The sequence below is a fragment of the Malaclemys terrapin genome, chromosome 8 (genome assembly GCF_027887155.1).
Source record: "Malaclemys terrapin pileata isolate rMalTer1 chromosome 8, rMalTer1.hap1, whole genome shotgun sequence".
NCBI classification, from domain to species: Eukaryota; Metazoa; Chordata; order Testudines; family Emydidae; genus Malaclemys; species Malaclemys terrapin.
In genome coordinates, this window is record NC_071512.1 from 83,305,012 (window position 1) to 83,881,727 (window position 576,716).

Consider the following 576,716-nt stretch of genomic DNA (forward strand, 5'->3'; position numbering starts at 1 on the left):
TTCCCAATCCTGCTGGAAAGGCATAACAAGTGGGGTTCCACAGGGATCTGTTTTGGGACCGGCTCTGTTCAATATCTTCATTAACGACTTAGATATTGGCATAGAAAGTACGCTTATTAAGTTTGCAGATGATACCAAACTGGGAGGGATTGCAACTGCTTTGGAGGACAGGGTCATAATTCAAAATGATCTGGACAAATTGGAGAAATGTTCTGAGGTAAACTGGATGAAGTTTAACAAAGACAAATGCAAAGTGCTCCACTTGGAAAGAAAAATCAGTTTCACACATACAGAATGGGAAGAGACTGTCTAGGAAGAAGTACGGCAGAAAGGGATCTAGGGGTTATAGTGGACCACAAGCTAAATATGAGTCAACAGTGTGATGCTGTTGCAAAAAAAGCAAACATGATTCTGGGATGTATTAACAGGTGTGTTGTGAGCAAGACACAAGAAGTCATTCTTCCGCTCTACTCTGCGCTGGTTAGGCCTCAGCTGGAGTATTGTGTCCAGTTCTGGGCACCGCATTTCAAGAAAGATGTGGAGAAATTGGAGAGGGTCCAGAGAAGAGCAACAAGAATGATTAAAGGTCTTGAGAACATGACCTATGAAGGAAGGCTGAAAGAATTGGGTTTGTTTAGTTTAAAAAAGAGAAGACTGAGAGGGGTCATGATAGCAGTTTTCAGGTATCTAAAAGGGTGTCATAAGGAGGAGGGAGAAAACTTGTTCACCTTAGTCTCGAAGGATAGAACAAGAAGCAGGGCTTAAACTGCAGCAAGGGAGGTTTAGGTTGGACATTAGGAAAAAGTTCCTAACTGTCAGGGTGGTTAAACACTGGAATAAATTGCCTAGGGAGGTTGTGGAATCTCCATCTCTGGAGATATTTAAGAGTAGGTTAGATAAATGTCTATCAGGGATGGTCTAGACAGTATTTGGTCCTGCCATGAGGGCAGGAGACTGGACTCAATGACCTCTCAAGGTCCCTTCCAGTCCTAGAATCTATGAAAAAGAATACTGAATCTCATTGAAATTGCTGAGGGAATTCATGTAGCCAGACTGAAATTGCCTACGAAGGAATTTGGTCAAGACACTGGGGTTAACACCACAAAGGCCAGGGAATCTCTAATGATCACGAGCAGATTTACAGCTCATCTGAAAGATGGCACCTTCAACAACAGTGTGTTCATGGCATTACTGTGGGAATTGGTTAAGTACCGACTCCAAGAAAAGACTGCTACTTCTTGAATCCCCAACAGTTCTGTTCCAGCAGAACTTGATTATCTTTCAGAGGGGTAGCGTGTTAGTCTGAATCTGTAAAAAGCAACAGAGGGTCCTGTGGCACCTTAGAGACTAACAGAAATATTGGGAGCATAAGCTTTCGTGGGTAAGAACCTCACTTCTTCAGGTGCAAGTAATGATTTATACTTGCCTCTGGAGATTTCCATTACTTGCACCTGAAGAAGTGAGGTTCTTACCCACGAAAGCTTGTGCTCCCAATACTTCTGTTAGTCTCTAAGGTGCCACAGGACCCTCTGTTGCTTGATTATCTTTGGAATTCTTAGATCCAATCCTTTCACCCAACTCTGCTTAGTTTGTGAGATAAGGGTTCACAATTCAAGATGGTATGGCTGTAGGCCATGAGATGTAAAGCAAGACCTCCCCCAAAAGTCAGCTATGTAATTACATGGGGCCATTCTTCATTGCTTTCAGTAGAACTACTCCAGAAAAAATAGCTGCTTGAGGATATTCACTAGAAAAATCATATATTAAAAAAACAGTAAGACTGTGCAAAGATATTAATAAAACCAATAATTCTTTACAATATCTGGCCATAACAGGGTATACTCTTAAAGCACTTCCTTAATGCATTTCATTATCCATAGGCATTGACAGTATTTCAATTAAATGTCCTTGGTTTTATACACACACATCACTTGAACATTCTTTTAATATGTATGTTTTAAGGCCATGATCTTGCAGACCTTGCTCAACTAGGTACTCCAACTGAAGACAATGAGGCGTCTCATAAGACCAGGGATTACTCATATGAATAAGTGTTGCAAGAATCTAAAATTAGTGAATGTATAATGTATACATACAGCATTTTCAAATCCATGATTTTCTAGGTAGAAGTCAATAAATACGTTTCCAAGCTTGCAGGATGACCCTGGGGAATCATTTTGATCCAAAGGAATCTGGTGTAAATCCTGGCTCAGGACACATCCTTATTTCTCAGAGTTCAATTTTTGTGACATATACGGAAAATAGACGTCAGCCTCTGATGAAAAAGACCACTTACCTCCAGGGAACACACTATAAAAACTACAGCCTTGAGCATTAACAAACCTGTTGGCAGGATTACCAGTTGGACATTATGTAAATATGGCTTTTATCTTCATTATCAATTGTTGCTATGTCACAGAAAACGCTAGTTAGAATACAGGTAAACTCTGATTATCTGAATCCCCGTTAGCTGGCATTCAGATTAGTCAAAATTCAGAAATGTCCTCAAAAAGTGTAATTTAATTTTTCTGAAATTCTGTTTTTCCAAAATCCAGGTAAGTCCAGGTAAGTCCTCTGAGCTATTTAGGTAGTTAGGGTTTATCAGAATATTGTTTGGATACACAGAAATCACAATATGCTTTGCATTTTTAGTATCTCATAAAACCACAGGCAACTCAGAAACAGCATGGTCTGGAGAAATGAAGAGGTTTGGGAAGCAGGAAATTCAGATTTCTAAATCCCAGCTCTATCATTGACTTACTGTATTGCCTTGTCAAGACATCAGCTGTCTGCCTCAATTTTCCCATCTGGTAAAATGTGGATAATATTTGTTTACCCATCTCAAAAGGGTGCATTGATTGTTTGATTTTACACTGCTACATAAATGCTGCTTATTAAACACGTTTTCCATTGCAAGGCATTATCTTCATCTTTAATTATAAACACATAACCAGTTGCCCAAAATGTGATTGTACTGAAATTAAAAATAATGTAAAATAGAGAGAGTCCTATTTAAAAAAAATCTAATGTAAATGTATGAGATTACAGTACAATTTCCTAATGGAGCTCATGTCTCTGACTTTGATCATATGTGACTGTGAGTAGAATGCCAAGTAGCAATGATGACCTCTATTCAGTAGAAACATATACGCAGCTCCTATTGTATTCTTTTATATTTAAATAGTGAAATGTAAGGGAGTAGTTCGAAGTAGAATACAGCTGGGTCAAAGAAAATTCACACCAATTACAATTCATACATAATTCACATTTTACCTATTTTGGAAAAAAATTCACATTTATTTACTGTCAAACAGGTGTTAAACTTTACATTGGTTATTAGTGATGGGCTCGTTAACAGTTTTACACAAAGGGATGAAAAAAAGCAGAATTTTGCTGAAACAATTTACATTTCATTAGATCTTTATCATAAAATAAATTACTAAATATAGGCAGAAGGAATATGGAGGAGTAATATTTGTTTTATTTTATTTTTAAAAGGACAGGCACCTTTTGTTCACCAGAAAGTTTGAGAGAAGTGTCCAGTGTCCCCATTAGCCCTCCCCATCCCACCCTGGGTAAAGAATGAACAGGGAATTGATTTACAATCTTGGCTAGATTTTACCAAATTTGTGCAAGGCATGGCATAACTGGCTTCTAAGAGAAATTTCCCCTTGGAATTTTTTTTTTTTTTGGCAATAAAAAAAAGTCAAACATAAGAATAAAAATTAATTTCTCAAAGCAGAACACTGTTTACAGTGAAAAATAAGTGAAAACAGGTAGAACTTGGATTTTAAACATACTACAGTACTATGAACAAAGTGTAAGAAAAACAGCTTATAACATATGTGCAACCAAGAGCTCTTCACAATATTTTCTTCAAACTCTTTAAAATTATTTTTAATAATTATATTTCAGTTGGACACAAATGTATTTTTTTACCCTAGCAATAGAACAAAATATAATTTCTTTAGCCATCTTTCACGAGAACAGTTCATTGTACAGTTGAGGAAATATATGAAATAAGGCCTGTGGCTTGATTGCTAGTGGTTAGACATGTTTTCAATCTTTGCCTTAATGGAAAAGATTTGCAGTGAACTGCAAACTGATGCAGAATCTCTCTCTCCTGCTTTTGAAAGTCTTGTCAGGAATAATAAGGTACAGTAAATTTGTCCCACAGGATTTTAGAGCCTACGTCTTGTATATAATACAATGCAGGCCTACCCAAAAAAAGAGGGGGGGGGAGGGTGCAGCCATATTTACAAATATAGTTCACAAACTGCTGCAGTAAAATGGCTGGAAAGTTTTCGTCTGTTTGTTTGTTTCACAATTTTGTTAAACTCAGCAGCAGAAGATATCTTAAAATACCTTGTTGGTATCTCTTCTCTTTGTAACAAATAATTCATTTTAGTATACTCTGTGTATATACAAAGTTTTTGTTTTATAAAAATTCACAGAACTGCAAGGTCCAGTCATCCCCTTTACACCGGAGAACCACAGGGTGAACAGAATAGTCTCTTTGAGCAGATATGAGGGAGCCTGTGTTGGGCCAATAAAGTCTTTTTAATACTTGTATGTGGCCTTTAGTATTTCTTTGCTACACTATTAAAGGCTTGTCACTAGTTGCATTTGTCCTTCCCTAACATCTCCTTCTGGGATACATCCTTCTTTGTTAATGGGAATTATATAGCCATCACTATTGCCCCTGCTGATTTGATAGTACATCTGAAGCTGATGGCCAGCTCCAAGATTTGGCATACTTTTGTAGTAAATGTCTTCATTCTCACTCCTCCTGGAGGGAGAGAGATCTTCTTCAACATCAGGGCTGCTCTCTGGATAAGGAGAGTCTCTAAGATTGGGCATGCTTGTGTAAAGAGAGTCTCTGTTGGGGGATTGTAGGTGGTCTTCAGCCTCAGCTGTCAGCTGTGAGACGTAGCTGTCAGTTCCTTCAGTCTTCACTTTCTTCTGTGGCTGGTACAGAAGCGAGTGAGTCCGTTGGGGAATGAGTGGTGCCTCAAGTTCCTTATGGTGAAGCTCCAGTCCTGGGTTGTCACTGTGCATCAAAGATGAAGCATCCGCCACAATTGCATCATCTTCGCTACTGCTCCCGCCAATCACAGCTTTGGCTGGGAGTGTGTGCTCCAGGTTGTGGTTCTTGCTGCTGCCCCGCAGGTTGTTGTGCACTAATTCTGAAATGATCATTTTTTCAAAAGCAGTATCATTCAGGCTTAGTCCACAGTCTACAACTTGCACACTGTCATTATAATCTCCATTGCGCAATGAGTAGCTGTTGTTGAAATTACCATTTAGCGGTAGAGTATCCATGGCACTTGTATCCCTGGCATTGTTCAGTGAATGTCCTGAAATAGAAAGGGGACAGTTTGGGTTACTCGCTGGCACTCTTTTTACTTTTCTTCTTTTTGTATAAAACTCTTTAATGTAGTTCAGGACAAAGTTGTACTTGGAAGTAAGACTTGAGAAAAGTTAGGTTATTGAACATTCCCAACTGTAAACAGTTGCACACCTTATAGGAAAGATGTATTTAAAAAATAATACTGATTTCCCATGGGGTGGAATTGGATTTTAATTTAGAAATTTAGGGGGAACTCTGGGATTCTGATTTCATAATTTAGTACCAGTTTTATGACTCTTCCACAAGGAACTGTTCACTCCATGCCCTTGCATATGTAATGCAAAGCAATTCATTTGTAAACATTTACATTTTAAAGTACAACACCATGATTAGAAAAATAAAATTAACAGAATTTGTCCTAAACGACACTAAATTAAAAAGGAATTAGGCCACATACAAAACTGAAGGTAAATGTATAACATAAACCCACATAACTGGCAAGCAACTACTTTAACAACAGTTCTAACCGTTCCTTTTTTTTCTGGAGATGAAGTAAAGAAAAGAATGAAAAAATGGACAAATACAAAGAATTTATGTTAAACAAGGACAGCCAACTTTCACACTAAAGGGACCAGGCCCACAAGCACCATCCAACAACACGATAGACAGCAGGTGGAATGACTCACTTTGACAACTCACATCATGTCTGTCTGCTCAGGCTATCTGGCCTAAGAGTAGCTGATATATAAAAGAAAGTAAAATGATTTATTGTAACATGATGAAGAATTACTAAGCTTCTCAGCAACTTAGTCAGAGCAAGGGTTCAGCAAATTAGATTACTAGCAATAATAGCTTTTTTCCCACTTAATGTAATTTTTGCACTAATATTCTGTCTGCCAGCAATGGCCTCGGGCTTCTAAAGGTCAAAGTTCGCCTGCAGTCTGCATCAGTCACAGTGACAGCACTGAATGAACCAGTATAGTCAATTAAGACTTAGGCCCACAGACACCATGGGCATGCAGTTCAAATGCAGAAATGTTAGGAATTTCTGTAAGCATGGGTCACAGAAATTAAACCAAAGAATAAATATTAACTGTGGAATGGGAGGAGGAAATCAGCCACGGCTGACATCTTTTAACTGCTGGAGGAATGACAGATTGGGTAAGTCTGCTGGAGATATGAAAAGAAGTTTAAGGAAAAAAATTGGAATCTTATGGTGGCAATTTTTTTGCATTAAAGAAATGTGTTTTCTATAGACACAAAGACATGTAAACTACGAAATCACAATGCTTCCCAGGCAAAGAAAAACAAGAGTTTTGAAAGAAACTGAAAAGCCTGTACCATTGAAAGTTAGATTGTTTGTTAGTGAATTCCTAGAAAGTCACTTTAACTACAAATATGACTGGAAATAAAGAAAGAATGAAGTGATGTTATTGGAATGAAACTGATCACTGTGAGGCTGCTGCATTATATGCAAGGCTTGGAGGAGCATAGGAAAAAAACTTTTGTTTGAAAAAGATTACAGATTTTCTTGTTTTGCCTTTGTTCCACACTTAAAGCTGCAGCGTACTCTGGAAAATGCAAGTTTTTTCTGAATTTTTTTTAAAAATGAAAGTGATATGTTTTTGTCATGAGATTGTTTTGGTAGCAGAATACTAATTTTGAGCTAAATTCTCCTTTTGAAAAACTTGCAAGTAATTTTGTATTGTGCTATTCCAGCCTGCCATGTGTACCAAATTAGACAAAGTGATGATGGTTGTTTGAAAGGCCTCTTTAAGCTTTGATTAAACAACTTCATAGCTTTGTAACTTCATATATGTTTCAAGATCCTAGCTGCACAGAACATATGGCATTTATAAGAGTGAGGCAACACATGGACCGCATGCTGGCATTAATTTCCCTAATGAAAGTGATTTATTTTTATAATTTTGTTCTCTGTGCTCTGCTAAGCAGATACCAAAACGTATTTGATAACCCAAAGTGAGAGTTCTGTGATATACTGCAGAGTTAAGCACTCTAGAATACATTTTGACTGATTTGAGGAGGCAAGTTTTGTTGCCCATCATCAGGTAATTCACTTGAAATCTTTCCATAGCCTGTAGCAAGATTACTGTGGGAATGTAGAAATGTAAGTAAATTATTAAGCATTTTTGCTTGACATTGCTTTGGTTTTAAACAGCAAATTATTTCAGCATTGCGTATCCTCATTTACCAATAGAGTTTGCTACAGACCTTGTGTTATTTTCCAAAAAGCACTACAGAAGTACTGTTTGAATGTGGAAACATTTCAGTTGCAAATTGTGAACCACTTGCCCGCTGAGTCTACTTCATGACCACTAGTTATGTTTTAATTGTGCCCATTAAAAACCATGCTGAAAAAATTTACATTTGATAGGCAAAGTTAAGTTTTACTCCCATACTTGTCTCTCTGTAGGTTGCTAGAGGAAAGCATAAGGAAAGTAAGAAAACAAGAGAATGAAAATAGAAACTGCAGTTCAGTTAAAAAAGAAATTTGAAATAAAAAACAGAAACAAGGTTTTATGTTCTCCATATTGTCAAAGTTTTAACACAGCGTTTTAATTACACTAGAGATAATTATTTGACTCATCAAAACTGTAACTACTAGATATATATTAATTTATTAATTGTTCTGCAATTAAGAAAAATATTTGAATAATATCACAACAAAAGTTAGGTTAGTGATGACACCCTTAGTCCCAGAGAACTAAACTGTTCTAATTATAACCTAAAGTTTCTCCTAAAGAAATCAACTAACATAAAGCTGCACTATACTATAGTTTGGCTTATATTTGATGCTGGATGCAATTTTCTACACCAGGGTATCCAAAAGTGTGTCAAGATGCCTCGCACTGTTTTATTATCTAAATCAACTCCACACGCAGGTTTTTCTCGGCAAGATTTTGAGTCAACTGAAGCTTATATTGCATAGACATGATACCTCTAAGTGATATATATCTTGAAGATGGGCTCTCGGACCATGTGGTGTCAGTCCTGTAATAGTATATTAAGATTTATGCCACCTGTGTTAAAAACATGGATAATTATTGGTAAATACTATTATGGCAAAGGCATTACTATAATATAGTGCAGTTTTACAAGCTTGGCATTGGCAACACTGTAAGTATTTCTTAAACTGACAGAAATTCAGAATGCAGGATTGGGATATTGCAACTTGAGTTTCTAGCTAGCAAAAAGAAAGAACTCAGACTAAAGAAAAGCGATTTTCTTTTCAGTAAGTATAAGCACACCTGGTGAGTTAAACACGGGAGCTGAAGGGGCATTACATACAACTGTTTCAGCGAGCAGTGTGTTATAGGGGTTGTTAGTGCCGTGTGGTCGAAGAAGAGGGTTTGTTAGTAGGTAATTGCCAGTCATTCCTAAAGCAAAGAAACAGAAAAAGAGACATCAGTTCTTTTATTTTATTCTTGACAGTTTCTATAACGTATTTTTTTTATTCATCATGAGTCATGTAGAACTTGTCAAATGTAATTCGGCTGAAAATTTCTGAATGTATTTGAACTACTAATTTGAAGGAGGAGAGAGAAAACTTAGTTAAATTTCAGTAATTCACAGGTGCTGTCCAAATCCCCAAAGTAAACACCTGCTGAGAATGACATTTACTGTTTTCTATAAAAATAACATTAAAGAAGAATAGCAGTTAAATGCATAGGGATCCATATTCTATTTAAAGATGCTACAGCTTAATTAAGAACCTTGAACACTGTGGTCCAGAACTCAAAAATCCAAATTTTATTAATTTAGAGATGTTGGACAATTCCTTAAGAAAACATCTGGGTTATGACTAACCTTCGAAAAGCAGAGGGGAGGGGGAAGGAAATAACTTTCTTCAAAGAAATACAAGGAATGACAAACTGCAACAAGCCTATCTTAGTATAATGCAAAAGCACACATGCTGAGGAGAAAGCAAAATGTTTTGCTTTAAGAAATTAAACCATTCATATGTTCTTTTGGGACAGATTCATGCTGCGACAATATCTGCCAGGTTTTAAAAATAAATTTTTAAATGTCTAAATTTCTCTACCAATTGGCTTAGCAAGATAAAATAAAACATGACATGATCATATGAACAGATATTTTACTAATTTTCAACTTCAATGCATCACTGTTTACACAAGATTTCAAGTTATTTATTAGACAAAGTTTCAGCATAATTTGTGAAAAACTAAATGTTTGAAAACCAGTTAATTTGGCTGTGTGACTTCTAGTTTTTAAATTAGTAGGGAAACTAGTCAGAATAATGAAGAAAAATTATGCTAAAACCTTTGATTGAAAACATGATTTTAAACATCTCATTAAGGTAAAATTCAACTTATGTTGTATTGAGTTGCACAACTGCATCAGGACTAATGTTATCTGAATACATTACATGTCCAAAGAGAGCTGAAAAGCCATCTACATTTTCATACTATATTTAAATTTATTAGATTCTCATTCAGGCAATAGCTAAAGATATTATATTTTAAATATTAATGCCATTATCCTACTAGAGATATTTTATTCTAGGTAGCAGAAATTCCTGGAGTTCAGAGAATTCTTTTATTGACAGATTATGCTAATTTTATTTGACAGTGGTTTAATTTAGTTAACAATTAGATTGCTTTTTACCCTAACTTGTAAAAGTTGCTATTTGGACACAATGAGAAATACTAATTCCAGTGCATTTCCATATTACACTATATTACATCTTCTCCCATATGTTTTACTTTTAGCTTGAATTACTAGCTTACAGTTTACCAACAGTAGTTCTTCGAGTAGTGTTCGAAGTGGAGCACCCACAGGGGGTTTATCTCGAAGAACACCAGTTACTGCGTAAGGTAAGTAACCTTTCCATATTTTCTGTCAATTTTAGCCTAAAGCTTCATTTAAACCCACCCACCCCAAGCCCACGTTAATTAGAAAATCAGCTTGTTTAGATTTGTGTCATTCTAATGGTGATATTGTAACTAAAAACCCTTTTCTAAGCTTGGCAGGCTAGCACAAGGAAAAGGGGTTCATTTAGTCATGGTATCTTCCCTTGAAAAGACCTTCTGCCTATTGCCTAGTGGTATGGCTGTTAGGCCTCAACTCCACGTTGCCCCTGGCCATGGCATAGGCAGAGCAAGTCTCGGGAATGATGGGCTTCAAAGACAGGTGAGGTCCCAGGCTGGCTTCTGCTGGCCCATGCAGGACATACCTCTTCCCAGCAGCAGCAAACTCCTCTTCTACTGCCCAACAATTGGTTAATTTTAGTTCACCAGATTCTAGAGTAGATGTAAAGATTCAGGTGGATGGCAGTTCACTGAGTTTAGCCTACTGTTCTATTTGGGGTCATGACGTAATTTTACCCTAAGCAGCATCCTAGTCATTGGTGGTGGTTTGTTTTTTGCCTTCCTCATTTTCAAGGTTCAGCAGTTAGGACTAATGCTTAGTTTGTGGGTTGAAGGTAAAGGGGCTTATTGATTATGGTTCCTCAGGATTTTCACTGGAACTGAGCAGCATCTATAGGGGTTGTTAAATTTGGTAGAACTAATAGTAGTTTTGCTACTGTCTTTTTAAATTTTGCCAATTTAGCAGGAGTCTGTTGCAGCGAGGTCAGGTTCATATACCCCTTTCTCACAATGTGGGTGCAGAGTTGAGAAAAGTTAAAGCTAGGGCATAGATGGGGGAAAGGGGCATAGTGACAGGCTGTTGCATTCAGCTTTAATACAAAACAGCCCTACCTCCATTAGTGGCTCCTTGGCAGAAAGTTTGGTGAGGGGAGAAAAGACTGGTGGCGATTGTGGCTAGAACTCTTCTAGTTTTGGATGGCCATGGGCATGAGCATGTGTTTGGGGCCTTCACAAATGTTACATACATCTAGTATGAACTAGATATGCTGGATAACCTTCAATTCAAGTTAAAATGATTAATAAATTTGTGGCCATCAGAAGCCTGCAAGTCTAGCTTATGTGGCTGTGTATTTTTGGGGCCATTACACATGGCAAATGCAATGTGGTCACAGAAAGGATAAAAACTTTACTGAAAAAAATCTTTACATATCTTTTGCATAGAAACGGTGTCAATTTGATTTCACTGGGAACATTTCTGAGTCTAAAAATCATAGTCTCAAATATGAATTAAAAATGTTACTGACTTGTATTTCTGTTTCAGATTTAACCTATAAAGGTTAGTAAAGTTTTAAAATTATGTTCTTGCTTTTAAGCTAAATTATTGATGAAACTTATTAAAAAACATTTCCCATAAATAGAGAAAGTCAATTTCTATAGTGAATGGGCAAGTTGAGTGAACAAGATTTTAAAATGTGCTCGTGAAAGACTGTAATTTTAGAGAACATGTGTTTGAGAGTTTTTTTTCCAACACAAATTTGTTTCAACTCTTATCTGTCAAATACTATTAAATCTAAGTCATCTAAAATTGAAATGTTCCCAGTGACTGACCTTGATTAAGTGTTGAAGTGCTGTTGATGTCACCTGAGATAAAGGAAGATTCAGATTGTTTTCTCACAGTGTCGTTCCACATCCTTCTTATACGACTCTGTTAACGTAAAGCAGTGAGACATAAACATTGTATTTTAGGGCACAAACAGATTTTCTCCCTTTCATCTGTCATCATGTGAAGCATCTACATTGCTTCTTGCTCTAAACTAAATAATTTCTAAACTAAATGGCTCCTTTGTTATGAAAAGTCTAGTCTACTAAATTCCAATTAGATAAAACATGATGGTATCCTTGCCAGTTCCATAAAAAAATAAAAAGAGGATGTTTGCATAAGAACAAACTGAAAGGAAATGTTTAAAAAGAAATCAATTCTACAATACAAAACCATGTATTGCCACCTAGATCATTATAATGAGAAGACAGTTAGTGCATATGAATGGAACATGTCTCAGTAGGCTTTTGTAAATAAGGTTAATTAGAAGATGCTGTCAAAGTCTTTGTTACCTGAGTGCCAGAGGAATAGCGAGCGCTAGTTCTTGTTGTCGATGCTTTCACTGAATTGTGGGGGCTCTCAGTTGGTAGTCCACCACAGCAATAGGAATGTCGGAAGCACTTGCCATATTCCTTACGTACCTGTAGATGAACAATTGGGATATTTAAAAAAAAAATAGATGCACAATAAATATCTCTCTTGAGATAAGGATGTGACCAACCATCGTCTATTAATGAATTTTAAACAAATTCCTTTATGGGAGACACACAAATTCAAAATTTTCCTCATTTCAATGCAGCTGACCAGCTTGTAATTCAAGTTATTTACAGTTATTTAAGAAGGCCTCCTATCATAGATCAATATATGTAAACCAGGTTACTGCACATCTGCGATTTTGCACAGTTCTGTGAGTAATTTCTTTTTAATGGAATGACTGTTTTGTGCAGGAATAAACAAACATTCTTTGATAAACTGATTAGGTTTGTATTTTTTCCTCTTCAGACTTCCAGTCTTTAGTTTTTAGTGCAAAAATATTGAGTCCAGTTTTTGAAAACTGCCCTAATCTATGCAGAATGGAAACCACGTCAGTGAAGACTGCATTAATGTTTCAGTGCCAAGTTTTGGATTGTAGAATCCAGGCCATGAGGTAACTCAATAGAACTACTGTCAAGACACAAGAATTACAATCTTTGTTGCTATGTATGTTTGCTGACTCCAGGAAGTTTGAACTCTGAAACTTCAATTGTTTTAAATGAGATTTTTGTCTGAATAAAGATTAAGAAAAGCTGAGTAATAATATCAAAATTTGGCCTATGATTAGTTACCTTCTGTTTCTATATGAACGTCTTCATAATTAGATGTATTGATGTTTATTAATATTAAAGTCATCAGAACTATTTTACAGAGTAGTTCTTTCCCTAAAATGTGTTCACTGACAACTGGTTCTAAGTAATTCTTATAGCATGCACATATCCTGGCAGCACTGCATGGATCAGTAAAAGACATGTTTCTGAAAATTTTATCCACCAGGACTTTTCCAAAGTCAGCTGGCTGCTAAGGCTCCTAATTTCCCAACTTTCTTTTCAAAATGGAACTTGGGCTCCACAGTCACCTAGACACTTCTGAAAAGTTTATCTGTCCTGTGAATGTACGTGAAAATGAGAGAGCGAGATTGTGTGAGAAAAGTATGTGGTACTGAAAATCCATTAAAAATTAATAAGGTTTTTTTCACAGAACTCAGGCTTTGCTTTCAAAACCCCAAGTCTTTTATTCATAGAGTACATAGTTTTACCGTGATGCTTTTATAAAAGCATGAGCAGGATGCAAATTTGACTACTCAACTTAAAAATCAGTTTTTTAGTCAAAGCTTGAATTTTATACAGAGATACCAACTTACATATTTTGTAAAGGAAAGGTACACTGTATGTATTTTAAATGAACTCATCTATACCATACAAAAATATAATCACAGATACATAATTAGAATGGGGTAAGTTCATGAAAATGTAAAGTTCTGTATCATTAAATGACATAACACCTAAGGAAAATGTATTTCTGAACGTTAACGGATATTAAATGCTCTGAAATACTATAACAGGGACAATAGCAATCAAAGTTGTATTTTACCCAAATACCACACTCCAGGGCTGGTTTTGCCTAATGCCTATATTGCTGTGAATGTGTATTATCTGTCAGTACTGCATATTCCACTGTCATTATTTCTAAATTACAGCCTGTTCGAAACTGATGGAAGTAACAGCACTATCATCGTGTCAGGACTGGAAACATAATAGTTTTCTCTTCCACAATTCTGTATCTCTGTTCAATTTAGTGACCAACTAGTAATAACAGAATAAAAAGACTACATTAGCTATGCAGACAGGGACAGGATGATGATATCCAGTGAAAGGCACTGAAACTTTTAAACCTTAAATGGTAGCCTTAGCATTCTTTCAGGTATAAATCTTCTTGATCTAGATTAAGTTTTTTCATACTTGACTGGCACTTTAACATTGCTTGACTCCACTTAATATAGAAACAATGCATGATAGTAGAAAATAAAACAGCAATGTATCTTTGGTTTTCAAATCCTATATAAGTGGTTAAAAGTGGTTAAAAAGGCAAAATTTTAAGATATCCTAATTTAGAAATTATTTGCATCTTTACTATGTTTACAATTTTCCCTCTTTTCTATATTCAATCCCATCTCTATGGTTTTCCCTTTCTGAATGTGTAATGATGTGCTGTAGCCAACTTGATAAAAATTTCTCTTTTTATTCTGGCTCTCTTCCTAAAACATGTTATAACAGTTTGCATGGAATTAAGAAACACACAAAGTTAAATGGTGAGCATGCACAATTTAAATCACAAGAACGATACTTTGCACTTAGCACCCTTTTCATCTAAGGGTCACAAACCACTTTACAAGCATTGAGTTAATTAAGTCCCGTGAGGTACATGTAACAGGAGCTAATGATTACAAGTTCCAAAATGTAAATTGGTTAAAATATCTAGTGGCTAAATGTCTATTGTAAATTTGCTAAAATTATTTCAAAATGGTTACATTTAAGAGAAGATAATGACTATAATTTTTCATTTTACACCTCTCCCCCCCACTCCCTTTATTACCATGTCCTTTTTACCCTCATTTGGTATACGACTCTGACGCAGATTGTAAGCTCTTTGGTACAGTTGCCATTTTTTTGCTAGAGTAATACATATTCAATAACCACACAAACATGGGGCAGCTCAGGATATTGTTAAAAGGATATTCAGCTTTAAACCTGTAGGCTGACACATGGACTCTTGCCCCAGTGTCAGTAGTTTACATGAATTTACAAGTGAGCCCACTCCACAGCCTTTGGGCCAGTCAACATTTTTTAAAATACAAAAATTGTCAACTTTGGAAAAGTCCCTTCCACCTCACATACTACCTACCACTAATGACCACATTTTTCTACCATCTGTTGGTGTTCAGCATTAATTTTGGGGTCTCAGTTGATTCTGAAATGAACAGTTATCCACACTGCAACCCTCACCCATCACCACTGCTACTACTTGGCACCTCTCAAGAGAGAAGGCAAGGACCTTTCACCGATATAGAGGGTACACTACTCCCTCAACCCCAGAAGTGATCTCCTGCAGCTTGAGACACATCTAAACTGAAAATGAGGCTCTGATTGCAGCATGAGTAGGCATACCCAACTAGCTTTAATTTAGCTGCCATGGCTAACATTGGTAGTGAGGAAGTAGTGGTGCAGCGTTCAGCAAGGACTAACTTCCCCAGTCCAGGCCTGCTGGGGACTCTGGGTACGTACTCAGGTTGCTGGCCCACACCAGAGTCTGTGCCATTGTGTCTTCACTGCCACTGTTACCCACAATAACTAGATTAAACTAGTATGGCTATGCCTACCTACATTGCAACCACACCTTCATTTGCAGTGTAGCCAAACCCATTGACATTGTAAGTGACTGGAAGGTTGAACAGCCATTGTTTGATGCCTTAACTCAGCGGTGGGCAACCTGCAGCCCATCAGGGTAATCTGCTGGTGGGCTACCAGACAGTTTGTTTACATTTGCATGGCCACCCGCAGCTCCCAGTGGCCATGGTTCGCCGTTCCCGACCAATGGGAGCTGCGGGAAGTTACCTATAGTAACTTTCATCCAAGATTCTCAGACCACTTTAAGAAACATTAACTAAGCCTTGCAACATCTCTGAACTATTAATACCCAGTGTACACTTACATGAGTCACAGAGTCGTTAAATGACTTGTCTAAGAGCACACAGCAAGTTACTTACTGGAAACTGCACCAATGGTTTCTGACTCCCAGTTCCCTGCTATTGATCTAACACTAGAAGACAGGCCTTCCCTTGAAATTACACTCTATCTCCCATTTTTCTTCATTGCTATTTCTTTTCTAAAAATATTAGGCTACTGAAGAGGTATAAACCATGTGTGTTTGTTTTCAGTAACTTACTTTCTTTTGAAGGGCACAATGAAAGATGAAAATAAACATTCCCTGGAAAGCATTAAATACTGTGAAGAGATATGTCATCACAACTGTCTCCTCGTTGATAAACAGCAGGCCAAATGACCATGTTAGGCCAAGAAGACACAGGAGAGCAAATGCACCCAAGACCCAGGACCTGTAAAAGAAAATTAATTTTAGTAACACTGCTGATAAAAATGCATACCGCCAACTCCAATATTAACATTTCAGTTGCTGCAGTTGACTTTTACTAGGTTCACATTCAAATGCAAAAAATCCTTGGCTTTAACCTTTCCTCTATTAAAAGAAAGAACAATTCCATTTGGTACTTTCAGTCTCCAGTGGAAACAGCAACAGTAGATATGACCTTTTTTTTATTCAAGAACTGCACAAGATGTCAAAACTATTTTAAAATGCAGAGGTGTAGCACAACCCCCAGCTACCCCACTGCTTTATCTGTATTTTTACAAAGGAGATTGATAAGTCTAGCTTAACCACTAACCGAGCCCTATATTTTGAAGAGTGGTGCTTCCATGTGTCACCAAATAATGTAACAAATACACAAAAGTTAAACAGCAGAGTAAAAACCTAGAGCCTAAAGCTTTAATATTCTGGTAAACTCAGCTAAACTAAGGCTAAGTGATCTAACTTCCACATGAAGGAGCCTTGCTGAAATGTGACAAAAATATGGATACATCCACAAACTAAAGTCTTTGAGAGAGATTCCAACATGACTAGTTTAAGGAAAAAGGACAGAGAACAGCACAGAATGAAGGGGAAAGGGATTTTAGTCAGTGCATTCCACATCTAACTAATGATCTTACTTGATAAATGGTTTATTATCTTCATAGCTAGAAAGCATTATAAGCAGAAAAGAGAAACAAAATTATTAGACAGAATTGTAACAGAAATTAATATGAAAGCATTTTTGTATTTTATATAAAAATTAGTCAAAATTAGGAAATTCAAAGTGCAGAGGCAAGCAATTTAAAATCATAAAGGCATAAAATAGTTAAAAATACTTTAGCAAATTAGATAATTCCAAACTAGTTAATTAAAATTAAGGGTGATCCACAATATTGACGGAGTTTGTAAAATTAAAAATATCATGCTAGGAATTTGTTAATGTAGGGTTCTATCTTACCCAGGTAAGTCCGTATTATAGTAGCCATCACAAACACGGTAATTACTGGTGTGGATGAGAAGACAGAAAGAGGAAAAGGAAGAAAAGAGAGAGATGCTAAAGATTAGCGCTCTCTCTCCTCATGCAACATGCAATGAAGCTGATACTGACCTATCTATAGCATCTGGTTTGCAATGTTAGCCTTAATGTAAACCTATCTTGGCCATTTTCAGTATTGAAAACAAATTTGTAGGACCTTTTCACAACCAACCCGTAATGTTCTAAATTACACCATCCCTTCAAAGAGTTTATAGCAACAGCCTTCAGTTTGAAAAAAAAAAAACCACTAAAGAGAATACACTAAAAGACTATCACAAGACTATCACAGCTGTAAGATTCTTATTAATTACGTAACACTTGCATTACTCTCCAAAAGGGATACTGAAATACAGCACCAATATAAAGTAAACATTTGTTCAATTAGCATGAAAACAACAGATAATCTGTAAATTAACAATAGTAATGGAGTCATTTCTCTTGGGAGAACTGGATTACAAATGAAAACTGCTCAGAATCCCTAAAATAAAAACGCTATTTAACAAAACAAACTTAACATAATCATATCAGCCATGCAAATAGGAACATCATTTTGAACTACATTTTAAATGCAAATGAAATTGTCACTTTGCTATAGAATTTCTGTAAAGATACTGAAATAATTTCTTGGCACTAACTGCAGGCCGAAATGATCTAATTTTGACCAGTGCCTGTGACATTATGGTAACAATGTAAGGAAAGCAGGATTGGTACTGTTTCTTTCTAACTGACATTTGTAGTTGCTGGGAGACAAAGCCATGTGTTCCTAATGGAGAGTAGCTTTCAATCAGTTCAGTAATCAGAAAATAATCATAGTTCTCATACTTGAACACAAAGCACTTACTTAATGTTTTCCAACCTGCTAGAGTCTGGTTTCAGAGTGTTTGAGTGCTTCACCATTTTGCACAATGTGATCACCAGGAAGATAAGATTCAGCTGTCAAAACAGATAAGAAAGAAATTAAACTACTTTAAGTAACAGGTTGAGTAATTAGGATGTTATTGACTTAAAAAAAAACCCTCTCGGTTTATTTTCAAGTATATTTAGGTGACTGGTAATGGTATTTGGAGTGTTTCACCCCTAAGATGCTGGTTCAAATGTGGACAAAGGGTAACATTTTCAAAGTCCCAATTTTACTCAAAATCTAGCCGCACCAAAAGTCACTACCTTCTCATACAACCTGCATTTGCCATATTTAACCTGTTGGTCTAAATTTTACATTTTTGGTTTAATTCTGCCCTATTGGACATCAGTACCTAAAGTTACACTAATCTCCGCCTTACCTGCTCCTGTTTCACCCATTTGTCCCCCCATGTTTTGCACCTCATTTTTGTCCTTGTTGCTACCATTCTTCTTCCCACTTGCCACCACTCCATCCTTCCTTCCCCCTTGAGCCCTTTCCTCCTCTCACTAGTTCCATCCCTTCTACACCTACCCTTCTTCATTCCTTCTTGCTTTCACAGGTACTACTCTTGTCTGGAAAACAATTTTTAAAAATTGTTCCACTGTAACAAATGAAAAACTTAGAAGACACAACAAGGGCACCTAATTTAAACCATTGTGTAGCACAGTCTACTTTCTCCATCCATTTTATTGTCTGGATATTGACACCACAAGGAGAATTGCTTCCATGTGGCAGCCTCACACTTTCATGGAGAGGGTTTCCAGCTATTGAGACTGATGGATTGGACTTCCTCTGAACAGGATCTCTTTAAATCCATCCTTCATCCTAAATCCAGGCTCCCAGATGGAGGGATGCTGGATTGGGATGGCTGGTCCTGACTCCATTCTGTGACAATAGGTTTGGAGATGGCAGTAGGTAAATGTACTGGCGGGAGGCCATCTGCAGAGCCATGGTACAGCAGGATTGTCATGGCCACCATGGTATTATTAAAGTCAGTATCGCCTTGTCCAACTTGATGTTTCAGAATATGTGCGGTAGGAGGGGGATGACAGGGAAGGAATATATCAATAAGTCTGACCACTGCACTAGGAAGGCATCACCTCTGGAGTTGTGCCCCTGTGTGTCTCAAGGCTGGGCACTTCTTGTTTCCCTGGGTGGCAAAGAGGTCCCATGAGGGGAATACCCACTGACAAACTATCCGCTGTACCACAGATGTGGAGTTCCCACTTGTGATCCTTGTGAAAATACCCGCTGAGGCTTTCTGCTCAGAATTTCATCGTTCCTGGTATGTGCACTGCAGTGAGGATGATTTGATGGTGGATGCACCAATTTCAGAGCTGGATAGCCTCCCTCCAGAGCGGTACGGACCTCACTCCCCTCTGTTCATTTATACACAGATGTTGTCCACCCTGACCTGGGCACGAGTGGATCAGAATTGCTTGCACACCTTGTGGCCACCCGCAGTTCAGGAAGGTTGATGTGGAATGTGCCGACCAGGCCATGGGTGGTCAGGCCTAGTGGTGAAGGTAAGAGTTTGGTATATCATTTTGAAGTGGGTGCCAGGGTGGGCAGAGTCCAGGAAATGAGCCGAGAGTCAGTACCAGTGAGACAGAAGCCGAATGCCAAAACTGGAGGATCAACCAGACTTGTAAGCCAGAGGCAGAGCTGGGGGAAGTCTGAAGCCAGAGGGGAGCAACAGCTGGAGGAAAGCAGGAGCAGGGACGGGAAGCAGGCTGGAACAAGGGCAAGTACAGCTGTGGATGTGGTATGTGTTGAGCAGCCACTAAACTGCTGTGGGGGCCAAGCTTATAAGAAAGACTGCTACACTAGCAGCCAATCAGAGGCTGTGCCCACTCAGAATTCTAAGATTGCCTAGCAGCGCAGTTAATTAGGGAGCAGGACAGTAGTTGTGCCTAGATGGTCTGGTACCTGACAGTCCAGGAACCTTGACCTATGTAGTTGTCCAGGTGCACTCCCCTGCCTCGTAGAGACACGTCTATAATGAGTGCCTTTGTGGGAAGGGAGGGAGCAAAGGGAACCATCACACAAACAATGTCCTTCTCCCCCCAGGTAATAGGTGTCCAGATGCTACAAGGAACTGAGACTCTCTTGTCCAAGGAATCCCTGTTTGAAAGGTAGACTTTTCTCAGCCAAGCCTGGATACTGTACAAATGGAGCCTGGATAAAGGGGGTCACATAGGTGTGTGCTACCATGCAGGACCAGACTGTTGTCTGAAGACTGAGATGAATGCTGAGGTTCTCATTATGAAGAATCTGTATAGATAGGGAAATATATTTCAGAGTTGCTGGGGCGAAAGTGCATAGCTTTGTAAAAACCCTTGGGGCCACTCCAAGACCAAAGGGGAACATCTTGTACTGGGTTTAGTCTCTATAGCCACCCAAAAATGCAGGATGCCTGTGCTGCGGGAATGTCTTTATGAAAATAAACATCTTAAATCAAGAGTTGCAGATCAGTCTCCTTTGTTCAGGGAGGGGATTAGAGCAACTAGGGTAATCATCCTGAATTTTATGTGGTAGCTGAAGACATTCAGATGCCTGAGGTCCAAGATGAGTCTGCAGCTCCCTTTCTTTTTGGGGATCAGGAATTGTTTGGAGAAAAAGCCCTTTCCCTAATTATGGCCTCTCCAGCCCCTAACTGAATTAGGCAGTTGGATCTGGACAAGGGACGATAGTGGAGTGGTGTGTCTGCCGCACTGTACTCTATGGTGCTTTCTTGGTGGCTCAGAGGGCCTCTGGTAGAATGGCCATGTGACTGGTTGGAATGTATGCTGCAGCACGTTAGAATATTTTCTGCAAGAGGTGGGGCGCATATTCTCCAAGGAATGGAGAGTGGCATGAGAGTCTTGGAGTGAGTGAAGTGACTCACTGGTTTTCTTGCTGAAGGCTTGTTAACCTCAATGGGGAGATCTTCTACCAACACCTGAACCTTTCTGGGGAACCCCAATGGCTGCAGCCAAGAAACCTGCCTCAACTACTGACATCACAGGAAACTGTGTCCGCTATGTCCAATGACAGCTGAAGGGATGACCTGGCCATTAGATTTCCAGAATAGCCTGGAACTGGGGCCTGCATTACTAAGGTAATTTATTGGTCAACTCTTGTTGTAGTTCATGACGTTGTATTTTGACATAAGCATCCAGTAGTTCTTGATATGGAAAAGTAGACTGTCTGAAGAAAAGTTCTTTCTCGCATCCTTATCTGAAGGAATGACCCTTGACTGGTTAATCACTCTGCTCTGTGACAGCTTAGACAACCAGAGAGTTCTGGTTTGGGTAAGAGAACAAATATTCTGCCTCCTTAGGGGGAACAACATACTTCTTTTCAGTTCTCTTTGGGGTAGGGGCCCATGTGGCTGAGGTGTCCTTAGCTGGCTCCAAAACAGCCTCGTTCATAGGAAGTGCCACTTCAGAGGGTGCCACTGACAAGAGAATGTCCATGACCAGTGGGGAGAAGGGAGGATCCTGAACCTCTTCCAGTGAGATCTGGGGGGTTTCAGTATTCCTCCAGAGAAGTTCCTATTACCGCTTGTAATCATCTTGAGGAGGGGGAGACTGGTATCATCACTTGTCCACAGATGAAAAAGAAGCCCTTGGCAGATTCAGAGGTACCATCTGCTTTGTTCTTTTGCCTGCCCTAGAGAGGGCTCAGGCTCTAGCACTGGAGGTGATTTCTGATGAAATCTGTGCCCTCAGTGTTCAAAGTCTGGGACTCGATAGTAAGGGTCTCAGGTGCTCCAGTATGGCCAGTAGGTGGGTTCACAGGGATGGGGTCAGGTCCCATGGGGATTGCCATTAATCCCTGACTGTTCTATATGAGTCCTGGGATGAGGCTTTGGTAGCTCTATTCAGGTTGACTTCGTGTGTGAAGACCATTGGTGGAACTGGCACTACCAACTTCTATACTTCCACAGAGTAAGAGTCATACAACTCAAAGGGGGAGCCATCAGTACCAATTGTCTTCTGGCAATGCGGCTAGAGGTATTCCCTGGAAAGCAGGGTCCTGATGATCCTTGAGAAGGGCGTACTGAGTTCTGATCAGAGAATTGGAAGAAGTCATTGGTATTTGATCTGTCAGTGCAAGCCAGGGCAGATGGTGAGCACTTTCTTACTTTCCTTACACCCCTCTGAGGACAATTTTGGAGCACTGGAAGCTACCAGCACTGTCAGAGCTGGCTTGTGCACCCAGTGAACTCCAAGAGCACCCCCTCTGTGGCATGGAGTCTCATGCAGTCCCAAGAGAAAATGCAGCTCCCTTCTTTGAGGACTTATGAGCCAACTTGTTTGCCTTCTTATGAGTGTATTTCTCCTTGTCTTCTTCATGCTTCCATTTTGCAGAGTCCCTGACCCTGTTAGGCTCCAGTCAATGAGGCAAGAGCAGGAGGTCAATCTGATCAAAGTCTCACAGAATGCTTCATCTGGTTCCTGCAGAGTCTGAACCCCTGAGACTGCCTAGTGCAAGGGGAAAAGGAGATCTCTCACTTTGATGGGATGTATGAATCCTCAGTGCAGTAGAGGCAGTTCTCATGCAGGTCACTTACTGGTAAGTCCCACGGGTGAACAAGGTAAGACTTTAAGCGTGGGACCTTAGGCATAAGTGTCCTGAGTGTTGGGAAAATTAGCTAATAGGGGCCAGGGTTCCCCCTCGGTAACTGTGAGACTACTCACTAACAAAATACTATTAACAATAATAAACTATTTACAGTTTTATTAGTTAGAGATTCAAGCAAGCTAGCAGGCTACAAACACAGGAGAGTTCGGTCCCAGGCTGTGAGTAGTTGAGGCAGTAGGTCCATGTCATCCCTTACCACTTTGTTGAGAGCATGAGGAGGTGAACAGCCAATGAACAGACCAATGGACACTACTATTGAAGAGTTTCCAGTGCACGCACTCCCACAGTGAATACCCATAGGGACCAGCACTTGAGGAAAACTGGCAGGATTTCACCCTATGATTCTTTGAACATGAGAAGTCTAATTGCCAGTTAGGCATCTAAAATGTGGAAAAATAAAAGCCTATATTTATAGAGTAAGGATCTCGTCCTGCAATGATAGCCAAGCAGTCAAGTCCCTACCCCTGAGCCCACACAATGTTCTAATAGGGCAACAGGACTTCACGCAGGCTTTGCCTGTATGGATATCATTTCAGAATCGAGACTAATGTTACCAAATATCTTCTCAATATTTATTAAAATTTAGAAAATAGAACTGAAAAGTAGTCCAGTATTTTACTGAAAATGATATCGTTGTACCATGGTAGAAGAAAAAGAACCTTTAAAATAAAAAGCATTAAAGTACTATACTTCAAGACAAAGTAACTATGACAACAGACCATATGATACTTGTTCTCCACATCTCTGTGAAAAATGATATAATTTGAAACATCAGCAACAAAAGAACACTAGTTCACCATCTGAAAAAGGATTAAAAAACATTGGCTCTGTATATGCACTCTGTAACTATCAGAAAATTATTCTATCTGTGCAAAAACTGTAAGTGGCATAGAGCTAACCTTGGGGAAAGACACATCCCCTTTTATCTCACTCACCTCCTATCATGAAAAAAGGGGTTCAGTTCTTTTAAATAATTTGCTGTTCTGGGTGTATTCATTTTATTACATAATACACCAAGCAGAAAGGACAGGGGAACATGATGGAAAATAATTACTTTTAGAGTAAATGGCTTTAACTCCCTTCCTATTGAGGGAGGTGTGGGTGCATGCACGAGAGAGAATGAACCAGATATTTTGCTTCTTTTCCACTAATCTGTATCAGCTGTTATCCAGATGACTCAATGCATTTGAAGCTGTTGTTTTAAAAAGAGTCAGTCATCCTAAATACTGAATTTCTTAATATCAATAGAAAATTTAAAAATAAATCACATTCCAATGCATAAAATCCACAGAGGCCTATCAAATTACAGGGTGAGTTTTGTGTTTGCACTTCTGAAAAAAATGGGCTTCTCTCTAGCCTATGACAATTCAACCAATGGACATGATGCTTTTTGCTTTCACAACTGCAGTATTACATTACACCGAATTTTCCACCTGTCTCAAGAAAATCAAACATTGACCCAAGTCCATCTATTTATTCTTTTATCGTTCTAATCAATCTAACCTTCAACTGATCTATATCTATTCTCCTCTTCCTCCATAGAAAATATGGGACACCCAAATTCTTGAGTTAGTGGTTTCATCTTTTAGAGTTTGACATTCTCCAGTAAATACCAGTAAGTTATCAGTTAATACATATCTGCTGTCAAATAGATTAAAAAAAAATTATCCTTTAATGAGATCCAAATCCAGTTGGTAGATGTGGTGCTGCAAGCCAAACTAAGGAGAGGCCTTCATCTTGGGTGGACTTCAAAGAACTCAAATGCACAGGCAATATGTGATAATAGGTTCAAAGAGTCTTGCTGAACAACAGTACAGGCCCTCAGGATCTAGCACAGCTTCACATTAAGTGAAAGTTCATTTGATGTCACCAAAATTTTGCATCTTCTTGTGATTAGCGGAGCTGCTGAATTCGGAAGGCTTCCACCATTTTAGGCAAAGTCTTATGGGATTTTGGATTCCTAAAATCAGAATCCAAACCCTAATACTGATTTGGCCTCAAATATCAATTCTAACCCAAAGTCTACATCTAAATACCACCTCCTTAGCTCACCTCTAGCTGTATTACCTATACATACATAGGATGATTCTCAAAAACGGTCAGCATTGGGCTAACTCTGGGAGCTGGGGTGGGTCAGCACCTCTGAAAATCAGGCCAGTTCTTTTTAAGTGTCTAAATATGAATTTAGGAGTCTAACTAGCCAACAAGGTTTAAAATTCTGCTTTACATGAATAATGAGAAAGTCCACAGATAAATTTGAGAGAATTATAATGTAAAATCACTACATAGCACAGATAGGTGTTAGGAAGAAACGTTGCAAGGTTAATTCCAGTCCCCTGCACTCGTGGCAGGATTAATTATCTAGACCATTCCTGACAGGTGTTTGTCTAACCTGCTCTTAAAAATCTTCAATAATGGAGATTCCACAACCTCCCTAGGCAATTTATTCCAGTGCTTAACGACCCTGACAGTTAGGAAGCTTTTCCTCATGTCCAACCTAAAGCTCCCTTGCTGCAATTTAAGCTCATTGCTTCTTGTTCTCTCCTCAGAGGTTAAGAAAAGTATTTTTTCTTCCTCATCTTTGTAACTACTTTTTACATGCTTGAAAACTTTTATCATGTCCCCTCTCATTCTTCTCTTTTCCAGACTAAACAAACCCAATTTTTTCCATCTTCCCTCATAGATCATGTTTTTTAGATCTTTAATCATTTTTGTTCTTCTTCTCTGGACTATCTCCAATTTGTCCAAATCTTTCCTGAAATGTGGTCCCCAGAACTGGACACAATACTACAATTGAGGCCTAATCAGAGCAGACTAGAGCAGAAGAATTACTTCCTGCGTCTTGCTTACAATACTCCTGCTAATGCATCCCAGAATGTTAGCTTTTTTTGCAACAGCATTACATAGTTGACTCATATTTAATTTGTGGTCCACTATGACCCCCAGATCCCTTTCCGCAGTACTCTTTCCTAGGCAGTCATTTCCCATTTTGTATGTGTGCAACTGATTGTTCCTTCCTAAGTGGAGTACTTTGCATTTGTTCTTATTGAATTTCATCCTATTTACTTCAGACCATTTCTCCAGTTTGTCCAGATCATTTTGAATTTTAATCCTATCCTCCAGAGCACTTGCAACCCCTCCCAGCTTGGTATTGTCTGCAAACTTTATAAGTATACTCTGTATGCCATTATCTAAATCATTGATGAAGATATTGAACAGAACTGGACCCAGAACTGATCCCTGCAGGATCCCACTCGTTATGCCCTTCCAGCATGACTGTGAAACACTGATAACTACTCTCTGGGAACGGTTTTCCAACCAGTTATGCACCCACCTTATAGTAGCTCTCTCTAGGTTGCATTTCCCTAGTTTATTTATGAGAAGGTCATGCAGGACAGTATTTAAAGCTTTCCTAAAATCAAGATGTACCACGTCTACCACTTCCCCCCATCCACAAGGCTTGTTACCCTGTCAAAGAAAGCTATCAGGTTGGTTTGACACGATTTGTTTTTGATAAATCCATGCTGACTATTACTTATCACCTTATTATCTTCTAGATGTTTGCAAATTGATTGCTTAATTATTTGCTCCATTATCTTTCCAGGTACAGAAGTTAAGCTGACTGGTCTGTAATTCTCTGTGTTGTCCTTATTTCCCTTTTTATAGATGGGCACTGTATCTGCCCTTTTCCAGTCTTCTGGAATCTCTCCCATCTTCCATGACTTCTCAAAGATAATTGCTAATGGCTTAGATATCTCCTCAGTCAGCTTCTTGAGTATTCTAGGATGCATTTCATCAGGCCCTGGTGACTTGAAGACATCTAATTTGTCCAAGTAATTTTTAACTTGTTCTTTCCCTATTTTAGCCTATTCTGATCCTACCTCATTTTCACTGGCATTCACTATGTTAGATGTCCAATCACCACCAATCTACTTGGTGAAAACTGAAACAAAGAAGTCATTAAGCACCTCTGCCATTCCACATTTTCTGTTATTATTCCCTCCCCCCTTTATTGAGTAATGGGCCTACCCTATCCTTGGTCTTCCTCTTGCTTCTAATGTATCTGTAGAATGTTTTCTTGTTACCCTTTATGTCTCTAGCTAAACTGATCTTGTTTTGTGCCTTGGCCTTTCTAATTTTGTCCCTACATACTTGTGTTATTTGCTTATATTCATCTTTTGTAATTTGATCTAGTTTCCAATTTTTGTAGGATTCTTTTTTGATTTTTAGATCATTGAAGATCTCCTGGTTAAGCCAGGGTGGTCTCTTGCCATACTGCCTATCTTTCCTACGCAGTGGGATAGTTTGCTCTTTGCCCTTAATAATGTCTCTTTGAAAAACTGCCAACTGTCTTCTATTGTTTTTCCCCTTAGACTTGCTTCTCATGGGATCTTACTTACCAACTCCCTGAGTTTGCTAGTCTGCCTTCTTGAAATCCATTGTCTTTATTTTGCTGTTCTCCCTCCTACTATTCCTTAGAATCATGAATTCTATCATTTCATGATCACTTTCACCCAAGCTGCCTCCTATTTTCAAATGCTCAACCAGTTCCTCCCTATTTGTCAAAATCAAATCTAGAACAGCCTCTCCCCTGGTAGCTATCTCCACCTTCTGAAATAAAAAATTGTCTCCAATACATTCCAAGAACTTATTGGATAATCTGAGCCCTGCTGTGTTATTTTCCCAACAGATGTCTGGGTAGTTGAAGTTCCCCATCACCACCAAGTCCTGTGCTTTGGATGATTTTGTTAGCTGTTTTAAAAAAAATCCTCATCCACCTCTTTTTCCTGGTTAGGTGGTCTGCAGTAGACCCCTACCATGACATCACCCTTGTTTTTTACCCCTTTTATCCTTACCCAGAGACTTACAACAAGTCTGTCTCATATTTCCATTTCAATCTCAGTCCAAGTGTATACATTTTTAATATATTAGGCAACACCCCCTCTCTCTTTTCCCTGCCGGTCCTTCCTGAGAAAGCTGTACCCTTCTATACCAATATTCCAGTCATGTGTATTATCTCACCAGGTCTCTGTGATACCAACCATGTCATAGTTGTGTTTATTTACTAGCATTTCGAGTTCTTCCAGCTTATTCTCATACTTCTTGCATTCATATACAGACATCTAAGATACTGATTTGATTTGATATACAAGAGCGAGGAAGAAAATTATCACAAACATTTTTTAAAAAATCTCTATCTATAAAAATGTCACCATTCTAAAATCTAATATCTGAGGACTTTACAGAGCAAGTTCAATAATCTATGGAAAGCTGGGTATTCTCTCGTTACCAGTACAAAGAAGTCTTTTTTCTAACCCTGCAAAATCAGAAGACACTGGACCTTAAAATGATGCCGGACTGAATACTGTCTGTCCTGCACATCAGACCAGTGTAATTTTGAGGGAAATATTTTTGTCTCAAGTTGATTTAAAAAAAAAAATTGTTATAAGCTGCAGAGAGGTCTGAAAGACTAGAAGGAGTGCTAAAGAAGATAGATAAGTGGCAGAATGAAAGTCAGGAACATGACAAATACAATTTATCACGTCTTTCAGTGCCACATTTATCATGTGTGTACATATAAAAACACATATCTACAATATATATTTATATACATATAATGTGGATTTGTGTTTGTGTGTGTGTATATATATATATATATATATATATATATCTCTATACACATACAGACATATTAGTGAAATAACGTATTTCAGTATGAGTAAAACGACCACACATTTTTCCTGTATTGATTAAATAGAACATCTGCGGAACCTTTGTTTAAATAACCTTTACCAGACGAATTTATTAGTTCCATCTGTGATGCTCATACCCCAGTAGTCCTGGCTGAGCAAGAGTCTAACCAACTTCATCCATCTTCATGGTATGAATGAACATGGAGCTAAATAGAAGTCAAAATATTCGGGCTTTTCTGACCACAGATTATGGGAGCACACTGTTTGTTTTATAGCCATCAACCTGCTCAATTGAATCCTGCCTGCCTGAGCTTAGCAGCTTAAAATTCATTCCACACAGCCTGCAGTGCTGACATGGATATGATAAGACAGAAGAACAGAAACACCACTCTGAAGTAACCTAGCTGAACTGCACATGTTCTGACCCTTTCTGTCCTCCCTGGAGCTTTTGTTACCTGGCAAATGCAGCTCTAAAACTGTTTGTGTATCTCCAGATCTTTGCTCTTAGCCATGCAGAAGCCTATTTCTCTCAGGGACTGGCAGCCAAAGAGGTGTTCTCTGAAGAAGGCTTCTAAATGAGTGTGCAAGCTGAACTCTTACTGAACTGAATTAATTATTAAAGATGCAGATGGAACTGTCCAAATGATGAGAACAGCTCCTGATGTGTCATGATCCAAGCTTTCATTAAACCATTTCAGGCATACTAATGGTTTCCCATCGCTCATTACTTACATGCTCTTTTCTCATAGATATAATGACCCTGGTGCCCATAGGCATGACAGTCTATGGAAATACTGAAGTTGAAAGTTTTATGTCTTCCTCAGAAGGCAGTTTTCCCTCACAGACCCCCACGTTGTCGTGTATAGATTTTAATGCAATTGGAAGGATGGATTTAACCACAGAGAAAACCTTGTAAATTAAAGCAGCAAACAATATTGTCTCAGAATATGCATATTATTTCATTAATAAATATCATAAGAGAGAATTTAAACCAGTAACAGATGTTGAAAAGATTACAAATATTAAGCTCTTTCATACCATTGATAATGAATACCCTACTCTACAAACATGGCTCTTCTCTGGTTACGTTACACATGAGATTATTTTTCAGCCATTACTCATCTGCCTCTCTTTTTCTCTCTCTCTCTCAGTTGGACGATTAGAGGGCAAAGCAATTGCAGGAGAAGAATTACTCCCAGGAACTATGTTGTGATTGCTACCTGCTGTTTCATATTTGTGAAGTTGGGAATACTGCTCCCAAAGGCCTTTAGCCACTCAGTCTAAATGATTTGCTGGAGGATAATAATATCATGGCCGATAAATAACAGTGGACTCTGACTGTACATGGTCAATATAATTTAAATGTCCTTCACCTCTGTTCTCACTCTGACCTGATTATGAGGAAATATAAATGCCCTCAGCAAAGTCCCCTTCTAGTTCCCTCAAGTGAAATATTATATAAAACAGAGAGAAGTGATCTAGATAGTGCTTACAGTAATAAGTTAAACAAAAACAAACAAAAAACACTGGTTATAACCAGACCCTAAAGCACTGACTAGCTGAACTGTATGACATCAGACTTAGAACAGTTTTCTTTAAATGACCACAGCAATCATGTATACAACTTCTCATATTGGAAGAGTATGACCTACTGTACTAAAAATTCCGTTTAAATATAGTTGAAGACTTAGTACTGAATCAAATTCCAAAGTGGGAGGGATTTTCTTTTCTTTAAACTTGCTTAAATAGACTAAACTTTGTACTACATTCCTAGTTGCTTGACCACATTCCTCATACCTCCAGGAGACTATTATCTTTCTGTCTCTCTCTCTCTCTCTCTCCATACATACACTTTGCCATTTGAAAAAATAAAAGGAAATTTTACATAACAGATCCTTACAGCATTGTGACTGTATCTTTAAAATGAAGCATCTATTTGCACATTGTGCACCTGTCCTTTCTTAAGTGTCCACGCTCCATGGGTTGAAAAAACTCCATTGTTTAACCAAGGTGGCCTTCTAATAAACAAAGAGTACATCTGGAGATACATACATCTGGAAATACTTCAGCATGATATCTTAAGACAGGATAAATCACCTATCAATAGGCTTGGCAGAATTAAATTTTTTAAAAATATAATTTTGACACCAATATTGATGTTTATTTTAAGCAGTTTTTTCTATTTTTACCTATTTAAATGTTTACAGGCATGGTAAGTTACGGAGTGGGTCAGACAATTATTTAATGACAGTAGGCATTGAAATTCAAGAAGTTAAGGCTTAATAAATGTTAAAACGCAGATTGTCAACATTATGTGTCAAAATATACAAAGTGAAAATCCATAAATCAAACTCAGTTCTCAAGGAGATTTTTATTACTTTGACTAGCTACAAATTTTTATTATCATCAATGGAAATATTTTTGGGGTTGGTCTGTGTGTACAGTGAAATTGACTTTTACCAACATTTGATAAAAATCAAATCCTTCCAAGCCTACCTATCTTGGATGGTCTTGCACATCTTTTCACTATAATTCGTAGATTCAAAATGCACCAATTGTCTTTCACATTCTGGGGCAGTGTAAATCATAAGATAAAAAAAAATGTGCTTAAATAATTCACTGTATAAATCAATAAAAGGCAGGAATTTAAAAATTAAGGCTGACAAACTATCCTTGAGGCTGAAAAAAATATGACAAGACTACAAAGCTCGAATTAGTGAAGGGAGTGTCAGAAATTTTAATTTCTTGGCTTTTGTCAGTTTTTGTCACAACCATGGCATTATATAAATGCACAGGATATGGTATTTTACTGCCGTAGGTTTCTAAAAACACTAATAAAACCCACTTCACTGTTCCAAAATTTCAAAGTTATGAACTCTCTCTTATGTACCTACAGAATATCAGTGCACACTCAAGCACAGCTGGACCTTTCAGAGCTCTGACACAACAACCATAAAGTTGAGTTGTAAATTCATTTTGAACATCCTTTTCTTCCAAATTCTTACACCTGTATTTCCACCAGTTTGCATTAACTGCAGCAGATCTTCCCCTGGCTGAATATATAACCATGTTCTATTTATTGTAAAGACTGGAATGGTTCTAGGAATGGATAATGAATGAGTTAACCACTACATTTTTTATATAAAAAAAAATTATATATACAATTAAAATATTTCCACCCACTGGAATGACTCGCGTGGATTTTCTATTGGGTTCACAATACACTGATTATTATTTATATAAAAAACATGTGAGTGTTTTATACATAGTACAGATAACATAGATATGCATATGGGGAAAAACACTTACAAATATATACACACATATAGCATATGTATGCAGAATTATTAGATTGAATTATTTACCCAGAGGATTGGAACTTCTGTTTGAGTCATTCCAGTCTGTTGGATAAATACTTAGTTACAATTTTTGAACGTGTACAAAACCAACTCAATACATGGTAGTAGTAATAATGGCCCTTTTGTAATCTGTATTTAGTACTATATTGATCTGTCATATGACTGCCATATCAATATGACCTTCAGTATTAAAATAATAAGGACAAAAGAAGAAGTGAAGAAGCACCAAATGAGTTCTGAACATTAATAATTTGGTCAGAACTATATTTTAAACATTCTTTACAGTCCCTTGTTCCCATTATAAATTTGCCTTAATTATTTTCATACAAAACTCTGAGAGTAGGATTTGTAATGACTGATGTTACTCAACCTTCATGACGCTGTTGCTCTTGTAAAATGAGCAAAAAGGGGAAGGAAAGGGGAGGTGGGGGGGTCGGAGGGAGAAGGAAAGCACTCTTACCAGAATAATGAAGGTAACAGGCCCAATGAAACTCCAGATAAAATAGTTATCTACGTGGAGCCAGCAACTGTGATGAAAAAGGCAATGAAAGTTAAATGATTACATTGGTTCCTGAATTGTAAAAATGTAAAGTGCAAAACCCATCTTAAATAATCCTTGAACAGGTGTTTCAATGTGAATACACAATGAGCCAACAACAGTACCATCTCAATCATGGCCATTCCCCCCTTAGCTAGGGCTGTTTTCCTGGGTTCTCTTGAACAAGATTGTTGATCATCTGCTCTGGTTTTCTCCTTACATACCAAAACTAATTTAAAAACAAAAAAACCAAACAAAAAAAAACGACCTCTCTCTTGCTCTCTTTTTAGGTTCAGTCGAAGTTTTTGCTATGGACTGATGAAACCTGACATCAGTAAATGCTTTAGTTTCATAGGTTTTCTATGTAATCTTCAAACTTTGCCTTTAACTTTATATCATAAGCAAAGTGTTGATCCCTGAAGAATGCAAGATAAAAAAACGTTCAGATGTCATGTTTTGCTACAAAACAGTATGATATAAATAAAATACCCCATCTGGGAGTTGAATAGTAAGAAAAAACACATATGATATTAAAGTAAATGATGCATAAACTTATCGGGTGACTTCACTTAGTGGTTCATTTTTCATATAGCCCAGCACCCTGCTGAATCTCTTATTTGTCTTTCATCAGTAGCAAAATCAAGCAGCTTTCTAGAAGTCAACAACATCTTCTCATACTGTAACTAATTTCATCAAAGGACAAAGTAAAACACCATTGGGAGGCAAATTCATGCCTCCAGCAACTCAAATCCTCAGAAACATTCTATATCTACCTTCTGTCACTTTCTATAAATATCTGTATTTTTATAAATAAAAGGCAATGGGTAATTTTAATCCTGCTTTACCCTTCTGATAAAATATTATCAAAGTGAAATATATAGGTTGGAATATTGTACTGTCATAATTCAAAATGAGAGCTAGCCAGAGGGCCAACCAAACAAAGAGATCTAATGAAGCATTAGCTTAAAACTGGGTGGTTAAGCCTGTCAGACACATTAAGTTCGGAAGAATTTTTACTTAATATCCATTTGAGGCCAAAAAGTTATTTACTTTTTCAATTTGTTTTAGGTCAATCTTTTGTGTTAAAAGAAAGACTATAATTTAGAATCTGCCTCTCCAGAGTACAAATCCTCTGAACCTAGACAATTACAAAAGACTTGATTGTAATTTGTGCATGGCATTGCCATTCTCTTACCAATAAAGCTTTCAAATGCTATTTTAGTCTGTCAGGGACCCTCTGACAGCTAACAGGCTTTAAAAAAATTATTCACTTGAAAAACACTCAGGTCACTTGCAATTACTTACGCTTTCTCTGTTCCATAGCTCTTATAGTCAATAGCTGCTGAGACACCAACTACTGTGGCAGGGAAGAGGTAGCCAGCAACATAGTAGTACTTCTTCCTAGAATATTCACTTTCAAATACTTCTACTAACATGAGATAGAGCTGCACTCCTTCTAGGCACATCCAGGCAAATGCTGCCAGGAAGAAAAAGTGTAAGAGGCCTGCAAATATCGGACATGCAATCTGCAAAGAAAGAGAAACATGAAAATACAAACTGCCAAAACCTTCCTAGCTAATTTGATACACTGCAAATGAAACAGCATACAATTTTGTTATGAAGGTAGTAACTGAATATTTCTACCAAAGACACTTCACAAGTCCAGAGTAGTTTTCACTAGCCAAAAACCTACGCTAGATATTCAGAAATGTTAGTAATGTATCATGTCTACAGTAGCTGCAGAAAGTATACTCAATTGCACTATGTACGTTAAGTATGGAAATAACTTATTAATATTCCTTACTGTAGTGGAAGCATTAAAAACAATTCCTTAATTTTAGGACTGGGATGTTAACACTACTGCAAGACTTACATTGTAGATGATTTGGTACATGAAGATAAATAAAGAACAGTTGGTTCTACATGTATTATTTATATCTTCTGTTTAAAATTCTTATGCAGCCATCCGAATTTTCTATCTGCTTTAATATAAAATAACTTTGCTTTTACTATTTTAGGAAGTTCTGCTGTTGTATCAGTAGCCAATTTAGATTCACTGCTGTCTAGCTGAATGCTGGATGAAATTCTACCAAATTATTAAATTCTAATCCACTCTCTCAGCTCTGAATGATGGGATGAATTTTACCAAAGCTTCAAAAAGTTGCATCAGACACTCAGAGGTCTTCAGTGTAAAAAGTTCACGTTTCTGGTACATCAACATTTAATTTCAGCACCACTTTGACAAGTACCCTTTAAATCACCTATCTTTATTAACATATGCTTCTTAATGGAAAAACACTATTTCCCTTTAAGAGGGAAATAGAAGCTATAATGGTATTTTTGATGCCTGCAAATATTATTTGTGAACATGTCCATCTTAATCTTTTGTAACGCCTTTTATCCCAGCCTTGCTGTGTCAGTTACATACAGAAACTTGAAAGCTTGGCAGTGGTGTCATATTTAAATTCACATCCATTTCAAACAGTCATTTTCAGAGAACAAGATCAATATGCACACAGACTTACTTTGTATTCTGTTTTATCGATGCCTATTAGGAAAATGAACTCTGCAATGAATAGGTTGATACAAAGATTCTTGTGAATAGTATTACGATCACTTTGTAGGCCACGGAAGAAACAGAATGTGAAGATGCAGATGGCCAGGCATACAAGGGAGATGACAATTCCCACCCAGGTGATGACAGTAAGGAGTAGCTCATGCACTCCATCTTTGTACTGAAAATAATCAAGAATGGAGAAAATTAATATGGCCACTTATCAGTACAAACAGAAGATCATTTAAACAGGTAGCAGCTAGAAAATTCCAGATGAATTTTATAGATGACAGAAGAAACGTGCTGAGTATTTTATCAATCTGATGTCAGGTTTATCTGCTGTTCAAGATTAGTGTGGGTGCAAGAAAGGCAGCTCTGAGTACACAGAGATAGAAATTTGAAATAGACGAGATAATATTTTTACTTTTTTCATGGTGATCTGTAAGCTTGAAGAAAATTCTGTGGAAGAGACTTGTACCATGAATGTATTGCTGTACACATGTGCAGATACAAAAGAAAATTCTTATAATAGTCTATAAGAGAAAATCTTGGTTCTTTCCTACAAACCTACAACTCTATGTCCAAAAAATCTGAGTGGAAGAAATATGTGAACATTCATCATGAAGAAATCAATTAGAACAACAACAACAAAAAAAAACAGAGTAACTCATCTGACCCTTCAGCTTACAACACAAACTCAAACCTCATGTTCAGGTAAAGACTGGTTCAGAAGATTGTCCTCACTTTCATTGGCCACAGGGTCAATCCTGTCATTCTCCTTCGTTTTGTTTCTTATATTGGTTGTATGGCTCAGCAACTCTCTGGCAGCTTCTTTGCTGGGCTATGCTGCTGCTACGTTTATATTTGCAGGCACTCTTGGGCTTCCCTATTTAGCCGCTCTCCAAAGTGCACAATGTCCAGGCAAAGTCCCAGAACCATTCAAATGTCACATGCTCTGAGACTTTAGAGATCTCATAGGCAGCGTGGTATGCAGCTAGATGGCAAAGCTCAGTAGTGCAGGGAAGTTTGAAGAACCCAGTAAAGAGGCTGCTGGACCTCATTGTTAGTATAGCAGCTTGTGTTTAAGGGAGGGCATAGAATACACAAACTTCCCCACAATTCATATCCAGCTGTATCTGGGAATTTGTTAAAGGCATGGGGCTAGAAGTTGAATGGAGGGACCTGAAACCTGTCCAGTTATGGGAAAGCACATCTGGTCAGAAAATTTCAACAAAAACAAGATTGTGACAAAAATCAGAAACAATTAAAAAAAAATATAATGTTCCCCTCACCTTGTGATCAGTTCTATGGAAGAGGGAGAAAGGTCATATGGAGAGGAAGCTGCTCTTGGAAGTGATGCATGAAAGTTGGAAATGCTCAGAGATATGTTTAAGATTTGGATAAGCATCTGAACTTCTGCTTTCTTCTACATATTAAAGCCAAACCTTCAAAGGTTTGCTCTATACTGACTAGAAGCATCATTACTTACCACAATTTCCCTATGGGCCATAAGGATTGCAAAGTTGGTTAGGTGGCTGCAAGCACAAGATGTATGAGTTTTATTTGTGTCAATCAGCTTGCACCCCTGAGTGGACCAGTATCCCATCATAGTCCTCTCTGAGTAGTTCCAGAAGGAGCAATTTGCATTGAAATAATTGTCAGGCTGGGGGATAAAAGGATAAAATAAAATTAGGATTTTACACTCTAAAATGGCAATAACAGTTGTTCAATATATGTAAAAGGTAATTTCGATTAAACTTTGCATGTTTCGGACTATAAAGTTTTTCATCAGCAAAGTTGTGGACTATGTTGTACAAGGCAGACATCTAGTTTAAAAGGGACTTTATAGTCCGAAACACTATAATGTGTAATCTCAATTACTGTAGACCCAATTTTAAACAATTACAATTTCCATCTTACTATTTTATGCACTAATGGTGCATTGTAGTCTTTTTTTTCTTTCTGCGAAATTAAAACTGAATTTATTCTGTAGGATTTCACCTGTAACTGACCATTTAAAAATACTGTCCCTTTTCTATTCTCATTTTTGAGCAAACCAAAGTTGCACATAAGAGGCACCGGGAAAGGGTTAGCTCCTCAAGGCCTACTTCAAGGAGAACCTGCTGAAGTAGATAAAAAAGAGGAAAACCCACACATATTTTTCTGAGCCAGTCCTGATAGTTTACTATACCCACTCTCTTGGCATGGGAACAGGAAGAACCCAACTCAAACAGCAGAGTGAAAGAGCGTAGTGAAAAGAAACATATGGATTTAGCAGTCACGAGGAAGATGGGCAGCAAACTTTGAGGCATCGGACACTGTAGAAACTACACTCTGTTCTCTGTTGCATAAATCTACTTGAACAATTTGTAAAGGTTTCTCAAAGCTGGCTCGGAATTAAAGTAAGTACTCCAAGTGTCATTTAATTTTGCTACATTAAACAGGCAGAGTCATAGCAGTTGATATTTTTCTATCCTGCTGCTAAGGTAAGAGTTAATTTTCACTTAGAAACAAATTAGAGTCATTTACATTTTCATGTTGATTACTGAATTAGCTTTCATTAAGAATACACTTAAGTTCTAATAATCACTGAACCAGGCTCATTTAATTTTATGTTCATAGACTTAAATAAACTTGTGTCTCTGACCTAGTCCAACATTTAAAATTCAAATGGAAGGAAGGTGTTTTTTTCTGCTTTGCTCTTCTCTTTTGCTGATTTTATGTTCTTCCTATTAATTCATTAGCATAACTCACATCAATGTGTTCCAGGGTAAAAAGCACAGGATCAGTCAGGTACACACGGCTGGACTCCTTGTTGATGGAGGCTGCAATGACGTGGGAGTTCACTGCAATGGTACTGTTCCGACCAACGAAGTCACTACCCAGCTTTATGGTCGCGTTTTCGGTACTGAGGAACCGTCCCAAACTTTTGTAAATGATGAAAACCAATTTTGCTAATCCTATTAAAGGAAAACTCCCATTATAATGTCATGGAATTGTAGGTGAAGAGTACAATGTGTGCTGAATAATCTATTGTCTAAATGCAAAATAAAACATCAGCAAAGATGAATGCATTATGCAGGATTTGGATTCCAACCAAAGAGACTTACACACACTCCATACAAGAAAGAGCCACTGAACAGCTATTTTTACTTCTGTCAATGTATTAACATATTCAGAAATGCAAGATTTAAATTACTATTGCTTTAAATGTGTATTTTACACAGATTAAAGGAGTCAGATTGTTTATGTGCCCAAACTTACCATTCCTGCTGTTCTGTTTCACAGTGTTTGCAGAAAGTTGGATCAAATTGCCTCCTTCGCTGCCCTGAGGAAATTTCAAGTCCTGCACCTGGCCTTCTGTACTGAGCACTGCAACTTCCAGAACTAGTCGGACCAAACACAAACCAACAGAGGAGGGGAGAAAAAAAAAGTAGAAAACATATTTTGTGGTCAGATTACAATGTGGCAGGTGGTAACTTTCTGAAAACTCCTTATTCTGCTGTCCTTGTTTGCCTCTTCAAGACAGATGCATGCTGGCATGTTTCAACTATGTGGACTTAGTTTCTTTAATCTTTAATCAAACTTAGTTCATACTACCAAAGTAACAGCACTTCAGTGGTGAAAACACGATAACAAACCTTGTTTTATTGTGTGCTTACAAGATATCACTTTAAAAATGTTGTAAAATCTTAGGTTGAAAAAATGCTTAATTTTTGAAGCCCAGAGTGTCTCTACTGCATAAATTGTTAGTGTCTGTCTACAGTTTTTAACAGCAATTATGCAATACTAAGGCTATCCTAAAATACTGTAAATAGCTAGGTGCGTTTAAATAGTATAGTTATGTGAATCTGTATTTGTGTCTAGAAAAGTCCAAAATATAGGTTTTCTGCATGTATGTTAAAGAGTTGTTGGAAGACATTTTATGTTCTGCCAAACAAGTATTTTAAAAACGATTTAACTGTTACTATCAGTTCTTTACATTTAACTCAGGTTTGTATAGTGCAGAACTAAGGTTTTATAGAATTACCTCACAAGGTTGGATGCTCTTTGATAGGTAAAATTACTCAGTTCAGGACAGCCCACTTATCAGGAAATATCTTTGTCTCAGTGTTAAAACCTGGCATTTACGCCCACCTGTACATCAAATTTGACAATGGTTTAAATTTCCCACCCTACATATTATGAAGGACAAACACAAATGCTTCCAATAACCAACAAAACAGTGAATGTACAAGAACATGACAGATCTACAGTGGTTTTTGCATGGAGACTATTTATTTGATTAATGAGTTCAATATAAGTATAAATTGTGACATCACGGGTCACTGAAGTCAAGGAGACTTTTCCCACTGAGTTCAATGGGGGTGGGGGTGGGGGGCAGTATTTCACTCAGAATGTCTTTAAAGGGGAGAGAGGGAGAACTGTGGGAATGGAGGGGACAGGTAGTCCACAGCAAGCCTTTCTGGAGTTAAGATTTTAGGTTGCTCTGTTTCTGAATGCCATTTAGTTTAATGGGAGTTGTGCTTGCACAGCTGGTCTGTTAGGCCTTGACTGACATCAGTAGCCGTGACATGAGCAATATATTATTTTAATTTGAAGGCAGCTTCTCCTGAGCACTGACGTATAAGTAGTCCCATCGAACTCAATAGAACTACTTGTACATCAGTGTTTGAAAGATCAGGGGCCTAGGTACACAGTCTACTTTAAAGGAAGCTGTTGCCTTACTAGTGGCATGTAGGCTAATTTGCAAAAGATATGTCCTTACTGTTTTTCAAGGGGAAAAAAGTAAAGGTAAAAATAAGAATGAAAAATGTCTTTGATTAAATCAGACAAAAGAGAATATGTTTTTTAAAATTATTCTTTAACAGTTAAATCCAGCTCAAACTCTCAAAAGCTTTTCACAAAGAGATTCTATCCAAACTCCTAATAAGGGAGTGAAACTTTTGTAATGTCAATTGGTGTAACTATTTAGTAGTGATAGTGATAAATCAGTGATGGTGATAAACATTTCCTATGAAAGTTCTATAATTAGGCGGCAGAGCCACCACTATAAAAAGTAAGGGCCATCCAGAATTTGAACTTACAAGTGCACAGTTCACACCAATATTACCTTGCTTACAATGTGATGTTTAGGATGTAGTTTTAAGAGGGAAAATAGAGGTTTAAAATATTATTTATTTGGATTAAAACCTAAGTTGATCTAGAGGCCTTTCACCTGCGAGACTCTAAGTATCCAGCAGTTCAACATTCTTCTCACACCCCCATCCAAAAAATTATTTATTCAATACTCTTCCCATTCCCAAATCTCTCGGTCCAATCCCCAAGCCTCTGACCCAGCACCTCGGCATCATATGCTTCCCTTTCCCCTTGTACCTCACTGAGACGTGACTCATTAGTACACTAAAGACATTTTAATTTTATGTACCAGCAGTGGGTATAACTAACTCAAGACTATACCTGTCTTTGTAGATCCCTAATGCTGAGCCCTTCATCGGGGCCACCATTTAAATTCTAAATTATGTTCCAAGTATCTGCAACTATTTTGTAATCTATGGAGCATGGCTATTCTGCATTATGGGAGATGTAGTTCACTGAATGCATTCACCTGAAGGCAGTTATGTTTAATATAAGCATTTGGTCCGTGTTCTATGTGCCTAAAAAATGTAACTGGCAAAGCACATTCCGGAAAGTAATTTAAATTCATTAGGAACAGATTATATATAATGGGAAAACATTTCCACAGCTCCACAGCAAGCATTTCAGTTACTTCAGAAAATCCATTCTCTGGCATTTAAGCACTATTCATATCCATACATTCTGCTCATGATTTTTCAATTGTAGATGAACTTTGCAACATGAACTGCTTTACTTTTTTACATAGCATTAATTATGCTACAGAAGAATACTTTTTTTAACTAATTAAGAAAATACCCCAATTTACGAACACTCCGCCCTCCCCCCCCCCCCCCCCCCAGATGGGAAGCTGCAGCTCACTACCCAGTACTGCAGACCCCAGCTTTCCTAGTGTACTGTGACTATTAACCTTGGTTGTTGTTTTCTTGTCATAGTGGGATATGCAGTATCTGAAACTACACTTGAAGACAAATTAACTTACCAATGTTTTCAGTGGGCATTGAGACTCTAGTTGGTTCTAAGAGATTGTCAGCCAAGACAAAAGCCCCTTCTTCTAGTGTATCAAGTAACATTGTTGCAGCGTGTGCTTGTTCTGAAGAATTCATATCTTTCCAGGATTCTAGAGCTTCAGGCCTGAGCAGGTTGTTCACTGTGTCAACGATTGCCTGTATTCATTAGAAAACTATCATTAGGTGTGATTGCCCTAGGCAGTGGGAGAAAGTTTCCAACATTATCTGGTGACAATTATAATATTTATCTGTCAAGATGATTTACTGTGATTTAATGGCACCAGAAAATTATTTTCAACATAAAAATATTTCCAACCCTTTGTTGAACTAGCACAAATAGAGGTGAACTAGTCACCAGCAGTGTGTTATCTGTCACTGGTAAACATGCAGCTCTGACTTGTTTCGTATCAGATATGAAGACTGCGTTATTAATGTGCTGAGAAATGTAAGAACCAATGCAAATGGTCTTGCCTGAAGCTTAATATTGAAGTTAATGTAAAAAAAATATAATTCACATTTAGAAAACACCAAAAATACCAAAGCCAGCATTCCAACATTTAGGCTAAAAAGGCAATACTATTATCCTACAAACTTAACACAACACATGCAGCTACAGTACCATAATCTGTTGTCTAAGACAAACTCTCTCTTTTATTATAAGAGGCATGAAATGAAGTTGCCTCAGTAGTTATAAAATAGTCTGCACCACTCTCTCTCTCCTTTCCTGTACCTGTTGACAAATACTTGGAAGCTTACTAACTTCCATTCCTGCACAATGGTCATTTAACAAAGGAAATCAGTAGAGCAAACAAGATGCCCACTGACTGACCCTGTTATCTGTGAAAGCATAATTACAAAACTGAACAAAGTTCCCATTTTTGAAAGTCTGCACTGTGACAACTATATTATTATGTATTAGGGTTCATTAAGCTGCATATAAAACAACAGTAAGTAAGGAGAAAAGGGAATTTGAAGAGACATCATTACATTCTCTTTACAAAATAATCCAATCAATCACAGTAATCAGTTAATCAATTGAAGGCAGGCTCTTACACATTAATGCATAATGTAGCTGTGCATTGAATATGCCATGCATTGCTGAATCATTGTCCCATTTACCTAGTCATAATGTGTCATTAAGCACATATATAATTTGATCAGTTTAAAAGCACTGGGAATGGAAACGGAACACAAAAATATTGGTTTGGAATACTACACTGTGCACATGAATGATTAGGAAAAGTTGGTTGAGGCTATTGTCAGAGCAAGATTAATTAGCCTAATCCATCTTTATATCCTCTTTCTGCCAGCATTGTGAGCCACACAACCTTCCTGGCAGGTTGAAGATACTTCGAAGTGGCATTAAAAGGCTTTTTTTTTTTTCGTTCTCTAATGGGAGACAGAATAGTCAAAATGCTCACACTGATACTGCTGCAGCCATTAACTAGAGTGGAACAGAAATTGGTCTGCAGAGGCCAGATTCATTAGTCACCAAGAAATACAGATTGGAGCCTCTAATCTGAGGTACAATTGAATCCTCTGTCACAAAGTGGGAACTTGCTTCATTTGCATAGTGTAAGTCAGTTTTTGATTTGTAATTTCAAGAGGTTTGTTATTCTTATCTGAACAGAGACGCTCATTTGAGACTCACTGAAAATGATATCGGTCAGAAATTAAGGTCGTGCTACTGTTTCTTGTGTATCTATATACCGTGCTGATTATATGCATTCATTAACTTGAAGCATGCCTTATTTACTACGGTACAATTTAACTCTATGTATTTCTTCAGTGGAATCAAAATGATTATCAATATAATAATATTTCTGAGGTGCGCTCTCCTCCCTGCTAAAGAGAGGGGGAAAAAATAAAAGACTATTTTTGTCCCAATGACACACGTGTCCTGGGCAACACACCAATTACTACATTTCCCATTAACCTATATCTTAAAAGGTGAACTGCAAATGAATTATGAAAATTCAGTCCATTCCAACAATATCTGCTGTGCTCCCCATTAACCAGGCTAAAAGGGACAATTAAAATATTATTATTTGAAATCTGATTCCACCACTCCTATTTCTTTTTTCCCTTTGGATCTCACAGTAACTATTCTTGCTGTGACCAACCAGCTCCCATTTCTATGCAAGGCTCTAGCCTGTGAAGGCTGGTGACCGGAGCAGTCCTATATAAAGGGGGGAATGTCAGATAAGAGGCTTTTCTTTTTATTATGTTGTGCGGTGTTTCAAAGTTTTTATTACCATTGTATTATATCCCATAGGGTGTAAGCAAAAATTAATAATATTAAAAAAGAAACTTTGAAAAACCGTGCAATATAATTTTAAAAAGCCACTTACGTGATCCTCTCTAGGCCAGTTTCTTCCACTAGCAGTACTGAGTGGTGGCAGTGACATAACTGGCACAGCATCACAGTGTGGGAACGGGGCACTGCAGGGATGGAGGCTGCAGAATCTGCAAGAAACTGAAAGTCAGGTAACAATATACTGCATGCCCCTTGTAGCTTAGCTAATGGGGCACTTGGCGCATACTGTACTGTAAAGTTACAGGATGATTTTATTTTTATTTGCAGTCCACTCCCTTAAGTTGCTGAATCTGACCTTTGTAAAGACTCTCAACAAAAATCTCTCGAATTTAAGATTGCACCTCAGAAAAAGCGAGAAACTAGCAATATGACAACATTTCTGTTTTATTGACATTTTTTCTCCACAAACATAACACAAGGAAACAGAGATATTATCATCTCCAAATCACAATACTCATTACTTTTCGATTGGGGGAAGGGAGGAGGAGAAGAGTTGTAAGCGCTGATCATTTGCTTATTCTGAGAGTATTATACCTGTGCAAAGCCAACATTTGTACAGTTGATATGGGGCACAAAACACATTTATCAAAGACTGAAATACATAGGATCATGCAGCAAGATGATAAAGCGTGGCAGGTTGCTGAAGCAGGGTGAAAGCAGGGTGACAGCACAGGAGAGATACCTTAAGGTAAGCCCTGCATGTCTTCTCTCGTTTTTGGAGCTTTTTAGTAAGAAAAAAGAAAATCAGAGGTTAGACACATTCTGGAAGCTACAGAAATATCCAAAAATTAGTCTGGTGTGTCAAATCTTCAGTATGCAGAGTCCAGATGTCTGTCTAGTTTTAGCCCAATGTACTTCCATGGGGCCATGCAACATTTTGAAGGACACTACTCCCCAACCATATACCTGGTTATAACCTTCCTTTCCTCCATCAATGGGAGTTCTGTTCAAACTATGAGTAGACTATGGGCATATGCTTGGTCTCTGGAGGAACTCTGCTCAGCAATATAGCTAGGCATTTTGAATAAAACCATCAACCACTCTTGCAAGAGCTAAAATCCCAAGACTGTAGTTGCCAGAGTGGGAGATGTGAGAGGATGGGATGGTCTTTCCAAAACAGACTGAGAAAAATCCTTAATTTATATTGTGCTGACTGAATCACAGTGGGCAAGAAGTTTAGCACTCACAACTGGAAAACTGGAATGATAATGTTATTATGATTCATATTCAAGAACATCAAGAGATATTTTTATCTGTGATAATATTTGCCAGTAGTAATAACATGTTTACTATACCCAATTATCATTAGTGACTAATGCTCAGGTCTTAAATGGACTACCAAAGGCTCTGATCCTGCAATAGGTTTCCATGAAGATACGCTACTCCCCAGAGTTCAATAGTGTCCCTTCTTCTCAAACCAGAGGTGATCTATTCAATATTTAAATAAGCATACACACATTTTATATTTGAACCCAGTCATCTACTGAGCTTCATATCAGCCAATTAATAAAATTTACACTTTATTGTGGATTTGTTTTTTTCTTAAATCTTTATTTGTACAGTAGGAGTAAAGCATAGATTTGGCAGTAATGTTTCTGAAAGGGAAAAAAGGATTATCCTAGCAAGTGGAGGTGTGGGAAACTGTGTACCTTGTTATAACTCCGCCCAGCTGAGTCTTTTTCACTAGGCCTCAGTTCTTGCAGTTGAGCATCAAGAATGTCCACCAACTGTTCCATCAGCCTCACTGATGAACTCACATCACCAGCAAAAACTGGTCCTTTGGTGTGTTTAGCCAGTTCATTGGCAAGACTAGCAGCATTTTCTCCACTTCTGATCTGAAAAGACAATTTATATTATCTCAGCAGGATCCCTTGTTCTGCTTATGGCTTCCAATTTTGGTTCTCTGTATACCTTTGTTGTGGCAAAATAATCATTTGCACGTACATTGAAATCCACAACTAATTGAACCAATAACTTTATCTCAGAAGATTAAAAGTTCTTAGATCCATAACACACAAAGCAGTCAAAACCAGAAATTAGATTGGTGATTTTGGGCTAGATCTTCTATTTCATCTTCACTTTTATTTTACCACTGTTATCAGACACTAATAAATCTTTTTGTTCATACCAGTGTTTGAGCCATTTGAAAGTCAAGCAGCTGGTAGTGATGGCAAATTATTTAGTTTCATAAACCTCACTAAGGCTCACTAGGGAGGGGAAAAACAAAAAGTGATGCTGCATTCTGATCATATTCTGTTTTTAATGCACTTTTTTAGAATGCACTTTCTTCCATCATTTTCAGTTAGCTAAACATCTGCTTATACCGTACATATTTTGGTGTGCACTTTATAGTACTTGATTTATTAGGTGAATGTACTTTTTTTCTATTGAACATCAAAAAGCATGTTTGAATTTAATAGGAATGAAATTAAGCAAGCATGGACTCATTAAAAGAGTTTAATTTAGAAAACAGCTTACCAAAGAACACATGTGAACCTAGCTTTCAGTAAATGCTTTACAGACAAAGTATGCATAATTCTTTCTGCTTTTAAATTGAACAAAGAGTAATAAAGATGGTTTCAACATACAAAGCTGAATAATTTATGTTCAGAGTTAAAACCCTTAATCACCAGTGTGTATCATATTAAAGGGTTCCAACCAACCTTCTGAGCCAGCTGATTTACCCAGTGTGAGGTACAGTTGCTAAGATCAGGGCCCTTAGGGTTCCATGTTCCAGTGGAAACCATGCAGAGATACGAGGCAGTTCCTACAACAGATGTAGAAACAACAGTGAAATTGAAACCATTTTTCTGCATGCATTCGGGAAATCAGCTACAATGCACTCCAAACTCTTTATTAAATTTTGAATAGCACTAGTGGAAACAACTGACAAAATGTAAGAAAATAATGTAAATTACAAACGGCAATATACAAATCAGGGTAAAGTATCAGACTTTTACAGCAAACAAACAGAAATCTCTTGATTTTCCCTGGAAATCATCCAGAGAGCAGCTCATAATGGGACAGGCAGCTGTAAGCAAGCTTCTCTACAGTTCTCAAGCAAAGACCTAAGATTTGCCCTGGATTCTTGAGAAGTGTGTGTGAGGTCATTCTGTATCTATTATCAAATGCCTTTTATTGATCAAAGCCTGAACAAACACTACATACTCTGAGTAACAAAAATCATGACAGTTTGAGATTACCCAAAACAAAAAATGCCATAAAAGAGTTGTCCATTCCTTTTCAAACATTTACTTGAGATCAAGAGTTTTTTTAAGGCAATACCTCGAGTTCCTTTGGGACAAGGGCGTTCAACCATCATTCCTCTTTGCGTCTGAGGCCAGCTAATCCCCCTGGCCTCATCAGGTTCACAGAATCTCTCTGGCAAAGGGAAAAAACTTGTCACAGGAGGAATTTTCGTTGTGGAAACTGCTGGTGGTGGCTTGGGCCCTCTGCTTCCTTCCTTTGTGCCTCCAGCTAATGTTGTGCTTATGGGGCCTTTCTGTGAAGTCGTGCTTATGGTTGACACAGTGGTTTTGTATAGCTCTGCTGAAGAAGTTATTGTCACTGCGGTAGTAGGCACTGTAGGAGAAAATAAGAGTAATAAAAATAATTGTTCTTCAAAATAGTGAAGAAAGGTAAAAAAAGGTTATGTGATTTTACATGATTCTCTTGTGTCTTTTTTTCTTTATTTCAGTATCAATCTTTTGCGCTCTCTACAGTCACTGTTAAGCGTATAATTCTGAATGAGTTTCTATTCTTTTTTTAATTCTCTCAGTCTCAAATTAACATGATGGTTCAGTACATTTTGTTTACACCTTCTCTCTGATACAAATTGATAGTTACATTGCTAAAGGCCGAGAGGCACTGGTAATGAATTATCAGTACATGACAAATACACATAAAACAATTAAACATGTTCTAATCACCTTAAAAAAGAGCAGTATGATAGAGTAATTTAAATCAATGTGCTGTAAACAATCAAGCTCAGTGTAACAACAAAAAATTGTGGGCTGTAAATAACTAGGCCATTTAAAATCTAAAAAACATCGTCACCCACTCTACACCTTGCAGGAAAATAATTACTGTAACATCTTCTCATCCAGCATCATTCTTGCTTGATTAGATCCCAACAGAAGAAAAAGCCTAGCGTGTATGTGTTGTCTTAGTTTTTGATCATCTCAGGTTTTAACATTTTTTTTTATATATAAAGCGGGTATGAAGAAACAAGTAATTCAAGCCTGTGGCAAATACATGGCTTAATCTTCTGTGTCAAGACAACACTGGGTTAGACCAAATAATTTCTGATTTGAGACCCACAACCGATTGATTCTGCTGACCCACATACGGAATGTACTAACAAATAATCCTTGTACTGATGGAGTACAGAACAGATCTGTTTGGAGTCCTATTAGGCTACAGAAGTATAATATTGGTATCTATGAATATTATGCTCACCATCATAATTTGTTCATCTGATAGCAATAAGGGCCAGCGGAAGAATGCAGCTGCATCATTTGTTATTTCTGCATCTCCACAGGCATGCATGATGCTTTACAGACAAAGAAAAGACAAGCCTCTGTCCTTTATTTAAAATGAAGAATTTAAAATGAAGGACAGGTATTTACTTCACCTCTTGTCAGACATACTGGAAACAAATGGATTTGACATTTTTCAGTTTTTGGGGTTGTTGGGTTTGGGTTTTTTTTGTTATTTCTCATAGGCTTATATAATAATAAAATAATATATGGAGATATACCTATCTCCTAGAACTGGAAGGGACCCTGAAAGGTCATTGAGTCCAGCCCCCTGCCTTCTCTAGCAGGACCACTTCACTAGCAGGACCAAGTACTGATTTTGCCCCAGATACCTAAGTGGCCCCCTCAAAGATTGAACTCACAACCCTGGGCTTACCCTAATCATACAAAGGGAATTTTCACCTCATGTCCTTGGGCTATGATTTATCAAAAATATACATACTTGAAAATAAATTATACCGCGAGTGTAAACAAGTGTACCCGAGCTGTCTTTCAGATTTTTTTGAATTTTTCAAAAGATGTTTTAAGAGTCTCAAATGTTGTTTACACATTTCACGTTACACATCTTTTTTTATTAAAATCCTTTTTCACATTACTCACTTATAACAATTCTTCATGGATAAATGTTTTATAGACAACATCAACTGACCTTGCTAAAATATAAATTTACATGGCAATTTTTGATTTGTTTTCAGTTTCAAGTTCTTAAAGAGCAAACTAAATTTCTTGTAAAAACAATATATGCAAAGATATTCTTTCTGACATTACTCTCCATCTCAATCAGAAACTTCTTAAGTTTGCATCTTATTTCCAGTCTAATTTATTTACTGTTTGAGTACTGCCTGTGTAATCCTGCTGAACTTCTTGCCTACCCAGCTGCAGCAAAAACCTATTCAAACCTGTCTATCTTTTTTTTTTAAGTATTTGCATGACATCTTGTGAAACCTCTGTAATTTTCTTTTGATTACAATGCAGCCAGGCTTTCAGTGCTTTCTCAATTAACATTTGTCAAAAGCATCACAATCACTTGAAGAAGTGTCAAGTAACTGCTGCTGAATCAGGTGCTGAGGGGTGGGGAGGGGAGAATGGAGCAGGGGAGAACGGATTATAACTATTATCCTATATATCCCATGACACACAGTGCTAATTAGTACATATTTAATCAATGAAATCTGTATTAACAATATTGCAATTAGTACTGTTATTAGACCTTTACTTTTGGTTTTGGGACAAGAATAGTCTAAATATTATAGGAACTAGCTAAATATCAGTAAAAGGACTCATGACAAATATTTGAAATTCAATAGTGAGGTGACTATTTTAAGAACACACAATTTCATACTGCATCTCTGAGTGCAGCTGATTTGCTATAGACTATTTTCAATGCTACCCATTAAAATAAATGATATAGCACATCTACTTTGGTTTTAAGGGGATGATCTGCAAATACTGGTAATAAGAAAGACATTTTAAAAATTATTTATAATCCCTAATTAGTAATAACATAAAATCACAAAAATAAAATGTATTTTAAAAAACTATCTACAAAATACTTTTCTCAAGACCTGAGTGGAATTGCATATCTGAAAGAGCACACTACAATAATTCAAATGGAGTTGGAAGTGCAGGAAAGGAGAAGCACCTTCAGTGGAAAATGTTAAAAAAACGACAATTCACGAAATCACTTTTGAAAAACATCTAGCATTTAAAAGGCAGGTCATTTTGTATTTAAGGAACTATGGGAGGATTTAATCTACAATGTAATCGAAGATTTCTATTTAGATGCAAAACTGGAGTTTATTCTTTTTTTCATTGCAACTTAATTCGAATAATGACTATTAGGTAATATCTGTACAGCACTAGGAAGGAGAGAACATGCAAGCCTGATATGCCATCAACCAGAACTTTTACAATGAGGAGGTGACAGCTGTCGAGTAACTGCTTACACCCCAGGACTGCATCTCAGCGTCAGGTAGAAAATCACCCTCTTGTGCCCAGAAGCGGGGATGGGACAGTAGGGGGTTAAGATATGTTTAATTTGCCTCCCACATCAAAACTAAAGCAGTTACGAAATCTCATTTTGTTTGGTCTTAACTTTTAGACTGGGCTACAATACTTGTGGCAATGGGAGGAGGAAAACTTCCCTTAAAAAAAATTTTTTTTTGTGAGAATGTGTTCAACTGAAATTGGACTGCACAAACAAGTAAAAATACAAACAAAAAGAGGTAAATGTAATTATTGTGTAGATGATAAATTAGCTTACATTTATATCCTATACATATACATGCTATTTCCTAAACCAAATTTAAATTAATACTCAAACTATCCAAATAGGGTTGCCAACTTTCTAATTGCACAAACCTGAACACCCTTGCCCTGCCCCTTCCCCTGAGGCCATGCCCCTTCTCTGAGGCTCTGCCCCTGCTAACTCCATCTCACCTCCCTCCGTCACTCACTCTCCCCCACCCTCACTCACTTTCACTGGGCTGGGGCAGGGGTTGGGGTGCAGGGGACTGAGGGCCTGGGATGGGGGTGTGGGCTCTGGGGTGGGGCCAGAAATGAGGAATTCATAGTGTGGGAGGGGGCTCCAGGCTAGGGCAGGGAGTTGGGGTGCGGGAGGGGATGAGGGCTCTGGAGTGAGAGGTTTGGGATGCAGGAGCGGGCTCTGGGTGAGAGCCGAGGTGTTCGGAGTGCAGGAGGGGACTCCGATTAGGGGCCAAGGGGTTCAGAGTGCAGGAGGGGGCTCTGGTCGGGGGCCGAGGATGCTCAAGGCTGGGGTATAGGAGGCGGTTGGGGGTGCGGGCTCTGGGAGGGAGTTGGCTCAGGGATGCGGGCTCCGGCTGGGCAGCGCTTACCTCGATCGGCTCCTGGAAGCGACCGGCATGTCCCTCCGGCTCCTAGGCTCAGGGCCACGGTTCCCGGCCAATAGGAGCTGCGGAGTTGGTGCTTGGGGCGGGGGCAGCGCATGGAGACACACACCCCCTCTCTACCCCGGCCGACCTTGTGCCTAGGAGCTGAACATCCCGGCCGCTTTTGGGGGCCGTGTGGAGCCAGGGCAGGTAGGGAACCTTCTTTAGCCTCACTGCGCCACCAACCAGATTTTTAGCGGCCTATTAAAATCTCCTGGATTGCTTTCAATAGTCACCGGGAGATCGAGGCTGATTCCGGTAGACTCCCAGCCAATCCGGGAGGGTTGGGACCCCTCTACCCAAATGGATTACTCCTTCCCCGAATGAAAATGTAGGAATCACTGGGGTGAAATACAGCAACTGTTTAACAGTGTGCTATGTAACAGAATAGCTTAACAATTTAAGACAGGGAGTAAATGATAATTTCCCCCCCAATGGAAAGTGTAATTTAGATAGTAAAGGCCAGATTACTAAAGGTATTTTGGCACCTAAATATGCTCGTAACTTCTTTTCAAAATCCCACTAGGCATCTAAGTGCCTAACTCTCACTGAAATGCCTGACTCCCATTGACTTTAATGGAAGTTGGGGCCTAGGCACTTTTCAAAATTCTACAAGGTTCCTATCTGCATCTTTAGGTGCCTAAATACCTTTAAAAATCTGGCTTTAAATCCCAATGACTTTCAATGAGATGTAGCCGCTTACGTGCCTAAATCAATTCTGAAAACAAGACTCAGGGCTTGTTACAACTTAAAACGCTGCCCCACTGCAGCTGCACCGCAGTAACGCTTCAGTGAAGCTACTACCTATGCCGACAGGAGGGCTTCCCCCATTGGCATAGGTATCGTACCTCCCCGAGAGGCGGTAGCAAGGTCTACAGGCAAATTCTCCTGTTGACATAGCGCTGTCTATACCATGGGCTAGGCTGGTTTAACTGCATCGCTCAAAGGTCTGGATTTTTCATACTCTTGAGCAACATAGTTATACTGATTTTATTTCCGGGCTTAGACCAGGCCTGAGGCTTCTAAGTCACTTAAGCACTTTTGAAAATTTTACCCCAACAAAGTAACAACAGACACATTGGCTAGGTCACTGCAATTAACACTTCCTATGCTCACAAACAGTGCCGTGGGATTTGAAATACCCCATAAGTAGCAAGGAACTTTGTTTTACATTTCTTCTGAAAGATGGCCGCTTAGCACAGACCTGGGTATTGTTTTAATTTTGACTCAGGGAAATCACCAACACTTCCTGCAGCACCTAGGTATTAAGAAGTTGCGCAGCCAGCTATTAACCCAGCCAATCCTGCTTAGTTGAGAACACAAAGTTAGCATAACCCAGGGGTCAGGAACGTTTGGCACATGGCTCGCCAGGGTAAGCACCCTGGTGGGCCAGGTCAGTTTATTTACCTGCTGACGGGGCAGGTTCGGCCGATCTCTGCCCCCACTGGCCGCGGTTCGCTGTCCCGGGCCAGTGGGGGCGGCGAGAAGCGGCGCGGGCGAGCGATGTGCTGGCAGTGGCTTCCCGCCGCCCCCATTGGCCCGGGACGGCAAACCGCATGCTTACCCTGGCGAGCCGTGTGCCAAACGTTGCCGATCCCTGGCATAACCCATGTTCTTAATTGATATCTACACATGATAATAAAGGTTTCAATAAACTAGCAAAATTGCTACAGTTGAAAACTGGGTTAATCGGCTACCATTATCTCATCTCTTTCACCATGATCACTCCTCAATCAATCAGCAGCATGAGATAATGGCGGAGATCTGATTTTCTTTAGCTGTTTGCTGCATGGCTCCTTGGAAGATTCTTGGGGTGATAAAGATTTATTTGCACTAACTTCCCATTATTTTAAGGCCTGGGTATTGGCATTATAAGGGCTTGTGCTCTACACACACCCACAGCTGCTATATTTTCCTGCAGTGATCTGATAAAATGTAATGATAGTTAACATGCTGCAAATAAGGAGAATGAACTCCAGTTTGAACTGTTTTGCACGGTTAGCACAAATTGGAATGAACATAGATTAAATCTTCCCCTAATTCACTGAGAAAAGAATCTGCCTTCTCTTTGATGCCAAAAAGCATTACAATGTAACAACATATCCATTTTTGAAAATACCCCCTGCTCCTCCTAATTCTTTCAATTTAGAAAGTATTTTATTCCTGAATTTCTTCTGCCTTCTTGCATTCTTTGGGTGTCTGTGAGTTCCAGATCCAGGGTGAGCCCGTCATCCCCCTGGCAGAGGGGCAGGCATATCAGTACTTGGGCACGCCGACAGGTTTCCATGTCCGGCAGACACCCAAGAACACCATCCAGGAGATCTTGCAGGATGCCGCCAAGATTGACGCCTCTCTGCTGGCACCATGGCAGAAGATAAATGCCCTGAACACCTTCCTGATCCCACGCATCTCGTTCACCCTAAGGGGATCCGCCGTGGCAAAGGTGCCCCTCAACAAGGCAGACAAGATCATCTGGCAGCTGGCGAAGAAGTGGCTGTTCTTTCCCCAGAGAGCCAGCAATGAGCTGGTCTACCTCACCCACAGGCATGGCGGTGCGAACGTCCCCCGCCTGGGTGATCTGTGCGATGTCACGGTAATCACCCACGCCTTCCGCCTGCTGACATGTCCCGATGCCACGGTAAGGAACATCGTGGCAAACGCCCGGCGTGATGCGACAGAGAAGCGGATCGGCAGAGCCCCTTCCAACTAAGACATCACCACCTTCCTGAGCGGCTCCCTGGATGGGGAAATTGGACGGGACAGGCGCGACATCACTTCACTGTGGTCCCGCACTCGCAACGCCACGCGTCGCCTGGGGAAGCGCATTGGCTGCTGCTGGGAGTGCTGCGAGGAGCGCCAGGAGCTGGGAGTCCGGGTGCCACAGATCAGGTCTGATGACAACACCATCGTCACCCCAAGTGCCAGGGGCTTGCTGGAGAGGACCCTGAAGGCTGCCATCCACTCACTGTACGTGGAAACCCTGAAGTGTAAACCGGACTAGGGTAAAGCCTTTGAGTTGACCAGCAACTTCCTCGCCAGGAGCGGTTTCACTCATTTTACCAACTGGCAGTTCATCCACCATGCCCGGCTCAACTGCGTCCTGCTCAACGGAGCCATCCACCATGGGAACCGAGACAGGAAATGTGGCTATTCCAAGGAGACGCTGCCCCACGTCCTATGCAGCTGCAAACCCCACTCCAGAGCCTGGCAGCTACGCCACAACGCCATCCAGAACCGCCTGGTGAAAACCATTGCACCACACCTGGGGGAGATCTCCGTGAACTGCGCCATCCCCGGTACCAACAGCCAGCTACAACCTGATGTTGTCGTCACCGACGAGGCCCAGAAAAAGATCATCCTCGTCGACATCACGATCTTCTTTGAGAACAGGACCCCTGTATTTTGTGAAGCCCGAGATCGTAAGCTGGAAAAGTACGCCCTCCTGGCCGACACTCTGAGAGTGAAGGGCTACGAGGTGCAGATGGACGTCCTGATCATCAGAGCCCTGGGCGCCTGGGACCCCTGCAACGAGCATGTGCTGCGGACCTGCAGGATTTGTCAACGCTATGCATGGCTCATGCGGTGCCTCATGGTCTCAGACACCATCCGATGGTCCAGGGACATCTACATCAGGCACATCACTGGCCACTGACAGTACCAGGAGGCGTGAGCCAGAGTGACATCGTTCTTCGACTACGAGAAAGGGACCAAGAGACTTTCTCCACTGGATCATATGAACTGGAACCATAAACTCCCTGAACATTAAATCTCACCAAATGAGAGTCAATCCATCCTCATCATCATATCCACTCATTATACTCCACACCTGAACATAGCCACTTTATGAACTTCTGTACTTTGCCCCATCAACCTGTTACCCCCAGTCGGGGATATTGCAGATTATGTATTCCTTATGCCACCCGATCTTAAACCAAACTTTGCACCCTCGATAATCTGTGTGTTATTCCCTGATAACCAGAAACTTCTATGCTTAAACTCTGTACCGTTCACTTTTTTTTAATCATCATCTTAATAAAATCTTTAAATCTGAAAAAATGCAGTATCCTCACCCACACGGCTTGCCAGGCAAGTAAAGAAGAATCTGGTATGGTTTACACACTTGTTTTGAGTTGCATCTGTTTATTATTTTAAGTCCAAATATATTTTATTACGAATTTAGGAATATAACTTTTTAAAAACTTATCTTTTCACTTAACCCAAGAAACCACATTCCTACACAGTTTTTATGTGGTGTTCAATCATACGAAGTATCAAAGTGCTGTGGAGGGAGCGGTAGCATAGAGACTACTTTACAGAACTTTGTACAGTAATTCCCATAAGTGCAGAGCGGGGGAAAATAGCATACAAAGGATGAAGTCAAGGGAAGGGACTGTGAAGGAGAGAAAAGGCGGATATGATATCGGTCTGTTTCTTGGTGCAAGAGAGTACTTTGGTCACAACATTCTGAATTCCCTGAAGGATTGAGGAAAATTGTAAAATAGACAATTGCAATAGGAGAGATTGTGATTAAAACATGGATAAAGGTTTCAGCAAAGGCAGGGTCAAAGTAAGGTCAAATACTGGCAATATTCTAGAGATTGCAGTAGGCAGAATTAAACATAAGGAAGACATCTGAAGAAGGAAAACATAGGTCTGAGGTCAAGAACGAGTCCAAGATTTTTGGCCTTGGGAGAAATGTGAATGTCTGACTTCAGGAGTGCGAGTCAGATATGACAAAGAAGTCTTTTTACCCAGGAGGACTTCAGTCTTTGAAACACTCAGCATTTGGAAGTTATGGTGTAGCCAAGCATTGACAGAGTCAAGACAGCAGATAGACAGGTGACAGAAGGATCAGAGAGAGTCATTACTGCTCCCATTCCAAAGAGAAGTGACACAGATTGCTAAATTTTCCATAACGGCCCCAAATTAACCATTCCAACAGAAGAAGTCAAAGCCAGGACGTCTGCTTTTGCAGCACTAACTCTATGACATCATTAAATGCCTGATACTAGGGTATTTTAGGACAAGGCAGCAAAACACTAAGGTGCTATGGTTAAAAGATGTAGAAACAACACCCAACTTTATAAATAGACAGTTAAGAACATAAGAATGGCCATACTGAGTCAGAGAAATAGTCCATCTAGCCCAGTATCCTGTCTTCTGACAGTGGCTAGTGCCAGATCCTTCAGACGGAATGAACAGAACAGGGCAATTATCACGTGACCCATTCCAACATCCAGTCCCAGCTTCTGGCAGACAGATGTTTAGGGACACCCAGAGCATGGGGTTGCATCCCTGACTATATTGGCTAATAACCATTGGTGGACCTATCCTCCCTGAACTTACCTAATTCTTTTTTGAACCCAGTTATACTTTTGGCCATCACAACACCATCTGAAAATGAGTTCCGCATATAAAGTGTGCATTGACAGTTGTTATAAATGATCTTGTGCAACTACAAAAAACCAAACAAACAAACAAACAAAAAAACCCCAATGATCTCAAAATTTGACCTCCAGTCTACCAATAAGTGTCTTACACATAAAGACACCACAATCACATTGTACTGTAATAAGAAAACTGATAGTCAATTTTCACAGATTAATTTAATATTATGCTGACACTAAAGTCATCTGAGTATTTTATACAAACAAAATATTGGTTTTAAGGGCTGTCTTCCTAATCCCGCTATGACTTTATTTTTGTGTATTTAAAGGACATTCATATTAGGCAGCTTATGTCTCTCTTCAATGTGCTGTTTCTTTAACTATGGGGAGCTGGCTTAGGGTATGTTTACACTGACGCTCAGAGAGTGCTTCCCAGCACGGATAGACAGACTCGTGATAGCTCTTCTCGAGCTAGCTAAAAATACGCACTGACCAGCAGCTCAGGCTAGCTGAGTACAAAACTGCTCTGACCCCCCGATACACACCCAGGTGGCTAGACTGAGCCGGTGCTCAGGCTACACTGCTACTTTTAGCATGCTCGCTAACACAAATCCATCTACCCAATCTGGGAAGAATGAACTCAGCTGCAGTGTAGACATACCTTTAGATTGAAGGAGACGAGGTAAAATTTATTTTTAGTTCTTATGTGTATATATGTATGTGTTCTATATTAGGTTATATATATTAGGGCTGTCGATTAATCGCAGTTAACTCACGTGATTAACTCAAAAAATTAATCGCAGTTTTAATAACACTGTTAAACAATAGAATACCAATTAAAATGTATTAAATATTTTTGATGTTTTTCTACATTTTCAAATATATCAATTTCAATTATAACACAGAATACAAAGTGTACACTGATCACTTTGTATTATTTTTATTACAAATATTTGCACTGTAAAAATGATAAACAAAAGAAATAGTATTTTTCAATTCACCTCCTACAAGTACTGTAGTACGGTCTCTTTATCATGCAAGTGCAACTTACAAATGTAGATTTTTTTGTTATATAACTGCACTCAAACACATAACAATGTGAAACTTTAGAGCCTACAAGTCCACTCAGTCCTATTTCTTGTTCATCCAGTCGCTAAGAGAAACAAGTACATAGATTTATTTGTGTGTCTATAGTAAAATAAAATTAAAAATCAATATACAGTCACTGTCTTCCACTGAGCTAGAACTGCAACAGGATAATTACACAGAGACTCTCAAGCCACCACCAAAATTTTCTAAAGATACCTTCATGGACGAACAGTGAAAACACTGTGTTCTATATAAGGAAGGGAAGAGTAGTATTAGCAAAGAGCTCAAAAAGCTTTTTACTCCCTTTCAAGCTCTTGCTTCACTCACCTTCTGTTTGACTAGAGCTCCAATAGTGAAACGAACACTAGGGCAGTTGCCCCAGTCCCATAAAATAGTTAGAACCAGCATCTGTTTTCCAATTGACCCCATCATCGTTAAACGTTCTGCAGCATCCAGTTACAACATATAACAACATTCCAAAAACAATCTAAGGCTTGGTCTACATACAGTTTTTGTACCAATATAATTATGTCAGGGTGTGGGATTTTTTTTATCAAAATAGGTATAACTGTACAACCGTTACTGTGGACGCAACAATAGTAGTACGAAGGTACCTTATATCAGCATAGCTTGTTCTCCTTCCCATACTAAGAATAGCTATACTGGTAAAAAGCACCTTTATACCAATATAACTGTGTTCGCACTAGTGGGAATGGTACCGCTTTGACTATACTAGTATAACTGAAGTGGTACAACTTTTGTGCATAGTAGACAAGACCTTACTGTAAGACTTTCTGAAGTGGCAAAAAAAGTTACTAAATCTACACATTAATGACATGAGAAGTGAAACATTTGCCTTCAATGATAAATAAGCTTGTCAAAATTCTTCCCGTTCCCTGTATCTCCCTTGCCAAAATGTTCCACACAGAGTAGTTCTTCATGAATTTACTCTATCTCTAGGTATTAACTTGTGGTTCATACTTGAAGTCATTTCTTATGAGATCTGTGTCCCAAAAGGCCTCTTTTGAGGAAGAGAAGGGGGAAGGGGGGTGGGGGGGAGGAAGAGAGCTGATGCAGATAGTTGTGTTCATTTCAGATTAACTGCAATTGTTACAGACTTACCTGGAAGACTAATGTGTAATTCCACAATGTCATCATCTGCTAGAAAGATGTAGGATAATCTTGTCTAAGCAGATACTGGAGACAGTGCAAGCAGGATGGAAAAACTTAAGAACATTTATACCTGGCATTGCACATTGACCCCATCAGTCCCCCCCAAGACCTTCTAGCACACATCTCCTTCAACTGCTGGTGCCAAGAAGTTAAAAGGTCTGCAGGTATACTGTAATCAATTAAAAGTCAGGAAGCAGAGCACAAATGCTAATAGGTTTCTGTCTCAAAATGAATGAAATAAGTCTTATTTCAACAGATCTCCTCTAGTAAAGGTGACACAAATACAAGCATTTATTCCTAATAAAATAATTCTCTTGTGAGCTACAAAGTAGGCACTTCAATGTGTGTCATACTAACAAAGTAACACTGCCATGTGTACTGAGTACCTAAAAAATCCTTGCCCTTCTGCCAAAATCAAGGTCTATAAACAAAAATGTCAGAATATATGTTATATTAATGATGACACAAGTGAACTGCAGAAGTAAAAGCAAATGCTTACCTTGGGCTGGGTCAGGTGGGCCAAACTCTAGAGAGTATCGGAGAATGAAGTTGTTGTTCCACACATACAGGTGGTTATCTCTTGGGTTGTAATCCACTGCTGCGATGTACTGGTACTGGTTGGGGAAGGGAATTTCTACATATTCTCCTCTGCTTAACCTGGTGTTGTAAATGTAATCAATTGCATTCTTGCCAGTTTCACTTTCGTTGTCTTGATACACTGATCGGACTACATAGAGGACTCCACATATCATAAAAGCATTGGATGCTGCCCGTTTGTCATATGTGGTTTCCCATGTTGCTTCAAAGCGAAGAGTATATGGATTCAATTGGCTAATAACTATCATTCCATTGTTTTGTTCCGTTGCATAAATTACCCATAAACCATTTTCATCAACTGCTAAATCAATATCAGTCTTTCCTCCCCATCTGTATGGAGAAGTGTCATGGTAGTTAGCATAATTGATAATGGCCTCTCCACTTTTAATTCTAGTCCTCAAGTCAAACTTTACAATGTTCCTGGTTCTTTCTTTGTTAAAAAATACAGCACCATCATAGACCACAAATCCAGTGCCATCCACTCTATTTGGAAGTTTGTAAGTTGTCTGTTGGCGTCCATTTTGGAAGTCCTCTAAAGAAGCATATTCTATCAAAGTATCAGTGCGATATGGAGTCCATGGCATGAAGTATATTTTATCTGCAGCCTGGAGAGGATCTTTGCACCAAGCACCTGCCTTTTGTTCAGCTTCATATAAAGACGGTGAGTCCACAATTGCTTTCAACGTCCCCGGGCAAACAAAAACTAACAGTCACAGAGAGAAGTAAGACAAGAATTATGTCAAATTAAAACATTCATGCAACCAAACAGACTAGGTAAGTCATAATGACTGTGTCAGGAAGAAAAGATTCATTTAATTTTATAATAATTGCAATTATCACTCTTTATCATCCACTTTTCTTAAAGTTACCATGTTCTTATTGTACCGGTATGTAAAGTGGATGGGAACTGTTTTCACTAGTACAGACCAAGGCTCAATAGCACACATGTACATCTAAAAATGTAGAGCTACTCTTGCAATTTCACTACTCTTAGACTTTAGTGAATACAGCATTTAGGCTCCAGAGCTTTTAACTGGTGTGTAGTAGTGCGGTAGGTCATTTCAGTAAAAAAATCACATCAAATTGTTTAGAACTTTAAGAAGTGGTGAGGCTGAAAAAGGAGGTGCCTCGATTAAAAATAAAGAAACAAAACAAATCATCAGGTATATAGAGAAAGCAATTAGAAGCAGAGAAAACAAAACACAACCAAAGCAATGAATGAAACAGACCAGGAAACCCTGTAACCAAGGCATGCTATGGAGTGGGTTCTGGAAGCCAGGCAAGATGACATTTTATTAACAGGAAAGTACCCAAGGATGAGAGAAAGAGAGGGAAAGAGAGAAAGCAAGGGAATCTCCCCTCCAGCCCCAAGTTTTTCAGACACTATATCCCACCACCTACTTTAAGCAACCAAGTCTCTTTACTGCAAACAGTCGACTTCTTTATGAGGTGTACTTATGAGATCCTGCTGATTATCATAATATCAGAGTGTTGTGGGTAGGGGAAGGGAGGAGGTTAACATCCATAAGGCACATAACAAGGAGCTGGGGTTTGGACTGTATACGTTATTTACCTTTTTGCTCCACTTCTATTTTAAGCATCGGAAGAAAAATAAAAAAGTGCAAGGAAAAAAGAAAGAAGATTAACATAAATTGACTATTAATCTAAGATTAAATTAGTAACAGATGCTAAATATAGGGAGAATAAGAACTGCACTATATAGGATAAAGAGAAACAGACAACAGGAAAACCTAGCAGGAGAAAGATTCTAAAGTTACATAAGTGAACATGGATCAATCATTTTAGTAGATTAAGGAGGCAACACCGATATGTTGGCATGTAGTTTCACTTAGTGAACCTGAATAAATAATGAATGACTTCACTAATGCATGATATACATACCCTTCCCAAATGCAATGTATATTCCTATCAAGTTGTTTTTTTAAAATGAAATATTAATATATATTATACACAGATAGGGATGTGTGGGCGTGTGTGTGAGCGCATGTGTGGGCGCATGCTTATAATCCCTAGGTCAGTGTTCTGTTTTTCTTTCTTGTAAGTGAAGTGGCTCATTGCCTTTAGTTTTCCTTAGGGTTCCCCCTCCCCAGAATGTTAATCTTGAGAATACTGTAACTTCTCAGTCTAGAACTGCAAAATCAGAGTAAAAGGAACAAGCGAAAATATCTAGAAGGAAGAAGCAAAAGCACAGAAAGCAAGAAGAAAAGAGAAGAAAAAAATTAACATTTAGCTCATTCAGGCATTCTCCAGCATCATCGACTAAGCCCGAAACAGCAAGCTAGTATGTAAAGACAATCATACGAAGCATTGAAAACAAATACCATCTCCACCACCACACACACCATTAAAGGAAAGTGCTTCATAAAACAAACCTGATTAGCAGAGTTGTTACATTACTGAAGCAATTCTTTCCCAAAGAAGTTTAAAGGAATAGATTATGTAGTTACATGAAGGGTGTTACAACCAAAATCCAACCAGTAAATAGCCTCCCAATAATTACTAGCCATAAAAACCAGTTCACACTGTCAGTGGGACTTTTGAAGTATGTTCCTTCAGTTTCAATAAATGACCTGGACAATGCCAGTTGTACCACTCCTTTATAACAGTATCTGTTGATACCAAAGAAGCGTATGAAAACTACCTGTACAGCTATTACACCTTCAGTATTATGGTATTATCTAGGAAACATATTTCTTTCTTCCACAAAAGGTTGTGGATTTTTGGTTTCATTTAACAACATTACCTGTGTTATTATGTGAGAACAGCACTGACTGAACCCATCTAATATTTCTTCAGGGGACAATTTAGAAACTTTTTTTTGGTTAATGTTTTTGAAATGAATGGTATTTTTCCTAGCCTTGTTCATTTATATATCTTCAGATAACACACTTATTTTCCTGCTATTTGTAGTTATGGACTTATCAAAGTAAACAGAACAGAATTTCTAGGTTGCCACAATTCTGATAGTGACTTTCAGATGATTCCATCTGTGAACTATGATGCATAAGCTTATTCCTCAGCAAAGAGCAATATTGTACCTGCTTAGAATCAGTAATAGTAGGGCAGTTGTGAAAAGACACGGATAACAAAAATCATTAATGGCATGTCTGCTCTGAGTACATTTGTGTACAGCTGTACGCTTTTCAGGGACAGATGGGCTTACTGAAGTAAACAAATGCTTCAAAGTCCAATCAATAGAGAGAGAAAATAAAACACTTTTAAAATGTTTTCCATTGAATTCCTGAGTCCAAATAAGGCTTAAAATAAAATTTCATGCACAGATGTAGAAAGTAGTGCTTCTGATTTGCTTATTAATCCTACAAGGGCTGACTTCTGTTATTCAATCAAAGTATCAACATATATTGTGCAGCATAATTGAGAGAAATGTCAAGTAGGGCACTCTCAATTTCTCTGTAATTCAATCAATAACACTCTAATTTTAGGACAAAGCAATGCATATCAAATTTGTTTAGAATTCCATTTTTAATGGCGATTCACCTGGGCATCCCAAAAGATCATTTTTATTGAAGAGGATTAGAAAAATATCAGCAATAGATATGAATTTTGAGAGGCAAACAAAATAAGTTTCTCATAAAGGATTTTGTTATGAGGACCATGAACACAGAACCCAGGGAGCTCTAGCAATATGCATGGTCAGCAAGGTAGCTATGTATTTATGAAGGCCAGCAAGACATGGAAAAGCTAGTATGCTACACACTATACAAGGGTGAGACATTAAATTCTATGTGTGAGAGAGAGCTATAACTTTTACCACAAAATCTCACAGTATCAACCATGTTTACTCTTTCATGGACAGAATGGAAGTAACCATGAGATTTCATAGCTTTTTTTAAAAAACAAAATCTTGTGATAATTAAAGATTTGGGGGGTGACGGGATAGGGAAAAGAGACAGTTCAGAAAAATAAGAACAGGAATAAGAACTTTTTTTTTGGTTTTAGGTTTGAAATGTAGGATCAGCGATCTCTTCCCTCACCTAGACCTCCAAAAGGCCTAGACGACCTTTCTGAAATCCTTCCTAGGGGACCTAACATGAGTCCAACTCTTATGTTGGGCCAACTGCAATTTGCAAACCTTGGGATTTCAGGCATGCTACATGTCAGCACTGTGTTTTTAAGTGCCACAAAGGGCCCAGAGCACTGAAGATTCATATAGAGCAGTCACACACAGCCCAGTAGGGAGAGAACACTAGAACTGATAAATGCATTTTTGTTGGGCATCAGAGAGAAGTAGTTTTGGAAATATAGGGATAGATGTTGGGAAGTAGTAAGAGGGAAGAGAAAAAATGGGAAAGGATAGTGAGACATCACAAGGTTAGGATAAGCATTTGAATGGTAAAGCTTATCTGGACTGATTCATCAAAGCTTCTGGGGGTTGCCAATAGGATAATTCCTGTGACAACGTTGTAACTACTCCTGGTGTCATCACTGGGCAAGCTGCAGTTACAACTTCCTAATCTTCACTTTGGAAAAAATATATATCTATATCTATATCCAGAGTCCAGAGTTACACTAACACAGAATAATTCACGGGGGGCGTCAATGGAATTAAACAAAGCAAACATTTTAAGGAATAGAACAGCTACAAGTTAGAGATCAGCGTAGGCTGCGTTGTGGCACTATACTTCTGATAACTGAAAAAGAAAAAGTCCCTGTAGATAGGAATACCCAATCAGAAGAATATCCACACGTCTCCCTAAAACAGCATAGAAAATTGTTTTAAAGTTTGATAATATTTGCATAATACTTTTCTCTATAGATTGGGCTACTGGAACTGGCTCCACGGAAAAATAACCTCTTGGCTTTTGATTGACCTCATGCTTTGGAATAAGATGCACTGCCCTTTTTCTAGGAATTTGGGAACAGAAATTGTGCTAAAGTAAAAGTGACTTTAATTAAACAAAATAATATTGGTTAGATCAGGATAAAACATAACTCCTCAAAAGTGGGACAAGAAGAAAGGTTACAACGGGTCACCAATATTACACACGGGAGGAACAGTACCAAGGAGTAGTGTATAAAGTAGGCGTCCAACCTACAAAAGGTATAGAAAAAAATCATAAAGCATTCATTTCACAACGACACAGCAATACACAGCAGGGATGAAAACAGGTGGTGATTTGTGTTTGGCCTTTAACGGATGCTGAATAAAGCTAATGTAGTGAAGCAATATAGAGCACTGTTTTGATTTAAGAAGTTTGCATTTCAAAATAATGTGCAAAAACCAATATGGACAGTTTTGACATGGCTTTACTTATGCCAGAACTCATTCCCTTGTGTTTCCAATGTGTATCTTCTGCTACTTGAGAGTTTTTTGCATTTGAGACAAGCTTTGTTTCCTGTCCAAATGAAAGTTTTGGTTTGAGATCAAGAACATTAACCTTAACAACTGGAACAATTTATGGATCAATCACTGTATTGCTAAACTTCACACTGTAAGCATGGCCATTTCTCTGCTTGATTAAAGGAAGAGGGAGAAGTCACTCCAAAAAGTGACCTTAAGAGGAAATGAAAACAGTAGGGAGTGTTGAATTAGTAGAACTTTTAAAAACTCAAACACTCTTCAGTTTAAAAAAACAATTTTAATTATAATTTTAAATACTACTGAATTCTGGCATTAGAAAGGACATTGTGCAAAACTGCTGTAGTGCCACGGACTACTGATTTTTCATTCTGAGTATTACATTTTAAAATATTCTTTTTGAAAGATTATTTCCAGTCATAAAACAAATTGTTTTATTTATGTTAAAGATGAATGTCTATTTCTTTTTCCTATGTGATACTAAGATATTTTATCAATTTAATGATAAATTATTAATTTTGAATTCATGTGCACGTGTGAATGTGCTCCTGAACCTGAAAGCACAAAGCTTTCTTTCAAAATTTAGTAATAATAACTGAGACACTTGCCTCTGATACCTCTGTAGTGGGTTCTGTCATGCACCCAAAGTAACCACACAGCAGGTAGCCTTTCAAGTTGATAATGATTAAAATTGAAGTCAATTCCTTCTTTAGAAAACTGTGAGCCAAACCAATTTGTCAGCAACTGGTACTGGGCAAAAGAACAAATTTCTATCTAGCCTACTGAATAGCTAATTCAAGTTTGTTTCTTGAAAAACAGTAGCCTTAAAAGCCAAACACTTAAGAACACAGACAGACACTTGGCCAGCATCACACTATGGCTTCCTTCCACACTTCGTGAAGCTAATTGGAGGCCCTCGTCTGTAAGTGCTCTGCATGCATAATGGTTCTGTAGGCCATAAACATATGCTTCTTTTGCATGTAATAGCGCTCCAGCATTAAGTGTGAAGGCTGAAGGAAGTGAACAAGAACAAAAAAGTTTGTACTTACTGTAAGGAACACATTCATACTGAACTTCAAGATATTTGTACGTTCCAGGACAAGGATCAGGAAACACATCTGACCCAGTAACTACTATACACTGTGTTCGGTTGTTGCACCTGTAAGTGGAACAAGAAGTAAGCTAATTAATTTAAAACGAGATTTTAGTTTGCAAGTTTATACCAAAATAGTGTAATACAGAGCAGACTCCTTTCATACTTGGGCAATCCAATCAATAAGGAAACAGAAATAATTAATATCAGATCAGTTAACATCCATAAATAAAGTTTCAAGATAATATTTCAGTTCAAGCTTCATACCCTTAGATCTGGGAGTCAATGTTACTCCAAATATTAACTCCACCCCTTTGATTGAGGTAACTACCCCACTGGCTCCATACTGCTACTCAATGAAGCATGTAATAAATCAATAGGGAGCACTGTTTTGATGTGAGATGTTTGCATATTAAAATAACATGAAATAATCAATATGAATAGTTTTGACGTTGCTTTGCTTATGCCAGAACCAATTCCCTTGCTCTTTAGATATGTACGTGCTGCTGAATGTTTGTTTTCTGTACCGAAAGAGAGCTGTGATTTTGTTTTGAGGGGTTACTACAGATCAAGAACATGAACTTTCACACTCATGGAAGTTTAATGAACAATCAATGTATTACTAAACTTCCCATTGCAAACATGGCTATTTCTCTGTTGGATTATAGGAAGTAGGAGAAGTCACTGCAAAGAATGACCTGATAAGGATATTTTAAAATAACAGTTAAAACTGCTGAATCATCAGAGAGTTGTTTAAACTGAAATAACCTCCAAGAAAAAAAAAAAGCTCTTTATTAAAACAGTTAACAGATCACTTTAGAAACCTACTGAATTGTGCCATTAGATAGAACTTTGCACAAAAGCTTTCGTGGTAGACAGGAACAACTGCTTTTTAAATTATTTTGTACAAAAAATAGTAATGGTTAAAACTGGCAACTGTTTTAGACTGTTGTTCAGATTTAAAAATATAGAAGAGATATTAGGTTGGCATTTGAAAGGCAACATCATCAGATAGCTTCACCAGAGCTATGCGAAACTTAAGGTGTTTTTCTTTATTTTCTTAAGTGTCCTATGAAAAGAAACAGGAAAGTAAAAGGTCAGATAGTTTGGTGTCTAAAAAGAAAAGAGCTTGGCTCATCTTCTCATGGGTGAGTTTTGTTTGTTAGCAAACTGAATAAAGAACATAAGAAAGGTCATACTGGGTCAGACCAAAGATCCATCTAGTCCAGTATTCTGTCTACCGACAGTGGCCAATGCCAGGTGCCCCAGAGGGAGTGAACCTAACAGGTAATGCTCAAGTGATCTCTCTCCTCCCATCCATCTCCACCTTCTGACAAACAGAGGCTAGGGACACCATTCCTTACCCATCCCGGCTAATAGCCATTAATGGACTTAACCTCCATGAATTTATCTAGTTCTCTTTTAAACCCAGTTATAGCCCTAGCCTTCACAACCTCATCAGGCAAGGAGTTCCACATGTTGACTGTGCGCTGTGTGAAGCAGAACTTCCTTTTGTTTTAAACCTGCTGCCCATTAATTTCATTTGGTGGCCTCTAGTTCTTATATTATGGGAACAAGAAAATAACTTTTCCTTATTCACTTTCTCCACACCACTCATGATTTTATATACCTCTATCATATCCCCCCTTAGTCTCCTCTTTTCCAAGCTGAAAAGTCCTAGCCTCTTTAATCTCTCCTCATATGGGACCCGTTCCAAACCCTAATCATTTTAGTTGCCCTTCTCTGAACCTTTTCTAATGTCAGTATATCTTTTTTTGAGATAAGGAGACCACATTTGTATGCAGTATTCAAGATGTGGGCGTACCGTGGATTTATATAAGGGAAATAAGATATTTTCCGTCTTATTCTCTATCCCTTTTTGAATGATTCCTAACATCCTGTTTGCTTTTTTGACTGCCGCTGCACACTCCATGGATGTCTTCAGAGAACTATCCACGATGAATCCAAGATCTCTTTCCTGATTAGTTGTAGCTAAATTAGCCCCCATCATATCGTATGTTATTTTTTCCAATGTGCATTACTTTACATTTACCGACATTAAATTTCATTTGCCAGAAAGCCAGAACTTTAAATAATAGTCTAGCCTTTGACTCCAGCTGTATATCAACTTCTCTATTACTATGAGTTCCCACACTCCTGAATACGAGGTTGCAAGTTAAGGTAATCCATCTTGTGTCAATGCTTTTCCACAGCTATCCACTACAAACAGGTGTGAGATCATTCTGTTCTTTAATTCATAATACCTCTAAATTGGTAAAGCAAGTATAACTTAAGAAATCATGGGAACATATTTTTCTTATTTGAGGACTATACCATTCAAATGGTAGTGCAGAACTGTGTGTGTCACAGTGAGCCATCTTCTTTCCTGGCCAAGTAAACCCAGAAGCCAGGACTCTACTAACTTCACTAGTGTGGCTTTTGAAGTAGTAGACAAGTACATTTTCCTCTGAACACCAGGAAGCTGGTGGTTGTGCACAGGATTGGGGGATGGCCAGGATTTCTTGCATGGTCTGTTGAACCATGAGAACACCACACGGAGCTATGTGGAGACCCCTGTTGCTTTTGTGCTGCCCTCCCTCCCCTCCCCCACACACCTGCCATGCTATTGAAGGCTGCCTGCCCAACCAACATGCATCCTGATTCTCTGAGTGAAAACCACAGAGCACTAGCTACAGCTGCTCAAAGGGGCAATGCAATATCTTTCACAAACTACAACATACATTGTGTGGAGAACATGTTACAAAGTGTGGCTTATCCCAACTCATACCCAATCCCTGTTGGTCGCTGAGCCACACATTGCTGAGGCTCTGTATAGAGAGCTACTGAGAGGAAATATACTCTTATGAATCAATGCTGGAGAACACACAGTGTAGGTGCCTTTGGCCCTCCATGCACTCTCCAAATTAGGGCCTTCCTGTTCTCTTATGCATTGTGTGAGGGACTGGGGAAGTAGAAAAAGGAATACCAAACTTACATAGTCACCACTCTAATTACTACTTCATCATTTTGAGATGCCATGAGAATCAAGTGTGTAATACACAGCCAAATTCTATTACACTATTAGAAGCTGTGCAACAAAGTCTCTCTGTCTTGCTCTCCTCTCCTTCACCTGCCATCCTGTTGAGAAAGAGAAACCCTATTCTGAAAGCTGCTAGCTCACAGGGTTTTCCAACCTCAAATAAATATGGAAATAAAGGTACTGCCAATTGGTAAAAATGTATTAGACACCATTAGAGAAGGAGTGTCATTAATAATTAACTTGAAGTACATTCATTGTAACCGATGTCGTCTTTTCTAACCAGTATAATGTTAGCTTGGTCCATCTATCCAAATCTATTTTAAAATTGTTCTAGCTATAGGCAAGTCATTAAATTTGTATAGTTTCCTAGAATGTGGGAGTATTTGAGTGTTCTGTGTCCACCTACATTTATAGTTCCCTTACATATTTTTAGATGCTCATTTGTGAATTCTCTGATTTTTTATATATCCCAAAATTTTAATTTTTAAAAACACATTAGGACTTTATATTGGAAGGTCCCTTAAAAATTAACAGGCCTAAACAGTCTGAATTTTTTTTATATGGAGATATACCTATCCCAAAGAACTGGAAGGGACCCTGAAAGATCATTAAGTCCAGCCCCCTGCCTTCACTAGCAGGACCACCTACTGATTTTGCCCCAGATTCCTAAGTGGCTCCCTCAAGGATTGAACTCATAACCCTGGGTTTAGCAAGCCAATGCTCAAACCACTGAGCTATCCTTCCCCCCCTCTTGGTCTGCACTACCAATTTACATGAATTTTCCAAACCCCTGAGTGACAATTATATGGACCAACCCGCAGTGCTATGTTGACAGGAGGGATTCTCCCTTCAACACAGCTGTCACCTCTCGAGGAGGCGAAGGCTCTACACCGAAGTTCTCCCATCAGCTTAGGTAGCATCACCACTCAGTGCTGCCGCTGCAGCACTATAAGTGGAGACAAGCCCTCAGTGTAGCATCATCTGAGCACAAAGACTAATTTCTGCTAACCACCACTTTTGTACGCAGTTCCCGCTTTTTTAATCTTTGTTAAATACACCACAATGAGAACAAAGAGGGGAGATACTATGCATCCTTAAGACTCTTAAGAGTCTGATTCCTAGGCTGCATGACTCACCTGCAACTTCCACTGACTTCCTAAGAAGCTGGAGTTCACTGTTATTTTATTATTTCATTTTATTAACTTGTACAAGAATAAGTAAGATGTTATATCAGGAATTAAGGATGGCGCTCTTTAATTATTTTCTAGTTTGCTGAGAAAAGCATTTAAAAGAAAAACACTTGTAATGAATCCCAGTCCTTCCTGAACATTTCAGGTTTTTTCCAGTGAACAGGAATAACACCCTTTTAAATTTTCAACATAAAAATGTATATAAAATATTAATAATTACCAAGAAAAATTAATTTTAGCCTCCAGAGACTGTCACTCTAAATAATTAAGGATTAACAGTAACCTTTAAGGCACCCACAATATTTACAAAGACTTATGATACAATGAATTTGTCACTTAAAAGCAAATAAACCTGATTTGTGCAAGACTTTATATAAATGCAGTGATAACTGATTTGTAAAGACTAGTATATGAATTAAATTAGAAACCCTAGTTAAGCAGAGATTAACTGCAATGCTGAAGGAATGACTACCTAGCCCGTTATGTTAACAAAGGAAAGAATTTTCCAGGAGGAAATGTAAGTAGTACGCTAGCCTGCTGGAATATAATGTTAAGGTGTAATTGTGTACTCTACCACTGCCTTTTCGCTATCATTTTAGTATGAATGAAAAGGTTAAATTTTCATAATGCAGAGATGTCACTTATGGTAATCTGAAATCAAACACAGAGTTAAATTAACAGTTACAGAACAATGTTGAACTCCATTCACCTCAGGAGGATGATTGTACAAATGTAGGAATGCTCCTTCACACATCAGATGAAAATGAGAGAAAATGGTAAATGAAACAAGTAGCAGTATGGCTGCAGCAAGTATTTTTACCCACCACAAATCTCTTCCTGTACTATATGTTACCTTCATGTGTTCAGCTTTAAAGACAGCCGTACTTTCCATGCTAATTTGTTTGCATTTAAACTCTAATCTTGACTTGTACAATTCCCAACAAATTGCTTCTGCTCTTCTTTTGATTATCTTATGCTCATTATTATACTTTACCAAGTGCAAAGTATGGAGATGAGATTCCTCGTGTAATGTATTGTGTGAGGTGTTTTAATCAATAGTCTTATTCTGCTGATTAAGCAGGGGCTTCTGTTTTGGCAAGATAACATTAGTTTCTTCTGTCATGCTCCAAAAGCCATTGGGAATCTTCAGCAGATCATTAGATATGCTACAATAAAGCTTTCGTACATTCTCTTTTCTTCCTTAAATTACTTCTTCACTGTCCTATCATTCCCCGTCACTGTTGGCATTGCATTATTATTACAGTTCCCCTGAAACATGCACTAGAGCTATGTCTCCAGGCCATAGAATGCCATTTTCAATTGAGGCTTCTGCTTGAAAATATAAATTAAGAAAATTTCATTATCTTCTGCCAGGGGCCATTATTCACTACTGTTCTAAGGAAGATTAAAAATGCAAAATCTGCGGACATGAACAAAAACTCCAGCATTAAAACGAAAAGCGCGGTATATCATGGCAGAACTGGAAAACTAAAGTAGTACTGAAATTTGGAAAGTCATACACTGGCATGACTTTAACATTAGATGGCTCACACAGCTTGAATAAGGGGAGGTCGTATTTAAATATAATCTATAAGGTTCCTTTTAGCGGACATAGGAAATAATTCCCATTTATTAACTTCTCTTTCTAAAGCTTTGTGTTTTGAGCATATAATCTAACAAGTATAATAATGTACCATAAAAAAATCAATGGCATGTCAAAGAGGACAAAAGTTCAGGTCAAAACTCTGAGGTTATCAGAATATTTTTGTCCATGTATTCTTAATTCTGGATATTTTTGTGAATGCAACTTTTCATGAAGTAAATATGTAATACTGAGCAGTCATCATCAGTACACAGAAGACACAAGCTTACAAAACAGTTAACTGACAAACAGATAAAGGAATAAAACTATTTTTAAAATGTTTTTGAAACTGAAAATCAGATTTCTTTGCGCCTTGCTCTGATGACAAATTGATTAAATAATTTATAGGGCTCTATCTTGCATGGTAATATGGTCCTGCATACTGCCTACAGCAGCCTGTTTTCATCCACTTGAGGGATGAAAGCAGACTGAGTTGAGTTGAGTGAGTAGCTGCTTCTCTTGCTGTTCCTGCTCATTTCCCCACCCCTTGTGCCTCAGGTAATGAAGACTGGATGGGGTTGATGGATGTGTTATGGCCAAAGCAGATATATATCCCACATGTTGCAGTGCAACAACATCCTTTTAAATAGAAAAAATAGTGCAGACCCAGAGCCTAGCTTTAGAGATACTCCTGATGGGCCTGCAATTGAGATATCCAATGCACTTGCATTTTCACATGCACAATGGTCGTGCTAACTTTCCCAATATTAATATGTAAATTACATGTATGTACACAATGTTTTTGAAAAAATTCAAATTCAAATATAAGCATTAGCATTACTTTACATGGGAAGAGGCATGGACTAATACTTTGAGAATCTGACTCAAGTCAGCAACTTCCAAATTCTAATTCCAGCTCTGACAACGACTGCTTGTGTGTCTTCAACAGGTCACTTATCCACACTGCTTTAGTATCCTCAGCTGTAAAATGGGAATATCAATTTAAATAAATTGTCAGGGATGTGGGGATAACAGAAATTAATTAAAGCACTGATACTGCAAAAACTTATGCACATGATTAACTTTACACACTAGAAGAAGTCCCATTGCAGTCAAGGCTCTATATGCAGTCACTGGGACGACTCTCGGTGAGTAAAGTTATGGAGGAAGATAAGTCTTTGCAGGACTGCCAAACATCTCTGAAGATGTCAAGCACAATTTAAGTGCTAGTTTTTTTCTAATTTAGCCTTAGAAAGTTACATAGACAACACAAAGTAGCAAGAACATTATATTCCTGGGATCCAACGTTTTAAAAATACATATACTTTACTACATGCTATGACTAATACTTTACTACATGCTAGATATGATACCTAAACAGTTGGTAAACTGAGCTTATCCTAATCCCAAAAGAGAAATTGTCAAGAAAGAAAGCCCTAAAGAACCAATATTAGCTTTGGCCGTTGAGCTCAGGTTTAAGAGGTGTGCGGCAGTCATTGTTGCAACATCAATGTTGCTATAGAAATAGTAACAATACAACAGTCAACACATGCAGAGAGGGTGAACATCTCCCCCTGCCTGCAAAGCACAACCCTCTGACAGACTGATATGCGACTGCATACCTGGCTTTTTAAAAGTAAAGTATGCCTCACTGGCAATTTTCTTACTACTGTGTATAGGACGCCTTCGTTTGCAAGATAGTAACCCCTAAGATTATTCCTTTAAAAGAAAATAGCACCCACTTTACTCAGCTCAAAGGGAAACCAGAAATCGACCTGCTTTGATGTTGGTTTTAACAATCAGAAGAAAAATGGGAGATGGATGTGCACATATGAGAACAGAATTTGGCCCTTAGCAATTTGCTTAAATGTTAGAGATCTTTCTGACTCTTAAACCATTATTAAGGCAGCCCAGAAATTGGTTTGCAGACTCACATTGCTGGTCTCACAATTTACATCACTCCTTGGCCGGTCTGAATGAAAAAACATTTCGAAATAATACATTTTTTTCAGTTTTTTTTTTTTTTTTTTTGAGACAGTTGATTACTATCCACAATTCTGACACTACTGGGTTGAGAAAAATATAATATTGATGATTTGTTGAGTCTTACTAATTACTAAGTCAACATAACATTAGGAAGCTAAATGCTGTGTAATTAATATGGCAAAAGGAGATGTTCCATAGTGACGTTCCCATTTGTCACATAAATATGAAGTCATAATTCATAAGTAATATCTGCTGCCTATTGCATTGTAATTTTGTAGGATTCTCAGGATTAAAACTGTTAAGATTTAACAATTGCTTTGAAGGATAAACATTTAAATTTGTTAAATTACAAGAAAAAGTGTATCTCCCACAATCTCCTTCATAGGATTATCTCCTCTGATTCAATATCAATAGATGCATATTAGATTTGTATGCTGAAGTAAGCCTCATTTTTCTTGATTTCAACCTCACACTTTTAACAATTTTTAATGTGTTGATCTAGCTGCTTTTTAGTATTCATGTTTTCAAAATTCAAAGCAGCCAAATGTTAGAAACGGGAAACTTTAAACTATTCTTAGTTACTCACAGATAATTTATCAGCTAGATTACTCTTGCCATAATTCATTCCTATTTTAAAGCTTTGTTTATTGACGTGAATGCCAGTACTACAGGGACACCATAAACTTGATATCAAGCCAATTAAAATATGAGTTAAAAGGATTTTCAGGTATTTCATCTATCCCTAGATTCTCTGCCGATTATGTGGTTTTACAAACACATTTTCCTATTTTTAAGAAATGTTTCTCTCTCCCTTATTGCTGTGGAAAAGACCTATTAAAACAGGGGACACTGATGATCTAACTGGCTATGCTCTATACAGGAGATACAGTGAAACTAACTATACACAAAGTGTAGTCAGATATAGAAAGAACACAAAATATAATAATTCCTTTTTCTTTAATATCTTTCATGTATAGTAATTTTAGGTATTACTTATAAATCTAATATAAAAGAAAATCGTCTCTAGTCCTCAGACGAAGAATGATCTTAAGTAGACCATCTCCTCTTTTATTTTCCTGGGCTAAATTCTTGCAATGAATTCTAGCTGTGCATGCAAACAAAAAAAGGGAAGTGTGACAGCATGAAGAAGAAATCAGCTACGTACTAAATAGGATTTCCGCTGCATTTCTGGCTGGGGTGGGGGAGCTGGAATAAAAACATATACATGTTTATTTTACTTTATTTGTTGCAAGTGAGGGCACAGCATAGGGAGAATGGCAGTGTAAATTTGGTAAAGGACAAACCTAAGCATAAGCAGACCCTGGTTAACAGACGCTGTGGGGTGCTCTGTACAAAGCACTCAAGTAAACCATTTCACCACTGAAAAGGAGTAAATAAGACACGGGTGTGCTTATCTAGCTATGTAAGCTAAGTATTATCAAAGTATTTGAGTAAGTGACACAGATTATCCTCATTTGTCCTTCCCCACAGGTACTGGATAATTTTTCTCCCCGTCTTTTTTTTCCAACTCTTTTCCCCTGGTTAATAGGGCAAGTAAGCCAGTTTTTTAGAGTAACACCTCTACTTGGGCGAGCATATGCAGATATTCAGGCTAATGCTTACCAGGATTCTCACAAAAACCGGCACTGTTTTAGGTGCAGGCATTGTCTTTTGGAAGCTATGCAGGTTTCAGAAGAGGATTTGGTGCTAATGTAGTCAAATTACATTCTAATATTAATTTCTAACATACAACACTATAGTACAAAATACAAAAAGTGTAGGGGGGGGGGGAACCTAACCCCAATTTTTCCCTCTCATGCTTAGTACTGTAATGAACACACAAAGATAAAAAGCACCGGATGATAGTAAAAATTATTTTATGCTCATTTCTGCAACCCTGTAATTCTTTATCATCCATGGGCTGGCATTTACTATTTTCATAATGTAGTTAAAAGTTTTACAACTTAAGACTGCTTCCTACTCGCTTTAATGTGATTCTCTGAGTAATATGTATTGTACCATAAATTATGAAAGTATGCATAGATTTATTCTACAAGTTAACTTATACAGATCTTGAATGCATCTTAAAATTGCCCCTCAAATCCCCCTTTATTACTAATATAAGCAATTTTAAAGTTACAATGGCTATTTGTTAATACAACTTCTGATACTTCAGGCACTTTGATAATTCCTTATAATTTGACTGGACCTTTGCATCAGTTTAATGCAAATTAGGTTTGACTCACTCAGGGTCTTATTAATCTAGCACAACTCTCGTTTGTAGAATTGCACACTCAACATAAATGTAGATTAGTTTTAGTAAGACAGTAAGCCTTATTTACGTACAGAGCAGGCCACTGAGACCAGGTTGAATTCACCGGGTCACCAGGTCTCACTATACAGTGGAGAGAAAAGCATAATTCCAAAATTAAAAAAATCTAACTGATCTTTAAACATCAATATTATGTTCGTAATTTCAAAACTTCCTCTTGAATAATTAAAAAAAATATTTGACCTGTATCAATTAGGAGCAATTATGTATAAAAATGTTCACCTACTGCAGTTTGCACATAGAGAAATGATCACATTTTTAACAAGGGAAATGGGAAATCGCTATGGGATGCCCTAGTTAGATTAAATTAGCAAGAAACTTGTTACCAGAACATATAAAAGATACAGCATAATAAGATATGACCTTGCAAAGGAACCTTGGAGCCAATCTGTGATATTCTTCCCCCCATAACCCTTGCTAATTATCTGCAAAGTTAGCGACCCTTTTGTGGCAGGTTATTTTTCTTCAAATAGTGTGAGTATTTTCGCTTTTAAATATTTAATTAGTCTTATGATATAAGAATTGTTGCACATGCCAAGTGCTTCAATTTCCAGACTGTGTTCCTCCTAATTATACTCAGATTTAGGTTGGTCATCCCAAACCTCTCGCTCTTGTAATTATTTACTCCTTAAAGATCATTCAGTGGAGAAATATTTTTCACCCTTATGGCTCTTCCTTTCCACAAATGGCTTTTCTGGTCCGTTAATTACCCACTCAGAGGATTAGAGTTTGTAATAATGCAAAAGAACCTGCATGTAAGATGAGTTTTACAGGGTGAAAAAGAATAAATTGTTTTTAGTAAACCTGCCCTGGAGAACACCCCTTTTGGGTTATGATTTTCATCAACAAAGGCACTGTGCCATCACTAGGTATCTGCTGATTTCACAGGGTTATGGCAGTGATTCAGGTGTGCAGCTAAACAGACCTCCAGAGGCAAAATACATAACAAGAGTTGAAATCTTAGGCCCAAAGATAACTAATTTCATCACTTCCTTTTATTTTAGTTTTTTAAGGGTACTCATTAGACTACAATCTGACAGCAACATCGCAACGGTTTTTAAACCGTTTCTTCACGTTTCAGTCTGGGCTTTATGGCTTTATAGGAATATATGTTGAACTGATGACTAAAAACAAAATTAGAGCCTTTTGATTTCATCTGTTGATTTCTTTTCCCAATATGGTTTAAAACTTGAGACAGAAGTGCTGTCTCTTGTAGGGTCTTCAATCAACTCAGTAACAGTGGTGTCATTTTCATTAAAATGTATCTCAAAGTCCTTACTACAAGTACTGTCTTTTATTCAGCGGAAAGCCTGTCACAAAAGCACAGTTATTCATTATCCACAGTGATGTCTGGATCTAATTATCATCTGGAAAGCTCACTAGGCTTCCAGGTACAAGACTTCCTCAGGAAAGGTATCTTCCCATTCTTCTAACTCAAGAAGTACAGTGCTACTTTTTTCCCCTCTTTTTTGATTTGCATTTAGATTAAATTACTTGTTTAAACTGTTTTTTTTTTCTGAATCCTAGTGTGCCCAGTCTTAACCCAATGAAGTAGGGTGGATTTTTGTTTGTTTGCTTGCTTTTACATTTGCAGAAATGGGTGTCTTGTGGTTTTTACATACAAAATAAAGCAGGCTCACCTGCGTAAGAAATGTATGAAAAAATTCTCTAGCTCATCTCTATCAACTTGGAGCTAATCTTTAATTGCGACAGAAATATTTATAATCTAATCCTTTTATCAAACTACCTACCACTGCAGGAGTCTCATGTGTTTGCACAATTAAAACCCCCATGTTAGCTATATATAATACTGCATTACATTTAATGCAAATCCTTTTCTATTGAAATTAGCATTGGGCTGACAGCAGGAAGTGGCTGATAAGAAAGCAACAAGGCATTGCTGATGGCATTCATGATAACTGAACACTAACTCATACGTATTCTGTCTACAGCATATTACCCAAAGTGCTCTTTTTTAAATGCGACTCCAGGAGGTGTCCTTTTGCTATATCTGTCACAAAGGCAGTGAAATTATCTAAGAAAGCTAAATATACAAAGTAAATGATGGTTTTCATGCCCATCTGTGATGCTGGCACTAGAATAATACACTGAAGGCAATATCTGTGCTGCTACATTCTAGATAAGAAAACACCTACAGCTTTGGAAGCATAATAGTACAGCGGAGTTCACTGTATATAAGAAATGAAGTTCACATCAGAAAGATGATGGGTAGAGAACTGGTCATTATTACTTTTAAATTAGAAAATAATTGAGTCCAAAATGGCTTGTTGTTAAACAGAAACATGGTCTCATACAAATCCTGGGGTTAGGAAGCACAGTTTGATTTATGCTGAAACAATAGTTTCACAGTGCTGATAAAATGCTTAGATTAAATACATTTTCAAAATCACTGTCCCTTCAGCTAAAAGTGAGAAAGAGAACGTTATATTGGAAGTAATGAATGGTAAGGTTAAAGGATCTTAATTGCACAGACTGCCACTAATAATTTAATATGGAAGCTTTTGCACAAGGAAAAAGTACATATCTTGCCAGATGAGATATTATATGTTTTTAATAAATATTAAGGTCTCTCACTGCAAGATGTTTAAGCTAAAAGAGTTTGGGCAGGGACGCCAGGTTCTTGTTGCATGTAGCAAAGGGCTGAGATTATAATATCCCCTACATTTGTTCAAAAAATGCTTTTTTTTAAATCCGCAATTCATCTTTTAAGGCTTTTAGAGACTATGTATGTATTAAGAAATTAAAACTGTAGGTATAACTGCCATACTTTAGTGACAAACTTGAAAAAATATATGACTCCAGATAGTAAATTTGAAGTGCAGAATTCTGTACCATAGTTGTGTTATGAAACAGATTTGACACTGCAAATTTATATGAGATAAGAATTCCCCCCCATTGATGTTTCCCAAGCAAACTAAAAATATTACATGAGTACTGAGTAAAATATTCAGTCTATGCTACACTCTAAGACTGCATTAACTTCATAGCAGTAACTTGTTTTATAGGCTCAGTTCATCATGACCTATAAAATGTTAGGTTGAAGTGCTTTAAATATCTGCTAACACCATGTGCAAGTCTGGGAGTACAAGGCAGTGTGCTGTGATGCGGCAAAGACAGTACTCTTCTGAGAAACTAGCACGCACTTTTATGTCACTGATCTAAACAGGGTGAGCATGTTAAATAATGTATGACACAGGCAGCAAATCTTTATATGAAACTGAAGTTCTAGTTAGGATTTTTAGTTTTGTTTTAGCACTGAGATATTTTTAATCTTTTTTAAGACTACAAACCCTAAAAAGTTAGATTTTATTGTAAATGTAATAATATATATTTATATATACACATTTAGTATATTCAAGGTTATTACATTTCATAAAAGAACACTTTGTGGCTCCCCTTTAATTTGTGGGTCCAGATTTTTTTGGCGGGGTGGGGGGGGGGGGGAAGAGGTGTATTATTGGTCTACATAAAAAAAAGGATAAAGACTGGAATTACTATGTCTTTCAGTAATCATGGTCAATTTATTAAGTAATTAGTTGCAACTTCATTATTTAAAAAGAAAGAAAGAAAGAAAGAAAGAAAGAAAGAAAGAAAGAAAGAAAGAAAGAAAGAAAAAGAAAGATTCTGTAACATCATACTGTTCCTCACATCTTTGGCCCTTAAACTTTTTCAGTTCAGTAACCTCATTAATGTCAAAATGCCATCAGAATGTCTGTCCAATTTAAGACTATAGCTTGGGCAAATGCAAGATCTATGGAGTTCAATAAAAGATGTTTTCTTATTGCATTTAACTAAAAAGCTTAATTGAAATACAAAGATCAGTGCGCTCTTTAAGCTCTGTGGAAGAAGTAAACTTCCAGAATGCGTACATTTCTACATTACTCTGTGGCCACTTTTTAACTTCTAAATCCTTGTTTTTCTTTCTTTTCTTTTTCTCTCCAGCTAAATTCTCTTAATTCTTCTAAATTCTATAGCAATAAACATTTGCATTATTAACACTGAAAGGTTTTTAGATGATGTCATTGCTAGCACTAATTTCATAACACTAAAAAGTTCTCATAATTCTACTTAAACATATTTTTCAATTCACATGAAATCTGTTAATTTAAGATCTACACTCGCCCTATCAATACTCATCTTCATGCACTTTTTTTTTTTTTAAACATGTCAATCCTGTTTACAAAGTGATATTCAACAGATTTCCTATAGAGCAATGAATCTTAACAGGCCTTTTAATTGCTTCACATAGGAAACCACATTACTATTAATTCTTCAGCAACAGTATAAAATAAAACCATTGCTTCTCAAGCTCTAAAGCAATTAGACCTCTCGGCTATTTGGCTAACTCTGCTTCTTGATACCCAGTGCAGTTAATTATATTTTTTGATGTTAATAGTCTCTGTCAGTTTTGAGCATAACTCCTCTTTGATGAATATTTAAATTATATTTGAATAAAAAAAACCTTGGTTACATTTCATATTCAGCAGTCATCATAGCTTAATAAAGGTCGCCTCAGCAAATGTTGAGATAAATGTCTATATGAACACATGTATAAAAGTCCTAAATCAACTTATCAGATAATTTAGCTGTTTTTTTGTCTAGTATTATAGTGAATCTAACCAAACTGTTTATGGAAATATAAAAATAAATGGTCTTATACTCTTATAGTGATATTTTATGACCCCAAAATTGTCTTAGCTATTTATAAACATGTTCTTTTTATATATTAAATATATCAGAATATAAATTATCAATGAGACTACCTCAGGACCAGAAAGTCATCAAGTGAACAGAAAGTATACAAATTATCTAAAATAATGAACAGAAAGCGAAAAATTCAATGCACTGAGGGTAAAACAAATGTTGTCTCAGCCAAGTTCTCACTGTCATTAATCCACCAAATAAAGTGGCTAAATAACTTAATCATAAAATAAATAAATAAATAAATAATGGAGATATCCCATCTCCTAGAACTGGAAGGGACCTTGAAAGGTCATCGAGTCCAGCCCCCTGCCTTCACTAGCAGGACCAAGTACTGATTTTGCCCCAGATTCCCAAGTGGCCCCCTCAAGGATTGAACTCACAACCCTGGGTTTAGCAGGCCAATGCTCAAACCACTGAGCTGTGATACAATCTACATAAGAGATTTTACATACATTAGTGAACTCACTAATGGAATGCTGGATGGGGCCCTAAATCTGTAATAAAGTGATCGAATCTGAAACATACTTCTCACATAATGTGTGCATACAATACTGCAAATGAATATACTGCACAGAGTGATGAAAAAATATGCCCCAAAACACATATACACCAATCTATCAAATAAAAACATACAGTGATACAAGAAAATCATTTGGTCACAATTTTTGTTAGTGACAAAGACAAAGACAGCTTAAAGATCCCAAATTACAAAATAAAACATCTATAAGCAGCTTAATAATGTATCTCAATTTAATTTTAAGTCAAATTTATTCTTATTGAAGTTTTCCAAATAGGTAGCCTATTTTAATAAGTTTAGGAAAAGTTCTTTCTTTTGCAGACTGTCCATTTCTTAAGACAATTACAATGCCAGAGATCAATCTACAAATCACATACTGCAGAAAACAACCACAGAACACAAAAAGTGAATAAACTTACAGTGATAGTTGTCTCACTTCACCCAACTGTTTTTCAGACTTAATAAAGTGAGGCTTTTGTATCCAGACTGTTAAAAGATACTGTGAGAGAATGATCGAACCATTACATCTATATAAATATTGTTCTTTTTTAAATGAATAAACCAAGCTTACCAATTTTTAATTTAAAATGAATGGTAGCAAAAATGAACATTGTCAAGTAAGGTTTTTTATCATCACATGGACATGACTGCTTTTCCCTCTAATAACGCAGCATGTTCAGTGGACTAAAGATTTTGGTGTGACTCAAATATTCAGTGCTATACCACTCTATAATGAACATCTTACTTCATAAAAAAGAGATTTGCACTTGGGTCACTGTATGGTTTCAGTTTTTTCCTTATACTTGAGTCATAATTCAGTATCAAGCCTCATACACAGAAGAAAAGCAAAATCCACAGAGACACACAGCATTGGCTATGGTCAGAACCCCAATTTAAGTATGAGGAGCCCTTTAACATTAGGGTTACTATATGTCCGGATTTTCCTGGACATGTCTGGCTTTTTGGGCCTCAAATCCCAGTCCGGGAGGAAATCCCAAAAAGCTGGACATGTCCAGGAAAATAGGGAGGGAGGAGCCGGCAGTGCTCGGCCGGGGGCCGGAGCCGCTGGGGCTGGCGGTGCTCGGCCGGGGGCCGGGGCCGGGCCGGCAGTGCTTGGCCGGGGGCCGGGGGCCCCAGGGCCCGAGCCGAGCGGGAGACGCCGGGGCCAGAGCCTCTTGGCCTGGGCCGGCCAGCCACCATAAGGAGCCGCTCGGCTGGGGGGGCCGGACTGGGCTGCACCTCCTGCCCCTCCCTCCCCTCCGGCCCAGCCACGGCTTGCCTCCTGCCTGCCTGCTTCAGGCTTCCCGCGAATCAAATGTTCGCGGGAAGCAGGGGAGGGGCAGGGGAGCGAAGCGTTCAGGGGAGGGGGCGGAGTTGAGGCCGGGAAGGGGCGGGGCTGGGGCAGGGCTGGAGCAGGGGCGGGGCCGGGGCGGGGCCGGGGCCCCATGGAGTGTCCTCTTTTTTGGACACTTAAAATGTGGTAACCCTATTTAACATCCACTTGAATAAATATACTCACGTGGGTGACTGTTGCAGCATCAGGACTTATGACTGTATGTCTTCTTTTATGTGAGTAGTTTTTTAATAGCAGTCTAAAGGGGATTGGATGGCTTTGATAAACGTGTATGCTAAAGAAGAAGTTGTGAAGAAGATATCAGCAATCTGGTACTGGGCACCAATGACATGCCAAAACAAAATAAGGACCTTATATTTTACATTCGGTCATTTACTATGGCAGCATTGATGCACGTGCATTCAGGGCAGTAGTCATCCAAACTGATATCTGATATCAATATTATTACTTTTGGGATATAAAAAGGAGAGCAAATATCCAAACTATCCAGGGAACAGAAATAGAAAAATGCAGGTTACATCATACTATGAGACACATTTCACTACTGAATATCTTTAACAAAGGCAGCCCTCATGCATAAAAGGAATAGCTGCTGTAGTCATATAAAAGCACAAACAGCAGCAGGGGTCTGATGAGCCCTTGTCTATGACTGACAGACCCCCAAAAGAGAGGTGCTTCATACTCAACAACACACCTTCTAGAGATGAGGAGTTGACTAGGAAGTGTTGGCCATTATAATAGTTTTAAACTACATTAAGGAATGTAGTTCTGAAGCCAGGCTACACCCGGTCACTGAATCAAGTCTGAGACCTGTCAGAGGGCGTTAGGTTGAGATGCTCTTAAATGGTTTATTCTGGCAGAGCATGCAATATGCCAATCCAGTTCTGAAACCAGTTTTGCGTTCCACTGGTGCAGACAGGGCTTAAGAAGTTAAAGTGTTTCATTCTGATGAGATTAATCAGCAGGGATTGGCGACTGACACTCCTTCCATCCACGACTGGAGTCCAGGGAAAGATTTCCTTCATTTCAATTAGAAAGAACCTGGCTTGTTTTCACTTGAAAGGAGATAATCTGATATGCCACTGTTTCTTTTGTAGGCCTGACAAGCAAGGAACATATGTAGTACTTGCAGGATGTGTATTCTGAGTGGAAGGGTATTTCATTTTTTCTTTCAATGATATATCACACACATTGATATGTGGAATGTAAAAAATCATTGCACTGCTAGGAAAGGATTGAACATCTCCTCTCTTTCCCGCTCTCTCTTTCCCCTGCAAATGAGTGTCCATTTTCCATCATATTTGTAGGGCTTAGGGAAAAAGGAAGAGGGACAACTCTCAAATCAAGGATCTAGGAAGTTTAAGTGACCTTCCTCCTATCCCACAAATAGAAAGGTCAAGGGAACAAATCAAGTAAATTGCTCTTCGATAGAACTTTGGCTGGAGTGCAGCTGAGTCTTATGGAAGGTGACTGATGGACACAAGAGGTTAGAGTATTACAGCATGGAAGGAATGCAAGGTGCCAGGACTGTAAACGGGAACGTCACTCTGTTGTCACGGTGGACATGGTGATTGAAGTTGTGTGCTATCCTGCTGCGGAAGAGTAATATGCATGAAGGAAGATAAAGCAAGAATTGTATTAAAGAATTTCTTCCTTTAGTTCAGCTTTTGTGTCCCCTATTCTCCTACTTTTCTGTAGTAACATTTTATAAAGAAGTATTTCTGAAAGAGGGGAAGGTCCCTAATTTGACCTGTACCTTATGTACATCTACTCTTCTTATCTGTCTTCTGGAAAACAAACCCATGGGAATCTTTGTGCATTTTTCTAAAACAAATTTCAGTGCTGTTAAACAAACAAAATACAATCACAGTAATCTAGCACTCATGAGGAGAAAAACGGTGTAAGGGGCACAAAGCTCAGGAAGTTTCAACTCAAAGTTTCCTGTAATTTGTCCTTATTTAAGGATTTCCCCACAGATATCAGTATACCCCTGGAGGACCAGGGCATCTGCATGGAGGCATAGAATTTGCACCACTCGCTGGCTCCTCAGCATCAGTGGCTTTCTCTCACTCCATCCAGACCCTCTTCACCACAACCGGACAGCCACTTACTTGTAGACAAGGCTTCCAAAGGTTGTATGGAGAGAGAGGGAGAAAGATGGCTCTTGGGCTCATTCCCCCTTTCTCTTATACTACATCTTTTAAGTGATATTTCCACAATTACCCTACCTTCTGTGGAACTTTTCTGAGGATACAATCAATATTTTTTTCAGAGTAAGGAAACTAGCTCTCTCTTGTGACAATTATTTAGTTAAATGCTAGAATCCACTCTTTTAAAAAATGGCTATGTCTACACAGCCTCTAAGTTCAGACTACGGGGGTGTGAATCGCAGCACGCACTAACGTGCTGCATAGTAACTCTCCTGGGGGGGTTGCTACTGGCGTGAACTAAAAGGTACCCAGTTCACATTAACATAGTCATATTTGAAAGAAGACTTAGATAACATGAACTTTACTAGATCCCTTTTAGTTTGTGCCAGCAGCAGCCATGAGGCGTGAGTTACTTTGCCGCATGCCAGTGTGCACTTCAACTCACACCCTTGCTGTGTGCACTGGGGGGGAGGGGGGGCTATGTAGGCATGCCCTTAATTTATTTTGTGTTAGTTTCCCAAAACACACTGGCAAGCGAGCCACATATGCATTTATTAGCACACTCACTGAAACATTATTTTAAGAAAAATAATTTTACCTGAACTTTCATTTACAAAGGCATTCTATTGTGGGCTAATTGTTGTATATGTGTATGTGTTCGCACGTGCTTTTAAGAGTGAAAAGATCACTTTTAGCTAAGGGTGATACCTGCCTGACTTTTTTTTTGGATTGCATACTTTTCTGAATCATTATAAAGATAAGAATCTGTGCCAATTTGGTTTATTAATGCGAATGTCCGTTTACATCACTCTGGCAGTATAAAGGAACCATAGGTGGGTTTAAATGGCATTTACTTAAAGGCCCATTTACATTGCCAGAGTGGTGTATGGGGGTCTTAGTGTAAATGAGAGTCTGGCCCAGAAAGTCCAATATTATTAACAAAGGAAATGGTCACTTTTTGGTTGCAATTCAAAAATAATCTGGATATCTTTTCTATAAACACTTTTTTTAAAATGGACAAGCTATTATGACTGTGTGATAAATATCCTTTCATTTGGTGCATTCACAAGTTGCAAAGTTTGTACAGTTTTCTGATCATTTCTAATTTTTCCTTCTTTCAAAGGCCTATTTGAAACTGTTCTTCGTGGCAGGATACAGACCAGATCTCATCTTCAAAGATCCAGGCAGCTTCTTGTAGAATAAAAATGTTATAGCCTTTATTGTTAAGGACACTGCATTTGATTTAGAAAGCTATTTTTGCTGTCCATTAACACTTTTCAGGCACTCAAATTTTGTTGTTTTTGCCTTTCTAAACGACCTATCAGTTCTGTGTGATCCAGAGTCATATGACAAATTTTCTTTTAAGCCCATTAGTTTCATTTCATATTAGTTCTACCAGGTCACAAAATGGTTAAATGACTTAGATCAAGTCAGTTGTAGAGATGGGCATGGAACCCAGAGATCCTGACTGGCAGCTTTCTTCTAATCACTCACCAATGCAGAAATTTTACCTCCTTGACGATCCAAATTTTTAAAGACAGCTATGTGGTTTTTGGAATATGCATGCCAAAAGAAAGTGAACCACTTGTATTATATTGGCACCACACAAATCTCTGTTATTAATATTCAACAGGGTTTTCCTTAGTGCTTGTATGTATCATCTTCTAGGAATTCTGTTTTAAAATATAAGTTGGATAATTCACTTCAACTGTCTAATATCATCCAGAAAGAATTACCAAACATAAAAGGCGTATGTTGTTGTATTCTATCCATACTTGGAAAGAAAGTGCCCCCAGCATCCAGAAAAATGTGGCTCTCCTAACAACCACACACATTTGAATGTTATTTGGCTTATTATAGAATGTCTAACTTTAAAACATATATATATGTTTTTAAAGTTAGACATTCTATAATAAGCCAAATAACATTCAAATGTTATTATTTAAATTTATAAAAACTGAAAACAAAGCAAGCAGGAGAAGCCATAAAATCTCCAGTGCCTGCCTCAACAGAAATTGGTAGTGATCATCTGCAGTTTCTCAGGGTCTGTAAAGCGAGGCTTTGAAGTTGACACTGCAGGCAGAAAGTCTTCATAGGTGAACAGGCAGTTTGAAAATAACTCAGGCAAACCATCTTAATTCTTCTAAAACTGACTTCTGAGTGGAATTTTTTTTTAAAAGTTAATTTTCAAGCCACCAATTTGTCTACAAAGAACAATATTAGCTAGTCATGTCAACTTCAAAGTCTCACAAGAGTTACTGGCTACAGCTGCACACAGGACACTTCACAAGCAAGGAAGTTCTTGTCCTCAGGCTCCTTATGTGTCTAACCTTTTATTTCTTTTTTTTTTTAAATGTAAAGAAAAAAGTATGGGAAAAATAGTAAATTTCTCCCTAGGGGAGGCTTGTGTAGTTAATAAGTATCAACTCATCCAGATTGTTTTTACACATAAAAATCCCACATGGCTTGGAACTACTACTGCTAGGCAATTATACTGCTCATTCTGTAACACATATTTTAGAAATAATGTTACATTACAAAAAAAAAAAAAAAAAAAAGGGGGGGGGGGGAGAATAACAAACAGCTAACACATAACTATATGAAATTGACCAAATCTAGAGTTGTGGGAAATACAGTTCTATCACACCTCCACACCCCACCCCACAACCCCATAGGGTTTTGTGGATGTAGGGCTGAGAGCATGGGGGGGGGTGGGGGGGGAGTGCTGCCAGGTTTTCCCTCCCTTTTTTAAGTTAATATTTTGAACTTCTGTTTACATGAACATACTGAACTGACTGGTCAGCCACAAACCTCATTTGGAACTGTAAGTATGCACTCAGGCAGAAGCAGAGACCCTCCCCCCCCATCCCACCCCCCCCCAAAAAGGCAAATATTGCGTTAAGCGTAAACTACTAAAAAAATGAAGAGAAGTGTTTTAAAAATGACAAGGTAAGGAAACTGTTTCTGTGCTTGTTTCATCTAAATTAAGATGTCTAAAAGCAGCATTTTTCTATTGCGAAGTAAAGTTTCAAAGCTGTATGAAATCAATGTTCAGTTGTAAACTTTTGAATGAATAACCATAACATTTTGTTCAGGGTTATGAACATTTCAGAATCAGGTGAAAGATTTTACACTAGAGTCACTGGATCTAATTTCAATCAGTGAATAAAAAATACTTGAAGTTAAAAGCAAAGTGTTGAAGAACATCAATGTTCTAAAATGGGCCTATTAGGAAAAAAATAAGAAAATTAAGAACTATCAAGAAACGTAAAGAAGAAGAGAAACAAGTAAGTGGAAAGAGATGACCATGTCCAGTGGGTAGTATCAACTAACATTGGATGCTGAAGGAGATGGTGGATCTGTCAATGTTAAGAGAGATTTAGTTTGCCAGAATCTACAAGCTTCTAGGAAGTGTACATGGCTTCTGATATCACAATTCTATACTAAATTGGTTAGCTCGTCTTGCTTTTTTTCTGCTGAGGTAAGACAGCAGTACACTAGTGAGTCTGATGATCCTCTATACTATTGTTGTCATTGAAATACAGCTGCGATAAAAACAAGTGCCTGTTTCAAGACACACAACAGCTCTTCAAAATACATTTTATTCAGGACCAGCATCAATTCACCTCCAAAATAACTAAGATCAATCACTGGTTATGCTATTATAAACAAATGAAAGATAAAAACTTGAAATACTTGATAAGAAAGTTGCAACCTTCTTTTTATATAGCACAAATTGAGCAATGTTAAGAAATTATTGGAAGACAGAGGGAAAGTGCATTCCTACTAAATGTCATTGATTCTGTGTCTGAAAAAGAAAACCATAGAACATTAAAGTCAAAAATTCTAGAAATTTCAGTCAAGAAAGTAGAAAAAATGTGTGACACATGGTCTTGACCATTTGCTTAGACAACAAAAGAGAATTTTAAAAAATTGAAAAAGATTAAAACTTCTCAGATACAAACAATCTAAACCTCTGACATACGCAGCACACGATTTTTTCCAGTTGAGATATAAAGTAACACCTAGCCCAGTTCTAAAGATCATGAAAATTCAAAAATACTTCTGCAACCACCATAAGCTTCATGCGCACTGATGAAAAAACTGATGTCTCAGCTTCCCAATGACACTCTGGTGGAACTCTCAGGAAGACTGCGTGTTTATATTTGCATCCAACTGCCACAATCCTGAAACATGTGCTGAGCATAAAGAAGACTTTGATCAAAACACAACATGTATTTTACACAACAAGAAACTCTACAGAGAAGCACTACACTTACAAAGCAACTGAAAGTGGTTTCGAAGGGACTTGACAGATGACGCTCAGGCTGATGACACTGCTGCTGCAGTCTCAGTGGAAATCTGTCTTGATCTATTTAACAACAATGAACTAGAACCACAAAAAGACAATTCAAACTGATTCAGAGAAGTTCTGGAACCTTTCCATTAACTTGGCCAGGATTAGCTTTGGAGTCCTTCCACTACTGACCGCAAATACAAAAGCCATCAGGTGAAACAATCTCAAATTCCTTAATACCCTTCTAGCATTTAAAATTGAAGATCCAGATTTCTACCCTAATTCTATGTCTATGAAGGCTGTTGTTACAAATAATAACATCAAAATGATTGAAAAGCATGGAAATAAAACTGTGGAAAAACTTCAGAATAGGCTAGGTACTGAAATACAAAATAAATTGGTGAATGTGTACTGGTATAGAAGGGAAGATAAAGAATAATAAGACAATAGTAGACTGGAGACTCAATTATTGTTTTTAGGCTTTACTTACAGAAAAAATGCCTTTTTATAGTATAAGAAAATATAATGAAAGAAATAAATCATAAAAGAAATACTATGCACTTGACATAAATCTTTATGGTTCTCTCCATCTTTTTCTAGGCCTCCTCCCCTCTTCCCCCCCCTCAAGAATAATATGGGGTGGGTTTTTTTGAAAAGGGGGAAATCATATCAATCTTGACCAATACCCACACATTTGTCTGTTAAGATGAGACTATTTGAAAAGACATGATTTTTTTGCATTTTATAACAAAAATGGACAAAGCTAATCATATGTAGATATCATCTGAGCACTTACAAGGGAGTTTTTTCAGATGGTCTCTATCCAATCTCTGATGATGATAGGATGGTAAAAATGCCCATGACCAATCTACACTAGAGCTTCCACAATTGTTAGCACTGGCTGATCTACACAAGTATTAGGCCATGGCAGGAGAATTTCTGTAAATCTTCAGTGCAGATGCAGTCTCTGTGATGCTTTTGTACAGTAAGTCCCTTTTATTGGTGCTATGTCTCATACCCTGAAACTAACAGGGCGACTTGCTGAACGCCAGAGTGATAGTAATACCTGCTGAGCAAGACAGTCAGAAAGCAGTTTTGTCCTCTAAGAGGACAATATCTACCGCCTTTCCAAAGAACTGACCTGTCTGTACAGTGTTTTTAGTTTGATATGTTTTGTAGGTGAGAGAGGGTCAGTTATTGATCGTATTGATAGCAAGCATGGGCATTTAGCAGCAGCCATTTGAATACTTTTTGAGTGCAGTTTGACCTCCTGAAAGACCAGGATACAGTGACGCTTCAAAGAAGTGAAATGTTTCATTCTCCTTGCAATCACCTGCCTGCTTTCTCACTTTTGTCGCAGAGACTATAAAAGGAACTCAGAAAGATTTGCTGGTAGCTAGCTTCAATTTCTTTGTAATATTACTAGATAAAAATGATACGGATATTTTAATTGAGACAAAACGCAAAACAGTACATATACAATGCGTAAATTAATTGTGTGGTACACTTTTGGAAAACAGTAAATGCATTTTTACCTTTGTGTCATAATTTTGTAGGCATCTGGGAGGAAGCATTCTGTGTTTTCCATTTGGAAAGGGTCGGCATCACAAATCTTGTCATCTGTCCGTCCATAATTAGCACTCTCTATCATAATGACATCACTTCCTGGACACCGAAGGTCAATGGAGTAGCCTTCGCAAGACAGTTCCCTCCTAACTAAACCAAATGGTAGTGCTGCTCGGCTGAAACCTTAAAAAAAAATCAAATTAAAACAATGAGAAAAAACTGACAAAAGGAAAACATTTTCTGGCGTATACATGGATGTTACACTTTCTATCCCATGCTCAAGGAGAGGAAAGTAACACAAGCCATTACAGACATTTTTTATCAGGTTCACAGAACATAGCTTTTGGCATTGTAATCGTATTAGCCTAATTGCAAAAGATCTTTAAAAATTCCTGAATGTTTTCCAAAGATCTAAATTCATATTGAATTGGTCCAGGGTCTCCCTTTTAGAAGCAGCGATAAATACAGTAATGAGGTATTGCCAGGCATAAGAGAAAATCAGAGTGAAGAAACGTTTTCAGAATTTCAGAATTGCTTGGTGGTTTCTTCTGGATTCTACACGTTCTGGGCTTTAATTAAAAAAATGTTACGAAGTTAAGTTTTCAGTCCTTTGCACTGAAAAGCTACTGTTTTTACAGTGTAAATCAATGTGCTGCTGCTCTTTTATTGCACATTTGCAGAAAACTCAGCTAAACAACAGGGGAGAATTCTTCTCACAACCAATTCACATAGCTGCCCAGTTTTCAGAGGCAGGACCTTAACCTCCCCTTTCTCCACCCCAGGAGAACCTGTGTCTCTAAGGCTACGTCTACACTATGGGGGGGATCGATTTCAGATACGCAAATTCAGCTACGGGAATAACGTAGCTGAATTCGACGTATCTGACCCGACTTACCCCGCTGTGAGGACAGTGGCAAATTGACCGCCGCGGCTCCCCCATCGACAGCGCTTACTCCTACCTGGGCTGGTGGAGTACGCGCATCGATTCGGGGATCGATTATTGCGTCCCGACGAGACGCGATAAATCGATGCCCGAGAGATCGATTTTCTACAGCCAATCCGGGCGGGTAGTGAAGACCAACCCTAAGAAGGATAAGGAGGGGCAGCTGGAGGAGTCAGCTGGAGCATCTGGATAGATGAAGAACTTGACTCGGTGGGAGTTCTAGTAGGGGGAAGTGCTTGGTGCTGCTGAGTGTGTAGTGGGCAGTGGCAAAAGAAACTGGTTGGGTGGGAGTGCCAGTGTAAGGGAGCCAACTGCAGCAAGGTCAGTCTCCTACCAACACACTGGGGCATAGCTGAGGCTAGCAGGGTGTTGCCTGATTGACTGCATATCCTGATTGGTGAACAGACGGAGCTAAACTACTATTTGACACCGTACATAACAGCCTGTAAGAGCTGCTCGGCAGACCTACATTTTAGTGTACGTACCTGTGCCATTTTGCATAAACTAATAGCACATTACTTGAGTAACAGCACTATGAGTAAGTATGTGAGTAATTTCTGCAATGGACTGCAGAAGTGTGCTGAAAAGTTCCTGCGTCCAATCAGGAAAATTCACCCCCTTTACAATTCTCCCCCCCCCCCCCCCCCCCCCCCCCGAAATCATCTTCTGTCTGAGAGAATTCCTTAAAGCAAACCATTCCATTGAGGGTTTTGAAGTAACATGCAATTATCTGGGGCACCAAAACCTAGGACTAGCTAATTCAATAGGAAACCTTTTGTCCTTTATCATCATTATGCAGTCAGTGTAGAGTTCTAGCATAAAGTAGCTATATGTCATATTCTGCTATACCAGGGGTTCTCAAACTGGGGGTTGGGACCCCTCAACTTATTACATGGCGGGGGGGCTGCGAGCTGTCAGCCTCTGCCCCAAACCCCGTTTTGCTTCCAGCATTTATAATGGTGTTAAATATATTAAAAAAGTGTTTTTAATTTGGGGGGGGGGGGGGGTCGCACTCAGAGTCATGCTATGTAAAAGGGGTCACCAGCATAAAAATTTGAGAACCACTGTGCTAGACGTACAAAATTTAACATAGATCAGATTGCTTTGTCTCCCTGACATAAAATTTGAACCCATCATCATCTTAAATTGTGGGATAAGTTAGATGATTTGATAGTACTAAATAACTTCTTTAAAAACAGTAGATACTTTTCGACAGCACCACAGATTTTTTTTTTTTTTAGCATTCTAGTAAAACTAGTAACACACTCTAGCACAGTTATAGTTAAGATTCCATAAAGGTTTCTGGTGTACACTAAAGGGTTAGGTATTTCAAGAATTACCTAATGTTTGGTACTCTATACTCTGAACATTTCTCTTCCTTCCATAAGCAAAACATTTGGAATAATATACAACTATTATACACATACAGTCATTAAGTGATCAGAAAGATTTTTGGTTCAGACATTTATTACACACATGCAACACAGCATATGAATCATTTGGTATAGTCTATTTTAAATATGGTGTATTGCAGGGGTGGCCAAAGTTACTAACCCTCCGAGCCACATATGATAATCAACAGAAATTCGAGAGCCGAGTGTGCTTGCCGGGGCTTGGGGCTTCAGCACCGTGGCGGGGTGGTGGCTCGGGTCTTCTGCCCTGTAGAGAGAGGGTTCTGGGGGTTTCAGCCCCACGGGAAGCACCTGCTGAAGCCCCCAGTCCCAGCAGGTGTGCCTCATGGGGATGAAGGCCTGAGCCCCCACAGGGCTGAAGCCCCTAGACTCCCCTCCCCACTGGGCAAAAGCCCCTAGGCCCTCCACCGGGCAGAAGCCCCAAGCTCCCCCCGCCCCCCAGTCTGGTAGGTGGGAGAATGGGGAGGTGGTGTAAGGGGCTCTGAGAGCTGCACTTCAACTGTAAAAGAGCTGTGGTTTGGACACCACTGGTATATGTATTAATACAACTGGCATAATTATTATTTATTTACAGTAGTTCTCACGCTGTGCTATGTGTTTTCCAACCAAACACAAAGAATGCCTAGTTTGTGCACCAAAGAGTTTATAATAATAAATGCATTGTAATAATAATACATAGCTAAAATTCAAACAAAGACAAACAGACAAAGAGCAGGTGGTGTAGCACGTGCCATTTTGGGGCATTTGGATGGGGGCATTAAAGAGAATATTCTCAAGTCACATACACATTGGTTCCTTATAGTCATGGTATCAGAAGTATGTCTTTAGAAGAGAATCAAAAGCAGAGAAAGTAGTGGCTTTGTGGATCAGCACTAGAAGAGTGTTCTGCGCAAAATGGAAGAAAGCGCAGAGATGACTGGGGGAGAATTTGAGAATAGTGGAGTAACTGGAGAGGCAGAAGAGACAAGAGGTGACAAAAAAGACAAGGCCAAATAAGTACAGAAGGGCAGAGTTATGTAGAGCTTTGAAGGAAAGGACAATAATCTTGAATTTTATGAGGTGGAGAAGGAGAATCCAGTGGAAAGATTTAAAGAAAGAAATGATATGGTCAAATTGACGGGCAAGAAAGTGATCTTGGCAGTAGTATTTTATATGGACTAGAGAGGCATTCTTCCTATTGTGTTAGTAATCTGTGGATTAAAACTCCCATTGAATTGAGATGATGAGTTGTAAGATCTCCAAAAGACTTGTTTCTTTTAATCATGTCAATCTGTAAGCGAAGTCAGTTTACACTCATCCATTTTAATATTTATTAAAAACAGAAGAAAGAACGGTACACTTTAAAAAAAAGAAACTTCAAATTAAACTTTCACATCATCCAAAAGTCGTGCCCCTAGGTTTGACAGAACATATGATGCATGGCATCAAACACTAATATTAGATCTTTGCTAAATCTAGTCACAATGGGCCAAGATAAAACCAGAAGGTCATGCTCTCGTCTCTGATACATGAGTGTGATTCAATTACAGTCGACATATTTTGATCCAAAGTATATACACTTTAGCTTGTGACTATAGCCTGTATATATTCTTCCTTTGCAACAAATTACTGCAGAGAAGCTACAGAATCTGACCATTACCCCATTCTGTGTCCCATAAGGGTGCAAAATGGGCAGAGGAATGAGATCCCCACAGATGCATATAACAGCTCCTCCAAACTAACCACCATGGCCCCAGCCATGCCAGGACTAGTAATAATGCTGCCAATGGTTGCCGTTCCTGCATTCTGTGATTCTGAAAATGAATTCATCCAGGACAAAGTAGGGAATTAGTTAATTCTGCCTATGCTGCCGGATTTTTCCTGTGGCCTCCTGGCAGTTTGTAGAGGAGCGTTAGATGGGTGCAGAGCATCTTGCTTCTAAGAGAAGTTAAAGTAGCTGACAGTGTGTGGCTGACTGAGCACAGTAAGCCACTCCGTGTTTGTAGCATCAGGTCAGACACTTCTATCGTTACAGGGATGGTACTGAAAATCATGCTACATTATCTATGATGAATACAGATCGTTACCCTCATTTATATTTGCAACAGGAAATATACTGAATCCTAAAAATTCTGTACTGATGTTAGCTAACTGCAAATCTTATATCTAAGGGAAGTGGCAAATGATTTAAGTATCACCAATTATACATTGACCTAGATTTCCACTCCCCCTTCCCTACATGCATTGCTCTATATTTGGGCTGACGTTTCAAAATATTAGACAAGCTAACATCAGGTCACTCATTGGGTAACAGAGGACACTCAAATTATATTGTAGGATGCTACTTTGCAGAGAGAGAAGACGGTAAAGCAGTGTGTTAGACAGGGAGGTCCCTCTATGGAATTTTTACAACACAATCACCATAAAGTAAGCAAAAAAAAAAATTAAAAGTCCTGTAACAAAGTTGATGTGATCTTTATTCTAAGCTTCATTTATAATCTTTTGCTATCAACAAAGAAAAAATAAGCATTTCAACAAGCAGAGTGTAATTCAATCCATCTTACAACCCTGACAATCGAAGAAAGAACTAGTGGGAGGCCTTGTGAGTGAAAAATCAATATTGCAGCTTTGTGCCGTGCAAATGTGAACACTGCCAAATAGCAGTGCTTAGGGTAAAATGAACTGTTTTGCTCCATTTTCTCCTCTCTGAACAAATGATTTTGAAAAGACAGCTTTTTTTCCAGTGCTATAAAATGTCAAGCAATAACGCTCTGTGCTTTTGGTGAATGACTGGAATAAATACCTCTTGGCAACAGGTGCAGTGACTTAGGACTGAAATACATTCACATTCAGGAGATAACTCTTGATAAACTGCTACAGGATGGAAATTTGAAAGACCAGGGTTTTGCATCATTTCAAAGCTTTTTACAAGTAGTATGCTACTCTGTCAATAATTACTATTGTCACTAGCAACTTTATATCTCAGGTGCACTTCCAGCCATTAATGTTTTGAACACCCTGCTTTACTAATGAATCTCCATTCAGTCTGCTGCCTGGATGAAAAAACTTTACAGTGCCACGCACATACTATTTTGTTAGACTGCAAATCAAAACAAAAATAAAAATCAATTTTCCTTGTTGTTTTTGCTAATTGCTTCCAGGCTAACCATGTCCTGGATGACACTGCTCATGATGTCTAAGAAAGCACAGTGCTAGCTGATAGTCAAGGACCTTTACAGTACTGGGGCTGTGACTGCAAGCACAAGCTAAACATTAACTCAAGTAACAGCCTATTGCCAACTGAAGCATATGCTACCTCCAATTCATTTGTGTTTATATATTTTAATCAGATTTCTTTCCTAAAATGGAAAGGAGAAAAATACTTAATGAGAAAAAGAACAAGGTTGCTGTCATGCTGAACATTCAACTTATAAACAATTTTCATGGCAAACGTATGCCTGTTGCACATTTTACTTGCTCAAAGTTCAGCTGAGTGTATTCATTATATCTGAAATAATAAAATAAATCTGCTCTTCTAAGATCATGTTTCCAGTTTCAAGTAAGGCTAAAAGTAAGTTAATGGGGATTTTTAATGGTAGCAGGCGTTTCTTTGTGCATATCTATCATTGAGTCCAAAGAATAGTTTGTAAAGAAACTTTCCCCACTACTTATTCCTATTTAATTGCAAACTGAAGTACACATTGCAGAAATCTAATTTGCATGCTCTGCTTTACTAAGTAGACATAATGTGATCCACACTATGCTAAAAAATTTTACAGAAGTTTGCAAAATGTCATGTTCTGCCTCATTTACTATCCTGTTGTCAAGCTACTTAATCCAATTAAAGAAATATTTTGTCTGTAACAAGTTATCTAAATTAATAAAAGCACAAAGAGAAGTTAATAATACACTTTTGTGCCCACTCGCATACAATCCTTTTGAGTTGCCAATATTAACAGAATACAACAAGCTTAATATACAAAGATTAAAAAAAGTTACCTTGGAATTTTTCCCCATGTAAAGAAAAAACAAAAAGAGTAATATTACTGGCAACTATGAGTACTACTTGCGGTTAGAACCTTGGTAAAACTTAAACCACCAGTAAATCTTCCTGGAAACACAAAATTATTCAAAGCGAAAGAGTGCAGTCGTTGAAGGTATTATGAACATGAAACAAAACTGACCAGGGTGATTATAAGAATGAAATGTCAGTTTTTGTGTTATTTGGCTCTTATGGAAAGGTCTTTCGGAAAGAGCACATCTTTTCAAGAAGAACGTTTACAGTTGTCTCTCTCACAATCGTTTATTTTATCAAATCATGAAATACAATTCAAGTTCCAAACAAGACACAGTGATGCATGTTGAGCAGAATTTCAATAATAACTTGTTAAACAAATGCAAAACTTGATGAAAAGGGTTCTTTTATTATCCAATCAAAACAGGATAGACTGGATGAGAATATTTTGTAATTCTGCATTCTATAAAAAAGCAGATATGTATGAACAACTGTGTTTAGAATCCTTCTCCCTACTTCTGAAAGAATGCATTATGTGTTTAGGTATGAGAGAGAGAGAGAGACAGAGAGAAGAGGGGCAGTTTACAAAAATTATGGGGATTCATAGCATGGGCTCACCAAAGCATTTGTAAAGTCATGCATCAAACCCTCAGAATCCAGAAATTCCTCGATCGAGCTAACACCACCACGAAGGGTAGTCTCTCTGTCCCTCTCCCCACCCACCCACCTTTGGGGCACACGTGGCAGTATATATTTTATACAAACAAGCATGTTATTTTGTTAAACAGCTTCTAAATTATCCAATACTGGTCAACAGATCATGCTTTGCAGTAGCAAATACCACAAAGATATAGGCAATTTAAATGACAAGTGTGCTATCTAATTCTAGCTTCAAAGGAAAAAATTGTTCTGGCAAGCATGTCTATTAAAAGATTACATAGGCACAATAAGAGCTTCTGATACTACTCCGAGGTCTGGAGTTCACAGTACTCAGCTCTCATTTCAGTGAAATCCACTAGATAAAATGTAAACAGTATGAATCAACGCCACAGTAGACAACAGCCAGCTGTTCCAACCAGGATAAAAAAATATGCAGAAAATGACCCCTTTTTAAAACTGGTTGTCCTGCCATCATCTTCATATAGAGAGTAATGTTTTCACATCAGAGATGGAACAAAGGAATGTATCTAAAAGAGCATCTAGAGAGAAAGGATTATTCACTGCTGAAAACCCATTTTAATAGTCCAACTAAATGTAAAGCATCTTATTTCAATTTTTAAATCTTTTTTACCTGATTGCTAAAAATGATCTACTGTATAATTCTGATGAAATTACATGACAGCAAAGACATATTTATTATTTGAACTTTAACAAAAGGTTAAAAATCCGAATATGCCACCTGATCCTTCAAACCCATACTCACATGAGTTGTCTTTACTCTGTCATTCAAGCAACAGTTCTACTTCAATGAATTACTCTAATAAGTAAGGACTACTGGCATGAGTACAAGAGTGCTGCATCGCACTATTAGTAATGACTGAATAACTCATCTGACCCCTTATTTTATTTTACAATCCCACTATACCAAATCTGGAAGCCTTGCCCTTTGAAAATAATAATGTGCACTTACTAGCAATTTTCGTATTCAAAGCACTTTACAAACATTAAGTAATTAATGACAGCTTTTCTCAACAAACTCCTCAGATGAAAGGACTAAAAAATGGAATTATTTTAATATGAAATCTAAAAGTCATTTAAAATTTGGAAAACATTTGTCAGATTTTAGTATATTTCAAGGTTTGCTGTAATAACATAATTACAACAGTTGGCAATTTTGTATAATCATATAGCTATTTTGTATATACATAAACATATAGCATGGAAGCCTCTTTGAGGCACAGCCTCCAACAGAATTCTGGCTTCCACTTCACTGAAGTATATTAGAATCTGCCTTTCATAATCTCTTTTCCCCTGTCGTTCTCAAAAACAATCCTATGAAGCAAAACATGATTTTTGAGGCCTACCTGATTTCTGCACCAGGAACTGGCTGGGCAGTGGAACCCATTTCTTTACTGTAACTGTGACAGTTCCTTCTGCATGTGGTTAATTATGGCGGATACCTTATTTAAATTCTCCTAGGCAGCTCTCTCTCCTTAATCAAGAGGGCCAAAAATCTAGCTTTCCATGGCAGCAGACTTCCATTTTTCTTTCTTTAAAACAGCAAGAGAAAAGAGTGCTAGATTGACAGCTCCATAAACTGAAGTCCTCTAATCATCCAGAACAAGTACAGCACAGACAGTGGCAGTGCAAGCTTTCCTACCCTACTCTGGCACGCCTCAACCTTATTCTGAAGGGAATCACTACTATGGGTAAACACACAGACTTGTCTTCATGCCCATTTAATCCTTCACCTGCCTGCAGCAATTGCCACAAGGGTGCTAATTAACACCACACTGTGGTGGTGTTTTTTGCACTTGAATGCCACTGCACTGGAATTTGATTGAAACCACCAATTAATTCAATAAAAGCCACCAAACCAGGCACTTGATACTGGCAATTTCTGATCACTGCCAACTTGTGGTACACAGGAATCACGTGACCTAAAGGTGAAACACTTACTAAAGGTGAAAAAGTCCCACTGAAATAAATGGGGGATGTGCATACATCTGAGCATAAAATTTGGCCCTGTGTGAGGATTGAATATGCCTAAATAGGCATATGAGGTATTCAATCCTCACACAGGGCCAAATTTTATGCTCAGATGTATGCGCATCCCCCATTTATTTCAATGGGACTTTCAAGCATCTGAGGGCAGAACTTTGTCCTCCAGGTTTAGAATGATCCCAGCCTGAAGCCATTCATCTATCCATGACACTCCCTTCCTTTTGCCAGTTTGGTGCCTGTTCCCAGGTGACAAGTGTCTCCTTTCTTTTTCTTTACATTGTAGGCACTTGATCTTTTGCCCGTTGAAGGAGGGCACCCTACTTTTCTACTTTAGCACTTAAACACATAGTACCTTTAAAGCTTCTCAAAACAAATCAGCCAGAGGGTGTCTGTCAATTAGTCTCTCAGAGCTTATCCCCCATGGTTAGCCATCAGTGCACTTAACTGAACATGCTACCTGTCAGGAAGGAGAAGCTTCTGAATTTGGAACAACCTCAGTGAGGGCTGAGACAGGGAGGCAAGCCACACAAATGGTTTCTGTGTCATAAATTCTGTGCCAACAGGATTTCCTGCTGAATTGCTTCCTCCCCACAGGATGTTGGTAGCAAAACTCAAATATACTGTAATTTTTGTATTTGCTTTAAAATATCATTTCTTGGTAAACATTTATATTTCAAAATTCTCTCACCCAGTCCTACTTGCCTGGGAACTTCTGCTAACCATAAGGTTGGTAAAGAGAAAAAACAAAACAAGAGCATAAGCAATGTTCAAAAGCCTCTGCTGAGTTGACAGTTGGACAAAGGCAAAATACCTTTTTTCCCAAGCTTAAAAATACCCCAAACCTTGAATAAATAAGTTACACACAGTGATGCATGAATGTGCAATCACATTAAAAAAAGGGTAAAAATTCCGTATGAATATGCACATTAGTGAAAGTCAAATCACCCTACAGAAGATCAAAATATTGCTCAGGATGAAGTTGCCAGTAATGACTCATTGCCTTTTGTGTGCATTGGCTTGTGAAAGGGTTATAACTTGCCTTGTTCAGCTTAGCAAAGTTTCTACTTTCAGTAAAAGTTAAGGATCACATTCTGATGCTCTTACTCATTTTGAGTAGTAACATACTCCACAGTTATCCCATTAACTCAGTACTACTCAACTTGAGTACAGGTAACAAAATATCTGTCCCTAAGTATTTTCTGTATTGACTTTTATGAACAAGGAAATTCACCTCTTAGGCTATATTTTCAAAATGCAGCATGCTATATCTATGTGTGAAAACTGAACTGAAAATATACGTCCACGCGTAGGCTACAATATGTGAGTTTACCTCTACAATTTAGGACAGTATTCACCAAAAACAGTGTAATATCCGCACTGTAAACAGTAGCATCTTTGTACAAGGGTTATTGTACAATAAGAGATTTTGTACAAGGGTGTATTTTGTACAAGGGTGGATTTTGTCTTGTTTCTTTTAGAAGTGTAGACTTGTGAAACATTTTTAAACAGGCTTAAGTAACAATGGGTGTGTGTACATGTCCTCTGTTCTTTTGGTGTGTTCTTCTAAATGTATAGAGACAGTGTGGAGACTATCATCACATGTGTAATTTACAATGAAAAATGTGTTTGGTTTCTATGAAAGCACGTCACTTCAGACAAAGTTAGAGTGCATATACATTTATTATTAGCATAGCAATACCTACTTTCCTTCACTCTACCCTCTAAAATATTTCTAGTGGACTAGATTAGGAGGAGAAAGAAGAACCCTTGTAAATATCAAGAAGCAAGATCCCACTGAGCAAACTGATAGCCAAAATATAGCAGATATACATTTTTAGAACAAGCAGAAGAACAATTTAAAAAATGTACTTTATGGCAAATGCAGTCACTTCAGATATTATCAAAAACAGAGTAGTGAGTAATCTTGAAAAATGCCTAGTGTCAGACTGAAAGACCAAGTAATCTTTTCTGACCATATTTTGTATGAAACAATTACTCTGTATCTCTGAGAAAATACCTGAGTAAGGGGAAATCAGACACCTACAATGTGGCATTAACCAACTATAGGGGAACTGTACGCATGTGTCCACAGCCTCTCTCACAGATAGTGAACAAGGTTCCCAAGAGATTAAGTAATTTAAGTCACACAGGTGGAAACTGAACCTAAAACCTCAGAATTCAAGTCCTGTGTCTTAGCCACAAAACTACCCTTCTTCTGGGTACTCAAATGCTATGGTAATGAGTGCACTAGAAAGTACAGGAACTGCTCTCAGCTCTTAGCCAGACAGTGTTGGCATGGAGAGCATACGTGTGCTCAAGTAAGAAAGCATGGAAATGGAGAGGGCCCAGAAATAGCCACCCCAAGACACAATCAAAAATCATTTTTCTTATGAATGCATGGGACAGAAGTTCCATGATTAATATTACATCGCTACCTCGATATAACGCGACCCGATATAACACGAATTCGGATATAACGTGGTAAAGCAGTGCTCCGGGGGCGGGACTGCACACTCCGGTGGATCAAAGCAAGTTCAATATAATGCGGTTTCACCTATAACATGGTAAGATTTTTTTGGCTCCCGAGGACAGCATTATATCAAGTTAGAGGTGTATTTACATTAGAAAGTAACAACAAGCACACACTTCAACCGACTAGAGACAGGAAATGTTTACATATGCTAATATCGTCCTTTTAAGAAGCATGCATCTAATAGCTGATAAATTGCACTTCCAAAACAGTGCATCAATTTATGAAACAAACTGGAAAGCTGTTTGTGAGATATGTAGAAATGTAGGCATCATGTGAGTCCCACAAACTAGACAATTCACTGCACCATTATTACAGTCTTGGAAAATAAGGCAATTTCTTCACAGATTAATTCACATTACATATACTGCCAGACTTGCCTGCAATTTTGTTTTTGAAAATTCTTGCTCTAAATGTCTGAAGCAAGTATTTCAAAAAGGCAGCCATCAAATATAACAGATCTGACTGATCTACTTTTTTTCCATCCCACCTAAAACTACACTTTCCTACTGAAACTATCAAAAAGTGTGTTCTCAAGACACACTATTTAGGTGTACAAACAGTAGGATGGGTTTTGCAAAAAGGAGGGGATAGCTTGTGATCTAATCATCAGGTACTGAATACCTCAACTTCATGGAAGTACAAATCGCAGCAGGGCTGATTCCACCTCTAACTGCTCTCAGGCAGATTAAGCGGAGCACCATTCTGTTTACTCTGCTGATCTTTCAGTTTAGATGTTAAAAGGGGGTTCTGCTCTGCTTAGACAGTAAAGAAACCATGAAGCTTTTTGTACAAGTAGGGATTTTCCCAGGCATCCACAGTTACCGGAAAATGCATCTATTTTTTTGCATTATGCATACTTCTATAAATCAATTGTGATGTATTTTTCACTTCTGCCCTATTTTGAATATGAAAGCCAGAGTTTTAGCTGCTGTAACCCAGCACTGCTCCACTGAATCTGGCCCACCTTATCTTGTTCTATACAGTATAATAAATTTGCTGGGTGAAATAATATTTATTGGGGGGAAAAGGAAATCCTACTACTTTCCTCAATGATGATTCACATTTATCCAACAATGCAAGTGCACTTTGTAAACCATATGCAATATTTAGGAATCACTTTACTCAGCAAAGAAATGCATCCACCTCTGAGGTAAGGGACAACATTACACAACTCTTTGGAGCTGCTGCACTCAAAAATAATGGGGAAATTTAGGGCAAAGCAGAATCTAATTACCCCAATTAGGCCCTGATCCTGCACCATTAAAGTCAATGGGAGGTTTCCATTGACTTAATGAATGCAGGAGTGAGCTGTTAGAATTTGGTCAGATCACCCAGACTCAACACCATTGTGCTCAGGAAAAATGCAACGGGATCATTAATGAGCCTCATTGTTCTGTTTCATTTAAAAAGACAGTGTCTTTAGCTGCCAGTACCCCTTATCAACACCATGGGACATTGGTTTAGTATTGATTTAGGACTTGACACAAAGGCCACTGAAGTCAACAGGAGTCTTTCCACCTATTCAGGGTATGTCTACACTTAAAACACTGCAGCTGTGCTGCTGTAGCACTTCCATGTAGACACTCACTGGTTCTCCCGTCACTGTAGTTAATCCACCATCCCGAGAAGCGGTAGCTAGGTCAACAGAAGAATTATTCCTTCAATCTAGCACTGTCTACACCGGGGTTAGGGCAGCAAAGCTACATCGCTCAGGCGTGTGGATTTTTCACGCCCCAGAGACATGTAGCTATTTCAATACAAGTTTTAAGTGTACAGCCCTCAGTGGGCTTTGGATCTGCCCTATGAAGGGGAAAGTGCCATCTCCTGTATCACTTTCAACATACCCTGCATTCCAGTCCAAGCTCTGACAAACATAGGACTTTGCTTAATTTATTATATTGAATGCAGCAGATGCTTCATACCGAATATGTAATAAAAAACATGCAACCCAGCAAAGTAGTTTTCTTAAAAATTTATTTAGGAGGCCCCAATTTCAGCCTCAACATGCAGTGAGAGAGGCTTTCCAGTGATACAGTAACTCCTCCTCACTTAACATTGTAGTTATGTTCCTGAAAAATATACATATTATATAAATGATCATGTCTGAATAGATAATGAAATTGTTTTTTAAATTTATGAGAGACAAAATGTACCATTGATCACAATTTGGTCTAATTTTACAATTCAAGAAATATATATCTGAAAAACACTTGAAGCAATTAGAAATCCATATTTAACTGTGTTTACAAGGTTTCTGACTGATTATACAAGTAACTGAGTCTTTGCTCCAGAACACACAGAGTTCATGTTCAGATGACAAAGTGTCCACCTTAATGAAAAAGTAAAGTTAGAAAACAAATATCTATTTAATATCTATATGTACGTATTCTTAAGGGTGGCTAAAAAATATTACTATACTCAGCAAACAGAAAATAATTTGAAACAGCAAACTGCAAAACAAAGGAAAGAAGGGGGGAGGGATAGCTCAATGGTTTGAGCATTGGCCTGCTAAACCCAGGGTTGTGAGCTCAATCCTTGAGGGGGCCACTTAGGGATCTGGGGCAAAATCAGTACTTGGTCCTGCTAGTGAAGGCAGGGGGCTGGACTCAATGACCTTTCAAGGTCCCTTCCAGCTCTAGGAGATAGGATATCTCCATTAACTATTATTATTTTATTATTAAGCTGGGTCACAGGAGAAACTATTTTGTTTTCCTACATATCTGAAGAAGACTGAGTAGTGTCACTTGTTGCAAGCCAAGCCATTTGAAAAAACCTGGGGTGGAGAGGGGGGAGAGTGAGCACAGATGTCTATTATCCTTGTTAGTAAGTGTAGATTAACAAGTCATCACCCAGTATAATATCCTTTGAATTTCAGTTAACTGTTGTCTAAGCGACCTGCCTAAAATTCCACAAAGCTAAATGCTGAGCCTAATTTGTAGCTGTTTCAGCGCAACATCAATTTGGGATAGTTGCAGTGTAGTCATAACAATAGTGCTGGGGTATTCAAATTTGGAAGGGACTGGACATATGGAAATCCCTCTCCCTAATTAAATCACAGAACGAGGGTTTGAAGTGGTAAATAATAAATCACAAAGAATCCTCAATCTGGTTGTCAAGGAAACCAGTATGCCTCTGCCATAATTGCTGTGAGCCCCATCTTGCCCTTTTTGACACCAAGCCTTATCATGCATTCTGGTCAGAGACTGAGAAAGTAGCTTTTCTATTCCTCTCAGGCAATCACGTAACATGCATTGAGCTTCACTGAACAGGGCCATGCTACCACACAAACGTTGCATTCAGCACCATCCTTTTTTTATCTGTAGACAGTAATTAACTAGTATAAGCTCTAGTATATTCCTATCAACCCTCATATTAGAAATGGAACTGAACTACTTGACAGTGCTTTGGATGTTCTCAGCAGCTGTATTTACTAGAAAGGCCTCCTGAAGTTATTGTTGGGAAATCTTGAGCATTGTTATCTTGGTCTGTGACAAGTCCTGGGAATCTCCAGTTTCTCATTGTTTCAACCCCAGTCTGAAAAACATCCACTAGAAGAGGTGACCGACCAAGCTCTGATTTTAGAGCAGTTATGTAGGATGATCATGAAAAAGACGACCAGGAAAAATGAAGCATACTCTACAGCAAGTGAAACCACGGTGCTTAAAAACCAAAACCAAATAAATATTAAATCTAATCTGATGCCCTGCTATTTGGGAGGCTTAAAGTATAGCTTCTCTCTATTCTCCCCCCGTGACAATCACTTTTCATAAATGTAAGTCTCAGGGTGAGTAAGTAGCTAAACTTTATCTTTTCTTCTTCTTCTTTTTTTTGGGGAGGGGGGGAGGGAGAGCAGACTCATGCATCATCAGGGTTAGTGCCAGCTGGGGTTGTAGCAGATAAAGCTACTCCAAAGAACAGTAGCCCTAAGAGATGAGAAGAGGGGAGGAAAGTATTTTTCCCCACCCCATCTCCCAAGAAATTCTGTGCCAGTTTTCAGAGGAGACACCCCCAACTTTCGAAAGAGAGGAGAACTGCAAAGGGGCTAGGTAGGCGCACCCATCATATCACTTGCCTCTCAGGAACCTGGAGCAGGCAGAAAGGGGGAGGGCATACTGGGTGGGAGAGAGGAAAGGCCTCCTGCTAGGAATCAGAGAAACAGAGATTGGAAAGAGATCTGGAAAGGAACGTTTGGTGATTCTTCTCCATTTGCTGGTTATTGGTTTCCTCTTAATCCTGCCCCTCTCTTACAGTTCAGCAATGGTTCAGCCACCCTGCCTCACTATCCCTATTATTGTGCTTCTCTTTCATCTTCCCTCCCTTCATTTAAACACTCCTCTCTCACTCAGACAATCACTCCCTCCCCCTCAGTCCAACACCAGTCACTGACCACCAAAAAAAACACACTCCTAAAACTAAGTTCTGTAATATAAACAAAACATGTCAAGATAAACAAGATGAACCCTGACCACTTGATCTGTTCACTGTATAACTTTCCCTCAATCTCTTTCTGTTATTTTAGAATGCAAGCTCTTTGGCGCAGGGAGCAATGTCTTTCCTTCATGTTTTCCAAGTGCCTAGCACAGTGGGGCCTCAACCTTGGTGAGGGCATTTGGTCACCACCACAATATACTGGTAACAACTTTAAAATTAAAGGAAAATATGGAACAAAGTGATATAATAATAGTTTTTGATTTATTTATCCATTGTTTTGCTTTTAGCGACTTGTTTCCTTTTTTAGATATCGCAATGTACACAAAGAACATCAGAATTAAACATGTTCAATCTTCAGAGAGAAGTAAACATAACCACATGTTGACAGCTACTTCCTTCTGTCTATTCATCCACTTGTTTATTTAGCTTTATTGGCTCTACCAACTGTAATTGTTTGGTCTGTCTGTTGGATAAGCCAAGCATCTCAAGATAAGATACAGTACAGAGCACAGGTTTTCTACTGCTGTAATGTTCAAGTATCCCAGCAATTTATTCCACATAATTACTAATATGGGAAACAATGGGTAAAATCTTTGTTCTAAATCATAGTAATGATGAGTACTTCTGTGATTAAAAGATCTGTGAAAAAATGGGATATGCAAGCCATAAGATGCAGTAAATTCTGGTTCTACAGAAGGCTTCTCAGAAAGTTTGCCCATATTTGTGGTTAAAAGAAAAATCTGCTCCCAGGAAATGAGATGCATATCAGTCATAGGTTCTCCTACTCATGTACATTAATTCACTCATGTTTGTCAACCGTCATGATTTCCCAAATCTTTGACCTTCATTCCAGAGCAGCTGGAACTGAAAACAATGTTTGCCTACAGTTCTTCACTTCTGCTACTGAAAGGTGCCACTGTTGGTGCACTTGCCGCTCTCCCCAGCTGTCTTCACAGGTCATGTGCTTATTTCCTCAGTTCCTGCTCTAAGGCCTGGTCTACACACAAGTTTTTGTAAAGCTTTAGCTATTTCAGCTCTGAAGCTAAGACTATTTCTACACCAGCACTTACGTTGGTAAAACATTTGTGGTTCAGGAGTGTGAAAAAACACACACCCCTCTGGAAGACAAAAGTTTTAACTAAAAGTTCCGGTGTGGACAGCGTTCCGTCGGCAGGAGCGGTGCTCCCGGTGATGAAGCTACTGCCCCTCGCCTCTCTCCGAGTGATAAAGAGCGGCTACACCGCACACCTTACAATGGCACGGCTGCAGCAGCACAGTCACGCCATTGTAAGGAGTGCGATGTAGACATAACCTAATATGATGAAATCTGTGCAACCCCTTAACACGCACTCAGTTATATCAGTAGAAAGGTGCTTGAATATGCATAGCTTAATTTAATAAATTTATGGAAATACTCTCTTATGGAAAGCTGAGTAGTCATTTCATCCTAAACAATCCATTATCTTCCCTTTTCTTACCCCCTCCAAACACATTGTACTCCAACCTGTCTTCAGCTATAGCAGCTGTTGTTGGTAACGGCAGAGCAATCCCCTATACATATAAAAATTAAAATTCATACTGTCTGGCTAAAACATGTGCATGACTATGCTTAACCAAAGTTTGCATAATAAAAGGCCAGTCCCAAGCACGTATTGTATCATTTGGGTACAAACATGTTCCTTTGGAATACACATTTGTAGCATCCACGGGAGAAAATACAAAGACCTTTGTCTGATTTTTACAGCTAACTTAATATGACATAATTTAGCCAGGATTTTATTCTTATTAGAACAATTGATGACTTCTTAATTTAAACACCATGACAGCAACACTTCCTTGCGTCTTTTTTGCTTTCTTTTATAATCCTGAAGGCTACTCAGCTTTCCACACCAATTTATTTTTTCTCCTTCCAAGAGTTTCACATTCTATAAGTACCATACCAGGTGTCATATGGCTGGCTTTCCCAGAGATACAATTCGCTATATACACGGAGATCAAAATGATCCATACCTTGCACCTTCATAATCCACTGTGAAAAAAATACCCTGGCTTCTCCTGTTGGTAGGAAGTCTGATCAACCTGATATTTCTTAATCTGCACTGTTTTCCAGGTGGTCAATTTGATTTGTCAGTGCTTTACAATCTTTAGTATTCTTTGTTAGAACAGCACTGTATCCATCAATCACTGTATCCAGGTCCTCAATTTTTCTCTTAGCCTCCCACGCTCCTGAGGTGAAGCTTTCAAAATTCTTACCCATTGTAGCAGTGTAGCTTGAATTGCTAAACATTTACTAATATCCTCTGAGTTTTTAATAAGCCATTTTTATATTGTTTGATTAAAAAAGCCTCTTTGGCATGAAACCAAAAGCAGGCAGGCCAGTCTCCTAATTGATGGACATCCAAAAGTGAAGTATACAGGACTCTCTGCCTTTCCCTATCTTGTATGATACACACAAAGTGTCTCTCTCTCTCTTTCTTAAAAGTAATTAAAAGAAACCACTTGCAAATAATAATAAATAAGAGAGATCATTTTGGAGGAAATTATATCTGCTAGCTTGGTTTGCCTACATGAGTACTTATTCCCCCAGTTCCCACTATAGTTTTTCCTCCTAAGAAATTAAGGTAAGTGTAAAATATACTTTTTTTGTTACGAATTACCAAAACATTTCTAGAAAAAGACTGCTGGAAACAGAACAGAGATAAAAACTGGAAATACTTTGAGAAAGATTGGCTAGGACACTAATTGACTCATAACTCTTCCATAGGGCCCCTGACTGGAAGACTGGAAGGAGATAATCATGTGTTGCAACCAATCCTCCAAACAGCATACATGGTATTCCCCTTCATGAAAATTGCATGTACTCTATATTGAGGGGAAAACTCTGGAGGCAGAAGAATTTTAGATTGACATTTTTCTTTTTTGAACTCCACTACCAGAGCCCCTGGTGGCATTAGAAATATTTTCTTAATCCCCCGTTCAAAGCAAAAACAAACAAAATTGTTTAGTATCAGATACAGGAATAAAAATGGTAACAGCTGTGCATTACTTGCATAATTGTAAAGGTTACTATTGCTAATGATTTAGAACGACAAAAGGGCTCTCCTCCTTTCTCATGCTAGTTTTATACACATAAACCAAACTGTAGGCACATCTACATTCTTTTTTGTACTTTATTTTTCAGCCTCTTACTCTTGGTGAGCACAACCTTCCTGCTTGGGACAGTCATCTCCAGCTAGATAGATGTACACCATCTTAGGCCGAACTGCTCCAGAATTTTCTAGCACACATGAAGGAAGGAGCTGGAGCTACCTCACAAGTGGCTACTGGCATCCCCATTTGAAGCTTTTCCAACATCTCATTCTCTGTGTGGGTGATAAATCAGCCATCCTCTTAGACAAGCTGCATTCACAACCATTGCCAAATCTATGAGTCTTATCCAGCAAGAGTTACCAGAGCTATCATACAGTGCATCTGCTTTTACCCTTGCCACCAAAGGACAAATTTATCATTGATATGAAATAATATTGTGCCTGCTGGATTGGGGCTCAGAGACTCAAATGGTCCTTAAGTCAGGATCTCTGAATTGCTCCAGAGCCATCAAAAGCAACTACCCAACCACAAGTAGAACAATTCAATGAATTGTGATGGATAATTTCAACTTTCTCTGAAACATTTAAAATTCTCTCTCTCAAGTGGTTTCTATGAGTTTCAACAAGTGACCTTTGCAAAGTGTAATTTAGAGAACAAAAACAAAAGTTACCTTGTAAATTAAACTGCTTCAACTAGAATCTGTTGTGACCACAGTGCATATTAACATGGCAAGCTCTCACAAAAATGTCTTTTCAAGTAAAGAAATATTTTACTTGTGTGTTCAAGTATAGAGCTATAAACCATATGAGACCCTATTTATTTCAAATTTCCCATGATGCCATTTACTCCAGCTTTTAACCTTTTATGTGACATTGAGCTATTTTATAATCATAAAGTAGTAGAAAAACCGACCTGTTAATTTGAAATGGACACATTACAACGTCTCTCCCTGGTGCTATAATATTTTAATTTCTCTTTTCAAGACAAACCAGTTGGAAAGTGACCATCTGCTAGGGTGTAAGTACTATTCAAGCAAAGTAATGAACAAAATGTCGTCCTTTCCCAGCAAGAAAAGGAACATTAACTGAAAGGAATTCAGGAAACAAACATATGAGGTTAACAGACTGCTTCACCACAAAGTAAAGTCTCCATTTCTTTAATTATTGCTAAATCTAATGACTACAAAGAGGATGATACAGAAAGTAACATTGCTGGATATTATGCACCACATACAACAGTACAAGAAATTTTGAACCTTTAGGGGAACAAAATTTAGATGATTATAACTAAACTTCCCATTTTTTGACTTCTAAGCCATGTGCAAATGCATGTTGTATACAACTAAAAAAGCTCTATTATATACTTCAAAATGAACAACGCAATTTGAACTTTGGGTGCGTTTTCAATATTAAGCAGAAACTGTCTCCCCCAAGCTTGTTTTAGTCTTATGGATTTTCAGTATTTCAGTTGATAATAGGTGAGGGAAAGGAGGAAGACTTTACTGGCCAAATTTTCAAGGGAGCCTCAATAAATCCTTCATATTTATATGTGCAAAACCATCTGCATTAACAGTCAATATACAGTTCCTAGCACAACTGGGCTCCAATCTATGTGATATTATAATACAAATAAATTAATTATCTGTATACATAAATTTCATCTATTGCACACGCATATGTCAGTGCTCAGAAAGCATGCACAGTTCTTTTCACGTGTAACTTTGTATATACATAAGTGGATAAAGTCTGACCTTAAAGGGCACATAGAACTGTAGTGTGCTATTTCTCAAAGTTACAAAATAAATGGTTCTATTTTAGTTTTCAATCAAGATGTTATTCATCTCTGTACCTTCTCAGCATATTTACAAAAAATGGCATTGAAGACTTAAAAGAAAAAAGAATTAATCTTGACCATATCTTGATGTTTAAAACATAAGTCAACTATGAGGTTTTAAAATGTACTATATAGTTGCTTTTTATTTTGCAGTATAGTTTATTTTAAAGATTCTTCCCCTCCCCTGCCCCCTTGACCCTTCTGCACCCCAAAAAAGCATCAAGTAACCTAAACCTTATATAGGCTCATATACCAGCAAAGAAGGACTTGGTAATACCCCACATCAATTTGTCAAATAAATGTATAGGTCTCACTGCTTCCCTTATTTTTAAATTCATAACAATAAGACACTTTATGCAGTGTATTTCTCAGGGAAATGGTAGAATACGTGTCTTATGAGAAAGTAGAAGTGTCCAGACAAAATGTTCCTGACAGTCGAAATATCTACAATTTGTGACATAGCCAGTAATGGGTACTGCACTTCTGGGACTGTTCAACTCACTCTCCTTTTAGCCTTATAACACTACACAGGTTACAATAAACACAGAAATACACTGCCTATTGGGTGCCTTCTTAAATAGTTTCATACCTAGCATTTTTTCTGCCCTTTCTACTTTAATTTCTTTTCTTCTTAAACTTCGTCAGACATGCTCACAGTGACACCAATGATTAGAATGGCTTCAACTAGAAATAAACAAAGGTTGGCAGTTCAATGATACAGGCTGAAGTTATTCAGCTGTCTCATCCACATAGCTAAATTTGCACCATTTTTGCTGAATTAAGTCATTTTTAAGAAGTACCCATTACTGGCTATGTTACAAATTGTAGATATTTCGACTGTCAGGAACATTCTGTCGGGCCACTTCTACGTTCTCATAAGACATCTATTTACCAATTACCAATGTTGAAATTCCCATTCAAATACATGGTGTGATGCCCCACAAATCATGTCATCATAGCTCTCCACACACAACTTGCACAGAATTCAGTGGAAGTTTTTAGTAGAAATTGAAGGGAAGAAGGACATCATTCAAAATATATCTTTACTACTGGGCAGATATCTACCTAAGAGTCCTCTGTGTCACTAAGCAAGATGCAGAACTGATTTAAGGGGAAAGTTTCAGCCCAAGACAAAAACCACATGATTACAGAAACTAAGCAGAGGAAAGTGGGCTCCTGCAAAGATTCTTAGATACCATGCAGAATTTAAGAATCATAAAAGTGGATCCACTTCAGTTTAGACTGTGTGAAACTCAACAGGTCAGAAAGAAAGTGCATGCCAGATTATACTAGAAGCGCATCTTACTGCAAAGACATATTATAATGATCAGTTCCCTACTTTGTTCATATGATTTTATATATGGAAAATCATTAACATTCTTTTTTGCCATTCTATATATTTAATTGAATTCCATCAACACTTGGTCAACTAAACATGTTGTTTAATTTTGAAAGGATTTAAAAAAACATACGTCTGACTTGACCCCATGTCCATTTCTTCTTAAGGCAAACCAATTTTATAACCAGGATAACACTAGAGGATGAGCATTGTTGGGGAGTTGCTCACTGTCCTGTCATACCCCGTTAATGCAACTTTGATTTGCCTTTGTTCTGACAGTAGCAAACAGCTGCTTGTAAATGAGCCACAGTCCCTGGGCTGCCTCCCATTATTCCACACTTTTGTCTGACAAGGTCACTTGCTGTGGGGATTTTGGGGAGAAAGAGTGTGCAGCCTATAGAATTAGAGTTAAACCACATGCAACCCAGCTTGAATGCTCTTTTTTTCCCCCATAGCACCAGCAAAGCAAGAATAACAAAGAGAAAATCTTTAGTTCTGTGAGCAAACTTTTTTCTCTAGTGTTGATTTAATAATCCTCAAACTATTTTATAAAAAGCAAGTTATGTTTCCATAAATTCCTTTTCATTCAAAGCTGTATGGAAGTTATATTAAGAGATGGATTTAATTACAAAACAGGATTAACAAATGCAGATTAATATTATATTGTTCATCCCCAGCCAGAAGCAGTATGAGACAAAGCGATTCCAGCTAACTGCAACCATAGCAAAAACTGCAAGGAAAAGACTAAGATACAATCTGAAAGGTTTATGCCAGTTTCTGTGGGAATGTTTATTTTTGCTTTGAGCCAAGTTTGGGGTAGAAAAACGAGACCTCCAGTAAAAAGAGTCTCATAAGCAAAATATTATGTTTGCTGCTCTTTTAATGAATAGCAGACATTAATATGTCTTGCAAGTTTTATAGTTTTGAATCTTGCTATTAAAATACAAAATCAGTATCTAGCCAAAGTTACTGATGTTATGAAATCATTCCCATCTTTGATTTTTCAGACTGACCAGTGATATTAAGGAGAGTGAAATCTGTCATTAGGGTGTTCCATCCCTTTGTGCCAATTGTTGCTTTTGAAGCCACGCAGGAACAGGGAATGCATGGCAGATACTCAAAGCAATGGCTAATATGATGGGAGGAGACAGCCTGTTGCAGTTTTCAACCATGAATGAATCATAGTGGAGTCCTTTCAAAATGTATGGGTACAGAAAGGGGAGGTGCTAGCTTAAAATAAATCTGTCAACTTCTTCAAGAAGGATCATATAAAACAAAGAATGGAAATCAGTCTAAAAGCCCTTCTTTAGCTGTCACCTGGCCTATCCAAAGAAACGTTCCTGATGATTTTAATCTTTATCTCATCAATCCAAAGAGTAATTGAGCTCTTCCTGCTCACTGCCATTTCTATCCTAAACAAGTTTATGTCAGGCCACTAGAAAAATGTTAGATACGCACATCAAGTAACATACTTAACAAAAAGGATGCTGCATCTGCATTAAAAGTAGAAAGCCACACAAGTTACCTTTCAACATACTGACATCTCTGTAGTCTTTGACAAATTTTGGTAAAAGAACAGATACATAAAATTTGCAAGCTTCACGGTTAAGTAAAGAAACTGGCAGGGAATTCTAGACAAGTTCTCCAAGGGTCCATTCTGAATGCATTCTCAACATTCTGAAAGGGAAAGATTATGTTTGCCACCACTAAAAAAAAAAATCAGCTTTTTAGGCTCTTTCCTGTTTCGACTAATCCATTATATCTCTCGTTCTTGGCCATAAATTCTTCACCAGTAATTTAAGTTCAGATAAAATGGTCTTTCCAAATTTTAATCAGAACTACTTCCTTACTGACAAAAAGTATTTACACTATACTTATTTAGTGACATATATTAAATAGCATGTATTCCAACTGAATCACATTCAAATTATCCAGTGCCAACAAGAATTCATGTAACAAAGAAGAATCTAATGGTAATCAATTATGACAGCCCTCACTTCCCAACAAAGCATATTGAATACATTCTAGTACAGGGGTCGGCAACCTTTCAGAAGTGGTGTGCCGAGTCTTCATTTATTCACTCTAATTTAAGATTTTGCGTGCCAGTAATACATGTTAATGTTTTTAGAAGGTCTCTTTCTATATGTCTAACTAAACTATTGTTGTATGTAAAGTAAATAAGGTTTTTAAAATGTTTAAGAAGATTCATTTAAAACTAAATTGAAATGCAGAGCCCCCAGACCGGTGGCCAGTACACAGGCAGTGTGAGTGCCACTGAAAATCAGCTCGCGTGCCGCCTTTGGCACGCGTGCCATAGGTTGCCTACCCCTGTGCTAGTAGTTCACTATTAGAGTACAGGACAGGAGATTGTAAGCCTCATTTGTATTCAAAGGAAGGCAAATCACAAACTCATTTACATCCCTCCATCTTCCTTATTGCATGTCAACAGCAGGTGGTCTATCAATAGTACCTTTGAAATAGGTAGGTGTCTTAAAATGCGTTCACATTTCAGTAAAGACCCTGACTTACAAAACAGACCCTGAGTCTCAACTTTTATATTTTCTTTGTGTAAGCTACAATAAAACATGAATAAATACAGTTCTTACTTTGTTCTCATTTTAATCTACCTTGCAAAAACTGGTTTCATGCTATAAATGTAGTCAACTTAATCTGGCATGTTAAAAAAGAAAGCTGTAGATTAAACCCATTACAGGTATGATCATGTGGCACAGCTGGCAGGATATGCCTCTTAAATGACAGATGAATAGGTGCCAATTTCTTCCTTCCTTCTTTGCATACACACAGGATAAACGTCTCAGCAATCTTTGTTAAGATGATGAGTTCCTGGAACAAAAAGATGAACTAGAGTGGAGATCAAAAACTCATTCTTCAGCTAAAACCCTATCTCTTTGTAAAATGACAACCGGCAGAGGTTTGTTTGCAAAGTTGTGAGTAAAATCCATAATAGAGTAAAGCATCACACTAAGGGCTTTTTTCAAATATTTTTAGGATCATTCAATGAAGATTGGTTCTTAATTAATTCTTTGATGCTTGCTTCCAATTTTCCCAAAGCCAGTACACTGTCAGCGGTAGACAGGTTGGGGAAACTACTGCCCTGAAAGTATTAAAATCACCATGCACTTCTAATGCCATATGTCTGCTATTATTCACTGTGGCACTGAAGCATTAACAACAGTCAGGCTAAAAACACAAATGTCTGTTGTCAATCAGGACCAATTTCTGATAAAGTGTGAACAAACATTCCACAAGATAGGAATCAAGGGCATCTTCATGCCCAAAACCATACACAGCTAGCAGTAAGCAATATTAAATGTGTTTATACAAAAACAAGATAGATTAAATAAACTAAACCCTGTGTTCAAATGCTTTTGCTCCCTAATGTTTGCTTTCACACTGACAGTTCTCTCAGACTCTCTAAGGCCTGGTCTACACTAGGCGTTTATGTCGAAGTTAGCGCCGTTACATCGAATTAACCCTGCACCCGTCCACACCGCGAAGGTATTTAGTTCGACATAGAGGTCTCTTTAATTCGACTTCTGTACTCCTCCCCGATGAGGGGAGTAGCGCTAAATTCGACATGGCCATGTCGAATTACGCTAGGTGTGGATGGAAATCGACGCTAATAGCTCCGGGAGCTATCCCACAGTGCACCACTCTGTTGACGCTCTGGACAGCAGTACGAGCTCGGATGCTCTGAACTGCCACACAGGAAAAGCCCCGGGAAAATTTGAATTTGAATTCCTTTTCCTGTCTGGCCAGTTTGAATCTCATTTCCTGTCTGGACATCGTGGCGAGCTCAGCAGCACTGGCAACGATGCAGAGCTCTCCAGCAGTGATGGCCGTGCAATCTCAGAATAGAAAGAGGGCCCCAGCATGGACTGATCGGGAAGTCTTGGATCTCATCGCTGTGTGGGGCGATGAGTCCGTGCTTTCCGAGCTGCGATCCAAAAGACGGAATGCAAAGATCTACGAGAAGATCTCTAAAGACATGGCAGAGAGAGGATACAGCCGGGATGTAACGCAGTGCCGCGTGAAAATCAAGGAGCTGAGACAAGGCTACCAGAAGACCAAAGAGGCAAACGGACGCTCCGGATCCCATCCCCAGACATCCCGTTTCTACGAGGCACTGCATTCCATCCTCGGTGCGGCCGCCACCACTACCCCACCAGTGACCGTGGACTCCGAGGATGGGATAGTGTCCACGGCTGGATCCTCGGACACGTTAGCGGACGGGGAAGATGAGGAAGGAGATGAGGAGGACGAGGCAGTCGACAGCGCTCACAACGCTGATTTCCCCGACAGCCAGGATCTCTTCATCACCCTTACAGAGATCCCCTACCAACCCTCCCCAGCCGTTACCCCGGACACAGAATCTGGGGAAGGATCAGCCAGTAAGTGTTGTAAAAATCTAAACATTTATTTGTAACAGAACAGGAATATTAACAATTTAAAAAATGGGTTTCTCATGATTAGTTTGATTAGCTTAACGGTTCAGTCATGGGCAGTGCAACTATTGAAAAAAAATCTAGCAATGTCCGGTTTTGCATGATTGTCCTGCCCAAGCCGCTCTACTGGTTAGTCACTGCTACAGCAGCTACAGTAAAATGCGGTCTATATGTCCGGGGATGGAGCAGAAATCCTCCTGTGACATCTCGAGGAAGCTCTCCTGGAGGTAATTGGAAATCCGCTGCATTAGGTTCTTGGGGAGAGCGGCCTTATTGGGTCCTCCGTAGTAGGACACGTTGCCACGCCACGAGACTATCAAGTACTCTGGAATCATTGCTCTGCACAGCATGGCGGCATACGGCCCTGGTCTTTGCAGGCTTTCCCGGAGCATTCTCTCTTTCTCGCTGTCAGAGATCCTCATGAGGGTGATGTCGCTCATGATGACCTGCTTTGAATGAGGTAGGGGAATGTTAGTGTTGGGACTGCTTTGCCGTTCCTTTACAGAACTGTAACCGCTGGTTTGCAGCCACGCGGTGGAGGCGGGAGAGGGGCAGCCGAAAGGGATCGTTCCCGGGGACAGCCGCGAGGGTGTGGGACAGGAGCAGACTTCCTGCTTGCCGAATTGCTGGCAGCAGGGACCGACATTGATTTCAATGTGAAATGAGGCCATTGCTAATATTAAAGTTTTAAGCTGCCACAAGTCTACGGCTTACCATGTCTGCCTGCAACAGAAATTCCGTTCTCCTGAGAGGCTTCTCAAATGTGCTGTAGAAGACCCCAGGCACTGAATGCGAAGGCCGAGAATTCGACCTTGTGCTGAGTGCGCATGTGAGAGGTGCTGTGCATGGTCTTGTTAACAGAGAAAGACTATGTTCTTTGTTCACAACTACATTTATCTTTCTGAGGAATTCACTCCCTTTTTCCCATTCCCACAGCCCCATCTGCGACTGTCTCACAACCTAGCCTGTCATCACACTCCCAGAGGCTAGCGCGGATTAGGCATAAGAAGAAGAGGACACGGGAGGACATGTTCTCGGAGCTTATAGCCTGCTCCAGAGCCCAGGCAGCACAGCAGACCCAGTGGCGGGAGAACTTGACCCGAATGCACCAAGCCAACATGGATCGGGAGGAGAGGTGGCGTCAGGAAGACCAGCAGGCGACTCAAACCCTGCTTGGACTAATGAGGGAGCAAACGGACACGCTCCGGCGCCTTGTGGATGTTCTGCAGGAACGGAGGCAGGAGGACAGAGCCCCGCTGCAGTCCATCTCTAACCGCCCTCCCCTGCCACCAAGTCCCATACTCCCCTCACCCAAAGTGCACAGAAGGAGAGGCGGCAGAGTCCCTGCTAACTCTCACTCCACCCCTGCAGAGAGCTCGAGCAGCAGAAGGCTCTCATTCCCCAAAATTTGACAAGTTCTTTCCTTCCCGCCTGACACAAGCCCCCATCCAAGTTTCACTTTCCCAGTTCCATGTTTGGTTGATAATAAAAAATACGTTTCTGTTAACTACTGTTTCCATCATGTTCTTTTGCAGGAGGGGGGGATAGGGGGTTGGTAATTCGACAGGACAGTCACCTTTGGCAGGGTATATAGTCGGGGGCAGGCACAGCAGCAGGGCACATACATAGTGCAGTGATGCAGTGACTAGTTACCCTGGTTAGTCTGGGAGGTTGTTTTCATGTTATGTGGTGGGGGGTGGGTTGCTCTGTGACTTTGTGGCAGGGGAGGGCAGTTACAGATCTTAAGCGGCGGTCCTTAGGCAGGATCACAGAGCCACACAGCAGGGGATCTGTAACCGTCCTCCCCCTGCCACAAAGTCACATAGACCCCCCCATACACACAGTCCCTATCAGGAGGGGTGACAGGCTCCGTTGAAACAACCATCCCACCGCAGCGGAGCCTGTCAATCCTTGAGTTTAGAAGCTGCATTCGCGCCACTACAGTACACCCGCTCCGCACCACAGTCTGCGTCCCAGTTTTAAAAAATTCCCGTGAATACAGTATTAAAGAAAACGGTGTGCTTTAACAAAGTAGAACTATTTTTATTTTGAAACGTGTGTTGGAAGTGGGGTGAAGGGGGTATGTAACTGGATAGGATAGTCAACATTAACTGGGCAAAGAAATGGGGGCAGGTTTAGCTTCTCAATACACAAACTTTAAAGTCACAGGTTACCCTGCTCACTCAGGAACTTTGCTTTCAAAGCCTCCCGGATGCACAGCGCTTCCCGCTGGTCTCTTCTAATCGCCCGGCTGTCTGGCTGTGAGTAATCAGCAGCCAGGCTATTTTCCTCAACCTCCCACCCCGCCATAAAGGTCTCCCCCTTGCTCTCACAGAGATTGTGGAGCACACAGCAAGCTGCAATAACAATGGGGATATTGGTTTCGCTGAGATCACAGCGAGTCAGTAAGCTTCTCCATCTCCCCTTGAGACGGCCAAAAGCACACTCCACCACCATTCTGCACTTGCTCAGCCGGTAGTTGAAGAGTTCTTTTTCAGTGTCCAGGGCGCCAGTATAGGGCTTCATGAGCCAGGGCATTAGCGGGTAGGCTGGGTCCCCGAGGATGACTATAGGCATCTCCACATCCCCAAGAGTTATTTTGTGGTCCGGGAAGTAAATACCTTGCTGCAGCCGTCTAAACAGACCAGAGTTCCTGAAAACACGAGCGTCATGAACCTTGCCCGGCCATCCCACGTAGATGTTGGTAAAACGTCCCCTGTGGTCCACCAGTGCTTGCAGCACCATGGAAAAGTAGCCCTTTCTGTTAATGTACTGGCTGGCCTGGTGTTCCGGTGCCAGGATAGGGATGTGAGTTCCATCTATGGCCCCACCGCAGTTTGGGAATCCCATCGCTGCGAAGCCATCTATGATCGCCTCCACGTTTCCCAGGGTGACTACCTTTGGCAGCAGTACATCAACGATTGCCTTGGCTACTTGCATCACAACAACCCCCACGGTAGATTTGCCCACCCCAAACTGGTTCGCGACTGACCGGTAGCTGTCTGGCGTTGCAAGCTTCCACAGGGCTATGGCCACTCGCTTCTGGACAGTCAGGGCTGCTCGCATCCGGGTGTCATTGCGCTTCAGGGCAGGGGACAGCAACTCACAAAGTTCCAGGAAAGTTCCCTTCCGCATGCGAAAGTTTCGCAGCCACTGGGATTCATCCCAGACCTGCAGCACTATGCGGTCCCACCACTCAGTGCTTGTTTCCCGTGCCCAGAATCTCCTTTCCACGGCATCAACATGACCCATTGCCACCGTGATGTTCTCGGCGCTGGGTCCCCTGCTTTCTGAGAGGTCTGTGCTACTCTCAGACTTCAGGCCATCACCGCGTTGACGTAGCCTCCTCGCCTGACTTTTCTGCATCTGCCTCAGGGAAAGGTGTATGATAAGTTGCGAGGCGTTGAGAGCGGCCACAACTGCAGTGATGGTTGCAGCAGGCTCCATGCTCGCAGTGCTGTGGCGTCCGCGCTGTCACTGACTAGAAAAGTGCGCGAACTGATTTCCCGCCGGCGCTTTCAGGGAGGGAGGGCGGGAGTGATGGACGGATGACGACAGTTACCCAAAAGCACCCTGGACACCTTTTTTTTACCCAGAAGGCATTTGCGGCTCCACCCAGAATTCCAATGGGCAGCGGGGACTCCGGGAACTGTGGGATAGCTGACCACAGTGCACCACTTCCAATGTCGACGCTTTCCCCGTTAGTGTGGACTCACAAAGTCGAATTACTGTCCTTAGTGTGGACACACACGTTCGACTTTGCAATATCGATTCCAAAAATTCGATTTAAGTAAAATCGAACTACTCTCGTAGTGTAGACAAGGCCTAAGAAATTCAATGTATGCATGAACCATGACTGGGGAAATAATAAATTAATGCTCTGATGTCTGGCTTCAACCTTTTTAAGAGTCTTTTGAAAGTGAGCACAGATGTCAGTAATAACTCCCCACAGATCACACCATACACCCATCACACTAATGCAGCCTTTTCTCCCTCCCCATTCCTACCCCCAGTTTGCAAGGATGGGGGAGAGATTTGGCTGGACCAGTAGGTGAATGATGCCTCTTGGTGTCCTTACTTGAGCAGAAAAGAAAGGGAGCTCCTGCCTCTTCCCTTCTTTGATAGCCTCATGCTATAGCAGGGCATTAGTTCCCACCCCGACACCTAACTCATGTGGAACATCATTCGTGACATAGCTCCCTTGGGTGCTTGTTTCCTTTCAGACATGCCCAGGGAAGAAGTGCCGGTAGACGTTGCAGGAGCTGGATCATAAGCCAACCCAAGAAATGGCAGCATCAGCTGAGGAGTGATGGAGCCATAAGACTTCCTGGCCAACCCCCACCCCATTAGGTAGTGACCACATAAGGCTTGGTGAATGCCCTGAAATGAGTGTGTGCGTTACCTTTTAGGACACCTCCTTGATTGGTCTGTTGGACTATGGCACTGCTGGCTCCAGCCTAGATCTTCCCTCGCTTTGATATTTTCCCCTTCTGTAGAAGGGGGTAATAAATTCTGAACGAACTCTGTACTTTCTTCCTCCACCCCTATTTGGGGCAGGGATTAATAATAAACTCTGTACATGTCCCCCCAACCCACATGTTATGGGGGCTTAATAATAAACTGCATTTCCCCACTTTGACAGGGGCAAAGTTAGTAACCTCTGCATTTCTTCCCCCAATGGGGAGCCAACCTGATGTTCTAGCAGTACTATTTGGTCGAATAGTCTGATAACATGTATAGCCTGACCAATCTGAATAGAGATTTTGATGCTATTTTCATATTTTGTTTATTCTCATTTCTCCAAGATGAAGCAGGGTTTTTTTTCTGGTCTGTAATAAATGCTCTGTTGGGGGGAAGGGTTGGGAGGGAGCTACTGGGCTAGTCAAGGTCAATCAGGCTTTTTTTAAAATGTACCATTAGGGAGGGTGGCCAAATTCCTTAGGAAATCAGTGATCAGTCACGGAAGGATATCTTATCCTTCTGCCAGACTTTTCAAGGAAGAAAGGATGCACCTGTTTTTACCAATGATTTGATGTGTTTTGTGTAATTTAGGGCATATTTATGTCAGTTTTTTCCATTAGCAGGAGGGGGTTCCTTTTAGGTGCTGGCAGGTGTCCAGTGCAGGTTAAACAAGAAAGTGGAAGCCAGAGTAGTTGGCTGCAGGCCCAGGCACTATCCAGGTGGCAAATGGCTGGACCATTGCTCTACGATGCATGGCAAGGGGAGAGGCACTTATCCCTCCCACAAGGAAAGGGAAAGGGGACATCTTGGTCCTGGACCTCACATGGATTTCACAGCAGAGGAGAGAAGAGGTAGCCTCCTCTTATGGATTTAACTGCCTGTACTACCATTCGTGAGCTGCACTAGACTTGGCCTGTCAGGTTTGTGTGGGGAGAAGCTGCCTGGCAGTTCCTCCGCTAGTTGTGTTACATCATAGGTAATAAAAAGTTGTGGCCTTCGATTTAACTAATTCTGCATGGGGAGTCTTAGTCATCACAACTTCCAGACCAATGCTGCAAATATTTAAAACTACTTCTTCTGTCTTTAGTTTCACTGTTATTTACTGATTAGAACTGATATTTAAAAAAGGAAGTGAAGATTACCAGCAGGCATTTGTTTAAGCAAAAAATACCCCCCCAACCCCCAAAAAACCTCTCACCATTGCACACAGATTTTTCTTTAGATGGTCATCTTTGTGCCCCTCAATTGTGCTTTTAACCAGGTGTCATATGGCTTCAGAGTAGGAATCTGACTAAAACTGGTGTGAGGTCAGACATCAGTACAAAATCTTAAAAAAAAAATCCTACAAACACATAAGCAAGCTCCCCTCTCTAAAATTGTTGTTGTTTTGGCTGAAATACTTCCTTATTTATCACACAGACATTTTTTTTAAATGGAGCCTTATATCTTACCCTTGCTAACTTTTTTTCCTTAAACCTCATAGCAACAGCAGATGATTTTTACACTGTAAAGCACAAAAGCAAAGGTGATCTCACCAACAATGGGAAAAAGAACACCTGTGTCATGATATCTTCACCCCAAGTAGTGTACCTCACCAGCTGGCATGACACAGAGAACAGTATGAAATACCTCAAAAGGGAACAGTAAACTAAGTAAAGTATAGGTAAGATGAATTAATGCAGCACTAGGGTTGCCAGGCGTCCGGTTTTTGAGGCCCAAACAACAGCGAAAATTATGTATTTCTGCCATATGAGGTGCACCAGTAACAGAAAATCTCACCACACACCCTTCTCTGCTCTGCATTTCCCTGGTGGCTCTGTATTGGCGCGGGGGGTGGGGTGGGGGGTGGGGGGGAAGCGACCACTGGATGGACCCTCTGACCAAGAACTCAGTGTTTCCCTGTATACCCTACTAGTGGCTCTGGCTTGGCTACATGCTAACTACAGCAAGTGGGCACTGAGGCTTCTGCCCTGCCTGCCTCTGAGTGTATTTTTCAAGCACACATCCCACATACCATACCTCAGGTTTGGCCCACACTGAGGTAGCTCACAATATGCACTCTTATTACAATTAGCCTTAAGTATTGTTTGCAATAAATAAGTTCTATTTAAATGTGCAGTTGTACAGGTCAAATCTTTTCTGTAATACACTGAAAATATGTCCTTATGCCATTTGCTTCTTTAAAGATTTTCCAATATAAACTACATTTTCCCACTAAATACATGAGTACATTTGTCATATTTTACATGTGATTGTGTATTTTACAGTTGTTTGTTACATCTTAAGGGTTTATGTATATACATATAAAAGTGTACATGAACTTAACTTAGACTTCTGTATGGCATTTGACTTAAAATGAGACATTCAATTTTAAATTTAACAATATGCAAAATCAAGGTAGCACATAACAGATGGATTAAAAACTGGCTAACTAATAGATCTAAAAAAAAGTGCAAATGGGGGATCACCCAGTTGGGATGTTTCCAGTAAAGTTCCACAGGATTCTTGCCTCAATGCTTTTCGGTATCTTTATCAATTATGTGAAAGAAAAAATAAAATAATTGCTGGTAAAGTTTGCAGATGACACAAATATTGGTGGAGTGCAAATAAAAAAAAGTTTTACAGGGTGATCTGGAACACTTGGGAAGGTGGGTTCACTTGAAAAACACATATTTAATAGAGTCAACTGCAAGGCCATATATCGAGGAACAAACAACACAAATCACACTTACAGGAAGGGGGAATGTATTTTGGAAGCAGTGACTCAAAAGGATTTGAGCATCCTGGTGGATAAGCAATTGAACATGAGCTTGCAGTGTAACGTGGTGGCTAACAGAGCAAATGTGATACTCAGATGCATAAGTAGGGCAGTTCAGAGTAGCATTGGAGAGTGACAAAGGCAGACAAAGGTATAAAAAGATGCAAAAGATGAAACAGACTAAATTACATAAAAAAATTTGCCCCTTATTGCTAAACAGTAAAGGAAATTAGCTATTGGAAAAACACACTTGGGGACATGGTAGATTCTTGTCACTCGAGGTTTTTAAATCAAGACTAGATATCTTTCTAAGAGAGATGCTCTAGCTCAACCAAAAGTTACAGGCTTGATAAAGGAATCATTTGGTTAAATTCCATGACCTATGTCGAAAAAAATGATCATAATGGTACCTTCTGGCATCTCTTTATCTACTGAGCAGCATGCTGTCATGTGTGCATGTATTTTGAATCCTTCAACTTCTATGCCGAACATAAAGCCCAGTTGCCCAGATTATGCAGAATTTGAGAATTTCATTCTCCTTGAGGAATTAGTTTTAAAGGCCTTCAAACCCTCTCAATATAATCAATGGGAGTGAACTCAACTGGAGTTTTTTGTACACAGAAGTTGTGAATCAGGTCTTCTCTTTGAGATTTGCAACATAAAGACATTTCAACCCTTAAAAATTGAAATAATAAATCCCTCTCTGAAAGTGAAACTGTCAAACTTTTCAGATCCAGTCAGAGGTGAAAGTAAGCTGGTACGATCTGGTACGGCGTACCGGCAAGAGCCAATACGGCGTACCGGACTGGACCGGCTTCCCAAGCAGTGATTTAAAGGGCACGGAGATCTGGCCGCTGTGGGGAGCCTCTGGCCCTTTAAATCACCACTGGGGCTCCGGCAGCTGGGCTCGGGCGGCACTTTAAAGGGCCTGGGGCTCCCCGCAGTGGGCTCTTTAAATCCTCATCTGAGCCAGGCTGCCGGAGCCTCAGCCATGGCAGGACTCCAGCGGCACTTTAAAGGGCCTGGGGCTCCCCTCAGCAGCGGAGCCCCGGGCCCTTTAAATCACCGCCGGAGCCCTGCCGCCCCAGGGTGGCGAAGGCAGGGCTCCTGCGGTGATTTAAATGGCCCGGAGCTCCGCGGAGGCCGGAGCCCCTGGCCCTTTAATTCGCCCCTGAGCTCTCAGTTACCTCTGCAGCTAGTAGCTCCGGGGTGATTTAAAGGCCCTGGGGCTCCCAGCCACGGCCGGAACCCCCAGGCCTTTTAATATTGAAAGGCCATGCCTCTTCCGGTTGAGGCCACACCTCTTCCGGTTGAGGCCATGCCCCCGCTCAGGACTCTGGCGTACCGGTAAGTCCTTTAAGTTACTTTCACCCCTGGATCCAGTGTTGGTGAAGAAGTGTCAGTGCCAGGATACTAGCGAGATAAGGTGGACCAACGTCTGTGGGCCAGAGACACAAGAGCTCTGTGTGGCTCAAAAACTGGTCTGTCTCTCACCGACTGAAGTTGGTCCAATAAAAGATATTACCTCACCCGCCTTCCCTCTCTCAACTTTTTACACTCAGAAACCAGGCACACTATCTCTTATAAATGTTTTAAAAATATTTAATAAGCTCATAGGGAAGTGCCTCTAGATTACAACTATCTCTTTTGGGAGTAGAAAGCGCAGTGTGGATAAAATCAGATTTTTTTATTTAAATTCAATATAGGTTTTTTTAAATGAATCTATTTAAAATTAAATTTGAAATTGACAACCGATGTTAAGGCCTAAACGTCTTATAATCTACTAAAACCATTTAAACTAAATACAAAAAATAATATTAAGTAGTACATATTGTCTGCCAATTTGTAAAGAAAGTCAAAACACTGCACAGGTGGAAGTCACTGGCGAAGCACCTAAAACCACAGCCTGGTGAACGCAATACCAGCCTTTCACAGCAGTAGCCTCTTCTGCAGCAGTAGAGGGAATATATTCTTCGTTTCGCTGTACTCAACTAGTTCAGTTCAACAACTAGCTCATTCAAAATTATGGAACTTTGGGAATTGCAAAAGCAGGAAACCTTGTCTTCCTCTACCAATTTGTGAATAAAATCTCAGTCTGAGAGGATAAGATTTACTATTTCTAAAATCTTGAAAGACATAGTAACCAGAAATAATCAGTTAAATTCATTAACTACAGACAATACTTCATTTGTCCAATAAATCAGTCTTAAATGCAAAACATTATGATAAAATTTTTGATACTTTTCTTATGTTTTAGCACATTTAAGATAGCTTTATTTAATTAAAAATAGATAAATAAAATACTGTTTTCATGCATTTTAACTGAATTTGAATGTCTATCCAAATAGAGTCTGATGCAAATCACAAGTAAAAAAACCTAATCATTATCTATGAAACAAGAAATGTATCATTCACCATTGTATAAAATAAAAATGTAAACAATAATAATCTGAATAAATTTAAACTAAGCTATACAATTGCTTAAATAAATGGTATGGAATCATGTATTCTCCTGGTTAGAAGAAAGAAGCAACAAGTCTAGAGAAAAGGCTATATTTAGCTGCAAATCAAGATGATTTAATGATTACCAACTAATGAGAACCAACCTTTCTTTAGGAAAATAACTAAAAAGTACACGTGCAAAACACCATTAAAATCAATTACCTTAAACTAAGGTTTTCTGCTTGTTGATTTAAATCATGATTAAAATCAGCAAGTTAAATCACCTTGATTTTAATTAATCTGGTGGAGGAGAAGGATGGTGGTAACCACCATTGCTACTGCCAGAGTTAAAGAAATGTCAAAGGATACTATTTCTATTTTGCCCTTAAAAAAATAAAAACCCCAGATACCTTTGTGCATATTCTGCAGCTACAGTTAACTAATAAACACTATTCCCAGAGAGGTACCAATATCAATCAGTGATTCACAAAGAAAGACAATTTGGCATGACCGGGCATTAGTTGTTACTATTGTTAAACAAAAGCAACCATGTTAATTCCAATTACAACTAAAAGACCGAGGGGGAGAGGGGACAAAAACTATAAGATAAATTTTGCCCTCAATTACACGCATACAACTGATAAATGAATTCAGTAATCAAAGGCGGAAGTTAGACCAAAGTTTGTCAAATGTAAGACACAGAAAATTGGTGTAAAACTAAAAATATAAAACTTAAATTGAGCTTTTAAAGTATATTATTTCCTCAATTGTTAGAAACAGTGTTCTGTGTAATTCAGATCTATAGCATAAATTCTTTAGTAACTTTAAGACACCAATTTATTTTCTTTAACTTTAACAATTTATTTTCTAGCAATTAAAGCATTTACATGCAATTTATAATGATGCATTACCATACCCTGCTTACCGTTTATAGACAGGATAGCTAAGTCTACAGTAGACTGGTGGCTCTTTGGAGCATCTATTTAGGCCCCAGGATGACATCGCATACATTCCAAAACATCACTGCTAGATTACCCTCTTGCATGATGTACCTTATGGTTAATAGACCAATTAATCATGAAGATATGCTTGCAAGAGACGTTGAAATCTTGTTTGGATAATGAAGTAGAAATTACAGAATGTCTAAGCAGAAATAGTGCTGTACAAGCACAAATTGAGCATATTCGTTATGGTGGTACAATCAACTTTTCATTAGAACTTTTTAAAAAGCCATTATGTGACAAAAACGTAATTATCAGTTTACAAATTAACAATTATGGATGAAAAGCAAATTGAAGTATTTGAAGTAGATTGCATAATCTGGTAAAATATTTAGGGTCACATTGTGTAGTTCTGAGGATCCATTCATAAATAAATGGTGTTGGTGGGTGGGTGGGTGACAGACAGATGGCAAAAATGGCACCCTTCCTTTTAATCCTAGATTGGGTCTGCTGATCTGGCAGTTAAAAAAAAATCTAACTGAAAACTGGGCAAATTTAACATAGAAGCTATTGAAATACATGAGTAGAACCCACAATACCATTTTACAATCACTTTTCAGAGTTGAATTGTACTTTAAAGAACACTTGAGTCCAAACCTGTGAAGTATTGGGACTCCCCTGTAATTGAAGAAGGGAATTTCCTGCAGATGCACTCTCGTGTTTTTTTCTCTGTACTACCTCCCCCAGATGTGTAAGGAACAGAGAGGCCTTTCATAAGGACAGAGAAAAGATAATATGGCATTATTCTGCAACTTTATATTTACTTCCACTCTAGTGATGTTTCCTATAAGACGCACAGATTTATTTTTATTGTTCGCTCTTTTTCTGTAAAATTCCTAACAAACCACTAATTGGGCATAAACTAAACTGCTCTGGGTATCTAATTTATCTGGGGATGCTCAGAGGAAATGAACAGAGGAAATGAAGTTGCCCTGCCTCTCAATGGAAACATTAAGGAATAGGTAAAAGTGAAGGATGTGGAGCAGGCTGTATTCTTCCACTTGAGCAGTGCCACAGGTCAGCAGTGAGAGGACCAAATGACTTAAGAGTGGGGTTTTGTTTTTAGGATTAAACTTTTTCTTAAAAATTCCTACATACACAACCTGTTTTACACCTCAAAATCCAATTTTAAAAATCAGCATTAAACCTAATTAACAATAACTTTCTCAAGTGAACAGACTCAATCCTACCTTGATCCTTTGGAGATAACACTTAACACTATACCAGTGTGGGCTTGTCTACACTGACACTATGGTGGCAAAGCTATGGCACTTCAACTATGCCATTGTAGCACCACAGTGTAGATGCTTCCTACTGTGATAGAAGGGGGTTTCCATCACTGTAGTTAATCCATCTTTCTGAGAGGGTAAGAATTCTTCTGTTGACCTATCCACATCTGCACTGGAGGTTAGATCTACCTAACTACGGTGCTCAGGGATGTAAATTTTTCACACCCCTGAACAACATAGAAAGCTCTATCTAATTCTTCAATGCAAAGCAGGCCTGAGTAATCAGAAACTCAGTAGCTCAACATTTTCAATGCTGCCTGTTAGCCAGCTCGCAAATAAAGAGCTTTATGAATGGCCACAAAGCATCATGAGCTCCTGTTGCCATCATGTATATAAATAGTGTTTAAAAATTAGAAATGAAATTAAAAATAAATATATTTTTAATAAAAATAAAATAGAACATTTTAGGCTGTACACTGAAAATGATTGTCAACTCAGAGTTAGGTATGTATTTTTTTCCTGATCCTTAAATAAACTTTTATATAGAATCATAAAAACAAAATTTAAAGATGGGGGCGAGATCCTTGACTACTGTCATTTGGTATAGCTCCACTGAAGTAAATCTGGCCTAAAGATATCACACCTGGAAAAAACACCACCAGATTTATTTCACCTGGTTTTTCACTCCAAATGTATTTACCGTATATACATAAGCCGAATATTTTTGGTTAAAAAATAACTCATCAAAGAGCGGGGTCAGCTTATAAACAGGTCTACACCAAAATTTGATGATTTTAAGCTCTATGGAATCATTGAATTGGATATCTAATACCTTGTCCTTTTGTTTACCTAGAGCGTCTGCAGGCATGGAGCCCCTCAGCTCCCTGTGGCAGCGGTTCACCATTCCCAGCCAATGGGAGCTGCGGGATCCCGCAGCTTCCATTGGCTGGGAACGGCGAACCGCCATCACAGGGAGCTGAGAGACTCTATGCCTGCAGACACTCCAGGTAAACAAAACATCCTGTCCCGCCAGTGGCTTGCCCTAACAGGCCGGGAGCCAAAATTGCCAACCCTGGAAATATAGGTTCGGCTTATAAAAGGGTCATACAGTTTTTGCTATTTTTACCTAACCATCTTGGGGGGGGTCGGCTTATAAATGAACGGGTTAATGAACGAGTATATATGGTAAGTAACTCAAAATCAGATAGCCAACCTCCTAAAAAGGAGGTATAGTTACACATTTACCACCCCACCCCACCAAAAAATCCTGGAAACACTTAACCATGCGCTTAACTTTTTGCATGAGTAGTCTCATAGAAGCCAACTGGGTCTACTCCCATGTGATTCTGTGAAGTTGGATCCAAAGTCCACTGAAAGTCCATTGACTTCACTGACTAGGAAAATTCATTCATAATACTTTTTCCTTCTAAACTGCAGGATTCCCCCCCCCCCCACACACACACACCCCTGAATTAGAATTATGGCCATCCTAATTTCCATATATAAGACCCAAGAACAATGTTTTAAGGGAGCAAGGACAATTATCAGTACTTCAACTATTCCTGGCTATTATTCATCCAAAGGAATAATTATCCCTTGGTTCAGCTTTCCAAGAAGTCACCTATTTAATTTTGCTCTTGTGTTTTAACAAAGACTTCTCAATAAAAAATTGCCTTTTCATTTTAGTTGTTCATAAAAGAATCTCTAATAGTAACAGAAAATGACCTATATCACAGAGGGGAGAAAAAGCTCATTATTCGTACTTCAGGCCACCAAAGAAAAAAATGATAAAGCTTATGAGCACTTGTTTGAAGGCATGCACAATGTTTCCTGCTAAACCTTAATTATATTTTCAGTACATATATGACAGTATTCTGAAACAAGCCAAACTATAGTGATCCAGGAATAACCAATTTCAGTATTTACCAAAATATGTCCCTTTATGGGTATAATTAAAACATAAGAACATAAGAAAGAAAAAAAAAATAACTTTGCTCAGCTTTTGGGAACTTTTGCTAGGCATTTCTTTACATTTAGATTAAACAAGAGAACATAACTGAAATTCTTAGAAAAAGCCATTCAAATTACTTAAGTAAAAAAAAAAAAAAAAAAGCAGGTTGGGCACTAATATCATGTCAGTGAGCCAAAAAGTGTGACACTGTTGGTTTGCCTTGAAGCGTCAATTACATACACATTTCAGTTTTGAAAACTCAGAATTTTAACTTTGTATTTGCATCAACATAAAAGAGGAATGCTCTAAAAAACTGAAACTACAGCAATTCCTACTATAAAATTACTACTCCGTTGCATGCATAAATACTCACAGCTATTTATAAAGGTATTTTTAAAAAGAATCTAGGAAAAAGTATCAAAGGCATCAAACCCTTTTTTACATTGCTAAGAGAACGTATCAGTCAATGTTATCTAAGACTTATAAATTTGACAGTTACTGTACTTTTCTGTATGTTCCCTATGCATGGTATTTAGCCAATATAATAAATAGGCCTAAAGATTTAACAACACAGGAATCTGAATCCCCAAAAGATTTCCTTTTACCTTTAATAAACCATTGTCCAACTCATTCAATAATGGAATATTCTACATAGGTCAATGATGGCAGTTCAGGCAAACAAAAGAAGTCTTTATGCTCCATCTAGACGTTGCAAGGTGCTTATTCAATTTCTTCTGCATCAGGAGCAGTGTTCCTTACCTAATATGTATACATTTGCTGAGTGTTATTCAGCCTTTGTTGCTTCTGACCCTCACTTGGCATTTAATTCCCAGTCCACCAGGGTATTCATGCTTGATAGCACTGATGCACATACTGAATGCTTTATTTATGTAATGGTACAGGGAATGAAGCTATAAACTCTATAAGACAATATCCAGTTTACAGATGCCAATAGCTAGTGTCACAGAATTACTGACCCATATCTACAGCAGTAAATATGTCATTGGAATTTAGAGAACCGAATACAACAATTGCAGATAAACATTAAAATAAAGGAAAAATGAAAGTCTCAGATACATTTTCGATTCTAGGTTTGCATTTTAAATTTTTCAGAAATATTCATAGCACTGAAATTGCCCCACTTATTTTTTTCTACCCTCTACCTTTCAAAAACCAGGCATTTGTCCTCACTATTTAAGTGCAAGGATGACTCTGGTAGCCTCCTCCCACCCTCCCAAAAATGGTCACTAACTATTCAAAACAACTGAAATTACAACTGAAGCTAATGCTTATAAATGTATCCCCAAGTGCAGCTACGAAGAGTTGTTTTAAATCGGTGATGTCCAGTGACTAAAAAGTCTAGAGCTGATTTAAAACATATGACATACAACTTGATAGTTTGCATAAGAGAAGTACTGACCCTAAGTCTTTTGAGACAGCTTCATTATTTATACGTATATGTAAATCAACTAAAGAGGCAAGGGTTTTTTTTCTTGTTTAAGATAAGTTATTTCATAGCAGTGAGTATCATGATTTTTATTCAAATGTTCTCTCAAAAGAATCTTTTTATCTAAAAGTAATTAAATAATATTTCACCAAAAGACTATGAAGATTGACCAACACAGTCATGACCTATTGACATTTCCCCATCTACTAAAGTGCATACACTGACTAAAGAGAAATATTACACATGCTAATAGATGACAATAGTAAGACAGATTTCAGAAGAACTTAAGATTTTTCTGAAAGCTTGGAACTTAACGTCCGTAACAGTCTGCATCTTCTTCCTTTTTTTTTTTTTTAATTATGTCTTTTAAAAAGGCCCCCTGCTGTGTTTTTGAAATATTAAATGGCCTCCACAGCTATGTGACATAATTCATTCTAATTCATGATTATTTTCAAACTATTCCCGGTTTCCCAGAAGCTACTTAAAAGAAAAAAAAATCCTTTCCCCTATTTAAATTGTATATTTTCAGGTATAAATTTTGCAGAACAGTATCTGAGGTACAGTCACACAGCACATGCTGTTGCTGCATTTCCATTAAGAAACATAATGAAAAAAATCAGACACATGCTGGTTTTTAAAACTTGCTCTTCTAGGTACAGACCGGGAGTGTTAAAATACCATCTTCCCTGTGGAGTGAATTCTATTGAACAACATTTGGCTTCTGTTAAATAAAATAATAATAAAAAAAAATACTCCCTTCATGTAGGGCAGGTGGAATTTTAAGACTCCAGAACTATGGGTATGTCCACATTACGGGATTAATCCGAATTTATGGAATTCAAATTTTGGAAACAGATTGTATAAACTTGAATAATATGCCACACTAAGCATATTAATTTGGTGGTGTGCGTCCAGGTACCAGGGCTAGCGTCGATTTCTGGAGCACTGCACTGTGGGTAGCTATCCCATAGTTATCACATAGTTCCCGCAGTCTCCTCCACCCATTGGAATTCTGGGTTGAGATACCAATGCTTGATGGGGCCAAAACCATTGTCGCGGGTGGTTCTGGGTATATCCTCCCCCCCCTCCAGGGAAGCAACGGCAAACAACCGTTTCCTGCCTTTTTCCTGGATGAACAGTGCAGACGCCATACCACAGCAAGCATGGAGCCCGCTCAGCTTAAGACAGCAGTCATGAACACTGTAAACACCTCGCGCGTTATCATGCAGTTTATGCTGAACCACACCCTGCAAAACCAGGCGGCAAGGAGTAGGCTATGGCAGCGCGGCGGCGAGAGTGATGAGGATATGGACATGGAATTCTATCAAACCGCGGGACCCAGTGCTTTGGAGATCATGCTATTAATGGGACAGGTTATAGCCGTGGAACACTGATTCTGGGCCCGGGAAACAAGCACATACTGGTGGGACTGCATAGTGTTGCAGGTGTAGGACGATTCCCAGTGGCTGCAAAACTTTCGCATGCGTAAGGGCACTTTCATGGAACTTTGTGACTTGCTTTCCCCTGCCCTGAAGCGCCAGAATACCAAGATGAGAGCACCCCTCACAGTTGAGAAGCAAGTGGCGATAGCCCTGTGGAAGCTTGCAACGCCAGACAGCTACTGGGCAGTCGGGAATCAATTTGGAGTGGGCAAATCTACTGTGGGGGCTACTGTCATGCAAGTAGCCAAAGCAATCACTGAGGTGCTGCTACGACAGATAGTGACTCTGGGAAATGTGCAGGTCATAGTGGATGGCTTTGCTGCAATGGGATTCCCTAACTGTGGTGGGGTGATAGATGGAACCCATATCCCTATCTTGGCACCGGAGCACCAGGGTACCCAGTACATAAAGGGGTACTTTTCAATGGTGCTGCAAGCACTTGTGGATCACAAGGGACGTTTCACCAACATCAACGTGGGCTGGCTGGGAAGGGTTCATCACGCTCGCGTCTTCAGGAACACTAATCTGTTTAAACGGCTGCAGCAAGGGACTTACTTTCCGGACCAGAAAATAACCGTTGGTGATATTGAAATGCCAATAGTTATTCTTGGGAACCCAGCCTACCCCTTAATGCTATGGCTCATGAAGCCATACACAGGCAGCCTGGACAGGAGTCAGGAGCTGTTCAACTACAGGCTGAGCAAGTGCAGAATGGTGGTAGAATGTGCATTTGGCTGTTTAAAAGGTCGCTGGCGATCGTTACTGACTAGCTCAGACCTCAGCCAAACCAATATCCCCATTGTTATTTCTGCTTGCTGTGTGCTCCACAATCTCTGTTAAAGTAAGGGGGAGACCTTTATGGTGGGGTGGGAGGCTGAGGCAAATTGCCTGGCTGCTGATTACGCGCAGCCAGACACCAGGGCGATTAGAAGAGCACACCAGGAAGTGCTATGCATCAGAGAAGCTCTGAAAACCAGTTTCATGACTGGACAGGCTACAGTGTAAAATATCTGTTTGTTTCTCCTTCATGAAAACCCGCCCCCTTTATTGACTCATTCTCTGTAAGGAACCCACCCTCTCCCTTCCCCCAGCTTGCTTTCAAAGGAAATAAAGTCACTATCATTTAAAAATCATGTATTCTTTATTAATTGATTATAAACATAGGGAGAGAACCTACAAGGTAACCTGGGTGAGGTTTGGGAGGAGGATAGGAGGAAAGTAAAAGGCCACTGAAAAAATTCAATATAATGACAGCCTTTTGGTTGGGCTGTCCACTGGGGTGGAGTGGGAGGGTGCATGGAGCCTCCCCTCACCCCCCCCCCCCGCATTCTTACACGTCTGGATGAGGAGGATATGGAACATGGTGAGGGGGGAGGGAGGTTATACAGCGGCTGCAGCGCCAGTCTGTTATCCTACTGCTGTTCCTGAAGCTCCACCAGACGCCGGAGCATGTCCGTTTGATCACGCAGCAGCCTCAGCGTTGCAGCCTGCCACCTCTCATCTCGAGCGTCCCTCATGACTTCACGTTCACTGGCATCTTTCCTAAATGTAGATACTGTGTCCTTCCACTCATTCAAATGAGCTCTTTCATTGCGGGTGCATTCCATTATTTCCGTGAATATCTCATCTTGCGTCCTCTTTCTCCGCCGCCTTAACCGAGATAGCCTTCGGGACGGAGGAGGGAGGCTTGAAAAATTTGCAGCTGCTGGAGGGAGGGTTGAAAAAAAGGAGAGAAGTTTTTAAAATGATACATTTTACAGAACAATGCTTATACTCTTTCATGGTGAACAACACCATTCACATTACATAGCACATGTGATTTCAGTACAAGGTCGCATTTTCCATCTTAATATTGAGTGCCTGTGGCTTTGGTGTTAGAGATCACAGACGCAGGTCCGGGCAACAGAATTCAGCTTGTATGCGGCCATGGTAAGCCATTGTCTTTCGGCTTCTGCGCCCTCCTTTCCCACATACCAAGCAAAGCCCGTTGACTGCTGCGGTTTTCCTGTTAACCTTCAGCAGCAGAAAACAAACTAACCTCCCACCCCCCAATTCTCTGAGGTGATCGCTTTATCCCTCCCCCCGCCGCGTGGCTGGTAACAGGGAAGATCCCTGCTAGCCAAATGCGAAAAGCTCAGGGCCAATTCCCTCTTCCCCCGCGCTTAGCTAACTGCAGGGAAGGATTTATTTTCAGCCACAGGCAAACAGCCCAGTAGAAATGGCCACCTCTGTCCCCTTAATTAAATTCCCGTATTTCAACCAGGTTACCATGAGCGATATCACTCTCCTGAGGTTACACAGCGAGATAAAGAACGGATGTTGCTTGAATGCCAGCAAACACCGGGACCATACGCTGCCAGGCTTTGTCAAGCAATGATACCAGATTACTTGCTGCAAGCATGGCGTGGTCAAGTGTCCTACCATGGAGGACGGAATACGGCTGCACTGCCCAGAAACCTTGTGGCAAGGCTTTTGGAGTACCTCCACGAGAGCTTCATGGGGATGTCCCTGGAGGATTTCCGCTCCATCCCCAGACATGTTAACAGACTTTTCCAGTAGCTGTACTGGCCGCGAATGCATCCCAAGTCCTCAGGGCAAAGTAATCATTAAAAAACGCTTGCTTTTAAAACGAGTTTTATATTTTAAAAGGTAAACTCACCTGAGGTCCCTTCCATGGGGTCTTGGTCTTGGATACTGGCTTGGGAGGGTACTTCAGTCAGGCTGAGAAAAAGATCCTGGCTGCTGGGGAGAACGGAGTGCTGGGTGCTCTCCGCAAGCTCGTCCTCCTCCTCCTCCTCTTCCCCGTCCGCAGAATCCGGAGGTGTAGCTGATGAGATTATCCCCGCCTTGGAATCCACGGTCAGAGGTGGGGTAGTGGTGGCAGCCCCCCCTAGAACTGCATGCAGCTCGGGGTAGAAGCGGCATGTCCGCGGCTCTGACCCAGAGTGACCGTTTGCCTCCTTTGTTTTTTGATAGGCTTGTCTGAGCTCCTTGACTTTCGCGCGGCACTGATCTGAGTCCCTATCGTGGCCTCTCTCCATCATGCCCTTGGAGATTTTTTCAAAAGTTTTGGCATTTCATCTTTTCGAACTAAGTTCTGCTAGCACTGAATCCTCTCCCCATATAGCGATCAGACCAGTACCTCTCGTATGGTCCATGCTGGTGCTCTTTTTCGATTATCGGCTTGCATGGTTACCTGTGCTGATGAGCTGAGCTATCTGTGGTCACCTGTGCTCTCCACGCTGGGCAAACAGGAAATGAAATTCAAATGTTCGCGGGGCTTTTCCTGTCTACCTGGCCAGTGCATCCGAGTTCAGATTGCTGTCCAGAGCGGTCACAATGGTGCACTGTGGGACAGCTCCCGGAGGCCAACACCATCGAATTGCGGCCACACTAACCCTAATTCGAAATGACAATATCGATTTTGGCGCTACTCCACTCGTGGGGGTGGAATACAGAAATCGATTTTAAGAGCCCTTTATTTCGAAATAAATGGCTTCGTTGTGTGGACGGGTGCAGGGTTAATTCGATTTAACACTGCTAAATCCGAATTAAAGTCATAGTGTAGACCAGGCCTAAGCCTTAAAAAGCACAGATTTCTGCTGAGTATGGTAGGTACTGCGTTGTACTTCCAGTACTTTCAAGGAGCTGACACCTGCATTTACCCACCAACTGTACTTTTTAACTTTTATTTCTACCATTGTAACATACTTTTGAAATCCTAAAAAGCTACAGAAAAGATGAGGTCATCTTGTATAATCAAACCAGCAAAGGATTGGTCCCAATGTCATATTGTAGCACTGTTTAATGACTTCTCTCCCTCACCCCCTCTCCACTTCCAAAACAGGATATTAATGAGATAAAAAAAATATTCTAACTTGAGATCATGTCACCTGCATGCTAGAATTACCCCTTCTTTTATTGAGGGAAGCAGAGCACCAACATGACAGAGAGGGGAAGGGAATAGTAGTTTGCCCAGGGTCATAACAAACAAGCATTAAACAAAAGCAGCATATATTCATGAATTTGTAACTAGTCAAAATGTGCCAAGCACTGTACATCCTGTTCCAAGCGCTGTTTGTGGCACATCTAAGAGAAAGGCAGGCTAACCCAGAAAGAAAGCAGTATCTGATTTTCTGGACAGTGTTTCTGATATGATGTAGCTTGGGTTCTGTTTTTCTGGAATAATGCTTGATAGCTGCATACCCCAAGCACATGTTCTGATACAATGTCCCAAGATGGGTAAAGCATGTATAACAAAATGAAATTTAAAGCAAGACAGCCAAATCAGACTGATTCACAGAGTACTTTCTTGACTGATAGACATAAGGACAGTCTCTTGGAAACTAGCAGAAAAATCAGCAGCTCTGGTGGGGAGTTCAATGTCATTTTTAGCCCCCCCCTCCTTTTTTTTTTTTTAACATTGAGTTTTAATGGCACATTAAGAAGCAGGCTGACAGAATCAATAGAATTTAAGATGCTCTCGTAATCTGGGTTTAACACTGTAGTAACACCTTTAATCAAAGATATAGAACCCTCTGTGACATTTTGACATCTACATCTATCATTTAGATACTGCTTTTATCAAACTGAATTAACAACTTTAGTCAGTAATTAAAACCTGGCTGCCCAAAATGTCAGGGTAAAACTAGTCTGACACTTTATCGTTCTTATAAAAGCATCACTTTAATCTACACGTTCTGCCAGCTGTTTTGTGGGGTTATAATAAAAGTGATCAAGATGGGATAAAATGCTACTGGGAACCGTAGAACAGCAGAAGAAACTTGGTGACAGTTTTTCTCCACGGAAATTAACTGTACCTATAAAAACTAGTGATCACCCCAAATTTATTAGCAGAGGTCTTACTATAAACTCTGAGCCAACCTAGGTTCTATCCTATTCTTTTCTTAAATAGAGTTGTGACGTTGTGCAGTCTATATGGTTTAATAAAACCATGATAACAAGTGAATATAATGTAACTGGGATAGTTTTAGAAAAATATGGTAAAAAGTGAATATAACATAACTGGGATATGCTTCATGCAAAAGGTCTCTTGTAAGGTATCATTACAAAGCTTATAATCTACTGAGTGTGATCATCCGATTTGTATAAATGTACCACTCTTGTATCTAAAACTAGAAATATAAAATATAATTCTGAGGGACTATTGTAATTATGTAAAGTGTGGGCCATTAATGATGGTTTGGAATCTTGATGACTCCCATTGTCTGCAGATGGCTGTGTTTACCTGTGAGTCGTCCTGTATATGTGTGTGCTGGCAAGTGAGTAATGAAGTCTTGCAGTGACATGTGATCATGTCACCTGAACTGGAATCCATCTTTAACCTGGTGCTTTTCCAGTGAGGGGGGGATGGAAACCCAGAGGGACAAAGGGTTCCTGCCTTATGCAAAAGATATATAAAAGGGTGGAAGAGAACAAAGGAGAGAGAGAAGCCATCATGAAGAATCCCCTAGCTATCACCTAAGCTGGAACAAGAGCTGTACCAGGGGAAAGAATTGCGCCCAGGCCTGGAAGGTATCCAGTCTGAGAAAAAACTTACTGAAGCATCTTTGAAGGTGAGATTATCTGTATTCAGTTTGATTAGGCATAGATTTGTGCATTTTATTTTATTTTGCTTGGTGACTTACTTTGTTCTGTCTGTTACTACTTGGAACCACTTAAATCCTACTGTCTGTATTTAATAAAATCACTTTTTATTTAATAATTTACTCAGAGTACGTATTAATACCTGGGGGAGCAAACAACTGTGCATATCTCTCTATCAGTGTTATAGAGGGCGAACAATTTATGAGTTTGCCCTGCATAAGCTTTATGCAGGGTAAAACGGATTTATCTGGGTTTAGACCCCATTGGGAGTTGAGCATCTGAGTGCTAAAGACAAGCACACTTCTGTGAGCTGTTTTCAGGTAAACTTGCAGCTTTGGGGAAGTGATTCAGACCCTGGGTCCGTGTTGGAGCAGATGGGAGAGTCTGGCTCAGCCCCTCACAAGAGTCATAAAAATCTTTCATTTTCCAGAGGGAAAAAGGGGAGTAAAAATCCTGGGTTCTATACCTGTTGGTCTCTGAGCCAACCTATGACCTTGAGACAGTCACATAATCTCTTTGCCTCAGTTTCCCTATCTGTAAATGGGGATAGAAGTAGCTAGTTTCTTATACCACAAGGTGTTGGGAGGATCTGTTAATAGTGTGTGAAGAGCTTTGATATCCTCAGATGAAAAGTGTTGTATAATATTATAAATTATGATTATTAAAATGCAAATTTCAGGTGAAGCAACAACTATGGATATTTCTCACAAAAATATCATCACAGAAAATCAATCATGTTTTATCACGTTACTATTGGGGTCGGTGTACAAGCCTATCTTCAAAAGGCATGACTTTTTGAAAATGCAGGTGTGAGTGTGGGATGGGGAAGTGGTAATCTTATGTGAAAGACTGCTTATATGTGTAATTCATACTGCTGAAGTCAGAATAATTTGAGAGCTCAGTTTTCCACAGCCTGTATAAATGGTGTGTTTTGTTTCAGAGACTGTCTCCTTCACTGAAATGTTGGGAACACGTATACCATTATGTCAAAATAAAAATGGCAATATTAAAAAAAAACAAACTTGATTCTGCGATTCAAAAATATGCTACATTTCAGTAACTGTGTTTTATACTGCTACTGTGCTTTTGGTTATTTATGACTTTTATTGATATGTATCTTTGTTCCATCTAGTCTCTTTTCTTACTAATTGCTCAAACAGTCTGAATGAGAGAGGTAATTACCGCTAGAGGAGAGAAGAACAATTACCCTCATAAACTCTTACGTAGAAAAACTCTTTGATCATGTTGTATGTCTTACAGTCTAAAATATAGGAGAATAGGCATTTCAGAATATCCTGCCACAGTATAGACCCTACCGTAAAATACTGCCACGGGGCCAAATTCTGTGCTCAGATCTATACATTTGGTTCCTTATTACTTTAAGCAGGAGCCCCACACTAGGATTTGAAGGCAGAACTTCTATTACTTTTATTTATTCAGTGCTGACAGTGTGCAGCATTGGGCAACATGTAGAGGAAGACAGAGAGAGTAAGAGTCAGGGGCAGGGACTAAGTATAAACAATGATGAAACATGCCAAATCCTAAATATTTGCACTCATAACAGGAGGTGGTGCTGACATGTTCTTCAACTCTGCTAAGTGAAAATAGTTATAAGACATTTTTTTTTTCATATTGAATCAATATGCTTGCAGAATGCAGGTTAAGTTTCTTGCCTAGAAATTTTATTCATATGACTCAGATCCACAAAATCCAGCTGGCGTGTAGGTTGCTAGAGCTGAGACAACACAAAAAGCAAGTTTCTAGGTTAAAAATGTAACCCTCCCATCCTTCACCCACTTCAGATACACTAATGTGAACCTGTGTAGCTAAATTTCATAAAGAAAAAATGGAAGGCTGTTTCAATTAGAAAGGAATGGCACTATCCAATTGGTCAAAGTAAAGAAGGGCTATGAGAATTTCTGTACTTCTATTAAAGAATGCTTCCTTATCTTGGTTGGCCACTTCAATGCCATTAACTTGAATGCCTTGATACTTAAGGAAGTTTGGAAATTACCCAGAGAAGAAAACACTGCTTAAAAAAAAAAAAAAAAAAAAAGAGATTAACTATGAATAACATCTCAAAATATTTTTGGGGTGGACAAGTCAGAAACATAAAGCAGCACCTAGTGGGCAAGCTAAGGCGGGGGAGGGGGGGGAGAATCTATAAGAGTACGGGAAGACAGTGCACCATGTTTAAGTCTCTCCCAAGACTGTTGATATAAGGATCCAACATTTACTGAGAGAGTCACAGGGCTGGATTTAATGATGTACATGTTATCACTTTTAGCCTTTTACGTATTAGCAATTATGATCAAATGCAATACACACAATAGATAAATTATAACCAAATACATTACTAGCATGTGCACAGTGCTAATTAGGCTGTTTCTATTCTACATTTAAAAAGTGTTCTGTGTTTACACATTTAAAAGCAAATAAAATGTTTGTTTTAATTTGTAAATGCCAAACATAAACATCATTCAGGAGAAAACAAAAAGCTACTGCTAACAGCAGCCATGTTCACAATACAGCCACAAGCCAAAAATCCTTAAGTCTATCTTACAAAAATTAACTGGGATACTTACTATCTGTTTTCTAGTATTTTAAAAATTTAAATTTCGTTTTTTGTGAGGTCAGGTTTACACTATAAACTTACATCCGTATAACTACATAGCTCGGGTGTGTGAAAAATCCACACCACTGAACAGTGCAGTTATACTGACCTAATCCTCTGTGTAGACAGTGCTCTGTCGACAGGAGGGCTTCTCCCATTGACAGAACTACCGCCTCTCATGGAGGTGGATTAACTACGCCGATAGGAGAACTTCTCCCATCGGCATTGCAGCATCTTTGCTGAAGTGCTACAGTGATGCACCTGTGCCACTGAAGCCTTTTCAGAGTACACCTGCCCTGAGTTGCAGCAGAAGCACCAAGTAAGTAGGAATGTTTATCAATCTATATGGACTAATCGGATCTGTAGAGTGGTTCTTTAGAATAAGAACAGCTGAGATGGTAGACTATTTTTCTCAGAATTTAAAAGTTTAAAGACATATTTACAGAAGGTAAAACTTTGTTAGGCTGATAGTTTCTGAGAAAGAAATGCAGACTGCAGCTTTGCATCTCTCTTTCAAAGAGGACTTTCTCTCTATTTTCAATATTATTTGTTACAAAAATGCCTAAGGACCCTGGAAGAGATCATATTTCAACTCTACAATACACATAGCAAAAAACAGTCATTAACCAAAAGAGCTTACAATTTAAACCGACAAGGAAGAAAAAGTATAAGAAAGGAAGTGTAGGAAACTGACGCAAAGAGACACTGAGTTGCCCAAGGTCAAATGGAAGTCTGTAGCAGAGTCAGAAACTGAACCAACATTTCATGAGTTTGGAAAGTCCCAAACAGGTACCTCAATTAATCACAAGACCACCCTTCTTCTGCCAATCCAGCAAGTGACCACATATTGAGTGGAACAAGCAAATCTTCACAGGGTACAGGACCTCTTTTGCTGTGTATATTTCAGAATACAACTGTTATCTCCTTTAGAATATTTGGCTCCTGGCTTCCTCCCGGAAGAGGAGTAGTTTATCACAAAAGCTAAGTCTTTAGACATTTTGGGAATGAATTTCGGGTCTCACATGACTTCCATGAAGTATTAGAGATAGCCTTAGTCACTGTTAAGCAAAAGGAAGAAACTAGACAACACAATCTCCTTGTACTAGGTGAGATCTCGGAAAAAACAGAAATGAGAAAGGAAGGAACAGTCCCAAGAATCCCTGTTATTGGAAGTTTTAAGAACAGGTTAGAACATCTGTCAAGGATGGTCTAGGCATACTTGCCCCTTCTTTAGTACAGGGGGCTGAACTAGATGTCCTCTTGAGGTCCCCTGCAGCCCTGCATTTCTATGAATCAGTGATTTAGAGAAAGTAGTCAGCATGTGCCAAGTTGCCATTTCCCTCCTGAACTTAGTACTGGAAAAACTACAGTATCTCATATACCACTGGGGTAACATTTAGCAAATGTTGAAGCCTCTGAGCTCCATTCCTTGTCCTTTAAAATCCTTCTTCTAGTTGCCATTATGTTGGCCTAAATGGATAGTGCTCTGGAAACCCTACTTTCTGACCCCATTTGGCCAGAATCTCCTTGAGAAGCCACCTATCCCAGTGCTTAACTATTCTTATAGTTAGGCAGTTTTTTCTAATATCCAATCTCAATCTTCCTGGTTGCAGATTAAGCCAATTACTTTTTGGCCTATCTTCCATGGACACGGAGAACAAATGATCAGACTTTTTTGTGTGTGTTTGTTTTGTTCTGTGCTTATACAGAGCCTAGCACAATGGCGTCCTGGTCCGTGACTGGAGCGCCTAGGCACTACTAGAATACAGATAAATAAATAATCTCTTTATTCAATCTGGCTTGGGTTATGTATTTTTGCAAAAATAGTCTGGTGTTCTTCTTGCTAAAAATTGTTTTTCCCCCCTAAGTTTTCAATGTACTGCTAGTACAACAGGCATAAAAATTGGCAGAGGAATAGTTAAACTCGCTGTTGTAATTGTCTTCACTCACAGGTTTGTTCCTGCATGATCAATCCCAGTTGAGTTTGTACTGCAGTTGTAACCATCTGTCTCTCAATAAGACTTATGAAATAGCAACTACAAAAAAACAGAGTGGATAGAATTGGTTGATCTGACTTCTTTCTCTGGCTACTGGGGAATGAAAAGATCAGCTCTCCACTATCTATTTCTGCCTGATCTGGGGCACCTTTGTTGGACCTATTACAGGGAAAGGCAGAGCGAAGAGCTCTGAGGCCTTCCTTGGCCTGCAAGCATTGTACCCTTATTCTCTGAAAATCCTGTTATGCCTGGCCTAAGAATTGCCTGAGGAACTGACCTCTGCTACCACGTCAGTGGGTGCTTTGGAGGCCTGTAGAAAATTCATTGATATGATACACTTCTTGGCCTTTAATAATAAATTATACCTACGTCTTATACAGTGTATTTTTTATAAGTAGATCTCAAAGAGCTTTACAAAAGAGGGCAGTATCATTATCCCCATTGTACAGATGGGGAAACTGAGGCAAAGGGAAAGGAAGTGACTTGCCCAAGGTCACCCATCGGGTTAGCAGCAGAGCCAGAAATAGAAAAAAGGTCTTCTGAGTCCCAGTCCAGTGCTTTATTATCTAGGTCACATTTAACCATTTCCATTGGTTTGATAGACTTCAGGTAGGAACAGGAACTGAAAAATCCTACTCTGACTGTCTCTCAGGCCAGATTTTTAAAGGTTTTTAGGCACCTAAAGATGCAGATAAGTGTCTACTGGGATTTTCAAAAGTGCCTAAATTCCTAACTCTCACCAGCGGGAGTTGGCATCTAGGCATGGTTGAAAATTCCACTAGGTGCCTATCTGCATCTTTAGGCATCTAAATACCTTTTAAAAATCTGGCTCTCAGTGAATACTCAAAGAAGAGACAAGGAGAAAAATTAAGTCTTGTAGTACCAAAATCCTTGAAGCAAAATGATTGGTGGTGCTGTCTGCCACTCAATTGATATAAGCTGCAACCGTTAATATTTAGCTAGACTGATGGATCTAAGAGTGCAAATTCAGGTTTGAATTTACATTATCAATAGCTAATTTAAACTAAAATATTTTCCCTTAAACAGTTAATTGTTCTCAGAACTACATATTACATTCTCCAAGACTGAAAATCAATATGGCTTAAGATCATGGAACTCTTTAAACTGACTGTAGGGAGATGGTTCCAATTATCACAAATATGGCATTTTATTTTAGATAGGTATAAATTCACAGAAATATGTATTGCAAACAATTTAGACAAACAAACACAAACAGAAGAGGGGTAATAGAAAGCGATCCAAATCTAAATCCTTAGATCAAAACCAGAATGTTAATTCTTTGAAGCCAACCAGCCACTAACAGCACAGGCTGTTACACATTACACTTTAAATTGGGGTGAAGGAGGTTAAAACATTTGTCTCAACATTTCTGCTACTCTTAAGGCTTAGCAGTATAAGTATACTACTTTTGCCTGCTAAGCCTGTTTCTCTAGCCTCTGTTGCATGAGTTTCTAAAGAGAACTATGCATTAATATATGAAGAGCTGGAAATAATTTTCACAATAAAAAAAAGAACGGCTATACATGACATACATCCAGTGCCTAAAACCTACATATGCAATAGCTTAACCTTATGAATACCGATGTGTAGAAACTTGATGAGCAAACTGGTGCCCAGCAAGTTTCCCACTAAGAAAACATCCAAAAATATCCATGAAAGGAAGCAAATTAAGTATCTCAAAAGCCTGAAAAACATATGCAAGACCAATGACTTAATAATACTATCATAAATAGCACTTCCATGTCCAGAACAATTTACAAACATTAATTAACCCTCACAATATCTTGGACAGTTAGGTGAATATTTTCTGTTTTACAGATGGGTAAAACATGGGCAGAATGGTCAAGTTATTTGCCCAAAATTATAGAGGGAGCCCACAGAAGAGCCAGGTTTAAGACTTAGGGATTTCTATACCTCAAACCATTACTCTCACTGGAAGGGATCCTGGTATGTTTCATGCTGCAACAAACCTCAAATGCCAAAGGAAACTATCTAAAAAAAGGGAATTCACTTGTTAAGTCATTTCTTCTGACATCTGCTTCACAAAATGTATGTTTGTAAACCAGCGAAGCACAGATTAGACTAAAAAACACAGCAGCTACCAACAGGATAGCACAAAAAAAAAAAATCCTCTCTCTCTAGTGAAGCTATGGGAAAGCTATCCTGAAGCTACACTCTTTTAGAGGAGACAAGTCTGAACAATGCCCAAACCGAAAGCTACCCGATACAAATTAGTCTGCCTGGAAAAATGTGAAGGCTTCCAGGCTCTTCCACACAAAACTCAGAGACTTTGTCTTGACAAGGAAAAGTGATCACGCTTATATTGGGCCTAATTTACACATGCAATTATCCTGACCTAAATACTATCTTTTTCCTGGTGTAGATGCAGAGAAACACCTTGTAGCTCAATTTAGTTAGTTGAGCTCTAACCTAGGCTTCTGCCCATGGTAGAAAACTGATCACCTAGAAATTTTACCTGACTCTACACTAGGAAAAAAGACACTGTTTAGGTTAGCCAACGCATGCTAATTAGCCTAAGTCTCACCTAAGTTTTACTATTTTGCTTACGTCAAGACAAAGTGAGAGAGACATCAACCAGCTTGCAATGGAGAACTTCTTACCCAAGAGAGCATTCTTATTGTCTCAGGGTATGTCTACACTACCCATTGAATCGGTGGGCAGTGATCGATCCAGCGGGGATTGATTCATCGCGTCTAGTCTAGATATATATATTAATGGTACATTTATAAATAAATTTATAAAGCATTAATAAATGTTTAATAGATGTTATAAGCATGTTACAGACCTGAATAGTATGTAATGGTGGCAGTTAAGCTCTGGAATAGGTTTCCAAGGGAGTTTGTGGAATCCCCATCACTGGAAGTTTTTAAGAATAGGTTGGACAAACACCTGTCAGGGATGGTCTAGGTTTACTTGGTCCTACCTCAGCACAGGAGACTGGATTTCTCAACTTCTCATGGTCCCTCTCCAGCCCTACATTTCTATGATTCTATAAGCACATGGGAAGAAGGTATTATAGATGATTAGCAGCCATAATTATAAGCAACCTGCAGACCTACTGAATTCTATAACAATCTATATTATATTAATCATTTATTAACCCTTTATAAACTATTTATAAAAGTGTACCCTTCATATAACACGCAACTCATTTTCTCCACTATGACTCCAAACTCATGTCTTGAACTTATCAATGACTTTATATGTAGCTTCATGGTCCAAACGAAAGGAGCAGATACCTTTACTCCTTAGCTGTGTTCTTATGAAGACTCCTGAATGCTAATGCAACGAAGCAGTAACTGGCAGCCTAGTTGAAAGAAATATAGCTGGTACAATAATTCTCAAGTTCTCATTGGCTGCATATAGACTACAGACAAGCTCAGAGAGGACTTTATAAATTTTGGACAACCTGCTTTGACAGAGCTTCCTTGTGGATCTTGAGAGAGTGATTAAAAGTGTAACCCTTATGAGAAATGCTGAAGAAAGCAAAAACTATGAAAGAACAGATGTTGCAGCTACCCACAATAAAGCCAATATGTATACTGTAAATGCAACAGAGAAATCTGGGTGGTGGTTAAACAACAAGTGGCATGAAAAGTCCTCTAGCTTCTTTGACTGCACTGATTAATTAATAGGCCCAGGGAAGGATAACTCAGATCTCTGCATTACTGGATTATGAACAAAAAAAAAAAAAGCATAAAAAAGCTTTTAATGTTCTGTGCTTAAAGCGCACAGTTTTTCAGTGATATTTTGCAAAGAATTGTAATATGAATTCTTAAAGAACTGTAAAAATATTAATTCCATTATATTCTGTTAGTGACTAGCTCTAGCCCACAAAGAGCTGGTAAGGCAAACACTTCTGTTTAAATGACAGATCAAAGAAGCATTACTAAAATGATGTAATCCCTTTAAACAGGAATCTGAAAAACAGAATGAGGAAAGGAAACCCTGATTCCTCTACTTCCCTAAACTATCAAATTGTATTTATTTTAACATGAAATTCTTTGTAAAGCTCTTACTGATATGTAAGTATTTTCCTTTCTCAAGAACACAAATGTAATAATCAGGTTGCTAAAAAAATACATTTTTCCTTAAGCATTACTTTGAAGCAGTTTTCTTTACTTTTTCACACTCACAAGTTACATAGGAAGTGAAGAGTACTGACAGGCTTGTCCTTAGTACATTAGGGACTTAAAAACCTTGAATTTAATAAGAATTACACAGATGGATGCAGATACCTTTGGTGTTCTGTTTATTGTCCTTACTGCCACATGAGCACCTGCAGTCTTGCACTGTCCTACTAGGCATTCCTGAAAACACCTGGACAAGCTGTTTGCCCAAGCACTAAATACTGGAGATGATAAAAGATAATTAGCAAGTGAAACTATTCCTGGCACTACTTCGACATTATTGCAGAACTGCAGCAGCAAACTGGCACCTGGTAAAGGGAAATGCTAGATGTGATAATTCCAATTTACACATTCAGCACAACATTCTATCCGCCTGTCAATGTGAAACAGTTTCTCATTCAGTGATAACATAGATACCCCAAAAGAATGTTGTGTTGAAATACTGACATGAAACTTTTATGTACATAACAGACCCTCTCTGGACCAGCTGCAACTGCCTTCTTTACTTGCAGGGCATGTGTTGGCCATGCATTTTTTTAATTTAAAACAAAATCTGACTTTCAAAAAGTCCCTGAATAGAAGAGTATATTATACACAAGTACCAAACCTACAATGCACGGTTTGCACAGCAGAGAGAGCTATTTAATACACATGGAAGAGTTTGCTACAATTATGTGTAGTAAAATTTTCAACAGAATATGTCAGTTACCAAATTATAAAAAAGTATTTGCAGCAGTTAGAAATAGCCATTCATAATAGCTGTTTAAAGTAAAATATTATTGTACTCTCACTCATGTAACAAGAAAACATGCCACAATGTTCTGTGCACACCTCAAATGTGTAGATATTTTTCCAAAACATTTTCCAATGATCTCATAACATGAAATTATTTAAGTATAACAAAAGTAGGAAGCCTGTGAAAGAACTGATGGGTCTGCTGGACATCAGGGAGCTAAGGGAGCAGTTAAGGAGAGTGAAGACAATGCAGAGAAAATGAATAATTTCCTCATCACAGATGGTGTTGGGTAGATAAGGATAAGAGGGCAGGGTGGAGAAAGATACAAGATTCCATATTTGGATTGGTAGTGTTCCATACATTTCTTCATCATCTGGAAATGGTGGTGACAACAATGACATGACAGAGTCTGCTGATAATACAAAGTTAATTTAGGTTAGTCAAGACTACAGAAGACTAAGAAACTTCTCAGGGATCTCACAGAGAAAGGTTAATGGGTATCATGATGGTAAACAAAATTAAATGTTGTTAAATGCAAGGTAATTCACATTAGAAGGAATAATTTTAAACTATTTATAAGCATTGTTGTGTTCTAAACTAACTCTAATTACTCAGGAAAAGGACCTAACATGATTCAATGAAAACCTCTACTCCAATACAATGGCAATAAAACAAACAAAATATTAAGATAAAGAATGGGATAAACATTTTGAAAATGTAAATACTATAAACATTATTATATAAACTGATGGTTACCCAAACTTGGAAAACTGTGTTCCATCCTGGTCACACTATCTAAAAGTTTATAGCAGAAACCTAAGGGGTCCAGAGATGGACAATGAAAAGCATTAGCCTTCAGGAAATGCCCATGTGAAGTCAGAAGGAAAAGATTGGGACAGTTTGGTTTAGAGAGGAGAAGAGAGTAAAAGGACGGAAGAGAGGTATATAAAATGATTGTAGAGAGAAGGTAAATAGCATACTCCTACTTCCTTTCTCTTATTACACAAGAACAAGGAGACACTGAATGAAATTGAAAGGCAACATGTAAAACTGATTACAGTAAATACATTTTTTACACACGGCACAAACTGTGGAACTCAGTGCCATAATATCGAGTCCAAGAATTTAGCAGGAAATAAAAAAGGATTAGACATTTAGTTGAATAAGACCACCACTCAGTTATAGTCATGTCATATGGAATATAACTGTATATATAGTGTTATATTTTAAAGCAGAACTATAAACCCTCATGTTTAAACATGTAAACCAATTACTAACTGATAAGATTAGGAAGGAACTTCCACTATTGGCAGGTCACCTTTTTTTATACCTTAGCATCTAACTCTGGCCACTGCTGAAGACAAAATTCGGGATTACAGGGACTACTGATACAATCTGGTATAATTTTGGTTCCTATTGGAATTACATTGTGGAGCCCTAAAAGGTTTGTCTGTAAACTCAGGCCCAAAGATCTGTTTAAAGGACCAGCTTGTTAATTCGGATAAATTGAGAAGGCCTGATTCTCTTCCGATGCTAGTACATTAGAAGCAACTCCACTGAAATCTATGGAATTGCATTGTTGTGAACCTGAGGTGAGTGAGACGTGAACATGAAGTGTGCTTGTTTCAAAGGATTTTTTTGAGCAGAGGACTAGAAATGCTACAAGTTTCTTCATTATCGTTCCATAGTGAGGCAGGGCAGGTAAGCAGAGTTCCCACAGCACCTATGGAGTGGGCAGAAAGTTTGGGGGGGCGGGAGGAGAGTAGGGGAGTCCACACATCTCTAGTCCATACATCACTAGAAGCCACAGCCATTTAAATGGCTCTCTCTCTCCCTGGCATCCTCTGGCTCTGCTGCTAGGGGCTTCCCCACTGGCCACTTCCCTGTAATTCCCTTCAAGAAGGTTTTCTGAGCATAAATTAATGGGACCTAAATTCATGACAACAATCACTTGGTTTGCAGTCCCAAAGGGTGACTGGGTAATGATGCTATGGAGAGGCACTCAGAAGCCTATTCCATTTGCACCAGAAAACCAAGATTCCTGAGGAACTCCTCAGGAGGTACTTCTGCAGAGTCAGAAAAAGAATATGGATGACATCACAGAGAAAATACTTCTCTATTTCCACCTCCCCCCTTCTTCTCCCCTCATCCAAGAATATCCCTAAACGTTGTCCCCTCCTCCCACAAAGAGGGATCAAATTGGCCTCTAAAATATCTTCTTCACATTTAGAAATGATGGAATCAATAAAGATATGATAAAATAGCTACAATAAAATAGAACTAAGTGTTTAAATAGTCACATTAAGCAAGACCATTAGAGTAAACTTAGTTCTCCACACTAAAGTTCTCATGTATGGATTCCAGACCCCTAGCAGAGGACCAAGTTGAGAGTGGAATACTACAAATTTTAATAAAGGTACCAGTTTGACAAGATTTGAACTTATTAACAATGCAATACATAGGCAAATACTTTATCCAATAGAATACATGCAGTCTTTGCCTACTACCTTATACAAATGCTGAAGGTGAACTGCAAATGATTTTTTGAAGCTGGCGCTTGTTCCCTTGTTTGGTTGTGTGGGCTTTTTCCCCCCTTTGCTCCTGATGTATGAAAAATTTATTTTTATTTTTCCTATTTACTTGTTACCTTAGAAAGATCAACTCTGTTCTTCTCTGGTGTTGGAAGAGTGCTTGAGGACCTATATTTTACCACATTGCTGAAAGGATGGAGGTAATGAATCTTTCACAAAGACATCCTTTCTAAAACATCTGAGAAGTTATCTAAGTATTAACAAACAGCATATAAAAACCCAAAGTTTTATGAAGTCTAACTAAAAATCCCTTCTCCCTGAATTACTCTGCCTCTACTCTTGACTCTTATGAACATAAGAACATAAATTATGAAGTTATCTTTTCTCTAGTTCACCAACTCATCAGTCTTGCAGTCTAGACAGGCTCTGAATACCTAAGGTAAAAACCAAGGAGAACCTTTCTCTGCTGAAGAACCAAACTAATGTTCAGGATTTCTTTATACATCATTAATGAAAACAGGGCAAAAAACTATTTCCTCTTCACCCTCCCCTCTTTTGCAGGTCACCTTTAAATTGCTGTAGGCAAGATTGGATATGATTCCCTATATGTGTTATAATCTGAGTATTACAAGGAAAACTTACTTAGGTCTGCATTATGGAATTTTTACTAGCTCTGGTTAAGTGATGGTGCTTAGTTTCCCCAAGAGCAGAACAGGGACTGGATTGTAACACATTCACAAATTTGATCCCTGGTTTTCCTCCTTTGGAAATAATCTGAGCCAGCCCTTCATTTAGTAAAAAATATTCCTCCTGTATGTGCTACTGGAGTCAAGGCTCCCTCACATACCTCTCCACCCACTTGCACAAGCGCGAGAGCAGCAGTCTTGCAGAGACTGATCAACCTACCATGCTAAGTCATGTGATGAGGGTAGCCCATGCCCCCATCTTTCCTGTACAGGCATATAAGGGAAGCCACAGCTTTTAATAGAAGGAATATACCAGCTATAGAGTTCCAAAAAGACGTGTTCTCCAACGTCCACAAACACCTGCAGGTATGAGCAAAAGTTTATAAAAATTAAACTTTGTAACATTTCATTAAGATTCACTTATTTTAGGGTGGCCCTGTACAAAGACTTCCATTCTCTCTATGCCTTCCCAGTGGTAGAAACCATTATTCTATCCTACAAAGATTTTAGAAAATGAAAAAAATGGCATGAGGGAGGCATTGCACATCTCCACGAGTTCCAGAGAGCTCTCCTAGTTCACTAATAGGGGCCACATACACCACAAATGCTATACTATCAGCTGAGAACTAACAACAGCTGAGAAATATGTCAGACGTATGGGCAAAAACACCCATTTTTGTCAGCCACTTCTGGAAACCACTGTGTTTCTCGTGGCATTTAAACTTATTTATTAATTTCCCTTACTTAAAGGTTTTACCTAGTTTAAGAACTTCATTTTAAAATGTGTTTTAATACAGTCTTTTTTTTAAAATGCATTGAAAAAGCACATTGATGCGCTATGAAATCAGAGCTGCACTCTGACCGCAGCAGAATTAAACCATTTTTGTGCTTAATGCCTAAGACAACATTCACACATAATAACAAAGTGGCTTCTATGAAGCCAGTATACATATGCTCTAAGTGTGTACTCTAGGGGCATGGTCAAAGCTGGCAGACCTGAATTAGACCTATGTTTTGGTTTGCAGACATAGATGTTGTGCTGTTCCTCCACTCTGCTTTTCTGAGTCAGCAGGGTAAGAACCCTTGTAACTTTCACTACCCTGGCTGTTCAGAATTACTGAGCCAGAAGGCAGAGGAGGGCAGACAACATGATAGTTATGCAGGGGGAACAAAACACAAACAGCAAGTTTAGTTTTCTCACTTTAGAAGCAGGGACTTAAACCATGATGCAGACTTCATTTTGGAGGCATGTGTGACAGAATGTATCCCTGTGCTGTACACCCTATTGCAGGGATTGGCAACCTTTGGTGCACGGCCTGCCAGCTTAAGCACCCTGGCAGGCCAGGCCGGTTTGTTTACCTGCCGCATATGCAAGTTCGGCCGATCGCGGATTCCACTGGTCACTGTTCACCACTACAGGACAATGGGGGCTGTGGGAAGCAGCGCGGGCGGAGGGATGTGCTGGCTGACGCTTCCCGCAGCCCCCATTGGCCTGGAGCAGTGAACAGTGGGAGCCGCGATCAGACGAACCTGCAGATGCAGCAGGTAAACAAACCGGCCCGGCCCGCCAGGGTGCTTACCCTGGTGGGCCGCGGGACAAAGGTTGCCGATCCCTGCCCTATGGTAATAATCTTTGTATTAAGTATGCATTGCGGAGTATCATTTGAAAACTTGTAATTTGCTGGTCATTACTATCCTGGTAAAATGTGTGTGGCAACACTGCATGTGAAGTTTAAGAGATTTCCCAGTATGATGTTATTAACATGTGTTCCAAACCACAGCCCTACCCAAGCAGAAGTTGGCAAACAGGTCTGTCCTAAACAAAAGAATGTGGGCTCAGCTTAATTTGCATTTAAGCAGGAAAGCATCATCAATAGGGAAGGGAAGCAAAGGAAGCTCAAACAGGTGAGGAAAAGCAGCAGGGAACATTCTTGCATATAGACTTTTTGTACTCAGCTGGAAATGTTTTTCAAGAGGGGAACTATAAAAAGGAGGGACAAATACCCCACGAAACCCACACACACACACACCCATCACATTAATGACACCTGAAGTAATAAAGGAAGCATTCATCAGATTCTGGGAGAAGGGGTTCTGACCTAAGAAGTTTGGTCAGTAAGACTGCTGAAAGAATGTGGTGAGAAGACTTTGCTTTGAATGAAACATAGCTTGTTAAATTAGGCACCAATTGCATTTTATCTTTATTTTTCTTGTAACCATTTCTGACTTTTATGCCTCATCACTTGTACTCACTTAAAATCTCTCTCTTTATAATTAAAAACCTTGTTCTATTGCTTTAATCCAGTGTGATTAAATTGAAGTGTCAGGGGAGTGTCTGTCCATTTGGGGTGACAAGTTGTGTGCATATTATTTCTACTAAAGTAACTGACTTGATATAAACTTGTATTGTCCAGGAGAGGGCTGGCAGTACAGGACATACATTTCGGGGGGGAGGGAATCTAAGACAGAGTGTGTTGGGGGTCACCATGCAGTATAACTTAGGCTGGTAAAAGCCACGGTGTGGCTGGCTGGCTATAACACACACACACACCCCTACCTACCTACCTGCGAGTAACTTAATGCTTGAGGCTGTCTGTGAGCGGTCCAGGCTGGAGGCTACAGCAGTAAAGCATTATAAAGGGCACTCCAGGTTAGAGGGCAGGGGTTACACAGCTACTCATTAGTCTGGATTGTATCCTGGTACGTCACAGCATGTTATTTTTTTCAAGTATCTGGAGGACATTTAGGAATACTGACTTTATAAGATGTTTAAACTTTGAGGCATGCCACCTTTACAGTGTCTCTATCAGAAGTATATCTATTCTGGGTACTTTTTATTACAGTATGTACTAAAACTCTTTGTTGAGGAAGTAGTTATTCCACATGTGCAGCCGTGTCAACTTCTTACAATTTAAAAGCTCAGATGAGTAATGTTATAAAATACTCAACATAAGCTTCTGGGGGGAAAAACACTGCCCTTACAAAGACTTAATCTAAGGGTTCATGGAAATATGAATATATTCCTTAATTATAGCCACTCACCTTTTTTTAGTAGTCGCTATAATCAGTTGGTTGCAATCAGGTTTACTCTGGCACTAAGCCTGTAATCTTTTGAAATAAAAATACTTTATCGGGTTATAAACATATTATACTATACATCTTCTCTATTGATGCAAATCTTGTGATGGTGTGGAGAGGGAATGAACTGTACTAGCACAATTTTTTCATGGTGCAACCGGAAACAATCCGTTGGGCCTTATCAGACAAGGTTTCAATTTTCTATCGTTCCATTTTAACCTGCCTAATCAGTTGAACAAAAGTCCTTTATGTGAAATGATTCCTTCAGTTGCCTTAGCTACAAATCCCTGCAGTATACTATAATTGAAATCTACTCACGTAAGTTAAGAATAATTAGGACCCCAAATTAAGCTAAACACAAAGTTAATTCAAATAGTCAGCTGCTGTCATTTACATGGTTACAGAGTTTTATTGTTCCTTAACATCTCTGAATGCTCTTAAATGCATTTTGTTCTTTCTTCACCATTTAATATTTTACTCCAAGTGGAAGTGGGATCAAGAGCCTAAATTTGGCCAGAACCTGCCACTTCAGTACAACCTGATCAAGTCTTTTCTCACTAAATGTTTTCCCCACTACTGTCACTGTACATTTGCTATCAGCTATCAGCCAATTAACAATACTGCTGAGGAATGGAATGATAGCTCTCAGATACACTTTCATGGTAAATAAGGCTAGTATAATTGATTCTGCTATGAATGTCATCAATGCAACAAAAGAAAGGGTTTTTGAAAGCTAATATTCAGAGCACGTCTCTTTGTCTAAACTCTAAAAGCAAAGGATTAAACAAGTTTCTTGTCTTAAATAAACGGCGATATGAAAATGTTGTTCAAAAACATATCATGCAAAAGCTAGATAATAATGCATGTTACAGATTAAATATGTCTCATACTGTAAGCGCAACTGTTGCCAGAATATGTTACAACTCCATTGATTTAATCAAGTGAAACTCAAAGCTAATTAATATATTAATGTAGTTAGTCAATAAATACATTTGGCAACTCAATCTATTTCTTGAATAATCTTCCTCTATGGGCACTCTGCTTTTAGTAAAACATTATTTCTATAAAATCTTTTAAGGCAGTTTATTATATGCAGGTATTCAAGGTTTTCATACCCTGTATTTACACTGCACATACTTCAGGTAGTTTGAGTGCTGGAACATTTACAGTTCCGTGTAAGAAGTTTTCTTCTTTTTTTAAATAGTACATTGCAAAACAATCTATAAACATATAGAGAAAATTCAAAGTTGATGGTTATTGAGTAGCACTTGAAACAACACTGTATAACATGTTGTATTAATAACATTTTCTTTTAGCTGGTAATCTATAAAATGATATATTGTGATTCCATCCATACTAATGAGTAATAATCCACATCACGAACCACTAGTTTGCCTTCTAGTACTTTCCAGGCTTCATTCTTCATGCACACCAACTTCATCTGTTGCAAATTAAACAATATAAAAGTGTAAGCGCCAAACTGTTCTTTTTTGTTTACTAAGAGCAAATTTATCTTGAAACCACTGAAATACCTAATCAATTCTAAATGGCCACAAAACCATATTTTTCCAAACAGAATTGCAATGCTGAAGATACATTTTATAATCTGTACATTATTAAAATTCATTTTACAAGCAACACCCTTTCACAACAGAAACTTGTTTGAAGAAGTAGACAAAAATATCAGAGGCAACCTATCAGCCTTGAGCTAGAGAAAAGAACTGGGACAGCTCAATGGGGAGAATATGGGAGATAATAATGTGAAACATTAGGGAAGGAAGGTCAGGTTGCATGCCACGTAGTCAGACAGGATCAGTGGATAAAAGGCCAATTAGACAGAGATGTTTACAATCAAGAGGTGATATGAAACAGGACAAAAATCTTCCAGCTACAATTTAAAGAGAAAATATTTCTCACTTCTTTTCCCACCTAAAAATACAACGCATTTGCAGAATCTGCTGAGAATGACAGCTTTAAATGAACTTACTGAAATCAAGTTTAATAGGAAAAACCTCTCAAAACGGCGTCATGGACTACTTATAGTCTCTGCTAGTATAGATCATCAATTACACTGGTCTAACTCCTAATTTATGTGGCTGGGGGGAAAAGTTAGCTCTCGTTAGCCTAGCACTATAAACAGGAATTGAAGTTATGTGAACTCTCTGGGTTTCTCGCATGTATGAGTTGCTTAGGCAACCAATACAGAAGTTTAGTTTGCTTTCCAACCCCTCTCCCACTCACACATTTCTGGGGAGGGGGAAAGATTTTTTTTGGGGGAGGGGGGAGGGCAAACATCACTAATGCACAGCACTGAAATACCAGTGAATTACCTTATTAGTATAAGGTAAGAAAAGAAAAAGGATGAAAAATTCCAAACCACCTGAACTGATTTAGTGTCATTGGAAATGAACACATTTTCCCTCACTCCCCTTAAAAGGACTGTCTTAATGTCACTTGGACATGGATGAATTGTCTCCATTTATTGAAAGAGACATCCACCAACTGAGCAAACATTTATACAGCTCTATTTCTTTACACTTCAAAAGAAAGCTAGAAGATAGAGATAACGGAAACACAAAAAGCTTTAGCACAATTGGGTTTTGAAAGTTTGTGGACTAGTTAGTTCAAATTTCTTTTTGGTAGACAGAAAATTTGAGACATCTTGAATCATGGGGCTTTGTTTAGTTCCTATATGTCAGCAAGGATTGCTCTGTTTCAGTTTGTCATAATATTTCCATGGATTTAAGATGATACAAAATTTACTGGTGTGCTAAATGTGGGGAAATTTTACATTGTTAAGAACAAGGATGGCAAATCAGGAGAAAATCCAATATTTTTAGGTATAACTTTCAAAACATCAATCCAGTCATACCTGTACATTACAATAAATCTGTCAAACTTGATAAGATTTATCAGTGAATAAACTAATGCTACAGAAGATAGCATATAAAACTGAAAATGGCTCTAGCTTTAATGATGTGAATTTTTATTAATTTTAGAGTGAGTTAGAAACAAAACTTTGCAAGATGATTTTACAAAAATAAATGCATTGCTAGAGATACAGTAGAATTTAGAGCAACGTATATTGCTTATTAAGGATCTTTCCCTTTATATAATTACCCCATAGAAAGAACTGAAGATATCATATTTATGTTAAAAAGTAAATATTGTGTTACTATATCACACTTCAAAAACACCAAAGTCAACTTTTAAGTGCCTCTGTTGTCTGGGAAACTTGTCATATCGGCATAAGCAATTGAATACCAGCATACAGAAAGGTCATATAGACCATCAAGCACACTTACAAAGAGAACATGCACAGACATAAAGCAAAGTCCCTTTTTATTCTGAATGGATTGCTTTCTTGTTCCTTGTGGAACACATCCTGGAACTAAATCACAAATACAGAACTGGACATGAAAATTAGTGTTTTATGTGAATCTTACATTCAACAATATATTTGTATTACTGCTATGTAAGTATGTTTATTGGCACAAAGTCAGTAAGATAGGTTTTAACCGAACTACTAGTATAAATATTCCGTTCAATATATGGATGTGATCCTACAAAGATTGGTGCATGCAACTTTACTCATATGAGTACTCCATAGACTTCACCTGAACTATTTGTGGGTGTAAAATTAAATGCATGATTGCAGGATTAGGGTTTTGCATGCTAAATTTAGATTTATTATACTTTATGAGAACCTTCATTATTGTCTGATTCTGATGTGGACAAATATGACAGTAGCAAGAAGAGAACTTTCAGTGATGGTATATACACTAATTCAGATGTTTTATGCTTCCCCATCCTATGGGTTACGAACCTCTCCATTTTGTACTATGTTCCACAAGTATAATACAAACACAACTAAGGAGGACTGAAGTGTGTACTGATAAAGCTAAATAAAATGCCCTGTTCCTCAGATGCAATGGTATACTTCCATTTTAGTACAAAACAGGAATGCAATCATTAAAATAAATGTATACAGTGATTTGGTTTTAAAACCATTAAAGGTAGTAAAAATTAAAATGATATATTACATTCTCTGTGCTCCATAACATAGCACTGAGAGTCCCAATAAATTTTATATAGGAGATGTGTGGCCAATCCACATGTACCTTGTAGAAAAGGCACCCTATAGTCTTTAACTAATCTAAAACATATCCAAATATGGGGGGCGGAGGGAGAAGAAAGACTCAGTCAACTGACAGTAGGCTAAGCCAAGGTAGCTGAGTCAATTCAGTCTCATCCTAGTGGTTGGTCATGTAGCTATTCCCATTGAGACTGAACAAGGTTATCACAATGAAAAGTGGTAAATTGAAGCAATAGTTTAGAAGACTCTGGAAAGGTAACATCTGCCCTTAGCAGGAGTAAATTGTATTTGTACATTTTTTGACAAATTTTCAAAGTCCTTCTCTCCTTGTGAGGAGAGCCTCTTTTACAAGAGGAATTCAAAGTTTTAGCAAATGACAGCAGGAACACAGCTCTTTAAAAGAGTAGCTAATACCTAGCATACAGTAATTTAGATTTCCATTTTTTTTTTGTTAAAATTATAACAAATTTGAGAATGTGTATGAATTAAAATAAATAATTTAGTGGCTAAAATTAAGATTTCTTAGTAAGTCCTCTAAACAAGTATTAGTGCAATATTTAAAATGGCACTTCACAAACTGAGACTGTCAAGGCTATCAGATTTCTCTATTCCCATGTCATTTCTCCTACATTTTTGAAATAGCTATTTTCTTTCACAAAACATGAACCTCAAGTCCCACCATAGAGGGAATGAATGAAAGGACATGCACTGCCCACATGCTAAAGAATCTGATGCTTTTTTATTTGGTTGGTTGGTTGGTTTTTTTTGCCAGCTAGTCTGATTGCCTCCTTAATCTAAAACTGCACTTGAAAAGTTTACTTGGCATTTTTCTTTAAAAAGAAATTTGATTTCACTATTTAGATCAATTTACTTTTTAAAAGCTGTGTTGGCCCTATGTCTGTTTCAGGAAACAAAATAGAAACATCACTAAATAAACACCATGAAAGTATTTCTTCATTTGTTCACAACAAATATTGAAAGCAGAACTCAATACATCTGTTTTGGTTTTTATAGGCACCCTACCATTCCTTTTTACATAAATCTTTGCCTTTAAATAATCTGCATTCATTATTTAACAAAAACATTTTTACTAATGGAATCATAAAATACACTATGTTGGATGACTTATCCTGAAATCTATCCCCATTTTTCCAAGAGCTGCTGTTATTTATCACTAGTGCCAAACAGTGCTAACATTCAAATATCTGACTTTTACTTACTAAGACTCCATTATGCAGTATGGATTCAGTAAAACCTATCAGAATTGAGCACACAAGGGACTGACAAAAATTGGTTGCTTAACAGAAGTGGCGCAAAATTGTACTCGTTATGTTTGTGGATATTTCATTAAACCAAGAAGTTGCCTAATAAATGTAGTGTTTCACACAGAGTTACTGTGATTTAATTCTCCAAGCTAGAGAAATTCAATTTACATTCCTACTTACTGACACATGATGCTACAGCAAGCACTACCCTGGAAGAAATGGACAAAACAAAAATTAAACCAGTTAACAAAAAGTTGATTTCTCTATTAGTGAAGCTCTCCTATCAATTCAAGATATGCTGTGAACAAGGGTTTGTGTGTTTTAACTACTACGGGCCCAATCCCGCTAACACTTACACATACACATATGTGAATTTATTCATGTGTACAACTGTTTGCAGAATTAGGCCCTGGGGGGGTCTCAATTGGGCAAGGATGTTGAACATCTTTTGAAATGTGCTCAGAGCCTTCAATTCCCATTGCCTTCAGAGGATTCAGAGGGGGCTAAGAATGCTACATGCATTCTCCATGTTTCAGGAACTAGGTGTGTATAGTACCTAGTATTTAAATGTATCTCTTAAAATAAATGTAATAATTTCAGGTGCACATTTAGAAGCACTTTCAATTTTTGTAAATAAAATTTTGTGAACAAAATATATTGTCTACTCCACTGGAGTATATAATGTCTAAAAATCTGGGTTTTATGCTTTTCATTTTAATGTAAACAAAAATGACTATTTATAGACAAAGAGGGGCTGAACCTAATTAATAATAGCTATTACTTTAGGAAACAGAGTTTTTTAAAAATCAAATACACAAGGATGGAAAAAAAAAAAACTTTTAAAATCCTCCTATACATGAGACATCAAACCCACTGACACTTTTTTGGAATTTCTTCCCTAATTACTTTGACATAAAATGAATCAAAAAGTTAAATCAAATCTTGATCGTAACATTAAAATAAAATGTAAAGTAAATATTTAAGCTAATTAACTTTAGCTCTTCTTCCCTCATGTTTCCTTCTTTTGCTTGGTTCTCTTTATTTGGTGTCACATTAGCATCTACTTACTGCTGTTAGGCAATGATGCCCTGTTAGACTTCTCTAAAGTAAACTGAGATGACACAGATCAATGTACCAGAAGTATGTACTAACTCTCTGCAGTTTTCCTTCTAGCTGCCAGTATATGTCCTTTCCAGGTTCTCTTTACCTGTAGGAAGGAACTGCTTCAAAAGCAAACCCCTTGGCCTGTTGCCTCAAAAAGAAAAGAAAAGAAAAGAAACTTCTCTTAACTGCAGATATGATTCTTGACTTGATAGATACTGCACTTAATACTGCAGTCTCTCGTGAAACAGTCTCTGTCTGCTAACAACCTATTGGATTAAGCCACTGTGACAGCAACGAGGAGTTTGTCTTGATTGGAAAATTTTTCATTAAGTGGACTAATGAACCATTGGTCCACACCTGGAATCTTTTTTCACTGTACAGAAACATTCACTCTTAACAGCATGAAATTTAGTTAGTTTTTTTTTTCCAGCTGCAACAACCTGCTTACGTATATAAGATTTCCATAACAAAAATTAAGTAGCTAGATTCCAAGTCAGAGAATTAAAGATATTCCTATTTTCAAGGGTTCTCAAACTGGGGGGAGGGACCCCTCAGGGCGTCGGAAGGTTATTACATGGGGGGGTCATGAGCTGTCAGCCTCCACCCCAAACCCCGCTTTGCCTCCAGCATTTATAATGGTGTTAAATATATTAAAAAATGTTTTTAATTTATAAGGGGTGGGGGCGTCACACTCAGAGGCTTGCTATGTGAAAGGGGTCCCCAGTACAAAAGTTTGAGAACCACTGTCTTAGATACTGGTTTTTAGCATTTGTTTGTGGTTATACTTCCAGGGATGAAGCATCGTTAGTAGAGCATGTTACACTTGGCATATTTTATGACTGAAACAAAAGGCAACACAATCTCGTCAGAAAGTCTAGCAATGCTGTATTCACTTTGCTTCTGGTGGCTTAAATCAACTCAATATTAATATTCACTTTCAAAATACAGTGCCAAAATATTTCATTTATTCTTAGAATTTATAATTGTGTGTGATTCTGTTAGCTGCTCCCAATTTCCTTCCATTTATTTTAGCAGAGAAAGTAAGTCTTGTGTAGACTTTAAAGGAATTGAATTCAGCATTGAAGCATCAAAAGATTGCTACTGCCTCCTAGAAGCCAGAATAGGGATAGAACAACATGGATCTGAAATGTTACAAATGAAAATGAAAATTACCTTTCTGCAAATTTGGCATGCAGAAGCTTTCAGTTTATTTTTCCTACCCAAACACAGTAGTAAATTGCTTGTTAGATATATCTAAGTTAATCAGAAAAAAATTATAACTATGTGTGCTATAGCATTTTCCCCTTCCTGCTTCCAGATCTTCTTCAACTGCTACATATTGCTGAACTCCAATACTGAGATATTTTGATAAATATTTTAAAATTCTGAGTTGAGAGATTTTTAAATAACTACACACACACAAACTTAAGATTTTATAACTGTCATTGAGCACCTTTAATTGGAAAAGCCATGAAGTGAAAACACTATTTCCCAGTACTATCTTTTAAATACAATTTTAGACTAGTTCATTCATTCTTGCAAGATGAATGCATTTTTGCATCAAACACAGTAATTACCAAAGCCAACTAGCTGTAAAATTTAGATATCTAAGCTCCTAGTGGCTTCCCATCTGCAGAAACTTGTTTTTCATATGACAATAAGGTTTCATCCAAGACTAAAAACATGAAGGACACCAAGAACACACAAATGTATAGTCTCTAAAAATCGTAAGTTACTATCCAAAGAATCATACAATCCAAAAGATGAATGTGTTGGTCTTCAGCACTATACTCACAACTCAGGGCGGGGAGAAGATGGGGGAAGAGAGAAATCTTGAAAGCTGTTTAGGCAAACCTAGACCTTTCAAAGGCAATAACCCTCAGGAAGGTACTCCTTGAAGTGTACTCCTTGAAGTCTACATAGGAGTTATTACTATATTTCAGCCAAATAGGTTTATTAATTCAAGCCCAAGAACTGAGTAAGTTGAGAGAGTCTTAGACTAGAACAAATGTTTAAATAAATATATATTGAATGTGAGAGCTTTTATAAGATATTTAAGCCTTTAAACTTTGCTAGGTTTTGTTTGACAGTAGTGCTTGTTTAGTTTTACTGCACTCTGTTTTCTGAATTACTCAGAGGGGTTTGACCTATGAATCCAAAGAATTCATACATGGTGAGATACATCCCTACTTTTTTTATTTTTAAAGTGGTATCAGATGTAACTGAGGAACTGCAAATTAAATCATTACACTCTTAAAAGTAGTATATTATCTATCAGTCATGGGGTTATCTAACGATGGGGATGAATGCTATTAAAGGAAAACGGCCAACTTGAAACCTAGTTAATTTTTAAAAAGTTACAAATATTTTTAGATATTACACTTAGCCCAAAATTCCCTTGCCAATATTTGTGATTAAAAAAATTAAAATCATATTTTCCTATTCTTTTAAAATGTTTCTCGCTTCACTCTAATTGTCTAAAAAAGCCACAAAAACACCAAGGAGACTGACTATATTATCGAAACAGTGAACTGATTTTACACAAAGAAAAAAAAAGTTTTTCCTCACTAATCTCTTCTATTTAAGAGCAATCTTAGGTGCTATATGTACCAGAGGTGAACAATTTACAGAGAGCAGTTAGGTTTTTAAACTGGCAGCGCTCCTGTATGCACTTTCAGTTTCATTTGCCCAATTCTCAGACGTATAGCACTGATTTTAATGAAATATTTGCAGTTTTATTTCCAGCAAGCCAATCAGTGTAAGTAAAATAGGTGCTCTGACTACTGCTTTTGGTTCCATTAGAACGTATTTTAAACAACTATGCACTGTTTATATAACTTGCAATTTACTTGTGCTCAAGGACAGTATAGTGAGAGGACTGAATAGAAGGAATCTAAAAATAAACCACCTACCAGTTCTATCATCACTCCAGTTGTCTGAATACTGTTATTTAGTGTCACTGTATCAAACAATGTACATTTATTTTTAATGTTTGTTTTGTTTTAATATCAATCATTTCGACTAACAGCTAAGCTCTAGAACAGGACAGGTAGTAATTAGTTGTTTCTAGTTAGGCAGATGCATCCTAAAACTCCTGAGTAATCTAAAAGCAAAATAATATTTTAAAATTATACAAGAGCATGTGGTCTCTCATCTGGAGCATAACTAAAAGACAGAATATAATCTTACCTTCTGTATTCTGTAGGAAGCCAGTTATGAGAAGTAACCAAAAAAATTGCATTCTGCAACCAGAAGACACCATTATTGATCCCTTTAAGTATTTTCTTTGTATTCCTTAATGAACCCAGTTATAAATGCCCAGCATCATTGAAGCCGGTGGTCTGTGTCATTGATCTTCATATCTGGGGATGGAAAACAAACAAACAAAAAAAGATTCCATTGTTAGTCATATACTAACAAATTTTACAAAAATGATTCACATATCGGCTATCAAATTTTAGCTGACATGAAGACAGAAAGTCAAAAATATAACATGAAGTACAGCTGTACTGTGGCTGGGGAGCGGGCAGGCGTGCTGGATTTATGATCAAGGTCAGTGATCAACCAGGATGAAGAAGTTGAAAATGTGATTGTAGCTAATGTGCTCCTACTAAGAGATACAGTGAAGATAAGAACATGGATTTGCAGATGAGTGGGGTTTAAACACAAAAAAACCCAACAGACACATTATTCTACACAACACTGATACAAAACAGATCCAAGTACAGAAAGAGATACAAACCAATAATAAAACCTCAAAAGAGAAGCTCAGCAGGACCCCTGCACATCAGGGCTACCACAGGAGATCAGAACACCAGTTTTTCCTATTACACATATACCGCTACCTCGATATAATGCGACCTGATATAACATGAATTTGGATATAACGTGGTAAAGCAGTGCTCCAGGGGGGCAGGGCTGCACACTCCAGTGGATCAAAACAAGTTCAATATAACACGGTTTCACCTATAACACGGTAAGATTTTTGGACTCCCGAGGACAGCGTTATATCGAGGTAGAGGTGTAGTTCTGCCTCCTTAGACAAAAAGCTAAAACAGCAACATTGTCATCAAAATAACCATTTTGCTGAGAAAGCTCGTGCTTCTTTGACCAGTGAGTTTCAAAGAACTTCTAACCACAATGAAAAACCTTTCAAACAAGGGGGAAAAAACCACGTGTTGCAAGCACATTGTTAATATTGCCACTTCAAATCACATGTACATTAGCCCAGGTCAAAGATGGTATAGCACATGATCACATTGGGTTTAGCAAGTGACTGAACTCCTTAGTTCTACTTGAGAAACCAACTTCACCTGAACTTCTCCTGCATACCATGTAACACGAAAGACTTTAAAAAGGTATGTTTTACATTTGATTTTTTTTTTAATGATAGTGGAAAACAGTTATTGAACTGGAAAGTCTGACCAGCCATATGCACTCTTCAGTCAGTGCTTTCGTTCTTGCAACAACCATCAGAAAAAGAGGTTACTTCCTCTTTCATAGGTAGGTCTATGAGCTGGACCAGTCTCCAGCAGACAGCTGTTTGAGATATTAAAGATATCAATGTGAATGCACAGTTGAATTTCCAGTATGAGTGTGGGCTCTATGAGCTAGAGGAGTGTGCAACTCAGAACATGATAATAATGAACCTCTGAAAAATGCTGCACAGACATAGATCAAAGGAGACAAGTTCTGTACCACATTACCCCAGACCCTATAGGCAGACAGACCAAAATTTTCAAATTTGGGTGCCTGAGGTTACACGTAAAATAAGTAACCTGACTTTCCAAAGTTCCACAGATCATGTATCCTATTTTATCTTTCTTGCTTGTGCATAGCAAACTGAGGCTGGAAGCAGCAAAATCACTTAAGCCAATGAAAGGGCAACTACCCGCACACCCCAGTACTCTGGATAGTCCTTGGTAGTCCATTTCAACCCATTCACACCTTTTTTTTTTTTTTAAAGTCCCAGAGCTGTGAATGAATGACATTTTATAAAGTTGTTATAGAACAGCCTTGAGATCCTTAGGGATCAAAGCTGCTATACAAAATGCATCAACGATCATGATAGTGCCCTAGTGGAGATACACTGTAGAAGTTTCAGTTCAATGGCCATATGGGAGTCTATAAATTGGTGTACACTTAGGACTTGAAAAATCTATTCATCCAGTCACCAATGACAAGTGGGAAAGCTCTCCTGGGCAAGGATGCCCAAATCATTGATTTCTGGAGAATTTACACTTTCCTTTAAAAAGTTTCTAACCCTCATGGTCACAAACACATTGAGTCTGTAGACAGACAGCTGCAATGCCTCTGATGTTGCTCATTGCTTTGACAAGCAGCAGCAGGGTGAAATTAACAATCACTTCATTTGTTTCAGAGTTGCTATACACAGTCCTGTGGGCAGCAATGAATCCATCAGTGGAATACTGCTGCTGCTTGTCCACAAGACTCGCACACTTTCATTGGCTGTGAGTGCAGGAAGACATAATACCAATGCAGTCAGACAACAGTTTAATAATTTAGAGTAGCCAAGTATGCTGCTTCACAGTGGACGTGGCTTTAATGGCGATGCCACTTCACTGTTGGATTTTTTCCCACATACCTCTTACAGAATGCAAAGCTCTTACAGTCTCATATACAGGGAAATGAAAGAGAACTGGCATTCTAAGCTTTCAACAAAAGAGGCTCTTTTCCTGCAATTTGCAAATACAGCCAACAAGTGCTCTTCAAGCAAAGGGGCAGAGTGATGCATATAACACATGTATTTCCACAAAGAGCAGAACAAACACAGAGTCGCTCTTCCTGGCCCAAGCCTAAGTGTCTAGAGGTGAAGATCCATCACCATTTAATCTGAGATAGTCATATTTTATTTCTTAAATCTTTCATCCTGGGCTGAGAGGGCTTTGCATATTGAAAAATCTAAAATCTGCATATGACACTGCATGCAGCTGAAAGTAAGATTGCTAAGGAGTTCCTGCTCAGGAGAAAAGCAGGTATTGATACTAAGTTATCAAAAACTGGGAATTCTCCCACAGAAAAAGCCTAAGGAGAATTTAGATTAATTCTTCACCCGTCACACCCAAAGGGCTAAATCACTGAACTATTTCACAGACACTGCAGACTGCTCAGTATGATTTGAGCAAGTAATTAGAATAATTTGAGAGTGTGGATGAGGCACAATAATGGCTACATGTGAATTAAGTCAGCCTTTTGATTGCTCCCAGTCCATCCAGAGGATTTTGATTTCCTGAGATTTAGTTTTAAATGGGCTTTTTTATTTCCATAACTTAATGCTGTATGGACTGCTTAACTGTATGCATAAATTTTGAAAAGCTTTTTTTTCACCTCAAAGTGGATAGTGACAAGGCTGTGCTTTGTCATTCTTCACCTCAATGCCTTCTTGTTTGTGAGAAGAAAGGAAGGAAATAATCAGAGCACTATTAGAGACTGATGACCACTTTCTAGGAAATAGCTGCCCAGATAGGAAAACCAATGGCAGAGGGAAGGAGTAAAGGCCTCAAACCTTCTAAATGGACTTATTTTAGGTGTTTTAACACCTAGCAATAGTTTATAGAAGGGGCTTGAGAATGTTCCTGGGACACTACAAAAACAGCAACTACCACCCAGGTGAAGGAATAATGTAAACTGAAATGTTTGTGACAAACAGAAATAGTGGGTATACAACATTTATACTGTTCTAGTCTACTGGGAAATAAAACTTGACTCACTTTGTTGCACTGAAGGCAAAATATGTCTAAAGAAACTAATTAGCCTTCATCAGACTGTTTATCACTAAGATGTGCTTTCAAAAGGCCAGAAAAAAATTCAAATACAGTTTGAAAACTGACTTCAAGAGATTTTTGTTGTTGTTGTTTATTTTTTTAACCAAATTAATAACAACCCTCCATTAAGCAAATTGTTATGAAACCGTGAATAGTAACTAATTCAATTAAAATAAAAGGACATTACAATACTGAATCAACTATTCAGCAGCACAATAAAACAAATCCTGGAAAAAGTTACCCCAAAGACAAGCTGGAGCCAAAGGACACTTGTAGGGATAAACATTGCTGTCAGTCTCATCTTTCTGATCACGTAAATGCCAAAGATGTAGACACAATGGAATCTCACAACAACAACAAAATCCAAAAAACAAACAATCAGGACCAGGAAAAGCCATATTAAGTTACCTCTTTGCGAACAGAAAAGTAGATCATAGCAAGTGGTTATCCTGTGCAAATAACTTGTTTCCTCTCAGATCTTAATAGGCCTAAGCTATCGGTGATCCAGAGAGAATGTCTGAGAGTGGGAAAAAGAGATGCTCCCCAGAGCAAAGACTGCTTAAGAGTGCAACAAAAGCTGTCCAAAAAACTTCAGCTGTAATTTAAATCCCTGCCTCTGGGCCATATTGTAGTCTCTCACAGGAAAACCTGAACTGGAACTGAGAGGTTTACTTTGTATATTTCCTGTTGAAGAAGCGAAAAATCAGGAGAAGTCAGCATTCAGACTTGTGCAGCACTATGGAATGCACGGAACTCTGCTCCCAGCCCTACATATCCTAAAACAGAGGTAGTGAATTATTTTTTGTCGAGGTCCAAATTTCTTGGTCAAGGTCCAGACTGTGGAGAAAATAATAATAAAACAAACAAACAAAATGATGATGGTAATATGTAAATAAAAAGATTTTGGGGTCCATTCAAAAGTGTATGGCAGTCCAGATTTGGCCCAAGGTCTGCCTATTGACTGCCCCGTCCTAAAATCTCTGCCCTGCTCCCTGACCCCTCTGACTGCTGAAACCTCTAAGCTTAGCTGCACATCTCCTACAGAACATGTTCTACCATTAGCTTCCTTCTCTCCTCTCCCCCCTCCACACTGCTCAGGAGCACCCCAGAAACAGAAAATGCTGCTCCAAGTATCAGTTCCCCTTGAAATAGGTACTGTCTGGAGATAAGTGGCTCTCTGAAAGGAGCTTCTCCCTCTTAAACATATCCCCAAATTCTGCGGAACCCAAGCCCCAAGGGTTCTGAGAGGTCCAAAACAACATGCAAAGAGCTGTCTCTCTCCCCCTTTGAGCAACACGTTGTCCTATTCTATCAGGGGGGGAGGGATAGCTCAGTGGTTTGAGCATTGGCCTGCTAAACCCAGGGTTGTGAGCTCAATCCTTGAGGGGGCCACTTAGGGATCTGGGGCAAAATCAGTACTTGGTCCTGCTAATGAAGGCAGGGAGCTGGACTCAATGACCTTTCAGGGTCCCTTCCAGTTCTAGGAGATAGCATATCTCCATTTATTTATTTATTTAATTTATCAGGCCCTACCATTAATGAAAATGGAGAGGAGCTCTGAAGTTGTGTTTACGTAAGCCTGGTTGTTTCTTTTGCTGAAGAGCTTTCAAGATCCTACAATCCATCAATATTACTATTTTGAATTTATATATAGCCCTGTCATCTTAGGACCTCAAAATGCTTCTGCAAACTTCAATTAAGCCTCCACATACCTAAGGTAGATAAGCATACCCACTTTATCAATGGGTAAGCTGAGGCTCAGAGAAACAAGATGAATTACACAAGATCACACCCTGAGCCAGTGGCAGAGCAACAAGCAGAACTCTAGAGCAGTGGTTCTCAACCTTTCCAGACTACTGTACTCTTTTCAGGAGTCAGAGTTGTCTTGCGTACCCCAAGTTTCACCTCACTTAAAAACTCAGGCTTAGGCTTCAGCCCCGCATGGTGGGTCTCGGGCATCGTCTTTCTGCCCTAGGTCCCAGCTAGTCTAACGCTGGCCCTGGCAACCCCATTAAAATGAACTCACTCACAGTTTGAGAACCACTGATATAGCATATAGAACAGTAACAAGTCATTGTCTGCATGAAATTTTAATTTGTACTGACTTCACTAGAGCTTTTTATGTAACCTGTTGTAAAACGAGGCAAACCTCAAGATGAGTTGATATACCCCCAAAAGTACATGTATCCCTGGTTGAGAACCACTGCCCTCGAGACTCTTGTTATAAGCATTATCCTGCCCCCCATCTCACCATCACCACCTTTTGTAATCTTAGCTATTAAATTTTAAATAAGTAAATTTTAAAAATCCATAGATTTCATAGAGTTTAAGGCCAGAAGGGACCAGGAGATTGTCTAGTCTGATTTCTTGTATATCACAGGCTGTTAAATTTCACTCTGAAACTCCTACACAGAGTCCAATTAGTTTAGTTAGACTAAAGCATTTCAGTCCTCAGGAGACTAAAATACATCTAAGAAAGGATACGGAGGCAAGGATGGGGGAGGGATAGCTCAGTGGCTTGAGCATTGGCCTGCTAAAGCCAGGGTTGTGAGTTCAATCCACAAGGAAGCCATTTGGGGATCTGGGGCAAAAAAATAGTTGGGGATTGGTCCTGCTTTGAGCAGGGGGTTGGACTAGATGACCTCCTGAGGTCCATTCCAACCCTGATATTCTATGATGTGTGGAGACACATATACAGACTACTTGATCTCCTCAGAAAACCTGTGTCCATGAGGTTTCCCAGGTTTTAAAAAAATGACCATTAATGATCCTATAATACTGCCATGTAAAAAGTCAAATAATGCACCACTACTACTAAAACCTTCTTTCAAGCTCCACTAGTGAAATATTGGAATGTGCCTTAGCATTGTTTATTGTCCAACAGCCCCTGTTTTATACTTTGCTTGCAACGTAAGAGACAGTTGAAGTCTTTCAGCAAGTAACATATTTACATTTATTAGATGCACTAAATATTCAAGACATGCCTAACCCGTCAGCAAGGTTATTTAAAGTGGGGGGGGACTTAACTTGCTTTAATAGCTTTACATTAATGCTACACAACTGAGAAGCCATATCAAATCTCTTAAATTGCAAGACCTTGTAAAAAAAACTAGACACACAAGCAATACACAACTCTGTTTAGCTAGCATAATTTTAACGACTATGGTAAGTGGTCAGTCTGCAATCCACTTCCAATTAAACAGGTTGTTTATTGCAGAAGAAATGGATACACTAAACCAGCTCTATCTAAAATTGGTCAACAAAGACTGATATTCCATTAAAAATATTGCAACCCTAAAGACCTAACCCTGGAGTCTTATCTTTGGTTCTGTACGCAACAATCCCCATTAATTAACACCTTGCACATTGGGTTTCTAACACAAAACATTTCTGTCTGAGCAGTACAGAAGGAATGCAGTATCAGGGAAGGGAATAGCACAGTAAGAACAGGACGTGACCAAGGTCACCCAGCCTTACAATAAAAAAAGTCATTTCTATGCACTCAGCTGCCTTGTACTCTGAAGTGATACATCAATGCTTTAGCAAAGCCTGAAACAGTATGGGATAAATATACATGCACCCTGAATCTAAACTGAAGCAGAGATCACAAAAATCAGTCCCTCTGTTAATCAGAGCAGTGGAAGTTTACTCACAAAGGAGGATCTACCTGTATGAGAGGCAACACTAAATAAATTATTTAATAGTATGACAACAATTTATCCCATCAAAATGCAGCAACTCAATGGTCTGCCTCAATAATTCACAAGGAAAATAAATGGGATTCAATTAAAAAGGGCAAAGATGTTCATTTCTCTTTATAATTCCAATTTGGCTCAGTTCCATTCTTGTGTTTTCACCAGGTATTGTGTATATATATTCTACATGGAGTGCCTTTCCTGACAGGCTCGTTCAGCCCCTTCTTGTTAACACAGGATACAGCATGGACACTCTGGGGAGTTTTCATTCAATAAGCCAGGAAAGTAAATCCTTGCTAGTGCTAATCAGAAAGGCTTTTTTTGGCTCCAGGCACTCTATTTTTGCCAAGTTTTAATCTTTCTCTTTTGCCTCCACTAGATCCTCAGAATCATGAGGGTCACCCGTTACTCATTAAATTATTCCTCCATTTCATTTCAATTGACACTGCATCACTGACTGAGACTACTTGAACTCAAACAGTTAAACTGAAGTCGTTTCATATTTTTGGCCTCGGTGTATCACTGACTCTTGCTGGTGCCCTAATGATAAATCCCCAGTACATGAAAACTGGGGGAGGGGAAGAGATTCTGTAAGTCAATTACAACTGTTATCGGCTGTAATATCTTAGTGTCATGCTGAGCATGTTAAATATGCTGATCGCTTTGGACACCAGAGGCACAGTCTGAGGCTGTTTGCCGTTCTCTTCATAAATAGTCCTAGGCTGTTGAAAATGCAAAACAAATAGCTCTCATTTTCTTATAGGATAGATTTTTATGAACATCAAAAATAAACAAGGGAATAATGAATAGCTATAAAAACACTCATAGAACCATACGACAAACCAAAAGAAACAATCTTACAGCTAAAGAAAATTCAAAGGCTTTTCAAATTTCTCACAGATGAGAAATCCACAAAATAATCCTTTATTTTAAAAAAGATGTATCTTTCCTTTTAGATGAGAAACCACCGGTCTAATATCATACACACACTGTAGTCTTGTAAGACAGTAAAATATTCGTTGACAGTCTTGACAGGGCTTTGCAAAGACCCATTTTCCTGAAAGATGTTATGTCACTTGATTTAATTCCTTTTTTCAACTAGTATTTTTCACAGCAGAGAATTTGTTTGAAGTGGAGGTAGACAAACAAAATGGAACTGTGATCAGACATGCCTATACCTCTGAAATGGATGTCACATGATGCTTTGTGTAGCTGACTGCAAGGATTTTAACATACTTGATACGCTTTATGACCTTTCCTCACTTGGCATAAGAGCAGAGAAAAGTTAGTATGTCAAAGAGAAGAGAGGTTCAGACATGCCTTTTACAGCTGACACACTGAAATAAATAATGTCATCAGTGTAGGACACATCTACCTGGGAAAACACAAGCAAGTCCAGGAACATAGTTACAACCCAATAGAAGCTTAAAGAGTAGACAAGAACTCATCACCTTTTAAACACAGTCCATAACTGGGCTAAATAAAGCCTTGAGGTCCTGACACTACAAATTGCAAGTGTGTTGTAATCGGGTAAGGGGACAACCATTCTGCAACCTGATCCTACACTGTAAGCATGAACAGATCTTTACAGATCTAGGTTTGGTAACACTGCTCATGCTGGAAACACACTGTTTTTTACACACTCTTTTTTATAGGAAAATAACCTACTAAATATATGGGAGTATCAGGATAGCCTCCATTTCAGCAGCTTTCTGAAGGATACAGTTACGTCTTAATTTGGCACTTTTCCATACATTATGCTGAAAATAAATTTCTATACAATGTATATATGATACTGTTCACAGTTTTGAGGATAGGTCTTTGGGGATGAAAAAAAAATCACCTTTGGTATTTTCTTAAAATCAGACCAAATCAGGTACAAACATAAGTGGAAAAAATTAGCTGTTTTTAAAAAAAACTAGCAGAAATATATTATTATAAAAATACACATACTGCACTGGATGTAATTAGTGGCATAGCTTGATGGTTACAAAAAGAATATGGTTCGAACATTAACATCTGTGAGATCATGGCCTAATCACTGTGCAGTGAAATATGAAACAAAATCAATGGTGGCACATAAGATGTAATGCCGATTATTTTTGGCTCACTGCACTGAATCCTGGATTCATAAATCATTGTTACTAGCCATTCAGTGAATCGATATTCAGATTCCCTCTTGGTCTATCCATATGACCACTACATGAAATAATAATGACCCAAGATCTGTCATATATTAGGTCACCAATATTACCAACAGGGATTTCTTGGGAACAGTGTGGTAATCTAGGATAAAATATATCTGATGAGCTTACAAATAAATATGAAAAAGCTGTAACTATATGTAAAGAGAAAGACTTATGTGAGGGAGAGACCCCTGTTTTTAAATACCTGATCTTTCATTATAACTTCAGATATTAATATTTAACATAGCACTGTAATAATCCTCTTTATTAAAGACTATTTTTATAAACGAACTTCACCATATACTTTCTTATTTCAAATATACCCCTCCCTTTTTTTTGTTTTGTTTTAAAAGAATCATTAATATTACTTTGATCAGAAATCCTTGTTTCCTTACCAGAGTTCCAATAGCCAAATGCTTCAAAGGACCACAGAATAGTCCCATTAAAAACCAACAACAAAATAAAATAAACTTCTCGAGTGCTTTCAATGAAGCCTTATTCCCCAAACACTTTACAAACCATTTAATTACATAAAAATAATGCAACACCCCACTGCAGACAAATATGAAAGCTACTGTGCACTATCCAGCATCCCACGTACAATCCTGAGTCATGATGCTATTAAAATCTCCAATGGTAATAATATTTAAGAGGGCGAGAGATAAAGAAGTAAACAGTCAGAACAAAATGCTTAGCCCTTTAAAAAAACATTAAAAAAATACATAGCATACAACCTTTAAACTACGATCAAAACAAGAATGATATTCCACAGTGGAGACCTGGCTTGTATGAACGGGACTGCACTGAACCTAGATAACTCTTCAGAAGACCCCACTATGAATATCAGCAACAGAAAAAGCAGTTCCTCCTGCCAATCACTGACAGAAAGTGAATCCTCCAGACATACTAATTTACACAGTGGGGGAGCTGCACAGTAGAAGGCTTAAAACCTACAAATAATTAAAGTTAAAAAAAAAATACCTCTTATCTCTCCTTCCTTCTTCACAGTCAATTTCCTCCCTTGCCTTCCTAGTTTACAAAGAGAATCTTCGATACTGACAGAATGTTAATGCTCCAAATCCAGGAAATGACACAGTTAAAACTGGACATGCAGCCTTAACTCGGTCCATTGTATGTATGAATTACTATACAGTCTTTAATTATATAACATACTATTTCTCATACAATTGTCATGCATATCTCTTGTGATGTATGCAATAAGTTTTGCAGGACTCTGTGCAATACATAACCTAACTTAGGGCCTGATTCTGCAATGAGATGTATGTAGGTGGACCCCAGTGTCCATTTAGAGACCTATTTACTTCAGTGGGGCTCCATGTAGATGCATGGGTTATCCATGAACATCTCATTACAGGATCGGGGCAAAACATTTTCTGTACAATTGAAGTATCCATGCATATCGTGACCTCTCTTAGTTGTGCACTGAAATGGGACTTATTTCAGTGTTGCATGCATCTTGTACTGGCTCTCTGAATGAGGTAACTTTCACCCTTTATGAGCTTAGTGTGATTTTCAATGGGTCAAAACTTTGTCAAATCAAAAAGCTACTGTGCCTTCCCCAGCATCCCATATATTCTATTCCTGGGAATACTCAAAAGGCATTTCTCCTCAGTGGGGCTATTTTCATGTCTAATATAAACCTCCTGCTCCCAGACATTTCAAGGGAGAGCTGAGAACTACTTAAAAAGCTACTTAGAGATGGCAGAACTATTTTATTTTATTAACATTACCTTTGGGAAAAGATCAAGGCTGGAAAATATAATGTACAAATTCTGAAAAGTGATAAGCAACCAAACACAGGGTTTTGAATAGAAACCTTAACTAAAGCAGTTGCAAACGCAAGATGTAGCTTAATTTCAATTTACACTTTTCTTTTCTCTTATACCTTACATGTTATCTTCTCTCTCTCTTCCCTGTAGCAGTGGATACTAATACCAAAGGAAGGGCAGAATGGAAAATAATCTTACAGACTGGAATCACTGAAAGCACTACATGTCTTGACTCATTTTCTAAAACACTTTTAAAAAAAATCTACATTGAAGCAGATCTGAACTCTTACAATATTAATTTCAATCTTCCCACTCCAGACAAAACTCAGGATATACCCCAGCTTCAGTTTAATTTTTTCTCTAAAAATTTGACATCTCTCTTAGGAAAGTAACTCTTTATGCTTTCTAGTTTTCTCAACTTTTACCTGACTCAAAGCAAGGGTCTGTGTTATTTATATAATTCATATTTAAATTATTTTTATTTCTGACAATCATGCCAGGACATACTTCCCATGATGTGGGAAAAATTTTATTCCTTCTGCTCAAGTACAGTTCAGACTTCCCAAGTAGGCAGAGTTTAAACCTCAAGGCCTGGAGTTGTGTGACACGTAATATGTTGCCATTTTAAATTACATGCTGTCTACTTTTGAATATCTTATTTGTGAATACTTAATGGTCACTACTTCATTTGCCACTAATAGAAATTACTTTTTTAAACAATTAACTACACACTTAATTTGTCAGCTGCAGTTCTCATATGTGCAACACAAGAGAACAATGAAGTCTGCATTTGTCTATCCACCTTATTTATTAAGTGAAAAGCGTGGAGAAAATTTTAATAAGAGCATTATATTATGGCAGCAATAATCTAGGTGTTTTACTGGAAGTGAAGTGGATTACTGTAAATGAAATTTTAAAATGTCCTTTCCATTTTACAGATAACACAAAATGACTCTTTTCATGTCTCCAGCGATAAGGATACATTTGCCACACATTTAAATAGTGCCTTCACCCTATCCACCCCTGCTCATGAATTAATAATTCAGTGACATTAATACAAGAAGATAAATGATAAAGAGGTTACAGCACAAGGGCCAACAGTACATACATACTTCTTTTAGAACAGCTAATACCTCTCTGCCAATTACAGTTAGAACTTTTTAACAGTTTTCAATGGCATTTTAGAACCTAAGTAGCAGCTTATGCACACACTGTTTCATACAATTGAAGCTTAATAAATCTCCTGCTGGTACCAAACAATCATTCTAGGAGATTAAAGTGCAACATCTGCTAACATTAATAAGCATTTTATATAGCAAAATATATAAAGGCAGTCTCTACTGAATTGTCAATCTTCTGAAAAAGCATCTAGATATATAAACTGGTTTGGCATAAATTGTACCTTTATTGTTCAATTGGTAACTTCAGCTTATGACAACAGTGAGGTGTATTACTACGTAGTGTGTGTGTGTTTGTGTGTCCGTGCACGCAAAATATTTCAGATAAGAACCTTGTAAGAACCCATGCTCTAAGTAGTTTTTCAGTGGTGAAGTAAGTTACTAATCAATTTCCAAATGCCGGTTTCTCTACCAAAATTTGTTATGGTTCTGGCTGACTTATTTTCTTAATTTTTATAAAATAATTTATTTTCACAGTACTCTCTTCTTTGGGTAGATGTGTATGAATGTGTTTAAAACAATTAAAATTCTGAAGATTACATTTTTAATTAAGAATTTTAAAATATATTTTAAGGAAGAATTTGGTAAATGTTAATGCTTCTGAAGTGAGAGACACATAACATTGGTTTGAGCCAAAAACACAATAGGCCAACACTACACACACTTCTCTGCACAGTACTGCCGAGGCAACTCAACCCCTGCAATTTCAGTTTTAATAAAACTAAATAATAAATTGCCAATCATGCCACACTGTACCATAGTTTTGTAGTGTGGACAAAACGGAATGAGATCAACAAACTTGGTTTGTGTCTTTTAACCAAAATTAAATTTGCACCTAGGTCTCCAGACATGAGAGCCCAGTGCCATGCCAGTCAGGCACCTATAAAAAGGAAACATTTGATGTACTTTTTTTTTTTTTTAATTGGTAATGAAATCCCTTCAGGGTTTCACGTTATTTTTCATTGATTGGTCTGGTTGGCTAATTTTAGCATTTCTGTCCAAGCTATGCATTGTTTTGAAAACGAGTATGATAGTATTTTCCTGTGAGAGGTGGAATTTTACATGGTGCATTTTAAAAAGAGATGAAAAAACTATAGGTAACAAGGTCTCTAAGGTGCCACAAGTACTCCTTTTCTTTTTGCGGATACAGACTAACATGGCTGCTACTCTGAAAGGTCAAAAAAGGTTCCAATATGTGACAACTGACGCACAGGTCAGAACCTGTTACCTGCACCAGGCTTTGAAGTACCCATAACTGGGGCTGAAGCCTCTTTTAGCCAACGGAAACTAGCTGTTTGAAAGAATAAGCTTTAAGGCACTAAGCCAGGATGTAGGTAGATTTAGCATATATTTTTTCAAACTGATGGTTTCTTTTGGCTGAAAACTACTCCCACAGCTCCCATATATACTTCAAAGGCAGGAGTCACCATTGTTTGAGATGGGATAGAGAGATTAGGATCCTGACTGTCCTAAGGTCTCCAAAGATATGCTTTTGCAAATCAGTTTGACTTTTAAATTAATAATCATTTTAAATAAAAGTTATGAACAATTAAGTCACTACTCACAGACACCCCCAAAATATGTGATAATGTAAAAACGTACATACTCTATTTTTTTTTTCAAGTGGACTAAAACTTGACAAACTACGCTGAGAGATATTGGCACATCTCAGATTCAGGAGTCACTTGACTTTTGCCTTATGCCTCAAACTGTATCAATGTGTGGGTCTCTTTCATAGCATGCATTCCTCCTGTTGTGTGCAAGGCTTGCTTATTATTAAAGATTTACTGTAGTTGCAGTAGCCCCATTGTTATTTTCAAATCCAGATCACAACCTTCCACAGTTGCTCAGATTAGCATTTGCAATTTAATCAACTTTAATACAGGAATCAAACAATGCTGACAATAAATCTAAGCAGCTCTTTTGCACAGACATCTGAATATTAAATATGAAATGTAACAGGTTTTAATAATTAGAGTTTGTAAACGGTGTGATATATACATCTTCCCTAATTTGGTAAGATGGAATTCTCACATAACACTCATCAAACTAAGCACAAAAAGACGTTATGGCATTTTACTAAATTAAAATCCCGAATCCCCACAGCAAGAATGTACAATTTTAGGTATTATTAATACTTTAAATCAAACTGTATTATTCAGTTTCATATAATGCAATTTATAGTAGTCTTCTGCTGTGGTAGCAAAGAACACAATGACATCTTAATCAGATTTTAACATTCGTTGTAAGATGAAGGCACTTTCAACAGAAAACAATAGGTCAGGCCAGAAAGTTAAGACTGCTTTAACAAAACACTCTGTTCTTTGAAATACAACAAATATTTTTAGCAAATACAGCTTTAAACATTTACTCACCTCACATTCAGGATGAAAGAGCAGCTGACAGAACAATCTAAAACTAGATTTAGGGAAGGTTGTTTCTGCCCTGCTAGAAAATGTATATGAGGTTGACAAAGAGAAAATAATTTGTCATTTAGCAATTTTAAAACTCCACATCTAATCTAGACCAGTGGATTTTCACAATTTCCCCAAATGTATCTCTCTGTATCGAATCCTTTGCCCCATCTCAACTACCACCACATGATCCTCCATGAGTTTGTTTATTCTTTTTATATTTAACAGTAAAGGTGATCACAGTGTTCTGGGCACCTTTGTGATAGATTAAAAATCAGAAAACACAGTAAGCATCAATAAGTAGACTCTCCCCCAACTCTAATAAGTACTCTCCAGAAATCAATTAGAAGCATACTGTACAGGAGGGGGAAAAAAACAATTGGAGCATGGAGAGCTGAAACAAGACATGCTCCCTCTGCTCCCTTGAAGTGGAGTGATAGTGGGAAAGCCCTTGGGTAACCTGTAAAAGGAAAGGAAGCAGATGGAACTGGGAAGACCCGGAGAAGAGAGGCAGCAGAAGGAGCAGGACTCTATCAAGAGGTCTGTGCAAATGGAATGAAGGCAACAGAAGGAATGAAGAAGCTGTCCAGGAGTCTGTGCAAAATAAAGAAGCAATAGAGGGAGCCGGAGAAGACTGACAACTGAAGAATGAAATACAACAGGGAACAGAGAAAATGCTGAAGAGTACAGGGAAAGGCAGGGTGCAGACGGCAGAAAAGCTTACTGGTCTAAATTACCTCAAGTGTAATTTGTTTTGTTTAGAGTGGATAGTCAGCATTTACCAATAGTTGACACACTATTACACTGTGGAACCCAAGGTACAAGCATTACCTCATATCCTAACCACAGAGAAACGTTATGGTGAGTGTAAATGCTGACTTTTTAAAAGGTAACCAAGCTAAATCAGAAGTTGTACATTCATTTGGTTGAGAATGGTCCAAAATAGCAATAGATGTGTGAGAAAAGAAATAATTCTGGCAACAAATTATGTTTGAGTGACCATTCAAGTGTTAAAACATGCTGTGAGACATGGGTTTTCTGTGTGTGTGTGTGTGTGTGTGTGTGTGTGTGTGTGTGTGTGTGTGTGTGTGTGTGTACACACACACACGTGAAATACATTATTTGGAAGCAATTACTAATAGTTTTATGTTCTGCAAGTTATCATCTTCTATACATTACTGATAATTTTACAATGATAAAAGAATATATAAAAGTTCACCAGAGAGTATCAACATGCCTGCTACAGATACTGGGCAATTTTTGTTTCAGAATCAAATCCAGAAGTACAAGAGGTCATGACTGCAGTAAATGCCTAGTTTATTGGTAGTGCATTATTGGGGACAGCCAAGGAGAGGAGTTTATTTCCCCCCCAATGTTTTGTTTTTTAATAGGGTGGGGGAAAGAGCTTTCAAAGTCTATTCTTCCATTAAACAAGAAGACTAATGACTCACTGATAATGAACCTAGCTTTCTTATGTCAGCTTTTACTACACCACTTTGCATGATATTGCCATGTGTCAACATGCTCTCTAGAAGAGCCTTTGTTCTATTTTAATGATACATTTAGTCAAGAGGTGAATTGATGCATTTTGACCTAAAACAACAATATTCAATATTTTCTAAAAAAATAAAATATTCTACATGAAATTAATACTGTATACATTCAAGTACAGATTACAGCAAACATAGCATAAATTTTCTACAGTCAGTACACCACAATGACCTCCGTGGTACAGTAAGAGACCAAAAATAACACTGAAAGTGCAATCCTGAAAAATACGTTTCAGCTTTCTCACACTATGATCACTTACTAACTAAAGGAAGCATGTATACGGGTCTCATCAACTGGGGCTGAGAGCCAGGAGACATGGGTTTTATTCCTGATCCTGGCACTGAGTTGCTGGGTGATCCTGGACAAGTCCCTTACCCTCTGTATGCTGCAGTTTGTCACCTATAAATCTGTGATAATACTATTTACCCATCTTTGCAAATGCTTTCAGATTTTAAAATTAAAAAGTGAATACATATGTTTGTGTGTATTTATACACACAGAGAGATATAAATATATAAAAGCCAATAATTCAAGAGTAAGAAATCATGTAATATCCTTGAAGTTGCCTGTGTTTCCATTTTGTTTGCTTTGCTTTGAAAATATTTTTCTCAACCATAGTATCAAAGCAAGGAATAAACACACATTCCTAAACAAGTCAGCTAAACTGATCCTTTCAGTTACGTAAATACACTGGTAAACATTTCATTCAATTCTAAGAATTTGTCTTGCAACCATCATAGTTTTGGCAACAGAGTATTCCCTTCAACATGTAACCAGCATGTACCTTAATTACTTTAATGTTCAGACAACATCAATTTCCTAAGGCCTGGGCTTTGCATAAAGTTTATTTGCCACATATTTTGCAGTTTGAGCTCTATTAAGTAAGCCACAATTATGAAAATTTTATCATTTTTTTCTAGCTGCACTGGGATGTAGCTCATTAAAATGGAGTAATACGTACTGCTGTAGGGGAAGCAAAGTAACAATGTCCTTCTACTGAGGACCAAGGCATCAATAATTCAAGTTGATTGGGAAACACTATTCAACAAGATTATTAATTTTTAAGAATGAAGTATAAGTAGCAAAGATTGCAAAACAATTGAAATTTGACAAGAACCTTCAAGAAAGTTTACAAATATGAAGATTTTAAAGAACAAAACTGTATTTAGTTGTTAGTTTCCTCACTAACCCCCCAAAACTACTCCATATTGGCCCAATTCTGTACTGGTATAATCAGGGCTATTAGGCTAGCCTGCGGATCAGCCAGTTGTCCCAGAGCAGGTTACTCACTAGAGTAATGACTGTTAATCACACTGCCCTGGGTGGCCTAGAGCTTGCTTACTCAAACCTCCTGTCTGAGGATTAAGAAAGGTGGTTGAGAGAGAGGCTGCTAGAGCTAAATCCCATTTACTCCACCCAAGCAAGTTGCCTTATATACCCAAAGTTCTTCTCCCCCTACCCAGAACAAAGGTGCTCTTTTGCTGTGACTTCTGATATGAAGTCAGGGAGTTTTATGTACTTGTAAGTGTACATGCAGGAACACTGCAGCTGCAGGCCTGGCAGCCTGTCCTATCTGGCTCTGTGGTATGGGATTTTGTTTAAATTTTACATGTTTTTGGTTTTATGGTTTTAACTCTTATAATCTGCAGATTTCCTTTTCAGCACCTGGTGATTATTTTAACTACATGCTAAGGAGTATTTGAAACCTGAACAGTTACAACAATAAACACAACAACAAAAAGGGTAGAAGTTACACAAAATCTTTTCACTAACAGCCCTCTGTCTGGGGTTGGTGATTGGTGTAAATGCACCATTATCAAGGGAAGGTGCACATCTCCCTGTGTCTAGAGAGGCCATCTTTCACAACTTTCCTGAGTCGGCATCTAGCCCATCTGCAGTCCTGTATAGGGAGTTTGGTCAAGGATTATTGCAGTCTGGAGATGGAAAACCACATTTTTTCATTAAGTGCAGGATAAAGCCCAATATCTTCATGTTTATATGTCCCAATATGATTTTCATAATGAATTCAGTTTACATGCAGACACTAGAACGTTTCCTACTTAATAAGGCATTTCTATCATCGTAATATACACTGTGCCAAATTACTTTTCCTCATTCCCACAAACTATATTTTTAGTGGTATAAGGAGTCAAGAAAGAAAAGGGTAAAAAAACTGAAGACCACCAAGTCATTTACAATCTATATCTGAATTTTAACACTTTACTGCCCTTGCGCAGATTGAAATCAACTATAATGGCTAACATACTCTTTAATTTATACCCTAAGGGTTCTATGCTTAAAAGGAAAGAGCATGTAGAGAAATACAGTGTCTTTCTCAACCTGTCTGTTCTTTGAAATGTCTTCATTAAAATGGAGATTTTGACTTTTTGACTGTGAACAACAGAAAAAGGACAAACTTTGGTTCCAAATGTCTTCAGCTGGAAAGAGTTCACTCTCAAAGTCTAGTGTTCCTTCTCATAATGATCTTATCTTTCACCAAGTAACTATCCATTTTATGAAACTTTTTGGGGCATAGGTAGGAGGGATTACCTTCATTTCTTGATCATTAACTAAGGTAGTACTTATTACACCTTTGTTTTATTATAAAGCAACTGAAGGAATCTAGATGTCCATTTAAATTTGCACATAGAAGGAATCTTAGTCCTCCAGACCTATGAATGTCAGATAGTATTTATATACTATTTAATATATTAGTACATATTTAAATAGCAGAAAAAGTGTGTTTTGCTATAAGGGAAACACTTCTATATGTCAGTGCATACAATGAAATGTCACAACCTATTTGACAAGTCTCCCGCAGTAAAATAACTCGTTCAAGGGTCTAACAAACTTAACTCAAGGAGCGTATGTTTTTGGAGTAAGCAGGAAAGACCTCTTTTCACCACTTATGAGTCACAATTAAGCTCCAAAGTCACAGGACATATCAGCAGAACGATTCCAGTGTTTCTGAAGGCAGCAAATAATATCCACATGGACAGCACTTGAAAGGTTTTCTCCCAGTAACCACCCTACAACCACAGTTTCTTTGATTACTTTTACATTAATATTTCTCAAACATGAAAAAGTTGTGGAAACTAGATAATATGATTGTAGATATGGCTGGAGGTGCGGCATTTAGAAATATGATTTTTTTCTGATCAAGTAAAGCATTAGCAAAAAAACAGGAACTGTGAATTTTCAAAACAAAATAAACAAAAAGAAATTTAATTATAAATGGGTAAATACCTACAAATCATTGGAAAGGGTTTTAAGAAGCGGTTATAAAAATCAGATTGGTACTACACTGAAGTTAATTCATTAATGCCATTTTCTTCAATTTCTCCAAATCAAATGTTAATTCATTTCTACATGAATTTAATCAAATGTGTACTCAAAACATCTTCTGGTAAATTTCATGTACAATTTTAATTTATTTCTGACTTGACTTACTGACTTATTTACTTGACTAGCATGTTAAACTTTTTCTCCAATCAACAGTTATTTGCAAAATGGAAATTACATCAAACAAAAATACATGCAGTACTTTCAGATGCAGGTACTATTTTTTTTATTTTGCAAAACTTGTCCAGTGAGGCGAATGCTATGAGAACAAGAATTTTACAGCATCTTGACAACCACGCAGCAGCAAAACTAATCAAAGCCAAGACAGTAAACATTAAGAAACTATATTAAAAAAGAAAAACCCACACATAGAGTTACAGTTGACCATTAATCAAATAACATATAATAAATAGGATGATCTTCCTGTAAGTTACAGCATTATATACAAATTATAAGCCACCATATAATTTACAAACATCTTATACTACTTTGCTTATATGGTTGCAAAAATCAGTATATCAGAAACAGTATAATGTTGGAAAAGATGTTGCTAACAAAATAGTATCTTAATGTGTAGAGGAAACATTTGAATTCTCTGTAGATGACAGTTAAAAATGAAGAATTTCATTCACAGGTGTATTTCAAAGGCTCATTGCTTTGCTTTATTCTATGTTGTGGATTTTTCACTCATAAGCCAATAGCTGCTGGTCACTTACATTCCATTTGCTAAATACAAGTTTTGTTCATCACAACAGATCTGCTCTTCAAAAGAGTCAGTGAAAAATACCACAATAAACTAAAACTAAATCCCCTTTCTACATATGATTGTTTTCCATAGGCAGTTAACTATTATCTTCTAAAGTAGCTTCACTTTTAATACACAGTGCTAGTAAAATGATAACAGCACAGACTTGTGTTTTGATTTACTATTTTGTGAAACAGGAGACTCCTCATTTTAAAAAGACATTCAGTACAGACTTTGTGCAAAAAGGCGAACAAAATAAAATAAAAACCCAAATCTGTGCTGGAAAGGTAATCTTTTTTATTCCACATTTATTTATAAACATTTTGAAAATGTATAAATAAAAATGTAAGGATTCGGCATTTAATTAAATACTATTGCATATATATAAATGCTATATTTTTTCTTCTTAAGGCATCTAAAAAAATGTATTTACTGAAACATATATGTAGACAATGAATGGACTAATACGCTGTTAACCTATTGCTTCTTAATCCTATTATAATACGACAAAAATGTATAAACTCAATTTTTAAAGTGAGGTTTTCCATGCTGGCCAACATCGTGGCTTTTACTTCACTCTATTATCTTTTATGATGGATTTTAGGTTTCTTTCCACTATTTTTACTTTTCATTTAATTCTGAGTGTTGGCTTTATTTTTAGTTAACGCATATAGACGGAGTGTTGTCCTCAAATATGTAAGCATGGCTCTTTCAGTTAAATTGATGGGAGCCCCACACACACCAAGGGTAGAATTTGTCCCTTTGATTTTTTACTTTTTAGACAAAAGTTGCAATCCCGTTCCAGAGTCCAACATGGACAAAATGTCATAACAGTCCACGTACCTACTGATGTTTTTCTAAAACAAAATGTGTTATTCTTCGCTCAGAATTCTTGTTCTACCTAAAAGATCCAAAATGACAAAGCTCCTTAATGCTCCACTCTAATTATGCATATAGAAGATAAATGAATTACTGGCTACAATCCATCGGTGACCAACAAAGTAACTAAAAATCAAATTTTGAATAATTCATATTATTTATTTTTAAACCCTAATGAAATGGAAGTTATTCACTAAAACATCAGTATGTTAGCTACACTAGCAATATTACTTTGTATGACTATATATTAAAAAAAAAACTTTGTCAATATTTGGGTATGTTTTTCTACTAGTTACTAGTAATCACTTAACAGTGATATAAATTATGTGGCTACAAATATGGCAGAATTCATTTTTTTCCTCTATTGATACCAAACATTTCATGATATTGCATTCACATACACTTTCAACCGATAATATATTTGTGTTCATGCAAAATGTATACACATTCTTGTTGGAAGGCTTTTCAGTAATGAAAACAGCAATGTGTACATTTCCTTAATTTGAAAGACCTAATTAAGACTTCATCTTGTCACAATGTACCCAAGGAAAGTAAGAGAGATTTTTTGGTGTTTGTTATTTTTAAAAATTATATTTAAGATACACATCTTCCCCTTATTAAATAATTTACATTTACACTATCATAAAATCTATAGTAATTATATTTATAATTTATAATATTGTAGTTCGGGTACGGGTAATCCTAATGTATAACAGGACCTTATTTTGAACTATCATTCCATTTAAGTGCCTTCCATTGATAACATGTAATTAGTTTGATTAAATGTAACTAACCATGGTACATTGCTTTCCTCAATGTGTTCTTTTTTTGGAGGGGGGGGTTTCAGGAGGGAGAGAAGTGGGGAGATGGAAAATATTAAGAAGTAGGAAACATCTTGAAAGCTATACAAAGGGAAACAATACAAATACTACATGACTTTCATTACTTTTCATTCTCAAAAGAATTCCTACACCAGGTTTCAATAAAATAAATCAATGGGTAATGGTTGCTACATTTCAAAATATAATCTAAACTTGTAACTAGTTAGAAAGTGTGGTAGCTGCTGTTATTTAGTTACTTAATTGTCTTGTCTTCATAAGGATGTACCCTAACAAGTACATCTAGCAGTAAATAAAACCAAAATTTGTTTCATAGTAAAGCCAAAACTGAGTAAGATTATTTCAAGCAAATAAAATCTACACAAAAGGACTTTCAACATAGCATTTTAAAAACATTGTTGTCCTACCTTCAAATTTGTGAAGTAGCAAGAGCAGAACTTAATCCTAGCAGTATTATCCCCACACCAGAACTGAAGTTATACACACTCCCTGATACTTATTGTATTTTGTAGAACAATCTTCTCTGGGCTGAATTTCTGAGTAATCCTTACCTCACAGAGCAAAAACACACTGTGCGGAAACAGATTATGTTAATTGTGTCCCCATTATTCCTCAGTAAGATTAATTTAAGAAACCACTCTCTCTTCATCATAAACTAATACATTTTCACAAGCAAATCATGATGCAACTTTTCAACCACCAATATCTATCAAAATTTCTATAAAAGACAGCATTCATATATTTTCTATAAATCTTACCACCATAATCCTATTGGAGTGTAATTGCTGTGGCTAATATTCTTACCCTGTTATAAAAATGCTCCACATAAACGTGGCACTGAGTTGTTAAGATAATACATGATCATGCTGTGAGAGGGTAATACCTATACAATAGCCCTTTCCAATACCATAAATCTCTTTATTAGACAACAACCTATTACAGCAGATCTACTTAACTGTTTCCCTACTTAGAGGGCCATTTGGTGTTACAATAACAAGCTGACTTTTCACATTAGCAAGGATTAGCCAGTATAAATAATAAATCGGCACTGAGATGGTGCCCTGTTAGACATAGTAAACCTTTTCTAGGTGTTTAAAATGATAATCCAAAATGCAACAAGACGACTGCATTCCGCTGCGCATATATGTTTTAAGTGTACAGCTCTAATAAACTGATGGAAAATCAACTCTCAAAACAATTTTCTTGGAGGATTTATTACAAGGGAGCATGTTATTGAGTGCTGTTTCTGTTTTATGGAATGTGCAACTATGCATAATGCTTTATTTCATAACAGTATAATAGCAAATAGCTTGCAAACTTACTGAAATATTTTAAATGAAAAATGACTGCCACCATTTTTCAGAGCTAAATAGTGCAGAATTTATTTAAATGCTTCTTACTCAGCAAGCAAAGCTTTATTAAAAATGAATTGTTTTCTTCACTAAAAAGGTCTTAACTTTTTTAAAGGATCATCATTTCAATGCCCAGAAATTTACAATGAAAATTCTCAAACCTGTACCAACAGATCTTTTCATTCATTGTTTCAAATGAAAGCATTTCTACTTCTTAAAAGTAGTGTTTTTTATTTATTTACAAATAATCTTATAATTCAGTATTCTTCTGCGTGCATTATTTTGTAAGACAGCAGTTTTCTAGAAATCTTAATGCTGGATTGATTCTTAACCGCTAGTTGTCCTGTTTAAGTACTAATGCACTAATTTGTCAACTAAATAATTATGAAATTGACTAACATTACAGGTTATTTCATAAAAGCATGAAAATTAAAAGAAACTTGCATCTCTAAATAGGCCAATTATAATTAATATTTAAATGGAAAAGATCTAATGCTTTCTGCTTAGATTCTATGCAGGCACTTTCATATGTCCTCAAAGTACTATGTTGTCTATCTGATGTCCGCAGGACATTTGTTAAAAGAGAGGAGACAGTTTATGCAACCAATGAATTTGCTGTATTTTGCTTCCCAAGGCTTTTTTTGTAACCATCATAAATGGAACAAAAATATCAATTTGACGTGCAAGAAAATTATTTCCTTCAATTCTTTTTTCATTTCCAGTAACGAAATAAAGGGACTTCTCTTAAGTCCGTAACAATTATAGTGTAAATGTTGACTTCCTGACTTTTTATATCTTTCCCCATTGTCATCTCTGTTAGTGATGGAAAATCCTTTAAACAAGCTTTCTTTCTGCACTGCATGAGTATGACAGAGTATTCAATGAAATGAAATTGTATTTACTGGAAACATTTCAGCCCTCAATGCCTTGATTATGTTGATTATCTCATATACAAGCTCCCTCTGCAGGTAATAAGAAGGGTTAGCAAAAATATATGAAAAATATGGGCAGTAGCCAGAAAAGAACCCTATTGGTCACCAATTCCCCCAAGATATCCTTTTTCTATCAGTTATCTGATACAAACAGCTACTGGAGAAGCCACCCTTAAAATATTGTTGCTGGCTCTACAGGACTATTATTGCCCTTCAGAATAGTTATGTGTACAGCTTTAGTCCTTAATATTCAAGATACACAGACTTCTTTTTCAAAGTCACCTAAATGTTTTCAGGGGAAGGAAAAACACTGTTCTGTTTACACAAAGCTAACCTGAAATGACAGACCACCCAAAACAAGACAACACATCCAGCCTGTCTGGTGTATCTCCCTTAAAAACAAACAAACAGCAGCATTGTGGCTGTATTTACTGCTGAAGATAAAACCCTATGCCACTTTGAGATACATATCTCCACAAAGTTTAGAATCAATTAAGTTCAACACAGATATGTTAAGTTCTACTCAGCCATTTAAAAATTAAGTCTATAGTAATCTGTATAATATTTATGGAAGCAATCATCTTGTTTTTATAACTAGTTTTCATTCAACCGAAGGAAGATTGCTTTTTATTAGCCTTCCAATCAGCATTTTCCCTGCTTGAAATGTCTTTATTTATTCTTCATAACATATGTAACATGAACTTTAATAAAAAAAAATTCAACATAAATGGAAAAAAATCCTCAATGACTGAACTATAAATATTAAGCAGATCAAAATTAAGCAATTGTCCTGTCTAACCTCCAGCACTCAGTCTCAAACAACTAGAAAGACCTGAGTGTGGCGGCAATGTTAATGCCTTTTCTAACATGGAAAGAAAGAATTAGAGAGTGAGAAAGGCTATCTTTCTTTTCAGGACCAAATCCTGTAAGTAGTGACATTTCAGGAGGACTACTCGTCCTGTAAGAAGAGGGATTTGGCCCTACATGGACTGTTCTAGCTGAAAAAATAAACATAATACCTAGCTCTTACAAAGCACTCCTTAATAGTAGATCTTGAAGCACTTCACAACCTTTAATGCAGTGCTTCTCAAAGCCGGTCCGCTGCTTGTTCAGGGAGAGCCCCTGGCAGTCTGGGCTGGTTTGTTTACCTGCCACGTCCACAGGTTCGGCCGTTCGTGGCTCCCACTGGCCAGAGTTTGCCACTCCAGGCCAATGGGGGCTGTGGGAAGCGACGCAGGCCAAATGTGCTGGCCGCCCTTCCCACAGCCCCCATTGGCCTGGAGCGGCGAACCGCGGCCAGTGGGAGCCACGATTGGCCGAACCTGCGGACGCGGCAGTAAACAAACCAGCCCGGACCGCCCGGGGCTCTCCCTGAACAAGCAGCGAACCGGCTTTGAGAAGCACTGCATTAATATATTTATCCTCACTTCTCGTCTGTGAGGTAGGGCAGTGCTATTACTTTCATTTTTACAGATGGGGGACTGAGGCACAGAGGGTTAAGTGACTTGCCCATCTGTCCATGGTCACACAGACAATCTATGGTGGAGCAAGGAAATAAAACCAGGCCTCTCTGTAAGTCCTAGGCTAGTGCACTAACCAGTGGACCATCCTTCCTCTCTAGAAACTAAAGCAGGGGTAGGCAACCTATGGCACGCATACCAAAGGTGGCACACGAACTGATTTTCAGTGGCACTCACACTGCCCGGGGGCTCTAAATTTTAATTTAATTTTAAATGAAGCTTCTTAAACATTTTAAAAACCTTATTTACATACAACAATAGTTTAATTATATATTATAGACTTATAGAAAGAGACCTTCTAAACGTTAAAATGTATTACTGGCACACGAAACCTTAAATTAGAGTGAATAAATGAAGACTCGGCACACCACTTCTGAAAGGCTGCCGACCCCTGAACTAAACTAAACTATAGCTTGCATTGCTTTCAACATCAATTTACATTAAAAACTAGATGAAATAATCTGAGAGAATCCATATTTGATGACATTCTAGTCAGGGTATAGTGGTTAACCAAGACAAAAAACAGGGCAAATTTTGGACACACACGTCTGGACGATGGCTGGCACATGTTGAACTCTCTCCTGCTGCGGGGACGTTTTTAGTGGATGGATCCATAACCTGTCATTATCAGGTACTAGTATGTAACTCCTAAAATGGAGAAAGTTGAGCAAAGGGAGTGGGGGGCAGCATCTCAGCGGGATGAGGATCTATGCAAATATTCGACAAGATTATGGTTTGTAAAGGGGGAAAGGATATTTTGTTTTTCTCTCTCAAAGTTATCTCTTTCAAACTCCTGTGAGTGGAGGCAGTTCTTTTGTCCCTTCCCCCCACCCCTTCCTGTATCATCTAAAATATACTGTTTATTTTATCCCCTCCCTTTTCTCAACTTAGACACCCTTGCCATTAATACACCAGGACATTAATAGTCCTCTCACTTACACTAGTTTTACATTAGTATAGCTCCACTGATTTCAGTATAAATGCACTTACCCAAAATATTTGCCAATATAAATGAGAGGACAATCAGGCCGTGCCAATCCACCTATAAGGAATACTTCAGCTACACTGAAATAGACCTAAACCTTGATCTTCTGATGTCTAAATGTAAAACCTACCAAACAAAATACTGAGAACAGATCTTTTTAGGAACTGTATTATTTCTTCAGCCCAAAGAGCTGTGTCATCTCTTGTGTTCTGAACACAAACCTTTCTATTCAATGAGTTCAAACAGAAAAAGTTTCCCAAGTTTCAACACAGTAAAAATGGGTAAAACAATGGCTGAGTCAGTTTAACATGATCATGTTCTGTCATGTAACCTGGAGTCATGAGCTTGCCAAAGAAATTAGACCTATCATCTTCTGAAATGCAAAATCAACAACTGAAATAGTTACTACATTTTTTAAAATGTATTTTATTCAAAACTGACATTAACCATTGATCAAAACTGAGAAGAGGTCAGTGGGCAGTTATGCCATACAACAATATATATTTATGACAGCTGAAGAAAGAAAAAGGATGGTGGGAAAGGTATCATATTGCAATCAGTGCTTGGATGGTAAGACCATCCATGCACACCAAATCCCATCAACTACAAAGCAAGTATTAGAGTCTCAAACAAGGTCAGTCAACCCCTCCCCCAGCTGCCAGGAACAATTTTTGACAGTAACGGGTGTTAGATTATTCCGTCATCTAGATTCAGAACAATAACCAGTTTGAGGTGTTGATTGATATGAAAATACCAACAGAGGACACAAAGAAAGGAAGAAACCCGTCTAAATTAGAGTGAATATTCTACCACATCTAGAAGCAGCCAAATAAATATACAAGTAACGTAGTTTAAAAGCACAGCTCACACACAGTGAGTTACTTTACTCTGTACTGCAATACAAGAAAAAGAGTTAAAAATATATCCATAAATAAATATTTAATTTTTATCAAAAATCTGTGGAGCTTTTGCTGAATAACATTAAAATATCTTTTTCTTCAAAAACTACCACCACCAGATAAAAGAACACTTTTCCTTATTTCTCCTTTTTTACGAAGAATGATGCAATACAATCCCTTACTAAATTCAGTATCAAAATATTAAACATCTTTTACTCTGTACTGCATTAGAAGTTAGCATCTAAAATCTAGTCCTTGTAAAAAATTCCTAAGACAACTACTGTTTTGGCTTGTACTTTGGCTAAGCATTTGTAGCTAATCAGGACAAGTAACAATTAAAATGCAAAATTAAAAAAACAAAAACTATACAGCAAACAGTGTAAAGTCCTCTCACCTACTCCCCCACCCCTGCCTTCCCCTGCAACTCTGCCCCCATTCTCTCCCAACAAGACAACTTGAGCACAACAAAGATCTGTGTGCAATTATGCCATACTACATTATATATTTATGGCAGATGAAGAAAGAAAAAAAGATGGTAGAAAAGATCTGTTTTAAAACTGCTTTTAAAATAAAAGGATATTCTTTTCAGAGGGGTTTAATGCTCCAAGGAACCTAGCAGAGACAGACTTAGACTCTGTCATGTTTACACAATAAAATGGAAGCAAGCACTCTGATGAAAAACTGCACCACTGCATTACTTTGAAAGGAACACAATATTTTAAACTTCACACCACTAAAGAAGCCCTTGGAAAAGGTCTATTGGTTTTAAATACAGTTCTTTGAAGGTAACTGCTTTCAGCATTGAAATACGGAGTTGAGTTCCCTTTGTGTGAATTTTAATATTTATAACGTACTCCTCACAGATTAGAAAAATCAATGATATGACCAAGAGAGACCCCATTTTCCTCAATACACATTCCCTTGTCACACCGTAATTAATACTGTTCTCTGTAGAGGGAGACATTACATCCTGGTTAAAACAGACCTAAAGTTTACCCTAAGGCAGAAGGTCTGATTAAAACATCTGTATTCATAGTGACATTTGTCCTCTCTTTTTAACCACTTTCCCCAGAAATTCCAGTAAACTGACTTTATTACCTACAAATGGTCCACTGGTTCTAACTTGTCATGTTGCCCGTCCTTGTAGCAAAGTCAGTTTTGGTGACTGAATGAAGCAAGAACAGAGTCCAGCAGATGCCTGGTTAAATACTAGGAAGTCTAAACCACAACAGATTTTGCAGATACAAAAATTCCAGTTCACTGTTTACATATAAGGATTAAAGATAAAATGCTAATGTCAATATTAAATATTCCACAAAAAATGGTTTATATTAAGAAGTAACAATGGCTTTTTTATTCTGGAGGTGATGAGCAAAGACTTTTTACATTACAGACAAGAAGAATATGGACACTGTTGGAGCCACTCTGAAATTAACATTTTATCTCTTGCCTTTCAGTCTGAAATGTCTGCTAAGGTATTTACAGACAAGAAGCTAGACAGGAGAAATAACTAGTTGTGATCACTTATCTAAAATAGTACTATTTCTTTTAGAGGAGAGTATTAGTCCCTCTATTTTGTAAAGTTATTGTTAGACTTTTAACTTATCTGCAAATGCTATTGTAGGAATAAAAATAGAAATGCTTACATGATACAAAAAAACAGCCAAAACAATAAATATGATGTGTAGTCAACATTCTTTCTGTACATGAAATATGGTAATATTTTATAATATTAAGCAATTTAGATACTGCTGGCAAATTCATACTAACCAAGTTAATCTCATTTCTAGAGCTTTTCAGTGTAAATTGATTTCCCCACCCCACCCCATCCCCCTTAGCTGCTCTGGTAATTGAACAAATTCACACTACTGTGATGGGATTTTACTTACCAGCAAATAACATGTAAAATCTTCTAAAAAGATGAAGTATATTACTTCATAAAACTGCAATTTTGTTGTAATTAAATAAATTGTATTTAAGCTTGCTTTGTGCCACAAAAGCAATCAATAGCATTTTGTAGTAGGCTGCACTTTACCTGCAGGTGTTAAGCATTGTGTTTGCTTCAGTCAGTCTGCAATGCTCTTGATTATTATGCCTTTCTAAATAATTTTTGGTAAATAACAGGCTTGTGTAAGTTGAATCGTGGCAATAATGACTGATGGAAATCAAACAAGAAAGAAATCATGACACATGCAAATTATATATTTCTTCAAAGTCCCATAAAATACTCAATTTAAGATAATGACCCATAACCTGGACTATGCTATAATTCAGAATCTGATCAAGGGCCCTTTTCTTAAGAACTGGTTTTAAATTATCAGTTTGTATCGTAAGAGGGTTGAATTGATTGTACTACTCATTAAGCAATGCATTTTTACAACTTAAATCACTAGCGAGTAAGCAGCATACACTCCTCAACCCCAAAATGTTGGAACCTGTATTTCACACACTGACAGGTGAAAAAGTTGAGCTTCAAGAAAATATGGTTATTGAGCAGGGCTTTAAGAGTGACAACTTTGAATTAATCTTTTTACTGGACAAAGCTCAGATTGAAATAAGTGTGTTCATTAAGTAAAGATTGAATGCACCTCTTCCTATAGATGTATTCAAACAATACCACAAGCTTACCTATCCCTACAGAACCACCTACTACTCTTATTTTAAGAACTGTTGGAAAGCAAATGAACCTATCTTTGAAATCTATTTAAATATTAAACGGCATTGTTAAAAATACTGAGAATGGCCTTTACATAGCTTTTTGCTTTTCAAGTTATCTTGACATCCACTTGCAAGAGTGATTGTTTAAATCTTTTAGTTTTTTCAAACTCTGAGATTTGAAAAACAAAAATAAAAGACAGAATTAAGTTTAAAGCTGCACCTAAATACTTAAGAAGTAGAATATTTTGCTATTTCAAGCTGCCTTTTCACATCACAAATGTATCAATCCTATAAAATGCTTTAAAAAATTTCTGTTGAACATGACATATCTAAGTAACATGATTGATTATAATTTCACTAAAGTTTGCTATAAAGTATGCTGCTTTATAACTGACTGCCTGTCTACCTGTGCATGAATACGATTTCAATTATCCGCCAGACATAGTTTAACTTCTTCTCTTGCACTTCACCTGGTAAGATCATTAATAGCTACTTCAAGTTCTTGTTTTATCTGTCATCCTCATGTACTTCCCAATGGAAAATATGATGGCTCAGGAAAATGTATTGCAATTATTTAAAATTTACAAGAATTGTCTAGGGATTAGTGTAGTTCCTGGTAAAGATAATTTTACCAATAAGTTCAGCAAGAGCTGTTTAGAAGAAATCTACAAAAAATTTCAATATGAAAATCAACACACTACATGGAAGTGGTGCGAGCAAACCTAGCGAGTACTGGTGCATCAGATAAACTTTTTAGGCCAAATTTTCCAAAAAAAATTTGATCATCTTTATGCTTCAATCTCTGATTTTTCCTAATTATGTAATTTTCTCTATACTGGATGCACACAGTTAATTGCTAGACTTACTTAAATAAAAATGTTTTTCCAACTTGAATTTAGACAAAATTTGCTGCAAATAGATCCTTGTTTTTCTAAAAGTGAAATTACAACCAGCCAGATTACAATATATTTACCAAACAGTACAGTAAATTCATTTGATTACTCTACTAAAAAAATATATAACCTTATTCAAATAGAGATTCACTTTGAACTATCACATTTTTCAGAAACAAAATCCCATGTTTAGAATGTATCATTAAAAAATAAATATAGCACAAACTTTTAAACTATTGCCACCTTGATTATTTTAATTTCAATAAATAATTTTCTTACCCAAGCTAAGAAATATCCTCTTAATTACCCCAATTCTTGATTTAAAACATTAAAAGCTATAAAAAGGATAAATAAAACATGGAGAAAGTCCTTATTTGATCACTTCAGAAGCTAACTACTAAACAAACTTTGTTTTTTAAAGCTCTCCTCTTGCTCATTGTAAGGAAGGAAACACCCAGAAGCCTGGTGTTAATGTCTCTGCTGATTGTGAAAATTGCTGCAATAAAAACTCCAACTGCTTGTCTTAAATTAAGACTTGCAAGACTACATGTAAGATCTGTATCTTTACATTAGTTTTTATAACATTTGGAAGTTTGGTTGCTCGCTTTGATGTTGGTCTATTAATGAGCAGAGGGAGCCAGAAGCCCCCCAAAAAAATGTTTATTGGCCAGTCTCAAGTCAAAACCTGAAGTAATTGGTTTGTTCTACCCACATGATTCAATATCCTGATTTCCCCAACCACCAGCTCCCAGAACTATATGAATGTCTATGTTCCTTTTCTGTTGCCAACACATAGAAACCCACAGTGATTGAAAATGGCAGCTGAAGTGCTGCTGTTGCACATTAATTTTTCTCTAAGTGGTCCAATTTTGTCATCTGAATGTTGAAAATCTTTCTTCCACTGCATTTTATATCTTTAGAGATTTGTCAAATTTGGGATCACCATCACATAAACTGAAGTGCAACATTTTCAAGACAATTTTTAGATTATCCCTAATAGCGCTAAGGATAATGCGCTTTCTTTATAGCACTCTGCATTCAAAGCAGACTAGTTAACAGCTTCTTAAGTGCAATAATGGCAATCACATCAATATGTTCCTTTTATACCACCAAAAGGTACACTTTAGACAGCTGAAGGCATTAGGCAAATAAACTGCTAAAAATTACCTCAAGGTAATGACACAATTTTAGGACCACTAAAACCCATCTATCTACCAAATACTGAAGTGGTGTCCATTTAAGGGTAATAGAAATCTAAATAAACTATGTAATTAACTACAGTTTTCTTCAAGACTCTTATACCATGCAACTCAGTTTCTTTATTAAATGAAAGTAAAAGGAACACTTTTGAATGTTAGTAAAGATACCTCTTACAATAAAGGCATGTCATATTCATATTCCTTACACTACAATGTGCAAAGAACCCATGAACCTACAAAGCATTCAAAACCACTTTAAAAACACACACACACACACACACCAGATGATATTTTATTCAGTTTAAGAGGTCTGGGAGATACAAAGTTATTTTTTGCCAAAGACAAGAGAGAGACCAGAATGCAGTCCCCAAGAACCATCGACTCTCTGGAAAAGAGCCCACCTTACTGAAGGATAACTGCATTTTGCTTGGCTCTTGGTTTGCCAGATTATGAATATTGATTTTTTAAGATAATGAAAGGGTAGACTGAGACATTGCTCTTTGCAAACACAGGAAAACAACAGTACCTAATGAATCAAAAATTGTGTAAATTTGAGGTATGTAAACCAATTTAAAACATAATGATAAATATTCTACTATGAGACCGACACAGGCCTTGCCACACCTATTTAAGAATATTTACTACACCACTATCATTAACCGCAAACTATAATACTTTATTCTTAGTATCCCATATTTAACCCATTAAATCAGATTACAAGAAGTTATTATTTTTCACATTAGAAATGTACTTATAATAAAAATGAAATTGAAGTACATGGCTAATAGATGGTAACACTTTTTTAAACTACATATGAAAGCTTGTCTATTATCCTAGTCTACATGTTAAGGAGAAAAGTATGTTTACTTCAAAGGTTTGGAATTGTCTTTTATTTCAAGATCTCATTTTTCTCTGAAATAATTAGAAGTTCTTTCCTATTCAGACCCCCTAATGCCATAATGTGTAGGCCATACCCAAAGCATGAGTCCAGTAGAAAAGGCTTTCTAAATCCCACTAACAGACAGAAGACACCAGAAGCAATGTCACTGTGGCTGTCATAAAAGGTCACTCTTTTTCTTGAACAAACCATTAACCAATAGAAAATAATTGTCTGACCGTTTGCAAGGGCTCTGCAGCAGACAGACAATGTTTTTCACTCACATAATTACAAAACAGCAAAAGTTCAGAAACATAACCCAAATCCACCTCCCCATTTTATCCCTTTACAATTCCCACTGCCCTTTGGGCCTCTGCTTGGAAGCAAATGGAAGACAAGCTGAAATTTTCTCAATTGAGCTGGAACTAAGAAACCTTTGATATGCTAATAGCCCCCTTCAAACGGTAAGAATTCACACTTGCATTAATTCAAACAATTTGTGCAGAATGATGTGAAATGGCACCTCTTTTAGTGACAAGCAACAAAAGGAGGGAATCAGAGTGTCTGAAGAAACCAAACAACGGAACATTTGTTCTGCAGAATTCTTCATCGTGTGCGCAAGGACATTTCTATGCAAAGAAAAACATACACCTGAATACCACATCTTTACTTTCTGACAAATCAACTATGTCCAAACCCCACCAGCACTCATTTAGATTTATAACCGGATACTATTTTTGTTAAACCCAGATACAGTAAAAGGTGCCCGTGAAACACGTACTTTGTTTTCTGTCTCCAGATGGCCCCAGCTTTCCACATCTGAAACTAAAAAAAACCCCTCCTTCTTCCACAACTGGGAAGGATTATCATTGCTAGCTGGAAGCCTCTTTCCCTATGCACTCGCGGCTGGGCGGACTGGCTCTTCATGAAGCTGATTTAGTTAAAATAAATCTGCAACAGGTAATTATTTACTAAACGGATGCAACTTTCTTCATTGCGCAACTTGAGTTCGCCAGACTTGGTGGGGCCTGCTCTATGCACACACACACACACACACACACACACACACAGACAAATGAATGAACTACCCACGTCAAGATATTCCTCCTCTGAACCCAAGGAGGGAGGGGAGAGAAGGAGACTTGCTGGCTCAATATACAGGAAAGAATGTTGGATCAGACCAGAGAGGAGAGAAAAGGCTGCCTTGCTCCGGTAACGGGAACCATATGGCTCCTGCTGGTAGTTAGAGCCTTGCAGGCTCCCTTGGAAGAGCCGCTCAGCCTGGTCCCTTTTCAGGGGTGCCTGGCAGGAGACAGCCTTCCCCAGCTCTGACACCAGAGCCCTCGCTGGGGGGAAGGTGAGGGCTGTGGGAGGAGGTCGAGGATCCCCGGGAGTGACTTCTTTCAGAGGCCGGCAACTCGCAGTCTGCCCACGGCCCTGCTCTCCCACCGCGGCCCGGAGCTCCCTTTGGGCAGGAAAGCGCAGCCCGCCCCCAGGTCCCGCTCCACCAGTCCGGCTGCCCAGGAGCCTGCAGCACCGGCTCCCCTCTCCCCAGGAGCCCAGAGGCTGTGGCCGCCCCGGGACCCCACGCCACTGGGGCTCCTCCGCACTCCCACCCTGCCAGCCCTGGTTCCCCAGGGCGCCCACCCCCTGCAAGAAGCCGGCCCACAGCCCCTGGAGCCTGCCTCTAATTGGCCATGATCGGCCACCCTAGTTCACATCTGGCTCCATTTTCATGTCACCGGCTCCTTTCTGGGGCTGCCTGGGAAGCCCCTGTCGGGGGATTAACCAGCCCCATGGGCTCTGCCTGCCCCCAAGGCAGCAAGCCATGCTCCTGCCGCCGGCCCTCGCGCCCTACCTCCCCTGCCCAGTCTCCTTCCTCCCCCAGTGGCAGCTGCCCCCTCGGCTCGCCCGGTCTGTCCTCACCCCCCCCCCCCATTTTGATTTAACCGGCGCGGACTATTAGTAAATGGTGATGGCGTGAAAAAAAAAAAAAACAGGCTGCATGGGGTGTGGGGGGCCTATTCCTCTCTTCGCCGTCGTCACCAATTTACCCTGGGAACGGGGGATACCCCAAGGGAGAAGGGGGGCGGCCTTGGGTTCAGCAAACGAGCCAACCCCCCCCCCCGTCCCTTTTTTTTTTTTTTTTTTTTTTTTTGCAAACGGCTCAAGAGGGAAGCGACGCAAGTAGCAAACAGGTCCTGGGAACAGCAGCAGCAAGCTTGTTGCCCTGAGCTCGTCTTACCTCGCTCTGTGGATCCAAAGCCGGGCCAGGTTCTCTCTCTCTCTCAACTCGGCTGCCCCAGAGAAGTGCGCCGGGTGAGCCCCCTCTGAACGCCAGGGGCAGAGGAGTTAGTTCAGGAGGCACCACAGCAACAGCAGGCGCACCGGGGACCGGGCAGGAGAAAGCTGGGCTGGGTAGGGAGACAGGGAGGCAGCTGGCTCTGCAGCTCGCTGCTGAGCTGGGACAACACACGCAAGGCGGCTTCTCCTCCTCCAAGCGGCCGGCCGGTCGGTAGGCTGGCTTTGCTAGGGCTAAGTCAACATTTTCCGGCAGTTTCCAACACCCCGCTCGGCAGGAAAGGTCTAAAATAGCCAGGCTCCCCGACCAATAAATAAATAAATAATAGCAATAAATCAAGGGGGTGAACCACGGTGCAAAGCCCAGTGTATGTGCCCAGCCTTGGGAGTCCTTTCTCCGCAGCGCTCACGAGAAGGGGAATAAAGGCGATGCCAGGAGCAGCGGGGCGACCAACTCAGATTTTGCAGCGCAAAGCCCCCTCCCTTCTCCGTGTCTCTGTCGTTCGCCTCGACCTCATTTACATCTCCCTGGATGACATGCTGGCCTCTGGCATGATACAGTTCCAGCCCCTCCTCGGATTTCTCGTCTTCCTCTCGCCGCTGCTGCCCCGTGAACGGCTGGAGCCCAGGAACCAAGCGCGGAGCTACTAACACACACAGCAATGGGGGGGGGGTAACGCAACACACGCACACAATCCCACTGAATTGTATTGCAAGCTCCTTTTCGCTCATGCACCTCTGTGTGTGTGACTGGGGACTGCTAAAGCCTGACACAGACTCTCCACTGGCTCTGAACTGGAGTCACCTCCAGCCTCCTCCTCCAATCTCCACCCCGCTCTCTCTACTCCCCACCCCGGGCTCAGCTAATCATATAAACATTATCGCGTATAGTACCGGCAGCAAAGGACAGAATCTCTCCCGCCTGCCTCTCCCCCCACCCCCAGCTGGGGGCTCAGGCAAAGGAAAGCAGATTAGAGGCAGCTAAATACAAAACGTGAAGCAGATAATCTATGGCGCTATATGCCACCACTGGCCATTTTCCACTCCATTTGAGCGCCTGGCTGCTGCTGCTGCAGCCGCCGCTGCCCTGCTCGGAGGGGGGCTGGAGAAAGGGGGCGCTTGGCTTGAGCTGTTTTGGCAGCAGCCGCCGCAGCGCTAGCCGCTCTCAGCCAATGGAGCTGCTGCAAGGTTTGTCCCGGGCAGGCTGCAAAGGGCCCGCGCCGCCGACAGCGAAGCGAACGATGCTGGGTGTCCCTGGCTGGCTCGCTGTCTGCCCGGCTCCCCTTCGGCCTCTCCTCCGACGCCCTTCCCCAGGGACTTCTCTCGAGCCGAGCGTGACTCTCTCCTCGACTCCAGCATGCAGGGCTGGACGTTTCCCAGTGCACGTTCGCGAAGGGGCAGCAGCCAGCGTCAGGCCCCTGAAACTTTAGCGCGAGTCCTTCCTCCTTTGTGTGCGATCTGCCTGCAGTGGCTCTGGCGCACGCCGAGCGCGGTGGCAAGCCAAGAAAGGCACCTGAGGGGGGGAGGCTGCCCTTTGCATGCGTGAGACTTCAGGGGACACTCAGCACGTTCTTCTCGCGCCAAGAAGTTAAAGTGCAAGACCCTGAGCGTGCACGCTTTACCGGAGTAAAAACGGCCTTGACTGTTCGTGTACATGCCCATAAGTCACCAGACCGTGAGTCTGTGGAGCACGCTACCATCTCTGAGCAAAAATAAGCAAAGGAAGGAAAATGAGTCCAAGGCTCCCAAATGCATTCAGGATTTTCTAGGTCTGTTTCCTTCATTTCCTTGCATTGAAATTACTTTGCTCTTGTCCTGTGAACACATTTCCTTACGCCTCTTATTCATTACCCATGTCAGCAACCAAAGACAGCAATCCAAACTAAGGAGCTACATTAAAGAATGCATGTCAGGCCAGGATAAATAATAATTGAACACAATTTCAAGCAAGATATTAAGTTGAACCAATCATGTGCCTATATGTACAAATACAGTCCCGTAATCCTGTTGCTTTCTTTCAATAATATCCTCTCAAAGCTCCAGAAGTGTTTTCTTAAGTTGCAAATACTGAAGAAATGTTCTATTGTTTCTAAAATGTGGAAATTTAAAATATTCGAAAGCCCCAGTTCAGCAAGAAGGACTTGGCTTTGGGAAGTGTTTGTTTATATAAAGAAATGGAGGGACAGTAGACGAAACCCTGGGAAATGATAACACAAATCAAGAGCATTGTGCAATTTAACTTAAAGCTCACTTTTGTGTAGGCTTAGAACAGCTAAAGAACTGCTCTGAATTAATACCAGGCTGCCACATGGGGACAAACATCCATCCAAGGATCAATTTAGCTGCACAAGTGGATACAGACTAACACAGCTAGCCCTCTGATACTTAGCACAAGTGTGACCCAACCACTTTCCTTTTTACTGGTGGCCTTCCTTCCTTTTTTCTTGCAGCAAAGTGGTGTAAAAGCTCTCTTGGCTCTACACTATTGCAGAATTACTTTGGTGCTCTGGGGATCCTCCCAGTGCCAGTCATGATGACTTTAGGTCCAAAATATGCTGGCAGTTCAGGTCAAAACAACCACATCACACCGGAAAATCTGGGTCATTATCTCCATATTCAGAAACACTTGATATATCAACTTGTTAGCATGTTACTTTTTATTCAACTATGTAAGCTTCTGTTGCGATAACAGTCTTTGATATCGCTACATAAAAATGCAATAGTATTTTTTTAAAATAATTCTTAATATGAATTAAGAGAAGCAGATGTGCTTAAAGGTCACCTTAATTAAAAAACCAGAGGCCAGATTCCAGTCCATGTTTTTTCTACTATTTTTTTTTTCAGTTTTAATGTGAGCATTTTACAGCCCTTTGTGTATAGTCAGTTTAACTCTTTCCCATATAATAGGGAAACATTTCTTTCTTGCTGAAAAAAATTAACCTTTATAAATAATTTCAGGGAACCAGCAAAGCCCTTAGATATGTTTAACAATTAAAACATACACAATGGTATATCATTTAAAAATGCATTTATCTGAAACTGGTTTCTATTTAGAGGTTAAGTGTACCTGCTATGGAGACATCTTTATAACGGTAACCATAACTACAAAAATACCCATGTATATTTATTACTGATATTCTAGTTTTTCTAAACTAAGTTCAGCTGTAGATGAAAAAAAAAATTATGAGAGCCATCCACTAACAGAGGGCCTATTCCTGCTCTTACTGCAATCAGTGAGTGGGAGCAGGGTTGGGCTATAAACAGTGCAAAATATATAGGGATTTATGTTTGTTTTTCTTTTGGGAGAGAGGAATCATTCTGTCCATTCTTAGGCAAAATGTCGACTGGCTTCAGTGAAAGTTTTGTCTGAGTAAAGAAAGAGGAAGACAGCAGAACTTGGCCTTTTGCGGATATTCACTGTAGACAATGGAGATTCACCTATGTAGATTCCATTTCTGGACTGTGGTCTAACTTTTTCTCTTTTGTTAGGAATCTTTGGGAGTTAAATTTCTATGTACATAAAGGGTTACGTACCTTTGCCACAAATTGTAACAATGGATAAAACTGCAGATACATTTCTTCAGAGTATATCCACAGCATATTTTGGACTTAATTCTGCACTTCTTACCCTCACTGATTTCAATAAGATTTTTCCAAGAGTATGGGCCAGATCTTGCAGTCCTTAAAATAATGTTTCCAGCCCTGTTATAGTTTGTTCTTTTTCTTTAAATGACTTCTTTTTGTTAGCTATGGAATGTGCCAAAAATACACTTAAAATTATGGTTGATGCAATTATGTAAACAAACCTTTCAGTAAGAAGATGAAATACAATGTGGTAATACACTGTTATATGTATAAGTGAAATGATTAAAAACAACTGAAAGGAAAACTGTCAGGTTAAAAATCATATCTAAAAATCAATTTCTTACTAACAACATTTTAGATGATTAAAACTGAAACAGTTATGAATAAATAATTTTGTTTCCACCATTTCACTTTTTGCATTTCAACTCCACAAAGTAAATATAGACTAGTCATTTTCTCTTTTGTTTATAATCATAATGCACAATACTGCAAAATATCTGGATTCCAAACACTGCAGGGAATATTTAAATCCAGACAAAATTGTTTACATCAACATTATTTTAACAAATACTTTCAGTAACACAGTTCTATTATGTTAGGTTTTGTTAACATTATCTTTTAACCTACATGTTCTCCATGCATAAAACTCCTTTCAAGTCAGTGGGACTTACTCATGTCCCAGATCAGGCCCTTGAAGACTAATGGCAAACTGTTATAGATTATTGACACGATTCACAAGGAATTGTAAATATCTTACTGAATACGGGTGTTCTAATGAAAGGGTGCATGACAACGCTTGGAATAGATTTCACTGTCATCTGTGTTCTTGGGAGGGTATACTTCAAAAAGATGATGGAACATATCCTGCAAAACTGGTCAGACTGTGCTTTCATATACAACCATGCATCCGTGTTGACACCACTGGAGAGTTTTCTACCATAAAATTGTGGTGTGTATCTGGGTATTCATGAAAGAAGAATTAAAAATGTTAAAATATCTTGATACATAATTTAGTATTATCCCAGATATTTTTTTTCTTCGTGAAAAAAAGGGCTGAAGATTTACAGAGATTTTCTACATTCCTTTTTTCTTTTATTTGAGTGTACAAAAATGATTACATTTTAAATATTAGTAAAAGAGATTTCCCCCATCCATCCACACATTCCTGTGAATAACATATCAGTGAACATATAATTAGCACATATAATATGAGCAAAGACCGATGGAAGGGGCTGTATATCCATAGTGTAATAATCAGACTAAAATTTACATTAACTCTTCTATAGTGTTAAGATATATTTAATTTGGCACTCAGACTTCAACATTTCAAACACAATACTGAATGATAAAAAGAGGTAAATCCGGCTTGTCTCATTCATGCAAAGCTTAGGAGAGTTTTGTAAAGTGAACAGGGTTTAGTCCACAATAGGAAATGTATATTATCTTAAGACTTTGGAACTACATCTTGACAATTGCCAGTTCTTTTAAACTAAATAACTGTTCTTAATGTCACTGAAAAAAATCAGAATCCATCAATAAAATAAGAAAATTCTGCAGCTGTTCCTAACAAGTAAAGTGCAGTTTGAATACATTTTACTACACTAATCAATTTTAACGACTCATAATCTATATTATTATTTAAGAAATAACAAAATCATTGACTTACTCAGAATATTTGCTAATTGTTTTTAAAAATAAATTCTACACATGACTAAGGAAACACCCATTTCCATTTGTTTTATGTTAAATCAACATCTAACCACTCATGGTGATTTCATTCAAAGAAAACAGAAGGAACACATTAGCTGTGTGGTTAAGGAGATTGATGGGCTTCAAACATTTTAACCATGGATGTTTTTTTCCAACTGTAGAAACTCATGTTTCTAATTTAAATAGCTTCATGAAAATGAAAATAATTGTATTCAACAAGGCTGTTGTTTCTTGTTTCTTAGGCAGAAATTATTTTTTTAATTTAGTAATATTAGAAGCAACTTTGTTCAGCAAGAACAGGATTATTCCTTATGAGAAGACAATACAGTTGTCTCCTCATTCCCTGAGCAGTAAATTTGTGAATACAAATGATGGAAGTATATGTTATTGTAGAACCATGCTCTTAGAAATATAAGCAATAGTGTAAGACCACCTGATCCCCTAGGCTTGAGGGTTGGAGCTGCAGCCCAAACCACAACATCCACCATGCTATTTTTAACATGCTAGCTTGAGTCCAACTTCCTCTTAGCATGTGTGCAATGTGCCTCAGGTGATATGTGACCAGGATTCATCACTGAATTTGGTCCGCTGGTTGGATCATTAGCTTGCCCGGCCCGGGCCGGGTACAGACAGGGAGTTCGACATGAGTCTGTCAACCCGGGCTGGGTATAGACGGAGTGTGATGTGAGTCTGTCAACCAGGGCTGAGAGGCGTGCTCCTAGCTGTAGGATAGACATACACTATGGGTCAACTGCTCATACATACTCTCTCTTTCTCTCTCTCACCACCTCTCCTCCGTAGAGCTGCTTGTCACCTAATTCAGACATTCCCTCTGTCCATCACCAACCATCAGTGGGAATGAAAAGCCTTCAAACAGTGGAACAGCTCTGGTTCCACAGCAAAGAACATCACAAGGGATAGAAACCCATAAAAAGGAGATTATCAAGCCATGGACAGTGCAATGAGGAAACTAGTAGATCTGTGACTATGGTGGATCAAGAAGCCTATTCCTTTCCCTATCTCAAGTAACAGTGTACAAGCATTCCAGCTACTTCAAAAGCCCATATAGTAGCTGAAGTAGCACTGAGTGCAGCAACACCTAAATACCTTTAAGAGTGACCACTGAGTGACCACTGTGCTCAGATCTGACAGTGATGGGCACAATATAAGAACATGATGAGAAAAGAACAGAACCACCACTGAACCTGAGCGGATTCTTTTTCTCCAATCCCTGTAGGACCTTATTTATCCTAGACTTCCCAGTCAGTGGTAGCTCAGGTCTAGACAAAGCATTGGTAGTGTTTTAACCACTCTGTCACCTGGACCTGCTCTGAGTTGGTCCTGTACCACCCAGGGAGTCCTCCTCCACCAGAGAAATCTACAGTTGTCTCATTATGCCCGCTTTGATTCTGCTTTGTGCCAATGATCTAGTTCCTCATATATATATATATTTCTTCCTCTTGGTGCTTATTGCCATCGTAGCACTGACAGTTATGTGATTGGTTCTCTCTGGAGCAGATACCAGAGATGCATCATGGATCACTAGTCAGAGAGCCTGGAAATAGCAGTGAAGTCAATCCCCCCCCCCCCCCCCCCAAACTGTGCACATCACTATTGCTTTACAATCAATCTCAACTGGCATGGACTAGGCATAAGACCCAGATTTCCTTCCAAACTTAGGTCTTCCAGTTCACATTTTATCATGCTTCTGTCAAACCACCAGGTGTGATTCTAACAGCTGTAAGAAAAGTCATTTTGTTTAAAAAAAAAATAAAAAAAAACTGCTTGTAAAGGCATCTGTTTCAGTAATGATTTGTTTTACATTACAAATACCTGCAGCACAAGGGTATTAATATCTCTAAAGTATAGGGATCAATGATACTCCACCTCTTTTTTTTTTTTTCCTCAAATGAGCATTTACTTCTGACAAACCTCAATGTTTTTGACAAATACTGCTCCTGTCTGATTGAAGGTATGGTTTTGCTTTCTAAAAATACTGCAGTCAAAAGAGTGATATTAACACAGCACTACTGTTGTGAGGAGCATCGATTGACTACCTAGTACTACTACTAATTATAAATATTAAAAAACATTAAATAATTAATTAAGATGCTACTCCTCAGCCCATTCTAAGCACTAGCTGCTGTCTGTTGAAAATCAGCACCAAAATAGACCTTTTTAAATTGCATGTAGAGAATCAGAGTACTATGCTATAATATATCAGTAAGACAACACTCTTAAGCATAATTTTATTGCCTGGCTGAAAAGGTCTCCTGAAAACTATGTGGGGACTTTGTGTATTAGAAAGTTTTTCATAGGCATAACTACACAGGAGTTGTGGGGTTTTCCTGTCTCGGTATTCATGGAGTCTTACTGAAGTTCACAAGCACAAAGTTTTACTGCTCTCATCATTTGAATCTTTAGCTCTAGTTTTCTGTTCCTGTCCTCTATGCTTGAGCATAAGGATTCAATCCACTATTTCCCCAGTGGGAGCCAGTACTGGCAGAAGGGTGAATATATCAATTCCCCCCTAATCTGTATTACTGTATGTGTATATATAGATATCAAATAGAAGTTCATAGAATCTAGCATTGATAAGAGAGATGAGATACATATTCATACAGTTATATATATGAATGTCATTCAAGTCCCTGCATCCCAAGCCTAATGGAAAGTATTTAGTAGTTTAGACAATTTTAGCATAAACGAGCAAGCATTGAAGCTAGATCTGTGACCTCCCAGGGCTTGGATCTTTTCTGATAGATTCTTTAGAGAGCAATTCCTCCATCATGAAATAATTTGTGCCATTATAATTTTCATGAATGGGTGTTTAATTTAATCTTCTACATGCTTGAACTTTGCCACTTACTGCAACTGTGTTCTGGGTTCACAATAGAATTAATCATTCAAAATCTGTCACCTTAATAATGGCTTTATCTTATCACAGTAAACCTTGACATTTAAGTCTTTTATTACTGCACAAAGCTAGGGGCCAAACTCTACTCTCACTTGCAACCCCAACTGAATTTTTTTTTTAAAAGGATAAAGTATATACACATCTGATCAGCTGTTTGGCTAATCATTTACATATTTATTTGAAAAAAAAAAAGAGACTTTAATAAACAATAGTTAAAAACAATGGCCCAAATTCTGCAATGAGATCCACACCAACTGGGACCCTTCTGCCCATACAGAGCCACAGGACCTATACTGGCACAATGCCACAAACTGTAGAGTGCATCTGATATTGCACCACTATGTTAAATAAAGACAATAATATGAAAACTTCCGGGATGAGGTAGACATTCTAGAAAATAAAATGTATAAAAACAAATGTACATAAGCAATCAATCTTTTTTGCAAAAGAAAATTTTAATCAGTATTGGTCATAAAAGTATCTTTTGCAAAGCAGTGGGGGAAATGAATATTAATTTAAGGATGCTGGAATTATTAGTCTATTAATTATGTAAAAATAAATGCATATATTTTTACCACAGTATACCATTAACTATCTAGTTTTAAGGGGAATTTAGGCATCTTCTACCTCTTATTGTGAAACCATTTGTTACTAAAATTATAGATTAAAATGTACCATGTGCAGGTGCAGACTTTAGTTAGCAGTACTACTCTGTTTGTTTAAGCAACATTTTTCTAGGAGAAAGAAAGAGGCAGCACAAGGTCAGGCAATAGACAATGACACAAATATCTTTGAAAACTATTTACTATATAGACTTGCAGTTTATCAATGTAGTTTTCTTGGTTCAAAGCAACAACACCTTGTGACTTATAGCAGTTGCTATTTTTCTCAATTTTCCAGTTAATGAAAGTAGTGTTTAAATACTCTGTAGTTAGATTATTAACTTCTACAAAATAGAAACAGATGTGTGTCTTAGTATGCCATTAAATTTATGATTTACATAGTACCCTGGAATACAGCTGAGCAGAGGCCAATGATTCTAATTTGCTCTAGATTTACAATAACCTGATCTGGTTTTTGTAAGTACTGAAACACTTTAAACAAAATTAGAAAGCCGTTGTGCTTTGTGTGATTAAAGATGCAATTCCCTTTGGGGTAATGAGAAGAGTTAGAACATGTTTCTTCCTTTATGGATGTTTCTATTATAAACACGAGTGCTATATATTGTGTATTTTTGTTACTATTTCCTTGTTTTTAATTATAAAATAAACTGATTGAGTTGCACTGGAGTCATACTGAAACTATGCCAAAACCTAGCCGAAGAATGCATACCAAGCTTCATAAAAATCCTTAAAATTCTTCCCAGGGTCTTAAGGTCTTGTTAGACAAATACTAGTTCTCATAATTTTCCAAGACCAAAACATCTTTCTGATTTAAAACTACCCTATTTAAAGATTTATTTAAAAAGATAATGCATTTCTCAGCTTATTAAACTACATTAATATGAAAAGTTTTACAGGACAAAGAGTCAGTGAATTCATAGTCATTTAGATCTGAAGATTGGGATTTGCTGTGTCTCATTGCAGAAAGGACAACTAGAATGAGTATTGCAGTAAACTAGCTTCCATAGTACATTAGTGAGTGGATCCTGGTAATACTAGTTATAAATATGAAGTGGAGCAAAGCTTATTTCCTCTCTTAAATATAGAAAATAAAATATGTAAAACATTTATGACTATAGAGATCTTTTCCCAAGACCAAATGAGAGTGAACTTTTTAGGAATATGTCAGTGATGTGAAAGCATCATTAGACAGTATGTAAGTGTTTAGGGACTGATCCAAAGCCTATTGAAGTCAATGGAAGTTTTTCCTATAGGCTTCAGTGGGCTTTGGCTTAAGCCCATAGAGATGGCTGGTTTGAGTACAAGACTGGGAGCCAGGCAGTCCTGTGTTCTAATTCTGACACTGATTCCTTTTGTGGCCTAAAGCAAGTAATTTAACAATTCTGAACTTCGGTTTTCACATCTGTAAAATCTCAATAATAATAATAAAACTTAACTGCCTCACAAAGACAGTGAGGATTATTGTTTAGGGTCAGATCTGACATTCCTTGCATACCCAAAGATCTCATGAAAACCAATAGGAGGAGAGCAGTGGGGGCAAAACACCTAACTAGCATCAAGACTGAGATTGATAAGTTTATGGAGAGGATGGTATGATGGGACTGCCTACAATGGCATGAGGCCCATCCATGACTGCCAGTAGTAAAAATCCCCAATGGCTGGAGATGGGACACTAGATGAGGAGGGCTCTGAGTTACTACAGAAAATTCTTTACCAGGTATCTGCCTGGTGCATCTTCCTCACATGCATAGGGCCTAACTGATCATCATATGTGGGGTCAGGAAGGAATTTTCCGCTGGGTCAGATTGGCAGAGACCCTGGGGGGTTTTCACCTTCCTCTGCAGCATGAGGCATGGGTAACTTGCAGCCTTAAACTAGTGTAAATGATGAATTCTGTGTGACTTGAAATTTTTAAACTATGATTTGAGGACTTCAGCCAGAGGTTAGGGGTCTATTTCAGGAGTGGGTGAGGTCCTGTGGGCTGCAATGTGCAGGACATTAGACTAGATGATCACGATGGTCCCTTCTGCCCTTAAAGTCTATGAGCCTATGGCTGTGCAAGATGTGCAGAACTGGGTCTTTAAACTTGCAATATGCCTTGAAGATAAGTGCTAAATATTATATATGGGTTTATAATCATGTTACTTTAAGTTTACTTATATGCAGCTTAACCTCTGGTGAAATGTTTAATTTTCTTAGTCTTTCAGTTTTAATAATATATAATTAATAGGGCTGTCGATTAATCACAGTTAGCGCATGCGATTAACTAAAAAAAATTAAGCACAATTTAAAAAATTAATCTCGATCAATCGCAGTTTTAATTGCACTGTTAAACAAGAAACTACCAATTGAAATTTATTAAATATTTTGGATGTTTTTCTACATTTTCATATATATCTTGTATTTTGTGTTGTAATTGTATATTTTGATTACAAATATTTGGACTGTAAAATGATAAACAGAATAAATACTATTTTTCAATTCATCTTTTACAAGTACTGTAGTGCAATCTTTTTGTACTGAAAGTGCAACTTCCAAATGTAGATTTTTTTTTGTTACATAACTGCACTCAAAAACAAAACAATGTAAAACTTGAGAGGCTACAAGTTCACTCAGTCCTACTTCTTGTTCAGCCAATTGCTAAGACAAACAAGTTTGTTTACATTTACAGGAGATAATGCTGCCCTCTTAGTTATTTACAATATCACCAGAAAGTCAGAACAGGCATTTGTATGGCGCTTTTGTAGCCAGCATTGCAAGGTATTTACGTGTCAGATATGATAAACATTCGGCCACCATTCCAGAGGACATGCTTCCATGCTGATGATGCTCATTAAAAAAATAATGCATTAATTAAATTTGTGACTGAACTCCTTGGGGGAGAATTGTACGTCCCCCTCTCTGTTTTACCCACATTTTGCCATATATTTCATGTTACGGCAGTCTCGGATGATTACCCAGCACATGTTGTTGTTCGTTTTAAGAACGCTTTCATTGCAGATTTGACAAAACGCAAAGAAGGTACCAATATGAGATTTCTAAAGACAGCTGCAACACTCAACCCAAGATTTAAGAATCTGAAGTGCCTTACAAAATCTGAAAGGGATCAGATGTGGAACATGCTTTCAGAAGTCTTAAAAGAGCACCATTCCGATGTGAAAACTACAGAACCCAAAAAAAGAAAATCAGCCTTGTGCTGGTGACATCTGACTCAGATAATGAAAATGAACATGTGTCGGTCCACACTGCTTTGGATGGTTTTTGAGCAGAACCCGTCATCAAAATGAACTCATGTCCTCTGGAATGGTGGTTGAAGCATGAAGGGACATATGAATCTTTAGTGCATCTGGTACTAAATATCTTGTGACGCCAGCTACAACAGTGCCATAAGAACACCTGTTCTGACTTTCAGGTGACATTGAAAACAAGAAGTGGACAGCATTATCTCCTACAAATGTAAACAAACTTGTTTGTCTGAGCGATTGGCTGAACAAGAAGTAGGACTGAGTGGACTTGCAAGCACTAAAATTTTACATTGTTTTATTTTTGAATGAAGTATTTTTGTACATAATTCTACATTTGTAAGTTCAACTTTCATGATAAGAGATTGCACTATAGTACTTGTATTAGATGAATTGAAAAATACTATTTCTTTTGTCCTTTTACAGTGCAAACACTTGTAATAAAAAATAAATATAAAGTGAGCACTGTACACTTTGTATTCTGGGTTGCAATTTAAATCAATATATTTGAAAATGTAGAAAACATCCAAAAATATTTAAATAAATGGTATTCTATTATTGTTTAACAGTGCGATTAATCACAATTAATTTTTTTAATCACTTGACAGCCCTAATAATTAAATATAATTAAAACTGTAGAATCATAATTTTAATATACATTTAATATACTGCATATACAATAATTATATTTACCTCTTTGTGTTCTGTCAAAATGTTACAAATGGAAGTCTGTGTGGATGAAATATCTCAAACTGCATATAATCAATTTGCTCACCCTACATTCCAAGGCACCCAATAGATAGCCCAGGGATTGTGCTGGCTGCGGCTTCTCGCAGTCCCCATTGGCCTGGAGCGGTGAACCGCAGCCAGTGGGAGCCATGATCAGTCGAACCTGCGGACATGGCAGGTAAACAAACCAGCCCCGGCCCGCCAGGGTAGTTACCCTGGCAGGCCACATGCCAAAGGTTGTCGATCCCTGAGATAGCCATTTCTGCTTTGACATGAGACTAATCTAAAGATAGAGGGTTTGATTTTGCACTCCTAACTCTCTCCTTGACTTAAAATAAGAGTTTTACCTGAATAAGGAATACAGGCATGAGCCATAAGCATAACACTGAGTGTATGTATTGCACCAATTTATGTTCTCAGTTACACCAGTGCAACGCTGTTGAATTCATTAGCTTCATAGGCAGAGAGGAATTTGGCCTTTTGCATTATATTTTTGCAAATGGTAATGATGTAGAGTAACATGATTGGGTTTTGGACTCAGTAAAGGCAGTTGTGAGTATGTTTAGCTGCTCAGAGAAGAAAGTTAGGGTACGTCTATACTTACCTCCGGGTCCGGCGGTACGCAATCGATCCTGGATCGATCCCGGAAGTGCTTGCCGTCGACGCCGGTACTCCTGCTTGGCGAGAGGAGTACGCGGAGTTGACGGGGGAGCCTGCCTGCCGTGTGTGGACCCGTGGTAAGTTCGAGCTAAGATAATTCGACTTCAGCTACGTGAATAACGTAGCTGAAGTTGCGTATCTTAGTTTGAAGTGGGGGGTTAGTGTGGACCAGCCCTTAAAGTCAGCTTGTGCCTTCATTTGGAAATATGAAAGAACAGCAGTTCCGAGGCTCCAAAGAGCAATTGTAGAAAAAATTCTTCAAGATTGATTAAAAGCAATTTAGCCTCATTCCGACTATTTTGGGGGTTGCAAATGAACTTTCAGACAACTGTTTCTATTAAAGACATATTAATTACCCATATAAGGGACCTCAGGGTGGCAGAAACAGACTGGTAAAGACAATAACTTATTTGGGTGAGGTTTCAATTATGCCTAGTGAGTGAATAATACTAAAGAATTTTTCTTTTCCTCTTAAATGAAATAATGACTATGGATTTGGAAAACACTGTTGCTAAGAATAGAAGGCATCAGGACTTTGGAACCTATTTTTTTTTTTAATTCATGTTATTTTTTTAATTTGAATTAACACAAGGTTAGGCCCCAGTTTGTAAACACACATGCTTATCTTTAAACATGTTAACATGTTCCATTAAAATGAATGAGACTACTCCCATTTGTAAAGTTAAACATGTGTAAATTTTTGCCAAGTTTTGACCTTAGCTCTAATTCTGAAAACAATTAAACGTGAGTAACTTTATGCCTGTTAATGGAGATTAACATATCTCAATGTTTGCAGGACTGGGGACATCTTAGGTGTTTTGGATTGTAATCAATTTCTGTATTTTTTGAGAAAATGAGTAAATGTTCCTTTTTGTAAGTACATATTAACTTATTGATTTCTACAGTCTGTAACTGGGTCTGCTAGAAATTGATGTTCCAGAGCCTATGTGATTAACCTGGAGAGGTAGAAGTAAAAAGCGTAAATAGACATGGAAATTTGAAAAGTCTGATGCAGAGCTGTTGTAGGCGTGTGAGTGGAAATTATAAATGGTCTTGGAGATTTTCTGAAATTCTCTTATTCATTAAAAAAATGCAACTGGCACTTAAAAGAAAAGCTAAACCAAATTCTTATGACATCTCAAGAATTCTAGGGCTTATATTATAGGAATATATTCTATTGATAGGAAGAGGTGGTGGGCACAAAGATTTTGTAGCATTTTTTTCCATTAGTAAGAGTTTTTAAATAAAAGTACGTTACTGAAAGACTATTTTACTTCACTGTGAAAACTTGTGAACGATACATTGTGAAAGTTCAGGTTTTTAATAAATATTAAATGTGACCATGGATGCATTTAACAATTTATTTTCCAGTAAGTCTTATGGGCTCAATCAGAATCATAGAAGTTAACTATCCATTGGCTTCACTAGGAGTTTGATCTGGCCACATGTTACTCAACCTTTGCCAAAAAGGAAGCTCTGTATTAGATGTTTCTTATTAATTGTCAATTTTCTTAAAATAATGATTGCAAGGAAACATTTTTAATAAAGGAAAAACCAATACACTCTGTGATTCCTCATATTAAGGGCCATTCTTAAGACATTTTCTGTAATATGATTGTTCAGCAACTCAGAATCTGTGGGAAGAGTAAGACTGTACTTACATTTGGTCATTAAATCTTTTAAAAATTCAATTTAGAATTATTTAATTAAAATCTAAACTTAAATCCCAAGGCAGGGTGAGCGTGTATTTTAAATTTTTACCATGTCTGGAAAAAGCTTAAATAAGGTTAAGGTCAGGATTTGGTAAAACTCCATGCATTAGAAAAATATTTGCTAAAGAAGTGAAGAGGGTCATTTTTTTCTCCTTTCTCCTCTGGACTTTCCAAAGTTATTGCACATGGAAATTGGTGTGGATGAGATGCTTCAGCTAACTTCAGTAAAATAATAGAATTAATTTCTGCCCACCATGCAAGCCCATTGGTAAGTAATGAAGAAATGAGGTGGCATGGGACAGGTACAAGTCAGGCCAGAATTTGTCTCGATGTTTCTCCAGTGCTCTATTGGCTCCGGATCCAGACTTCCTCAAAGTATGGGTTTGTGACCATCTCTAATTTACAATTTTCATATCAATAACAAACACCCTTGTGCAGAATCTAGTTAAAAAATGTAACAGAACTTCCCATCATCTGACAAGCCCTTGTACTTATGTTGAAATGGTCTCTGTTGCAGAGCTGCTGTCTTCATTATTTAATTTCTCTTTGGAGTTTGCAGCCAATGTGAGCCTGTTGAGTTCTTTATTTAATATGTTTCAGAGCACGAACACCTGCCGATTTCTTTAATAACAAGTTGTTCTCAGTCAGTTTATATGTGAAAACTGTGCAGCAGAGGTGAGTTATGAATAACCTTAAACACTGAAACTGGATTCCATTAAAAAAATAAAAATAAAACTACGGCCAGCCTCCACACCAGAACTCCCCAAAATAAATTTGTGAGGGCTTTCCACAGTATGGAATCCAGGGAGATTTTTTAAAATTGAATTCCATTCTAAGTAAGTGGGGCTCGATTGAATTCAATTTCCATTTTGGCTCCTAGGAAAGAAATATACACTGCGTATTTTTATTGCTAATGTTTTAAATTTAGCTTTTGAAATATTATTTATATTTGACTGCGCACAAGAGCAATGGACTTTGCTGCTTTCTCTAGAGAAGGGCAATCTTTCAAAATGGATTGACTAAAGGATAGATGTTTAAATGAGAGTAAATTACTAGGCTTTGCATTGAATTAATAAGGCTTAGACTCTGTATTTGGATGTGCAAGCCCACCTCACCATGATTTTGGTGGAAGATCTCTATATTCTTTCCTTAACCTCTCTCCTTAACCCAGTCGTTCCTTCCTTACTTCCTGGGCAGCCTCTTTCCACTCCCTTACCCTCCTGCTGAGAAAAAGCTATGGGGTGAAATAATTTTGGGGGAACCCTCCTTGACTTTAGGGGGCCAGGATTTCACCCATGGTCTCAACTCTACAGCTGTTAAGTTAAAAAAAAATTTAACTTGAAGTCAACGAGTCCTACATCTGCTCAGAATGGATATTGGCTAAGACACACTAATAAGACTTTGTCCAATTAGTTCATCTTAATTGGCTTTACTCTGCACTAAAATGCTCACATCACTTCTTCCATAATTGCTTCACCTCTGCTGAAGCACATTATTTTGCTCTAACAAATAAAACTGACTTTCCTGATATATAATAAGTACCTTACAAAGCTAAACTATCTTTACTTGGCCATAGTCAACTCTTGATTCAGATTAAGTTATTTTATTTAGTCAGAGCTTGGGAAATAGCATTTGAAAAATCCCCTTTGCCCTACAATTACTACAAGCCCATTTAACTATTTTACACCCCCTTTAAAAAGTTAATTATTTATTTGGAAAAATACAGACTATTCCAAAAGTCCGACTTTTCCTGGTTTCCTTGTTAATTAACCCCATTTTTATGGGCAGTAAAATAAGCAGTCTTTATCCACCATCAGTTGTACGTGTGGCATGTTCACTTGACAAAGAAACATATGTTCCCTCCCAGCTTTCTTCCTGCTCAAAAATATGGACCTGATCTCTGTGTAACTAAGGAAGGAAAAAAAAAAAAAGTATGTAATTTAGATCTGCCGAGAGCAGTTATAGCACACCACTGTTCATATGAGATTTTATTAATTTTGCCTATCTATTATACTACTTATGTGTGATTAAAATGAAAGTGAGATATATTTTATTTATATTAGAACACATACTTTACATTTGACCATTCTTAACACTATATTACCTATTTTTATATTTCTAGCATTTTTCACTAATCTTCTAATTGTGATGTAGTAGGATTATTTCAGTTTAGGTGATCTTCTCTGCCTTTTACGGCTAATTAGATAATACAACTATGGTCTTTCTGTGTTCTTTTTTGTCTCTTTCCCTAGCGAATGTCCTGTTCAGTGAGCCATTTTCCATTTCAGTGTTTGTTTTTCATATGGGAACAAATTCAGAACCTGCAGTAAGTGGACACAACACCCAATGAAATCCATGGAACCTGCTTCTGGTGGGGCTGAATGCAGCCCTTGATCCTTTGTTAATATGTGAATGTTATTTTCATGGTTGCTGTCTACTTAGATGAACTTTCCCTCAAATGCTTCTTTAGTACCTTATCCACTATAAAGTAATTCTTACGAATTTTCAGTGCTACCCAAAAAAAAAGCTAAAACAGTTTAAAGACGTGATGAGTTACAAAGTAGATACCATATATTTCTGCATTTTCAAAAAGTACCAGATAATGTGTATTTAACAAGAAAAATATCCTGTCTTTTGAGTCTTGGTATTATATACACGGCCCAAGTCTCATTAGCATCATTTATGTTATGTTATCAAGATTTTCTGAATGAAAAATGTTCCTCATAAACTTGAATCTATCTATTATATTTCTATGATAAACACGCAACATCCACAACTCAAATAAACACATCTGCTTTTTACCACACACATACATAGGATGAGAAGAGAATAATGCTGCAGGAGTTCAGTATACTAGGAGAAGAAATTATATGATTTAAATGCAAACACAGTAACACTGTATATTTAATACCTAAAAAAAGGCACGTTTTAATTATAATTAATTATGGTCAATAGAAGAGTGATAAATTGTAGATAAATTGTTTACAGTCATAATTTTAGAGTCAAATCTCCATTTGGTTAAGTCATGGAAATTGTATTTATTAGTATTAATTTTTGCTTGTATCTAAACAGATTCAGATATTCTGTAGATTTCTGTTCTGTTATGTAGTATATTTCTCTGTCAGTTCTTGAAATAAGTTTTGTTGTACTTTTCTTTGAAGAATTTGGACAACAAGCTCTACTTGAGGACAAGACTACTAATGTGTCCTATTTTTATTTATCGTAGTGCCTAGAGATCCCAGTCAGTGCTGGTCACTCTGCAAACACATAGTAAGTGGCAGGCCCTACCCCAAAGAGCTACTTTTACGTCCTTTCATAACTGCACAGTACTTACATTTTCATTTAGGGTGCTGTTCAGATGTCATGAGGGATGGATATGGTAGAACCTAAGCTGAATAGAACAGAATGCACTCAGGGCATAGAAGCTGTAGTGTGCTCGTAACATATGAGAACGTAGATTCTTACATGCAGTAGAGCTGGAATCCACTATAGGGATGGTAGTGGCTGGAGTTGGGTCAGGACAATAACTCTGGACTATGTGATTATGCCTACTAAATGAATGTAGATCCACATAAACTCCTGGAGAGGGGCTTTGCTGGGATCATGGCTCCTACTGTAGCCTAAAAACTGAAATAGCAGCCACTGAGGGGTTGTTGTGCTGTCCTGCCTATAGGCTGAGGACAGATTTGGGCCTGGCATTCATGTATAGTTTCCTATAATGGTGGAACTGCACCCCTTAAAGACTATATATTAGTACGATACAGGGAATCTAGGCGTTTCACGGGCATTTCTCTCTCTCTCTCTCTCTCTCTCTCTCTCTTACTTCAGCCCAAATCTCTTTTTTTTTGCTGTACTCCATATGATTATTTTTCTAGCATAGGAGGGAAAAGATGTTTATGTTCTATCTGACTCAGTCTAAATAAAATGTTAAAAGGTGATGATCTCTTCAATCATTACTGATCATTACTGACAAAACTATATTTTAAAATGGAGAAAACAAATGTGTTGACCTTGTGAGCTATGTAATACGTTTAAAAAGCAAATCTGCTATGTCTTTTTGTTTAATAGTTGTGATTTGCATTGTTGAACCTTGAATGCATGGTCATAAATAGTTAGAATCTAAGTTGGCATAATGCCCAGCAATGTTAGGGTTCCAGACCAAAAAAGGGTAATCTACTCATCAAGAAAGCCACCCCGTCTCAACTAGATGATGTCTAACAAAAAAGCTACAAACCTGAGGATAGATAACATATCCAGTTTATTGTTTAAAAAGACAAGAAGTTTTCACTTATCAGGATAATCTAGTGATGATACTCTGATTTAAAAAAAAAAGAGAAAAGCCCATCAATTGTTTTTGCTAATTAAGATTAATATTATTCCTGTGAAATGAACCAAAAAGCTGTATGAAACCAGAATCCCAAAAGAGATCTATACTCTACACAAATAATTGCATGGAGTTTTAATTGAGAGAAAAGTGAGAACCAATGTTTTGTCTTATTCAAGAAATCATAGCAGCAGTAGCAGTTCTTTCATTTTCTCACTTGATGTAAAAAAACATGCAATTTTTCACAGATTAAAAACATTTATGGAATTTTAAAAACCCTATTTAAAGACAAAATGGTTATATATTTAACAAAATGCTACAATTATATATATTTAGCATTAATTTAAGGTAACAAATAATTTATTTACAGGAAAAAAAGACTGGTAATCCATACCAGTATGGTAATCCATACTATCATACTGGTAATCCATAACTAGCATAATAATTCTGTACCTGGGAGCCAAAGGCAAAACGTCATATTTGGGGATGGGTATATGATTATAACTACAAAACCTATTCCTCCCAAAAGTGTTATCTTGGTATTCTGCACCAGTGCCTGATCACCCAGCGCACTGCATGTATCATTTTGTTTGTTTGTATAAGACATATGACCCTTGAGGGCAGAACTCTTGTCCCTTCTTTGTTCTACATAGTGCAAAGCGCACTGCTGGCACACAACCAATAATAATAATTTTACTTAACCTGCAAACTTATAGCTATATTGACCCCAATCATGATGCCAACTGAATAGATTTGTTTTCAGCCTAAATTAAATGTTGTTTCTTTTCCACCACTTTCCTAGCAGTCCCCTTCATTTATTCAGCCTTAAGCTAAAACTGTTTTAAGGGGACAAAATCTGTTGGTAAACACATGGACAAAATCTGTTGGTAAACACTTACCTTTAACAATATTATTGCTTAACACTGTAGAAAAGCGTATATGTAGTGCTGCAGCCTACATATGATTCTTGTGCCAAATACCTACTGCTAATAGGCAAATATACACAAAAGAGACAGGTTCTTTGATGGTTTAATCCCAAACATACTTAACTGTCACATAGTTAATCTTTTTGATTAAAAATGACTCTTCAGTTCTTTTGAGCATTTTTTGTTTGTTTGTTTGTGGATTTGGGAGGTTAAATGTGGTTCTGATGTCTGCTTGGAGCTGCTCTTTTTTATTTGTTAGTTCTACATGATTATTTTACCCCTTTAATCACAGTCCTCCAAACATATCCTTGACACTGATACTGCTGAGACACCCACTATTAACAAGCAGGTAAAAATATCAACAAAGCAGAGAACCTCATTGTTATTATCAAATGGTTTGAGCTACTAGTTAAAAACAAGTTTGTTCAGAACAGCTTCACCTACAGGCTTTACTTTCCTATAGGAGAAAAAAGTTCCAAAGAACAAGTCTCTTGCTTTGTGCACTAGAAACCCTATCATTTTTTAAAAGTTCATTTTAAACTTGTCTTTTTCTGTTGGTTTTCTTGAATTCTGGAACCCTTCTGCCTTGTTTCAAAGACAACAGAAAACCAGGCTGGCACTCATTTTAATCCTTCATTGTTTTATGCTCTTATGCATTAAAGTTTTTGAATAATCTCCTTTTAAAAGCAGATTTTTAGTTCCTTCTGGGATTAGATCGGATGTCTTTCAGCTATAATGCTAAGAAGCAGTCACATTTGAAGTCTGAATTTGTGCTCGGAGGGGATATTTTTTCCAGTAATATTTCTTCCCATTTTAACAGTAGTTCCACTTCTTGATGGTTTTATGTTGATTTCAAACTACATTTTTATGGAGTGGAAAGAAATTCCTTTATAAAGGGAATGCCCAAGAACTGTTGGAAATGTCTCTCCTAGCAGCATACTCATAGGATTCAGTATAGTTTGCTCAGAAGTGTTATTTTAGGATGACCTTTACATGTACAATATGATGAATTTTTCTTTTTATTTGATTGTAAAGACGTTATGATCAAGGGATAAAATAAATATTGCCTTTTTCAGTCATAAAAAATGGAGAATGACAACTGAAACCATCTTTTTTAAACAACATGATAGCAGGCAGCTCTCTCAGAAGAAGTGATGTCTGCTTTTGGAAAACATACAATTTTAAATTCACGGATGCGGCAAAGCCCTAGTGAAACATAAATAAGGATAAATTTTTATACAATTCAGCACAGTGAAACATTGTATAGGACTCACCCTTTCTCAGTGTAAAGGAGAGATACACTTGCTCTCTCTCCTGATAGGATGTAAACTATATTTGTGTGTGTGGGTAAATATATATTACAATAAATTATGCAGAAAACCTCAATGGTGAACACTCCAGGTTCAGAAGCATTTCCAAAAGATATGGTAAATTCTTATGTGTCTTTAGAAATAAATGTAATACTCTGTGGGACTTTTCTAGCTAGTGAACAGGATTTGAATATTCAGAGATTTATATTTCAATATACCATATAATTATCAGATTGTCAGTTTGCTTAAAAATAAATGTACAATCTTTTATTATAACAATTTACTTTCTCTTCTTCGTAGTCAGTATTATCAGAGGTAGAAATAGCTTTCTGCTTACCATTCTGGGAAAGAAGAAATTCATCATTGTACCATAAATACCCTGGAAAGCAAAGAAAATGTTATTAGTTATTATGCCTTCATCCATAGGGATTCTAACTGCCAAACACAATGCATCAGCAGCAAAACAAAAATGAAAAAAATCTATCGTAGAAAGCACAGATCAATATTTTAATGCAGATCTGAACATATAGTACATGTACTTAGGCAGTATGGGCCAGTTTTGAAAAAGGAACAAAAAACCTAACCTATGAGAGAAGACTCAAAGAGCTTGGCTTGTTTAGACTAACCGAAAGAAGGCTGAGGGAGTCATGACTGTGCTCTATAAATACATCAGAGGGATAAATACCAGGGACGAAGAGGAGTTATTTAAGTTAAGTACCTGGACCCAAGAACAAATCGATATAAACTGGTGATTAAGTTTAGGCTCAAAATCAGGCAAAGGTTTCTAACCATCAGAGGAGTGAAGTACTGCCTTCCCAGGGGAGCAGTGGGGGCATGGGCGGCCCCAACCCAGGCTGTGGCCCTGCCCACGATCTGCTGCAAGGCCCCACTCTCACTTCCCCTCTTCCCTGAAGACGGCGGGGGCTCAGCTCCTGCTGGTGGCCAGGGGCTGGGGTGGCTCAGGCTGGCCCAGGGGACAGGCCAGTGGTCCAGAGCAGCATTGGAGCCGGCAGCCTGGGGTAGGCCGGTGCTGGGGCTGGCTGGCAGCTCCTCCAGCCGCAAGGAGGGGAGGGGGGCTCGGGCAGAAGGGGCAGGGCCAGCAGGCTAGCCTCTCCAAAGTGGGGGTTCGACCGCTGCCCATGAATGGGGGCAAAAATCCTAACTGGCTTCAAGACTGAGCTTGATAAGTTTATGGAGGGGATGGTATGATAGGACTGCTTATGATGGCATATAGCCCATTGGCAACTGGCAACAGCAAAAATCCCCAATGGCTGGAGAGAGGACAGTAGATGGGGATGGCTCTGGGTAACTACACAGAATTCTTTCCCAGGTATCTGGCTGGTGGGTATTGCCCAGATGCTCAGGGTCTAACTGATTGCCATATTTGGGGTCGGGAAGGAGTTTTCCCCTGGGTCAGATTGGCAGAGACCCTGGGGGGGGTTCACCTTCCTCTGCAGCATGGGGCACAGGTCACTGGCAGGTTTAAACTAGTGTAAATGGTGAATTCTCTGTAACTTGAAGTCTTTAAATCATGATTTCAGGACTTCAGTAACTTAGAGATTATGGGTCTATTACAGGAGTGGATGGGTGGGTGAAGTTCTGTGCAGGAGATGAGACTATTTCACAATCCCTTTGTGATTTGGGATTGCACTTCCATCAGGATTTGTCTGTGCACTGTTTGGAAAATTTGGTTCTAGTGTTACATTTTAAATGGGGAGATGGTCATCTAATTTCCCTTTGTGCCTTTGAAAAATCAACCCCTATTCTCAGTGGTGCATTAATGTTTTGCAATGGTGTAAAATTGAGATCAATGGAAATATATTGAGATAAAACTAGAATGACACAAATGGCAGATAAGACCCAATATTTACCTTTTCAAAGGACTGAAACATGTTGCACTGGGACTGAAAACGTTATGTAAAGATTAAAATAAGAATATTCCTTAGATGGCTATTAAAAGATATTAAATATCCTTTACAATCTGCTAAAATAAAAAAGTGTTGCTTATGAATGATACTCTGTGACAGTCCTGAGAACTGAAGAAATTCAGTACAGACACCATCCCACACACCCTCACCAACATTCAATCCTGTGAGATGTAGCACAGAATCTCTCCCTCTGTTTGGCCACTGAAGGAAAGGACAACAGGGTAGCCCTCAGCAAAAGAAAAGGTAAAAGACACGTCAGCATGTCTCAATTTAGCCAAGTTTCAAAGAGGAAAAGGAAACCGCTTTCCACACCAGTTCTCTTCACAGCTCCAGTGCTCGTCTCAGAGATCCTTGCTCCTTGAATCTGAGTACTAGATTTTGGCCATGTTTTCCCTCAGTTTATCCCTCTGGTGTGTTGGGGTGAATTAATTGATTCCCCACAGCTGGTCCAGCACTGTTACTTTGAAAATCCCTGCACTCAGACCAGGCAATGGTTGTCCTTCCTGTGGCTGAACCCACAGGACTATACTCATTTTTAGAAACCATTTCCTCCACCCCCAAACACACACACACACACACACACACACAACTTCATTTGATTTCAAAGGGAATTACATAAACATATGAGTAGTTTAGCTTGACAACTAATGTGAGAGTCCCTTTTAAGCCATGCAAAATCTTTAATTTCTAGTCACTTGGTATTATACAGAATAATTTATTTTAAAAAAATCTCAACTCCACGGTGTCCTCAGTTTTTTGTTTCCACTAACCAAATACATTCTTTAAGGGGATATGAACGTGACAGCCCCAGGCTTTAATTTTGTTCTTGCAGTGCCAGTAAGATAAGACTTTTTTTTACATCACAGTTTTCCATTCATTTTGCAACTAGTCTCTGTCTTTGGGTTGTGTATTACAAAGTTCAAGAAACTCACCAGATGCTCTAGTTCATGTTTGCCCATTACATTTTCTGAATCAATAAACAATTTTTAATCGCCAGCTCCTGAAGAGGGCAGCACGTTCTAGATATTATTGAATTGTAAGCTAAAACATGACAGTCCTGGCTTTACCGTACTGTAAGCAGGGATGTGGAGGAGGGGAGGGACATTTTGGATATTTTGTGTAGCCAGTTCCCATGATACAATAAGCCAGGAAAGTTCTAAGCAGTTACAGACCAAGGTCAAAACTGTATTTGATTATTAAAAAGAACATTCAGATTAGGTTACCTGAAGCAATGTGTTTAGAAAGGGAACAACAAAATATCAGCAAGGACTACTTCCATGAGGAATGTGTTTTATCTTTAACACTGTAGATAACTTTTCCTATTGGCAGTGCATTGACTGTCAAAACTACTAAAGGGGTTAGATTTAATTATCTCACTTCTTGCACATTTCATCTCAATTGCTATGGCAACATTCAGTTGCCTCAGCAGCAATGCTCACTTTAATCAGATGTTTCCTCACTCATTTCTCTGTGCACCACAGCAATGTAGTCAAATTTACAGCCAAACCCTGATGCCTCTGATAACACCTCTTTGGAATTAATGGTTAGGTTTCCCCCACATACACACCCACCCACCCACCCAAATACTTGCAGAGAGTTTAGTGCCCTGACAACCAAGGCTGTAAGAGATGAATAGTGTGTATACTTTAACTCCTTTCTACATCATCGATTTTATGCTGTTTCTCCCACCACTCCCTCTTTACAAGCTTCCACTTATTTAATAACCCAACCCAGCAAGCTATGGGCAGGTATTCTGGTTTCTGCAAGAACTCTATTTAAGGGTTGAGAACAGGAAACACAATATTAGCCATACAGTATGGTTCATTCCATTTCCACCCCTCCCCAAAAAGCTTTTTGTTTGATTACTCATCTCTTGATTAGATACTTCTTGGTGTATGTCATACCTCTTTAAACTCTCAGACTGAGAAATCGGGGACAAAGGCTAAAACAAAAATAATTAGTGGCAATGAACCAATACCAGGAACTACATTTTGAAAGACTGACAGTATCAAGAGACAGGAAAAGAAAAATGCACATAGGACTTAGTAAATTTTGATTATAGAAATGTTTAGCATTTTAGAAGTAGAAAAAACATCTGGGTCGAAAATATGCAAACATCCAGGTAAATTGGGAATAGCACCTAATAATGCCTAGCTTCTATGGTGAAGAGCAAATTAAAAATATATTACATGTATTCAATTAGATTATAGTAGAGACAGACAGATATGAGAGGTATGGTGGGCTCAGGGCATTAAAACATGACATATTTCCACATATTATGCATTAAAATATCCATTTGTTGTTTTGCTCTTTTAAATAAAAGCCAGTGCAGTAAGTACTATAATCTCCACATTGTCCTTGAGCTGTGGTTTTCCTCATAGTTGTAAACCTGCTAAAAGGACAGTAGTGTCACAGCATATTTTCAGTGTCTACCAGACATTGTCTAGTACTCCATTAATGAAAGCAATTTAGGTTGCTCTGTCGCCAGGGTGGTTTTCCGAAACAGAACCCACAAACTAAAGTCCCAGTCCTACAAACCCTTACTTACAGGAATAGTCAATGGGATTTCTCATACAAATAAGGACACTATTCATGTTCAAAAGGGCTTGCAGGAACGGGCCCCAAGAGCCTATTTCCCTGTCACATTTATTACAGTACATACACATGAGTTTTCAGTGAGTATCCAAACAGCATTTAAGCTTTAGGGAAAGGAAAGATCATTTAAAGTTCAGGTTTTGCAATCTTGTACTAAAACTGAAGTGCAAAAGTACTTATGCCTAAAAAAATCTAATACCCACACACTCATTTACAATAATCACGTTTGCAATATAACTTGCTTCACTTATAGAATTCATATGAAAAGTGATTCCCGTGACTTCCAAGGAGCTATGCTGATTTCCAGCAGGTGAGGATCTGCCCTATAATCTTTATATTATTATTATTTTTATAATGCTATAAGTATCCATGGCCCTGTACAATTAGGGAACTTGTGCCAAACAAATAACTATTCCTTGCTCTCCTTAGTTTATAAACTATAGAAGTGGTTCTCAAACTTCATTGCACTACGACTGCCTGCTGACAACAAAAATTACTACCTGATCACAAGAGGGGAGATCAAAGCCTGAACCCACCTGAGCCCCATCGCCCCAGGCAGCAGGGCCAAAGCTGAAGCCCAAGGGCTTCAGTCCTGGGTCGGGGGGAGGCTGTAACCTGAGCCCTGCCACCCAGGGATAGCTCAGTGGTTTGAGCATTGACCTGCTAAACTCAGGGTTGTGAGTTCAATCATTTAGGGATCTGGGGCAAAAATCTGTCTGGGGATTGGTCCTGCTTTGAGCAGGGGGTTGGACTAGATGACCTCCTGAGGTCCCTTCCAACCCTGATATTCTATGATTCTATGAAGCCCTCAGGTTTGGGCTTCAGTCCTGGGCCTCAGCAAGTCTAATAGCAACCCCATTAAAATGGGGTTGTGACCCACTTTGGGGTCCCAACCCACAGTTTGAGAACTGCTGAACTAGAGGCACGAGTAGGTAAAACACGTTACAGAGCAAACACATAGCACTGATTGGTCATGAGGGAGTGCTTCATAGAACAGGTGGGAGTTTAGAAGTTGGTTGGAGAAGGAAGGAACTTGGCTTTCATTCATAGTGGACTCAAAAAAGGCATTAAATGCAAAGGAATGATTGGGAACGAAAGTTGGACAGAATGCAGGGAAATCAGAAAGGAGATGTGGAAAGGGACAGAGTTAAGATCAGTTTGTTATCTCAATATGTAATTGGCAACATTCCTATAGTCTCACTTCATTACTATAATCAGCATTGTTCTCTTTTGCATTATTGAATACTTCTGAAAATGTTTCTCTGAACATCACTGTAAAAAACAACAAAAATTAATATGAAAAAGTGATTGGGAAATGTCTGACTATAATATGGAAAAAAGAGTGATTAATGTTATCATTTGCCTTCTATTGTCTTCATCTTCAAGCGCCTGGTATCTGTTTTCTAGCACAATTTCTAAACCCTTGTTGTGTCGTCATCTGTTCTAGATTGGTGATGTTATAATATGGGCAGCTCTGTTGTTTGGGTCTTTTTTTGTTCTTATTTTTATTCTCAATTTCGCTCCCACTATTCTGTTCCCGTCTCTGCCTTGTTCCTGCTATGTATATCCTCTAAAGTTGTCCATTTGTGCCAAATTGTAACATGATCAGTTTGGTTCTCTGTTCTGTGATCTGACAACCTCAAAGTTATTTTGTGAATTGTACAGTGCAGGAAAATAGTTCCTCAAATGACCAGGTCATGCCTTCCAGAAAAGTCAACAAACATGTCACCATTTTTGTTCATTTCACTGCGGCCTTGTTTCCCTATATTTATTTTCCTGCCAGTGTTATTGCTCCCCATTTTAGCATTCATGTCTCCAATTACGAGGAGGACGTCTCTTTTTGGGACCTTTTCTACTGTGCTCTGTAGCTGTTTATAGAAGTTTTCTTTTTCCTCTTGGCTAGCTTGATTTGTTAGACCATAACATTGCATAATGAACATGGCAAACTCTGACGTGTTTAATTCTACTGATGTGAGTAATCTCATTGAACTCAATGCTGAACTAACTGGGACTACTCATGTGAGTAAAATTAAACACATACATAAGTGTTTCCTTTTTTATTATTATTTGCATTTTCTCTGTGTGACCATGTGAAAGACCAACACAAACATTAGGAGAAATTTGCTAACTATACAAGGGAGTCAGGGAAAATGATATACACAGGGTGCTGTCAACTGCTCAAAGTTATTTTCTCTGCACAATCATTTATAATAATCCTAGGTTGTACTTGTAATAATAGTAAGTAATTAATAGTAAGTAATAGAAGTGTAATTTTAAAGTTCAGAGTGTCCTTTTAATAGAGAATGATAGCCTATTAATAGAATTTTTAAACCATAGCATGGAATTCAATAGCAGCATATAATTCTCTATATGTTGGTTGGAGTGATTTCTGTAGGCTTCTACAGAATCCCATTAGTTTTACTCAAATTCATTTTTATAGGTTAACCTTTATGGAAAGATCCAACAGATTTTCTATTTTCACTGTTTTACACATATAGTGACCACAAACTATTTCTCCCCCAAACCTTAAAAGAATCAAGGGATAGAGCCTAACCATTTAATGGTGAGGAGGCAGTTGTTAGAAGCTCCTACTTGGTTATATATTTATAAAATTTATACATGCTTTTATTATAGCACTACCACTCCCTAAAGGGATTATTAAATTGTTAGACAAATTAAAATTAAACAAGAGGTAAAGGTGCACTTGAACTGAAAACTGTTGAAAAATGCCTACAGGCAAGAACAAAAGCAGCAGGAATTTTTCCAACCACATGTCTCCATGAACTCCTTGGAGCCTACTGTCTCTGCTCCCACTTATGCAGCAGATGTGATTTGAGAAATGCTCACACAGGTGTTGTGAATGCCAAGCAAAATGACATGTGCAACTCTGTCTCCCTTCAAGACAAAAACTGAAGGGAATCCCTGTTAAACAAGCTAAGCTGGAGACTGAGTGAGGAAAAAAAAAAAAGCACAGAAAATGTATGAACAGTGGAGAACTTTCCCCTGATCAGAAACCTAGCAAAAGGCAGACTAATCACATAGCGACATCCAGAATATCTGGAGAATCAGATGTGAGTCCAAGTAGGATATTACTGATCTCTGGTGATAAAGAAAAATCAGATAAGAAGTCTAATACTGATAGAACTATCCTAAAACGAACTGTAAAAGATCCCTTTACATTGAAAGACTTTGACAGATTCCAGGAAAGCAGTGGTTCCCAAACTTTTCACGTCACATCCCCCCGACCCCTGTTTGTGACCGCCCTGGGAGCTGGGGCCGGGAGCCGGGCAGTGGTGGAAGACAGGGTTAAGGGAGTCGAGGCTGGGGCCGCAGCTGGGGGCGGGGCTGGAGCCAGGAGTGGAGCTGCAAATGGGGGCTGAGACTGGGCCTTGAGTGGAGCCATGGTTGGTAGCCAAGACTGGGGGCAGGGCTGGGGTCGCAGCTGGGGGCCGAAACTAGAGGCAGCTTCGGGCTGGGTAGCTGGGAGGCTGGCCCGGGCCCTGCTGCACGCCCGCCCCACCCCCCAAATGTCTCTCCACACCCCACAGTTTGGGGATGACTGCAGTAAAGGGACCTAACAGGAATATGCAGTTGCTGATCAAAGGAAATTCAAGAGAATATTACATGCATTGTGCAAAATCAGGGATACTGAGATGAAATATTCAACCAGCAATTCATCCAGTAAAATGGGTGTTCACTAATATGCATTGACATGTGTAAATTTGGGTTTTTGCAAATGAAGTGTTATACTAATGCAAGAGATTGCAGCCACACATTTTGTGGGTGAGCTTGCTGACAATAAGATGATAGATAATTTGGCCTTGAATGTAAAAGTTCTAAATTACTACTTCCCCTGATCCAAACCTAGTCACCATGGCTAGGCTGAAAGATTGCTGTGTAAATAAAAATGTTTTTTTGCAAGAGAGAGAGGTACAGGGGATGGGAAAAGAGGAGGCCTGATAGCTCAGGGCACTTGAAATGGAATACAGGGTCTTTCATCTCTAGGTTACTAATTCAGTGTTCTCAGATTAGTACTGACCAAACATTGTGAACATATAACAGGCACCCTTTCTGGTGGTTTTAGGAATGCCTAAGGTCAAGAAAGAGATGAATATGGAGACAGATATATTTTCACTTCTAGTAATCTCTCTATATCAAGGAGGCAGCACTAGGGAAACTTGCACTGCCAGTCACTACTGTCATCTACAGACAGAGGACTTACGGCTGCATCTTTCAGTAGCTCTGTAACTGCATAAAGTTTGTATTGGCCTAAGGACTTGATCCTACCCTCACTTACCTCTGTTTTACACTAATATAACTCTGTTAGAATTGGAGGTACTCCTAATTTGCACTGGGATAAGATGAAACTCAGCCCCCAAATTTTACATATTGGGAAACTTTATATAGTTGAAGACGACTTTCTGCAGCCCAGCTGCTCAATAATGAAACAAAAAGGGCCAATTCAAAGACAAGGAAAATGAAAACAAAGGGAATATTAATGCATGAATCAAAGGTCATATACACCATATTGTGATGTGACTTTCTACTGATAAAAGAAGAACAGGAGTACTTGTGGCACCTTAGAGACTAACAAATTTATTAGAGCATAAGCTTTCGTGGACTACAGCCCACTTCTTCGGATGGGCTGTAGTCCACGAAAGCTTATGCTCTAATAAATTTGTTAGTCTCTAAGGTGCCACAAGTACTCCTGTTCTTCTTTTTGCGGATACAGACTAACACGGCTGTTACTCTGAAACTTTTCTACTGATAGAAATAGAAATTAATTAGTCTATTACTTTGAATTTATGTATGCTTTGGCTCAAAGATCTATTCTTATACTCAAATTGTTGTACCATCCTATTTGTAGGTAGCAGTAGCTGGACACTCATACACTTTGTTGCCATCTGGAAATGAACGCACCTTGTTATATAAGAATCGATCCTTTCCTGAGAACAGAGCACTATGAAACATCATTACTCCTAACAATAGCATCGAAGATATTTATCCTTAAAGTGCATTGCTACTCTCAAAAGTGGCTTTTTGTTCAGTAGGTACACTCTCTGGACCTGATCCATATCCCACTGAAGTTAATGGAAAGGCTCCCACTCACTTCTGGATCAGGCCCTTCCATATACAGTACAGCTGTGTAATACCTAATTTTCTGGCTCACTAGTCAAACTGAAAATATTGCGGGGTTGGAGGGGTGAAGGAGTTTCTCAAGTAAACCGAAAACAAACATTTTTTTTTTTGCTTTGAACAAAATGTTTCATTTAATTTGTGGTTTTAAAACCTTACTTAAAAATAAAATTGAAGGACAATTTGAAACAAAAAAAGTAATTTCAAATAAAAAGACCAAAATGTTTAATTTCAAAATGTCTAAAAGAAACACAGATTTTTTCCCCCTGAATGTTTTGTTCTTGTTTTATTTTGACCCCCGAAAAAAATGTTTCAGCTGAAAAATTTTGCCCGGCTCTAGTATTGAGATTTCACTTCAGTGAAAAACGTTTGTACTTCCATCAGCCACAGCTCTGATGGAGTAAGTTGCATTCTCTTCCAGTTTGTGCATCATCCACTATAGCAATGAAGCCATTTATACATCCTTGTTGTGTTCAAATTCTGCCCTTGGTTACAACCGTTCAACCCCACTGAAAGCACTAGAATTGTACACGTGTAACTGAGGACAGCATTCGGCCTGCAGACTCTTTATTAATTAAGGGGATGCATAAGACAGAAAGAGTCCAGCTTAGCCTTTTAGAACCCAGGTTGAGTTTACAGCACTAGCAGTTTGAAGCAGTAAAGCAGTTTTTTAGTAGTAAACTGAGCAAATTTGATATGGAAATCATCGAGCTACAATGCATGTAGAACTCTGTTCGGTCATTCTCACAAAGTCACCTTTTCAGAGCAGACCTGCACTAAAATGATTCCTTTTTTGAAACAATTCAATTGTTTGATTATTTTTGTCTTATTCCCTATGAGTGGACCATAATAAAAAGCATCAGAGCGGTAGCCGTGTTAGTCTGTATCCACAAAAACAACGAGGAATCCTGTGGCACCTTAAAGACTAACAGATTTATTTGGGCATAAGCTTTTGTGGGTAAAAAACCCACTTCTTCAGCTGCATGGAGTGAAAATTATAGCTACACCTGGGTGGCTGAGCTTTGTGACTTTGTCCTCACCCACAACCATTTCAGATTTGGGGCAACTTATACCTTCAAGTCAGAGGCACTGCTATGGGTACCCACATGGCCCCACAGTATGCCAACATTTTTATGGCTGACTTAGAACAACGATTCCTCAGCTCTCGTCCCCTAGTGCCCCTCCTCTACTTGCACTACATTGATGACATCTTCATCATATGGACCCACGGGAAGGAGGCCCTTGAAGAATTCCACCTTGATTTCAACAATTTCTACCCTATCATCAACCTCAGCCTAGACCAGTCCACACAAGAGATCCACTTCCTGGAGACTACAGTGCAAATAAGTGATGGTCACATAAACACCACCCTATACCAGAAATCTACTGACCGCTATACATGCCTCCAGCTTCCATCCAGGACACATCAGATGATCCATTGCCTACAGCCAAGGCCTAAGATACAACCGCATTTGCTCCAAACCCTCAGACAAAGACAAACACCTACAAGATCTTTATCAAGCATTCTTAAAACTACTATACCCACCTGGGAAAGTGAGGAAACAGATTGACAGAGCGAAATGGGTACTCAGAAGTCACCTACTACAGGACAGGCCCAACAAGGAAAATAACAGAACACCACTGGCCATCACGTACAGCCCCCAGCTAAAACCTCTCCAGCACATCAACAACGATCTACAACCTATCCTGGAAAATGATCCCTCACTCTCACAGACCTTGGGAGGCAGGCCAGTCCTTGCTTACAGACACCCCCCCCCCCCAACCTGAAGCAAATACTCACCAACAACTACACACCACACCACAGAAACACTAACCCAGGAACCAATCCCTGTAACAAACCCCGTTGCCTACTCTGTCCCCATATCTACTCTAGCGACACCATCAGAGGACCCAACCACATCAGCCACACCATCAGTGGCTCATTCACCTGCACATCTACTAATGTGATATATGCCATCATGTGCCAGCAATGCCCCTCTGCCATGTACTTTGGCCAGACCATACAGTCTCTACGTAAAAGAATAAACAGACACAAATCAGACATCAGGAATGGTAACATACAAAAGCCAGTAGGAGAACACTTCAATCTCCCTGGACATTCAAAAACAGATTTAAAAGTAGTCATCCTTCCCCCAAAAAATTTAAAAACAGACTTCAAAGAGAAACTGCAGAGTTACAATTCATTTGCAAACTTAACACCATTAATTTGGGCTTGAATAGGGACTGGGATTGGCTGGCTCACTACAAAAGCAATTTTCTCTCTCTTGGTATTGACACCTCCTCATTAATTATTGGGAGTGGACCACATCCACCCTGACTGAATTGGCCTTGTCAACACTGGTTCTCCACTTGTAAGGTAACTCCCTTCTTTTCATGTGCCATTATATCTATTCCTGTATCTGTAATTTTCACTCCATGCATCTGAAGAAGTGGGGTTTTTTTTACCCACGAAAGCTTATGCCCAAATAAATCTGTTAGTCTTTAAGGTGCCACTAGACTCCTCATTGTTTTTATAATACAAAAAAATAATTTTTTTTTGCACATCCACATAATATACTCTAGTTGTATTCCATTTCTATTGTTTTCTTTTGCTACATTTGATGTGTGCTGTGGGTGATGTCTTGCTTTTATATTCAACTAAAAATACATAAATTAGCTGAAAGGGTGCTGGGATTTTGAAAGGAACCTAAGGAAGTTAGGTGCCCAGTTCTCATTGAAATTCATGGGAGACAAGCATCTAATTTCCTTAGGCTCTTTTGGAATCCCAGCCTATGTATATAACCGAATTTCTCAGCATTTATTTATCCATGAATCTTAATGAAAAATCTATCTGATCAAGCACCCCATACAAAGTAATGGGCTTTGTATTTTCCTGAACAGTTTTTAGGTGTAGTATTTGTGACTCTTCTTCCTTTCCTATGTGTGCCCTGCTCTGTATCACCTACTCCCCCCTTCCTTTAAGCTTTCATTACAACCTAATGGACTTAGCAGCAACTGGGGTCATGGTGATCAATGACTTAGGTTGTTGAGCTTTCAGTCATTGATCACCCTGAACAGATTCATCTTTGGCATACCATTGCGAGCAGCTGCCTCTACTTAGTCTGCCAGCTTTCTGTCACCTCAAGGATTCAGTGAAGTTCAGAGACAGTGTGAGAAGGTTATATAATTCTGTCAAGAGATCACTTCTTTGACTTTTTCCAATTTCAAAGTCCCATAACATTCTTTTGCCTACCAGTTGGGCGGTATCCCCAACTCCAGTATATAACATACCATAACACAGCAGTATAAAGAGTATGTGTGTGTGTGTATACATATATAACTCCCTTGCCTTGAACAGAGTATCAAGTGTATGCTCTCATTTCTTTTATGAAAAGCATTACATAGTACAGAGGGGACACCACAGCTGGGTTTGTGTGTGTTTGTGTGTGTGTGTGTGTGTGTGTGTGTGTGTGTGTGTGTGTGTGTGTGTGTGTAAAAATGTCTGGTATTATTACATGTACTGTCTGTCTTCTCACGTCTTTAAATATTATGTGCCCAATTTGTAAGACTAAAAAGTAACTTTAAGATCTTGGATAAAAATATTCACAATTTATCATCTTTACTCAGAAACTCGAGTACATTTCACCAACTCAGTAAAAGGACACTGGGATCTTGAAAATGGCTCTCTCATCCAAACATTTTTAGATTTCTATAACTGCAAGAGATTAGACAATTTTTCTTTTCTTTTGCTTTATTTTTGCTTCCTTACTTAGTGCATTCCAGGACTTTGTGAGTAGTAAGTCTCACTGGTTTGCATCTCCAACTCATCTCTGCAAGACAGTGTTGACTGGAAACAGTATCAGTAAAGCTGAAACTGAACATAAAGAGGCAGTAGACAGGAGTGTGCAGCACAGATGAAAATCACCCCTATTCACAGGGCAAGCACAAACCCAATGCACTACCTAAGCCCTATTTTGAGTGCTTAAATAGGATTTAAATGGCACACAGATTTCAGGCTGGCCTTTTCAGCAGTGAATTTCATCGAGTGAAAGGGGAAAAGTGTGTCTGTGAATGTTTTGTGTGTGTGTGCAGGACTGGCTTCAGGGTTTTTGCCGTCCCAAGTGGCACACACACACACACAAAAAAAAGCCGCGATTGCGATCTGCGGCGGCAATTCAGCGGGAGGTCCTTCGCTCCGAGCCAGAGTGAGGGACCGTCTGCCGAATTGCAGCTGAATAGCTGGACGTGCCACCCCTCTCCAGAGGGGCCGCCCCAAGCACCTGCTTGGCAAGCTGGTGCCTGGAGCCGGCTCTGTGTGTGTGTGTGTGTGTGGGGGGGGGTTTCCTCAGGTCTTCTGAAAAGAAACCTTCTAAATATCAATGGTTGAACAGAAAAATCCTAAACCTTCTATATATTTAGAAAATCAATGTAATATTCAAAGGATTGGGAATGAGGTGGGGGCGGGAATTGGTCGATTTAAAAAAAAATCAGATGGATAGCATCCTTTTAACAACTTCAAAGATCTAAGAAATCTTGGCAAATGATGTGAGGCTATTTCTTTAACACCTATCCAATGAGGTGTGTGCAACTCCAAAATGGATTAGAATGGTCAGGAAATGGAGTCATGCATGCCATCTTCCGTTGTACAAAAAGGAGCTCCAGTGTTTGGAAGCACCTGCAGAATTCAGCAATAATCAAACTGCATAAATCAAGTGGGTCTGCAAGATTGTTCACCATTTGAAAATACAACAACATTGAAACAGAAATAAAGGGCCTGATTCTCCATTACACTGCTCCTTGTGTGATCAGTTACACGAATGCAAAGTGAGTGTAAAATTCTACCTCATAAGAATGGCAGGTTTTACAGCAGCTTTTCACTCATTTTGCACATGAACAAAGACAATGTAGAACCAGCCATATTTTTGTTAATTCCCTACCTGTGTTACTTATAACCCTGAAATACTTAAAGTTAAAAAACTTTAACATATGCTGCTAGTATATTTTTTTCTTTGAAGTCAGCTTGGACCAGAGAACGGATGAGTCAGTTTTGTTTTCTGGGTACTTAAACTCTTTCATGGTACAATGTGAGTCATATGGTCATACGTATTTGCATTCATAAAACCGCAAAGGAAAGTTTAAATTAAGAAAATCATTTTAACTGAAATTAAAATTCATGAAAACATTTCTAGCTGTGTTAGGTTTGATAAAGCCCCTTTACAACACAATCTGGTCATTTGCACTAAAACTAATTTGACATCGTCACTGTAAATCAGAGCTCTATATCTGAGCTCTTGTACTGCTTGTGAGATAGTCTATGACATATTAAACAAATATCCACCAAGGGTATGTCAGCGGAGACTACACCAGTGCATAACTATGTCACTGTAACTATGGCGGCATAACCCTGGGTGTTAGGTTGGCATAGCTAGATCAGTCAGTAGTCTGGATTTTTCACCCACCTGACCTACATAGCTAGGTCAATCTAACTTTTAAGCGTACACCACCCGTACTCTAAGGCCAGGTCTACACTAACCCCCTAATTCGAACTAAGGTACGCAACTTCAGCTACGTGAATAACATAGCTGAAGTTCGAAGTATCTTAGTTCGAACTTACCTCGGTCCACAGGTGGCAGGCAGGCTCCCCCGTCGACTCCGCGGTACTCCTCTCGTCTAGCTGGAGTACCGCAGTCGACGGCGAGCACTTCTGGGTTCGACTTATCTCGTCCAGACAAGACGCGATAAGTTGAACCCAGAAGTTCGATTGCTCGCCGCTGAACTACCGGGTAAGTGTAGACCTACCCTCAGACTTGTATTCAAATGAGTTTTGCTGAGTCCAAAATGGCCAAGAAACTCTTTAATTATAATTAAAAGTAGGAGAATTTGGGAGTACTCAGTATTGTGTTAACCCCTTGAGTTATGTCCATATCTGATTGCCACAAGCATCTTTGTGCTTGTCTAAACTTTATTTGGAGTATTCAACAAAGCAAGGCAATCCAGAAAGTTTGCAGATAAAGCTGAGCTCCAGCCAATCCCAGAGGGTTGCTTGGCTTTTAGAAGAAAAAAAGAAGAAGTTTGTTTAGATATTTTTCAATGAAGTTTTTTGCTCATAGACATGAAACCACTGGCAACACTGGGGGTGTTGTGACATCTGATTAACCAAGACCCTTTGGTCCAAGCTGACTTTAAAAATTGATACTTTGGCTTTTTCCATTTACTTATGCTTAGCACAGCTGTTGCTAACTGCTTTTCTAAAGTACCATGTTTTTTTTTAGTGAGCGTATAACACTATGTACATTTGCATTATGTTTTATTGTATTGCATATTTTCAGCATCATTTCAGTCATCATGAGTCCACAATGTTATTAGGATATATCCTTTTTTTGTTTGATAAGTGACACAATATATGTTATGTCAACAGTGAAAACCCTTGGTGTAATTTTTTATCCCTATTTTCCCTTTAATAATCATAGCGCATCATTACATATCAATACCTCAGCAATTTTTTATTTCATGAACTTTCAACATTACATGGTCATCTCTCCCAGGATGACACCAAACTGGTTATTTGCCTACAGAGAACTCACAATGGAGCTCTTTTTTTGAATAGCTTTGTACTAAGTAAATGTACTTGTTTCCATTGATTGAAAATGCCTGCACCAGGACACAAAGGCAGACTAAGAAGTCTTTTCGTATTTCATCTGTAATCAGGTCACTGCATTGACTCCTTGTATAACACTGAATAGATTTTAAGATTCTGTTATTAACATATAAGGTACTGTCAGTCCATGATATTACCACTTCCTATCTTATGGAATTGATTACATATTCTCTTTGTCTTTTATTCTGCCACTCTTTGTTTGCTATCTGTTCTGAGGGGTTTACCATAAGCTGAGAGCTATTGCCTTTAGGCAGCGTATAGCACTGTATCTGTGGAATTCTTTTCTTTTGGACAGTAGAAAAGCTGAAATGACTTACTTTTAAAAACCAAAGTAAATTGTTGTATTTTTAAATTGGATTAGGATTAGCCCAGCTGTTATTTTAATTTATTGTTTTATTGCTTTTGCAAAGTGCTCTGGAATTTTTAAGAAGATGCTAGGTTTGCATTGGACTGTATTATTTAATCATTGCAGTTATCATTATCTTGGTCATTAAACTAAAAACCATCTGTAGTGTTTCTCAAATCATGTTTATCAAAATTTAAGGGTAAATATTATTAATAATTATGGCAACCTGGAAAGCGTAATTTAACCATAAATAAAATAAGGAAAACATAATATGAAATCCCATATCCCACTCAAATAAAATCTAACAAACTGCATTTACAACTAAGATATCTATGGCTGGATCCTGCATTTTTTCCACACCCCAAACTCCTCAGGAATGCAAGATCCTAGAGTACCTTTTTAGAGAGTAAAACCAGAGATTTAGGGCAATATGTCAGCTAGTGCTTTTGATATGGATCTCACATTAAGTTGACCTTTACTGGTGAAAAGAAGCATTACCTGTAACCAGCTGCTAAGCCTGCTTTGACCTGTCGCAAGTCCCAAGGCTATGCAGGTGCAATATACTGTTTTTGTCCTTGTCTGCGGCAATTCTCACAATCAATGTAATCTACTTGCATATTTCCAGCAGTGAGGGAGGCCATGTTATTAAGAGGTAAGAGGGAAGAACTGAGAGGTAGGAGCATCCTGGTTCTAATCCTGATTGAGTCACTGAAGGAATGTGTGCCCTTGGGTAAGTTACTTGCCCTCCTTATACTATCAGCCAGCTCAGAGGAGTGCTGGGTGTGACGTTGTACAGTCTATATGGTTTTATAAAAACATGATAATAAGTGAATATAATGTAACTGGGATAGTTTTAGAAAAATATGGTAATAAGTGAATATAACATAACTGGGATATGCTTCATGCCAAAGGTCTCTTGTAAGGTATCATTACAAAGCTTATAATCTACTGAGTATGATCATCTGCTTTGTATAAATGTACCACTCTTGTATCTAAAACTAGAAATATAAAATGTAACTCTGAGGACCTATTGTAATTATGCAAAGTGTGGGCCATTAATGATGGTTTGGAATCTTGATGACTCCCATTAACAAGGACCATTGTCTGCAGATGGCTGTGTTTACCTGTGAGTCTTCCTGTATGTGTGTGTGCTGGCAAGTGGGCAATGAAGTCTTGCAGTGACATGTGATCATGTCACCTGAACTGGAATCCATCTTTAACCTGGTGCTTTTCCAGTGAGGGGAGGTGGAAACCCAGAGGGACAAAGGGTTCCTGCCTTATGCAAAAGATATATAAAGGGGTGGAAGAGAACAAAGGAGAGAGAGGAGCCACCATGAAGAATCCCCTAGCTAACACCTAAGCTGGAACAAGAGCTGTACCAGGGGAAAGAATTGTGCCCAGGCCTGGAAAGTGTCCAGTCTGAGAAAAAACTTACTGAAGCATCTTTGAGGGTGAGATTATCTGTATTCAGTTTGATTAGGCATAGATTTGCGCATTTTATTTTATTTTGCTTGGTGACTTACTTTGTTCTGTCTGTTACTACTTGGAACCACTTAAATCCTATTTTCTGTATTTAATAAAATCACTATTTATTTAGTAATTTATTCAGAGTATGTATTAATACCTGGGGGAGCAAACAACTGTGCATATCTCTCTATCAGTGTTATAGAGGGCGAACAATTTATGAGTTTGCCCTGCATAAACTTTATGCAGGGTAAAATGGATTTATTTGGGTTTAGACCCCACTGGGAGTTGAGCATCTGAGTGCTAGAGACAAGCACACTTCTGTGAGCTGTTTTCAGGTAAACTTGCAGCTTTGGGGCAAGTGATTCAGACCCTGGGTCTGTGTTGGAGCAGACAGGAGTGTCTGGCTCAGCAAGACAGGGTGCTGGAGTCCTGAGCTGGCAGGGAAAACAGGAGCAGGGGTAGTCTTTGCACATCGGGTGACCGCTCCCAAGGGGGTTTCTGTGATCCAACCTGTCACACTGGGTAAAATGCCCCCTTTGAAAACTAGGGATGCACCATCTGAACTGAGGTTTACTGAGTACATAGATTAAGGGGGACAAAAAAAAATCTTTTTAAAAGGTATATGAAAAATGGTGTTAATGAGGCCAATCAGGGGTCTGGTTGGTAATGTATAAACTTAACATGTTTCAGAGAAAGAGTGGTAAAAATATGCTCAGACTGCTAAAAAGGACTATCACATAGTCAGATGCACTTATTTGGTACTTCAGTGATATCATACCCCCTTAGAAAAGAGTACATTTAATATGGGACAGTCTTGGAAAATGCTTAAAACGTGGCACAGAACTAGGTGCTTTTGTTTATTTTTGAGGTTTGTAAAGTCAAGCTGTTTCTGGAAACAGCGTTGTAATAAAGTATTAAAATTGTTGGATGCGGTGGCACAATTAACAAATAATAATTGCCATTGGAGTCTGGCTGGTGATTGGCTGCCAATATTTTCACATGGGACTCCCGCAAAAAATGTGCCCTTTTAGCCCGGGCTCAACCCAGAAGTGCAAAGAATATGGGTGAGGGACTGGAGAATCTATTTATGTCTCATTTACAGTGAAATTCCCCTAGTTCAAAGAGCCAGGGGGAAAAAAAAGCCTACACTCTTACAGTTCCTTTGTACTCCCTAAATCCCATGTAAACTCTGAAAATAGGGTTTACAGAGGTCTCAAGCAATGCATAGTCCTTGTGCTAGCTCTTTGCACTGTAAATAAAACGGTCTCACTTCAGTACTACAAAAGAGGAAGGCAACATCACTCAAACAAACAAACATATTAAGTGCACTTGCTGAAAATATACTTTTCTCTTGAACAACGTGCTGAGCGTACCGGCAGTATAGCACAGGGCTCACCTCTTGTCATTTGAAAGGGGGTTTAAAACTCTTGTAGAAGGTTCCATCGTAACTTTCCCAGAAAATAATTTTTGAAAGTATCTGACCCTTGACAAAATTTTGTCAATTTCAAAGGCTAAAAATTTCCCCTTCCTCATTAGTGTTTTATGAGTCATAGGGGTAAGTTATCACTGACAGGGATGATATAGCAGTATGCAGGGATAGTATGCCTCCATCTGAGGCAGGGAAATCATCCCAAACCACATTTCAGTTTGTCTATAAAATTTTAACAAGGGCTTCCTCTGAGATCTGCAAGCCCTTTCTGAGATATCAGAGTTCTAGCCAAGCTCGACCAAGACTAGTCACCAAATCCTACAGTGAAATCAACCTAGGTATATCAATTTATACCAGATTAGGATTTGGTCCAAGGAGTCATCCATTTAGATTGTGATATAAATAATTTGTTACATTGGACTAGTAATAACTAGGGGCAGGGGACCTAAGGGGTGTTTTAGTACAGAACAGAAATGAATTTTGAAAGATGTGAAATGACTAGATATCTTTACCAATATTTGGAGAGGGGCCTTTTCTGAACTATATCCTAGAAAGCAGCTTTAAAAACCATCTAACACAAAGGTTCTCAAACTTCTTCCCAGTGTGCAGACCACAAACATTGCTTTGTTGATCATCTCGTCCTCCCATCCGTGGCCATGTGACATCCCTGTGGGAACTAAATCAGATGTTTACATGACATGTGATATTTGGCAAGTATATAGGAAATGTAAATGAGTTAGTACAGTAAGTGGATATGTGTATAGGTGAAGCTGGAACTGAGAACAGCGAGCACAATGTGATGTGCCTTTTCTCCATGGACCAGCAGTGTTCCGTGGAACAAAGTTTAGGGTTAGCTGATCTAAAGGTAACAGCAGTTTACTGTGAACAGAGCATCTAACTTCACCCAAGTAAGGAAAGAATAAACAGTACTGGAAAATGACTGTGTTAAAGAAAATGAGTGCTTAGTAGCTAAGATGCTAATACTTATGGAAAAAAGGTGTATTTAATTAAACCACAAGAGATGGTACAGTGTGTAATTTTTCAGCTTACAATTTTTGAATTACTGTTATATGAACTGTGTTGCATGAAACAGAAAAGAATGTATCTTTTTTTCCCAACTGCCCCTCATTCATGAATGAGGAACTGCCCCTCATTCATCAACAGGGTGTCAAGAGTTACCAGCTACATTCAGAAGCACATATGTTAAGTTCTGCCACGTATGTTCTATAGCACTTAAGTGAGTAATACTAATTGTAAATAGGAGGATCCTACTGTACAGTTATAAATTGTAGGATCCTTCTGCAGTGACTCCTTTGACCCAGCGAAGGACAATTAATGTTTCCTTTCTCTAGAAACGAGTGCTACAAAAAACAAAGAGCCAGAGCCTCAGCTGGCACAAATCAGCCCAGCTGCATTGACTTCAGTGGAATTGCATCCATTTACACCATATCAAAGGTACCACGTCAACTACTTTGCAGTGTCGGGACCAATCCTACACACCTCTATCACCTTCGAAAGCAGCTTTGCCCAAGTGACCGTGGCTGCAGATTTGGATTTGACTTTTTTGGTAGCACTCTTTTGAATGCTTCAAAATATTTGATTCTTCTCATGAGTGTGCTTTTCTACAGTTAGCCATTCCGTGACGTTGTTGATTTTCTAATGCTGCAGCAAAAAATTTGGCAGCCCTTTCGGTTCCTTCTCAATTTACTAGCACGGTGTCCTCATCAGCAATATTTGGATCGACCCAGCCACAGGTTAACTGCTCCATTCATTCTTTCTTCCAGAAGTTAACGGCTATTCTAGAGCTCTAGGAGACAAAAGCCAAGCATGTATTTTACCTTAGCTAGAGGCTGCACTGGTATTTTATTTTATTTTTTAAATCTGAGCAAAGGAGTAATGGACCTTCCCACATCTACTTACAACAATATGAAGGTCAAAATTTGGTCCTAAACAGTAAATATATGACATTAAAAAACAGCATAAAGAAGATGACAATATTTGCCAGCCATTACCACACAGTTACCAGAGATACTTCCCCTTCTTAATACGGAAGGAAATTGAGGTGATCTCAGAAAGCCCTGTCTGGTAATTGCTAACAAATGTTTATTTCTTTAATGGTAAAAGAAGGCTAGTAACAGCGTACTGTCCATAGTACTGTGGGGGCAATCTGTGCTCTCAGGGACACCACTATAAGTTAATTGAAGCTAACAGACTTTCACTGGATTGTCATTTTCTTACTAAGTGCAGAATTTGGCATATTTACTTTAGAAGTATTGACTAAAAGGCCTGATTCTGCAGGCAGACAAAAAACTGCCATTGAAGCTGCTATTGGAAATTCCAGATGGTTTCTAATAGTACTAGTTGGTGACTAGAATTCTAGAACACACCAAAGGGTATATTGATCTACTGGTTCTTAAGGTTACTGGTCCTGCAGCAAAAATAAAAAGAGGCTGGCAGCAGACACCAACGGACACCCGACGAAGGGCCCACGACTGCATGGCTCACGGGCCTGCAGAGCTTCTAACTGCAGGTTAACTCTTGCTTCTCTGTTTTTATTGTTTGAAAAGAATTTGAATATCCCTGTTTGAAGAGGATTCAGTGAAGAATGGTGGTGCTGGATATAGCATCAGAGAGAAAGGAACAAAGAGCCTGAACATGAAAATGATGGGTGACCAGTGATAAGATGTAGACAAGGACAAGGACTGGAGCCTTGAAAACAAAGGATGAAGAATCCCACAATTATGTTTTCAGAAGAGGGAAGTAGCATAGGCCATCATCCCCTACAGGTAATTTTCAAGGGGTACTTTCCCTAAGGCAGAGTAGCTAGTTGTTGTTTTGTTGATAAAATTGCAGCCAATCTAAGCAAATCTTCCTAAGTCAGTATGTGCAAGTCTGCCTTCTGCAACAACCATAGAAATTCACTATTAAATGAAAAGGTTCAGTGAACAACTATGTGAGCCTAAACTGTGAACTGCCTAAATCTCTTATATATAGGTGGGGATTGTTCTCCAGATTTTATCTAGGGGAGAGGGGGGGGGGGGGAGGGGAAACAAACAAACAGGATGCACTACTCCATCCCCAAGACTTTTTTTAGAAGCTGATATTTAACCTGATTCTAAGGGAACATCTGTGTTCTGTCTGCCACCAATTTAAGTAAATGGGATTTTTGCTTAAGTAAAGAGTGAAGGAGCAGACTGGAATTCCCATGTAGTTACCAACCTGCATGACAAATCTAACACAAGATTAAAACTATTTTGAGATAACTACTACTATGAGTCCAGTGAAATGACACAGAAGGAAATAAAGGAACTTTGTTTTATTTCCTACATGTGGTATCCTCAAAGTGCATTGCAAAACTGATTAAAATTATTAAATCTTTTTATTGACAGGGTTAATAAAACTCAAATGGTGGTGCAGTGTTTCACAGATACTCAATAATGAAAATTCAAGTGCTCATTTCTCTAAGCCTTTTGTGCCCCTTTCCCTGGCTAAACCCAGATAATTGTTTTTTTGGCTAATTTCTGAGGCTGTTTAATAATACCTCCTGCCAGACATCTCATGTAAACTCAGCAAGAGGAAGCATCCTGAGTAATAGAAAAGACTTCTGCTCATTTTAAAGCTCAAATTCATACTTTTCTGAACAAAAGAGATCCCTGCTGTTTGAGTTTGGCAACTGCCAGGCCAACTGCATTGGGGAAGATTGGATTAGGAGGGGCAGCTTACTGTGCAGTAAAGTCTCCACTCTCCAGCAGGATTTTTATGTAAATTCCATTACAGTTCATGTGTTTGGAGATAATGAAATGGATACAAAACACACCAAGGTTTCCAGGTCAGCAAAATAATGAACAGGCAGAAAGCTGATTTAATAATTCTTTTTTTAACATTTGGTCCCTTACATGAATAGGATTGGTATTTGTACAGTGTATCTCCCTCACATGGAGTTTGCTTTAATACCTCTGTCTAAAAGCTCATGTCTCAAGAGGATGTGAGTGACGTGTGAACATCAGCTATCAAGAGTTTTTCACAGTTTAAACTCCAGAAAGCTGTATCATTTGCCACATGCTAGATTGAAGAAATGATATCAACACTCGCCAAAGATATCACCAGATCTTCATGGAAAAAATAATACATTCATTCAACAGCTTAATGTTAGTGTCTGGTAAATATAGCAATGTAATTAACCAGCTTCATATGAGAAGGGTATAGATTTGTAAATTTTAAGGCCAGAAGGTACCATTAAGATCATTCTAGTCCAGGGATTCCCAAACTCAGTTCGCGGCTTGTTCAGGGTAAGCCCCTTGTGGGCCACGAGATGCTTTGTTTACCTGAGCGTCCACAGGTATAGCCATTCGCAGCTCCCAATGGCTGCGGTTCACCGTTCACGGCCATTGGGAGGTGCGGGAAGCATCTTGTGGTCCAACAGGGGCTTACCCTGAAAAAACCCCGAACCAAGTTTGGGAACCCCTGTTCTAGTCTGACCTTCTGTATAACACAGGGCATATAATCTCACCCACTAATAACTGAATGAGCCTAGTAATTTGGGGCTGAATTTGAGAATGGATAAATCTCTTGATATTTCTACATACTTCTGAGTGCCCCCATTGATTGCAAAGTTTTTTTGATTTATAAAGGATTATTTTTAAAAAGAGAAATACTCTCATGATATCTGATCCTACTTCCCTTCCATTTAAGTTGATGGCAGAACTCCATGGGTGAAATCCTGGATCCATGAAAGTCAAAGGCAAATTTCCCCAGTTAGTTCAGTAGAGTTAGGATTTCACCCCTTGAGTTCAGTGGAAGCAGGACCAGCCATCAGCCCTAGTTTTAGAAGGATCCCTTCTTTCTTAGAGGTGACCTTCACCCTTTGCAGAGGGTCAGCACAAAGCCTGCATACAGCTTAAGTCCTGATTAAGCCCTTGTGTTAGCAGTCTTCCAAGAGGTGAATCTGACCCATAATGAACCATAGCCTTGGTTTCACTTCTAAGCCAATTGAAGTCAATGGGAGTACTGTCTGGCAATGAAATTCAAGACAACCTGTACTGTTAAAATCCATGGTGCCCTCAGTCTGCAAGTGCAACTTCCAATAATATCAACTATGGTTCACTGTTTAGATAGAGGACAGTATCTGGTCTTAAGGGCTAGCAATCCTGTAATATACCAATTCTCTAAGCTACAGAAATAGAAAGTAACAAAAAGTTCAGAAGTGAAATGAATTACAGAACACAAGAATATGTACGTCTAAAATATTCAGAGCCTTAGAGTAGCAGCGGCAGCCGGGGGCTCTGGCAGCAGTTTAAAGGGCCCGGGGCAGTAGCGGCGGCCGAGCCCTGGGTCTTTTAAACTGCTGCTGGAGCCCCCAGCTGCCGCTGCTATCCCGGCAGGAGAGGGGGAGGGCACTTATCAGTACAGGGCGGGCTGGTGCTGACTCTGACCCCCGATCCCCGCCCCTTTCGCCCGAGGCCCTGCCCCTTCTGGGGGCCAGAGCCGGCCCCAACCCAACCCCGTACCGGTAAGTCCCTATTTCTACTTTCACCCCTGTATAAAACTGTCTACAGCTGGTCATTGTTTCAGTGTTACATCAGAACCACACAACCCTCCTGCAATATACTTCAAATATTCTGTTGTTTTCCCTCAGTGAGTGATTTATAACATTTCACAACAAGGCAAGTGTCACATCCATTAAACGTTAATACTGAATTATAGTTTTTGAAATCTTCCTTAGCCCCTTTATAGTGATGTGGCTGACTTGTATTTTGGAATAAGGAAAGCAAATTTTTGCTCTATTTCAATTATTTACTCAGCACTACTCTCTTTGGAGCTCAGCTAGGACACACTGCAAAATTCTGTGGAATTTCTCCCATCCCCACTACATTTTGCAAATATTTTGGGGAAACTGGCTGGAAAATAACCAGCCAGTTATTTTGTTTGTTTGTTTTAAAGCAAGTTCACAGAAAACACATAATAATATGAACAAAGTACAGAAATAATTCCAGTGAAGTCAGTGGAACTATTTAATGCTTTAAAATTAAGCATGTATTTTGCTGGATTGGGCTAGAATTCTCAGCACCTTGCAGGATCAAGTCCACAAACCCCTCTCCATGCTAATCAGTAGCCATATGTGGGTGCTTGGCAGGTGGATACACACACACAACCCACAGATCCACTAGCAATGTCCCCGTCTGCAAAACACCCCTGCACGCTACTGTACCTTGAGTCCATATGAAGCACAGATTTGTAGCATGCAGGAGATGTGGACTTTCTGTTTGCGCTGAGTCCTGTACAAAACCTCACTCATCCTGTTGCCTTTAGGGTAATACATGCCTATGCTGTTATGGGCAGGATTAAGGCCTAAATGTTTTCAGGACAGTTATCCCTCAATTCATAAAACTAAGCAATAATTCTATAGAGCATCAGTAACTTGTATCATTAACGCACTACAATCTAAGTAGTATACTCAATGCCCTCTGTAAGTAATGCATATACAGTCTACATATAGTCAGCTTTGTAACCTGATATAGCCATTATATTTCAAATATGAAAAGAAGCCTCCTCTAAATAAACAATATGAAAGAGAAGACATAGAAAGCACCATCCCTACATGTGTGTTAGATAATAAAAAGCATTCCTCTACGTGTACATGAGGAAATTAACAACATTCCCACATATTCATTCAAGGCAGTGAACATGCTGTGCTGGATGCACATATGCATTAGGGAAACAAAATTGCTTTAAATAATCAAAAAACACAAAGGAACGTTTTTCTATGCGACTGAAAATAACCCTACCAACCAACCAACCAACCCAAAACCCCCCAGCAAATAAACACACACATAGCAGAAGTTCATATATAGGCCTCTCTTATTGTGCATGGATATATATAAAAATAACTTTTATGAATAAGTGTATCCAATCTTTTTCTCTGAATTCTGACTATAGTTCAAGGAGATCGAGAGAGGGACATCAACATGATTAAAGGTATTCCATACAAGGAGATGTTAAAAACTCTGGACTATTTAGCCTGGAAAGGAGAAGGATAACAGCAAATGTGTCTGCTATGTATAAATTAATGAAAGATAAAGAGAGGGCCTCTTGGGTTCTCCTTTTACACATTTTATGAGTAAAAGAACTCTCAATGAAATTAAGTAGCAACAACTTTAACACCTAATACTATTTTATTACCAACTTATAATAAATCAGTGAAACCCTCTGCTTCAGGAAACTGTTGAGGTAAATGTCTTAAAAACATGATTAGACACATATGAAGAACAATATCTATGGATACACACAAGCTAGGATAAAATTACTATGGCGATCTCAGGCCATAATCTGACAACCAGTTGAGGCCAGAAAGATATAATCCCCAAAGTATAGTATTACACAGGTTATGGTTAGGCAGGGAACAGAGTTATATACATTTTAAAGCATCGAACATTGTCCATTATCACACCAGACTAGATGGGCTATGTTTTGTTATGGCAATTCCTATGTTCAGGCACGTCCTTTATTATCAAATTAAATTTGTTTCCAGGCTGTTTTTTCTAATTGAAAAGAGTGACAACATGTGATAACAACTGGCACATAAAAGAGTGAACTCTAAAATACAAGATTAAGTTGCTATTGTCGTAAATAAATATGTAAAGGTAAAAACCTGCACAAATGCTTTTGACACCCCAACGTTCATCATTTTGTTTTAATTGGTTGCTAAGAGGGGGCAACAAGGTATGTCACCAAAGAGTCTGAAAGACCTGTATTTTGTGCTTATTATTTGAGAAAGCAGAACCATTTGAATTCTGTTTGCTAACTATGGTATAATATGAATTAGCTTGCAGGCAGTGTGTGCGCTATATTCTGCTTAGTCCCAATGTATTAATGAGTAAATGCAAGTATTTGAACAATCAGCATTTCAGCATTTGCATGCAAACTCTCATGCTGTGTAATTATACACAGAGCTGGCACTCAAATTAATTAAAGCTGATTTCTCTGTGACTGCAAACTGGTCATATCCCCAGACTTGCCATAGTATGAAGTCATCACCCTATATTCAACTTGACATTTTATGTCCCTAGCATTCTTAGCAATGCTAATATGCAACAACTGTAAATTAGGCAATATTTTAGAGCGCAGCTGACAATGGCTGGTTGGTTGAGGTCCCCCCTCCTGCTTTCCACATAAAAGTAAGAAACCAGTTATTTCCATTGTGCTTGCTTTGTAATTATCTCAACTAACAATGTAAACAAATTACATACATTGTTTCAACGGATACTCATCCATGTTTGATTAGTGGTTACAGAAAACTTGTAAAACACAAAAAAGCACTACACTACCACCAACAAAAAGTGTTTGATGCTAACATACAATTAGTATTTGCAATTTCAATGTTAATTAAAAAAAACTCTTGTTCCCTCCTTTTCTCCTGCTCATTGAAATAGCTTTATTTTATTTTTAAAGGCAGTGCAACTACAGAATAGGGAGTTGGGGAGGCAGAGCAGAAGAGATTGCTGTTAGATCTGATTAAGATTTCAGGAATCCTCATCAAATAGAGTGGAATAGGAGTAGAGGCCTTTCTTTACAGTACAGATCCATAAAGGCTGATTTCTGGGGCAGCAGCAAGTCCGTTGCTCTTTCACAATAAATTCATCTGCTCTCGTTTCACAATTCCATACAGTTCTTTTGTAAAGATGTCCTCTGAGAAATTAAGATATTATTATGATCTTTTATCTCACAAATATGTCTCCAATCTGAACTTATAAGACCACTGGAAACAGAAGAATAATATAATCAAGTCCCTTAGTATTCTGTGGTTGAAAAATTTCCCATGGAATTTTTCATCTGCTGTAGTGCTAAAGTATTGCTAGAGAATTTATTATTTTTTATCCTAAGAGCCATAGGCTGCCCTTGATCCACTGCGGAACTCCCTGAGTTCCTCCGGTTCATGTCAATGGATTTACTGTAGTTTAAAGCAACAGCTTTAGGGCTTGATCCAGTTTCCCCACTGACATCAGTGATAACAGTCCCAAACAGGATCAGGACCATAGTCTGGTATCCTGCCCCTGGCAGCAGCCAATATCAAATGCTCCAGAGCAAGGCACAAAAGAATTCCAACCAACCTAGACAATTATGCAATGCTGTCTAGTAGCAGGAAATGGCTTCCTGACCCCTGCAGTGATCGCTTTATGCCTCAGAGCATCAGATCTCATTGATAACCTGGTGGCAGAAATCTCATTGCTAAGGCAAAGGTAGAGGGAGTATATGGTCTTTAATGCTTGCCTCTAATGTGAAGTAATGTTAAAGAGTCTCGTTATAAAACTCTTATTTTTGTCTTGCATTAGTTCTGGCCTCTATGGCCAATATGCAGGGGTGTTTATTTACTTTTATTTGACAAATATATCGTTTTAGATATGGCAGAAATAACTGTAGTTTCTGGTTCCATTGCCTTCTGTGGAGTTACTTCTGACTTACACTGGTGTACATGAAATCAGACGTCAGGTCTTATGTATATTAGTTGCAAGAATAACTAATTTTCATCATTGTAGCAGATCCGACTCCAATTTACATAGCAGGTGCTGAAACATTACAGATATCCAATGACAAAACTTTCCCTGACTTCAGTGGGAGCAGGATTTGGACTTTAACACTTATTGCTACTGGCAATCAATCCTGGGTTCAGTCCTATGAGGTAAAGAGTGCTCTCAACTTCCCTTCCAGGATCACAGTTCTGATTCAGGAATGTAAGCTATGAAATGGGTTGGGTAGTTCTGGCACCATTTTTAAAATTTAATTAATTATTTTTTTAAAATCAGAGCCAGAAGTTTCTCTCAGGAGTAAGAAAGAAATGCTACAAAATATCAGAAATGTGGGAGAACCCAGGTAGATTTATTAGGGGTTAACAGAACTGAAATCACCAGAAATGTTGGAGGATGGAAGCAGGCTTAGGAAATGTTTGCAGAATCAAACTTAATAGAAAATATTTTTTTATAAAAAAAATATTTAAAAATGTCTATGTCAATATATTCTTTGCTTTAAAACATACTAGAGGCCCACATCCTGCATTTCCTGAGAACCAAAACACCTAGTAACTTCAAGGGATGCAAGATTGGGGATAGGAATAAAATGATCCCCATTTCATTTTCACCTGCGTCTAAAAGTTAGTTTTTCTTTCAGCTGTATCATGTATTCCCTTGGGCTTTGTCTACACCAAGGTTCAGCAACATTTGGCACGCGGCCCATCAGGGAAATCCGCTGGCAGGCTGGGACAGTTGGTTTACTTGCAGCGTCCGCAGGTTCAGCCAATCGCAGCTCCCACTGGCCGCGGTTCGCCGTTCCAGGCCAATGGGGGTTGCAGGAAGCGGTAGCCAGCACATCCTTTGGCCCACGCCGCTTCCCACAGCCCCCATTGGCCTGGAACGGCGAACTGTGGCCAGTGGGAGCGGCAATCGACCGAACCTGCAGACGCTGCAGGTAAATAAAACGTCCTGTCCCATCAGCGGATTTCCTGAAGGGCTGTGTGCCAAAGGTTGCTGATCCCTGGTCTGCACTGTTGTAATTCAGGGGTGTGAAGAAAACACCCCCCCAAACAACAAAAGTTTTGGCGACAAAAAGCGCCGGTGTGAATAGCGCTTTGTCGGCAGGCGTGCTCTGCTGCCACAAAGCTACCGTCACTTGCCACCACTTGTTTGGGGTGGAAGGTAGTGATAGTGTAAGCGCTAACATGGACAGAGCTGAGCCATTTATGACATAGCAGTAATGCTACACTAGCAGCTTAGAATTAGTGCAGGCTGTTGATGAAACGTGGGTACTAATATAGCTAATACAGACGCACACTAGTGGCATCAATGGGAGAGAACAGACCTTTTCATACATGTAGCTGCAGTTTGTCCTTGGGGCAAGAGCAAGTGAGGTTTAACAAATGATAGAATAATGGTAATTAATTGTTTGTTCAGTGTTGCGGCATCATTCTTGGTGGCTCTAAAAGCTCAGTATTATGGTATTGGCTATGGATAATTTCAGAGCTATCTGTGCTATAGAATTCAGTAGATGATTTTAATTTTCATTGGGCAGACTGGCCAGTGCATTTTCACTATGCAAGGTGAGGACAGGGTTTGGGGTGTGCATCTCTGCTGAGGTATGGAGTATTGCTTTGCAAATTCTTGTTGCCTCTTTTGGTTGTTTCCTACACCCCACCAACATCACCTCTTTGTATGAGGCTCAGCCAATTTGCTCTCATCCATGCCCCAGCCTCAAATAGACACCAGAAAGATGCTCAGCTGTGACACTTCAACTGGAACAAAGAGAAAAATAATGCTAGGTGTCTTCTGCATATGGAAGATGCTACAACCCACACTTCCTCACTAACCCTCCTCACAGTCCCCTACAAACTCTGAACCAGGAAAGGACATCAAGGAATTCTGTGACCTCCACAAGACTGCTCCCGTAGGGTATATGAACTGTTGCCCATCACTGCCCTATAGGAGACCTCTGAGAGATAAGAGTTAAGCCACCTGAGAGCAGCCCTGTTCATCTCACCTGAGCTCCACAGGCCTGTCAGCATCAAGTGATGGATTCCAATACTTCTTAAACAGAAGCCAGCATTCCACCCCAGACATTACTGTATTTCTGAAGTAGGTGGGCAGTTTGTAAAATTCATAAAGCACTTAGGACCTTTCATCCAAAGATTCCAATGTCATTATGACTGTTATTAAGAGATAACTGATGATAACCTAATTATTATTATTATATCTCATGGAAGAATAACCACTAGATGATAACCTAGTTGATTAAGTAAATTCTTTCCTTCTTCAGCAGACATTTAGACATGCCACATCTGGTTAGAGGAAGGGGAAAGAAAGAAGCACAGCATATAGACCTTTAATTAACCACCTAATTCTCAATGCAGGAGCAGTTTACATTTCTTTAGAAATTATTTAAGAATACTTCTTGTTGATGGAGACAAATTGAGACATCTCCTTTAACAGCTCATTAAGAGAGGTGTTTGGAATGCAGTGTCGATATACTTATAGGTAATGAACAAAATTGTAACTATGAACTCCCAAAAGGATTCCTGAAGATGGTAACAAATGAAACAATAGTTCTTTGCAGAGGCCAGCAGAGTCACCCACTCAGTTCCTTTAAATAGCTCTGCCTGGCAGAAATAAAGAAGCTCACTGTCTATGCAGGTAAAACAATTTCCACCAGGATGGCACATTATCCATAGGAGTGTAGTTGTTCTTCCAAATGGACACTGGCCCTGATCCTTCAGAGACGTAAGTAGCTGCTTAATTTATACACTCTGAGTAATTCCATTGAATTAACAGGACTATTCAATGCAGATAGTTAAGCAGCCACATAAGTCTTTGCAGGATTGGGGACATAGATTTGCTAATTCTCAAACTGTGGGCTATGGATAACTTGATCGTCTGAGGAGCACTTGCTGGAGCTGGCTTGCCTTGCTTTTTAGAGGCCAAATTGCATTAATAGAGAACTAACACATCATTAAATACACCTTTTCCATATTAGGGTATGTCTACACTATGGGATTAATCTGAATTTACAGAATTCGAATTTTGGAAACAGATTGTATAAACTCAAATGTATGCGGCCACACTAAGCAATATTAATTTGGCGGTGTGCGTCCATGTACCGGGGCTAGCGTCGATTTCCGGAGTGTTGCACTGTGGGTAGTTATCCCATAGCTATCCCATAGTCTCCCCCTGCCCATTGGAATTCTGGGTTGAGATCCCAGTGCCTGATGGGGCAAAAAACATTGTCGCAGGTGGTTCTGGGTACAGCCTCACCCCTCCCTCCAGGAAAGCAACGGCAGACAACCGTTTCGCGCCTTTTTTCCTGGGTGAATACAGCACACGCCATACCACAGCAAGCATGGAGCCTACTCAGCTGAAGACAGCAGTCATGAACATTGTAAACACCTCACGCATTATCGTGCAGTTTATGCTGAACCAGGACCAGAAAAACAAGGCAAGGAGGAGGCGGCGACGGCAGCGTGGCAACGAGAGTGATGAGGACATGGACATGGACACAGAATTCTCTCAAACCGCGGGTCCCGCTGCTCTGGAGATCATGTTGTTGATGGGGCAGGTTCTATCCGTGGAATGCCGATTCTGGGCCCGGGAAACAAGCACAGACTGGTGGGACCGCATAGTGTTGCAGGTGTGGGACGATTCCCAGTGGCTGCGAAACTTTCGCATGCGTAAGGGCACTTTCATGGAACTTTGTGACTTGCTTTCCCCTGCCCTGAAGCTCCAGAATACCAGGATGAGAGCAGCCCTCACAGTTGAGAAGCGAGTGGCGATAGTCCTGTGGAAGCTTGCAACGCCAGACAGCTACCGGTCAGTCGGGAATCAATTTGGAGTGGGCAAATCTACTGTGGGGGCTGCTGTCATGCAAGTAGCAAAAACAATCATTGAGCTGCTGCAACGAAAGGTAGTGACTCTGGGAAATGTGCAGGCGATAGTGGATGGCTTTGCTGCAATGGGATTCCCTAACTGTGGTGGGGCGATAGATGGAACCCATATCCCTATCTTGGCACCGGAGCACCAGGGTACCCAGTACATAAACTGCAAGGGTTACTTTTCAATGGTCAGGCCTAAAAACTAAGATTATCACTAGTAAACCATTAAGATTTATAATCATCTTATTTTGCCAACTGGACTAGTTAGCAAGAGTAAGTGGTCTTCACAGGATTCAGCCTTTATCTCCTGGTACAGTTCTCTTTTCAGTGGCAAGCAGTAGTCAACTTCATGAGCTAACTTCATAATACTAAATGAGAGGCTGCTGAGACTGATTCTGCAGCTCTTTGGTGGGGGAGCAGATGTATTTCTAAATTTCCCTCCCCCCCATCATTCCCTAGCTCCCTCTCCACTATATTTAGGATTCAATGTTCATTTCTGAACATTTTCCATTTCATTGCTTTTGTTCCACATTTGAGTCACAGTAGGTCAAATGTGCTCCAGACTATTTTGTTAGACTCGTTAAAATCAAATCGAAACTGTATGATTAACGATTTGAATCATCTTTTTTTTTTTTTTTAAACAGGAAAGTAAACAAGTACTCGTCTAAAGGCTCCACCTGCTTTTGCTGCTGTTATGGTGCTGTGCATATCAGAGGGAAAACAATTCCCCCTTCTCAAGGCTGAACTAAAATTAGGCTCCACCTGCAAGATGTTAGTGAAATCTTACACAGCTGCATTCCAGAGACAAGTTCCACAGATTGCTTTTGGAAAGAGCTGTACATTTCTAGCAAAATCAAAATGAAACTTGTTAGCTTTTTCTGTCTAACTTTCCAAAAATGCATTATTAATGATAAATGTAATTATTATCACGCTAATCATGCTGATAAGTAATCTCAAAAATAGAACCATTTAAAATGTAATTTTACACCCACATCTCACTGTATTTAACCACTTCTTCCCAAATGCAGGCAGTAATCATAATAATACTTAGCACTTAGATGGCATTTTATTCATTTAAAAGCATTTCTATGGCACTCATCACCAAAGTCACTTTATTTTCTTTATTATATCTACAAAGTGCTGCACTGACATTAACAAATTAATCCTGACAACACTCCAGTGAAAAGGGGCTGAGCCTAATCATGCACTACTTATCAAGGAAAACTCCCAGATTCTACAATCTTGACTCACATGGAGTAGTAGCCTATCCTCTGAGTTAATTCCATTGAAATTAATACTACTCAAAGTGAGCAGCACGACTGTTGGAATCTAAACCACAAAGATTACAGAACTGTGCTGTATGGGCCTGATTTTTCAACGTCGAAGCCAAAGGAAGTTTTGTCATTGATTTCAACAGGATCAGGAGCTAAATAAGGTCTTTTGTGTCTCTTTTTGGCATTTATATGTAAATGGCAGATATGCAAACATGTGAAATCACTGGATTCATCTGTGCAATTATAATCACAGCAGCCCTGTAAAAAAATCAGTACTTCATTTGCAAATGGCAGTGAGATACCGCTCTTTATTTTTCCAAACGCAATGGGTTTTCAAGCCTCTCTCATTCTAAAAATGATGGGCATTATAGTCTTCACGTTTAAGACTGAACTGAAATTTGTGACTAGTTACTTTTATTTGCATATGTATACTTCTAATGTTTACAGAAAAGCAATTGTTTATATAATGATTTTTCTAGCTGCTTAAACATAAAATGTAGTTTCAGTTGACATAAGTCAGTTAAGTTAGTTGATATAAGATGAAAGTACATAAAAAGTATTTTGGTTAGATTTTGAGCAGCTAATTTGCAGTTGAAATTAAATGAATGAGAAAATATGTTCTCAAAATAAGGCTCTGTGATTTGCAGTATCATTAATTATCGGTCTGGACCAGTTGTAAAGCAATATAATTGGTACAATTTGTTTGTTTTTTTAAGTAACTCTAGATTGACCCACAATGGGCTGGTAATACCATAATTTATTTTCCATTTTCAGATATTCTAGCATGTCAGTAATTGAATCAAAGGAGGCTAACCAACTGGCACTGCCTGAATAAACATTTTGTTTACTATGCTGCCCAATTGTTACTGACAAGAAATATAAAAAGAGGTTTAGCTTTCAGTTCCTAGATAGTGAGCGCCTCTCTCTTTCCACACTGCAGGCCATTAAAGCCTGGAATGCCCCCTGAGACTGAGTAATTCTAGGGCACAATATAACAAAGGATTCAGTACACTAGCAGTGTGGGAGTGGACTGGGGGCACTTAGATAAGTTTCATTCACTGTAGTAGCCCTAGGGAACAGTGCATCAAGCCAGCTGCACTGGCTCAGTTCATGGTGTAACTTTACACTATTTTCCCTCTAAATCGCTACTAATCCCTTGGGTTTACATGTTTTTTTGGGCTGCATCAAAGAAAAGCAGTGTGAAATTGCCTGAAAGCCTCCTTATAAATAAGACTTATGATATAGACCAGTTCTGTTGATGAAAAGACTGAAAGAAAGCCCTTGAGGATCACAAGAGCCATTTTACAAGTCTCCCCCTGTGATTTTTTTTGTCTCTATTTAATGACTGATAACTAAAAAACCCCAAACAAACAAACAAACAATCCCTCCTCCCTTCCCCCCCCCCCTAACTAGGTTAAAGTCTCTCTGGCCCACTTTTGTTCAACTGAAAACAATGTGTCCACAACAAAACGGCCTTAGCTGTAATGTAAATCCATCTTTTTACTAACAAAATGCTTCTTGTTTAAAGCCCTCTCTTCTTATCTGAGGATTTTTAACACAGTGGGACAAATTCAAGGCATTGTGAGTGGGTGCAGTGCCACTGAAGTCAATATGAGTGGCACTCACTAATTCCTGGTCTGGATTTAGCCTGGTATCTTCATATTAAATGAACCATGCGCAGCTATGTAAACCACATGGCACTAGACTCACGTCGTTAACATTATCTGCATCAGACTGAAACTCAGCACGGGTGAAAATCAGAGCAGAGGGCCCCTACCATTTCTTGTGCACTACTTAAGCCTTAGTTAAGACTTTAACATGGGAGTCTTAAACAGGGCTTAAGCCGTGCATGGGCATGTCCTCTCTCAGAAGTCAATTTCACCCAAGGGGAATTTTGAGGACTGAAAAAGAAGAGAATTTCTGATGTGAATGTCTGTTTTACCATGCAATCAAAGTTAGACTACTAGAAGTCTGAAAAGATAGATACTGGCACTTTCAGAACTTGTGAGTTATGGGGATGGGCAAACCGGTCTCATGAAAATAGGAACCAGCTATGCCTTTGCTTAGAACTTTACGGGGGAAATGTACAGGACTATGGATTTTCAGATTCTGGCCAAGATCAGAGGTATTTGAAATTACACAAGAAAGTGTGATCTTCTGGGTTCCTGCCTGACTGCTTAGCCAATCCCAGCTTCTGAAATGAACTGAGTTCAGAAGTCTAGTATCTTGTCATCTTGTTGACCATTTTGAACAGCAATGGTGCCAGCATGTTGAGGGTGCCAGTCCTAAGGTACAGACCTAGAATGCCTGATAAGTAAGGCTACAATTTTGCCATGGATATTTTTAGTACACCTCTACCTTGATATAATGCTGTCCTCGGGAGCCAAAAAAAATCTTACCGTGTTATAGGTGAAACCACGTTATATCGAACTTGCTTTGATTTGCTAGAGTGCTCAGCCCCTCCCCCCTCTCCCCGGAGCACTGCTTTACCGCATTATATCAGAATTTGTGTTATATTGGGTTGCGTTATATCGGGGTAGTAGTGTAAAAGTCATGGACAGGTCCCGGGCAATAAACAAAAATTCATGGAAGCTGTGACCTGTCCCAGATTTTTACAAAAAACACACCTGACAAAATGGGGAGGGAAGAGGGTCCAGCACTTGCAGGGACTCAGTTTCCAAGTGGCTGGGAGCTGTAGGGACAGCAGGATTATCCCCCGTGGCAGCTGGGCAGCTGTGGGGTCCCCTTGCTGCCGGCCAGCTGGGCTGCTGCAGGGGTTCCCCAATGTCACGGAGGTCTGTGGAAGTCACGGATTTCATGACTTCTGTGACCTCCATGACATAATAAGCATTCCAGCCACTGTTGGCTTACCTTTGTGGTATTATGTCTGGAAGTTTTGTTTTCCAAAAGTTGTACTTTCCGGGAAAGATCATCATCATGGCAGCTCAGAGCAGTGTAGTTTTCAAACTAAAGCTACATTTAGTATCAATATTTCAGTTTCTTCTTACCTCTCTTGCTTACAAAAGAACCAAGAATAGTGGCCTTCTTTCTGAACTAGCAACTTCTGTTTCTATAAATTAAAAAAAAAAAAAAAAAAAAAGTGCAGTGCAGAGGCAATTGCAATTTATGCCAATCTACTTCAAGTGCAATGTTTTTCTGTTAACAATCGTGAAAATCTCCCTGTTAACATTAGTTATGGCATTTAAACCGGGTAAAACATTTGTAAATTGGCTGAATATCTGTGATAAGTTTAAACTATTCATCCTTGAATGAAACTTTTTTTTCCCTAATAACATTTATCAGCTCCAGTTAAACTTCCTGACAACTCTGTTTGCCATTGAACTATAGCAAATGAGCTATTTGACTTAAGATCATTTTACTTGTTTAGTAAGAAGAGATAGACAATACATCAGATACCACAGAGCTTAAGTGGGACTAAAGTGATGTTAGTGCCATTGTAGACAAGACCTTAGATTGAAATATTTCAGAGTAAAGTGGGCTGTAGAACACGAAAGCTTATGCTCTAATAAATTTGTTAGTCTCTAAGGTGCCACAAGTACTCCTGTTCTTCTTTTTGTAGATTGAAATAGTTTGAGTTCATTGAAGAGTTCTGAGCCATTATGAGCTGATGAGAAAAATCATGTGCTTTTCTTTTTTAGCAGTCAAAAACTGTGATGGTGCATTAGTGAATTTTACTGCTGGTGCTGCTCTTAGTCCCAGTCATTAAAATGTGCCTGTTACTGTTTATCTCAATTGTCCCTTTGGTACACTGAGGTTTCTGGAAAAAGAAGGCATTCTGTTTCATGCTATGTACCTGTCCTGAAAGCGGCAGATGAGGAAAACATGACATGGCCTCAAGCACTTTGTTTATCAGAGCATTTTTCCAGCAATGCATGTCTCTATATAGTGGATGTTGGCTTTGACATGCAGATCAAGCCGGATTGTCAATACATAGTCTTCCCTTTCTGAACATTCCATTCATTCCACAGTGGGACTCCTTTGATTTCAGTGTGGCTTACCCTTGGCTTCCTTTTGTAACTTGGTATCTTGCCATTGTCCTTTTGGCACAAATTCCTCCTCAGCAGAGGTACTTTCCGAATTTGATCTCTCAAACACAGTTTCTTTCCTGTCCCATCAAAAAGATTCAGTGGCTTCACTTCACCCCCTTCTCTCCCCCACCCCCAACCCCAGACAATTAGCTGCTATCAGATTCTCTACTAATCTCTCCAATTTGGTGAGAGATTTTTTTTTGGCTAAGAGTAAATGAGGAAAGGATAGTGAGTCTGGTTTGCACTGTCTTAATGTGTGTAGTGTTTTCCCAGCGGAGAAGACTAAGGAAGTAAACTGGGGCATTGGTCCTGTTCAATAGTTTGATGGTTATTTGATTTCCCAGTTGACAGCTAACACTGAGAGTTATTTAGAGACATTAGCAGAGGAGGTAGCACATCCATTTAACTAATTTATTTGATAACTAGTTGAACCCTCACAGCATGAAAGAGTGGAATCTCCACAAGGCAGTAGGGACAGCTTTCTCTCCCATTTCCCCACCCCCTATGGAGGCCAGCCACAACCTGAGCACAAGAACTGCCTGTGGACTGGTAACATCTGGAGTGCAAGGACCCTTGACTCTATGGTCTACTCTAGGCTAGCAGCTGAGTCACTCACAAACAAAGGGAGAGCTGGCCTGTAATGGTCCTTAAAATGTGATGCAGCATCACTGTACACTCCCCCTCCTCCCCCAGGCCGTGCCTTGGATTTTTGGGAGCTTTCATTCAGCTGCTGCACCTCTGCACTACCCCCAAAGCATGGATTTCATTCTACAACATTTTGTAACTTCCAATAACTATTTCCCGTGCTGTGCCCCCATTAATCGCCATGCAAGTGCATGAGCAAAGAGGGTTTTCTGCCATAAGGTGTTTGGGAAATCACAGTTGGTAAATAAAATAATTATTTTAATTCTAATCAAGAGGCAGAAAAACAAATTAATGCTTTTTAAAGGGAAAAGGACAAAAACATTTAGGAGTTATAAAATAATTTCACGTTTTAAGAGGTATTCCTAAAGAGCTAGTCTCCCAACACAAAACCTAAATAGATAATATCTTAAAGGTTTCCCCAAGTATTTAAAGTAAATTATTTGTTATATTTTGTGTTTAGGAATTTGCGGGGAGTTAGCTTCCCAACCAGCTTCACGTACTGGCTCTTATTTGTCTCACAGTAAGAGAGAAACTGGAATGGCTGCTGCTAATGCTGGGAAGGAAAAAAAAAAAAAAAAAAAGACACACAAAAACACAAAACCACCAACCACAAACCACTCATCACATGACATGAGTGATTTATGCATGGCAACAGGAAGGTTTTATAAAGGTTCCCCTAGGCAACTACTCTGGGATTGGTTTGAACAAGTCTGAACTACTAATCTCACTGGTGGCCTGTACAGTGTTGTGTCTATAATAAAATATATGACAAACTTTGGAGAGTCAGGTATCGTACATCCAATGATGCCCCCAAATTGTCCAGATCGGTTTGGTTTGTCTCTTATTAAGAAGCCTGCTTACATTTCAGGCACAGATCCTGTAAGTTCATTAATGTGGGCTAGCAATGCTCCTAAGCCTCAGAGTAAAGTTCTTAATGGTATTTAAAAGCAGCAGAACAAGAATAAACAAAATTGTGTTGTATGTAGAATGTGTGCCACTAAGGGCCACATTGGACCTGGCTCTGTAAGTGCATGCACAAGGAGGGGAAGATACAAAGGGTTCCCTAATACATCAGCACAAGGGTTCAGACCCAATCTCAGTCCGGAGTTTGGGATCTAGTCTTCCTAAATTGCCCTGTTATCTTCCTCCGCATTAGGCAACATAGCTGGTCCTGACTGGGCATGCAACACTTTGACGACATGTACATTGCACAACACTTACAGCAGCACATAGGGTATGCATAGCTAAACACCACAGTGAAATACAGGCTCTGTCCACACACTGGACTTTGTAGCTACCCATTGCAGCGAAAGGCTCTGTCAGGGGGAGGCAGCAGGGAAGGGCTCGGCCATAGGGTGCTGATGGAGACTTTCCCTGCTGCCTCTCCCCTGCTAAATTTTTTCCCCACTGCTGGAACCTTTCCCTGAAGTGGGGAAAGGCTCCAGCAGCTCCCTGCATTGGGAAAAGACTCCAGCATTGGGGAGGCAGAGGGACGCTACACAGCAGTGTAGATTGAGGAGACACTGCTTGGGTGTAGAGAGCCATGCAGGGTACATACGCACACAAATAGCCACAGAGTTCAGATATGTCTTTACGCTGCTTGCTTAAGTAGTATCTCACCATCTACACTGCTGTTATACCCATGCTAAGGAGGCATGTAGTATTTGTATTCTATTTGCTGTCAAAAGGGTGTACAGTGCAGCTATATCTTTTGTACAGTCTTGACTGTTCTGACCAACATACCTCAGAAGCCTCTGCAGAAATTATTCTTTGCTCAGGCACAATGCCTCTGGGAGCTCTCAAGAAGTAGTATGAGTCTGCATCTGCCACTGTAGAGTGTACCTTAAAGGCAGAATTCTAGTCCTAAATTAATACCATCTAATTTATATTTCATACATTTTGTACCAGCATTCTTTTCTTAAAGTTTGATTGGATTCTCTTCAATTACCACAGCACTAATCTACTTGATATGTAATGAAAGATGTTCATTAAGCAGTTCTTTTTAAATATGTCAGTTCCCCACAACAATACATAGTTAACATTAATAGTTAGACGTGTAGCACCATCATCATCCAGGCTGCGTAAAAGCTTGTTCAAAGTCAAAAATGATTTGGAGAGGGAAATTTCAGAGATGACAGCTGTTCAAATCTCATAAAAAACCGCACTACTCTTCCATTCCATTAAATTTTTACTTCTTGATTCTAATATGTATTCTGAAATCCGCTTGCCTCAGAATATCACTGAAGCAACCTGTGAGAAGCCATACAAAGATAAGACATTGCTACATCACTGATAATATATTAATATGTAGAAGGATCCAGAAGGCAATTGTCAAATAATACGGACCACAAGTGATCTGGATGATTTCTTCCTGGGTGACTAGTGATAAGTGTAAGGGGACTGTTGCCCCCTTACTAACACTCAGTGGGGGTGTTTTGGTTGGCTAGCTCCCAGCACTAAAAGGGGAAGGGTCGATGGCAAATCAGGAGCCTGAGACTGACTGTCCCCAGGAACAATGGGGAGAGGCCAATGCTCCAGATCAGCCTGATTGACAGGGCGGGCAGGCTAATCAGAGAGTCAGGAGGCCGGGGGGGTCCCGTCCTCGGTGTGAACTGGAATGGCCTGAGTCAGACAGAGTGGGGCCGAGCTAAGGAGAGAGCAGGGGCCCGAGCTGAGCTGCTGGGAGCAGAGCTGCAGCCCCAAAGCCAGAGCACAGCCCAGAGATAGCAGAGCTGTAGCAACCAGAGCCAGAGGGGCCAGACAAGCAGCCAGGAAGCAGGTCAGCGCTGGGAGCAGAGTCACAGAAGCAGCCTGCAGAGCAGAGCTGTGCTGGGGGCAGAGCTGCAGCAACCAGAGCCAGAGAGGCCAGAGAAGCAGCCCAGGGAGCTGAAGGCAGAGCAGCAACAGCAGCCGTGCTGAGGCAGAGTGGAGCTGGAGCAGTCCGGAGCTGGGGCTGGGGCAGTCCGGAGCCGTGTGCAGTCCGAGTGTGTTGAGCAGCTGGGGAGAGTGAGGGGGACCCTGGGCAGTGGGCCCAGCACAGGGAGACGCCTCAGCCAAGAGGCCTTGCAGGCCAAACTTGCAGGGGGATCATAACCCCGACCGGGCAGGGGCGACGCTGGGAAGAAGGGTCCTGCCACCTAGAGCCTGAGAGCGTGTGGCCACCACCAGAGCAAGTGTCCAACCCACAGCGTCCCTGCAGCACAGACAGGGCCTGAGAAGCAGGCCTGGGACCTACAAGGAACAGACTGAACTGCCCTGACGTTCCAGAGACACTGTTTGTAATGTTCCCTGCCACAGAGCGGGGTGATGTGTTTTCCTTTAACCTTTCCCATTTTTCCTTATTCTTTTTTAAAATTAATTGTTAATTAAACAACTTGTATTTGCTTTAAATTGTATGGAATAATCAGTGGGTCAGGGAGGTGCCCAGTGCAGAAAGAGTACCCCGGAGTGGGGACACCCTAGCCCCTGTCCTAGGTGACCACAGCAGGGTTGGGGGTCGAGCCCCCCAGGAATCCTGGGCCCAGCCTTGTTGGGGTTACGAGGACTCAGCCAGACAGGAGAGTGGAAGGGGAGCCCTCAAGGGCAGGGAGGCCTTTGGGTAAAGGAAGTGGGAGCTGGGACTCAGATCCTTTCGCTAGTCCACTTCACCGGGGTAGTGCAGAAGCCAGGAAAGTTCCCCACAATAGCGGGACCATTCCCCCGCTTACATAATCATAAAGCCACACTTTGTGTTTTCCTTCATTTGAAGTTGGCATTCCCCCTCCCCCAAATATAAAATATAAAGATATTGTTTTTCATTCTTATAATAATAATGAGAAAGTTCTCAGACTAGGTAGCAAGTAGGGGCCCACTGAATAACCAGCCATACTCATGGAAGCTCCCTTCAAAATCCACTTGCAACGATCATAAATTAATTCCACGAAATGGGATGTTTTATTTTTAATTGACCCCCACAGTGTTGCTTAAACTGAACCAAACAAATGAAAGGCTGAATATGGGGAACTAGCATTCTTTCTTCTTCCTCTCCCATTTTCTTCTTTCCATTCTGCTGCTGTTAGGGCATAAAGCAATGCTCCATTTTCTGCAATACTTTATGCCAAATCATATTCTCTTGACTCACAAAAGTAGTCTTCATTGGCTGAAGGCCCTAAGATTTCTTAGTTCTGAGCCAGAGGCCACTGAGAATAGAGAGAGTCCACAAAACCGTGTGCAGAACTCACAAAGACATCAGTAGGGATCCACATGTGAATAAGGGGCAGTGTTATTGCCAGAGTTTGTGGTCAGGAAAGGGTAGTATCTCTTTGAGATCAAACACAGCTCACTGGTAATGAAACAGCATTGGTATGATATAATACATATAAGGGGGTAAATATTCAAAATTTGAGGCCTTGCTTCACCTTTTTGCCATCACAATTTATACCTACAAACATGAATTGCAGGCACAGATCTGAATGCTTATCCCCCTTCATTTGCTCCTCACCGGTCAAGTAGTTAGAGGTGTAAATACTCAGTTTGGTGCCCGTCATTGAACTGTGAGTGCAAAATGCAGGCACAAATTTTGCAGGTGCAAATGGTGGGGCTCATTCAGAGACTGACAATGGCAGATTTTTACTGCGACAGTCTGTGCTTTTACAACCAAATCATTGTAAAGCACCACATAAAAATATCCTGAAGGGGAAAATGGATAAGAACAATGAACAACTTTCTTCCAGCAAAACAAATGTGAGGCAGCCAAACACAGCATTGGGGGAGGCATTATTATTGCCTCTCTCTTGACATATGAGTCAGAGACAAGATTTTGGCTGAAGCTAAGAAACAGAGGGACTTAACTTATGAAGTTGACAAAATAGTGATTTTCCCCGAGTTGAAAGAGACCACACAGGCTTTCAGAAACACAACAAAACAAAACATTGGCAGGTGTCAAGTAACACTTTCTGGATGTGAATGTAGAAGCTTCTATTCTATTCCCCTCCAGACTCTGAGTTATAGTTTAAGGAGGCCTATATTTTCTGGAATTGATTCTCAACTGTCAGCTTGCTGGAGAAGACCAAAAAGGAGGAAGGAATATAAACCCATTGTTGAAATCCTAGGAAGGTAAAACTACATGCACCTCATTGCTATACAGTTAAAGACTGTGGGGAAAGATCCTCAGTTGGTGTACATTGTCACAGCTCCATTGAAGTCAATTTACATTAGCTGAGGACCTGTCAGATCCCAATCCCACCTAAATCAATGACAAACCTACCATTGATTTCAATGGCAACAGAATTTTACTTCCTGTAGGGACAATCCCACAAGCCCTATTCATTACTGAAGTACATTTCCTATTGATTTCAAAACTCCCAACGAAGACAATCAGAATTGTGCTTGAGTAAAGAATTAATAATGGCTACAGGAATAGGCCCTGAAAGATGTCAGGAAATATAACATTTGCAGTGTTGTTGTAGTCGTGTTGGTCCCAGGATATAAGAGACAAGGTGAGTGAGGTAATATCTTTTATTGGGCCAACTTCTGTTGGTGAAAGAGACAAGATTTTGAGCTCCCTGTGGCCCAATAAAATATATTACCTTACCCACCTTGTCTCTTTCAGGAAATATAATGACTAATGGTTGCAACAAAAAGATGAGGTACTAAATACTTGTACTATCCCTGATCCAAATGAAGGATGGAATAAAACAAAAATTACACGGGAATCCAGTCATCTGCATTTACAGTTATCTTGAGAAAATAAAAATAGGAAGCACCAGAGGGCCTTGTTGTAAGTGTTGCATATGCTATTGTGTGTTCATAAAAACCAAAATTAAAACAAGGGGACTTACATCTAAGACATCATTTTGATAATTTTAGTATCAGAAATATCCTGTGCATTAAATTAAACCCCAAGAATCTGCAAGAAGATCCAAACTAAGTTAGCTATGCCTTATTTTTTAAATTAGAAGCATCTTTGACATTCAATTATAGTGTTAAACAAATTACTCAAAATAAGTCTGTACTTTGTACTGAGCAGTTTGGCTTTTATGTAGACATTGTTAGCATAGAGAAACAAATGCATCTGATAAAAAGTAACAAGAAAATAGGGTGGCTACAGTGTAAAAAGTGTTGTGCACAGTATAATGTTTGTTCCTGTAAGCAGAACTGTTGATGGATAAGAGACAGTCCCTGGAAAGTTGTCTGGCCAATAGCAGTGATAGTATAAGTCAGCCTTTATATTAAATGTGTATTTTATCATTTCTTGTACAGAAGATCAAAAATTAAATATATGCAGGACCATAATTACAGGATTAATGGCCAAAGCGTATACATAAAGAGAGAGATTTCAAGAAAAAATGTGTTGTGAGCATTTATTTGTTTTTTTAATGAGTAGGGTTTAAAAACAAACTTGAAATATAAAAACAATAGTTCTCTTGTTATACTGGAAAGGTCACATTCAGCAATTCCCCACCGGCTTTATCCACCCTTAACACCAACTGAACCAGGAACAGGTTTTGCCTCTTTGATTTGCCAAGAAACTCTGATTACCAACCTTTTGGTTCCAGCCATGAATCAGAGCTACTTGGTGTCTGTAATCAAGGGGAAAAGTTCACTTGACTAAAGTAGATCACAAATGTAACACATCTGAGCAAGTCATTTTACTAGTTCAATGACAGTACATTCATCCACATTATTAAATGCAAACTGAAAAGGCTGTTTTCATACTCTGAAATAAAGGGCCAAGAAAATCAACAAATTTCTACCCCCCCGCCTTCCCCAAGGAAAACTATATAGCTTTAGAGAAAAGCCCTTACTTCTTATCCCAGATAGACAAGTAATTCAAAACACAATCCCCTGCATAAATTCCTTTCTAATAAGCCATTATAAAGTAGTTATTCGGGGAAAAATAGTTAACCACACCTCTTGTGGGTTAGCCTGAGTGGAGAATAAAGTACTAGGCCTGCGGGATTAAAAACGCCTGGGTCTTTGGGGAGCTTCCAAACATTCTCTTTGGTAACAGATAGAAAGCTCTTCAGCTCAAACTGCATTGTCATATGTTTTATTCATGGGCCATCATAAGGGCCACCAAACAGATCATCACGTTTACATCAGGCCTCCTCAGAGAAATAAATTCTTTAATAGTTGAACTGCCAGGGTCAGTCAGTAGAGAGATGCCTGCCGGGCAACCAAATAATAAATAAATAAATGAATGAAATGAAATGAAATCAAACATTGAGAGTTTAATGATGTCCTTCAGCAATCACCAATCAATATGTTTTATCTCTCACGGAAAAGGTCACATTAAGGTTTCATAATTTTAGTGGTAGCATCCTTTTTTTCGTGGCATGAATAATTGCGGAGGTACATGAAAAAAGCAGTCTACAAGAAACATAACTTCATTGGCGTTGAATATTTATAAATACTTATTTGTGATGTTGCATCTCTTTTGCGATTTGGATTCTCAGTGCCACATGGTATTTCCCATTGTTTGCTGCTGGAAATAAATGTTTTAACAGACACAGCAGCACTGCATGTGCTAGAGGCTCTCATTTCAGAGCTGACTAAACAATAGAAGAGCCTCATATAAAAAATTTGGCAGGATTAAGGGCTTCTCATCACAGATAGACATGTAATTCAATGTTTTCTGCAAATGTATACATCTGTAGTTGTTCTGTTTATATATATGGGACGCATTAGATGAAACCTCATGTAAAAACAGAAGAAGGAATATATGCCCCTTTTAAGTCTCTCAGTAATTAAGTTAGGTTAAATTTGTAGAAGGAGGAGATCGATCTGATTTTTCCCTAGAAACCATCCCCTTCTCCATTCCTGTTGGAAAGTGCACTGTTGACCACATCACTGAGGCTTGGGGTCATATTCAACTCCTTTTTTTTTTCCCTTCTTTTCCCCCCCAAATCCAGGTTGTCAGTAAATACTGCTATTAAAAAACAAACAAACAAACAAACAAAAAACCAGATCTCCAAAATTTATCCATTCCTCGCCATCCACTAGTAAAACAGATGTCCATGTCTTGGTCATCTCTTGCCTTGATGAGTAAAACCTTCTTTACTTGGCATCCTCATTTTAGTTTGCTCCCCACCAATTCATCCATGGTCCAAGCAGCAGGACTATGCATCTTCTGTGGATCCTTTCTCTGACTTTCCGTTGCTTCCACATGAAGGTCAAACTTCTCCAAGGCCTGGTCCACACTAACCCCCCCACTTCGGACTAAGGTACGTAATAATGTAGCTGAATTCGAAGTACCTTAGTCTGAACTTACCGCGGGTCCAGACACAGCAGGCAGGCTCCCCCGTCGATGCCGCATACTCCTCTCGCTGAGCTGGAGTACCAGCGTCGACGGCAAGCACTTCCGGGATCGATTTATTGCGTCTCGACAAGACACGATAAATCAATCCCAGAAGATCAATCGCTTACGTCTGGACCAGGAAGTAAGTATAGACGTACCCCAAGAGTCTATGCAATTTTGCTTCTGATCTTGGCTCTCTTTTCATACTTCTGCTCACTCTGCTGTTTACACTCTGCTTATGCCCTTCCACTGTAGCCATCTCCTACACTCACCTGAGAGTTTAGCACTGGGGGTAGCCGTGTTAGTCTGTATCCACAAAAACGACAACAGAAGCAGCTTTGCCTCTCTTGGAATTGACACCTCCTCATCTATTATTGGGCTACATCCACCCTGATTGAATTGGCCCTGTCAACACTGGTTCTCCACTTGTGAGGTACTCCCTTCTCTTTATGTGTCATTATATAATGCCTGCATCTGTAACTTTCACTCCATGCATCTGAAGAAGTGGGTTTTTTACCCACGAAAGCTTATGCCCAAATAAATCTGTTAGTCTTTAAGGTGCCACTGGACTCCTTGTTGTTTTTGAGAGTTTAGTGACTCTGCATCTATGTTTGCTATAGTCATCCTCCCCTGATTATTAGACAGCCACCCTGCCTTCATTCACATCCCTTCTCAAGGTGCAATATTTCCACAAAACCTTTCAAGATGATAAAATAATGAGATAAATGCCTCTCTTAAAAAAAAGGTATCTGAACCACTGCATAACAAAAAGGAAGGATGGTACAGTGGTTAGAGTGCTAGACTGGGCTTGAAAAGACTTGAGTTCAATTCCTTGCTCCATTGCAGACTTCTTCTGTGACTTTGGGCAAGTCACATAGTCAATCTGTGCCTCTGTAAAATGGGGATAATAGCACTGCCCCACTCCCAGGGCTGTTGCGAGGATAACTACATTAAAGAGTTTGAGGTGCTGAAATACCATGGTATTGGGCACCATAAGTACATTGGATAGACAGAAAACTCAGTCTTAAGATTATTGCATATCAAATATATTACATGTCTGATTTGTACGGTCTGTCCATAGTAGACTGCAGGTTCTTTGTGGTAGAAATTGTATCTTTATCAAGGTGCCCAACAAATAAATAAATAGTAATTAATAAAAGCAAGGTCACTTGGGAGAGGGATAGAATTAACAGGGATAAAAATGGCAGCCCATAGTAGAAGAGTTGAGGAGACTCTAACTTCATAGCTATCAATTGCTGGAATCACTGCCATAGGCTATGTCTACACTTGCCATTTAAAGTGTAAAATGTCCCTTTTTTGCGCTAAAACTGTGGGAGCACCTACACTTGTTAATGACTTTGCAGTGAAACTCAGAAGTTTCACCGCAAAAAGAAAATCACTTTCACAAGAGGCATACAGCTCTTACCGCTGTTCTTTTTGCACGGTTATGAAAGTGAAGACAGAAACAAGGAAGTAATGAGGCTGCTGGGACGTGAAGCAGTGCCGCACGGGGCACTGAGCAGAAACCCAGAATGCCTTCAGCTCACCCTCCCCTTCCCACAAGGCCTATCGAGAGAGCTGCACTGTGGGATAGCTGCCCTACAGCGCTGCTCTCATCAGTGATGGAAGTGCTGCTAGTGTAAACACTCTCTGACATCTCAGGAATTAAGTGTGTACACAAACCAGTGCTTTTCTTTCACCGGTTCCCTATCACCGGTGAAACTCACAGCGCAAAAACTCTGCAAGTGTAGACATAGTCTTAGATAAAGGAGACCTTTGGCACATGTCTTTGGTCACTGGCAGGGAAAGATGCAGACACTGGTTTAAAACCCCGAGGAGGCTGAGAACATGAAGTATTTGCATGCTAATAGCTCCAACAAATGTTTGTGAATTGAAATTGTGTTTTACTTGGGAGAAATCTGCTTACTAGTTCACAAACAGCAGAAGTATTTCACTGCTTGTACAGCTTCTGTTTCCCCATTCCACAGATTCATGGCTCACTACCTGACATCCTGGCAGATAAAGAAAAACATTTGGAAAAAAAATATTTTTGATACATTCTGTTGTGTTAAATTCAGTTACATGGCATCCGATTAGGCTGCTGGAAGCCAGGGTTATGAATAGCAGCAAACATGATGAAACATAACAAGATATGGCAAATTTGGCCAAAAGTGTAAGCAATGATCACCAAACAGTACACTAGAAAGACACAGAGAGACAAAGATATGGGTCCTTCAACTGAGGAGCACACAGCACAGGCAGGCCAGGCAGCAATACGAAGTTAGAATAAAGCCTGTTTTGCACTGCTCCAATCATGAGCTCATTCTGTGCTGATAACCTGGAATAGGTCAAATAATCTTGAAGGCTACTCTAAATTACACTGACTGCCAATGGCTGGGCATTGGTGAGGCTTAGAGAGACTCCAGCCACCTCCCCTATACTAACTGCAAGGAGAAAGGGTGCTGTAGAATCCATTATGCTGCCTCTGCAAAACCAACAATCACACCTACACTGGGTTGATCATCTGAGGGACAGTTAGGCTGGCATTATGGCCATATTCTGCCAACAGTGCAGCATTGGCCTGCTAAACCCAGGGTTGTGAGTTCAATCCTTGAGGGGGCCATTTAGGGATGTGGGGCAAAAATCTGTCTGGGGATTGGCCCTGCTTTGAGCAGGGGGTTGGACTAGATGACCTCCTGAGGTCCCTTCCAACCTTGATATTTATGATTCTTCAGAAAACATCTGCATGGCACCTGAGGATCTGGCCTCATGATATATAGCTATCCTAATGCATATATGTTTTATATAAAAGATGATGTGATACCTGAAACTCAAACTTGGGGAGAAAACTTAATGAAATGAGTAAAAATTACTCTAATATTTTGGGATGCCGTGCACATGGCCTGATTGGGAGAACATGTGGATCCTACACTAACGTATTGTTTAAATAAAGTGGCTCCAGGAGTGGTGGAATGGGCTCATAGATGCTTATTTATATTTGCCAATGAGGGAAAAAAAAAAAAAACACCCTGTTGACCTCGCCCTTTTCTGGCTCTGCAAGCAGAGAAGCAAGGGCAGGCATGGGCTATTTTATAGGCAGGAAAAGACAAAAATGTTGATTTTTTTCCAGAATTTGTGCACGTGATCTTCAATATTTTGCCTGTCATTTCACGCACTTTTCATGTAACTTTTGCAACTGTCCCTCACACTATTAAGCAAAATCTTATTATTATTCAGGTATCAGAGGGGTAGCCATTAGTCTGTATGCACAAAAACAAGGAGGAGTCCGGTAGAACCTTAAAGACTAAGATTTATTTAGGCATAAGCTTTCATGAGTAAAAATCCCCACTTCTTCAGATGCATGGAGTGAAATTTATTTTCCCCAATAAATCTGTTAGTCTTTAAGGTGCCGCCGGACTCCTTGTTATTATTATTCAGGGGAGAGTTGTAAAAGCAAGCTGAGGTCTTGCGGATCTTTGTTATATCTTTTTGGCCCACCATCTACCTAAGGAAATGTAGAACTGTTTGCTATAGAAATGTAAGACCAAACATTGCGGTGGAGGGTGGGGGGGGAAGAGCGGAGTTGGTGGGGGAAGAGAACCTTACACTGTTTGCGTCTTTCCTTCCCTCACAACCAACATTTTCAACGTTATTTAGTAAATACAGGACATCTGCTTTATTGAGCTAGAAAAAACCTATCATATGTAATGACAGCACTTTGGACTCTATTCTGATCTCACTTACACTCCATGCAGCTTGTTTTTTTTTTTTTCTGCAATTTTAATGAAAATGTGGCAAAGCGTATCCCTTTCATTTAAAATTATGCACGGTCAGTATTTTTCCTTTCTGCAATTGAATCACATCTCAGGAAACATGCCAGTAAGAGGGGGCTGCAGAAAGCCGAGAGAAAGTGTTGGAGATAGGCTCTTGACCAAATCTACGTGCACACTTCTGGAGCCTGTAAATTTCCACTGATTCTACATAGGGAGTTCCTGCCCTGAAGGGTAAACTCCACTGAATAACACTGACTTTCTGTTAAAAGGATGGTCCGTTCATGCCCGCATGACAGGTTAAATGTTATGGTATATTGTTACTCTTTCTTGACCCAAGTGGCTAGTCAAAGTTTCAGGCCCTGGGGATTTCCAGTTGGGAGCAGAAATTACTGATGGAGTCTAGTATTTTCTTTGATGCAATCTTGTTTGTTTACAAGTAATGTACAAATTAAGTCCTGCTTCTGGAAACACAGGCCTTAGCTACACTTGGGACTTCACAGCGTTGCCGCGGCAACGCTGTGAAGCGCGAGTGTAGTCACGCCGCCAGCGCTGCGAGAGAGCTCTTGCAGCGCTGTATGTACTCCACCTCTCCGAGGGGAATAGCTTGCAGCGCTGCGAGCGAGCGTGCAGCGCTTCAGGCTCTGATTACACTGGTGCTTTACAGCGCTGCGCTCGGGGGGGGGGTGTTTTTTCACACCCCTGAGCGCAGCAAGTTGCAGCGCTGTACACCGCCAGTGTAGCCAAGGCCACAGGAGGAACCAACAGCAAAAGGAGCAGTTACTTGGCTTTCAGGCCTAAGTGTCTTTCAGCCAACACTCCCAAACCAGAACCTTTCTCGACTCTAGGCTTCTTCCAGGGTCACATGCACACCCTGCTTACAGGCTTCTGCTTCTCTTTCTTTCTCTGCTCTTGGTCTCTCTTTTTTCTTGTCTATACCCCAGCTTTTCTCTCTCTCGTCCCTCCCTCCCCCCACACCTGGCCAGAACAGAACCCAGTCAAATCCTTCACCCATATGGTGCTAGTTTCTGGGAAGACTCCAGTATACTTTGTTTTCGGTGTGGCGCCATGCCTTAACTGTTTCTTACCACAATCTTAAATGAGGGGCACGTTTACTCATCAGTTTCATGAGGTTTTAACGCAACCCATAACAAGGTTTAATGCAGCGCATAATAATATTATTCTGCTTCAAAAATAATCTTCTAAAAATGGAACGTGTGATAAACAGAAGCATGGAACAGTTTTAGCTAGCATGAATGGCATTCATGCAGCAGTTCTACAACAGAAGTTTAGAATAGGCAATTTTTAACTATTCAGCTATGTCAGTGTCTGAAATTAACAAAAGTGCCTTTCATTTAATCTGATGTAAACCCAACTTTTGGTTATACATAGGCACAAAAGCCTAGTCTTACACATTTTTTAGCAAGAGTGATCTCTGCTCTCTTACCTCTTTTGGTGTCGCCTAACCTCTGTGCTAGTTCAGTCCATCATCCCCTAAAATTCTCTGGCATTCCACTGGCTACCACTCAGCCCTCCTCACATGAGGTCCAGCATTTACCCTATTTTTTCTGGTGACACAACAACTTGGGCCATTGTGAGAACACAATTATGAGCAGTGCAGATGTTCTAGGGAGACACTAAAGGGAGCAAAATTTTTCAAAAGTAACCATTGTTTTTTGGTGCCCCCATTTTTGGAAGCCCATATTTAGATTCCTGGGGCCTGATTTTCAGAGGTGCTGAAGGCTTGCAGCTCATATTGGCTTTATAATGGAATTGAGGGTGCTGCACCTCAGAAAAGAAAACAAAAGGAGGAGAAAGCCTTAGCGCTATGGCTTAAATATGGCTGTGCTGTCTGGAAGCCCGAAGGGAGACCAGTGGGCCCCTGGACCTGAAGCAGAGGCACAGGACCTTCATAGTGGGATGAGTCTTTTGGGATCTATAGGATTGGCTTTCACCTTCTAGCTGTGGCAGGGCGAGACAAATGACAAAAACATGAGGAATCTGAGAAGTTCTCCTCCTGACAGGGTCCCTCTCTTGTGGGTTTTCTACAGCCTGTGGTGCTATATTTAATATCAAAGAATCCAGATAGCTGCCTGCTCCAAGATGTGTGAGTCAATCCTCTCTCCCGAGCACATAACATCACAGTATTTCCACATGAACTTACTGATTTGCTTTTCAGTTAATTTGAAACCTTTGGTTAAGTTTAAGCCAGTGACTTTAAACAGTTTCATATTTCCATTGTGACATTTTTATTGAGGTCACCAGCTCTCTGGTTGACATTCAGTAATGAATGTTTGAAGGATCAGGTCCTAATATTGTTAGAGTAATCTGGTGGACAGGGAATTAGACTAGGACTCAGGACACCTGAGTTCTGTTCTATTATGCTATGCCCTGCTGTGTGACCCTGGGCAAGTCACTTCCACAATCTATGCCCCCGTTTTCCCTGACACCTTTTGTCTGTCAGACACTGGCTCTTACACTGGGGCCTCTAGATGCTAACACAATACAAGATGAAATATGAATATGTCTAGTCTGTATTAGTACTATAGTGTAATTAGACTTAAAATACATATTTTTATTTGTATTTATATTTTATTCATTAACAGATTAATTTGACAGATATTTTAAAAAGGCAGCCACTTTTCCTCAATTCAAGTACATAATTTAATTAAGAAGTATTTGGTAAGCTTTCTGGTTCAGGGACCATCTTTTTGTTCTGTGTTGGTACAGCATCTAACACAATACGACCCAGGTTCACAACTAGGGCTCCCAGATACTATGGTAATACAAATAATAAACAACAACAATTATAGAATAATAGCCAGAATTCAATATCTGGTATATCAGGTTGTTTATTACCTTATAGGTTTACATGAGTCAGGCTTTATTTTTGTTACTGTACCTTTGCAAAATATCTTTTTTCATCTTCTTCAATCAGAAGTCAAACTAAGCTTTTGCGCTATGGCTAACCTGTCAAGGTCTCTAAGAGAAAATGTGCTTTAAAGGAGTAGGAGTTAACCGTCACTTCTGCACCATAAATTCTATTGGCAGATACCCTAGTAGCTTGTAGAAATAAAGATGACTTTCTCCTTGGAAGCTGTAATGAGACCAGGGAATAATATACAATCTGGGATTCAGATACATCGCACTGCAAATTCAAGAGCTTTTAAACAACTGCTAATGCTTAATAATAATGGAATACATCCTATCTGCTTCTTTCTTAAACTTGGTGAGATAAACACAAGTTATATTTGTGAAACTCAACTACCTTTGATTTCTGTTGCTGTCAAAATACTTAATGATTATTTTAAACATGTAAAAGTAAATGCCCTCAAGGATTGCCTTTAACGCAACCACAGTGGATAAAAGGGAAAAAGCACTGAGTTCTTCTGGAAACTTCTTCATGACCATTTGTTTAAACAAAGTACTTTTAAACATAGGCATTGAAAATCCTTTGCAATTCATGCTGTTATTTTTAAGCATTACAGGTCTCCCTAGATAATTACAGCCAATGGAGTTTATCTTGGGTTAGCCTTATCTGGTATGTTTTTAGAGCGTGTGGGTAACAGCACCTAGAAGAATTACACTTTCATAGAAAGAAAGAATGAAATTTTAATTCCCCATTGAACCACACTGGGAATGTCTTTTTTGAAGAGTGAGACAGCTTAAGACTGGACTTTTTCTAAAGAACAAAATGAGTCTCACTTCTAAAGACTCAGACTTGGCAGGTTTGCAGTTTTCTTCTGTACAGTAAAATGCAACTAATAGAAAACTGACAATGTGGCAGAAATGATAGTCTCCAAAATAACAGGGTTTTGTGCATGAACCCTAAAACGGGAAAACTATTTAGCCAAAAGCCTACTTTTGTGTTCATTACCCAACCTGCTAATTATTCCCTTCACTCTGTGGGCCAAGATTTGCATACACAGATCTAATCTTGGAAAAAGAAGCAACAACATTTTTAGAAAAGTCTCATATCAGATAACTCCTGGATTTCACAGTATCTTTAGTGAGCAATGCATGGGACACATATGTACCTACACACCCCTCTTGTGAATCTCACGCTTCAGTTTTTCTGGTATGTTTGCATTCTATGTGTGGGGCTACTCTTTTTTTGCATTTGCTATCAATCAATCTGAGATGCAAATGAACCTTCAACTAGCAGGTCCTTGTGACAAAAAGAAAATAGAAAAACAAAAAAAAGTTACTTTTATATATGTTGTCTTGTTAAGGTACTTCTGCCAATAAACTACCTTGTGATCACAGCTGGTCAAACAGGTCAGAAAACAGATCTGAATTCCCTGGGTAAATTCTGATAGTTTGGTCCTGACTGAGGATGAAAAGTCAAAATATTGAAAATTTTCATGGAAATAAAAGTTATAAAAAAATGATTTGGAAATATCAATATAAAAATGTTTGAGATTTAAAATAAAAACCCCAATTCAAACAAAAATGTTTTGTTCTGAAGCAGCCATTCAAACTGAATCATTTAATTTTTAATTGACATTTCAAAGTAAAATGACATTCAAATGACATTAAGTTCAAATGCCATTAGAAACTAACTGGTTCAGTTTGAACCGATGTTTCATTGTGTTTTGAAAGGTCTCTTCAGAAACTCAAAAAAAAAAAAAGTCAACAAAACCATATTTTCCAATGAAAAAACGTTTCATCTGAAATTTTTCAACCAGCTCCACTTATGCTATTATCCAATGGTAATATCCATACATATCTCCTAAGCGAATCAAAGATGCTGCTGCCCAATATCAGCAATGCCTGTGTTCAGGGTAGGCATTTTACCAGTGCCCCTAGAAAACGTGATAGCACATATTGTCTTAAAATGCCTGCACTCACTGCAAGTAATCCTGGCAACTACTGTCTAGTAATCACCCTCTCCTTTCTGGACAAGCTTACTGTAAAGGTGGCAATGAGTTAATGCCAGACACACCTGTCATTTGCCAATGTTATACATCCTTTCCAGTCATAGCATGGAGAAAAGGTTGGTTGCACTGATGGATGATCTCCTCATAGCTATGGACTTCCATGTTAATATTACTTGACATTTCAGAGACTTTTTGCACAGTGAACCCTAAGATGCTACTGTAAGACCTTGCAGAGATGGATGAAAATTGCCTTAAGCTAGCTCTGCTTATTCCTCTCTGACAATGTCCCCCTGTAGGGATCTTACTTGTTGTATCCCGCAGAACTCAGTTCTGTCATTTCCTTTAGAAATAATTGGCTACGGTATCAGGAATATAATAATGATACCTACTTCTAAATCACTTCTGTATTCAGTACAACTATCCCAGTGCTTGAAGGAAATCTGAATGTGGAAGAGAGATAGCTGGCTCAAGTTTAAGCCAGGGAAAATGGAGATGATGAGAATAGGAAGCGGAAAAATTCTTTGAGGAAGTGGCAAAAAGCTAAGAATGTATCACCTATGAAGGCCATCTGTCCTGAAGTAGCCAATTAAAAAATTATCCCATCTCCTAGAACTGGAAGGGACCTTGAAAGGTCATTGAGTCCAGCCCCCTGCCTTCATTAGCAGGACCAAGTACTGATTTTGCCCCAGATCCCTAAGTGGCCTCCTCAAGGATTGAACTCACAACCCTGGGTTTAGTAGGCCAATGCTCAAACCACTGAGCTATCCCTCCCCCCCAATAAGTAAGCAGAATCAAAATCTTTCTGGACTCAAAGCTAGTCCTGCACTTTAAACACAATAATGAAAGAATATCTTTGTACCATCTTTAGCTAGCTAGGAGACTGCACCTATTCCTTTCATATCAGGAGTTAGCCACCTTAAGCCATGCTTTTGTTACCCTCAAGATGAACTACTCAATGCATTCTACCTCAGACAGAAGATGAAGGCCAAACAAAAGTTATTCATCGGACAACAGCTCCCCGCCTAAGTGGGATACATCAAAAGGGAGTCCATTACACAAGATTGCTGTAGACAAGGATGGCAGTTCTGATTGACTTTCAGGGGTGATGCTACTTGTTAAATTCCTGAATGGGCTGGCAAAGATCTATCTCAGAGCCACCACAACAGCTGTGATCAGACACATTGAGACTGATAGTTTCACCACTAAGACTATCAGAGACTTGGGGCTGAGCATTTTTTGGTCGGGGTATAGCATCTTTAGACTTTCTTGTGGAGAAGCGGTAGTGTGAGGTACACATACAATGTGTTAAGATATTTATTCCTCATAGTGGTCTCATAAACCTATGGATTCATTGTTGCTTTCTTCAGCATCACACAGGTGATTGGTAGTCTCTACTCGAAACAGGAAGTTCATTCTTTGCTATCCAGTGGTAGTTGGGACTATCCATGGGTAGAGCTCATTGATGTTTCTCAGACAAAAGCTTTCACATTGAAAAATGGCTTCTTTCCAAAAATGGCTTTTTAAAACAATGGTCAACATTGAAAATTTCAGTGAAGAATGTTGTGTCATTACATTTTTAAAACAATTTTATATTGAAAACATAAAAACACTATTGAAATGCTTTTCATCCTTTGGTTTTCAGTAAAATGACAATTTCCAATAATTCCAATTATTTCAAAATTGTGAATTTTTTGAAAACACAAAAACTTTTAAATTGTTCATGAAAATCAACTTAGTCAAAAAATGAAAATGTGTCAGTATTGTAATACTTTGCTATATTCCTATATTCATTTTATATTGGTACCCACTAAGCAACAAAGCAAAATATTGCAAGTATGCAGCAGCCATACCTTTTGTTGGGGTTGAAGGCAAGTGTCTGAGGACGATCTGACATTAAAAGATAAAAGGTCATCCACATAAATCCTGGTGAAATTTCTTAACCTTCCATTCCTCAAAACCAAACTGAGGACATCTTTATCTTATTGAATGGAGTTAACATACAAGATGCAAATACTACTGACCTTTTACACCTGTTCTTTTGAGGGGCTCTAAGTAGGGTTGCCAATTTTGGTTGGACATATTTCTGGAGACTTAATCATGACAATCTTTAATTAAAAATTAATCTTTAATTCCTGTAGACTCTGGGACAATCCTGTCGAGTTGGCAATCTTAGCTCTAAGGGAAGCCACTGCTGCTGTGTGAGAACTCTGGGCTCTGTATTAAAATTTGTTGACTTTTAGATAATGTGGCCTTGCCTCATTCCTTCAGATACCTCTGATATTACAGTATATTTTATCTAATTTGCATTGGTCATATGATAGTGGTCAGTAATATTACCATGGCTTTTATGTGGTAATTTGCCTTTATTAGTATTCCTCAGAAACTTTAGGCCCATCAAGAAATGTTTATATTTAACAATTCATGTTTCTCAACATGCTCTTTGTTTTGGTTGGAAAACAGCATTTTAAAATCCATATGTTATTTGAGTAAAAAAATAAGTGTCTGTGTGGAAGCACAAAAAAAAATAGAAGCAATGAAATGAAATGTATTATTCCACATCTGGAATCTGCCTTTGTCCTAGAGATAGAGGCAGTGTAGTTGTAGTTCTGAGGAAGAGATCTGTGTCTCTCAAAAGCTTGTCTCTTTCACCAGCAGAAGTTGGTCCAATAAAAGATAGATACTACCTCACTCTCTTTGTCCTAGAGATACTATTTGAAATATGAGCAACATTTAAAGTTATATCTTCATGCTAACAAATTTACGTCCTGCCCATTGTCACAATAAACACAGCATGCCAGTAAATACAGTTTATATTTAGTCATTCATTAAGTGAAAATGGAACAGTTATGAGTTATCATGACAGGAAGTTACCTTTGTAGGCATAGTAAAGACAAAAATATTCTCTTAGTGAAAACGTAACTGTATCAAACAATCACAGCATATTTTATTCATGCCATGTTTATGTCTGGATACGTCCAAGTTATTTGCTAGGTCACACTTGATGGATTCAGGAGGGAATTTCTTGGTACAATGAACAAAAAGAGACATTGTGTTCTTGTGCCCCCACCTCAGACCAAAAAACCCACTATAATAAAAACATGGTTACCTTCCTGCCTTCATAACATCTGTGGAAGGAGTCTCAAAACATGAAAAAAAATCGATGAGTTTACATGGGAAAAATCGTTGCTGTTTCTATTGTAATAGTCAAGCTGGTTTAGAGAGTAGCGTAGGAGTTGCCTGAGTCTGAAACAGACTGATGTGGATTGGAACAGCAATAAATGTTTGCTGGAGATTCAGACACAACTAGCGAATACTGAATGAATAATCATTCTTGTATGCTAAACATTTACTGGAGACATTTTGCCATTTTAACCCTAGAATCTTAGTATAAAGTTGCTACTAATTTAATACACCCTCTCCATAGACATATTTACCGTAATCTAGGCACTTGATGTAACAAACATTGTTGCTGAGCTCTCAAAGTTTTAAAATTAAAGCAGAGTAAAAGTGATAACATACCTCATTGAGGTCATGCCCGACTATGTTGATCCTACTGTATTTAAAGGGTAAGGTTGGGTCACCAGCTGAAATAAGAGCAGTGTAGATGGGGTTTTTTTTGTTCATTTTGGTCCCGATGACCCTAGCAGAGCACTCACTTATTGAAGTGTGTTTGTGTGCAAAGGCATCTCCAGAGGGAATGTCTTAGAATTATGCTCTTAGAATTGTGTCTGAAATGGGAAAAGCACTGCTTAAAGAAATATCACGGTGGTATTAGAGCCTGCTGCTAGCCTTGAGTAGCGCTAATGCAGTGATTAAATAGAAGTCAGAGCTCTTCCCTGAGAAGGACTAAGATGCTGTCTTTTCTGCTGTGCTTCCCAGTATAACAGAGACAACATTACTCTCAGTACTCATGAAAATGTATGATGGCTAGCAAAAAAAGGAAGATAGAGGCTAAACAGGCAGTGACATGGTGAGGGGAATAGAAATCTTATCAAAGTAGATTGTCTGTGTATGCAGTTAACAGACGTAGGTTTCAATATAGCAGGAGACCTCAGGAAGGTAAGTTGAGGTATTATGCCAAGAACATATTGATATAAGTGGATGTGTCCAGTGGGGTGTCACACGGATTTATGTTAGGTTTGATTTTAAAGCATCTTTATTAATGATCTGGAAGAAAGGGAAAAATGCACCTTAATTACATGTTGCTTAATTGGAAGAGTTGCAGATAACAGTGAGAAAATATAAAGACATCTAGAGAGGTTAGAAATACAAGCAGGAAATTAAAAAAAATAAAAACAAAATAAGATTTGGTATAGAAAACAACAGAGTAATGTATTTTAAGGGAAATAATCTGAAACATAAATATACAGTGGGAGGAAGACACTGCTTGGAAGGCATTAATGCTGAAAAAGATTTGGGATTAGTGGTGAACTGCAAATTAAATAAAGCCTGCAATATGATATCGAAGTAGGAAAACAAACAAATGTGATTTTGGACTACATATACAGAAAGATCACTTTCAAAGTGAAGTGGTGGAAGCCACATCACATGAGAAATTTAGAGCACTCGAGAACCTGTTGTAGGACATAATCAGGAATTAACAAAAGGATGGATAAAATGGCATCAGGTGTCATAATTCAGACCTGGTGTAAACACGTGCAACTGCATTGACTTTAATGTAGTTTCTGCTTTTTCCAGAATTGAATTTGACTTATTCAAATTCAAAAGGCCTTTTTTACTTCTAATGAGAATGATCCTATGATGTCTCCACACCTATACATTTAGAAAATCATTCGGCATTCATCCGAAAGCTTTAAAGGAGACTAAGTCAGACATCTGTGGGTCAATGACCAGTTTTCCACCTCCTATTATTCTTGGCTTATTTCCCAGCTTTGGAGTTGGGTTCTTTAGACACCCTTGGGAAAGTGAAAATGTTTCAGGGCCCTACCTGCTTCATTGAGCTGAAAGCTCATTTTAAAGTGTGTGTGAGAGCTGCTCCCCAAACTTGGGAAGTTCATGAATCTTGGCTGAGATTCCAGACTACTGCCTGGGTACATAGTTTACATTTTTCTCTTGTATGCCATTAAAAAGGTAGACATTTGAAACCATAATTCTACCTAAATAGTTGCCTTGATTTTTTTCCTGTTTTGTTTTGAGAAGATTACAGTCATATGATATTATTTATTTGGAATTTCAAAAAGCTTCTTATGCCATTTTCACATGACAAGCTCCTGCTTAAGCCTGTAGCTACAGAGATTCAAAGACTCCCAGGAATGGTTTAAGAATTATTTCAGTGTAGAAAACATAGCTGGCCTGATGGGGAGGTGATACAAAGACAATGCTACACAGTGTTTTGCCTGAGACTATAGGTTTGTCGACCTTTAATCTCTTTGGGCTGAAAGACTGTGGACATAGTATAGCTTTATTAGATTCTTTGCTGCCTTGCACTGTGTATGGTCATTTACATCTGGGCACAGTAAGTGCAAAGTGAGTTCAAAATGCTACCTCTGGTGCGAGTGGGGAATTATGAGTGGGTAACATTATACATTCACATTGTATATGACTTCACAAGATGCAAGGCATTGTAGAAACAGGCCAAATGTTCTTAGTCTAGGGATATTATAACTATGGTCTTGTCTACATTTAAAATGCTGCAGCGGCGCAGCTGCATCACTGTATTTCTTCAGTGTAGACACTATCTAGGCCAACAGGAGGGCTTCTCCCATCAGCGTAGGTAATCTACCTCCCATCTACCTAGCAAGCAGGTCTACACCGGGGATTAGGTTTGTATAGCTGTGTCTCTCAGGGGTGTGGATTTTTCACATCCCAGACAGATGTAGTTATACTGAAGTAAATTCCTAGTGTAGCCCAGGCCTATATATTGCTATAGGCATAATGTTTGCTTCAGGACTCCATGATCAATCTAAGGAAAAATAATAGCACGGGCTTCAAAGTCCAGAAATCTCACTACTTTGGCTGGAGGTTAGGACTGTGTTGATTGCTAACAGTAGAATAATGACAGAAGAAAAACAGACAAGTTTTTGGCATCTAATTTAGCTGTAAAAGAAAGGGTGAGCAAGCCCATGGCCAGATTCTTAGGTCTCTTATGCAAACAAACAATAAACAAAAACATAAACACAGAACAGATGTTTGACTGAGAGGAGCTTTAACTGAAGCCAATGGGGGTCACTTCTTGGATGGCTGATACTTTTAATGTGCTGTATATGAATCATATCCTTTGTCTGTAACCTATAACAAAATCTATATAATCCAGACTGAGAAATAGGCTACTAAGTGGTGAAATTTGCTGATGACATAAGTTTGGTGGCATGTTGAAGAAAGAGCTAGTATCAAGTTTAATTAGAGGATTTTTATTTGCTGCATAGCTTGGCTGCTGTCTGGCAAACCAAGCAGTCTGGACAATGTAAGGTTAAATATATTTGTTTCAAAGTAGTAAACAAACAGTGTATATACAGGATAATTACAATTGAATTACACTGGGAGTATTTTGAAAGAGATCATAAAATAGCAGGCTCCGTTCATGAAATATCAAGAAAATGTGGGGAACCAATTAAAAGGGGGAGAAAAAGCCAACAGAAGGATGGAGTATATAGTGACAAGAGTAGAATGCAAGTTTTACAATGCACTTAGAAGTAAATGTCTTCACTTTTAGTCTTAAAAAAAAACCCCAAACCTAAAACCACCACCAACCTGTTTTAGCATTTGGGAAGGCACAAAGGAGGAACAGAAAGATAGAGGAGATGATGACAAGCTATAAATCTCAATGCTTCAATTAAGTGGTGGGGCTAGAAATACAGTACAGGGCACCACTTGTTAGAAATGTGACAAATGGTGTTCCGTTTGCTAAACTCGTTTACAACTGGCCATTAATAAAGGGTCTGGGCTAGGGGGATGCCATTTCCTAAAGTTTTAAAATCTAAGTGATAAAACGTATCTGGAAATCTGAGTAAACTTATATTACTTAAAGAGCTCTGGTCAAGAAGGAATTCAGTTCAACTATATATGGCCTTAAACAGAAAACATTTTATTGATGATTTGCATTGCTCTCTTTAGGATTGTAAAATCTAATCACAACAGACAACAGTCCAGATGTGTTAAAGTGAAATTAAAGGAGAAAACCTAATGCAAAGCTGTTACCAAGAAGCTTTGCCCCCTTTATTATAGAATAAGAGAAATTAATTAAATATCCTCCTACAAAACTTCATGAGACGGTCAGTGATCATTCATGAAAAACTGATGACATCTCAGGGGAAATCCAAATACCCTTCTCAATACAAGAGCTTTGATGTGCAACTTGTTTACCCAGCTTTTCTCCTCATATGCTTTTCCTTTATCATGTGGAAATTGGAATTGAAGGGGAATATTTTCATCTAGATGCTTGAGAATATCAGCCCCTAGTTTCTTCCTTCCTTTAATCTGTGTGCTGGTGGTGTTTGGAGGTTCATAGTTATTTCTTATAATATATAGGCCAGGGATGGTCAAACTGTGGCTCATTAAAGTGAGGCTCGTAAGCCCCCTCGGCCCCCCTATTCTCCATCTACCACACTGTGGGATAGTGGTGGGGGCTCGTGGGACCTCTGCCTTGAAGTGGGGTGGTGGAGTAGGAACTTCTGTCCAGCGGGGAGGAGGGTCTCAGGGCTTCAGCAGGAGTGGGACTGACAGCTCCTGGCAGTTGTGCTCCGGCTCTTGAACTTCTGAAGATTGTTGTATGCGGCTCAGAGGGACAGTAAGTCCCTGATATAGGCCCTTAAAAAATACTGGCAATTGTGTAGGGGAACCACAGTAGCACTTTCTGACATTTGGAGTCTAATTCTCATTTACTCTAAGGTTGCATCTAGTCTGGCAGAGTAAGGGGGCCTTGAGGGGAGTATAAAATGTAACAGAGCCACTTTAAGGGATCTTTACATGGCCTTAGTGTAAATGGGTAGCAAGCCCATTGTCTTTGGAGTCCCATCTTGCAGACCATACATAGGCAAAACGCTCACCAGTTTCAGTGGGAGTTGTTCCCCGTGGAAGGACTGGGCCCCTACAATGCTATTTTTATATGTAAAAGAAACATAGTATTATTGACAGTATAAGCAAACTAAAACTCACACTAAAGTTAATATTCTCACATTATAACAGGGCTGTCCATAAATGATTAAAACCAATACAATTTATTATCCTGTCTTTAGCTATAAAATAACTATAAAAGAGGGAACAAGTAATATCACAAGCCATTCTACTTAATTAATGATTTTTTTCCAAGCTAGGATGTGTTGTGGTTTATAAATCACTGTGCTAAACCTTGCATGGTTTGAAGAAGAAATATTTACTCTTTTTTCCCCTCTCCAGCTTATGATCACCTATGGAGGACATGCATTAGCATTCACATTACTCCAGAGTGAATCACTTTTGCAGCCATCCCTCTGTTCCACATTTGTGCCGGTAACCTTTCTATCATTATGGTAATTATTAGCAACCGCCTTTAAACAAATGGTAAAAGCAACATTACCAGACCTTGCCTTAATTTGTTTCCTTTACCTTCATGCACATCTGTACGCTGTTTGGTCAGGATGGCATTTGATTTGATTTTATCAGTCTCAAAGTGAACAGCAAAAGCTAATGCTTTGCCCAAATGCAGACAAAACAGGCATGTAATTACAAGTTGTTTCAATGCATTTATTCTCAACAAGGTAATTTGATACTCCTACTTTTCAAGAATGAAGATGTTACAGATAAATAATGCATTGCTCAGACTTTCAATTTGCTATTCAAAAAGACATAAATCCTCCCCAAGCTTTTATTTGCATCTCAGATTTAAATATAATTATAAGTTTGAACTTTTAAAGAAATGTTATTGTAGATAAAACTGTTGGATTGAAAAACTGCAGAGAGGAGCCAGCCACAGACTTCAGGCAGGAGAAGCAGCTGCTGGTAGCCAAGGCAGGGACTTGCTGCACTCAGAGGGCAGGGGACAAAATGGGGTACAGCTTGGCCCACCCCTCCCCACAGTACCTCTCCTGACCCAGAACTGTACAGGAGAGACCCCACCTTTGCACTTTAGGGCATTCTGGGACCCAGGCAGTGTGCCTCTTCTCCCTGGCCATGTGGCCTTGGGGGAAAACTGCAGAGAGGAATCAGGCAGTGACTCTTGCCAGTAAAAGCAGCTGCAAACGCAGCCAAAACAGGGACCTCTGGGTATTCAGAGAACTGTCTGCCCTGTGCTGATCGGCTGTTTGCTCCAACCCTTCCTCCCCCGTCCAGGCTCTTCACCTGAGTTTCATTCAACACCTTACCCTCTTTTCCCCTGCCCTGTCTCCCTTCCCTTCAATGGCTCCTCTCCCTTTACTTTTCTTTCCATTTAGCAAAGCCTTTTTTATCTAAACCCCACCAAAACAACAACAAAAATCATAACACAAACATTAAATTTTCTGCCATCACATTGCTCTCTCTCTGCTTGTGTTACACCTCACCTCTGTCCTGTCTAGCTAGACTGTAAACTCTCCAGGGCAGAGGCAGTCTGCTATTCCGTGCTTGTACAGTGCCTAGCACAATGGGGCCCCATTCATGGAGGGTCTTAGGCACAACTGTGATAAACATAATAGAAAATAAAGTTGGAGATGATAGAGCAGGCATATGAAATGGATGTAAACAGCCAAATTAGAGCAGGCACGGGAATCTAGAGGGCCCTTGTGAATACACAGTGGATTTCCAGATTGCTAGCACTTGGCCAACATTATTTGTTTGTTGATCCCTGTTACCTTTTACCTGGCTCTGTTTATTTTGTCTCTTTGGGGCAAGGCTAGGGTTACCATTCGTCTGGATTCCCCCGGACATGTCCGGCTTTTTTGAGTTAAAAATAGCGTCTGGGGGGAATTTGTCAATGTCCGGACTTCCCCCCCATGCAGAGCGTGTGCGGCTTACAGGGCAGCCGGCCGGATCGTGCCACTTGCACGGGCTCCGGCAGCCAGAGCCCTTCCTTCACTTCCCCCTCCTCTCCCCTGAAACTTGAGACCAGTCCCCTCCTCTCTCTCCCTCCCCCCCCCCCCCCGACCTGCATTCACAGATTGCCGGCCGTTCACCTCTGCCTCCGGCAGTCTGGAGCTCCGACCCTGCTCCCCTCCCCCGCTTCCGAGCGCGCTGCTCTGCAGCACAGTAAGGGGGCCGGGGGTCAGAGAAGCGGTGGGGAGGTTCTGGGGGAGGGGTAGTCAAGAACCAGGGAGCAGGGGGGAGGGTTGGATGGGTCAGGAGTTCGGGGGGGGGTGCTGTCTGGGGGTTGGGGGTGTAAGGTTTTGGGCAGTCAGGGTACAGGTGGGGGGGTCTCAGGAGGGGGCAGTTAGGGGACAAGGCACAGGGAGGCTTAGGTAGGGGGTGGGGTTCTGGAGGGCAGTTAGGAGCAGGGCTCCCAGGAGGGGGCAGTCAGGGGACAGGGAGCAGAGGGGTTTAGATGGGTCAGGAGTTCTGGGGGGGCTGTCAGGGGACAGGTAGGGGGTACAGTCCTAGGGGGCCAGTTAGGATGTGGGGAAGGTCTCAGGAGGGGGCAGTCAGGGGACAAGGAGTGGGGGAGGGTTGGGGGTTCTGAAGGGGCAGGAAGTGGGAGGGAGTGGAAGGGGCAGGGGCGGGGCTAGGACAGGACGGGGGTGGGGCTAGGGCAGGGCTCCTCCCGTCCTCTTTTTTGGTTGTTGAAATATGGTAACCCTAGGCAAGGCCCTTTTATGTTTAGAAAACAGAATATTTTGAGCACTATCAGACACAAATAATAAGTCATCGTCATCATCACTCATAATAAAAGGAGGGTATACACTAATGCCTAAATTAATCCCTGCTGTTGACTTCCCTCTGTTGGCTTCAATCAACCAGGGATACATTTGGTCTTTAGTGCTGGCAGTATATAGTAAAAGGAGATTATGCTACAACCATGAGCTGAAATATGGATGGGAAATAGATCAGAAAAATCAATTGAGGAAGATGTAGAACTGGATGTCACCTATCCAGACTCAAATTTGCAATAAAGGTATCAAAAAAACAAACAAAAACACCAACCAGCCAACCCACTCACTCACCCAAGGGCAAATGAAAAAGAGAAGAGAGCCTAGGGTAGAATCTCAGTGCATTTAACTAAAGGAGGGAGGGGAGAATGCCTAGTCTCTACCCAGAGTTATAAAATGAACTGTTAAAAATGTAGGATTAAAACTAGGGTAAGAGTATCCTCAAGTTACACCTTCCTGTTGGAAAGATTCATTTATAGTTTTATTAAAAACACATTAATATTAACTTAGTACCATGTGCATTAAAATGGCATGTGTAGATGTTTTAAAAAATATTTTAATGTTACGTAACTCAAATAGATACAATTTTACATAGCATTATGACATAAAACCCCAGAATTTAAGATGAAGGATATGATTATTTTCAAGAATCTCAAAGACGCCTCCATCTTTAATTTTATCTTATTTTAAAGGGCATAGGTTTCCCCTCTTCTAAAAATGCATACTTTATATAGGAAAAGATAATTCAACATTTCCATTTCGCAGATGTCAGAAATTTTGCTGATTTCTAATAGAAACAGTATCAGAATTTGTGTATATTTGAGAACTTTAGGATTTTGTATAAGACACTAGTTTGTAGTGTGGAACAGTATTAAAGGCAATCTGGGAAGTGCACACTTGCTTAGATAAGATTTGATCAATCAATTTGATTCACAATTTTATAGTGAATTAAAAAGAAAATTTATATTATCTGTCTTTCAATAGCAATGAGATCATGATTCTGTTCAGGACGTTTTTCTTGTGTTATAATTACATTCTTTGTACAAGCTTTCCTGGCTGCTAGGTCCCATTTTCAAGTGTGACGAGTACTGAGTTATTGATGAGGAGACAACAGGGCTGAAAGATGATGGTGATATTTTTCAGAACATGAAACCAAGGACAAGCTTCTAAATAGCATGGTTCTAAATAGAATCATGTTAGGTTAGAACACAGGTATGCTTGTTACATCTTAAGATAGAGTGGCTGTAAATATATACAAGGAAATATTTGGTTTCCAGTTTTGTGAAACAATCCATTTATGTTCAGTAGTATTCATGAGCTTATAAAGAAACAAGTGGTAAGGTTGGAAATAAAAACAAAATGTTTTAGATTTTTAAGTGAAATATCTATTTCATCATAAAGATATACAGGTATAAGATGTTTTTTTTTTTTCAGAAAGGGTTTTCCTTGAGGAAAACCAAGTCCAAATCAGTTTACTAATAACAGAGATATTAGATCTAATAGGAAGGAAATAAAGTAACATTGTTTCAGAAGAGCCATCTAAAAAATTGAATTTGCAATAAAGTAGAATAAGCAGAATAAGGGTCAAGGCTGATATAAAACTATGGGTTAAATCCTCAGGATGCCTGACATTGATGTATAAGATGCTTTAGCCGCAATGGGAGCTGTAAACTTCTTGAACACTGATCTAACTTAATAGTTGGTCTCTTATATAAGTCATGGAGGGAGGGTCTTTTTCTGTCCCCCTCCCACAAACATCCTGACACACATCCCTGACCCTTCTTTGCCTTCTGCAGGGTGTGGAAGTTGAAGCAACCTCAGGGCTCATCCTTGATTTTTACTTACATTTTCTAAACTACAACCAATCGAGTGATTGGCTGAACATTCTATCCGCTCTGTTCAGAAAAGGGGAGTAGCCTTCTACAGCTGACTGTCACCTTCTGGGAACCCCAGAGGACACTTCAATACTTTGGAAAGTTCATCTTCCTTTTTTGATTTTTTTTTTTTTATCTCTACCTACAATGCTCTTCCACAAATATTTCAGATTAAGACAATTTGTCATGTGCTTATATGTGTGACATGGAATTAACATACATTAACTGTACATCAATTATTAGCAAACAATCCTTTAACAATAAGGAGCCAGATGTAATCTGGGTAGATTATTTACACCCAGTAAGAGTTTGGCCTACTATTTGTTCTTCATTGTTGATATTTGATTTCTGCTTATTTTACTGAATGTTACTGCAGAAAACTGCTTTGGCTGTAAACATGCGCAGCAGTGCCTGAGAAAAGGCACTCACACAGTGCAACAGAAGCAGTGGTGATCTATAGATAGATTTAGTAGAGGCAAACCCATGTCTCTATTTTTTGTGGGGAAGGAAGTATTGCATGAAGTGTTATCTACTGAATGGAACTGCATCGATTCATAACCTGCTCTCTGCACTGCTGTAACCGGTCACTGGTTGATCATAACTTCAGCATATTCCCTTGGGATTCACAGGAGTTTGTACATTAGCTTCTGATCCCAGTGAAGAGTGCACAGAAACTTTTAAAACTCAATTCTCCATTTTTTTCTATGCAAGGAAGGATTTGCTAATTTTACTGCACCAAATTCTTTCAACAGAACAGCTCCAGATACTGTCTCACAGTCAGGAAAAGCCCATAGACATCAATAGGTGCTCTGAAAAAAAGCAATGTACACCCCACTCAGCAATATGGCACCCCAGAATATACAGGGCTGCGGTCCTGGCCTTGCTCCCTAACTAGGAGACCAAACGGGGGCCCCTCTTGGGATCCCCTTGAGTAGTACAGCTTGGAATTCTGCTTTGCTGTGTCAGGGTGCCCTGGAATGGAAGGATGTAAAAGGCTCCCTCTTCTGCTATCTTAATCTCTTCCCCACAGAAAGGAATTTGGCATTGCCATTACATGTTGTTTTTCTGCTTAGTTTGTAAATTGAACAGTCATTTACAATGTCCCCCACCCTGCCATTTATGTAGTCTTGAGCTTTGTGTGACACTGAAATTATATCAGGGATACTGATGATGCTCATCAATGCTGTAGTAGGATTATATTCACTTATACGGGCTCTGGTTAATAGAGAGTGTTTAATTATTCAAGTGATTTCTTTTAGTATATTTACTGCACCAAGATCTTTTCCCCTTTCTGACACGATTGGTGCCATAAACAGGATTTCCTAGTCTCCTAGGCTTTTAGCTCAAAAGTTGCTTCTTTAAATATTATACCTATAAACGTAGAGAATGGAAAAATCAGTGACCAAGCATAAATTATAAATTAAGATGACAGTACAGATAGTAGCCAAGTGTTACACAAAGTAAAACCAAACTAGGATCCTAGCCAGACACTTGTGTTGTGACAGCCCAACTAGGGTAACAAGGAGCAAAAACACACAGGATGCTACTGGTTTATTTTTAAAGTGTTTCCCCCTTAAGGTTTTATCTGTGGAATCCCACATAAGGCAGCAAGCCATAATTTCTGCATTCTGTAATGTTTACTTTTGCCCAACCCTTCTAACATTTGTGTATCACATTCATACATTTGTAATTATTTGAACAAAATTATACTATGTGTTTTAACTTCTAAGCAATAATTGGAAATAACAGAATTTTAAGTAGTATCCCAGCTGTCTAAGTATTATTAAGCCCCAAGAATTATTGGGGATGCACCAAACTACAAAGGAATTGTAAAGAAATGATTTCATCTGTATATGATTTTAATCAAGCTTGGCTTGCTGTTAAAAGGCTTGTTTAATGAAGGCTGTTTTTCCCTTATGAGAGTCTAGACTACGTAGTTCAATATCAGCCAACCAAGGCTTATTGCCGTAACAATAGCTAGAGGGTTTACCACAAAAAAATGCTTTCATTTGAGTCTGTTTCTGATCACATATTTGGAAAATGACAGCCAAATAACTTGAATAAAATAAAATAAGTGACAATTAGTGTGAAGAAAAGTCTGTTGGCAAGAATATAAATTAAATGAAGTCAAATAATATTTTTTGATTTGATTTATATGATGTTTTAATCTATAGTTTTAATTAAAATAATTACTTCATCTGGGATTTCTTTTCCAGTGTTACACCAAAAACAGGAACACTTCAACAGCAGAAATAGCAAATGGCAAAGACAAACCCATTGCTGGTCAGCTGTAAATTGAATAGATGTATGATGACTTCAGTACTTATCATACAGATACAGGGAAGAATGCAACGTTACAAAATACTCTGGAAACAAGAAGTGATGTGCATTTACCAGTCCATTCTCAACTGAATCCAACTTTTGCAACTTCAGTTTCCAGCAAATATTTACACACATGCATAACCTGACTCACATGAGTAAAGTTACATATGTGCAAGTGTTTGAAGGATTGGTGCCTTAGGGTCAAATTCTGCAAATTCTCTCACACATGTTGTTTCTTTGTAGTTAATGGTACTATTTGGTAGGAGTAGGAACTACTCACTTGAGTAAAGGTTTGCAAGTTGGGGCCTTTATCCTTTCTATTGCCGACTGTACTTGACTGAAGTTTATAGGAGAGTCCATTTCAACACATTTTGTTTAGTTAAACTGAAGTAGTTCATTTTTAAAGAAAAAGTTCTATTGCTAAAAAACTATAAACAAGACTAACTTTGACTAATATAAATATTTGAAAACCAGAACTTTTTGTTACGTATTATAGAAACAATCCTGATATAGCTGATGGGGAGAAGTGCTTTTATGGAATAGATGAATTAAATGAAATATAGCAGAAGAGCATGAATGTTAAATAAACATGAGAAAGTTTGCCTTATAACAGAGCAGCATGTTTGGATCAACTGTAGATATTCTCTGCTTTTAACAGCTCGAATGAAAATTCTTTACATTTCCACTTCCGCAGCACATTATTTAAACCTTAAGCCTCTCTAATTAAAAGGAATCATTAAATTTATTCCTATTGCCTCCTTTAAGGTTTATTTGCTAATAAGCAATTGGACAAGGGATGTGTGAAATGAATAGTTGAAGGAAAAACTGACAGCAAAAGAGAGGTCTGGAGGGTGAAGTTGGTTTATTAGGCACCGTTTGTCATGAATGGGTCTACTGCACGTACAAAAGCAAATCCCACTACCTTAGAAGATTAATTCTGAAGGAGGCACTCTTGGGTCAAAGTATACATAAGCGTGTGCCTAATCTCAGAGAAATCAGGCTATTTTCTCACAGCAATTAAGCAGAGGTCTAGGGTTTCACCCACAGTGTATTTAAACACAGGATACAATTAAACCCAAAAGTATTAATATCTTTGCTGTGCAAAATTGCCCAGGAAATAGATTTTGCCCTCTTTCAAATGGAAAGCAAGACAAATTAAGGAGGATGACTATCTGAGACAAAATTCTCTTGAAACAAGTGTATATGTAAGTTTCTAACTATTAATTCCTTATGTATGCAGGAGTTTTTCCTTTTTTCACCTGTATATATCTATATATCTTACACTGGAAAAGCATAATGTTCAAGTTTACATAAGTGATTGATAATTTAACTGAAAAAATAAGTAAATTTTTTAAACAGTTCTACAAAATAAATTAAACAAAAGCACTAACGTCCAATATTACTAACAAAAATTCTGTCAAGTAGCCTTGTTATCTATTAGACCAGAGAAATAACTAACATTTTATTAATGTAATGAATAGTTTAGAAAGATTTTTCCTCCATGTTGTGTAAAGATTTTAGTTACATAAACAAAAAGAAAGCTTGGACTTGAACATTAATGCCTATTAGGAACAGCACTCAGAGGAGGGGATACAAAAATTAATTTCACAACATGTTATTTGTTACACATTGACCACACTGGGCAAGAATCTTAATAATCCAAGTATTTTATTAGATAAACTATTACTTTTTCAAACCTCTAAAAACCCTTTGTGAGCTGGTGTAGTTTCACATTTATCACCTCTCTTTTGGCTACGTAACAGATCTATAATCCACTTCACCATTAACCCACTAAAATAAATCAATTTTTTTTCATTTAAAGAGCTAGAAAATGCCAAACTGGACAGCTTTGTACACAAAACAATACCCATAAACAGTAAGAAATCAGGCAACCTGTATGTTTGGTTTTAAAAAATGCTACAGCTCAAAACATAGATCAGATATTAAATATCTTTCATGAGAAAGCATCAGTGCTTTAATAAATCACTGAAAAACTGTTGTTAATAGCTTGAGCTTTCAGTCCGATGAAATCCTGCATATGATAGTAGATATTTTGAATTTTGTAAGAAAGGTGCAGAAGTGGTTTTGTTTTGTTTTGTTTTTTTAAATCACCAATGATTTACTTCTCACTGACACTGTTGGCCAGTTAGACTCTGTTTTAACCTTTAAAAATGCAGCATTTCCCAAAACAAGTTACTTATTAAATAAATGCTCTTTTTTGAGTGCAAGTGACCTTTTAAATGATTATTTCTCAGCACTTGCTACAAAGAGAATTTCACCTATCACCTTTAGGTTTTTGATGCGCTGCAGTGAGTGAATCCCTAACCTTTTCACAACATGTAATATGCTGCAGAACACAAAATTACTTGCTAACTTTAATTAAATCCCTTCAGAAAAGTCTTGCTGACCTCCCTGGGAAGAAAAAAAAAAAAAAAAAAAAACCCCACACCCCTTACAAAATGGAGAGAATCTCCCTCACCTCAAAACCACCATATCCCTCATCTACATTTGATAGCTGTAAATCAATCTGCAACTGTTTCACAAAATTATGTTCTAATGTACCAGATAACCACTGCTGGTGCTTCTTCACAGTAATGTTTTTAAATAAATTCCAACCAAAAAAAACCCCAACAAAACCAAATATTTTTAATTAAAAACCATAAATCTTTTTTTTTCTGGCACTCAGTAAGGGCCTGATCCAAAACCCTTTGAAGTCAACTGGACTCTTTGGAACAGGCCTTACAATAGCAGTCACATGAAATCTTCTAAGACAGTGATTCTCAACCTTTCCAGACTACTGTACCCCTTTCAGGAGTCTGATTTGTCTTGCGTAACCCCAAATTTCACCTCACTTAAAAACTACTTATTTACAAAATCAGACATAAAAATACAAAAGTGTCACAGCACATTATTACTGAAAAATTGCTTACTTTCTTATTTTTACCATATAATTATAAAATAAATCAATTGGAATATAAATATTGTACTTACATTTCAGTGTACATACTGCTCTATAATTATACAAGTCATTGTTTGTATGAAATTTTAGTTTGTACTGACTTTGGTAGTGCTTTTAAGGTAACCTGTTGTAAAACTAGGCAATTATCTAGATTAGTTCATGTACCTCTTGGAAAACCTCTGAGTACCCCCTAGGGATACATGTACCCCTGCTTGAGAACCTCGGATTCTAAGTTGTGAGCTGCCTGAAAAACATTTGAAGAAAACACAAACGTCTAGACAAAATCACCCGATTCTCTATACCATGGGGGAAGGTGTGTGGGGGGGGGGGGAATTGTTCTACAAGATAAGATAATTTCACAACACAAGTGAATGTAAAATAAAAGGAAGTCACCTCAGAACCAAACACAAAGACTATCAAGGAACAACACGCCAAAATATCATTGGAGAATAAATGGATGCAGCTCCCTCCACAGAAACTAATGGAGCGGTGACCCCTTTTTCCCATTAAGTGACAATGGGAATTTTAAACTTGATAATTTATGTTACGAATCAAGTCAAACATAACATTTTCATGCTTTCCTTAGAGTTCTTTACTAAATTAAAGGGACCCAAGTTTTTGCCAATACTATTTCTCCGATCCTGAGCTATTATAACTTACAACCAACATATATAACCACACACTACATTTTATATACTGGCTTGTTACAGTTCACATGCATGCTAAATCCATCAGCATTACTCAACTTTGATGTCTTCCTCTGAAATATTCAGGCACTTCAGCATACTTCTAACACTAAAATGTTCATCATGTATTATATTTTTATAACATTAAGTTAAAAGAGACATAAGTCTTAATGTCTAGGTAATGCTTTTAATATCTAGGTAAGGAAAATTAGGTTCTAAATGACTTAGACAACATGATGATCATTTAAATATTAAAGTTTTTTTTCCCTCCTGACTTGAGTAGTAATACTGTTTTAAAAATGTATATTACAGAGAGAATTGGAATGAGGCTTATTTACTGGAAATGAAAGGTAATGTAGCCTGGGAAACATGCCATATAATTAAAAAGAACTTGTTAATGAAAAGAAATTTACAGGCATTGGGATTTTTTTTATGTTGAGTTAATAAGATGGTGTTGAAATAGATGCAATCCTCCAGATGTAAAATCAAAATTGTGGCGTTTTATAAGCTGGAGTCCTAGAATAAGCAAAGAAGCAATGGAAAGATGTAAGGAATATGGACCTTCTGGTTTGTTCAAGATAAGGGAGATCAGTTATCTGATTGGTGTGTAATCACAAAGTTAAATAAACAGCAATAAGGGTAAACTGATTTACTGTCAAGTCCACATGCCACCTTTGTCAGTTCATTATGTGTATTGGTGACAAATAGTACAGAAGAGACAACAGTATTGAATCAAATAACTTGCAACAATTTATACTCATATACGACTATTTACATTTCAGCAAATGAATATTTATGAACAAGTGGCTTTCCCTTCACAAACACTACTTAAGCAGTTCCCATTCATTATTACATATATCTAGAAAGTACAAACACTAATTCTGAGTCAGTGACAGTCTGTTGAAACCTTCCCTTAAACAAGGCCTACTATACTAATGTAAAACCTTAGGAAAAAGCGGCTTTTGCTTCCAAATGTCCTATCATTTTATATCCCCAATTCACAGCAGTACAGATTCAATATTATATCTGTCCTAGAACCTGGCATGCCCCAATGAAACAGTTGGCATAGTTTATTTTGCACTTTATCAATACAGTGTAAACGAGCATTTGCTTTCCACCATGGGGTTACTGAACCTAACTTGTCTGGGTGCACAGACAGCACTTTGGCCACAGATGTGACTGGTTAACTGTACAAGCAAGGAGGATAAATCCACACAACAATACTTCATTCACCAAGGAAATCTGCAGTGGATTACAGCTTCTCTATGGTTACGTCTGTTCTTAATTTACTGCTTTTATTCAGTTTTCAACCATAAATGAGCCCCTTATGAGGCATTCACTATGCAGAATTGACAACTCTTTATATCTACTCGAAAAATATTTTTGGATAATAATTTATGGTTACGAAATATTTTAAGCAGTTTGAATAGTTACATTATATTCCTTCCGTACTTAATGATGCAGTATCCCCTGTAAAAATGGAATCCTGGGCAATCTAGGGATTTCACATGTTTATAACAAACAGCAGCTTGGCCATACAGAAATGTAAATTTTAAAACGTCTTATTTCATGGGAATGGCATTGTGATTTTTAAAAAAGCTCTTATACTGCATCTCAGGAGAAAATCCTAGGCCAGAATTGTGACTAAGGGCCCTGTGGATAAGGAAATAAATAAATAAATAAAAAAGTATTTTGGCAGGCATATTTTGTTTATGGGCTTTTTTGTTTGTTTGTTTGTTTAAGTTAATGATAGATGTAGCCGCTAAACACTATTCAACAAGGGAAATCTGAAGATTTCTGAGAGCACATAAAGGCACGGGGGAGGGTTACCACATTATTTATGTTTTATGTATGAAATTGAAATGTAAGCATGGGTATTTTAATCTTTTTCACCATCAAAGGTTCTCTCTCAATTTGTATGCTGAATTAATGTGCTATCTGCTTCGTACGAGCCATCTAACGGGACTGATTAGCATTGGACATGAAGTGGCATTCAAGGAAGAAGATGCCAGTAAACAAAGCTGCCTTGGAAACCAGTGACATGCCATAAAGCTTCACATACAAAAATATGTTTTGCCCCATGCCGATACGTCTACCTCTCCCCCCCACCCCCCATCAGCTCAGACATATGTCCTCAGAGGGATGTCATCCATTGACGCTGTAATTGGCAATAGAGCAGGGAACTCATGTCAATGATATGGAACACTCTTATTAATTGAGACAATAGCAATGAAGCTGTAAAAAACCTTCCAAGATGACAAAGTCCCCTTTGCATTATTTTATATTAATTTAAAGTGTTGGCACACAAAGCTTTACAACTTTATTCTTGGCAGAATATGAGCACTTTCAGACTCATTGATACTCAGGGATTCTTCACTATTACAGAGTAAACTCCCTGTAGATGAACAAAAGAAAACATTTGAATGAGGTACTTGCAGTGTTTTCCTCATTAGCGGCTACAGTGTCTTGATCAGGGAATGAGTGCTTTGGGAAAAGCATTCTTGGCATTAAGAAGAAAGGACATTGCTTTTACAGGCAGGAACACTTTATGATTTTCTGAAACATCCTATCACAGCACCATATGTAATTCAAATAAAAAAATACAACTGAAAACAAAATTAAGTATCAGGGTACTTTAAAAATATGGGCATATGGATTTAAATACAGCAGAAAAATATTGAACTGATTTTAGCTTGGTTACTTTAAACATTACCCTGTTTTATGGATTCCAGTTCTTCCTTTGTTTGCAATTTAATTGTGACTGGTTTTGATTTCTTTATAAAAATAGAAATTGCATTGTTATTATACTGTGTATCTTCATTCTTGTTTAGTGGATGCAGTTTGCATGCTAGGGATATTTCCTGCATTTGTTTAAGATTCTGCTTGAGTTACTGGAGAAGATACTGTAACTAAGTTCTGCAATAACAGGGACTATTCCTGTAAGACTCTAAGGCCTTGTGAGTGCATAATTCCCAGCTGTATGCACTGACTTCAGTGGCAGTTGTGTGTGTGTGTAAGGACGGCACACAGGGTGTACTGCCCTAATCTCCCTCGATCGGTATGCATAAGTCCCGCTAACGTAAATAGGAGTTATGGCTCAGGACTGAAAGATTAACTTCAAAACAGAAAAGTCAGACAGGCAACACCACCCCATGACAATAATAATTGAAACTCAGCCCTGCCCCAAAATACTAAGCCTTAATAAACAGGCGTGGCACAGGGAGGCTTTGTGGGTGGCAGAATCCCCACATGTTTATTCACGACAGTTTCTGAAGCCTCCGGCCTGCAGAGGCTTCTGTTGCCTATCCATCACTGCCCTATGCATGGAAAGTCAAGTGAAGTGGTCTGTGGATCCAGATAGTCATAGATCAATCTGCCTCACCCCTGCCCAAGCCTGCTGCTCCATAGAGACGTGAAAGGAGCTCCAGTGGAGCTGGACTCCATACATAAAGAGTGGACCTACTGTGGAGGCTTTAAGAATCTGTATCAGTTCCACTGCACAGTAAGCCCTCCTGAGCTGCAGGGAGCAGTACCATGATGTCTTGGGGCTCCGCAGCCACAGATGTCTAAGTAATTCAGGAGAGAAATAATCTGAGGCAGCCATGTTTTCCCAGCACCATGCAGCTAGTCAACAGCTCCCTTTCACCAACATCTGAGTCAGTGATGTCGTCCAGTGGTGCTACATTGCTGTCGGGGGTGGGAAGGGATGATCTCAGGAGAGGAAGTGCCTACTCAACATTCCAGTGGGGCGCTCCTCCTCAGCTGACTGACAGTCTGTGAGAGTGATAGGCCAGCTCCTGGCTGATCTCGAATGACCATCATTTTGGAGTTAAGTGGAGTTCAGGCCCCAAAGACCACCCCTTCGCAGCAGCCAGGGGAGTTAAGGCTCAGTAAAGCTCCCCCCACAACTGTCCCCAGGACCAGCAGGACCAGTTCACTGGCTATGCGGAGGTAAAGGACTATGAAGCATTATTATGCTGCATATTAAAGGGCCAGAATTTGGCCCTAGCAGCACAGTCTAATTTCATGAACAATAAACCATATCAGTTGTCTGTATTTTTGTGCCATAAATAAAATGAGCCACATAGTAATATACTGTTACAGCTCTAAATTAAACTGACAGCAGCAAGGACATTGCAAGCTAAGACTGCAGCTCCACTGTGAATTCACCTTCCTATACTAGTACTTAAGTACTGCCGTTAAGGATGATCAGTATCAAGACACCTGACCCAGCTGGCTAATCAAGTGTAATCTATCTGACCCATCTGGCACCTGAGCCAGCCAGCATTCTTACATAATTAATATCACACACCAGTGTACTCATACTAGTCTTCCACACTACGCTATACTATGTACATGAAGAAGTGCAAGTTGGAGGATCATTTAACATTGAATTTTCTCAATACATCACAATTACACAATCACCCTTGCTGAATAGCTTCTTTTTACTGAGCTGTTGGGAATTTTCACAGTATCTCAGTAGTTAACAAATTATATCATTTCTTATCTGAGAGGGAGAGGTCTAATGGTTACACATGGAGATTACAGGGTAAAACATATACAGGTATTAGGTCAAAACCACTTAAAAGAGACTCCAAAGAAGTTGATCATTTAATCTACTCAGAGTTGTCTTGTTTAACTCTTACCTCAATATATTTATTTTTTAAGCCCAGAACTGTATGGACTAGATACTGCAAACTTTAGTCACATGGGCTGTCCCATTAAAGTCAATTGGAGAGGATCCACATACTGGAACTGCAGTTGGTTAATATCAACTTGCAGGCCCAAATATTGAAAAATGAAGTTGTGTTTATGTACTAGTTTTGCTTGTAGTGACATATGCAACAAGCTGGAGATTTTTTTTTCCCCCTAAGCATTATGTGGCCCTAACAGCAAAGATAGAATGAAACAACTATTAGACTGTAACATATGCCTTCTCGGGCACTTGGGTACTCCAATAGTTGAGACCAGCCCTTCCCACCACCAGAGCAAAGTTGTAGTGGGTTTCGAACAAGATCTTTGTAAAAGGAGTTCATTGGATGGAATACAGATACCATAGCAGCTTCTACACCACTTGCAGCAGCTGGCAAGGCACGAGGAAAGGGTGACTGCACCCTGGCAATCCCTAGTTGCTGTAATAGCTCTTTGGTGCCATAGGCAGTCAGCACAAGTTAGAAGTGCCCGATGTTCTAACATGATTCAGGGGACTGGAACTAATCAGAATGGTTTCAGGATTGAGGAACCACAAATGTGGTTTAAAACCCCCTTTGGACTTTCATCCCTAACTTGTGCTAAGGAGTTCTCAGCTGTAGTTGAAGATGTTGAAGATATGGTTCTGTGTGTCTCTGGGAAAAGCTGGTTAACTTTTTGGGATGACAGTGTGGTATGAAGAAATACAGGATATCTGATACCAACAATGGGCCAAATTTCATCTTCAATGTAATCTCACTGACCTCCACAGATTTATGCTGGGGCAAACTTGTTCTATTATACCCATAAATAAGTAAAATATAATGCATTTTGTAAACTACTGATAACTGCATCTGAGTCAAAAACATATATGCTAAATTTGAGCCCACGGCAAAATTAAGAGTAGCTAAAATATAACCCCTCCACAATGAGGTGTGCAATCAATAATGAGCTCCCCACCAACAGTTAGTTAGCTCATTTACAAGAAGCATTCAAAGTCTGGAGCCAAATGTTCACTAACAAACACTTTAGGTACTCAAGTATCAGGGGGTAGCCGTGTTAGTCTGTATCTACAAAAACAACAAGGAGTCTGGTGGCACCTTAAAGACTAACAGATTTATTTGGGCATAAGCTTTCGTGAGTAAAAACCTCACTTCTTCGGATGCATAGAGTGAAAGTTACAGATGCAGGCATAATATACTGACACATGGAGAGTGACACATATAATGCCTGCATCTGTAATTTTCACTCTATGCATCTGAAGAAGTGAGGTTTTTACTCATGAAAGCTTATGCCCAAATAAATCTGTTAGTCTTTAAGGTGCCACCAGACTCCTTGTTGTTTTTGTAGATACAGACTAACACGGCTACCCCCTGATACTTGACACCATGCAAGGCACTAAATTTAGCCGTGTGGAGTGGAAATCCATCAACCTCAACAAAAAACTTGCACAGATACAGACATCATCTTCCTCTCCAAATGCAAACAGATGGACATCATACCAAAAGGACTGAAGGTAAAAAATCCATTGCAATCAACATACTACACTGAGTATGGTGAGAGACTGTGCCACACACTCTCAAAGAAACTGAGGAACCACCTGATCAGCATCCTGTACAGCAGACAGGAGAAGATCAAGAATGAGCTCTCAGAACTGGAGACTCTCATACAATACCAGCCTTCTACACAAACTTCCACGTGGCTGGACTTTACAAAAATGAGACAAGCCATTTACAATGCTCACTTCACTTCTCTACAGAGGAAAAAGAGCTGTAAGCTATCTAAACTAATACCTGCCACTGGGGGCTATAACAATGGTACCCTCAACTCATCTAACAACATTGTCAATCTTTCCAACCACACCCTTAGCCCAGCAGAAGAGTCTGTCCTATCTCGGGGACTCTCTTTCTGTCCCACCATCCCCACGAACATGATACAGTTCTGCGGTGATCTGGAAGCCTACTTTCGTCGTCTCCGACTCAAGGAATATTTTCAACGCACCACTGAACAGTGCACTGACCCACAGGAACCCTCCTACCAACACTACAAGAAGAAGAACTCTGCGTGGACTCCTCCTGACGGTCGAAATGACAGACTGGACCTCTACATAGAGTGTTTCCGCAGACGTGCACAGGCTGAAATTGTGGACAAACAACATCACTTGTCCCATAACCTCAGCCGTACAGAACGCAATGCCATCCACAGCCTCAGAAACAACTCTGACATTATCATCAAAGGGGCTGACAAAGGAGGTGCTGTAGTCATAATGAACAGGTCAGATTATGAACAGGAGGCTGCCAGGCAACTCTCCAAGACCACATTCTACAGGCCACTATCCTCTGATCCCACTGAGGAATACCAAAAGAAACTACACCATCTGCGCAAGAAACTCCCAGCTACAGTACGGGAACAAATCTACATGGACACACCTGCAGAACCCCGACCAGGGGTATTCTATCTGCTACCCAAGATCCATAAACCCGGAAACCCTGGACGCCCCATCATCTCAGGCATTGGCACTCTGACAGCAGGATTATCTGGCTATTTGGACTCTCTCCTCAGACCCTATGCTACCAGCACTCCCAGCTATCTTCGAGACACCACCGACTCCCTGAGGAAACTACAATGCATTGATGTTCTTCCTGAAAACACCATCCTGGCCACCATGGATGTAGAAGCACTTTACACCAATATTCCACATGAGGATGGACTACAAGCTGTCAGGAACAGTATCCCTGATGAGGCCCCAGCACGCCTGGTGGCTGAGCTTTGTGACTTTGTCCTCACCCACAACCACTTCAGATTTGGGGACAACTTATACCTTCAAGTCAGTGGCACTGCTATGGGTACTCGCATGGCCCCACAGTATGCCAACATTTTTATGGCTGACTTAGAACAACGCTTCCTCAGCTCTCGTCCCCTAATGCCCCTCCTCTACTTGCGCTATATTGATGACATCTTCATCATATGGACCCACGGAAAGGAGGCCCTTGAAGAATTCCACCTGGACTTCAACAATTTCCACCCCACCATCAACCTCAGCCTGGACCAGTCCACACAAGAGATCCACTTCCTGGACACTACAGTACAAATAATTGATGGTCACATAAACACTACCCTATACCGGAAACCTACTGACTGCTATACGTACCTACATGCCTCCAGCTTCCATCCAAGACACATCACACGATCCATTGTCTACAGCCAAGCCCTAAGATACAACCGAATTTGCTCCAACCCCTCAGACAGAGACAAACACCTACAAGATCTTTTTCAAGCATTCGTAAAACTACAATACCCACCTGGGGAAGTGAGGAAACAGATTGACAGAGCAAGACGGGTACCCAGAAATCACCTACTGCAGGACAGGCCCAACAAGGACAATAACAGAACACCACTGGCCATCACATACAGCCCCCAGCTAAAACCTCTCCAGCGCATTATCCACGATCTACAACCTATCCTGGAAAATGATCCCTCACTCTCACAGACCTTGGGAGGCAGGCCAGTCCTCGCTTACAGACAACCCCCCAACCTGAAGCAAATACTCACCAGCAACTACACACCACACCACAGAAACACCAACCCAGGAACCTATCCCTGTAGCAAACCTCGTTGCCTACTCTGTCCCCATATCTACTCTGGCAACAGCATCAGAGGACCCAACCACATCAGCCACACCATCAGGGGCTCATTCACCTGCACATCCACTAATGTCATATATGCCATCATGTGCCAGCAATGCCCCTCTGCCATGTACATTGGCCAAACCGGACAGTCCCTCCGCAAAAGAATAAATGGACACAAATCGGACATCAGGAATGGTAACATACATAAGCCAGTAAGTGAACACTTCAATCTCCCTGGTCATTCTATTACAGATTTAAAAGTCACTATCATTGAACAAAAAAACTTCAGAAACAGACTTCAAAGAGAAACAGCAGAACTAAAATTCATTTGCAAATTCAACACCATTAATCTGGGCTTGAATAGGGACTGGGAGTGGCTGGCTCACTACAGAAGCAGCTTTTCCTCTCCTGGAATTGACACCTCCTCATCTATTATTGGGAGTGGACTACATCCACCCTGATTGAATTGGCCCTGTCAACACTGGTTCTCCACTTGTGAAGTAACTCCCTGCTCTCCATGTGTCAGTATATAATGCCTGCATCTGTAACTTTCACTCTATGCATCCGAAGAAGTGAGGTTTTTACTCACGAAAGCTTATGCCCAAATAAATCTGTTAGTCTTTAAGGTGCCACCAGACTCCTTGTTGTTACTTTAGGTACTGGATGCTAAAATGCTATTGCAATAGAACAACTCCACACTGGTGTATCAGCAATGGACTCCCACCAGGAGCAGACCCGATGGGGGCAGGCTAGATGGATTGATAGATGAACCACTCCTGGATGTTACACACACATGCACTGATGGGTAGGTGAAGCTTCAATGACAGAGGACAGCCAACATGACCGTCCTGGCGGGTGTTGCAGAAAAATTCTGCTGTCCTTCTCTGGCTCCCTTATAATATTCAGGGCCAGTGCAACCCATTAGGTGACCTAGGCAGTTGCCTAGGGCACTAACATTTGGGGGGCGGCGACCGCGGCAGCCAGATCTTCAGCTGCCCTGGTCGTCGTCGGTATTTTGGGGGCTGGACCTTCCGCCGCCTAGGGTGGCAAAAAAGCTGGCGGCGCTCCTGATATTGGAATAATTGCTTAGTCCTGACTGTCACCAACACTCTTCACACATCTTCTGTCTACTGCTAAATAAAGGGGACTCTGGAATGCTGCATGCAATTTATTTCAACTGGTGTCTGGGACATGTTATTCAGATTAGGCACGTAGGGCTGTGGCAGATGGCAGGGTCAGGATCTGTAGAGCTGCAGTAGGGGGTATATCACTCTGACTTTTCAGGAAGATGCTCCATTTTCTCTGAGCCTCAACACTGGAATGAAAAAAGGCAGATGTGACCATCAGCAGTTTTTTCTTCACCAGTGTGAATTGCAGCACATTTCCTGTGGTTGTGGAATAAACTTTTTTATGGCTCTCTGGCCTATCCTATTTTGATATCCACAGATATAAGATTTTTTTCTGGGTTGCTTACTGTAAATTTTATCTGAACCTGACATTATTTGGATACGAGGAACGGGGCAAGAATTTTATAAGAATGTGCTACCTTCTTAGATTTTTGGTACAATTTCCTGGAAGGTCCAAACACCTTGAGAAAAGACTTCGAGTAATGTTCGCAAATGCATCTAAGTCCCATTTTGAAAAGTGACTTATGAACTCCTAAGGACCAGATTTTCAAAGGATTTTCAACATCTAATGATATAAATAGGCAGTTAATGTGATTTACAAAACTACCCAAGTGAATTAAGTGCCTAACTCCCATTGAAATCAATGTTTTGGCACTTTGAAAATCTGGCCCCAATACACTTTTGAAAATGAGAATTAGGCACCTAAGTGACAGATATTTTTGAAAATGTCACTCCTTTATGGCTATATTTCTGTACTTTGCTCATGGTAATCAATGGAACTCAGCAGAGCAAAGAATAAGATGCAGAAAAATAGGGAAAAAAATGAAAAAAAGTTAAATGAATTACTTCAGACAAAATTTAGGTTGGAGTTCTGGACTGGAGCCAATTCTCAATTTATCCAAGCCCAAACCATTTCTAATCGAAAGGTCTGATTCGTCCCCCAGAACTCTAAAAGCATTATTAGGTGCTGCTACTATAATTAGTAGACAGTAATTTATAGAGTTCCTACTTCCTTTTTAGAAACATGCAAAACTAATCTCACAAAAATAAATGCGAAGTAACAACTGAAAAGTGACCTTTAACCTTTCGATGAATTTAAATAAAAAAATGTGTATTGGACCTGTACATTAATAGAGCCTGTTAAGCTCAGTATTTTATTTTATATTCATCTGTGGTTCATCAGGCAGGTTCATGACCTTTACAGAATTGCAGCAGCTCCCTCTGTTCTGAAAGTCACATAGGGGAGGATGGTAAATATTATTCTGTGATTAGAAAATGATACTAGAATTGTTACAGAGAAATACCTAATGCAAAGTTTTCAGTTCAAGAATTAAAACATACACAGCAGGAGAAACTGCAGAGTGGGGCATATTTTATTCCTAGTAATACCCATGTAAAATCAGAGCAGCTTCTAGGACTTTGGTGGTGTTATTTCACAATTACACTAGCTTAAGCACCTGCCTAACTTTAACCACATGAGTAGACCATTGACTTTAGCACCTTATGGAATCGAAATTTGGTTCCGTGATCTTGTTCCTTTCTACAGCGTAGAGAGAATGTATTTCATTTGGATACAACTGAACTTAAAAAAAAAAAAATTAACAGTGAAAGTAACTAACCCTTGGAACAAATGTACCAAGGACTGTGGTGGATTCTCCATCACTGACAATTTTTAAATCAAGATTGTATGCTTTTCTAAAATATATGCTCAAGGATTTATTTTGGGGAAGTCCTATGCCCTGTACTATATAGGAGGTCAGGCTAGATGATCACAATGGTCCCTTCTGGCCCTAGAATCTGAAAAATAAATTGTTAAATCTGTGTGTTGGTAGCATTTTATATGAAACACAGGAATAATAACCAACTGCAAGAGAGTAAATGTTTTAAAGCTTTAAAACATGATGTATTTGATATAATATTTACTAAAAGCTCCGTTTATCTACTGCATTTTTAGTTCCATATTCTGAGTTCCTTGGTATACATATAGATTTTTTTTAATAGGTCTTCAATTATGACTTGCTGGGTTTCTAATTTACATAGTACCCTGCCCTTCTTAGACCCTACAACTCAGCAGATTGATCTAAAATACCAAAATACAGGTGTAGAATTTTGTTGGTTATGTGCAGAAATCAAACGGGGGGAAATTTAAGAGGGGGTTGGAATAGTGGTACATTCAAGATCTTCTTATTTTCCAAGTTCTACCTTCTTTTGATACCAAAGTAAGAAACCAGATTTCACAGATCTTTATGATATGATTATCTCTCTCCTTTTGTACACTTTTGAGTTAGCAATGTTGACATTTAAATTATCATTACAAGGTTTCAAAGCTAATCCCCCTTTGAAATGAATGAGACTTTTCCCAATTTTCAGCCCTGTTGTTTCAGGCTGTCTCCAGACTCAAGCAAATGGCACAGTATTTTGATTTACACTTAACTCGCATACTGGACTAAGGTTTGTTTGTTTTGAAATCAAAGCTTACATTTTGGCTCCCATCTTGTGCTCCATCAGGAAAAAATAATGGCTTGCCAAGCTGGTGGGAGCCAACCCAGTTGGAGCTGTGGTTGTATGTATGACCTACAATAGTCTTAAACATTGTGAAGATTCCTCTTTAGTTTGTTTGTTTTTTTAATGCCACACATGAAAAACATAAATCCAATTAAGTGAACATGATGCTGTACCTTATTCTGCATCATGAGAATGTTCTTTACTTCATTTTCCATATACCCTTTCCACTGTGGTAAATTGCAGAGTGAGATTTAAACACTGTAATAATATCAAAGGTACCACCTTTGACACAGAGCATTATAGCCTTATGTCAATAACTACGACGACAAGCAAAAAAAAAAAAAAAAAAAAAAGGCGGTAAAACAAATTCAGCTTCCCTGAGGGCCAATTCACAGCCATCTTTCCAACCAAATTATCCCAATCTAGAAAACTCATGGAGAAATCCTGGTCCAAATTATGTCAATGAGAGTTTTCCCCACAGACTTCAAGGGGGCCAGGATTCCACCCTCTTTCTTTAGTGTATGGGGACACTTTCAGCCCATGTTATTTTTCTCAAGTATCTGGTGATGAAATAGTTTTCATTTTAGCTTATTTTTCATCATTTACTTTATCACATAACAATCCTTCTCAATAATGGATTGCCTTCATATTTATTCATTGTTTTGCAATATACTCTCTCTTATGTTTCATCATTGGCAGGGGATGATGAAGACAGGCGAGAACTAGGTAGTAATGACTCCTGGGCTGGTGCTTCAGGAACTGTGTGTGATTTCTTATGCTCAAGTCCCGCCTACCAAGAACTTCTAACTTCTATGAATGTGTGCAAATGTTTTTCTGCAGCCAGATACCACTTTCACATAATTGCCATGGAAGAGTCATCTAACTTGATTCGGTCATAATTTAAGTGGAAATCCTGTTACATACCATCCAAGGGTGGGCAGAACACAGCCCACATTGTTTTCATAAAGATCTTATTCTGACATTCTCCATTTAAATAAGGCAAAGCTAACTCTAGAAAATAGTTCTGGATAGGATACTAATAGTAATATAACTGCTCTCTATAGTACAAGAACACTGGTCAAAACCACAGATTCTAAACAGAACCACCATGAACAAAATAGCCAACATATTTTGCATTCTAGCTTGCTAATAACTAAAATGTGCTGTTGCCAGAATAAGTTTCCCTCAGAGCAAAATTTAAGAATCATATTATTTAGCTGGTTACCAGACTGTTTGAGTTATCCGTCCCTTATTTAATCCAAGGGATTACTCAACAAAACCAATGTTCATTCAACAACATTTACGAAATCTGTTGTGGATTACCACTATCACCAGTTAAACCTGTTTCAAATTTATTGCTTTCATTCAGGTTAAATAATAAAAGGGTCCATTTGTACCACCACATGTATATACACGAATTCAGCTTTCATCATTCTCTACAAGTTTAATCCAGTGATTTATGTTTTTTAACACAGTTTTGGGGAATCCGTTGAAGAACCTCAGCCAGACTGATAGAAGAGTTAGACTGGATTAATGGGATATGTTTAAAGCCAGCCTATTCTGTTTGGTGAAAGAGAAAAGGCAAATATTTTAACACTGGAACCCTGCGTGAGGTTCTAATCATTTTAATGACTTTAGCAAAGGAGAACAGAGCAAGGTTGGGAAAGTTCAAAGACACTGATCTTTATTATTAGAAATATGTTAGAACAGCAAAGAAGCAAAGCTGCTTTTTTTCTACTTTTTCTTTAGTCACAGCAGGAAATAACACTCCACAGATTAGAGTTTTCTGACATTTAAGCAGTGAGGGCAGTGGTTACATTTTAATTTAATTTTTTTTTTTTTAATTCTCTCAGTCTTCCAACGTTTAAAATACACACACCATACAGAAAATTCTGTGTGAATTGCTTGTCTTATGTTTCTTAACACAGGTAAATTTTTTAATTTAAATTGAATTGAATGGCTGAGGGTTTTGTTATTGGGATACAAAGATTTTTGCCTTAGGTCAACAGTTCAAATCCAGCTCAAGTTAGAAAAAACTGAAAGTGTTTAACCACCTAATGGACACGTGATGGGTTGCATGAAATGAACTGGGTGCTCACAGTCCAGTTTGCAATGGATAATACCCAACTTAAAAACCACCACTGCTTCACCTCCCCAGCTGGCATTGTTTGGCAATCTTAGTAAAGAAGTCAGGAATTCATTACTTCCGCCCCTCTACCAGTAATCCCTCAGTTGAGGTGGTCAGGGCTGAGGTACAACAGTGATGTGGTGTGCGGAAGCTTACCTTGCTTTTCATGCTGTACCTGCAATATGGATAAATAGAGGATTTCTGTCTCCAGAGATATCACATGGGTCTTAAAAATCCTTCTCAAAGCACTGAAGGAATGAGAAGATTGGAATGTCCGGAACCCTATGTGCACTTCCCACATTCCATGTTATAAAGCTTTTTCATGTAGCAACTTTTAATCTTCAGCAACAAATTAAGACTTTCTTGAACAATTTGTTAAAACATGGCTCTTCCTACAAGCAGTGGGCAAATTGAAGCTTTAGAAAGGAATGTCTGGTTTTGCTTGATATGCAGTTCTGATTATTTCTAATTTAGCCTAACTAACTTTTGTTATCATAGAATCATAGAACTGGAAGGGACCTTGAGAGGTCATCTATCCCAGTCCCCTGCACTCATGGCAGGACTAAGTATTATATCTCTTGGACTCCTTATACTATGAACATTATCAAGATGGAAGAAGCGAAAACAAAGTGCTCTGTTGCTTAGAATAAGGCACTGAGAGTCAAGTTCAAAGCTGAGGACCTAAAGTTAAGCATAATCCACATTTGAGGACCAAAATAAGAGCTGCCTGGTTTTCAAAGGGGCTGAGTGCTTTGAACTTCCACTGAAGTCAATGGACATTGTGGAATTTCAACATCCTAATAATCAGAATTTTTAGTCGGGTGCTTAAATATGGATTTAGGTTCCTGATGTTAGGCACCCAAGTTTGAACATTGTTGGTAAAATCAATGGTATTTAGGTGACTAAGGGACTTTGATGCTTTTGAAAAAGGGATTAAGAGTCATCCTTTGAAAATATTACCCTTTTAACCCTAAGCTATTTCCCCTGCTATACACATTGTGTGACTCAGACAAGTCGTTATCTTCTCTGTAGCTCAGTTTACCAGCTGTAATTTAATGAGGCTTAATCAGTGTTTGTAGAGGGTTTTAGAACCCCTGATGAAAGAATCATAAGTGCAAAGTATCATTATTAGTAGTATTGTTAAAAATCTCTTACAACAAAATACATGCCTTCTCCAAGTTCTGAAGCACTCATAAACAAGGTACTTCCCTTGACTCCTGCTCCCTCTGGGAGAAAGGAGGAATGACTGACTTCAGCTCAGGTTAAATATTTAGAAGCAACTTAAAATATCTTGCCCTGTCTGATTTGCTTTAGTGATCACAGTGGTATTTACAAAGAAGCCCAACAAAACTCTTGGAACTATACTGTACACTTGTGTACAAGGGTGAAATTCACTCCTGTGCAGAGAACCAGCACCATAACTATGCGCCTCCTAAATCCCATTTGCACAATGAAAATAGAACTTAAGTGAGATGTAAAAGAGGCCAGAGCCTAGTACAGGGTCCCTGTGAATTACACCCGATGCAATTATTTTCCTCACATAAAAGATCTTTGGTTTTATTTTAGTACTAAGGGGCCAAATCCTGCAGAAATTACATAGACAAAACTCCCAGTGAATTCCCAGAAGCAACATCTGAGTAAGAAAGGACTCAGCAAGGAGTACAAGATTTGGCCTTCAGTGTTTAAAAATATTTTGGCTTCAGCTTACTGACCAGTTCAGAATGTCCAATTATGGTACTAATTACATACAATCGTATTTTCCCCACATTCCTTATTTAGTCACTATTTTTAGTTGCTGTTTTGTTTTTGTGCCACCTTGCCATCAGTTTGACATCCTTTTGTCTTGATGATCCAGTATAAATTTATTTATTGAAAACATGCTGTCAAAACAAAACCTTACATTTTTACTGGAATTCGAGACTGTAGAGAACTAGGCTGGGAACTGTCTCAGGACATGTTCCTCAAGTCCCACTAGGATGGCAACACCTGATAACATAGAGACGACATAGTTAAGGTGAAATCCTGACCTTACACAGCCTGAAAACAAACAAACAAACAAACAAAACTAGGAAGGGTGGAAGAGATTTCTACAGTTGTAGAAGTGAGGGAAGAATCTGCTTCAGCAAGCTACAGAGCTGCAATGCAGCTGAGAAGACCAGTGCATCAACATGGTTATGGATCCATTCACTAGGCCTACAATACCAAATCACTTCCCGATATCAATCTGAAGCACATGTCCCAGCTCTGCGTGGGCTTCACCAGTCCTACCCCTTCTCGCCCTGCTTAGTGGAATCATATTGATTCCACTTTATCATAGGCCTCCTTACACCATTTGTCTGGACAGATTTGTCCATTAATTCCTAAAGATTAGACTGAGGTTTTAGTCTTGAGCAAGAGGCACTGCGTAACTTTTTCACTGCTCAGAGAGTTACAATTCTTGCCCTGTTCCCCTCTTGCTCCAGGGAGGGCAAGTTACTGCCAGGGCCGTCCTTACCCATATGCAAAGTATGCAGCTGCATAGGGCACCAGTCCCTGCCCTGCCTCTTCCCCACGATCCCCACCTCTTCCTGGCCTTGCCCAGCCCTGTCCCCACTCCCCTGAGCTCTGTGGGATCCGCACTGTTGGTGAGTGCTGGGAGGTGGTTTCCCCCTGTCCCCCAAGCCAGCCCCGCCCCACCCATGGAGGCCTAGGGTCCACTCCCCTTCCCCCGGGCCCGCTCCTTGCGTGCCCCGCCCAGGCCTGGGGCCAGGCCCCCCGGTCCATCCCACAGAGGCCTGGGGCCCCACACACACACACCCCATGGGGGGGCTGCGTAGGGCCCCAGAATAGCTAGGGATGGTCCTGGTTACTGCAGCCCTTGAGCGAGTGCAGCCTACTTCCTCTCTTGTGCCTGGTCACCTACCCTGACCAGCATGGAAGACAGGAGGAAGAGCAAAAACCAAGTCACGCTCTGCCCTCTCTTTACTGACTTGCTCATGGGAAGGAGCATCTGGAAACCAAAGCCTACATTCCACACCAGAATGATACAAGGCTGAGCAAAAAAAGTGAATAGGGAGCTTTACGCCCCTGCTTGGCTGAGTGAGACCAGGGCACCAAGGAAAGGGCCAGAGGTAGTCTATTTTTTGTCAAGGTCCAAATTTCTTGGTCAAGGCATAGTCAAGGTCCAGACTCCAGAGAAACATTTTTCACGCTGCAGTAACAATGATAATAAGAAATAAATAAAAAGATTTTGCAGTCTGTTCAAAAACATCTGATAGTCCAAATTTGGCCTGCGGTCCGCCTATTGACTACCCCAGTATAGGCGATAACAATCTGAGCACTTTTGGAGCAGGATTGAGGTCTAAATACTATCCAATCCACCAAATATTATTTTTATATATAAAATTGTCCAAAAATTGCAACAAGCTCAAGAGAAAACATTGTGTCACTAGTGCAAGACACCAGCTTGTTGCTTACAACTCTGTGGTTCTGCAGAAGAGGTGCAAATACTTCCTTAGAATTCAACATGCTGCAGGGAAATGACAGCACTTTTCAATTGTTGGCACTTGTGCAATGTGCTGCGAAGAAAGAATGACAGAACAGACAGACAGACTGAAATGTAATAGACTCTGCTGTTTGTCAGTCTGTTGGGAATTTTAAATAGCTGCTTGGCATCCTTCAACACTTTGGTCCGCTGAGAAGAAATATACGTTTTGAAAATCTGAATGTTACTTTGAAACAAACCTGTCTGTAAACCTTTGACAAATCTTTCATTACAGAAATGTGTAAGTATGGCTACCAGTGTTAGGTAGGAAAGTCATAATGACAAGGAGAACCATTTATCATCCATACTCTGTGCATACTGTTTACTGGATAAGGTGTATGCCAACAGTAAGAGTTAAACAGCATTCTAAACAGCTGTTCACATCAATCTGCCTAGCAGCTATGGAAAGGCCTAAAGTGTTTCCGTTTCAAATAATTTAGCATGGAGGTAGTTAGTGGCACCTGTCTTTGACTTCTCACTAGTCCTGAACCCTTACTGGCCCAGTGTATGCATGGTTTGGTTCACCAGGCCCCTTTAAAGTTAATGACAAAGCCACCTACATAGAAATAATGCAACACAAGCTAGAATAAAATGCACAGTAGAATAAAATGGATCACCGAGTATTATTCTCCAGACTGGATGAAGGGATACTTAGTATATTGACCACAAAAGTAGTGTTTGATTCACTTCTGCTTGAGTCAATGAGACTCAAGGCAGGAGATCTTTGCACTGCAGCTCTCTAAAGCTCACTATTAAGCAGCTTGCATTCTGAGGTTGTGTTAAAAGAGGGCAGTTAAATCTGAGGGGAAGACTACAGCATAGTAGCCCTGCCAGTCGTTGAGTCTGCATGCCCGTGGTATTGAATCAGCACATCCACTGGCTAGCCTCAGTAGCCAATGCTGACCCATTTCAGGTCTCCTAATGTCACCACAACCCCCTTTAATGCAGATGTTCCATTGCCTGTGCCCTGGATTATGCCAGCGGAAACTGGCATAACCCCAGGGCTGAATCTGGCCTGTGGTTTCCCTTTTTTCCCGTAACCAGGTGTTTTAATATAGCCAAACACTATTTAAAAAATAACACAAACACATCTTGGTTTTGTATGAGGGGAAATAACAGGCCTCTTTATAGCACACATTTTTATCCTGCCATAAAATTGGCACCTGGTGTAAAAAAAAATGATATCAGTGTGCACTTTATAGACTTAATGTGAATAATGCAAGAAGTATTAAATGAAAGAGGCACTGAAATTACCACTGCTGATAATTTTTCAAGAGTGCAGAATAATTTCTTGAGAAAACAAGAGGCACTATTCATTATGCTGTATCACATGAGCTCCAGTTTCATATTTTTCCCCCCCCTGGCATTAGGTTTGAAAAATGCAAGGATCCCAGCTGCTTAATAATGATGTTGTTGTATTCATGCAAATCCCTCAGAACTTATGTCAATGTTTAATTTTACAATAAATATAAAAAGAAGCTTGTTGCATCTGTAGTCCCCTGGCTGGTAACAGACTTGTCATCCGAAACATTTCCCACCACAGTCGCCTCACTGTTCTAGAGGTGGTAATAGTCTACGGAAAACGTTAACATTCATGTGGTGTATTGAGAGAAGTTTATAGATATTGACAGTAGTGTTCATGAAATAGATTATATCAAAACACCAAATATATTACCTTTACCCCAGCGGTAAGCTTTTGTAAATTGAAGTCAAATATGTAATCGTTGAACTATGCTAGGATGATAAAAAGAAGCAAAGAAAGGACTTCAAATGCTATGGATTTATAGATGGAACTCTTCCATCATTTCTCCTTAATGAGTTTTAAGATATTTTTTCCTCTATTTATTTACTGTGCAAGTCCACACGATGGACTTATAAATGGAGAGCTAGAGACTGCACTGTTGGTGTAAGCAAAGATCCCACTGACATCCATGGCAGTTTTGCCTCTGTGAGAGCTGCAAAATAAGGGGTCCTGAGGATTTAGTCCAATCACAGGATTTAGTCCAAATCCTGCTGAGAAAAGTCTTGTGGAATTTAAGGATGAAAATAGCAGGGTTGTATAGACATTAAATAGGATTCTAGAGAAATAACTCTAAAAACCTATAAAATTTAATACAGAATTATATGATGTGTATGGAATTTGTAAACCATTTTATAGAATTTAACAGAGAAAATTCCATAGAGAAGTTATTCTGCATTCAGGAGTTTTCCATACGAGTAAACCCATTTGAAACAAGCTGGATATATTTAGGAAAATGTATGTTTCTTCAAATACTGGCACGGCAGATTGCTAGGGCTTTATAATTTGAGATAGTTACAAAATTGCTCCTATTTCTGAACTTTAGATCACTAAAGCAACATTAGCTGAGCTGTTTTCACAACCCTATGGGGGGAAAAAAATGAAATGACAGAAAAAGGTCACTAATTGCCTTAGACATATTTACTTGTATTTCCACTTCTTGCAATGGGAGCTGGAATGTAAAACATAGACAAGTCTAAGGCAGAGGGAAGTATATATGTTTTACATCAGTTTGCCTGCTGTGCCTGGTCAAATGAGCATAGTAGGGGGGAAGCATATTTAAAATACTAGGCTTGCTGTGCATGGGAACCAAAGCACCAGAGACCCTGGGTGAAATCTGGATTCCACTGTAGTCAATCAGGGCTTTGCCAGCTTCAGCTGGGCCAGGATTTCATCCCCAGGCTATTCAGCAGATCTCCATGGGAGGCTTCCAGAGTTTGGCATGTAGGGCTCCGAGGAATGCAAGTGATCAGGGGGTAGGGTTACCATATTTCAGCAAGCAAAAAAGAGGACGGGAGGAGCCCCGCCCTAGCCCCGCCCCTGCCCCTCCCACTTCCTGCCCCCCCAGAACCCCCAACCCTCCCCCCGTTCCTTGTCCCCTGACTGCCCCCTCCTGGGACCCCTGCCCCTAACTGCCCCCCAGGACTCCACTCCCTATCTAAGCCTCCCTGCCTCTTGTCCCCTGACTGCCCCAACCCTTATCCACACCCCCACCCCCAGACAGACCCCTGGGACTCCCACGCCCCATCCAACCACTCCCCACCCCCTGACAGCCCCCCCCCAGAACTCCCAACCCATCTAAACCCCTCTGCTCCCTGTCCCCTGACTGCTCCGATCCCTCTCCGCACTCCTGCCCCCTGACAGCCCCCCCGAGAACTCCCAACCCATCTAAACCCCTCTGCTCCCTGTCTCCTGACTGCTCCGATCCCTCTCCCCACTCCTACCCCCTGACAGCCCCCCCCAGAACTCCCAGCTCCCCACCCCCCTGCTCCTTGTCCCCTGACTGCCCCCTCCTGGGACCCGCTCCTAACTGCCCTCCAGAACCCCACCCCCTACCTAAGACTCCCTGTTCCTTGTCCCCTAACTGCCCCCTCCTAAGACCCCCCCCAACTGCCCCCCAGGACCCTACCCCCTACCTGTACCCTGACTGCCCAAAACTTTCTCCACTCCCCCCAAAAGCCCCCCCCCCCGTTTCTTGACTGCCCCCTCCAGAACCTCCCTGGCCCCCTTACCCTGCTGCTCAGAACAGGGTGTTGGGCTCTGTGCGAGCCGAGCCGGACACATGGCTGCGCTCCCCAGCACAACAAAACCCGGTCCCTGGCCCTGCACAGTGCTGCTGGACCGGGCTGCAGGGGAGAGCTGCCGGCTCAGAATGCAGGGCGGATCCGGCTCCTCTACAGCTGCTCCAGAGTCCAGCCCGGGACTTTCCTGCAGCCCTCCCAGCTGCTCGCTCTGCTCTGCCGGGGGAGGGGGGGAATCCCGGACATTTTGAGTGTTTTACAAATTCCCCCCGGACGCTATTTTTAGAACAAAAAGGAGGACATGTCCGGGTAAATCCGGACGAATGGTAACCCTACCAGGGGGACATGTCTTGTGGGCCCATTGACAATGTGAATTCACTGTGCCACGAAGCTTCCCAGGTGGAGAAGATTGCAGCAGGCCACTTCTCCTACTCCATCCCATACACTGTAGTAGCAGCAGCTGTGTCCTGGTTGTGTCAGTGCCAGGAAGTAAGGTTTCTATTCCCCGCACTCCCATGCAGTTTTAAAAGCTAACCCCTTTCTTTCACTTGATAGTTGATCAACATTCGAGCCACAAAAATACCTTTCTGCTTCTTTAAGGAAAGGTTTAAAACAATCGACAATTGGCAAGAGCAAAGCTGATACAAGCACATTCAGATTCCTCATCCTTACCCTCACCTACAGGCATCCCCATGACTCTACCCTTTCTACACTTCACCTCCTACTTCTTCCCCTCATACGCCTTTCACTCTGTTAACTCGGGGTTTGTCTACACTACCACTTTTGTCAGTAAAAGTTTTGGCGATCAGGAGTGTGCAGAAAAACAAACAAACAAACAAACAAAACAAACAAACAAGAGGCTCTCCTGTCGACATAGCTAACGCTGCTCTGTTGTTTAATATGCCGACAGGAGAGCTCTCTTCTGCTGGCAAAGAGCGGCTACACAGGAGACCTTACAGTGGCACAGCAGTACACTCCCTTTTGTTTCCTTTTTTTATGCCGCTTCTTATGTCTGGACCAGCCGAGCCCCTTCCACATTTCTCCAGTGACTTCATTCTCCTTCTTCGAGTCCTTCCTCATAACTTTCTTCAGGCTAACATTCCATCTCCAGTCATTGCTTGAGAGCTGACCATTGCCACTCCTTTGCTAATGTCCCACAGGTCAGGCTTACTAAACACCACAAGCTAACAAAGTCAATCCAAACAAGCTTTGCCAGAGAACATTTCCTATTCTCCTTTTGTGTTGTCACATCCTACTTTGTTCTCTCTCTCTCTCTCTCTCTCACACACACACACACACACGTTGATAATGGTTTTGCTCACTGTGTAATCTGTATCGAGTAAGTAGCCTAGGACATGAACTTGTCTTCCTTTGTGTCTGTAAAATGCCTAGCACATGCAATAATAATAAATACTAATACAATAATAATGACAATGATACTATCTTTGCTAACCATGTGTCCTTAGATTTGGGCATGTTGCAAGTGGGTTTGAATAGGGCTGTGTGCGAAAGGTTATGTTTATCTTTGCAACTCTACGTGTGGCTGTGTCTCAGAGGAACTGCTTGGTGTTAATGAAAAGTTGCGTAGTTTTTTTAAACACACTAGGGATCCCCTATGAGCTACACCACATGCACCCCCACTTTATAATCCATCTTTACTCCTCTTTTCTTTCCCTCTTGCTCTCTATGCTGGTGTACTTGTAAATCCCCCATTGCATAGAGATGGAGTATTTGTATGATGACAAATCCTCCTCAATAGGGTGACCAGATGTCCTGATTTTATAGGAACAGTCCCAATTTTTGGGTCTTTTTCTTATATAGGCTCCTATTACCCCTCCACCCCGTCCCAATTTTTCACATTTGCTGTCTGGTCACCCTATATAAACTATCTTGTCTATATTATACGTACAGCTATAAAAATATTTAAAGTAAATTACAGAAATACTTGCGTTTTGTGGGACATTAGCAATTTAAGAATGGTGCCTTTCACTCTTTAACACTGACATTGATTCCAGCATTGCTACTTTGGTAACCTTTTCACATGCTCATCGAAAATCAGATATGGATCTAGAATGAAATACCTGATCTTCAGATACCTTTAAGATACTATCAAATACTAGCAGGTAATCCAGTAACTCAATCTACTTGGAAAAATATGCACCAGGAACTCAATACCGGCAAGAAACCTAATTGAAATGAATGTGTGACAGTGAAACTTGGCAACCTTTAACTAGCCCCCCAAACCCAGCTATTTATACATCTATTTTTTTTTTTAAGTACTTCTCATGATAAATAGGAAGCTGATAAATCTACCAAGACAATCAAAGAAGCAGGCACAATTTTTAATATATAAAACTTTAGATGGTATTGAGACTTTCTGGATTCCTACCTTTTTTCTATTACAAACTTCTTTTTGAGAGCACTGAACATTGTGAATTTATTTCCCTAATTACAGTTACAGAAGTGCCTTTGCCAAAGAAACATGTCAATCCATCTATTCTAGACAGCCACGGCATCGTAATATACCCTGGTGTGAATGAACCAGATCAAGCTTCAAAAGCACAATGAGTCGTACATTAGCCATCCCATTCTGGATGTACACGGTGCTCTGCATCCACACACCATGATCCCTGCAAGATCTGGGGATTGTTGCACCTGTTTCAAATCCCAGCAAAGCTCCCTGGAGCAGGTGCATAATGTCTATGGTTTATAAGGTCTGTTTGCACCTGTGCATCTTAACTAATGACTCTTTTCTGTTTGCTCTTGTTTTGATCTCAGGAGCGTGGGAGATGCTGCTGAAGCAGCAGACAGGCAGCTGTGGGAAGCCCCAGTAAAGTACATCAGGGGCATGTGCCTATGTATGTGCCTGCTAAACTAACTACTGATTTTGTCCTTTATCTTTCACAGGCTGCTCCCAGTGGGATTTTAAAAAAGTTCACATATTTTAGAAATTTTTATTAAGGTTTTATGTTCTATTTTACTATTGTGACCTTCTGTGTTGCTCTGGGGATTGGGGTACCAAGGAGGTCGGCGGAACCAAGAGCCTTTTGGTCCAGCTCTGAATAGGAGTGCGTGTAGGACCAGGACCAATCACGTATTACCTCAAGTACTCTTGGGCCTGCCATGCACCTACTGGTAAGTGGCTAGCAAGGTAACAGAACCAGGCACTAACAGAAAGGTATAGAGGAACATTGTGGGATTGCACTAGGAGGCAACAAAAGGTGCTGAAGCATTAATACAATGCTCCCCATTAATAAAAACTATGAGATTGGGGGGGTGGGGAAGAGAGAGAGAAATGCAACAAGGCCATTTCACAGGATTCCCCCTTCCCACACCCATGTTCAGTTGAAGGCTTGTGGGATATTAGGTCCAGGAGTTGGCCACATTAGCATGCGAGTTGGGTGGTCTATACAGCTTGTTGCATTATCAATTTCAAACAATGTTTTACAAATTTAGCCTTTTTTCTGTTCATAACTCTTTTGATCCTAGTTTCTGTATTCATTATTCATATGTATTCATTATTCATAGCTAATCACCTTATAGTATGAATAATTCTCATCTTATAGGTAGTTCATAAACTGTTCAGTTGGACTGTATGTTATTTGTGCTGTGTGATTGGCCTTGGTATTATTTTTGTTCTTTGATTGGAAGAGTGAAATGTTTGAAACAAATGAATAACAAATGACAAATACTGAATAACAAATACTTTTGTTCATGCACAAATACCCTTGTTTGCACGTGAATACAAGTGATTTTGTACGAAGAACGGCCATTCCCCAAATGTGGGTGAAAAACCCCCTCACATGAATGCAGTCTAATAGCAAATAAGAGAAGTACTCCTATGCTTGAACAGAGGTTACACGTTCAAATTGCTGTTTGCAGGTAGTGTTTTGCAATATTCTATCAGCTCCAGTGTAATGCATGTATAAGATACCAAGGGCAAAATAATTCATATTGGGAATGACTGTGACCTGAATCCATTCAGATAAGTCACCAAAAATGTTGATCTGCATATAATCTTAAAGATTCTGCTGAACTTTACACAATAAGCAACTTTAGCACTACTTATATTTCATAAATTTCACATTATCTGGATAAATACATGTCTTTAAATGCATCTTTTGTATCCCATATCCTTTCCTGGCTTTAAAAGAGTTCGTCCAAGATCAGCTAGATACTGAAGTTTAAAGCTGAGTCTATTGTAATAACAGTAAAGTTTAATGATGCATAGCTGTGAGAGACTGACAAATTCCCAGCCAAAGTATTGATTCCTAGAGAATTTATGAAGTACATACTGTATTCTGTGTCATTATGGTCCATTTTTGGCTGAAAGACTCATGTAAAATAGATTTTTAAATGAGTGGTAATAGCCAGACATAAAGAAGGTATTGATGTGTGTCACGAAGGGTGAAATAGCATGCCAGGTAAAGGCATATAACAAATTGAAAACAACGGTGCTTCAATTCCTACAAATGTAAATTTGTTTTTAGCTTTAATCAAACCTTTGTTTCAATAGGTCTGAATTTTGCCACACCAAGTGCAAAACAACCCAAAACCAAAAAAAAAAAAAAACCCAGATTTTTAAAATGTAATTATTTACAGTTCGATTTCATGCTTCACTTTGGAATATGTGTCTATAAAATGCATATCTCACTTACAGACATGTTAATCAATATGAATTGTGTACTACATTACAACAAAACTACATCTGAGATTATTAGAAAAAAAATCAAATGCACATAGATCTGCTTACTGGAGCAATATGTGAAAATTAATAGCTTGAACCTCTACAGAACTGGTGGTTAGAAGAAAGGGCTCTCTACCTTTTTAAAGTGAGAGCTCTAGTAAAGCTGTCTGATATACCCTGATGAGGTAAAACCAAATTATGGCACAGACAAGACTTGAAAGCAGGCTAAAAAAATGAGGGTGAAGAGAAGCTTAGACAAAGCTGGAGAAAAGGAGAAGAGAATAATTGATTGGGTTGCTAAGGTTTTACAGAAAAGTAACACTGCATTTTAATTGCATTCCAGCAACCTCTTTTAGAGCTAGCAAAAGAGGTCACCTAGGTCTAACAGTGTTAGGGACCTACATAGTCCAGACATAAATATATCTCCCACGCACTCAGAAGCGCCATGAGAATCAGCTAAACCCTCCTCGGAGCAGCTGCTTTTCAACAATTCAAGAGTTTATCAGCCTAATAAAAAAGTAGCTTGGCAGGAAAAAAAAAAAAGGCTGACAAGCTCAATAGGCTCTTCTGTGGCCTAGTGGGGCTGAAGAACTCTTCAAGGTCTTAGGCAGCACTGAACAGAGGGCTCTGAACTGGCACAATCATCTGTACTACAAACAAGCCGCAAGACCCAGAGAGAGGTCATTCTTTACGTAAATGTTTTTCCCAGGCAAAATGCAGGCGAATTCAAAGAAAACGGGTTGAATCCAGGGTGCAAGGTTAGAACAGAAGTATCTTTAAGCTCAGGGAATCAGGAAAGATATTCCCACCTGTAATGCAATATCATAGCAGAAGTATTCACTGCACTGGCCCAGTTCAAGTCCATCTGTTTGTTTTTTTTTTTTCATGGGTTCAGTAGGATTTATCAGAGCAGCCATCAGTTCTCGAAAGTAATGTGTATAAGGTCTAAATCTCCAGCTCAGGTTTTTACAGCAATTTTAAGGACTCAGTTTGACAAAGTGTAATTAAGTCAGTTAGTGATTTCACAGGCTTATTTCTTTCCTATTTGTTGTTTATTTTTAAATTGAAATGGCCTGAGCAAATTTACCTTAATTCAAATCTTCCTGGCTATTACCAATTTAAGACAGACCTTTAACATTATTGTAACATAGCTTTCATGTGTTACTATGTGTACACATGTAGTATAGCCAAGTATACATAATTACTGTATCTGACTTCAACAAATCAGCTTTACAAAAACAGAACTGTCCCTTTTATCAACAACATTAACAGTTGAAAAGGGGAAAATAAGTCAACTTAATGGCATATTAGATTTAGTAAATAAGCTATTCCTCCCATTATTAGTTCACTTGATGACAAGTGTTCAGGGACCACCTTTGATCATTGACAAGGCCTCACAAAATTGTATAAACTATCATAAATACCTATAATTAGCAGCATCAAGTTATTTTTGACCTACAGCAAAGGAATGACTTCACATACTTCAGAATTTTCAGGATGTTTACTTACTGATCCATGCTGCTCATTTGTGCTTATAGACTATACACTGTTTCTAAACTGCCTGCATGCAGCTGCCTGTACAAAAAAGGACATTTATAATGTGGCTGCAGGAGCAGGGACTAGGATATGGGTTGCACGATGTATGTGATGGAAGCAAGAAGCCAATAGAAGGAGTGAATGAGTGACCCTAAGAAGTAGTAAAGAGTTAGGGCTTCTTAGGCACAGCTTTCGCTGGAGTAGGTGACTTGGGGATTTCTGAGCAAGGAAATTGCCTGCTGTGGTTTGTTTCTACCATGATCAGGGCAACAGGACTTGATGTACATTTGCATGAATCAACAAGTTTAGACCAAGAATATACCTGACTCATCACCAATTTCTCATCCTAATGGAAACAACCTTGCAAGACCCTGAATTCTGGCTAACCATTGGGGACAAATGGGGAACAATAGTCTAACAAACTAAATCACTGGAAAAACGTTTCTATAATTAATTCACCAGCACATTACTAGGAATAACTCAAAATTAACTGTGTTCTCTGTTGCTAAACGGACAGAGAAAAAGATGGCACACAAATGGTTTCCTGTGTAAACTTTTTACACATAATCACTAAATTCCTCCTAGACTATATTTGGCTCTCAGGCCAGTATGCATCCAAAAAAGTATGCCAGTGCACAGCAAATGGGAGTGAAGACATAGACCAATAACACACATACAACAAAGTCAAACCATACAGTAAATGAGTTCTGAATTAGGCTAGATAAAGTACATAATGGTTCAATGTGGTGTGTGTATTTAGAATACACTTTCTGGTATTTGTCTTTGGTTCAGGGAGGAAGGCTTCCTTTAAACAAACAAGCCAAAAATAAAGTCTAGACCATAGTAACTTGTGTTTTTTAATATACTTTTGTTTACTAAGATGGTCAGTCCTGTGGCATTTGTAAAAACAAGACAAAGGTAAGAGCTATCTAATAGAGGGTGTTTAAAAATAAAATGTTTTAAACATTTGAGGGTTTTTTTGGCCTTAGTAGGGATCCTTAACTTTAAGAATGGATCAGTCATTAAGGGCAAGTCTACACTACAGCACTACATCGGATAGCTGCACCGCGTCTGGTGAAGATGTGTTATGCTGACGGGAGAGTGCTCTCCCGTCGGCATAATTACACCACCTTGGCGAGAAGAGGAAGCGCTGTCTGGGGGAAAACGTCTCCCGCCATCATTGCACCTATGTGGACAGCATAACACCTGGGTCGCTCGGGGGAGAGGGCTTTTTCACACCCCTGAGCAATGCAAGTTAGATCGACTTAAGCAGTAGTCTAGACCTGCCCCCCAAATAGACTCATAATAATTAGACATTATTCGGACCTGATTCTCCCTTGCCCTGTACCTTGTATACTCATTTATGCCTGTGTGAAGTGAGTGCAAAGGGAGTATAAAATGACTATCCATCAGAATAGCTGCATTTTATGCCAACTTTGCACTCAATCCTTGGATGTGCTGATCTGGTGCACAGCAACCCTAGCCTGTATAACTGGCTATGGCAGGATCATCCAGGGCCACTGAGCCAGCACCAACAGCTCCTGCAGCAGATGGAGGCTGTGTGGCCTGAAGGAACTGTCTTCCCTACATCCTGGCAACAAAGGACTGCTGATACAGCCCCTGGGAGCCATTGACAACTGGTATAAATTACACCAGTTTTTAGCCAATATTTGTTAAGTTCTGTTGGAGTATTGGCCTTAAATATATCAGCCCTGGTGTCTTAAAGCTTCCATCACACCCTCTCCGGAGAGGAGCACTTCTGGGTTGCAGCTAAGGATCAAGGCCATGTACCCTGGTGTAATGATTGCCTGAGCTGCAAGGTAGGAGAATCAGACCTCTCATCCCCAGATACAACTTGCTTTATTTACAGAGTTCTCTCCGCTCGGATTCACAGTTGCAGGAAGCTAGTTTCAGCAGATGACACTGTGCAGTTTTACAGCCTTACAGCCATTTAGTTCATGTTATTGAAATCTACTTTTGTGGAGATTATGTAAAAGTATGTTTCCCATAGGACAGAGTCTGACCAACCCAAATGGGTATAAGTGAACTGCTCAAAAAGGAAGAGCAGGCCAGAGCTTACCTAATGTGATCCATCACAGGGGCCAAAGGGAATAATTATCCTCTGCATGACTGGTTTTGCTTTGTAAGTTACCATATGTACTGTCCTCACCATGTTGGAATGCATAATCTGGATGCTGCTCTAATGGTATTTCCCTTGATTATGTCACTCAATAAAAATGATAGCTTAAAAATAGACAGGAAAGTTCAATACAACACATCATCTGGTCCATCCTAGCACTGTTAAAGGTACATCAGCCTAAATAAATGGTTCTGATGCTAGTGGGATAGGTACCTCAGCTTTGAAAATCCCACCCATAGTGCTTTGAACAAGAAGAGCTGCATAGAATTACAGAAATTGGAGATGGCAATAGGGACATCTTGCCCATCCATTTGCAAGTAAAAGAGTGACTCACACAGGATGGTGCCAAGAATTGCTATAGTCACTAATCACTTTTATTGAGTTATTGAATGCACAAACATTTAAATGCACCATAAATAGCAAGACCTTATGGAGTAATTATATGTGAGCTCAATTTTGGTTAAGGTAACACTTGTGTGATTGTGAGTAGTAATGTATCTCATCAAAATACAAAGGCAGCAGATTACTGGTTTAAAATATTATATGTAGTTTAAAAAAGTAATCTGCTGATTACACACACACACACACACACACACTTCAGTATGTGTATATCACATACATACAGGTATACACATATGCCATTCTGATATACCCATCCCTCATATCTATGTGCCTATGGATACACATTCAGAAAAAATACAACCTGAACTCTTTTGTACAAACTTCAGAGAAACGTCATAAAAAGAGCATGCTCTGATTCGTTTTTTTTTAAATAATTAAAATAACATAACATCCCATCTTCTCTACAATCAAAATCATGTTATTTTGAAGGCCCTTTATAGTTCTTCTGCATCTCTTCCTTCAGTCTGATTACAATCAATAACTTATTTTATATTAAGATATACATATGTAGTACCACACAGTATACTCGATACACACTCACATGCATATATATTTTGGAACCTAATGACTGTGCTATGAACCTGTCCACACACACACACACATATTATATATATATATATATATATATATGAGAGAGAGAGAGAGAGAGAGAACCTAATTATGGTGTCAGCTGTGAGGCATACTGGAGAAGAAAGGGTGCAAGTTGCATCAGATGGCCTTAAAAACAGTACCCTGCTTCTAATATAGAATACACACATATGCCAAAATCTGGTCTAATATTACTTCTTTCCTGGGGGTTTGCTTTTTATACTTGATAAGGAATGATCAGACTCATGCTATATAAATGTGGGTGATAGACTAGGTTCTACAATGATACAGATATAAACAAAAATGATTAAACAAAAACAGTCCTATATTGCATGTAGATCAACATCACTGAACATTACTTCCCTGAGGTCACAATCTACTTCATACTGGTGGGTTTGCAAAAGCTACATTAATATAAAGACCCCATTCAGATATTGTATAAAATATACTGCACTGTATGAGATGTAATATTTGCTCCACAGATGAAGATAACAGCATATCAGTCTGCCTGCAAATCTAATGATCTACTTTCTGCTAAAACCCATTAAAAATATCTTTAGACCTTCATCCAAATATAAGTAGTGATAGTGGCTAAGGCATCTCTCCACAGTACACACTGATAAGCTAATTAGTTACCAAACCTTGGGTATGCGACATTAAATATAGTGACTCTTCAGAAAAGTGTGGATGGTCCTCCCAAGTCCGAAACATGATTGCTCACTACTAGGAGCAGAATAATTTGTGTATAGATCCCAAACAAATATTTGACGTGATCCACCACTATCCTCAGTATCACATCTGTTCACCTTTTTCCTGCTCTACCCTATATTCTGGGCCAAATTGGGATCAAGAGGTCTTGTATGGCTGCACAGGAGGCAGTCAGGAAGCTCCACCATTCTGGGAAGAGCCCATTACAACCATACAACTTGTGGGCAGGAACTGATTACCTGTATCTTATTCAAAGAGGGTGAGGTGGAGTAGGGAGGAAGTGAGGGTATGGCCCCTCCAGCCAATATGATTATTCTTAGTAGTACCATTGTGCCTCAGAGCCCTACTCCTGGAGCAGGACCCCACTGTGCAAGCACAGAACAAAAAGACGGACCCTGTCCCAAGCAGCTTCCCATCTAAGTACAAGACAAGAGACAATAGATGGATACAGACTAATAGGGAAGTACAAGGAAAGAATGAGATAATATAGGTCAGCATGATAGGCAGTGGTCTCAACCACCAGTGGCCCTAACACTTGTCAAGTTTTTGTAGGCATCACGGCAAAGGACAGTTTTAAGGAGAGTTTTGGAGGAGGATGAGGTAGCTTTCAGGGAGTTCCTCCCAAGTATGAGCAGCAACATGGGAGAAAGCATGAAGGCGTTCGTTTGAAAATTTAACAAGTGGACAATGGAAACTGGCATCATGGGCCATTCAGAGGCAAGAGTTGACATCTCATTATGTCATTTTTATGAAACACTGAGATAGTAGGATGGGCCACGAAGGTCTTTGAAAGTGAAGACAAGGAGCCTATGTTTGATGCAATAGAGAAGGAGAAACCAGTGAAGGAGAGCTCTGGCCCAAGAGGCATGGCTGATGAACCAGGGGCAGTGATCTGTGCCATCCTTGAGGATGTGAATGAATTAGAAAAGAAGGTCAAAATAAAACCATTTAACCTTCCAGGGCTATGTCCTGCCATTCAGAAGTTGCAGGGATTTTTCTGTGAAAATAATAATAAATACTGCCAATTAGCTCTTGTATAGCATTTTTCGTCAGTATTTCATCAGTATCAGATATTAAAGGGCTTTACAAAGGAGGTTAGTATCATTATAAGATGAAATAAGACAGATGTCAGAATGTAGTTCCATCTGAAAAGGAGTTAAGGCTAGTGCATTAAACTCAATGGAGAGAGAGATTTTTACGCTTTCTAGTGATTTAAGAGGAAAAATATAAATTGTGTCTTTCACATCATAATTACATGTTAACTCTGTTCAAAACATTCTGAAGATATCAGTAACAGTAGTTCTCAGTTATCCTAAAAAAAAGGATAGATTTGGCACCCTCTGTAATAAGCATGCAAATATAAAAGACAGAAAAAGCAGAGAATAAGCAACTTCCGCTGTATCATTTTCAGAGATATAAATGCCTGACATTAGTCAGGAACCCTGAAGGACTAGTTTCCTCCTGACACATCTATCATATAATGCCCATTCCTATTAAAGGAAGTCGGACATGCAGCTTGAGTGAAGAAGCAAGACCATATTACTGTGATGACTAGCTGGGCTTGTTACTAAGTATTCTTATGAGACAACGGTGTATGTGCTGAGGTAATAATACTGGGCCAATAAAAGATGTCTTTTTTGCTTGTGTCACTTCTGATCTTGATGTTTTTGGAAGCAAGACTATTGGTTTCACACTTTCTGCTGACAGACGTGGCAAAGGCAGCCGTATCTTACCAACTGAACCCACATTTTCAACCCTGGTGGTAGCTATAGTATTATTCCAAGATGTGAGGTATGAATAGCTTAGGTACTCCCTTTTAAATGAACAACCTGATTTTAATTCCCAGGCTGTGGTTGGCCGATTGGTGGCCCCTGACGTTTCCTTTTCCTTGTGACCCCAGCAATATAGGCCCCATCCCCCAATCTAGGATCAGGGATGATGGCTAGTACAGGTTGCCCATCAGGAACTAGGAGTTTACTGCTGTATGTGCAAACTACTCAAATAGTTTACCAGGTCAGATGCCATAAGCTCAAGACCTGTCTGCTCTTCACTTTGCAGGACACATTGCTGAACATACTGCAACATTAATCATTTGAGAAATTGTTACAAGTAGGGGCTGACATAATTTACCTATACATACAACTCTTAGTTCTGTGCCTTCTATGTTATTTAAAAGGTGTCTTGAGAATGGCAATCTTCAATTGGTTAGACGGAACTGTCAGTTCAACCCTTACCTAGGGAAGGTCCCGATATCCACATACTGCAAATAGCAGAGGTCTATTACAATATTCATTCAGATGTCAATATATCATGGAAAGGTGGGTGCATGGGACTCATCAGGGAAATAGTTGCTGGAGATTATTGTTACTGCAAGTTTAATTATATTTTAATTATTGTCAGGTTCTTCAGCATGGGCAGTTTTTAATTGTTGTTCAATCTAAATAAATAGTACTTTAGTAAATCTGACCACATAACAGACAAACATTGCTGGATACTGTCTGAAGAGCTCTCCATTGCTCTCATACGTCTTATGGAATAATTCTTTTGTACAAATCATCAATACCACTTTTGGTAGATCTATGTCAATAAACACCTGAAATCAGCATTTATTACTCCATTTATAATTCTGATAGACTAGCAACAATAAACTCCCTTACTGGGAACTGTTTGTTCACAAAAATCTTTATTTTAATAAGGAATTGGAGTTTGAATTTCATATTTTCCAGTCCTCACCTACCATTCCTGTATAATCAGTGTTTCCAACTCTTGCAATTTTATCATAAGTCTTGATATAGTTGATGTTGTTCTTAAAGCAGCAGCCCCTGGAATCAGGCAGGTATGTGAGAATTGCAACATTTAAAAATAATAATAATAATTTTCTAGCCCTCGTGGTTGCAGAAAAAACCTAAAGGATCAAACCCAGAAAGCAAATAAAAAGAATCCCATATTTATTATTTTAAAAATCTCAAGCCAATATAATAATTGTGGGGGCATGCTGCCTGACTCACAGTCTAACAACACTTGGGGTTGGCAATACTGTAAACTGCAGGTCTGAAGGGGTGGGGAGCTTACGGGGCACTGCCTGGAAGCAGAACTGAGTGAGATGAGTGGGCTAGGAGCACCCTCCTTTCCTGGCATTTTCAGCCTTTTCACCTGGTCCTTCCTCTAGTTTCTGTAGCTGTTCTAGCCAGCTCTCCTCTTAGTGGAAACACTAAAAAAAGCCACCAGGTACCCTGCAGGCACAGCTGCCAACTTTCACTTGGTAAATAAGCACCCTGATTTTTGCAATAAGCCAAAAATCAAGCTAATTACATTTCAAAACAAGGCCAAAACAAGCCAATCCCCAAGAACCCCAACACTCTATGTGAATAGATCCCCCCCGGCGTGCAGTCTGGGCCTGTTGTGCAGCCCTGACTCTCTCCCCCACTTGCCCCTACTTATCCCGCCCCTCCCCGCTTTTCAGGAGCCGATCAAAAAAAAAGCAGCAACAAGCCAAACAAAGAACAAGGTACAACCCCAAACCTAGCCAACAAGCAACTCACAAGCCAATTGAGCCAAAAACAAGCCCAATTTCAGCATTTTTTTTTTTTTTTTTTTTTTTTTGGGCACGGGTTTGGCATGTCTGCCTGCAGGCCTGCTTGGCTCTCTCAAATTTGCCTCACAGCTGTGTCCCTCCCCACACAGAGTTGCTGGTGGCTCCTCTACCCAAAGCAGTTACAGTCTGTGGTTGGAGGCTAGATTCCTTTGAGAGACAGAGGGAGGAGTTGAGGTCGATCTGGATCCATCCTGTCAGCTCCTTCGGAGTCCTGACGCTAGAGCACCCAGCTCTAAATTTGTTATCCAAGTAAAAGTTGCTCCATTAAAAGATGTATTAAAAAGCACAGCAACCCTGATTGGGGCTGGGGGGGATGATGGGGGGGGGGGTCTCTAATCTATCTGAGTTTTAGAAGTAGGTTTTAGGTAGGAACAGTATATTCTTTCTACTGGCAGAGTGTAATCTGAAGGTGGAAAGTCAGGAAAGAAATTTTGAAATATCTGAGGGAGGAGGGGATGGAATAACATTATCCAGAGGGAACAATTTCAAAGAAAGAAGATTAGAATAAGAACCAGGATACGACTCTTTGTGTATTTGCAAAATCAGCAAAGCAGCAGTTGGACTGTAACTAACCCAGCCTCCAGGAAAAGGAGGGCCAACCCATTCTTAAGAGGGGAATGCACAGGTCTCTCCAGCATGCAGCTCTGGAACAAAGCAGGCGATCAGGAGCCAAATAGACAAGATGGACTCCAATCACTTCTGCTAGTGCTAACTTTCTGTAGCAATTACATATCACCTTTAAATGAACAAGCTCTTGTTTGTCCAAGTTGTTCTCTGATGCACCCGAAAACAAAGCCGTTAGTGTTTTATCTGATCTGGATGGAACTGGGCTGCTTGAGGAAATACTTATTGTTACTGTTTTCAGTTAGGGCATTCTGTCTGCAGTGAAGGGGGTGCAGAATAAGAGGACCGAGCCCACCGAAATCATCCTGGCAAGATCTTCTGTTAAACTGTGCATCAAAAGGAACACAGGCTCAAAGGGGCAAAAAAAGTGGGGTTTTTTGTTGTTATGAATTATCCAGTATAGCTCTGGCTGCAATACTATTTATCCTTTCCTGTAGCATAAACACACGGAGAAACGCTATTCAATACTTCTTGTCCATTATGGAAACTACTAAGCCAAGTTCAATCCCAATTGGCTTCCCTTGTCTCACAGCCAAGGATGAATTTGGCCCCAATGTGTCCTGCTTTACTCAACGCAGTCCACATAATTTATGTTCAATGCATCTTATTACTCACTTAATCCCATCTGGGGATTGAGATACTATTTTGATTTCTATATGCTGAGACAGAGAGATTGTTATGCTGGAAATTAGTTTCTTGGTGCAGAGTGCTATTTACATTGTGTAGTGGAAGCCTTCCATGTCACAATTCATTAAGGCTCCTGTAATGAAGGATCCTTGGGCATTCCCCCTATCCACCCCTAGGTCCATTACTCAGTCATGAAAAATTAGCTTTTAGCTACAACTTAGTATAAAAGGTCTCAGCCAGAGAGCAAATAGGTTTATCTATTGAGCGGAAAACTCAGGGTGGACCACCACAAGTGTTCTGTGATTCTGGAGCCTAGAACTTCATGGGGTAACTAGAAAAAAAAAATATACCATTGGCTTCAAACAACAGAAAGTGTTTCATACCATCCAAACAACAAATATTTAAACCCCATGTCTAATATCAGCATCATGTAAGTGTCCCAATCCTACCAATCTTGTTCCATTGACACATCACTGTTCAAGTGGATAACATAAATAAATCTGGCCCTTCCTCCGAAGGCCCTGTGCGGGATGCTTTCATCCACTAGCATTCCCCCAGGGGTTGATTGGGTATTATGGCAAGTGTGCCTCACTTTCCCCCTTTGTTCAGCCAATCATTTAGCCCTGTGTCGGCAGTTCCTCACTGTGACTCCAGCCCACCTACTGGATCATTAATAATCTCTCCTCTCTTGGGGCAGTAAAGAGTTTAGTGAGTCAGAAGGTTGGTAACCCTAGCAAAGGGTCAATAGCCTTCAGCCATTTGGGGTTAGGACCCTCTGCTGGGATTTGTAGGGGAAACCACCCAATCCTTTGGGTTCCAATCCAGTGAACCTGTATGAAGCTGTTACAATCAGTTTATCCCAATCCCTTAGTGATTCCTACCACACCTCTCTTGTAGGCTATTCCCCAGACTCACCCTAGTCCTTTTTCTGGAGGTCCAGCTGCCTGGGTGGCTTCCTGACAGTGTATTGTTGAAGGAGTCAAGAATCCTGTTCTCAGCCTCTCTAGCAGCTGCCCCTACCTTCTGACCTGCAGCCTTTTATCAGCCCATCTGGAGCAGGGTCACCAATCAATCTCATATGAGACTAGCTATACCTAGTCTTCCTGCTTAACCCTTTAGTAGCTGGGACAGCATGGGGCCTGTGCACTCCATGACAATCTCCATACCCTCTAGGGGCTGTTGTGTGTTTTGTTGCTCTCTGACAGCCTGAATGATAATGGGAAAGCACCTGAATGACTGGATGACATCATTTGTAACACTGACATTTTGCAGTGTTGCCAAGCTCTGCCACAGGTTGGAGGGAGAATTGGAGTTGATCATTTAACCCTCGCTTTGGTTTTTTTTTTAAGTGTAAAATTGATACAACACAATTTAAAACAAGTGAGAGGAATCATAGAGGGGATGTTATTTTATGCAACAGAGATTAAGTGAAAACTCCACAAACATAAAAGATAAATCTTCTCTCCCTTTAAATCTGCACTCTTCTGTTGCAAATGAGAGTCTACCTTGCAGGTGACACAGGTGAAAGTTTGAGTGAGGCCATGTTTGTGATTTGCCTCCAGTCTGCCTTTAAAACTCTGATTGTCCCCACCAGACTCTAAATTTTTCAAGACTAGGCAGTGCAAGTTGATGGAAGGCAGTGTGTCAAATGCCCTGCATCTCACCCACAAATACATTCCTTTTTGCTCACTCTTGCATTACCTCACTCACATAGGCTATGTGCTTATTTTAAGTCATCTGAACGGTTTTGATGTAGGTGGAAGTATGCAAAGCTGAGGAGAGTTCTGTAAAAAACAGGGTCTTTCCCACTCTCATTGTTTCTGTGAGTGGCATAGGCTGCTACAAAGAGAATACCTTCATTTAAAATAATGGCTCCACTTTACGTAGCTTGTCACTGAATTATTATTTTAAATCCCTCTAATATTTCAATGAATATTTCCCTCCCTGCCACTCCCTTTAAATGAGCATCTGGATGTATCATCCGAGGGCCTGCCTTTGCTGTACTAACCTTGAAGTGCTGCAGAGTCCTGGGAAGCAGGAGGTTAAATATTAGCAGACAAAATCATGACACAAATGGCTAGTTTTATTCTCAACAATTTGGAATGCTACGGCGATAATTCAAAACCTAAAGAATGTTCTGAAGCAGGGACTTTTCTTCTTTCATCCCCAAATCCCAGTAAAAGAAAAATCACCTTTTAAAGCCCTTTAGATATCTTACACAGCACTATTACTAAGTACTATAAATCATGGACTGCCTGAAAAATATATACATTTCTTTTCATAGGGGCTGAGCCAACAGTCCATGCCCAGGCAAAACTCCCATCAATTTCAACAGCGGTTTTACCTAAGCAGGGACTGACTAGAGACTGAAGAATAGAGTCCATAATCTTTAAAATGCATTATGCACCTCTGAGGAGGAAAATCTTTCTTTCCTTATATATCCTGTGCCAAGTTGGACCTGGCACTGAAAGGATTTTTGCTATTAGCAGACAATGGGGACTAGGTTAAAAAAAAAGTAGCCATGAGAAAGCAATGATTCTGATTAAGTAAATTCCATTGAACTCTTTCTAGTAAGCATTATTCAGGTCATGAATGCTAATTTGTCCTGCAGGGGGCTGTGGGTAATTACCCAGAAAAACTATCAGCCTTATTGAATTGCTACAAAATAGTATTACTGAATGGCATGCACTGTAAAGGAAGACAACTTTGATATGAGCTTGTACGAGAAGGCAGGCTTTTTTCTGAAAACATCATAACCCAGACCCACATGATAATACATGACATTTTACTTAGGAAATGACAGACACATTCCAGAGTACTTTTATGTTTAACACTTAAATAAAATTAACATGCAAAATTATGCATTACAGAAGTGCCACTATGACACATGCAGCAAATTTAGCTTTCTGCATATTTAAAGTTGTACAGAATCAGAACCATCTTAAAAAATGAAGCAAATGTGGCATATTTGGCTGCATTCCAGCAACCACACAGAACTGCTGACATTACTAAAATCTAGATAATTTAGTCCCATATGGGAATCCAGACCACAATTATATTGTCCCTGTTCCGACACAGTCCTGATTTTGCACTTCTTTCAGACTAGTTTTTTATAATTTTAATTCCCTTCACCAATAAAGCAATTTGCATTCACATAGTCTTCTTGGCTAAGTGAGAGAAAGGAAGAAATCTGTTACATGACCTTGGTCTCTTTACAGTTGATTACAAGGAAACAAACTCTTCAACTAAACCATTCTCTCATCTGTTTTTAGTTGATGTAGAACATTGCCCTGCAAACCATAAGAGAGAACTAAATATGTACAGCATACTAGAGGGTATCAATTCTGTTTCACTTAAAGAATGTATAGAGGAGGCCACATATACCTAGTACAGAGAGAAGACCGGATTGTACTAAAACCCCATTCCAGGTATGCACACAAACAATCAAAATTTGCTGTTCATCTCAACTATGAAAATGTAGAGGAAACTCTAAAGCAATGATGAGATTGAAAAGAAAAAGAAAACACACCAGACTGTTTTCATCTGTTGCAAATCCGCTCCTTTTACTGGGATCAATTGAAAATGTTGCCCCTTTGATTCAATTATTATTATTATGATGTAACACTGACTTCATTGGCAGGGATCAAACCATGGACCTCTTGAGCTAAACACATGAGCCTCTCTGCTGCCTGAGCTAAAAAACACTGTTTAGGATTTGGCCCTTATTGTAAATATTTATTTCCAGAAAAATATCATTAAAAAAATTTATTCCAAACAGTATCAAATAGTGACATGAAGCATGTTTTCTTTGTGACTTATTTTACCAGTCTTAGCTAACAAAGCAGAATATAAGACACACCGGGAAAGTATAATCAAATTAATCAATTAACTGAAAGAAAAGTAGCATTGCTAGCAACTTTCTTTTCTTTTAAATCTCTGCGAAGTGGGGGGAAATATTCAACATGCAAACCTGCTATAATTATTACAAAGGATATGTTTGCAGAGCTGCAATGTACAAGAAAAAACCAGCTGTTATAATTGCTTTGTTATTAAATGGACAGATTCTCTCCTCTCTCATATCTGTCTCTGTCTCTCTTTCTTCCTCTCACCTTCTGCTCCCCCACCTCTTTTCCTCTTCTCACCCTGGCTCTGAATAGGAACATTACTCTTTACTAAATGGAAGATTAACTTTCCCATGGAACCAGCACTGTTGAGATTGACTACTGGAATTCATTTGAAGGACTGAGTTCATGTTCAAGATTTTGGAACAACAATGACTGTCAGTAAAATAAATTATTGAATACAACTTGGACATAATATTAATATTTTTTTTCAGTGCCTCATTTTCCACCGAAGATATGAGATTTTGGTCAAAGATCAAAGTGTAAGTCCACAATTTTCACAGGAAAGGATTCATTTTTCTTTTGAGTACTTGAAAGCAGTTGGTTAAAAGTTAGCCTGTCTTGATATAACTAGTGTGTGTATGTGTATTATTGCTTATTTTGGGGACACTATCTTTTCCAGATGCAATTAAGCAAAAACAACATCCTGTTTTCAACACCACAATGAATTGTTCTAAACATATCCTGAAAAAGCTGGACAGCTATGAACAAAGGCAACACAACAATTGTGAATCCAAGGTGCTCTAATGTACTCAAACTGAAGTACATGGAAGTAGTTTTATTCCTTCTGCACCTTGACAATGACAAAAAGGAACAAATAGAACTCCTCCCCCAGCTGACAGGAACAATGGCAGCTCTCACTTTTCAGTGTCACTATAACCTATAGCTCATTGTAGAACTACAGCTGAAAGTTGTTGTTGTTGTTTTTAATTCAATATGATCAGAAATGCGCAAATTTCCTAGGTCTATATTTTTCACAATATGAAACTGTCTTCTATTGTGGTTCTTTTAAGGGAAAATGAATGCCATATGTGTTACTGGCAAACCCCAGCTATGAAGACTGTGAATGAGTATGTTTGTCAGGTTAACACTTCTGTTTCTAATAAGAGTTTCATTTTTCAGCATTGTGTTTTGTTTTGTTACCTGATTGGAGCAGTTGAGGTACACTTTAAGCAGTTGATGGATAGATGCCCAAGACATACAATTATTATTGTGTACTCAGCCTTCACATTATCATTAACACTCCAAACAAAGAGACCACTGCTAAGGTATGTCAAATTATGAATCTGAATGTTAGTTCAGTCTAATTTAGTTCATTAGTCGGATAGCATATTTGATTTCCAAAGAGGCAGCAGGACACTTTAATCAGGGCATAGCACATGAGGCTGTCATTCAATGCAAGGAAAGGGTTAACACAAACCTTCCCTTCCAATAGGAACATTAACATAAAGAAAATAAAAACAAACTTACAACAACCCTAACAAACTTTAAAATTCTGCTTCTCCCTCCAGGCTGTGAAAGAGTCAGAGTCATTTCTCATCATTCCTGAATGCGCTCTGTTGTAGAAAGAGTCTAACAGGGATTAAAAAGGCAGTCCTATGCATGCACTTTACTAAATCCCTGCATGCCATTCTAGGGTGACTCTACTGTCTGAACAAGTTTGCACATAAGGAATAGCTGCTTCAAACAATTCAACTGATCAGCAAGACTGGAACAGAAAGCATGTCAGTCCAGCTATGTGCCAGTTGGTAATCCACCTCTTTACATAAACGATGGAAACCAGGGCTTTGTTGCTTAAATAGTCCTCCTAGCAATGTGCAAATAGTTTTTTTTTTCTTTTTAAATACTTAGTTCCTATCATCATAATGGTTCCTGTTAGCAATCTAGTACTGTGATTACTACCACAATTCAGGCAGGCAAGAGGACTACAGTAAATTCACATAAAACTGTCCGTCAAAAAGCTCTACATTCCATATCAGTTACAAAGCAGTTATCTGAATAGGTCAGAAGGTCAATATAATTGGATGATGGCAGATATGGCAGTGAAAGAAATGTACTAGGAGGCATGCTTGCATCCTCTTACAGCCACAGGCAGCATCCGTTTTTGCCATGTCATTTATATTTTCTTCTTAGCGATTTCCCATGAAAGGGGGATGAGGGGGGCTGCATTGTGCTCAAAGGAGCAAACAAAGGCAACAAGCACCAGGAAAGATGCAGTTATCTGGTGTGCAAGAATTACTAGGAGTTGTGATAGCTTATGCATCTGTGGGCACGGTCCTCCTGGATTCATTTATGTGTTTACAGTCCTCTGCTCCTCACACATTTAACTATATTTGAAAGATCAGAGTGGTGGGGTGTTGGAGTGGCTCTGCTAAGTGTCATAGCTTGGGATAACAATAATTTGGCTAAGCCAATGAGAGGAAAGGAGACATTTTATCATTATACTTGTGTAAACTGTTGATGGATGAAAGTCACACTACAGGTACACACTGTGTACTCACTGTACACATGTATTAGTTTAACTGAATTGGGCACAATAACTGGAAGCTTTTTGAAAGAATAGAAGGCCTGATTCTTCTAATCTCATTTACACCAGTCTAAATCAGGATTGACTTCACTAAACTCAATGGAGCTACAGCGGTGTACACCAGAGGAGAATCAGATCCACAGTTGTTCATATCGCACTAATTTCAAGCTGATACTTTTTTCATATTTTGGGTGAATATTTCACTTTCTAAAGGTTAGATCAGTAGCAAAGTTGAAAAATAAATGAAGCAACCTCGTTTACTATTTTTCAGGTGAAAGGGAGACTCTCTCTGGGTGTGCTTCTCTGCACTGCTCTGCAAATGAACTCATTGCTGGGTTGGAGACATACTCATCTGTAGAAGTAAAAGTTGAACAAGTCTCCAAGCCACTTCAGCTGCTAAATCTTTCCTAATTTTTCCCTCCTATTTTTCTTTTGAAGGGATGTGGCATGCGTGCGCGCACACACACACACACACACACAATTTATTTACAGAACAGATACAAAGCAGGCAGCTGGGATGTGAATTCTCCATTACTGTCCTACTGAATAGACTTCTACTCTCCTGCTGCACCCCTCTGTAAGCAGTGACAAATGATTCGGTCTTTTTGGTTACTCAGTTCTGACCCTCACCTGAACACATCAAAACTGCGGCTTTTTACTGTTTTTGTGATCTGGTCAAATTTCAACTTGGCTCAACTGACTTCACTTTAAAGAGTGAGGTGAAGATGGCCCAGGGTCCTGAAAGCAAATGACAGATGATTTATCCTGTAAAGCCATCCTGCCCCTTGTAGTGAACCTGTTTTGATTTGCCCAGTCTATGAATTCTTTCACATCGTATGTGAAAGTTTAGTGATTTGACAATTGAGCAGGCTGAGCCTGAGACTAAAAATCATTTTATGTCGCTTTTACAGGTCACAGAGGTGATTTTCTGTCTTCTATCTACTGAGCACACCCAACTTTCGATTCCAGCTTGTGTAGGGGATGTAATGGATGTGTGAGTATATAGATAATTATTCCAATAATGTGAGTGAGTCATATTGCTCCACCTGCTTCCACAAGCCAGAGGAATGGACTTACTGCTGACCCAGGCCTGGAAGGTACAGAAGCTGGGAATATAGCCTCTAAGTCATCTTTACTCTCCTTTCTTCAAACCTGTGAAACCCCCTCTGTTGATATGGGATCTGTAATTGGGGAAGGGATATGGCAGGCCAGAGCCAAGGGAATCGCTATGAAGAGACTTGTGGGTCCAGCAGCTGTCGGGGAGCCCTTGTAAGCATGGGATAACAGAGGAGGCAGAAAAGGGCCAGAAGTCAGTCTGAAGGCATGGGACCACCACATATCTCAAATCATATGCTGATTTTGGGAGATGAATGCTCTGGTTCTGCCATGGGAATGGGTGGGAAATCCTGCTTCCCTGATTTAAAAAATTTGTAGGAAACTGTGTGTGGGGGAGTGTCATAGGGCAGCCTGTCTGAAGCACCCTCTTGCATTAGGCCACATCATGATATGTGCACCTGCTCAGTTTCCCTCTTTCTGAGTCCCCAGAGTCATGCCAAGTATAAATATAGTCCTTGTGAGATTCACTTATTACAACAGTCTTCTGCGCATAAATCATAACAAAAGTCTCACAACTAGAGCCCAGATTTCCCCCAGCACAGTCCAAACAGAACATGTAACATAGAGCCCTGGCATTCCTTAATAGGTCCTTGCTCTCCACTGAAGTCCTCACCTGTCTTTGTACCAGGACAGCTACCCAGTCCTTCCAACTAGAGTGAAGCCCTGCTCTTCCCAGCAGGAACCCCCACCCCCCTTAAAAATTGTCTGCAGGGAACATCCTTGCCAGGGGAGAGTCCCGTACTCCCCCAGCCCTCTCACAGTTGCTCCTGGTCCAGCTCCCCTGCCTGGAGATGTCAGCAGGTAAGCTCTCCTGCTACTCCCCTATATTCAGCCTTTTCTGGCCCTCGGTGCCAGCTCTTTTCCTCAGAGCCAGCAGACATCTCCCTTTGCTGCTCCTCCTGCCTTCAACCCTCTCCAGCCTGACGATCTCTGGCTTGGGGATGCCCACCAGCAAGACTCTTTTTCTGTTCTCCTGTCTTCAGCCTTTTCCTAGGAATCATCTTCTCCTTCCTCCTCCAGTCCCCTGGTCTCTGACACCTGTCCCCTGTCCTTCCTGACTGAACCAATCTGCTCTGACTCACTGGGACGCCCTTCCCCTCAATGGGTCTGTCTCTCTCACTAGCTCTCTCTTGACAGACCCAGGCAGCCCTGACTCTCTGGGTCTCTCCTTAATTCTTTGTAGCCACCTCTTAATTGGCCACATGGGAGCACCTGTCCTGGCACAGGGGAGCTGAACTACTTTATTTACTGGGGCCAGCCACCCTGTGTGTCAGGGAGCTTATGGAGTTTCTGGTCCTTCATAGGATTAGCATGTGTTTGGGATGATATCGGCCAATGTTACTGTCATTCTAATTCTATTGTTCCTCTTACTCTATTCTATCCTATTCCATCAATATTTTGTCACATTGGTTATATGTATCAGCTGACTAAAGCAGCAAGCCAAGATCAACATAATTGCATGTTGCTTAATTTTTGCAGCATGATTCACATCAAATTCACAAATGCTGAAAGTTGGATAGCTGCATTTTTCTTGTATGGGCATAAAGTCAGCACTCAATTGATGTAGAATCATCTTAGTTAGACTCAAAAGCCAACAATATTTAATAAGACATACAGGTGACATCTATATTTTGAGATTTTATGAATCCCCCTTTGTGCCTCTCCACCTCCATCCCCTCCTATTGAAACAGGTGTAGAAATAAAATATGAGATCCATCATTCTAGTAAATAATGCTATGTGGCAGATTGTAGAGAATACACAGTATAGACTCCTGCGATCATGCATGTGAATCATCACATTTACACTGCCTAAGGCACATGTACACTAAGGAACAGTCGAAACCCAGCTGATTAAGTTGTAGCATAAAACAACACCTCAGTAGTCAGGCGTATGACAGCCAACAATGGTTTATTGGACCAAGGAGTATAACATTGTAATTTACTTCTCTAATACGTGTCATGTTCTCTCTTATTGTTTCCCCTTATAGAGTGAAATATGTAGGTAAGAGATTGCTGTACAAGCTTCATGTGTTATGCCCCTCCAAAATTAGAGGGTAACAAACTGTCCTTATTATCCAGTGCATTTGGTGAACTGCTATAAATCACTGAAACTGCAGGTTAGCATCGAGTGGTTTAAAAAGTCAAGGCAAACTAAAGACTTCATGTATCTGCCTGAAGCTATTTTTGAACTACGATATAATAGACAAAATTATTACACTTCCTGGCTCTTCCTATTTTATTGTATGTTCCTAGACATTATTTCTTTGCTTATTCACAGGAAACCCAGGATTTATAGAGTCTGTCTCAATGCAAATATTTAAACGATTCCCCTCCAAAAAACATAATATGAGCCAAATCAAGTTTTGTTTTTCTTTTGAAACTGGAATTTGTGGCCTTCCTCCAGATGAATGCTGTGCTGGTCACAGACAATTTATAAAGAATAGCTTGCTTATTTGTGAAGCAAACATATGTAATCTGATGAAATTATTAATGTCATAGTGTTAACTGTATTTATGAGAAGAAAGTTAACAGTGCTGACATTGCAATTACACTCAAATGTTCCGACTCTTTACTTATTCGCTCAATCTGTCAGTCCTGAGTGGGGGAGACAAATTGTGGTGGGCACTTGACAATGCACAAAAGAGATATAAAACTATTCTGATTAAACCTTGATGAAAGATTAAACAGCTCTGAACACTTGCCAGATTCCTAGGACACGACATTTTTAACTACTGTTAATAGGAAATTCTACTCGCCAAAGGTTTAAAAATATACAAGATTATAAAAATGGTCCATGTAGCTCACAGCTCATTTGGTTCCCACCTGTGTTGCAGAATCTATACACTAGTGGATTCAGTCATAGCTTTTTTCCAACTAACCTGAGCTGTATACATTTTTAGGGGAAATCCTGTAGCCTATACATATTCAAGCACAACTCTCATTGTAATCAACCTGCTGTGATATCAATGAGTGTTTTGTCAGAGAAAGGACTTCAGGAATTTGCCCCATTACTACTCAGGACAACTTTTTAAAACTAAATTCATATTTAGAGAGATAAGGTGGGTGAGGTAATATCTTTTATTGCAGCAGTTCTCAACCAGGGGACCGTGAACAGGTTTCAGGGGGTTCACCAAAATAAACCAGAGAGCAGGGCCAGACCCACTGGGCTAAACTCACTGGGGCCCAGAGCAGAAAGCTGAATCCCAAGCCCTGCTGCCCCGGGCAGAAGCTCAAGCCTGAGTCCCTCATCCCCAGGCTGAAGCAGAAGCCCAAACAATGTAGCTTCATGGGCCCCCCGTGGCATCGGGCCCTGGGCAATTGCTCTACTTGCTACCCCCTAAAGCCAGCCCTGGCTTTTAATCTACTCTGAAAAAGTTGTTGTGGCCCAGGAATTTTGATAGCATGGGGGGGGGGGGGGGCTCAGAAAGAAAAAGGTTAAGAATCCCTGTTTTATTGGACCAACTTCTGATGGAGAGAGACACAAGCTTTCAAGCCACACAGAGCTCTTCTTCAGGTCTGGGAACAGTACTCCCAGCACAGTAAAACCCAAGGTGAAACAGATTGTTTAGCACAAGTAGTTAGCACATATGGGGGTAAGGGACCATTCAAGGGTCTCACAGGAAAACCTGCACAAAAGAGGAGCCTGAGCACTTAAATTCATAACCTTGCTAGAGACCAAAAATCATGGACTGAACAGAGTCACTGGGTTTATGGCTTATTACAACAATCTGTAACCCACTAACACTCTCTTTTTGTCCTATGACTGCAGAGGTGTTAACGGGCCACTCTACCTTGAATGGTCCCTTACAATATGTGCTAACTGCTGATGGTAAACAATCTGTTCCACTTTGCATTTTGCTGACCCTGGGATTTTCTCTCTCACACCTGAAGAAGAGCTCTGTGTGGCCTGAAAGCTTCTCTCTCTCTCTCACACCAACATAAGTTGGTCCAATAAAAGATATTACCTCACCCACCTTGTCTCTCTAATATCCTGGACCAACATGGCTACAACAACACTGAATACAACTAATTCATATTTCGGTACCTAAATAAGTGCCCTACTGATCAGAGGGCTCGTGTCTTCCCCGACTTCAAAGAGACTGTCTCAAGTGCTTCTAAAAAATCAGACCATTTAGATACCTGATCTTGATCCCATTGAAATCAATAGCAAAATCCCCATTAACTTCAATTGTGGAGGAATAGTCACTAACTATGGATTTAGATGCTTAACTTTAGGCATGCCATTTGGAAAATTTAAGCAAAAATCTGTTTATATTATTGTTCATAATTCAATATATGGCTATAGATCTGTCTAGAGGTAAATTGAAATAGAAAGCCCCAAACTACCTCTCTTTCTTTATTCTTTAGCGAAAAGTTGCTGACTTGAAAAAAGGGATTTTGCTAGAATGGAAATTAAACCTATCTATTTACACAAAATATGAGCCTGATTTTCCACTGCATTGCCCCTTGTGTAGGCATTTACACTGTGCAGAGCGCAGACTGGGTGTAACACGCTGCTGTTCTGGTTAGGTAAGTGGCAAGAGGTAAAGCAGTAGGGACTCAGGCCCAGCATTTCTATGACTATATGTTTTTAATGTACATGTATATTGAAGTCTGTGGATCTATAGTGATTTTAAATCCGCTGAGAATCTGGCCCACAATTTCTACTCTGGCAAAATCTTTTCATGCCAGTTTTATTGCCAAAGAGTAAATAAAGACCCCAACAGATCACTTAGGCCTTTTGTTCCAAATTGATGAGACACATATTGGAACTGAAACTCTTATATGACACAACTGAGAAGACTTTAAAGACATATGTCTACTTTCGGAGGGTTTGAGACGATTGTATTTGCTTTCTCTTTCACCAGATCTGAAGACTGAAGAAAAGTCTCATCCGCTCACAATGAAAACATATTTTGATTTATGATTTGCCAGCTTTCAGTGATGACTTCTGTCAAAAAGAGAGGGATCCCATGTATGGGCCTCATAAAATATTTAGTTAGCATAGAACAAAAACACAGAACTATAAAAATGCAATTCTCACAGTTCAGAAAGAGAAATAAATTAAACTGAAAAAAAGTTTCTTAACAAAAAAATTCCTTCAATATTCTGCTTTTACATGCAGTGTGTGCATCCATTAAACCTGAAAGGAAACAGTGAGCTAAGATGAGGTAAACCTAGACACTAAGACCTTTTTGTTGACTTATTCTGAGTAGATAAATTGAAATAATAAAAAAGCTGCCTGGCTCTTAGAGGCTGTTATTACTTGCAACTTCATATGCATTCTTTTTGAATTTGCAACTTGTAGACTGTTTTTATCATTATTACGTGTATATATCCATAGAGATATACTTTTAGCTGTTAAACACAAGTAGAACATTGTCCTTCATATTTAAGGCTGCAGTCCCGCAGACACATAAGTATGTACAAGTAATTTGTTTCAGTGTTTGAAGGATCAAGGTCTAAAGCCTCAGTTCTGCAAAAAGATCCCTGGGATTGGGGCCTATACTAGTAAATTGGCTTGAAAGTGTGTTAAAATGTTGAGGTAATTTTCTGAAAGCTTGTGCATTATTTATTTTTCAACAGAGTAACCGATCTAGGTAGTTACAAAGTCTTGTGCCGATTTTCTTAAGATGAAGAGATTTACAGTAAATTCATTCCTAACCTAAAAACATACCTCCAAATTTACTGACCAATCCTGATGCCTTCAAAGTCAATGGTAAAATTCCAACTGACTGCTGTGAGAACAAGATCAGGCCCTCTCAGTTCTTGGTATGGGAATTCTAAGGTTTCTCGCCCCTGCCACAATAGCTTGAATTCCTGTATTCTGATTAAGATAGATGGAATATTTGCATCCTATCCATATTTATAACCCTCCTTTTCAGTGTCAACCCAAAATACCACATTTGTTGCCTGGGCAGACACATGCAATATGTTTAGGAGGTTTTGTAGAGATGGAAAAGGACCCAGCCCTTTTCAAATTCTGCAGAATAGGTGGCCACTAGGTGAATTCATGCTGTTGAAGTGCTGAGAGACGAGAACAATCACCACATCTTTTGTGTGTGACAGAAACTGTAATTAATGATTTCTCCCCTTTTTTGCTAGAGAGAATAGAGAGATGTGCCATTGACAGGAATTTTATTAATGGTTTCTGCCATCTTAGTATACATAAAGGGCATTATTGGTTGCAATGCTAGTTTAAAGATTCTTTTTGAGGAAATGTTGAAGATGTTTCATGGATGAAAAATGAAGGCAATCTATCCTCAACCCAAGTTTGGGTTTCAATAACAAAATTAAAACTATTGTGACAGTTCCCATTGTGTCTTTTAACCATCTGCCTCCTGCTGGCCCAATCAATAATGGCATCTGCAGGGACGCTGTCACCCTTACCTACTCTGTCTCTCTGTTTAACAACAAAACCTGTCAATATCATGTCTCATGGCAGCTTTACTAAGGAGATTTATCATCCATCTAGGTGGTGGTACATATTTTAGTGACTGTTGGTTGGTTGTTTTATTGGGAACCTATAGGGGATAAATAGTCAGCCTGGCATACAAGAAATTAGACATGCATCTTCCAGTTACAACAATGGGTGTCGAATGCCTAATCCACTGGCCACAGAACTGAAAATGTATTATTAGGCCTTGTCTACACTAGGGAATTAAAATGAAAGAAAGGAAGTGCCAAATTCAATACTACTTTACAAACTACTTTGCTGATGGCAGCAAATAATTCAGCATGCAGTGCTAAAAATGCATGCACATTTTCCTTTAGAAAAATTCAATTCTTTTGAATTGCCCAGAATTTGCAATGGGGGGCCATTTCTATGCTACTATAAATGAGTATCGTTTCATTGAAATCACTAGAGTGGAGTTCATTTACACTGGTTGAGGATTTGGCCTATTATTTAAAGATGGATTAGGAAATCAGACTCTGTTTATTTGGCTCAATACTTTTTCCACAACACTTTGGAAGTACTGTTTTACTTTGTCACCAATGTGTTGTTGATTCAATGATTTCTGTGCATTAATTAAGAAAAAAAAAATTTACCACATGGATTCACAATAATGCAATCCGAAAACACAGGGATCTTTGCTGCAGCTTTCAAAATCCTCTGTTTAAAGGAAAATAAGGTATTCCATATTTTAGGTCCCGCCGATATTTTACTGCAGACTTCTGGTGATTTAATTTTAAACACAGAACTTGTGACTACTTTATGCAGTGTTACAGCTGACAACATTGAGAAATGTATCCACTTTAGCTCATTAATAAAATACCCCTCCCCCCATCCCCAATAAGCAATCCTAGGATTTTCTATTCAGTTTTTCAAACTTCCATTTCTCAACATCCTGAAAATCCCTGTTTTGGGAGGCAGCTGGAAGTGTGCTGTTTGCTCATTGATCTACCAACAGCCATTCATTTTCTTGGGGAATTTTTAAGTAAGCTCCCTTATTGGGAATATGCTAATGACATCCACCATGATTACTGATTTTCTTTGAATCGTTATTCCTCTGTGGGCAAAGCAATCAGAAAGGGAGAACAGGAGATTTACTTCTTGCTTGTGTGCCTTCTTCAACCATCTGCTCTATCCTGATTCATTTGAATAAGATCTGCAGTTTTAGAGATTCTTTACTATGACATTCTAAAGTATTTTAAAGCTTAAAAGGAGTTAATAGTTATCTATCAATGTCACAAATGTGGCACTGTGATGCATTCTAACAGCAAATTTACCTTTCAATAGTTTACAGAGCTAGATTAATTTTATTAAAGTAAAAAAACTGCAATGTTTGTTAACAGCTTCATTATTTCAAACATGCCTTTTGTGAGCACATTCATTATCAGGAGCACAGAGTATAAAAGCTGCAAGAACGGGAACTAATTTACAAAGCAAAATCATTTTTAAAATGGGCATTGTTAATCTAAAAAAAGAAGGAAGAAGAATAAAGAAGCCCCATATACAAAAAAGGATATTTCTGAATGAAGAATTATGATTTAACATATGAAAAATATTATTCCTTAAAGTACATTGTTCTTGCTAAATCCATATTCCTATGCATTGTGTTACATTTACCTAGATTGGAAAGGTTATTTTGAGATTTGATTTGAACCGATGTCATTTGTCCATATCAAAATCAAATTCAACTGTTCTCTCAAATTAAAATACCTGTCTCATACAGCGAGAGTTAGTTCATCCAGCCTCTACTGATGATAGTGATGGGCATACTGTACTTTTTAAATGGGGTGCACATCTTATGTTGCTTTACGTGTACACAGCAGATTCAAAACACTGCTGACTGACTGAAGCCAGCTGTACTCAAAAGTAACCGAAAATCAGCAAGATTGACATCCTAGAAGAGAGAGCTAACTAAACATGAATGTAGAGGCGGTATTCATAGAAGGGCTGCAGGACTTGGGGATAGTAGGCCATTAAACATTGTCCAAACATTAAGAAAACAGAATTAATTTTCAGTGGGGGGAAGGAATGGCAAACCCTCTTTACTTCATTGAGATCAGGAGAAATATTCATGGGCACATAAATAAAGAATGTATCGAGGTGAGTTACTTGACTTTACTGAACTAATTTGGAATTTGTACTACCTGGTGGAAAGCTAAAAAGAAAAAAGTAGAGGTAATCTACAGAATGGCAAGTAGTAGATGACATTAATGCACTTCCAATAAATAAGGTGAACCTTTATTGATTGGCGTTCCGATTTCCCTTTGACTTATTACAAACTAAATAATAAAGCTGGGACCTAAATGGTAATGACCTCACCACTATGATTTAGTTGACCAGAGCCAAACTCTCTCAAAATAGCTATACTCTCTCCAGAAATCTCCCCAGAAAGAGAGCTTGGACTAAAAATGCTTACTTGTGTGATTAATATGACTACCCCAGGGGTTGCAGGACTGGGTTCAAAGGAAAGGAACCTACACACACATTTTTTCTTAGTGTTTAATATGAGATGGACCTGAACCAAACCACAAGTTATTGGACTCAGTGCATTAATTATTTGGTGAAACTGTTATTCAGGAGGTCAGTTTCCTTCTGGCCTTCAGAATCTATGAATCTTTGAAACTCCCCTTTCTAAACATCCAAAGGCTCTTAGGGTTTGAAAACCAGATTTGGAATTCATGGCTGTCCCTAATGACTAAACTGAATCCTGCCTCCAAAAACTCCAAAACTTGGTCCCAAGCCTATTTCTACTTTTAATGTAGTATACAAATAGAACACTTTTGAGAAAGAGACCTAAAAATAGAAAAGCACAAGTCTATCTTAATATTTCATGAGATCAAAATCTTAAGAACACCAAATTAAAGCTAGGCGGGTGGCCAATGGAGTACAGAAGAGAAGTATTCATAGAAAAAGTAGGGCTACATTTGATGGAGAGTGAATAACCTATGTCTGGACACATCCTTGTTTTGCCCAGAGGAGTGCATTGCACTTAAAATATACAATGCAGCGTTAGGTTATTTCATTTGGGAAACATCATGTTCTCGTGTTTCCATCTACATACTCTTCCATTTTTCTTTCATCCCGGTGAAAATGCACCTTGCTGTTCTAATGCTATAGCTGTGAGGGATGCAGCTGGCTGCTCATTCAGTGGTTAAAGCCATTCACCACATAAAGCTCTGGGATCTTTAAATACACAGGCTCAGTGTGCAGAAGGAATATTTTAATCTCCTTTTCAATATTTCCCCACATTTTGGACCATTTTAGATAAGTAATCTGACCACCCAGCCCAAGCAAGACATTTATGAATAAAATAATTCCAGATATTAGTCTCCCATACAAAGCCAGAATAAAAGGTTTGCAAGGGGGAAACAATACCCCACAAGAGTGTGAAACATCTGTGTAGATTAAGGGTCTAGTAGTAGCACTGGCTCAGTGAAACCTGCTCCCACACCCATCTGAGGTTTGTGGCCAGTAGATTCATACATGGCTACTAAGTCTTTGCCCACTAACAAATGCCACATCTGTACTTCTGCAAAGACAGCTGCCACAGAGCTCAATTCTGGTACATGGGAGTATGCAAAGTACTCTGAGGCTGGACCTGTGGAGCAGAAATGTGACATAGTATCAGCCCCTGTTAACTCATGGATGTGTTGTCTATCTAGCTTAGGTACTTATATGGCCTCTATTACCATAATTTCTGACAGGTTTCAGAGTGGTAGTCATGTTAGTCTGTATCAGCAAAAAGAACAAGGAGTACTTGTGGCAACTTAGAGACTAACACATTTATTTGGGCATAAGCTTTCGTGGGCTAAAACCCATTTTATCAGATGCATGCAATGGAAGATTTTATATAGAGAATATGAACACACACACACACACACACACACAGAATATGAAAAAATGGGGGTTGCCATACCAACTCTAACGAGACTAATCAATTAAGGTGGGCTATTATCAGTAGGAGAAAAAAAAAACCTTTTGTAGTGATAATCAGGATGGCCCATTTCAAACAGTTGACAAGAAGGTGTGAGTAACAGGAGGGGAAAAATTAGCATGGGGAAATAGTTTTTAGTTTGTGTAATGACCCATCCACTCCCAGTCTTTATTCAAGCCTAATTTAATGGTGTCCAGTTTGGAAATTAATTCCAGTTCTGCAGTTTCTCGTTGGAGTCTGTTTTTGAAGTTTTTTTGTTGAAGAATTGCGACTTTTAGCTCTGTAATTGAGTGTCCAGGGTGGTTGAAGTGTTCTCCAACTGGTTTTTGAATGTTATAATTCTTGACGTCTGATTTGTGTCCATTTATTTTTTTGCGTAGAGACTGTCCGGTTTGGCCAATGTACATGGCAGAGGGGCACTGCTGGCACATGATGGCATATATCATATTGGTAGATGTGCAGGTGAACTGGGGCTTTAGACCTTGATCCTTCAAACACTGAAACAAATTACTTGTAACCATAACAGTGTTGCTGACTTGAAGGTATACATTGTTCCCAAATGTGAAATAGTTGTGGGTGAGGACAAAGTCACAAAGTTCAGCCACCAGGTTTGCCGTGACATTATCAGGGATACTGTTCCTGATGGCTTGTAGTTCATCTTTGTGTGTGTGAAATGTTGGTGTAGAGGCCTGCTACATCCATAGTGGCCAGGATGGTGTTTTCTGGAAGATCTCCAATGGACTGTAGTTTCTTCAGGAAGTCAGTGGTGTCTTGAAGATAGCTAGGAGTGCTGGTAGCATAGGGCCTGAGGAGAGAGTCTACATAGCCAGACAATCCTGCTGTCAGGGTGCCAATGCCTGAGATGATGGGGCGTCCAGGATTACCAGGTTTACAAATCTTGGGTAGCAGATAGAATACCCCTGGTCTGGGTTCTAGGAGTGTGCCTGTGCAGATTTCCCCCCCCCTCCATTCTGCCGGCAGGACTCCGCTTTTTTTTTTTTAATTTTTGCTCTGCTGGCAGAACCTCCCTCCCCCAACGTGTCCCAATATTTTCTTTATCCTATCTGGTCACCCTATCTGTGTATGTATGTATATCTATCTTCCTACTGTATTTTCCACTGCATGCATCTGATGAAGTGGGTTTTAGCCCACGAAAGCTTATGCCCAAATAAATTTGTTAGTCTCTAAGGTGCCACAAGTGCTCCTCATAATTTCTGAGCACGCATCAGAAATCTTTAATGTATACCTGTGAGGTAGGGAAGTCCATGTCATTTCAGATGTTGGAGGGGAAGATGATTTGGCCTTAAACACATGAGAACACCTAGAATGCTGGACTTTAAGCATCAGTATATCAAAATACAAGGTCATTCTTATGCTTTATGCTGTCTATGAGCAGAGAAGAAAAAATAATTTAAAAAATGAGGATAGTCTTAAATGCAGTAGTAAATTCCAATGATGAATGTGAAGACAAGGGTATTGAATATTTTATCCCATTTTGCTGAATATGGTATATTACATATTTCAAATTTACCTTAAAAATCTGGTTAATAACTATAAAAAAAATCTGATTTTAGAGTCGGATTCTAGATCTAAGACCTACCAGTGCCTTTCTGCTGAACCAACATACTTCTTTCAGTAGTAGACTGAATATTTGGGGACTTTTCGCATTACATTTCTTCGCTAATGTGTTCTGCATCAATATACTATTGGTGGTATTAGGTTAAAGAGCATTTTCTTCCATATAACCAGAATTTGAGTTTATGAAACAAAAACAAAACAAACCCTCCAAAAAAACAAACAAAAATCCCTACTTGAAACTTGATATTGGAGGCCAGAAAGCCATGTAAGCTATTCTTGCTTCTTGAATCTCTTTGCAAGGATATGTGGAAAGAGTAAGATGATACGAGTCCAGTGCTGTGTTTAGAAAATATTTACTTCTTTGGATCTTGCTGTTTGTTTACTATTGACTTACTTATTTTTTAGGCAGTATGCTGTTGTTTGAAGTGTACAAAAAAAAAAAAAAAAAAAAAAAAAAAAGCACAGCAGTACTGTTCTCACACATTGTTTTAACGCAATTCCACATTGGTAAATCACTGCCAGATGTGTACAGCCTGCCAAATTTTTAATCATGGCCAGGACTGCATTTATAGTTTTTTAAAGGATACACTGTATTTCTCATTTAAGCTACACTATGTGTAAAGGTCCTACCTTCATTTGCATGAGGTGTTGTCTGGAATGGTTAACTAGCCAAAACTCGCACTGGCTTCAGTGTGAGTTGATCAGGCTCCAGATGATGTGCATGCAAGATAACTGTTTGTGCTGCCTAGGGTGACCAGATGTCCCAATTTTATAGGGACAGTCCTGATTTTGGGGTCTTTTTTTTTAATATAGGCTCCTATTAACCCCCCACCCCCTGTCCTGATTTTTCACATTTGCTGTCTGGTCACCCTAGTGTAGCCTCATATGTGAGCACAGAGCAACTCATTTGAAGTGGACAACAAGACTTAGGCAATTTTCAAAAGAGAGAGGGTTTTAACAGCAGCCAATGAATGAAAGGAAAGAAAATGGCAGACAGGAATAACAGTTTTTGGTTTACTTGGAAATGAATAACTCCAGATGATATACTCATCATATGTTTGCAATTACCTTTTGTTAAAAGAGTAGGATATTGAAGGACTAGTCTACTGACTGAAAAATAAAAACAAGACTTAGTAAAATCTGGAATCCTTCGCTAGGTACAGTTATATAACATAGCCTTGCTTTCACTGTACACCCTATGGCTGAAATTCACTTCTTTGCAGCAGGCCAGCGCGAGGCCTCTGTACCATGTAAGTAACTTAAGCTCATGAAATAGCTTTTAAATGGGTCACACTTTATCGTAAGATTCCTTTTATAAATAGTTTATAAAGGATTAATAAATGATTAATAGAGGTTTTAATAAATGGTTAGTCAATTGCTATAGAGTCCCATAAATTAATAGTTTGATTATAATCATCTAGGCCTCCTTCTGCTGACGAACTTATAACCATCTATACCCACACTACTCATGTTTGCAATGAGCATTTAACATCTATTAATCACTTATTGACCTTTTAGAAAGAAGGTATAAATGGAACTTTAATATAAAATGTGAACCCTAAATGGGTCTTAATTGGAGCATAGACAATTTGTACAGGGGCATATTTCACCCTAAATGTGAAAAGCTGAAGTCCTGCTAGATGTTAAGGAATTTCAGTGTTACTACTTGTTTCAATAAAGAAACATTATTATACTTGTTTGTTTGTTAATCAATTATGTGCTTTGTCACCTATTGTAACCAAATTGCCAGTTCTAGAGGAGAGAAAACCTCTTTTGACTATAACTTAAAGATCTCATTGAGAACAGGGGTACAACATGGCCTGCCACATGGCTGTTTCTCTGACAAAACGCAGATACCCACCTATTACCACTTTCCAATTTAGTGCCTCTGTAAGGATGCTTCCATAGAATCATTTACAGTCCTTTTAATGATAATATTTTTCTCATACATTCTAATAAATATTTCAATTTGTTCAGTTAAACCAAATTGGGGAAAAGAAAACAAAACTTTGACTGTAGGGGAGATAGACGTCAGGGCACCAGTGCAAAGACACGGAGAAGGTGGCATGTAGCATCATACATTGTGAACAATGGTGGCACACATTGTGGACACAGTGGGCACACAAAGAGGGCTAGCTGCATAAACAATACCAGACAACTGTTAGAAACATATCAGTATATAGCAGTAGTAATGAAAAGCTTGCCAGTCCTTCCCTGCCCTCCCCTCCCCCTGCCACAAGATAAACAGAATGACTACCTCCATATCTGCAGTATTCCCTGGTGCATCTCTATGCATAATACAGGAAATACCTAGTGTATTATAAATACTGAGGTTAGCTAACTGCAAATCTTATTTAATTATCTACGGCAATTAGCAAGTTTCAAGTCCCATCACTGCCACCTAAGAATTATTTTAAACAAAATACATTGGCAGTAATAAGCAAAGGCACAGAAGGCTCCATACTTACCTTCTCAGAACCCAGTTTCCCAGTTCAAGCTGTTATACAATGTTCTATTGGTGAGTAATTTAGTATCTTACATTTTTCAAAGCTTTGAGGGAAATCCTTTACTGCTATAAACAATAGTTCATCCTCAGCACTCAGTGTGGTATTCTATGTACCATAAATTCAGCTGTCTTTCTGATAACTGTAAAAAACTAGCTTCTACTTTCTAGCTACTTTACAGTAAAGTAGCCCATCTGCTTACACAGTCTATAGTAACAGTGTTATCTTGTGAGAGAAATGCCTAAAGATATGCAAATTCTGCATTGCTTAGGTCTGCATAAACATTTTTAAAAACAGTACTTTTTCAGAAGGATTTGAATGCTTCCCCCAATGCAAATATAGACAAAAACAAAACTAACCCTGCATTTTATTTCAATGAATATTACAATCTTCCTGACCAAGACAAACGTTTAACAAGTGACTCTGCCAAGGAGCCTTGTCATAATTTTATCTTTACTGTTCATTAAAAATGTCCTAACAAACATTGTTTATGGAATAAAAAAGTGGCCACTGTACCTTTTATTGTGCAAAACTCAAAGGTGGCTCTTTCTGCTACTGGTTTTACTCAGCAGTAAAAGAGAAAACCTTGCAAGTGTTGTTTACACAGTACTAAATTCTTGTAAAGTCATACTGAAACAAGTCTGCTATCTGACCTAGCCCTTAGGGCTACTTAAACACCTGTGGATTTATAGAGTTCAGATGTCTACAAGGTCTGTGTTGAAGTTCATTTTCAAACCTGTACCCCATGTGAAATGCTTTGCTGGTACAGTTAAGCTACTTCTACTTCTTTCTGGTTCGCAATGCAGTCACATTATGAAACAACAAAGATAATGAATTAAGAACAAACGTATTGTTATCCACAGGCTTTAAATGCAAACAGCAGATAAATATTGAATATTTTGGACTCTATTTTGAGAAGCTTAGCTTCACTAAGAACTCAACAATAGGTGGGGGTGAAAGAGTTACATATAATCAGTTTTTTAAGCCGTGCACCCCATTACTTTTACTCTTACTCATGGTGAGTGTTATTAAAAAAAAGCACCCCACAACCCAATGGCAGAATATGGTTCAGGTGAAAAGATGTATTCTAAACATTCCAAAATAAAAATAGCTGAAGCACATAGTGGGGAAATCCTGGCCCCATTGAAACCAATAGGAGTTTTGCCATTGACTTCAAAGGGGTCAGGACTTTACCCACTGCATTCAGATAAAATGTGCCCCAAATATTGTATCTCTCCATAATCCAAGTTTAATGCAAATGCCTGTGGTTTGATTCTTTGAAGATCACCAGATATAAGCTGTCTATATCTAAGGCCATAATTTTAATCATTCACTTTTCATGGCATTCAATCCCACCTACTTCCTTCAGATTTTTCACAACTGAGCAGTTGGCAAGAACTTTAAATTCCATGTTTTTCTGTAAGATTTTATAACCATCCACCACAAATGTTAAATTTCATGGTTTTGGTGAAATTTTGAGGGTTATGGAAATACACAGCCTCGCTTATAATAGACCAAGTTTGACTATAATGCCAAGACGGTTCCAGGTGGTAGAGGCAGCTACACTGCAGTGGGAAACATAGGAATTTGTTCTGGCTCAGCTACAATGCATCTCAACAACGCTCATGATCTTATCGCAAGTCCTGCAATATTTGAGGTTTTTCTGAAACCCCCAGCTACTGGTTACATGAGAGTCTGAACTCAGGAAAAAAAAAAAAAACTTAAAAATGTAATCTGAGTGCATCCTAAAGGGGTGCCAATCAGAAGGCAAATAAAAAAAATCCTTCATTTATTAGTCTTTAAATTTCAGGATTTTTCAGCCCTTTCCATGATTTTCTGGGACCTGACTCATGATTTTTGAACAGTTGGGGTTTGTGACGCTGACTCCTGGAGCTCAGACAGCTCATGCTGCAAAAAGAGCTGTAAGAAAGCATGCACACTTATTACTATCCAGCCAAATTTGCTGACTAGTGCAGGGGAGAGGGAAGCTGGCCATTGTCCTGCCCTCATCACCTTTAGGTAGGTTAGTACTGCCAGCACAGAACAGCTGCTGTATTTCCCAGCTTCACTGTGGCTTGCCCCTACACAATGTGAACAAGAGACATCTTCCTGCATCCACTCCATGTTTAATGATGCATCACAGTGTGCTGCAGTACTCTACATCAGTGCGTTTCATTCAAGCCACTCATAACTTTATAAATTGTTGGAAGTCAACACTGCTGTATAAAGAGTTATATACACGCTAAATACATTTACCCCCACACACAACCCAATCCTCTTCTGGCTTGAAAGCTCCGAATCAGATCCCTTTTAAGGAGCAGAATAATAAATAATAATAAAGTCATCATACATTTAACATCTCTTCCTCTTTTAAACTCTGCTCACTGTAGCTTTCAATAGGGGTAAGTGTATATAATAAACTGCCATGCTTGGCCTCTTGCTGATCTATCCTGTTTACACATGGCTAAATCTTTTTTATTGCTTCTGACAACATGTTGTTCATACCTTTATATCTGTACTCATATTGGTTTTATTGTAGGGTTATATTTGCAATGCTGAATTCCACTGGAAGATGTATCTGTTTATTAGATGGAGTATGGCTCACACACATTTTTATGATCATTGTTTTTTATTTCACACTCTCACACATTTATACACCCCACCCCCAATATAACAATGTTTAATTATCTACCACATTTTTCATTATTTCTTATCAGTGCGACTGATCAATAGGCAAAAAAGCATTGACACTTTTTGGTAATAGGTGACACAGCCACTAAAATAAAGCCATTCTCTCAGTCACTCCCCACACTGAGGTGACGTCTCCATTACAGCAGCACAGCTACTGAGCTGCAGCTGTAGCTATAGCAATGTAGTGTAGACTTTTCCTAGGTTACTGGAAAGTATTTTTCCATCGACGTTGATAATCCATCTTTCTGATAGGTGGTAGCTAGGTTGACAGAAGAATTCTTCCATCGACCTAGGAGGTGCCTCTCACCTGTACTTAATACTAAGACTCTCACTCACCATCTATCATCAATCTTTGCAGAATTCTCTGTCCAGTCCTGTGCCTTATTTGTGGAAGTAGCCTTCCTCCACTGGACTAAATACCGCATACTGCAAGTCAAAATATCCTCAAAACTCTCCTTTGCCTGATGCCTACAAAAAACTTGACAACATTTAGGCAGTAGTCTTTGCCCACCAACAGCTCATCATGTTGACCAATGTTGTCTCATTGTTCATTTGTACTCTCCTATCTGTCTGTATCCGTCCCTTGTCCTATACCAGTGGCTCTCAAACTTTTTTTACTGGTGACCCCTTTCACATAGCAAGCCTCCGAGTGTGACCCCCCCCTTATAAATTAAAAACACTTTTAAAATATATTTAAAACCATTATAAATGCTGGAGGCAAAGTGGGGGTTTGGGATGGAGGTTGACAGCTCGCAACCCCCCATGTAATAATCTCGCGACCTCCTGAGGGGTCCCGACCCCCAGTCTGAGAACTCCTGTCTTATACTTAGATTGTGAGCTTCTTGGGACAGGGACTCTCTCTTTGTTCTGGGTCTGTACAGCTCCTAGCACAATGGGGTCCTGGTCCCCGACTAGGGCTCCTAGGCACTATAGTAATATAAACAAATAAATATGACAATAGTGAAATATGGAATATGACAATAGTGAAATATGGCTTCCATTTCTTCCATTTCCAAAGAGATGTTTGAGGAGATCTCATAGAAATGTGGTGTAGTGCTTGTTTCCAAAGACAGAGACACGAGAAGCCGAGGACGAAAGCAGAACCAGGGATATTAATATAGCACTCAGAGCAATCTGGGAGGATCTTGTAGAACGCATGCTAGGCCTGGGAGAGGAAGAGTTAAAGGGCTAATGATCATGTAGTTAGCAGGGGAAAAAATGGGACCATAGTAATAAAGTTCAAGGAAGGATTTGGGGCAGCAATTATCATGATTTATTATTGGATTGTCTTTTTACTTCATGTCTGTACAGCACCTAGCACAATGGAGCCCTGACTGGAACGACTATATTAGAATTTATAAAAAGTAAATAATAATAAGGGCTGGTAGTGAGTTGAACAATGATACATTAGGTGGAGCGGGAAGGGAAACTGGCAGATTCCGTTAGGTGTGAGGCCTTACCAGTAGCTACTGGAGAATGAAAGGAAGGAGAGAGTGAAGAGAGAAGAGAAATGAGTTTGAATCAGGGTCGACAGAGCAGTGGATAATTAGGTCACTTGCCAAAGAAGTATTAATCCAGCACAAATAATCTTTAAGGGAAATCATGTTCCTATATAAAATCATCCATGGAAGGGATAATTCTGTTAAGAAGAGATCAGTTTTGCAATACCTGCTCCTGGGCTCATTCCAATTCCCATTGAAGCAAAATGTCTTTTGACCTCAACGGGTGCAGGGATTTGGCCCCTTGGACCAAACATCACCCCACTTTTTACTGGACCAGCTGGGAAAGGCTACCCTTTTGAATCATGGAAATTCTTCACTACTTTGCTGGGACAAAGCATTTCTTCTATTTGAAATATTTCTTACTTTCATAAATGCTGAGACAACATGATAGAATATGGATTCTTCAAAAGAGCCAAGGAATAGATATTTTTAGGTTTCAAATATTAACAAAAACAGCATCATTTTGTATGCAATTCTGAATTTTAATGAGCAGTTCTATTGATAATCACTGAACATCTATATTTATAGAAAAATGGATCATCATAAATACTGAATTGTGCCATTATCTACATATGCTGCAATTCTCAATACATCTAGAAATTCAGTGTTTAATTTCTATAGCAATAGAAATATGGTAATTTCCACCAGAACTATTAGTCAGAATGTAAAATTAGATCTAAGCCAACATCCTGGCTGCAGTTTTAAAAAGTTGGATCTAGATGAACTTCCTCATAGATATTTTCATTTTTTCCCCCTCACGGAAGAAAAAGAAACAACAACGCTATTTTGGAATGCTAACTCTGCTAGCTCAATTTTAAAAAGACCTTTAAAATTTGATGTCACTTATTTTGGTACAGCAAAAGTTGTGGTTATCATCTTAAATTGTATTAAAAATGCACAGTCCTAAACCAGACAGAATATTGTAACCCCAACTGGTAAGTGCTGGACTGGTTTGATGTGATAAGATTTTTTTTATATAGCAGTCGTATCCCCACTGATTATACTGCCTTTTCCATTGAGACTTCAAGGGTTCAATAATAAAAAGTATTGAAAGAATGGGGAAGGGGACTGACTGATTTCTTATGTCTACCCTATAGTGGAAATAACATTTTTCACTTCTGTTTTGAAAAGTGTCCAATTTTATCCTTTGTAGATAAGCAACAATTCCTCTCTCGCACTGGAATCCCCTCTGTTTGGGTTGATTACACCTCTTAAAATTGTGGGCCCATTAGATGTATATTCAGAGAAAGTTTGATGCATTCAAGTTGGGATTTTGTAAACATAAAATACAGAAAATTAATCGGTCAGTCATATTCCAGAAACCTTCTCCTTGTTGTTTTGGTACATACAATTAAAAACGGAAAAATGTAACAGTGCATTGGATCTTCAAATCTTAGCAATATAAATACATATCCAACCAGGTAATTAAAAAAAGATTAAAATTTGGCTTTGTAAAACAGCTTGCAAATTCAATGCATCTCAAAGCAATTTAGAAGTAATGAGTTGACATACTCAAAACTAAGTGCTTTGAGATCGCTGTATGAAAGGGGCTATGCAAGTATTAATTATTTTTAGAAGTAATTTAATAACCGCGTAGTGAAAGAGAATAACATTAAGCATTCAGCTCTATCTCAGATAGAGCCTTGAATGTTAGAACTTTTATTATTGAGAGAGAATGAAATAGAAATTAATTGAATCTTTTTATTATAATATTTTAGCCTTGGTGAAGGGGGAAAAAAAAACCACGCTGAGAAATGCAGACTCATTTTTGCTTTTAATCTATCTTAAACGTAAAGGTTTTTTTAAACGTTCATCCTTAATGGGCGCTGGGAAACAAATTCATACCCAGAGTAGGTATTCATATTTCCTTTTGTATTTATAATAAAATAATAATAATAATAATAATAGTAGTAGATCAAACCAGAAGGAGCCTGCAATATATTTGCTGGGAATTGCCTAAGGCTAAACACCAGGGACATGAAACAAACTGTTCTTATCACCTTTTTCCAAACACAGGGATTTAAATTTACAATGAAAGTGCCAGCACCAGCTGCACTTTAAGAAAGCACCACATGTCTTGAGCTCTAAGAAAATGGAAAAAAGCCCAGTTCAAGCTGGAGGTGTCATCTTCCTCTAGCCAGCTGGGTGACACAAAGCTGAAAGTGATGAGGTGCTAATTAGAGGTTGATGAACAGAATCTCTGAGTGGAAACTTGTCGAAATAGCCTCCACTGAATCAGAGCCTTATAAGTCAACTCTTATCTCCCAATACAGAACACTGTCAGAGCCACAGAAAGAATGTGTGAATCCATATATATACAGTTAGGTTACCTTTTATCACTTACCATATGTCCTCTTTATCTTGGCGTTACTGAAAAATTACCATATTTTATATCATCTGTCTGTATCTTTTCTCCAGTTTGCTCTATTAAAATCTCTTATTGCAGAAGGACCCATCAGACTTTTTTTTATTAAAAAATAAATATTACTAATTCTCCCAAGGAAAAATGATCTTGGATTGCAAAGTGCCAACAAGCAATGAGCAATTAGCCAGATCAGACAGTAGACCATGTAATAGAAAAATGATGTAGCTCAATAAAAGAAAGATATATTATTTTAGAATGGGGCTGAGTTTAAAGACATTCCCTCATTTCCCAGAGAAGGGAACATTTCATGGTTTTGATTTTTTTTTTTAAAAGGGTCAATACCAAAGTGCTATTAGTAGATTTGTATGAAAGCATCATATTCTAATTCGATCAAAGGCAGAAATGTTTAGTGGCACTGGTGGGCAAGCACAGGCAGTTAGCTTCACTTCTGGAAGAAACAAGAGCCAATGGTCAAACAGCAACAGCAGGTGCACCGCGGCAGCAGCTCCCAGGACACCAGAAGGGTAGGGTAATTGGAGAATTTTAACAAAGGGCTTGTCCTCTTGATCCCCTTCTACCTCATTTGTTCATCCTTAACTTCTGCCATCACTATTCACTGAAGTAGTGCAAATGCTCTGGGTGAAATTCACTGTAGGCGTATAGGCCCTGAATCAGCACTTATTGACTTTATTACTTTATTACTTTAACTTTAAGCATGTGTTTTTATGCCATTAAACATGTACTTAAGGACTTTGCTAATTTGAGGTCATAAAACCTGGGTGATACAACTTTATGCAGGAAAAGTCTGGAACCAGGACGGGGAGTTGACATCATTCTCCAACCTAGGGCCAGGGCACAGGACTGTACCTACTCTGCAAACATGTGTAGTGGGTTGGAGCATAAATATGAGCTCTGTGGACTGGCACCATGCTAACCTCTGCCTCAACCTTTCTAAGGCTGGGATCTAGATCTCTGACAGCACACTGAGGGCTGCAGAGACCTTGTCTGGCTGCTTCAGCAGAACCTCAGCGGTAGCTCTGATTGTACCAGAGTGAATGGCACCTTAATGTATGTCATACCACAGGCCAAGTTCCTTGCTCCTGATATGTGATGAAAAATGTTAATCGCTCCCCAAATCTTCCACTCACACTAATGCATCAGTTACTGAAAACTGCAGTACTCACTGTGTAAGGATGAGAGGGAGATCTCACTGGAGGCCTTATTGCACAACAGAGATTAATACCTTCAAAAGAACCGGAAGGATATTAAATCAGGCCCAGTACTGCTACTGTTAGGGAGCATTACTGTTAAACAGTAGATTCATTCAACTCCAGAAATGCGTGCACTTCAGTGGTGAAGAGAGCTTTTTATTATACATAGTATGCAATGTTCTTCAGGCATTCAGATACCATGGTAATGAGCATAAGAACCTACATAGAATGGAATTGGGTAGCTTAGGACAAAATACTGATCATTAATAATTATCTTGACTCACTGTGTTAGGCTGACAGTTCTTAAAAATCCTTTTAAATACACTGCATTGACATCTAGCAGCTAGATGCTTGGTGACAGGTAAATATTTCTTGTAAATAAAATACCAAAACCCATTTTCTATTTAAAAACTGTGTGCATTTAAAGTGATCATCCAATATGCAACATGTGGTTCTCTTGATATTATGTAGTAGAGACCAAGTTACTCATGAATTACTAACCCATTAGTGTATCTCTGAATATCTAAATAATTCCAATAAAAATGGACAATTTACAGTTAATAACAGTTACTTGTCTATTGCCTTTCTCCTCTCATGCGCTAAGGCTCCAAAGAATTTGAGACTGGCCAATCACATGATTTTCTACTTGTCTTCCAGACAGGAACCCACTTGGGCTCTGTGACAGTGTGTTAGTTATTGTGATGCATTGGTTTTCTGTTACAATCTGAGTATATTAAAATCCTAAATGTATGACTTACAGACCTTTGTGCATGCCAATGGAAAAGGGGAAAATGCTAGGTTGATGAAAACTTGGCATATTCAGAAATACAGCCCTAGCTCTGACGAGCACACAAGATATGCATAATGAGCTGATCCCATGATTGTATCGTGTAACGATTTAGGATATTGTACTTTAAATATTAACACCTTATAAAATATGAAATATGCTTTCTGCACATTTGTAATTTTTTATCAAAGTAACATATTTCATTCTGTTTGCCTTTTGCTTCTGAAACACTGTTCAGATTAATTGTTGTCTTGGAAAAAAAAATTCATGCTCTTTTGAAAACGTCAACTCTCATTAAAGCAACCCTCCAAAATAATGACGTTCATCTGATTTCTCCCTCTTTGATTAGGCTTGTATAATTCTGTATTATCTTGGTATCTTTGATGCCAAACAAGATTAAATTGTCAAGTATAGTATGCTAAATTCATAATCTGAATTTAAAATAAAATCACTTATAAGGAACTCTAAGCATCAGCATCAAGGGACATAGTTGCTATATTAACATAATTTACATCACTGACAATGCATTCTTCCCTAATTATTTATGGCCAGTTATCAATTTCTGGTCAATGTTTGAATCATTCACTGTAATTATTTCCCTAAGGAATCTTGCTTGGATGTAATGGAGACAGTTCCATCACGCCTCATGATAGTGCCAATACATGTGTTGCTTTAGAAAAACAATACTGTTTTTGCCACTTTACATCTGAGTTATTTACTCAGCTTGAAAAAATGAAACCAAAAATCTACAAATTCTGAAAAATTGATATGAACATTTCAGCTTTATAGTCTATTTGTCATAGATTTTCAGAATTATCACGCAAGGAAGAGAGAGGAGAACTCCCTCAGAAATTTCTGAGATATTAGGAGGAATCCTTGCTCATCGATTATATGCCTTTACTTTTCATTCCCTCTCTCTTCCACTTTATCTTTAAATATTTTCCATCCCTAATTTTTATTTTATAAAAGTAAATACAATGACTGATTTCTGCCCACAAATGTAGATTTCACTTCTATTTGAATCAATCCTAAAGCGTGCAAACACAAACCTGCATTTGAGTTCCTAATAATTCTTCCTATTGTCTCATTGCTGTTAAAACCTGTCAATCACCGATGAAAAGTGCTAATCACTCCCAGAAATCCCAGTCTAACAGACAAAAGTACCAGTCACTGAAAAAATAATACCAATTTGTCATGGATGGGAGGGAAATCTCACACAGGATCTAGCTGCACAATGGAGTTTATTAAGTTCATTTTGCTTCAGTCTAGCTCTGCTTGCATCCAATGGTTTCAGACTTTAATTTCAATGTCAGCTAAAACCCACCAAGGTAACTTATATTCATTAGCTAGGCTCCAGCTGAACTGCTGTGAAATCTCTTGGCTGTGACAAGGACTCTTGGCTTTCAGCAGAAGCAGCAGCATTTATTTTCACTTTAAGAAAAGTAGATCTAGTCAGATGTTACTACTCCTAAATTCTTAATTGGTTCTTGCACTTTTTTTTTTAATAGGCACTTAGTTATTTTCAAAGTTGGTTCTTTAAATGTGACTAATTGTATCCGTGAAAGGATATTTCACAGTTAATACTCCACGTCGCAGCAGTGCCCTTGCACGACAACAGCTAAGTTTACTACAGAGCAGTAGTGGTGATGAGTACATATCATGCACCATAAAGCACTGTCGCCTCAGGTCACAGAAACTGTGTAATATTATAAAGGGAAGGTGGCTAATTCAGTAGTCTTCACATCCAAACTACTGTACCCTAAAAACACTTCTTTAGAGCCTTAAAGCAGGTTGTGCTGTTTGTACTTAAACTATAAACAGAGACTCTGTGTTTTCCTATTACATCACCTAAATGTTTAGGAGTGTTTGATCTTAATATACTATAATTAAGGAATTTACAATAATTACCTTTTAGAAATCCCTATAGTGATTATTACCTCTGGAGTTGATGAGAGAAGGTTGACAATGTGCAATAATTGATTTCTATTGGTTATGTGGATTTTACTTTCTATTTTTCAAAGAGGCAGCAACATTTTAATTGGCTGAAATTTCTGCTTAGTTAACTTAGTTTTATGAGTTCATCTGGATTTGGTTAGATATCATTACAAGTCAGAGAGATATCTGAGCAAGGCCTACCCCATAAGCAGTGTGGTAGGAGTACCCTTAAAAGAACTATAACATTTGCACATAGGCAACCATTTACAATGTGCGTCTTTTTGACTATAGCTTTGTACCATAGATCCCTGGTTGTCTGCAGTGGTTAGGTTACAGAACGGTTTAAGAGGCAAGATGTTGAGTGCTTCCTGCTTTCAAGGCAACTGAGGGCTCCTCACAGGATCAGGCCTGCAATGCTTTAGATAGAGGAGAAAGATTACGGCAAAGCACATTACAAGGGTGGCATGCAAGCTTCAAAAACATAGCTTCATCAGCGTGCCTCAGTCCCGACCTACAGCCCTCTCACTATTCCAAGCCTCTGAATTGATACAGAGAATAATGCAGCTTGCACCAAGCGATATATGTGGTGATTCAGGAAGAGGGAAAACTTCAGCCTGAGATTTGCCTTGCTTATGATACAAGCCCCCAGGCACATTAATCCTCAAATACATTAATCCACAGTGCCACCTAGCCACCTCTGTATATTTATTTTAACTGTGACAAAAGAAAACTTTCCTAAACTGTAAAACTGCTAAAACAAAGTTCCTTTAGTAGCTGAGTATAGAGGGAAGGGGAAAAAAACAACAACAACCAAACATTACCCAAATATGGTTATACCAACAGTTACTAACCCAAAGGAAATCTGCAAATCTTTGCTACAGCTCTGTTATACTGCCATTATTCAGGGCAGTATAAACTGGATATTATCTACATTGAATTACAATGAACCACACTGAATTACAATGAACTATTCTATAAACACCTGCTCTTATATTACACAGAACTTGTCTTTCAAAAACACAAGCATTTTTTTCCTGCCTATCTCCCCTTCCCCCTGACTCCCTTTTTTCAACATTGGTGTTAGAATATAAAAATTAACTCCGTTCTATTTACACTAGTCAAGCCTTCAAATGTTCTCATAAGTATTTAATCTCCTTTGGGCCAGGCTAGCAGAATTAAAGCCAGCCACTAAAAGAAGTCCACCAGAATGTACTACTACTACCCCTGGCTTGTAACTAATAGATAGTTACAAGCCAGGAGTATTCCCACAGAGAATTAACTGGTGCCCTGAGCAGTCAAGTTCTTTGGCATAGCGATCAAAGAATGAACTAGTTCTCAGCTCAGGGTGCTTTTGCGAGACTCACCCTTTAAAATTTCTTTGGCCTTTGATAGCATCTGCACAATATTCCCTAGGCATCCCTTAGACCTGCACATAGAGAAGTAAAAGGAATAAGGCAGCTACCATGGTGACATTTTCCAGTTATCAAAAGCAAAAATTGGAGTTATGTGCTAGTTCTGGCTAACAGAAGACAGGGCCATCTACACTCTCTGGATTGCTGAGATCTGCTCCAGACAGCCCCCAGTTTTGTTTAGCCTTCATTTACACTCCCACTAGGATGATGCCATCTTTAGTGACTCACCTGGTTCCAAAATTTGGCCAGACATACAATTTCACTCCTGCATCCCCAGCTCAAATATTGTGGAGCTCAGACCATACAGAGTTCATATTAATGTGACAGCTGTCATTTATGGCTGGCAGTTATATTTCAAACCCCTCCATGCCTCAAGTTCAGGTAAGATGACTTAGGAATATACAACTATAATTTTTCAAACGACAGCTTTGTTTAAAAACAGTTAAAGTAGAAAGTATATTTCAAAGCACAACACTACACTTCTTTGCAAAAATTCACACCTTCAAGAATATCCTCTAAAAAGTCCGGAAATGAAGAGTAAGGGGCCAGTTCCCATTGCCACATACTGTGCAGTCACTCACTGTAGACCAACTAGATTGAGGAGAAGGGACTTTCTCTCTCTCTATGCCACTCCATGACTCCCACTATCACTTGAATAATCGCTCCACACATTCCCTACTCTCTTGCTCTACCTGGTCCCAGTGCCTGCTGTCCTGCTTCCACACCTCTGTGTCCCTTATTCCCCTGCCTCACCAGTCTCCTGTCACTTCCAAGTTTGCCTGACTCCTGGCTGTTGCATAGCCCTCCATTATCTTGATTTTAGTAAGGGTTTTGTTACAATCCCACATGACATTCTTATAAGCAAACTAGGGAAATGTGGTCTAGATGAAATTACTACAAGGTGAGTGTACAACTGGTTGAAAGACCGTACTCTCAGGGTAGTTATCGATGGTTTGCTGTCAAACTGGGAGGGTGTATCTAATGGGGTCCCACAGGGGTCAATCCTGGGTCTAATACTATTTAACATTTTCATTAATGAGCTGGATAAACAAGTGGAAAATATGCTTATAAAATATGCAGATGACGCCAGGTTGGGAGGGGTGGCAAGCACTTTGGAGGACAGGATTAGAATTCAAAACAACCTTGACAAATTGGAGCATCAGTCAGAAATCAACAAGATGAAATTCAATAAAGATAAGTACAAAGTACTACACTTAGGAAGGAAAAATCAAATGTACAACTACAAAATGGGGAATAACTGGCTAGCAGTAGTATTGCTGAATAGGATATAGGGTTTTATATTGAATGTTTGTCAACAACATGATGCAGTTACGAAAAAGGTTAATATAATTCTAGGGTGTATTAACAGGAGTGTCATTTGGAAAACACAGGAGGTAACTGTCCCACTCTACATGGCAGTGGTAAGGCTTCAGGACTTTAGGAAAGATGTGGGCAAAATTGGAGAGAGTCCAGAAGACAGCAACAAAAATGATGAAAGATTTAGAAAATCTGACCTACAAGGAAAGATTAAAGAAACTTGACATGAGTAGTCTTGAGAAAAAGAGGACTGAAAGGGGACTTAATAACAGTCTTCAAATATGTTAAGGGCTGGTATAAAGAGAAGGGTGATCAATTGCTCTCTGGGTCTACTGAATGTAGGTTTAATCTGCAGCAAGGGAGATTTAGGTTAGGATAGTCAGATAAACTTTCGAACTATACGGGCAGTTAAGCTCTGGAATGTGGAATCCCCATCACTGGAAGTTTTAAGAACAGGGTGGACAAACACCTGCCGGGGGTGGCCTAGATTTACTTGGTCCTGTCTCAACACAAGGGGCTGGGCTTGCTGACCTCTTGAGGTCCCTTTCAGCCCTACATTTCTGATTATGAGACTGAAGAGCATGACCTTCTCCATCTGCCTTTCACGTAGTCTTCTGCCTTCTTGTTATGCCCCTTTTCTCCTCCCATGTTCTCTCTGGCCTCCCACCCCACATCCATGCCCTCCCGCCTCTAGCTCAGCTCATCAACTGCAGTAGCACATCTCGGGACGTCAGCAACAGGTCAGTTTATCTTAATAACATTTTAAAAGTTATCCTGTAGACATGTGAAGAGACTGAGCTCTGTAAAGCGGTGGCCTAGGAAAAAGCACAAGGCAACAAAGAAACAAGATACTACATCCTGCCACTTCTCACACACACTTCTGCACAGAGCATTTCTTCACCCAGGCACAGTGGGAGTCAGAACCAAAGCTGGCTTTTTTTGTTTTAGCCTGGCACAAAAAGAGCAAAAGGCAAACAAAGGATGAGCTGCTTTAGCTGGAGGATAAAATAAACAGTTCTCAATTCACAAAGTTTCTTGTGAGCAAGATGGCCAGTTTCCCAGTCCTCCCTTAATACCAGCCCTGGGCCTGTGCCCAGGAGGCTGCTTATGGGGTTTCTTCCACGGTCTAGGAGGAGAGTGAAAGTTTGGGCTTCCTCTTTTACTACTTCTCTTCATAGCCCTGTTCTAATTATCCCCTAGCTAACCTATTCGCTGACTAACTTAACATAGGGAACACACATGCACACCCCATCGCAATCTCTTAGGATGGTACAATGACAAACACTCCTGCTTCTCAAAGCACTTCACCTTAGCAAGGGTAACAAAGCAAAATAATTCTGGGCTTTGTAGGTCGAGACATTTTGAAGATAGAATGAGAAAAAGTTAGGAATGTTTTCAATAAAAAGTCAGAGAGGGGGAAATTTCTTAAATACCATAATTTTCTGGGTCTCTCCCCGCCCAACCCCCCACTTTTCTGAAAATATTCTATGCTGGGGTAAGTACGGCATGTTCAGAGAAATGTATTTGTTTCTGAGGACGTTGAAAATTAGGCTTAAAATAGGAAACTAGCTTCAACCTTTATTTTGGAATAGCTGCCCCCCTCCACCCCCTGCACAACAACAGTGCTGGGTATTTATCTCAAGGAGTTTATATTAGGTGGCACAATGATTGACACTTGATGGAAGACAACGAGCTGAGCAACCCGTGCTTAGTGGCCTTGTGCTTTGACAAGTTTTTTTCTCCTGGTGGCTATTTGTCATTGTTAGATAGCTATACACTTCCCTTCCTGTGGACCTTTTTGAACTCTGCTGTCTTTGAACAACATTCAGATTGCAAAAGAAACTATTTACCAGCCAGTAATTACAAGCCACCCCTTGTGTAAAGGTAAACGGTAATGAGGAATGTGCAAAGAATGGCTGGCACTGTCAAAAGAAAAGAGGTTCTTGTAAAATGTAAAGCCATACAAAATGCCTTATAGACTTATCCTGCAGTAACTGTATCAATTAACCATGCTAAAAGCTCTAACTCAGATGGGCACTGCACACAGCATGTCTGCCAGTGTTTTATTATCAAGTCCATTATGATGAGTTCTTGTCCTAGACAAAGGGAGAACAGAAAAAGAATTCAGGCTGACAAATTAGACTTGAAATCAGTTTCATTTACATAACGACTGGAAGTTCATTAATAACAGAGTTTTAATTATTCATGCTCTTGTTTCACTAGATACAGCAGTTTTCCCCCTGCTGTGCTGGATGTCTGGATTAGCTAAAATGAACCATAGCGAACTGATAGACTGCCCAGATTTCTTAGATTCTTTTCCGCTTTCCAACTACCAAGGAGAAAGCAGGAGGGAAGGAAAAAAAGTCATTTATTTTAGCCAACTTTACAACATGCTTGTTAAAGAGATTTAATTTTGCATTGGGTGGTATCGTCCATGTGAAGTGGGAACTCAGCTTTAAAATTCAAGTCATTAGAACATTTCTTAAAGCCCAGTGTATGCAAAATTGATGCATATTTGTCAATTTATAATTCCCTGCGCTTAGAGCAAATTAGATCCATAGCACCAATGCTGGGTATTTGCACTGAGCTACCCCACGTGAGCAGAGAGCATCTCTGGAGGGGCAAAGCCACCTTATTCTTTACCAAGTACTTTCTTATAAACTACATTAAAACTTTCTCGTTCCATTAGTCCTTTTTTCTCCCTATAAATCCCTTCTCTTGGCTACCTACCTGTTGCTCACTCTTGAGGGTGCCAACATCAGAATGAGAACAGAGCCGAGTGAAATAAAAGGGGAAAGTCCATAGATATCTATGAGAAAGACAGACACAGATAACGGAAGGACTTCAAACCACCCTGGGAATGAATGAATAAATAAATAAATAATAAAAAGGAAAGCAAGCAATGATTGGGCAGCTTTACCTTGTGGGGGCTCAATTCTCCTGCCACAGGATATGCAAGTAACCCACTGACTTCAACTTATCCTGCAGGGAAAGAAGAGGTCCCCTGGATTTTACATGACTATTTGCTATTCATTAAAACTCAAGGGCCCTACTCTCTCGCTGCAGGATGCGTGTAATTCCTATTGAAATCAATGGGAATGACTCTTGTATCCTGCGGCACAACTGGGCCCCACTTGATTCGTAGCTACATGTCATGGCACTTAGAACACTGGCTGGTATACAAGATGGGGAGATATTTCTGAAGGATCATGCTTGCTAATCTGTAAATTATACCCAAAAAATCCTTCCTTTTCCACAGTCATTTAACTAAGATGTAAGATCTTGGTGGTTTATTAAATGATATATGCAGAAACAAAACAATGGTAATCGACTAAAAATCATTTTGGTAGAACAAGTTATCTCTTGAGCTTTTACTATACAGGGATGGAGAGAAGTTGTTTGCTTTGCTCTGCAAATACTGTTTTGTTCTATTTTCATTGTTTCCCCCTTCCCCTCACTTAAAAAACAACAAAATTACTAAAGGAAAATAATGGAAGATTTTATGCTGAAGGAAAGTGGGTGTTTCAAGAGCTATCTGGATAGTGTTTGCGCTGGCACTTCTTTTCAGTGTCCTCTATTAGGTTGCTGATGGGGGCAAGCAGGAGGGGATTTCCTATGCTTATATTTAAATTTCCAGGTGCAAGTATACATGCATCTAAATCCTGTTCAGATGCTGCCACCCATCTGTATGCACCTTCCAGGTTTGTTTATGAACTGGTCATACACTGAACACCTGACAAAAATGGCAAAAATTATGGCATGCCTCAGTGAATTCTTTATAAGGAATCCAGTTCTAAATTGAGAAAAAGGATGGGCTCTGGGTAGGCCCAAGGCTGGGATTCAGGAGATTTTGGCTCCATTCCTGGCTCACCCACAAACTTTCTATTTTTTCTTGGGCAAAAAGGAGTCTGGTGGCACCTTAAAGACTAATAGATTTATTTGGGCATAAGCTTTTGTGGGTAAAAACCCCCTCACTTCTTCAGATTGTCTGACCAGTACTCAGATGGTGAGCAGTTATTCTCAGGGATAGTCTGTAGCTAGGGTTACCATATTTTGTCCCTCCTAATGGAGGACACTCCCGGGGGCCCCGCCCACGCCCCCAGCCCCGCCCACGCCCACGCCCCACCCCAACCCCGCCCCCTCCCAAAGTCTCCGCCCCCTCCCCTGCTTCCCGCGAACATTTAATTCGCGGGAAGCCTGAAGCAGGTAAGGGGGGGTGTGGGGGGGAGGAGGCGCGGCGCGGCCCAGCCCAGCTCAGCCCAGGCTGGCTCCCCCGGCGGCTCCAGCCTGGGTCGGCTCGGGCCCTGGGGTGCCGGCCCCGGCCGACCACCCCCGGCGGCCCGGCGCACCCCCCGGCTCCCAGCCCCGCGGGCCCGGCTCCCCGATCCCGGCCCGGCCCCCCGATCCCGGCCCGGCTCCCCGACCCGCGGGCCCGGCCCGGCTCCCAGCCCCACGGGCCCGGCCCCCCGACCCCGACCCCGGCCCCCAGCCCCCCGACCCCGGCCCGGCTCCCCAACCCGCGGGCCCGGCCCGGCCCCCAGCCCCCCGACCCCGGCCCGGCTCCCCGACCCGCGGGCCCGGCCCGGCTCCCCGACCCCGGCCCGGCTCCCCGCCCCGGCTCCCCGCCCCGCGGGCCCGACCCCCAGCCCCCCGGGCCCGGCCCGGCTCCCAGCCCCGCGGGCCCGGCCCCCCGATCCCGGCCCAGCCCCCCGATCCCAGCCCCGGCCCGGCCCCCCGCCCCGCGGGCCCGGCTCCCGGCCCGGCACCATGCCCCCGGCCCCGCACAAAGAGGCCCCGGCCGAGCCTCCCGATTTTCCCGGACATGCCCGGCTTTTGGGGATTTCCCCCCGGACGGGGATTTGAGCCCCCAAAAGCCGGACATGTCCGGGAAAATCCGGACGTATGGTAACCCTACTGTAGCACCAGAGATAATTCCTGTGAGTAACTGCTCACAGTGTGAACCAGGAGTTAACAATCTGGCCCTTAGTGTCCACCTACAAATAAATAGGGGTGATAATATTTGCCTGTCTCCCAGTAGTATTGCGGGAATGAATCTATTAATATGAAGAGCACTGTAGAAGATCCTGAATACAAGATTACTTGAAGGTTCCTCTGCCAAAAGAGTTAGGTAATGTGGACAACTTCTTATCATCCTGAAAAAGACGATGTAAACATAATAAAAGGAGAATAGAACTCTGCACTGGGTTTTCTATGTGGCTTAGGCAGAGACAGACTGGCGTGTCTACACTGCAGAGCCTTTGCTAGCATGGTTTTTTTTGCTGACATAGCTATGTCAGCTAAAGGGTGTGATTTTTTCCACACTCCTAGCCAACATAGCTATTCCAGCAAAAACTTGTTAATGCAGACCAGGCTAGAGAATAATGCACATTTTCCAAACCCAACTGCAGATTCCCAACCCCAGAGATGGGGCTCTGCAAGAATTGGGTAGGGAGAGGCCTGGGGCGGTGAGGCAGCTAACCTTTAGCCTTCTCTACAAGGGGAGATCTGTAGGACGTGATCATCTGTAGCCATAGTACTGGTCAGACAATCTTGAGCTTAATGCTCTAGACCACGTTCCTTTTGGAAGGACTTCATTCTCCTCTGGCAGCTTTTAAAAAAATAACAAGTGCAAATTTTCTTGTGAAAGTGGCTTTCCAGGATTTCATATGGTTCTCTTGCTACATGCTATTTGTCTACCATTGGACTTTCCGAAACACCCATCACTCTAGTATCTCAATGCAATTTATTTTCAGTCCCCTTGAAGTTTCCCAACAAACCTCAAAAAAGTTAATTGGGGCAAAATCCTACACAATGATCTGGTGGAAAACATCATGTGTATATCCATGAAAAATCAGCAACAAAAAACAGACACACATTTCATCCAGCTCAGTTATTAACAATGCATGTTACTGAAAGGCTCTAAGAAGCTTTAGCAGCACACGTTAGGCAGAAGCGAAGAATTCACAAATCAACAGTTTGGCCCACATTTTCAGAAGATTCAAATTCAGATACACCTAAGGCCTGGTTGTCAGTAGTACAGATCTTAGGTCAGACCCTCAGAAAATCAGGCCTTCGGTGTCTAAAGTATGGCAACAAAATATGGAGGCAACTCAAAACCTGTGGACACTTTTTGAAAGCATGGCCTTCTAAACCACGTTTCTGAACAAATTAAGTAGAAATAGTATTTTCACTTTAAGTGTATTAAAGTCACGAGGACATTCATCAGCAGGCTCTCTACACACATTAACCCTCTGCCTGTGCAACTGGATGTACGCTTTTCATCTAACAGCTTGCAATAACGGGAAGGGAGGGGGGAAGCGAGGGGATGAAGACTGTCGACAATTCAGGGGTTTAAGGCTGGTACAAAAAAAACAAAAAAATGTAAAAGGTTGATTTTAATGTTTAAACATCGTTATCTGATTTTTCTATGATTACAGTTCTGTTTACTGTGGTCTTGTGTGTTCTCACCATGTAATTTCCAGTTCCACACTAAAGTTTGTGCTTTAGCCTCAATGAGGAAATCTTCAGGTAGGTTTAGTGCAGAAGATTAAGGCTGCATTAAGATTAAGTCTGAAATGTTCTGCTACCAATTAGCCCTCTAGTATTTCTGTAAGCTTTGAATTTTTGATGCGATCAATGACACCAAGTGGAGCCATCTTCTGTGGAGTGGTTATTAAAGATATAAAAATCAATACAAAGATGATACTTGGAAATCTATATCACAAGATAATGAATCACCATGAAAGCCGGCTAAGAAGGAATGTCAGCAAACCAAACAGAAGGTTTGTGCATAACAAAGTATTTGATGCCAGTAGAATTTAAGCTAAATTTTGCATGAGACAGAAGTCTTCAGGCAACACTTATGATACATTTGCATGGCAAGGTTTTAATGAGATGAAGACACAAGACCAACCACACACGGGGCTTTTTGTGCATTAAAGTAAGGGAGGCAGAGGGAGAGAGAGAGGGAGAGAGAGAGAAGAAGAAGAAGAAGATTATTGAGACATACACTATTAAGACAATAAAGCCATAATTTGACTTTAATGACAAAATGGCATTGAAAATGTTCTCTGTCAGTAATCCTCATTCAATTTCTTTTAAATGAAACATTATTTGCCTGCACCTTAAATGCTGATTGTTATTGGAGTTGCGTATTGGAGCTTCACAGGATACTCCAAATTTAATTTGAACTAGGGATTGATTCAGTTGCCTTCAAAGAAAGGTTTTTTCCTCTCCAAAATAGAGCTTGTACATGAGTTTGCAAGTTCATATGGGTTTACTGCTTGACACGATTGTATGTGACATTACAGCATTTATGGTATTTCTGCCTTGCACGATGACATGCACAAAGAGCCAGAACTAGCAAAACAAATGCTTTGTTGTGTTATTTCTTTGCTTCCCTGGGAAATATACTCCTCACTAAGAGATACTGATATCAAAGACAGCTGTTCACAGTTCAAATCTAGCATATTATAAAACCACTTTCACTTTGAACTTCTAGTACACCATCCATTGTCAGGATTTCAAAGCATTTTACTGACATTAATTAAGGCACAAAACAGCCCTATAAGGTAAGTATTATTACACTCTTTTTGCAGATGGGGAAACTGAGGCACAGAGGCCATGTGACAGGCAGCATGGTCCAGGAGATACAGCACTAGACAGAGACTCAAGAGACCTGGTCCTGTCACTAACTTACAGAGTGACCTTAAAAAAGTTACACCACCTCTTGGCGCCTCTGTTTCCCCCTGATGCTCCCTGTCTATTTAGACGGCAAAATCTCTGGGTCACGAACGATCTCTTCCTAGTATCAGAGGAGTAGCCGTGTTAGTCTGGATCTGTAAAAAGCAACAAAGAGTCCTGTGGCACCTTATAGACTAACAGACGTATTGGAGCATAAGCTTTCATGGGTGAATACCCACTTCGTCAGATGCATGACTCTCTATCTCTTCCTAGGTGCTTGTTTAGAATCAGCTCAGTGAGAACCTAACCTCCATTATGGCCTCTAGATACTACTGAAATACAAATAATAATACTAATAAAATATTAAAATAAAAAATAAAAATAAACAGAGCCAGAATGAAAAAACAGATCATGTAAATCTCATTCCTGTCCTTCACTCACAAGACCATCCTTCCCCAAAAGCCCACAAAAGCTCTAATTCTTAAATCTTTTCCTGTGGTACAGATATGCACAAACACTGTTTATATTTTCCCTTTTCAGGACTATATTGTTATATTTTCCTTTTCAGGGGTATTCAGCAGGATTAGGACACTTGCTTTTTAGAGTTGTATTGTGGTACAACAGTCATCAATGCTTCTATTTCCTTGTTTCTCCTAGACACACATAGCTTTCGCATTTGCAGCTGTTAAGTAGCAACACTCACAGATAATCATGCTCACAATCACAGCTTATTGTGCTTTTAACAGGACGCTAAATGCCAGGCGGGTATTCTTTGTTAATCAGTAACTCTCTGCCGATTTACAGATAGGCATTTTAGGTTTTCGGCCTCCCCCCGCCGGCTCCATGTTCCCCTCTATGTCGACACATCAAACCAGGAGACTAATGGACCAGATCCTGCTGTAACTGTGTGTCGCGCCAATGAGATTTACTCTGATTTAGACCAGCCCAGGATCTGGCCTAATTACCTTTTGTCCTGGACCTAAAGGCAAGCACGGAGCATATTGATAACCCCACTGCCGTGCATCAGCGCTTGGCTGGAGCAGGAGCGGCTCATTACTGAGTCACCAATTCATGGTGGAATTCCTCGAGAACTGGCTTTAAACAAAACAAACAAACTTACTGCAGAACAACGATGTTATTTAAAAGCAAAAAATCAAATAAAATAAGAAAGAACCCTGACACACCTTGTTTAGTTTTTTAACTAGTCATTACAGTTTGGGCTTAATTTGCTTCCCTCCCTCTTTACCCCCTGAGGCTGTGAAGGCAAATAAACCATTCAGTAGCATAAAACAAGGCGCATTAGAACGGGCTTCAATAAAACACAGACCTCTCGCCCGCAACGTTTTTCACATGGCACAAAATGTTCTTCGCTGCAGTTTTAAATCTTGCAGCTTCGTGATTGTTCTGACACCTCTTTATTGTCCCTTTCAAGTGCAAATGCCTAGGTATCCTGGCTATCAATGAAGCACTAGTGTTCACAGGCTGCATTCAACGGCTGTTAGAGCTTCCTCTCCTTCATCTGCATCTGTACAATTTACACCAGTCACAGGCTCCCGAGCAGCGCCTGTGCTGCTGCTCAGAGGTTGCAGAAGGGCAAGGAGATCCCCCTACAGAACGGCAGCGAGTGGAGGTTGATCTGCACAGCCTTCAGAGAGGCACCCCAGCGGATGTTGTTTACTCCCGGAAGGGCGAGGAGTGGTAATGTGAACATTTCGAAGAGACACCACTACAGTGTGTGAAGCGAGTTCACTCCTGTGAGATCCAAGCTGCCTTGGAATTGCTGATGAATATTTAGGGCCCTAGTCTCAATGTCTCCCTTTGGGCATTCCTAGACTGTGTGTGGCTCACAAGGCCAGCTCCAGGCACCAGCTTGGCAAGCAGGTGCTTGGGGCAGCCACTCCGGAGAGGGGCGGCAGGTCCAGCTATTCGGCAGCAATTCGGCAGACAGCCCCTCACTCCCGCTCGGAGCGAAGGACCTTCCGCCGAATTGCTGCCGCAGATCTCAATCTTTTTTTTTTTTTTTTGGCTGCTTGGGGCGGCCAAAACCCTGGAGCTGGCCCTGGTGGCTCAGAAAGGGGCCTGGGCCTGCTTTGTGCGGCCTTTTGGGTGTCAGAAATAGGTGGCTGAATACATTCTTCCCTGTGAAAGTGATATTATTCCTTTCATAGCACCTCCGGGAAAGAGTGCCTCGACAACAGGACATAGCCTCCCCATTATCCAGTAAGGGCTCCCTCAAAAATTACCCACCTTAGCCTGTAATAAACCCCAGGTACCAGGGTGTGTGTTCTGACACACAGGGATAAGACACTGGGGAAGCTCTATATTTGCTTCCCCAATCACTTTCACCTAGGAAGGAGGCAACACCACTTGATAAACAAACACATTAAGTGGTTTATGCTGGAAGTGTCTACAATTTGTTCCTGAAAAAATAAATTCGGATTATTCCAACAGCACATTGTTATAAACTGTCTCACTTGACAGAGGATGTGGTGGAGGAGAAGACCTAAAGAGATTCTGGGACATTTTCCCTTTCTCCTGTGACAATGATTGGGATATAGCTGTCCTTTTGGCACAATGTTATTCACTGCAAGAACAAACAAACAAGATGATCTTCAGTTAAATTCTAGGGGACTAAATCTGGCCAGAATAGAGTTGCCATATTTCAGGTTCCCAAAAAGAGGACCCTGCGGGGGATGGGGAAAGTTGAAGGAGGGTACCTGTGGCAGGGGTACTCACTGGAGGTTGGAAGCAGTGTTGCTCCCTGTCATGGTGGCAGGGCAGCTGGCGCAAGCCCAGGACACAGCGACAGCCATCAGTCAGCACCTCCCTGAGGAACCCACTCCCCAGCGCTGGGAGCCTGGCCTGGGTGGGTGGAATCTGGCAGCTGTTGCTGCAGGGAAATGGACCAATCAGCTGCCAATGCAGAGGAGGGACCAATCGGGAAGCAGACCAATCAGGGCTCTTTCTGAGCTTCAGCCATATGGTCCGAAAAAATCCTGGACTGTCTATTATTTGAAAAAATCTGCGTGGACAGAGGCTCAAAAAAGAGGCAATGTCCAGGAAAACCTGGACGTATGGCAACCCTTGGCCAGAATATGTAGCTAGAAAGAGTCCATACCCTGAAGAGCTTGCTATGTGTATGTACAGCACCTAGCACCATGGGCTCCTAATCCTGGATGGGACTTCTAGGTGCTACCATAATGAAAATAATATGTAACAATAATAATGGCTTAGCAGTGTCCAAAGCAGGGATGGTTTGCATTAACTGGAGGCATTCCAAGACTCCTTTCAATTTGGTGGCAGATATGTATTTTATTAAACTGGGTAGATATACCTATTTCTAAAAAAAATCACAATATGGAGCCTCCAGTATGGAACCAGTAAGGCACTGGTATAACATGTGGTGTATCCAATTCCTATGCTTTTTCTCAGCGGAGTTTACTGGTGCAATATTCATGCTAAGAACATGGTTAATAGCAGTAGTTTCCATGCTTTGTTGTTTTTTCTTTGTTGTGTCTTTCAGGAACCAGGAGATGAGCTGAATGAAAGCCACCAGTGGGGAGTTTGTTGTATTAGGCCACCCTACTGATCAACTAAAATAATAAGTTATCATATGCTTTATCTCAGCGACAATGCTATCAGATTATATTATTGTTCCTTGTTTTACTAGCAAAGCATAATTGTGTACGATAGGGACTCTCCATGGACCACCAGAACAGACAAAGAACATTAAGAGTGATTTGGAAGTTGGGAGGAGAAGCAGTCCATGGGAAGATCTTTTTTTTCTGTTTTGCAGAATGAAAAAGTTGGAGAACCACTAGCATTCCCATTCACCATAATGTTATATGTCTGCATATTCTTTATTTAGAAAGGAGAATGTGAACCACCTCATTACAAATTCAGCTGAAGCCTGCATTATCAGTCCTTCTGACCCCAACCTCCACCTTATTGTCTTTTTTACATCATGTCTAAAATTAGCTTGTCATCTCTTTCTTTTATCTATTTTGGGAGGCACTTCAACATTTTTGGTTGCCAAAATAACTATTAATCATAATAGTACATATTGCATTAATGGTTCTAGTATTAATTCAATTTGTTAAGAGGACTCTCTCTTTCTAAACATAGAACCTAATTTTCTAGAGTATTTTTCCCTCCATCTTTTTATGCCTGTAGATAAAAAAAGATCAGTCTTCATGTACAATCATTCCTTAAACCTCTACTGGCTGAGGGAGTTCACTGTGGTGATGTTTTTTCTATTTGTATATTTTAGGTTGGCCCCTAGCTGCTATGACCTGGAAACTGCCCATAAGCTTATTTCATTTCACAGCTACAGTCCATCGGATGGGTTACCGCTGCACTCATATAAATTTGAACCAGCGACCTACCTGTGGACTAAACCACCCAAGCTGTTTAGTCCCTCCCTTAAATAGCATTTTCCAGTGCACTGTATAAACTCCCAGCACTCTCTGTTCAGCTGTAACATTTACTTGCCTTGCTCTCATGGAGATAAATGTTTAGGGTAATATTTTTGTTAAAGGATGCAGATTTCCCAAATGAAGTAAACATACAAAAGATCAATTTGTTGCACAAATTCTAGAAGTACTCAGAAGTCGAAGATGAAAGACCGTAAGTTGACTGAAATTGTTGACAAGCAACAGTGTAATAAAGAAGAACAGGAGTACTTGTGGCACCTTAGAGACTAACAAATTTATTAGAGCATAAGCTTTCGTGGACTACAGCCCACTTCTTCGGATGCATCCGAAGAAGTGGGCTGTAGTCCACGAAAGCTTATGCTCTAATAAATTTGTTAGTCTCTAAGGTGCCACAAGTACTCCTGTTCTTCTTTTTGCGGATACAGACTAACACGGCTGTTACTCTGAAAAGTGTAATAAAGAGCATTACAACAGTGGAAGAATTAGATTGAAAAATGAACAGTAAAATGCTTGCAAACACAGATGGATTTAAGCTCATATGCTACTATTTTTCTTACTAAAAATATAGCCACAGTATTAGAAATAAGGTAATTGAAGAGGACTACTAGTGGAAATTTAGGAGAGATGGTAAAGGGAGACTTTCAAACAAACAAAAAAACCTCAAACCTTCATGTCAACTGAGGTAGTCCCCATATAACAGACATAAGCAGGCAGCTAACCTGTTGGGCAAGCTCTGGCAAATAAAGAACACTGGTCAACTCAATATGATCATCAACCAAGTAGGATGGGAGCAGGGAAAAGGTTTATTAGCAACCCCTGAAAGGATTTTCAAACTCACCTGGCACTCTTGTCAGCCCCTTGACTCTATGTGCCAAATGACACTTGCCTCGCTCTCAAAAGGCAGCATAATTTTTAATTGCTATCCTTAGTGCACTTAAAGCAATGTCAGCAGTCACCCCACTCCATTGCCTTATGCTTCACACCACCTGGGGCTGGCACAAATCCCTTCAGTTGGCAAGGCACTGTGACTTTCTTTTCCCTTGCAGCTGTTTTGTGAAGGGTACAATGATTTATAGTGTCTCCTTGAAATGCTCAAGTGGCAGCATGTCATGCTGCTGTCATGGGATAGGAACTTGGGGTCCTGAGCTTGCCTGCAGCCTCAGGGGGTGAGAAGATGACTACACTGAAGAATGGGGTGGGAGTTGGAGAAAGAAGACCTAATTGAGCTCTAGCTAATCCAGAAATAGTTCAGAGGGAGCCATGACCATCTCTCCTTGGCCAGAAAGGCTTTGAGGAAGGGATAAAAGGGAGCAGGGACGAGGAAGACATTTAAATGAAAGCCCCCATAATATTACTTAGAAGCTTTTATGGATCACTTACCCAGGCTTAGACTCCATAGCGCTCAGCACCAGATGAGGAGATGTCCCAAGAGTTGAGTTCTGCCACCTGGAGCTAAAAACAAAAACAAACAAACAAAAAGCCATTAGTTGATTTAAAAATGCAACAGCAAACAAACATTAACAGGATTTAAAATAAACATGGTAAGTTCAATTACATCCCTAGCCACAGTGAATAGTTCGATCTATATGTATCTGACAGAGGGAAGGACATGGGGGATTCTTCTTCCTCGGTTAGTGAAGCTTGAGGAGAGCCAGAAGGATCGTGCAGACAAGGAAGGCAGGAAAGAAAAGGTGGCTGAATGGTTTCAGGAACTGAGCAGCGTGACAGAGCAGGTGGAGAGCTGCTGCTAGCCCACCTAACTCAGGAAGGGGGTTAATTAAAAAATCAATTTGCAATCTTCTGTAATTAGTTTGAAGAGAACCATCATTGCCACCTGCTTGTATTGATTGTGACAATACGGGTTAGCCACTGGAAAACTGCCACCACCATTTTAAAAGTGCATTTCTTTCTTCAGCTGGAGGGTAGTCTGCTGCTTTTGGAACTTGAAGGAGGAGGTCTGAACTCTTCCTTTAGCATCTGCTCCTTCCATAAGCAGAGATCCAGTGGAAAAAGCAAAGGTTTATTTTGATTTGCAAGCCATTGCTTTCTTTCATGTATTTTTCTTGAGTTGGCATTTGCTCCTCTGACTGGAACAGGCACTCAACATTTTAGGGCAAAACTTCACCCTTTTGTTTCCCACCTTTGGCTGTTGCTATATCTCTGTCATTTCTGAAATACACATCACACTTCTCTTAAATTTCAAATTGGTGGCCAAGGTTACTGCAGATGAATCAAAAGTGACTTAGCTCACAAGTTGTTGTCAGAAACTGTCTCAGCATCTTCTTAAATTCTGGCCAAATCCTGCTCTGTTATGTTAGCCAAAATCTGAAGACATTCGATTTACATCAATAGATAGAGTGCTAAGTCTTCAACTAATGTAAGCCAACATATTGCAGCTAATGGAGCTACTCCAGTTTACACCAGCTGGGGATCTGGTCCTGGAATCAATAGAGCTATTCCCTGGGTGTAAACAAGAGCAGAACATTGCCCTCCATCTCACTGTGTGTGTCTGTCTGTCCCTGCTTCCTCCTGTCTTTCTCCATCCTCATCCCCGGCTTCCTTGACTTTGATGGGAACACCCAGACCATCCCTCTGCTAAATGAAGCAGGCAAGTATTTCTTACTCACTTTTATTAATGTGTATCTTATTTGTGATCCTGTGTGTCTATTATTTATTATTCTTTAAGCCAGTGTTTCCCAAACTTGGGACGCCGCTTGTGTAGGGAAAGCCCCTGGCGGGCCGGGCCGGTTTGTTTACCTGCCCCGCCTGCAGGTTTGTCTGATTGCGGCTCCCACTGACCACGGTTCACTGCTCCAGGCCAATGGGAGCTGCTGGAAGTGGCGCGGGCTGAGGGATGTACTGGCCACCGCTTCCAGCAGCTCCCATTGGCCTGGAGCAGTGAACCATGGTCAGTGGGAGCCGCGATCAGCCGAACCTGAGGACGGGGCAGGTAAACAAACCGGCCCGGCCCGCCAGGGGCTTTTCCTACACAAGCAGCGATCCAAATTTGGGAAACACTGCTTTAAGCAGTTTGTGTGTGTTTGAGAGCCAGCAACTGTTTTACACATTTACAATCTGATCAAAAACAGTTCATGAGTAGAAAAAGGCAAGTTGGAAATAAAAAAAACGTTCAGCCATGAGCAGATGGACTGTAGTTTGGAAACGTTTGGTTGGCTGACCCAGTGGCTAACCTATCCCATAGCACATGCATATTTGATTCCCAGGTCAGCCATTCCCTGGTTGAGAAAAGGCCTAATTTCACTTTATATGGATCCCTGCTGCTGAGCTAGCAGTAGCTGGGGTCTCAAGAATTCCCATCCAGCCTAACTTGGCCAAGAAAACATTCCACTAAGCGGTGATCTAACATCTGATTTTCTTCTCCTTGGATGATATACAAAGGTAATTTAACCCACTTTGTTATGGTTTTACAGTTCACATCCCAAGTATGCCTTGGGCAAGAGACTTACCCTTCCCAGGCATTGGTTCCTAAAGAGATAAAATGGGGATAGACACCACCCTCTCTGAAGTGCTTTGAGATCCTCAATGCTAAGTAATATTACTACATGGCTGGACCTATACTGTGTTTTTTGAAAGTGAAAACTCTGTGTTTTAAGCCCACAAGAAGCATGTTTGCAGCTTAGAATTCAACTGTATTTACAAATGAACCCTGATGACAATGTCATTTATTTACTTACCAATAATCTGCATTAGGCACCACAAGGGTGATTCATTGTCTGATACATTTATCAGTATAGTACAGTGGAAGAGGAGTTGAACTGCTGCTCAGATGCATCAGCAATGCAAGTTGCAGTCTAATAATGTGGTAAATGCTGCCATCTGGCTCAGGTTGGCAATGGTCACTTATTTTAAAAAAGGACCATTTAGCATTAAACAGTACAGAGGTTGGGAGGGAAGGTGGGGGTTCAACAGCTGTCAGAACTCTCCTTCGAATTTAATCAAAAAGGGTAACTGCTCAAAGCATGTAGGGTTAGAAAACAACATGAGCATGTGTTCAGGGAATAGTCATATTACATATAGTAATATATATATATATATATATATATATTTTTTTTTTCCAAATATCCAGAAAGAAGGGGAAGTACTCATTTTAATATAGCTTTATCTTGAACAGGATGAGTAAAGGATTCACGTCAGCGTTAAGTTAAAAATGTTACAGTATTTTCTTTTGACGATTCAAGAAGGCATACAGCATATTTCTGTATATAATTTTACAGTTATAGAAAACATATAATATGATAAAGTAAAGTTACAATGTGGCACATAATTCCAAATACTGGAGGATAAAACTAGTTCATAGCATCACTGTACTGAAAGCTTCCAGTGAGAGTGTTTGCACATCTGTGGTTTACAAACAGCACCTTTCCAGACTGTTAAAGATTAAGCTGTAATTATTCTTCTTAGGAAATCACTGTAGCTTCTAAAAAATTATTTAGGTAACCAGCAAGAGCATCTCCGTGCAAAGGAAGAGAATATAATGATTTCTTGTCCTCATGCTCCTGGAAATTTTGGCATTTTTATCCTATAAAATGTGGGCCTTATTTTACATTGTACTGCACCCATGTGTGGTCATTGTACTCATTTTGCACTGGTGTAAAAGTACTACCATTGTGATATGGTAACATTTTACACCCACTTTACACTGGGGTGAAGGATGATAAAAGGTTGAAGGCAATGGAAAATCCAGTCCTGTGACTTCAAGTCTTAAAGCCCATCTTCTTAAAATAGAAGCAGGAAGAGAGACTGGATGCTTTGTATCTGAGGAGAATGAACACAATGTATTGAACAAAAGGGCAGTGGGAATATTTCAAATTTAGGTAAAAGGGCAGTAGCCTTTTTCTGTAATTCCAGAGAAAACTTCAATTGACTTTCAGAAGAAAGTTCAGTGCAGATTTGAGGATGACTATCTCAGAATCAAATTGCAAATAGGAAAGAGTAATTGATAAGGCTTTTAGTTCACTGATCCTGTGCTCTGACAAAAGAGTAATTAAAAAACAACTAACGATGAAAAGAAAAGAACGAAGAAATGTAACTGAAAATTTCAAAGGAAGAATTTTTAGGGGCTGTGAATTCAATACTCAGGTTCAATTAACTTAATGGGATGTGGTCAGGAGAGCTCAGAAGCTAAATACCCTATGCAACCTTATAATGTGCTTCCAATAGCACCTAAAGCTGCAATTGGCACTAAGAATCCTTCAAAATGTGAAAAGTTGAGGCAAACTGAAAATCTTATAGCCTAAGCTTCTGTCTCTATGACAAAAGGCAAATGTTATACTAATTCCATAATACTGTAGATAAAAGGAGGTAGAAGAGTGTTTAACATATCTTACTGTAAAATACCTCCAATTAATTCTTAATATCCCTCTTTATTAAAAGAGGAAATCTATTCAAGTTAACACCAGGCATCCCTGGTGGCTGCATTAGGCCTTGAATTGACCAGAATCAAAGGAGGTAGATGTAGAAACAACCTTCGCTGCACAGAGCAGGCCGAAACCTGGGTCCAGCTGAGACTTCTGTACAGAGTTCCCAGTAGGTGTGTGTCTGTGGGCCATTTAGGTGTTACACCGTTAGATGCTAACATGGATTCCGAGGGGGCGAGCATCTGCCTTATGGTGGCCATGTAATTAGAGCTGACTACAGGATGACAATTCCGTTCTGTTTCACAGCAACTTTTTGAGGGTTCTAAATGTTTTTGGAATGAAAACAAAATTTTTCAAACATTTTTGTACAAAAGGGATTACATCAAAATGTCCCTTATTGAACTGAAACAGAACAGGGGGGGGGGAGGGGTTTGTAGCCTGGTGGTTAAGGTCTGGGATATCCAGATCCAAGTCCTTGCTCTGCCTGATTCAGAGTGATCAGTGTTGAAAAACTTTGCTCTAAAAGAGGCAGTGTAGAGACTGAAACCTGGATGTCCCCAATCCTAGGCCAGTGCCCTAACCACCAGGCTATAGAGTTTGAATAAGGACTGGGAATGGCTGAGCCATTACAAACATTGAATCTATCTCCCCTTGTAAGTATTCTCACACTTCTTATCAAACTGTCTGTACTGGGCTATCTTGATTATCACTTCAAAAGTTTTTTTTCTCCTAATTAATTGGCCTCTCAGAGTTGGTAAGACAACTCCCACCTGTTTATGCTCTCTGTATGTGTGTATATATATCTCCTCAATATATGTTCCATTCTATATGCATCCGAAGAAGTGGGCTGTAGTCCACGAAAGCTTATGCTCTAATAAATTTGTTAGTCTCTAAGGTGCCACAAGTACTCCTGTTCTTTTTGAGGCTATAGAGTGTGAGCCTCTTTCAAAATAGATACAGCTACATGAAGTGTTTTGATTTTGACAAAAGAGTTTGCTCCAACTTGGCCTACCGTGTAATGCTTTCCCAAGGGCAGTCATAGGTATGGCAATGAATGGAGTGGGAGGGAAAAGATACACCTGCAAGCTCTCTATGTACATAAGTACAGGAACTGGTTTTGTCTCCCACCCCCATAATTATACAGGTGTTACTGCAGCCCTATGGATGTCCCAGCTGGTGAGAGAGGTCAGAGATATGTACAGTGCTCCCTGACTTCTGCAAGCAGGCACATAAACTTCCATTCATAAAACAGGTCACCTTGACTCCCTTTACACATCATGCCGAGCTTCTTCAGGCTTATAAGCCATTGGAAAAACTGGGTCTAGGACTGGATCTCTTGGTGTGTTAAGCTGATTAACTATTGCCTTGCCTTCCTTTATATATCAATTTTTTAGAAAGGTTAGTGGGAAGAGCAGTTGTAAAAGAGAGTCAGAACTTTTTCCACCACCCCTGGTCTCGGCTCTCCCACCATTAAACTGAAAATCCATTGCACAGCAGTAAGTGTACAACAACATTTGTGAACCCTGCAACTGATTCAAAAGGAACAATCAATTAAATAGAAAACTTTCTAGTATGTGTTTCTATTTCCTTTAATAAAAAACTAGCTAAGGCAGCAGCCATTCTAAACATTCCTCAATATAAATTAATGGGATCCACCCATCTTAATCTGCCTGCAGGAAATGAAGTGTAAAAGAAAAGAAAAAAATCTAAAGAAAGAAGCACTTCCTAATTGTCTACACTACCACTTACGTCACTCAGGGGTATGAATAAGCCACCCCCCTGAGCAACATAAGTTACATGGACCTAAGCGCTGGTGTGGACAGCGCTAGGTCGGTGGGAGAGGTTCTCCCACTGACATAGCTACTGCAGCTCGTTGGGAGGTAAAATCATTAAGTCGATGGGAGGGCTCTCATCTGTCGACTTAAAGTGGTTACACTAGAGAATTTACAGTGATGCAGCTGCAAGCTCTGGTGATTTTAGAGGTTGCAAACACCCATCTCACCTCCTGTGAATCTTTTGATGGAGGCCCTGACAGCCTCTTTTGCTCACAATGCCAACAAACTGATTGGACATTAGAATTCTCTGATGGCCACTTGTCCTTGTTGATCTAGCCTGGAAAAGAACTGTAATTCAATCTAACAGACATCATGTAGCATTACTGCTGATCTGGGGAAGATGGGGTATTGGTGAACAACTTTCAATAAGGATGTTCACCACCTGAGCACAAAGCTCAGGAACCCCTCTCCCCCCCCCACCAAATTGTGCTTTCAGCGCTTAGTCTTGATTCTTTCTGGGAGGTGAAAAGACGCACATACAATACGTAACCCAACCAGTCAATTCCAAAGTCCTTTTTGCAACTGATAACTCATTTGTTACCCTGGAAAAAGACTTTATAATTGAATATCAGAAAATCTACATTGGCTAGCTATTACTTCATGGGCCAGAAGAGGTAAGCAAAACTCATTTCCACTTCGTTTTGTCTTTGTACTTGGACATTTTCCTCCTACATGTATTAGTCACCATGCTGGTATTAAATGGCTTTTTTCCATTTGTTCGTTAGAAAATCTTTCTAAGCAATTTTCTAATAGTTTAAAAAATAATATTCCCAAATGTAAATAACAAATAGCAAATTAATTGGGGAGGAGTTAAAAACCTGGCCTCTACTAATGGTTTTAACCAAAGAGTGCAATTACTAGTACATTTTGCATGTAAACCTGTTTCTAGCCTCATGAAATCCCCAAATCTGACACACACAAAACAGAGCTCTTTCATTGCAATGGCTGGGTATCTTACTATCTTACCTGTATCTTACTAGCTGAACTGTAGCTGTTAGAGTGGTGAACTGGAGATATTACTTTATAGCTATAGAGAGAACTTTAATTTTCAAATCTGTGTTCCAGGAAAAGAGAACCCCCTAGGTGAAATCTTCATTAATTCGTTGAGCGACACTGTTCCATAGGAGGGTATTTGCTTTGATTCTTAACAGGAGATAGGGGACACTTTGTAGAGCACCCAAGTGTTTAATGGTAGACCTTATAGTCTCTTCAGCTAATTTTTATGTTTTAGGTTTTTGTATCAAATTTAAAGAACACAACCCTCAGGCAAGGTCCAAAGGTTTATTTTGAAATGGGAACAAGATCTTTGAAAAGCTCTCTCATGCACCCCGTGGAAATTAGAAAAAGGAAATTAAAATGATCAACTGAAGTGAAGAAAAACTGAATCTAATCGTGTAAATTTAAAATGCAGCTAAGTATGTGTCAATGTCTGGGCTTGAGAATGAGATAATAGACAGCATGCTAATGAAGACATAGCAATTGGACTCACAAAGCCATAGATGAGAAAGAGGGAGAAATGAAGAGTCACACACCTTTCTTTGCTGGGATGTGATTCCCACATTGGCCCTGTAACCACTGACTGGAATCAAGGACAAACTGATAGCTATCAAGCTGATAGCTAGCTGGGCTGAGAGAGAGAAGGAGAGTGGTAATAAATATAGTTTTCAGGCTACATAACATTCACTACAACTATGGTCATCCTTATGCCACACTGGCTTAAGATGGGTTTAATGGGGCGAGATCAGAATCAGATCTACATCTGGAGCCAACCTAGCTATGCTTTTTAGTGTTTTAGTCTGGCTATGTCTATATTCTCTTGAACAGCTATTTTGTTTGTGATTCTCTGTATTTTTGCCCTGAGCCAAATGGGCTTTGCTTTCACTTAAGACAGTTGGCATTGCTTGACTGGACTACCAGTGGGAACAGTCGCTGCTGGCTGCCTTAGAGAGATGTAAACTGCCCTCTGATCTTGAGAGATAAAAGAATGAGGCAACAGGCATGAGCACCTAGGCAGCAGAAAGGGATTGTAAATATGCTGTGTCTGTGAGGAAGGTGACTACAGTCAAGTGCAGCCACAGGGAGTTTGACCCAAAGCCCACTGGAGTCATACAGTTTACTTCAACAGACTCTGGATTAGATGAAGGGTATGTCTACACTGGCAGAGTTACAGTGCCAGCAGTTACAGCGCCACTCAGAGAGCACTGAAGGGAAACCGCTGTTGTGTGTTCACACTGTCAGCTGCCTGCACAATAGCATATTCACACTTGTGGCACTTGCAGTGGTATTCAGAGTGGTGCACTCTGGGCAGCTATCCCACAGAGCATCTCTTCCTCTTCTGCCGCTAAGAGTTGTGGGAAAGCGGAGGGGGTCGTGGGGAATCCTGGGTTCTGTCCCAGTGCCCCGTGATTCATTGCTTCACATCCCAGCAATCCCTGTGCTTCTATCTGCATTTGGCACCATCTTTCAACGGTTTGTTTACTGCTCGCTCTGCCTCTTCGGTCTGCAGGAATGGATCCTGAACTGTTCACCACTATGCTGCTCGCTCTGACTAACACATCACGAGTGGCAGTGGACTTATTCCTTAAACTACAAAGGCAAGAGAAGTGCGACATTGATCTCACCATGTGTAGTAGCTACAACACAAAATTGCTTGTGGCATTCACGGAGGCGCTGACCACAGTGGAATGTAATTTTTGGGCTCGGGAAACAAGCACTGAATGGTGGGATCACATCTTCATGCATGTCTGGGATGACGAGCAGTGGCTGCACAACTTTTGGGTGAGGAAAGCCACATTCATGGGACTGTGTGATGAGCTCGCCCCAGCCATGAGGCACAAGGACACGAGAATGAGAACTGCCTTGCCATTGGAGAAGCACGTGGCGATTGCACTGTGGAAGCTGGCTACTCTGGACTGCTACCGATTGGTTGCTAACCAGTTCAGAGTGGGAAAGTCGACTGTTGGACTCATGTTGACGGAAGTGTGTGCAGGGCCCTTAATCGCATCCTGCTCTGGGCAACGTGCATGACATTGTGGATGGCTTCACACAAATGGGCTTTCCTAACTGCGGAGGGGTGAAAGATGGCACACATATTCCAATTCTGGCACCAGACCACCTAGCCACTGAGTACATTAATCAGAAGGGATATTTCTCTTTGGTTCTCCAGGCACTTGTGGATCACCATGTGTGTTTCATGGACGTTAATGCAGGCTGGTCTGGAAAGATGCATGACACACGCATCTTTCAGAACATTGGCCTGTTCAGGAAGTTGCAAGCAGGGACTTTCTTCCTGGACCAGAAGATCACTGTAGGGGAAGTCAAAATGCCCATTGTGATCCTGGGAGACCCTGCCTACTCCTTAATGCCATGGCTTATGAATACATACACGGGGCACCTTGACAGCAGCAAGAAGCAGTTCAACAACAGGCTGAGCAAGTGCAGAATGACTGTTGAATGTGCTTTTGGCCGTTTAAAGGCCCGCTGGTGCTGCCTATATGGGAGACTGGACCTGGCCGATGACAATATTCCTATTCTTATAGCCGTGTGCGGTACGCTCCATAATATTTGTGAAGGGAAGGGTGAAAGCTTCACTCAGGGCTGGACCACAGAGGCTCAGCACCTGGAGGCTGAGTTTGAACACCCAGAGACTAGGGCTATTAGAGAGGTGCAGCGTGGGGCCATAAGGATCAGGGATGCCTTGAGGCAGCAATTTGAAGCTGAAAGCCACTAATATTTGTTGCTATGTTCGGGAGTGCAGTGCTTGTAATGCTAGGAGGTGATTGTGATTGGTGCAGATGATGCACTGTGAAGGTTTAAGAAAATTGCCTGTTGCTTTGCAGGGCTCTGTTTGCTTTCAATTAATAGAATAAAGATTGCTTTCAAACCAACACAATTCTTTTATTAAAAAACAACAACCGGAGGAGAGAGACAAACAAAAAAACCCATCACCACTGAGGGGGATGGGAGAAGGGAAGGTCTCAGGAGGAGGTGGGGTCCCAGGACAGTTAAAGATTTGTGTATGTCCAGGGATGATATCCAACCTTCTCCTTTGGAGTACAGTGCAGCGGGTACTGTACTTCAGCAGGGCAAAACTGCAGAGGGACGGGTGTTGAGTGCAGTGGGTACTGGGAGTCCGCAGTGCTGGACTGTGATGGGGAGGAATGGAATCCTGTGGGTACAGACTGGAGCCAGGAGGTTAATAAGAGTGTATTGGTGATGTCTGGAGGGCGCATGGGAAAGAATTTTGCGACAGTGGCTGCAGGGGAGGGCAGGCGTGGAACTGATCTGTTTGCAGTGCTAGTATCACCTGGAGCATGTCCGCTTGGTGCTTCATAATGTTTAAGAGCCGCTCCGTGGCTTCATTCTGGCATGCCACATTCTCCGTTCGATCCCTCTTCTTGTTGTCCCACCACTCCTTCAATTCCTGTTTCTCGGTGGCGGAGTGCATCATGACATCATGCAGAAAGTCCTCCTTAGTTCTTCGTGGCCGCTTTTTAATTTTGCCATTCAGCCAGCGATAACAAAGAGGGAGGATGGGCTCCCAAGGTCATTTGTGTGAAGCCAAAATGCAACATTTTACAGAGCAGTATTGTTTGCAACACACAGAACACTGATTCAGTGATTTAAAACATAGCCACTATTCACATAGCTGTCACTAACTGGCTGACTCCAGGCAAACACACATGAGCTACAAGATCCTCAAAATGGTGAGTAGCCGCAGGGGCAGGGGAAATCAGTGTTCCGGGACCCTACTGTACACTGGGCACGTGGCTCTTGGGGAGAGCCAGCACTGTGGGGGGTTGGGGGGCCTGATAATAATTCCTGTCCCCACATTTTCCACAGGCTGTGTTCATTATGGAAGATATCTCACTGCTGAGGGTGAGCAGGGAATCAAGGGAGGGTCTTCTCCAAGTCTTCCACCCTGGCCCTTTTGCGGCTCGCCTGTGTGCAGCAATGGTTCCCCTCCCACCTCCCGCAGTGATGGCAGAGTGGCATGGGAAAGTTACCCTTAATAGGGCAAGAAACAAAGCAGATCTGCCAAAGAACCTGCAGCAGCGGATTGCCCAGTATCTCCATGAGAGTTTCCTGAAGATCTCTGAGGCAGATTCCCATGAAGTGAGGGAGTCAATCAACAGCCCGTTCCACCGCTCAGACTAGGCATGTGGTGGTATGCGCATCATACAGACACAAGCCTGCTTTCTGCAACCCCCCTGCTCCCAACAACTCGCTTCAGCGATTCTCAAAATCAAATCTTAGTAGGGGTCTCCTCTCCTGTTTTGCCAAGATCCAACATCTGTGACAGGCTAGCCTCCTCCAGGGTAGAAAAGAGCTACTGGCTGCATGCATCTCTGACCTCCGAGTCGTCCTCCGCCTCTGGATCCCCCTCTCCCTCCACATCCTCATCCAAGATTTCCTCCTCTTGGCTCGGTCCACTCTCGACCAGCACACGAGCCACTGAAGTATTCACAGTGGCCTTTGCAGTGGAGGTGGGGTTGCCACCAAGTATCCAGCTCTTTGTAGAACCGGCAGCTCATGGGTGCAGCACCGGAGCGGCGGTTTGCCTCCCGCGTCTTGTGGTAGGCGTTCCACAGCTTCTTCACTTTGTCCCTGCACTGCAGTGTGTCCCGGTCATGGCCTCTTTCTGTCATGCATCGTGAAATCTGTCTGTAGGTATCAAAATTCCTATGGCTGGAGTGCAGCTGGGACTGGACAGCTTCCTCTCCCCAAATGCTGATGAGGTCCAGCAGCTCAGCATTGCTCCAAGCGGGGGATCGCCTGGTGCATGGAGCAGGCATGGCCACCTGGAAAGATGCACTGAGAACACTGCACACATCACCAAGCAAATAGGAAGGGGACTTTCAAAATTCCAAAGGAATTTATGGGGTGGGGATGATGGTTGGGCACCTGAGGGCAGGGCAGTAGAGTTCAAACCTATGACCAGAGAGGCAAGAACAGGCATTGTGGGACACTCCTGGAGGCCAATCGCAGTACTGTAATTGACCAGGGTGTCTACACTGGCACCATGGCGCTGTACCCCTGATGCAGAAAGCTGTACGCCTCTCATTGGGGTGGGTTTTTTTACAGTGCTGCTACTGGGCAGTTTCTGCACACTAAGTGGCTTGGCAGTGTGTACACCTCAGGAGTTACAACACAGAAAGCTGCTTTACCGTGCAGAAACTTGCCAGTGTAGACAAGGTCTGAGAGAGCTAAGAGATCTGAGGGCTGAAAGGCTTGGCTATGCGCATCTATACTGTAAAACCCCTTTGAGGATTTTCCTTACCATGCCCCAAACCTTTTTATTGTAGGTCACTAACTAAGGGCTTGATCCTGAATGACCTCAAATCCCATTGACTTCAAGAGGCATAATTTCTGCAGCCATCTTAAAACTGATACAGCCATGCAGATACAACAGTTGGGATTGCCTGGTTTGTCTGAGCTGTGTCAGTGCAGGACTAGAGAGGAAAAAGAGAGGAAAAGTTAAGACAGTTAAGCTTCACCATGCTTGGGACAGAATGTGGACTGGTTCTATCACTGTGTAAATCAGAGCAGTCTGAAGTCTGGTCTATATTATGTCCAGCTGTCAATGACCCAGGGGACCATTTCAGCTCCTAGGATCATCCAGATGCATTGGGGTTCCTAGCTATGCTTCTTTTCCCTACTTATGCCCCTGTGCCTGAGGCCTGGAGGATGAATGGCACAGGAGTCACTACATTGGCCCTATACCTGCTGAGAATGAATTCTCGAGTAGCTAGTTAAGCCAGTTTTTTGCTGCCTTGCACCACTGGCTGATAACTTTATAGTCCAAAATAGATTGTTTCAGTTTCATAACCATCTTGTGAGAAGCTGTTGCATTCCTTCAGTTACTAAGCTTTACAGGAACATTCTCAGATAGAAATTTGTTAGAAAAAGAAGCTAGCACTCTGCCTGCCTTAGGGACTGATCATAATGTAGCTGTATGCTTGGGAAAGTCTTATCTGTGGATTACCTGGAAGTTCCCCCCAATGACCAAGTTTGTTTTCCCTCCTGCCTTTTTTTTAAAAAAAAGAAAAAATATATATCCCTGAGAAACTGTTCGCAGCATGAACAGAGAATAAATCAACAACAACAGAAAACCAAGAACTCGATTGCTTCTCTCTACTTCTGCAAAAAACCATAAAGGCTCAATTGTCCTCTTAGGACTCCTTGGGAAGTCTTAACAAAAGTCTCTAACAAGAAACTAAATGAAAGACTAGGGATTTAGCAGCAAGGCAGATCTATCATAGACAAATCAGATGAAACATTCTTTCCTTATGATCGTGTCTATAATAGGGCCAGACTCTGATCCCCTTACTCATGTTGAATAGTATTTCAGTCCACCAAAAGCCACTGGGATAACTTGTGGAGTAAGATCTGATTGACAGTTATCAGAAGATACCAGAATCTGACCCATTGGAATTAAACATTTGGAAAGTTAATTACAAATATAACTTTAATTTTAAAATTAAAGGTGATTTGCAAAGGAAAAAGGAGGATTGTGTGATTTCTTTCTTCATGATATCCAGGGAGCCTGAAAACTTTTGGTTATTTAAATTTTGTTCCTACTTGGATTTTTACACTAGAAATTCATGTCTCATCTATGCTGGAGGTCTCAACAGAGGATTGGAGACGTACTAGGTTTTATGATATCACAATTTTCAAGGATGTGAAACCTGATTAGCTGGGGCCAGGTCTACACTACAAGCTTTTGCCCGGGGTGTTAAGAGATATGATCCCCGTTTGAGATAGCTGGGCAGGAAAAGCCCCTAATGTAGATGCAGTTATACTGGCAAAACTGTGCTTTTGGTGGTATAGTTTATTTGACTGGGGGTAGTGGTCGTGGTGTTTGAAATAAGCAATTCTATCAAAAGCACAGTTTTGCTGGTATAAACTGTGTGCACCCTATGCCTGACATAGCTATCCTGGAAAATGTTCCTGGACTGAGAGGGGAAATGATTTTTTCCCCCCACACTCTTTACAAATGATTTCCACTGTAGAGTTAATTCAGGGTCTTACTTCGATGCTGTCCTTAACCCCCCTCCTATCCACACACACAAAAACCCCTCACCTGAGTTTGGTGGCACTTTAAATCCACAGCAGCTGGGGTGTTGGCTAGAACCCAGATATCTCTTTCACTCAGATTGGTAACCTACCCACTTTGCAGAGAAGAGACAGGCTAAATCACTCAAGCACTGATAGTCCTCCAGTGCTTTCCCCATAATTTCCCATGTGCTCAGAAGGACAGACAAGTTATCCCACAATTTACTGGGAAGAAACATAGAACAGCTAAATTTACTGCAGCACAAAGCTGCTGATGACCTCAGTTAAGAGTAATTCTGCAGTGAAGACTGAGCACCTTGGTTAGCCTACCCTAGTGTGAAGGGTGTGAAGAGCCACACTGCATAACCATACCTGAGTTACTGTGTCCTCACTGGTGCTGCATTCACCTAGGCGTGTTGCTAGGACTTCTTGGGGTCTTTGGGGTTACAGTGAGTTGAGACACTCTATGATTTTCCTACAGAATTGTGGGAGAACTTGTTTGTCCTTCTGGACACATGGGAGAATTCTGGGAAGGCATTACAGGACTATCAGTACTCATGTGATTTAGCCTGCATCCTCACTGCAAAACTAGTGGATAACCAGCCAGAGTGAAAGCACTATTCAGGTTCTAAGCCTACACCCAGCCAGGCCCCCTGGTTTAAAGCACCACCAAATTCAGGTGAGACAGTTTTGTGTAGACAGAAGGTGGGATGGGGAAACCTGTGTAAGAGCTCAAATTAACTCTGCGGGGAAGATATACCCACAGATTCTATTACACCAGGGATCGGCAACCTTTGGCATGTGGGAAGCGGCGTGGGCCGAGGGATGTGCTGGCCGCTGCTTCCCGCAGCCCCCATTGGCCTGGAGCTGTGATCGGCTGAACCTGCGCGGGGGCGGCAAGCCACGGGGGGTGGCCTGCCGGTTGTTGAGAGGGCGGCCGTCAGGCTGCCTTCGGCGGCATGCCTGTGGGAGGTCCACCGGTCCCATGGCTTCGGCAGTAATTCAGCGGCGGGGACGCTGAAGGCGCGGCACCGGCGGACCTCCCGCAGGCATGCCGCCAAATCCGCGTGGCCAGCAGACCGCCCGCAGGTATGCCGCTGAAAGCTGCCTGACTACCGTGCTTGCGGCGGCAAAAACCATAGAGCCGCCCCTGAACCTGCAGATGCTGCAGGTAAACAAACTGGCCCGGCCTGCCAGCGAATTTCCCTGACGGGCCACATGCCAAAGGTTGCCGCTCCCTGTATTACACAGTCAAGATGAGAATCTTGGAGAAAGCTCCAGAGAACTCCAGCCCCAACACACTCAACCAGTTAAACAAAAAAGGTAGAAACTTTGCATCATGAGAATAACTTGCTAATAGCCAATTGCTTAGGGACAGGATACTGTTACCTAGTTACTAATGAATGGTGCTGAGTAACCCTTTGGAAAGTGTCTCATTCACCACACTTACAGGAGTGACAGTGGGAAGGTAGGGCTCAGTTGAGGCTTTTAGATTCAGAGCTGCTTTAGGACCAGGGAATATGTGCCCCACCAAGAGGTGATGACTGTTAGCACTGGGCAGGAGCAGGCCTAAAGCCCGAGGACACTTGGAAGGGGCTCACACCATTTTTAAAAGCAGCGGTCATGAGATTTCATTATAAACCCCCACTTTTTAAGGTGTCCATGGCCCAACATTTCATGAGATTCTCACCACAATCCGCTTGACTGGGGAAGCCTACAGTAGTTCTCAGGCTACCATGCTTGACCAATTGTCAATTAAACCTTCCTCAGCTGTTTTCTTATTATGCACCTGCAGTTTGTTTGGCGGGGACTGTCACCTTACTGCCAATGCTTCCCTTCATGCTTGAAAGCCAAAGTACCTCAGCATCTGCTGTGCATATGCAAAGCTTTGTGGGGTAGTTCACTGTTGAAACCCAGAGGAAGTCAATCCCAAGCATGACTCAGGCCCCGCAAAATCATGAGATTGGTTTTAAAATCATAACATTAAAGAATACTCAACATTTTGAGCTCCTGATTTTTAAGCCTTCAGGGTCATGTTTTCAATGTTTTGTCTGCAGCCATGAGGGCTACAAACTTACTTTTAAGTGAGTGAATTTTAAAAGTGAAAATGGAGTCACATGTAATCACATGACTCCAGGAGCAGAAGCTTTAAGAAAAAACAAATATTGTAAGACTGACATTAACATTACAAGAGTTGATGAACTATAGGGATACAAACAGGTGCTTATACATGGAGAACTAGCTGAGTCTCAGGGTCTAAATCGTGGATCGAGAGGAAGGGAAAAGAAAAGTTGACAGAGTACAGAAGGGGAGTGAAAACATTAGAGGGAACTAAAAAGGGAGAGACCAAATCAAAATTAGATTCAATATATGTTGCTCTCATTTCAATTCTCCACCCCTAAACCAAAAAACCTGTTTCCTGGATGGCTTTGGTAGACTGTCACAGAAATCTACTTTTGGGCTGCAGAGTAACCAGTTTTTACTTTGTTCTTTTCCCAGTGGGTGAGTAGGTTGTTGTTTTTTAAATGGTAAGAATGAAGTAAAAATAGAACTTCATGGCTGCTTCTTCTTAAAAGTCCCTAAATGTTCAGAGAGACTCACAATTTGTGTCCACTCTGTCACTCCTGCAAGGCCATTTCCCTCCGGTATTTATTTAAATACTCTGCCATTAAAATAAGAATTAAATAAAATACAAAACAAAAGGATACTAAGGGGTAGATCCCTTGCTCTCCTTGGTAAGCAGCTACCAGAAGTAGGGAGGTTCAAAGCTGAAGCTAAACCTTCCTCTTTTCTTCAACATAGTGTGTTTCCATATTACTGGGGTCACAGATCAAGGTAGGCTGTTAGGTACCATATGGACTATAGAACCAAGGAACAGCAGGGAAAATTACAAACAATTGGTCATATTCTGCCTTCATTACATTCATGCAACCCCACTGACATTAGTGGGGTTGTCTGGTGTAATTCCTCCCGAGGGCAGAATGTGGTTCAGTGGGTTTAGATCCGTTTGAATTTCCTTGCTTTTGTCACATCTCAGTTTTGGGGGATTAGTTTTTCAGTTTTCCTATAAACAGCACTAAGCAATCTGTGTTTGTGCCATAATTCACAGAAACTGCTGCCTTCCTGTCTGCAAAGTAAACCCAAGAATGCCTCTTGTGTTAGCCAATGTTTCTTCCTCAGCCAAATTTTTCATTTTCTGGACAAAAATGTTCTGGAGCAAATTAAACATTGATATGGATACTACAGTAGTCTGGCCCAACCCTGAAGTGCTTTGAGATCTACTGATTAAAAGTGCTGTATCAGAACTAGGTATTATGATGATTGTTACTACTTACGTGAGTAGTCCTACTGATTTCAGTGGAATGAGTGGGACACAGCTTTTGAAAGCAGAGAGCATTCACACATTAACCTGTCTGCTTTTTGTTCAGAGAAATAGTGGAAAGAGTGTTCTTTAATTGATATAGACAATCTGGCTGAAAACAGAATGGTGTGCTTTTTTCTTCCTCCTGTATACACAGATGTATTTTTAAAGGAATTAAGAGTAAAATGCTGGAATTAGTGACCCTTTTTAAAGAAGAGCTAAGACTCTGTAGATCCTCTTTGGAAAACAGGAAATGAAATTGGGTGAAAATAACTTCAAGACCTCCTTTATTCAACAAGCACAAAGGGTGTGTCAGACGAATTTATGGATACAAATATAAATAAGTTGATTTTTTTTTTACTTTATAACAACATTTCTGCTAGTAGCAGCATGCCAAGATCATTTGCGATTGTTTTTAGAGGGCTGTGAACCATTCGGGAGTTCAAGTGTTGTATAATTACACAAAGCAGGGCCTAAGCAAGAATATCCTGTTTTGCTTCCTGTGCACTCACTAGGGTGGCTCATCTGAATCCTTGACAACATCTAGCTCCATGAAGAAAACATTAAGACTCCTTGCTGATAGCTGCTTTTCACCTAGTGCTCCTCAGCAGTTGGGCTGTTTAGTCACCGAGTGTAAGCAGACAATCACCCTATTGTTTACTTTCTAGTCAGAAGGAGCGTTCCTGCTTTTCTTCACTCTGTATGGCCTCCATAATCCTAACAGTCATGTTCACTCAGCAGTAAATCTAAATATATGCTTCCCAAAGGAGTTTCAAATCCATGACATAGATTAGCATCATCGTGGCTTGACGTGATCTGTGACAGATTCCACAGTAATTAACATTTTAAATCACAGTCAGTGCTGCCATTATTCGATGAGGAATCATTCTGCTCCCCAAATAGTGAGAAATTAACAATAAATTTGAAGTGCAAAGCATTATTATTATTATTATTAAAGTTGAATAGGCTGTGGTGAATAATGTATCATTCAGAAGCTCTGTCAGCCCTGCTTCATCTCATTACCTATCACCATGTCTTTAAAAAAAAAAGAAAAGAAAAGAGGGAGACTCAATTGTGTGATGGTGAATCAGGAAACTTCACAAACATTCAAGGAACACACATGCCACTACAAATTAACCATTAGCACTGCATGGTATTCATTCTTTCTGTCACACACTGTGGGAAGCATGCCTTATTAGCATGGAAGCATGGAGCAATAGTATCTCAGTCTACTTAACATTCACTTACCTTGGGAAAAAAAAAGCACACAAGCGGAGTCTTAAAACAAAAACAGAAACCTAACCCCCAAAACACTGCAGTTCTGTTCCTTCCGCATTTAATCCCAGGATTTAAAATTACAAAATGAAATCTTACGGCCTTTTCTTTCTCTTCTTCCCTTTCACTGTAATGCTTATAATGAAATGTGGGTTTTGCATTTTTAATCAACCCTAATAATAAACAAGACAGTGATAACAATTGCTGCTCCCCCTTTAGTTTTGAATTTCAATAGTACCCAGGACACTGGGGAACCTTCCTGGATCCCAGATGTCAAGTTACATGGTCCGCCCTATTATTTTCATAGCGGCAGTCCGGTTCCTTGTTAAATTTCACAGGGATTTGAATGGCCAGCCTGGAGTCACCACTTCTCACTCAGACAAGTAGTGAGTAAGCCTCATCCTATTGCCCTGATTCCCCAAAATCAATTCCCTTTGACCTAATTGTTTCTTTGTAAAATGCACTTGGGTTATTTTTTTAAAATCTCCTGTTAAAATGCCCTGCATAAATCCTTACGAAATCTATATTCAGTATCAGTGTTCCTGCTGAAGTCCTGTGCGGTCTATAAAATGTCTAGAGAGGGGCCCACTTCCCATACCTGCCCTACTTGCATGCTGTTTTATTTAAGAATCAAGAGTACATTTTACAACCACTTTGCCATGTTAAAAAAACCCAACAACCCCCAAAAACATAAAAGTGACTTTCTGGGGGACAGGATCACTTATGTTTTGTTTCACTAGCTTCTTTCAAAATACACTTGTAAAATAAAAAGTTATAAATCCTAAACAATTTAGTAAAAGCTAATGTGGCAGTAAACCAGAGCCTTCCACTGACCTAAGGCAAAGCTGGTATTTTAAACCCCTGCTGTTTTAATCTATGTATTTAAAAACAAGAAAAAGAAAATAAAATCTATATGACTCAGTGTAACCCAACCCCATGGATTTGCAATGCAACTAGATAACGTGGAAATGTATTTTGTTTTTGACTCCAACACAATTATTTCAAAGATCGACAGCCAGAGTTTTGCTGGTAACTAGCAGATAAAGTTAAACATTGTATAAGAGATTCAGACCAGCTCAATGGCCTAGATATGCAGCATGAAGCATCACTAAGCAGAGCCAGATTTAAGGCAAATCACAACCCTCAGCAATCCCCCCCTCCTGCGTATTATTATTAAATGTATCTATTGTGGCAGCATTCAAAAGCTCTAAATCAGAATCAGAGCCACCTTGTGGTAGAGAGTGTACAAGCATAGATAACAGACAATCCCCTACCCTGAAGGGCTTAAAGATTTACCCCTTTGCCAGGGCTCTGTTCTGCATGGCTTGGTAATGGAGGGGCCATTCACATAAGAGTGCATCTGATGGATTTAGGGAGTCTCACTGCCATTCCTTGTTGTGAAAATTGGATCCTTCACTTTCTCCAGAGCACCATTGCCAGTGTTCAGGCAGGCTGGGATCAATCTCAGAGGAGGTGTAGAAGACCCTGCAGAGCTATGATGAGGAGTGGCTGCAAAGGCCTCCTCCCCCACACACATACACAGAGTCCTCAGTTCCCCTACTCCCCATAGCAGTAGGTTTCAGAATTAACCCATTAATATCAATGAGATAGTTCACTCCTCTCAAAGCTCTAGTTTCAGGCTGTCAGCAGATTCAGGCAGATATCATGTGACTTTAGGAGCTGGGACCCTACCATAGATGTATAGTGCTCCACCTCCAAGCAAGAGTCCTGGATTCCAGGTCTAGATCTGTCTCCTGTTTCCTGAGGGAGGAACTCAACTCCCATTGTTAACTCTGGATCCCTATACAGCAACACCTGCTGGCTAACCCAAAGGTGCAGTAACAGATACTCTAGTCTGTTGAAGTGACAGAGTGATATGAGACATGCATGGGGGGAGGCAGAGGTTAGATAAGGGTGCAGAAAAAGGCTTTCACATCAAAGTGCAGATTTGACTTTGAACTTTCCCCTCTTCTGATATCTAGGTCATTAATTTCATGACCTGACCAGGTTGCCTTCTCATCTGGGAACCCCCCCACTTATGAGAGGTTGTATCACAAGGGGTAGAGCCAGATGGCAATTTTGTAGACATGGGGAAGTTAGATCCTGTCACTGGAGGAGGCAATAGAAAGTTGGGCTATTTTAGTCTATACTTCAATCCTCTGACATAACTAGCATTCAGATGAAGCATATTGTATTCTGAAAGCATGTCAAATCTGGCAGCCAAAAATTGCCTTTTCTGTAAGAGGAAGAGTTTGTTTTAAAAAGTCCCCATTCACATAAGTTAGTCAATAGAAAGTGTTTACTGTAAAAGACTTGTTGACATTGGTATGGGCACTTTTTTTTTTTTTTTTAAATAAAAACATATTTAGGGCAATGTAGCTGGAACAAGCACATTCAGTACTTGTCCAGGACAAATACCTTCCTGCAGAAAAAATTCTCAATTGCTTTTCAGCTGCATAGTGGTTTATTGTTTGCTTTAAATCAACCCAGATTCTATACGACATACCACTGTGTCTGTTAAAAATCATTATGGTGCAATTAAAAGCAGTGTCAAAGGTGGGATTTTCTTCTGTGTGTGGGTCTAACTGTTATGTACTTCCTCTGTGCCTCTCATGATTATCTGCCCTAGCTCTGGTCAAGAGATACAGCTGTCATGAAACACTCAACAGATGGCAGTGGCTGAATGATGCTTCATCCATTTTTGGATACTCTAGTGACATTTGAGCTTATGCCTTCCATAAATGCTGTCATGCCACCAACTTCTTTCAACCAACACAAGTCTAGAATGCACAGGGACAATATTAATCTTTCTAAAGGAATAGAGATAAATTAAACTGTCCTTATGTAAAGCAATATAAAATACTTAAATTTATTGTCCTTTAAAACTTTTAACCATTATGGATAGTTATGGCTAGAAAATAGATAGACTGATAAATTGGTAGATGGATCTCTCTTTCTTAAAGATGAAACAGCAGTAAACTATTTTATTTTTATAAGACTCTTCAGAGATCGATTTAATTTACAAAGAGTAGCAATTTCTCTCCAGTTGTAGGAAACTGCTAGGAACTGGAGTGCTTTGAAAAGCAATTGTACTAATCGATTTATTTAAAAAGAAAGGAAAACAGCCAAAACATACACAGCTTCTTGGGGCCTTTTAGGTAACAAAGGCTGCTTAGTGCTCTATTTTAAATTAGTTTTTAAAGCTAATTCATATTGAATTTTTTATAGTTAAATTTGATTTGGAGGAGGGGGTTTGTAGGGGGGAATTGACTGGCATTGCTTCAAAATAACCCTGGACCTCTACCCTGTAATACAGCATCAAGATATTATGGTGATCACTATATAAAAACCTTACAAAGAAAGACCGATGGCTGCACTTAATGTTTCTGACACTTCCTCTCCAGCCACCTTAGTTCTGATCTACAAATACAATGAAAAAAACAATAGGCAGAAAAGGGCTGGACAATTCAGGTATTGTAATCATAGTGATTAGGAAAGGCTTTTGCCAGAAAAGCAGCTTCAGATATTTGGTTTCTGACCTGGTATGGTGGCTGCATTTTTCCCATACCATTTCCAGAAGAACTGGACCTAAAAGCAGTATTTCCAGAGATGATGTTGAAATGTTGGAAACATGATTAGTCAACATGAAACTGTCAGATGTTTATTTCTCAGTGCTTTATGGTGCCCATCACCATGGCGTCTAGGTGTCTCACCTAATTAAAATGAAATAATTGCTGAATAAATTCTCTCTCTGGTGATGATCAAATAATCTGCTTACTTGAGGGCTGTGTGCATTTGCCAACAGTCTCTGCTTACTGTCATGGGAATATTTAACCTAATGCCTGGCTAAACAAACACACCTTCCATTGTGCTCTGAAGACAATGAATCTTTCACTTCTTAGAAACCAATTCCAAAGACCTTCTAATGCCCAGATACCAGACTTAAAGAATTTTTTCCTAGGAATCAACAGTAGAAACATTCCATTTTATCTCAAACACCATGACAGGGAACAGATAGAGATGCACTTTCCCAGGTAGCTCAGTCCCAGACTATTCAGGGCTTTAAGTTCCTACTGAGCCCCTTGAGCTGCACCCAGAATTGAATTGGTAGATAACCACTGCAGACCACAGGTGTTCTCTGCTAATGGTGTCCAGCTCCAGATACTGCTGTCTCCAAGGGCAACCTGAAACAGCACATTGCAGTAGTCTGGCATGTGCTGGATGACTTATGTGAAATCTGCACGTTGCTATCCATGGATATAGAAATGGAGTCCAATAACACTCATCACTGCCACATTAGAAGGAGCGGGGTGGGTTGACAGCCCAACATTCCAAACCAAAGGTTGACATCTTCAACAGAGACTTGTCCCACTCTTCATGTCACAGCACCACCTTCTGGAGGAAGTCTGTCTTAAAATTACATCTAACTTCAGCTTTTTAGTTTGCCACCACAGACCCTGGGGAGAAGAGCTACCCCACCCCCTGTAAATCTTGTGCCAGTACCTTTAGACACTCTAATACTTGGGGAAATTGAGGAAATCTCAAGATTGTCTAGTTACCTTTTGCTTTAATTTCTGCTGTTATAGCAGTTCCCACACACGCAACGGGGAACTAGGAGGAGGGAAAAGAGGGCAGTTTATTTGCATTCTATTTCCCTTTCCACTATTCCCCAACTGTTTAGACTGTGAGCTCTTCCAGGCAGGGACCTGTCTTACTCTGTTTGTGACATGCCCACTACCTCTAAGCACTCGATAATATAGTAATGATAATATCCATTTTCAGTCAAGCATACAAAAATTGCACAGTTGGGTAGCACAAGAGCTGGTCTCATTGAATATCCCAACCTTTCCATATATATAGTTTATGCCACAAATACCAGCACCTAAGCAGTAGCATATGTTCTTCTGGTTTTGTTCCTGGTCGGCATGATCAGACAACATCCTGACTGCAGACACTGGACAGTTGGAAGTGTATGACTAATGTGCACTAATCGGTAAATAATCCTACGAACTCGAGTGAATGATGGGAAAGATATATGGCCCACAATGAATGTAATTGTGTCTGCAACCTTGTGGATCAGCATTTGAAATGAAAAATATGCAAATGCTGACTCCATGCACCAGAGGGTTAAGCTTCTGTCTCACCACTTAAAAGATCTGTGCATCCCATTTTCAAAACGTATCTGTCAAGAGTACACTGAGCAATTCCCCTGAATTTCTGCCTCTTCTAAATATGGTGCTCTTTGTCCGACATTCTGTGCGTACTGCAGAATATAAGCATTTAGTGCATGATCCAAAGCTCCTTGAGTCTTCCCAGCCATTTCAGTGGTTTTAGCTGAAGTCCTTAAAGAGCCATATTCCACATTAAACAATCACTTTCCATTCATTGTTGTTAACCATTTTTTTCCCTTGGCCTCTCAGTGCAATGGCTGCAAACAAGTGAAATGAAATAAAATGAGGAAAAATATATAGTTCTTCAGAGGACAGATGTTTATATTCAGAGAATCAGATGGTAAAATAGGGAGTTTCAAGCTAGTGCACAAAGTAAGAGTCGCTATTTCTCTATATAAAGAAACAAATAAATTAAAGAATTTCAAACTCCATCATAGTTCAAATTTACAGGCTATGAAAAAAAAATCTGAAGTGTGTTTGTGTTTCTGTTATGAGGGAAATAAGCAGTGTTTAGAAAGTTATATTTTTAGCCACACCTGATTCGATGGAAAGAATTTAAAAAATCCAACAAGAACTCTTAAGCACCAAGTACAAGAATAACAAGCCATAGAATAAAACAGAAGGGGTTTTCATAGGTTCCGGCTGTGAGTCACCTCATTATACCATTGCTTCCTTGTAAATGGAGTAAGAGGTAATCCCTTTCTGTTATGTGCACACAACTTATTTCATTTAATTTTTTTAAATGAAGTTGAAATGCAACAGGCAATGACCACATCATATTTATCTGGCTTGTAATATGGAGAGGATAGAGAAGCTTGATTTAAGAGAGCTCCATGGTTACCACTGCTATTATGTCATTATTGAGCCTATGACAGTGCAAAACGACAAAGAGGCAACAGTGTAAACATTGAGGAGACAGTGGCCACCCCTCACAAAACAGCAAATCTGTGCAAAAACTGCACGCAGCATCAGATATGAGGAAAAAAGGATTTTCATGCCATAGCTGATCTCAGTTTGAGCATTGTGAGGCTAAGCACAATAGGGAGCTTTCCAGTACTAATCTGAATCTGATATTTTATACAGTCTAAATTCATGCAGATGAATAAGGTCCAATTTTTGTAACCATTCAACTCAGGCCATCAGCATCCTCTCATGATTGGCTCTGAATTTTGGAACAGTATTTGCTTTTATCTCTGCTTATGATCTTCACATCCCTCTATGCAAAAGCGGGATCAATAACAAAAGGAAACCAGAAAAATGTAGGCTTTTTACAATAAACCTAAGGTTTCAGGTGGACATAATTTAAACACATTTTAAAATACACATGATAGGGAAGGAATTGGACACAAAAGGGATTATCCATCTCTAAATACTTTACAGTGAGAGTTAAATGAAATGTTGTTTCTCCAGCTGGATATTTGTTGATCATCAGTTATCATCATTGGTTGAAAACCCAAAAGATATTACACAAGGTTTTTTTGTGTAGCTTTAGCATTGGCCCTTCTGTCAGTGTTTCACTGCATGATGTAAAGAGCAACTCTTTACATGTGAGAAGACAGATGCTGGTGATTTAAGCAGGGAAATGCACCACAGTGCTTTTACTCAGCTGATATTTAATGATTTACCATTTAATGCAGTTCATCTTTCATAACCCTGAGTTCAAACAGAAGCAGCTGCTATTAGGGATGCAATAATATTGAACGTCCAACCAAAGGCATAGAAGAGCTTCTTTTATAGCTTTAGCTACTGGACCCATCTGGCCCTTCACTTAAGCACTGTAAATGAAGGAGAGAAACGTTTTACTTCCCGTCAATGGGGTCCTGAACAGAATGCATAATTATGTAGGATAAAGACTTTCTAGTCAAAACTAGTTGCGTTAACATCACTCTCAAACTTTGGTGGATGAAAACAATTCACTTTATCTCATTATCAGAAGAGCTCTCAAAAGAGGCCAGTAGCATATGGGAAAATCATGCTGAGCTGAAATCAATTATGATGCCAAGGCATCCTCAAATCACTCAAACAGGAGACTGGGTCATTCTTTCAGGAACTCTTTCCTTTCCTAGACAAAGGATTCACATTTGGGGCATGGAGCATAGGCCTACCTCAGTCCTCAGTTCAGAGGGCGAAGGTCAGCAGCTGAAATTTTTTGTCGTCCCCTCCTCAAGTATTGTAACAGCTGGGACCAGCCTTCAGAAGATGCTTTTAAGTTTCTGTTACATCATATCTGAGTAGACATCAACAACTGGATGGGGAAAGTGATAGAAATGTTATCAAGCAAGTTGCTTAAAAAAACCCTCTACTAAAAAAAAAGTGTTTACTAATGCAATAATCTTCTGTTTTCAATTTTGTGCTAGTGGAGATCTGCTGGAAAGTAGATTATTGAAGGGCTACATTTACCTCTGTTCCTACCAACATCTGTAAATTAGGATTTGCAAGAACAGAAGCAGATTATGAACTCTCATTACAATTACAGGGCTACAGAACAACAACTGTTGCCTAGTTATGATTATAGCTAATCCCTTGACTGCCCATAGTAGACAAAAGATGTTTTCATTTTCTAGTATCTTATTTGTAAAAGAAAAGGAGACTTTTATTGTCAGCTGCTTTTCCAGATGAGGTGTCCGGGCATGATATACCTGGTCTTTTATGTTTAGATACAACATTTCAGTTTTCTTCTAGATCTTTTAGGCCTTTTTTCACTCCACTTTCCATCTGAGAATCTGAAGGCACTTTACAAACACTAATGGATTGAGTCTCAACATCAGGATACATTGGGATACTCCCATTTTATACACGGGCAAACTGAGGCACAGAGCAGTTAAAGCCGAAATTTTCAAATGTGTCCTTCAGTTTTTGGTCCCCAATGTTAGATACCTGATTCATGCAATTGGGAACCACAAGTGCCCAAATTAGAGGTTATGTTTTAAAAATTTGGCCCTAAGATAACCCAGGAAGTTAGTGGCAAAGTTAGAAGTAGAACTCTGGTTTCCTGACTTCCTGTGCTCTGCCTAATCATAAGACCACCCTTACTACAAAAACATTACGAACTAGGAAATTGTTCTTTGATCACATATCAGCTAAGTGAATTGTATATATTGTTGGTAAAACACTATCTTTAGTATTTAGAATTAGCCAGAACATTTTGGTAGATGGGATCATACAAAAACACAGGTAACACTTATTTATAGATTATGGGACCTTGTTTTAGAAAGTCTGACTGGAAAACATGGGTGCAGGAAAGAAAACCTGGACTTGTTCTGGGTTTTGCTGTCAAATGATGTTTTTAGATTTTAGAACAAGTGGAGCCAGTCTACTTCCTCATGTCTGTTACTTACCAGATATAAAAGGCTCTGGGATTCAATTTTTACCACAAGATTAAATGTAATAGCTGGATATATAATTCAGATACAGCCTATTGAGATATGAATTGGAAAAGGTTTGGAAATTCAGTATGGCTTACCCAACATTTATGCAAAACTAACTGAATCTTTTTAATCTGCTTTGGACTTCTGAGGATAGCGCTTTACTTACATGAATTTGTGTCCCTTAAAAATAAACAAAAATGAAACACACATACCCCCATTCTGCCTCCTTTACCAATTCATTGTATTATCAAATGTGGCCAATGTCCATCTTGGTCACTTTATCTGTACATTGTAATCTTCCCTCTGCCTTGTTTGTTTTTTAGCTCTCATCCTGCAAACACTTATGCACATGAATAACTTTACTCACATGAGTAGTGCCATTGGTACTACTCCCACATGTACATGGTTGTGGGATTGGAATGGTAGACTGTAAGCTGTACATGCCATGGACTTCAAAGCTCATGTAAACAAATAAAATAGTAATTGGTATTCCACATTTTCCAGGACTTGGCCAGGGGAGGTATTTTGGTAGTTTTGTTTCCATTTCTGTCCTAAACATATATGTACAAAAATAAAATACAAAAAGTTAACCAAATTTTTTAGACTCTAAAAAAAGATTGAGTATGTTATTTGGTTAGGGAGGCTCTGGGCCCATTATTACTACAGTCCCTGAAAGAAAAACAGTCTAAAGTTCATTCTGATCCCCATCTTGAATTTTATATTGAGCTATCAGTGTCATAATTCAAGTAAATTAAAATGCCTGATATGGTAGGACAGAGGTGTAGAATTGCTCTTTCTACTCTATCATAGAAATATAGAAGCCAAAAGTAGATGCATCTTATTTTGTCACCTCACTGCCAGTGCAGAAGTGTGCCCTAGTGTAGTGAAACATTCACCTCCATTAAGTAACCCCCCTACCCCTTCTTTCCCACCACCCTGTGGGTTGGTCTCTACATTGGGGGGTGGGGAGGAGAGAGGAGAATGTCATGTTGCCAAGCATGCTGGGGAGTAAACAGAGCAGGGTGTCAACCTGTGACCAGATGATTGTTATGGGCAAACAGGTACTTGGGTGCAAGCACATATGCTCAGCCAGCCTGTCATGAGTTTCATCAGCCGAGCTGGCATGTGGTTTCTTCGGATGGCCAGTCAGTGGAGAGTGGGGATTAGGAGTTAAAAAACAACAACAAGAAGCCATTTTAGAAACAAACCAGCAAGCAACCTGCCAGGGACAGGCCCTGAAAAGAGGAATGTTCCTGGGATACAAGGGCATCCTTCCTACCTGTTTCTTTTACCTGTTTTGTAGCAGCAGCTCCAAGAGGGTAGCTGCAGAGCAGAAGTGCTTACTGAGCCTGTTCAGTGTGGGAGGCCTCAATCAGATGGATTGCAGAAGGTAGGAGACATTTTATCCCTCCCTGCCCTTCTCTTTGGCATTGGGCCCTGGGTCCTAAATAGCCAGCTATTTCAAGCAGGATTATTTTATTGGGGAGATTTTGTCCACAATCTCTCAGCAAAGCACGTTGGGGTATGAATCCACTCTTCCCCTCCCCAGTGTTGTCCAACTGGTGTTTCTAAATGTCCCAAGTGGGACTTGGAGACTGTTCCACAATGTAATATTTCTTAATGTCAAGAGTTTGTTATATAAATTTTAAACATTTTAAATATTCGCTTTCATCATTTTTCTCCTTGACTCTTATTTATACTCCTATCTGCTAGTCTCACTAATCCATTTCCCTCCTTCATACTGACCCTCTTTGAATTTGAAGATTGATTATGCCCTTCCTTTTAGTTATCCCATAGACAAGTCATCTGCTGCTTCCCCATAATTTGTGTTTTCTTCTGAGAACTCCCTCCAGTTTGCCAACATATTTCTGATAAGGAAGTGTCTAACAGGTCAGAATAATATTTGGGGTGTGGTTACATCAGAAACATAAAGAGACGGACAATAACCATGCTGGTCTGTGGTGCCTCTGGACAGGCAGCCTTTTTGCTGTCTTTACTCATTGCTTACTCATGTCTAATTTGTTTTCCAATGCCACTTCTTACACGCTTAATATTACGGTTTTCCTGGTTTCTTGAAGCCATTCAGTAGCCTTATTCTGCATTACATTTTCTCAGATGTATTAGCTTTAATATTTTCCTAATTGAATTTCAGTTTCTTGTGTACTGCCCCTGTTTGAAATCCCTTTGGTATAAATTCTTCAATCATTTTTGGCATTCACAATACCTCCCAATTTAGTATTATCTCCAAATTCATTAATATATTGCTTACTCTCACCTCTATACCATTAATTAAGATATTAAATATGACTAGACCTCATAGTAGTGTTCTTCTAGACATGTCCCCCAATTCAACACTTAACCATTTATAATTGGCCTTCCCTTCAGCCCGATTTCAAACCACATCACCATGTTTACATTCCAATAGAGCTGCGCGATTTTCTTTTATTGAATAGTACATTTGCCAAAAAGCATGGGATATTTTTGCAAACCAACACTATTTGAAAAATTTGACATGAAATTTGCTGACTAGTTTTGGCCCAAATTTTTTTGTGTGGGGAGACTGAGGTGCCATTTACAAGACAGTCAGAGGAGACTCCCTGATAAACTGTTGCCCAGTAATTAGGGTACTCATGTAGGATGTGAGAGACCCAGGTTCAATCCCTTTTCTGGCTGATGGGGAGAAAGGATTTGAACTTGGGTTTCTTACATTGTAGGTGCATGCTGGAGCTATTGGGCTGTAGGATATTCTAAGGAAGGGCTCTCTCATTCCCTCCTGCTGAAGTTGTTCCACTGACCATAAATAATTAAACAGCCATAGGAGTAGGGACACAAACCTGGGGCTCCCAGGTGGGTGCCCTAAGCATGAGGCTATAGAGACTTTCTCACACTAGCCCAAAGACTATTAGAGAGATTGAAAGAGCCCACCATAAGGATATCCCATAGCATGGTGATTAGAGCACTCATTTACTCACAGGGAGCCCCAAGGGCAAATCCCTTCTCTACATCAGGCTGAGAGAAACACTAAATAGGTCTCCCAGATCCTAGGTGAGCGCTAAAGCTTATAAAAGGAGGCTTCTCCCCATTTTCTGAATCTAGCCCTTTAAAATCATGCAGAAATACAATGTTTCAGGTTGAAAGAAACAGTTTGTTAAACTCCAAATGGACTTTTTCAGTTCATAGAATTTTTTCTGAATTTTCTAATACAGTTCATAGAATATTAGGGTTGGAAGGGACCTCAGGAGGTCATCTAGTCCAACCCCCTGCTCAAAGCAGGACCAATTCCCAGACAGATTTTTGCCCCAGCTCCCTAAATGGCCCCTTCAAGGAAGGGGCTCACAACCCTGGGTTTAGCAGGCCAATGCTCAAACCACTGAGCTAACCCTCCTCGTTCTACCCAAACCATTTCCCTCCCCATTTTTCAGAATTGCCAGTGAACTTAAAAATAAATTATTTGCCCAGCTCTATATTTAAGCTGATTTGAATTAACAAAAAAAGAAAATTTTCCTGACATTGTATTAAGTATTTTTCTAAAATCCAAATATCTATCACTTTTAACATGCTTGCATTGGAATGTTGTAATTCTACCAAAAGTCTAAAATTAATCAGCATTATCTGGTAAGATCTGTTCATTATAAAACCATGCTACGTACTGTTCATGGTTCCAATATCCTTTAGGAGTGTAGTAAGCTATTTTTTCCTCATATTATTTGTTCCACTATGATTAGAAAATAAACTTATGCTGCCATAATTGATAGAATTACTGGCATGGTACTACATTTGCTTTTCTCTAATCTTTTAAAATATTTCCATTCCTTTTCTAAATATTGGTCAGCAGTACCATAAATTAATTTGTTAATTCATTTAGCACCCGAGGAAGTATATTATCTTGGCCAGCTGATTTATATGTTTCAAGTTTCCAAACACACACTTACCTGCTCTATATCATTATTAACTAGTTTTCTTCACTTTGTTTCTTGTTGAACAGACATTTATAAATGGAGTTATCTATCTAAGCCATTTATTGAGTCATCTTTAATTTCCTTTGTTTGTCAACAGAGACTTACTTTGGCTAATATTATGTCTTTTAAACTTTTTGGTTCATCTGTGTTCTGGGCAAGCAGTAATTGACTTTATAAGAAAGACCCTGGAGTGTACTGGGGCCACCGCTCTCTTGGGCAATATTTATTTTAGATCATTTTAACATGTCATCTTTCAAATGATATTGTTTAGGACTATGGTCAAAATTCCCATCTCAGATCTGTACAGTGGATCTCAGTTGAACCACCAGGTGATCTCAATGGAAGATCTTCACATATTGGATGAGCAGAATATAATAATTGAGACTTACTGTGGGAACATGAGAAAACAATTTTGCCCTTAATAATACTTATGCAAGTATTATTGTATGTGTCCACGGAAGTCATACCTGCTTGATTCTTATCAGACCATTTCTTAGGAAGAGGCCAGTATTATTAGTCAAGAAGCGCTTATTTTGTAATGAGATCAGTGTGTTCAGTCAAACCATTTCATTTGTTTTTCCTGACTAATAGTTAGGACCACACCTTCAACTGGAAAGACCAAAACCATTATTGCACAATATTAATGAGCAGCTTATCCAAAATATACAAGCAAGGGCTCCTTACCAACAGAGACGACAGGTAGGACAAAGACATTTGGCAATGATCATTGAAAGCAAGTAGGTCTTTAAATAATGATACTATGATACTCCTAGTTTTTGTACAGTATCATTTCAGTATCAAGGTATAACCAAAAGTTGTTGTGTTCTGCACTTTCCCCACCATTCACTCATCCTTTGGAATGCAGCAGAGAATAACTAGGGTCACCCCCATAAATCTACATTCAGAATGCTATGGAAAAAGGTTAGGATTGTTATTCTGTCCTTGTTTCATGCGTGTAACTCTCATTACCATTGGCTCATGGGGGAGCAGTGCTAGGAGAATAAATTTCTTAGCATGTAGATTCAGAATTGAGGGATGTAATCTGTGTGGAGGAAATTCAGTTAAACCGTTTTCTATCCCTGCCTGGTACGGGGTTGCCTTGGAGATATTGCAATGAAATATATGCATCATTGGTCAGTGGTAATTGAAGTATATAGAAGACTGTCAGTCTGTCTCTCAGACTCTGTAGAATGGAGAATGGGGGGAAAAAAGACCTCTTTTCTCCTCACATACATAAAAGGCCATACTGAGTCAAACCAGTTGTCCATCTAGCCCAGTATCCTGTCTTCCAACAGTGGCCAGTGCCAGATGCTTCAGAGAGAATGAACAGAACAGGGCAATTATCCCTTGTTGTTCAGGCCCAACTTCTGGCAGCTGGGGGTTTAGGGACATCCAGAACATGAGTTTGTGTCTCTGGCCATCCTGGCTAATAGCCATTGATGGACCTCTCCTCCATGATCTAATTCTTTTGAGCCCCCTTTCTGAATACATCAGGTGTTAACCTCAGACAACCTTCTCTACCTTGGGATTGAATAACAATGACAATTCCTCACATATAGAGAGCCTTTCATCTTTCAGGGTCCAAAGTCCTTCATAGACTCTATGGAAAGATCACCTCACCCATCACTGGAATGCACTGGAATGCAGCTAATTTCCAGGGCAGCTAGTTAAGAGTTCCAGCAGCACTATACAACAATTTCTAGTGAAGAAGAATTCACCCAATTAAAACTGGAGGTGGAATTTAAGAAGGTAGAATATAATTATCCAAAACAATTTGGCCAGAATACTGGGCTACAGTCATGCAAAAAGTTCTGTGTGATATCACAGTTTTGTGAGTCATCAAAAGGATAGCAACCCTAGCAGCACAGAACCACTGAGCACAATGCTGGGACATTGGTTTAGTACTACTTCGGATGAAAGAGTGGCACCTATTAATTTGCCAACATGCTTTCTGAAACACCTGCGCTCTGACTGGAATTCTCCCAGCAAAGCCAGGCAGAACCCAGTTTACTTAATACAGTGTGACAAATTCACAAGATGGTGTCACCAAAATCATAGGACTATGAGAAGAACATAATCTGTTAGTGGGGCAATGGCAAAAGGAATATTCATGAAGACTAATCAAAGTTTACAGCAGCCAGAATGCTCTTCTCATTTATGAAAATGAAAAAAGCAGCCACCCACAACCCCCAAAATCTTTCTTCATGATTTTCAACAACAGTAAGTATCACCTTGTAGCTACAGGATTGTAATCCTACCGTATACCCTCAGGATGCAAACATCTCAGGTAGGATTATGCAGTCCTACACCAATTCCTTGTCGAATGAATCACATGTAACAGACGCTAGTCGTGTTGCTTAATATATCGGTGCTTAGATGCCATGTTGATGGTGTGATCTAAATAACTGAATAGAATAATATACATTTGAGATTTGCCTTAGTGAGCTATCACAGAAATCATGTTTTGTGGTGATTCAAGAGTTAAAGGATTTTCCATTCCAGTGTTTATCAAACTTGAAAAAGGTGGATAGAGTATCTCTTTAAGATGCCGCAGGATTAGATGTAGCATGATGCAGCACACAACCCGATCTGTGCATGGTAGGATCTAGGGAAGAGGGATCTTAGTAACCCATAAGAACATGTTGAGCATTTATAAAAACAGATCCTTTTAACTTCAGTTTAAAGCTGATAGGTCAGATTTACTAGAGCTGGTGCAGTGAAATGTACATCACTGTTCCCGGTACCAATCTGTGCTCTAATGGGATTTACCCCAAGAAGGGCAAGAGGTGTGACCACTCCTTGCCTTACTTGATTTCCCTGCCAGTGTGAGTAGAGTAGCTTTATTTTATGACTGGCTGGTGGAAGTACTTCCCTCACTTACCCTGGTCCAATACCTTCCTGGCAATCAGCACCCATGATTTTAGGTTATGTCAGGCCTCTACAGCTCCCTGGAAGAGGGGAGGCTACAACCATTTTCTTCTGCTGTGACCATCTCCACTCCTCCTACCATGCTGGATTATTTGTGCCAGATTCTGACCTTAGTTAGGATGAGATACATTCAGAAGCAGTGCACTGGAAGCTGACAGAGTTGCTCCAGACTTACTCCAGACCCTTCTCTCATAAAGGCCAACATTTTGCCCCTTAGCAGGAACCAGTTTAATTCTACGCAGTATCTAGTCCATTATAATAGGTGTAATTATGAGTTAGCCTATTTTGTTTTAAATTCTGCTCTATCAGCCTGGCAAGATCTTGTTAATAAGTATACTTACTCTTCTGCCCCAGGGAATGCTGCTGTATGTCACACTGTTGCTTCTTAAGGAGACAGCCTCTCTTTTACATGCCCTGTTTCATCAGTAAACTCCACAATGAATGCAGAGTCATGGCAAAAAGAGTCACATGTGACAGTTAGTGAACTGTATAAATAAGCTGACAACTGATTAAGCAAAAATAAAACAAGAATCAAATAACCAAAAAAAGGTGGCAAGACTCCAACCACCATTCATTTCCTACAGCAGTGAGAATAATTTAGTTTTACATACTCTTTTACTGACTGGAGTTTCAAAGTTCTCCACAGTACAAAGGAAAGGCAAAGATTCTTTCAGTCATTCTGGAAATCTTGAAATCTTCCCCCTATTGTTGCAAAAAGGCTGCTCGTGTGCAGGTTTTAATCGAGCTGTTCCTGAGCTAATTCACATGAGTGCAAGTAGGCAACTGGCTATAACAACAGGCAACAGATAGACCACGTATTAAAGAACCCAAGCAGGAAACAAACTGCAGAGCACCAACTTCGGTCAGCACTTCATCTACAAAATTACCTCAGCTCACGGAAGAAGGCATCCTAAGGTGTAATAAAGCAAATACTGATGGCTCTTGGTAGACAAAATTCAGTGAACTGTTAACCTTGTGCAAAAGGTTACTGAGATGATCTAATACTATATTATGGTCTTGCAGAAACTTAGCTAAACTTTTCTAGTTCTGCTCCTTAAAAAACAAACCAACCAACAAACTGGAGGGTATCATTTTACCTTAGCTAGATGGCATATTCTGCTCTGCAGTATTTAGAATCTCCTGCACTCTTTAGTCAAACCTAACTTTGCCAAGCCATGATTTCAATAAGGAACTTTGATGGAGTAAGGATAGGGCTGTTATAAAACTGACACATCAATAGAAACATCTAGCTATATTACAGTTTTTACATTATAATTTCCAAATGATCTGATATGGAAATTAATGTTCCTTTAAATTAATATATTTCAGTGGATTAATTTAGTGAGTCATCAACATCCCTCCACCCAAACAACAAACCAACATCAAGGAAGAAGATATTGTGGTATAAGTATTATTAAACAGAAGGCATGTTGTGAAACCTGGTTTATTACATACTTGTTATGAAGCCTGTGTCATTATTAGGTCATGTCGACACTGGATTTAGATTCAAGCTCGTTTGAAAATGGAGTAGGAAATCATGGGTATAGCTAAGTTTGTTTAAAACACAGTTTTGAAACTGGTTTTTATAGCATTTTGATCCTGTCGATTCTGTTTTAAACTGGCTTAAACAGGAGCGGGGAAAACTGAAGGAAAGCATGGTTCAAAGCCCATGGATTGTCATAATAATGGTCTTGTCTACTCTCAGGTGTTTGTGAAATATTCCCACCATCGCACTAGCATTATGCAGTTCCACCAGTTGGAAGCACTACTGTAGACAGGTTGCTGTCATTTTTACCAGTTTCATCTAACCCTGTTAGTGAAATGGGAGGAGAATTATGGGGGGGGAAAAAAAAAAGAGTTTAGACAGGGCCTGTGAAAATATCCTGCCCTTACCATCTAGAGTCCTGTGGAAAATGTACAGTTCTGCTGTATAATGAAGGAGGATTTGCACATACCAGTGTTTCCTGATTAGGGATGGGCCAGAGAAAGGGGCTAAACTGGAGGATCCATTGCTGTGCAGATTTTCTACTCCTTCTCTCTGTGGAAAAGAGAGGGAAACTAGATTGCAGAGCCTACTCCAGCCATTACCCTGAAGTAGCCATTCTCCTTCCTGCAGACCTCACCAGAGCCCCAATTAAATACTTGGCTTCAGGAAGGGATTTTCCCCCAACTCTTGCAGCGAAGTCAGATTCAGAAGCAGTTAAAAGCAGCATGGGATAATCTACTGGCTATGAGTGGGGGATCCAAATCTGGCCAGAGATTTAGGATTTCCTGCTGAGTGCATTGATTAGGCTTCTGGGGATAATGGATGCCAAATTCTCTCACAGTACCTGCCAGGTAGCCATGGCTCATGACTAGGGGGTGGAGAAACTACTATATATGTTTGGAGTTTACTTCACCTCTTCTGCTCAGAATTAGCTCAGATGACCTCCATCTCAAACATGTGCACATAAGAATAGCCATATTGGGTTAGATCAAAGGTCCATCTAGCCCAGTATCTGTCTTCCGACAGGGGCCAATGTCTAGGGTGACCGTATTTCCCTGTGTTTAATACGGGACATCCAGTAAAATTACTCGTATTTAAGCAAGTTCAACAGCAATCAATCAGAACTATGCACTACAAATATTCAAATTAACATCAAGTTGAATGAGCCCCTCTTAAAAAGAAATACTGAGTAGTTGGATTCTTTTTATTAACTTCTTATCTTTAAGGCTTTAGGGTTCACACGGGGAGAGGTGACACATATACTCTCTCATACACCTCTCTCACATGGGGGAGTGACCTACCGACCCAACCCTCCCTGCCAGGCACGCTTTGCTGCCTCCATGCGTGGCTAGGCCCCCGGGACAAACCCACCTCTCCTGATACCTGGCACCACGTGTTCCCAGGGCAACACTTGTGTGTCTGTGGGGGGGAAAGCACGCAGGGTCACTTGCTCCCCTCCTCCCAGATTTCTGCCAGGATTCACACCAGAATATGGCCAGCAGCAGCCTTTCGGCACTGTGTGGGAGGGAAGGGATGGGAGCTGCTTCCAGCCATGGGGGCGAAGGGGGAGATGACCTGGCCCTGTGTCTTTGCAGTGCTCATCTTCCCCCCTCCTCTGTCTCCCCACCCCCGTGGCTGGAAGCAGCTTGTTCCATCCTGCCCACATAGCATCGAAAGACAGCTAACACCTCCAGGTTGCTGCTGACCACATACATAACCCAGCCGCCTCCTGTTCCCCCCAACCCCCAGCTACAATGCAGGCAGAAAGGGGTTAAACTCTAAGGATGCATTGTGCACCACGGCCCAGGGAACCTAACTGCAGGGGCTTCAGCGAACCAGGTCAGAGAGGTGGCTCAGCAGGGGAGGGTGCCTAGAGGATGGAGCAGCCCTGCGCTCCCTAGGGGCAGGACCCAGGGCGGGTGTGTGTGTGTGTGTGTGTGTGTGTGTGTGTGTGTGTGTGCGCTAAGCCCCTGCCAATGGGGCTGCTGTGGAGCCTGCAGCTTCAGGGTGTGAACAGGCTGGAAATCGCTTCCCCCAACACTACAGAACTGAGCTAAGAGGCGGAGAGGCTTCGCCGTGCCAGCGCTGTGCAGAGGTTTGGCATGTGCAGGGCTCGGCTCCTCCTGGCCAGCGCCCAGGGCCACAGGGTCTTGGGCTTTCCCGGGGCGCCGGCCCAGCCAGAGGCAGTCGGGAAAGGAAGGAGCCTGCCGTCCAGGCTGCTGGTGAGCTGAACACTCCGCCCAGGGGCTGGTGCCATAGGTGCCAACTTTTCCTGGCGCCAGTGGGTGCTCGAGCCCTCCCCCCACCCTCCCCCGACTCCACTCCTGCCCTGCCTCCTCTCGCCCCTTCCCCTCCCCGCTCCATTCCAACCCCTCCCCCAAAGTCCCCGCCCCAACTCTGCCCCCTCCTTGCCCCTATTGGACGCCTTCCCAAAATCCTCGCCCTGGCCCCGCCTCCTCCCCTGAGTGCACTGTGTTCCCGCTCCTCCCTCCTCCCTCCCAGCACTTGCGGCACGAAACAGCTGTTTCATGCCGCAAGTGCTGGGAGGGAGGGGGGGAGAAGCGGGACGCGGTGCGCTCAGGGGAGGAGGTGGAGGAGGAGTTGAGCTGGGGCGGGGAGCTGCTGGTGGGTGCAGAGCACCCACCAATTTTTTCCTGTGGGTGTTCCAGCCCCAGAGACACATGGAGTTGGTGTCTATGGCTGGTTCTCCGCACAGAGCTGGGAGTGGGACGTGCCCCACTGGGGAGGATATGGAGGAGTAGCGGGGCTGGGGGTGAGGGAGCAAAGGGTCAAAGCAGGGAGAGGACAGCAAGAGGGGAGCACGTAAAGGACTGATGGATGGGCAGCAGAGGTGACACGTACTGGCCGCTGCCTGGCGCCTGCCCGCACTCACCAACCACTGCAGCTCACAGCCAGTACTAGCCGGAAAGAGGATGGGCGCAGGCCCCTGCTAGCTAAGATCCGGCACACAGCAGGGGCTTTGCTGACGGACCAACAGGCCTGCGCTGCATGCTGCATCTTTGCCCCGCCACCAGCCTGGTACACCCACCCCCATTGTTGGCCACTCGACCCCTCCGCCTCACTCACCACTGGTGGGCAGGTGGCTGGTGAACAGGGATCTGGCCAGCAGCAGGACCCACCAGTACTGATGGGGGGGAGACATAAAATACATGACAATTTGCCTGTTTTTAGGAAGAAGTCAGGAGACCTGCAAAAGGGCTTAAATATGGCACTGTCCCTTTAAAAATGGGACATCTGGTCAACCTACCAATGCCAGGTGCCCCAGAGGGACTGAAGAGAAGGGGTAACCATCAAGTGATCAATCCCCTGTCGCCCATTTCCAGCTTTTGGCAAACAGAGGTTAGGGACACCACCCCTGTCCATCCTGGCTAATAGCCATTGATGGACTTATCCTCCATGAACTTATCTAGTTCTTTTTTGAACCCTAAATGTGAGAGAAAGAACAGAATATGTTTCAAAACAACAAAAACTGTAATTTTAAAAAAGAAAGGGCTGAAGTGCTTTTATCAGCTACCTGCCAATTTCTGAATGATGACCACTAAAAAAAGATAATGATGAAAGGAAGGTTTGAGATAAAAGATAAGGCAGAAGAACCGTTGCATTAGAATGTATATACATACACTCACATTCTTAAAAGTCCTGCCTGTTTAACATGTAGCCATAAACACCTAATGAATCCTGATTCCTAGATTTCGTGGCTACATGAACATATTCAGGTGTGATTACCTGTGCTGACACTTTAGTTTATATATTTAATTAGCTTTAAGTCTTTGCAGCCTTAGTTCTTTTTTTTTTTTTCCCCTTATCTCCATTATCCAAATGTGGAAAGGAAGCTAATAGCAGCCAAATGAGTATGACCAATATAAATGATTAGAAGATTTTTCTTTTCTGTCTACAGGGGAAATGCTAGAGGATAATAAATGCATTTTTATGAAGAAAAAAAATACTATAGCCAGGGAAATACATTGTATCTGCATATATAAATATGCTTATTGAAAAGGAAAGTGGGTGTCTAATTTGGACTGGAAATACGAAATTTACTACACTGTTTATTTCTGAAGAAATTTATCCAGTGTATAGAATTATACTATAGCAAATCTGAGAACTTCCTAAAAAACTAGACATACTGCTTTGATTACATGGTCCAGAAAGACCTGATCATTGTTGAATATTACTTTGGCTGAAGGGGATTATATGATCTATAACATAATTTGTTGTGGCTTGACATATCACATAGATGAATACTCTGATCTGCATTAGCTAACCCTGGAACACATTACTGAAAGTTACTGCTGACTCTGATATGCTGCCTTTATATCGTCGCCAAAGCTAGCACTGGCTTTCAGCTATTCATAGAACGCCCTTGGATAATGTGATAGATTGTTCATGAATTCAGCATCTAATCATCTTAGCAGCAGTAATGACAAAAGAAGACTCTCCAGATCCTGGACTAATAATGGCAATTCTTTTTTTGTACTCGTATATAATGTTCATTTTTTTGTTTCTAAAACAACCATAGAACAAATCACAGAGCTGTATCCAAACTATACATAGCAACATGAAACCACAGACCAGGACAAAAAGCTGTATATGAAGATTCCTTGGTCTCATTAGCTAAAATCTTGATATGGAAATTATGTGATTTTTTTTTAAAGGACCCAAACACTGTAAGATACTGATACCAGCCCAGTATTTGATCTAATTAGATACGAAACATACAGAGCCAGGTTTTCCACTGCCTTGTACCCTTCATAGTCATTTACAAATCTCGAAAGTGAACGTAAAATGCTATGGTTGCAGTACTGAACTGTGCCTCTCAGGAGGTGCAGTCGAGGGAGAAGAAAGGCAAAGGTAACTTTCATAGAAACCTTTGCAGCGCCTGAATTCTGGGCCTTCCTGTCAGCCTGTTCAGTCCCCAGACCAAATAACAGAACAGTCTCTGAGACTGTTAAGCTGACTTCCCCCAGCTACCTATCGGGGGTGCTCCACCACGCCAGAATAGCCACAGTGCTGTTGTGTGCTCACCCACCAGGCCTCCACACTATGCCCAGAGCTAGGGACTGTGAGGGAGGACACAGTAGGGCTGCTGCCCTGGCCTGACCCCACTGGGGGAGCCTCTTTACACAGTGAGAATTCCTGGGGGATGTTTTGCCCCTTGTGTGGCTCCTTTACACCACAGGAGAAAGAATAAAGCAGCCACAGTAAGGGAGAGATTTGGAGCCTACCATTTGTATGTGGTAGATTTTATATTCACTTTGCATAGGTGTAAATATCCACACAAAGTGCAAGGCAGAAAAGAATCTGCCCCATAATGTACAAGATGCACCATCATTTTAATACACGTATTGGAATATTCATAGAATGGGCTGAATATCATATGCACGATTAAACTTGAACCACATGGGTTCATGGATGAAATCTCAATAAAGTACAAAAGAGAGGCCAATCCTTTATTCCTTGTGCATCTGCAAGGAAAGCAGGGTTGGACCTGAAACACAATCCTAAGAGATCATGTTGTTCACCCACATACACATTCACAGCAGATTTAACAGCATCAGTGAGAGACAGCAGAATCCTCCATTTTCCTTCCAGATGTCAGAAGCATTACAGGGCACATGGGAGATATTTCTGTTGTCTTGCACAAACAGTCTCCTTTCCCTTCTCCCAAGTGTTTTATTTTCAAGAAAGGAAGAAATCATTGTGGAGGAAAGCCAAAAAGCCAAATCCTGCTCGCCAGACATACAGGGCTAATCAGTAAATAGGACACTGGACTGGGTGTCAGGAGAACTGAGTCTGTTCCTGGCTCAGCCACTGATCTTGGGGAAAACATTTCACCTCTCTGAGCCTCGGTTTCCCCACCAATAAAATGGGGGTAGCTTTGAGATCTAGGAGTGAAAAGTGCTATTCAAAAGCTAAGTATTATATCATTATCATCAGCAGGACTTCTACTGTAAGCAAGGAGCACAGGCTTTGGCCCAGAGAGTCAAAATGTGAAGCTCAAAAATAAGAAAACTATGTTTATTGGAAAATGGCCAATGAATGCCTGAAAATCAGACTAAAAATAGAAATGTTTAGCCTGATTTTGATACGTGTGTGGTATTACAATCCTTTGTTATCAACAGCATTTTCTAATGTTAAGAGCTTGTTGGCTAACTTACGTTTCCTCTGGGTTGTTCCGATATTCTTTTCCTCTGTGAGAAACAGGTCCTTGTTGCTACTCAGATATGCATTCCACATCTTGTAATCATTAATGCACTCAGGGGAGAAAGGAGGGGGCAAGAGGACATGGTTTCAAAGCCTGTTTCTGCCCAATTCATTTTGGCTTAATTTGTAGACCAAAGCAGAACTCTGTTGAAGCACGTCTTTTCTCGCCATTTGTCATGTGCTTCTCCCATCACTGAGCTGAGATATTAAGCCGTAATAATATGTCTTTGGATAGTTGAGCAGAGAGAACTTGCTGATTGTTCTTATAGTAGCTTTGTTTGGGTTTTGCAATGATCCTAATTACCATTCAGGGCCCACAAATTCTGCTCTTGTTCCCCACAGTGAAAATCTGGAAAAATGCCTCAGACTTCACCAGTGTTGTTCTGGATCTAAAATGGTGGACGCGAGAGCAGAATTGCTAAGATGTCCCTTTCTGTGATAAGTAAATGTTGAGAAAGGGAGAATGTGCCTCTGTTGTTTTCAGTTAAAGAGGGCTATGGGTCTATAAGGTTTCCAAAGCAAAGGCTCAGTCGTGCCTTGTGACAACCTCACAATAGCAGAGGGCCAGTCAGAGACAGTAGACTGGACTACTTGGATCTTGAATCCAATCCACTATGGCAATTCCTAGGTGGACGGCAGCTTTGGACCTAATATTAATTTGCTGGCATCTTTTTTTCTTTGGTGTCATGTGTGTCCTTGGAGGTGGTTGCATCTCGTGCACTAGACAAATAGAGATTTCTTAACAGCAGATCTGTGGAACTGATATTTTAAAGAATTTTATGCTCAAAAACTGATGCACTGCAAAGGTCTGGTATTAAACTTCATGTTGAACTGGGCCTTGGTGGGTTTGTTCACTGATAAGCCTGCTTGTTTTTCTATTGTATTATATGTTTACTCCAGTAACATGAAATTTAATCAATAAATAAACCAAAGGGAAAATTTACAGCCTTTTAAATTAAAATGGAGGGATTTTGCTGATTGCTGATACATCATGAATATCATAATAAGAAAAAGACAGCTGCTCCAACATGGATTTATTATGAGTATGCTGTTTCTAAAACTAATTTTATTTTCCTTTGCATTTTATTACCTGGGTGGATTTGTGAATGATTGCCAATCAATTCCTAAGTTTTACCCTGCCAGGCCTTTAGAAATTGTACCAGTTTGCTTCTTCAGAACTCTCACGAGCAATGTTGGGAATTTTTCTGACAAGGAAGACGAAATGACTCAGATGAAGCTCACAGCAATTACAGACACAACAGGTTTACATTTCTCTGAATGTGATCTGAACTCCTGATAATTTGAAGAATCAGCCTCTTCCTTTATTTTTGTGTGTATGTTTTGTGCCAATTCTACTGTGTACAGAAACTAGCTGGGAATGGAATGTTCTGATACCATAATAAAGCAAAGAGTGAAACAGAAACCAGTTTATTTCTAGGTTTGTATTTCTACCTGTTCAGCCCCTCCCTGTTTAAGAACTCCTTGGCAGCTTTACCTTATACTACCTAACATCTGCTGAAAGATGGACGGCTGCCCAACCCCGCCTCCTCACCCCCCGTTTTTTTTCTTCCTGCTGTTACACTATACCTTTTATCTGCATATCATCAAGTCCTTTTGGACACATAATAAGATTTGTGCCAGACTATGTTTCTTGGCTTTAATGGTTAGTTAGCTTTCCAGAATACACACTCTGGTTTAGACATACTTTTATTACTGACATCATGAGAATGCATCCCTACTTATGTTTAAAATTGGGTGTTCACCCTTACATGAAAGCAATGAGATCAGGTTGAGCAAGAATCTGAGAGACAGAATAAAAACAGCTGTTATCTGCTTGAACCATTTTTTTTCTTTCACATTATGAATGATAATGATCTGGAACAGTGAGCAGCCTCCAGCCACGAGAGTTTTCCACAAATCTGGATTTCCATGTGTTTGAATAATGTCTCCTTCCTCTGCCCTTAACATGATCATTTTGCATTTATTCATGGCTGTTGGTATTTTAATAAGGTGATAAATGCAGAGGAGAAAAAACACCTTTGCTCAGTGCTCAGGTGAACATGATGGTAGGTAAGTCTCTTGGAAGTCACCCAGAAATATTAGGACTAATTGATGTAGGTTTGTGTTGAGAGTTCTCTCACTGGGAGCAAACAACAGATATTTCCAACTGTCGAGCAAATGAGGGATAGGGTGGTCCATATTAATCAAAGTACTTTTAAAACTATTACAGTTGCTCCCTATGAACTTCTCCCTCCATGAAGATCTCTCAGAATGGTAGGAAATAAGCAATCTCTCATAGAAATCCATATTCCTCTGAGTGAGTCCAGAAGAGGACTCAGGAGTTCAAACAGACGACCTGGTGTTCTCAATGAGCCATAGAGGAAGGTTTATTTAGTTTATTTTCATTCAACACTCCTTCATCACAGGCTGCTTCTGAAGATCCCACTGCATTTGCCTAGACAGACAAGCCTAAATTGGATTTAACCTCCAGAGTCAGCCTTTCATATTGCAGATGTTGCAGATTGGGGAGCAAAATTTATTCATTCTCCAAAGCCAGTGATTTACGGGCTCAAGCTGGATCAACCAGTGGAGGGCATAACTCCTACCTCCTTGGAAGAGAAGGCTGTCATTTCCTCCTCTTAATGAATTGCAATTGTTAGTGGATAGATTTTTCAGACTCTCCTTTGGAATGCTAACCCAGAAGTGCAAGTAATCAAATTGCTTATGGGTGAATATCAAAGGTTTGCTTCCAAGCATCTTGAAGGTTAGCTTCTTATGTTGGCTTTATCTGAACTAACCAGACCCCTTGGGTCTGCAAAACTGGGCTGGAAATCTTATGATGATAGTTTCTTCCCTGGATTTCTCAGTACTTTCTAATTCCGTCTGGGCTGGAAAAACCATGAGAACAGCCTTTTTGATGACACCTTTACACTTCTTTTTCTGGTCACGCATGGCAACAATAGGTGCAAGGGCACCTGAAAATAACAGCAAATGGTTAAGAGGAGAAACCCATGCTTTTCAAACATTGAAAACGGGTTTGAATTTTGGGCTGGGGCTTGCACTGATTCCAATTTATATGAATCGGTTTGCCTATTGTGATTTTCATTTTATGTGAATTGGCTTGCCCGTGTAATACTAGACTCCCCAAATTCTGCGAAAGGTTTTATGCAGCACATCTGCTTGTTTCCATGAGAGTGAGAAACTGAAAAGCTCTAGGGCAATTTTCAGTGGAAAATATTAATGCTGTGATAGAAATAGCTTGATGTTTGAGGATTGACGGCATTATATATAATATTTATGCACATGTACATATACATAATACATGCCTGCATGCACTCACACACATCACACTATATTAGTGACCACTCCTAGACATTGAACACATTGAACACCAGTGAATTCACATTATGTATCTCTTCAGCAAATATTATTTAAATCTCAACATGGAAGCTTTTCAGTATATAGTCAAATTCTAAAGACTTCCTTGTTCGGTAAACAGATTCTACTTACCAACATAACTTATCTATTTTAGACTTCCTAATGCAAATTAGCAAGTCACAGTGCTCACAAAATTCCTCTTGCCAGTTTTCTTGTGGCTTTTAAAAAAAATTAAATTGATAATAAGAATTTTGCTGTACAGAGATTTTCCAGTGTAATGAGCAAATCAGGGAACTAGTGGAATCTTATTTCCCCATTTTCCTTTCTTGGAATATAAGGCTTGGTCTACACTAGGAGGTTATGTCCAATTTAGCAGCGTTAAATCGAATTAACCCTGCACCAGTCCACACAACGAAGCTATTTAGTTCGACATAGAGGTCTCTTAAATTCGATTTCTGTACTCCTCCCCAACAAGGGGAGTAGTGCTAAATTTGACATGGCCATGTCGAATTAGGGTAGGTGTGGATGGAAATCGACGCTAATAGCTCCGGGAGCTATCCCACAGTGCACCACTCTGTTGACGCTCTGGACAGCAGTCCGAGCTCGGATGCTCTGACCAGCCACATAGGAAAAGCCCCGGGAAAATTTGAATTCCTTTTCCTGTCTGGGCAGTTTGAATCTCATTTCCTGTTTGGACATCGTGGCGAGCTCAGCAGCACTGGCAACGATGCAGAGTTCTCCAGCAGAGGTGACCATGCAATCTCAGAATAGAAAGAGGGCCCCAGCATGGACTGATAGGGAAGTCTTGGATCTGATCGCTGTGTGGGGCAATGAGTCCGTGCTTTCGGAGCTGCGATCAAAAAGATGGAATGCAAAGATCTACGAGAAGATCTCAAAAGCCATGACAGAGAGAGGGTACAGCCAGGATGCAATGCAGTGCCGCGTGAAAATCAAGGAGCTGAGCGTACCAGAAGACCAAAGAGTCAAATGGACACTCCGGATCTCAGCCCCAGACATGCCGTTTCTACAAAGCACTGCATTCCATTCTAGGTGAGGCCGCCACCACTACCCCACCACTGACCGTGGACTCAGAGGATGGGATATTGTCGACGGCCGCTTCCTTGGAGATGTTAGCAGACGGGGAAGATGAGGAAGGTGAGGAGGAGGACGAGGCAGTCGACAGCAAACTAGACACAATCAACAAAGGATTGAATAAGGACTGGGAATGGCTGAGCCATTACAAACATTGAATCTATCTCCCCTTGTAAGTACTCTCACACTTCTTATCAAACTGTCTGTACTGGGCTATCTTGATTATCACTTCAAAAGTTTTTTTTCTCTTACTTAATTGGTCTCTCAGAATTGTAAGACAACTCCCACCTGTTTATGCTCTCTGTATGTGTGTATATATATATCTCCTCAATATTTATTCCACTCTGTATGCATCCGAAGAAGTGGGCTGTAGTCCATGAAAGCTTTATGCTCTAATAAATGTGTTAGTCTCTAAGGTGCCACAAGTACTCCTGTTCTTTTATCTGAGATGGATAATTCTGAGTAATTTTTTATAATCTATACTTCTTGGTACTCAGCCCCACATGATTTAGCTTCTCCACAAAAGCAAAAAACAAACGTCCTATATATCTAAACCCCCAGATCCTCTAGTTTTTTTAAGAACTCTTTGTAGTTCTGCCCTTCCTTGTATTATGGCTTGGAAGGAAGAACTAGTAAAAAGAAGTCAAACAAGGTGATGCTATCTATTCCTCACTGGATTTGAAGACATAGGCTCTACCACAGATTCAGATAATACTACTGGACATGGCCTCTCAAATAACAGGTTTCCTGAAGGGAGGATGGAAAAAAATCTTTGGTTGCAAATTTACATCATGCTTATTTAATGGAGATTGCTAAACACAAATATGGCATTTTTTTGGAATGTGTGATTAGTTCCGAAATACCACTCTAATATAGATAATTCTGTTTACCTCTTTAGGGATTTATCTGCCAACCTACATACTTTGTTAGCATTAAGTTGGTCTTCCAGCACTTGTGAGTGGAACTTGGTGAAAACAGATGAGACTTGGTTGCAGAAGAACACTAAGGTACGCCAAGTATTATTGGATAACAGGTGAAAAACTCAGTTATATGCAGACTCAATCATTTTAGGTCTAATGAAAGAGTACATGGAGCCAAACATATGAATCCCACTTGTCTAGGATTATCTTTGTTTAAAAGAAAAACCTCCCTCACAATTTCAGTCATCTTCCTAGCTCCTTTGTTTACACTGCCAGTCCTCAAAAATCAGTGACTACAAATCCACGCCACTTCCAGCATGAAGCAGGAAGAAATTACATTGTTAGGCTGATTTAGAACTATTGGCCAAGGCTTAGATTTTAATTCCACCATCTATACATCCAGGTAAAAATTCAAACTTTTTTACAATTGTATTCCTATCCTAACTCAGGGAGAACAGGGGGTTACAAAGCCAGCTCCTAAGTGACCAGAGGTGCTAGAGAACAGGAGCAGCAAACAGGGGAGCTTTGTGAGGGAGTTCTCCAGTGAAAGAGGAGAGACTACATGACCCTTGGGGGGAGTTTGTCTGTTGAGTGCTTGCTTGCCATGTGCCAGCTTCATTTAAGAGTATAGTGCAGTCTATTGCAGGCAGGGCTGGCCTTACCATGAGGCGAACTGAGGCGGCCGCCTCAGGTACCAGACTGTGTGTGGGGGGCACCACTAGGACCCAGACTGTAGAAAATTGTGTCTGCTGCTGGTACATATGTATTCTCTCTGCTCGAGATGCACAGAGATGGTGGAGTGCTGTGCTGGAGGAAGGCGGGCACAAGAGATATAACAGGCAGGCAGGAGAAAAGATGAGAGGGAATAACAGAAAGCAGCAGGAGCTGTAGGGAGAAAGAGGAGGAGGAGCCTCTTATGTACCTCTCTAGCACTCCCAGGACTGATTAACACCAGCTTCTCAGGGAGCTTCCTGTTTCCTGCTGCTTCCCTGAACCCACTTGAGGAGAACAGGCAGTCAACTGAAATACTAGGAGCCAGTTAGGCCCTCAAGATGCAGATATCTTCCCTCACGCAGGACCTGCTACCAGCCTGCTTATTTGTCCCCTTCAATTGAGTGTTGAGAGCCATTATAGCTGGAACAGAACAGCAGTCATGAGTGAAAGAAGAAAACGCCCCTCTGGGGCAGCATTCAGAAAAAGAAAGAAAGCAAAGAAAGCTTTTCTATCTAAGCAGAAAGGAGCTCTCCTGAGATACATAGACACAAATGTTCCTGGTGAGCCTTCCGGCCCCAGTAAGGATGTGAGTGGTGAGGAGATGCCTGATCTTCCAGTTAGTCAGAGTGCAGGTGACCTGGCAGCTACTGCAGCATCCATATCTCCATCTCAAATGGATGTAACCATGCACATTCCTGAAGAAAAGTGTAGATCAGAGAAGAGTGTGGTGGAGGCGCAAGAAACAGTTGCTGCTGAGTTTAGTTCCTTAAGTCTAGCTGATCCAGGACTGTGGACCCACTTGAGCAGTAGCCTGAGGAACTTCCTTGTACTGCATGGGCCACAGCAAGTGAAAAACTTCATGTTCCCCAAAGACAATGAAAATAGAAGTTTCCATCCAACACATTACTGATGTGAAATCCCCAATGGTGACAAAGTGGAGAGGTCATGGCTTATGTACTCAAAAATCCAGAATGCTGCATTCTGTTTTTGTTGCAAACTCTTCCAATCTAATGTTCCAGCCACATTGTGTTCTACAGGAACAAAGGGCGAGAAATCTGGCATGGCATGAGAATGCAGCAAATCACCAGAAAGCATTCCATAGGTGGAAAGAGCATGTATGATTATTTACCTTGTGGGCAGGTGGACTATGTGTGCATATGGTGCAAGCAGCTCATGGCCCTCAGAGACAGAGTACAGGCTGTTGAGACCAGAGGGGTCAACTGGAGGAGTGAAAGGAGACAGGGAGGTACATAGATATGACTTTCAGGGACACAACAGAGGGACCCTCCCTCCCAGTCTGACAGCCTCTGTGCTGTTAAGGAGGATGAAAGTCTTGGGGTAAGAGTGTAAAACTGGAGTAGAAGAAAACAATTCTATAGTTGTCATGATATCCTCCCACACTGAGGATACCCCTTCTGGGGACGGGAACAGAGTTGCTAGGAAGAGTCAGGTTATAGTAATGGAAATATCAATAGCTGGGTTTGTGATGACCAGGAGAACCACATGGTAAGTTGCTTGCTGGGTGAAAAAATTGCATATCTCACGAGACATCTAGACAGACTTATGTACAGTCATGGAGAGGAGCCAGTGGTTGTGGTACCAGTGACATAGGGAAAGGTAGGAGAGAGGTCCTGGAGGCCAAATTTAGTCTGCTAGGTAAGAGATTAAAGTCCAGGACCTTCATTCTCTGAAATGCTTCCAGTTCCACGTGCAGAGTCAGGAAGACAGGCAGAACTATAGGTCTGAATGATTGACTGAAATGATGCAGGGAGGATGCATGGAAGAGCCTATGCAGGAAGGATGGGCTCCACCTAAACCAAAATGGAACAAGATTGCTAGCATGTAAAATTAACAAGGTTGTAGAAGATTTTTTTTAAACTAAGGGCTGGGGGAAAGTCAAGAGGTATGGAAGAGCACATGATTTGAGCAGAGACAGCCCTTAGGGATGAATTTATTAAAGGGGGAACTCTATATCTACATATAGGAAAGAAGTTGGTAAAGTACATGTAGGAGTTAGTGAGGAACAGTCAAATGTAAGAGTTCCATTTAAATATAACCCATTAAGACAAGCAATAATATTGGCAAAATGCATAAATGCTTATATACAAAAGCTAGAAGTTAAAATATTAAGATGGGTGAACTAGAGTGCCTAGTATTGATGAGGATATTGATATAATAGGCATTACCAAAACTTGGTTGAACAAGGATAATCAATGGGATACCAAGGTACAAAATGTATAGGAATGACAAAGTAAGTCGTGCTGGTCGGGGAGCAGCACTGTATGCGAAAAAGCATAGATTCAAATAAAGTAAAAATCTTAAATGAATCAAACTTTACTATAAAATCTCTATGGATAGAAATTCCAAGCTTGAACAATAAGAGTATAGCAGTAGGAATATACTACCAACCACCTGACCAGGATGTTGATGGTGATTGTGAAATGCTCAGGAAGACTGGAGAAGCTGCTAAGGAAGAAGATGCAATAATAATGGGGGATTTTAACTGTCCTCATAATGAATGGGTACGTGTCACCTCAGGAAGAGATACAGAGATATAATTTCTAGATACCATTAATGACTGCTTCTTGGAGCAGCTTGTCCTGGAACCCTCAAGGGGAGAGGGAATTCTTGATTTAGTCCTAAGTAGAATGCAGAATTTGCTATAAGAGGTGAATATAGCTGAACCGCTCAGTGATAATGACCATAATGTAACTAAATTTAACATCCTTGGGGGTTAGGGGGACACCAAAGAAACTCACAACAGTAGCATTTAACTTCAGAAAGGGGAACTACACAAAAATGAGGAAGTTAGATAAATGGAAATAAAAAGGAACAGTCACAAGGGTGAAATGCCTGCAAACTTCATGGAGGCTATTTAAAAACACCAAAATATAGGCTCAAACTAATGTATACCGCAAATAATAATAATAAAAACAGTAAGAGGACCAAAAAGCAAAACACAAAAACCAACAACCCCTAAACAAACCCCACTATGGCTAAACAGTAGAATAAAACAGAAATACTTTATATTGGAAGCAAAAAAGCATCCTTTAAAAATGGAAAGTCAAATTCTAGTGAGGAAAATAGAAAGGAACATAAACTCAGGCAAGTCAAGTGTAGAAATAAAATAAGGCAGGCCAAGAAAGAATTGAAGAGCAGCTAGCTAAAGACACAAAAATTAACAGCGACATTTTTAAAAATTACATCAGAAGCAGGAAGCCTGCCAAACAATTAGTGGGGCCACTGGATAATCAAAGTGCTAAAGGAGCACTCATGGAAGACAGGGCCATCAAAGAGAAGATAAATGAATTCTTTGCATCCATCTTTACTGTAGAGGATATTTGGAAGATCCCCACACCCATTATTTTTAGGTGAAAAATCTGAGGAACTGTCCCAGACTGAGGTGTCAATAGAAGAGGTTTTGGAACAAATCGATATATTAAACACTAACAAGTCATCAGATCCAGATGGTATTCACCCAAGAGTTCTGAAGGAACTCAAATATGAAACTGTAGAACTACAAAATGTGATATGTAACCTATCACTTAAATCAGCTTCTGTACCAGATGACTGGAGAGGTAGCTAATGTAACGTCTATTTTTTTAAAAAAAAGGCTCCAGGGAAAATCATAACAATTACAGTCCGGCTAATTTCAGCACTAGGCAAATTGGTTGAAACTACAGTAAAGAACAAAATTATCAAACACATAGATAAACACGATATGTTAGAGAAGAGTCAACTTTTTAAATGGAAATCATGTCTGACCAAGCTATTAGAATTCTTTGAGGGTGTCAATGCATGTGGATGAGAGTGATCCAGTTAATATCGCGTACTTGGACTTTCAGAAAGCCTTTGACAAGGTCCCTCACCAAAGGCTCTTAAGTAAATTAAGCAGTCTTGGGATAAAAGGGAAAGTACTCTAATGGATTAGTAACTGGTTAAAAGATAGGGAACAACGGGCAGAAATAAATGGTCAGTTTTCACAGTGGAGAAAGGTAAATGGCAGGGTCCACTAAGGATTGGTGCTGGGTCCTGTGCTGTTTAACATATTCATAAATGATTTGGAAAAAGGGGTGAACAATGATGTGGCAAAATTTGCAGACGACATACAATTACGCAAGATAGTTAAGTCTGAAGCTGACTGAAAAGTATTACAAAGGGATCTCGCTAAACTGGGTGATGGGATGACAAAACGGCAGATGAAATTCAATTTGATAAGTGCCAAGTAATGCACATTGGGAAAAAATAATCCCAACTATACATACAAAATGATGAGGTCTAAATTAGCTGTTACCACTCAGAAAAATCTTGGAGTCATTGTAAATAGTTCCCTGAAACATCTATTCAATGTGCAGCAGCAGTCAAAACAAGCTAACCGAAAGTAAGCAACGATTATGAAAAAGGATAGTTAATAAACAGAAAATATAATACCATTATATAAATCCATGATCTGCCCACACCTTGAGTACTGTGTGCAGTTCTGGTAATCCCATCTCCAAAAACATATATTAGAATTGGAAGAGGTGCAGAAAAGGACAACAACAAAGAGAGATTAAAAAGACTGGGATTGTTCATCTTAGAAAAGAAATGACTAAGGGTATGTCTACACTGAAAACTTCAAAGAGCTGCTGTGGGAACGCTCCCGCAGCAGCGCTTTGAAGTGCGAGTGTGGTCACGTGCGAGCACTGGGAGAGAGCTCTCCCAGCGTTCCTAGTAATCCATCTCCACGAGGGGATTAGCTCCCAGCACTCGGAGCCTATCTACACTAGCACTTTAAAGTGCTCAGACTTGCTGTGCTCAGGGGGGTGATTTTTCACACCCCTGAGCCAGCTAGTTAGAGCGCTATAAAATGTAAGTGCAAACAAGCCCTAAGTGGGTGATATGATAGAAAGTGAATAGGGAAGTGTTACTTACCCCTTCATATGACATCTGATGAAATTAATAGTTAGCAGATTTCAAAAAATAATTAGATAAGTTCATGGAGGATAGGTCCATCAATGGCTATTAGCCAAGATGGTCCTAGATGCAACCCCATGCTTCAGGTGTCCCTAAACCACCAACTGCCATAAGTTGGGACTGGACGACAGGATATGGATGCCTTAATAATTGCCTTGTTGTGTTCATTCCCTCTGAAGTGTCCGACACTGGCCATTGTCAGAGACAGGTTATTGAGCTAGATATTTCATTGTTTTGACCCAGTATCTCCATTCTTATGTTTCACCAAATAAGGATAATGTCCTAAGTTCATTCAGGTATTAGGAGATGTTACTTCTCATTTGTATACAGAAATATTAATAATTATGATGACATTGGTTTACCTTCGACTTATCAGTATGGTATTAAGAGCCAAAAATTTTCCATTAAAAGGACCAAGGGATATTAGAGTAATTAACTGATTATCTCTGTGACACTTTGGTGACATTCAAACTCAACACATTTTCCTATTTATAAAGTGAAACAGAATAAAGGTGTTGTGTATTTTTTTCCTGTAATTAGGCATATGTTCTAAATAGATATTAGACAATTACCAAAACATAATGATAAATACATTAATTAGTTTTGGAAACTCTTCCATTTTCACTAGCAATAATTGTTGAATTTATTTCCTCTTTTACAAGGAAAACTTTCTGCACAGTTTAGCAGGAGACTGTTCTTTAACCTCATTTTTTAAATTAGCCCTTAGATAAGAAGAATTTAAAGTTAAAAAACCTTGGGACAGTTTATCTGTATTCATATTGCATAGAAAACTTTTTTCAAACAAGTTAGTGAAAAAGTCCAGACCTTCCTTTCTCAGGAAACAGCTCACAGTTAGGCATGCCTGTAATTTATGGATGCATATTTAATATGATAAATATTTGCTAGCAATTTAAGAAATTATTGGTAAGGTAATTTTCTCAGCTGTGTCAGCTCATTCTATTTATAAACTTTTATAACCACATTTTGAAAAGCATCCATTAATTTCTGGTATTCAACTTGAGACAGAGTCCAATTGGGAATTTCTACATGGCTATTTTTAGCTCCATAGCATGAGTCGGTAGATCTGTATTCTGAGACTGACTTCCATGGGTGGGTTTTTATTTTTTTTTATTTTTTTTAAAATGTAGATATTCCCTTAGTGTCTCAAGATACACAACCAAAATTGTGTGCACTTAAAATTAATGGATAGTTTTGAGATCTTTTGCCTTAATCTTTTATGGGCTGATCCTGCTCCCATTGAAATCAGTGAAAGTTTTGCCATTGACTTCCGTGGAAACAATGTTGGCCTTTATACAATCTTTTGACACTGATCAGTGATCTGAATTCTTAAAAATTCTCTCTAATCTTACTGATTTATGGACACAGATCTGCACTTTCGTGTCAATCTTTTATGAACTGCGCATAACAGATACTGGGATGACTGGTACCCTATAAATGCCATAGGTTGGGTAAGGATAGACCAACATAATGTATCAGTGAAATTCTGCTCTTTAGAAATACATAACATTCAAAATTAATTAACTTTCAGGAATTTGGCTGATACATAAAAGACAGGACATTTCAAATATGACCTAAAAATAAGGCTAAAAATCTTCCAAGGAGAAGTTTCTTGTGAGAATTCTGAAACTTGCATGATCTGGCCAGATTATGTTATCACATTAGATCAATTTACTAGTATTTTTGTAGCACTCTGAACCTATAAAGAACAATACAAATACAAAGTATCATTATAATCATCAGATGAGCAATATTAGAAGAATAAACTCTAGTAGTATTTTGATACTTCCACTTCTGGTACTCAATGAACGAAGAAATGGAAAGGGCACAATTTTGTATTTTATTCTTTTTTAAAGAAAAAGTGTAATTTAACTTTTCAAACTTTATGAAAGTCCACCCCTAATCTAAGGCAAGACTTTTCAAACAGCTTTACCTATCCCTAACTCAGAGTAATATGTCCCCATAAAAGAATGTAGTACAGTGAAATCTTGTGGACACAGTGTGTCTACCAGGAAGTGCAGAAGCATCAAGAAGTGCGTTAGAGAGATATGAAGACACAGCATTTAGGGAGTGTCTGATGTAACACTGAATCTGCTTTAATCCATTATGTTATTGATATAGTAGTTAAATAAAAGCATTTCACTAAAATCCAGGAATCCCTCCTTCCCCAAGAATACTACTAAGAATAAATTTTTAATGTTTTCTCCCATTCTAGTTTAACAAATGCCATATTCAGCAATTTAAACTGAACAAGCTCTTAAGGTCTTAAATTATCTAGCTCAAAATCCTACAAAGACTTATTCACATGTTTAACTTTATGCACCATGAGTAGCCCCACTGACTTCAGTGGGACTACTCACATGTCTAAAGGTTCAGGGCCCTATTTGCTAAGATTAGGGTGACCAGATGTCCCGATTTTATAGGGACAGTCCTGATTTTTGGGTCTTTTTCTTATATAGGCTGCTATTACCCCAACCCCCTGTCCCGATTTTTCACATTTGCTGTCTGATCACCCTAGCTAAGATGTGTAGACAGCACCACAAAATTAGGATTTTAGGACTTGTCTACATGGTGATTTATTCTGGAAGTTAGTCGCTAGAACTGGAAGGTGTAATTTCCAGCTTGAGGAGACATTCCCATACTAGCTTTGGTCAAACTAGCATGCTAAAAACAGAAGTGTAGCCATGCGAGAGGCTAGCTGCCCCAAGTATGATCCTGTCCGACTGGGCACAGGGTTTCATGGCTACACTTCCACTTCTAGCACGCTAAATCTATCAAAGCTGGCGCAAGTATGTCTCCTTGAGCCAGAATTTGTACCTTCCATCTCTAGCTTAAACATATCCTTAGTATAGATAACATACTTGTAGGACAACATCTTGTGGTACTACTTACACAGCAGTGTCTGTGGTGGATCTGGAAATGTAGGCCATATCTGAGAAATTAACTTAATTCCTTTTGTTTTGCTTAAAATATTTTCCCCTGAATTCCTACTTTATTGTTTCCCACCCAACTGCAAGAATTAGCTCAGTAGACTGGATACTGGAACACTGTGACAGTCAATTTAGTTTTAAAGGAAAGTGACTTTACATTTTAAAGCACAAAGAAAACACAATTTGGAGATAGACCACAGACAGCAAAAACATAGTTAATAAAACACAACAGAAGACCTATAGAGGTTTCTGTAAAATGCCTAGTGTCATTTTAAAATCTTTCAAAAGCTTCTGTCTAGCAACTGTACTGACAAGACCAATTTTAAGCAGCTAGAGCTGCAAACTACAGAAGATCTTTTTCTAAGAAAATGTCTTTTTAAAACTTATGTTATCTAACTTTCTAGGCTTGAACAAACAGTAATTTAAAAAAAATCTATTTTCAGTCATCAAAAGAAAGTTGCGAATGCAGTAATGTTTTTATGTGAAAATGACAGCACTAACTTTAGCTTCTCCAGTATCCAATAGGGTTTTATTGAATGGTTTTACTATTAGGATCTCTGTCACAGATAAAATAGACAAAGGCTTTACCTCAGCTGAAATTAAGTTTATTTTTCTTTAATAGTGATCATTGGGTTAATTTGCAGAAGGGCTCAAAAATAACTGGAAAATATTGATTTAATAGCTCCAGCTTTCATAAACTTCATATCTTTTCTTTTTAAATTCTGGTAATATGCCAAAGAACAATTTCCAGTACACCAGTTGTGTTCCATAAAAAAAGGTAAAAATCAATTAAAGTCATATATTCTAGAGGAGCACCTAACTATATGGAAACGTTATTAAGTTAAAGCCTTTTTTGTTGTTTCTGGCAGTCCTCCTCCAAACTGTGTCTAAACCACTTTGTTTCACTGAAGACGAAAGGAAGCTATGTGTTTTCTTTTCTTGGCAGGTGAAGGTATAACTAATACAGAGAGGAACTTCTTGGTAGTGTATGGGGTGCAGCGGAAGCTGGCTAACCAATGACATCACCCCGTCACAAAGAAACTATCAAGGCCATTCCACACACTCTGGAAATTAGAACAAGCTGCTGTCCAGTCACCAATGCCATGATACCAAAAGGCTAAATGATAATGGGGGGAGAGGGAAGGGTCAAAAATATGTAATTCCAATATGACACTTGGTCTAATTCTTCCTGTAAGATTAGATATTCTGAATGTGAATTAATATACATCTCAATGATGCTTTGTTTTACTTAATGTGTTTTTCTTCCATGTGTTTTCTGAGGCAGTTCCTCTCCCCCGTATGTTCATAGGAAATAAAAATTGTCTCTGGCTTTCCCTAGAAAAAGAAATAGAAACTTTCAGAGCATATGGCCTTTTAGATGAACTAGTCACTTTAAAATAAGCTCATCCATTCAACTTGAGGACGACTGCTTTCAGTGGTAGAACAATAGTACCAGAATAGCAATGCATGCATTCTGCTAGATAGAGGATATATTTGAATGCTTTGTCAAAAAATTGGATTTCTTGTTTAATGCCAAATGGATACAAGATTTAGGTAATAGAATAATCTGTCAGCCTCAAAAACTACTATGTTTGACAAGAGAGGAGGTGCAACATTTTGATTCCCCAGTATAGATGACCTTTATACAAATGCGTGACATAAATGCAATAAAAATAGATTTACTTGAATACATTAATGCTTTCTTTTAAAGGCTGCCATAACCTTTTATTTACTGAGTAAGTTTTTTTTTTTTAAATCCAATGGCAATCAACCTATCAGTGAGTAAGTTATAATCTGGAAATTGATAGTGAAATAAATACTATTTTTGCTTAAAAACATCTGGCATTTTATCCGATATGCTTTTTTCTTTCATGACTCCTAAATGTAGCATTCCATTCTGAAAGGAAACTACAATGCAAACTGCAAACTTTTAAATAATTATTTCATAGCCATGGCTTTCTGCATTTCCAGAAATGTGCACTGCAATTATTCTTGCTTTCAGAATATGCAGCCGAAGCAAAAGACTAAATTTAATTTACTCTCTTCCTGTTTTTTTTCTGTGATCTCTCTCTGTATGTAGTATATATATTTTCAAATGACTATATATTAATTCTGTCAGAGAGAAAAAGAGACTCCCACATTAGTTCCTGCTAGTCAGAAGTCAGGACCTGAATCTATATCACTGGAGCTCTCCACATATAACAGCCTTGACATTGTCAACTGTTATTCCAGTGACTAGTGCGCTTAGTTGCAATGAAGCCATTTCTCCAGATTATTCTATTCTGCCCTTGGGGCACTTATGCCGAAGAATGACCCTTTTCTCTTACACACCAGGACCAGGAAACCTCTACAACAATTACAAATCCTGCCCAGCAATGGCAGTGTTGGGAGTTGAAATGCCTCCTTCAAAGCAACAGGCTCCACACACCAGCGTCCTAGTTTGTCAAATGATCTTTTTTAAAATGTCCCCTTGCCATGATCTTTTTTAAAATGTCCCCTTGTTTGTGAAGTTTTAATTCCTGTTCATAGTGACATACTAAAATACCTCCAAAAATGTTAAGGTCAAAAAGGAGAAAAATTCCCTATACGGTTCATCATAATTCGGCTTGTGAGGTGGCAACCCATGACAATTCAGATTATGGTCATAAATCAGTCGTAAAGCAGGGCACATATTTCAACAGATCATTGGAACAATCTGCACACTGCATGAGAAGTAACATCCCGATTCAGGGGGGCACTTAAGCATGTGCATAACTTTGAGCACATGAATACTACTTGCATTCTTCACGTTATACACCTGTTTAAGTATCTTGATGAAGTGGGGCAACATTTGTCCACCCCAATTCTGATTCCCCCACAAACCCAGGGAAGAGAATGTGTAATATATTGCAAAGTGTGTGTCATCCCCTCTAGTGACTACTCCACATAGAGGAAAGCAGCCAGCTAGTGCTCCCAGCTAGTGGAGTATTCCTTTAGCTCAAGTGGTTCACGTTTGTAAAATTTCAGGCTGAAGATCTCAGGGTCAAATTCTGCTGAAGAGCACTGATGAGTCTCTCTCAGACATTCTAGAAGAAAGAGTCTTACCTCATTTTATGCACATAAAATGTGCTGTATAGATTAGTCATTCTCCTGACAGGAATAATCTGTTCTGGTGGAACAGTTGGGGAGGTCTTCGCATGAGGTTTCTGCAGGCCAGAACACAGGCAGACATTAGCACAGGTAGAGACCCAACTTTTGGCCCAGATTTGCTGTAATTGGTCATTATTAGTCAGTGACAATCATCAGGCCAGCATTTTATATGGCAAAAGTTCTGGACACTTTTAAAAACATGTACTGTGTAGTTTTATAAGAAATATTACTTCGCTTACAGACTGAGTGTCTTTTTTATTGACATTTTTGTGTTATTTATTCATTTTTCCTTGATGAGGCAAGGCATAATTCTATAATTTGGTATTTTATGGTCAACATACAGTATGACTTTTCCTGACAGAGCTGTTAACTCATTTGTGCTAGTGGTTGGGAATTCTTTGTGCTAAATGCTGTTGAATTTAGCTTCTATGAGATTCTGACTCAATGCCAAGGAAACGCATTTGTTAGCATTGTCAAAAAAGTTCAATGTTAAGATCATTGAAGTCATTGTACCTTAGCAACATCCTGACACTGGGTCACCACTGGGTAAACATGAATGCTGTACTCAGCATTTTGGAGTGTGTATCTAAAATAGAATGATATTACGCGATTTAAGAAGAAATTAAACAAAAATCATCCTTTAAAATAACATTTAAACAAAAGTAACAGATATAATGGGGATGAAAAATAGTCAGCAGCTCTTTATGTTCAATTGGGTAATAGCAAACACTACTGAGATCCCAGATGTGGGGCATGGAATCAATTAAATAAAAATCAATTAAAATCACTAAGAGTCTATGTGACAAGACATCTGAAAGATCCTACGCTCTAACTGAGCTAATGGGCCTGGAAAGGAAGTGCTGTAGTGAGACCTTTAACTACCGTATTGCACCCCCAAAAAGACATGTTAATGCTCCCATTTGCTGCCCATTATTCATTTAAAGGTGCAAAATTGAACCTGAAAAAAGGGTGGGGGGCTGTATTGAGGTCCCTTTAAAAATATGGCTCAATAACTTAGATAGGAAAAGCCTCAGATTTTTATTAGCACACCAATATTAGTGAAGTCACAAAGCTTTCAGCTGGCAAAATCAACATTTCCCTCCATCCAGCTGTTATCATACCACATATATTACAGTTAACCAGCATATTAGTGATATTTGTGTTGAAGAGAGAATTACACTAGTATCCAATAAGATTATATAATATAAAAGCAAATTTACTACCACTTATCTGATTCAAAGTACAGATCCCCTGGGGCCTTTAACTGTATTTTGTCTAACAAATGTTGAGCCTACTCTTGCTCTCAGAAAATGTACAGTTTATCCTTTTATTTCACTCTGAGCTTTGCATAGTATGAGCTATCAGTTTCTACTTAAGGGAACTCTCTGTGAGGGCCAGATTCTGTGCAGACCCCAGAGGGGTGCACAAGGCATGCGTATGTGTGTGTGTGCTGGGGGTGCCCTTCCCAATCGTTCGTCCTTCTCTATAGGACCTGTTCAGAATTCTGATAGGTGGTATAGTCCACGTTCCTGACTAATACTCCTACAAGAGTCTGCTATAGGAAAGGTGGAGAAGCAGAAGTGGGACTGTCAAGGCTGATAACCCACTCTGACACTTCCAGTGCAGAAGGTGGGGGCCCGCAAGGATTCTAAAAACTAATACTGGCCACTCCAGGCTGGTATTACACTCCCAAGGTCACAGCTTCTCTCTGACCTTGGATGGGTAGATGCTGCCACTCAAATGCAAAACCCCTTGGAACCCAGGAAGGTGCAGTTGGGATTTCCTTCCTGTGGGGTACCCTCAAGCCCTTTCACACACACCCCTCCAGGGAAGAGCTAAGAAAGGAAAACAAAGAAATCAGCTGTTGCCACCAGCTAACTAAAAAACGTGTGCACAAACTTCTTAAGACACAAAAATCCAAATCCTGTTCTTAAAAAAGGTAAATTTTATTAAAAATAAAAAGACTTGCTAGATTTTTAAAAGAGCAATTCCAAAAATTAAGCACCCAAAATAGTTTTCTGGGGGTTCAGCTTAAAGGTTACAAGCAACAAAAGCATCTGGGGTTAGCACAGAGGAATCCACAAGCCATAAGAAATAAACAAAATAAACCTAATTGTGTCTTCCTACACATTTTATGATCTACTTACATATTCGGGTTCCAAATAAGCAATTCTAGGTCTGATTCTGATGATTTTCATACCTGGCCTTCAGCTTCTCACAACATAACTGCTGCCCTGTTCCCCTCTTTCCCAGAGAACCACAACATACAGACAATTTTAAAAAGTTCTAACCCCCCCATTGGCTCTTTTGGTCAGGTGCCCACTCACTTCCCTTTACCTACGCATGCAGTCAGACTTTAACCCTTTACAGGTAAAGCAGGTAGAGAATAGCTACCAAGAGGGATTCTATAGCTAACTGGCTGGCTGGGTGTCCACAAAAGGGAGCTATCCCTCTTCTCATTTATCACAGGGATCATAGAACAGGCCCACATCCCCAGTAGCCAGCAAATCTGACATGGAATGAGGCACAAGCTGCTTCTTCTCCATGGGGTAAAGGTAAGTGGTCAGGTGTGCTGGCAGCAAGATTCCCCAGGAGAAATGGTCACTGATGAAGCCTTCTGGTGCTCCTGACATAGTACAGTTACTATATATGCCCTGCAATATGCCTGAGGGTACCCCCAACAGACGCTTGCCATAAATAAAAAATAATACTCTGCACCTCTGTTTAAATACCCCAGAGTGCTTTACAAATATTGGCACATTCAGCCTCACAGACTTCCTGGGAGGAGGTATTATTATCCCCCTTGAAGTCAATGTAAAGCAGGTTCTCAGACAGATTCTAGGTGCACCTCAAAATGGAGGGCACCAAAATTTGGTGGACATATTTTGAAAATTTTGGCCTAAGTGTCTTGCCCAAGATCACACAATGAGGCTATGGCTGATCCAGCAATAGAGTTCCGCGCTCCTTTCTCTAAGTTCCTTGATTTAATCGCCAGGCGTGAAATGTTGGCTCCACTGAAGTCAATGGCAAAACTCCCTTTGACTTCAGTGGGACAAACATTCTGCCCAAGGCCATCACCCTTCTCTCTGTTCACTTCCCTGGGACCAGAGCTTGTTGATACTGCAGGTCACAGGCTCAGGACTTTATATGCCTTTTACATTGTCTTTTTCTTCCCCATTTTAAAATTCACTCTTTGTTGCACAGGCCTCACAGTTTAACAATTATTGTGCTTTCATCTTTATCCTTCTTGCACTGGATTTTTTTTTTCTTGAGATATAGTGTGCATGGTCCACCCTCACCAGGTCATTTTCAAGCCCATAAGCGCCTTTCTCCCTCCCCATGAGACCTGCCGCTGTGCGCGCAGCGCTCTGGGGGCCGGGGCTGCACGCTCCCGTGGGGCAGGGTTTGGCTCTGCGGGGAGGCAGACACCCTCCCCCCTCTCCTGGAGCCCTGCCACCGCGTGTGCAGTGCTCTGGGGGCCGGGGCTGCACGCTCCCGCGGGGCAGTGGTTGGCTCTGCGGGGAGGCTAGGAGCCTCATCTCATGCCATGGTAAGGAGTCCGGGGACAGGGGGGTTGGATAAGGGGTGGGGGGAGTCAGGGGACAGGGAGCAGGGTGGGATCCCGGGTGGGGGGGTCTCTGGAGGGAGCAATCAGGGAGCAGGGGGGGTTGGATGGAGCATGGGAGTCCCGGGGTCTGTCAGGGGGCGGGGGGTAGATAGGGGTCAGGGGACAGGGAGCAAGGAGGATCCTGGGGGGGCAGTTAGGGTGGGTGGGCCTCTGGAGGGGGTGGTCAGGGGACAAGGAGCGGGGAGGGGTTGGGAGTTCTGAGGGTGGCAGTCAAGGGGGCATGAAGTAGGAGGGAGTGGATGGGGCGGGGCTAGGGTGGAGCTCCCTGGGTGCACACTCTAATGAAATAGGCTGTGCCCGCCTATGTTCAAGCCTCAAGATATCTGGGAACTAGTCTTTCAGAAAAGCCACTCAAATGTTTACAGTTCAAAATGCACACACCACAACCTATTTGAACAGCTGAAAATCCTTTCATTTGGTTTTCAAGGTAGTCTCATTTGTATGTAAGCTTTCCAGGTAAGTCAATGGTTTTCTTGGAGTCAATGATGTGATGATTCTATTTATTTCAATAGGGCTATGCATATTAAAATTAATGCACAGAGAAGCCACAAAAGAAAACTCCAATCACACAAAATGCTCTGGTAAACATTTTATTCTTATGATTTCTATGGAATATTACCACTTATTATTCTCACTTTGCTATGTTCATCTGAAATTAGCAGTACAAGAATCCCACTTATTCCAAAGGGAATTTGCACAATGAAAATGACATACCCATAATACCACATGAAAAGAAACTTCATCATCATCATAATATATTTAATTATGCTGCTGGGAGTTTTTTTCCCCCTTTATAATTCCAAAAGGCCGTAAGTCCCTTTAAGGACAATTGTAACTCAACATTTTGATCTTGAGCAAATATATATCTGAAGCTCTGAGTAATTTACTTTCTCTGCCACTCCATAAATCAAAACAAGTGTTATGGATTAAAAAGTCTTTTTCTGGAAATATTTGAAACCGTGCTGCCAAATTGCATGCCGGGTTTCAACTTGATATGATTTGAAATAGCTGAGAGATAAAAGCCATGAAAATTGGGATTTATTAATGAATAGGAAAGAAACCCTACTGTCTGCTGTAATACTGAGTGGAGCTAAACATTATGAAAAGATGTGTGGCATATGTTTAGTGGCCCTGTTTCCCCAGTGAGGAGTTTCTCAGCCTTCTTAAAACCATGTTATTTTAAAAATATCAAATGGCACCAGTTCTGCCTTATATTCTGTGAGATGCTGAGCTTCCTCATCTCCTGATGACTACAATGGGAATTCCACAGATACATAGACTGTAAGGTCGGAAGGGATCATTATATCATCTAGACTGACCTCCTGTACAACACTGGCCATAGCATTTCACCCACTTACTGCTGTAGTGAGCCCAATGATTTTAGCTAAAGCTTATCTTCTAGAAAGGCATCCACTCAGGATCTGAAGACATCAAGTCTTTGGAGGTGAGGGCAATTCACAGGATTAAGCTCCAAGATCCTGATCCAGCAAAGCACTTAAGCATGTGTAAAGCTCTTAAGCACACGCTTAAGTGCTTTGCTGAATGAGTGCTTATCTGCCTGTACACTTCTATTTAGCTGGGCTGCTTCTTCTGCAAGAAGTGGGCAGTTATGGTTAGACCAAACCCTAACCATATCCAGCTTCTATGGCAAGACACCTGCTTAGATGAGAATACATCTCCCTCAGATTAATCGTCAACAAGGCTAACAGCAAGGAAATGCAGGTAGCAAGGAGAAAAGAAGAAACGTGAGAATGAAAGAAGGGGATAAGAAGAAAGAAAGATAAAGTAAAGAAAGAAATACCCCAAATTATCCACAGGAAAAGGTGGCAGACCATGTGACTAATTCATTTTGTGGGCATGCTTGGTGCTTCTTAATTGTTGCATGGCACTTGGGTACCATGGGGACAGGTGCCTTACTAGTACCATATGGCAAGTGTTAGATAGATTAGATTCCAGGGCAGACTGCAATAGCTCATAAAATATTGTTTGTTTAAAATGTTTGTGCAAATCCAGTGGAAACTTCAGTGTGCAGCACTCAGTCAAACCCCATTTATCGAAACCTCAAAAATGGGAGGTTAAATATTGGTTTTGTCTCCTGTCTTGAATTATAATCCCCATCCTAAATCAGTAACCCCCACTAACCTTCTCCCACTGTTTATCTACAGTCTTGTGATTGGGACTGCATGTCCACACAAGAGATTAAACCCCACTGTATGAGCTATTCTGACATTGGGTCCATGCACATAGGGAAAGCAGGTGATGTGGGTCTGTTTACTCTCTATTGCCCCATCTGGAGCAGGTAGGAGGAGAATGGATGGGATAAAGCAGGAAATAGGCAGATGCTTAGCTCCACACCACTCCACTACTCACTGGCCCGCACAGCTGAGCCAACAAAGGGAATATCATAATTTGCTGCTGGTGTAGGTCAGGATCAAATAACTACCTTCCTATTCTCAACCCCTTCCTCTAGGAGGAAGCAGGGAAAGAACTGTGCCTTAAAGAAATACCCCTATGTTACAATGCTTTCTGGGGATGTACGTTGGCTGATGCAGTTTATGCACCACTCCTTGCCTAAAGTCACAATCTAGCCCGCAATTGATTTTGCTCTCCCTGATAAATTTCAACTAAACTGGATTGGGACATATTTTCATACAGCTGAGACTGGTTGCGCAGCTTTGTATCCTCCCTAGAAGCAAATTACCCTTCATGTTTGTCTTTCTTAATGCAGCCATATATTGGATGGATGACATCAATGTTTCTTCTACAGTAACCCCCAACATCTCTTTCCTTTATCAGTATGCTGCATGACAGTGCTACTTAATAGGTATTCTCTATTTTGGTTCATTGCTCCCAGACTTAATATTTTACATTGTCTACACTAAACTTCATTTTCATTTACTGGCCCAGTAATCTAAGATATCCAGCTCTCTCTGAATAAGGTTGCATTGTTCCTCATTACATGAGGCTAACTGCCTGTAAAATGTCATATTTTAAAATTAAGCTGTTTTTAGCTGTGGCTTGAACAAAGAAACTCCTTTTTTATTTGGAAACAACAGCTTTCTAAACACTCTGGTCCACGTTTTCTAGTAGGTGAGTGGCTAAGTCCATGCACTTGATTTAGGCACACAAACAAACCTACCACGTCTGGAGCAAGTAGGCAGAGAATACAGCGGGGGGGGGCAGGAAATAAGCAGAGGCTTAGTTTCACCTAAATCTTGTGGTTAAGGCATACACAGGGTTGCATATATGTGCTTCCCAAATGCATTGACCCAAGCTAACTTGTGCACACACATTAGAGGATTTGTTCACTTACTCAGGAACTCATTGACTTTAAGGCTAGAAGGGACCATCACAATCTGAGCTCCTGAACATTGCAGGCCACAGAAGCACACCCATCCACTCCTGCAGTAGGCCCATAAGCTCTGGCTGAGTTACTGAAGTCCTCCAAAGTTGATTTAAAGACTTCAAGTTACAGAGCCACTTGAACCAGGCTGGCACAAAAGTATATGCATAGTTCAAAATTAGGGTCTAAATTTTAATAAATAGGCAAACAAGCAAGCAAAAACCCGTAATCAACCAATCAACCACAACAACAACCCCCGTAACCCTATCAATCTGACAGCTTGAATACATTTCAGACTCAATTTAAAAAGCTACATTTTTATTCAAAACCTTGGATCCAAATGGCTCTGATTTTTGGGGTGTTTTAAATCTGAGCTTAAATCTGGATCAGAAGTCTCCCAAGTTATCTTTCTGGATCTGAATCGAGGCTTTACGTGCAGTTGGTCTGTGGTCTCTACTAAAACTGCCAACCATTGTGTTACGTAAGGCCAATAATGATGGTAGCTTTTCTGATGGTGCCACTTATTCAGTAAGGTCATCTGATCTTTCAAGGACTTATGCAAGTGCTTAATTTTATGTACCATGAATTAGTTAGCCCTATTGACTTCAGTGAGACTACATACAGTGCATAAAGTTAAGCACGTCCCTAGGTCTTTGTAAGATCAAGGGATAAGAAATCAATTGAGATGACCCAGAGGAAAGCAACGAGGTGATGACAACTTTAAGCCACTACTGCCAGAGTTCACATGCAAACAAGAATGATTCCGTATCTCTTTCAATTTCTTTACTTATTCCCTCCACTTTTAATTACTTTGGTGCTATTGGACATTGCTTTAACGGAATTATTTAATAGAAATAATATTAATTATGAAAAGAGGTTAAATGGTTTGAGACCATTATAGGGTCATACATCCAGTGCCTCCATCAAACTGCTAGCCATAATTTGGAGCTGCTGTTGACAGTGAGTCTTAAACTGACAAAAACTGAGCCAATGGGACAAATTCATGCCAGATATAAGTGGACACCACTCCACTGAAGTCCACAGCATCCATTTGGCCCACTGAGTCACTTTCAAATTTAAATGCATGAGCCAATGGAGCTACGAAAATGCCATAAGACAAGCTTCAGAAGCCACATTTCTGTCCGCTATCATTCTGAAAGCCACTTTTGGTGAACAATGTATGGCAAGGAAGTTTGAGCATCAGACTTTGGGGAAAAAGATCACAATTGATGACTAAGGTCCAAAAGAGAATTTTCATTTGGAACACTGATCTTGAAAGTATTTTTCATTTTTGTATATTTACGTAAATATATTTTTCCTTCTGTTAAGCATAAGATATCAGCCACTGTTCAAGGCAGGGCACTGGACTAGAGAAACAGCTATGATCTTGTGGTGAATCCAACATTCTCATATAAAATATATAAATCTGAGCTCCTAAAAGTGTGAAAACACTGATTTAACAATAAATATGAAAATGTGGAAACCCTGCTGGATGGATGTCCCCTTTTTTTCAGTTCTTGGGAGGCTGGAGAGGTTTATGAAAGGAAGGGAAAGAAAGCAAAGACACACAAAGGTTTTCATGATGTTCAAAGACTATAGCTTAAGTAGCAATGATGCAATACCAATCCCATTTCAGCAGTGATTTCCCTACACACCCCCGAATTTCCCCAACACCCCCCCCCCCCCCAGTTTTGTGAACTACACCTGTACCTCAATATAACACTGTCCTCGGGAGCCAAAAAATCTTACAGCATTATTGGTGAAACCGCGTTATATCTAACTTGCTTTGATTCACCGGAGTGCGCAGCCCCACGCCCCCCGGAACACTGCTTTACCACGTTATATCCGAATTTGTGTTATGTCGGGTCGGGGGGGAAGGGGAATGAAATGTTGTTGTTCTTATTGTCTGAGTAAAGGACAGTAGAACTGTACTTAGCCTGTGCTGATTGAGGGCATCAAGAGAGAGGGTGGGGACCTGTCCCTCTCCACTGTTTAAAGACAGAGCTGATTAGGCTCCATAGATAGTCTTTTGTTCTGTTAAGTGACCACTGAAGCTGAAATCACTGATAATCAGGTCTAAGTGCTTAGTCCTGCTGTGGGGACAGTGTTTTTATGGAAGAGATGGCCCAGACTGCACTAGCAGCAAGGTTTCCCCACTGAGAGCTCAGCTGAAATCACTGAGAACTGGGTGGAACCTCAAGAGACCAACTCGCAGAGATCACAGTGGCAGTTGGCAGCAGAAGGTGACTGTGCAGGGCCATTGGCAACAGAGTGGTGGAATGAATGGTGGCACAACAAACAGCAGTGGCCAGAGTGAACAGTGAGCAGCGGGAGGAACGAGCAAGGTGCCTTCTTGCCCCCCACCTGTGATGTGTACTCACATGAAAGCATCTCTGAACTCTAATTCTCCACTGACCAAGGACAACACCGGTGAGTGGGGTGCGGTGGAGGGAAAAGCGAGGGGCACGTTAAATAAATATTTGTTTGTTGGACTATATTTTAGTGACTTTGCTCCAGAATGCTAGATTTGTGACTGGGAATGGAAACTTTTATATAAATATGTTTTCTAGTAGGCCAAGATTTTTAAAATGCATTATTTGCCAAGGTTGTTATCTCATATCGTTGCTATCTTGAGAGGTCATTATGTTGGGGAGTTTCTGTACTAAACATTTTTATTATTATAATTAATTTTTACATAAGAATGGTCATACTGGGTCAGACCAATGGTCCATATAGCCCAGTATCCTGTCTTCCAACAGTGGTCAAAGCCAGGTGCTTCAGAGGGAATGAACAGAACAGGTAATCATCAAGTGATCCATCCCCTGTTGCCCATTCCCAGCTTCTGGCAAACAGGCTAGGGACACTCAGGGTACATCTACACTACAGGGGGGAGTCGATTTAAGATACGCAAATTCAGCTACGTGAATAGCGTAGCTGAATTCGACGTATCGCAGCCGACTTACCCCGCTGTGAGGACGGCGGCAAAATCGACTTCTGCGTCTTTCTGTCGGCGGCGCTTACTCCCACCTCCGCTGGTGGAGTAAGAGCGCCGATTTGGGGATCGATTGTCGCGTCCCGACGGGACGCGATAAATCGATCCCCGAGAGGTCAATTTCTACCCACCGATTCAGGCGGGTAGTGTAGACCTAGCCTCAGAGCATGGTGTTGCATCCCTCCCCATCCTGGTGAATAGCCACTGATGGACCTATTCTCCAGGAATTTATCTAGTTCTTTTTTTTAATCCTGTTATAGTTTTGGTCTTCACAGCATCCCCTGGCAAAGAGTTCCATGGGTTGACTTTATGTTGTGTGAAGTACTTGCTTTTGTTTTTTTAAAACCTGCTGCCTATTAATTTCATTGGGTGACTGCTAGTTCTTGTGTTATGTGAAGGATTAAATAACATTTCCTTATTCACTTTCTTCACACCAGTCAAGATTTTATAGACCTCTGTCATATCCCCCCTTAGTAGTCTCTTTTCTAAACTGAAAATTCCCAGTCATTTTAATCTCTCCTCCTGTTTCATACCATTAATCATTTTAGTTGCCCATCTCTGTACCTTTACCAATTCCAATATATCTTTTTTGGGATGGGGTGACCAGATCTGCACACAGTATTCAAGGTGTGCTTGTACCATGGATTTATATAGAGACAATATGATATTTTCTGTCTTATTATCTATCCCTTTCTTAGTGACCTGGTCAGCTGGTATGGCGACCTCCTGGCCCAGAGTCCAGCTTGGGGACTGATGTGAGCCAGCAGCAGATGCCGAGTGAGGCCAGCAAAGTGACTCTGGTTGCTGAAGCTGGTCCCAGAGAAGGCTTTGTTGCAGGAGCAGCAGCAGCACATCCTGGGGCCATATGCGGAGGAGCTTTCTCATGCTCCCCACTGAGGAACAGCTCGGCATGGAACCAGCAGCAGATACGGAAGGGACAGAAGCCACCTTGAAGCCTGGTAAGTTTCTGGATCCATTTTAATATTTATTAATGTAGGAATGGGAGGGATTTCCATTCTATGAGCCAATGCAAAAGTTATTACAAGCCCTGGGTAGAAGTGTGTATCCGATAACGCCTGACTGCATGCCAGAGTCTTGGCCTCCAGGCCATGAGGAATTCAAAATGGTGACTAGTCAGTGGTGTAATGACCTGCCTGGAAACAGTGAACTGTGGGGAGGAAGGTGGAAATGTGTTCTTTCACAGATCTAGTCCATTTCAGTGAAATGTAGTCCATGCAGTCCTCAAAATTATTTGTCCCAAATACGACTGGGGTTTGAAATTTTGTCTAGAAGCATGTGCCAGAGGGTGGAGCAGAGTGTAAGGAGGAAGGGTGTGGATTTCTGCGTGTTTGCATGCAGTCAGACCAGGCTAAACCATGTGGAAGCTAACACAGCATCCTGTTGATTTCCTCATGAATTCTGACCCAATCCCATGCTGATATCTGCTGACTTTTCCTGTGGCAGGAATTCGAGAAAGGTAGTCACATTTCAGGGAAGGACATATTTCCAGGGCCACCTTGATAGCTGACCACCCCACTCAACTCAGAGGTGTGCTGTTCGGTCCTTATACGTTTAAATACTTTGGTTTCCTGCCAGCAGCTTGGAATAACATCTCCCATTGCCAATTGGGTCCTCCAACATGTGGAAGGCCTGAAATGATAGAAAACCCTTTTGTAGTATGGCAACTAACCCACCGCCCCCACCCCCCCACCCCCATCTCCTGCAAATCCAAGGTGTTTGAAATCTTTAGGAGAAAAAAGCAGTTTTGATTGTATAAATTTACCATTATATCTGCACTTCTTTTGATGCAATTAACCCAGGTGTATCCAGGGAGCTTCTGTGGTCTGAAGCATCCCTCTCACAATATACTGAAGTTCACTTTGGAAAAGTAACATTTTATGTCCTTGAAATGCCACAAGGATTTTTTTTGTGCTCCTGCACTGAGCTATTTGAGACAATAACCCTCTGTGTCTTGTCCTATTTCAGGCCCCTCGATATCTACAGGCTGCAGTGTCTCCACAGCTTTCCCACACAGCAGCAGAAGCCTAGCTTAATGTATGTTCATGGAGCATTCCAAGAGGAAGTGTTTCCGTGATGAACTTATGGTTGAAGTCCTGGACAGTGTCAACAAGCAGTGGGATTTACCAAAGACAGAGAGACTTATGGTAAGAAGAAAGGCTCAGGCTGGCTGCACAGCTTGGGACGGGGTTGCAGAGCGGAGAGGCAATTGCTTCACAATTCTGGAACATGAACAGTGGCTACAGGAGGATGACAGTGATCAGACAGTGCCTGATTGCCTCAGAAACCTCTGCCACTACTTTACTCTACAGTCAACTTTCCAACACCAAAGGAGTTGGCAATGGCTCTGCAGCAGTCTGGGTAGCCACTGTCCAGACCTTTATAGCAACCTGCTTCTGGATTGACATGGCCCCAACCACATGTGGCTGTCTTTATGCTGGAGGGTCGGGGAAAACTGCTCATAAAGCTCCAGAAATGTAGCTCTCTTCATGTGAAAATTCCAGACCCACTGCTGGTCATCCCAGGAATGCAAAAAGATGCGATCCCACCAGTCTGTGTTTGTTGCCCTACTCCAGAAGCGCTGGTCTACATAGGTGGCATCAGTGGCTATACCAAGTGTCATGAGCAGCATCAGTCCATCTGAGTCTGCCACCAAAGGCACCTGACAAGAGGATGACACAGACACATGTGCCGTGTCTGTGTCATCCTCCTGTCAGGTGCCTTTGGTGGGTCAGAAAACACTGCCGAAATGTCCACCAGTATCTCACGGAAGCTCTGCCCATTTCCTGAAATAGGAGTGAAAGGGCAAGCAAGATTCATAGATTCTAGGACTGGAAGGGACCTCGAGAGGTCATCGAGTCCAGTCCCCTGCCCTCATAGGAGGACCAAATACTGTCTAGACCATCCCTGATAGACATTTATCTAACCTACTCTTAAATATCTCCAGAGATGGAGATTCCACAACCTCCCTAGGCAATTTATTCCAGTGTTTAACCACCCTGACAGTTAGGAACTTTTTCCTAATGTCCAACCTAAACCTCCCTTGCTGCAGTTTAAGCCCTGCTTCTTGTTCTATCCTTCGAGACTAAGGTGAACAAGTTTTCTCCCTCCTCCTTATGACACCCTTTTAGATACCTGAAAACTGCTATCATGACCCCGCTCAGTCTTCTCTTTTTTAAACTAAACAAACCCAATTCTTTCAGCCTTCCTTCATAGGTCATGTTCTCAAGACCTTTAATCATTCTTGTTGCTCTTCTCTGGACCCTCTCCAATTTCTCCACATCTTTCTTGAAATGCGGTGCCCAGAACTGGACACAATACTTCAGTTGAGGCCTAACCAGCGCAGAGTAGAGCGGAAGAATGACTTCTCGTGTCTTGCTCACAACACACCTGTTAATACATCCCAGAATCATGTTTGCTTTTTTTGCAACAGCATCACACTGTTGACTCATATTTAGCTTGTGGTCCACTATAACCCCTAGAGAAATTCTTCAAATGGTGCCTCCTCCATATCATTGAATCCAGTTACTGACAGTGCACATACCAAAATGACTGTGCGGCAGGGTGTTTTGGGGCTCTTGAAATTTCCTGTAATGTGAAAGGTGGAGAGTCAAGTTTTCCCACACCACACCATGGTCAAAAGTCTAGAGTGGCTACAGTTCGGGAGGGTGCTAGGGAATCTAGGATATGGTTGGTTTAACTTACTAAAGTCTATGTGCTGCAGTGTGGATGCCAGAGTTCTGGGTTAGAGCCCGGGCTAGAAAATTCTTAAGCTAGGGTTGACAATCACTGTAGACACTCAAGTGCTGTGTTCTCTAACCCAGGGTCTGCTGACTTGAGTCCTTACATGGCAATGTATCCACCTTTAGTCTCTTTCTGCATCAGTTTCCCAGCTGTAAAATGAGGATAATTGTTCTTCCTTTCTCCCACCCTTTCTGGTGGGATTTTCAAAAGTGCTCAGTGTTGGTGTAATTCTACTCCCATTGGAACCAATGGTAAAAACACCATTGATTTAATGGAAGCAGAATTAGACTAGTGTTGTTAAGTACTTTTGTCACTTACTAAGGGTATGTCTATACTATGCGCTGGATTGGTGGGTAGTGTTCGATGTATTGGGGATCGATTTATCGTGTCTTGTCTAGAAGCAATACATCGATCCCCGAATCGACACCTGTACTCCACCTCGGCAGGAGGAGTAAGCGGAGTCGACAGGGGAGCTGCGGCGGTCGACTCACCGCCATGAGGATGGCCAGGTAAGTCGAACTAAGCTACGCGTAGCTGAAGTTGCATGTCTTAGCTCGAACCCCCCACTACTGTAGCCCAGGCCTATGTGTATGAACAACACCTAGCACAGTGAGGCTGTAGTGTTGGTTGGGGCTTCTAGACACTAACAGAAGATAGATAAGATTAGATTGTGAGTGTGGGATTCTTGTTTTGTTGGGAGCCCTTCAGGTGGATTGTATGTGGGATCCATTAAGGCCTAAGCCAAAATGGATTTCCCTGGCTGTTCGTTGTTTCAGAGAGAACCCATGCATGCTCTCAATGCAATATTTGCTGTGTTAACTCTGATACTCTCTTACCTGAGCAATCACTACTATTTTTTCCTGAATAGTAGTACAGAACACAAGAACAACTTGTTTCATGAAGAAAATTAATGGGTTTCTTTGCTCATGTGGGAATATTACTTCTGTTGTGTGGGGAAAGGTCATACAACTATATACCAACTCCTAAAATCAGTGAATGCATAATGGCTTCTGCTATTCTGAACAAGAATCATTAAACAAATTCATAAATCAATGAAGCACACTGATGCATTACTTTAATTATCATTTCTGCTCAGATGGTTGGTTTACATAATGTAATTGTTTACTGTGTATGAGTATTACACAAGAAAGGCTTGGCTGGACCTTCATTTTAAAATCTATTCTAATTTTTTAACATTTTTATGACATTAACAAGCAATAATTTCTGCACTAAAGAGATTCATTTTAAAGGATCACCAATTGCTTTCTTTTGGCATTCATAATGGTGTAATATTAAACATTAGTTTTGGTAAATTATTCTGTTTGTTATGACCAAATAGTACCTTCAGATTTGCCTATGGCAAACATCTAATAGGAGTTACACAGCTGAGGGCAGAATTTTGGTGTCTGGCATTGACTTTAAGGACAGAATGACTAGGCTCTTAGATTTGACCAAATGGAATGATACAACAGCAACAGCATGAAATGCATAATTCCAACACCCTGCCCCCCACCCCCACAAATGTTAGGCACAATGGAATAAGGCAAATGTGTTAGTCTTTTCCTGGGATGGTTGACAACCCAGAAATACATAACATTACCATTCCCAAGGGTTTAGAACTCATGAGTCAAGCCCCCCAAAATCATGAGAATGTCTTAAAAATTATGTGACTTAAAACAGGCTCTTTTGATTTGCTTCTAGTTTTGAGCTTCTAGGGTTCATATTTTCAAGTCCTGTTCTGCAATCATGAGGGCTAGAGACATATCTTTTTTAAAAAAACGAAAGCTGATAGTTTCACATAATCACATGACTCCAGGCACTGGGGCTTTAAGAAAAATAGAAAATATTGGAAAGTCCCACTCAGCCAAAACGCCAAAAAACATTGTTTCTGTGACTCATGTATGCCAGGTCTTTGCAGCCCCCTTCAGGGCTGAGCTATATAGCATTAGAACATGGAGGAAAGCATTTGTACCCAAGACTGAAGCTCAGATGAAATTCACCTCATGCACCAAGCCTGAGTATCACTTAAGTCCTCAAAATAGGGTCGAAGTGGGACTTGAGTGATGTATTTACAGTATTCTGCTTGAAGGTGAAATGGGCAGCTACACAACTTCCCTCATATCATGGCATCATGCTGTGGAAAATCTCTGCAGTTGGTAATACAATTGGACCTGAGGATTCTATGCTTCTGCCTTGTGCCTTTTGAGCATGGAGTAAAGCCTCTTCACACACCCGTTCCTCCCTGCTGAGTACTTCTTTCACAATGAGATGCAAGATCTTAAAGCAAGATATGTTATCTTAGTTTCCCATTAATGTTAATGACAGTTACATATATAGGTTAGATCAGGTCACCTAGAGTGCATACCTCCCAGTGTGCTACACAATCCAACTTATGATCTGAAAGAGTAAACAGGTAGTAGGACCATCATGCAAGCTTTACTTATTTACAACTATTATTAAAATCAGGATCGAGGATAAGAAAAATACATTAAAACTCGTTGCTTCATAAATGAAAAGAGATCTGATTAAATTGCAGTGCAAGATGACCAGAACAATAAAACATCATGTTCTAAATTTACCCCTGCTTTGACTCCACTGAAGTCAGTGAAGCTACACCATAGATGAATTTTGGCTCTTGGCATTAAAATTCTAAAGATCCTGGTGTGTCAAGAATAAACAGTAAAGTGTTTAAACAGTAAAATGCTAAAAGCATAAAAGGGGTTTTAGAAGTAGGTCCATGGAAAATGATTAGCTATTTTAGAAAAAAAGTAAATTGCTGTTTCATAATTTCATAATGGAGATATCCCATCTCCTAGAACTGGAAGGGACCTTGAAAGGTCATTGAGTCCAGCCCCCTGCCTTCACTAGCAGGACCAAGTACTGATTTTGCCCCAGATCCCTAAGTGGCCCCCTCAAGGATTGAACTCACAACCCTGGGTTTAGCAGGCCAATGCTCAAACCACTGAGCTATGCCTCCCCCCCCTGTTGCTGATATCATTAGCACACTGATACTGTCCCTATAATAACCTTTTGTTTACAGGCTCCTTTTCCCTTGCAAGGAAGTGACACTGCACATTTCATCCAATTTATCTCTGCACATTTCACAGACATTCCAGGAGCTCATTAAGAAAAGAAACGATAGTCATTCATCTATTTTTACTAATATACTTACCTCAGGATCTTAAAAAAAATTCTCCTTGGCCCTCATAAGTAACATGCTTTTCTCCTAACAACAGAAGTTGACCTTCCTATAATATATTGAGTTATATTGTTGTATAGGATTGAAATCTCGGAGTAATTTGTCTTCAGGTACAGCCCCGAGCAGGAGGTGGTGCCTCTCCAATATTAGCTGCCGAGAGCTTTGTGATTCCCAGACATACTGCGAATCATAATTCCTCCCCTCTGCATCCTGGCTCAGAGGGTAGTAATTTGTTGCTGTCCTTTATCAGCAACAAACTGCAACACCTCCAGTGCCCAAACAGTTGCATTGGCAAGTACATTCTCTGCGCTTCTCCACCCTCTTGAGTAGAATGTAGGTGGTCAACATCATTTGATTCCTACAAGCCCTGGCCCAAGGTCCAGGGAGCTCCTGCAGTGGAATAATTTTTTATTCCCCTTACTGCTTTACATGGGCATGTAGTTCAAATCACAGTCTAGTGCTAAGGTGTAGTCTACATTACCTCATTTCAAAAATAATGTAACATCCTTTTTTCCACCTCTATTTTAAGATGGCATTTACAAAGGAGCCTACTTGCCAGACCTCAGATCAGCTCAGAGCTAGGATTGACATAAAAGAACATGTTACTAGAGCATGTGTTTATTGGCACTGCTGGAAAAGAAAGAGCTTTTTGGAGGGATTCAAAATTATCTTTGCTCTTCAACAACTTTGTTTAAAGGCTTGTCTACACTTAAAACATTACAGCAGCACAGCTGGAAAGGATTCTGCCATCGATGTAGGTAATCCACTGACCAAGATGCGGTAGTTAGTTTAACAGAAGAATTCTTCTATCAACCTAGCGCTGTCTACATGGGGACTTAGGTTGGCTTGACTGAGGTGCTCTGGGGTGTGGATTTTTCACATCCTGGACTGATGTATTTAAACCAACCTAATTTTCTAAAGTAGACCGGGCCTAAGAGATGTACCCAGATGCACCTGCTGACATGTATTTATGTGGCACCAAACCAGTTTACTTTTGTTCTTTCCAGTGAGAAATTGTTCTGTATATCTCTCAACAAGGGCACAAATCTCTATTCTGTTGCTTGTGAGGATAATCTAAATGAGGGAGGTTTAAAAAGAAAATACAAGATTTTCAAATTCCTCAGTGAAACACAAAGCAAAATCCTTTCTCATGAGAGGGAAATGTAGTAAATGAGTGGTATGTGAGTGTCACTTCAGAGATAAAACATTGGCAGTTTTGCCATTTTCAAGTGATTTTTGTGATGATAAATCATTTACTATCAAAAGTCAACAGAATTTATATGGCACATTCACCTTAGCAAATAAGAGAACACATAGGAATTGAAAGGGTTCTGAATGGGAAGTTTACTGTGTCTAAAATTAACACTGACACCCACATTTTTAATACGTGCTTGAGTGTTTTTTTATATTTTGATGGTTTTTTTTAAACACTCTTCATTAGCAAAAATGACTCCCTTAAATTTCCCAAGATTTTTAATAGCTGTTCTTATATTATTGTAACTTTTATTATTATTGTTTGCTGAGCAACATGATTGTTCTCGATGCTGTATAATATATAGAAGAAGACATGGTGTCTACCCCCCAGGGAATTCCATTCTTAGACAGTACAATTCAGGCACAGAACACACTCGTTCACCATATCAAGATATAGTCTCCCTCTTCTGCTTGGCCTAAACAACACATACTACTAATTAATAATAATATTATTAATTATTATTATTATAACACACCAGGTTGAGGCTCTCTCTCGCCTGGAAGATGTCCTCAGCTTCTTTCCTCAATGACCATTAAAGGGCTACCTACTGTTAAGTTGCCAAAGTTACTTGGTAAGCCACCTGGCACAGCTTCCCTCTTAAATTCACCCAGCTGGTTCTCATCAGCAAAGTGGCTCTTTGGAGGTCCAGCTGTCTTCTCTCCAGAATCCCAAGCATTCCTCCAAAGCTTCACCTACCTTTAAGAACATTGGGAGCCCAAGTTCCCACACTTAAGTGTAGTGCGTTCCTCTGCTTCAAATTCTCTGGTATGCCCTGAGGCTTGATGTGTTTCAGAGTGTGTAGCACCAATCGAGATGCATGCACTTTACAGCGAAAGCATCCAGGGCTCAGGAGAAAAGCAGCTGGAGTGTGCAACAAATTAGAGGGAGCCACAGGTTTGGAGAAGCGAGAGGGAGCTGGCGGCAGGTAGATAAATAACAAGCACATGTATGGTACTCTTTAAATAAATAATTATAACAATAATCCTGGGAGAGGATAAACAGAGTATGGCTGACCCTTGTGTAGGTGCTGTACAGTGTGAGTACAAAAGAAGTCTTCATCCATTGAAAGGGATGGAGAGGAGGAGGGGAAGCAGTTACAATTGCAGTTCCTGTACCACATCTGCCGGGTGCATACCTGTGTAAGAACCAGTGAACTACACCTCGGGTGGCATTTTTCCCCACTGACTCCTGCACAGGCCTTAATGGCACAATGTGACCCCTCCAATGGCATGCAGTTAGATAATGGGGTTGCAAGTAGGCAGCAATCAGTCAAGTGCCCTTTTGGAGGAGAATCTCCCTTCACCAAAGCCATCCTGTACTTAAAAAAAAAAAAGGGGGGGGAGGGAGTGGTTGATTCATCTCAGTTTACAGAAACAGCTGAGATTCCTGCCCTTGCTCGATTTGAGCATAGTTTAATGGAGGATTAGTTTCCTCAGACACACATAAGGAAACTGCTTACAGGGCAAAATAAACTTTTGACATTTACATCTTCCTGTCTCCTGTGTGAAGCAGGAGCCATGTTTTGCAAATCTAGAAGTGGCAGAAAGAATCCTTCTTTTAAAAATAATCTTCCTGGCTTATTAAGCACCAGCCCTGAAGGCTTGTTACAGAGAAAACTGGGTGCTCTCTATCAGGAACAACTCTATGCGTGGTTGTTTCACAGATCAGCTCTAGTGACACTTCAGAAAAAAGCCACCTGCTGCTTCCCTCAGCCAGAGGTGCTGCAATTGACATTTGAAAAAAAATATAAAATAAAATAAAGGAAGAGAAAATGAGGAAGACGAGAGACTGAGGACAGAAAACACATAGTGGATAGAAATTTGCACTAACTATCTGAAGCCAAGACTAACAGGTAACAAGACTGCAGAGATTGTTTCATTAATTCATATTTTAAACTGATACCCAGCAATCTCTGCAAGCCGGCAAATAACCTAAGATAGATAACATTATTAGAAAAGTGGTAGAACACCCAAAAGTATCATCAGTACCTTGTTGGGGAGATAACATTTCTGATCCACTCCTGAATAATAAGGTTATTTCTCCAAATGCTATTTCATATCTCTGGTTCCACTCTTAGAAGTTGTATCCATAATTAAGATACAGTAACTGGGGGCAGTTTTACATAGGGGGAAAAAAACACAAAAGGGACTTTTCTCCTCCATCACACTTGCCCATATTCAATAACTTTCCATTTCCCATTGTCTCATCATTTTGCAAATGATGGATGAGTAAGTTTGGAATTAAATGAATAAAAAAGTAAAAATAAAAAACATGATCCTGGCTAAATGTGAGCAGCACTATAAATACATAAATACAAAAGGCCAATGCATAATTTTCCAAAGTGGACATCCAAATCCCTCATTTGGATGTTGAAATTGTCACTCAAATGGCTGTTTTATTTGCCTGAGTGCTGACTTAATAGACTGAATACAGGATGTGGCAGTACTGTTAAGGCATCCGTGTTTGAAAATTGAGTGCTGACTTCGAATTATTTGTGACTATATTTATTCTGCTGTTCAATGAAAACTAGCATCCTATCTATCCATCATGGCAACTCTCATAACAAATCCAGTGGTTCTGTATATGATCAGCCTTTGAGAAACAACACATGCTCACCGTTACTGTGTCTATGCGCTTTTACTTCGTTTTACAGGAAAAAACACATTATAGACTATTGTTCTTAATTTTAATGTTAACTAGAGAGATAAAGTGGGTGAGGTAATATCTTTTAATAGATCAACTTCAGAACTTCAGTTGGTGGAAGAGACAAGCTTTCGAGCTGCACAGAGCTCTTCTTCAGGTTTGTTAACTAGTTAATGGTAACTGGTTCTTTGTAAATAAAATGCACATCTTTGAGAAAGGAGACCAGTGGGTGAGGATTTGAGAGTGTAAATTTGAGAGGGGAAAGGCAACAGGTCAGAGAGACTCCATGAGGTTAGAAGCACTGGATTTAGGACTTTAAAGGGGACTGGAAGAGATGGAAACAGGCTCATGGCCCACCCTTTCTACATGTCAGCATAGGTGGGATGCAGAGGGAGAATAAGATATACTAGCTTTGTCTGGCAAGCTCTGGTGTAATTCCAACAATAGTCTTGTTTAGGTGGCTAAAAAAAGCGTGCTTTTTACCTCAGGGTAACTTGCATGTGAGCTCTCCTGAGGAAAATACAAGTCACTTTAATTTTACCACAAAATAAATTAGGTGAGGTCAACCCTGGGAAGGGTATAATGTCTTTGCTGTTTTAATCTCAGGATAGTTCATGTGTATCAGCTACATTGAATAAAAAATATTGCACCTTTTTTGTCCGTGAAGACAAGGCCAATAATCTTGACCTGTACCATATCTGATATTCCCGTCAAGGAGAGACCATCATTCTGAACTGTATGATGAATTTGTGATGTGGATAATAAATATTTAGGAGAGGCTATTAGGTCTACATAATATAATGAAAGACTATCTCAAGTGTATCCATTTTTAAAAAAAATCTCTTGCATATTTACTTACTATATGCAGAGAATTGATGGCTTCTGATTCTTCATGTGCACATTTGTGAGAGTAATTGTGCCTACAAAAGTGAGCACATACTTGTTTACATGGACAACACTGGCATATGGGTGCACAAATTAACGTTTGGATGTCTAATTTGTGTGTGCAAAATCAGAGCCTTTAGTTAAAAATGTACTATTCTTACATGAGGTGTTATTAGTTTTAAATTGATAGTACTCATTAAATGCAAACTGTTTTAACTTTTTATAGTTAGCAAATGTCAATAAATCTATGGCATGTAAAAGGGCACTGCTCACATGGCAGCTATTTGAATTCTATACTTTGTCAAATATATGTACCGCTTAATTCAATATTCCTTAAAGGCAATATTCATTGTGGTTTACAGCATGACACCTGACCTTTTGTTAATGTCAAACATCATTTTATTTTAGCAAAGGAAATGATTATATTTCTATAAATCTAATCATTATTGTTGGGAAATATATATATTAGAAAAAAATAGGAAACTGATCAACTAATCAGTTGCTCATTTTGTCAGTGATTTCATATGTTACTGTTGACATTTATTTCTGTGGCTAATAGGTCTGAAATGGGGGTGGGGGGGAAGGGAGAGGAAGACAACATAAAAGTCAAAGTTCTACTCTGAGTGCCGATCTCTTATCTGAGAATGGCTAAGAAATCTGTTGTGTTGATTGGAAAGAAGAATGTAGCACTAAGTTGTTTTTTCCACCCAAGCAGGATTAAAATCATCGATTATACAAGATGTGATTTAGAACTTTACTTGAATGTACCAAGGTTGAGTACAATTTACTAGGCAACTATTTTGTTGTGGTCTCTCCAGTTCTCCCTACTGGAGTTACAGAATTTAGTTCCTAGACAAGGTAATTTTTTCCTCTAGTGAACTGAAACTTTTGCTGTGGGATGACACAGATCAATTGGACTTATATATGTTAATAGATAGCATACATGACCACACTGATCATGTATGCTAATGTATTAACAGATGCAGGTCTTATTTTGTTGAAATGTTATTTTTTATGATTCATATGGACAGTTGAAAGAAGAACAGGAGTACTTGTGGCACCTTAGAGACTAACAAATTTATTAGAGCATAAGCTTTCGTGGACTACAGCCCACTTCTTCGGATGCATCCGAAGAAGTGGGCTGTAGTCCACGAAAGCTTATGCTCTAATAAATTTGTTAGTCTCTAAGGTGCCACAAGTACTCCTGTTCTTCTTTTTGCGGATACAGACTAACACGGCTATTACTCTGAAAAATGGACAGTTGAGACTCTTACGTTGTTAGACAGGTTTTGTGTCTTCAGCAAAGGCTGTGAGGGGATACTTTTTTATTTTTTCTACTTTTCTCCATACATATACATTTAGGGAGGGATATGTTTTCTACTGAGCAGCTGGATTGTGTTTAACTGTCTTGCATTGCACAATGTGTTGTCTTTTCTGTGAGAGACACCCTGGCAGAATTTTATAGCATGACTAAGATTAAGTGAAAAGAAAGCTACACATCTGCTTTTTGGTTCTCACATGCCTATTAGACTGGTTCATGTACCACAAATTTAGTATTTCTATTTCTATTTATTATTTAGATAGCATGATAAGGATGCATAGTACTACAGAGACAATTTGAAAAGAGACTCTTTCATTGGGATTTTAACATGTAAGACCCTATGACAGGCTTGCTTCCACAGTGCATCCTTGTGGCCACATGGCCTATTACTTACCCTGTCATAAGGTCTTTGACAGTCTTTCACCAGTTATCCTGGGGTCCAATGCAGTGGTGCTGTAGTCCTCTGACTAAGGCATGCTTGAGTCCCACCCCATACAGGGTATTAAAGTCCAAAAATAAGAGAAAACCAAAAACTCAAAATAGGGTCATCCAATGAGTTTTCAGCAGGACCCTTCCTTTCCACTCAGGGCCTCTCTTCAAACAACCATTCCTTTGGTTGGTCTCCCTCACCAGGAGGTTCATCTATCTACCTGCTGAGCTAAGCCTTCTCCTTTTAATTGCCCGCTCTACACCTGATATCTGATGCAGGTGATGAGGCAGGGTAGGGCTAATTGGATCCACATGCCCTCATGCTCCTCTCTAGTGAAGGGCCTGTGCACCAAATCACAGACTGATTTAACAAAATACTTAAGTATGAATTTGACTTTGAGCATGCGAGTAGTTCCTTTGAATTCATGGTTAAAGTTAAGCATGTGCTTTAGTGCTTTGCTGGATTGGGGCCTAAAGTCCCAATTGTGAAAATTCTCAGGACCAAGTATAATGATTAGTGCCATGAGTAGTCCATTCCACTGCACTTGGTAATATTTGCAGGACCACACACAAAACTACACAGATCAGAGCAAGGAACCACAAACAGTTGGGGAGATCATGTAAGGGTATGACTAGAGCTGGGGGAAATTTTTCAACTGAAACTTTTTTCAGCTAAAAATGCAGATTCAGTGACACCAAAATAGTTAGTGAATTGATATTGATTTTGCTGAATTATTTTGGTAAAAAACAAAACCAAACCTAAAAAAAATCCTAAAAAAAGTAAAATGAACATTTTCAAAATGAAATGCCTTGATTTTTAGATTTGAAATAATTTTTTGTTTTGAAATTTCTGCAATTTAAAAATTTAAATTATAAAAATATTAAAATAAATATAAAATATTAACAAATGCTCAAAATTGAGACAAAACATTTTGTTTTGGGTGAAACAAAACTTTTCATTTAACTTGAAATGAAAATTTTTTAACTTTTTGATCTGGCCAAAATTTTTTCAAAATTAATTTTTGGATCGACCCAAAATGATTGTCTTCTGCTTTTTCAGAATTTTTCAGAAAAATCTGTTATTCGTGCAACTCTAGCTATGACAGTAAGCTATAGAGACGTGCTTTGTTATGTACACATCTTGTCCGTTTTTCTTTTCAATTGTAAGTGAATGTCTTATAATTTGAGAGAAAAAAGTATGGAAAGAGATCAAAAGAAAATAGTGCTGGAAGACAAACTAAATTGACTAACTGAAAGTGGTGCTATTCCTACTGCTTTGTTTCGGAATATAAACTGTTGGTGATGGCAATCATGACTTGACAGAGGATCAATCACAAGAGTTACAAGTGCTTTGCCCTTTTTGCAATATGTGACAGTTTTCAAAAACATCATCCAAGATAATCCTTTGTGGAACAACCTTTTGGATGATCTCTACTGACCCTAGTTTTCCTACACAAACACAAATGTGCTTCAAATATTATTAGCCCTAGTTAGTATAATAATCTTGGTAACAACAAGATGCAGTCTAACTAAAGAGGTTTTCTGTGCTTAACAGCCAGAAGAGACATCTTGAACTAACTAAACAAAACAAAACACGTTTAAAGCTACCTGTAGCCTCACACCTGCTATTGCCAGCACATAGTGCCTGATTCACTACTGTATTACTCCAGTTTATGTCAGTGTAATTCTAATGGGATCTGATTTACTGACTATGAAGGACATGATTCACTGGAGCATTACTCCAGCTGTATGCCAGTACAAGTCCAATGGAGTAACCAATGGAGTTCAGTTTTATACCAGTGTAACTCCACTATTTACTCCCTTGTAGTTATACTGGCGTAACATTGGATATCACAGTACTGATCCAAACCCCATTGTTTTGCCAGTGTGCTTCCCACAGCTCTCCTAATGCCTCTTCTGCTATCTGCTTTACAGAATGGATAGGAGGCTAACCACACAGCTTAAATGGCACAGAATTTTGCATTGATCTGGCATTTGCACCTGGGTAACTTACAAAGGACAGAATTTAGCCCTTATTGTTACTTCATCCTGGTTATGTTTTATGGTTTTATTTAGTATCCATTTCTAACTCCATAACAGTTTTAAATGTGGTTAAGTGACATACCACACTGAAGTAACAGAACAATGATAGCTTAGTATACAGACGGCATGACATTTGATTACAGCTAAGCTCCCGCAAATGCCAAGAGGAGTTCCTGGGAAGATATTTGATATTGACTTTAAAAATGGTCCACGTGACTAAAACTTAATACATCTTATTAAAATTTATTTTAAGAATATTGATTTTAAAGTAGAAATCACCTACAAAGAGAGACCCGCAATAAAGGCCAATGTGTAAATTGCTTTAAAACTGTAGTTACTGTAATTATATGGAGCATTTTATAAGCAACTAGGGACTGCTTTGGATAGGTGACTGAAATTTAATCAGTATCTGGCAGATTGCCTTTCTGTTGCACCTCACATTTCCAAAGTACTATTCTAGGGCAAACCTGCTAGCATTATGAACCTTTATTATCACATTTGATCTCTCTTTGAACATATCCCAGAAGAACGGCTTTCACAGTTCTCATGGAAGATTTGGGAGCTGGGTCATTTTTCTCAATAGCATGTGTCTCCCTTTTCAGTTTTGGGCAAACTTCATTCATCTATGTGGTCTGGGTTTTATAATCACATGGAGCATTATGTATGAAATGCATAAAAGATTGGTTTGTTAATGCTGCCACCTGAGACTACAAGATAAAGGAAGCTTGCACATTCCTTTGTACTCCAAGGACCTATGCGTTTGTGTTAAATCTCTTAGAAAAGACAACTTATTTCTTCTTTATATGTGTTAAATGGCAAAAAATGGATAGTTTGGGCAAGGGAGCCTGAATGCTCTCTCTCTTTTAAAGCAAGGAGATAACCGAAAATAATTATAAATGGTAAAAGTGAAAATTAACCTATCTTGAGAGTTTGTGATTTACAAAGAAGAAATCAATGAAGCAGATTTAAAACATGTTTGATTATTTTTGATGGTTCAAGATGTAAAGGTCTTAAAGTCTAAATAGAATTCTTAGAGCTTACCTTCATTAAAGCAGTAAGTACTGGAAGATATACAGTAGCTGTCTAGATTGATTATTATATTATCTGCTTTGCAGAAAAATAATATCCTTGTCTCAGTGCTTGTTGTGAAAGCCTCATTATTTTGCTTAATATACTCTGTCCCCAGAGTAAATTAAAACATTTATTTCTTTTGTATTGTAGTTTGCTTAAACTTGGATTCTTAGAACATATCTGGATTGTGCTGTGACATCTGAATCCTAGAGATCAATTTATAGTTGTTAAAGATCATGAAGAATTGTCCATTAAAACAGTTAGTATTTGACAAATAACAACATCTGTGTTTAGTATAGAAATTGATCAAACAGATGCCCAAATGAAAGTCTGCTTGAACAAACTTATTAGTCAGTGTCCTGGTCTTAACAGGCTGCCTTATTAAATAACTTTAGATGTATTAAAATCACACTCTAATGTGATAGCATCATGAAATAAATACCTGTGTCTAAATGATAGTTACAGAGGGTCCTGTGGCACCTTTGAGACTAACAGAAGTACTGGGAGCATAAGCTTTCGTGGGTCAGAACCTCACTTCTTCAGATGCAAGAAGAAGTGAGGTTCTGACCCACGAAAGCTTATGCTCCCAGTACTTCTGTTAGTCTCAAAGGTGCCACAGGACCCTCTGTTGCTTTTTACAGATTCAGACTAACACGGCTACCCCTCTGATAAATGATAGTTGTTAGGCCAACAATTAGTAAAAACTGAAATATACAGAAAACATACTTTGATTTTGAATGAGTGTGTACACATATGTTGCATTTAGACATACGAAACGGGCAGATTATCAGAATTGTTTATACTGTGCTACAGCCACTGTGCTGCATCATTGAAGTCTTTGTGGAGGATGGAAATTTTAAGGTTTTGTTCCAATTTGGAACAAAGGATTTCAAGATTATGATGTATGGCTTCATACTGAAAATTCTCTGTGAAAGAAAATTCCAGAAATATTTGTTTCAGATCGATTAGAACATTTTGTTTAGACAAAAATAGAAATGTTTTGTTTTGATGTTGACTTTTAATTTTTTTATATTATATTATAATATCTAATAAAAATACAAACATTTCAAAACTAAAAGTCATTTCAAACCAAAAACTCAAAGTGTTCTGTTCCAAAAATGTCAAAACAGGACATTTTGACGTTTTTGGAACATTTCCCCCCCTGGTTTTGCTTCAAAATGAAATGTTCATGCAATCAACACATGCTTTTTCAAAGTGTTTCAATTACAATGGAACTGCATTCTCTGATGGACAATGGTTCCATCAGAGTTTTTTTTTTTTTTTTTAATATATGATCTAGCTATTGATTCTATTGGGAGTAGGACCAGAGTTTTATAGACAAATAAAAGATATGACCCTGCTACGGGAGCCCACTATAAGACAGCAATGGATCACGATTAACCAAGGAGAGGGGTATGGGAAGAACAAAAGGTGATAAGAGTAAAAGATTATAACAAATGGTTTTTATTAGATATACATCTTACTAGTTAATTTCTCTCTCTTTGTATGTGAGTATGCATTTGTGAGTTGTTTAAAAAGTTGTAGATATTGTTGCTCTGGATTACTGTTTAATTTACTACAGGCTTTGTGTATGTATTTTATTTGCAAATTATGCATGTGGCCCTTATCTTGTATGTGTTTTGCAGACAATACTAATGCTTGGACTTAAGGGTATACCCCAAATGAATGAAATTTATTTTAAAAAATGAACAAATAATAATATTTTACCTTCTACCATGAATAATGATACTTAACATTTATACAGCATTTATTTTCCAAACCACTATACAAATATTAAAAAATGAATCCTCACAACAACAAATCAGTGACTTTATTTTCATAGGTTTGGACTTCTGAGTGCTCACAGCTCCCTTTGAAGTCAGTTGAAGTTGTGGATACTCAGCAGCACATATTAAAATCAGGTCTTTGTGTGTTTAAACATGGATGTAGGTGCACAACTTTAGATTTGAAAATTTTGGTTTAAGTGACATTATGGAAGGAACATAAGTCAGTAGAACTTGGATGTTCATGACTCCCATCATGACTCCATCACCTTCTGTTCTCAAGGATTCCAAAACAAATCCCAAATCCACTATCTTGTACCCTGCCCCGGTAAGGTCAAGTGGGCATTACAGTGATAGGCGACCACAGAGAAGTTGTATGGTGTGCTTCAGGGAGAAGAGGAAGAATCCATCCTCCAGACCATGGAATGGCTGTTGAATGAAGTCTACTCTAGTCAAACGGCTGAAGTAGTCTGTACAATTCTTTACATACCGCCTCGGCTATAGGGGAGGAGAAAAGAATATGCAGCGGCAGATTTTCCAGTTCAACCCTCCTCTGGGCTGCCATGCTGCACCCTCTGCTGCACAGGAAGCACTTGGAAAGTTGGTTCAATAAAGAGAACGCACATCCTCTTCAAGACCTCCTAAAGTTCTATTCTGTTCTATTCAGGATCTTATACCATATTCATCACCACAATATCTTAATGCAGCATACAAAATTAAATAGAATAGAATAGTTTGGCCCTTCTTTTCCCCTGCACAGCAAAAATGCAATGGTTCCGTTCCTTTGGGATCTCCATAGCTGCAGTTGAGAATGTGGGATTTTCTCCTATAAGAATACAGAGACAAATGTGGCTGTTTGGATATGTTGTCAGAAGAGAGAGTGCAAGTAGCCTCACCATCAGCTCACCAATACAGGAGATACCTGAAATTCAGAGGTAGTGCTCCTTGGAATGTTACCCAGCAAACCTGGGCAGTAGATCTGATGGAGCTCCATGACTCTAAAAGAGTTAGCCAAAGCTCCCCTTCATGAGGTGCGGGGGGATGAGGAGGGGTGTTGAGGGATGATGCATCTGCAACTTTCCATACTGCAGTAAGGAACATCTCTGGCCATGCGCCCACAGTGCCCACTGAGCCATTCTGCTGGTCTCTGCTCTGCACAGAAAAAGTATCTCAGGCCACTTCCACTCAGGTCCTATAGCTTACTACTTCCAGCTCCAGTGCACTTCAGGGGCTTGCCCACGGGAATTACTTTACTTCACTTGCAACTGAGATCCTGACACTTATGGGGTGCTAAGGCACCTGTGGTGTGCAATACACGTCACAACAAAGGGGAAGAGAAAAATCTGGTAAGTGACACTGAGCCAGACTCTATTATTACAAGAAATGCCACGATATTTTAATGTCTAGGTGTAAACTCATTATATAAGGTCACATCCAAAAGTCTGAGCCATTTTACAGCCAAAATGAACTGAATAGAACACAACTGACCTTGGAAGAATGAAAGTCTGAATCAACCCTCAAGCTGACTAAAACATCAGAAACTCCAAAGGTATCCTAAGAAACTTTCACAGTGGGTCAATGCAAATTCCTGACTTCCCATTAAAAGCAGGGAGAGAATAAGATGTGTGAACAACAGACAATGATCAGCATAAGTTGTGATGCTTCCAACTTTAATCATGAGCAACCCCAAGTATATTTACAGAGGAAAGCTTACCTATATGGTATTCGAAAACCAGAGGGTGTAAGTTTAGACTGCTAACAAGCAAGTCTAATTTTCCTACATACTTAGGGTTTCATAGTCAACTATACCCACGAAAAAATAGTACAAGTAGTAACCTGATATTTATTCGCCACAGACATGAAGAAAGCTTAAAGAATTATACAGTGTCTGAAACATTTGACTGTTTTAATTGTAATGTTTTTTAAATTGATTTTTTGCTGTGTTATACATTGAAACAGTGGCAAAAGTTCACAGTAAAGAAGCAAAGCTTACACTATAGTGAGGAAAGAGGGCACTAAGTCTGTCCAGTCCAATTAATCGACACATATTTCTAAAATAGGGAATGTGGTCTTATAATATTACATAGAAGTATCTATTCTTCTTAGGTTTAGTGGATAGTAAAGTAGAGCTGTTTCCCAACACCAGTATGATCTATTTGTCAGTCTTCGTCATTATAGCATCTCAGCACCTGAGAAACATTAAACATCAACTCCCCTGTGAGAAAGGGAGTATTATTATTTTTCCTTATTTTGCAGATCAAGATTCAGTCAGAGACAGATTAAGAAGCTTGCCCAAGGTAACACTTGGCCAAGCAAATTTGTGACAGAACCAAAATTTGAACCAAGGTTGCCTTAACCACAAGTCCATTTTTCCTCCTAGTCCATCCTCACTTGCTAGTCTAAACATCCCCCTGATGTCTGCACTTAACTAAATTACTCACTGAATTTTTCCTAATGTGCTCAAGCTAAAACCTATGTACAGAGAAAGGAAAGCAAATTTAGAGTTATAATCTGTTTTTGTAGCAAATCATATTCATGTCATTGATATCCATATTAATTCCGAATATATTTGGAGCCACTATACCTTATTTCTGTTTTTAACATAAGAATTGTCATTCATGTCACATATTAAACCAAATTAAATTATAAAAATACTCCGTGCTGTAAGAACCAACAACACAAGTATCTCCTCTTATTACACGGAGACAAACAAGTAGTTTATTGGAAAAAATATGTGAATCTCATTTCTGATCCTAATGAAGCAAGTAGCCCATTATACTGAGGTTAATTTGTTGACTCATGATTTCTACTTATCCAATGATATACCGAATCATATGAACAAACCTCTACATCTAATCAGTTTTTTTATTGAATCCTGACCTTTAATACACCTTCTTCTTGATTATGAATGACAGTGACCTTTATCTAATTTAAAACAGACATACTGATGCAAAAATATGCAAAGTACACATGTAAATTCTGAATTAAGATGAAGATGTGCATAATCTTCTGGGGAGAAAGATAGAGATGTTTACATTAGGGCCAATTGATGGGATGTGTGTGTGTGGGGGGAGAATAAACAAAAAAACAAAACAAAACAAAACCCCAGAACAAGAATGGGTTTGGAGGAACAGCTGCAGAGAGCCTGAAGTCTGTTTAGATTTCCAGAACTTCTATTTAGAATCCCGAAATGTCAATATAAATATCAATTTTTATTATGCTTTTCAGCATTTTATGACATTCATGAAATGATCAAAATGCAGTAAAGTCAGACAAAATACCTCTTGCAAGCTTTGGCAAACTATGCTTCCATATTCCATTGTTTTTTCACTTCAAATACATACAATTCATTCCCTGCAACAGAAAAGCTGAGTCAAATTCACAACATTCTAAGTGCTGTATATGTTCGGTTCATGCTGCCCTTTGTCTCAAAATGGAATGCCATGTGCATCATCAGGCAATATTCTTTTTAGTCCATAACATATTTAGAAACTGCTGTCACTACTGAAAAAAGAGTGATTTCTGGGGGAAAAAAGTACTTACCTAACTTCCCCCCCTTTCCTGGCACTTCCTTCTTTTTCCCCTTAGGTTAATACAAATGGGCTGCATTGACAATACTAGAGATGAACCCAGCCATGGGCACATTCTGAACTGCAGCATAAGCCTATAATCCACTCTGTCTTTTCACAAGTCATTCTTTCCTATGATGAGCTCTGAAATGAAATTGTACATCAGCTGCTCTGCTCAAACATTGGAATCCATTTTTTTTAAAAGAATATACAGAAAATTTGCAAAACTATGAGTAAAGAATGTCAAAGCACAAGTCTAGTGAACACATTCTTCTGACAGAATCCTACCAAACAGTACCTGGCATTAGCATGTACTTTCACGATTAACAAGAGGGGGTTGTCAGACTACTATTTCTGAAATAAACAGATTTATCCTGACAGATAATCAGCAGTTTGCACTGCCTAATACATGTTATCATCCACGACTGACATCATTACATTAAAAGCACACTTACTATAATCTTTCATTGGAAATTAAACAGATTTTATGTAAGACATAAGCTGGATCTTTTGGGGAGTGAATGGGGACTGGGAAGGGAGAGAGAAATGTTGGGGAGAACATATACACTAAACAACAAAGAGTAAATCCCAAGAAAATCAATGCCAGGTTTAGTCCTTCAGAATCTATTAGCATAATTTCAAAAGATATTAAAACCAAATGTGCAGAACTGTTAAATGTGTACTATACATGTAACCAGTATCGGGGTAATGCCTTTCACTTTCCCATGATTCTATCTCAATGGTATCCTCTGTGTGTCTGTGTGTCTGTCTGTGTCTAGTCCCCTGCCTTACCCACAATAGGAACTAGGCACCTAACAGTGACATCACAAGTTTGTGATATATTTCTGATTTAGACATTTATAGTCAAATTTTTAAAGCTGGCCATGGATCTCGGGAGCCCAACTTGAGTGAAGTACCATGGGGCTGATTTTCTGAGGTATTGAGCACATGCGTTGTGAGTACTCAGCAGTTCTGTTAATCTGTTCTCAAAATGAGCTCCCAAATGAAAGGATTCAGAGTAGCAGCCGTGTTAGTCTGTATCCGCAAAAAGAAGAACAGGAGTACTTGTGGCACCTTAGAGACTAACAAATTTATGCTCTAATAAATTTGTTAGTCTCTAAGGTGCCACAAGTACTCAAATGAAAGGAGGCATCCCTGATCAGTGATCATGTTTGTAAATGTTGGTCTTAATTCCTAAGGGCCAATTCCTGAAATGTTCTTTCAGTTAAAAAAAAGTAAGGATTGTAGGATTTGTCCTGAAGTACAAAGAATGTGTGTTCCTGACTGGTCCTATAATTCCTTGAGTCCTGCTTAGGCGATGAAACCAATGTGGTTATGCTATGCATGGGTAGGGGCAAGATATTAGAAGCTTGTGCAGAGATATTGAACCATCTGTGTGCTACAGTGTAGAGAGTTTTGGGACAGGATACAGAAAGGCAGAGAAAGGCCAGAAAGATGTAGGTTAATAACTGGTTGATCTGGGACTAACACAGCCAGGCTGTGCAAACCCCTTGGGGGACAGTGCAGAAGCTACTGAAACCCAGTGGTTGAAAAACTGGCTGCAGAGCAGTCCTGTAGCATGAGGGAAATGAGGAATGATTCCACTCACACATCTGACATCTGTGGAACCTTCCTCACAAACAGCTTGTTTACTCAACTAGCTTTTTCAGCAGGAACCAAGAATGGGCTCTGTGAGGACAAGAAAGTTTTAATAAAAATGATCTCACATTCTTCCTTCTTCTAGGAATGCTCAAAATCCTTTGAGGATGTTACCTTGCCTCAAAAGAAGGACATTGAGCATAAAATAATTCCAGGAACATTAGGTCTAATTCTGAAATTTTTCTTTCTTTCTTTCTCTCCTATATTTTTTATTGCAGTCACAGTGTCATAGTTAACATTACATTGTTATTACTGACTCCACTGACTCACAGAACACAGCATAGTGCAAAGGTCAGGGAACAGAAATTGCATAGGTTACTTAGTGGTTGTATTCCCTTTAGCAAGCATTTACTCCTTTGGTTGTAGTCCCCCTAGCTAAAGCATACAGCTTCTGAGCCACAGGCTCTGTAAAAAGGTGAGTCAAATGTCCAAGTTTTGGGTCTATTAGTTTATTTAGGGTAGTAGAGAGACAAGGTAGGTGAGGTAATATCTTTTATTGGACCAACTTCTGTTGGTGAGACAGACAGGCTTGCAAGACAGAGAGAGAATGAGAGCAAGCTTGTCTGTCTCATCAGCAAATAAAAGATATTACCTCACCTACCTTGTCTGTCTAATATCCTGGAACCGGCATGGCTATAACACCACATACAATATTGAGAGTAGTGAATTTCTCCACAAACAGAACCTGAAAACTGGGTACATTCTGTTTTTTCTATCCTTGAACAGTTTTTTCAACTTCTTCTCTTTGCTGCCAGGCTAATAACAGCTGGTTACTGAAGGGTCCAGTTTTGAGAATTGATTCACACCAACGCATATTTCTGAAACTATCTAAGAGATTTTTTAATGTTGCAACATTAACAGAGTGATGGAAATTAAATGGATATGTGACAAATGCAATCTTCTTGCAAAATCCTTGGCAGTATCATACAGAATTTAAATGAATTCATAATTATGTGCTAACTATACATTTGTTTAACACTCACATTTCTCAAGAATGAAAAAAAAATAAACTATTCTTTTAAAATACAGTCTCTTAGCTGATTTAGACCCGTTTCAATCCCACTGGTGTAAATCAGTGAAGCATTTGGCTGTGTGGCTTTAGCCTCATGTACTGGGTACTGTATGCGGGGCAAATCCACAGAGTCTGATACTTCAACGAGGATCAAGGAAAGAAAAAGCTGATCTAACAAAGTGGTCTCATTTGTTCTTTTTACCCTACTCTAAAAATGTTGAATTGCTATTCACCCATGTTCTGCATATTTCTTGCACTTGATTATGTGTTAAGGCTGTTTGATTGTTGTTTACGTTAGATATTTTGTGTCCAAAGGTCAAATGAGCATAGCTTTTGAATCAGATTCCGACTGGCTGCTTTTGTAATACTTAATCTTTGCACAGTGGGAGGAAAAGAAAGTGGGAGACAGTTCAAGCTAACTCAAATAAACAGACAGAAGTAAAGCAACAATTGCTTTTCTGTACGGACCTGCTCTTGCTCGTTTCTTCTTTAGAGATAACACTCTTTGACGCAACGTCAGATAACCATGTTCAAAGTTTCACAGGCTAACCATTTAAAGATGCATTTCCATTCCATTTATTTTCCTTTATCTGAACCCTCTATTGGTTCATTTCAACTGAGGACATTTCAAAACAGAGACATGTAGGGGAAAAAAAGGGCCCACCTTCACACACCTCTGGAGATTACAAAGAAAGGCATATGACATTAGAATGCTGTGTTCTGATGAGAACAGTTGTTTGCATAAAAATTTTAACTATTACTAAAACTTCAATGAAGTTTCAAGGAAAGAAAGACAGATAAAGCCTCAGGTTAATTTCAGTCATTACCAAGCACTTTACACCTGCTGAAAAATTCCAAAATGCAAAGGGATGTCAATCTTGTTCTTTAGGAATTTTTTTTTAAAAATGGAGAAGACCTTCAAAGGCGGTCAGTAGACAAGACAGTCAATTACAGACCTGATTCAGCTCTTAACCTCTTGAGGTATAAGTATGCTTTTTCTGCAATAGCAATCATTTTCAGCATTCATTCAGATAAAAGGCCTAAATTTTCCAGCATGATACTTCAGCAATGTATTCTGGAGTACAAGGCAATGACAGGTATTGCAAAATAAGAGCATGATATAATCAAATACGTAAATTGATGAGACACCCTGGGGAACACATATTCGTTTTCTGCTGCCGTAGCAAGTCACCAATGACATCTCTTTGCTTGATAAACTTGTCGCCACATAGGTTTTCTTTCCTAATAACCTATATTGCTGTACATTTTCTGACATGATCTATCATATGTTCCCTCCATTGCTAAAAGACTCTCTCCCCATCTCTCTCTCTCTCTCTCTATTTGTAACTCACAGTACAGCAACTAGACTTGGTTAAAACTGAAAGCGACTTGGGCCTCATTGAACACTGAACAAGTTAGATGGAACTTATTAACCATCTCTATAGCATCCTTTTAAGATGATAATTTATCTTTTTAACTGTCCTCTGTAAAACCTGCAGAAAAGAGCCTGATGGGAGCAAGTACACTGCATTATATACAGCTACAAGGTTTACCACATCCTATAGATTCTCTTGCAAGGCACACTGAAGTGGAGTAAAAGGTAACTTATCTTGAAGAGTTGTTTCAGTGAGTTACCATAGCCAGGGCAAGTTCACAGATAAAGAGGAAGAAACCATTGTCAGTGGAAAACAGAAACCAGGTGTAAAGGACCCTAATAATTTTATTTAGAAGACTATGAACTAACTTGCAGCTTACCATATGGGTTAGATCTTTGGAGAGTTTCCTGAGAAGCTAGCAAATAAATTCAGAGGCTCATATAAAATACAGGGCCTCGTTTTCCTTTCATTTATTTCAGTGTATCAATGAATTCAAGGTGTAAACCTGGTGTACGTAAGAGGAGAATCATACCAATCATTTTGAAATTACTCAGTGAAATGATGGTGGTGACTCACTAAGGAACACTTCCATACCTGTAAAACATTGGCCATTTGGTTGATGGGGAAAAGGAAGCCAAAAATAGCTGTTTGCTACAACATTTTTTTATTCACTTACAAAAAGCTTTTCCTGCTAAAGGTCCTTTAGCCCCCTTTTCATATTTCCAGTAGTGACTTATCTAATCTCATCTCTCTGATTATCAAATTCCATAGGGATCTCCTTTATTTCCCAACTTTATACTGGCCAGAATTTCCATTAAAAAAGATCCCTAAGGTCTTTCCTGAAGTTCACTTTTCCTATCTAAAATTCCCTACTCCCATTTTATTTTTTTTGTAATACCCCAAAAATGTTCTATAAACGCTCTTGCTCCTGGAGTAGGCAAGAAGAATGAATTTGCACTGGACTTTTTCCTCCTTCTCTAAATCAAAATTGCTGTGTGTGCAGCAAGCAGAATGGAGAAATTTCTCACTCTCTTTCTATATGGAAATTATTCTAAAATTTGTAATTTGTGAAGGCATTGTTCAAAAACACATACTGGTTCTTCCTAGGTAACTTTAATTTACTTAAAAAAACAACCCCTGGCACTTAAAATAGTTAACAACAATTATAATTACTGGATAAGAAAGAAAGGTCAGATTTCTGTTACATCACTGTGAAAGGCTTTTATTACACACTCCTATAAAACATATTTCTTTTGTCAGTTGCCATCCTAGCAGACTAGCCTGCATACCAATAGGAACACTAAAGTGCCAAGAAGCAGAAGATAGTTATCTGCTAAAATCTATGTAGAGTAACCTAACAAATGCCAGAGGAAGAAAGATTGCCCTCTGCACAGTAATACTTGTTTAGATGTCTTCTTTATACTGACAATGACAAGGCTCCTTTCGTTTGTACTGTACTACAAAATCAGAATGCATTTTTTTCAAAAGCAGACTGTATATCAAAGAGAAAAGATAGACATTCTAGGAACTGGGATACTTAATGTGGATAAGTAAATACATTTACCTGAACACTGCTAACTAAAAGTCCTCAATGTTAAAACTGAAGATTTATACCATCAGTATTATTCAAGGTACTAGGGAAGGTTTTTGTTGGTTTTAAACTTTTTTCTTTCCCCTCTTTCTGTCCATTCTGCTTTACAAAATTTCCCTCTTACCTCTATATTGTTTCAAAGTTTTAAAATTACAGTTGTTTTTATCAACTCCTAAGTTAGTTATATAATGGTTCTATATGAATAATATATACAAAACTAATTATTATAATTTACAAATTGCAGCTGTTTTAGGTGACAAACAGGAACTTTTATTGCAGGACAAATTTAAGGAAGAAGAATTCTAATGTTGTAACTTCTGCACTGTGCTGCTCTTCAAAACTATTATTTTATTGTATTTGAATATATCTAAAATTGTCCTGTCAAAGGCACATTTCAGATGTAACTCTAAACTCTGCCAGCAAATCCAAAGAAATGTTCATGAAGTGATGCCAGACTTACTGTCTGCCTTCATACAATCAGTGTGCTTTCAAACGTGCTAGTTTCATATTTCTTGTTATACACACTTTGAGTCAGAACTTTACTCAGTAAATAGCGCTCAAATTCCCCCTCCCCCTGCAGTCTATAGGAATTATGTGCCAAACTGGTTTTGATCCAGTTAACTTTCTTTAAAAAAAAAAAAAATTATTTTCAACATTTCAAAAAATAGATATTAACACAAATAACTATAATGGTTACATTTAATTACTTCTACTACTACTGGCAATTCTATTAACAATATGTTTATCTTGTGGTCTACATTTATTTGACAGGCCCATTTGCAACAAGGCCTGCAGTTTCCTTGTATACAACAGTGCAAAGTAAAAGGTGACCTTTTTATTTATGTTTAAAACATTTCAACAGTTAGTTCTGCTCCAAAGATAACACCCTAACAAGGTTCAAGGCCAGAAACCCCTGACAATATTGACTTTTCACTTGATGACTACTGCACTGCATTAACTTAAACAGACACCGGAAAACATTTTTTAAAAGGAAAAAGAAAAAAGCTTAATTGAAGGTTGCATTTGTAGACTAGAGAGCCTCTATGTTAAAATCTTACTTGTCATTGTAAAAAGGATAAATAGCTGGCTAAATAAACATTAGAATAACAGTCACTTAAACAACTGCACCTATACAGATAAGTAACACAAGCATCAGGCACCTGGCATCATATTAGGACCTACTGATGACAACAACATGAATCATTATAGTGACACCTAATAATGAGCAAACAGTGACGGTATTACATGTCTTTAGAAGAATCAGGCTCCTACCTTTACAAGACAGATGGACGGTAAGTCCCCCTTTAAAGAAAGTTGTCAGTAAAACCGGGCTGCAGTTGCAGTAAATTGAGTCCTTTCAGTCACTGTATACATGCAGCAGTTCTGCAATGAGGGAAAAAATATTATGGGAGGAGCAGCTGTGAACGAGTGACCTCCTGAAGCTGAGTTCTCTTTGTGAATCAAGCACTGGGAGCCAGTGCCTCTGATTTGCATGGATTATCTCCACTTGAACAGATACATTTAAATTTATCTGGCACGGTGGCAAAAAAATTGGAGAGTAAGTGAATGAGAGCGAGAACAAGAGAGAGAAGGGGAGAGAGAGAAAAAGAAGACAAGAAATCGGGAAGCTTGGCTGGATATGCTGGTTCTGGCAGAACTGTGTCTCAGAAGAGCTACAGCTCCCTCTTCATGTCACAATTGTAAGATAAGAAATGCTGTCATTAAGCACTGGTTAATAACAGAATTCCCCCCTCACCCCCTCCGAACTTCTGATGTTCCATTTGATCAGATTTTTATAAACACTTAATTATTCTGTCATCATAAAGTCAGGATTTTATACTGTAAGCTTCAAATGATTTGTATTCAGGCAGGTAAAAGAATGAGGCAGGTAAAACTCCCCACGTAATTTTAAACACAGAAACATTTCAAACTGAGTAGTTTGTACAAATTAAGACAGATTTCTACATATGCCTTAAAAATACACTTATTGAGTATGCAGATAACTTTAAAGACATGGATAGAAGATGGCATTCAAAATGTTGATATATAGTTGTCTTTGACAAAAATACCATTGCTCTGGGTGTGTAAGCCAACATTTTTGAGATTACTGAAATGTATCAAGACAAAGAGACCAGTGAAAACCTTCTAACAATCTGCATCCAGCCACTTCTCCCTTATTACCATGAATAACACAAGCATTACCTGTCAAATTTTTCCAATTTGATTTAAATGAAATATGCTGATTAGGGAAGTATGAGGAACCCTCTTGAGCCTTCATCAAAATTAAGATGAACCTGAACTAAACTTTTTTTCTGGTTCAAAGGCATTTAGATAATTTTTTTCTCATCTTACAATTTCCCAGTTTACAATTTTTTGAACCTCTAAATATAGCTGTTGGGTACCAGTTGGACCAAAAGTCATTAAATGCAGAGATAATAGCTATTCGGAAATGGGAGGTAACAGAAAGCTTTGAGAGAGTTTATTTTTATGAGATTTCAAGCCCAAAGCTGCAATCTCAGGAGATTCAGATAATTCAAATGAACTTCAAATAAAAATCTGAACTTTTGGTGCTTGTACAAACCAAAGCCAAATTGCAAAACAGTTGAGGGTCACACATGAAACTTTAAATCCCTCTGCCTCATGTCTCCCCTTTGTAGCCCTGATTCTGCAAAGAGACCCAAGCTAAACAGATCCTGTTCCCATGTACAGTCTCAATGAAGTCAAGCAGAGTCCATGCAGGCTCAGGAGTTTACCCCTTGCTTGGAGCCCAGTTGAAATCAGTGGGGACCTGCCTAGGGGGTTCACTTTGCATGATGGAGATATTTGCTTGAAACCTGGATTCTTAGATGATGCATCTAGCTAAACAATAAATATTGTAAGTACTAAGCTTACCCCTGCCATGAAAAATTGCTTCTTGGAAGTAATCACATTTACAGTAAAACTCACTGCAGATAAATGATCACACAGATGCTGGACAAAGTAGTGGGGAATATATCTAGATTCTCTAATAAAAGCTATGTGACACAGTTATTAGTAACTGCCTATGCCCCATATACAACCGCTAACTCTTAAGAATGCACTTGGCTCTCTCCAAAAAAATTGGAGATTCAGATGATTTCATTTGGGGGGCTAGATCCTTGAGTTGTGCCCATTTACACCAGTTGAGGATTTAGCTCTGAATGTTTATTAGAAATGTATCCAAACTGCTTGAGGTTTCATACATCCTTCCCATTTTTCTCTTCCATCTTTCCTTCCGTGTTTATCTCAAACCCATAATGGGTTGCCAGGTGTCCAGTTTTCAATTGACCTTCCCCAGCCTGGTGAAAATGAGTGAGTGAGTGAGGGTGGGAGAGAGCAAGCAATGGAGGAAGAGGGGGATGGAGTGAGTGGCACTCAACTGCTCCTTTGCCTCCAAAATTCACTTGCTCCTCCCACTTACCCTTTCTCTGACCTCCTAGTAAGTGAATGAGTACCCGTCTCTCTTCACAACCTTCCATGACAAATCCATATTTTTACACACTATTCCCTGTGAAGGGTTACGAGTAGTGTGGCTCCTACAGCTAGAGGGCCTTGAAAAGCACCATGAGCCAAAATCTGCTCCCAGAAGTGGTGTAAATGCTGTGTAACTCCACTTTATACCAGTATCTTGAAGAGATTAATTTGGCCCAAGCTACTCATATTAAACTTCCTTAACCTCAGTGACCACTTCTTAAGTCTCCTTTGGCTTCTTTTACTCTCCATGGTCCCCAATCAATCCTTCTCAATCTTTAAAGAATGTCATCATATTCAATAGGTCTAACAGTGCCTTAGACTGTTCTGTGTGTTATCCCTTAGACTGCGCTGCTTTCAGATACATTTTGCATTCTCCCTGTTCCTAGCTTGCAGTGAATTCTGGGCTAGGGAATCCTACGGTGTGACAGATATGGATGTAGCAGCAGCTTTGTCACCCTACACATGGACCCTCTGAAGACCATCAAAGATAAGGGGACTTCAGAAAGGAGGAAGGGAGCCTGGGAGGAATCAGAGCACATGAAGGATTAGGAGAAATTGTAGGAAGACCAGAAAAATTATAATCTCATTTGGTAGTGTAGGGGTGGGAGGTTGAAGAAGTTGAGACTGAGATTCCCTTTTGGCAAACTACGTACACCTGCTAGCGATCACTGTGGGGGAGAACAAAGTGAAGGCTGTGGGGAGAGTTGGCGGAACCAGCGAAACAATTACTAGAATATCTGTTAACCTTATAAGAGGTCTGAATTTCATTCACTTAGAGGAGAGGGCCAAAGATGAAAATGATATTTTAATCAAATCCATTTGCACATCCTTGCTCTGCAATTGAGCAAACACATTAACAATTCTCTGTTGACTAGGGAGAAACAACAAAAAAAGAACAAATCCGGTTAGAGTAAGGAAAAAGGCAAATGTACCAGAACAACTGGCCACAAAATCAACACAAAGTTGCCAAACTTATGAGAGAAAGTGAGTTTAGAGGGCAGGTGCCACGCACTCCTATCAAAGAGCCACAAAAGCAAACTGGGTTGTATTTTCTCACTGCTGTGCAAAAGATAGTTATGCATATATTTGTTAATAGTTTAATACCTGCCCCCACAACGTGCACATCAATCATTCAAATACAATAAAAGCCCCGAATCTTTCCAAAATTTTCATATGTATCAAGTTTCCAGATGAAATTGAAACAAAAATATCCAAAATGGCATCCAAAAGATTAGTCTTGAGTTTTGCCCAGTTTGAGGTTTGCCCATGACCAATATAACTTCTAGTTATTGGTAATTCAGCCCTTCAAACCCAGCATAAAGAAGCAGCAGAAGATATTTTTGTACCATACTTAGTCATGGGAGAAAACCCACATGAATAAAACAGAACATATCAAAGGACACCAAGATAGGATCTTTGGTAACAGACTTTTATCATTTTGCTGCACTGTCCAAATCACACAAATCCAGTAACAAAAAGGCAGGTAACTCTTTCTAAAATAAGAGGGAAACTTAAATCAGACATACAGGACAGTCTAGTATAATGAAAGACCTGTGAGAGGTAGACAGGCGATACATGTGGAGTGAACTTAATTCAATCAAGCAACATGTATTTCATTAACAAAAAGAGGTAGCAGAATTAAAACCCTGCAATACAGGCATAATATGACCAGTCATCAGGGATGGCTAAAAAGCTGCCACCGTATGGCCCATACTGCAGAACAACAGACTGATATAAGAGTAAATACATATGAAATGAATTTTTAAAAAGCTGACAAAATTGTAGCAAATTGAATGCTAATTTATGACAATTTCTGAAAGAAACAGGACAACAGATTATCTGCATATAAGTGGACTTAAAATATCTCTCAATGCCAGCCTGTTACCCAGTTCAAACGGAAACAAACCACCTCTTTACAGATTGAGACTGTAAATGGTCAAGCCAGAGCTTCAATCAGTCTCATTAATTAAAGAGCAGGTGTAATGCATTTACTCAGAAAATTCAGAATTATAAAATGACACTGTAGTTTTAAAAAAAGAGCATGGAAGAAGAAAGGGAACAGAAGAAATACCAATAAAAGACACAATAAAAACTGTAAGGTTGAATGCACAAAGGCTACACATGCACACGGTATTATATAACTTTGGTAGCTAACCCACTTTACTTCTGAAGAAATTTCTTGTAAGCTTCTGGTGACAAAATAAATCTTGAGACCTACAGTAAGAATGCAGTGAGCACCTTGGGAGTCTCAGAGTATCTGCAACATGGATTCCACGGGGCGCCACTACTTGACAAACACAAGCTTGTTTATTAGCAACAGGGCCTGGCAGAGAGGATGTCATTTTCTGTTCCCAAAGGGGAGAAAGGAAAGGGAGGCCTGGAAGTAGGAAAGAGAACTTAACTAAATCAGTTTAAGTCTTCAGAATAAATATTTAGTCCAGTTTTCGAGATAGAAGTTTCAGTTCTCATTTTCCCCTCACACATTCATCTGTGCACAGTGAAAAAAACACATTCCACTCTCCATCACCTAAAGCTGGTATCAAATGCCATATCTGTTCCATCTAGTTAGGTAGGCTGCATGTGATGGTTGGTAGCATTTCATCGCTAGTATACTACCTCCTAAACACACATAGGTAAACAAGTAAGAGTTCATGAGAGTGAAATCCCCTCAGAGATCAGTCAGCCTTCTGATTACTAATCCATGTCTTTCTTTTCTATAACCAAATTAATTTATTTTGCAGTCAAAGAAATACAGCAAAGTACCAGGAGAAAATCCAAGGATTTGATTCCTATTTCACATGATTGTAAATGGGCAGTAAATTCACTGCAGCCAATGAACCTTCATCTCCACTCTCCTCCTCTTTGTGTATTTACACCTATGCAAAGTGACTGTATAATGCTACCAAATCAGAACAGTAGCATTTTCACATTCCTTTTTAACAGTATAAGTAACTGCACCAAATCAAGGTGGTGGAGAATCAGGCCCCACAGAGCTGCACTCGTACAAAGTTACTGAGGCAGAGAGATCAGAATCAGGTCCTCAGTTTGCTGGCATTATTTGAGACTCCATAACAGCATAAACATGAGCAATTATTACTCTGAGCATTAGATATACAGTATCATAGTCTTCTAGATCAGTTTCCCAGGCTATCTAACGGATCAACTAAAGCTCTGGATGAAAAGTATGGTGATAACTTTGTTCCTTTTGCATAATGGAACTCTTTTAAACAAAGGTAAAACTCATCTGTATAGAAGCCACAACTTTTCTTGGGGGAAGTTCAAAACTGGAATGAACTCCAATAGGAACTAAGGACCATTACAAACCTTACCATCTTCTGCTCTAAGAGCAAGGCACATTTCTTTGACCTTGCCTTCTCTAACGGAAACATAAAGCATGTTTATATATACTATAGAAGAACAAATCAAAAACAAAATATTCCTTTGCACACACCTCTCCCCTTCGGGAGAGGATGAGGCAAAAATACCTGACGGATGTTAGTCGCATCGCTTAATGCACTCCGGAAGGTGCTCAGATAGTAGAATGATAAGTGCAGTAAAAACCTATAAGTATATAAGAGACCTAAAGATAATTTTTCATGAACTTGTGTTAAAGTATTTGTTAGAAAATTAAATCATTGTGGGTTCTCTTCTCCTTGTCTGCTCTTCCCATAAGCAAATCTCCATGTACAGGTAGCAATGAGAAAATCTTGCAAGAATTCATTATGACTAAAGCTGGTGTTATGTTAAATAAAATTTAAAAAATTGCTTTCAAAATTTCTTTTTTTCAGTGCTATACTGGATTGTCGTTTATATTGTCAAGGCCATAACAAGTTCAGGACCACATGTCAGAGCAACACAGAATGGCTATATATTGCAAAAATATGTATGAAACCACTGCATCTGTAAGAACATAAGAATGACCATATTGGGTCAGAACAATGATCCACCTACCCAGTATTCTGTCTTCCGACAGTAGCCAGTACCAGATGCGTCATAGGGAATGAACAGAACAGGGCAATTCTTGTTGTCCAGTCCCAGCATCTGGAGCATAGGGTTGCGTCCCTAACCACCTTGGCTAATAGCCACCGATTGACCTATCCTACATGAACTTATCTAATTCTTTTTTGAACCCCTGTTATAATTTTGGGCTTCACAACATGCCCAGGCAATGAGTTCCATAGGTTGAATGTGCACTGTGTGAAGAAGTACTTCCTTATATATGAATTAAACCCGTTGCCTATTAATTTCATTGTGTGACAACTAGTTCTTGTGTTATATGAAGGGGGTAAATAACACTTTCTTATTCACTTTCTCCAAATGTGATTTTATAGACCTCAATCATATCCCTCCTTAGTCATCTCTTTTCTAGTGTAGTCCCACTCTTTCTAATTTCGCCTCATAAGGAAGCTGTTCCATGCCCCATATCCTTTTTGTTGCCCTTTTCTGTACCTTTTCCAATTCTAATATATCTTTTATTGAGATGGGGTTACCAGAAATGCACACAGTATTCAAGGTGTGGGAGTACAATAGATTTATATAGTGGCATTATGATCTTTTCTGTCTTATTATCTATCCCTTCCTAATGGTTCCTAACATTCTGATAGCTTTTTTGACTGCCACTGCAGTTGTTTTCAGAGAACTAGTCATGATGACACAAGATCTCTTTCTTGAGTGGTAGCACTAATCTACCTAATTTAGACTTCACCATTTTGTATGTATAATTGGAATATTATTCCTATGTGCATTATCAGTGTTGAATGTCACCTGCCATTTTGTCACCTAGTCACCCAGTTTTGTGAGATTCCTCTGTAACTCTTTGCAGGTGGCTTTGGACTTAACTATCTTGAGTAATTTAATATTGTATGCAAATTTTGCCACCTCACTGTTTATCCCCTTTTCCAATGCATTTATGGATGCATTGAACAGCAATGGTCCCAGTTCAGATCCTTGGAGGACTCCACTATTTACTTCTTTCCTTTGTGAAAACTGAATCTTTATTCCTACCCTTTGTTTCCTAGCTTTTAACCAGTTACTGATTCACAAGTGGAGATTTGCTCATATCTCATGACTGCTTAGTTTGCTTAAGAGCCTTTGGTGTGATGTCAAAGTCTTCCTGAAAGTCCATATACACTGTATCAGCTGAATCACTCTTGTCCACATGCTTGTTGACATTCTCAAAGAATTCCAGTAGATTGGTGAGGCATGATTTTGCTTTATAAAAGCCATGTTGACTCTTCCCCAACATATTCAGGTATGTATCTTAGAATTATGTTCTTTACTATAGTTTCAACTAATTTGCCTGGTCACTGGCCTGTAATTGCCATGATCGCCTCTGAAACTTTTTTTTTAAAATGAGTATTACATTATCTATCCTGCAGTCATCTGGTCCAGAGGCTGATTTAAGTGATAGGTTACATCCCACAGTTAGTAGTTCTGCAATTTCAAATTTGAGTTTCTTCAGAACTTTTGGGGGAATACCATCTGTCCTGGTGACTTATTACTGTTTAATTTTTCAGTTTGTTCCAAAGCTTCTTCTACTGACATCTCCATCTGGGACAAGTCATCAGATACGTCACCTAAAAAGAATGGCTCAGATATGGGAATCTCCTTCATATCCTGTGCAGTGAAGGCTGATTCAAAGAATTCATTTAGTGTCTCTGCATCAGCCTCGACTTCCTTGAGTGCTCCTATAGCACCTCCATTATTTTTTTGGTCTTTTGTTAGTTGCTCTTTAAATTCTTTTTTGGTCTTCCTAATTATTCTTTTACATTTGACTTGCCAGAGATTATGCTCCTCTCTATTTTCCTCAGTAGAATTTGACTTCCAATTTTTAAAGGATGTCTTTTAGCCTCTAACTACGTCTTTTACTCTGCTGTTTAGCCAAGGAGTCATTTTTTTTTGGTCCTCTTACTGATTTTTTTTCATTTGGGGTACATTTACTTTGCATCTCTGTGATGGTGTTTTTAATTAATTTCCATGCATCTTGAAGGCATTGCACTCTTTTAACTGTTCCTTTTAATTTTTGTTTAACTAGCTTCCTCATTTTTGTGCTGTCCCCCTTTTTGAACTTTGTTGAGTTTCTTTGGTATTTTCCCGCTACAGGACATTACGTTTAATTACATTATGATTCCTATTACTGAGCAGTTCAGCTATGCTATATTCACCTCTTGGACCAGATCCTGTGCTCCACTTGGGACTAAATCAAGAATTGCCTCTCCTGTTGTGGGATCCAGGACTAGCTGCTCCAAGAAGTAGACATTAATCGTGTCTAGAAATTTTATCTCTGCATCCTATCTTGAGGTGACATAGTTGAAAGCTCTTGTTATTACTGGGTATTCTGTTTTTGTGGTCTCTCTAATCTCCTTGAGCATTTCACAATCACCGTAACCATCCTCATTATGTGGTCTGTAGTATATTTCTACTTCTATACTCTTATTATTCAATCATGGAATTTCTATCCATAGAGATTCTATGGTACAGTTTGATTCATTTAAGACCTCATAGTTGCAAAGCGGATATTGCTGAAAGGTTTATTTTTTCACAAAAATGTTTTATGCACCTTTTTGAAAATTTATTGAAGATTATTATTGAAAACACTACTGAAATTATTGAGTTGCTCACTAAAAGAGGATTTCAATAATGTTGCATAGAAAATTTTTAAAAACTGGAAAAAAATTGCAAAATCTTTTGAAAAAACAAAAAATGAATCAGTTTTTGAATCCTTTGAAATGAAAACAACTTTAAACTCTGAAATTTGTTTGTGGAAATTTGTTTGTGGAACTCACCCCATTTGAGTCTGGATCAACATCCTCTATTTTAGGCACAGCCCCATGTTAGGGGCAGCCATGGGGAGCTCCAACTGGTTGTATTGACTTTAAAGGAGCTATGCTGGATGAATACTTGCATTTTCTGGTTGCAGGGGCAAAGGAAAGTGCTTAGACTCTGAGATTCTCAGAGTTGCCTAAAGGACATGGAAGCCAATTTACTATGACAATTAATGGGAATTTGGTGTCCATTCCCATGTGTGGCTTTGCAAATCTCTGTCCAATAGTTCAGAATGGGCAATTTAGTTATTTTTATATCTGAGTCTCTCCCATTTCCTAACTTATTTCTTCTTTCTTTACAATAAATAAATAAATTAAAAGGGTCCACCCAAGCTAAGTCGACAGACTGAAGAACTGCAGCATGAATGTCTAATTCTCTCACTTCTTGTTTTGTCTATTTCAAATCCACTTCCCTGTTTTGGAAATGATTCAGAATAATCTAGACAGACACTAAGGGTACATCCACGCGATATATCGATCCCCGAATATGCTCCCGTCGACTCCGGAACTCCACCAGGGCGAGCAGCGGTAGCAGAGTCAATGGGGAAACCGCTGCCATCAATCCCGGGCTGTGAGGACCCGAGGTAAGTCGAAATAAAATACGGCGATTTCAGCTACGCTATTCCCGTAGCTGAAGTTGCGTATCTTACATCGACACCCCCCATCCCCCCAGTGTAGACCAGCCCGAATTTTAGCACTTGGATAAATCAAACCTTTCAGTTCTCAGGGTGTCTTCAGGATAATCATTTTCATTAAAACTGATTTACGTACTAGCAAAACTGTGTCCAGTGTCTGTTTTAAAGCAGAGAGCTGATGGGCAGAAATCAACGAAATTGCAAAAGAAGGTAATAAGGTCAAACAAAGCATTTTTCAAAGGATGTTTCTGGGTTAGAATTTCCTGTTTGCTCAGGAATTCACACAATCCCCATATGTCTTGATGCAAGACTTACTTTTAATTCACTACATTTATTTTTGAAGAGATGCGATATCCAAGGTTGAATTTTAACAGCAAGTTTAGCCTTTCCCACTGTGTTATGTAATGCAGAGAAATTACTTCTTGATCAGGACATGCAGGCAAATGAACACCAGACACATGGGATGGATTTTAAGCGGCAGGCTGCAACTTTCATTTATTTAACAGTGGGAGGAGTGTGTGCTCCCCTTCCCTGGATTTCTCACATATCAGGCATTTAACTGGGTCCAGTGCAGTATTCAGAACTCCCGCCAAATAAGCAATAATTTGGGGGTAGACCTGCGCCTACTCCTAGGATTCAGCCCACCCCTAGGACTCAGTTCACATCTGAATTCTTTCCACCTTCCTCACTTGCGATGGGGGAGGCAGAGATTCCCAATGGGGGAACTCAGTCTGTGAAAACTTCAGGTCTCCCCATAACTTATAACTCTTATAGGCAAGAGGACGACCACCACCAAATCTCAGTTTTCTTTTACCTCTGGGAACTGGTCCCTTTTACCCTTATCCCAAGGTTGAATTTTAGCAGCAAGTTTAGCTTTTCCTACTGTTATGTAATGCAGAGACATTACTTCATGAAGGGTGTAAAGCATACCTAGCTATTGGTTACTTTGTCATGCTGAGGTGACAATATCTTTGCACTATGCTTTGTCTTGTTATCAGGATTTATTTTTTTACTATGGTATCTACACTTTACTCAGCAGAACAAGACAAAGCTGAGTCAGATCTGATTTGTACAGACATCTCAGTGCAGTGCTGGGAAGAGGTAAGCAATGTTATGTTCATTCACTGTGCCTCCCAACACTAGACACTGCCAGCAGTGCCGTGATAAGCTATTTTGGATATTATGGGCCAGTTTCCCCACAGAATTTGGCCCTCCAGTGACATTCAGTTGACTCTGAGTTCTGTTGCAGAGAACAGCTTGCAGATGCACGTGTGCCACGGTAGGCTTCTGTGTAAGTGTGGGGGGCACGTTGGGGACAGAGGATGTAGGGAGGCAGGTGACAGAACAGAGCTCTGTTATGCAAATTCTTCCTCAACATAAAGCAGCCCAGCTCCCTTACACCTCCTTCTCTGAGCAGCGTGCAGGAGCTGGAGAGAGTCTCAAGTAGACCATGCACATGTGAGGTCCCTGGAATAGATGTTTTAGAGATAGGTTCATATTATTTATATTTAGCAATAATTTTGAATAGTTGTTTATTGTTGTTTTCATCTTTTTGTTTTTAGATTGTTAATAGTGATATAAATTATATAACAAGATAAATGGGAGCTGCCCCTTTAAGAATAGGCTTGGGGGCAGTGGTTTGATCATGTTGGACAGAAAAGGTTGCACATGGGTAGAGGGACTAAAAAACCCAAACCAAACCAATACAGCTGTTTCACAGATCCATCCAAAACTGCTAAGGCTGACTCTGGCAGTCAGCTAACCTCAATATTTGTACTATTCAAAGTATTTCCGGAGTAAGTATGGGGAAATTCAAGAAAATTTTGCAGACAGAGCCAGAGCCTATGAGGTGATGAGCGCTCCCTTTGAAGTCAGTTTGAGTTTAGGGCACTCAGCACCTCATTGGATCTGGACCACTGGCTGCGAATCTATTTATCTTGAGTAAAACTGAAATGACTATATATGACAGAAGGCGAGACTGTGGGAAAAATTCATGTCATACGGAGACACAACTTCACTGACTTCAATGGAATTTTATGTAGTTATACTAGGACTGAATTCATCCTTGTAGCTATAAAGACAGACTGGACTTATAGGAAACATATTACCAAAAATTCAAAAGAAATAAAAGTAATAAAATGATTCTACTATCAACAGTAGACAGTAATTCTATAATGTTTTGCTTGTTCTGTCTTTCTCAAGTACTGAGGGAAATGGTATAAAATAGTTTTTCTGTTGTTTATAGTGAAAAAAGCTTTTTACTCAGCATGTAATGAAAGTGGAGGCTGCAACGGCATAGAATTTTATTTATAGCAGATTTTCAACCCTTTGTTTTTTAACCATATAATTTTGGACTAGCTCAGTTGTATCCATCCTTGTTGGGCACCTGTCTGAAATGATATTAAGCTGGGCAAATTATTTTGCTTGTTTCACCACCATTTTTGTATTTTTATATATTACATATATATATATATATATTTACAGGATGAACAAACATTGTCTAGTTTCTCTGATGTTCTTCAAATTTTAGTTACTCTCTCAAAAATACCCTACATTTTAACATTTTTGCAAAGTGAGTTCTTTTCTGACAAGAAACATACACAGAGCTTCTCTAGTGAAAGTGGGGTTTTCATTTTTATTAGGGTTATCTTAAATTTGTTGTAATTAGCATGACAGCTTGATCCGAAGCTCACTGAAGTCAATGGGCTTCTTTCTATTGACTTCAGTGAGTTTTGGATCAGGTCCTTGATGTCTCTCTAAAATTTTATGTACAATACTAAATAGTGGCTTATTCCTGTATTCCTTGTACACCTCAAACTTCCAGGGTCTAGCTCTAAGATATTAAAATAATTTAATAAGAGCACAAAAATATATTTTAGATCTGCTCCTGTAATCCCTTTGTGGGCATAACTAACTGCAAGTGAATTCAGTGAGAATTCTGCCTACAGCGGCTTTGCAGGATTAGGCACTTTACATCTAAATTACACTTTTAAACCATACTTAGCCTGATAGTGTAGTTCTCTGGCTGAAGTGCCCATGAAGTTAATAGAAAAAGTTTCTCATCGAAAGAGGTTTCATCACCGTGTCAGAGACATAAGTATTCATGTTTGCTAAACAAATGTTTTGCTGTTGCCACTGATCAAAAACTTTATTTTAGAAATATTCAGTTTTATAGACATTTGGCTGTACTAATGGAAGGTTTTATGGGTTGCTAACAATCTGTAGCTCCTAATGAAGTTAATCTTCTCCAAGCTAAAATAAATGGGAATTCTTTCATTGTCTTTAATGGGTTTTGGATCAGACCTAACAGGAACTGCACGTGCTCAGCACCTCTGAAAAATTAGGTCATTATCTACATATTCTGCAATGTCTGGCTCTACACATTACCAAAATATTTATTTGACTGTTGTCCCCTTTATATACCTATGCAATATCTTCTAAGAACATAAGGTAGCTGTAGCCAACTCAGGCAGGCAGCAAATGGGAGGAGATGCTGACGGAAAAAAAGGGTAAACATGCAAAAAGAAATCACTGCCAACAAGAAAAATTCCACTGTAAAAAGATTTTGTATGGAAATGGATCACTGCAAGCAGCTGTAATTCATCTAACTAACATATTGTTTCTCCTTTAAGATTCAGAGTGTAGCTTTAACCAAACTGACTTTCAGAGACAAAAATAATATATGTGCTTTTGCGGAGCTGAGAAACAATCATTACAGGATGCAAACAGCTAAATGTCTCACATTGCATAAACAATACAAAGTTTTGCAATGAAATGAACTGTCACTGAAGTAGCAAAGTGTCATTTGATCCTCTATTTACCTTTCCAGTTAACTAGCAATAGCAATTGTCTTGGCTTCCAAGCCAGTGCTCAATAGATTACTGAGCTAATTGTCACTGTATATAAAATCATTGAAAAAGAGTGTGGAATTTGTATTGCAAATCAGATTTTATTGACTCATGACAAATCTGAAGTATTTAAATAGGCTGATTTATAATGACACAACAGAACAAAGCTAAAATGAGTTAAATTTCTTACTGGTTTTTATTTTTGTTGACTTAAAAATACCTTCAGCCTACATTACAGTATTATTTATATTCCAGTAGCACCTAGGAGCCCTAGTCAAGGACAAAAAATACTCAAGTACTAGGTGTTATACAACTCCTCCATCTCCCAAAAGAGGTCCCTGCCCTCAGAGCTTAACCTATAATAAATAACTATCAAGTGCTTTATTCCTCCCTCTATTAGTGAACTTCCATCAGAGACAATGTAAGTTGTGTGAACACATCAAGAGAGAAGAAGAGCTTTAGACACAAATTGCTACAGCAAAAAGACTCAAAGCCTCGAACCTTCCATCAGATCCAAAAGAACAGACTTTTGCAATAGGCTCCATTACAGATGACTTGACTGATCCAATTTTAATGGATGCTGCTTTGCTCTGCATCTTTCAGGAGATTCTTTACACTCCCCAACATCAAACTCTAGAAGGATTTCAATTAAATCTGGATATTTCATAGGATTTGCTGTAATGGATCAGTTCTGGAATCTTACCAATACCTGATGCTTTGAAGATGGTGAAAAACCCCGGTGTGCATCTGGTCACTTGTATAATGGTGTTCGCTGGGGAGGAAATTCCTTTCAGATCCCTGCTGATGATCAGTTTACATCCTGAAGCATGAGATGTGATTGTACTTATGTTAGCATATATACCAAATATTAGTCCTCAAATTGCCAAGCCCTTTTAAAATCTAGTCCCAATATTTGATTACATGACCTGAAACAGTAAAATCCATCTATATTTTGTGTAGCCATACTTTAAAAAGGAAAACATTAACATTTATATAAATAACACATGAACATCATTCTGATTTGAAGAAGTCAAAGGTCCTGATTCTGACCTCATTTATACTGGTGTCAATCTGGAGCAACCCCACAGATGCCTACAACTTTCTGGAAGTGGGAAAAAACAGGTGGACATTCTAAGGGCAGGCTCATTATAAAACAAAAATCTGACAGCATCATGTGTCAATCAAAAGTGTTTCATACATCATACAGTTAGAATGTTAAACTTCTGTCTATATTTAGTGCTAGAGTCAGGGCCGGCCCACAACATTTTTGCACCCGAGGCGGGGAGCTCAAATGACGTCCCATCACTTGCGTCAAAACTTTGAAAGGTCTCAATTCTGCCTCCTTCCTGTTCTACTCCACTCATGGTACTGCTCTGCTACCTACCCCAATAAAGGAGAACTAACAACTTAAAATGCCTTGTTCAAAAATTTTAAGTAACACTTAACTTTCAAACGCCTGAACAGCAAATGTAACTTTTCTTGTCTGCATAGTAAACACCGGCATTTTTTTCTGTTTGAATAATCAAAGTGGTGCTTTCCGTGCCTTTTTGGTTGCCAAGATTTGAACTGCTTCCTGAAGGTCCACAGTCTGGGCCTGCTCATGCTCTATTGAGATGGTTGCAAGGCCGACCAGCCTCTCCTGTGTCATTGTGGAGTGTAGATGTGTTTTTATTAACTTCAGCTTGGAGAAGCTGTGTTCTCCACTGGCAACTGTTACAGGAAGTGTTAGAAGTATGTGCAGAGCAACAAAAGCATTTGGAAAGAGGGTGATCATCTTATTTGTGCACATATATTCCAGAACAGCCTTTGGAGTTGATTCTGCTGAAATGAATCTTGAAAGGGCTTTCAGTTCATCATCTAAATCACTCGCATCAATATCGTGCATGTCATCATGTGTCAACACTGTCTCTAGTCCCCTGCATTGCTGGTGTAGGTCTTCTTCAGGTATAGTGAGGAGTTTTGGAATAACATACAACATCCCAAATATACTGCTGTGTTCCTTGAGCTGCATGAAACGTTCTTCAACTGACTATATTGCACAATCTAGCACTGGTTAAAGAATTCAACTTTGAATTGTTGTTTGGGGTCTCTTATGGGATTATCTCATGCCTTGTAATCAAAATGTCTTCTTCTTCGGTGACTCTTGTATGGGTGGGAAAATAGCTTCAGTGTGAAGTTCCTCTGCCAACTTCTGTGCACACTTCAGAACATTTTGAACTCCCTCATCTGATCGGTAAGACTGTAGGTATGACTTTGCTTTGTCCAATGGTTCCACTGCTCCAGATATATCAAGGTCAACACCTTAGAGTCTCTTGCTTACAACATTAATTTCAAACTGTATGTCATGCCGCAACATGAGCCACATAGAAATTTGAAAGTTATGTATGTTTCTGGTGATTCCATTTCCCTCTGCCACTGTTCTCTCACGAACAGTTCCTGTCATAGCATTCTCCTCCATAATGGAAACTATGGCATCATCTATCTTCCCAATTTAGTATCTGATAGGCTTTATCTCCTCCACTCGACTTTCCCATTGTGTGGGACTCAGTGGTTTCAGTGTCAAAGAGGAGGTTCCCAGATGTTACCTCAAAATTTGCCATCAATGAGTTGATGCAGAGAAAAATACATAGATCCTTTGAATTACATTAAAAAATTCAGCAGCCTCACTGACCACCAAGTTCAATGAATGAGGACTGCATGGGGCAAAAAAAGCTTGAGGGTTTAACTCTTGGATATGTGTCTGCACTCCTCTGTTCTTTCCTCTCATGTTAGCACCATTATCATAGCCCTGACTTCTTATGTCAGCTCTCGTAATTCCCGTGTCTTCCAGCTTTTTAAGAAGCACATTTGTCATATCAGCTCCTATAGTATCATCAAGGTCAATAAATTCTAGAAAATGCTCTCTGACAGTCACCATTGCAGGGACATTTTCACTAGGTTCTGTTGTTACAAAACGCACCATTTGTTCCGTATGGCTGATGTCAGGTGTGCAGTCCAGAATAACAGAGCAGTATCTTGTTGACTTCAGATCTGCCACAATCTTCTGTTTGACTTTTGTTGCCAGTAACTGTATGATCTCATTTTGAATTGTTTTTACAAGGTAGTGGTGTGTGTACATTTCTTGGGCAGTGACTCTTCTTAGATGCTCCTGGAGTACAGCATCAAATTCAGCCATCAGCTCCACAATTTTAAGGAAGTTTGGCACATACAGCTGATCTGAAGTGGCACGCAATGCTAGGTTTTGGGCAGTATTCATTCTCACAATGGGAATGAGCCTTTTCAGAACATTTTGTCAGTAAAAAGACTCCGATGCAATCTTCTCTTGATGCTGATCATCTATTGTGGCTTTTAACCTTAGTTTTATCTCAAGCTCTTTCCACCTATGGAATGCTCTCTGGTGATTTGCTGCCTTCTCATGCCATGCCAGATTTCTCGCCCTTTGTTCCTGTAGAACACAATGTGGCTGGAACATTAGACTGGAAGAGTTTGCAACAAAAACAGAATGCAGTATTCTGGATTTTTGTGTACATAAGCCATGACCTCTCCACTTTGTCACCATTGGGGATTTCACATCAGTAATGTGTTGGATGGAAACTTCTATTTTCATTGTCTTTGGGGAACATGAAGTTTTTCACTTGCTGTGGCCCATGCAGTACAAAGAAGTCCCTCAGGCTACTGCTCAAGTGGGTCCACAGTCCTGGATCAGCTAGACTTAAGGAACTAAACTCAGCAGCAACTGTTTCCTGCGCCTCCACCACACTCTTCTCTGATCTACACTTTTCTTCAGGAATGTGCATGGTTACATCCATTTGAGATGGAGATATGGATGCTGCAGTAGCTGCCAGGTCACTCGCACTCTGACTAACTGAAAGATCAGGCATCTCCTCACCACTCACATCCTTACTGGGGCCGGAAGGCTCACCGTGAACATTTGTGTCTATGTATCTCAGGAGAGCTCCTTCCTGCTTAGATAGAAAAGCTTCCTTTGCTTTCTTTCTTCTTTTGAATGCTCCCCCAGAGGGGCATTTTCTTCTTTCATTCATGACTGCCGTTCTGTGCCAGCTATAATGGCTCTGAAGGGGACAAATAAGCAGGCTGGTAGCAGGGCCTGAGTGAGGGAAGATATCAGTGTCTTAAGGGCCTAACTGGCTCCTACTACTTCAGTTGACTGCCTGTTCTCCTCAAGTGAGTTCAGGGAAGCAGCAGGAAACAGGAAGCTCCCTGAGAAGCTGGTGTTAATCAGTCCAGGCTCCTGGGGGTGTTAGAGAGGTACATAAGAGGCTCCTCCTCCTCTCTCTCCCTGCAGCTCCTGCTGCTTTCTATTATTGCCTCTCATCTTTTCTCCTGCCTGCCTGTTATGTCTCTTGTATCGTCCTTCCTCCAGCACAGCACTTCACCATCTCTGTGCATCTAGAGCAGAGAGAATACATATACACGAGTGGCAGACACAATTTTCTACATTCTGGATCCTAGTGGCGCCCCCTCACAGTCTGGCATCTGTAGGATGACCAGATAGCAAGTGTAAAAAATCGGGACAGGTGATGGCGGGTAATAGGTGCCTATATAAGAAAAAGCCCCCCAAATCAGGACTTTCCCTATAAAATTGGGACATCTGGTCACCTTAGGCACCTGAGGCAGCTGCCTCAGTTCACCTCATGGTGAGGCCAGCCCTGGCTAGAGTGTGATGACACACCCAGGCAGGTACTAAGAAGGAGTAAGGACACTGTTTAGGGTTTAGGGTTTATCTACATGGGAAAGTTATAGCAGTATATGAATATATACCAGTGTAGCGCTACACAGTTCCTTTTTTCAGTTTAGCTAAAACCCCTTCCAAAGCTAAAGTGGAAAAGGTACTAATTCTGGAATAATTAACAAATAATGTATTCATACCTCGCTCTTACTTAGTGGTATTCAGGAGTAGATCTCAAAACACTTTACAAAGGTCGGTATCATTACACGCCATTTTACAGATGGGGAAACTGTAAGACACAGCAAGGAGAAATGACTTGCCCATGGTCACCCAACAGGCCCGTGTCAGAGCCAGGAATAGAATCCAGGTCCCCTGAGTCCAAGTGCTCTATCCATTAGGCAACGTTATCTTAGTCCCTGTAAGAAAATATACTGGTATAACTGTATTGGTTTAAATTCATACCTTAGTTTATACTGGTATAACTTTCCCATGTAGACAGCTTGTACACGCTGCCATGAGCTACTTGGATTTTGGATCTAGGTGTGCAGGCATAAAAGGGTGCTGTGTGTCCACAGTCTCTATCCCCAGAACAGTTGGGTGGCAGGTATGGCATTGTTCCCAACGCATGCAATCTTATCGTGAATCTTGTGCTATATGTTTCATTTGGAGCTCCAGTTCCTGGGCACAAGTGATTATGTGAGAACCTCAGCTTTCGTTTTTTTAAAAAAGAAGTTTCTAGTCCTCACAGTTGAGGAGAAAACCTTGAAAATGTGACTTGAGTGCACCATAAAAGCTCAAAAGCCAGAAGGCAAATAAAAAGAACCCAAATGTATTTTGAAAATAATCTCATTATTTTGGGGTCCGAACTCATGATTTGGGATTGGCAATATTGCCATGGGAACTAGGCAAAGCCTTGGTTCAACCCCCAAAGCACTGGCCAGTGCAGCTGAACTGACAAGGGGGTGTTGGTATAAGGAAGGGGTAAATTATTATCTCCCCAGAGCAAGGATGAAAGAGAGTCATTGTGACTCAGAGGTGTGTCTGCTGGGGTGACTCCTGGAGTGACACAGCTTACAGACAGGGCTGTGGAAAAAGACAACTTCATTCTTGGGACAATAGGTATATTATTCTAGATGGCTATGGAGCCTATTCTCAAGGCAGGCAGATATCAGTGGAAGCTAAGAATACATGGGGAGAGGAAAACAGACTGTATATTTAGTATGCTACTGGATAGTAGTCTCTATCCAAACGTCCACTGGCTATTTTTAGGCTAGCTCTAAACAAACTGATTTCTTGTCTTGTGTCTGTGTTGTCACCAAGGTTGGAAATGAACTGAATTCTTAACTCTGTTTTATGCCCTCTTCTTAAATTCTGTTTAAGAAAAACTTATTGAAGCATGAAACAAATAAAAATTGAATGGGTGGTAACATTATCTAACTGTGATGGCTTAGGAAGCACATCCCTTTGTTACTATATCCAAAACATTTTAAAGGTACAAGGAGAGGAAAGCGTCTCTATCATCTGAACTTAATACAGAATCATGTTCTTCTGCTGTCACACAGAGAATTTGTTATAGAGTTTATCTGCAATAAAGGCTATGTCAGTAGTGCCATATAATGCATTTGTAAAGGTTAGCGATATTTTAACCCTTATCTGTGACCAGAATTTTAATGGAAAGCATCCTCTCTGAAGCAGTTGTAGATAGGGAAACTCTTCAGTAGACATTAATGCAAATCAGTGTAGAACAAGGCCTACCCAATGTTGCAATGAGGTCATTTGGAATCATGTCCTTGAAATTACAAATTTGCGACATAAGTAAAAATATATTATTACAAATTCTGTCAGTCTCCTGTCCTTGTCACAGATTTCTGTTGTTGCAGTCCAGAGAGATTAAGACATTTTATTGCTTAAACTGTCACGAAGACCTGCAAAAATAGAACAGCGTCATTACTTTAATGACTTTCTTTTTGAAATGTGCATTGTTACAAACCATGCATAATGAACAGTGAATCCACAGAAGTATTAGTTTTATCCATTTGTATTCCAGTTTCCAAAAATTCATACAATGCTCTCTCTTGTACTTCACTAATTAGGGGAACAATTAGAGAAGTAAATATCTCATCAAAAGGAGTTTTTTTTCCCCACAAGGAGTTTGCAAACTCAGACCCTGTATTTGAAACTGTATGGGTTGCAAATGGAAAATTAAGGTTTTTGATGTTTAGTGGAGAAAAATGGTTGTTTCTTTTTCCTTTTTCTAAAGCAGTTATATTCACCCCTGAAACTTTTCTGGCAGAATACATTTTCCACTTTAATTGCTGTTTATTTCTTTTCTAAATTTGAGATATTGAAACATTTCTGTGTGATGCAGCTCAGCAATTACAGAGCAGCTAACAAGATCACTGTACTTTTAAACTGATGAGAGACTTATCATACTGTTTCAACTGGGAAAACAGAATTGATGGTTTGATTTCGTTTTACTTAATTTGATATAATGTGAGACTCAAATAACAATGTTTTCCTAATTAAAAAAAATCATCCAAAATAAAATTTTAGGATTTAGGTCTATAACCATAACTGAATATACTACTAAACGCTTGCTCTGCTCATTTTGGCATCTGCTCATTTTAATCGGAACTGCAAGATTTGTTTGGGATGAATGATGATTTAATTAGTGCATTCTATACACAGTTTCAACTTTTACCTTTTCCCCTTAAAACAACAAGTCTCCAAAAAGCATGTGCAGAAGTCCTGTTTTGATTACTCCTTTATCTTTCAGCCTTAGATCTGTATCAGAGCATTCCTTTCCCCTCACCCCTTTTGTTCATAATCCATTATAGAAAACACTGTGGATGGCTGCTGCATGACTGAAACTCCACATTACGTTTGCAATTATCCATAAGATTTGTGTAGCATAAAGTAGAAGTGTTTGTTTTAAGGGACATCTGCTATAAATAAAATAATACCATATATTTTCAAGACAGCTATCACCTATCCTGTTTTTAGAACGGTGAAAAGTCTCAGCTTCCCAGAGCAGGTTTCAGTATTCGCCTTTTGCCATTGTGGTCAATAGCATTTACTTTTGTGCTCTAAGCACCCTCCCCCACTTTAATGAAATTAGCATGTAATGCTTTCGACGCCTGCACGTATCAGCTTTCACTCTTTGGGAAACATGTGAACATCATTAAAATATAGTTTCACCCTCTCTCTTCAAAAATATTTCCTTAACAAACGTTATGAAATTCAAACCAGGGGGTTCATTCTGATGCTATCTTTATTAAAGTGGCATCTGTTAATGCTGCTAAATGTAAGCATCTGTCATCATTTCTGGTATGGAACCCCTATTTTCAGGGGCCAGAAGACATCAAACCAACTTTAAAATTTGGTATAAAGGACTCAGTAGAGGGATCAAATCTTTGCTTTGTTTTACTTCTTACAAAACGTCACCCAAACCTGTTCTTCTGTTCTGGAGATAGGATCAGAGACAAAAAGAGAAGATTCCATTCTAATGCACTGTTTAGGATACTGTCATTTGCCACTGTTTGTTAACATTAAAGTCTATATTGTGCCTTCAAATCACAGTATCATGATGGAGGAAGTGCAAAAGTCCCTTGTCCCGATGGGAGCTCTAGGGAGCACATTGGGAGTGTGGCTGGTTCCATCCTTTACAACTGCGTAGTGTATTCTCCTCTCTGCACTTAGCCAGCTACGCAAGCCAGTGTATAACGGGTAAGGAAGTGTGGTTGTGGTAAGGCCATAGCCCTACCCACTTTGGAAAGACTATCCTTATGTTGTCTTGTGCTCATGAGAGGGCAAGGAGGGCCATTATTCCTGGTACCCTCACCAGAATACAAAGAGACAAGAAGGTGCTGTGTCCTTTCATTTCATAAAGCCCCTCAAAAATCTGAATAGGTGAGTAGTCTCATTGCAATCAACGGAGCAACTCACAATAGTAAAGTTAAGCACATGTGTGTTTGCAGGAGTGGGAATTAAGTGCATATTTTTAATACATTTATCTAATATTTAAAATAAATATTGTGGGGGAAAATCAGACACTCTATCCAATTGCTTTAAAAAGTATTTAAAACACTTTGGCCTACCTGTTTGTCAAAAGCAGAAATGCCTTTCAAGTGAGACAGGTAATAAAGGCTCTTTCCTTATTAGCAAGATAACCTCAAATAGTTTTGCACCTGGCTGAGGATGGATTTAGTGATTTCTGATTGACGGGAGAAATACATGTGTTTTGGGACAAGTTATGATGTTTAGTCATATTGGCTTGGAACAGCTAAGAGAGAAAAGGCAGCTGTGGGAAGGTGCTTAAAGCACAGCTGTTTCTACTGGAGTTCTGCAAGGGGAACTAGCTACACCTGTGAACTGTGAGCTTTGCTGCTGGTTTTGCCATCAAGATCCCTGTTCATGATTGTTGAAACTTGTCAGGCATGTAGATCAGTAGCTTCCCTGCAACCCCAAGCATTCAAAAATAATGAGTCGGGTGACGGTCCCTCCAAAATGAGATTGTACTATTTTTTAAATCTAGTTATTTTTAAGCCAATCTGGGGTTCTTTTTACAAGCCTTCTGTTTTTCAAGCCTTCAGGGTTCATAGTTTCAAGCTTTTCTCCACAATCATGAGGGCTAGAAACTTTCTTTTTTTAAATGAGAGCTGGAATTCTCATGTAATCACAGAAATGTGGTGATATAAAAATCACACATTAGACTGCAGAATGAAATCAGTTTTGAAACACAGGCAAAAACATTTTTGCAGATTTTCTTAACTGTGTAACTTTAGGGCTCAATCCTGCAAAAAACCCCACATGAATACTCATGTATGTTTTAATTACTCAAGAACGTATGTTTTTTGTAGGGTGAGACCTTATTGTGCAAAGTTTCTAACAGGGGTTTCTAGGAAAATCTCTAAACAAACTTTATTAAATCACAAAGACCAAAATAAAAGATTTGAATGGATTCTATTTAGTAAACTGTTTAGACCTTAACACTGTCATCCGATACAGCAAACATTTGTGGACAGATTATTAGAAAAAGAAGCCACACTGATTAAATTTAAGGAAAACTGGTAAGTCAATTTTAAACAGATGCCACAATTAATTCTCTCTGTTTCAAAAAGGCTCCAATCCTACAAACACTTATGCATGTGCTTAACTTTACTACCATAAGTAGTCTCATTGCAATCAATGGGGCAACTCACAATAGTAAAGTTAAGCACATGTGTGTTTGCAGGAGAGGGAATTAAGTGTATATTTTTCATACACTTATCTAATATTTAAAATAAATATGATGGGGAAAAATCAAAGTTATCATGCAGACAACAGTCTTCCAAAAGAGGAATCATCTATATCTACAATGGGCAGATTATGTCAATATTGTTTCTTGAAAGAATACTTTCCCTCCCTCTTTTAAAGGGTTTAAGTTTTTGCAGTCTTTTTGGAGTCCTTTCTGATATCTTGTGTCCCACCCTACATATCACATTTTATCAAAACTTTTCAGTACTACCCTGAATTACCATGTAGGAATTATCATCACTAATCTGTCAAAGGGGCTTTTGCCTTCAGAGATCCCCCCCCACACACTTTTATGTGTGTGAATTGCTCCCCTTTTTAAAGCTGAGCCTGGTCCTCAGAAGATTTGGCTTATGATGATACAGTAGAAAACTGTTCACTGAATGACATTGGTGCATCAAGAAACCGCCGGTTTATGTCTCCCACAGATACTTGTGTTTAAGAAAGCTCTGCATAACTGTTTTGTGAATTATATCTTGATTTGCTGCAAAGAAAATATATTCTCTCATCTAGTCAATTTTCTGTTACATTTCAACTTTTGGCACACTGGAAATTTACTGGTGTTTTCAAAACAACCTAAAGAAGTTAGACATCTAACTCCTACTGAATTTCAATGAGAGTTGGGCAATCAACCCCCAGAGACCCTCTGAAAATACCAGCCTTAATGGGTATTTATTTTCACAGTGCCTCATTGTATTTCTGTGTATGATTTGTTTTACTCCCTGAAAAAGGTTGGTTTTTTACTGATCTATGTGTAAAATTTTCAGAAGTGCCTTAGTAACTTTGTCTTATAAGTCCAATTGAAAGCCAGTGGGAAAGCCCTTATGAAAATGTTACGCTATTTCTTTTGAAGTGGGATGCACCAGATGGCACATAAGAAGACCTCGTAATTTTTGACAACCAAAAGTTTTGACAACCAGAACACTACTTTCAGCTTCCTCAAAGAAAGTCCAGGTTAACTGGATTAGATATTCCCTATTAAATGCTGAGCTGATATCTTTTCATGAACTATGGAAACAGGGTTGGGTAGGGATTTTGTATATCAAGTATGTTTTAATCCTGACTGTAGGTAAAAAAAGGATGAGGGTTGGAATGAAAATTCTCAATTCCATTTTAGGGTGGGAGAAAGGATTAGGGTGACATTCTCTAAAGATCCAGATCTTAAGAAATACCTCTCCTTCACCTGTAATTAAGGATGGGCCTGTTGTGAATAAGGACCTTAAACTCTTAAACCTCATATTCCATGTCAAGAGGACTTTAAAAGTAGTAATGTATTGTCTGTTAGCATAACTAACGAGATGTGTTGGAAGAAGGCAAAAGATGAAACATTGTGGACATTCATAGTTTTGTGGCTATAGCTGTTTAACTGGTTACACACACTACATTATTTGAGTGCTCAGCCATATGCTGAGTTATACTGCTCAGCCAAAATGAGTGCAAATAAAACCTTATGCCACTCCCCACCTTCATGAGTGTGGATACCACATATTTGAAAAATATGCTAGAAAAATATGTTTTTAAAAATTGTATTGGTACTTCCTTTTTTGGTCTCCCTCCAGCTGTAAAGCTAAATTTTCACAGTCCCAATTATACTGGTGAAAGGAGAGGAAATTATAAATTAGTATCTAATATAAAGGACTCTAAACTAGGGTTTTTTTTAAAACTAAATTGGTGCCATAAACTTAAGCCAACAATAGAAAGAAGTTGTATATCCCATTGGAAAAAGGGGAATTTTCAACTCTGTAGCAATATAAAAATACCCATATCTGGCCCTTATGATATAAGACCTGTAACTGGTCAGAGTCTGAACATTAATTTGGAGAGAAAGAAATTTCTCTTACCAGTTTAATTTGTGTTCTCAGAAAGGTTGTGTCTACCAGTCTTAATTATGAGTGCTCTTTGGCATTGCAGAAATAAAATACAGAATGTATTAATTGTAACAAACACTCATGAGATAAATATTCATGTTAACTACTAACAAAGGGTTTGGAAATCACACTTGTAACAGGGTGGCAATGTCCTTTGTTAATGCTAACAGCAGTATTGTAATTCTGCATGCACAAGCTACTTGATTCCTGTTGAATCACAATAGCAGTTTTGGTTTATTTGGTTTATTAACTAACTCTGTGCCTCAATTCGTAAATTGAAAATAATAGTACTTCCCTACTCAGGGAGTGAAATCCAGGCTCCATGAAGTCAATGGCAAAGCTCTTATTGACTTAAATTGAGCCAGGATTTCACTCAATGTCAGGATAGTCCTGACTGCTGCTCTATGGAAACAGTTCCAATCCTTCACTATTGTGCACATCCTACAAAATATAACTTTACATGCACTCCTGTAACTAGTCCTCTGAGTGAGTTACTTTCCCTTCTCCCCATTTAATGTGCCTATAAATTCCTTCATGATTTTTATCCCTTGTTTTAATATTGCAACCATATTTGCTGGCTTCCAGCCTGGTTCCTTGGACTCATCTGACAGTGTGTGCATTCATTTGTTATTCAGCTATTGTACCATCCTCTGTGATTTTGTTTCACATCCCTTCCTGTATTCTTTAAAACTTCCCCCGTGACTTCTCTCTGCCTTTGGCAGAACTTAAAAACCAAACTTCTTGGATTAATGTAGTTTGCATTTCCAGCTATAGTGTGTCTCATTTAAAAGTTTTTTTCTTTGCATTGGTAATATCTTTATCTGGTCTAAATCATAATGCAGTTTCATCAAGCAGTCCAGAGTCCTTTATAAAATGGAGGAGGAGGAAGCTAAACCTGAATAGTCCTTGCAAATAGAAAAATTTTCAGACTAGATTTAAATTGAGATAATATAGGAGAATTCTACATATTAACATATTCCTTTCTTTACTCCCAATGATTTGCACTTATTTGTTTCCCTGTAGAGGTGGTTTACTAAATGATCTCTTCCATTTTTGGGTTGCTTGTTTGCTAATTCTTTTACACATTTGGGGAATGGATTAATATTTTTCAGTATAGTTTTTCATGTATAAATTTGTTTGAGATGATTTGCCATGGTTTCAAAGTTAGAGATGGGTCAGAATCCAAACTTCAGTATCTGAACAACCCTCTAGTAAAATTTAGATCCACATCTAAATCTTATGGGCCATTCCAGTCACTATAATATGCTAAACCAAATTCTGGGTCCAAACACTATTCAACTTTAGGAACATTAGTTTATCACAATACTTCTCTCATTTATTGAAAATAATTTGTCTATAGTGTAGTGCATGTCGAGATAAAGAAGCAGTGTTGAATATAAATAGGATTTTTTATTGAGGCTACTGGACACAGGCACCTGTACTTCCCTCTGGCCTTCCATTGTCCTATGACTACAGAGGTGTTAATTCATTTTAAGTGGTCTTCTACAACATATGCAAACACATTATGCTTAATAATCTGTCCCACCTTGTATTTAGTTTGGATACTCTGGTTTCCTTCTCCATACCTGAGGAAGAACTCTGTGAACCTTGAAAGCTTGTCCCTTCCACCAACAGAAGTTGGTTCAATAAAAGATATTAGCTCACCCATCTTCTCTGTCTCATATCCAGGGACCAACACAGCTATAACAACACAGCCTGACCTGCCTTGTGTCACTACCCAAGCACTTCTTAAATGCTGGCCTGAACAATAGATTCTGGAAGGGAGTGCTATTGCTCACCATAACAAGAACACTTTCAGGTATATGGTGTACAGTTATAAGGCTTCCTGTTCCAGTAATACCCCGTGATGCAACACTATTGTACCGAGGCTCCCAGACACATTACATTTATTTCTCCAGATTAGGGCTTCATTTTATTATCAGAAACACTGTGGTTCCCAGATAAGGAGTTACCCAGATGTTGGAATACACTTACTATTGATTATTCGTTGATTAATCATTGCTACAATAATGGGTTAAGAATTATGGTTAGATATAGGAGGAGAAAAAGGGAGGAAAAAATCTATCATGACCAAAGCCAGATCCACGAGGCAAACAAGAAAAGGGTTATTTGTTTGCAACATAATTCATTTTCCCTTGAAAAATTAAACACCATATTCCCAGCATTTGGTCTGCAGGAATAAGACACGATGGTGGAATTTAGGCCTACATAAATGGAGGTGACACCGACAGGCTATATAGGAAGGTGATAGGGTTATTTAAATAGGCAGTAACTTGACAACTCTGTCTGGCCTGTCTCACACTACCACTGGTATTATTATAACCTGAAGAAGGTCATTGTGGTAACAGCAAGTTGAAGATGAGAAATCATTTTAAGGGACGCAAACCACTGTACAGCAGTCTCTATTTGGCTGGGTTTTATTAAGTCTTATTTTTCTTTCACGAGAAGTAGGGCGGTCCAATCATCTATTCCTCATTACTCAGCAGCACATATACACAGATACATTTTAGTCACAGATTTGAAACCTATTGTTTAAAAGGAGGTGTTCACTTCCTTCCACTCTAACCTTAGCATTTTTGAGGTATAAAGAAGGAAATGTGCCTCCTTTAGCACTGAAAAAATGTGAACTGAAAAATCAGATTAAACCTGGTTAACTCCTGATGTCGGCTACTGAACATTTACTCCAATCACATATCTAACCCTGCAGTTTGCATTGTACTGTGTAAAGAATGGAAAGCCTTGGAGCTCTTATTTGGCTCTTTTTCTCTCAACATCCACTCCTGAAAGTTCTGCAATTACATGTCTCCTTTTTTCAATACACCGTTTAGAGAACAGAGTGGAGGAAAAAAGTGCTGATGAAAAATAAATGCATTGTGAGGGACTTTGTGACTCACAGGTCTTGCTATGAGTAGTATTCATCAACACTAATACCCAAGGCATCTAAAAGGCCACAGCTTTGCAGATATCACTCTCTCCAGTACGCTGAATGCCAAACTATTTTACATCAAGTACTTTGTTGTTTTTTACTCCTGTTTCCAACCTAAGCCCTTTTTTTTGGCTTGGTATTTCCATTTCCTCCCAATAAAGTTACATTGATTTCAGGCTTTTAAAGTGCTACTGCTCTCTACTCTGATTAGTTTGGCCCGATTCTCTCCTTTCTCTTTTGATGAGGTTGGCTCATTCATCTCTTCTTCAAAGGAACCATCCTTCCCCACTTTTTTTTTTCTGACAGGTTGGCTCACTCCACTGTTCTCTGTGCCAACAGGATTGGCTTACTTTGCTCAGCACTGACGGAGCCATTCTGCTTTGCTCTGTCAGAGCTGGCCTACTCCACTTGGCTCAGATTAAGTAGAGATGGTAAAAATTCAGATCTTCCATTTAAGGGAATTTTTCAACATTTGAAAAAACAAAAAACAAAGAGAATGGCATTTTCTATGAAACAGGATTTCTTCAAAATTTCAGTTTTGCAAAGTCTTCATTTTGGAATTTTGAAAGTTTGTTATTTTATGGGTGTTTTCATTTTTTTTATTTGTACATTATTTCATGATGTCAGTAGTAGGAGTCAGTAGCCCTACTGTTACTGACAAATCATAATGATAACATAGATGAAACATTTTATTTTCAAAATCACTAAGAGTCCAACATTTCATTGAAACATCTTATCTTCTTTTCAAGATCAGTCTCCTGTTTGTGTTGTAATCAGTACTAGCCTTTAATGATTTTAAAGATAAAATAAAATAGAATACTTTATAATGAAATAATGTAAAAACAATATAAATATGAAAAAAAAACCCATAAGAATATAAGAATGGCCATGCTGGATCAGACCAAAGGTCCATCTAGCCTAATATCCTGACTTCTGACAGTAGCCAAAGCCAGGTGCCCTAGAAGGAAAGAACAGAACAGGTAATCATCAGGTGATCCATCCCCTGTCACCCATTCCCAGCTTCTAGCAAACAGAGACTAGGGACACCATCCCTACCCATCATGGATAATAGCCATTGATTGACTTATCCTCCATGAACTTATCTAGTTCTTTTTTAAACTCTATTATAGTCTTGGCCTTCACAACATCCTCTGAAAAGGCGTTCCACAAGTTGATTGTGCATTGTGTGAAAAAATACTTCCTTTTGTTTGTGTTAAATCTGCTGCCTATTAATTTCATTTAGTGACCCCTAGTTCTTGTGTTATGAGAAGGAGCAAATAACACCTCCTTATTTACTTTCTCCACACCAGTCATGATTTTATAAATCTCTATCATGTCCCCCCCTTAGTCATCTCTTTTCCAAGCTGAAAAGTTACAGTCTTATTAATCGCTCCTCATATGGCAGCCATTCCATATCCCTAAATAATTTTTGTTGCCCTTTTCTGAACCTTTTCTAAATCCAATATATCTTTTTTGAGATGGGGTGACCACATCTGCACACAGTATTCAAGATGTGGGCATACCAGGGATTCATATAAAGGAAATATGATATATTCTGTCTTATTATGAACCCCTCTCCCCACAAATGGCTGTACTGGGTCAGACCAAAGGTCCATGTAGCCCAGTATCCTGTCTTCTGACAGTGGCCAATGCCAGATGCCCCAGAGGGAATGAACAGAACAAGTAATCATCAAGTGATCCATCCCCTGTTGCCCATTGCCAGCTTCTGGCAAACAGAGGCTAGGGACAATATCCCTGCCTATCCGGGCTAATAGTCATTGATTGATTTATCCTCCATGAACATATCTAGTTCTTGAAATTGGCACATTTTTAAAACATTTTGATGAAAACAGCATTTTTTGTTGGAAAAAACCCCGTTTTGACTAAAAATTTCCAAACAGTTCTAAGATTAAGCCCCTCTACGTCTGCTCCTCTTTATTGTGATGGAGCCACTCTGCCGTAATCTTCTATATTTTGATGTAGTTAGCCTGCTCCTCACTTGTCCAAGGCTGGCTTGAAAGTCATCTTCTCTTTGCATGGAAACTGATCAGACCATTTTCCACTGCCCACTCAGCCTGCATTAGTTTATTTTGCCTAGCATATTTTGCCAGATGAGTTATGGTTTTGACTACTCATGTGGATTTCTCAGTTGTGTTTATATACTTCACTGGAAAACAGTCATCTCAAACTCAATAGTACATTTTTGGGCATATTCCTTGGAGGTCAGAAAAATTGGATCCATGTAAAATCAATCTAGGTGTTGATTATCCCATTACTACACAAAGATATATGTATAGACATCTCATTGATATTGGAAATAGATATCTAAATCATTCACACATCATATCAGTAGCAGTACATCAGTCTTTGGTGACTTGGGAATCAGGGATAAGATTTTGATAAATGGGTGCCTAAGGTTAGGCCCACAGCAGGTCTAATCAAACCAGTGTTAAAAACATTAGCATCAGCCAGTGGCCCATCTATAAAAGGGATCCCAGTGTTGCTAATAACAGTGGAGCTGTAGTGGGTTGAGCTATAGTGGGAAATCTTCAAAAAATGTGCCTAGTGTAGCTAGGGCTGTTAATGATTATCCTTATGCTTTTATTAATTAGTCTGCCACTGTCCTTTCTCATAAAGATTCTGCATGTTGAATTATTTGACCAATGTTATATCAAAATTAAATGCTAATGTATTTTAAAAAGAATTATTTCAAAATTGCAATCCACACATGGGTTACTGATTGGCTTAGAAGGATCAGTTTATTTTTAATAAGTAAATTTCAATTCATAATAAGATAGGCAAAGAACAAAAAAATTCTGCTTGTGAACTTATTAGAGTTTGATTTAAGGATATTTACATTTGTATTTTAATGTTATAAAACTTTAACTTTTTGAATCTCCCATCTAATGTTGTTAGACAATAACTGTCGGTCACCCACTCCCAGTAATTTATTGCAACTGTGGACATTTAAAATCAATAAAAATACATTTTAAAAAAATGCTCAAACCCCATAATTTTGCACAACTGTAATAGATACAAGTTGAAAAAATGCTTTAAAATAAACATTGATATTACCTATTGAAAATCAGCCAGTCAAACCATTAAAAATGTGCTTCATTTCTGGTTCGGGTTCATCAATATTTCCTAAATCTCTGGTTCAGACACTAATGTAAATGATGGTTCAGTAACCAGTTTAACCACTTTGAACCTGTCTGAGCCAGTTCAGATACTTTTCCTGCTTGCATTGTAACACCTAGCAAATATTTATTTCACTCTAAAAAAATTACTTTTAAATTGTTATTTGCACGCCCCAGTACAACATCCTCCAGAACAGTGCCAGTCATATTTGACCACTAAAGTGATAAAATGAATTTCAGCCCAGAAAATGCCATTTCTACCCTGAGTTGCACTACAAAAACGTGCACTCAGCAGGAAGTGGGAGGAGGGAGGAGATAGAGAGGGGAGGGATGTGTTCTGGTGTTCCTTTCCAAAGCAGTTCTCTCCCTGGGCAAAACAGACAGAACTACCAATCCCAGAACCCTTTCTCCCCCTCCTCCTTCCTCTCTTCTCATCTCCTCCAATGGCTTCCTGGTAAGTTTAGTTTCTGCCCTTCCCTCTCTAGAGCGCCTCAAAAAGACCCTCTCTCAGCACCTGATTATTGAACCTGTTAGTCTGAACTGGTTACTGGTATGGGGTCTGGTTCCAGTTCTGATTCAATGTGACAGAGAGATTTTCAATTCTGGTTCACTCAAAAAATAAAGGTTTCAGAGTAGCAGCCGTGTTAGTTTGTATCCACAAAAAGAACAGGAGTACTTGTGGCACCTTAGAGACTAACACATTTATTAGAGCATAAGATTTCGTGGGCTACATCCCACTTCTTCGGATGCATAGAATGGAGCATATATTGAGGAGATATATACACACACACATACAGAGAGCATGAACAGGTGGGAGTTGTCTTACCAACTCTGAGAAGCCAATTAAGTAAGAGAAAAAAAACTTTTGAAGTGATAAATTTGTTAGTCTGTAAGGTGCCACAAGTACTCCTGTTCTTTTTTCAAAAAATAAATAAATCTCTGAACCAGTTTTCAGGTCCAGGTTTGGATTCGGTTCAACTCCCTGGCGGAAATGATAAATAAATAAATACAATTTTGCTTTGCCTAGTTACTGAAATTATTTTATACCATTACTATAACATTTTCAGTGCTGACATACTATTAGTTTCCAACTTTTTCTCCTTTGATGTCAGGAGTGCTGAGAATTTAGTACTTTTAGCCGCAATCACATTAGACAGGAGGGGAAAAAAATAAAGAACTAGAATTTCAAAAATCATAACTTCCAATTAATGTGTAAGAGGGCTTTTTGAATCCTATGAGTTAGTCCATATCTTTCTGTCCTCTCTATGTATTCCTGCCATCTCATTGTTTAATCCAACTATGCACCATTATTAAAAAAACATAAATTCTAACAATGCTGGTTTTTGCAGTCCTGTGAACTATTACTTTGATTGAAGTAAACAAATTTTAACCAAAGCGTTTCTATGCATCATTGCAAGATAAAAATATTTGACTTCATAAATCTTTTATTTGTACATGACTGAAGAAACAAGAAAGGTCTATAAAGCTATGAATACCTATTCTAGTAAATGATACAAAAAGTTCTATACAGATATAATTGATAATCTTGAAATCAGTGACAGAAAAATATAAATCTGTCTCCTTTATGAAGTCTCTTGTGTGAAATATGGAACGGTTTAGGCTATGAAATATGTGTTTACAGCAGGAGACTCACTCAACAGTTTTAAACATGGTATTTCAGGATAAAGATAAGAGTGAATGTTATAGATGTGCAATTTTGAAATTTTATTTATTTATATTTTTGCTCTCTTGCTGGCTTTCAGTTAAAATAAACCATTACAACATTAAGTTCTTCCACCGCAGTTAATTACTTCTGTTAGGTAGTGAAGCATTTAGTTTCAGCACCTTCTCTCAAAGGGCTTGGAAGACACAATTTAATATTTGTATGTATGGTGTTGTTGTACATCTTAAAACCATAAAGACCACATCAAGGGCTCCAAGGGAATAATACATTATTAATCTGATGGCAAAAAATTAAGTGGCTTAAAGAAAGAAGCTGTTGTCTATCCCATGAGTGGCTTTTAAGACATTGATGTCTAGCTTTGAATGTGTCTATTCTTAGCCAAAGAAACCACACGTAATCAGACCTAAGTAACTATCCAACTTCAATCAAGCAGCTCACTGATGGAAAACCACCAATTTCTTCTCTGTCAGGGCTTCAGTATGAAAAAGGCTGTTTTCCTATCCCAGAGTCTTCTGGTTTTGACAACATTATAAAAAGATCTGCTATATTCCTGCTAACACTGAAGAAAAAGCATCTTCTTAAAGAAATGACACTCTGTTCCCATATAATAAAAATGCACAAGTGTGTATTAAATATGCTACATCATAATTAGCTGAGAAATCAGAAATGCCTGTCAGAATACCAGCAAGAAAATAAACAAATTGTATGTATCTTCTTTAAAAAAAATATTGAGCCAGATCTTCAGCTGATATAAATCAGTGAAGCTCCATGGAAGTCAGAGGAGCTAAACCAATTTACACCAGTTGAGGATCTGGCCCATAATTAAAAGTCAGCTATATTGGGCCATCCATTTTTAGAAAGCACTCCTCGTTGTATTTAGTGGTGTATGCTCTTTAAAATGGACAGCATGATACTGCCATAGTATTATCTTCACTGGGTCAATGAAATAGGGCAATTCTGTAACATAAGACGGTCTGCAATCTGAATATTGTTTAGTATGTATATTTATTGTCAGCAGTGATAATTTAACAAGTCATCATCATAAACATATTTAAAAATAATTCATTTCTTTTATTCTAAATTAAAGGTTTAAACTAGAAATCCTTGCCAGACCTGTTTTAGTAACATTTACTGGGAATGGTGCTGACTTTTACATTTACAGTAAATTAAAACCAGTCAAGGAAACTAGTAGGGTTGTTGATTAATCACAGTTAACTCATACAATTAACTCAAAAAATTAATCTTGATTAAAAAAATCGCAATTAATCGCACTGTTAAACAATAGAATACCAACTGAAATTTATTAAATATTTTGGATGTTTTTCTACATTTTCAAATATATCTATTTCGATTACAACACAGAATACAAAGTGTACAGTGCTCACTTTATATTATTTTTGATTACAAATAATTACACTGTAAAATGATAAACAAAAGAAATAGTATTTTTCAATTAATCTCATACAAGTACTGTAGAGCAATCTCTTTATCATGAAAGTGCAACTTACGAATGTAGGTTTTTTTGTTACATAACTGCATTCAAAAACAAAACAATGGAAAACGTTAGAGCCTACAAGTCCACTCAATCCTACTTCTCACCCAATCGCTAAGAGAAATAAGTTTGTTTACATTTACAGGAGATAATGCTGCTCACTTCTTAATTACAATGTCACCTGAAAGTGAGAACAGGCATTCGCATGGCACTGTTGTAGCTGGCATCGCAAGATATTTATGTGCCAGATGCGCTAAAGAGTCATATTCCTCTTTATGCTTCGGTCATTGTTCCAGAGGACATGCTTCCATGCTGATGACGCTTGTTAAAAAAATTATGTGTTAATTAAATTTGTGACTGAACTCCTTGGGGGAGAATTGTATGTCTCCTGTTCTGTTTTACCCGCATTCTGCCATATATTTCATGTTATTGCAGTCTCAGATGATGACCCAGCACATGTTCTTCGTTTTAAGAACACTTTCACTGCAAATATGACAAAATGCAAAGAAGATACCAATGGAAATTTCTAAAGATAGCTACAGCACTCGACCCAAGATTTAAGAATCTGAAGTGCCTTCCAAAATCTGAGAGGGATGAGATGTGGAGCATGCTTTTAGAAGTCTTAAAAGAGGCGGAAACTACAGAACCCAAACCACCAAAAAAGAAAATCAACCTTCTGCTCGTGGCATCTGACTCATGATAATGAAAATGAACATGCGTCGGTCTGCACTGCTTTGGATGGTTATCAAGCAGAATCTGTCATCAGCATGGATGTATTTCCCCTGGAATGCTGGTTGAAACATGAAGGGACATATGACTCTTTAGTGCATCTGGCATATAAATAGCTTGCGGCGCCGGCTACAACAGTGCCATGCAAACGCCTGTTTTCACTTTCAGGTGACATTGTAAACAAGAAACAGGCAGCATTATCTTCTGCAAATGTAAATAAACTTGTTTGTCTGAGCGATTGGCTGAGCAAGAAGTAGGACTGATTGGACTTGTAGGCTCTAAAGTTTTACATTGTTTTATTTTTGAATGCAGGTTTTGTTTGTACATAATTCTACATTTGTAAGTTCAACTTTCATGATAAAGAGATTGCACTACAGTATTTGTATTAGGTGAATTGAAAAATACCATTTTTTTGTTTTTTTCAGTGCAAATATTTGTAATCAAAAATAAAGTGAGCACTGTACACTTTGTATTCTGTGTTGCAATTGAAATCAATATTCTACATTTGAAAAATGTAGAAAATGTCCAAAAATATTTAAATAAATGGTATTCTCTTATTGTTTAACAGTGCAATTAATCGCGATAAATTTTTTTAATCGTGATTAATTTTTTTAATCGCTTGACAGCCAAAGAAACCGAACATTTGTAAACCCTCAGGAGGCGATTTTAAAAGGCCCAAAGGACAGTTAGCCACATAAAGCCCATTGAAAGTCAATGGGAGTTGGATCCTGAGTTCCAAATTGTACCTTTGAAATTGCTTGAAAAGAAACTTTAAAAAGCGGGTGAAATGATTTGCATGCAGTATTGAAGCCACAACTAGCCAGCAGCTTTGGGTCAGCAACACATTGGCATAAATGTAGGCAAAAGACGAGGCAGAAGCAGGAGAAGGTGGGAGAATGGAGTGCCAGAGCAGGAGAGGATGGTGACATAGCAGTTAAAAAAAAAAATAGTGGCCCTTTCACTGTCCTATATATCATAAAAGAAGATATTAAGTTGTGCATACAAGGTTTTAAATCCACTGGGAGGTTCTGGTGACATTAAATGTTATTCTCACCAGAACCACAGGGAAGAAATAGAATCTATGATCCCTAAAAAAGGATCTGGCTTTCAAATTGCACAAGCCCATGTAGCCCAGTTATTCAAGGGCTGCACAGCTCAACAGCTGGGTGTATATTTTTGCTGACTCATGCCCTTGGTATGTACATCTTTAGCTGCATTTATAATTCTCACAATCAGTATTATTATTACAATTATTATTAGAAAAATTGTTGGCCTCTGAATGCAGATGTACTATATACATTTGGTTAAGTAGACGTCAACTGTTTCAATAGTAGGGAAAGAGACAGAGCTGATTGTTTTGTTTGGCTTTATTTTTTAGAAGCTTTGCTTTGTAGCTGTGCATCTGGTATGCACCTTGTCGCACAAGATTACTGGGTCTTGTTTGGTTTTTTAAAAAATATCTGGTTTATTTATTTATTCATTTTCCCTGAGAAGAGATGACAAGTTCTATTTTAATCTTTCCAAAGAGTTTTCATTTTAAGTTCTCGTTGGACGTCAGGTTGGGAAGGGTGGGCTTGAGTTTTAAATTACTACATCTGGAATTTTGTCCACCCACCAGTAGAAATGACTGCCAACAGCAGAAGTGGGCGAACAGTTTGGAAGCAGATCTGAATTAAGGTTATACAGCATCAAAAGTGTGAGACTTGAGGGAGGTATTCACCAGTTGATATCTGCTCTGCAAACCACTGAACACAACCAGCTGACAGTTTTTCAAAATAGTTGCACTTGGCACTATGTCTATGGGCACAATATGTCCTGGATAATTTATTTAGCTTAATATATTCAGCTATGTTCTAATTAACTCTTTGTCTCCTGGAGTTTGATTTCCTGCTTTAACACACTAAGGATACGGCTATACTACCTGCCAGACGCGATAAATCAATTCCCGATTGCTCTCCCGTTGACTGCTGAACTCCAGCTTGGTGAGAGGCAGAAGCAAAGTCGACAGGGGAGCCGCGGCCATTGATCCTGCGCCACGAGGATGCTAAGTAAGTGATTCTAGGTTGATCTAAGATACGTCGACTTCAGCTACGCTATTCTCGTAGCTGAAGTTGCATATCTTAGATTGATCCCTTCCCCAGTGTAGACCAGGCCTAATACATTTCAGAACAGACCAAATGGTATCGTTTTGCAATCAATGGAATAAATTCCTCTTTAATTTATCATCCCCTTCCCCCACAGTTTAAATCAAGTGTAACTCAAATGGCTTCAGTGGAGCTATTCTTCATTTACAGAAAAGAATTTGGCCTTCCCAAGGCGATTTTACCTTCCATTTTCACCAACAAATGCTCAATTAAAAAAAGGAAAGGTTGCAGGTACTGATGGTATTCCGCCAGAATTCCTCCACCATCTCAGCCCCAAAAGACTCCAATGGCTAGCAACATTGTACTCTGCTACCTTAGGGATAGTATGGAGCCCTGAAATATGGTGTGAGGCAATGTTAATTGTCATTCCAAAGCTTGGAAAGACCCCTGATGAAGCTATAGGCCAATTTGTCTACTATGTACAACCTACAAACTTCTTGAATGTATCATCCTCAAAAGAATATGCCCTTTTACTGAGCCAATTATCCCTGTTGAACAGGCAGGCTTCCGGCTAAAACATAGTTCTTGTGACCAAGTTCTGGAACTCACAAGTCACATTGAGGCTGGCTATCAAAAAAACCTAAAGACTGGTGCAGTATTTGTTGACCTGTCATCTGCGGATGATACTGTATGGATTAAGGGCCTGATGCTGAAACTTGCTAAAATTATATCTTGCTACCAAGCACTTCGCCTGCTGTGGACTATGCTGAGTAACAGATGCCTATGGGCATACCTGGGTAATAAGTCTAGCTCACCCAGTATCATAAACAATGGACTACCACAAGGCTCTTTTTAATATTTAGATAAGTGATATGCCTCCAACTAAATCATGAAAATTTGGATACGCAGATGATCTTGCCATGACAATCCAAGCATCAAACCTCCATGACTTTGAGAAAACATTAACCAAGGACCTCCAAAATATGGAACAATATTTCTGGAAATGGAGGCTAAAACCAAACCCTGCAAAAACAATAGTAAGCACATTTCATCTTGAGTGCCAAAAACACAGTGAAAGTAGCTTTCTGTGGTAAAAATGTGCAACATGATTACACTCCAACATATCTCAGAGTGAAACTCAAGCAAACCCTCTCCTTCCATAATCATCTTGAGAAGGTAGCTGCAAAGATAAAAATGAGACCCAACATAACCCAGAAACTAATAGGTACAACCTGGGGTGCACCTGCATCAGTGCTGCGAACATCTGCAATAGCACTTTTATATTCAGTAGCTGAATATTGTGCACTGGTATGGAGCCGATGCAGCCACACATGACTTGTGGATACCCAGCTGAATACAGTCATGTGGTCTATCACAGGAACCCTTAAGTTGACTATAACTTCATGGCTACCTTTCCTGTCTAACATTATTCTCCCTCTGATAAGCTGATAATGCTGCAACATTCCGTGAAGCTCACCAAATCCAGGAAAACAGATGCCTTCCTATTCAACAAGGCCTTGACAACGCCCCACACCGCAATGTCTTAAGTCCTGCAAGCCTTTTTGGGAACATTCGTTTAGCCTCATGCAATCAGGCTATGACCAGAAGGAGGCTTGGAAAGCAGATTGGGCTAAACAAGACTTAAAAATAAGCACCTTGTGCTAGATCCCACACAGAAGGTTCCTGGGTTTGACCTTCCATGGTCATCTTGGTCAGCTGTGAACCAAATTCGAACCAACCATGGCAGATGTGGATATGTAATGCACAAATGGAAAATCAAGCACTCCCCGGTGTGTGAGTGTGGTTCCCCACAACAGACCACCAAACATATCACTACTCCAGGCACCAGCGGATGAAGCACTTGCCTGGGGTGGCACATGCTAAGGGGCGGCACAGTCCAGGGTTTTTTGTTTTTTGTTTTTTTTTTGCTTTGGCAATTCGGATAGCAGTCTGAGCGTTTTTTTGGTTTTTTTTGCTTGGGGCAGCAAAAATTGCAGAGCCGGCCCTGTCACTACCTACTGCCCAATTTATAAATATGAAGGAGACATTACTGCAATACATCTGCTACTCCGGATATACCCATTTGGCTCAATGAACTTCAGATGAATTTGTAGTTGCTGCTGCACACCAGCCATACAAAAGAAGAAGAACCAACAAATGGCATTTGCTTTTTACACTCCATAAGACATTTAGTGCATGACATGGCAAAGCTCTTTAAGGAGCCCAATCCAAAGCCCATTGAAGTCAATGGAAAGACTCCCGCTTACCGCGATAGGCTTTGGATCCATGCTCCCCCTGCCCCTCCCCCCACAAAAATATTTACGAAGAGTATCTAGTAAACTTCAGGATCTTGACTCAAGTTCTAGGGTTTACTGAGTGCAGTTTGCTCTGAAAGAAGGGTCAAACTGTAGGAAATTAGAGCTAAGACTTACATTGTTTTTCTAGGTCATGCATCTTGAATTAATACCTAAAAATTGCAGGACATTGCACCTTTGGAGGTGGCATTGTAAAAGTGTGGAATCAGTGTTGCTACTGAACACTAGTGTTTAAGAACAACTCTGAAGTAGTGGAGAGAAAGAGCAGCACACACATGAGAGATAAGCAAGCTGAGCAAGGAAGTCCAGCAGTTGCCTATATGTTAAAAAGACAGGAACTGATATCTATTAAACTCGCTCTGCCTATATATTTATCTGACCCCTATATTTTATTCCCTTTCACATTTCTAATGATTAATCTGTTTTTGTGCTGTTTTCTATATAAAGATCTAGCTGCCACAAAGTCTAACTCAGAAATGAGATGCAGTGTTGTAGAGTGAGAGTGTGCATGCTTGTGTGAGTGTGTATATATCTTCTTTTTCCTCACAAGAAATTATATTTAATAAATATGTAAAACAACCTGTCTCACTGTTTCATTTAAAGAAAAGGTGAATAGATGTACTGAAATATTACTCCTAATCTTTTTTCATTGCAGAAGTATTTTAGGAAGGTTAATAATTAGAGCTACATGGAGAACAGAAATTCCATTTTTCAAATGATTTCAAGATTTCAAAATCTGGTTTTGTTCTGAATTTGGTTTCAAAATTCTCCACAAAGAAAAATTCTGGAAAATAATCATTTTGACTCAATCAAAATGTTTTGTTTTGACAAAACTGAAACATTTTAATCTCAACATTATATAATTTGTATTATATTACAATGCACAATTAAAAAAAAATCAAAATGCGACATTTTACTACCTACATTTTAACATGGTTGGAATTTATTTCTGTTTTTTTCCAAAAGAAAATTCTGGCAAAATTGACCTGAATTTGTGAAGCATTTCAATTTCAATGGAACTACATATTCCAACGGAATATGGTTCTGTCAAAGTTTCTCCAACCAGCTTTGGTAATAATTAACAAATAAAAGTTATTGTAAAATTTTTTACTCAGAATTTAGAAGCCAGAAAAACAACAGTCACAATATGCAACTTAGCATTCACAATGTGGAACAAGAAATTTGATACTATTCATTGGTTAACAAATAGAATTCTCAGACTCTAAGAGAGCCAAAACTTTGTGTTAAGAGCCGAGTGATGAACCCTGACTGACACCACACAAGTTGGTATGTAGCAATGATAGATGGCAGATGAAAAAACATTTGTTAGAAATGTAGCTTTTCACCCTATAAATATATATATGAATGGCACAGGCAATTATTACATACTTTTACAAAATATCTCTTGAGAAAATTTTTGCAAGTAAAAATGATCAGGTAAGATTTTTGCTACTCACAATTCTCTCAGCTGTAGTACAGCAATAGAGATCTTGTGGGAGCAAGATCTTATATAGAAACTAGAGGAAATTTGGGTTTTATAGTCACTATTGATTGGCTTCAGTCCTTCAATGGACAGCACCATTGGAGTCAATGGGGCTCTGCATGGGTGTAGCAGTGAACATCAGAGGATCAGGGCACTCTATAGAGCTTCCACCAGTAATAGCTGTGGTAGGAAAGGTCTTAGCGTTTCAGTCTATCCTGTTTAATGCTTATTTTGTCATGATTTCCTCTGTCTTTGTGCCCTATACCAAGCAGCCTTTGCTTTTATTTAAGACACCTGGAATTATTTGCATAGGATGATGGTGAGGGAAATCCCTGACAAGTTCCCAGAGAGAAATAAATGGCCCTCTGACCACACTGGAGTCATGCCAGAATGCTGTTCTGGCATATTTTGTGAGAGCTGGAACAAAATTCCTGTACTTCTGGATGATTGTATTAGAATTTTCATGAGTCCTTTTTCAAAAATCATGTATCAGGCCCTTGCTAATTCAAACTATTCTTGTCAAAATCGTGCATTCCAGCACCTCTTGTTTTAGGATTCAAGCACTGCCTTTGACCCTAAGATGGGATGGAAGCAGAGGAGAGGTCCTCCTGGTGAGAGGGAAGAAAGAACAATCCCCGCCCTAAATGGAGCGGAAAGGGGCAAGGCAGTTTCAAATGGAAACCCATGAAGAGCTAAAAAATTATAGAGCTGATAGGTTTGTTTCTGGTGGTACAGCATAGAGAGTAGTACAAATGCACTCTCATTATACAAACACCATTTATCTATTTTTATTTTATTTTCTGAAACGTGCTTTGTTCCCCTAAATTCAAATTCCATAGAGAAGCCACATTCTGAAACTCCAATCATCAAAAATGTCCAAGTGTTTTCTGAGACATTTGCCTAATCAGTTTACCTGCACATGATAGGTGCCTAGATAACTCTTAAACTACTTCCTTCAAAAAACAATCAGAAACCTAAGCCACAGCCATGTATATACATAAAAAAACCCTAAACAGATTAGACTACTCTGAAAGGGAACCAAACAACAAACAAACAGATAATAGGATAAAGGGGGATCAATATGCAACAATGCAAGGGGAAATTCTGGGATCTAAACTTTCAGCTGCTATTGCAAGTTCATTGTTCTTTCAAAAGAAAAATAGTTCAGCATCTCAAGTGTAAGTATACTCAAGAAAAGTACTTTGCACTTTTGCAGGCTCATATCACCATTGCATTAAAATGTGTGATTGCATACTAACGAAAACCAGCATGAGACACTGCACTGCTTTGCTAACTCCTTTTCAAAGAGAGTTTAGAATGTGGGGATTGTACATATCACAGGTCTCACACCACAGTGGAAGACACTAACAATAAACTTGGTATTCTGTTCAGATCGCCCTAATCAGCAGCTCTGGGCTTTAAGGAGCAAATTCAGAAGTGGAGCTTTCCAAAGGATAATAGGTATCTGTGTGTGTGTGTGTGTGTGTGTGTGTGTGTGTGTGTGTGTGTGTGTGTGTGTGAGAGAGAGACAGAGAGACAGAGAGTGTGTGTGTGTGTGAGAGAGAGACAGAGAGACAGAGAGTGTGTGTGTGTGTGAGAGAGAGAGAGAGTGTATGTGAGAGAGAGAGAGAGAGAAAGAATCAAATATACCAACATGTTTAAATAACAGCTATAGCCTGGTGCATCTCCCGTGTGCCTTTACAAAATTTATCAAGTCCTACATAGCAGCTGTTTTCCTCAACTGTTTCGGTGGTATTAACTTATAAAACTTTAATTTTCCAACCAGATACCAAGCATACCTGAGATCGCTTATTATGGACTTGATTATCCATGCCTGATTGACACTGTAACCATGGTATCTTCACTGCAATGAGGAGTTCATCTTTGAAGAAAGTCATTCTGATTTACAACTGTACAGATTCACACAATGTGATAATAAAGAGGGTACATGCTGAAACCTGACAGGATGTTAAGCTTATTGCACAAGTGTGGACAGCTGAAAAGGCAAGAAATAATACAGTTGTCACTGGATTGTTTCACCTCAACACCATATAAACAAAAGCAGTGTTGTGAATCAGTCCAACTCTTCAGCTGCATAATCCTAAAGCAGTTAATGATAAATATGAAAAACATAAGACCCCATCTCCGTGAGACACATAAAACATATGAATATGCATTGGAGGGCTGTTTTGGTCAAGAAACTATTTAACTGTTTGAAATCAGGATACATATATGCTTTAGGGGTTTTTTGTACTGTAATATAGTTTCTCTTATTTGTATATTATGTCTTAATTTCTAAGAGTGAAAATGGCAATGAATTTTACATTGAGGACTCTGTATACACATCAAAACTATAGGACAAATGGCTTAGCAGTAAGTGCTATATTTGAGCTTTTTCCAAATGCATTCTATTTTGAAAAAAAAATATTAAATCTGTAACAGCTCTCTAAAAGAAACTAAATACTTCTCAGAGTATATGATCTTAAAGAGTAACTTATCTTAGAAGAACTGTATTTTCATTTTGGCAGTGCTTACTTCAATCTTGCCATGTATAAGAATAAATGTATTTTCCAGTAATAACTCACCATGTGCTTCTCTGATACATGCAGCATAAGAATGATACTGAGACAGTCTTTAATATGATGTCAATGTACTAGTCACAGCTACTTATCCTTAATATAAATCAGCTTATGGCTTTATTAAATATACACCCACCCACACCTTAAGATATTTTTGTTTCAAACACATACTTTTTCATCACAGTAAAGCATCAAACATTTGTATTTAAATGCATATCTTCAATAAAAATGTATGTAATAATTAGCTGTGATATACCTGCGATGATAAAGCACATTTTTGTACCAGTGACTTTAAAATTCTCACTTTAACTGAATGATCAGATAATGAAAACATACAATTTATGCCAGTAACTTCTCTACAGGTTAGTCCAATTTACAGGCCTTATTCCAATCTCATTTATGTCCCTTGCTTCTCATATTTTTGCACAATTTAAATGACAAATTGGGGTAACATAAGCTCTTTTTTGGATATTATGCTTTCAATAGATTGGTGTCGTGGAAAACTTACACCCATAGTACGCTGTCGGAGAAATGGAGGGGAAGCAATCGATGTCCAAATGAGGGGGTGGACAAAGAGGCTTAAATAATAATAATAAAAAAAGATATGCGTCTCACATTCCAGATGACCTTATTTATGCCTCACATATTGGAGAAATTGTGGGAGAAGAGTTTATTCATGTGAATGTACGATTCCTGTAGGATTGACAAGGTCAGTGATCCCGATGGTGATCTGCTGAGTAAGTGCTTGTTGTGCAAGTTAAAGTTGCCTAGGGGCTGCTTTAACCTGTGCACCCAATTTTTTCTAGGACTACACAACATTCTGGAAATTAAAATGTGTGTAATATGCTCCTATTGGCCAAGTGCTTCTTTTCACCCTAATTTTCCCCTTTGCCCCCCCGCCATTGCATATTTCCTTTATGCACCAAATTCTTGGAGGAAGACCCCTAAATAACTGCGGTTTGAATGAAAGGGCCAAATAGACTCTTTTCATTCATATAGCATGAAACTCCAAGATCCACAGGGCGTAAACGAGAGCAGAATAGAGTGCTTAGCCTTTAATGGATGGTTAAGAAGAAGTAATGAAAGGAGAATCAGCTTATCTCAGGGTGCCCTGTGGGCTACATTGTTTTCAAATAGCTTTAGCTGGGTCTTCTTTACTTGCTACAATGCGATATTTTGTTTGAGCGATTACCTCAAGAAATATGACTATTTCAAATATCCCCCATAGATATTACAACTATAACTACAGCTCTAAGTTGTGCTAAAAAAATAGTTTGCATTGTACTCAGTAGTGCCAAAACACACTATTGAGATCAGTTTCTGGCAAAAAACGTTATATTCTTTCTTTCCGCAAGGAAAGTGGTTCGAATCTGATCCACTAATGCACTGCATGTGTTCAGCTTCCGGATAAACAGGCTAAGATTACTGCAGACGTGGGGATTTACAGTGTACCCTGGGATTTACAGTCTACTTTTAAGAGGTTATCAGTAATTGCTGCTTTAAGGACACCAACAGTGCAAGACTTTTAAGATTTCTGGACTTGATGCAAAACTGTTAGTCTTCCCTTCCCATCTTTCATATCATTTGTACTGTATTTAAACAACAGCAGTGCAACAAATTATTTACTGGATGAAGAGATTAGTGACAATTTGACCTTATCCAACAGTTAAACTTGACTCTAACTTTAACTAAACAACAACTTTCCATTGTAAACTATGATGGCCTAAAAGGTAATTTCCCAATGACACTGGGCCAGATTATTTCCATACAAAGTGAAACCTACCTAAGGGACTGGAAACTTTGGGCCAAAGCCCACTGAAGTCACTGGAAAGACTCTGCAGTTTCAAATCAGCAGGTTCATCCCCACACTTCCCACCAATCTTTACCACCACAGAATGAGCAGCAGACCTTGGAATCCACTGGAGTTAGGGTCTTCCAGCTGAAGACCTTGCACCTCGACACTGCTTCCTGGCTGCTGTGGTGCTTCTCTGTTCACCTGTTAGGAGCTGCCCCCAGAAGTCTTCTTAAATGGGATTCCACAGATATGCTTAGCACAAAAGTGATTACTGTCTGGTCTGTGTTGACTTGTGAGCAGATTTCTGACTGTTTTCCAGGCAGTATGGTGAGAGAAAATGTCCACAATGCACCTGACCTTTCCCACCCCACATATAGAGGATTCCCCTCTGTAGTGTATAGGAAAACAGAGAGTATGATCCAGCAAAGGCAATGTGTGTGTGTTCTCAGTGAAGCAATGGGGTCTTTGTTACAGCGTATACAATAAACACTTTCTGTGGATTTTCTTTCTCCTGTGAAAAAAGAACAGGAGTACTTGTGGCACCTTAGAGACTAACAAATTTATTAGAGCATAAGCTTTCGTGGGCTACAGCATCCGAAGAAGTAGGCTGTAGCCCACGAAAGCTTATGCTCTAATAAATGTGTTAGTCTCTAAGGTGCCACAAGTACTCCTGTTCTTTTTGCGGATACAGACTAACACGGCTGCTACTCTGAAACCTTTCTCCTGTGAGTATGCAGCCCCAAAGTAGGGAGAGAGAAACTGATTTGGATAAAATAAGAACTATCCAAACTATTGCTCAAAACACAAAACTTCAACCCTTTAAAATTTGTTTTTTTTTTTTAGTTTGAGTATTTCCGGGTTACATCCTGAACAGCAAGTCTATCCTTGCGATATTTTCCACCCAGCCAAAAGCGGCAAGTTAGATTCCTGCCCAGAGAATTTAAGGAAGAAATGTCTGAGCACAGAACCAGGAACTCCTGGAGTGTAATTGCAACTCTGACAGTGACTTTCCTCTGTAAATGAAAGGTGATATTATTTACCTGGTTAACACGGATGTTATTAAGCTAACTTAATTAGTGAATTATGGGCCTGCTCCAAAGACCACTGAAGTAAAACTCAGGGGGAGCTTTCCGTTAATGGGCTTTGGATTAGGCCCTAAACTTGATAGATATTCATAGAATCATAGAACTGGAAGTGACCTCGAGAGGTCATCTAGTCCAGTCCCCTGCACTCGTGGCAAGACTTAATTATCTAGACCATTCCTGACAGGTGTTTGTCTAACCTGCTCTTGAAAATCTCTAATAATGGAGATTCCAAAACCTCCCTAGGCAATTTATTCCAGTGCTTAACCACCCTGACAGTTAGGAAATTTTTCCAACCTAAACCTCCCTTGCTGCATTTTAAGCCCATTGCTTCTTGTCCTATCCTCAGAGGTTAAGAAAAAACAATTTTTCTTCCTCCTCCTTGTAACAACCTTTTACATACTTGAAAACTGTTATCATGTCCCCTCTAGGTCTTCTCTTCTCCAGACTAAACAAACCCAATTTTTGCCATCTTCCCTCATAGGTTATGTTTTCTAGACCTTTAATCATTTTTGTTATTCTTTACATTATTCTTTTGTTAAGCACCTGAGCTGAATAGAATCACTTAATTTTCAGGTTTCCCTATCACTATCCTCAAATTAACTGGCATTTTGTGTAAAGAATGGTGGAGAATCAAGGAATTAACCTGTTTCTGGCAATCAGTCTTTCCTTGTCACAGATTTAATAACATCTTTGACACTGATTTGAATTGGTATTAACACAACTGTTGCCTTAGTCCACTCAAAACTTCATCCTGGGTGATTGACTTTGCTGAATGGATTAATTTGAGTTAATCAAGACAAAGGTTGCCAAAGCATTAGCATTGCTTTACATGTCAATTTTGACTTGATCCTTAGATTTCAGAGAATTAAATCCAGAGAATCAAAACTATTTACAATTAGCATGGCAGTAATTGTCTCCCACAGACAATGGAAATATGCAGTGATAAACATGCTTAACATTGTAGGCAGAGATGCTAGCAGTTCATTACACACATATGCCTCTACAGTCCAGTATTTGAACATCTGACATATCTGAGAATTGGAGACAGTAGTGTATCTGAGAATTGGAGACAGTAGTGTTCTGAGTCCTGAAAAATGTTATAGCTACAATATTTTGTTAAGGCAATTTTTTGTTTACACCTTTCCCTTTAGAAATAAGTTTTTACAGGAAGTTGCAAATTCTTTTAAAATACCATTTCATTAAAATGTGTTCCCTTGGAAAGCAGTTAGGAATAAAGCCATGCTTCTGCTTGGCAGTAAAAATGATACAATAGGCACTGCGCTCAAGGTAAAGAGCATTCAAATCTACTTTACTATGGTTGTGAGTAATAATCGCAACTGGTTCCACTCCAGAGTAAGTTATTGGCACACCTTTTTGAACTCTAATTTCCTTTAAGTTTTCAGTGGAATTTCTTTTTCAAGGTGGAGGAAAAATGAAAGTACATGAAATATAACTACATTATTAGCAAGACACTCTTTCATTGGACTGGTTTTGTTGTTGCTTAAAGATGTTTACCACAGATTTAAAAAAAGTCTTATTAAAAATAAAAACAGTTGGGAAACCAGCAGGCGTCAGAATAACATGGCTGAATGAAGCCTGAACTCAGAATTTAGTAAAACAATCTGCCTCCATCAACTCCCTCAAACCTATTAAACTTCCCCCAGAAAACAGAGCACAGAGTTGCAGAAGATGGATTCTCCAAGAAAATCTGAAGATTTAAAAAGATCCGTCTCTAAGAAGAATGTTTCTGGCCAGGGCTGGCCATAGGGGTGGGCCACCTGGGAGACTGCCCAGGGTTTTGTGGTCGGGGGGCACTGTGCGGTAGCACAGAGATGTGTGCTGCCAATGTAGTGTCAGAAACTGCTCCCAGCTGGCAGGGGAACACCACGTCAGGGGGCACCCAGATTTCTCCCTGCTTCCTCTTGGTGGAGGAATATGGGGTTGGGGAGCGGTGGTGCACAGATACTGCTAGCCCCCTCAATGTTCCTCTGTGCTTCCCCCAGGGGGCTGTGAGCGGGGGAGCGAGGAGCAACTTCAAGTGCTCCACGTGTCCAAGTCACTTTTCCCACCTAGGCTGTACTGTGAGGTGAGCATCAGGAGCTGCTGCTCTCCTGTCCTCCCCTTATGTAGCCCAGGTGGGGAAAGTGACCTGGATACAGGGAGCCCTGACGTTGCTCCTTGCTTCCCCCCCCCCTCACAGCCCCCTTGGGGTGTTCGGAGAAGCATTGTTTGAGGGGGGAAGTGAACAGCAATGCTGGTCAGTTTCCCCATGTGGGCGCAGGGGGGAGTGCATGAGTTAGCGGTGAAGGGGGTACAGTGCAGGGGTTAGCAATGAAGGGGGTAAAGTGCAGGGGTTAGTGGTAAAGGGGGCAAGATGCTTTGTCCAGGGGCTATGGAGAAGGGGGGGTAGGGAGCCTGGGGAGCCCACAGGGGCTGGGGACAATGAGGAGGCACCAGGCCCCCAGAGGTCAAGGGCACCAAAATACAAGTTCGTCCAGGGCACCATTTTCCCTAAGGTTGGCCCTGTTTCTGACTCACAGCGTGAAGAAACCTCTGAGACTCCAAATGAACACATGGCAGACAAATCAGGCTGAAATGCCAGACATGAAAAAAATCAAATGGCTACCAAAGCAGACATACTGGAGATGTTCTCTGAGCTTTAGACTATGATAGATGATGTGATGACCAAGCTTCTTGCAGTAAAGAAGGAAGTTGCTGACTTGGAAGAGCGAGCGACAGTACTAGAGACTGGCCTAAGAGAAGCAAGTGAGAGAGAAACAGAATTGCAGAGCTGCAAGGCACTGATGGAGAAGAGATGGAGAGAAATGCATCTTTAACTGGACAATATAGAACACTGATCTATAAGAAGGAACAATATCAGATATATGGGACTGCCTGAAAACTCTAAGGCTTGGTCTACACTACCCCCCCCAATTCGAACTAAGGTACGTAACTTCAGCTACGTGAATAACGTAGCTGAAGTCGAAGTACCTTAGTTCGAACTTACCTTGGTCCACACGCGGCAGGCAGGCTCCCCCGTCGACTCCGCGGTACTCCTCTCGCCGAGCTGGAGTACCGCAGTCGACGGCGAGCACTTCCGGGTTCGACTTATCGCGTCCAGACTAGACGCGATAAGTCGAACCCAGAACTTCGATTTCCAGCCGTCGAACTACCTGGTAAGTGTAGCCAAGGCCTAATGGAGGAAACCCAATTTGGTCTGGAAAAACTTGAGTTGTGGAGTTACATCTGAGCTCTCTGGAAGAGATAAAAAGTGGAGAGAGCACACATAGTGCTGCTCCCCCAACCTGGGCATCATCATAATAATAAACCCAGAAACCTAACTGTGAAGTTTCATGAGCTCATACTCAAAGTCCACAAGCTGCAAATTTTCCATGACCTCTCTGCCCTAACTTTAAAAGAGAAGAGAGCTGGGGAAAATTACAGCAGCACTCAGGAAGGCAGATCTCCACTCCAGATGGGGATTCCCATTTAAACTGTCATTCAGTTTCCAAAATCAGTATTACACAGTAAGAGATTTTAAACAAGGAAAAATACAACCCAGTTGCTTGGGACAGAAATCCAAATCTCAGACATACAAGATGACTCTACAGAGGCAGGAACTACACATAAGCTGCTGAAAAATTATTGGCAAATGGTGAAACCCAGGAAAAAGATGACAGGAAAAGAAAAGGCAAAATAACTCTAGAGACCATACTGGCAATAACAGAAGTGAAGCTGAACAAGTGAACTGGAATACCCAAGGAGTAATCTAAAAGTAGCATATAGGATGTAACAGAAAAGACCTCTTGGAAGTCACTAAATACTCTGAATACTAAAATACTATGCAGTTTACTTTGATTGGGGTGATCAGCAATAGCCGTGTTCTGTATTTTAAAATATAGAGGAAATAAAGAACAACAAGAGTGGACTGGAGATGGAGTTCAAGGATAGAGGAGATTGGAGAAAATAGAGAGGGGATAGGGAAGAGCCTTTAGGGGTCTGTGTAAACTCTCCCTGTAACTCAAATGACCACATGACATTCTATCTCCAAGGTCACTGTCAAAGTCCCATAGGTGGAGAATGTACTTTGGATTGCAAGAAAAGCAGTCCAAGTGCTTATGAGGAGAGTACAGGGGGTTTAGGGTTCAGCAAGGTACAGTCGTTAGGGAACTGTTTTACATATTACGTTGGTATTTCATTTGTGGATTTGGAGCAAGGGGAATGCACAAGAGGGGAGGGAACGGGGAAAGGAAGGGGGAATAATAGAAGAAGTAGATATGGAAGGTTAAAACAAAAAAGAAACCAAGCCATATTCAAGCACACAAATCATGAATGGAACATACTTAGAAACAATAGACACTGGCAATACAAGCATTCATGCCATCAAACAGCTAAAGAATCACAATAATTTCAATTTTTTTCAATAAGCTAAATAGTTACTCTCAGTGTCTCTTCCTTTTAAAGCAATGTATTTGAATGTCAAAGGGCTAAATAATGTCATTAAAAGGAAAACAAGCCCTGGTAGAACTACCCCCCCTCCCAGTCTCACATTATTCTACTTCAACAAAGTCTTTTTCAGGAGGGTCAAAGTATGGGCATGAAAGATAATTGATGTCAACAGACATTTGTTTTGCTTCAGCTAAAGAAAAGAGGAATGGGCATAATATTTGCTAAACATAGACCTTTTCAGATTAAAGATCAATGTAAGGATAAGTAGGCATGATTTATATTGAAGAGCACAATTGCTGGGTTATTAATAACACTGGGCTCAGTGTATGCTCCCAACCAAAAACAAAACCCTTTTTTAAGGACTTCTTTAAAACACTTTAACACTTGGGGAAAGGGCAATAATACTTGGAGGAAACTTCAATTGCACACAGATTCCTTACTGGGACAGATGTGATAAGAAAGACAAGGGGAACAGGGAAGCAGGTGCAGCATTGACTCCTCTGTGCCAACAATTCAATCTCTCAGATTGCTGGAGAAAATTGCACCCTGGGGAAAGAGATTACACATTTTATTCACACCCTCATCAGTTTTATACTAGAATAGACTTAATGGTAATCTCTAAATCCTTAATGAAGCAGATAAGATCTGCAGAAACTGGCAACATTACATGGTCAGATCATGCACCAGGGGAAGGCACATTTGATATCTGGGATGGGTCCCAAAGATCACTTTATTGGAAAATGAACTTCTTGCTTCTCCAAGACAGAGACTGGGTAGCAGCAATTAAAGAGGACATTGTTCAATACTTTCAAATAAATGACATGGACAATATAAAAAGAGGCCTTCTTTTGGAGGATGGTAAAGCAGTATTTAGGGGCAGCTGATAAGCACAGCCTCTCAACTGAAAAAAAGGAAGAGCTCAAGAAAAAACAGAACTACAACAGGAAATAAAAAGGTTACAAGACATTCACAAAGCCAGTTTAAAAATATAAATAATATTGGGGGCAAATTGGATATGTTGATAACAGATGCCACTGAAAAAGCTCTTAGCAGATGTTTTATGAAGAAGGACATAAAAGTGATTGGCTATTGGCTCAAAAACTTAAAGGAATTCAAGAGCTACATATTATTCCACCAACTAAGAACAAGCAGGAAAACACATTTACACAACCTAATGAAATATGTGCTATTTTTGCTGGTTATAAAAATCTATATACCTAGATCTGCCAAGCTCCGAAGTTCAAAAATTTCTGGAAGTAGCAGGCTTGTCAAAGATAAGCAAAATTGATAAAGAAACATAAGATAAAGAAATAACAGAAGTATGAAGGCAATAGCGAGTATGAAAAGTGGTAAAACTCCAGGACCTGATAGCTTTCCAGATGAATTTTACAAGGTATTTAAGGGGGTATTAATGGGTCCTTTGAGAGGTACCTTCAACATTATCCTGTTAGGGGAGGATCTGCCACAACCTATGGAAGAAGCTACTGTGATTTTACCTTTTGCGGTTCCTATTGGCCTGTATCTCTGTTGAATCATATCAAAGGTTTTAGCAAAAGTACTAGCTAGCCAATTGCAGTCTATACTCTCAATTTAAATAAATCCAAATCAAGCTGGATTAATTATGGATAGGCGGATGTCAGACAATATCCAGTTCTCTTGTTATCAGTAGACTCAGAGAAAGCCTTTGATAGAATAGAATGGAACTTTCTTTTTCAAGTCCTGTCCCACATGGACATTAGCCCCCAGTTCCTTAAATGGATAACTGCTTTTTACACCAGCCCCAAAACAGCGGTGCAGGTTAATAGGGTTAAATCTCCTCTTTTTTTAATTACACAGAGGGATCAGGTAGGGATGTCCATTGTCTCCTTTACTTTTTGCACTGGTCATCAAGTCTTTTGCACAGAAGATAAGGAACATCATAAGAATAAAATTTGCAGGAACACATTGGAAAATAGCATTATATGCAGATAATATCATAGTATCTTCATCTAAACCAAGTATTTCCCTAAAATGTGTTTCTAAATAAATCTAGGATTTGGGAAAGCATCTGGATTTAACATAAATCATGCGAAATTTGAAATGCTAGCTATACATTTGCCAGTCTCTGGAAAGTCACTTTTACAGAAAACATTTGGGTACAAATGGGCAACAAATTCTATAAGATACCTGGGAATTCAAATCTCAATAACCTAGAAGAATTCTATGATTTAAAAGTCAAAACACTACTTCAGCAAAGGAGAAAAAAAGCTGGACCGCTGGGGGGAGTATGCAATTTTTTGCTTGGGAAGACTAGCCACAGTCAAAATAAATATTCTACCAAGGATATCTTTCTTGTTTCAAAATCTTTCTGTGATTATCCTTGATAAAACCCTAGCAGTAATACAGGAAATGTTATTAGAATTTATTTGAATAAGAAAAGGCCAAGAATGAGAGCAGATACTTTGTATAAACCCATTAAACAGGATGGACTAGCTGTTCCAAATATTCTATGGTATTATCAAGCCAGCCAGCAAAAAGCAGTTATGGATTGGTGGCACTTTAACCCAGTCAAAAACTGGGTCTTTACAGAACAAGAAAATTTCTGTAGTGTAAACTTTACTAGGCTACCATGGATTAATAATAAATCACATCCTTCAGAAATTTACACACATCCTTTAGCAAAGGCTATGGGTTTGGGATAGAATTAGAGATAAGGTCTTTCCCCCTTGCCAATGACACCCATTGCACATAATCCAGATTTTAACCCAAAGAGTGAACAAGGGAACTTCAAAGATTGGGAGACATGGCATACACATGGTTGGCCAGCTATTCAGCAAAGAAACTTTTCTAACTTATTTAGAGATCAAAACTAATTAACTGTCCCACTCTCTCCTGGTGCCAGTACTTTTAAGTCAGGCATTATGTTTTTCAACTTTCTAGAAAACCTGTTTTATACAGAAAGCTAACTTTAATAGAAGCAATGGTGTCTGGTCAATTAGGAAAAATATAGTTAAGTTATATCAATCTTTGCAGACAGCTTTCCTAACAACAACAACAACAACAAAAGTCTACATATGACATGCTGGGAAAAGGATGGTTGGATAAACACATTACCCCAGAGGAATAGGGTTTGATCTGGAAAAGTGGATCAGCAACCTCAGTCTGTAGCACAATAAAAGAAAATTTCTTTAAGATATTGTTTCAGTGGTACTTCACACTAGTCTGGTTAATAGAGATCAGGGCAGGCCAAACTGCAGCTTGCAAGCCACATGTGGCTCTTTTACAGTTAAAGTGCAGCTCACGGAGCCCCCCACAACCCACCCCATTCTCCACCAACCAGACTCTTGTGTGGGGAGCTCAGGGATTCTACCCTATGGCAGGGGTGGTGGGGCTATGGGCTTCTGCCCTGTGGGGAGGGGGTCTTGGGCCTTCAGCCCTGCAGGAGGCATCTGCTGGGGCTCAGGGCTTCAGCAGGAGCTGCGCTGAATCCCTGAGCCCTGGCTGGTGTGCCCGGGTCTCAAACTTCTGAAGATTATCATATGCAGCTTGGAGGGTCATAAGTTTGGCCAACCCTGAAATATAGATAGATAGATAGATAGATAGATAGATAGATAGATAGATGAGGGTGAAATTGTGTAGGAGGAGACTTTATTCATATATGGTGGACATGTCCAGTTATTAAAGTATTGGGATGTAATCAGTAAACAAATATCACAAATTGTTAGATATTTATACCAAATGATCGCTTGTTAATCCTTCTGGGCTTCCTAGTGAAATGGTCATACAAAAGGGGAAAAAAATCTCTCATTTGCTAGTAGCTGCTCAGCTGTTGGTAGCCTCTCATTGGAAAAAGAAAAAATAACTCAATCATAAAGGAATGGTTCTAAAGAAACTTGGAGGTTGTGGTTATGGAAAATTTAACACAATATGTACCCAGAAAAACAGAGTGGGGCAGACAGATATTTAGATATTTGGTTACTTTTTATCCAATACTCAGACAAAGTACATTCAATTGCCAAAAAAAAAAAAAAAAAAAAAAAAAAAAGTACACCTGTCCAATTTTATTGAATACTAACATTTGACAGACATGTCTGGTCTGTTAAATATGTGCATACAGAAATTTCACTCAATTTAATAAAATCACTAGAAATGGCATAGGTGTTGTAATGATGCTCACTTTGCAATATGGTAACACCCTGTTTAGAGAAATCTGATGACTATATGCCTCTCTTTAAAAAAAAGCTAACTGTTGTAATGTTTGCTTAGTTTATGATATTTACATGGCAAGAATTTGGAAACTTGTTAAAACTTCCTAAATAAATAGTTTAAAAAAAATAAAATAAAGAGAGTTTGGGTGACTTGTATTGGTTAGCACTAAGACAGCAAAACTGGCCTTCAGCATGTGTTCCAGATCAATAGAGATAGGTCACAACCTTGCCCATGAAAACACTTGATCAGTTTTGCTGTACAAATAAGCTTTGCCAGAAATCTAGTTTATATAATATATTCTCCATGATTAAAACATACTGAGAGCAATCACAAGAAGGTTTTAAAGGTATATTTTGGGCAGCATAGCAACAATACTTTCAGACGAGTCTTCTTAATTCAGAAATACATCATGTTAAGACAATTAACATAAGTATGAAAATTCTGCTGCACTAATTTATTCTCAAACTTTACTTCTCATATTTTTAAATATTAAAATGCAAGAAATATTTTGAAAGATTCTGTGTGCAATGATAACAGCGGTTCTTGGAATAAATTTGAACTAACCTGGCAATTGAAAGCAGAGTTTGAAAAAAGCGAGTTAAACATCTTCTGGGAATGGGATTGCAGTAGTGTTTTTCAAGGTTACTTACTCTTCATTAAAAACTTTGTAAAATAATAATGAAGAGGAAACTGCCTCTCATTAAGGAAAGAATAAGATCACTAGTCAATTTTACTGCTCTTCTCATCTGACTCTACACTGGTAAGAGTGTATCACTGTCTTCCACTCCTTACGAATTCTTTGCTTCACATTCACTGTAAACAGAGAGGAGCCATAATTATACCACATTTGATCCATATCAAAGCGACTGATCCATGTATCGATTTACATAAAGTAAAGCACATAAAACATTTTTGCTTTTCACCCTTACGCCGCCACCTTCTAACTAAAGTTTCCCTTTGCAGACTTCATTTGAATATAAAAATCTCCCGTTGAAATTTGCGATGTTAAACAAACCATACCAGTCATTCAACTTTTTAATTAAGGATTCAGTGTTCCATCCCTTTTCAGACATTAAAATTCAGGTGCAGTCATTAATCTTTCTAAACGAATTCACCTGTGGCTAATACTGATGTATTTTCTATGAGGCTTGTCATGGACTGCATACTGCATGCATAACCACTCTACAGTTAATTACACAAGGGATTATCGTTAGTGTCATAAAGATAAAGCCTTGCTAGAAGCATTACAGAGATTTTTTGAGCAATGCCTTATTTCATTTTTGTTAACAGCTACCTAAGTATTTAAGAACAATAGACATTTGTTTACAGCATGGGAAAGCTAATGGGAGAGATCAGAGAGCATCCAAGACGGAAAAAAATGTCCAGGACATCTGACCATCTATTCTTTAGCTTCTTTAAAAATAGATCTTAAATCTATTGCTAAAAGGAACATGAGAAAATAATGCAAATAAAATACTCTTCCTAAAGTTCAAGGATTAGATGTATGTCAAGTATTCTTTTCTGAAAGGGATGGATTGCACAGTTTATGGGAACTGTAATTTGTAGTACAACATAGCAGTCTCTGGGGAAGAAAAAAGTTCAAAGGTTGTTAAGGAAGAAAGCAACCTAAGAATAGTGAGTACAATTTACAGGAAAATTCATGAAGACATTCATGACGTGGTGTTCCAGGACAAACAAAACTCCAGAGAGAACAAAGATGAGGATTGTGCACATGCAGAAAGGAGTTATATAATATAATGTCAGAATTTGCTTATTATTATCAATTTATATATCAATTTAATAATGTAATCATATCTAACAATTTTTAATGTCCTGTGCCAGACAACATACAAGCTGGGTAAATGTCACTTGCTCTTCTGGGCTTGATGTATTGGTATGCAACACTGGAAAATGCTATTGGTTGATGGACATTGTGCCTGTCACAGCTAGAATGGATATGCTTCAGTCATGAAAAGAAATCTAATCAAAATAATGCAGACACAAAAAGGGACTAACATATAAAAAAAAAGTTTGTGAAAATGACAAGATAGCACAGTAGAGCAACAGGCCTGATGCTGACGTCACTTACATCTGTTTTAAATTTACTTCAGTGGAATTTCTCCTGATTTACACTACTGGGAGAGAGCGAGCGTGCACAAGTGAGATGAGATGAGATAAGAATCAGGCCCAGCATGCTCCATCAGAATTTTACATTATGTTCCTCAATGAACAACCATAGTTCAGAGTGAGGAAGTGCCAGACTGCAGATTTATGCCATGAAAGGCTCACACCAGACAAAGAAAGTTCTAAAATAACAACTATCAAAACAATGGAAATTCAAGTGACTTTGTTTTATTTGTTAATTTTTTTTTGAGGCTCTATGTTTTTTCTGGTTCGGGTATCAAATTAGTTCCAGTCAAGTGCAAGTTGTTTTTAGTCCACTGAGCATCTATTAGCAGGAAACAACCAACCAAAAGGACACAATGGGGAATTGAAATTACAATGACATTACAGTAGCTTACTAGATATGCAACAAGCACCATACGGTGCTGTCCCTTTGTTTTAAAATTTCCTGTATGTTTGAACACCTGAAAGCTGAGGGGCTGTGGAATAGAACCACCCACTTCAAAGCTTTGCTTCACACACTTGCTTTCCTGTCTGTTAAATCCCTGAAGACTTGCTTCTATAAACAATAGCAGATCATTGGATTTATGCATGTAATTCGATTTACATTGATTCTAACAGTTATCCAGTGATGCTGTGGAAGACATGGAGCCACTCAGAGGACAAAACTTGCACTGGCCTTACTGGTTACTTCATAAATATTATGCAACTGAAAAGATCCTCACTGCCCCGCATATAGTTTCTGTGAATACTATTTTTTTGTCCTCCCACAGAAAAGTTACCGATCACAATAAAAATGTGGTTCCTTATAAGATTAAGTGACTATTTTGTAAATGTCTCTTTCCTATGATTTCCTCATGTTTAAGAGTCCTACTATCTATATGAGGGTTTTATTCCGCTGCTCATCATTGTAGTATCTAAGCTCCTTCCATCTAAAATTGATAGCAATAGCTAAGTCCCTTACAGATTATATGGAGTCTCTGGCTCTTCTCCCTTTTTGGGTTAAAGTTCTACTTGGGGTATGCATTTTGGGTGAGGTCTGGGAGGTATTTGCATAGGGAGAGTGTCCATCTTGTGTCATTTTTGCTATAGACTTATATTTAAAGTTATGTTTGTGAATATTTGTGGGAGGAAACACAGGTTGTTTTCAGCCTGTCATTTTAGTTCAAGGATAATAAACCACTAAAATAAGTTGTTTCATTGTAACAAGAGCTATATTCTTCTTTCCATAAAAAAATACACATCTACAAAAACAGTTTGCCTAAAAACACTCTCCCTATGAAATATTCATCTAAGAATGAATGGACCATTCCTAAACTACAGATGCATCAATAAAACATAAGAAAGAAGTGACTTTCTTAAAAAAACTAGTTGATTTTTGCCATTGCATGTTACTATTTTGTCCCCCTTCCTTTTCCTTTTTCCAAGCAGTTTTATGTATATGGCAAGGATTCTGCTCATGGTCCTGCAACTTTTTATAGAAAATCTATTACATTATCAATGTTCTTTGGCTCTTGAAATTTGAATCCACAAGTCAGCTGGAGGAAATCAATCTCATATTCAAAGATAAGTGCATTTGGTTAGGCAGCAATTCTAACTTTGTGGGATGTAGTGTTCTTTTGCCCCTTTAGATTTAATACTGATAGTGGCCACTGCCAAAAAAATAATAAAAACATGATTTCTCTTTCTGCTTCCATCCCACTTTCCTGATTTGAAAATATGCAAACTATATTTTAGTGAAATACAAGAAGCAATTGGGAATTTTAATGCTTTTTTCTTTCAAGGACAGTCTGGAAACATCTTCCTTGCAGGCATCTGTATCACTATATATTCACACAAAAACTATTTTAAGCTTTTGCTTAAAAAGTTACTGTATTGAGAAAGAATAATAAAGCATTTCTTTCTGTCTTAAATACCCCAGTCAGACATTACCCTATACCACAGTTAATAAGAAGTACTGTCATGCTCTTCTTTTATTTAGTTAGTTTGGGGATGAATTTAGCATTAATGAGGTTGAGGGACTGATAGTCTAGAGTCAGGCACAGTGTGGGCAGGTACTCTGAAAGCTTCTTCAAACAGCTGCCAGTGAGTGCACTTTTATCCTCATTTGCAACATTCCTGCTTGCTATCAGGGTGCCTGTTCCTGCCAGTTCCCACTGAAGCCAATGGAAGTCAGAACTTCATATGATGAACTCAGCTCCTGGCAGCATCAGCATCAGAGTCTTGAAGCTTCCTGGAGCAGAGCGGAAAATTTTGCCCAAAACACATGGAGGTTTGGTCAGATAAATAAATTCACGCTAAAGACAAAGTTGATAACACTAAACCCTTTTCATTTGTGGCCTAATCAACACTGGAATTTAGATTGCCAGAGGTGAATGGACTGTATTAATCCATTGGGCCACCTATCCCTTTTAGTGCATAAAAGCTAGTCATGGATCAGACACAGTATATTCATGTAATATTTCATCTTTTCTCTCTGTGTACACACATACACAAACACACATGCTTTCATACTGACTACACACAGCAAACAGCAGCCTTAATGGTCCCTTAACAAGAGTTCATTTCTATTGCAAGCCTACTGAGAAGAGACAGTCTAAGTACATCAGGCTCTGCTGAATTAGGTGATGCACTAGCAAGGTTAATATAGCATCTGTGATGCAGATATGTGACTTCTCTAATAGCTGGACTATTACATCAGTGCTATTTCTAAGCTCTCCTCTTCAGTTCCATTAAGCTGGTTCCCATTCCTCATTAGTATCAAGTATCATTTACATAGAGAATCCATCAATATATGCAGAAGGCTTCTAGGAATGTGCTTACACAAGTTGTACTAGTGAATCACAGTAACACGAACAGCATTATGCTTAAACTAGACTGACAGCACTTTGTGAATCCCTACTTCCAGTTTCTGGATATACGTTCAATTTCAGCTCATGAGCAAGGTGGTAACTGGCCTGATATATCAGCTATGAAATGGTTCATTTTTCTCATTTATTGGTTTTGCAACATGCCTTATGGAGTGTATTTGCAAGATGTCATATTCTAACAAGCATGTAAATAGGCTAAGGAGTCAGAAGCAAACTCACAAAAGACAGTTTCTTTTTATCTATGGGCTCTAACGTTAAAAGCCCAGCGGGAGCCATCCAGTTTACAAAAGCTCTTCCTTTCTTGCACACAGTGTGTGCTTAGATATACCATCCCACATCATGCTCCCTTACTAAATGTCTTTTTCTGGCTGCTCAGTTCATATTTGTCGCTAGTATACAAAATGGAACATCTAAAGAAAGCATTGTCAGCGAGTGCATCACTAATCTCATTACTGTAATGGCTATGAAAATATCCAACAAAAAAGTAGCCTGTTAGCCTGTATGCACATACATGTCATGCTCAGCATGTGCCCTACATAAACATGCACAGTGACTGACTCTGTGGAACAATGATGGAAAGCCGACTTTTAATTTGACTCCTCAATTCCTGCTGCAAATGACAAATACCTTGAGAAACCCAAATGAAAGGACTGCTGAAGGGCTGCTGCCTGTTCCATCTACCTTGAAGAGCGATTAAACACATTGATTGGGGGGAAAAAGATGTTCACCAGCCTTTCAAATGCAATTAAACATTTTTAATCTTTTGAATCATTGGAAAGAAAATAAAAGGCATTTTTCCCTGTTTCAGTTTATTAGTTGTCATTTATCCCTTCTTTGGAACCAATGCCCCCTAGAATTCAAATCTAAATTCTTTGAGGTCAAGATTACATCATTACTGTTATGGCATGTTATACACTAATCATAACCATTACCACTTACAAGTCCACAGCTTCATTCAATTAGCTGCCTAACATGGATTTTGCAGTTAATTCATAGTGAAGGTCACCAGTGGTCAGAATGGCAGGTGCATTTTGATACCTCTTTGAATGCCAATTACTAGTGTTAAGTAAGTAAGGAGGGGAGGGGATTCTAACTGAGTCTGAACAAGAGGGATCAGAACTTAAAACACATCTTTTATAGGTGTGCCTAATAGTCTATAAAATAATGTATCATAATTGGAAAATTCAAATGACAGTCACACCACTTAGAACTGAAATTTACATTGAAATTTAGATTATTCTGCTTTATCTTTATGATGGGACGGCCAAAGATGAAATTAGAAAACCATACCATAAGCCATATAGTATCATACTTAACAGAGATGGACCTACTGCAAGTGGTCACATTCCAGTTAAATACCCTGAGTTAGAAGTACAGTGCAAACAGTAGGTTACATGCAACTTTGTGTTACTACTAGCTTAGGACAATTTGTTGTCCTGCTGAAACATGCAGACAGATATATCACTGCAGAAATGTATTGGCATAAAAAGATAATCAAGCTGCAAAACAAGCTGCAGAACAAATTCTTAGAGTAATTGTACTGGAATATATGCAAGTAGATAATCATGAAAATAAAGCATGACCTGTGAAGAAAGATATAATAAAGGCACAGGAGTTTTCACATCATTCAGGTTTCAGCTGTGAAGAAGTTTGGGCAGAAATTTGAATCAGCCACATAAAATGGACCCAACCATTCAGCTGGCATAGAGCAGGGGTGTAATATAAAGGATCCAGACAAGTACTGGGAATTCATTCCTGCAGTATCTCTGGGAAGAAGGGAATGGCTGTTTTCCCAAGACCAGTCCAAAAGATCCTGGGCTCAAGAAAGGATCATCAGTAGCTTTTGTGTATTGAAGCATAAGCAACGGTAGTGCTCACATACCAGGATGATTGGCAAATTTCTCCATGTTTAGTCACCACTCCTTTTCTACCTTAAAATAAGCTGTAGACAAGTTTCCTGTATGACTCTAAATTATTCTACGTTTCTAAGTTTTGTACCAAGCACTTCTGTTTCTTTTGTCTCTATTGCATAATATAGTCATAATTAACACTTCACACATTATATTATGTACAAATACATATTCTGTGTGTCTGAGTTTTTTTATATAAAGAATATAATCACACAGAGAGAGCATTTTCCATCCAAAGGTCTCAAATCACTTTACTATTAGTAGCAAAGTTAGTCTCATATCACTCCCATAAAATAGGTAAGTATTATTATTCCCATTTTATGGGCAGGAAACTGAAACACAATATTATTTATTATTAATATTCTGGTTTCATCCAAAGGCCCCAGTTAGGATCAAGACCCTATTGTATTGGGCTCTGTAGAAATACATTGGCAGACATAAGATGTAGACAAACTGGAGAGAGTCCAGAGGAGAGCAACAAAAATGACAAAAGGTTTAGAAAACCTGATCTATCAGAAACAGTTAAAAAAAAAACAAAATATAAAACTAACAAAACACACACATTAGGCGTGTTTAGTCTTCAGAAAAGAAGGCAGAGGTGACCTGATAACAGTCTTCAGATATATTAAGGGCTGTTATAAAGAGGATGGCAATCAATTGTTCTCCATGTCCACTAAAGGTAGGCCAAGAAGTCATCACCTTAATCTTCAGGAAGGGAGATTTAGGTTAGATATTTGGAAAATCTTTCTAACTATAGGGACAGTTAAGCATGGCAATAGACTTCCAATGGAGGTTGTGGAATTATCATCATTGGAGGTTTTTTAAGAACAGGTTATACAAACACTTATCAGGGATGGTCTAGGTCAGCTCTCAATGTATCCCTTTCAGGAGGCTGATTTGTCTTGCCCCATGTTTCACCTTGCTTGAAAACTATTTGCTTACAAAGTAAGATCTAAAAATACAAAAGTGTCACAGTATACCATTACTGAAAAATTGCTTACTTTTTCTCTCTTACCATACAATTATAAATAAATTGGTTGGAATATAAATATTGTACTTACATTTCAGTGTATAGCAGGGGTAGGCAACCTGTGGCACGAGTGCCAAAGGCGGCATGCGAGCTGATTTTCAGTGGCACTCTCACTGCCCGGGTCCTGGCCACCAGTCCGGGGAGCTCTGCATTTTAATTTAATTTTAAATAAAGCTTCTTAAACATTTTAAAAACCTTGTTTACTTTATACAACAATAGTTTAGTTATATATTCTAGACTTATAGAAAGAGACCTTCTAAAAACATTAAAATGTATTACAGGCACGCGAAACCTTAAATTAGAGTGAATAAATGAAGATGTGGCACACCACTTCTGAAAGGTTGCCGACCCGTGGCGTATAGTATACAGAGAAGTATAAAAAAGTCATTGTCTGTATGAAATTTTAGTTTGTACTGAGTTCGCTAGTGCTTTTTATTTAGCTTGTTGTAAAACTAGGCAAATGTATCCCCTGGAAGACCTCTGCATACGGGTACCCCTGGTTGAGAACCACTGGTCTAGATATATTTGGTCCTGCCTCAGTGCAAGGAAATGGACTAGATGACTTATTGAGACCTACATTTCTATGATTCTATAATCCATCCTCTAAAGATCTTACATCTAATTTTCTGGTAAGCCAAGAGCCAGGATGAGCTTTAAGTGGTAAATATATTGTTTGCTGGGCATCACAGAAGATGTGATTTATAAGGGATCTGAACATAGGGATGGAGTTGGCTTGGCAAAGCAAGATTGGAAGGTGGAGGGGAAAAGAGGACCGGAACATGAGTGGGAGAAGAGAACGGTTGGGGCCTTGAGACCAGTATCTTTGGCAGAGTGGAGGGAGAGGGGAAAACAAGATATTTTGGGGATACATAACTGATTCTGGTGAAGGAATTTAGCCAGTTAAAGAAAACATAAAACAGCGTGATTCTATAGACCTAGCAATATTTCCTACTGCGGTTACTGAGCTGCAAGCTTACCTAGTACTACTATATAAAATTAATTTCATGCTTGTCTAATCTTGTAAAATCACTGACAGAATTCTTTAAAAAATTGAAGTCCAAATTGGGACATCACATAAGCTAAATGTTAGTTTAAACAAACCAACATTTGGTTTATATGACTGCTCAATTAGTCTTAATAATTAGTCAAAATAAGCAATAGACGCTGCTAAGCAAAGCAATACTATTTACACAGTTTCCAGTGTACTTTGACCCCCTTGGCTTACAACACTTCACGTGTGATCTCACACAGACTGCTAGAGGGACAAAAATGGAAAGAAACCGTGGATAGATTGTGAAAGAACGCTTTAAATGTAGTATTTGAAGGAATGGAATTCCAGAAATATTTATAAAAGGTAGAAAATTACCATAAACCTTTATTGACAAATCATAGGTGCTAAGTCTGGGATACCTCCTCTAGCAAATGCAGGACTGCAATGATCTTTATACCATCAACATAGTAATGTGGATGCTCTGTCAGAAAAATCCAGGCAGCTGTGTGTTATCCAATATACTAACATCCCCTAAAATAAGCTGGGTCTTGTCCATCCCCAGCCTTAGCACCAGTTACAGAGGGGAGTACTGCCTGCATCACCATTCAAAGGTGTGATACAACAGACATACTTTCCTGTGTGCTGGAAAGTTCAAGGAGATATGACTCCTCCTCAATTTTCCCTTGGGGACAGTGTGGCTCTCCACAGAGCTAACATGTGCCTGTGCCTTTATGACAAATATCTTTAAACAGGAAGGCTGTTAGCTGGAGAACATAATAATGCAAGAACTGCCATAGTGGGTCAGACCTATGGGCCATCTAATCCAGCATCCTGTCTCAAACCCATGGCCTGAATCAGAGCTTCAGGGAGAGTGTACCAAATGTGTCAGTTGGAGTCATCCACTCCTGCCTTTTGGTAATCAGATATTTAGGGTTGCCCCAAGTATGGGTTTTCATCCCTGACCATCTTGGCTAATAGTCATTGATAGACCTATCTTCCATGAACTTATCTAGTTCTTTTTTGAACCCAGTTATACTTTTGGCCATCACAACATCCCATGACAATGACAACAACAGGTTAATTGAGCATGGTGTGAAAAAGTACTTCCTCTTGTTTGTATGAAACCTGTTACCTATTAATTTCGTTGGGTGGACCCAGATTTTTGTATTGTAGGAAGAGGTAAATAAATCACTTTTTCCATGCCATTAATGATTTTGATAGACCTCTATTCTATCCCCCCAATTAGTGATCTCTAAATTGAACAGCCCTAATCTTTTTAGTCTCTCCTTATATGGAAACAGTTCTATACCCTTGATCACCTTTCTCTGAACCTTTTCCAGTTCCGCTATATCTTTTTTAAGATAGGACAACCAGAACTTGACACAGTATTCAAGGTATGGCCACACCATGAATTTATATAGTAGCATTATGACATTTTCTGTCTTATTTTATATCCCTTTCCTAACATTGTTAGAGTTTTTGAGCACTGCTGTGCATTGAGCTGAAGTTTGCAGAGAACTATATATGGCGACACCAAGCTCTCTTCCTTAGTGGTAACAGCTAATTTAGAACCCATCATTTGATATGGGAAAATAATCCCAATTACACAATGTGTATTACTTTGTACTTATCAGTGTTTAATTTCAGTGACAGCGTCCAAGTAAATCAGGCTTAGGACCCATTTTATGATCCAGAGTCACATTCCGAAGAATCGCTTTGGTAAAGCAATTCTGTGCAAAGTTTATCTTTGTGCCTTTATCCACAGTAGAATCAAAAGAGGGTGATGTATAGCTTATTTTTGTGGGAGAGAGATATTTCTTTTTATAATGCTGCTTAACAAGCCTGATAATAAGGTCTGATTTTTAGAAAGTCTTTTGTTTTTCCTCAAATTGTAGCTGTCCTATTGCACAATGTCACTTAAACTGTTTCATAATGTAACACAAGCAAGTGCTCTTTTTGCACAGTGTAACGATACAGAGGCGATTTAATGCAATGTGATAGGTATCATACAGAGGAGAAACTACTTTTTTCCCTGAGATCAGTTACTTGCTATTAACTCAGATAGTAGGTATCTGATATCCAGTTTATGACAATAATTTAAACAGTGCTGACATAAGTGTGATGTAGTCTGCTATACTTTTTGCAACGTGTTTTCTATTTATAATATTTGGGAATAATTTGGCACCTTTCTATATTTAAACTTTATTTTGACAGGAATAAATGGTTTCTCATATGGAGGACATTCAGCCATTTTTACTCAGTTGAAATTATGAAGAACATTTTTAGTGGGAATCAGGCTATTTGTCTTGATAAATTGAGGGCGTGGGGGCAGCAGCTTATTCACATCATGGGACACCTCCATAAATAAACTCTGTTATTCAATTATCTTATCCTGCAACAAAGGGACATTTTTTTCGTAAAGACCTTTAGTTGGTATTATTTCTCAGAAGAGAACACAGTGGCATATGTCTAGTCTAGGTGGGTTTTTAAAGAATTAGCCCATATAGGATTGACTGTAAGAGAAAAACAAAGTGTAGCAGTGTCTCTGTTCTGCAGGGCAATAAAGGAAGATTTATCCATTGATAAGTTATCTCCATAGGTCCCACACTTAGGGAACGTGTATCTCAGCACTATGGGTCTGATCCAAAGCTCACTGCAGTTAGTAGAAAGTCTCTCATTGACATAATTGGGATTGGATCAAACCCCCTGAACTCAAAATCTAAAACACTGAAGCATGGGCATAATATTAGGCACATAAATAGTTCTATTGGCTGCTTAAAGTTACATGTGTGTTTAACTGGTTCAGGACCTTAAGGCATGAACCAACACAGGACCAGCACACACTGAAGTCAATGGGAGTCTTTTCATTGTCTTCAGTGGATAAAGGGCCAGTTCCAGTAAGAGTAGTGACTACTGTGTCCATGCACATGCCCTCTGATAAGACTGAATGATCAGTACAGGGATATATAAGAAATCATAGGCCAATCCCCCTCATTTCCTTTTCTACCATGGTTCTTCCCTGCAGAGAGGTTCTTCCCTGCAGCATCCAATCTTTTTTCTCTTAAACAGCAGATAATTGTTGTAAATAATTCTATCAGTGTTAATCTCAAAACAAAATCCACAACTAACTTATTGAAAATAGTTACCTTTATCCTCAATGCCATTCAAATTCTATTCTACTTGAATCCAAAGCATATTTTAAAAAAGCAATATGCATCTCTTAGAAAGCATTCATCTTTGATAAGCAGAAGTATAAGGCCTTTTGCTTTGCAGGGTTATCTCCCTCCCCTGACGGATTACCTCTTTCTTCGGAAACAACACAGAACTTATTGTAAACTTTGAGTTATTCTTGAATGCAAAAAGCCAAGTTAATTAGGCTGTGTGTTCCCTTGATGTAGAATTCTTGTTTCTCAAAAAAAAAAAAAAAAAAAAAAGGTTGCAGCAAGAGCTTTCTCGAACTCTTCCGCCACATGTCCAAATTCTCTATAAAAGACAGTTATACAATTAGGATCTGAGCCAAACCATGCCCGAGCGAGTCAGAGGTAGAACCATTTGCACTTGGTGACCTGGGTCCATCCCCTCTTTTGAAGAACTTGTTTAAATTTGATAAGCATCTAGCAAATAGCTAAGTTAATGGGTAGTGGGGAGGGGGTGACAGGACAATTTCCCCTCTACAATTTTGAAGTTAGGAAAGATAACCCAGTGGATAGAGCACAATCCTGGGACTCAGGAGACCATAGTTCAACTGACTGTTCTGTCACAGACTTCCTGTGTTACCTTGATCAAGTCACTTAGTCTCTCTGTGCCTCAGTTTCAGTGGGTACTTCCCTACTTCCAAGGGTGTTATGAGGATAAATATATTACGTTACAGCTTGTGAGGTGCTCAGATGCTATGCTGATGGCAAGGGTATCTTAGATAGATAAATTTGACCTAATATTTATGGTACAGGGAGATAAGGAATAGATTAACCCAGCTCCCATCATAGCTGGTCAGTAGTTTGTGTAAAGGCAGCTCATGCTTGACAGATCAAAACCCTTTCAAGGCACATAGAGGAATCTATTACAGGGCTCCAAAACCCAATCTGCACTAAGGACTGATTGACCTTTTTAAGTGGGACTATGGGCCAGAATTATATTGTTAGGTAGCATAGTTTATGGGAATTCTGTGCAGAGTAGGCTTCTTTAGGGTCCGATCAGGCTCCCATGGACAGCTCATGGGAATTGTCTTCAAGGTAAGCTGGATCAGCTCCTCAATAAAAGTTAACTGGTGGATTGCCTCACTCAGTCCTTTGGAAAAACCAAATATGTTTTCTCTAACTTCCTCCCTGGGGATCTTTCAAGATCTCTTTTCTCCCCTCTTTCACTTTCTTTCCCATCCCTCAAAGGCCATGCATTGTGAGAACCCTTGCTGAAGAGTGCTGGATTTTGGCTCTTTTCACAGCCTGGTCCTATTTCTACAGCTCTAATGGCCATTCATGTATAGAAAACATTGGGGCACGGACTGCCAAAGTATGCAAAAGTGCACACGTGTGTGTCAATAAACAAATTGCACTAAGCAAATTGTGTGTGTGTTCACAATTTGTATGCCTCACGGTATATATCTCCACTGCGGCAATTTTGAGTGGGGTTTGGGACACTGGATTCACTGCCCTAGCCCCAGACTGTGGGGAATTGTAGTGCTCTCACTGCCCCTTGCAGATGCTGGTAGCCTGCTTTCTTCTTACCTTTTAGAACAGGCCAGCAGGGACTACATAGGGCAGACTGCTGTACAGTCACTGCAGCCTGGGTGGGTGAATTAAGCACCCCAAACTGAGCTGCAGCTGGCGTTGATGACTTGGGCTAGCAGCATCATCATGAGCAGTGGCTACAGAAGCCTGCAGGAGAAGTCTGAGGAGTTGCTGTTTATTGCCCACTCCTTCTTCTTTAGGAGGCCCACATGGAAAGCCAGGGCTGACCTGCAAGTACGGACAAAGTCCCTGGGATGGGGAAGCTCTATGCTACTTTGGGAGTCTGGGTTCCTTTCCATCCCAGTGTGTCTGCAGCATGTGGTGCTGGGCTGTCCCTGCTACTGGTGGAGTACAGACCAATCCCAGATACTCAGGCTGTGTCCTGACTTGATATGCTTCCGGGGGCTCATTGAGGGGAGGGGAGGGACAGAAAGCAGGGGAGAGGTCCTGGCGTGTCAGTGTCTCTCCAGTAGGAAAGAGCGAAAGTTGTGGCAGAGTTAAGTGGGGAACCCTATACACATGCTCCTCTAGCCCCTAAGCTCACCAGTCTCCACTGCACAGCTCCCCTGATGTTAGGCTTGTCCTTCCCAAAGCCTGAGTACATAGGTTTATAGCAATAACCATCCTGAGGCTCTGTTTATGTGGCTGTCCCTCATCAATGCACATCAAAACCAGGGTATGTTCAGAGTAAGGTAAATGCTGGTTAATTATAATAAATAAGCGGTAGTCTCTGATTTTGCAATCTTCACGCACCTTATATTCCATTTTAATGCAATGGGAGTTGGAAATATGCTAGGAATGCAGGATCAGGCCCACAGAACTTAGCTTACAACAACTAAGACATTACGGTATCATTTTTTTTTTATGCATTCAAATAGGATTTGCCTCCCTGTGCCTGCTCTACATCATCAAACTAGACTTCTTGCTGTGAAGGATCAGTCAAATGGCAGCTCATACTGAAAGACCCATTCAATCACACCATTTACGGCTATGGAGTCTGTAAAATAGATATAGAGGTTGAAAAGAATAGTAAAAGAGATACTGATTGTTCTGAAAGTTCATTTTTAATATACCCAGTCCTATTTAGTAAGCATTTAACTAGAGCACCTAAGTTATTTTAACTAATTACTGCAGTTTTCTTCTAGAGGACAGGTTGATCTCATGGAAATGCAAAATTTTTGAAGGGATCTCTCTTTCTTCTCCCCCTGTTCCCCTAAAATGAGACAAAGCTGTCCCTGGTTTTTAAGGCCAACATATTGTAACTGAGCTGTTTTTTTCCTGCTCTCACTACTGCAAATTTCACAAGAACATTTTGCAGCTTTTTTTATTTTGAAGTCAAGTAACGCAGACGATATTGCATTTTTAATACCTCCACTGTATACATAATTAGATCAGTTGTTTACTTCCAAAAGTTATTTCAAGCTCCAAACCAGACTAAACTGAGAAAAATACGTTTGCCTGCTGCACTTCTTTGTCTGAAAAGGACCAGAGCTCATGGAAGAGAGAGTAAACGAAAAATGTGTTAACCAACAAGATATCAGACAGCTGCAAAAACAATGTTTTATAATCTGCCATTTAAAATGCACACGTATTTCCATTTTACTGAGGAAACTTTATAGATTCATTTTTTTTTAAAAAAGAGCTAAGAATTGTGAAGAAATTACTTAAAATGAGTGAAAATCATATATCACTGTTTAAGCTGCCACTAGCCAAATAGCATTTTGCTAATGACTTCTACTTTCAGACTACAAATCAGGCTTGTTTGAGTAGCTAAATTGCTCCTGCTCTTATCCATCATGAGCAGATAGCGAAGCAACCTGGAAGATATTGCTTCTGGGTGGGAAGGAGGAGGGGAGAGAGATAATTTCTTCACTGGGTGAAGAAAAGCTTGAAAAGGAAATTATTTAGAGACTGAGGAAGATTTGACTGGTCCCAGAATGTTTTACATATTAACACGAGTGGAGTTGTCTGAACACGTTTGATGGATACTGCATTCTGACGTTCTCTGTCCAGGCCTCCAGTCTAGAGGCTGTATTTCAATGGTGCTATATATATATATAACTTGGGAATCCTGCTATCTAAATATAAAATATTATTATTGCAGTATTTTGGTACTTCCACTGCTGGCTGACTGCAGACATTTTGGAGTTTAAAAAATATTATTTAGTTTATGTCTGGTTCAAGTTTGTAGTGAAAATTCACATTGGGGTTTATCAGTGGAAATCCTGGCCCTGCTGAAGCTGTTGAGTTTTTGCACCAGTAACGTCAATAGAATCAGGATCTAAACCTGGCTAGTTTTGAAAATTTTTAGATATGCATTTAATCATTGAGTTGTTTTCCTGAATCTTTCTTTTAAGGTTCATCCCCACTGGACATGATATCCATTATATTCCTTTTTGAAAAGTGTTCTCTTTCTGGGAACAGTAAGAAGAGATTAAGCTTTGTTTTCTCAGAGGATTAGAAAAAAGTATCAAGATGTTCTCTCTAGAGGTTTAAGACAACAAGCCTACACGGAGAAGTGTTTTAGGCCTGCTTGAGCTGAAATAACCTTTTCATTTGTTTTGTAAGTACTGTCATACTGAAATAATAGATACATTTGTCCGGACTGGAGCTGAGGTTGCTATCAAGTAATTAACAGTCTTCTTAGGGATTTTCAAAAGTAGCTATTTAATTTGTAAGATGGCTTCTTAAGAGTTATTCTTTTCCTCATTAGATGTAATTGAGGGATCTGACATTTTACTCAAGAGATACATTTCAGTAGCAATTAGCCAACAATCCAAAGTTTCAAACTTCATATATACCAGTTCTGTGAAAAAGTTTCACATAACAACCTGAAACCACATGAATTTCATCTGCTTTGGTAGGTCTTGTTGCAAACCTGACTCCCCTCTTGCTGAGGCCCTGATCCTGCAAGCATTTAGGCTTGTGCTTAATTTTAAATATGTGATTAGTCCCATTTGACCTTGTCAAGCTAAGTATATGCATAATTGTTTGTAGGATCAGGACCTGGCGTAAAACATATCTAGCCCAACCAGTGTCAATGGAATTACACTGGTATAAATGAGATCAGAATCAGCCCCACTGACTCCTAATTTATATCAATAAGTGAGAGGAAATAATCAGGTCCTAGGTCTTTTGAAAGTTTTATTTAGGTTTTTGAACCGATGATCTGAAAGCATGCAAAATGAGCATTTTCTCCTGATTTTGATATCAAGCTTGGTAAAACACTTTGATTTTAACTGAGCTTCACTTTGAGATTTTGAGTTTGTTTGAACTCAAAACCTCAAGGTATAATTTGGGGGTGGAAATGTGGGTGATCCCACATAGACTGAAACCCAGGAAAGTGTTTGCATAAAGCTACACAAAGCATGTTTTGCACAGTTCTCATATAAACTAAATGTGTGTGTGTGTGCACATGTATTATGCTTATCCAGATGACAGCTACAAATAGAAGGCCCTTTTCACTTCATGTATGGTTTTATGTACAGTCCCTGGCTTCAATCGGTGTAACAAATGTGTTCATGTATCGGTTAATCTCTGTGGGGGGTTTTCTCTTCTCATCCCTGCATTGTAAGTGTTAACAAGGTGACCAGGGTCATTGCACATTCTGAACAATACACCTTGAAGACTCAGCAAGTCAGGAAGTTCCCAAAGGTTGTACAATGTAAAAGTCAAGTAATTAAACACTGATTATTTACTGTAAAAAAAAAAAAAAAGGTTGAGAAAAGGTTGGATTCGGAAGGTCTAATTTCACACAGACAATTTCAGTGGAAATCAAGCCTTTAACTACATTCTGCTCGACTTGATCTGAAAGAAAGGGATAAGAAAAAAAATTAGAAGAACTATTCAGTACCTTCTTTCTGCAGTGGGGCTTTGGAGAGGTGACAAACAGCTACTGGTTATTCATTCAGTAATCTTTCCCCATAAACAACATTTAGAATCCTCTACAAAATTTGGCTGCAGCTCTTTGGTTTCATTATTCTTAGAAAATACAAAGCCACCTTCCTTCTGCACTCTTGGCTACACATTAAGCATTTCAGTTCCCCAGGAACATCTAATTTAAAAAAAAATAAAGTTTGCAAACACAGCAAAGTCAATTTCACCTAATCCTGTTACTTCGTCACATGTTAAAGAAGGCCTTCCTGCCTTTGACCCACTCAGTAGCCTCTTCCATCAGCATAATCAAAAGCTAGATCATGTTTTTGTGGTTTGTCTGTCTGCAGTGTCCCAAGGGGAAGAAAAGGCCACAAACTCCACAGGCTACTAAAACTATTTTCTTTGCTACAAGCCATCCACAGTTCACTCCCCCTCCCTCCCACCTCCTGCACAATGGCTCTTTTCAGGACATGGATAAAATTAAGAATTATCTAATGAAAGCCATCATGTTTCCTCACAAATTTAAGGAGCTCGTCTTGCAAATATTCTGGACAGTGTCTTTCACAGACCCACACAGAGAAGAATGAAGGTTTTCTCTGAAGCAAATTATCTATTACAAACTTATCATATACTTGCATTAATATTGTTTTACTGGAGACAACAGAATGAAGGCCTCACTCAATACACAGCAAGTGGATTACTTACATCAATTATTGCTATTAGAAAAAGTGCCGCATTGTCTTGGAATGGAGAATTAGTTGAGTTTATTCACACCTACTGAAATATAAACATGCTTATGCTCACATTAGGTACTTTGGAGAAAAAATTCTGCAGCCCGTATTCTAGAGTGCTGTAGGAATTTTAAATACAGCTACAATATTATACTCTAAATGAATAGGCTTCCCTAAGTGTTTTTCAATCAATGTTCACTTGTACATAATAATCTCGGAAGGTTAAAATCCTGAGAGAAAGTGTAATATTTAACAATTTACACAAAGTGATCCTCATTTTTTCCTTCTTTTGATCATTAGATTGTGCTTTTCCCAGGGTTCACTGTTGATATAATTATAAGGTACTCAAGAAGATGAATGTTAGCTTGAGAATGAGAGGAATTATTTTTTTAGAATTCTGTGTTATGTTTTGACAATTGAAGTTAAACTTTTTTATTTCAAATACAAAGAAACCCTGACTCTGGCATTCTCTGCACCACTACTGGGAACAAGTGAGCCTCCCAGCCCGAGTAGGCAGCCTCATGATAGCTCCACTTGAGCTAGCATATTGAAAATGGCAGAGCGGACATTGTGGCTTGGGTTGCAGCTCGGGCTCTCAAGCCCACCTAAACACCTGGATCTGAACTTGGGTGGCTAGCCTGAGTCTCCGCTGGAGCTGCAACATCCACATTGCTATTTTTAGCATGCTAGCATGAGTCTGTCTATCCGGGCTGGGAGATTTGCAGTGTAGACATACCATCCATACAAAGGAAAAGTGTTGTTCCACGGGCTGTGTGAATAAGTACTCGATCTTGTTTGTATTAAACCTCCTGCCTATAAATTTCATCTGGTGACTCCAGCTTTTTGTAGTGTGTGCAAGGGTAAATAACACTTTCCCCACACCATTCATGATATTATAGACCTCTATCATATCCTCCCCTAGGCATCTCTTTTCTATGCTGAACAGCCCTAATATGTTTAGTTTCTCCTTGTATGGAAGTTGTTCCATAACTTAATCATCTTTGTTGCCCTTCTCTAAGTCTTTTCCAGTCCCACTGCCCTATCTCAAAAAAGGTATAACTAGAAGTGAACAAAATATGCAAGATGTGAGCATACCAGGGATTCATTTAGTGGCATTATAGAAAAATAGAAGTGTAGGACTGGAAGGGACCTCCATTGGTCATCTAGTCCCGTCCCCTACCCTCAAGGCAGGACGGACTAAGTAATAACTAGACCATTCCTGACAGGTGTTCATCTAACTTGTTTTTAAAAACCTCGAATGATGGAGATTCCACCACCTCCCTAGGCAGTTTGTTCCAGTGATTAACGACCCTGACAGTTAGGCAGTTTTTCCTCATGTCCAACTTAAACTTCCCTTGCTACAGTTTAATCTCATTGCTTCTTGTCCTATCCTCAGAGGATAAAAAAACATTTTTCACCTTCCTCCTTGTAACAATCTTTTATGTACTTGAAAACTGTTATCCTGTCCACCCTCAATCTTCTCCAGACTAAACAGACCCGATTTTTTCAATCTTTTCTCGTAAATTATGTTTTCTAGACCTTTAATCTCTTTTGTTGCTCTCCTCTGGACTTTCTCCAATTTGTCCACATTTTTCTTGAAATGTGGTGCCCAGTACTGGACACAATATTCCAGCTGAGGCCTTATTGGCGTGGAGTAGAGCGGAAGAATTACTTCTTGTGTCTTGCTTACAACACTCTTGCTGATACACCGCAGAATGCTGTTCGCTTTTTTTTTTTTTTGCAGCAATGTTACACAGTGGACTCATATTATATTTTCTGTCTTATTTTTTCTCTTTCCTAATATTTCTTATCATCCTGTTAACCTTTTTGTCTGCTGCTGCTCATTGAGTGTAGCGGTGTAGTTAGGATTGTTCTTCCCAATGTGCATTACTTTGCACTTGTCACTGTTGAATTTCAGTTTTGTTGCCTAGTCACATTATTATTGCTACCCTATTATTTGTATTACAAATTATCTGCCATTTTTACTCTCACAATAACTTGTTATAATCCGCTCCCATGTAAAATCTGAACTACATCCAGAGATGGTGGCTTCAGACACTTTCAGGAAGTCACCATGCTAAGGGGCAGGAGGGCATGCAGAGGTAAACCTTGTTAAGCTTTTGTCACCACACTGAAGGGAAGATAGAGTGATCCCCCTCCCTCCCTGGTGCGTTCAGTACGTCTTAGGATATGACTAATGCATCAGAGCCAAAGATGAAGGAGCCTTGGGCTACTTCTGAAGGGTACTTTGCTGTTGTCATTATTGCATTTTGGAATGGGTCAGATTGCACCAAATAAAGGTATTTTAAAAACATGTCCTTAGGGCAGAATATACCGAGAATCCTCTAAAAGGTGATAATCCCCAGATCACTTTGAATTACCCAGATTACCAGTATGTTATACTATCAATACACCCAGTGGGCCTATTTCCCATTTATACTAAGGCCTCCATACACCAATCTGGCAGTATATATGGGTCTTAAAGTGGGTGTCAATGTAATGTAGTATAAATGAGGATCAGAACCGCTACACTTTCAAAGACAAAATCAACTGTTTCCAGGAAGGAAACTCAATATAAATTGTTTGCTTAGTGATATTGCCTCCATCCTTGTTTATGTGGTTTTGAGATAAACAGATTCCCAGGCCCTTACCCCTCCTCTATGAAAACAAATTCACCCCTAGGAAACAGATTTTATCACAGGCTAATGGTGACATTTTTGTGGGAGTCCCTTGTTAAAACATTGGCAGCACATTACTAAGCTACTGGATGAGTTGGCAAGGAGTATGTGTTAGTTCAACTGTACAAAAATAAACTTGTGTGTTATGGAAGGACACAAAGCCCTTTCAATACAGTCAATATCTAGTAAGGGAAAAATACCATGCAAATCATTATTATAATAATCAGGCAAACTCACTGCAGGATAAAGGTGGAGGAAACGTGCAGAGTGACATGTTGAAACATGCATACAAGACAATTATCAAAAGCAGCAATACAATTTAAAAAGGCAAAATGAAAAATAAGATCTATTTAAAACATTTCTCCAATGTCAAAGAATAAAAAAATATTGCTAAAAATACAATATTAACCAATGTATTAGTTTTATCAGATTTAAAACAATTCCTTATTTAAAAATTGCAAGTAAAACTTTTATGCTGAATGGCGGGGGGAGGGGAGGTGTGGTCTACAGGGCCAAGGTTTTGGACACTTCTGGTCCCATTTGCAGTTGTGAAGATCACTTTTCCTCCTACTCCCAAGGCCCCCAATTCAGGAAACTGCTTGACCTCTTGAGTTTTATTAAGCTAAACCCATCCTTATTCACTAAAGTATGTAAGCAGTGCTCTACTTTAAGCAGATGCTTAATTCAATTGACGTCAGCAACTGCTTACATGGAAAAGTAATACTAGGAAATCATAGGAGTATTTTTAGCTGCCGTTTAATGCAATTTATCAGCTAGAAACAAGAAGGAGAAGCTAGTACACTACCTGCTCTTCACAGACCACCAGTGGACCCAGGGGCAGCTCTATGTATTTTGCCGCCCCAAGCATGGCAGTCAGGCAGCCTTCGGCGGCATGCCTGTGGGAGGTCCGCTGGTCCCGCAGATTCAGCATACCCACCGCCAAATTGCTGCTGAAGCCGCGGGACCAGCGGAACTCCTGCAGGCAAGCTGCCGAAGGCTGCCTGACTGCCGCCCTCAGAGCGACCGGCAGGCTGCCCCCCCCCCGCGGCTTGCCACCCCAGGCACGCGCTTGGGGCGCTGGTGCCTGGAGCCACCGCTGAGGATACCATAGTTTGAAAGCCTCCATTTTAATAGTTCTAAGCACAAGATCAGGCCACATGAACTCATGAGTTTTAATCCAGGCACTGACAATGACTCCCATTCCCTTGGGCCAGTCACTTAAATCAAGATGAAGACATAAGCTAACAATAATATTTATCAGGGCTGCTGTGAGAATTAAAAAAGAAGAACAGGAGTACTTGTGGCACCTTAGAGACTAACAAATTTGTTAGTCTCTAAGGTGCCACAAGTACTCCTGTTCTTCTTTTTGCGGATACAGACTAACACGGCTGTTACTCTGAAACTTGTGAGAATTAAAGTCTATAAAGCACTTTGATGATGAAGTACACTATATGAAGAGCGTTACTATAGATCTACTTCATGTACCATGGTAATAGCTTCTCTATATCCAAAGTAACTGTTAAAGGTTAATTTAAAACAGTGTTTAATTTGTGCCAGGGCTTGCCAGGGCTGAGTCCTTGCACCTCTAGGCTTGGCAGTTCATAGCCCCGGCACCTCTGGGCTTGTTGCATCAGTTATGAATGTAGAAAAATTGCCTGAGCCCTGGCACCTCTTTCAATACAAATTAAGCACTGATTAAAAATATACGGAAAGTCTTGCATATAGATGATCAGAGTGCAAATCATAATTGCTCTTCTTTACTGAAATACTTTCTAAACATGTTCAGACCTAGAGAAGAAAACCTTTTAGTTTTTCTTTCCCAAAGCAGGGAGCACTTTTTTTTTTCCAGATGACTTCTCCTTTTGTTGAAGGCAAAGTCTCCCTTTGGGGGCATAAGTGATAGTGAGTCAGCTGTTCTGTAGTTAGGGAAAAAAGCAGTTTAGCGTGAAAGTGAAATTCATGATATGCACTCACTCATTTTTAATACGTTCGCCCTTCCTGAGAGCAAATTGCAGTTTATCAACAGGTTCCATTGTTTCCTTAGGTTGACATAAGTTCTTCCTGCCTGTTAAGCAGGCAAGCAGAAAGGAAAGTGAAAACATGAATTGGCATATGTAATTTATAACCCCGTTTTTTTTTATATTACATATATTTCGCTGGGATTACTGGCAAAAATGTCTTGATCCTCTTTAATCCCTGAGCTGTGAAGTTGTTTAATTTTTAAACTAGTAAATGAATGTTTTCATTTTATCGAAAAACGTGTGTTGGGAACTGAGTAGGTCATAGCAGTTAGCACCTAAATGATTTCTCACCTACTATACTCTTGGGAAAGAGGATTATCAGTTTATGACTAAAGAAGGCTGCTTTCTCCACACAGATAATACCGTGTCTTATAAACGGTCTAAGAGAAGACAAAAATGGCCACATGAAATCGCCACATTCACCTCTCTGGGTACTTGCAGTTACCATGGTATGTTAAAATCACTGTGGGCCACATTGTGGACTCCTTGCACTGGCAGTGGCAGGTACTTAACTTTTGCAAGAAGTCCAAAGGGACTACTTGAGTGAGTAACCAGTAGGATTAGTTGATTAAATAGTCACTCATGTGAATAAGGGCTTCACAAGCTGGTCCTGTGGAGCAGCACATGTTGATTTTTAAATGATACATGAAGCAACCAAAAGGATCCTCAGTTTTTGAATGCCCATTTTGACATACCTTGGGAGCAGTGGCTGCTTTTAAAAGATTTTGTGCAAGAATGATTGTATAAAATAGAAAGTCAGTGGGTATATGAAGAAAAGAGAAACACTACAGAATAAGTGTGGGAAGTATATTTTGGCCCTGCCACCTATGTTAGCAATACAGAAAATATTCAAAACTTATTACACAAACATTTTCATCAAAATGTTGATGATCCTATAAGATGTGCGGGGAAAAAAGCAATACTTTTTCATGATTTTTTTTTTTAAATATTCAAAATATTTTCACTGGTATTTTGAAAATTTGGACAAGCTCTAGTTACAAATGTTGGAAGACCTAGTGCAGATGATATGCCTGGCTACTGTGGTGTTTAAACTAGCTCCAAGCACTGTTACATGGCACAGTGTCAAAGCCCACCAGTAACCAGTCTACATTGTTCTTGCAACAATGTGGTGCTAAAATTGTAATAGCAATAGTAGAAAATATGCTTCTTATGTGGACAAGACCTTTCTGTTTCTATTGCAACAATAAGGGAAATAAGTTTAGTGGTTAATTTTATTTTCATGGAATATTTTATCTAGTATAAGTGCCTTTGATCATTCAATGGTTTTTTAGACTCATTATGCAAAATAAGGGGATACAATCAACCTGAAAAAAATCAAACGTCTGTCTGTGTATATATATTTGTTTATTTACTTATGTATGGTATAAATAACTCCTGCAAATTGATGGAAGTTAGCAAAAATATATTTATCACCATTTTTTCCAGTTTGTTTACTTTGGTGCATTTGCCAACAATTTGTATCTCATCATTTTCACTGTTTTCTGGGTGGTCAATTACATTTCCTGCCTCATGGACTAGCATGATGCTATAGCACTACATGCACTGTCCCGGGGAACAGAAAGTCACCCAGTAAGCCCTATTCAGTTCAATTTTTAGGGCATACTATCTGACGGGGGGACTTTCAGTAATAGCGGCTTCAGTCAGCATGGTTCAAAAACGTACAACACACCATGCATTCATTTGGATTTAAAGGGAAATTCAGGTGTTTCTAATTTAGGCCGGCCTCTGGTCTATGGCTAGGAGTCAGATTTCTCTGCTGTGCCTTATCTTGTTCCAGTGTGCTTTACATATCAGGAGTGTTTCTCCGGGACACAAAATCCCTTACTGCAGGCTCTATTGTTGATCAGTTAGGGTTATGTCCTTCTAGCTGGTTGCCCATTTTCTTGGGTTCAGTGGACTTGTGTTTTGAATTGCATTGTAGCCTTTTTATTTCAAATTGTTCCCCTCTCCTATTGTCTGCTTTTGGTATGCAAATGTCAACAGGTGTAACCAACTTTAAAGAGGCAAGTGGTGGCAATACTTCAGCACTGACATCAATAAGGACCTACTGCAGAAGAGATGGCACTTGCTTTGTTTTGTAGGCAGCCATTGCCTGGCAGTCAAGTCATAATACAAGAAGATCTAGCCAACTTGTGAGTGGGCAAAAAGCCATTTCAACAGATTGCTATGAGAGTAGGCAGCCATAAGACAAAGTATGTGCATGAAATGTGGCTACTGAAACATACTTCTCAGACAGACAGACATTTAAAAACTCAGCTGTCTTGATCCTATACTCTCTAGTTAATGTAGTTAAGAGGCTGTGCATCTGAAAGGATTAACATATATGCATAACATTCTGCTTCCATGGCCACACAAAGAAAGGTTTTGTCCATCTGAAAATAGTCAGTGCTAGAAAGAGATAGATGGAGTCCTTATAATGAAAACTCCATTTGCCTTAAACAGCATATTTAAGTCTATATGCAATGATTAATCATTAGGAAGACTGCCTCTTTGTCACAAACATAACATTTGTTGCAAAAAAAAATGAAATAAAAAAAAAACACCACCAAAAGTCTCAGGCTCTCTCATAATAAATCATAATCTTTCCAACCTTGGTTGGTCCCATTCTCCATCACAAATGCCCGTTATAGAGGCTGGAGAGTAATATGGCAGTTATATAAACCATTGGTATGCCAACCCTTGAATACTCAGTTGAGTGCTGGTCCCCCCATCTGAAAAAGCAGAAACAGCGAATACTGAAGGTGGTCAGACACAGATCAATGTGCATGATCAAAGGCATAGAAAAACTCTGTGAAGAGAGATTGAAAAGATCGGATGGTTTTTCTTAGAGAAAAGACAAATACAAAGTGGCATGATAAATGTATAAAAATAATGTTTAGAACGGAGAGTGTAGATCAGAATCTTCTATTCACACTCTCTCATAATACAAGAGCAAGGAGACATTCAATGAAATTGAAAGATAAGATTCAAAACAGATGTAAGGAAATATGTTTTTCCCCACACAATACAGAATTAGACTATGGAACTCATTGTCAAAAGACAACAAGAATTTTAGCAATATAAAAAATAAACAAAATCCCTCATTCAAATGGATAATAAGAATATCCAGAGTGATAAAAGCAAGGATTAAAACATCACTATGAGTTTGAGAAGGGATGTAAACTCTCATACCAACCTCTAACCAATGGGGCACAGAACAAAGCTTTCCTTGGGGGACTACTATTCCATAACTAGCTTCTCCAGGACTTCTTGTTCTGAACCAGCTGGCACTGGCTACTCTCATACTCAGGTTACTGGAGTAGATGGACCACTAGCCTGATCTAGTATGGCACTTTGTTTTGTTTTTAATTCTTAAATAAAGGAGAAGTATATTTTTTAAAACAAATCACAGTGTTGGCTTATCTTCATTGCAGCTGTGGCAGAGTCCCCCTGAGAGCCAAGTGGCAACAGTAGCCATGGACAATATGGTGCTGCAACCTCAGACTGGGACTTAGGCAGCCCTTTGTGAAATGGGCTGTTTGCCAGAAAAATAGAAGTGGTGGTAATGGTGGTGAGGAGAAAGGTGGTGGCTGGAAGGGAACTTTGCAGCTGAAAGCAATCCCCACATTTGTGGTAATTAATGGGATAAGTCAAAGACCCACTCCATCAAACTCCCATGGAGATGTAGCATAAGTATAACTGCTTAGGTAGCAAGGGAAAAAAAGGATACAGATGAAATGGGTTTTTAGCAGATTTAAACAATAGGTAAAAAGCTTGTTTATAAAGAAAGCATTTTTTAAAGCAGCAGGTACATATCTTAAAGATACATGTGTATCTTTTTTAAAGAAAAAACATTTATTTTAATTTTAAATAACTATTTTAAACATAACACCAATCTCCGAGGCATTGTCTATTATTATATTGGCACACTCCCTAATGTGAGTTATTGATTAGCTAGCTCAGGTCTTTGTATTGGAACCCATCAGCATGGTATATGAACACCTGGCTTTGTATTACGTTGTGATCCAGAGCTAAATATGAATGTCAGCCTCATACCCAGTCCTAGGCCCAGATCCTGCACTGAGACTTTTAATGTGGAACGTTGACCCTGGCAATGGGTTTTGGCAAGGAAACAAGAGTCCTTGCAAGTAGTTTCCACTGCTGAATGGGTGCCTGACTGTTTGCAGGCCTTCATGGACCTGGCTTCTTTCACAGACTTTCAAGCTTTGTATGAATAGAGTATGTAACCTGTTGGCCATGTTCCCATGCACAGGATTGGCTTTAGGATTCTGGGGACACTGTTATATCTTCAAGAAAGAGGGTTCTGCTCTCCTGAAGATTCTGTTTTTATTAAGTCAAAGTGCTGACCAGTTTTGAGCTGCCCAGCTTGATCTCTGTGTTAAGTTCAGCTCGGATGTGGGAGTGATTTCCCCCCCCCTGCCCCCATATTTTTGCACATCTTTCCTGATCTCTTTATCGCTTTTGCTCCTATCGTTGTTCCATTTCATCTCCCTTCCTCCATCTACTTCACGACACCCTCCTGGGGGTAGGCACTGTGTTATTACTATTTGGTAATTTGATGAAATTAGTGTCAATATTGCTGTCAATTCATGTTGCCACTCACACTACAGAGCTACCATTCATTGTGGCCAGAGGTGGCTTAGCAGAAAAGCCAGCCCAAATGCAGGCAGCTGGCTGGTAGCTCTAACACTGCTGGCAACAGTCCAGATAGTAGCCCCTACTAGCCACGGGGATCTGAGGTGGCCACTGACTCTACTTTCATGCATACACAAAGTGAAGGATACACAACCATGGATTTCATGTGTCTCCAGTGCTTGGTGTGGGTAACTGTTGGGGAGATCATGCATAACTTGCATTGCAACCCCCTTCCCCAGACTTGTTTTATAGAATTCTGTCTTCCTCTGTGTTTGCAAGACAATTGGAGTGCTACTGCAATGTTCAAGTTATTTATGCTATGTAAAAGGCTAGCTTCACTGTAATGAAAGCTGAGATTGTCCTTGACATTTACTGAGTCCCAGAATTCAGGGGACCATGACCATGGGATCCAAAGGCTAGCTCTGTTCACTTGTTTCTTTCTGTGCATGCTTAGTGGGCAGGCTTGCCAAAATGATTCTGATGGATGCTTTTTTCCCAGGTGGGGGAGCAGTTCAAAGAATATGCTCCCTTCTGAACTCAGGTCAAGGAACATGCTGGCCACCATAGCTGAAAGCAAAACACCTGTGTCCAGGGCCGGCTCCGGGCACCAGCTTGCCAAGCAGGTGCTTGGGGCGGCCACTCTGGAGAGGGGCGGCACGTCTAGCTATTCGGCGGCAATTCGGCGGACGGTTCCTCACTCCTGCTCCGAGCAAAGGACCTCCCGCCGAATTGCTGCCGCAGATCATGATTGCGGCTTTTCTTTTGCCGCTTGGGGCAGCAAAAACCCTGGAGCCGGCCCTGCCTGTGTCCAACGATGACATGATGAACAATGGTTCTCAACTGCAGCTGACTCACAGGACTATCTTCCTTGTGTTCAGATCCAGCCATTTAACATAGATACAGATTTTGTGCCTGATATGTTTATTGCAGTGGAAGCGAGTGCTAAAATGTTAGGCAAGAAGGGTAGGTATGACAGTCAGGTACCTGGATAGTAAACATCCAATCCAAACTAGTTCAAAGAAATTACAGGAAAATAAATGACAGGGTTTGGACAAGATTTCTCTCTTAACTGGTATCTCCCATAATATAAAAAGAAAAAGACCTCACAAAAATTAGGAGAAAAGATTAAAAAAACTGGAAGAAAAGTAGTTGGGTTTTAAATGAGTCCAAATGAAGACGATAATGTAGCCAGTTGCTCATTGTTTAAGAAAAAGTCCTTCCAGGGATGTGTAGCTGTCATCTGTAAGTGGGACTACATAGTCGGCACCACATTTCTCTGATCTTTTACTACTTTTCAGACAAGTCAGCCACACTGCTACGGACTCACTTCAAGTGTCTATATTGATTTGAAAATATTTACTGATTCAAGTGTGTATATATCCACTTCCACTTCAAATCAGGAGAAATATTTTAAGTGACAACACAGTGTATTGTTTATGATACAGGAGGCAAGTTGTAGAAAGAACAATAAGCCTAGAATAGATAAAAGTACTTTTAAACAGTCCAACGATGGATGGTTTGTATTAAAGTAATGACTCAAAAACTTTCTTCCAAGCCAGATAACTCTCTGCATTGGAAGCCTGCATTAAGTGACACATTAGAAGTCACAAACGTGTATGATTTCACAGAATTACTTTCTAAGACATAAAACTGTAACATAATTCTGGTTGGAAAACACAAAACTTACTCCTAGGCAACTCCATATATTCATGATTTTGGAAAGTATGGAAAATTAACCGAAGTGATCTGACCCCTCACCTATTATTAGCAACAACTTTCAAGATTCTCAAGCCTGCCCATATAGTGTTCCTAATTTATTATTTGCCTTCATTTATGTCTTCCTAGTAGATATGTTCTTCGCTTTAAATAAGTGCTGCCTAAAAGACAGACTCAAAGAATTGTATTTATGCACAAGGCTTGAAATAAGACATCTCCTAACCTTTAATTATGAGTCACTGCCTAGGTTTCTGAAAAGCAGCTGAAATCCTATGATATGTTTTAAGAAGGTAAAATCCTGAGGTTGCTTTAAGACAGTTCTGTTACTTTAAATGTCACATACTGAAAGCCCTTGTTAATAAAGATTGGCACAGGTCGCACTGTCAAGGATAAAGAATCATTCCTAAATCCTTTGTTTCAGGCTACAGCGAAACCTAATCCCCATGGTGTTCTTGCCTGGCCATGCATGCATGTAGATATGCACCACTTTTATAGTACTAGTGCTTTCTTTCAAGCACATTGCTCCTGACTGCAAGGCATTTGATTTCTGGTAATTAATCAGCTCATCATACATGCTGTGTTTCTCCCTCAGGCCCAGCTCAAGTAAGTGATCCAAATCTGGCCCCAGGAAAGAAAAAACCATTTATGTTCTTAGTGCACAGAATGAAACCCTGATAAACAGTGCTTAGCTGAACGTTGAATTCATATGGCATTATTTTTCTTTGCAAACTATAAGTCTGTTTTTTCTTTCCAGGCTATAAGTCTATTTTTTATGGATGCCCTTTAAAATGGGAAATTCTTGTGTGTCCATAAGGAACCATCAAGATTTACTATATTATTTTAAAGTTTACACTGCAGCCTGTAAACTCATTGCCTGAAAACATTAGTGTTCATTATTTAAACACCATTTTGTTGAATGTTTACCTGTCTTCCTTTATCGGTGTGTTCCTTCATGTTTGGGTTGTCTGTGTAATAACCTGGTTACTGCTAATTTTATCAGTTGCAGCAAACAACCTGAGCTTGTGTTAGTAATTCTTCATGCCCAGAGATGTGGCAACTCTCATTCTTTTCAATTACTTACTAGTCTGCCTTAACAGCCATTTAAGAAGTTATGCTTTATTATTAAAGGATCTGTGAGAGCATTGGCAAACATGCTTAGCAGACATGCTCTCACCCTCTCTTAATATTAAAAATACTCTGTACAGTTGCAAAGATACCAAACTTAGCTTGGAAAGGCTACCTGTTCCCTGATCTCCATCAGTTCAAGAATGTGCGGCACTCCTCATTGTTCTGCTAATGCATTAGGATTTTGAGTAGTGGCTTCCCGCAGTGCTGAGACTTCGATCCTGCCAGCATTATTTCTAGGCTGCATTTCTTTGGCATGAAATAAGCTTTTTATGCTGGTCCTTTTCCCCATGGCAAAGGCAACGCACCAAAAGGAATTATTTCACCTAATAGCTCCCTGCTTCACACTGCTGTTTTGAGACTTAATTAATTAATGTTTGTAAAGTGCTTTGAGAGCCTGGGATTAAAAGGTGCTATAGAAGCACTGATATAAGTACTATTATTATTAGTTCCCAGTTCACTACAAGCTATCAAAAAGGCGAACTCAGTCTTCAGTGCAAAACTAGAAGAGGCTTGTCCACCCCAGTAAGGAGCACCTTACTGCTCTTTGTGGGTCATACATCAAAAGGACTGGTGTATAAAAATGTCTTGAAGTCACTGGTCAACTGATGCAGACTTCTAGCAAAATAGAGAGGAGGAGGGGGGAAAAAAGTATTTTGAGCATGTTATTTCTAGTATTCCTGTGCTGTTTTTAATTTCTCCTTTTCTTGTTCTAAGCATACCATCCAGATAAGTAAAATAAACCACAGTGGGCTACAGATTAAGTCAGATATCAAAATCATTGCATGCCGACCACGAAAACTCACTCATGCTGAACATTTGTGGGTTATCAGGATCAAAGAGCACCTTCAATACTTATCAAAAAACATAGCCCACCATGGTTTAGTCTTTATTAACTTGGTATGTATTTGAAGAACTCAGAGCTAATGCAGTCCAAGCCTAAGCATACTTTTTTTTGACTTAGGAAAACATTTATCCTCTCAAAGAGATATGTATCAGTTTGTAAATGTTGTGAAAGGGCAAAACAACATAAGGTTCACATATGCTATTGGACTGTCTGAATGCAAAAAGCTTTACAGGGTTGAATTATGCTTTGCACATGAAGAGAGTCAAGAACAAACTTGTCATTTCTGTAATATCAGTAAAGTTTATTTCACATATAAGAGGACATCATGCTATATGTCGATGATACAGTTTTTCTAGCTGGGATTTAAAATGTTAAAATGAGGGGAAAAAAAGGCGAAATTGTGTTGTGAAATCCTGGGTACCTGCAAACAGAGGGGTACACAACCAAGTGTAGGTAGTGCTGGGAATACACTGCATTACTTCCAGTGCTGCTTTTAGCTGATTAGGTCTTGTTCAGACACGAAGCCCAGAGGAGGTGAGCTCATATAAATGGCATTTTCTTTTTGCAGAAATTAATGTGGTTGTTAATGGGTGTTAGTTGTTATGATGGCCTGGCATTGCTATCAGCCATTTCAGTCTGTTCTGACTGTGCAACTAACATTTGTGTCTATGATGTTCAGCTGGAAAAATCTCATTTGATAAATTGAGTCTTATTTAAAAGTTCATTGAATACTTCAAAAATGCAGTAAAAAGCTGTATACGCAGATAGTTATGCATGTTTGCTTGCACGCACCTATATGGGGGAAGGAGAATAGCAGAATGTTATGGCATAGAATGTGGAATCTTAACTGATTGTTACGCTGAAAAACAGGTTTTAGGGTTCCCCTAGCTGTTGCCCCTTAATCTTGTGCTTCCTAAGGTATGGGGCTTCAGGGTAGCTAAGGAAAAACTTGGAGGACACGGATACAGCCTTCCAATAAACGATAGATTGACACATGCAGTATTCTTTACAAAACAAAATATCTTTTTATTGATGAAAATAATTATAATCTAATACACAAATCCCTTATAGATGTTATAAAACACAAATTCTTTACAAGCTAAGGAGTAACCCAACTGCAATAATATACAGCTGAGATGATTCTAAGCAGTTGCACCCTGTCACAGATGGCCGATCTGTCACAGGCTGCTGAAAGCCATTTCTAAATGCTTTAAATATTATACATTTCTTTAATATACATCTCTATTAACCCAAGCGTGCACATACGCACACACTAAATATTATACTATAACAGGCTTACTCTGTCTGACTTCACTTCAGTAACAGGGCTCTTTCTGTGCTGCTGCCCCCTGCTACTGCTGCTGCTGCATACTTGCTTGCTTCTCCACTCCTCAGTTTCTACTCCTTCAGTTGCTCTGCTCCAAACCTCTCAACTGCCCACTGACCGTTTGCTTTTTATACCGTCCTGTCAGCTATCAGATTTTTACTGCACATCGTCAGTACCAAACATTACCTCACATTCTGGATACACGCCAAGATTACCTCATTCTGCACATGCTCACTGCTGCTGTTTACCTCAGAGTTATGATCACCACATCTGATCTTTCCCCTACTTTTGAAGCTCAGCTCACCTTTTCCCTACGTTTGTACTGCACATAGTCAGAAATATCATGTCACCTGAAGCTTACAATCATTGTTTACCGCCATGATCTGAAAATCATTGTTGTTCACGACTTTGTGACTTTGCACATAGCACCTTTGTGACCTTTAGCTTACTTTCAGTGGTGGAGAACCACATGACCTGCAACTTCCAATGGTGTAGTGACTCCTGCTTATTCAAAATGGAGGTCAGGAATACAAAATGGAGTCCAGGGAATTTCTCCAGTATCATGACTGCTATACTTAGCTCTTCTACAAGCTTCCTATGTGAGCTTGGGCAAGTAATTTAAAATATCCCCAAGCTTCAGTTTCCTTATGCAAAATGGGGATAATACTTATCTACTTCACAACATTGTGTGTTTATTATCTAGATTATGATAGTACCCATGTGCTTTCCAAACACATAAGAGGAGACAAGCATGGCCTCAGAGAGCTTACAATCTATGGGGGGAGGAAGGGTAAAAATAAACCACCAGAGAGCAGGTAAAGGAAATAGTTAAAACATCGCTTTGTACATTTTAAGGCCAGAAAAGACCATTTCAACTTATCTCCTGCATAACATAGGCCCTAGCCTCTCACCCAGTCCTTCTTACATCAAAACATATAAAGCAGGGTGATCAGAATGATGACAGACACTTTTTTTGTCCTTTGTTTTAGGGAAGGAGTCTACAAGGGGAATGATGGGAAGGGACGGATGAGGGAGCAGAGGCACAAGGAGAAGAGTTGATGAAAAGAAGTGGGGAATGCAGCAGGAGGTGGAGCGATAGGAATAAAAAAGGGGGAGTTGCTAAAAAGGAAGGTGAAGAGGAGCATGATGGGCAAGAAAAGGGAAAAGGAAAGGGAGCATGATACTTACAGAGAACTGAGAGTAAATAGCCAACTAATAGATGGTTAAAAGTGACTGGAGCTCAAGGGGAAGGATTTTCAAACAAAGGGGACTTAGGCACACAATTCCTATTGATGTGCAATAGAAGTTGGGCTCCTAATTCCTTGTTGCACTTTTGACAATGTCCCCTTAAGTTTGACATCAGAAAGCTGGTGGGGATATGAAGAACCTTTAAAGGAGCCTTTGGAGTTGAAACTCCTGATCCTGAGCCTCAGTAAGATCCAGCATCTATGGCTGACTCCTACATTGAAGGACTGGCAAGCTTACACTTACCATGCTGGTGTTGCTGTTTGCACTTGGAAGAGCTCTGGGGGCTTTTCAAAATGAATGAATGCATATAAAAAAGTGCACCGTGATCCATGGATGGAAGGCAGAACATTCCAATTTACATATACTTTATAACTGATGTGCTTTAATGCTAGTTTTTGCATTTAATTTCCTTATTATTCCTTGTCATTTTGAGCAAAGAGGAACAGCAGGAGATAATGCATAGGCCTCATGGGAAATTCTGGTTAACCAAAAACTGTCAGTTATCTGGAGGAGGCTGGACAGGTCTCCACATTTTGATCGAAGCCCAAGTTCTATGGGAGCTGCCATGGTCTTTGGTTCTGCAAAAGTTTGTCATATCCACAGTCTGTGCTAATCATCTGGCATCACTTAAAAACAGCACCACTCTGCTGCACATCATTGGAGTCCACTGCTCAGGTAACAATACTTGCTATCTACTCTTACCCAAACAGCTCCCACTGTAACTTTTTTGCGGGGGGAGAGGTGATTGATTTGATTTGGAGACCTAAAAAGTTCCATAACTCTCTTTATAGTGAAATGCAAAATCAAGTCAGCAATCTATTCAGAAAACAGGTAGTTGTTCATTTAAGCCACATGCAATGCAAGTCTGTCAGGCAAAGAAGAGTGTCTGGGCATGCCTATATTTATATACAAATTAGACAGGAAACACCATCTGCCTTGGGAACAAACTAGTGGCCTCTAGAAGGTTTATAGGTTCAGTTCGGATTCTTACTGATTACTTACCTCAGAGCAGCTGAACACCCACAGCTTCTGACTTCTGTGAGAGTTGTAGTTGCTTAGCTCTGAAAATTAGGCCACAGGTCTGAAAAATGGGGTTGAAAGTCTTTGCACAGACCCAGAAAATTTAGAAGCATGTAAATGAAATGATGGTGAGGGGATGTGAGAGAGAGCGCATGAGTGAGTTACTGGAATTTTTTAGACCTTCGGTTTGTTCAAGTTTTGCAATAAGGTTCTTTGCCTTTCCAAACTAGTTCACTCATCCCTAGAAAAGATTAAAAGACCCAAGAAGCTTCCTGTAACAACAACAAGGAGGAGGAGCAAGCACAACTGGACTGTTATCTGAGTTTTCTCTCTGGCATCTTTCACCACACCTTCCTCTTACTCCATAGGCTTCCAGTGGGCTTAAAAGCTCGTCTGCAGCATAACTGTAAGTGGATTGCCTATGACAATGGACACGACATGAATTGGAAAACATGAAAAGCAAGCATACAGCAAAACAGCCATCTGCTCACCTTTGGAACAGGAACGTTGCAGAGCTCGTCTGTGCATTAGTGTTGCCATTTAATGCAGTTTTTAACAAAAAAAAAGTTAATAAAATTCATGGCTGTAGCTGACTCACATTATAATGTCATTCTAGAAAAAGGCTGTTCCACTGCTCCATGAAGCTGTGCACAGAAAGGTAATGCAGAATGTACAGCAAGCTGAAGTGTCTTGGGTTATATTACTGCAGATAGGTGGACTTCTAGCTTACAGGTCAGCTGGAACACATTATACAGCATTCCAGTACTGCCAGGATCCAACCACCTGTCTTTATGAAATATGCCATAACAGAAGGTGTCTCCAAGCCATAGAGCTATGGGTTCATTCACCAACTGTGCCAATATAAAAAGAACAGGAGTACTTGTGGCACCTTAGAGACTAACAAATTTATTAGAGCATAAGCTTTCGTGGACTACGTGCCACAAAGGGGATGCACAGCCATTATTTACATCACCACACTGCGCATCAGTGTCTTGCTGTGTGATAACGGTAATATTTTCCAGTAATGCGAAGGTGGCATATAAGATCAGTAGACACTTAGAACACTTCAGTGTTCTGTATTGATATTCCTGGTAATTTTCCATGCAGTGGTCACCAGTGAAGTCTTTCCACTTTTACATAAATACAGGGCCAGCTCCAGCATTTCTGCCGCCCCAAGCAAAAAAAAAAAAAAAAAAAAAAAAGCCACGATCGGCGGCGGCGGCAGTTCAGCGGCAGGTCCTTCGCTCCTAGAGGGAGTGAGGGACCTGCTGCCCCCGAATTGCCGCAGGTGCCACCCCTCTCCCTTGGCCGCCCCAAGCACCTGCTTGTTAAGCTGGTGCCTGGAGCCGGCCCTGCATAAATATGATTGATTGCTGGTGTTTGCAGTGAGTTAGTTCAGAGAATACTGAACACCACAATATGGTTAATAACTCCCACACAAAAGTGGTGAGGATGTTAATGGTAATCACTGTACTATGAATAGCCCAATTTATCAATCTACCTTACAAATTATGATGGTAACAGTCATTCTAAACCTGTATTTCTGCAGAGAAATGTTCTTTCTAAAGGCTGATTATAACTCCAATGCCTTTTAGATGAAATAGGTGCTAGGAGATAGTCACTTCAGTTTCATTTACATTATTAGATTAGGATTCTTAAACACTGTCAGTAATATTAATAACTGATTCCTGATTAGATCCTAAACATGGATCTGTGACTTTTCTGAAGAAAAAGTGAGAAGAGAGTTTTAAGCTAATGCAGGAATGTAGAGGAGGATATCCATGTCCTCAGCTAATGACAATTGGTGTTTTTCCATAGAATTATATTGATTTACACCAGCTGAAAATTTTGGCTTAATAAATTAAGCACTACATGACAGACAAATGTTAAATTTTAGAGAGCTAACGTTTAATAGTACATGTGTTTTCATTCAGGGACATTTAAGAGAAAGGAAATTTAACCACAAAACCAAACTACAGAAGTGTTCAAAATGCATGAAGAATGACAAAGGATTTGGCAAAATGCTGGGATCTCTACCTTATTGCAGAAGATGAGCCAAAATGGAAGAAGGAGGAGATTAGTCTAATCTTTTACCCTACTGAGAATTAGCGAACTAAAGACATGGTGTAATTTTTTTTAAAGGGCCTAAGTGACTTAGGATCCTAAATCTCATCGAGAGTCAATGCAACTTTAGCTCCTCAGTGCTTTAGGCCTGGTCCCCACTAAGTCCCCAAATCGGACTAAGGTACGCAAATTCAGCTACGTTAATAACGTAGCTGAATTCGAAGTACCTTAGTCCGAACTTACCGCAGTCCAAACGCGGCAGGAAGTCTCCCCCCGTTGATGCCGCGTACTCCTCTTGGCGAGCTGGAGTACCGGCGCCGACTGTGAGCACTTCCGGGATCGATCCCAGAACATCGATGGCGTGCCGCCGGACCAGCCGGTAAGTGAAGACTAGGCCTAAGTCACTTTTGAAAGTCAACCTTAGGCCTTTTTGAAAACTTGACCCCTAAAACTTTCTCCCCATTAGTAATCCTCACACAAGTGAGTAGCCTCACTGAAGTCAACATAACTTACTCACATAAGTAAGGTTACTCACAGGCATTTCAGGATTGGGCCATATGACTAACCAAATAATTAAAAAGGGCAGAAATTCTGATCCTACTGACTCCCATTGATTTCAGTAGGATCAGGATTTCATCCCAGAGGAGGAGATGGATAGGAAAAAATGCAGATGGGGAAAAATGGTGGATAGGCGGTGCAAATAGCTGCCTGCCAGAAAATCCACACACAGTTAAGGCAGTGCAAGGCCACCCACAAAACCCACCTTACATAAGGATGTTCAACAGGCCCTCTAAACAGGAAACATAGGAGGTGTATGGAACAGCTGATGTTGTCATAAGGATGTGGGGTGTGGTTACAGAAGTGAAAAGAGTTCACACTCTATATTGGGAGATAAGACTTTGCACTGCAGAGCAGAACCACCATCCTCAGGCTGCAGCTAACAGCAGGCTCTGTCATGTCAGAGATGTGATGTATGAACAGAAGAATATAGTTGTTAAATGTAAACATTTGCTTTAATGAGGGAAAACCACACAGGAGTGTCCTAAGGCAGGATGTAGGTCCTCATGTATTTTCCCATGTGGACCCTTACACTGAAATGGGCCTTATACTCCTGGCAGGAAAAATCAGCATTGGGGTGGGAATAGAGAAGGGCTGAATGTAGCCACAATGAATCCTGTCTTTGCAAGTTGGTTTTGTGCCCATGCTGGGGGATTTACATGTTGAGTCAGAATTTGGCTACAAGAAGAGGATTTGTGTGTTATTTTTGACATGTATATTTACGATTTTTATTTCTATTTTCATCCATAGTGTACAAGACAGTTCCCCCCCACCCCCCATTTTTTATAGTTACAATTAGCGGAAACTACGTATTTGAAAGATTCCTCAACTGGAAATAGAAGTCCAACAGGGGTGAAATAATTGCAGTCTCTAAAGCTAGAGGGAGAGAGATGGAGGATTTTAGAGGCACCTTTTTAAATACTCTCTTCACTATTTTCATCTCTCCCAAAACAGAGCACCTGTTACTCTGCTACTCTCCTTCGCCATCCTGCTTTTCTTTGGGTCTTCCATGTGAAAACAAGAATATTTGGCAACTGAAAAAAAGTCACCTGGCCTAACCCAGCATTCCTGCTTATTTTAGTCCTCTCTTAATCCTGCTTTCCCCAAACCTCTCCTCTGGGCCTTCCTTCTCCAAAAGAGGAGATCGACGATTAGTGATGTTTGGGTCAGATAGTTAGCAACCCAGTCCAACAGTAGCTCATTTAGCAACTTAACTTCCCCCAACTTCTACCCAACTCCAAACACCAGACCCTAGTCCAGCTATCTATCCCCTTATACAGTCCCCAAGATGTGTAAAAGGCATCTCTCCTCAGGAAAAGCATAGGAAAACAGATGGGTTTTAAACAGGGCCAGCTCCAGGCACCAGCTTAACAAGCAGGTGCTTGGGGTGGCCAAGGGAGAGGGGCGGAACCTGCGGCAATTCGAGGGCGGCAGGTCCCTCACTCCCTCTAGGAGCGAAGGACCTGCCGCTGAACTGCCGCTGCGGCTTTTTCCCCCCCCGCCCCTCCAATTGCTGCCGCTGATCGCAATTGCGATCCTGGCTTTTTTTTTTTTGCTTGGGGCGGCAGAAATGCTGGAGCCGGCCCTGGTTTTAAAACAGTATAAAGGGTCTTTATCTATAAGAGTTACATCCCTTGACAGATTGAACCTGATTGAACACTATTGGCTTAGTAAACATCAGAAAATAATACATTACTGGGATTTCTTTGGTAATTTGAATTTGTGGATTCAAGAGCCGACAGTCACATAATGATTGTTCCAAAGTACATTTCAGATGCAATTTAACTGAAGAAATTGTTGTAAATCAATACAATACATAATCTAATAAATTAAAATGGATTTGACAGATATGACTACTAATTAAAGAATTAAACAATAAAAAAAGACCTGAAGATGATTTGCCCTTGTAAACGTTCTCAAACAGGCAAATGCAGAATGTTTAATCCTTTCTCCCTGTACTGTGTAGTGATGCTGTCTGATCTGCCCTTTCAATCTATCTATTCCCAGCTTGGTTCTCCCTCTCCTGCATATTAAAAGTTTTTGTCACTATATTTCCTTGCTTAAAAGCCTAGCAAAACTTTAAACAACGTTTGCATGGAATGTATAAATGTGCCCAGCTAATCACTGAGGTAATTGTTGGAGACCAGAAGGATTAAAAGAGACTGTCATGACACTAGTTGAAACAGACAAAAAATTTAGGCTTTGAAAAGTCCCAATTTCCCCATTTATAATCAGGAAGTTGATTAACAAAGTTCAGTTTTGTATTACAGGGTAACACAGTGATAAGATGAAGCTTCAGTTTCCAGGCTGAAATAACATTTAATTCTAACAGTGACTTTTCACCTGGGCCATTTTGTTCTTTAAAAAAAATAATGGTTATATTACAAGTCATTAGGATGCTGCTGTAGTCTTTGAAGGCCACACAATGTATCCAGTATGCAGCGTGCTACTTCTGTATATTAACAGCTGGCTGTTACAGGAATTCTCAAAGAGCCAAGCATAGTTCTGTACAGCATCATGAATGAAAAGTGAGAGAATTGTTTTTATATTGTTCGAAAAGAAAAATGGCTTCTTGCATAATCGCATATTTCCAGCCTTTGCTTTTTGCAGTGTAAACTGAACTATATCTGTGGTCCTGCTGGAGCCATGAGAGCAATTTTTGTAGAATACAAACTGGGTTATGCAAAACAGTTTTATTCACTGCCACAGAAACTGGAATTCTTTCTAACAGCCTTGTGCCTTTAAAAAAGGCATTATATATGAGACTGGCAAATCCTCTTGTAATCGTCAACCTTCTTGAAAGATGGAATTCCAATTTAGGACTAAACAATTGACATGAAAGATCCACTTTTTGAAGATTAAAGTGATTTCACATGATTTTGTTTAGAAAGTGCTTAATCCAGTAATTGTGCCAAATCCCATTTTTCTTTTTCAAAAAGAATCTAAGATCACATTATGCTATTAGTAATAGCACACATCACAACATTTACATTTAGTCTTTTAAATTCACAGATGAAACTTTTAATGCATTAATATTGCTGGCACTGCCCCAAGTAGCTGATGTGGCTAATATCTTTATTTTCAGCTGTGTCTGATTGCAGTCTTTCCATTTGGATGTGGATCTGGCCCCTCTGATCCAGGAATTACCTCCAGGGGAGGTCACAGAACATACTATAACTGGGACTATACCTAAAGACCATGCAGGCACTTTTGTTAAAGCTATTTACTTAGGTCCAAATCCTGCAAACATGCATGCACTTAACTTTAGTCATGAGAGTTAAATTGTTCATGTACTTAAATCTTTGCAAAAAGAACAGGAGTACTTGTGGCACCTTAGAGACTAACAAATTTATTAGAGCATAAGCTTTCGTGGACTACAGCCCACTTCTTCGGATGCAGTAATGGGGCTTTCATGGTGTTTTTCAAAGGGGAGCATATAACACCTATGATCTATGGTCTCTGTTGGTTTCCAGTTAGAATTCAGTGTTGAGTGGGATGGGACCTGTTAGACTCTTTATGGATTAGGTCTTGGCTACCACGTTTCTCTACATGTTATGAATGTTGTTGATATCACCTGAGGGATTTGAATCAACGGAGCCCAGATTTAAATGACCTGGGTGTATGGCAAGGGCCTTCTCAGTAAAGGTTCCTTGATTCTGGAATTCACTCCCACCACTGCTCTGACAAAGCAAAAGCTTATAGTCTTCAGGTCATGCTGCATGGACCATCTCTGCCTAGGATTTAACCTCAGAGCTTGGGCTGGAACAGGCTTTAGGGATTTAATTGGTGGCCTTCTACTATTTGGATTGCATCCTTCAACTAGCATTGGATCATTGTTACTGTATTATTAACTGAATATTTTATTCTTGTACATTTACTTCAAGAGATTTCCTAAGCTCATTTTATAATTTGAATTTAAAAAAGATGGTAAAAAGAATGTTCCTAGATGAGGAACTCATCCTTTTTTCAGTTGGGAGCTTAGGAAATGCAGCCTTATTCTAGGCTTGGCCTATGGGGAGTACTCAGTAATACAGAAGAACTCATATTCTCCTTTCCCAGAGACTAGTTACAACATGTCTTATCACCTCCGCCACATAGCACTGGGGCCCTAATCCCCAAGTCTCTCCTGAGCTGAGCATTATGCCATCAGTTACCCTGTCTGATGTTTTGTCTCAGACTATCTGAAGAAGAGCACTCTGAAGAGTATCTGGAATAATATCTTACAGCATATTAATTAATAATATCTTAGTTTTACACAGCACCTCTCATTCAAATGAATCCTAAAACACTTTGCAACCTTTTACTAATTGGATGTACAAATCTGTATAGAATTTATATTATTTACATATTTGTTTTAAACTTACTTTCCTCAG

The 576,716-nt window shown here is 39.5% G+C and overlaps 1 protein-coding gene and 1 long non-coding RNA gene across 23 annotated transcripts; both read right to left on the minus strand.

The window, feature by feature from the left end:
* Window positions 1–3,274: 3,274 nt before the first annotated feature.
* Window positions 3,275–479,797, minus strand: ADGRL2 (adhesion G protein-coupled receptor L2). Of its 22 annotated transcripts, XM_054036669.1 has the most exons (26): window positions 441,160–441,224; window positions 440,602–440,702; window positions 407,649–407,788; window positions 381,849–381,920; window positions 222,934–222,975; window positions 165,028–165,200; window positions 90,486–90,699; window positions 65,734–65,843; window positions 59,246–60,046; window positions 46,936–47,232; window positions 46,314–46,417; window positions 45,300–45,485; window positions 44,333–44,371; window positions 41,306–41,489; window positions 38,452–38,574; window positions 37,942–38,147; window positions 36,677–36,850; window positions 35,159–35,368; window positions 33,939–34,159; window positions 32,556–32,622; window positions 18,355–18,446; window positions 16,280–16,448; window positions 12,313–12,441; window positions 11,809–11,905; window positions 8,620–8,748; window positions 3,275–5,357 (listed from the first exon to the last, which is right to left on the minus strand). In XM_054036669.1, exons 6-26 carry the CDS (start codon window positions 165,098–165,100, stop codon window positions 4,603–4,605), a joined length of 4,380 nt encoding a protein of 1,459 aa, XP_053892644.1. In that variant the 5' UTR covers window positions 165,101–165,200; window positions 222,934–222,975; window positions 381,849–381,920; window positions 407,649–407,788; window positions 440,602–440,702; window positions 441,160–441,224; the 3' UTR covers window positions 3,275–4,602. The 22 variants fall into 22 exon arrangements, with proteins under 22 accessions (XP_053892644.1, XP_053892646.1, XP_053892645.1 ...); XM_054036671.1 differs by lacking the exons at window positions 440,602–440,702; window positions 441,160–441,224 and adding an exon at window positions 479,481–479,797; XM_054036670.1 differs by lacking the exons at window positions 440,602–440,702; window positions 441,160–441,224 and adding an exon at window positions 415,129–415,253.
* Window positions 479,798–566,412: 86,615 nt separating this feature from the next.
* On the minus strand, window positions 566,413–567,525 carry LOC128841498 (uncharacterized). Its single transcript, XR_008445861.1, has 2 exons — window positions 567,427–567,525; window positions 566,413–566,918 (listed from the first exon to the last, which is right to left on the minus strand). It is a non-coding gene; the product is annotated as an uncharacterized LOC128841498 (long non-coding RNA).
* Between the last annotated feature and the right edge of the window lie 9,191 nt (window positions 567,526–576,716).

What these genes read in the sequence shown, in the direction of transcription:
- ADGRL2 (XM_054036673.1), bottom strand. Translation starts at nt 165,100, where the DNA reads ATGGTGTCTTCTGGTTGCAGAATGCAATTTTTTTGGTTACTTCTCATA. An exon ending in TACAAAATTATGACACAAAG is followed by an intron (nt 65,844 to 90,485) that starts GTAAAAATGCAT and finishes TTCCACTTACAG; the next exon opens with GTGCAACAACCGAACACAGT. An exon ending in CATGCAGGGCTTACCTTAAG is followed by an intron (nt 41,490 to 44,332) that starts GTATCTCTCCTG and finishes TAATGAATACAG; the next exon opens with GCAATCGTTGACACAGTGAA.